Source organism: Chelmon rostratus, chromosome 6 (assembly GCF_017976325.1).
Source record: "Chelmon rostratus isolate fCheRos1 chromosome 6, fCheRos1.pri, whole genome shotgun sequence".
In the NCBI taxonomy this organism is placed as follows: domain Eukaryota; kingdom Metazoa; phylum Chordata; class Actinopteri; order Chaetodontiformes; family Chaetodontidae; genus Chelmon; species Chelmon rostratus.
In genome coordinates, this window is record NC_055663.1 from 552,282 (window position 1) to 1,070,000 (window position 517,719).

The 517,719-nt window shown below is 42.0% G+C and overlaps 3 protein-coding genes and 1 long non-coding RNA gene across 5 annotated transcripts; all 4 read right to left on the reverse strand.

Annotated features, from left to right (window-relative positions):
- Positions 1–32,132: 32,132 nt before the first annotated feature.
- LOC121607628 lies at positions 32,133–33,437 on the reverse strand. Its single transcript, XM_041938539.1, has 3 exons — positions 33,156–33,437; positions 32,419–33,035; positions 32,133–32,178 (listed from the first exon to the last, which is right to left on the reverse strand). Exons 1-3 carry the CDS (start codon positions 33,435–33,437, stop codon positions 32,133–32,135), a joined length of 945 nt encoding a protein of 314 aa, XP_041794473.1.
- A 32,749-nt stretch (positions 33,438–66,186) lies between these two features.
- On the reverse strand, positions 66,187–67,699 carry LOC121608446. The gene is made up of 2 exons (XM_041939728.1): positions 67,192–67,699; positions 66,187–66,409 (listed from the first exon to the last, which is right to left on the reverse strand). The coding sequence occupies exons 1-2, from the start codon at positions 67,650–67,652 to the stop codon at positions 66,226–66,228; spliced, it is 645 nt and encodes a 214-aa protein (XP_041795662.1). The 5' UTR covers positions 67,653–67,699; the 3' UTR covers positions 66,187–66,225.
- Positions 67,700–83,810: 16,111 nt separating this feature from the next.
- cdh13 (cadherin 13, H-cadherin (heart)) lies at positions 83,811–413,837 on the reverse strand. Its single transcript, XM_041939059.1, has 15 exons — positions 413,708–413,837; positions 335,154–335,274; positions 309,154–309,365; positions 296,861–296,974; positions 280,744–280,749; positions 280,018–280,170; positions 255,928–256,072; positions 213,846–214,024; positions 164,991–165,131; positions 145,850–146,032; positions 145,504–145,757; positions 118,817–118,959; positions 98,332–98,565; positions 96,193–96,411; positions 83,811–85,372 (listed from the first exon to the last, which is right to left on the reverse strand). Exons 1-15 carry the CDS (start codon positions 413,750–413,752, stop codon positions 85,365–85,367), a joined length of 2,157 nt encoding a protein of 718 aa, XP_041794993.1. The 5' UTR covers positions 413,753–413,837; the 3' UTR covers positions 83,811–85,364.
- A 7,713-nt stretch (positions 413,838–421,550) lies between these two features.
- LOC121608525 lies at positions 421,551–421,965 on the reverse strand. 2 transcript variants are annotated; one of them, XR_006006920.1, is made up of 4 exons: positions 421,935–421,965; positions 421,788–421,866; positions 421,650–421,707; positions 421,551–421,578 (listed from the first exon to the last, which is right to left on the reverse strand). It is a non-coding gene; the product is annotated as an uncharacterized LOC121608525 (long non-coding RNA). The 2 variants fall into 2 exon arrangements; XR_006006919.1 differs by lacking the exon at positions 421,551–421,578 and having other exon boundaries at positions 421,588–421,707.
- Positions 421,966–517,719: the final 95,754 nt, after the last annotated feature.

Below are 517,719 nucleotides of genomic sequence, written 5' to 3' on the forward strand. Positions count from 1 at the left end.
GATTTTTAACCATAAATCCTATTTATTCATTTTATGAAAGATTTTAACTTATCTGTCACTTGAAAGGAATATGAATTTATTAATTTATTATTCTAATTAATTAACTGGTGGACTGGACTGCTAGTAAGGCCTGGTAACCTGGGTTACAAAAGCCTCTTGGATGAGAGGTGAAACGTCTCCTAGAACCACAAGCAAGTCCAGCTGCCTCTGGAAGCTCTTGGAAATACCATGATCTGATCTACCATGATGTCTTGTCAGGCCAAGTCACAGTTTTCACGCTGTGTCAAAGGCAGCTGTTGAGCGAATGCTCACTTAAAGTATGTTTGGTCAGTCAGACTTGCTGGACATTTATGTGAGGGGAGCTCATGTGAGACGAAGTGCTCACAAGTTCATACACACAGAAGTGCATATAACTGCATATATACTGCAAAGCTGCCTACATGTCAATGTATGCATGAACATGTATGTAGAATAAATATTCAATTAATATTCAATAACCGTTTGTACCTGGATAACAGATTATAATAAAAATACTATTATAAAATATTATATAAAGTCTTTGTGTCATTCCTGTGATGTGTGACAGTCTTGTAAGCAAGTTCATCATCAGGTCAATGAAGAACATGCTTATAACACACAGGATTAACATGTTCAGTGAAGGCTGAAGTGCTATATGTGGTTTTTATAGTAGATATGCTGTAATGTAAATTAATCTTTCTCATCTTTTCTAAAAGTATTGTAGCATAATTTGTATTGTTTTGGGGTATGTGGCTGCAGAATCATGAATAATTTGACACTATCAGGCCACCTGAAGGCCCTGTCTGTTCAGGATAAGGTCAGAGAGAAATCCCCTGCAGGAATCCTGGAGGAGCTGGACTGCCGGAAGTCACAGCCGCTAACCACTGTGGTTAATCAAAAAAAACAAAACAAAACAAAACAGCAAGTCTCCACTGGATGGTCTGACACCCCCCACTGAAGCTACCACCACTACAACCCACACTGTGATTAACTGCTACTGCCACTGAGATGGGTTCATGCAGTTAGCTTATACTTTCCTCTGAGGTCAGAAAGGCCAGGGAGAAGATTCCGGTGCTTCTCTGTCAGCCAGTTTGTGCACTGGGATGCTGTTGTGTGGCTGAGGTGATGGATGGACTGAGGTCCGTTACGCCATTTATTTAGTAACTACACAAACATGCTGATGAGTAATGAGACACCCTTCAGGGAGCTTCTATTTAATTCAAATACTGTATATATTTTTTAGGTTTTGTCACCACCACAGAAACAGTGGTTAACTGCTTAAGTATGATGAAGATGTCTGACATTCACTGACTGCAGTCAGTTATTGGTTTGATTAATGGTTTACAGTCTAATAATGTCTGTTTGTATTGATTACTGATGGTGGCTGATCAGGCTAATTGCACTCAGTAACAGCATTTGGCAATAAATGGTTGACCTTTGCATGCGTGTTTTTAAATTATTTTGCTACACATGATGTGTTTAATGGTGTTAATGATTCCTGATAAAACTTGAAAGCTCAGCAGTCTTGTTGCTCTTTTTTTAAGCTTCCCTTTAACATTTATTCACCCAGAGAAAGTATTTGTCTGTATAATACAACCTTTTTCTGTCAGCTGCTGTGTCTGCACTGTGTTTACACACTTAGGATTTTAATTGTTTAATTTTTAGATACATTTTCTACATGAATACAACAACAGCAACAAAAAATTATTTAGGACCCACTCACCTGGCCATCTGTGGGTCCCGGGGAGTCTGTAAAAGATTAAAGACCATGCCCTACATTTTGGCCATGAAATCCACAGCTGCATAGAAACAGAGCAGCATTAGCATAAGACAGGAAACATGGTAAGTTTCAAATGGTATATATGAGATTTCGGCTATTTTTTCATTTTTTTGCACAGACCTATGAACTTGCAAATGATCTTATTGTGTTGAAATCTGGTCCACTAGGCCACATGGCCATCACCAAGGAGGAGGAACTAGGTACGTAAATATGTAGTACTGATTTATCAGTCTGCTGAGGATAAACTTTGGAAAGATTATTCTTGTAATTTTGATCAACAGAAAGACTATACCTGATATTTACAGTAATGTAGTGATTAAAACTATTCAGTAATTTATTCTCACTATACAGTTTTTGTTAAATGTTGAACAAGGCCTTTGCAGGGCCTGACCTCTGTGTGCTCTACGTTGAAGAGGCATACAAAATGTCTGACTGCTGTTTACAGGGAAACATGACGAGCTTCACACAAAATCTCTTCAGGTCAGAAAACTGAGGAGCAGTGTGGTATTTCTTCGCTTAGTATTTGAGTACGCCAAGATGAAGAGTGTAAACTCCTCATCCTGTGGCCATGTAATACACCCTGATGCCCCCTGGCTTGTGTCCTCCCTAAACAGCGAGGTGCCTGACCCTCTTGAGCACCCACCTTTTGGTTCTTTGATGAAAATGATGAAAATATAAAAAGTGGAATTATACTTGGTTACACTATTCATGTAATGTATTACAAAAGAAAAGAATTAGAAAAGCAGTGTGTGAGTCTGACCTGACTGCTGCAGATATCTCCAGCACAGAGATAACTACTGTCTATTGGGTACTGAACAAAGTAGTAAACCAACTTGACACAAATTATTTTGGTGGAGTTCTTTGGTGTGTAGCAAATTACAATTTTTTTTTTTTTTTTACAAATTTTACGGACTCTGGCTTATATGTTTGTTATGTAACAACTCACACTGTGGTGTATGTGGGTGTTTATAGTTCAGGGTTGTCCCAGACCAAAGCAATTTTCAGTAGATCGACCAGTGGATTTAATGTGGTCAGCCCTATCATGTTAACTGTGTGTCTATGTGTGGCAACACAGCCTGAGCTTCCTCTGGACACAGCCAGATTGTGAGTGAATCCTGAAGAAAGTAGAGGTGGTGAGTGCATGTTGTTATGAACTTGCTAACAGTCAAAAGTGAATGCCAAAATGCCCTGCAAGAGCAACTTTAGTAAATCCCAAGGCCAGGTACATGAGGCAGAAGAAGAGCATGCCTTTGAAGACAGATTATTACGACTAGCAGTTTTTTGACAGAATTTAGCAAAGCAGTCAACATCCTGAGTAAACTCACTGAGTGAGCACACGGAAGAGTTATTTCCTCATTTCTCAGCTGGGCTCTCCTTGCGCCAGTGACCCAGATCATGCTTACCTTCTACCCTCATCTACAATTTGATGCCAAAACCTTTAGATTCTGTTCAGCGTTAATGGAGCCTTGAGAAATGTGCAGGTTGCTCATGTGCCATGTGGACTAATGCGCCCCCACACCATCACGGACACTGGCTTCTGAACTGTGCACTGAAAACAGTCAGATGGTCCCTCTCCTCTTTAGGTCCATGATTTCCACAAAGAATTTCAGATTGTGACTCGTCAGACCACAGGACAGTTTTCCAGTTCACCTCAGTCTATCTTAAATCTATCAGTCTATCAGGCCACTAGCCTGATTCATTGTGAGATGTTAAACCAGCTGTTTTCTTTCAGCATTGACTTTTCCAGGTTTTTGTTGCCACGTTCCTAACTTATTGATTATTGATAATTGATATATGTCCTTGTACGCAGAGTGAAGGATATAATGGGATGTGGCAGCCGAGGATGGCAGTTAGTGACTCTGTGATTTCTTTCCAAAAGTGTTTAAAAGGTGTGCAGTGCCAGTTATCATGGATACAGCTTATACTAGCTATTTTGTGTGCCATTTGAACAGATTTCTGATGAAAATCCAATCTTAAATATTCTTCGCAGTGAATTGAATTCTTTGAGGTATCCTCTATTGTATGAAGCATAGGTTTTCTGCAAATCTGTTTGCAGAAGTCGGCATCAGGAGTCATGGATAGAGCACAGTAAAATGTAAGTATGTAAGTACAAATGGCATGTTTTTAAAACTAATGCTGACCCTTTTCCAATGCATATGGTTTACTTGTGTAAACATTATATCCTGGTTTCAGAAACCACGAAAACCTGAATACGCTAGCTGGGGTAATCCAGTCAAATCAGGATACAGCTTAGAGCTCCGGGCTGTATATGGTGCATGAGAGCATTTGATCCAGCCTGTAATTAATAAATACCAAAAAACAGCTCAGAAATACATTCATGTGTTTGCACTATAATATCCAAATGTTTTATTATGAATCATGACAAAGTTTCAGAGTGACAGAGACACAGAGTGTCCCTGTAACCAAAGTAACTTACCGTCACTCCTGCAGAGGAGAAACACTGTCACACTGCTGAGCAGCATGCACACAGTCTATCATATGACAATCTGACAGATTTGTGTGAATTTCTTGCTTTCTCTCTGATGGTCTGAATAACTTGCTGCTGCACAGTGCTGCACTGTCTTCTCTGTCTGTGTCCTCTTTGCATGTTGTGATGTTATTAGTTATGAATTTGATTTTTGAAAGCAAGCATGAAACAGAAAACAATAAAGTAGATTTATTAAGTTATCTCTATAGAGCTAACCTATGTACGGCAAACCCTAATCTCAAGGGTGAAGGTCGTGTGTTTGCTGCATTCATCCACCACTACTCTCCACCTTAAAACGGTGGCAAGTCAATGGCAACTACTAGGATTGACCTGCGTGAGGGCAGTTTCCATGGATGCGCATCAGTCGAGGCACCTGTCACTCAGAAGTGGGCGTGGTTTCATCTAAACTGGGCTGGGAAAATGATGGTCGCTGCTGAGAGTAACAGCCCAACAACCAGTACCTGGTTGGTGATTCATATTCAGACCATATTTAGAAACCACAATGGTTTTAGTGGGTTTCAACTAATTTCTTTGGAACTTTGCTTGTAATGTTTGTACCTGGGGTGGGTGATATGGCCAAAATCATGGTAAATGTAATTTTCTATCACTGTAATGGTACTTATCACGGTGGAATATTTGTTATGTAATTCAAAAAATTAAAGTAACCACACTTCATACTATACTTCATCACACTTGATTGTTTTCTTCCATTATTTGGATTTTCCAAACAAAGAAAAACAAGTGTCTCAGAACACTTTAGTTTTAAAACAAAAGACTCATAATACCAAAGCTAACTTTCTTTCAGAATGTAAGCTTTAAGGTTCCAAATGAAACAACTGTTCCTCTCACTTCATGGGAGAACGTGGTATACAGTCCTCCCGCCCAAATCACGATGAGTCAGCTGATTGACATTATGCTGTCGTTTCCTCACATGAACTCAAGACCATGTCCACAGAGTCAGGTCCAGACATTGTCCAGAGCTGCCCTTTCACACATGCAGAATATCTGTCCATATCAGACGCATTCTCACTGACTGGAAATACTCCGTTTGGTCTAGGCGAGGGGTGGCGTCTCGGTCCACGGTGAAAATGGTACTGCCAAATCTCCACCACCGGACACATTTCTACCATCATATCGCCCAGTCCTTTACTTACAAATTTACAATTTACAATAAATTTGACTTGGTCTTGCAATAAAAACGATTTAATTCCAGGCCTGTAATAGTGTTTCACTTCACTTTGAATTGGAAAAGGTGAAATTGTTATGTTGCCTGTGAAAGGAAGGAAAAAGAGTTAACTCAAGACATCAACCTAAACGAGCCATCCAACCTGGCTGGACTGATGAACTTAAACTATTTCTAACCTCGGTGAAAGAGGCTTAAAAATCTTTCTTAACTTTATCTTTAATTGAGGACCATTGGTTTGACAAGACTTATATTATATAAGTGCTGACTTTGTATTTGAAGTATCTGATCTTTGGTTTGACTGTATATTGTTACCCCAACTCCAGTCAAATCCAGAACTGGTCCAGTAGTGCTAAACAGTGTATTGGTGGATACAAGTGCTACACATGAGGTGTCACGGCGGCCGCCGTATTTTGGAGAAGTTACCCGGAAGCTGTTGTCGGCTCTGCTCGTGTGCCTCTTTTGTGATTGTCGAACTCTGTAAATCTACTGCGGCACTAGTTTTGCCACATGTTAGCTACTGCAAGTTGTTGAGTGCTGTTAGTGTGTTTCTGTAATTAGTTTGCATTAGTTCATTGTTTTATTGTCTTGATCATTTGTTGTTTGTTTACTTTTGTTAATAAATAACTTTAATTTACCCACATTACACCTGGGTTTATGTTACTTCCCTTCCCCCTGGCGAGCTGGTTGTAACATAAATGGGGGCTCGTCCGGGATCAAATCCGATAAAGGAGACCCGGAAGCTAAAAGTTATTGTTCATTAAAGGTAATGTAACCTGTTGAAAAAAAAAAGAGAAATGTTTTGTCAGAATGTAATGTTACAGTTAAATATTTTATTTTTATATTTTTCTTTCATTGGCAGTGATTTTCATTTCATTCTTAATTGCAGTCTTTATTTCAACCTGTATTTAATTTATTTGTGTATTTATTTTATCCCAGAAGTCCAAGTTCGCTTTAACAGTGGTTCTGTGAAGAGAAAAACAATGCCATTCGCTACACAGAGTGTAGCTGAATTGTTATTGGGAGAAATCGGCGCATGTCCCGCCCTCTTGGCGCAAGTTAGTGAGACGCGGACGACACTCACCCAGAGCATCGCGCAGCGGCAGGAAGAGCAGAGACGCAGAACTCGTAGTAGGAAAAGTTGAAAATTACTTACCGTAGATACCAAGAAAAATACTGTGGAGGAAGAGGAACTTCTGAAGTGATTTTGGAGTGTCTAGTGGGCAACGGAAACGACCCTGGGACTGTTGATTAAATTTCTTTTCCCGGTGAGTGCTGTGAGTGCGTGTTAGCTTCACGAGTTAGCAAGCCTCGTGGTGTGTTAGCCACCGAGTTTCAGCATTAGCTTACCGTGTGTGTTACCTTCATGTCTTCGTGGTGTATTAGCCACGGAGTTGAAGCATTAGCTCACCATGTTGTTTAATTCCTGGTGCTTAATAGGAAAACCCATGTGTGTGTATGTGTATAAATGGAAAAAGAGTACGTGTGGTTGTTACATGGTGTGCGTGAAAAGAGATCGTTTTCATGGGTTATGAGATTGCAAATTTTTTTCTGTGTAGTGCAGTGCTGTGCACACAGGTCTAGAATATTACATGTTGCATTGTTTTATTTACTTTCATCTAATGTGTGCATGAACTGAGTTATTTTAGGCTCATTCACATGTGGGTTTGATTGTTCATCAGTCATTTCATGATTTTGGTTTCATTATAAGTGAAAGGGTGAAGTTAATTTGTTTAATATGTTAAGTTACCTTGTCATAAGTTAACAGTCAAGTCATATTAATGGATATTGATTTATATTTAGAAATTATATACTGTACAGTTAATAGAAATGAATAGTTTGAATTAAACCCTGTTGTGCTATACAGGCTGGGTTTTTTGGACACTATGGATTCTGGATTCTCTCCCTGGATGGGAGATGGCGAGCCAACCATGTGATCAGCTTGAGCAGGAGTGACGAGGACCCTCTCTTCTTCACCTGTCGTTTTGCCGGTGTGGTAGGACTCAGGAAATAGAAACTCATTAAAGGAACGTATTTTCCCTTTTCTCGGAAGCAAGAGACATTTTATTTTATTTTATTTTAAAGGGTGCACCCAAGTTACAGAGACAATATAAAACAAAGCAAATTGAAAGGCCGGCCATATTTGTACAAATGTTAATTGTGTGTTGTGTTTATGTGTTAATACATTACTGTTGCTAAACTTTAATCTCTGTGTTGTTGTCTCTTACTCAACTGGTGTTCCATTTTATTCTCAACACTCCCTGTATCGAATCTAGAGTATCCTGGTCTGTTGTTACTTACCTTTCAGGTGGGTTACAGTAAGATTGGTTAGCGTGTGTGGTAAGTATTCCTACTGCTGTAAATCGTAAAATGGCATCGTTTGACCTAGATAGCTTCCTGGCAAACCCTTCGCTTGAACAAGTTAAGAGATGTAGGAAAGATGATTTGATGGCGATAGCTGTCTACTTCAATGTCTCTTTTCCAAGAACAATATTAAAGAAGGACCTGAAACCTTTAGTCATAAGTAAGTTGGTGGAATCAGGGTTGATTGGGTTGCCAGTGCTTCCTGAGTCACCTGCAGCTGAGAGGAAAGCTGCTGATGACGCTGCACAAAAGGAGACCAGTGAGGAGAGGGAGCAGACCAAAACTCCATTCACCTTGCCTCGCTATGATCCTCTCTCCCCAGTGAACACAGATTCTTTGGGTGAGGCCAGACTGAAAGTCAGGCTGGCACAACTCCAGATTGAGGCCCAAGAGAAAGCCGAGAACAGGCAAGACAAGCTAAAGCTGGAGATCAGGAAAAAGGAGATTGAGGCTGCCTACGTCAACTGGAGCTGGAAGCCCAGCAAAGAAAAGCTCCTGCACTGAGCGCATCTGCTGAAGCAGGTATGATCCCTCCTTCCACCAGCTCTACTCGTGACTCATTTGATATTGGCAAAAATATTTCTCTTGTTCCTCCATTTAGAGACACTGAAGTTATTTTGCTGCATTTGAGCGCATTGCTTCTGCACTTCAGTGGCCTTATGATGTGCGGCCACTTTTGCTACAGTGCAAAATTCATGGGAAAGCCCAAGAAGCTGTTGCTGCTCTTCCGCTAAAAGACAGCTTAAATTATGATTGTGTAAAAATGGCAATTTTACGTGCTTATGAATTGGTCCCTGAAGCTTACAGGCAAAAATTCTGGAACCATATAAAAGCCCCAGTTCAGACTTATGTTGAGTTCGCAAGGGAAAAGGGAACTCTTTTTGATAAATGGACTACTGCCTGCAAAGCAACTGATTTCAATACACTCCGTGAGCTTGTTCTTCTTGAAGAGTTCAAGAAATGCCTACCAGAGTGCATTGTGGTGTATTTAAATGAACAGAAAGTTTCATCTCTCTCTGCTGCCTCTGTACTGGCTGACGAGTATGTGCTTACGCATAAATCCCTGTTTCAGCCTATCTCTGAAAAGCCTCGTGCTCCGGCACCGCAAAATGTACCAACTAAGGTGGTTAACAAAAGTGATGAGAGAAATTGTTACTATTGTCATCGTCCTGGACACCTCATTGCAAACTGCCCCTCTCTAAAAAGAATAGTGCAGAATGGTAACAGGTCGCCTCCTAAAGGCATTGGGCTCATTAAATCTGAAATGTCTGTTAAATCTAACACTGCTTCTTCTGTTTGCCCAGATCCCTGTTTTGAGCCCTTCATTTTCGATGGGTATGTATCTCTGTCAGGTGAGTCTGCTGATCAGAGCCCAGTACGCATTTTGAGAGACACCGGTGGCTCTCAATCTGTCATTCTGGCTAGTGCATTGCCGTTTTCTGCCGAGTCCTCCTGTGGTTACAGTGTTGTCTTGAGAGGCATTGAAATGGACTACGTCCCACACCCTGTGCACAATGTCCACATTACGTCTAAATTAGTAAGCGGTGTTTTCCCTGTGGCTGTTTGCCCTGCTCTGCCCATAAAAGGTGTGGTTCTCCTAATGGGTAATGACATAGCTGGCAGTAAAGTAACCCCCCCGCTGGAAGTGTTGGAGTCTCCTCAGAGCGCTGAGATGGGTAAAGTAAATGAATCTATCTTGAAACTGTTCCCATCTTGTGTTATGACTCGTGCTCAAGCTCGTAAACGGGATGAATTTTCCTTGTCGGACACCCTGCTCATGTCTGCATTTTCAGATGAGAAAGGTATTGAACCTGTGATGGAAGAAGCTTCTGCAACTCCGTTTCCTAAAGACGCGCAGCCCGTGTATCCTGACAATCTGAGTCCTTCCCCATCGGATAGTCTGACGTTGCCGGTGAGCAGTGAATGCCTCACCATTGCGCAGAGGGCTGACCCAACTCTGAAGCGTTGCTTTGAAAGCGTGGTGAGTGCCAACAAAGCAAGTAGTGAAACCGTTGCCTATGTTATTAATAAAGATATCCTGATGCGCAAATGGTCTCCCACAGTGACTGATTCTGAGAATAGTGTTTTTCAGGTAGTTGTGCCTGCTGGGTATCGACAATATGTGCTATCAATTGCCCACGAGAGTAACTGGTCAGGTCATTTGGGAGTAAATAAAACTTATAAGCTCATTCTCAAATATTTCTTTTGGCCTGCGTTAAAAGCTGACGTGGCCAGATTTTGTCGCTGTTGTCATGTATGCCAACTAGCGGGTAAACCAAACCAAACAATCCCACCTGCTCCACTCCAACCTATCCCTGCCATAGGTGAGCCCTTTGAGCGCGTGATAATAGACTGTGTAGGTCCATTGCCCCGCTCTAGAATGGGAAATCAATATTTACTCACCATTATGTGTGTTGCCACCCGTTATCCTGAGGCCATTCCACTGCGTAAAGTTACGTCTAGCTCCGTAGTCAAAGCCCTGACAAAATTCTTTTCCACCTTTGGCCTCCCGCGTGTAATCCAAACTGACCAAGGCACCAACTTCCAGTCGCGACTTTTCAAACAAGTCCTTCAAATCCTGAACGTGAAACACTCTTTGTCCAGTCCTTATCATCCTGAATCCCAGGGAGTGTTAGAACGCTGGCATCAGACGTTAAAGTCTCCTTACTCCTTAGTACTCCTTAGAAAAAAAGTGACATAGCTGCGTTAATTGGTCGTTTTATGTGTCTCTTTAATGATGTTCCAACTCGCACTACTGTTTTGCAGCACGATATAGATGTCAAAGGAGCAAAGCACATCCGACAGCATCCATACCTAGTCAACCCAGTGAAGCGAGTACTGATGAAAAAAGAAAATGATTACCTGTTAGCACATCGATTAGCGGTACCAAGTTCCAGTGCTTGGAGTTCTCCATATCTAATAGAGGCCAAATCAGACGGTACTCCTCGCTTTATCACCGATCTCCGTAAAGTTAATTCAGTAACTGTCAAAGACTCATATCCTCTTCCTAGAATGGAAGATTGCGTTGACACTCTCGGCTCCGCAAAGTATGTCAGCAAATTAGATTTGCTCAAGGGGTACTGGCAAGTCCCATTAACCGAGCGTGCGTCCGAAATCTCCGCCTTTGTGACTCCTGACTGTTTTCTGCAATATACAGTTATGGCTTTTGGTATGTGTAACGCCCCTGCTACCTTTCAGCGGCTTGTTAACACCGTTCTGTCTGGGTTGCCTAACTGGATGATTTGATCGTGTACACCCCGACGTGGGAGGAGCATCTCCACATCCTCGGACAGGTGTTCACTCGCCTTGCGCGCTCCTCTTTGACACTAAACCGTGCCAAGTGCGACTTCGGCAAAGCCACTGTCACCTATCTGGGGCGACAGGTGGGCCAGGGCCAAGTCAGACCCCTTGCAGCTAAAGTATCTGCCATAGCTGATTTTCCAGTCCCGAGCTCGCGTAAAGCACTTCGCCGCTTCCTAGGTATGGCAGGATACTATCGGAGCTTTGGTCGTAATTTTTCTTCTGTTGTCCAGCCCTTGACTTCGTTAATGAGTCCCAAAGTTGACTTTGTATGGTCCCCTACTTGTCAGCATGCTTTTGATAGCGCTAAAACACTTCTCAGCCATGCCCCCGTCCTCGCAGCTCCCGACTTCTCACAACCATTTAAACTGGAGGTGGATGCCTCTGCCGTTGGAGCCGGAGCTGTCCTGTTGCAGGAAGATAGTGATGGAGTTGATCACCCCGTGTGCTATTTCTCTTGAAAGTTTAACAAACACCAACTAAATTGTTCAACCATAGAGAAAGAAACACTTGCTTTGTTATGGTCACTCCAGCATTTTGAAGTGTACGTCAGTTCTAGCCCTCTGCCGGTGGTGGTCTTCACTGATCACAACCCACTCTTATTTTCGAAGCGCATGTACAACCACAACCAGCGACTCATGCGGTGGGCACTGATCATGCAGGATTACCACCTAGTGATTCAGCATAAAAGGGGTTCTGATAACATCATTGCTGATGCGCTGTCCAGATCATAATGACGACTCTGTGATAACTTATGTTTTTGTACCAAACCTTTCTGTGTGGGTTTGTTTCTTAAGGGGAGGGGTGTAACGGCCGCTGCCGTATTTTGGAGAAGTTACCCTCTTTTGTGATTGTCGAACTCTGTAAATCTACTGCGGCACTAGTTTTGCCACCTGTTAGCTACTGCAAGTTGTTGAGTGCTGTTAGTGTGTTTCTGTAATTAGTTTGCATTAGTTCATTGTTTTATTGTCTTGATCTTTTGTTGTTTGTTTTGCCTATTTTATAACTATTTTAACTCTAGGTTAGAGTCTCTTTCGGTTTGCGTTTTACAGCACTCATCAGTCCTTAGTTGCCTGTCTGTAATCAAAAACTTACTTTTGTTAATAAATAACTTTAATTTACCCTCATTACACCTGGGTTTATGTTACTTCCCTTCCCCCTGGCGAGCTGGTTGTAACATGAGGTCTCGGAGTGTGACCCCTGAGTAACTGAATAAGGTGCAAGCTGTCACTATCTGAATGAAAGTTTCCATGTGGAAAGTCTGCACGCTGCCAAGATAGAAGCCTCTCCATGGGGAGGATTTCAGATGATGTGAAAACAGCAGAGGGTAAGCAGGCTGGCATCCATGGAAAATTTAGAAAATTGTCACCCCTGTCCTACCACCACTGCTGTCATTATCCGACCTTTTAAAGACGCAGCAAGGTCAATTAACCTCCCTCATTACCACTGCTGTAGGCCTCATGCTCCAAAGGATAGAACGAGATGGGAAACAGGATGGGGGAGTGGCTGAGAGACGGCAGTGTGGTAGGAATAAAGGAATAAATCAGCGAAATGAAAAATAAGAAAATTTGTCTCACCATTGTTGGCTTCCGCTCTCCCACCTCTCTTGCTGCACAAGGAGCATGGATTCACGAGCCAAGGCTCGCATGTCAGCCCAGCTGCTGCATCTATTTAAATGAGACTCAGCTTCATGAAGTGAGACCGCGTATCCTTTCAATATGCAGCTCTGCAACCGCTGTGCATGTCTAGATGAAGGGAGGTAGACACAGCGTCGAGGCAGAGAGGGTGCAGTGTGAGCTGATCTGAAGGAGAGGAAAAGAGTAAACCGATTTTTGAGGATAGCTCTGTGGATGCATGGGTGAGATTGAAAGTGTGGAGGAGGTTTACAGCATTAATGGGTTGCTGGGGTGCACGCAGTGACTGTAAAAGACAAACTGTTTTGACAGGAAAGTCACTGACTCATTACTTGGTGTGTCTGTGGAAGAGTGGAAAAGTAAGACAAAAACTCTCACTGCATGTGTTATATATTTTATCAGATAAAGGAGTCTGGAAGAGGCAAGCTGAAATTCATCATGCTCGTCTGTAGTATCAGGAGGTTCCAACTTTAGATGGAGTATGAATGATACACCTGTGAGCTGTTAATAACTTAACAGATTATTCTGAAATATTATATTACAAATATGAATAAGAAGCAAAGATTTTAATCTTTTTTTGATTTCAGGAGAGTTCTTTAAACAATTTGAAGGGGGGCCAATTTTTCATTTAAAGGTCTCGAGTGCTCATCATCTGAAATCAGCTGCTGCATAATGTGCTTTGTCAAGAAAAAGAAAGAAAGAAAATAGCCCTGGTGATGTCATCAAGGTTATCTGAGCACTGGCTTGATGACTACATATATTTACATATATATAACAGAAAACCTGTGTTACTGGGGCATGCAGTTCAAAAGCAGGCAGGGGAGGCCTGTTGGTTGCAACATGGGAAGGGTAGGATCCAGTGTTTTTCGAGCTTGATCCATACTCGGGAGTAAAAGTTAGTCCCTACTGTACTACTATACTAATATTCTCTAATACATCTCTGCCTCTGCTGCTTGGATGTTGACCTTTGTTTTTAGCCGTGCTAGCAGTGTCGCTGTAGGGATGACAGTGTCAGTCAGTCAGTCCACAGATTTGCTTCAGACTGAAATACAGTATCTCCAAAAAACATTGGATGGATTTCCATAAACTGTGTTACAGTGGTACAGTCATTCATGGTTCCAAAGGCTGAATCCTGATGACTTTGGTGACATCTCCTTTCATCTGGCACCATCTGCGAGTCAACATTTATGAATTTTCAGTGAAATTTCTATAACTATTGGATGGATTATCATGGAAATTGATGCAGACTTTCATTAATTAATTGTAATAACTTTGGTGGTCTCTGAACAATTAATCTAGCTCCATCATTTGGTCAAAGTTTTAGCTCATCTAGTACTCTATATACTCTATATAAATACCAGCAAAGCAAATGACTTTCCCATCAGCCTCAGCTGTACTTTGTGTTTAGTGCTTATTACCAAATGTTAGCGTGCTAACCACCAAAATAAGATGGTGAGTATACTGGATATTATACATCAGCTAACAATGGCATTATGAACATGTGAGCATGTTTTAGCTCAAAGCACAGCTGTGTTCAGTACAGCCTCACAGTCACTAACACGGCTGTAGGCTCTTTTGAGTCAGCTCTATTGCAGTGTAAAACAAAGTCTCTGAAATAAGCCTGTAATGTGGATAAGGTAGTTCTACATAACATTTCTGCAGTATAGTACGCAGCAACATGAAGTAGATTGTGTTTTGGTGACATTGTGGGCTATCATTAAACCATAGTGACAATTATAAACAACATTTTGTGCATAATTATAAATTGACCAGTGAATTACCAGCACCACTGCGTCGTAAGTTGTGAATATTATCTTCATCTTTGTCTGTTCAAGTTTCCACTCACAATAAGAAAGATTCCCCTTTGTTGCTATTTAAACTTTGCTGATGGATGAAATTCAGCACATGCAAACATGTGTCAGAACATCTGTTCCACTTAATTTGTCAGTATCTGGCCTCTCAGACTCCCTCTGAAACCCCTTTTAGGACCAATTTAACTGCCTGCCTGGAGGTGAGCTATGTCTCTGTTCAATGCGTCGCTACCAAGGTTTTCCACATAGCAGTTGTTTAGCTTGCTAACTAGCTGCTTGCCACCCAGAAGTCACGGCATGTCAGTCTGCTGGAGCTTTGTGGTGTGTTTCTGTCTGTACAGAATGCGCTTGCTGTCGGGACATCATGTTCTAGTACACAGCGACAATACGTGCATAATAACAAAATGCTTGTGCCCTCTTCCCCTCTCTCCGTCTCACAAGCTACCTGTTACATCATGGAGCAGCATCCACCTTCTATCTCTCAACACACATCCTGCTAATACCGATCTCCTCTCCAGAGGCTCTCCACTGGTGAGGGAGTGGAGACTGCATCCCGGTGAAGTGGAACAGATATGGAGTCGATTTGGCAGAGCCACCTTTGATCTGTTCACCTCTATGGAAAATGTCATATGTTCCTCTCTCTATGGGATGGGAGCGTGGTGTTTGGATTAGATGTGTTTCCTCCAGTGGCGCTGATCCACAACCACACTGTATCGTGCGCATATAGGTGGATTAGATATGATCCTGACCCCCACGTTGGCCCGAGAAAACATGGCGTGCAGGGATCATTTTTCTTCTGAACGGAAGACCTGTTATGACGGGATCACACTACACAATATTTTTTGACTTTGGTGATGGTCACTGTGTCAGATCTAATGATCACAGTGCCATAAACCCGTGCCATGTCTTTGGTCGGGTGACTGAATCACAGCGTGTCATATTTCACAATGATGCACGAGTTCACAAGTTTTTCCTCTCTTTCGTTGTCCCACCTGACAGCATCAACCTCAGCATCCCTCCTCCCCCTGTTTGTCCTGATGGCACTCTAGAGAGAGCACCTGATGTGGAACACATCGTGGGAGACACTTGGTGTCCTGGGGCATCTCAGACGCTGCAGGACAGGCCATTTAACATGCCACACTACATCGGTATAGATGTCTGATTGTCGTTTGATTGGCCACAATGCTGGTAATTGGTCAGCCATGACAAAATCGGCTCAAAATAAGGCTACATTAATGTAGTCTGATCCCAGCATGAGGATCTCCTCCTTTTTGCCCTATTGTGCCTTTGTGTTTCCCTTCCCCTCTGTCTCCTGTCTGTCCAATGTCTGTCGTGTGTGTGTGTGTTTATCTGGAGGCTGTGGCTGCAGGTCTGATAAGGCCTCCTCCTCTCCTGAGCACACCTGACACCCATCACTCAATCAACACTCATCTGCTGCCACAGTTTTCAGTATTCATTGAACCATGTGTTTATCCTTGAAGTCCTGAGTTTCTTCTGGTGCCTGTTTGATATTTTGTGCCTGTCTGCATTCCTGACTCCCGTTCTCTGTACTAGTTCCAGTAATCTTGAACTGGAATTCCTTCCTGCCTGTCCACTCCTATGAGGCAACTTACTGTCTACTGCTCAACAAAATGTGTTGGAGACATCTATTTGCTCTCAATCCACACTTCATGCTTACATCTCACACTAGCCAATTCTAAGGTGACACTGTGTCCTGACCCTGCTTATATCCTTAAAGTACCTGCCTTGTCATTAGGGGGAATCATCTTTTTTGAGCTGCCATCCTTTTCACTGCCCCCACACAGATGCCCAGGGACGTGCATGTGCTCGCCACCAGGGGTATGACAGGGGTGTATATTCATGACATTTTAATGACTGAATGTGACAGCCCAGGATGTCACCCAGTCTGTGCTCTTAGCAGGAAGGTGAATGAGTGGATTATGTCCTATGTATGCTGTTCCAGGGCAAGTTTTCTCTCCAAGGGTGTTTCTGGGCGTGTTGATATGTCCACGTACTTATGCGTTTTGCCAAGTGTACCGACTGAAAGGAAAATGAATGTTATGCATATAACAAATGTTCCCTGAGGGAGGAAAACGAGACACCACACATGTCAGCCCCTCACCGCCTATTTGGATTGGTGAAGTGCAGTTTAGATCGAGGGAAGCAGACTGCGCACAGCCTTTTGTAGTCCTGGGGAAAGTGGGACTTCCCCTACCAGCGACAGTCTCATTGGCCTCGACAAGCATTTTGATGCCCCATGCTGATGTGTTGTACCTCGTTTCCCTCCCTCAGGGAACGTTTGTTATATGCATAGCATTCAGTTTCCTAACTGTGAAAAGTTTGGGATGTTTGTGATGCCACTGCTACCTCTGCCTGGTTACATCTTTTTCATTTAATAACCCAATCTGATACAAGACGTCAGGTCAACTAATGCTGACTAATTGCAATGGATGAAGGATGTGGGAAATGCCATCAGCAAGCCAAATTAGTTTTAATTACAGCCTATAAGCAGCTATAGAAGATCTGTCAATCTCCAACTCACTCTGCAACTGGGACAGGGGGCGGGTGGGTTGAGTTGAAAGGAATAACAGCACGGACCCAAAGGGCAAGGGAGGAGGGAAAGGGAGATATGCAAGAGGAAGGTATGGACTTCTAAATGCTTTGGAAAGTGCTGTTAAGAACAGGCCAACCCCAGGCGTCACTGGACTAACACACAGAGTTTAGTGATGGGAAATAATACTAATCCACAGTCCAGAATGGAAGAGGGTATTGGAGCTTGTGCCACCATAAGACTCTAACGTGCATCCAGATCATGAAAGTACCATGATCTGGATGAATGAGAATCTTCACAGACAGAAGGTATGGAAGAAGAGAGAGAGGCCACAGTAAATGAGAAAAGGAAGGGAAAGAAGGTGTTTGGCCAGCTGATACATGAGAGAAGCGTTGTTCGAATTATATGCAGTCACAATTCAGTCTGAGTGAAACTCTGCTGCCCTCTAAAGGTTAAATCTCGCAAAATATGGGCAGATTTGAAAAGGCAGCGAGCATCCTTGTAATTTTGTGTGGCTATGCACATGTGGAACGTGCGTGTGTGTCCTGATTGCTCGTAAAACCGTGAAGCCCTTTGAAGGCAGACCAAGGGATTGGATAAGCTGTGGGTGCAGGGTCGGGTTACCAGAGGGTGGGGAAGGAGGAGAATGGTGGTGATATGAGGTGAGAAGCATGAAGGAGGGCCGGCGTCCGCAGGCAGGAAGAATGGATTAACACACTTGGATGAACCCTCCCCTCATACACACACACACACACAGAGGGCAGATATGCACTTTAGAGATGTGGGCCAACACAAAAAAGTCAGAGAGAGAAAAACGAGGAGATAACATCGAACAGGAGGTTGCAACTCCTCTTCCAAATGTATGGAGGCAAAGATGTGATCGTGCTGTCCAGAGCCCTGCTTCTGCTTTCCTCATTTAGAAAGCCAGGGCACTGGGTAATGATCTCAGTTGTGATCAGGAAAAGTGGGTCCTGTGGGAAATATTAAACCTATGTTAAATCTGTATCTATTCATTAATCAGTCATTAAGTATGAATTGGTAGTCATTCAATCATGTTGTAATATTTCTTTTTGTATTTGTACTTCTTTTGTTTAGTGCAACACATAATGCTGACAGCGAGACAGGTGTTTGATTCTGTGAATGTGCCTTCAAATACAACGGCACCTGTAACCCAGTGGTGCAGGAATGTGTTTGATGTCTACGCCCATGTCACTGAGAGAGACCATTAATTTTGAATTAAAGTGAAGCAATGGTGTGTTGTCAAGCTAAGCCAGGTCAAATGAATAGTGATGGTGGTGTGTTTAGATTAAAGCGCCACATTTGGAGGAGTTAGTCAGTATGAATGAGTGTGATTTTTGTTTTTGATTCAGTTGCTCTTAGGACCAACTTGGCTTATTGTCCATTGTTTTAATATGCACAATAAACCTACCACATCAGACTCAGTTGACTACTGGTAATTATGAATGTATTTTTGAGTTGTGTGAAAGAAGACCTGAACACATCTGGCCCAGGTTAGGGTCTCTTTTATCCCGCAGTGTGTACACGTTTTGAATATTAACTCATGTTCTGTGACTCTTGGCCTCGTCTTGCTTTCAATGCAGCCTCTTTTATTCCTCCGCCTCTCCATATTGCACCGACTCAGCCGACCCCTACGCCTCTATCTATCTCCTTGTGTCTTTATCTCCTCTCCTCATGCCCAGTGTGCCTCAATGGCTTTGCATCTGATTGAGATTCCAGTTCTATTAGATGTAGATTACACTGGCATTTGATAAATATTACCTACAAAACCTAGAGGGCACAGTCCGCTTTTAATACTGCAATACTATCTCTGTGTTTTCTCACTTTCACATGAAGCTTGCTCATGGTGTGCTGGTGACAGTACTGCAAACATCAGCTATATTACATGAAGGAATGATGTTCACGTGTTAATGGGAAAGGTACATACTATTTCAGGTTCTTAAAGTAATTCTATTCACTAAATATTATGACTTAGACTGCATTTGTAAAGCTAAATATTCCACCATCATGGTACTGTCATATGCAACTAGAAATGTACTAGCATTAAGTTAACAATGACAGTTATAACAGCAGAGACATTTCCTTAAGCACTGTGGTTTAAATGGCAAAGAGCACAGTCGCTGAAAGACAGGAATTGTAAGTGGGATGTTCATAAGTAAATTGCACAGTTACCCTTTGGCACTATGCAGGTCAATTCATAGCACAGTGAACTACAAGAAAAGTACATGGAAAGAGGGGGAAATAAAACTGAATGCCATCAGTGTACATAACCATGGATTTGTAGTGAGTTAATGTTAACATACTGTACTGTTGCAGCATGAGTGTAAAAACATTAATCATGCCATTTTCACCAGGCCCTAGTCCCTTTTTGTGCTTGTGCCGAGTTATCATCAAGCTATGGCCAGTTGCGGTGGATATTCATGATCCAGAGAAGACCTCCTGATCTCAAGTCCCACTACTTCCACCACTACAATTTCTTACTGCCGTAAATAGAAATACCAGTAACACCTTTCATTGGGCCTACAACGAAGCAGAGAGCAGCCAGACACGTTCAACTTCAACGCCCTATGACCTAATGATTTATGATGGTATGGCATAGCTTACATTACAGCATGATGCAAGTCGAGGACCACTGATTGATTATTCATTATGAAGACTGCTGTTGAGCTCATTTGGCTGATTAAGCCTTTTCTTTGAATAAAGGCACAGGTTTATAGCACCTGGGCATGAATAGCAGATTTTAAAATGACCAGAGGCAACAACATTCAGTAATGTAACACTGGCCTTATCCGTCCACATAAAATCAGTCTGAAATAAGACAAAAATGAATAATTTCTATGTTCAGGCTTTTGCAGGACGAGCTGTCAATTCAAAATAGTTATTCTATTTTATATCCTGTGGGTAAAGTCGTGCAGCATTACACACTCACACACACTGTACTGTGTATCACAATGTATTATCACTGCATTCAGTTTTATTTCTCTAAGTAAGAGTACAAGTGTAAGTGCTGCCATACAGGAATTTCCACTTTCCCTCTTAATTCATCACAATAGCCTATATTCATCAAAATATAACCAAATAAAATGTAACTCAAGTTTTTCCTTCTGTTTTTTACATCTTACATCTTCTCATTTTCTCTCTCTCTGTTTGTCAGATATTTCTCAAATGGGTCTTTCTATCTGCCTCTGCCATCTTTACAGTCCTTTCACTTCTGCATAGCATATTACAAAAACAATACCACATTTACTCAGGATAGTCCAAAAATCTTGCCAATGAAATGCTTCCATTGGCAACTATTTTCTATAAGAGGTAAAAAAATTGTCCACAGCAAGGTCTGTTTATATTGAATAATTAGGTTGTCGCTTCTGGAAAGAGACACTGTGAAAAAACTCTGAATGATCCTTCAGGTGCAGCTTTAGGGAAACATGATGAAAAGGAAATGGTGCATGCAATTCAGTTCAGTCAGATATATGAAAACTATCACATGGCAATCATGCTGTAGTCCATTTCCTTAAAGTATGAGACAGGTTCAGTTAGTCAGTGCTGAATCTATATATGACGAGTTAAGGGAGACAGAAAAAAAGTAGAGTCACTAGAAATTGGAGATGTTCGGCACTAAATGACTCATTATCATGTCAACGCATGACACCTGTCTGTAGCATATCAAATCATGCTAGTGCTGAGCTGCCCTTCAGTTGAAGGCAAGGGGAAGCATGTGTATATTTGCATGCCAGAACTGGAGGAAGAAGGTAGATGACATGAGTCAATCATCCTCTCTTCCCTTTTTAACACCAGTAAAGCCATTAAGAAACTGTTAAGAAAGAAAGAAGTTGTAACACTGATTGTGGAAGTTTTGAACATAATCTACTTAAAGAATGATTCACCTCTTATGTCATATTGACACAAAGTCAACTAACAAAGTAAACCAGATATAAGTGACAAGATTTTTTTTACTTACTTTAAAATACAAAAGAGGTGCCTTTTATGCAATTTGTTAACTGTTTACTTAAGCAGTTCTTAACAACAATAATTTTGAGCGAGGATGAACTTGAACCACACCTTTCTGCGGCTATGCTGAAAGTGTGGGTGTTTTGGTGTAATTATATTAGAGTTACCATCCAAAATGAAGCATCTGGATGAAGAGTTATTGCACTGGACTCTGGAAAGGGAGATAAAAGTTGTAGAGGAAGTTGTTCTATTCCTCTCCTAAAATCACGAATGACCCTCTTCCCTGCATCTTGCTGTAGTTTCCTCTCTGTCATCAGGATGCGCCTGTTGTGAGAGTCTCTCTTTTAATGTGACCCTGCTGAAGATGTTCTCCTCACCTCTCCCAGCTTGCTCACCCTCTTCTGCCATTTTTCCTCCACCTCTTTGAGCCTGGTGGTTGGCGTCCTCTCTCATAAACTCCACTTCTCCACTCTCTGATGACTGAGGCTGTTCTGATCTAGCTGTGCTCTTTCCAGGCAGCTGAGCCTCTCATTTATCTCCTACTGAGCGAGGAAGGAGATCTCCTTTTGTTCGTCTTCAGTCTCCTCTTCTTTCTACATGTGTCTGATGTCAAATTGGTCTTTTTTGCATTCTTTGTTCTCCATGTTTTTTGCATCTGCTTTAGGTGTAAACATCTGTCTCCCCAGTCTTCACTGCAGACTCTTATTTTCAGTCACCAGTTTTGTTCTTTTATTCTCACAGATGAGACACTTCATATTTAACTTACCACTCTTCTCCCCCAACGTTTTGTTTCCTGGAGGTTTTTACAGCTGAATAAAGGGTTTGCCTGAGTTTTGCTTGACCAAACTAGGAACCTGTAACTATTTATTTGTTCTTGATTATTTCAGTAAATATTTCTGAATATTTACGTGGTCATTGAAAGGGTGGCTAAAAAATACTGTCTGGGATGAAGTTGAAGCCTTTTGAATGGGTCTAGGGAGATTCATGCACATGAGTTGGGTAGAAAATAGAGCTTACGAGGGGAAAAGAAACAACTTTTGTGCTTTAAACTTCACAAATGATAATGGGGTGGAAAATGTTAATCAGTTCAAAATACAAAATTCGCTATTAACTCCAGCTATTTTCTTAGTGCCTTGACTTTTATATAGCACAAAGTAGTGGGAGGTGGTGGATGTTTTTCACTGGTGAGGATCTGCTTTAAGGTAAGACAGCTCACACTTCTACTGTGTGTTCATGGTTATTACTTAATTGTGCAAATGCTTATGAAGCTCAGTCATCAATGAGTTTGACATGAATTTGGAGTTGCAGTGTGGGAAAATGTGCAGAATCTTTTTTATGATCTAATCAGTAATACTTATGAAACCCTGTATTGACACAGGGTGTCATGAGAGAGGTTTGCTGCTTACACTCCATCTAATATGAGTTTTTGACAGGAATTCCATGTGTCATGTTAGTTATCCAGAGCTGACAGTCTAAGACAGGCCTGTGGTAAAAAGTTTTGTAAGTGCAAGATCAAGGGCTGCATACAAAATTACATTTAAAGACAAATTTTACTGGTTTCCAGCAAGCTTCTGAATTTCTAAATACTGAAAATGTGTGCAAAATTAAGGCATCATAACACTGCGGCAATGTGTTTTCTACTCCTGCTGCATGCTAATCGTGGTTTGTTTGTGAACAGGAAAACTGTCAATAAGTGCTAGAGACTTTTTGGAGCATGCATGTAGCAGCAATCAATGGTACTTCAGCCCATTCCATATGAGTTTCAACCTTGAGCCCTGGCTGTTATGGCTTAACAACAGCACTATCCTATTAACTGTCCATCTAAATCTCAATACCTCCATCCAGCCCAGCCCAGCCCAGCAATCTGATTTGTGATCCACATATTTGATTTGGAATAGGCTGAGGCTGATCAGAAGTTAGTCCCAGTTTAAGGATGAGTGTCCTGAGTCCTGACAGATATCTGTAAAACACGGTCACAGGGTTCAATGTTGACCACCAAATTGACCCTAATATTCACCAAAAATGAACTAATGATAAGAATGTCAGACTTGTTTCCAGCGCTTGTAGCATTTTCCTCTGTCATCATGCCTTTGTATTTCCGTCATTAGCTCACTTGCTCGCTAGCTTACTAAATTGCTGGCCCTGGTGGCTTCTAGATGCCGATATGTTACTGTTGTCTAACAGCAGTGTTCTCACGCCAAGCATGCTGTGCTTAGCACGCCTGTCATGTTCTGTCTCACTCACTGTTACCTAACCCAATATATAAAAACATCAACAATGTACCACTCGTCTGAATTCAACACTGATTGGATGGGTGTCAATCAATCACTCTATTGTTATCAGCACGCTGACGATTAGATATCAAGCCGAAGAGAAAGCGTGTCTTTTCTAAAGAGCGTAAGTAAGTAAGTTCACAAGCTGTGACGTGTTTCCTTATGTTTTCAGAAGTGGCGGCGGCCATGGAAGTTCATGTTGCAATGGATGGTAAATTAACACATTGTAATTTTAGATGAATAGAAACATTATTTTAAGAGTTGTCGAGCGCAAATGCCATATCCTAACCATTACACATTACAAGTTCTCTTCAACATTTTTTGCAAATATATAGTGTGTACATTTGACATACAATTAATTTGAGCTACAGAGGCATTTACAAATCCTTCCTTTCAGTTGCTGTTCACTGTGTGTGTGTGTGTGTGTGTGTGTGTGTGTGTGTGTGTGTGTGTGTGTGTCGAAGGACAGGAGTAATGCGATGGAAGACATAGAATTCCCAGTCCCAAGATTACACAGCCTTGTGGTGGGACCAGCTCTAGGGAGAGAAGAACTGTTACTGAACACAACCAAGGTACATGGACTTGTAATCGCTCTCCCTCGCACACAGAACAATCTCTTACATTGGCTGCTTGTACATAACCAAAAACTGAAGTTATATTTTTTACAGTTGTTAGACAGAATACAGTGCTGGACTGCACAACACAGATCCTCATGTTGATGGCTCCCTGTGACTAATAACAATGAAAATTCCCCTTTTATTTCCCAGATCACATGGCTGGAAGACTAGTGAAAATTTCACAGTAATGAGACAGTGAGCAAGAATCACAGACTGGTAACTCTAACTTTCTTAGGGGACACTTTGAACATTGAAAGTATGTCGGTGTATTTATGTGTCTGAAACTAGAATATCTCTCAGTAAATATTCTACCATGGACTCAGCCAACCCACAACCTGTGTGAGGTGAGATTGGGGCTACGAACATGTACAACGAATCATCCGTTGCCTTGTCTTTATGACCTACCGGGACCTGATTGTTCCTTGTGGACAAGAAAGACATCACCATTAAGAATAGGTACTTTGCCTCTTATATTTCAGGAGTTGTTGCAAGGAGCAAATACATACTATTTGGTGAGGGATAAGGGAGGGAGATGAGTAAAAGAGAGCTTTCAACACACCATATGGCCATTACAAATATCTGGTGATGCCCTCTGACTTAACCAATGCTCCAGCTGTCTTTCAGACTCTGGTGAATTATGTACTCCCGCATATGTTAGATCTGTTCTGTTCATTTTTGTTGACCTGGATGATATTCTGGCAAAAAAAGGTCAGTACAAACTGAGTGGCCCACCCCCACTAACAGGAAGGAGTTATGTTTCCTGAGTTTTACTAACTTTTAACTGTTATTTATTCTTATATTATCATATTGACCTGGTTCAAAGAAAACAGAGTGATTGTTTGATGTGGTGGGGAATGTCAGGAAAGTAGGACAGAGGAAAGGGTTAGACAGGCTAACACTAATGTATCTTTTGTCCAACATTGCTGGCACAGCCTGCCAGGTCCTTTACAGAACTTCTGCCTGCTGTCGTTGTGGCCCAGCTCCAGCCTACCAAGTCAGCCAAAGGGTGTGGCTATCCACCCGTGACCTTCCCCTGCAAGATGAATCTCACAAGCTTGCTCTGCATTTTGTGGCTCCATTCCTAATGTCCAGTTTGATCAGTCCAGTGGCTGAGAGGCTAAAGCTCCCTGGGTTCGGCTCAGGGGAACAAGGATTAAACCCAAATGCCGACACGAGGGGGCGCTGGTTTGAATTAACAAATTTATTTAACTAAAGGTTACCAAAATCCAAAACTCAGGAAACGTAGACACTGGGAAAAAACACTAAACACAGCATGGCTTATGGACAAAAACAATGAGATAAACACTTACTAGAAATGTGGCGTGACTAAAGACTAAGACGGATCACAAGAAACACATACATGGAGGATGGCATGGGAACATAGACTACACCAAAGGACGCATTACGACATTTACATGATTCGTGGCAAGACTAGACAAGACTAGGAAAACACACACCGGGAACATGGCTTGGCCAGAGACGTAAACAACACTAAAGAAACAATCTCATGAACTTGGCATGGCTTGGAAACAAGGACAATACTAAAACACTTTCTAGAGGCATGGCATGGCTACCATACACCGACAACACTAAAGACGCTGGACAAACATTTACAAGAAACGTGGCTTAGACAAGAACAAAGACAACACAAGAAAAAACACTCACTAGTGGCGTGGGGTAATGGCAAGGATTCTCAGACAACGACCTGGCAAAGACTGGGGGGAAGACACGGACTTCAATACACAAGGGAGGACAACTAATGACACACAGGTTATTCTTATTTGATATCAAAGAAGTTTTGTTTGATTTTATTGGCTCAAATTTGATTCCCTACATTTTTAGCCAGATGCTTTTTTTTAATTCAACATTGTTGAAACTTATGATTATATATCCAGATTTTCAGAAATTTAGTTAGATTATGTTGTAGAATTTTCATCATTGGTTATAGGCTCTCCAGTGTTGTATCTGTAGTATTTCCTTATTTTTCTCCTTATGTCTTTTCATATTTTTTCCCATGTCATATGTTCCCACTCCTTGCCTGCACCTTGTCGGGATGAGTGGGCTTTTAATCAAGACTGTTATGTCTCTAACCCACTTCCTGTATTATTGGGAATACTAATTCTCCTCTCGTTTCAGGCCCTTGACTTCCCTAGTAGTAATATCCCTAGTAGTAAAAGATGTTTTTTGATTTAGCATTTTGAGAATATCCTTAGCCTTTTTGTTGTACTACTTTGCATTTTTGACACCTTTTGTTCTAGTTTGTATTACCTCTTTGAGTTTTGTAATAAATCGGCTTGAAGCCTTTTGTTTTTGTAAGAAGTGTCTGAGTCGTGCAATTGAGTCCAGTACTTTGAGCCTTGCCAGCATCACAAAGACAGGCCATACTGAAACGTATGGTGTCATTTTTGTCTAATGTAGGTCACTTGAGGAAGGTCACAACGCATCAGCCAATGTTGATGTGTGCTCCACTGTAAAGCGGTTTGAAAGCATCATTTGTTTACAAGACAATAAGATTTTGCCAAATTGAACGCTAATGTCAATCTGGGCTCTGCTTTGGAGGCCTAGGCCACAATCCAGTGAAGTCCTGTTCCTATTGGTAGTAAAGTACTGCCAGAGGATGGTGTTACTATGGCCACTACTAAAGGTTTTATGCTATTGTAGTGATGCACAAGGGTAAGAGAGTATGAATGCTTGCCCAGTGTTACTAATCACAGGAACAAGTAGTAACAAGAACATGCTATCTTATTGTTAGAAAAGAAACCAGTGTTTTTAGTTTTTTGAGGTCTTGACTCCTCCTGGGACACTTGCTGGTACCTGACAGAGAACTAATACACTTAGCAAGCATGTCCCTCCCTCTAGAGAACAATGGTCACAGTGATTCCTGCCCTTGCCATTCTACCACTAGTCCCCCTTTTGGGGGACATTGATTAGCAAATCTGACAGTGAGAGCTTTTTAAAACACCTGGGGTCTTACCTCAAATTGGTGAGAAGAGCCTTTGGATAAATGACTGGACAGGACCCATAAAGAGAATAAAGACCTTCTGTCTTTCAAGAGATCAATCTATTTAGTTTTTCAGCACAGCAAACTAATACAAAGCCAAACTAGTACAGAATAGATGTTTAATTAATGAATCAGAAATTGCAATCATTTATACGTACTTCTAACTCCTCCTAATGTGGAGCTTTAATCACAGGCCCATCTGTATTCACTTTTGGCTGTCATAACAGTATTGTTTCACTGTCAGTACTTTCTTCTGAAATTTATTGGTGTCTCCCATTCCCAGTAAGCGATATTGTCACGCTACTGGACATCACACACACTCCTGTAGTACCAGACACTGTTGTATTAGCAGGCACCCTCATAGCATCACATATCTGTCAGTCTGTTAGCATTATATTCACCAGTTTTGGAAATGTCACAAAAAAAATAAACATAGTTACAAGAATATATAAACAATATTTAATTATGGTGACAGAAAATACATATATTTATCAATATTTATTGATTACCCATGAATAGATTCAGCTTGACAATAGGACAAATATTTCCCACATGAGCTACCTGCTCTCCTATCAGTGGTGTCAGTCAGTAACGGTGCAGGCTATCATGATGGGCCCTTGAGCTCCTCAGTTAAGAGGAACACACACATACATTTACAATTTTTTTTTCTTACTGCATTCACCAGACCCATCATGAGAACCAGCCCACCTGCCCGACCAACAAAAATACATGTTAATCAACACCTGCAGCCAATCCAACCTGCAAATCACCAACTTGATGCACAGTGTGTGTTTTGTGTGAGTGTGTTTTAGAGAGACAGACAAAAACAACGTGATCAAATACAGACTTAAGATTGGACAACAACATATTACCCAGCAATCATCAATGCACCTGTATGACATGAATAGAGAAAATAAGAAAATATTCATTCAATCGTTCTTTTTATAGTTTCTTCATAGTTTTTAAGGTATATGTAGAATATCTGGAATCACCTGAGCACAAACGCAGGAATAGATCAGGTAACTGAGCACAAACAGAGACGATGGAGACTTGTAGACTGAGAACATGAAGAGGTCTTTGTCGTTACCACACTGATAGGCAGACGATTTGACGAATACTGGTTAAATCTCCGGGGTTTCTAAACTGTGAAGTCAAGGAGTTAATTGTATGAATGAGCACACCTGTGCTCAATCAGGAAGGAGGCTGGTCCAACCTGTCGGCCACGCCCTGGAGACAGGGGAGGGACAGACAGAGAGGATGCTGCAGAGCTTCACACCATCTAACATGATGACTCATGACAAATTCTGGAAGTTGAAATTGTTTTCTTTTATTTCTCCACAAATCAAAGTGGTGACGATACTAAGAACAGGTTTCACAGCAGTAGCAGGCCATTGAACAATTATGTGCAAATTTATGCACAACTAAGCAGCTGGATCAATCAATAAATCCATTAAGGGGACTCTCATGTCATCTGTAACATGACCAACCGAATGACTGAAAAGCACAGGGCCGTTGATAACAAAGCTAAATGGTTCTTAGCTGACAAATGAATATACGGGTTGGAAATCAAGTGAACAGCTTCTTCACTGTCAAATTTCCCTTTCACATCTCCTCCTCCTCAAAGATTCAAGGCACGTGGCACATAACACATGTTGAGATGCTCCAGCTGAAAAGCTGATTGACATTCAGGTCTTCACAATGATGGACATAAACTGCATTCATAACAAAACTCTAACTGAACTATTAACTGCCCTCACCACGCTGGCATCGTCTCACAAATTGGTCAATTAACTTAATCAGACTGAAAATATTAATTGCTGGGCTCAGCAGCACAGACAGACTCAACAATTACGACATGTGGTGTCACAGTGCAGAGCACGATGTGTCATCATTCAGGAAAGAAACCTGTCTTTAAGAGCATTCAACCTCTTAAAACTGCTCTCTGCACCCCAGTTGTCTTTTGCAGCATCTTGCCTTTGTGTCTGTCAAGTTTAACTCCCCAACTGTTCATTTGGAACATACTCTGAACAAATTGAATAAAAGAAAATTTTTGCTTCAGCTCTTCATCTTAGAATGTCTTTCAAAATATTTCCATACAGTAAATGTGTGCCTAGGTTTCATGTGCTTATCTTGAATGGCTTTAGAGCCTCTTGAGTTTTCGAGTGAGATGAGTGGGAACCCACTGAACGTCCACAGCACTGATGGACCTGTGCATCAAATTAATATTCTTTTGTTTGCTCAACATGGAGCAAAATCTGTAAATTATGGCCCAAAATAAACAGTAAATAGTTAGTAAATTACTAACACCTTCAATGTTTTCAATTACTAAAATACTGAAGTATTCTGGTGACAAAATTAAAAAGTAAACAGTCGAAATTAAAGCAGCAGAGGCTGATATCTGCTGTAGTATGGGCCACGTTCCAAGAAGGCTGGATCCAGCATTTCCCATAATGCAACTCAATCTTAAATTAGACTCCCCCCCCCTTTCTGTTAAAAATGAGCAGCTTATGTAACTTTATACCCTGCATTCACAACCATTCACTCATGGTGGCTAGGCCACCTGCTCATTACGAGCACTAACACACAATTTGGGGTTCTGTATCTTGCCTAAGGATACTTTGACATGTTGCTGCCGAGGCTACCACCAACTTTCTAATGAGTGGAAGACCACTCTACCTCCTGAGCCACAGTCGCCCCAAATGATGTCGACACGATTTTTTTTTTATAATTAGTGGAGATATTATACAAATTTTTTTTGGGCTGAGTGTTGCACTTGCCTGATGATGAGTAAAATGAACCTGATGAGTAAAACTGGTGGAGTGCCTCTTTAATTGTTTAATTTAATACTTAGTTTTCTTAATTAATGTCAAAGCATTTTCCCAAAATCACATTAAGATGAGCTACCTTAAATTTTCCTTACAGTGTCCAACAAGTAACATAATTGTTCAGATTATTATAGTCACATGCGATAATCAGTAATATCTTCACAATTTTGCATTAAATGATGCCCCACCAAAAGAAGGTCCTCTGAGTAGCAAACATTTATCCTGATGATGGATTTTTACTAGTATCATCCTTCATGAAAAAAAGGCATCTGTCCCAGCTTCATGTCTGTTACAATGGCAAGATTTTACAACAAAAACTTCTTTCTCTAGATGTATAACTCACTTTTGCATCTGTCCATTCATAAGTTTATGTTTCACATAGTTCATGTATTTGCCACATATTGGAAAAATCATAACTCTACATTTGATATTTGCTCATTGTTGCTCATTGGTGCTCGGTGGTCCCTTCTTCCTGTGTACCCACACCTGTCTGGCAAAGCAATTTCACATAACCAGATGTAATTTTGGTTTGATTCAAACTATATATTGTAAACTTTAAGGTAGTAAATGTGCAGTTGTAAAAGTAAAAAAAAAAAAAAGTTAAATGATGCCAGTTCTGGCTACACTGTGTAATTACTCTGCAAAAACACCAGAGAAATTATCACTTTACAATCTAATATGAAACACACAGCAGACTTTTTAAATTAATTTGAATTTGAGGAGAAATGCTGGAGGATTTTTTCATGGCCACTTGAATGATTCATTGACATAGAGACTGAAATTTTTTTTGAAATTATCTTCTGACACATGATCCAATGGTAGTGGGATGTCACAGTTAATAATACAACAGACAATAGTAACAGAGCCACAGTATCCAACAATCCATTAATCCAAGAACCCAAGAAAAACATGACTGTTATAAACACTACCATTACAGGAAGGAAAGCAAAACACTCCAAAGGACTTCATAGCATATAATTACATTTTAATGTGACACTGCAACATCAGTATAGTTATTTCCTATATAGGCACTTGCATCCCCTGTATTGCACAAATGTCTATTGCTAGACATAAGCAATGTCTTTGGTTTATTGAGTTTTCCCTTTCTTCCCTCTCTATTTCTTTCCTCCAGGTCTTCTTTTGTTCTTCTTTTTCAACATTTCCTGTCTTCACCCATCTAAACTATCATATATGGCTGCATGACCATGGCTGACACACACAGTCACGTCCTCCACCTCTTCTGGGGGTAGCCCAAGGCGTTACCAGGCCAGGTGGGAAATATAATCCCTCCAGCATGTTTTGGCTGTGCCTTGGGGTCTCCTCTTAGGTGGACGTGTCCAGAATGCTGCCCCAGGGAGGAGACCAGCAGGCATCCTGATCAGATGAATGAACCAGCTCAGCTGAACTTCTATCTAGAGCTCTCTCTAGATATCAAAGCTCCTCAAACTGTGCCAGAGGATGAACTCAGACTGTGAATTTCACACTGTTGGTCACTTGCCAGACCTCATGACCATAGGTGAAGACTGAAGCACATGTAGAGTAAATTAGGTCATTGTTTTCAGGCCCAGCTGTATCTTTGCCAAGATGTCGCACAAATCCACCTCACTCCATTTTATTGTCACTTTGGAACAAGACCCAAAGCGCCAAACTCTTAAAACTCCATGCTCCCACCCACATAGGGTAGTCCTGGCTGTGGACGATTGTATGACCCAGTGTAACTATGATATACACTATGTTACAGTGCACATGTCATCATACCTTCTTTGGTTTTGTATGTAAAAAGTTAATGTTCAAAGTAACTAGCATCTATAGCTGTCAGAGAAGTGTGGAAAAGGTGCAGCATTTCCACATGAAATGTTGTGGAGCAGAGGTAAAGAAGCATACACTACTTAAAGTGCAGCTTTAAGTGCTGTGTGGATTTTAAGACAATAAAAGTGATAGTGATACTGTCACAATGGTGGCAGTATTGGATCCAAAACCAGAAAGTGGGGCATAGAGTAGCATACAACAGCTTACTGAACAAAACAAAAGATAATGTTGAGATCCAGGGGTGTTGTGAGGTGCAGGGAAAGGATCAAACAGTTCTTTCGTTTCAAAATTACTTAACTTTATTTACTATAAAGGATTAAGACTTTAGAGAAAGGGGAAGAGAAGAAAGATTCTCGTGGTTGCTGGAGCCCCTGGCCGCGTCCACAGCTGGGCTTTAACTACGGGGGTACCCCCCCTTCGGGGATCGACGTCACACATCCAGGTGAAGGTGATTCCCATGTCAAGCCGCTAACAAATGCAACACTCCGGCCCGATGAACTTCCATCCTCCAGTCAAGGTTCATCCACCTCCAACGGGTAGAGCAGTTGCACAGGTCTCCTGAGGGTAAGAAGAGAAGGCAGTCTGACAGCACATGATCTTATTTTCCCGTCTCTTCCAATAAAGGTTTCCTCAATCCGCCCCATTTTCCACATGTGTTTTGGTTGTTTATCTTCATGTAATAATACAACATCTCCCACTTTGAATGGTGCAGATTGGTTCATGTTACTCACGCAATGAGCAGAACGAAGTTCCATCAAATAATCCTTCCTCCAACGATTCCAGAAATGATTACTCCACCTCTGGCGATAATTCCATCTCCTGTTGAGCTGTGTGGCGTTGCTTTTATCCACCCTGACGTCGCGGGCTGGATAGGAAGGGAGGGTGGTAATCCTTCGTCCGGTCAGGAAATGAGCTGGAGTGAGAGGTGAGGGTTCACTACTTTCTGTGTGAAGAAAGGTTAAAGGACGAGAGTTTATTACAGCCTCAACCTCACAGATTAACGTCTGAAGCTCCTCATGGTCCAGGTAAGATCTCCCAAGCACCTTCCGGAGGCACGTCTTGACGGATCCCACCAAGCGCTCCCACATACTGCCCCACAAAGCGGCCCGCTCCACAATGTATCTCCAAGAAATCCTCTTCTCTGTGAACAGTTCCTGCATCTCTTTACCTTTCATCAGAGTCCACAAACACTTCAGATCTTGTTCAGCTCTCTTAAAAGTTTTAGCATTATCAGAATAGATTGCATTACAGATGCCACGTCTGGAAATGAATCTTCTGAAGGCAAGCAAGAAAGCACAAGCAGATAAATCTGTCACAATTTCCAAATGCACAGCTCGTGTCACAGCACACGTGAATAAAGCTATGTATACCTTCTTATTGTCTGGTTTCACATACAAAGGTCCAGCAAAGTCCACGCCAGTCGTTTCAAAGGCTTGCGCAGTGGTGTCAATGCATTCCTTTGGCAATGGTGCGCTGACCTGCTGTCCAGCTTTAACTCGAGCTCGTTTACAAATCAAACAACATTTTTGGCACCTTTTCGTCATCTGTCTTGCCCGAAGAATCCAATAGGTTTCTCTGAGCTGATTGAGAGTAGCTTGTAAGCCCGAATGCATCACTTCTCTATGGGCTCTTTTTATCAAAAGTTCAGAAAAAGTATCATTACCTGGCAGGATGCATGGGTGCTTCTGGGAGTAAGACCAGTTCGCCTCCTGTAATCTGCCTCCTACTCGCAGCAGTCCAATCTCATCCAAAAACGGCATCAGTGTAATGATCCTTGATTGTCTGTCCAAACTTATACCTTTTAACAGGTGATCCATCTCCTTTGGAAAACTGACATGTTGAGTCTGCTTGATCCAGTAATTCTCCGCTTGTTGTATCTCCTCCGTACACAGCTCTCCAGTGCGTCTCTCTCCGGCTCGTGCGTTATGCACAAATGCTGTATCCAAGCTGTTATTCTTAAAACTTAACTGAGTTCACTGTGCCTGCTCAAATCAAAGAGAGGTTGAATTGTACAGTCCAATTCAGTCACAGCATTCTGAACGAGATATTCATGAATTTCATCCTCTTCAATGATCATTTCAGTGGTGTTACTCACGTCTTGCAGCCACTCCAGCCCGTGCCACCACAGATCATCCTCCTTGAGATCCCGCACACTCGTTCCTCTTGTTCCACGGTCCGCTGGATTCTCCTTTCCAGCACAGTGATTCCAGTTCCCAGGTACAGTCAAACTCTGAATTTCACTGACTCTGTTTGCCACAAATTGTTTCCACTGTTTTGAGCTACTCCGAATCCAATGTAAAGTTATCATAGAATCAGTCCAAAAATGCACATCATTTTCTCCAACATTCAGGTTATTCCGAATGAATTTTCTGAGTCTGGCTCCAATTAATGCTCCCATAAATTCCAATCTGGGGAGCGTCATTTTTTTCAAGGGAGCAACCTTAGTTTTAGAGGCGACTAAAGTTGTTGCGCATCGCCTATCTGCTTTTACGCACCACAAATATGCGGCAGCGCAGTAAGCCTTTTCGCTGGCATCTGTAAACACATGGATTTCACGTACCTTTGCTGGCTGTTCATCCCACTCACTGTTCAGTTCAACATCATATTGTCGGTTAATGGCAATGTTGCTCAAATCTGGAATTTCTGAACACCATTTATGCCATTTCTCCGCCAGATCATCAGGAAGGTCTTGGTCCCATGCAATTCCTCTTTCCCACATTTCCTGGAAAAGACACTTAACACGAATAATGAATGGAGACAGTAACCCGAAGTACTGCTGCCTGAAGTACACCTCGCTTTGTGTCCTTTCTGTCCTGCAGATATTCAATTAATTCATTTGTTTCAAACACAAATTCATTGAGTGGGTTTTGACGCTTGATTTCCACTTGTTCCATTTCATTTTCCTGTTTCCACACAGTTTGCAACACAGGTGAGTTGGTGTTCCACTTGCACAAATTCATTTTTGCGCCGGACAATATTTCTTTGGCTCTCTGAGCTAATTTCAGGGCCTTGTCGTCACTCTCTGCTCCAGTAATAAAATCATCCACATATAAACACTCATCCAATGTCTTAACTTCGTCTGGATAGATGTACTCATAATTTTTGAGGTGATGTCTAATTGTTGCTGCCAACAAGAAGGGGCTGGCAGATGCGCCAAATGGCACACGCGTCATTCTCATGATTACCACCTTTAACTCCTCAAAGGGGCCTGGTCTCTCCTTCAGCCATAAAAAGTGCAGCACATCTCGGTCCTTCTAGTTTATGTTAATTTGCAAAAATGCTTTACTTATGTCTGCCATCATTGCAACTCTGTGCTGTCGGAATTTAATCAGAATGCTTAACAAATCAGGATTCAAATTTGGTCCAGTTAATAAACATTCGTTTAGCGAGGGACTTTCCTTTTCATGCGAAGAAGCATCAAACACTACTCGTAGCTTAGTAGTAGCTCTACTTTCTTTGATCACTGGATGATGCAGCAGATAATATACCAGATTTTCTGTGTCAACATTAATAACTTCTTCAACAATTCCCTCAGCCAAATACTCTTGGAAAACCTGATTATATTGATCATACAGTTGCGCATTATTCTGAAATCTTCTGGCAAGACTATTCAATCAATTCAGTGCAGTGCAGTAATTAGTAGCCAATTTCACATTATTTTCTTTCCAAGGCAAACAAACCTCATATCTACTGTAGTGTCAGATCTGAGGGTTACATGACAAGATTGTGCCACTCCACTCTGTCCACTCTGTGCTCACTCTGTGCTCACTCTGTGCTCAGGGGCATGAGGGAGACGGACACATGAAGAGGATTTCTGAACATGTTTCTTTACTCTTAACTCTGTATACTTAAGAAATCACATCTATGTTTATTTAGTGAAATCTCTGTTTACTTAGTGAGTCGTATGTCTGTTTAGTTAGTACTATCTCTGTTTTGCTTGGCCTATGTTCTGTTATATAAATCTTTTTAAAAAATGTCCTAAGAGTTGGCTAGACACCAATAAAAACACTAGAATAGAGATAACTTGCTAAACTTAGAACAAAGCAGTAATCTGGAAAGTTCCTAAGATCCCAATAGATACTGAGGCCAGAGGGATCTCAGTGGAAAATCCCTAAAGGCTACAGTGGAAAATTACCAGTAGAAATTAGGTAAGAGATTATTAATTATGCATTAAAGGGGAAGACCCCCCCTCTATGTAAACACCAATAAAATCAGTGTAAAGATGTAACTTGATAAAAAGGATGTGGCCAAACTGTGTGGCCAAGCCCTCTGACAAGTGTATAAAAGGTGATGCGCAGAACAGAATTTGGGCATTTTTGGCAGGACTTGCCTGGGCTTTTTTGATCTGTGAAGAGAATAAAGCTCCCTGGACTCAACTCTTCTGGACTCTGACTCTTTTTCCAGATTCTGTGCATTTTTTGAAGAAAAGCTGATCTCTCCTAAGACTTAGAATTTTTAAGATTATAAGTGATAATATTAAGAGTTAAGAATTAGGCAAAGAATTATAATTTGACCCTGATCCAGTCAGTATCTGGTCCTTGGCGAGGCAGTAGGAGATCCCCGTCACTACCTTATTGGCATTTCACCGACTCGTTGAATCTCCAAACTGCATCCGTCTCCATGCTCCGTTCAGATTCCATCTGAATCCCGAGCGACTCCGTCTCCCAGAAGCTGCGCAGCTGGTCATTCAGATTTTGTTCTTCTCCAACAATCAGATGTAAAACATCCACATCTACCGGTTCAGTGGTGACATTCATAACTGGGATGGAGACAACACCTTGAATCAACCATCCAAACTTACTTTCCACAGCCACGAGCCCGTTGTTAAGTCTCTCTGTGCGTCCTGACACCACATTCCAGTATTGATCTCATCCGATCAAGATTCCTAGACATTCCTTTTCTATGCCTCTTACCGGAATGTCAGCGACCTGCAGACCTTTGTCTTCCAGAGACCTTCTTAATGTTTCATCTGCCATTTGTATTTTTGAAGAGCACACGGTTGGTGTCTCCAATAACTCCACATCCACAGCTTCATTCGTTTTTAAATTTCTCAGAATTGCTGTAACCTTCCTTGCCATTACTCTTTTGTGAGTTACAGATCCAAATGTGTGTAATTTTATAACTTCTGTTCCCACAATAGGCAAATTCAGAGCCCTAGAGATGTCCTCCCGAATGAAACTACGCTGGCTCCCCCCATCTAATAAACATTTTGCTAATTGGCTTTGTTTAGGGGCATCAATCCACACTGTAGCAGTTTGTAACAATACAGTGTTGCCTTCAGAGCTACTCGGGGAAACTGATACTACGGTGTCTGCGGGTGTGAGTTCATCAACGTTATCATTCTGTGCACATTTTGATTGTTGCATGCAGACAGTTTTGGAATGTCTTTTCCCACATATGCCATATTTACGCGCAAGGTGTCTGGGCCCAAGACATACAAAACATCTGCCAAGTCGTCTAATTTACCTCTTCTTATGTCAACAGTAAACTCTGTGCACTCTGATGATTTATGTTTACCCCTCCCACAAAATAAACAGTTACCGTTGTCATTTTGGGTCCAGGTGTGGAAGGCTGCAGCTGAAGCCGTGGGACCCATGAGTGGTCTTTTCATCCTGCGCTCCTTCTGGAGACCAGCATTTCTCTCCTCAGGCTGGTGTCTTTCTCCTTTCTGTGTGAGGTTTGCCGTTCTTTCTCTGCTTTCCACATCAAGTTTCAGGAACTCCATCAGATCCTTTGCTTTCAATACGTTGTCTGCTTCCTGTCGAGTAAACTCGAGAGCAATTTCTTCGGGAATCATTTTTAATAATATGGGGCATAAAAGACTCCCATAGGTGTCGGACACGACACCCATGGCGTCTAGGCTTCGCACCTGTACCTCACAATCATCATACAGTTTGCATAAAGACGCGAAATCATTGGCTCTTTTTACTGGAATCATGTTTAGCAGCTTATTCATATGAGCGTTTATCACTAGATCTTTGCGGCCAAATCGTCTTTTCAGCATATCAATTGCACTGTCATAATTGTCATCAGACAAGGCAAGACCTGCCACTGCACTGGCGGCGGTGCCCGACAGGAATGATTTAAGATAACTGAATTTATCTGTCTTGCTCAAATAATCATTATCATGTATAGCTGTTTGGTATTGACCCCAAAACCCTTGCCACTCACTAATTTCCCCAGCAAATCTTGGAATGACTAATTTGGGGAGTTTAACCGCATTAATTCTTTGTCCATTGTTTCTTTGACTGTATGTGGTGCTTGCGTTATCTGACTCTCTATCCATGTGCAATGCGCGTCTGATTCGCGTCCGTGCGCTTATGCCATCCATATACTCAATTGCAGAGTTTATTTCTTCATCCAAATCATTTTCACTGGTTAGTGCTTCAATGTCTCTGTCATATTCAATCAAACTCTGTTCCTTACTGAGCAGCTGGTCCTTGAGTTCTTCCAGAGTATAAAGATCTGGTTCTTCCTTCCTTAGTTCCCCATCAATCTTATTCAGTAGCTGGGTTGTGGCAGATCTCACGGCTCCTCTTATCCTTTTCATCCGCGCACCGCTTTCAGCCATGTTTCTCCTTTCCTTTGTCCCCGCAACTTCAAGTCGAGTTCCTAATCCAACACAATCTTACTCATCTTCTGTTGGATTATATCCCGGGTTTCGGCACCAAATTGTGGTGAGGTGCAGGGAAAGGATCAAACGGTTCTTTCGTTTCAAAATTACTTAACTTTATTTACTATAAAGGATTAAGACTTTAGAGAAAGGGGAAGAGAAGAAAGATTCTCGTGGTTGCTGGAGCCCCTGGCCGCGTCCACAGCTGGGCTTTAACTACGGGGGTACCCCCCCTTCGGGGATCAACGTCACACATCCAGGTGAAGGTGATTCCCTCGTCAAGCCGCTAACAAACGCAACAAGGGGTGCTGAGCCGGGCAGGCGATGGTTAAGGACAAACAGGCGTGGCGAGGCGGAGAGGGGTGGCTGGCTTACGGCAGAAGATCCAGCTGGTGAATGGCTCAAGGTTGTCTGCGATGGAGAGAGACAGAGCACAGGAGTGAGCATCACACAGCAACGACAGAGGCTAAACCAAGGTAAGAGCCGAGACGATGTACCACAAGGGTCAGCAGACAATCTGGTAAACACCCCACCACTCCGCAATATGTCTAAGATGCTGTAAGCCAACTCATGGGGGGATTTTGGGTTCTTTTGGATCAAGGTAGCTACCACGAAGGGTCACCTGGATTTGAGTGAAATGATATTACTTGATTTATAACCAAAAAAGGGTCCAGCCCCACTATAGACCTGGTACATCTGTAATATTTTGATGAACCGGGTCAAGAAAAAAACAACAACAACAAAGAGATATTTACTTAAAGTTGTGCAACAATACAAATATTTAGCCTTTAAACTTTAAAGTAGTTCAACACAAAGAAATGCAGTCCCCAAAATAACAAAAAATTAGACCCCTTTAAAATAAATAAACAGCAGCCTAAATAATTATGATACATTACTTCCTAGATTAAACAAAAATTATATTTAGAATAAAAATTATACTTAACAAAATATACCCATTTAAATCACTCTTAAACCTTAATTGTCCTTAACAAACTTTGTATTACACTTAATACCCATTACCTACAACACTATAATTAACTCATGGGCCCACACACACACTCACTCACGCACACACACCAGATAAAGTAGCCTGCAGCCTCCCTCGATACAGCAGACACTCGGCCAGTACAACTCACAGTTCCACAGTTCTTCGCTGGACGTCCATGCACAGCAGCAGAGACGCTCTCCATCAGTAAGTGCACTCAGTCCTCCTCAGTCAGGTGCAAAGGTAAACAAAAAACATGCGCACATACAATTGCCCCAATAAGCTATAAGTTGAGGAGGAAAATGAAAACTGCTTAGCCATTTAGAGGCAATCATCTCCAATATTACTGACAGAGAACATGCTTTAATGATACAGTAATAGTGTTTACATTCTTACATTTACTTTGTAATAAGGATAACAATGGCAAGGGCTGCTTTCCCTCAGTACTGAATAGGAGACTGCTGCTGTTATATTCTTTGTGACTAGGGAAAGGTTTTGTGGAGATGGCCTTACTGTATGTGTTACTGAAAAAGAGCAGAAAACTGACACATCGGCAATAACATCGAAGGCTAAAAACACCAGCAGCCATAGGTGACTAATCACAGTTATTGCAAACTCCAGTTTGTATTTCCATAGCAACTGGATGCATACAGTTACAAGGAGATGCTCTACTAGTGAATAGCTTTGGCAACTACGTGGGTAGGTGCTGAAGCTGTGCTTTAGCCCCTTAACAAAACTGTAAATTTGTCTTTAAAGTGTAAATAATTTGGATTGGATTGTTTTTTTCAAATAGCAAACATTAGTTAACTACTCCAGATGACTGGTTTCAAATGGGACACAAAGCCCCCGGTCTTCTTGGTGAAAGTAGAGTGTTTTACCCATCTCCCTACACAGACTTTTTTTTTCTTTTATACTATGTCACCTTGCTCTGAGCATCTGGCATTGCCATGGATGGGTTTACACTGAAGTTAGCTGAAAGCCTGCTGAGTCACCTGTAGACAATAAGGTGTATGAGGTGCTGCGTGGTGTGACAAAACAGTGATATTTGATGACCTGGAAATGAGAACGTCTGTTTCCTCCGATTTTGCAGTTATTATTATTTCATTCAGCAAGGGGTCGTCTCCAGACAGACAACTGAGGTGATAACTGACTTGATAAAGACCATTTAGAACCAGTCCAGGACTGTACTGTCCTGCAGGAAGGGGGTGTTTGTCTTGATGGGAGTGATGAAGATCTTGTATAGTGACAGACGACAGTATCATCTTCTCATCTTCTCATGCAGTTATCAGCAACTTTCTCAGCTGAACATGGTCTAGTACCAGATAATAGTGAAAGATGATGGTTTACTTGATAAAACATCGTATTGCAAAGTTTCACTGCTTCAGGTAGCACAATTAATGCAAAACATATCAATGTTCCCAACTGGGGGGAGCACCTGCTAGTAAACAACATTCGTTTGCTTCCGGAGTCTACTGTAAACCTGGCTTAGCATTGCACTAATCATTCTTTTCTTACATTTGCAGTTTGTGAAGTATACAATGTACAGTAGTTATGGAATAGTCCTCACACTCATGCACTGAAGTATATAGAGTATATGTGTATGAGGTCTCCCTATGGTAGCATGATTCAGAATGTTTCTGCCAGAAGCTCTGTCATAAATTTACATTTTTTTCTGTTTCATTAACCACAATCTTATTCTGCATTTTAGGATTGTGGTTGTTTTACTTATATGTTTACAGAGACTAAAAGATTGTAATAATCAGACTAGTTGATTTTGAATTATAGGTAATCTTAAGGCTGTTGGCCGGATGCAGTCAGAGTTACGGGACTGCTGCTAGCTAGGCTATTCTACCTGGTCGCATTTATTGAGCATTTTCAGCTTTTAGCACTTTTATGGTCTCAGATTAGAAGGTAACTTATCTCGGAGGACTGGAGGAACTGGCTGTCGAGATCCTGCAAATTGCAAACTGAAGCCTGATCTCCACAGCTGGTTCACTTGTTGGACCTGTGTCGGTTAGTTTTACTACTCGATGTCCTGCCTGTGGATCCCTGATGACTCCTGCTTATGACTAAAGCCCTGGGCAGCCTCGCTGTCTCTGTCCACTCCATCGTCACAGGTGAAGTTTTCTTCAACGACTACTCCTGCTCCATCCACAGTCATTGCTGGAGATTCAATCGTGAGGTCTGTTGAAGAAAATTCTGTGCCGTCGTCTAGCTTTATGCAAACAGGTCTTTATCTGCGGTCCCCTTCCCCGACTCAACCGCAGATCGTCATCCCATGTCGCAACGTTGCATTTGTTAATAATTTTAATCTCTTGTGGACACGCTCAGCTTTCTTCAAATCCAACAGACACTTGCTATCACACCATGTCAGGTTTTCCTTCTTCTCCACTAATTCTTCAAGACGAGAATTAAAAATATACCAGAATGAAAATATACCAAGACAATAAAATATACTAAACAATAAACAATAAAATATGCCAGTGAAATGTGCCAACAGAATAAAGTATATGCAGTGAAATGTACCGACAGCAGCTGAAATATACTGAAATGTATATAAAACAGTAAACAATAAAATATACCAATGAACTGAGATACCAATGAAATGAAATGTGCCAATATACTAAAATGTATATAATTTAGTTAAGTATGTGTGTGTACTTAAAAGTTAAGTACACAGAAGGTGCAGGTGGCGGTGGACACTCGAGATTAACCTTTTTCATCACTGTGAACGCGTCCCCACAGACCATCTTTGGTTTGCCTTTTACTTCAACAAAAAAATAATTCCTTGTCTATTTCTCTTGGACACTCAGCATCTACTCAGATTTTGTTGAGAGGCACCATGATGCGCTGATTTGATATCAACTGAAAGTATGTTGCATTGAGGGGTCACTGCCCAGATTGTATCCACCTGTTCCTTGTTATCTCATCTATATATAGTCCGCGTCTCCCTTTGTCCTGTGCCAGATTGTCTTGTGAACTTTGTGATCCTCGTCAGTCCAGCCTTGAAACCCTGATTGCCTTGTTTGTCCTAGTAAGCCTTTTTGTTTGTGAGTTTTTTGAGAACCGAGAATTATCCTTAGCGTCTTTTGTTTGTACTTTTGATCATCCTAGCGCCTTTTGGTCATTCTTGTGTTTTTAGAGTCTTTTTGTTATTAAAACTGGCCTTGAGCCTTTTTTCCCTACCTTGTGATCAGAGTCGTGCATTTGAGTCCAGAACCTTGTGCCTGAGCGCTCCTGGTAGAAAGGAAAAAAACGAATAACAAAAATAAAAAGCATAACAAATGCAGGTGCTTCCATTTAGCATACAATGACTTATTGAATGGTTTTATGAAAGTTAATCAGGGGTGGTCCAAAGCCTTGTCATAATCCTATAAAAACTAAAGCTGAAACTAACAATGTTTTTCATTGCTGATTAATCTGTCAATTATTTTCTCAATGAATCAATTACTTGTTTCCCAAAACCCAATACGACATCCTCAAATGTCTTGTTTTGTCCACGGGCCAGAGATATTCAGCTACTGTCATAGAGGAGTAAAAAAAAAAAAAAAATTCACAAAATCTTTTTTTCTTAAAGTTACTCAGACTGATTATCAAAATGGTTGTCATTTACTGAAGTAGTTGACAATCTAATTGATTTATTCTTGCATCTCAGAAAAACTATTTCTGTAATCATGGCTCCCCTGAAATACGTTGTTGCAGAGGTGGCTCGGTCTCGTATTTTCAGCAGCACAGGTGCTATTGAATGATTGTAAGAATACTACAGGCCACAGTGAGTCTCTATGATCCTCTCCCTGTATATGTATGTATGTATATATAGAGAGAGTTGAATATTTCTAGTATATAGTTTAGAGAATATTATTGATACAAGATGAAACTTACAGAAGGATGGGAATGAGAGGAAAAGACTCAATCACAAATCTGTCTTCTACTTCAGCACGACCATCCACGCCCAGCACAGTGAGGATGCTGATATTTCAGAGCCGTCGTCGGGGCCAGACTCTAACTTGCACAAACCTCAGTCAGATAAAGGATCAATGAGTCAGGCAGACTAGACTAACATATTCAACTAAACAACCCCTCTGCCCCTGCACTCTCTCTGGGACACAGGACATGTGTCCCGTGTGTGTGTGTGTGTGAAGTAATGGGTCCAGCTGGTAGAACATAAGTCTGTTGTTGTGGTGGTGGTGAGAATCTCCAGTTTTACTGCTGTGTTAGACACACACACATACACACACACACACACTGATGGCGCCCCTCAGTCCAGCTATATAGCCATTCTGGTAAATTGCAGGGGGCAGAATAGGATGTTGATGATGTTTAATTCACTTGTTGAGGAGGCACTGGGGTGAACAACATTGCAGCCATATTACAAATACCAGAGGCGTTACACAGAACACTTCCTAATGTATGCTGCTTGGTAAATGTCTCATTTCAGCATGTCACTATCATCTGCGGACATTTCTGCCATCCCCTGTGGTGCTCATTTAGATGGCTTTCCCTGCCTTTGTTTTAGCCGGTCAACATTGTTAGCCTTGCCCCCTCATTCCTCTCTCTCTCTTTCTTTATCTCTGTCTCTCTCTATCCATCCTTCTGTCTCAGGCAAAGTACACCCGCAAAGTCAAGTTGTTGAGAGCAGCGGTGTCTCTTGATGAAAACCCAGGGGAAATGTTCTGGTAATTGCTTTCATTTTGTTAAAGATGGGGCCATTCTTTTCTTTTGTGTTCAGCACGGCCAGGCACAGCTGTTTGCACAATTCAATACCAACTGCCTTACAAATGGATTTTCCTCCTGTTTTTCTTCAACCTCTTCTTCCCTTACAAATTTGTGGGGACTATTTGCACAGTTGTAATTTGCTTGCTCTGGCTTATCAGAAGAAAAGGAATGGAAATGTTGAAACAGGTGGATGTTCAAACTATTAATGCTCTTTTATTGAACATAAATGTAGATCTGATCAGATCTGGTAACAGATCTGCTACCAACCTGAGCAACAGTTTATGAGAAAATACAAGGAACAAGTACCTTTGTCAGTAGCAAGCTGGTTGTTATCAACTGCACTCTCCATTCTGTGGATACCTGTAAAGCCTAAATGAAATATTCATCAAAGGCTGTCCCCTGGCCAAACATGGCAGAATGGAGACTGTGCTGTAATTGAGAGCACAGGGGATCCTGGTTAGTCCAACTGTACAGGAGAGAGGAGCTCATACTGGATGTTAGTGAGCTGTTTATGTGGTTAAAGGTTTCTGCCTACTTTGTTATGTTTACTGCGAACAAGGAGAGCCGGGACCCAGTTGCAGAGTCGTAAGAAAAATACGTTTATTAAAAAAAACATTGCCCTTTCAGGGAAAAAAGTCACTCTTAATAAAACCAAAACAAAAATCACCACAGAGGGGAAAGTAGCAAAATAAAGAGCAAACACAAAATCCATCAGGGAAAACTCACTAGAGGAATAACACAGGTAGCTAATGGAAACGTGGAGAGAGGCAGGCGATCTCTCAGGAGTGAGACTGGCGAGGGCAGGAGCTGGCACAGGAGTCAAATTGGTGATGGCTGAAGAAACTGGGCTGATAGGCAGATGAGGAGCAGGTGAGTCTAGTGACGCTCGCTCCTGAGGAGATCGGCCCCACCTCTCTCCCACGCTCTACCTGCTGACCGAGAGGGAGGAAAGAAAAAGAGACAAGAGACAAAAGCAGAATCATGACATACTTTAACAACAGCTGATCAAAATCACAACTTTTGTTTTGCTTTCTGATCCCTTTAACTGTTACACACTGTTTTTCACTTTTTACAATGGGGCAGGACTGGAACTTCTCTCAAGCTCTCTCATCATTCTTCACAGAACTACTTCTGTGTGTGCAAACTAGTGCAACAATGTGAGGATGCCTCAAAGAATTGCCATCGAGGCAAGACTGTCCAAAAGTGTGTGTTCTATATGATGGCAGTCTTTCCACCCAGCCTTTCAGTGTGGCTGTTCAGAACAGCTATAAATGTTAAGATTAAGTTGTTAATGCATGACACACAAAAAGACGGTATGCATCCTTTTTAAATATTTTTTAAATATATCTTTTTCTCTCTGTTCTCACAAGAAGGTCAGAGAGCACTCATCTGCAGTGCAGTGCCTGAGGGAATTTAGTGTTTGGATGAAGGGCACTTCTGCAGGATGATTTGTAAGTTACAGTTCATGGGGCTAAAAGACAGTAGACAGATAGATACTTTATTAATATTCAAAGAGAAATTTACAGTACAGTACAGTACAGACAGTGGCTGAAACATTTCAACATGGAGTCCCGAGGAAGCCTCCACAAATTGTGAGGGAATTCATATGTTTGTGGTGGGAGAACAGGAATGCTTTGTGAACATCAGAGCTATTTATTAGTCACAAAGGACAGCCCATCTCTCAGGACACTACTACAAAGCTGTCTTGGCTCTTTCTAAAGAGAAAACAGCTTCACCTGCACCTCTAAAGCTTACTAATAAATGCTTTGGGTCCCATTTGCTCCATACACAAACAGAAATGGAAAAAGGACAAGCTGTGGCTTTACAGGGAGTTATGTGGTGGAACTAGTTTGTCCTTAGTAGAGTGCAGATCTCCACCAGTTGTGTCTGGGAGCATGAAGCACCTGTTGATCACTTGTGGCCCCTTGTGGCCCCTGCTGGCTGGTTAGGAGGATTGATGAGCCAACAGTCAAAGGTAGTAGCAGTCAGTAAAATATATAAGAAAATAACCCATGAGAGGTCCTTGAGCTTACAGTCGTAAATGTGCATAAGAATGATTAGGCTGATGGGTCCAGTAGTATGCGAGATTAGCTGTGGACAGACACACACACACACACAAACATGACCAAACGCATGATCCCCTCCAGTCTTACACCTGGCAGAGAGAATTATTTGACAGGTGCAGTCACTTCCTGTTCCTGGCAATCTGACCAGCGCACCGTCTGTTCACAGAAATTGGCCGGGTGTGGAGGTCAGACAGTTTTTGTATGTGCGACCGACACCATGCAACACCATGGATGTCTTCAGGGAGATGCTGTCTGTTTTTCGCTCTCAATGCCCAGAATCACCAGGATTTCAAATTTAGACATTTTCTGACATAATCAATTAATTTCCATAGAATTGCCATGATCAGAGGATCTGCTTGAGGAGGCGAAATTAATTTACACAAATGTTCTACTTTGGTGAACTCTGACTTGCAAATTAGCAGTGTTGACCAATAGCAAGCCATAATCACATTTTACTGAACAAATGATGTGCAGTGGGGAAGAAAATTCGAGGAACCCCACCTATTATGTGTGGATGACTGATTGTCACTTTGTTTTATGAATGTTGTTTATTATGAAACATCACAGACACAGAAAACATACAGAGTTCATAGAGAGCGGTCAGGGAGGCAGTGTAATGTAACCAGCAGGCTCTTGAGTAGCCATTATGAACAACTGTAAACACTTTTGCATTAAGATGTAATTGGATATAGTATGTCTCACCATAGCTGATGTATGACAAAAAGTAATTAAATAAATGCAAGTGGTGTGCATTAGCTGCTCTGTGACTGCAGATTGACTTCCTCTATATTGCAAAGTGAATGAGATGATGCAAGCATGATTGCTTTGAAATATAATGCACGCACAACATTACTTGATAAACACAAGACACATACAGTAGTGTATGTAATAATGTAATAATTTATCCTCATGGCGTATGCATCCAAAGAGAAAACACTACAACACCCCCCAAAACAGGTCTGCCTTCATGCCTACAGCCTCAGCATAATTCTGTTTGTCAGATAATAGCTTATTTTTCGTACGATCAGTTAAACAACTGATTAAAATTCGCTGTGGTTACTGTCACTGAAGTCAGCTAGCAATTGTTAAAAAGCACAAAAATCCTGTTAATTATTCATAGAGGTGGTGAGCTGACACGTTCCCCTGGGCAACACATCAAACCCAAACAAAGACAGATGCCAATCACATCACTCCTTGTATTTGAGCATGGAAGAAAAAAAAAAAAATTCCCGTCATTTTCCAAAGAACCAGCAAGCGATTAAACACTTTCGTTATTGCGATGCGTTGCTGACAGCTGACAGCCATTGTAACTTCAGACTGACAAAGACATATGGCTTTACTGATTATAAATAAAGCCCTAGACAGTCTCATTCTGTTTCCTTAATGCTACAGTTTGTTCTGTAGCCACTGTAAACACTGTATGCTTAAATGATATATGTAAAATGCTGTATAATGCCTTTATAAACACTGTGACATTCAGTATCTTTAATTGGAGAATAACAAAAACAAACAAAACAAACAAAAAAGAAAAGAGAGAGAGAAACAGGCTGTCCTGTATACTTCTCTGGGAGTCAGATGTGTGAAGCTGTGATGTGTTTTAATGTGTACTGTACCCAGCAGCACTCTGTCTTCTGGATTGGTTTACTGCAGGAAACCAGCTCAGTAGTCTGACCAAGGACAACAAGAGGTTATTAAGTAAATCTACTCTCAGCAATTGTTGCCTTCCGCTTGGCCCCCCCTCAGTCTCTGCCAGGGGCCCCCTGTGTGATATGGATTGTTTTCAAGTAACAGGCGGTGAAAATGGCCATCTCATTATTTTTAATGGGTGTTTGAGATGGGCTCCATTGCAGCGGTGTGCTGTCATTTAGATGCCTGGGCAGAGAGCGGGATGAAAAGGAAAAAATGGATGAAGCGCACAGGGAGAGACCATTGTGCTAGAGGTGTGCTCTAACCATAGTTGCAGCCACGAGAAGGTCTTAATGTGTCTTTACTTTGATCAGAGTCATGCCAACAGAGAGGGAGGGGAGGGGCAAGGAACGAGCGAGAAGAGTGAGGAACAGAAAGAAACCTGTCCTTTGTTCACTGAAGCATAACTGTGTGTGTTATGCTGTAACCCAGACAGCCACAGCACATGCTAATTGTGATCATTTTCACAAACATGATCTACATTAGTCAGTCGGCTAGTGAGCTCATCTTTAGGCCCCCACCTCACACACATATTATATAACCCCGGAGCTGCCAGCAGCCCAACAGAAATGGCCTCTTTTCATCACGTTTTCCATCTAGATGAGTTTTAATTAAGTCTCCTCGCTGTGTTCCCCCATGGCTGCTCTAATCAGGCCACAGGAGCGTTGCCTCTTTCTCGCCTGTTTACTAAAGGATTCCACAGCGTTCGTGGGCCTCCCGTCTCACTGTAACACCCACTGTGTCAGTCTGCCTGCACGCCGGGAGGGACAGAAAAACACGGGCGATGGAGTGAACATTTCGATAGAGCAAAAGACAGTGAGTGGGTGGCTGTTGTGTCACTGATTAAGATTGGTGAGGTTATTACACTGCACGGATATGCACAGATGCACCCTGATGAAGGCCAGGCTGAAGCATGCTGGACCACTCATTTATAAAAGTGGACATTGGGGAAAAAAAACCTTTGAAAATAAAAAGCTTGCTTGAATGCCACTTTTGATTGAACTTTTTTGTTTGCCATTTTTTGCATCCGCTGACATATTTAGAAAAGTGTCTAGCAGACCTGTCAGGGTTTGGATTTTGGGTGAATTCTTTTTCATTTTAGCATTTCTGCAACCAAAAACACAAGCAAAAGTGTAATGAATGGATTCAACAGTGTGTTAATCTGCAATCATTAGCATACCTAGCAAACTAGCATTCCAGCTTACTACTCATCTTATTCAGAGCTGGTCCATTGAGGTAAATAGAAGGTGCAACTGGCACAACAAGATGATGTAATTGAATTAGCGCCGGTCAAGACCTTAAACAGTGAAAAGCATTGCAGAAAAGATGATCAAAATATGGCCTTTATGTTTGATTTGATTAATCACGTGTCAGTGTGTGGAATATTACAGCCTCCTCACAGCTCCACACAGATGAGAGGACATTTTTCATGTCCTCGGTACAGCAAAGGCATTTAGTGAATGTCCCTACAGTATACACTGATTCTGTTTGCATTGCACAAACATACCTAATTGTGCCAAATCTTAGTTAAATCCTAAGTTACTAAATTAGTGTTTGACCTCACGGTTATTGAAATAAGAGCATTGCGCTTTTATCAATTACCCCTCAACATGGAAACCATCTATGGCATGCATATATATTAATTCCCAGATGTATGTCTGGGACTTGACATATGTTTCTATTTATTTACTGTGTTTATTTTTGTATTTATGTGTATTTCTGTTTTTCCAAAGGCTTAGGAGCAGGGTAAAAATCATCCAGTGTGCATGACAAAATGATGACACGCTTCACTTCTCTAATTACATGGCTGTTTTGTTTGGAGTTTCCAACATGATAAAAGGAAAGTTGGAATTGAGAAGTATTCAGTTTCTAGAAGAAAGGGAATTGTCTTCTTATAATTGTGTTCTTTCTTCCTATTCAAAAGGATGAGACAAAAAATCCAATTGGAGATGGTTGGTAGGTTTGACGCTTTATCATTGTTAATTTATCCATGCATCAAATTTGCTTCTTGATATCCACATCGTTCTCCATTTATTGGTGGGTTGGATCTCAATGAATAAATCCTTGATTTTCTCACCACCCTTCTCTCTGTCTTTCTATGCAGAACAATGAACAGTGTTGCAAATTAAAATTTGATTAAAATATGTCATATTTAGGATCACTGTTCTTGCTAGTTAAGGTACAGTGAGGGTGAACACTTAAAGGAAACAGTTCAGGTTAAACTGAGATGCTTGTGTCTAAGGGTGTGTGCCTCTCTGTGCATGCTCCGTGCTAAGCAGGAATATAAAAGATTGCTCTTTTAAAAATGGAAGACTGCAGCATTCTTTCGTTCAGCAGTCTAAGCTGTGCTTCCCTCTCGTTGTTGTCAAGCAAGAAGCCTTTGTTGTTATGGTTGTCATGGTGCCATCATTAGCGGCAGAAGAAGAAGTGAAATGAGATGACAAGCCCTGACTTTAAATCACATCAATTTAAGGGAAATTCCACAGAGATCTCAGGAGTGTTTTAGATTTCACCTGCTCTTACTGAGCAAAATCAGCATAAACAGCCACCCACCCACACACACACACACACACACACACACACACACAAAGCTGTATGTATATTATGTGTGGTATATTAAGGCATGCCTTTGTTATGAGGTGACATTTCATAGCAATAATTGAATAGTCTGGATGTGCAGGTGGATCAGGGGCAAAAGAAAAATAACTCATCTACCACTGCAGAGATCAGGACCGGACCTTTTAAGGGCCATTTCAATTTTTAGAACATCCATTGAGGGTCTTTCTCAGTAGTGTCCCAGGATTTTTTTCACATGGGGGATGGGGGGCTCAGTGGTGATTGAGCAGCATCCGGTTAGCTTATTATGCATATGTGATTGAGGAGAGGAGGGGCATCACTTGTGGGGGTGTTGCAATTGGCCTTCTATGTCCTGAGCCCTCTAGCCAAACACCTGAAGGAGTTTTCACACTCAGCAGCGTATTCAGGTGTCATAGCAGCTTTTGTTCTTGCAGAGTAGGATCACAGTGTTTCCTCTTTCCAGTTGCACTTGTCACGGCTTTAATTTCACTTCAAATGATTTCGCATTTGAAAGCAGAGAGCTGAGAAGCTGCTGGAGCTGGAGGTTCAGCTCTGAGAGGTTCTTGGTTCATGTCCACGATGAAGGTCAGATCATTATTCCAGACAAACTTGTCATGTCTCGCAAGTCTGTTAATGTGTTTTGTTCACTAGCGTCATGTCTTGTCTTGCACTTCCTGTTTTATTGTGAAACCTAACTCTCCTCTCGTTTCAGGCCCTTGACTTGCCGGTGTGTTTCCCACCTGTCTGATTGTCTACCCCGCCCTAATTGTCTCCACCTGTTCATTGTTACCTCGTGTATATATAGTCCGCGTCTCCCTTTGTCCTGTGCCAGATTGTCTCGTGCCATGTCTTGTACTGCCTTGCTGTCTAGCTTTCATGATCCTTGTCTCCTGACTACCTTGTAAGTCTCGTTTGAAGTATAGAGTTATATCTTTTGTTTGTTACTTTCCCTTAGAGTTTAGCCTTGCCTTGTGCCTTTAGTTTGTTCTTTGTTTATCAGCCATAGTGCCTAGTTTTGCCTTGAGCCTTTTGTTTGTTACTTTTCTCATAGTCCTTTGTGCCAAGTTAGTTTGCTATTTTTCACCATTTTCATCCTTAGCGCTTTTTGTTGTACTTTGATTATCTTGCCTTATTTGTTGTATTACATCCTGAGCGATTTCTGTTAATAAATTATTCTTATTTTGAAATTCTCGCTGCTGTGTGGGTCTGCGTTCTTGAGTCCAGAAACCTCGTGCCTCCGGGCTTGTCAAAACTGATGCTTAGGAACAATTTTACTTTGTCCAGTGCTAGCATCTCAACAATAGCAACAAGGCTGTCCTTCACAAATTGTCCTCCTGAATGAGGTTTCAGCCTCGTAGCTATTAGCTGCAAAAAACTTATATAATGCATAGGCATGGAAGTGTCATGCTTTTCTTTCAAACTAAGAAACTGTGTAGGCTATATGGCATCAATAACAATGGCCACAAAATACATTAGAAACCATCCCTTTACAATTACAGAAACCACTAGACCTTCAAGAGACACCATAGCAAAGCAGTGCAGTGCATTTTGGGACATTTACCTTTGAAGACTGATGGAGAGAATGACTTAAAAAGTTAAATGATTTTACTCAATTTAGTTGAATTGTATTACTTAATTTAACAACTGTCATTTGACTGAACAATCAGCTGACCTCATAAGTTTCAGTGATAATTTGTGCTTCAGAATTCATCTCCATGACCACATCTTGCCTTCTTTAAATCCAATAAAAACTTGAAAGGTGCATGTTAAATACTGCACTTGTATTGTCAGTGAAAGCAATTTGTCTTTAGCTCTATTTCTATTTCTCTTTTCATTATTAACTAATAGCTGATAACATACATTTCTTAGTAGAGTGATGATTTATCCATCATCCCTTGATTAAGAATGGGACATAACAAGTACAAATGTCTTAAGCCGTTGTTATAAATGCTAATTGTAGGGTGATCCCCTGTTGAGATCATTTTGTCACTCAGCCGCAGTTTCTAATGTGTTACTTGTGAACTACGGTGTTGCATTTTGGAGTGAATAAATAACAGGATCTTGTTTTCCAACTAAGAATTGGTGTGGGTTACAGATGGCTTACTTAAGAATGTGGAGAAAGAGGAAAGCAGACATCAATGAGCTTCTCCAGTCCGATAGTGATGACAACCCTGTGATGACCAAAGACGACAGTGACCTGACTTTGCCAACCAGCAGTGATGGCGGTGGATGCAATGCTGATGACAACAATACTAGTGATGTTTTAGACTTTGACATGGACATTGAAATGTCCAAGTCAGATGTGGAACTTTTAAATCTTGAACCAGATCTTGAAGTTAAAAACCTGGGAGATGACTTGAGAGAGTGGAATACCACACATCACACCACTCACAGGTCCTTAAATGAGTTGTTTCGTATTCTTAGGGAACATGGACATGTACTCCCCAAGGATGCGCACATTACTAGCCACTCCACAAGCCATTGACAGTCAGTCCAAATGCTGCTTTCCAACAACAACATAACACTATTAGTCATTGATGGACTCCCCATCTTTAAAATTAGTAAGCTCCATGGCCAATATTTGTCAAATTCAGTGATTTCGATCCCTTCATTGTGGATTGTGAATATCTACACCTTTGTATGTGATGCACCTGCGAGAGCATATTTAAATGCATCAAAGGTCATATTGCATATGACAATTGTGAGAGGTGCCTAGTGAGAGGCCAGTATGTTAAAAGAAGAGTTGTGTTCAATCCACTGACATCCACTTTGTGCACAGATGATGCGTTAGTCATGTAGAGTACTCCTCCCATCAAATTGGGGTTAGCCCTTTAATAGCTGCTGGCCATCCCTGTGTGAGTGCCTTTGTTTTGGACTGTATGCAAGATTGTGAAGAGGATCCTTGTAAATACAGTCTACTAGAGTCTACTAACTCTTATTTCTGTTTACCAAATGAATCATATCAGTGTTTACTTAAGAAATCATATCTCTGTTTGTTTAAGAAATCATATCTCTGTTTGCTTAATGAGTCATTTTACTGTCTCTGTTTGTTTGGCCCCTGTTCTGTTCTATTTTAAAAAAAATGACCTGAGAGTTGGACGGACACCAAAAGACACCAGAAGCCAGATAACTCGCTAGTACCAGTACAAATCAGAAATGTGGAAGGTCGCTAAGATTCCAATAGATATTGGTGCCAGGGGAATCCCAGAGGAAAACCCCAGACGACGAAAAACCAATAGAATCAAGAGTAAAAAGGTAAACTGATAGTAGAGGGACGTGGCCAAACCATATGGCCATACCCGATAATAGTATAAAAGGTGATGCTCCTTGCAGATTTTTGGTATTGTCTGGCAGAGCTTACTCTGGCATTGTGATCTGTGAAGAGAATAACGCTCCCTGGACTCAACTCTTCTTGACTCTGATTCTTCTTCCAGACTCTGGGCACTTTCTGAAGAACAGCTGACTTCTCCTGAGACTTTGAATTTTTTAAGATTAAAGTGATACAGTTAAGACTTAAGAATTAGGCAGAGAATCATAACTTGAACCTAATCCAGTCAGAATCTGGTCCTTGACTAGGCAGCAGGAGATCCACGTCAGAAGGACTTCAGGAGTCTGCTGAGCTTCAAACAGATCGCTGTCTGAAGGGTTGAAAATGAGTCCATGGAGAGCTATTTGCTGTAATGCTTGTTTGTGTTGTGTGAAGGGGAAATGAATGAATCCTGTGAGCTTAAATACTTTGTGCAGATATGGGATGTGTTCGGGGCGTGGTCTTTGTTCCCAAACTTAGTTATAAGACTTCATGAATGGAACCAGAGTGCTCGCAAATGATGTTGGGGATTCCTAGCTGTCAAACATCTTAGAACCAAGGAAGCAGCACCGACAACAATGCAGTGGCAGTGCTTTTGCACGTCTGCAAATGTAAATGAAAATGCATACTGTTCACATTTTTTTTAACTTATACTAGAGAAAGAGGGGAAACTTGCATTTTGCAGTAAAAAAAAATAAAACGCACACACACCCAGAAGAAAAGTGCTTGTTTTTCCTGATCTGTATCAACAAGGTGATTCACAGCAACAGAAAATGCCTCTCAGGAATAAACTCATTTGGGAAGGAACTGGTGGTTACTTCAGCTGTGGGATAACGGCATATGGTATTTATCCTTTCAGCAGTTAATACCAGTAATTAATGAGGATTTATAAGGTTTGTTTTTGTGCCATTAATATTTGGCAATAAACTGGAAGAGGGAAGAGGAAGCTAAAACAGAACAGAAGGGAGGGAGGAAGGCAGAAGGCAACAAGGGATGAATAAGGATGATGAAGGACCAGGGCCTGGGCAAAGTTTATCCCCAGGGCTCGTACCGCGGCTCTGTTCTTCCAGTCTGAAGGCCCTTTTAGGAGGTTAGGGTCATGCAGCAGCCCAAATCAATGGGCTGAGAAGGGACTGAGAGGCTCCATGCTAATACCTGCTCCATGATAATAGCGCCTCCTGAACCCCTGCTGGGTAATGTCATCCATCACACTGCTGCTGCCACCAGCAGAGAGAGCGGAAGGAGGAGAGAGACACAGGTTTGAACATACAGATAGATGGCTGAGGATTGCTCTCGCGTCTTTGCTGTGTATCCCAGAGCTGATTTTAATAAACGTGGTAATAGGGAAGCAGGAAGTCCCTGCACAGTGTCTTTGGCCCTTCAGACAGAGAGATAAATGCCAGGTCTTGCAGGTCTAGTGGGACAGAAAGATGTTAATCCATATTACATATTACTTGCTGCAGCCTCAGCGTTACAACGCTAATACATCATAGTGGTTATTGATTGGCCCCTGTCCTGACAAGGCCTTCTAAATGAGATATTTCATCCACTGTATTTATTTCCCACCAGAAGTCCACTGCCTGGCCAGTGTTGTTTTGCCTCAAGCTTAATTTAGTTTCATGAAAGGTTCAGTTTTTCTGTTGTACAGTGTCTGAAATTATACTCCATCTCCAGAGGAGAACAAATTATTTGTTAGAGGCTGATGATGGAAATACTGCACTCTGTCCTCATACATATTAAAGGTATTAAGCCATTTCCAGCTCCGTCATAACCCTAACCCTAGCCTTCTGAGTGTTTCTAGAACAACAGATGCAGATGGACGTTTTGTATTTTTATCACTTTCTTGGTGTGACGTGGTCTTCATGTTGATTGTTTCTTGTTTTATTTGTGCTTATTCACAGGCTTGGCAGTGATTTATAATAATGAAAAAGACAGACATTAAAAAACACGACAATAGCACCAACATTTATGAAAGCAAGACTTTTGTCCAAAAGGCTAATTGAATGTGTGATTCTACAGTGTTGCATAGAGTTCAACTCTGGTGACCACTGAGACACAAATTTGCACCACTGACCAGGTGTAAAAAGTGCTGAGTGTTGGATTTTGAGGAAATGAAAATAATTTGAGAGTCCAGATTGAAAGAAGCTGCCTGCTGCCTCACAAGACTTGCAAGCAGTCAATACAACAACCTTTCAAACACCACTTATTTTTCGAGGACACACAAATCAACTGTGCAGGGACCCTTTCTGATGTGATCAGTCACTAATTATATCAACACCTACTCCGTCTCCAGCCAAAAGAACATTCATGCTGAACGGACTACACTCACACATCTTAGCAGGTGTTCAGATGGAAAACAGCGCTCTGTGGTCTGTGTTGGTGAATAAATGAATCTGAAGGCCTAACAGATGCCAAAACACTGTCACAGTAGGCGAAGCTCAGGAGTAAATAACAATAATGACAGCTGCAGTCCACATTGATGCTTTAGTTTCAGGGTGCTGTTATTGTGCATACTGACTCACTGTCACAATGTGATGACTTACTGGGAGGCTTGAATAGAACTGAGCCATTGTTAATGGTATTAGTAACACCTGTGTTTTTCCTATTATGATAAGTCAAAATGTCTGCTGTGAAAAAAGCCTATTTAGCCGACTCTAGCTCCGTTATGACCTTTTGAATATTTTCTCCTCTTCAGAACCAGAGAGGCATTTTTTTTGGCTTTTTTTAGAATTAGATTCTGTTTTGTACAGTATTTGCTTAAAAGGAGTACACTGTGACATTTTTCTAATGTTAATAATGAAGCAGTGGAAGGACTTGACAGGACTCTCACCCTGCTCTTCTGCTGGTCTCTCTCTCTTACTCCTCTCACTGTATTTGTGTGTACTCACCTGTTCTCAATTACCTGACAGTCACCTGCCGGCACAGCTGCTCTGCATTAACTTGTTAGACATGGTAGTTTGTATTACAATTCTATGCATTTAGCAAGGTGTTGCTCTCCAGGTTTAATAAACCAGTTTGATAAACCAGACTGCGCACACTGAAAGGTCTTTTCTCACAATTTGTTCTACGATCCAGACTTGACAGCACAAGCTTAGGTTTGGACCTGAGCTCCTGTAATGACTTTATTTAGATTGAACACGTTAGTTATTTCAAACATCTATTGTTAGATACTTAAATGAGTTCGACCACAGACTCTGGATCAGCCTCTTTGCTTCGTTCCACTTGAGATAAGAGCATGTCCTGGGTGTCAGAATATTTAGAGCACTATCTCACCGACAAGAAGTGCTTTCACTGTTGCCTCCCTTATCAGTAGAGTCCTTTTTGGGCAAATAAACAGAACATTTGAACCGACTGAATGCACCAATCTAATCGCTCTCTCCATCTTGCTCTTTCTCCTTTTCTCAGTCCTTCTTTCCTCTTTTCTCAGAAAAGGGCGCTAGAGGTGAGAACTGCTCTCCTCGGTGTCTGACACAGTGTGTGTCCCTTCTCCCTCCCCTTTTATTCTCCTCACTATGATCTGTAACATTGTGTTGAAAGGTGTCAGTGTGAAAAGATAAATGCTGTGTGGCCTATCTGTGGAGACCAGCAGGAAGAGTAAGAGAGAGAGGCAATAAAGGCGAACATTCATTCTCATTAGCTCTCGGCTGAATTACTAAGCCAGTTGACTTGTGTATCGCAACTGCACTGCTAATCACTGTGCTGCCCTTCAGCCAGCTTTAAGGCCACTGAAGACTTTCTGTCTTGCTTTACTCCTTCCCTGCTCTGACACACTTGTGAATGAGTGCTCATATATTCTTTTGTCTTTGAGCATTTGTTTCCCTTGACAATTGTAGCAATGCCACACCTTTATCCCTGATCGTTTATCATTCTTCCTCTAGTGACACATGACATTATGGAAATGCTGAGTGTGGGGAGAACTGAAAAGGTGCAGCTGCTGTAATCGATCAGGACTATGTTGCGGCATGCACTCTATAGACACTTTAGTTTCAGATAGGGCAAATCTTAGCTCATTACACACAGATGATGCTGACACATTGAACCAAAATGACTAAAGATGATGTCATAGAGACTGACAGGTAACTTGTTGATTGGACAGTTCTTATGATGTCATCCTGCACAAAAAAAATAGGCAAAATCACTGCTAATTCTCTGATTTGGCCCATACAAATGAACCACATGCTCACAAAGAGCTACCTTTTCAGGTGGTCTCAGCCCTTTTGTTTAGTAATTGTCAGAGTTTGATTGACAGCCTTCTATTACAAGTGCTCAGGCACAAGGTTCTGGACTCAAATGCACAACTCATACACAGGGGTCAAAACAAAAAGGCTCCAGGCCAGTTATGTAACAAAAAGATCTCTCAATACAAACGATAACTCACTAAGCACGACAATCTGGCACAGGACAGCGGAAACGCAGACAATATATACATGAGGTAACAAGGAACAGGAGGAGACAATCAGGGCGGGGTAGACAATCAGACAGGGGGAAAAACACCAGAAAGTCAAGGGCCTGAAACGAGAGAAGAATTAGATTTCACAATAAGACAGGAAGTGCATGACAAAGACCAGACGCCAGTGAACAACACCTCAACAGACCAGTCGAGACACAACACTTTCAGCTTTCTAGTTTCTACATGACAATGCCCTCATGCATCAAGGTCTTTTAGAAAGTTTGGTGTTTGTCTGCAATGAGGATGAAGCCCACCCCACATCGCTAACTGTTTCAAGCCTCAATGCCTGACATCACTGCAAGCCACTAATTGGCTGAATTGGAACAAATCACTGCAGCCAGATTTCAAAATCTTGCCTTGCCAAATGAGTGAAAACCCTTTGATGCTGACAGTTTTCGAATGGGAAGTTCAAGTTACAGAGAATCAGGTAGAATAATAATTTATTTCAAACTCATCCTACAGAGTAACCTGCTGGTTTCTGCACCACTTCTGCATATTCTTCACATATTCAACAAATGAGGGCCCAGATGCTGTAGATCATATGACATTTCTTCTTTTTCATGTCCTACTAAAGGAAGCCAAAAGCAAAGTGTGTGAGGTTCTCAGATGAGTTTGTAAGGTTGGTTATGGGCTGAAGGTGCCTGAGATAATTCAATGCTAATTAAATGCACCACTGCCAGGAAGAAAAAAACTGCCAGCCAGAGGGAAAGGAGAGAATAAGAGGGTAACAGTGATCCACTGTTGATTTTTCTGTCATTTTTTCTGTTAATCATAAGACACACAAACGTTTGTAAGTAAGGCACACACACTGACACACACACACACACACACACACTAAGAACAGGACAATTACACACACAATAAGGCAGACATTAAACATTGTTTGAGCTGACACCAGAACTTATCTGTGACTAAACTGGGCAGGAATGAATGAGAACATGTTTAATTCACTTGCAGCGTGTCTGCATTAACCTGCCAGACACGAATAAATGTTAAAACCTCTAATAGCTTTTAATATTCAAGAAAAAGTGCTGTAATTTCAAAATCTGTCCGTTACCACTAGACACATTTCAGCACCTGTGTGACAAAGGTATATGTTTGATCCCGAGTCACAGCCAGCGTGCCATGATTAGCTGTTTCTTTTAATGGCAGGGTTAAAAAATGTCTGTCCATCATATCACCTGTTAAACAATGTTAATGACTGTCTTTCTTTATGTTAATCATGTCAGTTTGACAACTAAAGAGCCCGCTGGTCTAGATTCATTTTTCATGACCATGTGACACTGTCTACAAAGTAAAATAAATTCTGTCTTTCACAAAGTTGGTTCAGTCTTTGATTTGCCCATCAAATCTGTGTCTGAGAGAACATTTTGTCTGTGTGTGTGTGTTTGTGTGTTTGTGTGTGTGTGTGAGTGTGAGAGAGAGAATTTTGCTTTGTGTTCACTGATACAGAGAATTTGAATAACTTACTTTGATAATTATCATTCAGTTTAAAGGTCCTATGGGTCACCTGTGTGACTCATGTCCAGACCTCCTCTGAGGACTGTGAGTGTGTACACAATGAGCTGAACATCTTTTCTGGCTGTTTGTTGCACCTGTTAGGATGGGATAATTCTTACTAGTTCACTCTGGTGACTTCACATAATCCCAGCGTAGTTCCACCAAACTCACCCTGAGGGGAGGCCTAATTATCTAGAATAACTAATCTAGAACTAATCTAGAAATACAAATACTGTGTGGGCTTGCAGGGTCTTTGATAATTAAAAGGCACCTTCAAACACACTGTCACTGACTTTTGACACATCATGGCCTTGTGAAACTGATGTGGCAAACGTGCTTGCAAGCTATTACCTGCTCATATATCAAGCAGACATAGACCAACATCAGCATTCATTTAGACTCTTACAAAATCCAATATTGGCTCACTCTATCTTTCATTAGGTCTCCACCAACTCCTGACAAATATATCTGGCTTTTTAGCTGCTAAAATGTTCCACTATGTTCTCACTAATGTTGTCTGTCTGCTGTTTATTGCTGGACACGTAACATAAAGTTTGTTTTTGCTGAACACAACAGCCTGCTACAGTCACAATGAGGTTGGTAAGAAGTGAGAATGAACCAAAATAGGAAATCTGTGGGCCATAACTCCAAACGATGAGGTGAAAGACCCTGAAATGCTTCACAGAGCTGAGGTTGGCTGCAGAGTTTCTGTTGGTTTGTCACTGTGAGTGATCCCTTTGACATTACACACACTGATCTATTGTTCATATTAAAAAAGAGCAGCTTTAATTTAAAACTACATACAAATTAGGTTGTTACGACCCCATATAGGGAAGTAGGAGTGCAACATAAAAGTTAAAAGGTTGTTCCCTTGCTGGTCCCCAAACCAAACTCTAAGCACTAATTTGCAAATTAGGTGAAATAATTTATTACTACTACAAAATGTGAAATTAGGACAATAAAATGGTGCAATATAATTCAGGGTGAACTAAGGCAAAAACAACAAACAAAATAATCTGTCTCCCCAAAAAGGTCCTGGCAAATCCCAGATGAAAAAAACCAAACATTTCCTAAACGTAACTCCCCAGGACAGGGACAACTTAACTTATTCCCTTGGAGGGCAGAAGCTAAAACTTAAAGCTCCATAGTAGGATTTAATGGCATCTAGGGGTGAGGTTGCTAACCAACTGAATACATCCCATGTTTCCTTAATTGACTGACTTCCTGTGAAAAGTGTCACTCTGCCTGCTGTGCTCAGATTATGAAAAATAATTAAATATTAGGATCCTTACATATTTAAGGAGCATATTTACCTCACAAAAATCAAACAGCACACACAGTCATTTGAATACTTGTCTTGATTCTTAATCTAACAAAATAACCAAATGAAGCTAATACTACAGAGAAAAAGTGTGGCTGGTGGCACAGCTTCATTGGATTTCATGTCATTTGGACCTGTTTTTTCCAAAACATCGGTTTCACATCTGTGCTAGAATTTAAGCATATTATTTGAATTTCATACCAACTTTCTGGAGGATGAAACTGAAAACACAGCCAGCGCTGAATTGCTATCTTTACAAACATGGAAACATTTCCAATCATAGTATTTGCACAGTGCTCATGACCTGTTTGAATCAAAAATCACATTAAAATGACATGTCAGGAAGCCATGCTGCATGTCGCCATGAAACAGGACCACTATGTGTGTGTTGCGTTCAGGACTATTCCCACAGAGGTGTTAGTCTACTTTTTGGTACTTTATGGTATTTTCTTTCATCACTGAAAACAGTAATTGACGCACATGAGAGTTAATGAGTTCAAACGTGGTCATTTTCTGACCTGAACTTCATCAGCCTCGCTGTGTCTTCTTTTCCTGTTCAATGAGACACATTTCAGAGCTGTCAGTGAAGAGAAACCTACAAGCCATGAAACACATTATTTCACTCAGATAACACACAGAACAAGTGATGAGAGGCCGATGTGTTTGGTTTATATATCAGAGACAATTCTGGAAACGTAACGGGGCCACATGAAGGCTTGTAATCACAACGTCAAAGTTTCCGACACATGAAGTTTGTTAAATAACAGAGTGCTGTTGTCTGTATGATCAAATATGTTCCACACATGCTCGGAGGCTGCTGTTAGTGAGATTCATAACATAACTAAACAGGTTGTAGATTAAATACATTTAACTAAACATGGCAGATCCTCATATTCTTGTATTGTAGCTCTTTGGAGAATGTAACGTTAAGTTAGACACGTCTTGATTACAGCCATTCGTTGCAGGAAACTTACACTTAAACAGTTTCTCCGCCACCTCCTTCAAACGTGCCAGCTGTGGGGGAGGAGTCTTCATACTGTTCAGTTGTACGACTTCCGGGAAGGATGCACTCATGTATCCTCGCTCGTGGCTCCTCCTCGATCCCTCCTCGCTCCTCTGAGCCAAAATAAGACCTTTGGGACAGCCAGCAAGATGGTGGACCAGAAGTACTTCCAGTTCAGGCGAGGAGCGAGGAACGAGGAGCGAGAAGCGAGAACACGACAATTAATAGAATTAAGATGCACCCAGAAATGCTCATCAGTCTTTGCTGAATGGTTGTCTCCACTAGCCTGGTAACATGTCTTTTCTACTTTGCTCACCCTAATGCTTTGCTTCGGTTTTGCCTTGTATGTTTTTCCAGTGACTAAATGTGTTTTCTGTTCTGCACTTGCAGGAACACAGCACACACTCTCAACAAATACAGCCAAAAACAGGAAAACTCAGCAAAACTAGACACAGGTCAGGAAATACAGTTTCTGCTGCTGTCTTCTGTGGTTACTTTCAGAGTGGACTGGGTCTAAAACTGGACTGGGTTGTTGTTTTTGTGTGGACCACTTTGTGGAGGCTGGAATGAATCTTGTGAGCAGATCTCCTTCTGTCTGCAGGTATTTTTTCAGTGGTGTCATGACCTTGGAAATCTGAAGGAAAAGCTGGGAAGCTAGTGCAGTCTCTTGTCTCTTTAGACCCTTTGAGAGTCCTGTAACTTTGGCATGCACTGCAGTTTTCAAGTTGCCTGGTCCTGACAAACTTTTTGTCTTAAGAACATCAATGCGCAAAGTCTGGTCCGGCTTTCTGAAGGACCTGGTGATCTTCTGCAAGGCTACATCTTGGGCCCAAAGCTCTGTCTGTTCATTAGTAGAAAAGCATCTTTGTTGAGGTTCTCAGCTTTCATACTCCTGCACATTCACCCTAAGAATCAGCCTTTGATAGGATGTCTGTAGGAATACAGAAATGTCATTAACAAGGCAGAAAAGGGACCCACTGGAAACAGCCTCTTGGTTCAGGTTTTGCACACGTACATAACACCAAACATGATGTTGGTTTGGGTCTTTGAGTGAAAGGAGTGTGAAGCAGCCTTTAAATCGCATGTTTAGTATATGAGCTGTCACATTGTTAATGCAGCAACTGATTTCCAAAAATTTGCATTATATCTGGCAAACATAGTCCAGTGGATGTTTCAGTCTTTATCAGAGCAGGAAGAGTTTCCTGAATCTTCTCGTTAACAACCTTTAAAGTGAAAGAGAATTTCCTTGGGGATGCAACATCCTGGGTTGTAGCAATTTGCACAGAAAACATCCAAGCCTAAGTGAGACTTGCCTCTGGCCCGTGAGGTGCATCTTTTTTACTGTTTATTCTTTTTGCACTCAGTGAGAAGTTCTTTCATGTGGAGTCCCTGTTACTTCAGAAGACAGAGAAACTCTGAAAAGTTTCCCTGATCTGTGCTGTATGCGCTGCCTCAGACTTCATCCCTCTGTTGGTATAATTCCTCTCTTGCCAGTGAATTTCACATTAACTACATGCTCCAACACCTGCTGTATCTTCTGTGCTAGATCTCAGAGGGCTGATATTGAGAGCCATGCAGCAGGTTGACAATCCCTGCTTTAGCGCTCTGATGCAAACTCCATGTGTCTATTGTGCATGCAAACAACATTTAAACTATTTAAGCAAGACAATGACTAAATGAATGAATGAAGCTGCTGTCTGCAGGAATCAAGTTGGCATATGTAAGATATAGTGTAGGATCAAAAGGCAGATCTGAGCTGCAGCTCAACAATTCATTACAAATACTGTGCATAAATAAAGTGATCACCCTTCTCAAAGCCAGTGATAAAAATATTAGAAATTAAGACAAGCACTAGAAAAATGAACCTTTGAGGAATCTAGACAAAGCAAATGTTTCCTGGATGACATATTACCCAGAATTTGGTTATATTGGCACCAACAATTTGATTTCCAGTTAATAAAAAACCTTCTCCACAGCTGAATCTATTCTACTGCATGGTCAGTGACTCGAGGAGGAGCAGGAATCAGACACTTGTCATCCTGACAGAAAACTAATAAACCAGAACACTCTGTGACAACAAAAGAACTGTGAGTGGTTACAAGAACTCGTATTTTATACCAGGCCAGCTCAACATGTTGATGCATACGTGGGCAGATTATGAGACAAGGAGGCCCTGGGCACAGACATCTAAATGGACCTCCACCTCCACCAACATAAGAACAAAACACCCGAATACATAGATACACATAGAACTACAAAACGATACAGCCCCATTGTTTGTAGTCATGTTGTCTCTTTGTAGTCATTGATTGACTTTTGATTAACATTTTGACGGTTATTTAAAACAGAGTCTCTTCAAATGGGGGCCTGGCCTGGTAGGGACGCTCAGTAATCCATCCATGTATATACTTTGTTTAAAGGGATAGTTCGGCATTTTACACATTAATCTGTATGGCATCAACATCTACAGTCTCGTGCTCTCACACTGACTTCGCCCCCAAAGTGTCCTCTGAGCCGAGATCTGGCCAGTTGTGGTCAGTGCGAAAGTAGTTCCGGTAGGTTTCCTAGGGCCAGATAAGGCACACGTTTTTCCTCTCAAAACAGCACTCATTCGAATCAGTGATTTATTTGCATAACAAAAGACGTCAACCACAAAACGTCACACCTCGTAATCGTTTGGGTCTAACTTTATCCCAATTGCGATCAATGCGCGCTGTCAGTGCTAACCGTTGTGTGCGAGCCAACTGATCTCTCGTCAGTGTTCGATGGTGTTTACAGAGTGCAGACGACGCAATGCAAACGAGCTAGTTTTAGAGCTAGGAGAAGGAGAGAGAGAAGAAGTCCACCGGCTATTCTTTATTTGGAAAAACGAGATAGAGACATGGTGCGCACTTGTGCCTATCCAGGCTGTACCAACAAAGATGAGAGTGGGTCTCCTCAAACATTCCACCGATTCCCTTAGACGAATGTAGCTTTGAGGAGACTTTGGCTACTTTCTCTGGGCTTGAACGTGGAGCTCACCCAACTACCGAAGATGAGAAAGCTTCGCGTGTGCAGTGACCACTTCAGCGAGGACGACTATCTTCCAGAAGGACAGACAAAGAGACGTATTTTGAAGAGCACTGCTGTACCTGCACCCCAGGTAAACAAAATTGTACCACATATTTTCTATAGCATCCGTGTATAGTCTTCTGGTGATGCACCGCGGGCTATGCGAGTGCAAGCACTGAGATATATTCTATCTCAGTGAGTGAAACATATTCATCTATCGGTGTCATGTCACCAATGATGTTTCACATACATAATATGTTGGCTACACTGTTATTACAATGGTCAGAAACTAATTACTACGTGGAATGTGCATGGTTTCTATGCGTGTACGAGAAGTCCATGACGGCGTTGGCTAGCATAATGAAGATAAAGCTACCCTTGTCAGATTCTAGACTGGAGAAATAACGGCAGCACCCAGCATATGTTTGAGCTAAAAATTCCACAGATTTTATTTTCAGATTGTCACATTTTAAAATTTGGTAGGCTACTAGAAGAATTTCTGACATTGGGACAAATGATGCACCCTGCCCGTGTAATTTGGAAATCCGTCCAAAAAAATGACATGAGAACTCGAAGCAGGCACTTTCTGAAATCAGACTGTAGTCTAGCTGCTAGACATTGCCTGCTAACAGATAATGTTTCTTGATTACTTATCTGAGTAAAAAGTAGACCAAGACCATTTTGAAAACTCTATATAACTGTTTTTTTTTTTCCCAGGAAATGTAAAAAATGTTATACAAATGAATTACATCTTAGTTTGCTTTTCTATTTTAGAGATACCTATTTGTAAGCTCATAAATAGCATTCGCACAGCATCACAGGACACACATTACCATATTGAGTTTCATATATAATGATCATACACCATCCTATCTTGTGTGTCCCCCCCCATTTCCTTTTTCCTAGGACAAGAGAGATATAATGTCTTCCATTCACGGCAGTCAAATCAGTGGGTTGCAAGAAGACTGTATGAGCCAACAACACAGGAGTTCCCGAAAGATTTGGTGGAGAAGGTCATCCAACGACGGCTTGACACCAATGTGAAGCTCGGAGACCCAGCTTTCCACATACATCCTCCAGTCATCATACCAGCCAACATTGCCCCAACACCAAAGCCAAACAAGGCTGAATTGGTTTCAGCACACAAATCACGCTTTCATGAGACACCTGCCACTGAGAAAGATGACTGAGACTGTATATACATATATTGTCATAGAAGTGTGTTTATTTACATTGTTTATTTACATTTGTGTCTTTACATTTGTTTTGTATTTTTAGAAAATTGCACGTCAAAAAGAAATTCACAGTAAAGCTTTTGATTTTTAAAATTCTAAAACAATTGCAGTGCATCATTTGACTCTTTGAAACCAGCATATTGTCCACTTGGTGATGGATATGTTCTTCTTATTAGCGCCACCACGCAGGAGGGAAGAACTCTTCTGTTGCCAGGACCAAGCGTCTGTCCTTTCAGAGCCCATTCCATTATGATGCGATAGGCGACCAGCCTGTACTGTCTGAAATGCAAACAGAAAATAAGTTTATGCACATTAGATATATGAAGTGTGTCAACATTGAGTAAACTGCATAGTTATTATGGTTGTATATAAACACATTTTGTTTAATTGACAACACAGCAGTTTGTCAGGAAGGTATCTTTATTTATGCACCAGCATTTCAGGCTACTGTGAAATAGGTATCCTTATGTGTTTTTATACATCTCAGAGAAAATGTCCTTTATGAGTACACTTTGGGCCACGGCGACATAACCCTTAGAGCTCTCTTGACATAATATGCATAAGGTAGGCCTTGCTTTATGATTGAAGGGCATTCATGAGTAGGCTGATATTGAGACACAGTGATGCTCAGAAGTAAATTTTGCTTCAAGTATGATGATGAAATGAACATAAATTACTTTAGGGATGCACTACATTATGTATTTATATTTATAAGTGCCACCCATGACATGGTATGTATAAAACTATAATTAGATTCATTCGATGTTGGATGTGATGACTGTAGGTCGCACTAGCCTACTGCATGGCTCAGACTAATACAATATAACGCCATAGAAGCAAGCAGCTTTGTAAAAAGTAGAAGTTTTCTTACTATTTTATTGACAACACCCATACTATCACGTTGTTACAACTACAATACCAAGCTGCTGGTGTTGTAATAACATTTGTAAGAGTACTTCTACTTTATACAACTCGGTGTAGGCTACAATTGAGCACTTGTAGGCCTACTGTAGGGTATAAGGCAATAGCATCAAAATAACAGCATGTAGACAAAAACTCACTCTGCAGACAACTGGCCATCGGGTCCAGCAGGTTTGGGGCGCTTTTTCCAGTTTATTTTCGGGATGTGGAAAAAAGTCTCGAGGACACCAGCATTCAGGATTGCAGGCAAGTCGTTGTTATTGGTGATGCAGACAGCTGCTGATGCGCCAGCCTCCTCGTCAATGGAAAGGTCCTGCATGCGAGGCATTACGAGGTCCCATTCATGGCAACAGTAGCACTCAACCTCGGTCTGCATAACTTCGCACTTGTTGCACGTACACCACCTTGTATCAGTCACTCGAGGTCTCGCAGCTGCGGCCCCGATTTCACGTTCCACATCTCTGCTCGCCATCTCTCTCTCTCTCTCTGCCCGTTCTACCTCCATCTGATAGAGTTCTGCATCCGTATATTCGGGTTCATACAGATATCCTTCTGGTTGTGTGCTGAAATCATATTCTTCGTCGCTGCTGTAGTCAGACATGGTGTAACTAGCTTTCCAAACGCTAAACTGTGAATGAAACACCTGGCTTAGCTACCTGTCACTTATAGTGGCTCCTGCGCGCATTGATCGCAATTGGGATAAAGTTAGACCCAAACGATTACGAGGTGTGACGTTTTGTGGTTGACGTCTTTTGTTATGCAAATAAATCACTGATTCGAATGAGTGCTGTTTTGAGAGGAAAAACGTGTGCCTTATCTGGCCCTAGGAAACCTACCGGAACTACTTTCGCACTGACCACAACTGGCCAGATCTCGGCTCAGAGGACACTTTGGGGGCGAAGTCAGTGTGAGAGCACGAGACTGTAGATGTTGATGCCATACAGATTAATGTGTAAAATGCCGAACTATCCCTTTAATAACAAGTCCAGTATACAGTATATTATTATTCTGTTATGTTGATCTATTTAATCATTGCTTATCAATTCTTACCAGATGGACATTGAGGACATGGATTATACTACGGTACTGGTTACAGAGGTTTCTGTCCATGCCTTGATGCTTTGTGTGGTGAAAACTCTCAGACTCTTTTTTGTGCTTGACACAGTCTAAGTAAAAGTGCAGTTTGGGTCAATAATGTAAACAAGGTGTGCAACTGAGAGTGGGAAGAATGTTTAATTACTTGTAGGCAGCAATTCTCAATGTGACCTTTATAAAGGCTGTGTTGGAGCTGACATGAGCTGCAGTTTTTTTTTTTTTTAACTTTTATTCACAGTCGAAAGAAAGTTAGAAGAAAAGCTTAATCTTTTCTCTGAGCTTTTTGCAATTTGCTTTCACCACACTGCCAAGGAATCAAGGAATTATCTCTTTTTGTTCTCTTATTTTTGTGTTGCTTTTCTTATTTATCTCTTCAGGGAAGACAGTAAAGTGCGTGCAATAATGGCTTCACGTACAGAACCAAGCAAAATATGACAATAACTCTGTATAATACGATAAGTAGCTTAGCTAACCACTTTGCTGACACACAACCTCTAAACTGGTCTCCCAAATCCTCAGCTTCAACTTCAGGGCTTCTTGTGTCAAATCAAATTCAGGCATTAACAGGCAGAGATTTGATATTAAAGCTCTGAGGTGATGCAAGATTGAGTTTGAAAAATTGTTGCAATTAGTGTCTGCAAAGTATATTTTCCAATTGGGGGCTTGTAATTCAGAACAGTGCCTAATTTAATACACTGAGGCTGCTTCAGTATTTGCCTAAATGATCTTTAACTTCACCCACACTTCACTGCATCAGACTGACAACAGCACCGGGTAAGCAACACAAGGGTTTGTGTTAATGTGGGCATGTTGAGGGTAAAATTAGAACATGAAATACGAAGTCTAGTTAGGTTTATTAAATACGACGATGCTACACAGTGGTTTCATTCACTATATGACACAATGCTACAAACTCCATGCTACAAGGCATTCTACGAGGAATGAGTGCTCACACACAGCCAACACAGTGTTGGCTGACAACTGCATGTGTGAGGTTGAGCCAAAGTCAAACAGAGAAGGAGTGACCCGACAAGAATTTGAAATGTGATCAATATGTGGACTCATTCAGAAAAGTCCTATTGTTACATCTGATTACAGAGAGGTTGACGAGTAATTGTATGGAGGGAGTTAAAGCTGAACCAATCAATATTTTTATATTGACTACGTGTAACAGGAAAGGGGTTAACTCTAGTAACAAACGCACAGTTCTCTTTATCTTTGCTGAGTAATTTAGCATCTTTGAGCTCATTGTTTTGTTTTTATGACCTTCAGCTTTATGCTTAGCTCAGTCTCACCTCTCTCATTAGCATTATTTCCTGTGCTACTGTCTGTTACCTGCCCAGTACCAATAGACAAATTCAGTGACTAGCTGTTGGACATAGTGGAGCAATTAGCAGATAAATGCACAAGCTAGTGCATTCCAAATGCTGCCAAACTAGCCATTTTTGGCTAGATTATGGATGGGTGGAGCCATGGATTAACTGTACTAGTCAAAAAAGAAATGACTTGTCTCAGTCTTGATCCAAGTGATTTAGTTGCATGCCACTGTATCATACCTAAAGAGTATCTGTGTTCATATTTCCTGAAGCTCAACAATGTAATAACAACTAATGTTTCTAAGATAAATTTCAAAAAGCAGGGTGCTAATCAGCCACCAATTCAAAGAGGCACTGCATGTACTTGAGTCAGAGTATGGAGATCTAGTTTGCCATTGTCAGTCATAGCAGTTGGCTGTGTGATTTGGCCTTCATGGTGGACATTAACAAGTTGCACTCAGAGCTGAACCTCAAGCTTCAAGCTCCAGCTTCTCAGCTCTTTTTCCACATGTGAAATCATTTCAAACTAATTAAAAGTTGCGGTAAGTGGAACTGCACAACGGTCACACTGTGCATTTTTGTTTTTGTGTTTTGTAATATGCTGCTGAGTGTGAAAACTGCTTCAGGTACTTGGTGAGAGGTTTCAGAATATAAAAGCAAACACAAGGAACTGAACATATTTGCTATGGCATTTAATGAACCAGTTGATGTACCTGAGAAGCTACAACATGAAATAATTAACATTTGCATATGCAATATGAGTGTAAAACAAATAAATGATAATATCCCTACAATATGCAATACATTTCAATAAAACAAATTAAAAAACACAAAGTGAACTGTGACCTCTAATAGAGAAGAAATTATTTATTTAATTTTAAAAATCACATAGCCTTAAGAAATATTACCCAGCAATCATAAACAATATAAACCTAATGGTAATGGTACACACAATGCTTTCAATCTCAACCCTGCTGTTTTTGAATTTGCTCGTTTGATTGAGGCTTGTTTCTAAATTACGGCTGCTGCTGAACGTTAGCATTAATTTTCTCCAAGGGAACCCAAAGTGTCCATGGAGTAATAAGAAATGATTAGACCTGGAGCAATGCACGAGGCAGAGGACAAAATGTTTGTGAGACACTGGCCCAGTCAACAAGGAGTTCAGCGGCTCCTGAAAAAAATAAATTACCTGAATCAGACCATGTCCACACAATGCGGATCATTCATTTAAGAAGTGTTGCAGTGTGAATGGGGAACATGGAGCGTTATGAAAATGCTGACATGTAATTGAAAACCTTCAGAGGTGTAAAGTGAGTAAGCCTTTACTCTGGTACATTTCAGAGAGGAATATTAAACTTTTTTGTTTATTACTAAGAACTGGTTGACGTGTGGAGACAACATGGCCTTTACACGGCGGTTTACTCCTATTTCAAACACAACCTTGATATTCAAATTCTCATTACTCACCTCTTAGCACTAGCATCACATTATTGGTGAGCCTAATTAATCTAACCTGTCTTAATTGCATTAAAATTTATGTATTCTTCATGAACATTTCAATTTGTCGTAGATGTGAAAGTGAGAGTAAAGTGAGGCAAAAGTCAAAGGATTTTTTAATGTTAGAGCAGCAAGTGTGTGCCTGTGTCAACTGAAGACACGCTGTGTGGAAAAAAGCCTAATGTTCATCTTTGCCCATATGCACAGAAAGCTTCAACATTTAAAATTATTGGCGTGATATAATATTTGGCGTGAGATTTAACCGGGTGAGACTATGTTGGCCTAAAATGTACAATTATTTTATATTACTAGATTTCATCATTGAGGTACATTTACATTCATGATTTTGCATTATACTGACCTAAAAACCTCTTGTTGGGACTCATGAGAAAGAAACCATAGTAACTCACTCCTGTCTGTGAGTGGAAAGGGGGAGATGCTGCTGCCAGAAGACCCACTGACCGAGAGAAAAATGACAATTTCATACAGTTGTGTGTATTTCTCAATAACATACCAGTGCAAGATACTGCTGTTGTGCTGTCTGTCTGTGTGCTCGGTGTCTAGAAATAAACTTTGGTACTGAAAAAGGAAATATGGTCACTGAAACACTTGCATTGGAAAAAGTATTGGCAGTGAAAAATTTCCCACTGAAACATGAAACACAAATATATATTTTTTTTCTTCGATGTTTTTTGATTTTGATGAGTTTTTCAATTCAATTTTTTTTCATTGCCACCATACCTGTCAACATTAGAATTTGAAAAAAAAATTCCATTGCCCCGTAAGCCTCCTCTAATTTGGTGAGATACTTGCACAAACTTTTAGCTTTTTTGGCAGGTACCCCATCCCTCTCTCGTTCATCCTTCTTCTTTTTCCTCTTAATTTATCGTAGGGTGCTGTTTGAGTGAATGACTTCTTGTCACAAGATGTTACAGCTCATGTTTTACAAACTGCCACCTGCTGTACTGAAGGGGAATGTAGCAAACACCATCAAATTGGTGGTCATGTCTCCGGTCAGTGTTGCAGCTAACCTTCCAGCAGACCAGGATAACGTCAGTTAACTTTAACCCGTCCTGGTTCTATGTGGAAAAGCAACGGCACAGTGAAAGAGACTTAACATACTCGTGGTTTGGGAGTTTGAGGTGGACTAATACATGGCAAAGCTGTGTGCTAGGTGTGTGGTCATGGCAGAGGCTTCAGAGCGGACCTCTGGTCCAGAAGACTTATGTTTCCTCATCAGTATGCAGGTAAAACCCCAAAACAAATGACAGCATAAAAAAGGAAAAAAAGACAGACATGAAGAAAGAAATCTGAAGATTATCAGTGAAAAACACATCAAAATAAAAAAACCCATCAAAATATAATACTTAAAAAAACAAAAAACAAATATTTGTGGTTTATTTTTCAGTGGAATTTATCTCAGTGCCAATAGCTGTTTCACTGTCAGCACAACATTTTCCAATACAGTGTTTTGTTGTTTAATTTTGTAAGGCCAAATTTTGTTTTCAATGCCAAATTTTACTGCTACTGTCCGAGCCCCATACATGAGAAGACAGACGCATGGCAGGAGGATGTATGAAGAGTGACACAGTCAGTGCATGAGAGTTGGCAGCCAAGTCTGAACCTTAATGCTGATGCTTGGATAAATGATGGCTTACAGTGTTTCATAAGAGAGTGCAGAAAGGTTGAGTATAGGTGAACAAGCACTAAATTGGAGGTACATGTTATTCCCATGAGGTTACTCCTCTTGACACTCTTCCACTCTCTGATGGTTTAAGTTCTCTCGGACCATATGTACTGTCTGTTGTGGAAAGCAATAAATCGTTGTGTCTCCTCATCTGCTTGGCAGACCTGTGATGTTCTGCAGGGTTCAATGCTTGGTCCTGTTCTTTTCTGCCTGTACGTGCATCAGTTTAAGGGTATTCATTGTCACTGTTTTGCCGCAAGACCCAGCTATACTTTTTTTTCAACTTGGATGTCTTCAAGACTACTTATCAGGGATCAGACATCAGAAAACTTCCTCCAACTTAACCCTGACAGAAGAGTCCTCATCATAGGTGTATTAGTCCATTATGGCTCATGGACAAACGGACTCAAAAAACCCAGGAGTTTTCTTTGACCAACATATGAACTCTGAGTGCCACATAAAGGTTTTTATATTGTTATTTCCTGTTTTAACTTTCTATTTTTTCTTCAATGTTTGCATGGTACAGTACATTGTACCTGGAGAATGTTATTTAACTGACTATCATTTCATGGTTGTATTATCAGGCAAGCCAACACCTTCCCTTCATTCTTCCACTGTCATTACTTATTTAGTGTGTCAGTATACAGTCACACAGGGCAGGTGTTGTCACTGACATATATTTTCTGCGTGTTCTGTGTTTCTGTTGTCAGACAACTGTGCCCATGTAAAATAGTGAATTCATTGAGCGTTGCAGTGAAAAAGCAGCAGCAGGAATTACAGCCTTGAGCAAATGTCACATCAGCAACAGGAAGAAACCCTGTGTCCTTGTCCATATGCACGACATAAGGGTTAAAAAGGGTTATTTTTTATGTGATTTATTAGAGAAGAATAACTGCTGTCTAACCTTCAGTGGCTTTAATTGTCTAACCTTAAACCTGCTTTAGGTGCCACAGAGCAGTGATTCATACAATATGAACCTGTAAGGTGGGCATCATTACGCTTTCTAAAAAATATATTTTGGCAACATAAAGTAGTTGCATGAATGCATAGTTGCACATGGTATGGATGTACCATTAGATATGTAAGCCTATGACAATAACTTTGTTTAGATTCGTGAAACACAAAGTAAGACACTATCCTACACTTTATGTCCAATGCCATCCATCAGTGCCACAAGAGGAAATTGTTTTTTTATTAAGTGTAAGCAACCAATTCCAAGAAACCAAAGTGATTAGAAACTGAAAAGGCCAGAGTCCTTTAATTGACTTTGCCTCCACAGTTAATAAGGTAAGAAAGTAAAGGATGGACAGCAATAGCTATTAGTGACACTGCTGGCCACAATTAGATTAACATACAGACTTCCTCTTGGCTCAATAGGTATCTGTGTACATATTAAGGTAAGAGCAGATGAACAGGCATCTGCAGAGAGAACACACAACAAACTTCCAAACAGTTATGGACGATGGTGGTGAAGTTTTTCTACTGAGGTGGCACAGAAACACAGTTTCCTTGTAGCCCCTGTACAATCATTCCTGTTACATCAGTCTTGATCAAAGTTGTCCATGAATCTGCACATAAATTTGACCTTAATGTGTTCCTGTGACCACCGGAACACCCACCACGTTTTATCACTGTAAATATATCCTGGGAGAGAGTGTGCTGAGTCTGATTGCTGCTCCTCATAGTTATCAGGTGGAAAATCACAGGCGTCCGACAGCAAAAACACACAATGAGCACAACAGTGGAAACAAATTGGTACTCAGGGGAGCTCTGATACCTCGTTTTTGCTACCTATTTTGGTTGGGACATTATAATATACTTCAGCTGCTGCGATGGAGATTAGTCCTGCAGAGGACTCTGTCTGTGTTGGAAGTGTGAACAATACAACAACCATCACTATGCATGTTGAGCAGCTCAGCAGGATGTCTCCACACATGCACATATGTCTGACATTGTGTGGTTAAAGACATTCAAAGGTTAGGCTGATAAGCATCATGCTAATATAAATCCTCATGCTGACACTGTCTACAAATGAGTAAAACGTCTTGTTTATTTTCCCTTTTGATTTCAAGGGTTGTTCTCTATTTGTATTCATGATCCCCCGGGGACAATGAATGGTATTATACACTGTATAGTGTGCCAATGCACATGTGCTGTGTTCATAAGACTCCCATTCCCAACAACCATCTATTTTTCTTTCTTTTGTTTGTAAAGTTAAGTAACCTGTGGAAGAGACATGTGACATGTCGGGGCTGTAATTAAATAGTAATATGACTTAAATTTTAATCAACATGCAATTTTAAAATACCACAGGGCCCTAAATGGGTCCCAGAGGAACTGGCATTAGAGCTGTTTGACATGTTGCTTCCTAAATCCCAAATATGTTAAGTAGATTAATGATAGATCCTCTGAGGCACCACACTGCGAGCCCAGAAGGCAAACTATATGAATGCCAAAAGCCACAGAAAACAAACAAAAGCAAAATGAACACGAGCTGATTTACATAAACATGGTAAACATTAAATCTGAACATCCATCCTCATTCTCTTTGACTTTATCGCACCTTGTACACACTGGAAATGCGTTGTACTGTATATCAGTTGTATAATCCCAACCTTCCTATAGTAAGTTTGCGAAAGGTGGGGTTTGTTGATGCAGTTTTTATCCAGAGGGATTGTGTTTGATTTAGGTAGTAATGAATGACGGGCTATAGCATGAAGGCGGATGCTGTGCTGCTGACATCCACATGCACAACCTCCTTCCACCTTTAATGGCTTCGTTTGCACATCAGTGCTTTTTGTTTAACACCTTTCTGTGTGTGAGACAACACAGAAAATTAGAGTGTGTTGTCGACCTTGAAATTTATCTATGACAAACTGAGAGGAGTAGGAAAATTGCTAAAAGAGACTTCATATGGTATTTTGTGTACATATCAATGACTTGGCAAAGTGCATATTTGACTTGGAGAGGCTATTAAGTGCAATGCTTACAGCACATTAGCTGTCCACCTTTGCATTTAATGAAGGAGTCTTTTTTTCTCACTGGTCCTTGTAGCTTCACTCACTGACTCTTTTAAAATGTCCTGCTAATAAGGATGGGAATGCTTATTAAGGTAAAAATCTACCTTCTCTATGTTCTGGTGTTTAGCACAAGCTAATATCATTACAAAAACTACACAAAGATTAAAAACCTCCAACAAATCAAAGATTGATTTAAGTGTACAAGTTGAAGGAAAAGTTCAACAAAATGCATCTATTCTCTATCTTGCCCAGAGTTAGATAAGAAGATAAATATTAAAATGAGTGTTTGTACACTAACTATGAAGCCAGGACCAGGAGACGGTTAGCTTAGTTTATTAAGAAGACTGGAAGCAGAGGGAAACAGTGAGCACAAGAATCAAGCACAGCACAGTACTGTTCTGTTGTATTCAGTTTACACAGTGAGATATAACATGTTAATCTTTTTAAACTTTGACAGAGCCTGGCAAGCTTTTGCTTCTGGTCTTCATACTAAGCTAAACTGGTTGTCTGTCTCTAGGTCTGTACTAACAGACATATACGAAGGTGGTGTAGATCTTTCATCTTACGAGAACATCAAGCGAGAACACACAGTAAGGCTTTTTTTTGGCTTTTTCAAGAGAAAACCTGAATAAAAACAGCTGAATAGCTCAGAGACTTCAGCAGATGCACTATGTATGCCCTCAAATTGTTCAAGCGTGAGGATTTAAAATTTTAAACATCTCCATCAGGGCTCTCGTATGAACCACTTATTCCCACAAAAAATACAAAAAAGTTCAAAACCATACCTGCACAAGGCTGTCCGGTGGTAATTTATTCTTGTCTGATATTTTAATCCTGGAATGTTCAGTTCATATCCACAATATTGCTAATCGTTTTTAAATATGTGGCATCATTTCATAAAAGAGGTGGTGGTTTGTTCCTTGCATCAGTTTCAGAATAGGAGACACTTTATCATTGAAGTCATAACCGTAGCTCAAGAGGCTCCATGGTCATTGATTGTTAACCGGTTGCCAGGAAAGTTCAGTTTCAGCTGCTAAATAACAATAGTGTCTGCTTGGGACATGATGAAATGAAATAGCAGCGAGGGACCATCTGTCTACATTATGCTCTGTGGAAGGAGAGACCTTGAGAACGGAAAAAATCTGCTTCTTATTGGAGACTGTTAATCAAAACAAACTATAGATACAAGCTGGAGGAAGGTCCCCTCATCTCAGTGCAGATCAAGGTCGATGCTGGCTCTTCCTCTCTTTCTGCCTCTTTATCTGGAGCATGTGCTTCATATGAATATCCATGCCCTTGAGAAGGGCATCCCTGTTGTGTCAAGGCTGACGATAGTTTGGATCACGTGTAAAAAACATATTTTGGTGCATGGGACTGAGTAGCATTAGAGAGGAGAGCAGAGAGTTGTTTCCATTTTAGTTTTATTCTACAGCAAAAAAAAGGGCAATCGTCAAAAGATACATAACCCTTAACAAAATAAACAAATAAATAAATAAATCAAGGTATTGGATAAATATAAAATTAGATCTGATGATGGTCCTTGATGAATGTCAGGGGATAACTAGAGATATTTCAGTTTAACCGTGAATGTCTGTACATAATTTTATGGCAATCCATCCAATAGTTGTTGAGATATTTCAGTCTGTACCAACTGACAGATATTACCATTCGAGCCACACTGCTAGTATGGCTAAAAAACACATATTCTATTATGAGAACAATGTTTTAGAACTAGTAGTTGCAGTCAGCACACACCAATAATCTACAAGGAAAATTAAACCACCTCTGTTTCATCTCTCTGTCAAATGGTTTCATTATTTTCATTTCGACTGCACCACTGTATTTGTGGTAGTGTTGGGGGGGGGTCACTGGTAGCTAATAAGGATCAGGATGACATGGCCATCCGATTCAGACATGCAGTGCTAAATTATCAGAGTGATGAGTGAGGTAAAATAACAGTTGACAGATGGAGAGAATAAAGAGACCCTTTAAGGCCTGGCTGAATATACTGCACCGGTAATCACCACCAATATCTGCCAATGGCCCATTCACTATTGTCACAGGTTCAGGGCATTACTTAACCTTGCTAAGCCTAAGTAGAATGACAGCAAAAATGATAATTGAGTGGTCATTACAGATGAGGATCTTGTGTTAATGGGTACTCAATGATCATCTAGGAGGGAATAAATGAGTCTGAATGGCTGAGTGGGAGATTGCGAATGGAGGATATTAGTATCATTATTATTGGATAGTGTGGTTGCTATTGCCATTTCCAGAATTAAAGTCTTAGGGAGCTGTGAGGAGGAAATCCTCCATGTTGGTAAAGCTATAAAGCAACCACTTCTCATTAGGAGGTGAAATTAAAATGGTGAACCAATGGATGGTTTTGTTTTGAAGCCACAGAGAGGTGGAGGAAAAGTCACCCTGCCATTCTTTCAGAACTAAGACAACTGATCCTTAGACAGACAACAGTTTAATTTACTTTAGCAGCACCAAACACCACGAATAATACCTCAATCAATACACATCCGCTGTCCACCAGCAGCTATAGGCATGAGAAACTACATTAACAAGCATAAAGACAGCAAGCAAGTTTTTTTAAAGTTTTATTTACTTTAATTACTCTCTGCATTTGACCCATCACTGTTTTACTGAAACACACACACATGCAACATGCGGTGAAACACACAGGAGCAGTGGGCTGCATTCAAGCGCCCAGGGAGCATACTGGGGGGTTAAGTGCCTTGCTCAAGGGCACATCAGCTGGATAATGGAGTAGGAGAGCATACTCCACCACATCCAAATTTTTTCTGAAATGTGTGAATGTGAATGTGTGTGAGAGAGAGGTGAGGAAAGAGAAAGAGAGAGAAGGCAAGATGGCAGTGGAACCGTGAGAGTTAAACAAAGAAATGGGAAGTGAGATGGGGGAAGGGCTTATGATTTACACGTCTCACGATGTCATGGAGCAGAGCTGAGTTATGCTACCATGCTATCTATGCATTTCAGATGTGTGTGTGTGTTAGCAAACCACTGCGAAAAGACAAAATAACTGACTCTTTATCACACAGAAGCTTGCTGGCTGTACATGAAACAAACAAAAGCAAACATTTTCACAACATTTCTTAACATAATGTACATATAACAAATTTTTTTTCCTTTTATCACTTCTTTCTTTTAACAACAGGTATTGAACTTCTTTTTCAGGGGAAATTACCCACTCGACCTGTGTGAGTGACAGTGGTTCCTTGTGTGTATGAATAGCTGCTCCAGCAAAGGTGTCTGTGTTTGTGTTCATCCCTTTTTTCATTCGCACTTCTCCACTAGCTCATATGCTTCTCCTCATGTATGCTTTCCTTTTCTCACCGGGTAGCTGCTTCTTCTGATAAAAGCACGCCCACAAACTCAAAGGAGATAAATATCTTTTCAGCTTTGCTGGCCATTGCATAGATCAGCAAGCAGACCTGGAATGCTGTTAGCGTTCCTGTTGTGTTCTTGTCTTTCCCTTCCCCTCTGTCTCCTGTCTGTTGTGTACCTGTGTTACTGCAGGGTATGGCTGGCAGGTCTGGTCCAGCCTCGTCCTCTCCTGAGCACACCTGCTCTCAATCATTGCTATTGCTATCAAGACTCACCTGCTGCCACAGTATGAAAGCACCGGCCTTCCTCTGAGCGTTTGTTGTATTGTCTGTTCATGTTTGTAGTAACAACTGACACTCCTGCATCTACTCTGATTATTTTTTCCTGTCTGCTTGCCTGCTTTCCTGACTACTGGTTTTGTGTTCAGGTGCCTTACCTCAGATTGCTCCAGTCCACGCCTTGTAAGTCTGTCCCTTGTGAGTACTCTGGTTTTGGATTTCTCTCCCGCATGTTCACTCTTGATTCACTACCCCTCTGAATGTGGATCTACAAGAGTCGTCTGTTGCACATCTTGGAAATTCATTAAGCTGATATTTGTCCTGTTCAACTCCTGTCTCTGTGCTTTGAGTTTCAGCGTTTTGGTCCAGTCAAAATGTAGCATCCTCTCTGTTCATTTTGATGGCTAACCTGAAGCATGAAAATCTTTGCTCGCACTCAGTCATTCTCCTGGACTGGCAAACATAAATTCCTCTGGAGGATTAAACTCCGACATGTCGATCTGGCCCAGTTCTCTGCGTGACTTCTGACACCATGTCTGCTTGAGCTCTAACGAACAAGAGAGTGTAAAACACTCAGCGGTGTTTCATGAACTTCCAACATGTCGTCAACACTCTACACAGCAATTCACATCCTATCTTTCTGTTTTCACACATGGCACACCTTTAAGTTTTGCGACATTTGTGGTGATGCTTTCAAGGTACCCTTATTGTCATAGGAAATTCCAAACATAACAAAGTTCATGTTTGTCACCCTGTCCTGCCTTATCATTGCTTATGTGCATATGGAACTGTGTGCCAGTGCACGGTTTTCTGCATGGGAGGTGGGTGGCTGTACATGATCTAGAAGCTGCTGCAATGTTGTGTATCATTATTTTAGTGCAAATAATAGGTTCTCTTCAGTAGAATAAGCACTGATCAGCCAAGACAGCAGAACTGGGAAGTGTTCATATCCATACATGTCAAAGTCAGAGATCACAGCTTTCAGAATAGAGAGCAAAAGCCGAATTCCAACAGATGTAAATGAATCTCAGTTGAGACGTGATGCACAAGTAACAAAGGAAGACCCACTGCTCATTAAAATAGCTTGGGAATGTTTTTGATGAAAGCTGATTGCATTCATTAAAGTTGACAGCTATGACTTCAAAACACACTCCTCACTTCAGATACGGTGTTAAAGCTCTGTGTTGCTGAGGAGTCTACTAAGAGTATTTAAAAAGACAAATACTTTTGATTTGAGGTATTTACATGCAAATGAAATTGGATCTTACTGTGGCACTTACGAGATGCTACATTAGGCAGAAATAAACAATTTTAACTGCTTTAAATGTTATTTATTACTGATTTTTATCCCAGTTGGTGTCCGCATACATCAGTGAATACACACTTTTAGCCTGTCTGGATGAAAATCAATTTGTCGTCCCTTTGGCCAGCACCTGTCAGCCTTGGTTATTCCCTTCACACAGTCTTTGAAAGACTTTCTGTACTATGTGCTCTAATTTATCATCCGGTGAGTCACACTCATTCACAGCCAACATGTTTTACACCAGCAACACACTTTGGCCCTACAGATCAGTCACTCTTCCCAGTGGAGCAGAGCACTGTTATCAACATATAGCTGCTGACTTTTTAAAGATGGGAAAATTACCTCTAACTCTTACCTCTTTTCTTTAATCCCTGAACGCACAACTTCCACTGATCTACTTGTCATCCAGTGGGAATATTTTCACACTGACCAAAGTGACAAGAAGAAAAAATGAAAAGGTCCTCAGCTTCCGTCTCCCTCCTGGACAAGCCCAATTTGGACAAAATGGACTGATGCACCTTCCACTGGAGACATACACTCAATGCAGCTGCTTGCTTGCCTGCCCTGGTCAGATGTCACTACTACTACTACTACTACTTTATATAACGTGGATAAAACATCCTTTCAAAGCCCATTTGGCATGTACGAGATATCAATCGTTTACATTACAAGTAACGCACATGAGTGAAGAAGTAGTTTTCTTTGAGGAACGAGCACTTTTCATGTTCCTTTTTTTAAACTGTTCTACTCTTCACTCTCATCTGCTTTTTACTATGCTACATTTCTCCATTCATACATTAGTTCCAACTAGCTTGCTCCAAATTTGGGACTCGAATGTAGGGGGGAGAGCGCGCGAGGAGCACCTCTGCTACAGATACCAAGTTGGCAGCTGCCTGGAAGGAAAAGAAGCACCACCTGTCTTTTGACCACGATGCACTGATGACGGAGCAAAACCCAGAACACGGGCAGCCTCCAGCAACAATCCTTGGTTTCATCTGGCCACACTTTAAGGCCAGAACCTAAGACAGACAACAGCTGCATGTTGAAGTGTTTGTGGTGCCTCCCAGGGAAGTAAGCTGAACGTACTGTAGGTGAGAATAGCTAGCTAATGTTAGCCATGTTCATTTTTCATGTGTAACATCAATGTTTGATGTTATCATAATGGCTGGTGGTGTGTTGGGCTTTTCCATCATGTGCTTTAGAAAGCAGCTACCCAAATCCTCAACATTAAAATTACTTTTACAAGTATTAGAAGTTTTATCCACAAGTGCTGTTTTTTTTCATTATTTTACACTGACACAGCGTAAACAATACTAAAAGTAACTTTTCAGTCTTACTTGAGTCGGTTTCTCAACTTTTTTTCCTCTTTTTTTCCTTTTCTTATGGGAGTAATTACTTAACTTGAGTATAGATGTTCAGTATCCTACCCTTTACTGTCAGTATATTATTACTACAGCACTGACAACCTAACAACAACCTCATGTTTGTTGTTACTTTGATTCCAATTAAGCATGAAATAATTTCTGTACTTTCTGTAGCTCAAGTATTTTGGAAATTCAAGCACTGAAGAGCCTTCAGCCCATCCATGCATTTGTTTCATATGAGTCATGAGTGAGTGAGTTATATAATAAGTCTCTTAACTCCTGTGTCACTCGAAATTCTTCTTCCCCAATACTGCTTATTCAGAGTGCTGCTGTCTTCATACTGTGTGTGCCCAATTTCAGGATCTGTGCACTGGTTTCCCACAGGCTAAGCACCTTTTAGAGTCAGTGCTGAGATCTTATTGATTACTTTAAAAACACACGTAGACACGGTTTATGTAACTGACCTTTCAGTTCCCTGGGCAATGACTGCACCTTGATGGTTTGGACAGAATGTTGCCTTTAGTCTAAGATCAAGACCAAAATGTTCACTGTTGAAATCTCTGTCATTCTAAACTATGTTCATGAATTGCTCTGTTTAGGAGCTGAGTGCTGCGCTATATGTTCACCAGCTAGTTGCAGACTTTGTCTGTCTGCTGTTTGGTGCCTGGCAGGGAGCCTAAAGTGTTTTATATATATACAAGAGCAGGGAGAGTGAAGCAAAGAGTAAAGTTATGGGCTGTAAAACTGGACTGATGGGTTAAATACTCCTAACAGCAAAAACACAGTCAGGTGATGACTCCCTGGGCTTGTGCACATTTCACATTGTGCATTCACCAATTTTCAGTGTAAAAATATTGATAAGAGCAGTTTTAAGAGAAGAAAATTATGTGTCACCGACTGAACATCCAAGGAAACTTACAGATGGCACCCAGGTGAAGAAACATTATACTTAAATCATACTCTTTGAAGAATGTACTAAACACACTTTGTACTATTTTTGTTACATTCAGGTAGTACTCAAGTAGTCTTGGCACAACTTTTTGCAAACTTTAAGTTTACTGAAGTACACTAGTGAAAATCAGGATTCATGAACATTCAAAACAGCAATGCACTTGCATTATATCATCAATTTGTTGTTAATATACTTAAAATGATGTGAACTTAAAGTGCATTTTAAGCATGCTAACAGTCTATTACCAAGGACTTGGAAATAAGTATACTTCTCATAAGTACACTTTATTACTAGTATTTGTAATTTAGTACAAATTTTAAAAGTACACTTAAGTACAATTTATAATACACTTACAATAAAGTACACTTTTTATAAGTATAAGTTTGAAATACCACTTAAAGAAATCCAGAATTAGTATTTTCATTTTTAATACATTTAAGTACACTTAATGACAACTATTTAGAAGTAAACTTTTTAACAGAACATGTCAAACATACTTAGTGATTTTTCTATTCTTAATGTTTCTGATATAGTTAAGTATTGTTGCTAAATGATACTAGTTAGCAAAACTTGCTATAGTAATATAAGAGTGGTATCTATCATCTCATCTAACTTGTGGAAAAAAAGTGAATAAACACATTTTCCAAAATGTCAAACGATTCCTTCAGTGTGATTGATGGAGGTGCAGGAATACAAAGATGTAAATGGGATGTGCACATGCTCACACTTGTGGTGCATGTGTGCACAGTTCCTTTCACAAAGGATCAAAAAGCATTTTAGGACACACATAATTTTGCAAAACAGTGGGAATTTTCAGTAACGGCTTTATTAAATTAGTGCAAAAGACAGACATAACTCATTCAAAATGTCATCTTTTTCCTTTAAGGTGGTCTTCCACACAAATCCACACACGCTACGTTCTTCTGATGAGCGCAAGAGAAAAAAGCTAAACTAGCCACCAAAACCACAGCCTTTGTTTTCTTCTTACACATCTTCTTGTGACTTGTAATTACAGATGGAGAGAGAACAGGAGAGGACAGAACCGACCGGAGACGAAATCCAACCTAAACACATGGCAGTCATCAAAGCAAGACTCCTGATTCTGCAATTAATCACAGATTTTTAAAACAATCATAAAAAACCAAACCAAAAAAAAAAAAAAAGATGTTACAATAAAATAGTCAACACATCAATACCATTAGAAATAGTTCCTAAAATTCACAGAAAAAAGATTTCCTCTTTTTATTTACTCACTGTGTGGGTGACCAAGGAACTTGCAATCAAAGTACATAAGTTAATCAATACTGTATATTTATACAATGGTAAAAAATAAAATATTTATATAATAGTACTTTTTTTTTAAAGGTTTACACCGTTACTATAAAGATATACTGCTTTCCACTCCATGACAACTAATGCAATGAAAACAGAAGTAAATCGAAGAAAGGACTCCAGAGAGCTTCTTACTTTGAAGGCTTCTGGCTACCACCTTGTCCTAAAAGACTACAACCATTGCAGACAAAGAAACAGGCTTTGTTCTCTCCACTTAAAGAGGGAAATGAGATCAAACACAGTCTGTGACGAGAACAGAAAGGAACACATCAAAAAGTCAATGCTCTTCCACGCCCGGGACGGCAGCTCAGCCTCGCAGTGTTCCCTGGCCCAACAAGAGACAGGAAGAGGTCGATGAGATGGAAGGGGACAGGGAGGGAGAGGCAGATAGATCAGATGATATCTATGCATGGGGGAGGGTGAAGGAAGGAAGGATGGGGAAGAGGGAAAAAGAAAACAGAGGTAGCTGAGAGGGAAAAGAGGGAAGGAGAAAGGAAAGAAAGCTGTGGAGGAAGTGTGAGGTTCCAAATGAACGGAGGGGAAAGACCAGGCGATTAAGGTGAGGGCCAATAGGTAACTGATTTATAGCTTTTGTTTTGTTACAATATCAATGTACATGTTGCTTCAAGTATCTCCTACGCATGTGGCATGTTGCCACGAATGCTGCTAACATCCAGTGTTTGTCTGCCAGTGTAATGGTGCGGTGCCAAAATGGAATACAATAAAAGCTGTGAAAAAGAAATGGAATAATCGATGGTGGAGGAGGTGCAGGGGGGAGATAGAGGAAAAGAAACGCAGGAGAAGACAGAGATAAGATGGGAGAAGACAGGCGTGGGGAAGGACAGATGCAATAACACAAGTAAAGGTGAAGAGAAGGAGACGAGTGACAGGAGACATAAGTGAGAAACTTTTAAAAAAGCGCTGAGGGGTGTTGTACAGCAGTTGTGCCGGTGGGGATTGTGTGTAATCTCTTGTTTGATTTGGTGCGGTGAGAAGACTCCTTCTTGCTTCATCATCATCATCTTCTTCTTCTCTCCTAAGCCTGGGTTGCGTGAGGGAGATAAGTCGTTGCTTTTCAGTGTTGCAAAAAGGGCTACGGGAGGTTTCAGCAGAATCTACAGGCCTGAGGAGGATGGGGAGGGAGCGTGTGGGGAGCAAAGGAGAAAAATCATCACATAACCAGATCAATTGCAGTCAATTAGAGCAGACAGGTGATTGAATCACATCATTAAATATTCAGTGAGGGCAGAACAGAGGAGTTATAATTGTTCACTCTTAGTCCTACGAGGCAGTATCAGCTAACAGACTGGCTTCAATGTGAAAGTCCACCCTGGAACTGTGTCAGCGTGTACCACACTCCTCACCCCGGACAGCTCGATCAATACGGCTCTCCAAACCCGAGGTGCACCAAGCTTATGATTTCTCATGCCATCAAGAGACACTTTCTGGAGTGGCAACACTGGAGATTAATTGGCCACTGACGTGTACTTCCAGAACACTTCAATTTTCACTCCAGAGTGAGTTCAGTTCATGGTACCAAGGACAGCTCTACAGCAGAAGGTATGGAGAGGAGAATGGTCATACCCTCAGCGCATCGTCTTTAAAAGAATCTCACGGAACATACGTGTGTTCATTCGGAGCGATGGCGGGTTCTCACCGGTGGTGCAGGTTGTTGAATGAGCACAGGCTGGTGTATGTTCTCTGGTAATGTGACAGTTTGTCATCAAGCTGATTTGAAAATTTGACTCAACAAACACGCACACACACACACACACACACACACACACACACACACACACACACACACACAAACACACACACACACAAACACACACACTGCAGTGTGAAATGTGAGGGTTTATTGATTGCCTCTCTGCCAGGCATCTCCTCCAAGTCTGCTCCCTGTTTCTGACGTTTGGAGCTGGCTGACCCTCCTCGCTCCTGCTCACCAGTTTGCTCACTCTCCCCTTCTCTTTTTTTTCTTTTATGACTGGATTGGATGGAGGGCACCGTGGGCTCCTACAATCTCCTTAAACTCTACTTTAGGACAAAGTAGGAGTCAAACGGTCAGACAAAATTGAAAAATATTGAAATGGCTACACAGGCAGATCCACTTACCAAACTGCTCACTGCACGTTCAGAAAAAGGTCACTTTGCTTTGGCCAAATTCTAATTGTGCTGTGGATTTATGAAAAGTTACAGTTACTGCATGCTGGAGACAATTGTCGGTCATTCATACTGTTGAGCCCTTTTGCTCCTCTGTCGAACACACTCCACAAATTGTCCACAATTTTATTTTTCTATTGAACGTTACATCAAGTGAAATTTACAATTACCTCAACAACCAAATTCTTTTTTTTTTATACTTTTTATATTAGCCCACCACTGGTGAATTACACAGACTGCTGTGATGCAGTGATAAAGTGTGTTGTTTGATAATAATTGATGTATTTTGAATGGTCACATACACTGCATTGCTAATGTTCCTCACATGCTCTGTGTTTCAGATTTAGTAACTGGTTAAACCAGCTCTTTGTAAATTCAGCCTCAATTAAAAAGACTTGCACCTTACATACTTCTTATACTGAGATTAGTTTTCCCAGATATTTCAACATGGTAAATACCAGGTGGAACTGCTATGTTTCCCAACTTTCTGAATAAACTGACAAAGCTCAAATTGTAATATTTTCTCTCCTCCCATCAAACTCTACCAGCTTGTTATGTCGCAGTGACCTCCTGTTTAGCTAATTAATTGCTTTTGATTTGACAGTGCTAATGGTATTTCCTGGCAACTGATGTACACATTACTAAGAATATAAAGGTGGAGACTGATTTACAGTTGTTGATTACTGAAAATAGCTGGCAGTTAAGAACGTAGACTTTCATTTATCAATCCAGGATTGAAAAATACAACATGAATCTGTTCAAATTTCCGGGTGCTGGACCAATATGAGACCAATAAAAATGTCCGAAGAACAGCATTATCTCTAAACATCACGAGTGGATGTGCCATTAAATTGCACTTCAGGGAGCTACAGCGTGTGGACCTTTTTTTTTTTTTTCATGTTTTCATCACAGATAAGGTGTACCATAAATATTCTGCCTTACTTAACAGGCTTACTTTTAAGCCTTGCCTTTTACTGCTAATATAGCAAAATGCATGCGAAACGTGGTGTAAAACAACCAATTTGGAGGTGGCAATTTGTTATAGCTAGTGATTGTTTCTAAAGGGTTTACTGTTGCTCTGTGCTTCCTGTGTTTTGTTGTTAGTGCGTGAGGGGGCTACGCTGCTGCTCTCAGTCAGTTTCAAACTCATCGTGCGCTTCGCCTGTTGACATTCAAACATGGCTTTCTGTCTTTATCCTCCACCCTCTCTGCCTCTGCACATCTCTCTTTCTCTCAATAAAATCAGGGAGCGGTCCTGATGAATGTGAACTGTAATTTTTCCAGACATTCTGAAATGAATTGGACAGTACACTTCAAAAAATGTTGAAGCGATCAAAATGTGCCTGAATGGGTGAATAACTAATAGGGTGGGGGTTATGGAACAGGTGGGGATGGGGCCGATTGATTTTTCCTTCTCTATTGTTCTTGTTCCAGCCCCCCTTCCACTTTACTCCCCCCCATCCCCCATATGAAATAAAAGTCAAGAAACACTTGAAGGCAATCGAGACTCCGATATTGGTTTTTGCAAATCTAATGAGACTGCAGCAGCCCTATTTCACCTCACATGAAAAACTGGATATAAAAGAGGCAATTCTCCCCCTCTGGCTAAAAAGTCAAGGCCCTGACATGAAAATACATTGCCGAATCGATTCACCTCAGCTCCTGCGCAGACACAGCCACTGAACTCATAGGTCAGGAACAGATGAAAGAGAGTATTAGGTAGGAAGAAGAGGAAGTGAGAAAGAGATGGATGAACGGAATATAATCACTATACCTGAGGTTGGTTGGGCTCTGAAAGAGTTGCTTTATGTTACAGCTGGTAGAATTAGTCACAATAACATGCTGTGCTCCTCCAGAGACTCACAGAGGGAAGTTTTTATAATGACTCCCACAACATTACATTTCTTCTGGGTGTGCATTTGTAGCTGTGGGTCTTGAAGTGGATAAAACTCTCGAACATGGACACACACACACATATGCATGTCTTGGAATATAAGGTATGAGTGTGACATTTATCACACCCACTACAATGTTTTCACATCTTTCTACTGCTTGGAAAATGTCCCTCATATACGGTGTAAACAACCTAAAGTTCCTGCGTGTACTGTATATAAACAGCCGCTCTGTCGCTCTCCTGTTCCAACACGAGATGAAACACAGCTGCCTGCACCACAAAATGAACCGATTTCCATTTCACAGCACCAGATGGAGAGAAATACATTTTGGCTCAAACCTTTTTTTCGCCATGTGTAAGAATGACCTAATAAGGTATCACAGCGCTTCACTGATGTTGACTTATCTGACTGTCTCCACTTATTGTAAGTCTCTCTGGGTAAAAGCGTCAGCTTAATGCGTAAAATGCAAATTTAACAAGCTGCGGGAGGCGAGGAAGAATCAAACGGGACACTGGAGGGAACAGTACCCGTTTTCAGCCTTTCTAATTGCTGGGAGGAGAGGAGTGTGACAGTTGATTAGCCCAGGTATGTCACGGCCGCGAGACAAAAACAGCAGCATTGCAGCATGAAGAAGAAATGTTATAGAGGAAGACAGAATCTGTCAGGGTAACCCTGACTGTAATGAAACTTAATAAGCCTTTACCAACCCAGAAAGTGATGATGAATGAGTTGGCTGTACAAGAAATAGCTTTAAAAATGAACTTGTAAGCGAATAGATAACGTAAAAACACATCATGACTGACATCATTAGATGAAGAATTTAATTGGTATTGGATCATAAAGCATATTGTTTTATGCTGTGGTTTGTTATTTGTGTTTTTTTTTTTCAAAAGATTTTGTTGATGAAGTCACAAATAAAGCTTAAAGCTTCCCAAATTACATGTCAGTGTTTGAGGCCTAATCAGTCATTTAAAATGTATAAATAACACATCACACAATGTATACATGAAAAATCAGATGAACATAGACTTTTTTTTTAAACTTTAGGGTTAACATACATTAATGAAGTAAACGAGACATTTTCAGCATCAGAAAACTTTCAATATTTTTTTTAAACTATGTTCTAATTCATTTTTTTTAATTTTCAGAAACTCAGCTCTGATACTGATCAGCACTTTTTTCAGCACTAAATGTGTCATCTATTTATATTCTGCAATTACCTCTTTATATGGTAGCTTTCATTGTTGTGACATTCCTGCTTGGGATTTGAATCGTGGTTAGAAAAGTGGGACTGATTGACTCATGTATTAAAACAAACTGAGTGTTTCTAGAAACAGCTGCACCAGCTGTTCTCCTGTTGTTGCTATTTCCACCAGTAACCATTGGATGAGACCAAAATCAACCAGGACTGAAGAATAACTTTAGTATTTATTGTCAAAGTGTCATTGAAATGAGCAGAACTGGAGGCCAAACAGTAACAGAGTTTAATTTAACTCATTTACAGCGGAAATTTAGACATATGATGGGCCAGCATTGATGAAGGCTCAATTATATGTTAGTGTCCTATTAAAACATGACAATGAGACACAATACCATTCCTGGAACTGGAACATTTAAATGTTACACTACCATTATGATGATAATGAACAAAGTCTAAATATCAGTTGTGGGAAGTCTGTATTCAAATGCTACAAGGGCTGGTATCTATTCACAGCATTGCCCGTCTGTAACTACTGAAACAGAAATGGGATACTGAATTAACATTCATGTCACCTCATCCTGTTGGCAACAAACAGCTTAAACATTTCCTAGACTTTCATTTTTGGCTACTTCAGATTTGGAGCTGAAAAGTCGCTGTATATCCCCGTGCAACTGTTTAACAGATGTACCAGCAAATGTAGCAACAAATCATTCATAATACATGAGCACAACACGAGTGCAGTCTGGTGCTACAACTTTATATTCATAAACAATTTATGATGCCTTTAAGCATCGCATGCTAATGATCCACAAATAATTCACGTATATTCCGAGAAAATATAACAACTTTTTGAGTATCTAAAATGGTAAACTGTGCAGTTCACATATTAACGGAGGTAATAATGTACTAAGAAATGGAATTCTGCATTCATGAATCAGATCAAAGCCATTACTCAGTGTGTTTACTTGTAGAATAAATAACCTGGTCATTGGCTTTTGTCTTAAGAAATGCTACATCCCTTTGAATACCCTTTATATTCAAAGCTCAGCTCAAAGATCAAAACCCTTCACAGCTTGATCCGAAGGCAGAAACAGCCCTTCCACCATACCCATCACTGGCACGAGGCTTCTTCAAAGGAAGCTGTGAAAAGCCATATTTTTACAAGAGTAAATAAGCCCCTAAAACATCCTGTCTCTATAGCTGGGAGGGGATTAGTGTAGAGCTATAGAAGAAAGAGGGAAAGTGGCTGTCAGAGCGAAGCGAGGGATCAGAGAGGAGGAATAGTGTGGACTAACACCCCGGGAGGATGGAGGTAAATTAGTGGCATCTGGGCTGGGAGTTGTTTGTTGTGTTTAATGGTAAATGCTTTGTTTTTACTCCGCCCTTTCTCTCTCCCTCTCTTTCTATTTCCCTCTCTCCCTCTCTCTCCTTTACACTTTGAATTACATCATTACTCTTGCTGGAATTACAGAGAGACACAGAGGGAAGCAGTTCTCTGTGGTGGATTACAACTGCAGACAAATCTGCGGCTGAAGCTTGTAATTCTGCATGGAAAAGATTCCAGCATGCAGTTTGAGCTTGTAGACTCTCCTAAATTGAGCACATGCAGGGTGAAGTGGTGCAGTGTAGGACGTAATGTGTATGTGTATGTGTGTGTGTGTGTGCGCGTGTGTGTGTGTGTGAGCATGTGTGCGTATCTGAGAGCAGAAGTAGGAAAAGGCGTCTCTGCTCCCCAGAGACTTTCACTTTATCACTTAATTTCACATCCCTCATAAGCCACATTCACACACATAGCAACAACATATTCATCTCCAAAGTGCAGCGATGTCCACACTACCTATATGTGGAAACATGTGACCCAACCTGACCAACTTACTGCCTGCAGCCACACATCATCCACTTTGAGAATGTCATTTTGAGCAACAGTGAGGCTGCTGCAGAGAGACGGTGCATGTACTGTGCACATGTGCACTGATAGGGGGCAGTGTGGTCATCTGTTTTGGTTCGCCACCTGCATTACCAGCTAAAGCGGAGTTTTCCTGCTTATAATTACTTCTAAAATTAGGAATCATCTTTATGAGTCGCCGTCCTTTTTTTGTGTGCATCCGCAGCCTATGCGTGCACGTATTGATTGCACATAGTTTGCCCAATTAGGAAGTCTTGTCTCAGGCGAACAATGGTTGCTTTCACATGGATATTTAACACCTCAGATCTGAGTGTGCATGCGGGCTGGTCTTTATATAACCGCAAGCACCTCCCTCCATAGGACGGCAGGATAATATTGTAACTGTTCCCTGCTTTGTGGTAATCTGTGTGTGTAAGGGTGAGTGAGAATCTATGGCACATTGATCACAAAGGAAAGGCTTACCAATGGAGGGGAGTAAAAGTAGGCCCCAGCAAAGCCCTGAGATTTAGCTGCCAATCCAGCAACAGCAACAAAGGCCTCGTAAGCATTAGAAGACACAGTATACAGTATGTTCTGCACACACAGGCACTTGCTTCCCCCTCCTCTCTGTCCTGCAGGTTTACATACATTATTCACGGCACTGAAAAGCAACCCCAGTGGGTGGTGTATGGCCGAGAGCCAGGACAGAATACCAGAGAGGACTTGACTCCATTTTTGCCAGCGTCGCTGGAGTCTGTGGAAAACAGCGCGGAGGTTTCAGGCGCAGGTGGAGAGGTGTGATCCGACTGACGCCGTCGTCGGCAGCAGCACAGTTCCTGAACATATTAACGAGCAGACTTCACAGCCCACACACCTTTCCAATTCTTTTTGCTTCCAGTGAATCCACTCAACAAGAGGGGGAAAACGATCATTGTCTCCAACAAAAATCAACTTGTTTCATCCGTTCTTGTGATTTAAATGCCGTTTTCTGTCTTTTTTGTCTTTGCAGAAAATATACAAGCTTAAAGGTACTAGCTGAGAGAGCATTGTCTGTTTCTATCTTTTCTCCTGAGCCTCACTCAGAAACACATCAGAAATACATCACCCACAGTCCAAACACACATGCACACACACGAAATGCAAACTGCTGAAATGATTGCAGAGATAACCTCTAAACAGAGAACAACTACATGGAGTTCATGTCTTGAGTTACATAACTAAATGCTTCAGACACAGAGAACAAACTGAAGTTGAATTACTGCTGGGCAGCTTTTTCTGTGGCATGCTTTCCTGCACAGAAATCCCGAACATGGACTTGAAGACAGGGCTTCACATCCTGCTTGTTGTTATGTTCAGGTCATGCTTTTTAAAAAGCATGGTGTCCCTCTATAATGATTGTCTTTTCCTGATTTAAGTTTACTTTGGGCCCGTTGCCACACGTGGCAGGTTTGCCCTGCAGATGATACGCTGCAGTGTGACACTAGCTGTATATGCTGCAGGCTTCACGTTGTAGTCTGATTTCAGTTTGCTTGGGGTTTGGTTTTAAGGTTTGGTCATCTCAGACTGAGCTTTAGATGTAGTGGGATTTGTTTGTTTCGTATTTAACGGGGGTGTTAATAGGTAATTTACATGTCTATTCCTTATTTCTTCCATTTCGATATGATTGAAAATGTAATATTGAGTAAAAATGTAATTAGTGTGAAGTCTCTTTATTTTATGTGGGGAAATGTCATCAACAAGGTATCACCTCCAGGCCTGATTTGAGATGCACTCTAGCCAGATGCTAAAAAGGTATGAATGATGTGTAAAGACGCACACAACATGTTTACCCTTCCTATAGTGTAACTATACTATACTCCTCAGCTAACTTCAAATTACTTCGAAATAATTCTTCTCAATAAAGCAGCGAGGAGAAACAGCTGCAGACACTGTCTCCACATACATTCAGCTGCTGACGCTTTTGTCTCACAGAATTCATTGAAGTCTTTGTTGGATAGCTGTAAGTAAACTGCTGAAGTTATACTATACTTCTGTTTTTTTGTCAGTGACGGCTTTGACAGCTTCATATGCATTACCACCTCGTCCTGTACCAGAGGGCCTCTGACCCTGACTTACACGTAGCTGAGAAAACCAAGATGGATCATTATCAGATGTGTGACCTGGCCAACAGTGATGCATATGTATTTTACTGAGTGTCTTAAATCTTATATGGATTTGATCCAGATATGAGACACTCAAAATAAAAGTGAAAATGGGACCTATAAGGCACCCCAGGGTGCTGCAGTACTCAGTGGGAACTGGTTTGCACTTCCAGAATGCCTGGTTAAGGTTAGGGAATCATCCAGGTTTGTTGTTTGTTATTGATTTGATTTGCTGTGTTTCATTCCTCATGCTGAAACTTTTTCCTTTTTCAGTATTTAACCAAGACCACAATCCTTCCCTTAACTACAGAAAGTGCTTTCATGGATACATTCAGTTTGTACAATTTCAGTTGGCAGTAGACAGTTTGCAGATATGTTAAATAGAACTCTTTCCTCATTGCGGTAATTCAAAAAAGAGTTGTTATATGCTTTACCTACAAAAATAATTGGGTGATGCTAATTATTTGGACATGAACTTAATTTTTGCCAGATAGAGCTACGAGAGCTAAGAGAGATACAGTTGCAAGGAACCAGAGAAATTAAGAAACCTGTACTGCAGCGTGGCCATCCGCCTGTAACCCGGTGGGCAAAAACAGAACACAACAGAAGAGCTTAATCTCCACACCTTTATTCTCATCTCCTTTCCCCGTTCTACCCCTCCAGCTCTTTCCATTTTTCTCCTCCTCATCTCTCTCCTGCGGGGTCAGAGTTCAGCGTGGAGATAAGGGAATTGAAACAGGATCCTCTTTGCCTCTCTGTCAGACTATCTGACTATACACTGCAGTGATCAGTCCCCTCTATCTGTCCCCCAGCACAGGTCTCTGTGATGAGCTCGAGCAGGAGTCATCTCTCTGGGCACCCGTGTGTGTGTGTGTGTGTGTGTGTGTGTAGAGATGTTCTGCATCGGGACCTGTGTTGCCCAGCTGTAATAATATCTGAGGCTCTCAACAGAGACACACACCTTGCTTCCTCCCGCTCCAGGGTGATGCTGCTCACTCTTACTTCTGTTCTAACAATGCAAACATGCTTCGGTCCAAATGAATGGACGTGTGCACGGGCTCAGGACCAGGCAGCCCAAGAATTCGTCATCTGGAGCAGCTATTTGGTTAATGAATGCCACCATCTGTCACTCCACAGTTTACAGTAGAGTAAAGAATGGTGCTGTCGTGAAGAGCAAAAGCAGCAAAGACTCTCCTAATGTCATCTTGGCATGTCAACCAATTATCATGCTTTCTAGATCAGACACTGCGGCTGCTACCACAGCGACCGCAGGTAGCAAAATATTTCTCAAAAGGAGAGTGTGAAAAGCCAACTGACTGTTCCAGCCGGGATACTCTCAGGATTGCTGCCATGAAACTTTCTGAGAGGTGGCTGCTTGCCCGTGAACGCTGACACAGCATCGGCTTATGCTCATGATTAGTGTGTTGCAGTGAAACCGCAACTAATGGCCTATCATCGCTGGAGTGCTTATGCTGTTGCTTTCTACGCGTTGTCAGTTTAATTTATACTTTATGTCCTGTGAATCACAAGTTTTTAACAGAAGTTGCAGGTAAGTAAGTGCTCTGACTGCGTCACAAGAGGACGAGATGATGAGTTCCTCAAGGCGCAGATTCAAACAAGGGCTTCCCATACACAGCATCGGCAGCTGCTTGGAGAAAAGACACGCAGCAATTGACAGATTGATGCATAGCCAGAGGGTGATCGATGGGTCATGCTAGATGCTGTGATTCACAGATACAGAGAGAAAATGAGATGATGAGACACAGAGATTCTGCCTGTAAGCAAAGGATTATGGGGAGAGTGCGGCTGATTGCTAGATAGAGAGGAAGCAGAGGAGCAGGAGAAGTGGTACAGGGGAGGAATGGCAGCAGCGGAGACGATAGGAGTGATCAACGGGACAGAAAAAAGATGTCAAGATCAATAGAATGAAAAGAAAAGAGAGGACAGAGAGCTGGAAAAAGGAAAGGAGACATTTTTCTGATAATCTCCAGCGAAACGTTTCACAGTCAAACATAAATCAGCAGAATAAATCAAGGTGATATAAGTACAGCTACACCATTGTTTCATCCCAAAAATGTATGTTTTTTTTATTTGTACGTGTTTTTCTGCTTTTTCCATCATTTCTTCTTTTCTTTCCCCCACTCATACACAGCCCTCTTCTTCTTCTACTCTCTCCCCACTCTCCGCTGTACCCCGCCTCTGGCATACATTGAGCCTGACTATAAACTATAGAGAATGAGCCCAGGTGGGAGAACGCGATCTGGGGGCCTTAAGTTGCTAGTGATTTTTCTTTTCACTGTAGTAGCCATTGGACGTCCTCCATGACGTTTGTGTTGTGAATGAAGGCAGGCTGGATTATTCATGCTGTCGCTGATGGTTTAAATGAGATATTCAGAGTAAATTCACGTTTGGCTTCCCGGGCTGTGCCCTAGGCATGGCAGCAAAAAATCCAGAAACGTGAAATGCACAAGGCATATTTTGTTAAATTAATGGAAACAACGCACGGTTGCCAAATGCATGAATGCACGGGATGCGTGTCACACACAACAAAAACACCAAATGACAAGTTGGAAGCAGCACATGGTATTACTTCATTAATCCAAGTTTAAACAAGGACACCTGCGAATAAGACATGAGGTTGTTCTTGGTACTTACAGAGTAGGGCGAGCAGGAGTGTTGCGAGCAGCACGAGAAGGCTGGCGCGGTGGGAGTGCGAAGAGCTGCAGTGCATCTTGTTCTTCTTACAAACGCACACCTGAACCTTGACCTCTGTGCTGTTGGACAAAGGGGGCACCCCTGAATCAGTGATGAGCAGCGGGAGCTGGTAGTTGGCTTTCTTCAGACTGTGCAAAAGCATGATTTGGGAGTGTGTGGCTGTGGGGGACACACAGAAGAAGGCGGAGGTTTAATAAAGTCTTTAATTCTGCATGCATGTACTGTCCATCCATTCTGTCCCATTCGACAAAGCGGAACTAAATGTGGGCATTATTCAGCAACACTTATATTCCTCAAGTAGCTGTTTGCCAGGCCATTCCTGACGACTGAAGCGTCAAAAAATTGGCACCACTTATAATGAGTATGTTTGTTACATTTTGTTGCATCACATTTTAAAATTCCTTAAGAGACACAAGAGCAAATACTGGAGCAAGTACACTTCATGCTGAAATGTGCCAAATATGCAAAGCTGCACATTTTACCTGTCTGCCATAGAGTTCAGGTAAGGTGACTTTTATGTCATTAGAAAATGTACAGCTTTTTTCAAATCCTCCCCATCAGTGTTGTTGGATTTGTGGGGGTGTAGAGTGAAATGCAGGATTTCCCAAAGTTTCTGCAAACCCTGATGTGACAAATTGGCAAACAGCTGACTGTCAGATCATCCCCGTGCAATCAGACAGAGTCTGAGTAGTGGGTAGTTTACTTTAAACAAAAATGTTGTAGTAGATCATGGAATTGTGTTGATCTGTTAAAGTGTGATCATGTGACAGCTCAGCCACATGCACTTTCAAATTCCAAGTGATAACACACTCAGATGAGTGAAAAGTTAGCGGAAAAACCAGTAGAAAGTGTGTCAGGCCTTGGCATGGATCTTTTTTTCTCATTGGTCCCATAGGTGTTCAACTGGGATGAGATCTGATGACTGTCAAAGCCATAGCACATGATTCACATCATGTTTCCTCACCCATTTATTCAGCTTTATCGTTTAAAGGAACAGTCTGGCATTTCTTGCCTGGAGTTCATGACACCACTCTCATATCTGACCAGTAAATAAAGGCTACAGCCAGCGGCCTGTTAGTGTAGCTTAACACAAAGCCTGGAAATGGGCAAAAAGTTCACCTGGCATTTGCCGTTTTTACACTTTTTGTACCTTTTGTCTTGTAAATTAAACAAACCACATACAATGTGTTAATTATTAAGCTTTAAATATTTTGTTACCTGAGCACAGAGCCAGGCTAGCTGCCCCCCCAATCTGATGCTAAAATATTAAAATATTAAACTTTTCAATTCAGTTGTTACTTTCATATTTATTCTTCAGACCTAGAGCAGCAAGCCATTGAACTTTTCTCTAATCATTCACCCATCTGTATGATAAAACTGACTAACTGGACTAAAACACACACACACACGCACGCACACACACACACACACACACAAACACACACAGTGGAGACAAGCACAGCGCCAGTCCATTTCACTGGTAACGGGCTCTTTCTCAGCTGGCCATATCTGTCTCTTCCAGGGGGGGTGATTGAGAAGTGTCTGTACCTCCCTCTCCCTCTGTCACTCACAGCTAATACCTCTGGGCAGCTTTTATCTCTGCTCTGTCGCTCAAACACACACAAGGCAGCGCAGTCAGTCATGATGCAACCCTGAATCAATGTCTCAGTTGTCTGTCTATCCTCCTCCCCCTTCCCTCCTTGCATCATTTTACTCTTCATCCTTATCTTGTCATGTGATTCGTACTAGCATCTGCAATTAAGATTTTTCTGCTCTGTATTCAGAACGGACTCCTTAACACTGTGTGACAGGATGTACCACTGCACACAGGTGAAGTGACCCTTCAATATTCTGTGCTGTTTCTGTTACCTCTCATACTTTCCCTTTGTTTATTTCTATTCCCACATTTCCCAGGGTGCCTTTTAGCAACCCTGGGAGAATGGGCTCAAAAGAAAAATAGTGTGGACGAAGTAACAGGAAAGAAAAAGAGACTCACATACACTGTGGTGCATTTCTGCCTGTTGTGTGAAAGATTTACTGTTTGATGGAACAAATCTCTTTTCAAAATAGAATACTCACAGTTGACCCTGGTAACTTTCCATGTTTTATCAAGGCCGGGCTGTTTGCCCAATTCTATCTTAAATGGTGCAGCGTTGGGTGTGAGGTCCTTGTCCCGCCCCCCAACTATGGCCACGTTCATATCATGGGCGTCTTCACACACCCGTGCAACCGATGGAACTACATAGGGGGCATTGTCATTGTAGTCCTCCAGGTGAATGACCAACGTCCCGGTGCCTGTGGCTGGGGGGCTGCCTGCAAACACACAAAACACACACACGTTAAGATAGAAAAAACAGTGTTCATTGATTCACTCTGCAAAATGTAGCGCTCTACTGTTAACCTGGATGAGCACCATTGTGTGAGAGGTGTGAACAGCAATGATCTGGACGTGGGAAAAGAGTAATAATGCAGTCAAACATGGTGTACTGCTTTGTACTCGTGATTATTCCAAAGTTAATTTTCCTTTTCATTCTGGAATGTCAAAATGCGTTCAGCTGAAATCCAACAGCAAAGAAAGACCTGCTGCTTCTTACAAGCCAAACTGCCGATAAACACGTCCAATCTGCTCTTTCCTCCTCAGCTGACCCGATTTAACCCAACCACAAAACAAAAACGTGTGTCACTCTAATGTCAGAGGACCATGAATCACAGAGGCTCATGTTTCAAAAAAGCGCTGTGACTCGGCACTCAGCCAGCTGCTGTGTTTATACGAGATAAGACCTTATTGAAGGGTGCTGCGTTAAAAAGCAGCTTCGCTCTTCTCTATTGCTGCTCTCTGTTTCACTGCGATTAGAGGTTATTAAAAAATACGAACAGCATCCACAACAGCTCTGGAGGTCAGTCAGCAATTAACACCTACAGACAAGATCTGTAATTGGAAAATAGGTCTCCTCCGCCTCTACCAGGTAAAAAAAAATACACATTTGCAGACAATTTATGGCAGAGAAGGAAGAAAAAACAGTCAAGATACCTGTGCAATAAATGTCAAGTGATACTCTGGGTTTTCACAGTGCCGACAGAGAAAGCTGTACACAAGAAATGTTTCTGCCATGAAATGCTGATTAGGTTAAAGATTTTCGGACAAACATTAAGAAAAACAACTAATGAGGCAAAATGACGGGAATGTTTGAAAGTTCAAACATAAGACATGACTCTTCATCTTGAAAACTGGTCTCAAATACACACTTCATTGCCACTTACATGGTGCTGTGCTAGAAAGGTTTAGGCCAAAGCTGCATAGCCTCTCAGGCAAAATGTCAGCATCGTCACCAACTCATGATCATATAGACGACATGGAAATAAATATGTGTTAAGCCCAGTGATGTGTTAAGTTAAGTGTTGTGCTTGTACTGCAGAGATAGTCCTGGTATTGTAGAGATCAGGAAAATGTAAGCTACATTGTGTAGCTGCTTGACTTACATGTTTGTGTTCTCAAACAGTAGCCTATGTTTACCGTTTTGACATTAGAGAAAAGGCTTTTTCTGGTGAGAACTGACCAGTAACACTATCTCAGGTAATGTTGGCCAGGGTTGCATGTAAACTTCTCCAAATCCGTTAAAGAGCAGGACAGAGCAGCTAACTGTCAAGGAAGTGGGGACTTAGGTGAACTATGAGGGATTGAACCCAGATGCAGACACACAAGTGGGCACTTGATTCAAATTAATAAATTTATTAAACACAAAAACCACAACTAAGGAAACTATGATAACACACACACTAGGGGCAAGGGCTATACATACAACGAAGGCAACACAGGGAAACAATGAATAAACACAGCAGGCAAACTTAACAGAGCTGTGGTCCGTTTCACAAAGCAGGTTCACTGAAAACTCTGAGTATGTTAAGCCTGAAATGAAGGAAACTCTGAGTTTTCCGTTTCACATAGGAAGGTAAGTCAAACCAGAGAAAGAGGGGTAACTCAAGCCTGTTTCACAGACAGAGGTAAGTTAAACTCTGAGTCAGTTACCGCAGTAACTGACTCTATGAACCTAACCTGGTCGGGACCAGGTTTTACTCAAGAAACCTCGAGTTTCTCTGTGTCTCCGCCCTCTTTCAACCACACACCGTATTTCACTTCCTCATTCATTCATTCAGTCGAGTTTTGGCATAGTTCTGCCGTCTGTTATTTAAAAAAATCATTAAAAATATCACTCAGTGGGAAGTCCATTAGGCACAGTAGGTGGTGACTTTTTTCGTTAACATGGCATGTTAACATCTTTTGATCATGATCCCGTGGATGAAGGTGCAGCGATACTGCGCAGAGAATTAAATATTCGTCGGGAGATAGTTATCAGACCACGATGTTCTTGCTTTTCCAGACAGTTATCGGTGTTAGGCCACCACCCGTTCTTCGTGCATCTGCCTTCTTTCTGTTAGCTGAGTAAAAGTCTGTGTTAGTTTAAATATAGGCTTAATTATTTAACATAACATGATATAGATGAGAACACTTTTTTTTCATATTTAAATTTTATTTCATTCTCTAACAAAAAACAAAACATTATATGAACACAATATAACCAATTTTACAATGAAAGGGAGCCACTTAATATTTACTTTACAATGTAAAACATGATCAAAATGAGGTAGCTACCTCCATGAGATCATGCAGAGGTCTTACCTGTTTGAATAATGTTTTTATATTTCATTTTAAGCTGCTGCCAAGTGCGCCTCTCCCCCGCGGGATTGCACCTAAATGAAATAAATTAATAGGCAACCATTCAAGCAGTTTAGCCCTGTAATATTATTGTGATTTCAAAGGACTACATTTATACTCACGCATTGACCCGAGCAGCAATGTTCTCCCACGCCGTCTCCCTCTCCTTCGCAGCTGCAGCGGTGTTGGACTTCCGTCTAAAAACGTGTTCATATTCGCTGTATGAGCGCATTAAAATGTCTGGCGTGAAGTAGGCAGCCTTCCGCTTCCCCGTTGCCATGGTGACTCCTCAAATCGGGGTTCCATTGATGCTGTCTTTTTAAAGTTGCGGTGCACGCGCTTAACTCGAGGTGAACCTACTCTGAGTTAATCAAACTAACTCAAATCTGCTGTTGTGGAATCGAAAACTCAGAGTTTCCTATCTCAGAGTAGATCAACTCAGAGTTCAGGCTTACACTCAGAGTTTGTTGAACCTGCTTTGTGAAACGCACCCCAGGACTGAGAGGCACTGAGCGAAGACCTTTGTCCTCACTTCATCTGGTTTTACACTGATCTGATCAATCTGTGCACTCTACTCTCTGGGCAGAATTTTGCACATTTTTGGGAAGAAATTAACATGGAGATTGAAACCTCCTTTAATTACACAGGAACTCTACAGCCAGAACAGTTTGACAGCTTGATGTGGTTATGAATATATTTTCGACACTGAACAACTCCAACAAGACGATGAGAGGACAATGAGAGGTTTCATCGCCCCCAAAATGATCATCTCCTTTTGGCATCACAGCAAATCCAACCATGTCCCTTCCTTCTTAAATACTGCATACTTTACCTTTTATGTTCTTTTTAGTGCCTAACATGCAGAGATGGGGAGACACGTTGTAGCTGCACAGATCCATAAATTGCCTGTCTCCTTTAGAAACTTACAGTGTGTTAAATCAGAACTTTTGTGACAAAGCGGTGTGAAGCAGAGGCCAGCAGACAAGCTCCATTGATGCCAAGGCAGGCTGATGATGACACAGACATGATGCAAGGGAGATGAGGAGGCACAGGAGAAGAGAGGAGCAGAGAAATCGAGTGATTAGGTGTGAGGAGTCTTCATTTAGTAAGAACAGCTTCATTTAAAGCCAGCCAAGCACAGAAATGGCCTCTCCCACTACAAATGGGTTGAAATTTAAATCTTTTTGCTGAGGGGGGGATCTGAGCCCCATCCTCACTCTCTTGGTCTCACCTCTCAAGTGATAATAGATTATCTAAGGTCTCGCCTGAAGAGCTACTGTTTTTTTTTTCTTCAACACACTGCTTTTGCTCAGGTAATTCCTCTCTGCTTGTGATCTGCTGCTGATATTGTCACTGCCATACTCATCTACAGTATATAAGGGCTGTTCACTGTGTTGCTTCATTCCTTGAAACAAAGAGTGCAGAGATTTCGGTAATTTGAAATTTGCGGTAATTTCAGGATTATGACACAGTAGACATGCCAAACTCGCATCCATTATATTTGATTTCTCCCTATCTCTCGTAATCACAATCTGTTGATGGCTTTTCAGCTGAGAATGAAACTAAAGTTTGGAGCTCAGCAAACAGATCATGATGATTATCTGATAAAGTCTCAGCAGACTGTCATAAAGCGGAAAATGTATTAGTTGCAGGTGAGTATAATCTGCTTCTGCCATCCATCATTCATTTCTCTTGTGTCGTCTGTGCTGAAAATCTTGTGTTGCTACACCCAAATGGTGTTTTTCAGGGAGTTAAAAAAAAACAAACAGATGAAAGTGTACTTACTTATCACTCCTGCTTTTTTGTTCTGGAAGAGTGAGAGTATTCCAGCTTTGTAATTGACCCAGTTTTGTGTGGGCTGGTGGGAATGCAGGGAGGAAGAGTAGCCACTTGTGTATGTGGGTAGGTGTCAGCATGAGTGTATATGAAGTTGGATTACTGCCATTATCACAGAGAATCAGCACCTACACATGCCTTCAAGGTTTGCACTAGACTTTACTCATAGTACATTCATGCATTTACGCAAATAGTAAATATTTAGCACTTGGATAGCCTCCATCGCCCTGCCAGAGGGATTTAGCAGCCTGGGAAACACCTTGTGTTGCTCCTGTTTAAGAGGTTGTGTGTGAATAAAAAGACTCAGCATGGAGGAATTACTTTCAGGTGTATTTGACATTTATGTTAAAGTTGGGTAAGCAGTTCCTTTGAAGTCTATTCCAGTGCATGTTTACACACATACTAGCTGTATTTGACATCAAAATGAAAGACATTATGATAGCCTTACAGCAGTGCTTTAGTCTTCATTTGAAGTCAGCGTAAAGCAAATTCTCAAAGGTTTTTTGGTTTGAAAGTACCAATTCTCTGAGATATTGTCAGTTTCTAAGTGTAATACAATACCATTCATTCTGGCATCCAGCTGACTGCTACTGTAAACCTCACACCCATACAGCAACTAGAAAAGGCAGGTCTGTCAAGCTCTGGATATCATGTTAAATTCTGTGTACTTTGCTGTAGTAGGAGTGATACTCCATGTATAAAGAGTTTGGAGGGTGGTATCAATTTTTCGCTTCTCCGAAAGCAAAAATACAACAGCAAAAGTGACAGTATGTTTATCTGGTCTAATATAGGTTGCAATCTTTAGCACGTCCAGCCAACTAGCTTATTACTGACCAAGGTAGCCATGTGTTAGTTATCATTCATCATATTTAACTAACTGATTACAGTTGTTTGGGGTTACAGGTTAAATTTTAAAAAGTCCCGTCCATGACTCATTCATTCACTCAGAAACCTGTCATGGAAGCGTCCGAGTTTAGGTAACGTTAGTGTCATGACCCCTGCCATGCACGCATGCAAGTTTCCCATTGTGTGTTGTCGTTGTCTGGGTTTTGTCACGTCCTGTTTTATTTTGAAGGTTCATGTTATGTGTCTTTGGTTACTTTACTTCCTGTGTTTTCCATCCTGTGATCCACCTGTGTGTCATTAGTGATCCCTCCTTTTGTATATAAGTCAGTGTCTTCCCCCCTGTCTTTGTTGGGTCGTTGTCTGCGTCACCTTTCCGTCTGCGTCACCTTTCCGTCTGCGGCACCTTGCCGTCTGCCATAGCCATAGCCACAGCCACAGCCCCATAGTAGTGAGTGTTATTTGTTGTGTGTGTTGTGTTTCAGGTAATTGTCTCCTTGGTTTGTCTTTGTCCTTTGTTTGCTTCAGTCCCTGTCAGTTTGTTTCTTTTCTTTGTTCTTGTCCATGCCTTGTTTCATGTTAGTGTTCTACCGTCTTTAGTGTTTGCCATAGTCCCTCAGTGAGTGTTATTTTGTTGCGTTTTCTTTGTTCATGTCCGTGTCTCAGTCCATGTCTGTGTTAACCCTCGGTTTGTCTGTGTTCATGTCGTGTTCTCTGTGAGTTTTCCTTTTATGGTAATTTCTATGGCCTAGTTTTGTTATTTTGGTTACCACTAGTTATAGCCAATTTTCAGTTCTTTGTTAGATTGTTCTTTGGTTTTGTTTTATTTCATAGTAGTGTTAATTTCCTCCGAGTTTTCAGGAGTGATTTTTGTTTCTGTTTTGTTAAGTTCAAGGTCTTTCATAGTCGTTTGTTTCTTCCTCCTGCTGGACCGTTTTCTGTTCTTTATTTTAGTCATTGATAATTTGTTCATGGTCTTGTCTTTGTCTATAGTCCTGTCACAGTTTAGGTAAGTGAGTTTCTAGTCTTGTCTTTGTCTATAGTCCTGCCATGTTTTGTGTTAGTGAGTTACTTGTGTTGTCTTAGTCTTTTCCCCTGGGGTCCGTTTCACAAAGCAGGTTCAACAAACTCTGAGTGTAACCCTGAACTCTGAGTTGATCTACTCTGAGATAGGAAACTCTGAGTTTTCGATTCCACAACAGCAGGTTTGAGTTAGTTTGATTAACTCAGAGTAGGTTCACCTCGAGTTAAGCGCGTGCACCGCAACTTTAAAAACACAGCATCAATGGAACCCCGATTTGAGGTGTTACCATGGCAACGGGGAAGCGGAAGGCTGCCTACTTCACGCCACTGGAAATTAGACATTTTAATGCGCTCATACTGCGAGTATGAACACGTTTTTAGACGGAAGTCCAACACCGCTGCAGCTGCGAAGGAGAGGGAGACGGCGTGGGAGAACATTGCTGCTCGGGTCAATGCGTGAGTATAAATGTAGTCCTTTGAAATCACAATAATATTACAGGGCTAAACTGCTTGAATGGTTGCCTATTAATTTATTTCATTTAGGTGCAATCCCGCAGGGGAGAAGCGCACTTGGCAGCAGCTTAAAATGAAATATAAAAACATTGTTCAAACAGGTAAGACCTCGGCATGATCTCATGGAGGTAGCTACCTCATTTTTATCATGTTTTACATTGTAAAGTAAATATTAAGTGGCTCCCTTTCATTGTAAAATTGGTTATATTGTGTTCATATAATGTTTCTTTTTTTGTTAACGAATGAAATAAAATTTAAAAATGAAAAAAAAAGTGTTCTCATCTATATCATGTTATTTTAAATAATTAAGCCATATTTAAACTAACACAGACTTTTACTCAGCTAACAGAAAGAAGGCAGATGCACGAAGAACGGGTGGTGGCCTAACACCGATAACTGTCTGGAAAAGCAAGAACATCGTGGTCTGATAACTATCTCCCGACGAATATTTAATTCTCTGCGCAGTCTCGCTGCACCTTCATCCACGGGATCATGATCAAAAGATGTTAACATGCCATGTTAACGAAAAAAGTCACCACCTACTGTGCCTAATGGACTTCCCACTGAGTGATATTTTTAATGATTTTTTCAAATAACAGACGGCAGAACTATGCCAAAACTCGTCTGCCGACTGAATGAATGAATGAGGAAATGAAATACGGTGTGTGGTTGAGAGAGGGCAGAGACACAGAGAAACTCGAGGCTCAGAGTTTAACTTACCTCTGTCTGTGAAACAGGCTTGAGTTACCCCTCTTTCTCTGGTTTGACTTACCTTCCTATGTGAAATGGAAAACTCAGAGTTTCCCTCATTTCAGGGTTAACATACTCAGAGTTTTCAGTAAACATGCTTTGTGAAATGGACCTCTGCAGTGTTTGTGCCTGATGAGAATTGTGACTTACTCAATTATTTTGTTCTACATTCCAAACACAAAATCTCAGTCTTAATGGGAATTTTGATGGGTGTTAAGTCATTAAACAGAAACCACAGCAAATTTCTTCTGCTCACTGCAGTTTAGTCTGACATTGTTCCAGGTGTGGGCCCATATTTCCCTTTACAATGCTGTCACATTAAAACTCTATGAACCTGTTATCATTAAGCTCTCTAATGGTTCTGTGGTATTCTATGATTTAAGTTTTGTTTGTTTACTTTGCCTCTTTTCAAGTATCAGAGAGAGGAAAATGATTCATCTGGCAGGCAGAAGATTTAATGGCACCAATTCCAGTAACAAGTCTACGCACACATTGTGACTCTGTGAGGCACAGTGGTGCTTTGAGCTAGATGCTAACACCAGCATTCAAACATGCTCACGATGACAATGTGAATGGATGTTCAGCAGGTTCAGTATTTACCACTATGAAACACCATTAGCTTTTCTGGTATTTGGTCATAAACCAGATGGAGGGTTGGGGGATCACAAAATAATCACAGGAATGTCTGAGACAAATTTCATGGCATCCATCCAAAAGTTGTGGAGGCATTTCACTAAAAAGCAGACATGGTGGAAAAGGTCATGGGATCACCAAAATCAGTAGGCTGGATCATCTGAGGACCATGAGTGTCTGTACAAAGTTTCATGGCAGTCCATCTAGACACAGCCATGCTGCTAGTATGTGCACACGTTTGTAGGACCATGCAAATTTATAGCACAGCTTTTTTTATAAGTTAGGAAACATCTTTTTCTTCACTGTCATTTCCTCCTTGTCGGGCAGTATTTGCCCTTAGGCATTGCAATGTATCATAGAACTCAGTCGCAGTGTGCCTGCAAGTGAATTAGGCTTTGTCAAATCTAAAGTAATCCAATCACCTTTGAGGCTCTGACATTTTGCATCTTGCTAACGAGTTAGAATAACATGAATGGAGATGGAAATCCCTGCACTGTTTTATTCTGCAGCCCTCCGTTTTTCCCAGCCTGCTCTCCTTTATTTAAGGTTTAATTAGGTTGCTGGGATGAAGTCAGAAAGTTTTAAAACTTGCATAAGCTAAGTAACTTCTTCAGTGTTTTTTGAACAAATGAGATAATGAATGATGTATCATTTTTACTGAAAAATGTAACAGTCCTAAGCTAAAATTAACTTTACACAAGTGGGGATTGATTCTAATAAATTGGTTTCAGAGCAGGAATTACACTAATTAACGACTGAGATTAGGTTTAATTGTCTCCATAAAAGTTCCTTGTCGATATTAAAAGGAGCAAAGCCCCCAAGCCAGTTTGGTCACGCAACTCCAGTGTGCTACACTCGCAAACTCAACAATGCATCATATATATCCAATAAACCCTTTGCAATATGGCAACCAATTTAAGATGACTGTTGTGCTGCTGCTACACAACTCATTTGCAAAAAAATAATGAAAAACAACATCTGTAAAACCCTCCTGGCAATGCTTTTGCTGCTCCTACAGTATTAAAAACCCTCACCGCTGCCCTTCAACCACCTGTGGGCTTCAGTGCTACGTCTCTCTGTTCTGAGGTTAGCTTGTACTGAAGGGCAGAGTTGAGGACAAGGCTGGACACCGAATACAAACTGTGCATACATTACAATGCTTAACCACTCACAGAGACTATACATTTAACACAACTGACTGAAGTATCGCTAAGTGGACATGCAAAATATAATTCCTTATTAACATATTAACATATTTTTTATCCATTTGGAGATTATTTTATATCCATCAGATATGGACCAACATTCAAATGGAGTCAACTTTCTGGCCACCTAATAAATATTTACTCTCTTTTAGCCCAGCAGGCAGGACATATCTGGCTCTTTAGCTGCTAAATGCTCCACTAGGTTCACCAGCTAGTTGCTAACTTTGTCTGTCTGCTGTTTGGAGCTGAGCATTAACATAGAGTCAGTTTATCAGAACCTTTTTGTTGAAAATAATGCTGATGAGAGCTGCTGGTGATGCCTCTCTGATGTATGTGTGAGCATAAGTAAGACTGACCCCTCTCATACGTACTGTACATTGTCATGTGAGCCATTTTTTAATGTTACAAATCTTGATAATAGCATCTTTATATTCCTATTGTACTGAAAACTCAAGGACATCTCACCCATAAATTGTTGTGCTTCCAGACTATTGAGAAATGCTGACCTCGTAAAACGGCAACCATCCATTTAATTTGATCCTATTGTGAAGTCAGTATTTTGTTGAACACAAAAAATGAGCTGGCCCTGCATCATGGGAAAAAAAAGCATCCAAGTCTTGCAGAACACAATGTTTGTGGGATGAATGCAACAAAGACTTAAGTCGAAAAGCGAGTCAAAAGCGACCTTCATCACAGCCAACCTCATCTTTTAGTCTTTGACCTCCTGCTCCATCTCCGTCGTCCAGCACTACTCACGACACCTCCACCTGCCCCTGGCTGGCAGTTATACAGTCCTGTTGTTCTCTCGTACGCTCAGAGATGAGAGGAGCAAGCAGACTGATTGACTCCTGGGGCCATCAGGTCTAATCCACAGCTACAGGCTACAAGCTTTCTCTTTTCTTCTTCCTGTTTTCTCTTTATATCTCTCCATCCACCCCCAGACACTCTTTCGCTCCCAACACCTTGGCTTTAGGCTAATGCTCTCTCTCGCTCTCACTGTCTCTTTCTGTTATCTCTTTATTTTTTCTTTCTGTTGTCTGGCTTTTTGTTCCTGCTGTTGTAAAAGAAGAAGGAAAGACAAGGTTGTGACCAGCAGTGGTTTGAAATGTACCAATTTCTGCATGGTGTGGTACGAATAAAATGATCTGTTAGGTCTTCCCTCTTTTGTTGTTGCAGTGAAGTTTTATGATATAAGGTGATGTTCCTTTCTCATTTCTGGCAAAGTCATACATTTGATCAGTTTTTCATACTGTGAAATAAGTCTGGCAAGTTCTCTGACCACCAGTGAATTCACAGGATTAAAAAGGTCCACTAGTAGAGTTTGCCACCAAGGACAACCTGAAACAAGACTGTTCTCATCTGGCTAAATTTCTTTTTCTCATTAGAATAACCATTAAATACCAGGACAGCTTACAAACAACCAGTGGATGATGCCCTTGGCTACAAATATTCAGCATTGTTATTGCTATGATTATTTTAGTCAGTCACATAAAAAGTAGATGATGAAGGAAATGAAATAACAACAAGCAGGGACGAGAGGAGGCCAGGAGCAAGGCTCGGGCATGAAGAATGGCTCATTGGAAAATGTCACAATGCATCACGCTACAGCTAAACAGTCAGGAAGACTAATTCAGAGGTGGACCACTGCAAGGTAATAGAGGAGAGCGAGAAAAGATAAATGAAGGGGAAAGCTAAAATGAGAAAGGGAGGAGATGAGAGCAGGACAGCAGGAGCTTTGAAGGGAAATGATTTTTGGAAATCTCTTCCCCTTCACTTTACAGTGTCTTCAGCTAAACACAAAAACCCATACTCTTTTACTGTCTGCACATACAGGAACAGCACAATGCTGAGCCATGATATGCAAGGTACTACATGCACTGCCGAATGTCCGAACCTCTCTTTGTCTGCAACAGATTCCTGAATCTGTTCTTGTTTAAACTGTTACGCGACTCGATTCAAGCACATTCAACCTCAATATGGGCCACAGTGAGAGCACATTATGTTGAGTTCTGTATATTATCACACTGGGGTACCCCTCTTTCCTGTGCTATGTGTTGAACAACATTGCATTGTATAGTCCTCAGTTGAGAATATGCTTCCACAGCCAGTGCAGACCAGCATTATACAGCTAAAGAGGAATCACAGCACAGGAAGTAAAACTGCACGCAGAAACACACCAAAGAGCACAAGACACAAATCAGAAACACAGCAAAACGCAGAGTGCCGTAAGTGGCAAGAAAGCATACTGTTTGTGCTGAACTAAAATAACGCTTTAAGTAATAATTCAAATCTTCCATGTTGCACATCATGTTTCTGCAGTAGCCCAGAATGGACAAACCAAATGCTGGCATCCAGAGAGCGCCTTCTGCAGAGGGTGAGGCGGCTGGTGGTCAGTTGGACCGCTGGATGTCACTAAATCACACTGGACCTCAATTCAGTAAAGTTTTTCAATGGAAGCAAAAAGAGGAAAGAAAAGCAACTAATTTGAAAAATATAGCATTTAAAGAATTTTAGCACACCTTTAACCTTAAAACAAAAGAAATAAAACTTCTCGTAAAAAAAAAAAGCCCTTGTGAAAGTTTCAGACATGACATATACTGGAGACATTGTTTAACTTTCACAATTAAAAAAAAACATTTTATCAGATTTGTTGATTTTTGATTCTTTCAGTAGGGAGGAAGTCAAGTTCTAATCATCTTATGGTCTAGACAAAAAATGAATATACTGACAGACAACAGACTCTAAAAACATGACATTACTGATATTTCCTGATACTTGATGGATTGAGAATGAATTTAAGAGGTGAAGCCAGTATTTCAAAAGGAAAAGGAGTCATATATGCCATTTCACATTCTCCTGGCCAGTGCATTTCACGGAAAGAGCAGCTACTTCTACTATTGTGTGCACTCGCTGTACCGCTGAAGGATACGGTATCCTGTCTGCTTTTTGTATTTTCCATCTCCTCTCTATCTGTCCAAGTCCCAGACCTTGTTAAAACTCCCTTCAGATAACCCACTTCATTCTGTCCCATCACTCATCAGTCTCCTCAGGGCTTCAGCAAACACTATCACATGACACCTTGCTAATCTGATTGGCTGATCAGAACTGTAAATGAAACCAGCCAGAGCCAATTACAATAGGCACAAGTCATTAAGAGAGATGACTTCGGGGAGTGAAGCGGTGCTGGGGACAGGTGCATCGCTGCTAGTCTGGCAAATTACTTCCAGAATAGAGTTTGGGTTATCAGTTGCTGGCTATTACACCAAGTGATGGGAGAGGGAGGGTACTGATACGGCTTAAAGTAGACTTACACTGCAAGCTATTTTTGCACTAATTAAACTAAAATTGCCTTCCTTGGAAGACTTCTTGTTTGGTCTGCTCTGAGAGCTTGGTACAGGATTTTTACTGTGATAAGTTGTCAGATGAAAATGAAAAATCCAAGTGAACTTTAATTAGTAAGTCTGTTGAGCTCACACTAGTCACATCACTTAAGCAGGATCAAATGGGCTACAAATATAAAAAGTTCCTTTTAATCAGTTTACTGGTTTTACTCAGATTTGATTCTAGTTTGCTTTCTGTTGTGCAAACAGCAGTGCACCAAAATTAATTACACGTTCAAAATGATGAAAGGCCCAATGCAGGCACCTGTTTTCCCCCTGCCTACACTACTGCTCCTGATTCCCAGATTGTCTTTAGGCCTCTTTCACAGAGCACATTTTAACATGTCACAGTAGAAGACGCACAGGTGTAAATGATAAAAAAAAAGGATGGCTGAATTCCATTCCATCTCTCTGTCACACTGTTATGGCTTGCTGAGACAACTGAACCAAACAGAGACATCATTGTTAGTAACATCTGCGTTGCTCCTACTATAATAACTAACACTGGGTTGATCCCATTTCCCTTAATTGCATCCATGTTTCCTTCACTTGTGTCTTTTCCATCGATTTCTGTCTTAGTACGTTATCTCAAGTGACGCCCATTGCAGAAAATCTTTGGTACTTTTGGTACAGAGTTTGTATTTGCACATGCTACACTGTCCACATAATCGCAACATTTGCATTACAGTGCATGCAGAATCGAGGTGGCCGACAAGCGTATTAACACCACGTCTAAATGCATCAGGCACGGGTGTCGCACTCGTGGGGGATGGGGGGGTTGCGACACCCCCACTTTTACAACCAGGTGATTTCATACCCCCCACTTTTTCCTGAGGTTATATTGTATATCTCTCTTGTTGTAGCGTTGTAGCGTCCCACTGGATCCAGGAAACGGACGGAGAGTTGGTCTCACCTACTTTTTATTGCAGGATAGGCATTCACTGACGGTAGGAAACTGGAACACTAAACAGCAATAACAATAATAAGTTTTTAGTTTGTGAAGCACTTTGTATTGCATTTTTTATTGTATTTAAGGTGCTGTATAAATAAAGATTGAGTTAGATGTTAGGGAGTTCTTTGACAGATAATTGAAAACTTAAATCCTGCTCCCAAACTACCATCACCTCATGGTATTGTTTCATATAATTGACATCTTTTGGAATTGTTTCTGAAAGAGGTTTTGTTGAATGTTGAATGTTGAATAACTGTTTAAAATGTTTAATTGAGGAAAAAACACATTTTTGTTATTATTTTCGGCCATATTACTTTTTTAATATAAAAATGTAAACATTAATGGATAATTGTTGGTTAATTTTCCCGATGATAGATTCAGAAAATTTTGCTCATGTGCCACAACCTAGAACACCCCCACATTGTAAATGGTTGTGACGCCCCTACACCAGGTGTAAACTTGGCCATTGGACCTGGTTACCTGGCTCCTGAAGTTATATGTCTGTGTGTTTATATGTACAATTCTGTGCCACTTCTAACATGAAAGGTATTTTCTGAGGCGTTTGCACTTACTGTGTGATAAAAACACCCTCCGAGTCCTGCACAAAACACTCCCACCACTGCCACCATACAGCCAGTTACATAAATACACACACTGACATGCACAGATGGTGCCTTCAGCTCTTCGTCAGGTACCAAGCCTCTGACAGATTTCCAGTTTTGGTCAAATCCATACTTTCCAGATAAACTGAAATAAAATCGTCCATCATCTTTGCCTGATTCCATCATTTGACTTCATTCATTTCATTTTCTATCACTCTCCATCTCCACTACCCACTCATCTCATTTCATTTGGATCACTGTCATTAAAACGACACCTAAAGCTGTTCATATCCACACAGAGGAAGCCCTTGTGGAAAATCCTGATAGAACTGCGCTGGGTGAGGACGTGGGGGGCTCTTTTTACATTTTAATCAATTGAATATACTCACTTTCCACAGTAGTTTTGCAAAATAAGTACTCTGGTATCACTGCACTCAGACAGAGGCTCTCTTGCTGAGTGGGTAGTGTTTATTTTAGTGTGCCAAGCGCAGCGATAACTTCTGATCTGTGGATGAATCAGTATTCCAAGGACACATGTGAGGCAGGGCCTGATAACAGTCAACAACAGAGAGAGACATTTCTTCCCTGGCAAAGCTGAACAAAGGTGTTCTTTAATCACAGATGTAACGCAAACCTGTTTACAAGGTGGCGACTTCCCCCAGAGGTTACCCTACAGGTTGAGAAATGAAAGACAAAGGCAGTCAGAGAGGGACAGGAAGAGAGAGACGGAGGTGGGAGGCGTGTAAAAGTGGGAAAGACACAGTGTGTATTTGGGGTTAATGAGGCAGTGCAGCAAGATGGGGGAGGAAACAGAAGGCAGGGCGGCGTTGAGCTGTGATCCCCTGCACTTTCCAGAGCACATCCCATTACATTGCCATTACCCTGGGTCAAGATGCCTTGATTTCCAACCCTGTAACCTTCCCCTAGCCTGGCGTCACCCCAGCCCACTGCTACACAGGGTCATAATTGATTGGTTGGGCAACAACACATTTCATCACAGTAGTTAACCTGCTTGCCTTGGTGGCTGTCTCTATGAAGGGATTGACAGGAGAGAGCGATAAACGGAATGAAAGACGAGAGCGGGGCGAGTAAACACTTTCAGCACTCACATGACGCTGCACTGGTCAAACGCTGTCTCACAAAGCACATTGACTTTATATTTCCCATCTATTACACACAGTCACCTCTTCAGCTCTTGCTCTCTTGGCTCTATTATAATTGATTCTTCAGAAAGTTATAGAGGACAGTCACAGCTGAGTTCTAGCATTGTCTGTGCCTCTGTCTGCTAACAGCTCTTTCCTTAAAAAGAGCTGTTAATCAAACATCAATTCATCAATAACAGTGACTGGTAAACACTGACATTCATCTGCAGATATAAAAGACTACTATTTTCGACTCTGTTCTGTTCTACTCTGTTCTTGGCTTGGGGATCTCAGGGAGTTGGACTGACACACTGGCTCATCATGCTTTATTATTTCACTGCTGTAGTTTGAGGCGGCCTGATCACAGCCTTCTAAAGACACAACATGAGCTTATCTCCCTGCATTTAGCCTGCCAGGCTGCCTTGCAGCGTGCTCGTGACATGACATACACTAGGCAGTAAAACCACTGTATCTGAGCGGGCCTGAAACGGGGAAATTACTCAGCCCATTACTGCGATGAGCTGCACACTGGTTCCCAGCACTTAGTATGGCAATGAGGCAGCACAGCGGCAGACATCACACACAAAGAAGGACACATGTAGAGACACACAAAGGTGCGCACACACACACACACACACACACACACACATACTCTCTGCTACTGACAGCTGGCTGAGCACTGTCAGTCTTTTTCCCTCTTTGGAGAGAAGAGATGATGAACCTATTATGCAGACCTATCACAGAGAGACGGACAGGTACACACATACTGCACACACACGCAAAAACACACACACACACAGTCCTACTTAATTTTACATCCATCTGAGCACCAAAGAGTTTTGTTCTGTGACACATTAGAATTCAGCATGCCCTCTCTCCTTTTGCCTCCTGCTTTTGATTTAAACCAGAGAGGATGTGATCTGACTGTGATGAATGCTGAGACTTATCACACTGCTCGGTCTGAGTCTATGTGTACGTAATACTTAATATTCCTGTAATTAACAAAGCTCTCTTTGTCTGTGTGAAGGCTGTCTCACTATGATACAGACAGATACACACACACACCATCAGCTCAGGTCTAAATGGAGGCCTCTCCTCCGTACGTCCATGTGTTCAAAGCAAACACTGCTCAGCTCTTTCGTGCATAACTTAGGAGTTTTTAATCGGCGGACTGGTGGCAGCAGACACTGGAGACTGCATATGTGTGTGTATGTGTCACCATATTTCAGACAACTGGGGCTTTCATAATGTATTCATGCCTCCCAATGACAAATGGCTCCCACCAGGAGGCGGTTTAACATTTAAATGAGGAGCAGGAGAAAACATTGAACCACAACACAATGTAGTGAGTGGATGCGCAGGGGCAGGCCAGGGAGGCGCTGCATGTACCAGGACAAAGACATTAAAACCAGGATGAACACACAACTTCAATCCTGCCACACACCAGCACACAGATCTGCCAGCACTGAATACAAAAACTAACGCGAAGGAAGGGGAGGGGGGTGAGATGCGGGAACAGCTGGTGTCCCGGTGGGGAATCAGAGAGCAGAAGAGAATTTGTTGGCGTGCAAAACCAGCAGTTACTGCTGAGAGTTTATATAAACAGCCCATCAAGCCCTCTGCTCGGGGTGGAGCCCAGAAATCTCCTCAAACAATATTGCGCCAACGACCTGCCAGGTGCAGCTGCCCAGGCAAACACTGGGCTGTGGCTTTTCAGACATGAACTCAGAAACACATGATGGGAGGAGGGAGACGATGTGGAGAAACAAACCCAACCCTGACATCAGCATTATCATTTCTTCACTACCTTGTTAAACCCCCAAATCCCATGCTCTTTTCTTTTCTTTTCCATTCCTTCTTTTCCTTTTCCTTTTTCTTCTTTCTTTTGTCCTCCTTTGTGCTGTTCATGTCAGCCATCTCAGCCTCTCCTCCTTGATCCCGACTTCCTTCCTTCCCTCCCTGTAGCATGTTCGCTCCATCGTTCGCCATCTGTTGCTGCCTGGAGGGCCGCTCCAGCTGACCTGCCCTCACCAAGAGCTACAGTCAATCTGTTGCTAACCATGCAAAACATTCACCAAGAGTATATTTCCCATTTCAAGCTAGCACACAAGGTCAAATTGGCTTAAACTGGCCATGGGACAGCCCATGACAAAGGGGAAAATCCTTATTTCAGAAACACTCTCAGGCCACCAGTTACACACAAGAGTTAAGACTGCTGGTAGCATATTTTCCTTTTGAGAAATATTCAGCAGGTAAAAATCTAATTTCATGGTTGATAGTCGATTTTAAGATCACGTGAATGTACCTAGAAAAACTGTAATGTAATCCTCTCTCCAATCTGTTTTACAGATCTGTTGTATATATGTGTCTCTCCTCTGACCTCCTCCCTTTCTGTTTGACAAAAGTCTATTCCCCCGACCCTTCCTCCTCTCCAGTGCCGCGCCATCTGATTCCTCCACATAAAGATGAAGAGCTAATTGTCAGCTGATATCCTGTTGGTAGTCCACATAGGTGGGCTGTCATACAGTCATTGCACAGATCGCTGTGGAGAAGGAGCAAGTTTGCCCTGCCAATGACAGAGTGTGCAGTGGAAGAGGCCAGGCAAGGGTCAAGCCGATATCGGTATTCTGCTCACATTTCAGCGGTGCACACACACCACATGCACAGACATCGATGCAAGTAGGTTGTTAAAGGTCTGGGTGCAGGAACTTTCATGGGTCTCCTTGCTTATATCTGTGAAGGTAGAATAATAGAGTCACCATGGACAGTCTCATCTATCTCACCTCTGACATCTTATATACAGTATGGACGGCACTGTTGGTGAGTTGGTCCAGCCCTTTTCCAGTTCTCAACAATTATTAGAAGGATTACCATAACATCTGTACATATATTCACTGCTGGCTTTGGTGAGCCTCCGACTTTTTTATTCTAGCATCATCAAAAAGTTGGCATTTCTGTATTTTGGAATAAAATGCCTTGAAAAGTGTTGGATGTATTGTCAAGACATTCATGGTTTCCAGACTTTTCATCTAGAGCCACTAGTTTTCACTTATCTAGTGAACATCTACTAGATGAGTTGGCACAGTTATTATGTATCCATCTATATTTGGTGATCCTTGATTTTTCCGCTAGCGCCACCATGATGTTGACATTCAGTTTTGGGTGAAATGTCTCAACTACTATTGAATGGACTGCCATAAAGTTAGGTAAAGACATTCATGTCCCCCCATCGGAGAGAAATGTGACTTTTCACCCAGCGCCACCATCAGGTCAGAATTTTAATTTGTCCAATAATTTGGCCAATGACCAAGTAGGCTACCTGCCAAACTAATGACATCACCATCAACTTCAGATGTACTTATACAACGTGTTTAGTATTAGCTAGCAAATGTTAGCTAAAACTAAAATGGTGAACTAGGTAAACATTAAACCTGCCTAACATAAGCATGTTAGCACTGTGATTGCAATGACTGCTAGCATACTTTAGCTCAAAGTATTGTTGTGTATTTTACATGCTGATTTTTGATGAACAAATGAGATCTAATGTATTAACAAGTGAGTTTAAGAGGTACTGAAAGGTTGGTCTCCTGATCTTCAGACAGAGTCACTCTTGCTGTTTCCTTCTGTCTTTGTGCTAAGCTAAGCTGCTGCTGCAGCTTCATATTTACCAAATATTTATCATTTAACTGTTAGTAAGTGCATGCAACAAAATGTTAAACTATTTATTTAAAGTGGCTACAGATGTGTTTCAATCAGTAGCTTGAAACCTGTACAAAAATATCAGACAGTACAGTATCTTCTTAGCCGGCCTCCTCTTCTGGCTCCAACACTAAACTTACACCCTGTCCTCTCCACTCATAATCTTCATTTCTCTTCTCCACCTGGTCCTTACCCACTTCCCCGGCTCTGTATCTTTTTCCTGTTATCTCCTCTTATGTCCTTTCCTTTCTCTTCCTCCCCTGACCCCTCCACTTCCTCCCCCTTCTCCCTCTCCCTCATCATTACTCCTCTTTCAACGCTCATCTTTCTAAGGCTGCCAAATTCTCCAGCACAACAGTGCTATTCTGCTGCCTCCTAATAGAATCTTTCAGTTCCTCTAATGGATCTGTCAGAATCTCCCTGAGCACAGGAGAGCAGATAGATTGATAGGGAGTGAGACAGAGAGACATATATATACATAGAGAGAGATGGGGGCAAAGGGACAAAGAGACAGAGAGACACAGGAAGAGAGAAGCAAAGAGAAAAAGGAGAGCTGCACCGGGTCTCTCGACACTTTCATCTGTGCCTCGGAAAGTCTCGGTGCAGCAGCTCCACTGACACTGCCAACCAGCCACCATATGGTCTGACAGAAACACTGCCACTTAAGGCCATCCCATTGTCACCACGGGATAATGGCAGTTTCTCTGTGGCTACAGACAGGGTCAGTCATTTCCAGGAAGGCAGGCAGGCTTTGTGTCTGCTTTTTTTCTGTTTGCTTCAGTGACTCTGCACCAGTTATACTGTGTATAATGCAAATGAGTGTAAATCACGGTGGGAAGCCTTGATGGCTCACTGTGGAATCTTTATCACAAATTTAACACCTTAAAACAGGCTGAAGTAGTTGACGTGTGCTTTGTGTATTTGTTGACACGTCTGGTGCTGTGATGATATGACACTTCTCATTTAGTACGAATGGGACTTTGATACTGTTTTTCTTCTTTTACTTCTTGTCACTTTATTTTCTGTCCAGACAAATAATGCAGCGCGCCATTTATTTGTGCCAAACAAACCTTTCACACGCTTTGCGCATCAAACGGTGGTTTTCTGGGAAATATCTACCTGGCATCGGTTTAGGTCATTTCACCCTTAGCAGTCGCAAAATTGACTTGTTTTTATCTAAAGGTTCCACAGATTATTCAAAACATGTCACATCTGTGTGTGTGTGTGCGTTATCTTTTATCATTTTCATACAGTGGGGGATCTGACACTAACCGTTATCTGTGGCGATGAAGACAGCTGTGTATTTGTTGTCGTGGACATATGGAGACTCACGGTCCAGCGAGGCCGAGGTGTTGACAGTTCCTCTGACTGGGTTCACACTCAGCCAGCCTGCTGGGTCTCGCAGAACAGCATACCTGAGAGAAAGTAGATCAAATAAGTAAGAAGTTGTAGCCGTATAGGCACCAGAACATCAACTATACTCCATATCTTGCAGAAAAGTTGTCTTTTATTTTGGTCCTACATTTTTAGGTCCCAGGCATCTCACTGTCAGACAGCCACAGAAACACACAACAGGCGAGACAGACAGTACTCTATATTTGTCCCATACAGTGTATAACTCCACTCAACTCCTGACACCTGCTAAAAAAACATTCCTGTTTTGAAAAAATAATACAGTATTTTACTTTTTTAGTACATTCGACATGAAATCTGGTTCCATAAGTGCATTGCTCATGAAAAACATAACGTCACTACAAATAACATGAAGAATTTGTACATAATAAATAATACTCACGTCAAGTTTCGTCCAAACGTGTTGTGCAACTGAGCAACAACACCAACTAACGATTACATGAAAAGAAGCCTGTGAATATTCTCATTTATCCAGGTCATAACATTATGGTCCTCTGTCTCATTGATAGCCATGCTGTCACCAGCAGCACCATGCTAAAGAGTTTGGGGTTTTTTTTTAAACTTATTTAGCCTCTAGGACAGTGAAAAACAGCTAATATTTTTATGGACAGCGGAACAAGTTGGGATGCTGTAAAACATAAATACAACTGAATTTGCTAATTTGCTGATCCGTTTTAAAATATACTCAACTGAAAACAATAGACAATATATCCCATAGCCTACCTCATCAGCTTAATTGACTTTGTCTGTTTTTATTCATATTTTACACAGTAACCCAGCTTTTTTAGAATCACAGTTGTACATATCTGCAGTAGCCTGCACAGTGTCTTTCCTCAGATTGTAAAACCTCATCCAGCTGTAGTTAAATGGCTGCTGTTGTTGATTTGATTCCAGCCTTTTTATGTAGCATTGTTGCATCTTCTATATCTCACAATGAAACACTGAAACTACTATAGACCTTTTTTTTACATGAAGAGCTCTCACCTATTCAGTGGTGTCCAAGGTAGTTGAAGAGCTGCTTGTCCTTGAAAGGAAAAAAAGGATAAATGTGCTATTTCAGTCATGTCCTCTAGATTAGTTAGTCCTGTTTTCCCATTTTTTTTTCTTTTCATGTAAGCTTTAGGCCATCAATCGTTCGCAACTGGACCTCGTCAGTTTGTCTTAGAAGACATTTCGCCTCTCATCCGAGCAGGCTTCATCAGTTCGTACGCAACCAGACTAGATAGGACAGCTCTAGTCCAATGCAATGATGTTAGGTTCAAGTATTTATCCCCTGAGTGAGGCCAACCCCCAAAACCAAGAATGGTATCACTCTATTGTGAGGCAAACGATCCCCCCATTAAGGCGGGGTGGGGTGCAACCCTTTGGTGTCAACGACAGTCGTTTGCCTCGTTAGTGTCCCATTGTTGTCATTGGGAGGCTCCTTGAGCCATGTGTGAATGGCTTTGTTGTTTGTCCTCAGAGGCTAAATCTTTGAATCTCTTAGGGAGAGATGAAAGGACAGCATTGTATGTGGGAGATAGGTGGTGTCTCAGACCTCCCCCTCTGTTCAGAGATGGTTTTTCAACCTTGACATAGATGGCTTCTCTTACCCCTCTTTCAAACCATCTGTCTTCTCTGTCCAGAATATGCACATTTTTCTCCTCAAAGGAGTGTGCTTTCTCCTTGAGATGCAGGTAAACAGCTGAGTCCAGCCCTGAAGAGTTTACCCTTCTGTGTTGTGCCATGTGTCTGCTCAGTGGCTGTTTGGTTTCCCCAATATACAAGTCTGTGCATTCCTCACTGCACTGGACTGCATACACCAGATTGTTCTTCTGAGTGTGAGGTGTCCGGTCTTTGGGGTGCACCAGCCTTTGTCTGAGAGTGTTCCCAGGTTTGAAATGTACCAGGGTGTTGTGTTTGTTGAAGATTCGCCTGAGCTTCTCTGATACACCAGACACATATGGAATGACGATGTTATGTCGTCTGTCCCTCTTTTCTTCCTCTGTCACCCTGTTGTTTCTGGAAGCAGCTGAACTTTTCACAAAAGACCAGCTGGGATAACCACAGGTTTTGAGGGTCCCCCTCAGGTGTTTGTGTTCTTTGTCCCTTGCCTGTTGGCTGGTTGGAACATTATCAGCTCTGTGTTGTAGAGTTCTGATAACACCTAGTTTGTGTTCCAGTGGGTGATGTGAGTCAAAAAGGAGGTACTGGTCTGTGTGAGTAGGTTTTCTGTAAACCCAAATATGGAGGCGCCTGTTCTCTCCAATGTGGACATCACAGTCCAAAAAAGGCAAACTCATGTCCTTGACATCCCCTCGAGTGAATTTGATGTTCTTGTCCACTGAGTTAATGTGCTCGGTGAAGGCTTGCACTTCTTGGCTTTGGATTTTTACCCAAGTGTCATCCACATATCTGTACCAATGACTTGGTGTTGTACCCTTGAAAGAGTTCAGAGCTGTTCTTTCCATGTTCTCCATGTAAAGATTAGCCACAGTGGGGGATACTGGTGAGCCCATCGCACATCCATGTTTTTGCCTGTAAAACCTTCCCCTAAATTGAAAATAGGTGTTTTTTAGGCAGAGTTCCAGTAACTGGCATATTTGCTCTGGGGTAAGGGTAGTTCTGTTCCGCAAAGTGTTGTCTTGTAACAACTGCTGTCTCACTGTTTCCACAGCATCTTGAGTCGGAAACACCCCCCTCACTGTCCCTATTTCACCCCCCAACTACTATTATTTCTCCTGATCCATATCCACTGACTAGACCTAGCAGCCTCATCTGACATCTCCCTCACTGTTTTTCTTAAATTTTGCCCATGCACTCCCAGCTCCCTCAACAGTGAAACAGCTGACCCTGCAACAAAACCTCTACACCCCACTTCAACCGGACAGACCCTGGTCTTCCATCCCCTCTGCTCAGATTCTGTCTTTAAATCTGCATACTTAGTCTTCTTCCTTTCATAAGCTGCCTCCACTGAATTTTCCCAAGGGACTGTTAACTCAATAAAATACACAGTCTTTTTACTCATGGACCATAAGACAATGTCTGGCCTCAGATTAGTATAAACTATTTCCTGGGGCACAACTAGCTTTCCTCCCAAGTCGACCTGCATTTGCCAATCATCAGCCCCTACCAGGCAGCCACCTACCCGCTTTCTCCCTGACTTAGCAGCTCTATTTTTCTCCCCCTCTCGAACAAACTGCACATCTAACCTCTCCTTTCTAGAACTTCCAGAATTCACCTGTTCCTTCTCTCTTCAATGCCTGCGGCTAAGCTTCTCAGCACCTGATTATGCCGCCATGTATACCGGCCTTGTGATAAGCTAATTCTACAACCTGACAAAATGTGCTTTAAACTTGCTGTACCTGAGCAGAGTGGGCACGATTGATCGCCCTGTACCCAGAAACTTAGGTTCTGCGGGGTTGGCAACACATCGTATGTCGCCCCTATCACAAATTTAATACGGCCTTCCTCCATATTCCACAGGTCCCTCCAACTAAGTTTCCTCTTCTCAACACCTTCCCAATTCAACCATTGTCCCTGTTTGGCTTGACCAACTGCTTTTGCCCCTCTTAACAACTCCTCCTGCCTACGCACCTGTTCCACTACAAGCTTTCTTTTATCCTTTAGACCTGCTTTATTCCACACTGGTTTGCCTGGGCCAAGCCCCAAGCCTCCCCGGCCAAATTGAACATTTCCTACTATTTCTGCATGCCTAAGAGCTGCCTCTGCCTCCTGCACTGCTGCCCTTGGGTTCCATTTCCTCCCCCCAGAAGGATTCGGAACCACATTGCTAACTAACAATAACTTGAACCTAACATCATTGCATTGGACTAGAGCTGTCCTGTCTAGTCTGGTTGCGTACGAACTGATGAAGCCTGCTCGGATGAGAGGCGAAATGTCTTCTAAGACAAACTGACGAGGTCCAGTTGCGAACGATTGATGGCCTAAAGCTTACATGAAAAGAAAAAAAAAAAGGGAAAACAGGACTAACTAATCTAGAGGACATGACTGAAATAGCACATTTATCCTTTTTTTTCCTTTCAAGGACAAGCAGCTCTTCAACTACCTTGGACACCACTGAATAGGTGAGAGCTCTTCATGTAAAAAAAGGTCTATAGTAGTTTCAGTGTTTCATTGTGAGATATAGAAGATGCAACAATGCTACATAAAAAGGCTGGAATCAAATCAACAACAGCAGCCATTTAACTACAGCTGGATGAGGTTTTACAATCTGAGGAAAGACACTGTGCAGGCTACTGCAGATATGTACAACTGTGATTCTAAAAAAGCTGGGTTACTGTGTAAAATATGAATAAAAACAGACAAAGTCAATTAAGCTGATGAGGTAGGCTATGGGATATATTGTCTATTGTTTTCAGTTGAGTATATTTTAAAACGGATCAGCAAATTAGCAAATTCAGTTGTATTTATGTTTTACAGCATCCCAACTTGTTCCGCTGTCCATAAAAATATTAGCTGTTTTTCACTGTCCTAGAGGCTAAATAAGTTAAAAAAAAAAACCCCAAACTCTTTAGCATGGTGCTGCTGGTGACAGCATGGCTATCAATGAGACAGAGGACCATAATGTTATGGTCAAAAGCACAAAATTTCATTAAAAGTTTGTGTTCAGCAGCAGCTCCTGTTGGCTTGAGTTTTAAAGATGATGGAGGACCTGTCCAAAAATCTTGTGGGCAAACAGCCAAGCCGGCATCGCCTTGAAAACGAGCCAAAGAGTGGATCACGACCCCGCTAATGTGGTCACTCAGCCGGCCACTGATGACTCGTGGATGGTGATTTGAAGGGACTTGCATCTGTGTTAATGTCATATGTGATTGATTTAGGAGCTCTGCTGCACTACTTTTCTACCTACACACACAAATGTCCACACACACACATATATACTGTAAACACATAGTTATAAGAAAGCTTATATTTCTAGGTTGTTCACACAGACGCACACAACGACAGACTTTCTTCACCACAAGGCTGCTCGCTGCCAAAGTGCTCAGCAGTCGACAAATTGTCTTTGAAATGGAACTCTTCAGCTAACAGAGCGCGACAAAGCCTTGGGAAATGGCTTTGCCATCAACCTCCGCTCACACCTTTCCCCTCACGCTCTCACTCACACACACTTTCCCTGCCTACAATTACTACTGTCAACCAACACATATGTTTTATTGTAACAAAAGATGCAAAGGGGAAAGCTGAAATGCACTATTATCGATGATACATGCATGTCACTGTACTGTACATGTTTTCTTTCTGCACGTCTCCTCTTCCTTACACACAGCGTCTCATCTCGTAAGTTTTTCACTCTAATATGTCCCGGTAAGGACACCTGAGATCTTTCTGTGTGGAGTTTGCATGTTCTCCTTGTGCAGCGTGGGTTTTCACCGGGTTCTCCGGCTTCCTCCCACAGTCCAAAAACATGCTGAGGTTAATTGATGACTCTAAATTGTCCGTAGGTGTGAATGAGAGGTGTACTTGGTTGTCCGTCTCTATGTGTAGCCCTGTGATAGGCTGACTACCTGCCCAGGGTGTCCCCTGCCAAGGGGAAAGGTTGGCCTTTAATGAGGGGTTGTATACTGAACTATTTCTTTCTGGATCTGCCTGCCGACGTCATGATGTTGCCTCCCAGTCTTTGTGCTACGCTAAGCTAACCAGCTACTGGCTGTAGCTTCACATTAAGCATACAACCATGAAAGTGGGATAAATCTTTGTTTAACTTTCCAAAATATCCAGTTATTCATTGTAATAACGAAATGTTTAGGCTACTTCTGTATTCAGTTAGTGCTGCTGAATCCAGACATCAACAGCAACTACAATCTCTACAATCGTTTTAATGTTTTATGCTCTGCTACATCTTTCAGAGTGATGCAAAAATCCCTCAGTGTTAACCAGGGATTGAAATTTGCCCAGCCTGCCTGTATTCACTGCTAAAATCTTCTCTTAAATGTTCATTTTCATCCCACATAAACTCTCAGACTCACTCTGAAGCTCAAACCCTGGGAACCTCTTTCAGACATGTCGGTTATTCCATAGCTGACAGCCAAGTACAATGGACGTACACAGACTGTTGAGTAAAATATCAGGGTATTATGTTTCTTCCAGCAGCAGAACTTCTGAAGAAGTGTAATGCTTCTGTTTGCTTTAGTGCAGGCTCAAAGGTAACCAGTAAATGAGACAGATCCACTGTTACTTCCCTCTGTGAAAACATGGGGACAGTCCATTAGAGCCCTTTCAAGGGCAAATTAGAAAGACATTAAAAAGCCATTAGGAATATCCATATCTGGCTATACATGGTTATCTCCAAAACCAGAGAACCCCCCCCCCCCCAAAAAAAAACAAAAAACAAGTCAACAAATGAGACACAAGCACAATGATCACACATGTCCTCATTTAGCTGCAAATACACACATCCACTTTAAACCTGCACACACAGAAGCAAGCAAAAAACAAAACACACAAGTTAAAGCAAAAGTGGGCCGTGTATTCTGCTTGCATTGTGCAATAATTCTCAAGACAGCGAGGTGTATGTCCACATTTCTGCTTGAGAGGCAGAAAGTGTCACATCGCGAGGCAAACACTGCGACCCCAGTGTTGAGAGCGCAGGCCGTTATAGTGCTCTGTCCAGTGCGCTGCAGAGCTACACCCTCAGGGGCTACTCTCTGTTGCTAGAGCTGAATTCACAGCCCGGTCAGGCTGTGTGTGCCTGTACGTGTGTGTATAAGAGTACATGTTTTGGTAAGGGAGGGAGGACACAGAGAAACCTGGCTGGCACTGGCAGGAGTCCAGTGCATCTGTCTGACTGTCAAGGTATCTCATTAAAGATGATTTTTTTTTTAAAAAGAAGAAGCCATCTTTTCGGTGTTCATTAAAAACAACAGGTTACTTTCAATTAACAGTCAAAATTGAAATTATTTGATTTAAGTTGAAAATACATAATTTAAGAAAATTGCAAGCATTTCCTAATTTTTGTTGTTGTAATTGAAAACATGTAATTCTGCAGACAGTGTGGTATTTTGGCAAAAATCAATAAGAAAGTGGCACAGAGAACCCAAAAAACAATTCAAAACACTGTTTGCAATCTATCAAAATGTTGCTTCAGAAAACTAAAAATGTCTCAACCAATACATTTTGAGGATGTAATGAATTTATTTTAACAGCTAATCCACAGTCACTCTGGTGGATGCACTGACACATGAGCTCTTTCTCGCTCTGATCTGAGTCTTGTTCCTCAGTTTTCTCAGATAACTCAAAGGGATCTGGGAGCAGCAGGGAGAATGAGGCTTGTTGCCTACTTATAATCCAGTTACATCAGGAGCGAAATGCTGCCATTTATCGCGTCTGTGTGTGTTTTTGTGTCAATAGCAGGTGTGGGTGGGGTATACATAATAAGAGAGAGAGACAATTTGTGGTAAGAGCTCATTTAGAGAGAAGATAAAAGCTGTAAAGGAGAGCTCTCTGCGTAAATGCTGATTATTGCTCTTGTTTGTTTAAGATATGCACCTCTTCCAATGAGCAGTGACATAGAGTGGTTGTTCATGCAGGTTCCTGTTCTAAATGCACGCAGGTATGCTCGATCAACATCGTGGACTAATACTAAAGGTGGATCTGTAATGAGGTTAGAGTTGGATGATTTATTTTCAGATGCAAAAGGTTCACCGTGAAAGTGCTTTTCAATTCGTTTCCTTTGATTCCTGTCGTACCCTTTGTGTTTGTTGTCCTGCCTTTTCTTTGTAAATCATGTCTGTGTTGGGCCACTCAATCAAATTATCTTAAATGGTTTGTCAAACTATCTTAACTGACTTAAACTTTTCTTGCATCATTTCATAATACTTTTATTTCCAACATGACATACAGGACATATTGAATGAAGCAGAGTCATTGTCAGGCATTAGACAACACTGAGACTGTCCTCACACTGGAAAATGACAGTATGACAGTATTGGGTATCTGCTAAAGTGTTCCAGATGACCTACATGTATGTTGATGTTGTCCTGGTGAGATCCTCTTGTGGTCATGTGAATAATGATTGTCCATTCTAAGTAGGAAATGCAGAAGTAGCGTGAGGAGGAAGCCAAGTGGATGATTGTATCTACAAAGAGTTTGATCTTGATACAAGAGGCTGCAGCTTGCATTGGTCCCTTCCCAACATTCATCACCATTGTTCCTTTCATCATGAAGCAAACCATTCCCTTGCTTATAGGTGAGCTTATAGTGATGTACTATTGCACTTTTAAAATGTTGGGGAGGTGTAACCAGACCTGATCCATAGAGGTGATATATCATAAAACATGTATATGAGTCCTTTGTGGAACAGTCATATAGGTCAATTTGGAAGACACTATAGCGAGCCCATCATGTCTGTGGTTTTGGTGATGCTGATGGCACCTATTGCATTACAAAGTGACACCATGCTTTCATGCATATTAGACACATCAGTGAGGCAACACAGAATATGATTGTGAGTTTTTAAAATAATTACAGATTAACCAAAACCTCTGACTTTCTGTTGTTCCTCTTTTTACTGCCTTTTTTCTATCCAAGGGAAACTGCACAGTGGGATTCAAACAAACACACATGCGCTCACAGTCATGCACCAACTGCTCACAGCTCAGTGAAACATCCAGATCAGGTTGGTCCTCATGAAACTCCCAAAGCATATGCTCAATTCATCCATCTCTCCCTTACAGCTGAGCTTGTTTTTCTGCTTAGCCTGTGTGGATTTCAAGGGAGGTGGTGGATATTCATGCCCTCACGTCCCTTGTCCCTTGATGTGCATCATCAAGTTTCACAATATATCCATAACGATCTAGGACGACTGGGCAGGTCATGCATATACTAACTGTAAGAGGTAAATTAGATTAGGTTAGTGGAGCATTGGTTCTCAACCGCAGGTTCTGGACCCCCACCAGGGATCTGTGAGATGACTTTGGGAGTCAAAGGGACGTAATGTGAAAAGAAATGCAAAGAAGATGCCAGTGCTTACACATTTATATTACTGTTTCACTTCTGATCCTTGTATAATCTCAGTTTAATTTTATCCTCCATTCTGTCTGACTTGATTAATCAGATGAAATAGGGAGAGAGACAGCCTTTCTTTTAGTGACAAAGTTCATAACCTGCATGTTTTTATCAGGAGGTTGCAGTCATCACTTTATTTTCAGGGAGTTGTGAAATATTCAAAGGTATATAATGAACACAGGTAGTGGTGGCGAAAAAGCCGGAAGCTAAACTCCTGTGTGGCTGATTAAAATGCCCGGCAGTGAGGTGGAGACTGTGATGCATAATGAGACAAAGATCAGTGTCAACAACGCAGGCTCAACATGTGATTCCCAGGTGGCTCTACGAGGCTTTAAAGCATAATGATTCAAACCGTCTGAGGGGGAAAGCACCCAATTTGAATATGTGAATGGCTATAAGTAGGTGTATGTAAAGAGAGGGGAAGGTCACAAACCTCTGCCCTGTTTGGTTTATTTAGAAACTGTGCTTCCTCTCACGTATAACCCCCCTCTACAGATACACACCAACAACACCTCACAACAGCTTAGTCCTGCTATTTTCAGCATCGGTTTTGCCCATTTTTAGTTTTCTGCAGTGCACTGCAACTTTGACAAGTGCACACTCTTACACTTGGATGGCAATGACAGCATATTACAGGAAAATGTATTATGCATTCCGCCCCCCACCCCCATCCCCCAATTTTTCTGACTTTCCCTCTTATTCTTCTGTCTGTCCTCACCCTCTGTTGGCTCTTACTTTATCTTGCTGTCTTTATCTGTCTCTCTATCACTGTCTTCTCTCTCTCTTGCCAGCAAGATCTTCCAGTGATTGGAGTCTAACTTACTGAGAGGAAGGAGACGGCACAGAGCCAGTGCTAACAGTGTGTTTCTATCTAAGAGCTGCCGAATGTGTGCGAGCAATAGATATGAGAACATCAATCAAGAGATGTGCAGTGAAAGCACAGGGGTTGTGCCGTCTTTCATTTGGCTGTAACAACCGTACACTTAATCCGAATCTGTGGCTAGCAATACGAGGAGAGAAGACAGAGGAAGGGGGCAGTAGAGGGAGAGGGATGGAGACTGAGGAGACAACGACGCCTGAGACTGGAACTGTGAATAAGTGTGTAATGAAAGGAATTCTGTCCCCACTCATCTCCTCTCAGCTTTACTTCATCTCGGGTGGTGTCATCTGAGGTACCAGAGTGCAGTTTTGCAAAACTGTACCCACTCCACGCCCACAAAGCTCAATGCCAGAACTGTCCCTTGCCCACAAACTCTAAATCAGTTTTGGACAGAATCTGACCCATTTATGACGTGTCCCCTATTTAAATGGGCTCAGTGGGAGTTATGGGTACTGCCATTAAAGCAGCTATGATAAATGTCTTTTCTGTAAATAATAGGTCACATAATGAGCTGTATTTGACAGGTGTCACTCTATAGAACGTTATAGCATCTTTCAGCTCATTGCTTTGGTTTCAGGACCACAACTTTACTGTTTTGGTTCACTCTCACCAAAAAAAGCTCTGAAACTCCTGTGTATGCTACCCGCTCAGCACCCAACAGCACACAGATAAAGCTATCAACAAGCTGGTGAACAGAGTGGAGAATCCAGAGATTTCCCTCATGAGTTGTTGGAGACCAAAAACAGAGCTAAAAGGAGAAAATAATGAACTGAAATTCATCAGGTGGCCAAAAACAGAATTCCAAATTAATGCAAATTTTGCTCCTTACCCTCATTTCCACCAGGCGCATGATGGATCTGATCACTGCTATTCTGGTCAATACGTGCAACTCCAGCAGGCGCATCGTATCTATTTTTGATGGACGACGTCTCAAACTGCACAGAGCAGATCAAGCAAGACTGGCACAGTTTATTGTTTCAAAAGGTTCTAAATTCACGCCATGAGGTAATTTGAAGTATGGCAGCAAATCTCCAAACCACATATGCAGATTTAAGTGGCCAGACAATTACTGTCTGCTAGAATTAAGACTGCACACTTACAATTAATGTTCTCTGAAAGGACTGTCAACCAGTTGTTTAATTCATTGCGGGACTCTGGTACCAGGTGTTTATTCAGCAAGTTAACAAGACCTCCCATCGAAATGGCAAAAAGGAATAGAAACAACCACTGCTTTTGACTTTAACATTGAGCTAAAGTGGGGAATTTACTAAGCAAGAAGGAAAAAATATTTGCACTGATGCACAGACACGTTGAAAGTTCTGTCTCTTTGATCCTTTTGTCTTCTTTTGCGAGAGACAGAGCAAGAGAATTCGGCTTTGAAGCAATTGTGTTTGAAAAATAAAGGACTCCTCTGGGGTCGCCTACAAAGACCTCAGTCAGCCACACTGGGCTGGATTTTAACTTTAAACTGAGCTGAGCTGCCCGGTTTCAGCAAACCGCTGCTCCAGGCCATGTGGACAAATCACCCACGTCACACCTGTTCATATTTCTGTTCTGTATCAGCACAGTGCAGCAGGTCTGTACAAGGAAAATAAATGTGACAGCACTGCGAGAGGGGGAAGCAAATGCCGGTTGGCATTATATGTGTGAATTGAAGGACAGAAGGTGAAAAGTTGAGAAAAGGGACACAGTGGAGAGTTAAAGACTTGTGGTAGCAGAGACATGATCCTGTCTGAATGTTCCAAGTGACAGAAGCCACATTTCTTTTCCTTTATTTCTGCTCTTTTCACTTCAGTGTCCTTTATACACAAACTTTGCATGGGTGGCAGCACCAGAGAGGACAGCCTCTTTGCTCTGCCTGTCTTCTCTTTACAGTTACTGATCCAGTGTCCCAGCCTTGAATAAGACCTGGCCAAGAGTGTGACTGAATATCAAACAGCCTTCGTTTGATTTACCTTTTGCACAAACTCAAAAAGCCTCAAAGGCTCTATCCGCTCTTTTCAGGCTCTTGACTATTGTTTGCAGTTTGCCAGGTAAAGTCTAGAGGAGGCTGTCTGCCAGCTCCACTCGACAACTGCAGAGGCTCCACTGAGTATCCTGAACAAAGACCCACTGTGTCGACTTAACAGCAACAGTGGAGAGAGCGCAGGGGGGCGGCGGGCTGGAAATCAAAGATGAAAATGAAAGGTTTGCATTGTCAGTATTTGGCAGGAACAGAAAGGAGTATGCAAGGACACTCCTTGGACACATGAATGCACAGAGATGGCACACAAGCCATGTACAGGAGTGTATGTGCACACACACACCGAGTGTCACCAGCATGTCGTCCTCATTGAGTCTAACATCATTTTCATAAATTAGCAAGGTTGAGTAACACAACACAGAACAAAAAAGTTATTATCATAATAAGGTGCAAAATAGCGCCTCTTTGCATCAGTTGAAAACCATAACCCTGTAATTAACAGGAAGAAAAGCAATTTACTCCTGCTCCACAGCACAGCATCCCTCTCTCCTGTTCCTCTTGGCATCTTTTAGGATTGTTTTAATTATTTCCTGGCACACCGACTGTATGACTAAAGCCTCCCCCTGCCCCCACTCTTCGTCTCTGTCTCAGACTCTCTCCCACACGCTCACTCACTCACTCTTCACTCCTGCACCATGCATTTGGCATGCCTTTACTCAGCTGCTAGAAATGAGACATAAATCTAAACATCTGATTAGGCTGTGATCAGCCCCTTCACATCCCAGAAGGACAGAGGAAAGAGAGGCAGGAAAATGGAGGAGACTGTATGACTCAGCCTGTTTCACTCTAGAATGATAAACCTGCAACTCATATCCTTGAAACTTTCTCAAAGACAGCCCATCTTGTGTATTTACATGATGCAATAAAACAGTAGCCCCACAGCCTTGTCCCATATTGTGTGGCAGTTTGGTAGGATCGAAGAAGTATGTAGAGCATCTGAGTCAAAGGGTAACTCTAGACTGTTCATCCTTAAGCAATACAACACTGCACATAAGGGACACAATGTAGCTTTGTTATACTGGCTGCATAGTCATTGAGTGGCTGCCACCACTGTTTTCTAAAGCAGCAATGAGGATGTCCCCATTCTGTACAATTAATGCACTGCTTAATGTGTTTTCTCATCAAATATTTTGCTAATATTTGTCAAACACTGAAGATGACTCTTAGCTCTCTACTCTGCAGGACACACACACACACACACACACACACACACACACACACACACACACACACACAGAATAAAGTCACCGGCTGGGCCTAAATGAGGAGTCGGAAGCTCAGCTGGTGCTTATGGAAAGCTCTGCTCTGTAGATTTATAACACCATCCACTGGTACTCACCTGAGAACCTGACCAGGAAAGTCCTGTACCCCCTGGCTATAACTATGGCTAAATTATGTACATATTTTGGTACACTGGTTTCTGATGACAAAGATTTTGGGAACTGTTTCAAACACTTTCACACTATTGATTTCTATGAAATATATCCCGAAAGTTCTTTTGCCCCCCTTGCCTCTGTCAAATAAGGAATTGGTTTAGTCCAGGGGTCGAATGACATGTCTGTTCACATAACTACTTTGTTTCAGACATGATCTCTATGTAGTTGTTCTCCCAGCCTGCAAATGTGATGAGATGACTGACTGGATACCTGAGGATTATCTTCTTTAGTTCTTAATCTGTATATTGTTGTTGTGGACTAACAGGGAGTGACGAGGATAAAAGCTTCACACACCAAGCTCATGATAATTACTGCCCTAAAAGCAAAATGCTGCACCTGAATCTGATGTTCAGACATCTGTTTTCCATATTTAAAATGATGATGCCATAGAAATGTATATTTCAAAGCAAGAAAGATTTCCTACTACTGAAAAACTAACTGAGCTACTAGCTATGCTCCAAACCAGTGGTCCCCAACACCCAGGCCGCGGACCAGTACCAGTCCTTTGATCAATTGATACCAGGCCGCACAAGAAATAATTAATTATTTCCGTTTTATTTATTGTCCGGGTCTGAAAGATCTTTTATTTTGAAAAATCTTTTGTCCGGATTCTCTCGGTTACATCTGGGTCACTTGACCGCTCAAATTTAACCCAAAGCTAGCAAAATGAGTAAAAAACAGACGTGTTTGGAAAGTTTCTTTGCAAAGGGGAAAAGGCCCGGTGAAGAGGCAGAAGAAGAGCGACAACTTCCAAGAAAAAGGAAGCTTTTAATAGACAACACCAGCAGTCCTACTTAAAATATGGATTTGTCAACAGGTGATTCCCACACACCGAGCCCGCTCTGCATCATTCAGGCAATGAAGCCTCAAAACTCCTTCACCACTTGGAGACCAAGCAGCCTGGATTAAAAGACAATGTTGTCGCTGTAATGTTACGAGGAAGCTGCTAATAAATTTGCATACGAGTACACATTTATGTTTATCATTATATTTACAATATAATCTAAGTACACCCCCCCCCTCCTGGGCCTTGGTGAAACTGTCAAACATTGACCGGTCCACGGTGATAAAAAGGTTGGGGACAACTCATCATCATCAAATATTGGTTGTGTGTAGCTTTTCGGAGAGTTGCACAGTTGTACTTCATGTCTGAGGAGCTGTTAAGATGTCCAGTATGGAATAGATAGAGCAGAAGTGCTGCATACTTATTTCTGTTGACCTTTAATACTTTTGCCTACACACAGGATTTGTTAAGTTGTATGAATGACCCAGCTTCTGGGTCAGCTGTTTTGGGCTCTTTTGCAGGGTTAATTTACTGAGAGAAAGAGAGAGAGGGAGGGAGACAGAGTAGTTGCAGGCAACATCTATTTAGTTGTACTTATGTCCCTTCTTTGTGGCAAACTTCAGGGCAAACAAATGTTGTTTGCTCTGCTGCTGTGTGTGTGCATGACCACTTTGAACTGTGGGTCAACTCGTGGAATCAGTCAGCGAAAGTTGAGAAACAGTTTTATTGCAACCCAAATATTTAACTGGACCAGCATATCTGGGCTGGACACATTTGCACTGCAGTCTCAGCCAATCAAATCCTAATTAATTGCGATCTACTTGTATTAACTTCTCGCTGGCTCCGTCCCTGTATTATGTCCTCCCCAGTGTGCCGTCCTGGCATGTCTTGCTGTGATCTCTCTCTCGTCTCTTGCATCCTCCCTATCCCTGTCTTTCTTCTTCTGGCTATCTTGAGCAGACAGGCACACTTCCAGGCAGATCTGAAGGCGATCACGCTGTCTGACCCCTCACAGGTCAGCCTTTGTAGCATTCAACACCCCTCTCCTTCACATGCACTCTGTCATCCCTCCAGTCTGTCCGTCTGTCCATGTGTCAGTCCGTCTCACTCTCTCTTTCCTCATCTTTTCCCTTACCTCTGCTCCTCAAAGCTATCCGCCAGTTTTCACGGCTGACATTCCAGCTCCCCATCCCTCTCCTTTTTAGTCCTGTCCCTTTTAACTTGAATATGACCAGAGTGAGAAGTGGAGGTAGACAGGTAGCTGCTGAATAATGGATGACCCAGCGGTTTGAGATTCGCTCTCTTTTCAAAAGCAAGGAGAAGAAAATAACTTAAATGTGTTTCGGAGGAGAAGTTGTAGTCGAGAAGTCTGAGGACCTTTGAGCGATGGCTAAAATGGGACATATTATACAATGTGAAATAATTTACTTTCAGAAACACATTGGAAATGTTTTCATTTTTATTGCGATTGACAGTTTTTTTTTCTGTCCAACTGTTGTTCAAAGCGTTCTGTTTTATCTGCAGCTTCCCCATGTGGTGGAGAATCTTTGCAAATGTCTGCTGTTGTGACTGTTGTCTGGTTTTACAGGAAACTGCTGCAAACATTTACTTGGATCACATGATAGAAAAAAATAAACTAAGCATGCACAACATTTACTTGTCTCTCCAATGTTAGCATCAACTTTGCACAGATGTTAGAGTCACCAGGCACACAAGTTCCTTCACTTTCTGTCAAAAAAACACTCTCCTTTCCCCATCAAGCATCAATTACTTCGGTGTAAATAATTATTGAACAACTGATGAGAGTCCTGTCACTGGAAATGAGACCTCATTAAAGTAGGCAAACTTTCTTAATGACACTTTAGATTATTTGCTCCCTCTTCACAGCCTACCAGATTGGCACCAGAGCAGCGTGAAGAGTCAAGTTCAAGATAGGATTTGAGAAAACGTCAGAGTAAACTTTCTGGGTAAACTTTATTCCAAATTTCAGGGTACAAATGTACCCTGAAGTGAAATATATTTGCTTAATGTCAATCGCCCACACATCAAGAAAAACACTTCTGAAGTCAGAGGTTTACAGAGATAAACTTTTGTTAAAAGTGAGTCCAACTCTCTCTGTTTCCCATCCACACTATCATTCTCTCTGTCTGATTCTTCTGCATGAGCCATGCTGCTCAGCTAAACCGGTCAAAAGTGCAGAAAAACTTCTTCAGCAGAAACCGAATAGAAACAAATCCTCCTGTTTGGCGGCAGAATGACAGTATGGACGATCTGGGTCACTTAGAGTGGAAGTGTTGCATATGGTTCTTGTTTTTAAATCATGCTTTCCAACCACCATTCAAAATAAGGTAAATTAATAAGAAGTAATTTTGCCCTGAGCACTGTTAAATATATTCAGAATTTAATTACAGAAAAAAATCTATTAATAGTTGCATCATGTGAATCATGTGAACAGTAGATGTTGTGTGAACCATTTCTTTTATCATTAGGATTTAATTCCATCTCCTCGAGGAAATCTTTTGCTTTACATTTTCAGCATTATGAAATGAGAGAAGACGGGCCACTTCAGAGTGTTTGCAGTCAAAGTGCAACAGATTTATTCATTTGCTGAAATGTTACACCCTCGCAGGCAAATAACCTGTTTCTCAACAGCATTAAAAAAAAAAAAAGTTACGGAAAGCTGTCTAATAACTTGGATAATGAGACAGCGCCGATTAACCCTGCTGGGTTCTGCCTGGCTCTGGGCTAGAAACCAGGCTAATGAGAAGCTTCACAGCAAAGCCTGTTCCTATACTCAGTAGCTTCTGTGGCATACTCCTGCAGTCTCCGACATCAAGTAGAATCAATAACTGTCCTAATTTGAGTGATTAGACCCCCAATTAACTTTTCTGTTCATGTTCACAGAGGTTGTAAATTGTAGTAAATTGAGACTTGATCTCATTGCAGTCGCCCTGTGCAAAACAGTGAAGCCACAGTGCACCTGCCTGCACATCTGTCTTGCATCAGCCAAATAATGTTTGAGTATTCACAAACTAAACTTCCTGTCACGTCGCCTGTCATTTCGATCTTAGCATTCTTCACATTTGCATTAACATCCGTGCTCTTTATTGCCTGTTACATGCCTGCTACCATAATGTTGACTGTTGACAACAGGCCTTTTTCATGACAGACAGTTTGACCTGTCACAGCTGGAAAGCACAGGTGTAGTTAATATTATTAATGGTGGCTGGGCTCCATTACGAGTGTTAAAATATTCATGATTTCAATCATTAATGCGACAACCTTAGCATACAAAAAAATGTTTTCTAGTTAACTCAGTTGTTTTACATACTAAATAAGGCGTTTGTGGTTTTGTTTGGGGTTTAAGGGGGTTGTTTTATATCAGAATATTTTGGATAACTCATCTTGAACTTGTGTGTACATAACTTTTTACAATAACATATGATTGGGGGCAACAAGCCTGAGGTCATCATATAAAACTGCACTTGACTTGGGCTGTAGCAGCTGCAGAGAAATCATAGGAGAAGATGCATGTTTGGATTTAAACCTTTATTCACATGTCAAAACAACTTTGTTTATTCAACTGGTTTATTAACTTACTTACCGCAGCCCGGGAGGGGAGGGGGTGTACGTAGATTGTTTATATTAATATAATAATAAATGTAAATACACTGTGCACTCGTATGCAACTTTATTAGCAGCTTCTTGATAACACTGTTGTCTGGTAAAAGCTTTCTTTTTCTTGGAAGTCGTCGACTCTTCTGTCTCTTCACTGGGCTTTTTTCACTTAGCAAAGAAACGTTCCAAAGACGTCTGTTTTTTACTCATTTTGCTAGCTTGTGGGTTAAATTTGAGCGCTCAAGTGACCGAGATGTAGCCGAGAGAATCCAGTCATTTTTCAAAATAAAAGATTTTCTTTTGTGGCCCGGTACCAATTGATCCACGCACCGGCACCAGTCTGCCACCCGGGGGTTGGGGACCATTGCTCTACAGCTCCATATCATGCTTGTGCTGCCATATTCTTCAAGCCATGCTCTTCAAACGATCCAGTCTCTCTTATAACTGTGCCCCTTCCATACATTGTGTTTCACTTGGAAACACATCACATTGCAGATAAAGACAAAGACGCTCTAACTTCTGTATCACTGTGATTTATCAACCATTCCTTAAACAGCCCATCTTAACAGACACCTTGTATTGTCGTGCACCTGTATGGGTATCTCAGTTTTTGTGCAGGAATACCCATGATTCCCTTTAGCAGATTGATCAGCTCAGCTGTTAACTTGTCTCACATGACTTTCTGTAGAATATGGGATGAATCACCTTTTGCACTGTGTCATTGGCTAAAATGCAGTAATAAATTTAGTTGAAGCAGCATAGAAAATCTTTTATTACTCATCTCCCACTGGAGGATCCCCTCAGAAATGTCACACACGGCAGATTAGCACAGGTTTAAGAACACGGATGACTGCTGCAATTATTGAAATCACTGAGGACCCCAAGTAACAATAGTCCTGTGCAAACAGGGCTTAGCTGCTCAATGTAATGCAAATTTCATAAATTGAGTTGCTTAAACAAATTTACCAGCTGGCTACTTTGTGTCCCCTTGTTTCTCCACATGCTGTTTCTTGTCAAAACGTGCACAGACCTGTTATGTAAAATTTAAAGTAAGTATGGGTAAGCCTGTTTATGTGCATTAGTCCTCAGTATGTCAACATACTGGTCCATAAGTTAATAGTCAATTAAAGTAGACCTCACAAATATACACATTCAGTCACATGTTTCGGCGTCTAACCAGTGACTCACAATAATTATGTTCCATATCAAGAGCATTTGACCTACGCATCCCAGGGGGAAGACACACTGACACACACACACCTGCAGAGTTGTGCAGAGAAAGAGCAAGAAGAAGAAGAAGGTAAACAGATCCTTTTTTGCTATTTCATTCTGTGCATGCTCACTCCTCATTTCCACCTCTCCAACTGTCTATCTTTCACAATGTCCCCAATCTGTCTCCAGGTCACAGTTATGACACTTCAAAGTCACTGTTACAGGCAAAATGTCAGAGGATGAAACGGGAACAAACACAGGCACCATGAGATGAATGCAGAAACATATGCTGAAGATGAGAGAAGCAGACCAGGAAGGAGGCTTCAAGGAGGATTGGAGTTAGAAGGATGCAGATATATGACCTGGTCAAAGAGGCAAAGAATATGTCAGACACAGCCCTCCATGGACATAGAGAGAAGACACATCACCAAAATCTTTGAAGCAGACCTTTATGTGATCAATATAGTTTAAAAATCCAAATATAAAAACTTGTATGTGTGTGTGTGTCTGAAAAACATGAACAGGAGACAAACTATTTAACCTCCTCTCATCCGAGTAAGTCGTGTAGAAATCCACTCTGTTATGCTGCCCTTCAGTGACAACATACCACTGAAACTTGAGTCTTGCATCAGTGGGAAGATTTTCTGTTGGAGTGCTACTCGGGAGCAGCAGTAAACGGGCTACCGAAGAACAAGCAGCTGAAGGACAAGCAGATAAGAGGCAGTACAGACTGAATGCTGAATGACGTAAAAGATTATACTGTAAAGCTGTTTTCTACTTCAAGCTTGGTTTGGCCCAAATAAAGAAAACCTATAACAACAAGAATGAACTGTGCTTGTTGCGTTCCAAAACCACTTCCAGGCTGCTCCTATTTGATTGACTTGACTTGAACTTTCAGACCAGACCAGACCATTATCATTACTTGCCCCGCCCCAGCCTGCACTGCAACCAGTCAACACTGCACTGATGCACAAATGCAATAGTCATACATAAATTTATAGTTATATATATATAAAGGAGAAATTCCCCACATTTTATGTGGATATCCAGTAGCAGAAGATGAGCTGTAAGAACGGTAACTAGAGCACGCCCCCTGGATACCCGCAGGCAGAGATTAGAAAACCAAGCTAAAATAGCTTGTAATTCTTTCAAGAACCAATGATGTCCTTGGTTTGTGGAAGAACAAGATATTTGGAAGCAGCACCCTAGAGACACAGAGAACATTAAAATGCCTGCTGTTATTTGTCATACTACATCCCTAATTCGCACATAATATAGATAAGGTTGAAAATCAGCAAAGCATCGCCTGAACTTTTTATGTAGCGCCCTCACAGGCCATCTGGACCCCTGCAAAACTAATGACATTCCCATTAGCTGTAGCTGTACTTTTCATCAGTACAAATTAGAAACATTTATATTAATTCTTGTTTCCAATTTGTATTTGTGAAATTTTATTTGTGATTCAATGACTCTGCTGACTATTTGTGAATTTTATCTCAATTAGTTATTTTTATTCATCCTCTTTGTTATTGCTTTATTGTTTTATTGCCACTTCTGTACCTCCTGGGTTTCCGGGGCTGCTGACCCTCACAGTGCTGTTTTGTGTGGCTGATGGTGGAAAAATGCTGCCCTGCTTTTTTATTGTTTTCTTTGGAAATTGTGCCATTCACGTTTTAATCTTTGGTGCATATTGTGTTGAAACTATTGCGTTACCCAATTGTTTTATGCTGCTTTAACGTTAATATAATCCTGTTGATGTTGATGTAGTTAAATTCACATTATTACACATGGTAAATATTGATATTGCACAAGTGAAGTGTCAGTTTGGGTGTGTGTGGTCTGCTGACAGCAGCAGGAAGGCAGGACCTGCAGTACTGAAGGAGCTGGCTAGTGACGGAGTGCCCTGCAGGAGGCAGGACATGTTCTTCATCAGGGAGGATAGCTTAGCCATCCGTCTCCTTTCTCCCACCACCTCCACTGAGCTGAAGGGGGATCCCAGGACAGGGCTGGCCTTCTTAATCAGTCTGTTTGGTCACTTCTTGTAAGATGCTTCTTGCTGCCCCAGCAGACCACTTCTTAGAAGATGGTTGGTGCCACCCAGAGTCCTCCGGAGAGCCCCCTGCATTCCAAAAGATCTCCTCAGCAGATACAGTCTGGTCTGGCCCTTTCTTATAAAGTGCATTTGTATTGTCAGTCCCGTTCAGTTTATTATTCCGGTGAACACCCAGGTACTTACTTAACCCAGGTAGCCTCACATTAGATTCCACCATCTCAGTGTCTGTTCCCTGGATGTTCACTGGTATAGGGGGAGAGTGTTTGCAACTGAAAAAGTTCTCCTCCAGCTCTACGGCTTTGCCTGGATTGATCTTGAGGTGGTTCTGCTAGCACCAGTCCATGACCCAAATCCCTGGGTCAGTTCTCTATACTCTCTGACATCCTGATCTGTGATGAGGCCGATGATTGCAGAGTTGTCAGTTAGCTGATTTCTGCCTGGGGTCTGCAGTGTAGACAATGAAAAGGAAGGGAGCCAGGATTGTTCCTTCCAGGGCCCCTGTGCTGTAGACAACCATGTAGGACTCTCAGTCCTGTGTCCTCACATACGTTATCACGATGAGGGACTCCCTCGGGAGGTAATACAGCAGAATGCTAGCAGCTAGCAGCTCAATGTCTCTCAAGCAGTACTGCTCCTTAACACTGATGCGTCCTGGCTTACACCATCTGTTGTTCACAAACATCGCTATGCCTCCACCCTTCCTCTTATCGCACTCTGTCGCTCGTCTGTCCGCTCTGAGCAGATGAAAATTGTCCAAAGCGACATTCGTGTCCGGCGTCTCCGTGAAGCACATGATGCTACACTCCCTGTACTCCTGCTGCTGTCTGCTCTTACGACTTATTGGGGAGAGATCTTACGTTCCCCATAATAAAAGATGGTATAGATGGTTTACACTGTCTTCACTTGTCCCGGCACTTTGCTCCATCTCTGCATCTACTTCTCTGTCTCCTGATCTCCAGTCTTCTGCTGGGTGTACGCTGGTGTTGCTCAGCACTAACAGCTGGTCCTGAGTGTAAATAATGGAGCTGTGGCCTGAATAGATCTCCCGATGTTGTTTTTAAAAGTCCACAAAAGAGTAAAAAGCAAAGCACTTGTCTCAACAGTTGTACATCTGTGGGAACTCACGATCGACCGAGACCAGTGACAAAAAAAAACATGTGATAAACACAATAAAACACTAAAACAAAGAAAAGCAGTCTAAGCTCCTGTAACAAGATGCTGCTTGTGCAGTGCCATCTCAAAAGCTTTTCCAGGTGAAATTAGCATCCAAGTCCCAGTATAACTTCTGTTATTTGGCATGTTTAGGAGCAGAGGTGAAGAATAATATACACTGCTCAAAAAAAAAAAAAAGGGAACACTAAAGTAACACATCCTAAATCTGAATGAATGAAATATTCTTATTAAATACTTTGTTCTTTACATAGTTGAATGTGCTGACAACAAAATCACACAAAAATTATCAATGGAAATCAAATTTATTAATCCATGGAGGTCTGGATTTAGAGTCACACTCAAAACTAAAGTGTAAAAACACTCTACAGGCTGATCCAACTTTGATGTAATGTCCTTAAAACAAGTCAAAATGAGGCTCAGTAGTGTGTGTGGCCTCCCTACAACACCGGGGCATGCTCCTGATGAGGTGGCGGATGGTCTCCTGAGGGATCTCCTCCCAGACCTTGACTAAAGCATCCACCAACTCCTGGACAGTATGTGGTGCAACGTGTGGTTGGCGGATGGAGCGAGACACGATGTGCCAGATGTGCTCAATTGGATTCAGGTCTGGGGAACGGGCGGGCCAGTCCATAGCATCAGTGCCTTCGTCTTGCAGGAACTGCTGACACACTCCAGCCACATGAGGTCTAGCATTGTCTTGCATTAGGAGGAACCCAGGGCCACCCGCACCAGTATATGGTCTCACAAGGGGTCTGAGGATCTCATCTCGGTACCTCATGGCAGTCAGGCTACCTCTAGTGAGCACATGGAGGGCTGTGTGGCCCCCCGGAGAAATGCCGCCCCACACCATTACTGGCCCACTGCCAAACCGGTCATGCTGGAGGATGTTGCAGGCAGCAGAACGTTCTCCACGGAGTCTCCAGACTCTGTCACGTCTGTCACATGTGCTCAGTGTGAACCTGCTTTCATGTGTGAAGAGCACAGGGCGCCAGTGGAGAATTTGCCAATCTTGGTGTTCTCTGGCAAATGCACGGTGTTGGGCCGTAAGCACAACCCCCACCTGTGTACATCGGGCCCTCAGACCACCCTCATGGAGTCTGTTTCTGACCGTTTGAGCAGACACATGCACACTTGTGGCCTGCTGGAGGTCATTTTGCAGGGCTCTGGCAGTGCTCCTCCTGTTCCTCCTTGCACAAAGGCGGAGGTAGTGCTGGGTTGTTGCCCTCCTACGGCCTCCTCCACATCTCCTGATGTACTGGCCTGTCTCCTGGTAGCGCCTCCATGCTCTGGAAACTACGCTGACAGACACAGCAAACCTTCTTGCCATAACTCGCATTGATGTGCCCACCTGGATGAGCTGCACTACCTGAGCCACTTGTGTGGGTTGTAGACTCCGTCTCATGCTACCACTAGAGTGAAAGCACCGCCAGAATTCAAAAGTGACCAAAACATCAGCCAGAAAGCATAGGAACTGAGAAGTGGTCTGTGGTCACCACCTGCAGAACCACTCCTTTATTGGGGGTGTCTTGCTAATTGGCTATAATTTCTACCTGTTGTCTATTCCATTTGCACAACAGCATGTGAAATGGATTATCAGTGTTGCTTCCTAAGTGGACAGTTTGATTTCACAGAAGTGTGATTGACTTGGAGTTACATTGTGTTGTTTAAGTGTTCCCATTTTTATGAGCAGTGAACCATAAGCCAAATATGGATTGTATTGTCTTCTGCAGGTATGTACTTGGCTTTGTTAAATGTTATAATTTTCATTGCTTCTGTTTAGCCACACAGCCTCACACACCCTTTAACTTTGCTGCTGTTTTTTTCTTTTGTTTACCGTTTCTCAATGTTTCGAGGAGATTTGTTGTTATAGTCTACTATAGGTTAAATGTTTTCTTGTCAGTTTTAATAGATCTTATGTCCAGTAATGTTAAAAGAATGTGTGTGTGTTAGGGTTGTATATCTCCACCACTGAGGCCGATTCGGTATGCACCTTGATGCGCTGACACCGATACAATACAGTTACGATACACTGAAGCTCCCATCGATACAATGCGATACGATTCACTCCTGCTCACGATACGATGCGATTCAAAAATGATTTGATAACGATATGACTTAACTATAAAAGGATGTTTCGATATGATGTGATCATTCAATAGTTAGTTGCAGTATGAGAGAGTAATAGTAACATCAGGTTTTTTACCTCAATAGCACAATTCTGCTTTACCCTCTGTATCGATTTGAGGGATGTATTTAATATTTGTTTTTTTATGGAGTAACCAATAAATCATATTTTAAAAAAGACATATTTCATTAGACAGAGCATTCAATTGTATTTATAAATGGCACTCCTAACTCCCAATTATGTTCTCTGTCTTTATAATTATACAAAATGTATAAAACTTCACAGTTAAACAGTTTCAGAAAGCACAGTATTAACAATGTGAATAGTGCAAATAACATGACCAGCAACACATACTACTGTCTGCCAGAATGATGTGCTTGCTTCAGTAAGTTGACTGATTTCTTATAAAGAATGAAAATCAAATAACAATGTTTTACAGAATCAAGTGTAAAAAAAATAAAACTATAACTGGCAGCCAGCAACAGCTGCTGTAAACAATACTCTCACCAAGGGGCTCAAATAGAGGTATTTCTTTCCAAAGTGCAATGTCCATAGTGCTCCTGTGTATTAGGAGGAAAACCTATTGACACAATTTCTATAAGAAATTGAACATGTAAATAAATAACATTTCCTAACAAGTCTTTCTTAACTGCTCACGATGTAAGCAAAAAACATCAACTACTGGCAATCAAACAATGCCATTTACTGCAAACACCTCACTGATTTACCTCATATGGCTTAGTTTCAGGTTTTTCTTAAGAAATATTAACTGGTCTACATGTTCTGGAAATAGCAAACTGCGCTGAGCAGTCACTATTTTTTTTTTTATTCTGCTTGTATTTATCTTGTGTTATTTGTGTTTTACCCGCTCTGTAAAGTGTCACTGAGTGTTCTGAAAGGCGCTTCCAAATAAAATGTATTATTATTATTATTATTGTTATTACTATGTCACCAGCGGAACTGAACACTCGTTCAGAGGGAACGCTTGTTGCGTCGTGCTGCCAACGTACTTGATAGCCGCATGGCATTGTTTGCAAATTGCGTGCGTCTTGTGTAGCTGACCCCCTCGCTTAAAAAAAAATATATATGTTTTGAGAAAAAGAGTGAACACTGGTCTGTGCTGTGTCTGAGTTTTGCTGAGAAAATAAATGAAGGAAAACCCTTTGAGTCTGCCTTAGCATTTAGATCAACCCCTGTACATGAGCTGCCAGCATGGCAGTAAACCCTACAAACCATTTTAGTACATTTTCTGACAAATGTGCTGTACATTTGTTCTGTGACCTTACCTCTGATCGCAGACCACTGATGAAAGCTTTATGAGCAAACGTCCTGACTCGTTCACAGGAGTGGAACTAAGAACTCATTCAGTGGAGCAACTCCACATTATGTAGCATTTGATACTGACACAGTGACTACGCTTCACAGCGCATAAAGCAGCATCAATAATTTTAAGCAGTTAAGTCATGATCTGGTGAGTTTTATTTCCCTGAGTCATTATTATCCCCATGTGTTTACTTAACAATGTTTTTACATGATATATAACTCAGAGGGAGCAGAAAAAGCGCAATCTAAATTGAGTATAAATTAGGCCTGAAAGCCAATAAATGCAATGATGAGTTTTCCATCTTATAAAAGGGAGTGCAGCATGCTGTGGGGCTTCCTCTGGCAGCAAGAGAAATAATTTTTATTGTAGTACATCCTGAAACTAATAGCCTCTCTGTTATGATGATGGTCATATTTTGAGGGAGGGCTTTTTCTGAAGCAGTTAAAATTAATGAGCTGCCCCATTCTGTGACTTTTCAGTTGACTGGGGTGAATGGCTTGACCTGTGCCAGTAAATTGTAGATGGTCCGGGCAATATCTTTCTTCTGTTTACACAACACACACCAGAAAAGCAGGCTAAGAGAACATTGAAGGCAGGGGATGGTGGAGAAGTGAATCAAATTAGAGGGATAACAAGATGGAGTGATGAAGATGCAGGAATATGAGAGAGGTGAGAAGGTGCCCTTATATATAAGAAAAATTTAAGTGCTGTTTCAAGAATCCCATTAGCAAACAATGCTTGATTATGTTACTCAACAGACTGAAGCTCAGAAAGATCATTACTGACAACACTGAGCCACGAGCTGCAACAGATGACCAACAAACGAGCTCTCTCATTCACAGTCCTGCAGCTCAACATCAATTATTCTCACTCATTCAATTTTCCAAGATGTTACCCAGAGCTCCTTACCTGACGCTCTGTGTCTGCAGAATATCTGGATCGGTAGCATTGAGTGAGGCCACGAAGCTGCCAACAGGTATGTTTTCCATCCTGTTGACCGTCAGGGGGTCAGGGAAGAAGACAGGGCCCTCGTTGATGTCCAGGACCGTGACATGAACAGTGGCCGTGGAGCTGGGGCCGTAGCCAACATCAGAAATCAGAGGATCCTCGTTCTCTACCTTGATGAGTAGTGTGTGGAACGCTGTGGCCTCGTAGTCCAGAGGCTGAATGGGAAAAATGATTGGCAGGGTAAGGGAAGGGTGATTATGTTACCTACTGCAGTGTATGAATGAAGGGGCCAGGGCATATGCGTTACCTTGACAACAGAGAGCATTCCCTCATTATTATCTGGGTTGGTTTGGATCTCAAAGCTTTGTGTGGGATCTCCGTTTATTATTGAGTAGGTAGCTCTCCCTGCTCCCGTGGCTGGGTCGTCTCTGTCGTCTACTGTCAGGTTGACCACCACACCCGTTGAGCCCTCATTCACATACGCCTCAAACTGAGGAGACAGACAGACAAATCACCATTAGTGAGCAAGAAAAACTGAGGATACCTGAATCTAGAGACTGTAACAAAATAAATTGGACTGGACTGAGACAGAGAGGCGACAGAGAGGATGGCATGGATAAGGACTTTGTATTAGGAGATGATTTAGGAAACTCAATCGGTGTGTTCAGAATGAACGTGAAGTGAATTTTAGGCAGTATGATTTCACACTAAGTCAATAGAAAGAGACAAGTGGATGAGACATTAGAATTAAGGCAAAGGTGCCTGCCTGAGATGATAATGTTTCAAACTTGAGTGAAAAACAACACAGACATACTTCACACACACACACACACACACACACACAGTAAAGCTTCATATTTTTGACAATGTTCTTGTCCTTATGTTTGTCCTGTCCTTGAGTTTCTGCTGACAGTCATAAAGTGATAAAGCGTTTCTGTATCCAGACGCTATAGCTGAAAAAAGGGGAAGAAATTACTGAAAAGAAATAAAGACAGAAAAAGGAAAGAAAGAAAGAAGAATGTTAAAAAATGTAATAGTTGATAGGCTGTCGAGGCAGTCAAATCCCCCCAAAAGCATTTGTCTAAACCTGAATTCACAGAAGGACAAACAGAACACACAGTGTTCCTCCATCGTTGATTCTACACAGTGCATCTCATTTATGTTTCCGTGTCAATGACTCCCCACCTCTCTGCCCACTGCTGGCAGCGGGGCTCAATCAGATTCCTATCGATGCATTCTGCCAGCGAGGCTCCCACCGAAGACCGTGAACAGGGGTACCCTTGCAGAAGCAATTCAGGTTGTGTGTGTGTGTGTGTCTGTGTGTGTGTGTGTCAGGACCATTATGGTGTCAGAGCTTATAGTGTAATCTTTCAGACACAGAACACTCTGTTTAAGGATAGTGCTGGTCCAGCCTAGATTACTGTGTCTCCTGTCAGCCCACGGTATTGTTGTTTCACAGATTACCCTCTTACCGCCTTACATTGCCCGGCTCCATGCATTTATCTGAAGAGAGACAAACATTGATTTCTTCTCTTTCCTTTCTTTCCTCCCTTTCTTATTCATCCAAAGCTTGTTTAAAAAAAAAAAAACACTCTGAACAGTTCACAGTCATTTAGGACACACACGACAGAAACACACATGCAGGTTAACCACATTGCATTGTCCTTTTGTCCCGCAGGCCTGCAGCAACCTGGCACACGAGCATCGTGTGAAAATGAGGATGCCTGCGCTCATTTTTAGAACAAGGAATGGAACTGAAATGCAAACAGCAATTGCCTCATTTCTACCTCTTAGAGGAACTCTGAAGGAGTGAAAGCAGTTTCATAAACACTACCGACATGCCTTCACTGCACATACGCACAGATACAAGCACTGTGATCAGAAACAAATGCACGTCACTGACATTCCTGTGCTCACCTCTCCTCCGAACTTCAAACTGTTGATAAGGCTTAACTGCAACGTTTCTAAGCCCTCTCGCTCTCTCCTCCCCTTACACACACACACACACACAGTCGTGTTTCCATATCTTCTGGGGACATTACATGGACTTACATTCATTTCCTGCATGCTTTAACTCTAACTATAACCTACTCTAACCTTAAACCAAGTCTTCACCCTAAAATGTAATGATTAACATTATGGGGACTTGTGTTTTGTCACGATATGGAAGAGGAGTCCCCATAATGTGACTGTGTGAACAGATTTATGTGCACACAATATGAGTAATACATGTCTACACAGACATATACACACACAAACACACACACACACACACACACACACACACACACACACACACAAGCACAGTGCAGACACACGGACAACAGCTGCTCAGATTGGGTTTAATCATGTGGGGCAGCCATGTGGTTGGAGAAAATGCTGTATTCTGTGTGATGTGGCCACTGGGCTCCTGCCCTTCTCCTGATAAGCCCCCAATTCCACCTGGAGCACAAAGCGACCAGTCACCTGAAAGACTAGAAGGAAATGACTAACTACGAGGCAGAGCTTCTGGCCTGAGATGACTTAAACACATTAAGAGAGAGAGTGGAGAGATGGCGAAAGACGAAAATAAAGGTCTGTCTTTAGGTTTGCTTTAATCTGTGTGTGTGTGTGTGTGTGTGTAAGTGTGTGTTGTGTGTGTGTGGCTGTTTTCTTTTCAAGCCTCAGACAGAGAGCCAATTACAGTAGTGGCTCCTACTCAACTCCCAGGAAAAGATGACCTCATGGCCAGGGCAGTGCAGTCACACACACACACACACACACACACACACACACACACACACACACACTCACTCACTCTGTTGACTAGAAGCTTACATAATGAAAATGCAACAACTCATATACAGATAGATAGATAGATAGATAGATAGATAGATAGATAGATAGATAGATAGATAGATAGATGGCAGTGGCCATAAATCACAGAGCCCTACTTTTCAGACATTTAAGATTCCAAGGAGTAAAGACCAGTGCATTGATTTTCTGTTTCCCATTTCTTTTTACACCAGACTTTTTCAATAATCTGTCCCATAAATCTTTAGGGTAATGTCTTGCTGCCAAAGGATAATTGGGTGATAGTCATTTGAGTCAAAACAATGCAAGAGGAAAAGGTAAATAAATGGATGATGTCAAGTTGACAGTTATATCATACAAAACGCTGTCATTTTTGAGCTTGTTATACCCACGATTGTGATGTTGGCTCTTGTCAGCTTGCTTGTTATTATAGCATGTGACATGTCATATGTGTGCTAGTATGACACAACCTGCTGTAAAAATATGTTACTCAAGACCGGTGTGCTGACCCTTAAATCGCTTGTTACGTTATTGTTTTTAACCTGATACAGTGCAAAATCTGCACTAAATCTAACTATTACACAACACTGATTTAACATAAATAGACAGCTGATGCAGATTTGACATTCACAGTAATGGATGACACAGCTGTAGCATGTGTCAAAAGGATTAGCTAATTTTCATACCATACTAAGCTGAATGGAAACCACAGTTTGTCTGGAACAGCAGGAAAAACACCAAAATCTTGCATGCAAAAACGAGTACAGTTTAACAGTATAATAACTGACAAATGGTAGGGAATTTGAGCTGTTGTACCAATTGACATATAGTAGTAGCATTGGATAACATAATATAAGCACAGTAATTATCTCTTATCTAAGTCATTTCCTGTCATTACAGAAAAAACCTGTAGTTGGTGTCAGTCAAGATACTCCAGTATGCCCTGTGCTGGAGCAAGTTCCACCTGCCAGCAAATGATACCCTGTGGCTATAAGTTCAGCATTTGCAAGGTCTGAGATGGCAATATATTTTTGGCCATGCTAATGAAATAGCTCAAGGGATGGCAATGTCAGGTTGTAGATCGGTCTGTCTGTCGGTCTATTGCTTTGGTCCAGACGGAAATAACTTGCCATCTTTTGGATTGATTACCATAAAATTTGATGCAGATATTGGAGGTGTCCAGAGGATGAATCCTAATGACTGACTTTTCCCGTAGTGCCCCCAGCTTACCTTGTGGTTTTCAGTAAAATGTTACAACTATGAAAATTGTGCACACCATGAAATTTGGTGTGCACATTTATGTTCCCTACAGGATGAAGGGCAACTAGATAAAAATTTAGTGTTTAGACAGAGCAAGAGTACAACGTGCCACCTTGGCCAGACATTTGTCAAAAGCTGTCACTCAGTCACTGACTCACTCACTCCGGGACCCTGAGTGGATGCTGTGTGACAATGCTCAACCTCAAAGAGGCTTTCTTTCAATTCCAGCTTTATTTAAAAGGACTCAAACCTATGGTACTAAACATCTTCAAATCTGAGCAAAACAGCTGGTTAATTTCTGAAAACACAACACAGCTCCACAAAACCCTAATCTCGACACTCTCAACATCATTCATTGTACCTCCTCTCCAACAGATGGAAGCCTAAAATTCTGGAAAAGGGTCCAAGACAGAGATGTGAAGGCTCAGAGGAGACACACATACACATCTGTCAGTTTTACAGTGCAACACTAAATGCTCTCTGCCTCATTAACACTACTATGGAAATTGCCTCCTATTTCTTATACAGGCTTTTAATTTGTCTTTCTTTGCCAGCTGGCATTGTTTGCTTGTTACAAACCAGTGACCGAGACCTTTTTCTTCGAGTCAGACTATTGTGTGCAGAGCTATGGCCTTAATATACAAGGATAAAGACTGAGTGAAAAGAGAGAGAGAGAATATATTAGAGAGACAGGAATAACATGTGTCAGGTTTCAGAGTAAGTAAAAAAGTGGTTGTTTTGAGTGTGATACTGGCTGCTGTACGCCATCAAATTTATCAATCTGACTTTTGCTTCCTTTCCTCCATCTCACAGATATAGACAAATAAACAGAGAAACGAAAACACATACAGTCGAGTAAACACAAGTACGCCCACCATATGCACATAGTACACAGCACCGTACACACACATACACACACAAACAGAGACGGATGGACAGAGTTCAAATCAACTTATTTTATTCCTGGATGTCTGTCAGAATGTGTTATGAATACAGATGGTAGTCGGGGCAGCTCTGACAGGCAGCCAGACGGACAGCTGAGCAGCTGTTCATTTGTCCTAATGGAAAGTACTTTGTGACACGTACCCGCTGCCCCAAAGATTTTCTCTGAAAGGGAACTCACATCACAGTGGCTCATCACATTAAACCTCAGGAGACAGGACTATTTTACCTCCGAGTAGCATTCGCTCCATTGCCACGTCACAGGAGGGAGGCGCCGCGACAGAGCCATTTGAAGTTTGTCTTCCTGGGCGTGTTGGTTACTTTTCCAACATTTTTTTTTCTAAGCATCTTTCTCACTTTTTCTAACTGTCTTTAAGTCCATCTTGTCTCGTTTTCTGATCCTCCTAAGACGGTTCATAGAAAACGGAGTGTGAGCTGTCTGCTATAACTGGGTAAGTCCTAGCAAACTTCTGAAAGGACATGAAATCCAGAAATCTCAAAACGATGTGACACCTTCAACATAACATCTCATAAAATGGTTAGAGGTCTCAAAACTTTGCACGATGGGGTCACTGAACACCAGTTTAGGAGTTCTTGGCCCCTTTGTAATAACGAAATACTGAGGTAGACTTCATGGAGGTAAAAGTCAAATTTAGAAAAGAAATCTGTGACTTAAACGGGGATCATGTACATTTTCAAGCAGCCACTTGTCTTTCCTTTATCAGCTCTCAAAAGCAGCTTAACTCTCGGCAGAACGAGGTGTAGACAGACCGCAAATCTGTAAAAAGACACCATCTTCATTGTACCAGCATGAAGCTGAAATGAAACCGAGTGCACATGATCACTCATCTTCCCACACAATCCCCTACACAGTGTCTGTGTAGAGGATTGGCAAGCTAGCTCTCTCTCCAGCCCCCCATTCACATTTTACCCTTCCCCCTAGCTTAAAGCCTGCATACAGTAAGTGTGCCTGGAGAGTTAATGAGCTTACCTGTCTTTTTATTAAATTTAAACAGCTTCTGCTCAGGCAGGTTCCAAAGATAGATTTTCGATGAATCTGACATTCAGTAAAGCAGCTTTTCTACCTTTGCGGAACATGACAGCCCTCACATTTGTCAATGCAGCTGAGTTCAGAAAAGAAAAGAAAAAAATCCTCAAGGAAAGAAAGCACACAGTGTAATTAATAACCATGCGCACCGGCAGCCATTCAAGTGTCATGGCTTATGCATGACACTGGATAGCGTTGGACAGTCCCTCTCCAATGGTTCCAACTTACCATAAACCAACAATCTGTCCTTCCTGCTGCATTTCACCCATGTGGTCCCCAGTGAAAGGAAGAGTTTCTATGGTTCAGTTCAGCACTGAACACGAACCACCGAGTCGAATGCTAAACAACTCACCATGCGGCTGTGAGGAGAAAGTCCTTGAATAAATCATATAGTTTGTAAACAACAAAATGGTACATTACCACAACTACCTGAGCTCACATACGTTTTACTACCAGACAGTAACACTTCCTCTAATTATGACCATAACCCCCCCCCCCCCCCCCTTTACAGTGGCTAGGAAAGTGTGTGTTTCTTTCTTTCCTTCCTTTCTCTTCAGTTTAAATGTTCTGTAGCTATACTGTTGACCAGGGGAGGACATGAGCAACACCTATGATGTATGTGTTCCACTACCACCCAGCAGGGGTCACTGCTGCAACGACAAGGACGCAATCCCCAGCTGGCTTCCCACCCGCAAAACGTAGCCAATTGTGTTTGTGACAACAGACAGGAGGTATACCACAGGAACCTGAACTCCTGGTCTGTGTCATGGTGTATCATCTGTGTTTTACATGGCTGGATGATGCATCACACAAGCTCATTAACTCGAGGCATGCACAATTGTTACAGTAAGTATCTATTAAGGTGTCCATTGAAGCGTTTCAATACAGTCTTGGTTTTTGGCGTATGAAATACAAATTAATCCCTTGTCTGAATGACGTAGAAATTCACTACTGCAGCAGTCAATGAATAAATGACAGATAAATATGAGATATGAGAAAAAAATATATTGTTTTTTGTTTTATATGTTGGAGCCAAATACTTGTTTAATAACTGCCTGAATATTTTTTGGTTTGTTAATATGAATTGTTGCCATGCTGTTGCAGTGAGACGGCAGTGCGTGTTGACACCCCTGCCACCTTGGTAGACAGGTGACTGTAGCACCAGCTTTATCAGGTGTGGCCACTGGGGCTAGGGGTTCTCAGGAATGCAGCCTTACAGTGTTAGACAGTTGCTAGGCACCAGATATGTTGTTTCATTTTTGATTGCAGGTGAAACACCTGCCTCTCCCTCTGCTCTGGTAATGTCATGCCCTCCACCTCTGGCACCATCTAGTGGCAGTACCTCTCCCTCCCTTCTTTCCCTGGCAGTGTGAGCATGACTGCCATGCTGGTGGAGGGCAGGTGCAGCTCATCCCAATCACCAGATTGTTTCCAGCTGTGGCGGGGAGTGGTCACCTCAATTGAAGCATTCTCCAGCCTGTATAAAAGATTCCAGCAGACCACTACTCGACGCCAGTCCGTAAACAACCTCCAGTCAGTGCACCCTGGCTCTGTTGGTAATTTTGACTCGCATTCCGAAAATACTGTTTGTTAACCCTGCTTTCTCTCTGCCTAGTTCCGACCCTCTCTGCCGCCTGAAGATCCCTCCTGCCACACTCATCTGCCTCTGGTTGACCTGCCTGGAAACTGCCCTCACCCACCTTCTATTACAAGTCAGCAACAGCCACACTGCCATGCCACCCAGCCCTGGGTGTACTCCCTCTCATTCCCCATTTCTGTCTGTCAGTAAGCTCTGATCTCTTGTTGATTGTTTCAGTTCAGCCTTTATAGGATCCTTAGTTTTTCGCCTAGTTGCTAGTGAGCACAGGTAGCTTTGTTTTGTAGTTTTGACCACCACTCCCTGTGTTAACATTTGTGATTGTAAATAAATATTTTCATTTGGACGCAACTGTCTGCTGTGTCTTTGTCCGCGTTTGGGCCTCTGAACCTGATCCGTGACAGTACGGACTGGCCATGATGAGCTCAGCCGACAATGGGACCAGCGCTGACGGCGTGTCCACTAATGAGATGGTTCAGAATATTATGGATAGTCATGGAGCCTTACTAGGTCAGCACGATGATTTGATTAAAAACCTCATCACGACTACTAACACACTGATAAATCAAGTCTCACAATTAACAGGTAATCTGTCCACCTTAATGCCCTCAGCTTCTCCTCCATTTAATCCCCCCGCTACCGCTAGTAGCCCTGGCGTACCAGCTGCCGGTGCCCCACAGGCCTCAGTTCAGCTACTCCGTGAACCCTTTGTTCCAGTCCCTGAACGTTACGCAGGAGATTTAGGCTCTTGCCAGGCCTTTTTAACACAGGTCTCTCTGGTTTTTGAGCTTCAGCCTTTATCATATGCCACCGAAAAAGCAAAAATAGCTTATTTAATTGGGCTACTGAAAGGATCTGCAAGAGATTGGGGCACTGCTGTGTGGGAAAAACAAGGTGACGTTTGTGCTTCCTATCCTCAGTTCATCTCTGAGATGAAGAAGGTTTTCGACCACCCAATTCGCGGACGTGAGCCAAACCTCCACAACCTCCCCTCAACGGCTGCAACTCACTGCTTCTCTGTTTTCAGGCCCACTCTGTTCCTGTATCTGTGTTGGTTGATTCTGGGGCTGAAGAGAACTTTTTAGACTGCAAGCTTGCCAGACAACTTCAGATACCTTCTGTTCCCCTGGAGACACCTCTGGAGGCTTGGTCTCTGAACGGTTTGTCCCTAGCCATGGCTCGGAGGAAGACGGTTCCAGTTAATCATGTAATGGCAGGTAATCACCAAGAGACACTTTCTTTTCATTTGCTTGAAAATACACATCCTCTAGTAGTTGTGGGTTATCCTTGGCTAGTTAAGCACAACCCCTCTATTGACTGGTGCAAAGCAGAGGTTAAATCCTGGAGTCCATTTTGTCATGCTAACTGCCTCCGTTCTGCACTAACTCCAGCCTCTGAAAACCCAAAACCTCCTCCCCAGCCTATTGACCTGACTAATGTTCCGAAGGTTTATCATGATCTTGCTGCTGTGTTCAGCAAAGAGGATGCCTTATCCTTGCCCCCCCATCGACCTTATGATTGTGCAATAGAATTATTACCAGGAGCTACTCTGCCAAGTAGTAGACTGTATAATCTGTCAAAACCTGAACAGGCCGCCATGGAAACCTACATTAAAGACTCTCTAGCAGCAGGAATTATCCGTCCATCCTCATCACCTGTTGGAGCCGGTTTCTTTTTTGTAGACAAGAAGGATAAGACTCTTCGGCCATGTATTGACTTCCGGGGACTGAACGACATAACGGTAAAGAACACTTATCCACTTCCTCTCATAAACTCTGCTTTCACATCTTTGCACAGTGCCACCATCTTTTTCAAATTGGACCTAAGAAATGCCTACAACCTCATTTGGATCAAAGAGGGAGATGAGTGGAAAACTGCTTTTAATACCCCACTTGGACATTTTGAATATCTGGTCATGCCGTTTGGACTCACGAATGCCCCTGCTGTTTTTCAGAGCCTAATCAACGATGTACTCCGAGACATGATAAACCGCTTCGTGTTTGTGTACTTGGATGATATCCTGATCTATTCCAGGAATCAAGAGGAGCATGTTCAACATGTCCATCTGGTTTTGGAACGCCTACTTAAGAACCGCCTTTTTGTGAAGGCTGAGAAATGTGAGTTTCATGCGTCCACTGTGTCTTTCCTAGGATTCATCATTTCTCAGGGGCAAATCAAGATGGATCCTGCTAAGCTGTCAGCCGACTCTGATTGGCCTCAACCCGAGACACGGAAACAGCTGCAACAGTTCTTGGGCTTCGCTAACTTTTATCGCCGGTTCATCAGAGACTACAGTAAGGTCGCAGCTCCCCTCACAGCCTTGACTTCCACATCCTGTCCCTTTCTGTGGACCCCTGAAGCTAACCAGGCCTTTCTCTCCCTTAAGGGGCGGTTCACCACGGCCCCCATCCTGATTCAGCCAGATCCCCATCTTCAGTTTGTGGTTGAGGTAGATGCTTCTGACACAGGAGTAGGAGCAGTACTCTCGCAGAAATCCCCCACAGACAATTAGCTTCATCCCTGTGCTTTCTTTTCCCGCCGCCTATCACCGGCTGAACGAAATTATGATGTGGGAAACCGAGAATTATGAGCTGTGAAACTAGCTTTAGAGGAATGGCGTCACTGGCTTGAGGGGGCAGAGCAACCATTCATTGTATGGACAGATCATAAAAATCTAGAATATGTTCGCTCTGCCAAGAGACTGAATTCTAGACAGGCCCGGTGGACTTTGTTCTTTAGAAGATTCAGATTCACACTAACATACCGCCCGGGCTCACGTAATATTAAACCTGATGCTCTTTCTCGCCAGTTCTCTAGTGACGAACTCTCCAGAGACCCAGAACCCATCCTGCCCCCAACCTGTCTGGGTGCCTCCCTAACATGGGAGATAGAGAACAAGGTTCGCCAAGCCCAAGACCAACACCCTGATCCTGGTAATGGTCCTAATAATGCTCTGTTTGTTCCAGATTCTGTCCGTTCCCAGGTCCTCCAATGGGCCCATGCCTCCCGTCTCACCTGCCATCCAGGTGCCTCCCGGACCCTGGATGTTCTGAAACAAAGATTCTGGTGGCCCACGTTGGAGCAAGACACTCGGGAGTTCGTAGCTGCATGCCCCACCTGTGCCCGGAACAAAACCTCTAACCAACCTAGTGCTGGTTCTTTGCAGCCCTTGCTAGTTCCCTCACGGCCCTGGTCCCACATCGCTGTGGATTTCATCACTGGACTCCCAGCCTCTAAAGGTAAAACCACTATCTTAACCATTGTGGATCGTTTTTCTAAGGCTGCCCACTTCGTTGCCCTGCCGAAGCTTCCATCAGCCAAAGACACTGCAGACCTGTTGATCCATCATGTGTTCAGGCTGCATGGAATTCCCTCAGATATTGTCTCTGACAGAGGACCTCAGTTCACCTCTCAGGTTTGGAAATCCTTCTGTTCAGCTATGGGAGCTACTGTGAGTCTAACATCTGGTTTTCATCCCCAGTCTAATGGTCAAACTGAGCGCACTAACCAGTCTCTTGAAACTTTCCTCAGGTGCCTAGTCTCTGAGAAACCCCTCAGTCTGGAGTGACCAATTATCCTGGGTGGAATATGCACATAACTCGTTGGTTAATTCTTCTTCTGGTCTATCCCCCTTCCAATGTTCCCTGGGTTATCAACCCCCACTGTTTCCCTCACAGGAGCAAGACATCTCTGTCCCCTCTGTGGAAGCCTTCATCAGGCAAAGCAAAAGAACCTGGGCAAAGGCTCGAGCAGCACTACTTCGCTCCAACCAGAGGATGGAGCACCAGGCCAACCGTCGCCGTGCCCCTGCTCCTGTACTCTGTGGGACAAGAGGTTTGGTTAAAGACTAAAGATCTTCCTCTTAAGGTTGAATCTAGGAAGCTGGCTCCTCGATTTGTGGGTCCTTTTTCTATAGAAAAGATTGTGAACCCTAGTGCGGTTCGGTTGAAACTCCCTTCCACCATGAAAATTCACCCGACCTTTCATGTCTCATAGGTCAAACCTGTTAAGAACTCTGCTCTTGCCCCCCTCCACCTCCCAGGATGGTGGACGATGCTCCAGCCTTTACAGTCCGTCGCCTATTAGATGTACGCCGCAGGGGTCGCGGCCTCCAGTTTCTAGTCGACTGGGAAGGATATGGACCTGAAGAAAGAAGGTGGATTCCCAGATGTCAGATTCTGGACCCTGGTCTCATACGGGACCTGCGGAGACGGCGGCCCGATCGATTCCAACGTGCGCCAGGAGGCGCACGTAGAGGGGGGGGGTACTGTCATGCCCTCCACCTCTGGCACCATCTAGTGGCAGTACCTCTCCCTCCCTTCTTTCCCTGGCAGTGTGAGCATGACTGCCATGCTGGTGGAGGGCAGGTGCAGCTCATCCCAATCACCAGATTGTTTCCAGCTGTGGCGGGGAGTGGTCACCTCAATTGAAGCATTCTCCAGCCTGTATAAAAGATTCCAGCAGACCACTACTCGACGCCAGTCCGTAAACAACCTCCAGTCAGTGCACCCTGGCTCTGTTGGTAATTTTGACTCGCATTCCGAAAATACTGTTTGTTAACCCTGCTTTCTCTCTGCCTAGTTCCGACCCTCTCTGCCGCCTGAAGATCCCTCCTGCCACACTCATCTGCCTCTGGTTGACCTGCCTGGAAACTGCCCTCACCCACCTTCTATTACAAGTCAGCAACAGCCACACTGCCACGCCACCCAGCCCTGGGTGTACTCCCTCTCATTCCCCATTTCTGTCTGTCAGTAAGCTCTGATCTCTTGTTGATTGTTTCAGTTCAGCCTTTATAGGATCCTTAGTTTATTAGCCTTGTTAACCTGTTCAGTTCTCCATTCTAGTTTTGTGTTCTGGTAGTTTTTCGCCTAGTTGCTAGTGAGCACAGGTAGCTTTGTTTTGTAGTTTTGACCACCACTCCCTGTGTTAACATTTGTGATTGTAAATAAATATTTTCATTTGGACGCAACTGTCTGCTGTGTCTTTGTCCACGTTTGGGCCTCTGAACCTGATCCGTGACAGGTAAGACTGATCTCTTTTTGTTTTGCATATGTGGAAAAGGATCAAAGGATCTCATTAGTTTCGTGAGCACGTCGAACAAGAATGCATAACGCGTACTTTGGAGCCACAAGGAGCAAAATACATTAAACAGGAAAGGATTGCTCCGACTACATACATTAATTATTCCTTTCTGACCATTGGCTACACTCCTTATCGGCAATGGGATGTAGAATGGTACTTTGCAATGAGCAATTAAACCTGTTTTATGTTTATGTCAATCAATCAGTGGCAGGCAGAAGGGTCCCACATGAGGTAGGGGATATAAAAGGGTTAATGATGATATCATAATGAGAAGAATATTAAATCTTATATAATCATATACAGCATGCTGCACCAAAAATCAGTGGCCAGCTCCTTTGAGAAAACAGAAAAATGTAAAAGGCATGGCATGTGAACAACCTTTTCAGATAAGCCCATTGTGAGCTTGTGTGGAGACAGGCAGGCTGGCTTTGTGATTTCTAAAACGTTAACATTCCTCTAAGCAAACTTCTCAGCTGAGGGACAATATGGCTGTTGCTATTTGAAGTGGTCTTTCACATTTCTTTCAAGTGCTTCTTCACGCTTCTGGAGAGACTGGGGGTGTCATCACACTATTCATCACATCTGAATAAATGTACCTTGTAATGCCCTTCATTGTACAGCATGCTCCCTTGACATGAAGAAATAAAAATGAAATATGTTCAAATATTATATAACATGTGGATCAGACATGCTTTAGCAAGATATCTTTTTTTAATTCTAAAAATGCGTTTATTTATCTGGAGGGAAACTGAAAAGCCGACCAACAGCATTCAATCTCAAACCGCAAAAGCTCCAAGGATGTTCTCTATCTCCCCACAACTTCCTCTAACCTGATTCACTCGTGTATTTATGTATCCGTCCACACATGCACACAAACACGTGTGCCTTCATCCTTCGTACGAGCCTCTGAGCAAACATACAGTGCACAAATCCTTTCCCCGTTCCCTCCTCTTTTGTGACAGAGATTTCTGGCTGACTACGCCACTGAATCACCCAGGGTAAGCGCTGTGTGTATCTCAGAGCTACTGAAGCAATCATGCAAAGCCCAGACTAATCCGTGACACCCGTTAGCCATCCCCCAAGACGGACCAGCACTGACAGGGCCCTGCTGCCCTGTGCCTGGTGCTACACCCATCACTACTGACGTCTTTATCAGCGGGACAGATGGATTGCAGGTAAGCATATTCTCCTGGCCATCATAGAAGAGAGAGAGGAGGAAAAAAAGGAGAGAGGGACACGGAGAGCACACAGAAATACAGACAAGCACCAAGAAAGAGTGCAAAATTAAGTGAGAAAAAAAAAGACAGACTGTCAGGGAGTTTGAGTGACAGGAAGTGATAAGGTCCATCATGGTCTTGTTATGAGGAGCAGGGGGAGACAGGCCCAGTCGGACATGGTGTGGAATTAGCAGAAGCAGGGAGAACAGCAGGCGAGATGAGGGGTGCAAGCGCAGAGGAAGAGAAGGAAGGCAGGATCAAGATATTGGTGGACAAAGAAGAATGAAATAACAGAGAAGGAAAGAGTTGTACAGGGCAAAAGGTGCTCAGCATGGAAGGAGACAAGGCGATGCCAGTGTCTGTGAGCATCAACTGCTACAAAAGTTCCAGAGTATTCACAAAAAGTTCCCTGGTACAGTGTGAGCAAGGCAGTGTGATATCAAATTCAACACAGCACGAAATCTCAGGCACAGTGTACCTAAGACTGAGAGCACACATGACGATAATGTAACCCCAGCTGCAATTGGCAGAAAAAATTCATGAGCAGAAATATTCCCTTTTGTTACAGGAGCCTGCATATCTGGCCTTTCAGACGACAGCACTACATAGGGATTCCATATCATTTTTTTCTTGTTTCTCCTCCTTACAGAAACAGGATTAGACCATCGCTATAAAATTAATCAGGTCAGAGCTCAATCCCCTACAGAAGCAAAATGTAATAAATTTCCTAGTACTGTAAGAAGGGGTATCTTGGCTTGTGATTTTAAAAATGGAAGATAGGTTACACTGAATCATAATTTTTATATATCTTATGGAAGGTTTGAAGCATTATTTATATGTTCATATTTCAGTATTGCATGAGCGATAATCAGTTGCAGCATCTAACAACAGCTAACTTGCCACTTAAAGCATCATTTCACTCCTGAAGTGCTGCTTTCACTTTATATTTTTCTTGAAATAAAAGAGTGAATTTGTTCCAGTGGATCCTTTCCATTTAGGTAAATCAGTCCCACTGTCTATACACCAGCCTACATGTTCAGTTACATTTAACTTGAGATGAGGTTTTATGTGTCAGACACTTCATTTCCTTCATTCTGGTTCCTTTTTATGTTGTGCTGTTTGTGCACTTTCAAGTCTTCTCTCAACATTAAGGTAAAGGAAATAAAGAGACTTTGCTGGAATTATTTAATAAATCTAATTTTAACCACAAGTCTAAAACATTTCATGGAGGTGTAGCCTTGCCTTTGGAAGATTTATTTCCACCAAGTGGGTTATAGGTTAAATTTCCCTCTAACACACACACAAATGCATATTCGCGCAAGTGAAGGGGGTGCGTCCTGCGCTTACATCCTCAGAGAGCCGTCAACTTGTGTATCTGGCAGAATGGCATGGCGTGGCTAAATATTACATGATGACTCTAAACATAGTACAATCTAATAACAGCTACAGCCCTCGAGGGAAGTCTGGGTTATCATAAAATGAGTGATCCCACTGTCTGTCCTCTGCTGTGCACTGCTCAGACGTGGGAGTCCCCTGCTGAATGTTGCATCAGGTCGGACGTGGGTGACAGAAAATACTCTTTGGCAGACTGTGCAGTTTGCCTTGGACTCGCTCCCCCTGACAGGACTGATCTACTCACGGGCCGTCCGCCATTCAGATCTGTTTGGACGGCCTCTTCCTTTTTGCGGGCAGACTTGAGCTGAGTCTCCTTAACCAAGGCAACAATGATGCTGAGTGACAGACAACCTGTCTGTCACTCTAGGTGTTTGAAATTATAGGACTACTTCTCTGTGATGTCTTGTGAAACTCTTTTGATTATCATTATCATTTCTCGTGTCATTTGTGAAAACGTATGTGGGGTGTGCATATAAAATACGGGACAAATCACTTCCTGTATCGGACGGGACGAGTGGCAACCTGTGGCTTGGATCCATCTGTGATTTGAACTTCTGATTTGTTCTGGACCCATAATGGAGAGACAGCTAACAATAGCTAGACCCCCATCCATGGGACAAACACAACAATGGGCTTGGCTGTGCATCCTCCTCCCCCTCCCTAATGTTTAAGGCTGTAAACTGACCAATGTCTTAAATTGCTATTAATACACAACCAAGGCTGTGTGCTTGTTAATAAGGGACTAAAACCTGGCGTGTATTAACATTGGTAGGAAGCTAACAGCACATCTGCTCTCTTAGCTTCTTTAAATGCCAGTCAGCTTCTGCCACTGAAAATTGCCACCCAGAGGCCTGAAGCTCAGACGCCATTTCTGCTAATATGTCAGAAAAGTGTTTTATCCTTCTTTGAAAAAATAGAAAGAATAATTCAGATTTCAGCTTGAATTTCGTTTCCTAAGTCGTTAATGAAGGCTACCTCAGAGCCGTTGTCCATGTCCTGCACAGATGTCAGCATGCTGTTATGGCTCTATGATAGAATAACCTCCAAATCCTTCATTCAATTCAAAATAACACAAGGAAAATGAGAAAGCAGTGCTACAGGATCATCAACCAATGACAGCGTGTTCACAGTAAAACATATTCAGGAGCTGATAATTATTCCTTTTCAAAGCACAAAACTAACGTTCACTTGTTTTGTAATTCTGACATGAAGTATAACGTCAGCAGCTTCAATGCAGAGAGATGAATTAAGACGGACAGGAGAGGAGATCCCCTGCTGTCTGATCTGAGGATCGACGCAGGAGTGGAGTGGTGGTCTGAGGCAAAGACTTCTTAAGCTCTGATTAGCTGCCTCTATGCACAGAGCTGTGGTAGGTAGGTCTGAGGAACAACAGAGGCACCCTACGTTGGGATTATGTTTGCTGAATTCAAACAAAATGTCAATTCGCAAACCCCAGCTACACTGGATTTAATGAATAATAACAGGAAGAAACACATCTGAACATTCATTTGCTTGCTCTTCTCATTTACTCTCACTCTATGTGGGACTTTTTCTACTCATCTTTTCATCCTTCTCTCTATCTTTCTCTGCTTGAGTTCTGCTCTCAACTTGGACGGCTTACATCTGGTCTGCAGGAGGTTGTGTCTTCAGAAAAAGACAACTGAACATTCTTTTGAAGGAAGGGATTTTTGTTCTGTGAAAAGACTGGAATTTTTTTTTTTTTTTAATTGAATAATTTATATGGTGAAGCTTGAGAGCTGCCACTGCCACAAACCCGTACTGCACGTACTATGCAAAAACGCTCCCAATATGATGGCGGTCATCTGAGAGGTCAGACATGATTCATGGGCAGGTTGGAGGCGGTCAGGGAGATTGGAGGGCAGAGGATTTATATGGGGAGCTCAGAGCCTTCAAACACTTGTTTTTTAAAAGCTCCATTTCTCCACGCCGTTAAACAGATCTCTTCCCAGTGAGAAATGAGAACATTAACTGGGACACGGACATGGTGCACTCTGCATGGCCCTGCCGAGCCCTCTGAGCTGTAACATTTCACATCTGAGCTGCGCTCCTTACAAGTTCCCCTGACACCCCAATGCATCATGCGAGGGCTGTAGGGGAGGTTTGGTTGGGGCAAAGCGCGATGCGTCTCAAAACCTGACAATAGCTGCAGGCGTTTCCAATAAGAACAACACAACTCAGTGTTACAACTGCACCTTAAGGTCGCAGGAGGGTCTTTTTCCACAGGACCTGATCCATTTTTTTCTGTTTTCTCACCTGCAGAGGTGAGACGTTGGGATAAAGAGAGAGGAAACAGCCATGGTAGCAGCCTCTGACAAATTAATCATCAGGTGGCACAAGGTGGGATTTACTGTGGGCTATTTCCTTATTTTTGTCCATGTAAATTCTATTTTATAGCATAACTGGCAGGCACCAGTTTAGCCTGTTAGCTTTTCACTGATGCCTTAAGGCATTGCTGACTAAACAAACCATCACTGAACCACAACACATCTACTCCCACTCTCGCTCACAGATTCTCTTATCTTGCCTGTGCACCCATAACACCCAGCTACACTGCCTTGTTTTACATGTCACATACATCCTTTGTACACACATGCACACCCTGTGATCTGTGTTGGTACATTTCAGAGCTTTACCTTTTGCACACAAAGACTGAAATATTCTATATATAAGAGAGGTAAAGGTCAGACTGAGTTGGATAAGTGGTGCAGGGGGTGCACATGAAATGCATGGGGCAGCTGGGCTTGGTGCAGGTGACTGCTTCCATAAAAGAATGGCTGTGTGACTGTGCAATGATGTTTGCTGAGGATTTGACTAGTAAGTCCATCTGTCAAGCAGCCCCTGCATAAGCCATTACTACAGTATAAAGACTAAAGTCTGAGTATAACATTAATAATATTTCTACTTGGTTGGTAGCGCAGAGAGGATAGGTTTAGTTCTAATCCTGCATGACTGTAAATTCTCTAATAACTCAGCTAAAAAGGCAACCAGACTTATTTCAAAAAGGTGCATTTTAGAGACAGGTTTTCTACCAAACTCCTTTTGTTTTGATGAGTATTTTTTATCATATTTTTTTTAGAAAGGTCTCCCTGTTTTCTGAGCCCCTCCTGTTTCAATTTGCTCTTTGTATTGTTTGCCTGAACTGCATGCTTAAAACTTCCTCCATGTTTGCCTAGTGTGTTGAAACATACAGCACATACTACAGATATTCTAATTCCAGTCACTGATTCATACATTTTGTGTCTGTTTTGCTGTTCTTTTGGCCAGTGTTTCACATTAAAAGTTTTCTGGCCATTCAAAGGACATAATCGCTTTCGTGACTGTTCGACAAGTGTTAAGCGCTGAGTGTCATTGACAGTGGTTTAATACTGATATTTCTGTTTCACAGTTGTTCAACAAGAGAAACTCAGAGGGGCTGATTAGTAGATCTGTCACGACTGTTGCTGTAGTGGAAGCACAAAATCAAAGCTTCCTCTTTGTTTTGTCTTGGTAAATTCAGACTGAAGTACATTTCCACAGCACTGATAACCTCTGTGAGACAATCTCATACCCACTGACGTTCTCTTTTTAATAGAAATACTGTCCTTACTCACCTTTTAACAACTCAATCTGCTTTGCCGTGCTTTAGAAGAGTGTTACGTTTTATCACTAACACTTTCTGGACTGGTGTTTCACATTAAGCATTAACATTAAGCAAGCAGAGAGCATTACTTATTTATTATTGTCAAACATCTTCAATGGAAGTGTTGAGTGTCACTGACTGAAAGAATGGAAAAGCCATTATTGTAAATTTAGCATGTTTAGCATTGACCTCTTGTCTGTTGGGGCGATGACTGTAATGTAAGTGTAACGACCTATCCAATGTGCTTGTCATCTGCACAGTAATAAAGTGTCACAATCTCTATCAATCTCTGCATCAATCTCAATATCTATCAAACATCTATCAGCTCTAACTGATCCTGACCTCTGACCTCCTTGGTGGGGAATACAAACACAGTTTACTCACATAATGGCTGCACATGCAAGTGACAAGGCGATTCAAAGGAAAATGCACCATTCAACAGAAGTAGAGGGAAACAAAATTGATGTTGCTCACCAGTGGATGTGTGAACTCAGGGGCATGGTCGTTCTTGTCTGTGATGGTAATGGTAGCCGTGGCTGTTCCTGTTAGGCCGACCTCACTTCCTGACATGTCCTTGGCCACAATCTCTAGCTCATATGTTGTGGTTGGCAGTGTCTGGAAAATAAATAAGCAGCAATGCAGAGTTAAAAAGATATAGAGATGTACATAGAAAATAAATATATATGGATGCACAAGATAATAGAAGAAGTAACTATAGTGTTGCAATGTCTGGAGAGAAAGAAACAACAAGAATAATGGAGGAAGAACTTTAGACAGAAGGCTACCAAGAAAACGTGTGGACAGCAAAAAAATAAAGTTAAAAGCACAAAGGCAGAGGAATTACAAACCCGTACAGTAGCTTCTCCATCAGGGAGGACTCACACATACACTCAAGTCACAGTGAAATGGCCTCAGTGATTAGCAGTGTGTTAATACTAGAAAATCTATTTGAGAGGTGAATCATGGAAAAATCATGATTAGATGACTGATTAGCCGTGTGAGCGATTAATCCACCTCAAGCAAAAAGCACTTACCACTATGTTTAACACTACTGTAAGACCCTTGAGCCTGAAAGCTCTTATAGCAGTCCACTAGAGGCTTGAATCTACCAACAAATTGGCTGGAGAACAGCTCGAAAAAAAAACATCATGGCATAAGTATGCACACTCACCCTCACATACCAATGTTAAAAGCTCCAGCAAACACTCACCACATCTCTAGAGAAAGGTTAAGAAGTCACATGTTGAAACCCATACATAAGAACAGATAGGGTGGTAAAAGAGAGAGAAAAGCTATATGCAGTATGGGATCACTGTACAAGCACGCTATGTAAATTTTTTGCTCATTCATTTTAAAAATCCCCACGTGCTCCAAGCTGGTTTTTACACACATCTTCCACAAGGCCTTGGGGCATCGCAGATCAAGGCTTCTAGGCCCAAGAAGACAAATTATTTTCCTTGACGTAATCTGTGAAATCAGAGTGATTGTTCTGGGGCTTTGAGATTTTGTGGCCTTGCCGCCCTTTTTTTGGCTCCTTACACCCGTTTTTGCTTATTTTTGCTGGTGATTTGATTGATGAAGATAAAAGAGTGCACTGAGGATTAATACAACCCACTGTGAACACAAGTCATTCATGTTTACAACACAAATGAGATCTTATAATTGTGCATTCCTACACAGGCCGGGGAGAGGGATCTGTCCTCGATTACAAAGTAGCTTTCCCAATGCGCAAATCTCCAGATTAGATATGTAATTCATTTACTGGCCTTCAAGTATCTGTAGACTATATGACACTTGGAGAAACACACAGTAGTTCTATACAGAGCAAGAGGACGGCTCCTATGATCATCATAGCAGCAATAATCATTTGTTGCCATAATTCATGTGCAATAGAAATGTTGACTCTGGCCTACATATAACAGGAGGTGGGGGCTGGTAAAGCCAACATTTATTTATCCTCTGCAGTGTTTCCTCCCTACTGGGGGCGTTAACTGTCACATGCTTAATAAACTCCATCCATCTGTCTCACTGAAAATGCTGCTGGGGCTCTCTCCTGCATTGTAGATGCACCTCTGAGTGCATGCATAACTCTCATCGACCCCTGGTACAAAACACAGAGGAGAAATGCGCATGAGACAGTGGAAGGCTCGCTCATACATGCTGCCAAAAAAGACCACACCATTCAAAAGTCTTATTTCATGCAACAGATGATCACAGGAGTTCCTTTCTTATTTCTTTTACCTTTAATGGATTATTAGACTGGCTTTTCATTTGGCCCTTGTTAAACACACTAACTACAATGCCTATAGGAGGGCATTTATGGGCCAGCTGATGGCCACCGAGGTACCGCTCCAGCTGAGGCTGTTTTACTGTGTAGTTACATTAGACAACTGTGCAAGCTCCTCGTAAAAGTGCTTTGTTAGCTAGTGAGAGACTTTATTTCCATTTGAGGTCAGTGTTACAGCATTGCACGGTTGGATTTAAGCAGTAACTCCACTAGTTTTTTGGAAGTTAATTTTAAATTTTTATGCTTTCATTCATGCCGGCTCATGGTTGGCCATGATAAATGCTAATTCATAATTGTTTAGAAAATCCATCTTCTTCGATCACATTTGTATACTAGACACGCTCTGACTGCCCTAAACCCACCAGTGTGTTTGCATCATTTTCTCTGCCTCATCATACCCTTCATCTTTATACATTTATTCATCGTGGACAGTGAGACAGATTATTGTTAATGATACTGTTTATTGCCAAAGAGCTGTGACCCAGTATCCCCTCACGCTGTGAACAAATCCTCTGCTCTGCTCGGTGTCAAACTGAGCAGCAGTGGCAGTTGTCAGCGTGTGTTCTGCTTTTACCTGTTTTCATCATAGATAGGGCTCTAATCAATCTAATCTGAGGCGGGCAGGGGGAGATCAAACGATCAATGGCTAGACACCTTAAGGCTTGTTTTAATTGTCACCTCAGCTAGAATTTATACACAGTGGAAGCTGATTCACTGAAATGGCATGTTGAGGTCAGGAACAACATACTGTATGGTCAAAATCTTGAGCGTACTGACCAAATGTTTATTCTAGCAACACGATGCTCAAGAGTGTTTTTTTGAATGTGAAATGGGCGAGGTCCTTCCACCATCTACACAGAACTCAGCAGGTCAAGCTGCATGTATTAAACCACAGGGGGTGTATTCACACGTCTCGTTTGCAGCAGTCGTTTCAAAACCGCGAGCGTCTCTCCCCAAAGATCGGTTCGTTTGGGTATATGTGAACACAGCAATCACACTTGGATGCTAGACAAAACAAGCGGGCCCAGATAGGGTGGTCTTGCAAACCCTGGTCTGTCTGAGGCGTGAAAGAAAATGGACCAACCACCTGAACTAAAACGTATCATTTTATCCTCTGAATCAGCAAAATGCAAAATGAGACACATGTGTGCACACAATACCAAACGAACTAAAAACTATTTCAGTGCTTCTGTTCTCATCGACCGAGGCCGGTGCCGCCTCCTCTCGCAAACTCCTTCCATCAAAGCAGCTGCTCCTCAGAAGATTGTGGAAAGAGCAAGATAATAAACAGGTGTTTCTACAGGTGTTTGTCTCACAGAGTGGCTGACTGGGGTGTCCCTCACAACCAACGCCTGCTCCATCAAACATCGTGCAGGCAGATGGTGCTCCGTGGACCTGTGAGTTTATTAAACCCATGCACACAGTCACACACGAATACACACACATGCTGACTCTAAAACACACACACACACACACACACACACCTGCACGCAGACACACACTTTGCCCTCCAGCTGGAGAAGAGAAGGGCCCTGGGATGCCTGCAGTCTCAGTGGTGTCTAAATACATTCAGTGTGGCCTCCTCTGGCGACTGACAACATCTTAATGAGTATTTCCCGAGTCTCAACTCAATTATAAACTCCCCGGCAGTACCTGGCCGAGGAAAGATGTTTAAATTCACTCTGGGCGAGAGTTACAGTAATCAGGAATTATTCCCTGCAGTTGTCTGAAAACTTCTACTAGCACAGTGTGAGTCAGTCAGCCCCTTCATTTTTCAGATCCTTGTTAATTTGTCTGGAAACACTTGATTAAACTTTTGTAAGCAGCAATATTGTTACAGTCAGTGGGAAAAGTAACTTTTGGGCCATTTCTCCTAGGGACTTAAGTAGACTAAATCAAATGAACGGTGCCATGTTTCTAAGTATTTAAAGCATCGGTTGTCCACCTATGGTAGCACTCTCTCTTTATGTATCTCTTCTATGCCTTTCCATACTGACTCCAGTAATTCCACTTAATACCAGAAGAGTAGTCCAGCAAGGATCAGCATTATCACTTCCTGATTATGATGTCTGTAAATGCATGGTTTAAAGAAAGTTGTAATCTCTTAAACAGAGCGAAATGCATTAAACATCAGTGTGGTCACTTTGTTTAGTTGTGTTGTTTGGCATGTTCGCACTGTGGTGGCCTGTGGCGTGAGGAGTGTTCTGCCTGAGTCTCACTGCAGGCCTCATTGAAGCTTAGTTGACTGGCTGCTCAGCACACCTGGCCAGTGTGCTGAGGTGACTTAAGGCCCCCTGCAGCAGGCCAGCTCTCTGTCTTCTCCTCGCTGCTAGCCTCCATGGGCAGGCCACTGTTTGGTTCCGATGGTAATGTTGTTTAAACAGTGCACAATGGTCTTGTCTCCCTTCTTGAGCCAGGTCATTACAGCACAATGATATGCTTCAAAATCAACGTGGAAACAAGGCACAGTAGTACTTTGAACTAAATGCTAATGTGAGCAAGCCAACGTGCTAACTATGCTAACATGTAAATGGTTTGCATTAATTAATGTTTATCAATAAACTGCTGCTGCTTTAGATGAACTTGAGATCTCACTGAAACATCAGTGATTTCCATACAGTACATACCTACCCTGCTACAGTTTCACACCTGCATTCCCACAATATAACCCAACGTCTGCGACTCCAACTGACACACGTGCGCACAAATACACACACTCACTCCAGCTTGTACCCAACTACCTACACACGCCCCCTGTGAGCTTTTCCAAAACCTAATCAAATAGTTTTGGTTCCTAAACTAGTTACGCTATAGAAAAACAAGATTAACCATTTGAAGCTGTGCCAGTGATATGAAATAGCATACACTTCCTGTCTCCACCATCCAATCCCATTTTAACACTACAGTAACACCTTACTGATGGACTGTTGTTTCTTTATATGAAACCAATACAACACCAGATACAATACAATTTTCATATTTGCACCTCATCTTGTGAATGGCTTTTATCTGTTAGCTTAATCTGCTCTCTCCAGATCTCTCAGTGAGAGAGAGTGTGTTGCTGAGTCAGAGGCAGGTCTTGAACAAAGGTAATTTTTCATCGTCAGAACGTTCAGAAGGTATGTAGCTTGTGAGTGTGGGCCCAATATTTACTTTGGTGACTACATGGCGAAAGAATCAGTCATAATCTGCGCTAAAGTTCACCCCTCTCCTTCCAGTCAGGAGACTCAGGACCTGACAGAAGTCTGAAGGGGAGAGTTACACTGATGTGACACAGGTACAGGACATGACTCTTCAGTGGGGTGTTTCGGTTCCTCAACTGTCTAAAGCTTATTGTTTCCTGGGTGTAACATGTAGCTACTGCGTGTTTGCAGATAAATCTACTTGCGCATCAAATGAAACGTAACCACAACATTTAAAATTTTACTCTAATTGCATGTTGATAGTGACTTCCGATCTGATGAAGACCCTGGAGAGGATTATATTCAACCACCTCCATCACCTGGTGAGCAGTGAGCTGGACCCCCTACAGTTCGCATACCGACCAGGCATTGGTGCGACACAGTTACCTACCTGCTGCACAGATCTCTGTCCCACCTGGTGAGCACTGGGAGCATAGTCAGAGTCATGTTTTTTGACTTCTCCAGTGCATTACTGAGGACTTTCTATGTCTCTGTGATTGCGTCTGCAGTCTTTTACACAGTGGTCTGCTCCCCTGAGAAGCTCTGAGAGGGACAGAAAGAGACTGAACAAACTGGTCAGAAGAGCTGGCTCTGTCCTGGACTGCCCTCTGGACACCACTGAGGATGTAGGTGAGAGGAGGATGTTAACCAAGCCGACATCGATCATGGACAACCCCTCCCACCCCCTGCATGACACAGTGGGGACCCTCAGCAGCTCCTTCAGCAACAGACTGCAGCATTGACTCTGCAAGAAGGAACGCTACTGCAGGTTCTTCATACCAACAGCCATCAGGTTATTCAACTCAGGCACTGTATAATGTTGCACTGTGTTCACTTACATACTGTTTTTGATACATCCTTCTACCTCAAACATTCTATAACCTATATTACATTCTTTTTAGCTTAATACTACTCTATGCATATATTTTTCTTATTTCCACTGTGACACATATGTATATATTTTTCTACTTTACAATAGAACAAATACTGTACTTAATTTATCCATAGCCATGTGCAATTTTTGTTTCAGTCCCTGGGAATTTTGTCAATATTCCTCAAGTACTTTCCATTGGCAATATATAGGCCCAAAACCTTCCTATTTACTCTTACTTATCTTCCATTCAATACGAGTTTGCTTCATTGGGGACTTGGAAATGTGACCTTGGCGAGCTCTTGGACAATCAATCAGATGAACTCAGATGAAAGAAATCACTGCATCCACTTGAAGAACAGCACTGCTTTCTTTCTAAAGTGCGGCATAATTTCTATGTAAAACATAAGCTGGAGAAAAACTAGGAAGCCACAAGCTGATGTGATACTGAACAAAGAGCTAATGAAGTTGAGTGTGCCTGATATGACAGGTCTTGTTTCAGACACATCTGATTGGAGAATGACATTTCAGACAGTCACATTCTGCCTTGAAAGGATTTCATCAAAGCCCCTTGAGTAAGGGCTGATCCCAGGCACAAAGCAAGGAGAAAGGAGAGGACAGGAGTGAGAGAGAGGAATGGAGAGGGATAAGTGAGAAAAGGAAGGGAACAGAATGTGAGAGAAAGAGAGCAGCCTGACATCTGAGACACCACATTAACTATCTGAATAGGTGTGATATTATAATCAAATTGGCAGTGGGTTCTTTGTTCTCCTCTGGCCCCTCACCAGTGCTCACTCTCACCACCAAACCACTGGCCATTCTTCGGGCTACTTTTCAAATGCTTAGAGAAATGATGAGAGACATAAAAAGGTTTAGCAGAAGAATTCAACTCATAGAAAACCCACCACTGACAGTATTTCTAAAACAGCAACATTGTTCCTCTCATCTCCATCCCTCTCTTCTTTTCTTTCTCCCAATGGAGAGCTTTTTGCTAGAAATTCACAAACTGGCTTCTGTCCTTGACATTGGAATGTGTCATTATATCACTACTAAATTATGTGTTTAGGCCTTCAAAATGTTCCTTCTTAATCACATTATATTTTCATTCTTAATAGACTTTAGCTTAAGGATAATATAACTCATACACATAAAAGTATGGTTTTCTGGATGCAAGGTTCGCGTTGCCTTTATGAGCCTCTTGGGATTGTTCCTTCTGGTGTTTCCATCCGTCATTGTCAAAGCTCATTCATAGTCATTCACTCTATATCCCTGTGAGGACTGGGAACTGCTAAACTAATATTTATGAAGCTGTGGCACTGAACACTTTAGGCCTGTTTTCTCACAGCATTACTTACAGGACAGGTTCACAGTTTGTCGAGCTCCACAGTCCATTCATAAATGTATATCTGAAGTCAGTGTAAGGCTTAAGCAGTCTGAGTTAATCAATTTGACATTCACACAGCATGCTAACATGCTCACAATGTTAATTTGTTGATGCTTAGCATGTAAAATGTTCAGCTGTTTCTTTGTCTTATTTCAGTGAGGGAGGATGCTTACTAATTAGCACTAAACAAAAAGTACAGCTGAGGCTCATGGGAATGTAATTAGTTTTGCAGGTATAGCACAAAGTACTGGACAAATACAAATTTTGACCTGATGATGCCAATCGATGAAAGGTCATGCTGATCAGCAAACTATCTTCAATGGGAGATGAGTTCCTGTGACAAATTTCAACCCATCCAATGCGTAACACTCAAAACCACAAATGTCAATCTCATGGTGGTCAGTAGGATACACATTATATTTGTACCTAATTTTGTGACAGCACAATACATGTTGAGATTCAAGGGGAAAGTGAAATCTTTGGCCTGCTGGTGGCACAATAGAAAGGCATCGTGAATGTCTGCACAAAATGTCCATGCATCCAATACTTGTTGAGTCATAGTGGTGGAGCGACCGATCAACAGGGTGTCCAACAAACAGACCATCCAAAGAGCCATTATTAGGGCCATGACCCACGTAATATTACATCAGACAGCAATACTCTACTACTTTAATGACACCCTCCTCTTTCCAAGTACTCAGAACTTTTCGTGGGGGCACTGCTGGACGGTAAAGCAGGCAGCTCATCAGGTAGGTCAGTGTATGCTGCCTGTAGCTGGCTACCTGCTCAGTGGGCTGCCGGCCAGACTGTAAGAGAAAGACAGCAAGATGCAGATCACACGTCATCTGGAGTAAAACCAGTCCACAGTCACAAACTTTACTTCAAGCCTTTACAGGGTTCAAGTCTGGTGCACAGCAGATGTGTGTGAATGTGTGTGCTGGTGGCTGATAGCTTTAGTAACTGGAGCCAAAGTGTGTATGTTTTACAGACACTTTTCAAATGCTGGTGATGCTGTCATGTCAGTGTAAAAATACATACAGATGTCTGTTTGTCTTCAGCATAGGTATTAATGGACTGATTTTTTAAAAATACTGTAATTAGATTCGAAACTCTCTCCCTCAAACATTTTAGCTGTACTTCACCTCACAGGTCACTGGCAGCCTCCTGCACTCCGCCTCTATAGACATATGATTCATCACTTTGACACAAGTTAATTACAGTAGGATGGCAGCCCCGTGAGGCCCTTATCTGGGCCACTGCAACCTACGCAAGTGATCTATTTCTTTCATCAGCTGCTTAAGCATGGTTAGCATTCACCCAGAGGAGAGCGTATGAGACATATGGGGGTGGTAGTGGGAGGGTGACACATTGATAACAGTGTTTAATTTTAAGTTGTTTTTTTTTTTTCTCCTGTACAATTCAAAACAGGGATATTGATAGCTCGATGGGCTGGTTCATCTAGAGGAGGACAAATAAACTTTGTAATGACTGTAATGAACTTTGACAGAATCCATATAGTTAGATGACATTAAAGAGGCCTAAACTTACTCTAACTGTCTACAAGTGCAAGTCTTCAAACTGAAGTCAAAGAAATAATACATGGAAAATGAATGACAGGACATGAACTATTCTTCAGCCTTATATAAACACATCAGGAGGAGTGTGATGTTAAAGGTCATCGACTGTGAAATGTCCAAAGTCTGTGGGTAATGACTAATATGGTTTTATACACATCTTTTTACAAATTTACATATATTTTCACTTTTAATAATATTTTTAATAATATCAATAAACTATCATGTTATATATGAAGATGTTTTGTAATTATACATTGGCGAGACTACAGCTGTGTATATCAGTTTAATAAAGACGTGGACTAACATGCTTAGCATACAGATTTTACCACTAGTCAAATTACTGCACAGGGTTTACTTGACATTCCATTGGTAGAATTCACAGGCCATTATCTTGACTTCAGCCTCCATCATTTACAACTAACCTCACAGAATACAAATGAGAGAACAGTTAATCGACCCTGAGAATGAGCGTGGCTGATCCAGCCTTGATGCTTAACACACTGATACTGCTTTGTATTGAAGGAGTGAATCCCTGCTGCTTGATTCTGTTTCCTTTGTTGGACAAAAAGCATTTTTCATACTTTATCTATCAGAACCAGGGATATTCCATCTTCCTCCTGGGGATCACTGTGCCACAAAACACTGATACTGTACAACACACACGGGAGGCATAGCAACAGAAGAACATTAGCAGAGCAGCAGTGGCTTCAGTCGTCCATCTGAGGATGCATTCATGCACAGCACTGACTGTCGGTCAGAGCCCAACACACAATCACTGAGGCTGGAACACCTCTGTTCTCAAGGCTCGTTTTGCCATCATTTAATATTTTTCTCATTTCTTTTATTTCTTTTAAATCACATTTCTTTTCCAGCAATAACGTAAAAAGTAAATCTTTGCATAAATGTGCAAACATAAAATCCATTTCAAAACGCATGCAGTGGCAATCAAATGAGGGCCAGTACCTCAGCTTGATTTCTATGGTTTTGCCTCTAACGCATGTACTGTAAAACAGTTAAAATGGCTCAACTTAGAAATGCTTGTCAGAGTTAGTACAAATACAACCTGTAAGGCTGCTCCCAGTGGCCTAGTTCAATCAGAAGTGTCCGGGGGTAGTCACAGAATTCATTACTGACCTTTGTCATGGTTAGCATATATGTTTTCTTTACGCTACATTGGTGTGTCTGGAGAGTTTTAACCCCCAAACAACACATGCTGGGAAGCCGGCCAATACACCAATTTTGTTTCTTGAGAAACTAATTCAGTAGCTCATAAATGCAGGTTAAGGTGGCTTCGGTGGACTTACAAGTTTTGAAGACTGATGGTCATGAAGAACAGTATGAGGATTACATTATACCTACATCTGTCCCTCTTTCACAACCAGCAACAAGCCGTTCAAATCAGTCATCAAAACCCTCTGCAAAAACGGGCAAGATGTGAGTGAGCACCACCCCCCATCGCAGCCTCAGATTCGCGGCTCATCAGGGCATCTGAAGTGCTGTCACTACACTCAACAAGCGGACTGGTGAAAAAGTCTGGTCTGTGGTTCAGCTGCATCTGGCCAGACGTGGCAGAGAGGGAAACCAGGAACTAGCAAGGAATGCCTTTGAATTGAAAAGGGATGAAAAAGAATCGAACATTTTACACTTTCCCACAACCCTGAGACAAAAAAACACAAAGGTTCCCGCAATCCCTGCAAACAAAATTACAGGGGATGCATATTCGCAAAGCCACAAAACCCCCCAAATTGTCCTGTGATATGCCTAAAAAATTATTTATCTCTTTGCGTGCCCAATGCGAAATCTTTCTACCTCTCTCTAAGCTGTCCTAAACAGACAGACTGTGTGGTATGGCAGGGACATCATGTCTGCCACTGAGGACTGCCTTCGCAGTCATTGGGCTCCCAGCATCTCAGACCAGGAGAAGCAGAGCCAGATACTCTCCTCAGCTGCAGAAAACAGCAGCAGTTCATCTGGTGAGCACCTCTCCTCCCACCACACTCCGCCAGCAATTAAATAGTAAAGTGACATTGTTGCCAGTCGCAGCATTTGTAGCAATTTTGTTTGCGGGTGCTGCAAAAGAGAGAAAAATGGCGCAGCCTGAAGCAGACACAGACAGCAGCATCGAGCTGCTTCTTAGAGCTTTTGTCACCACATAACGGTATAAGACTAGGCTAACGTAGCAATAATATTGTTGCTATTGTGTTTCCAGGTGGAGCTGAAGGCATGATGGAAGGAAAAGAAAACATCTAAAGACCTGTCATTTTCTCTGTCTCTTTTTTCTAATAATCAGAAATGTCCAAATCAAAATCAGTATCATTGGGGGGTGGGGAGGCTACTTCTGTCATGGATATGGACAATTTTTTGTACAGATTTTAAGCCAATTGGCTAAAGGCTTTTTTAGTACGTATAAATTTTAAATCAATAAAATAGGTTTTAATCATTATTTTGTGTCACATTATTGAATGCTTTTGTATTAAGCCGTGTTCTAAGCGGGATAATGTGTAGTGAGCAGGTTCCCATGGAGAAATAAACCCCGGCAGGATGACATAGAAGCCTGATGTGAAGTTTACTTGTAAAGGGCTCCATGGTCAGGTTAGCAATAATAATATGCAACATCCACTTAGTGATGTCTGGTTAGACTTTCAAAATAAAGCTTAATGAGGACAATAACAAACATGTGCTTGACATTGTGAGTTACAGTTTAGGCAACAGAACTACTTGGTTAAGTTTAGGAAAGGATCATGGTTTCCCTTAAAATAAGTATTAGCATACTTACAGATAAGTAAGAAAGTCCTGCGCTTGACCCAGCCAACCACCTCCACCCCCTCCACATGAACTTCTCTCACTTTATACTATGTCATTTGACGCGTTGGGAGTGAGAACGGGATACCTATAAAAGGCTATCCTACTACTCTACATGTTGAAAAATGATGATAAAGGTGTACTCAGTGCCTTAAGAAGTGACGCCAAGGTGTCCTGACCAAGTGTCCATATGTGATGAGCTGGGAGTGAAAACGGGTTGCCCAGTATCATCTCATTTGCCAAAAGTGACTAAAAAGTACTACCGTAATAGATTTTTGTGCATAAAAAGTTACTGCGTGGAAATATGTAAATGGGCCACGATCCAAAATGACTAAAACATATTTTAATGGTTTGACAGAAGTGCAATGTCTAATATTCATTCAGGAAGTGAGCCCAAGGCTTAAAAGACACAAGTTAATCATCTTAAATGCCTTTCAAATTTTGTTGAGCAGTGCTGTAAAGCTACCCAAAAGCTACAAATCCTCCTGCCGCTTATCTCCTGTAGCTCCTGATATTCAGTTAGATTTATCTGATCGAGCCACGTCCACAAATCAGTGCAGTGACACAAACGGGCAGGTTTGGAGACTGCTGCCAGTTACATCATGTTAATCACAAAGAAGACGACAGTATGGCTTTCAGGTGAGGCAGGAGAAGTCTTGCTAACGGCAGAGTAAATTACCATCGGGTTGTGATTTGAAAGCATATACCAGGCTGGCGTTTGTCCTCTTGCTCTAATAGAAAGACACTGTGATGCCGGGCTGACGTTATGCCTCCTGCAGTATGTATCCAGCACACCTGGACCTCAGAGGTTCTTTGCAACAAGCAGCCTTGCTCCTTCGGCCATCTCTTTTAATAAAAATCCAGCTCAGAAAAAATCATTGCAGCCAGGGGATTCTCTCCACAGACATACGAAACCTCCTGTATAGGGACCCTGACAGTCAGCTTCAGTCGTTAGTTCCCCCTCCTCCACAGACTGTACAGATGCCTGTCTCACTACTCTCTGGCTTGGCTCTTCAGCTACAGCTTGAAATTTAATATTAACTGTTGTCTGCTATATAATGTGGTTCTCAGTTTGTTCAATGGAGATGCCAGAGGAATAAAATAAAATCTTCCTCCACTTTTACTTTTCACTTGAAGCAGTGAAGCGCAATTTTCAAAATGACCTCCTTGAACACATGTGGGTGGGAGGCTTGAAAACACTAAAAAGTGCACCACTTTCTGCTTGCATGGTAGTTTGAAAATAACACCTTGGGTAATTTGGCTCAACAAATGGCTCAGACTCCTCACTCTGCAAACAGAAGATGTACTGCGATGGCATAAAAAATACAAATTGCCCTTTCAACTAGGGCCTTTGGTGTATAGGATGGTTTACATGTCTAATTATTCTTGATTGAATCCGTTTAGTTTGTTTAAATACAGATTAGTGCAGCTCTTGTAGACTTTGGAAGAATCACATTTTTCAGCAAATGTTTGCTAACAGGATTTAAATTAAATTGTATCAGTGTTTGATGAAATCAAAACCGAGTTCGCAGTATGTTCCTTAGAGTTATACTGGAGTTAATCTAGTTTGCATATGGCCACAACACACAGCATCACAAAACAATAAAAAAAGAAATTTAATGAGCTATTGTGACAGGATTACAGAGTGTATGCCTTACTTCCACAACAGATGATCTATGTGCACAGTAAATACTAGTTTTGAAGCACAGATTTGACAAGTACAAGTGTCAGGCTACCATGATTCCACCTCTTCTCTACAGAGAACAAAATGAATAGTTCAAATGATTCTGCTGGAGAGAAACCATACAAAACAGAGAGCAATTGAACATGCATTCAAGTGAAACAAGTCCCAATTTTCCCCCACGGCTGATGCTCAAAGGACTGTCAAGTGGGCTCTGTAGTTCTATATTTCTCTCTTTCTTTTCTCTTCCGACTATCCTCCGTATTGCACTCTTCTAACCTGAGCTTTTGTAACTACACCTGCAAGGATCAATTTTGTTTTATGAATTATTTTGTCCTTTTTTTTTCTTTCTTGTCCTTGTTTTTTTGTTGGTTTTTTTGTAGACATCTATGATTGAATTTCCTTTTGCCTTGAGGTCAGTATGAATTCTTAAGACTGCCAGAAATGCTTACAAGCCATGCTGATTCAGGTTTCCCATTAACACCAGTTTGTGTAGATTTTGTAGTGACATGTATGTGCATGTTGCAGACACCACAGGCCATCGTAAAGGCCTAGATGGCCTGTGTGCCTGCTGTGCTGATAGCACAGTCAAATGCCCATCTCCTCCCAACTGAATCCTCACAAATTGTCAACTCTGGAAATGCTGACATGTTAATCCCACATACAGGGCACATCTCTGGACAGGTTAAATTTGATCTCTTGATATCCTGCAACCAGTGCTGTTGAATAAGAGAGCTGCAGCACTCCCTTAGACTTCTGTTGGGATTGTGGAATGCGGAATCAACGAGTCTTGACTTACCTATCATGGATCTATTCAACGATGGTATTTTATGTAGCCATCTTCAGTTAATGCTTATTGTAAGATAATAACTAGCTACATTTAATTGCAATTAGCTAACATGAGCAACACTTTGTAGTTCGTCTTTGTACCTTCCAAAAAAAATCATTGACTTGAATCTATGCCTCTAAACAACAAAAACTGAACGCTGTAATCATCACAAAGGGAGTTTTTATGCATTTATTGCATTATTTTTAGCTCAGTTAAACTAATGAACTGTAGATATGTTTATGGGCACATTATTTTAGGAGTAGTGGAGTGCAAACACACCACCAACACAAACAATAACCCAACAAACTCTCTTCCACATTTTGGCTAATATGTTAATAGTGTGTACATTTGACATACAATTAATTTGAGTGTCAGGTGCATTTACATATCAGCTACTGATTGTCACTGTGTGTGTGTGTGTGTGTATGTGTGTGTGTCAAGGGATAGTCCTAGCTGCAGCTGAAGAGATAGAAAATGGCTCTCGAGAGTGCATGGCCTTGTGGTGGGACCAGCTCCAGGGTGAGAAGAACTGTTAAAATAAGGAAGGCACCAAGGCAGGTGGGATTGCATTCACTGTCCCACGCGTCTTAGACCAGCTGCTTGTGCATGACCACGAAACTGAAGTCATATTTTTAACAGCTGTTAGATAGAATACAATGGTGTATGTCTTCCTGTGACTGATAACAGTGAAACATTTCATTTTATTTTCCAGAAAAACATGGCGTAGAGACTCGTGAGAATGTCACAGAAATGAGATAAAGATCTCATACAGGCGATTCCAACTATCTCTGAAAAGAGCACAGACAGCACTTTGAACATTCAAAATGTCCCCGAAGCACCAGTGTACATGTGCTGCCTTCAGAGAAAGTTGGAATCACCAGTGTGAGATCTTCCTCTCATCCGTCAGTCCTTTGTGGGGACCAAAATGTATACACCTCAAACTAGAACATCTCTCAGTAACTGGGGCAGTTCTACTGTGGAGTTGGAATAGTGGCCCGGCCTTGATTAGACTGATGAAAACAATGATGAAGCAGTTATATGTGTACAGAGAGATTTTGTTGAGTGATTGTTGGACCAGCATCACTTAATTAATTTTGTATTTATTTTTTTTTTGACATTTAATTTGAACATTATGTTAAGGTACCACTTTTTTCTCTGTCTTTTTAAAGGTCATAGAAAAGTGTACAACAGCTCTGCCATGAATTCTGCTTCAATGAATTTCATCACGTTTGGTTTTTGTTGGCATTCAAATATATGTTTATTCCTGAGGTCATAGTTGAAGATGGTGTGACACTGAACTAGAGGCATTTTTTCATGAATTCTGTGGGTCACAGGATTCCTGTGGGATTGCCATTGGATAGAAGTCAGTTTCACTCTTCTGACTGTTCACATGACTGGGATGGGATGGGAAAAAAGTCAATGGGAGGCAGGAGATTCAATAACAATGACCTAGGTCAGGTTTTACATAAAGAATGCAGTTCTAAGATCAGTAAATGCTATTATTCAAAATGCTTCATTTTGAACATGATGCTAGTCATTCTGCCAATACCCTTTGTGCCTCAGCATAGTGAAACCTAAATGAATCATGCTAACTGACACAAATCAAACACACTCAGGATGTTGCATGACCAACAGGTGCATGCTGGGTTAGGCTAAATACTAAATGTTAAAATGCACAGAGTGGACTGCCGAGCAATGACTTCTACATTTGCTTCATTGGTGAGGAACTTCTTCCTCCAATGAGGTGTGTGAGGCCTTCCTGCTGTTTCTAACAATTTTTCTCACAATAATTGTGACTGGAGAGCTTCATTCAGCTCAAGATGACTGAAAACTCTGTGGAGTGCAGTGGGACAGACAGGCTGAGATGACTGGTTAGAGTGGGACAGAGAGGCTGAGAGGACTGGTTACAGTGGGACAGAGAGGCTGAGAGGACTGGTTACAGTGGGACAGAGAGGCTGAGAGGACTGGTTATATTATGCTGAGAATAGACAAGCAAAGAAGTTGAACCAAAAACAGATTATTAAGGACTTTGTGGTGCACAAAGCTCAGAGAATGACAATCAGACAGGTGAGTACAGCAACGACAGAGTCGCCAACACTGCGTTGCCTAGCAACATAACATTGTGTGAGTGCATGTTACGTGTGTGTGAAAACTATGCAGTTCACTTTGCTTGCTGTGTTTTTGTGGCTGCAGCTGCTGTGGAGTTTATATGGTTTATACATCTGTGTGTTGTCCACCTTAGTGATGTTTGCTGCTGTGGAAAAGTGGAAGTTATTTAATTTCTGTAGCCTAATACTGCTTTTTGCACCTGCTGCAGTGTCCACAGCTCTTTTTATTTACTGATCATTGTGCTCAATTATCTGAGTTTTGTCCTGTGTCCTTTCTGGTTAATTCTAGTGAGGCTATACAGAAGGTCATTGTACATTCATAATTGATAATCAGTGATATGTACTGGCTGCAAAATGTGTGTATACAAGTGGAATTTATTGTTTGTGGTGTGATGTGGTGTTGTTCCACTGGTGTTGGATTGACATTGAATCGTAGCTGAGGCAGCTTGTGAATTTCACCTTGGGGATCGCCGTACCTCATCCAAAATATTGTATTATAATTTATTTGTTGATTATATTTGGTATCATAAATCTGATCTGTCAAAAGTACAATATTTGCCTTTGAAATGTAGTGGAGCATAACTAGATAGCATAGCAGAAAGCAGAAATACGCAAGCAAAGTACAGGTTCCTCTACTTATACTTAAGTACAGCACTTGATTGGTCAATTTCCACCAGTGTTGTACATGTATTCTACGTTATGAGTGCAGTCCCACTTCACTCTAAAATTAAACACAGAAAAACTGACGAATGCTGGCTTTCTCCACTCCCCACAACAAATGCTCTATTGAATGTAGGTGTAGTCAAAGACACATAATGATTTGCAAATTACTCTTAATACTGAGCTATGATTGCAGCAACTATAGTTGCTGCTGCTGTCTGTCAAACTTGACCTCATTCAAATAGACAGTGTAGACAGTTGACAGTGTGCATTTGTTTGGAGCTATTGAGAGCTACATGAGCCATGTGACCATGTTGTCGGGACTGGCAGCATCCTCCTGCCTGTTTCCTTGGGTTTCTTGTGTGTTCTCTCTGTCCCTGTCAGTGTGTCTCTGTCTGTACCTGAGCTGAACTGGGCATGGTTCACCTGCTCCCCTCCTGCTGCTAGCCCACCTGCACACCTGAGGTTCATCGAGCAATCGATGCTCACAGAATAAAAACCCCCTTCCTCCTTCACTCCAGTCTTCACCAGATCGTCACTTATCCCATGTGATGCTTTGTCTCGGCTCTCGTTCTGCTCTTGTTAGTTTGCTCCATGCTCTGTGCTCCTGACCTCACATCTGTGTTTTGTCTCCTATCCCTAGAAACCTCAACGCCGTTCTACACCTGGATTCCCTGCCCTAAATCAGCCAAACGCTCCCTGCCTCGTCTCCCTGATTATCCTTCGCCTGCCATTCCTCGTCGCCTGCCTAGATCAAGCTCCAGCGAACTAAGCTTTCTGAAAATTGATATTGCACTAATAAACTGCTGCACTGATGTCCGTCTACCGTTCTGCTTTTGGCTCCTACAAGCTGAGATTAAGATAAAAGAGTGTTACAACTCTATTTTTCAGCTGTGCTGCCTGCAACATACAGTAAATGTCATGCAATAGATTGGCAACTTGTCTGAAGTATTTTCATGCCTGCAAAGTGCCAGGCTTCAATATGGATCATGAGGTAAAAAAAAATACACCTGTGCAACAACGGTCAAACTGCACTAATAAACTAAACTAAACACACAAACTTTCCAACACGTGGACACAACACACTGGACCAGGTTTACACCACCCAGAGAGGAGCTTACAAGGCCCTTCCCCTCCCACACCTCGGCGCCTCTGACCACATCACTGTTATGCTAATGCCAGCATACAGACCACTGGTTAAAGTCACCAAATCAGCTCTGAAAGAGGTGCGAGTGTGGCCTGAAGGGTCCTTGGAGGAACTTCAGGACTGTTTTTACACCACAAACTGAAACATGTTTAAACAGGGTGCCACCTACAACAACATCAACGACCTCCAGGAGTACACAGACGTCGTCACTGCTTACATCATGCATTACATGCATCGATGATGTAACAGGAACAAAGACCATTACTGTTCGGGCTAATCAAAAGCCATGGCTGACAGGTGAGGTCCACAGGCTGCTGAAGGCCCATAACACTGCTTTTAGAGAAGGAGACGAGGAGGGCCTGAGGACAGCCAGAGCCAACCTGTCACGCGGCATCAGAGAGGCCAAGAAGCTGTACTCCAGGAGGATAGCTCATCGCTTCAGTGACAGCAGGGATACGCAGAGCCTATGGCGAGGGATACAGACCATCACGGACTACAAACCCCCAACACAGACCTGTGACAGCTCCACCCCCCTGCTAAATGAGCTAAATGACTTCTTTGCTCGCTTTGAAGCACACAACAGCACACCTGCACAGAAATCCCCATCCCCTCCCGGTGAACAGATGCTGACGCTGTCCCCGGACAGTGTGAGGAGGACACTCAGCATGATCAACGCTAGCAAAGCTTCTGGTACTGACAACATTCCTGGTCGTGTGCTGAGGGACTGTGCCGGAGAGCTCACGGATGTATTCACAGACATCTTCAACATCTAGCTGAGCCAAGCTGTTGTCCCCACATGCTTCAAAACCACCACCATCATCCCTGTCCCGAAGAAGTCGTCGCCCTCCTGTTTCAACGACTAACGTCCGGTAGCACTCACTCCCATCCTCATGAAGTGCTTCGAATGGCTAGTGTTGAAACACATCAAGACTGTCCTCCCACCCTCCCTGGACCCCTTACGTCAGAATGCTGCTCATAGACTTTAGCTCAGCATTCAACACAATCATCCCACAACAGCTCATCACAAAACTGGACCACATTTACTGTTGACAACAGGGAAGATTTTTTTTTTTTACTTTTTCTTCATTAAATTTGGTAATACAATCACTTCTGTTTTATTATTTTGCTCTTCGTTGATGATTTGCAGAATGATGTCAAACAGGCTAAATCTGGTGCTACACGTTTAATAAAAAAATTGTTGCAAAATGCAAAAATGTCTGTTTAGGCTGACAATCGCTACACAGCCTTTGGCACGTGGTGTTCAGAAAACGTTCATTATTCTAGTAATTCACTATGTAATGTCCTAATAGTGTTCATTTGTAGAAGTGTACAGTAATTCCACTCCACAGTATCTACCATAGATTTTCAGTTACAGTAAACTCCTAATCTCACACAACACTCAAGTGTAACAGAACCAAATTTTTGCCTAAATTCTTTTAGTTTGGTACCAGTCCCTTTGGTGTACAGTACAAGTCCAATATGGTCTGACAGAATTGTCTCTCCCCTACATTTCATCCAATTCCAGCTAATTTGTCCATTTATTCATGTCTTTATGCAGTGACTCTAACTTGTTACCTCAATGTCTTGCGCTATCCAAGGTTACCAAGTCTTTTACAGAGTGGAGACCCTAACCCTAACCCGGGACTTTCTCTGTAATGAAAAAGAACTCATCCACCAGGTTCAAGGTCAGCACTGTGACCTCTTCATACCTTCTTTTCCAAGTCGCTTTGTGCAGTCCCTTTGTCTTCAGACAGTCGCACATAAAATGCTCAGTGTCTCTGTGCATAGAGGCCCAATAAAATCGGTCCTGAATCAAGTTTAGGGTCCTCTCAACCCCCAGATGTCCAGATTCTTTGCACAGCTTTTGAAACACCCTCTGCTTCTTTTTCTTTTTTTCTTCTTTTTGGTAAAACAAAACAACCAATGAATCTCGCATTCTCTAATCTGCTCTGGTGTTAATGGTTCAGATAAGGCAGGCGGGCCTGCATTGCTCACTAAGTCCAGTGTGTCAAAGTCTGACAGTGGAGCAACCCATTGGTGACCTATGGCAGTGTACTTAATCATCAAAAGGATGTAAGTTCAGGAAAATATTGTCTGTGTAGGTCATGAAGAATGGGGAAGGTAATCCCAAAAATACTCCCATATAGCCAATCTAACTTCCCTGAGTGCATGTGACAGTTTGGGAACCAAAATGTATATTTTCTTTACTCGGGTGGTGTCATACAGAGTGATCTGGAGCTTCAAGGAAGGAACTGAACCTATGTCATCGTCATTGTAGGCAAATGCATGACACCACTCTATCAGTAACTGTCTCACAATTTTGCTTTGGACATCTTGTAAGTGACTTAGGTCGACCTGGGGATCCAACTAATTCAGCTTCTCTATTTTTTACTTGACTTTCCACTTCACTTGGTACCATGTTACTTTGTTTACTGTTGAATGGCACTGAAAAGGCTTTACACACTTTTTGGATGGTCTCTGACTTCGAGTGCTCCAGCTCCACCCAACCTAGGAAAGGGATTTATGTGTGGTTTACAGTTAACAGTTCATCAAGAGGTCTCACTGTTTAATGTGGTAAATTCAACTTTCTCCATTCCTTATTTAATGAGACACACCTGTGCGACTATGTCCCATAATGCTCCTACTGGAACTACATCCACCTGACAATGGACAATGCATCACCAATAAGGCCTTGATTGTTTTTAGTACTATTCGTTTAGCCCTTCTATGAGTTGACTCGTGCCCGTCTCATGCTCTGTGTTTTGCCCCTGATTTTTCTTACCCCTTTTCTCTATCTCCCTTTTGCTTACAGTGTCAATTCTGTCATGTTCATCTCAATCTCTCCTCTGAGAGATGTGTCAAAGTCCCTCATTTACACGTTACTGAGTCTTGGAGACATACTCATGACTGCTTTTCTCAGTCTTTTCTGCTTCAGCAGCTTTGTGTAAGCAGCCTCACCTACTTATTAAATTAGCATCTCATCTGTTATAAGACCACTATGGTAACACTTAGGTTGGAACTACATCTACATCTAACTACATCACTCAACAATACCTTGTCTACACAGTGAAGGAACTTTCTCCAAATCAGCTCTGCACTAAACACCTTCATCCTCATTACTAGCTTTCCACAACATTTTTTCTTTCAGTTCGATTGCTCTAAACAGGAAATTCTGGGCAGGTTCTTTTGGGTCTTTTGAAATATCCATCCCCCAGTGCAGCAGATCTGAGGAAGATTCCACTTTAAAGTGATCTCTGAGGATGTTCTCAAGTGTAAGGAGCATCAGTCCTGTCTTTATTTCGAGCGTCTTCCTCAGAAAAAGGCCTGGATATACTCCACGGATGACTGCTTCAATAATTTCATGTTCTCGATGTCCTTTATGCTGCCCAGACTCCAACTGGTTATGAGGCTTGTGTGGGAAAGTTTCCTACAAAAGTATTTATCTGACCTGTCTTTCTAATCTGCCTCACAGACACTTCTGCCGTTGGGTTGGAGGTGTGGTGGCAGTCCCGTGTTTTTATCTGTAGTCTCTCTTCTAATGCCCCAGCTTCCTCCTCCAAGTGCTATTAGGCTTCATTCTGTTCCTGCTGCAATCTCTTCCACTTAGCTTTCAGGGTGTTGAACTCACTTGCCTCATTTTGCACAGCTTCTGATGCAGTTGGATTTGACTGTTTTATGGAACCCACAACGGACAGCAGTTGGTGTTGAGGTTTCAACTGCTGTAGGTCATCTCCTTCATCTTTGTGTTGTCTAAGACACAGTGGAGAATTACTGAGCTGTTGTTTGTTGTCCAGCTGTTTTGAGCGAGTCCTGTCTTTTTCCTTCTCCCATCAATTTCATTGTGGGGACTGGAGTGGACTAGATGTGCTTTTTTTCTTCCATAAAATTTGGTTAAGCAATAGAGGCTGTTGGTGAGATGCAGCACACACCTTTTGCTAACGATCAAGTAACTTCAACGGCACTTAAGTCACAAATTTTAAATTAAGTGACTAGTAACACATGAATCTGAGCTTCTGAAGCCAGTTTGAATGCTCTATATAAATCCTTTATTACGATCTCACTCACTGTGTCTGTTGCAGTCAATTGCATGTATAAATCGAGGTCTAGAGCCCCTGCTTCTTCTAACCTCTGCATATTTGCATAGTGGAGACACATTTACTCCGCACTGGACCCATATTAAACTGCTTCAAGTTAATCTCTGGTGATCCACCTACAAGCAGGTCTAGCTCACTAAATAACACTTTATGTCTGTTAAATCTATGCAACACTCTGTTTTTTATATGTGTAGAGGTGCTGGAGCTTTACTATCTTTGCTTGGATAAACTATTTTCAAAATGTTGAACTATTACATTAATATAACTGTTCCCTGGACAGGCTAGACATGAACCCATGTGGCTGAGAAGTCTTTGCTTGACCACCATCCCAAACTGTACCCACACCTCTGTGTCAGTCTGACAGGGGGGACTATTTAGTACACTTTTATCTACTAAAACAAACCATATAATGCTGATTAAACAGGACTGATTATTGTTTCCTGTGACTGAACAAAACAGTAAAAATACATTCCTGTTCTCTCTCTCTCTCCCTCTCTCTGCTCCTTTGCTTTTTTTCTTTAATTTTATGCCGTGCATATTGATTGGAGGGGCTTGCATTGCAATGTTGACCATATTTATCCCACCTCATCAGGCCAATTAGTAGCAGGATGATAAGCTGCTGCAGCCCCGGCGTCCCTAAGCTCTCTCTGATGAATGTGGGGCTAATTGGGGTCAAGGTTGGGTTTAAGGCTGCGGTGAGTTGGAGCAGAAAGCGCAAGCCGGGGCTAATCTAATCAGGTGTATCGTCAGGCCACAGTCTAATCATGTCATTTAGTGAGCAGTTAGATGTATATTGGAGACTGAAATAGTCCCCTATTACCACACACCCCCACACTAAAAGTGGAACATACATTTTGTGCATGTGTGTGCGCAGCGATGTATGAGTGTTGTTATGCGTGTCTGTGAGTGTGAGTTAAGTGCAATCATCATCCCATGCCTGCCACCATCAGAGCTATCAGCCATCAAAGGCCCATCTGGGAAGCATGCATGCATGTGTGTGCGTGTGCGTGCACATGACTGCAGCCACAGATCCTTCAGTGAAGAGCCCAGGTGTTCCTGTTTAAGCGTTAATTAGATTAGTGCAGATCAAACAGGGGTGGCATTCGCTGGGGAGTAGAGGTGGTTAGGCCATCCCGCTGGGGTGCCAGTTCCAAATACTGCTCCTAATCCACCAATTAGGATGAATTAATCATTCGCTGGACTCATTTGATTGGTTCTGAACTGCATGGCGACCCATTAAAGGAGTCCATGTAGATTTCTGTTAAGGAGTGAAGTGGGTGTGATCCAGTAAGAGGACAACAGTCTACAGACTTGTTGGAGGTTTGAACTTACAAAAATTGAGGAGGTTTCTATTGTTAGATTAATGCACATCCATCCAGTGTCCTGTGCTTCTCATTATATTATGTAGTGTCAGATCTGAGGGTTACATGACAAGATTGTGCCACTCCACTCTGTCCTCACTCTGTGCTCACTCTGTGCTCAGGGGCATGAGGGAGACAGACACATGAAGAGGATTTCTGAACATGTTTCTTTACTCTTAACTCTGTATACTTAAGAAATGACATCTATGTTTATTTAGTGAAATCTCTGTTTACTTAGTGAGTCGTATGTCTGTTTAGTTAGTACTATCTCTGTTTTGCTTGGCCTATGTTCTGTTATATAAATCTTTTTAAAAAATGTCCTAAGAGTTGGCTAGACACCAATAAAAACACTAGAATAGAGATAACTTGCTAAACTTAGAACAAAGCAGTAATCTGGAAAGTTCCTAAGATCCCAATAGATACTGAGGCCAGAGGGATCTCAGTGGAAAATCCCTAAAGGCTACAGTGGAAAATTACCAGTAGAAATTAGGTAAGAGATTATTAATTATGCATTAAAGGGGAAGACCCCCCTCTATGTAAACACCAATAAAATCAGTGTAAAGATGTAACTTGATAAAAAGGATGTGGCCAAACTGTGTGGCCAAGCCCTCTGACAAGTGTATAAAAGGTGATGTGCAGAACAGAATTTGCGCATTTTGGGCAGGACTTGCCTGGGCTTTTTGATCTGTGAAGAGAATAAAGCTCCCTGGACTCAACTCTTCTGGACTCTGACTCTTTTTCCAGATTCTGTGCATTTTTTGAAGAAAAGCTGATCTCTCCTAAGACTGAATTAGGCAAAGAATTATAATTTGACCCTGATCCAGTCAGTATCTGGTCCTTGGCGAGGCAGTAGGAGATCCCCGTCAATTACAGCGCTACATTATTACAGTAATTCTATTTCACACGATTTACTCTTTCTCTGGCAGTCAAACATTACCCCTTTTGAACATTTTAAAAATTAAAAGACAAAAGTGGGATTCAAAGATTGGACAATGAACTAAATTTGATTAAATCTGACAAAGCCTATGATAGGTAAGAGTTTAATGAGGAGGATATTAAATATATGCAACATGTATTTACAGCCTAACAAAGCTTTGTACCACAGAGACATTTAAAAGGTCCACAGTTTAACAATATTTTCTATGTGGAACTAAAAAGGAATGTATCTGAAATGTCATTTCTAATCATTATATTTTCTATTCTTTTATTGTGTACATTTATCTTTTATCTTTATCTGTGGAGCACATGAAATAAAATAAATTGACTTTGACATTGGAACTCAACCAGTGTGCACAGCTACCTTGTCAAGAGCAAATGGCTGTAAACAATTTTGCAAATAATCTTTTTAATGCCAAATATGTGGTTAAAGTGGATTTTTGTTTAAAACCCATCTACCCACTCATGCAGTTGCCCTGTGCACACTTTTGAACCGCACTCAGCAGAGACCCTACAACCTTATCAACGATGGAGCTGGTGAGTAAAAAGTTTATTCCAAATTTCAACAGTGATTAGCAAACTCTAAAAATATGGTCGTGGTATTGCCCCTGGCTCTGGTTGCAAACAAAAACTCACAAACCAAAAAATACAGACAACACGCAATTCAGTTTGCCTAGCAACCAAGAAATACTGATTAATGGAGCACACAGAAAGCCTAAGAGTTGAGAAGAAAACTAACAAAGTCATTAATCTCAGCTTCTCTTGTGCCTTAACGATAAAAAAAAAGTCATACCTTATTGCTCTCCTTGTCAACATCCACATTTTTATTTTGAAACATTACATTTCCGTCGGTCTAATATTCTAATAAGTCTAGCTGACTTCGTTATTATCTGCATGCAGAGAATGGCATGCAGAATACACATCATTTAACTGAGCCCATTTTAAGTGCTTTAGGCAAAGTCTGTCTCATCTAGACAAATACACACACAGAAAGAAACCCTCTCTCACACACACACACAGCCTAGCACCTTATCCTGACCTTAACCATCACAACTAAATGTTTTACCCCAACCCTTACCCCTAACCCTAACCTAAACCTAATTCTAACCTAACCCTTAAAACCAAGGCTTAACCCTAAAACTCAAATTGGGTCTCACAAAGATAGCTGCACTAGTACACACACACACACACACACACACACACAGCTAATCTCGGTGGGTTGCCTTTTCCTCTATCCAAGTCCAGAAACATTTCACAAACAAACCTATCTAAGTGTGGCTGTATTCCCACAGAGCCATAGGGACTGAGAACTAGGAACAGGAAGACACATCAGTGGTACCACACATCAATTCCACACCAAGTAGCAGCTACTGATGTGGGTTTGTCTGTAGTGCACAACAGGGAATGACAACAGATGTTTGCTCAGACTCTTGAAATGTTTGTATGTTCTTGCTTCTTCACCGAAAACTAACAAGGTGACATAACACTGTGTAGAGACACTCATTAGCAGTTGTGTGCAGGCTTTGCCGCTAGAACGCTGTGGGTATGTGACTACCAGTGAGGAACCTTTGCCCCAGCACAGCGATGAACATAGTCCTGAAAAAACAGAAATACCATATGGCTACTTTGGAAAATATTGACTCCAATTGGCAAAGGGACAACAATGTATTCACTACATATTTAATGATCAATTAAAGATCGTAGTTTCACTTTGAGCTTTCTGGTTTCACTAGGGTTATTTAGTGCTGTGTTGGAGGATGGATATAAAATATATGACTCAATAATAATGACTCAACCAGACAATTAGAATTAATTTCAAGGATTTAGACTATGTGTTTGTGCCATTCTGTTCTAAAAGAGTGCATGAATCTAAGTACAGTATATAGAAATAGCAGAGCTAGCTTCTCTCTCACGCCCTCAGCAGACCAGGTCTGGCTGTTTTGGAACATCATTGTCAACTCACTATGGCTTTTTGATGTTTGCCAGAGCTGTGAAATAGGCTTAAGCAAAGACTCCCCAAAACATACAGTATATCGGCTGAAATGTACACCCGATTCAACAATGATTATCAAAATGAACACCAAGACACACATTAAGATTCTAATTCAAACACTGTGAGTGGACCAAAGGATTTCAGTTAGAGTTGACTGATGAGACTGATGCTATGCTAACACTACAAGCTTACTGACAATTTGCACCAAAACAAAATATTCCTGTCACAATTGTCAGCACCTCACATTTTGATCGAGCCTCTGAGCTAATTCACTTCCACAGGCTCTGTTTGGGCTCTGTTTGATAGGTTCATATTGACAGACTGACACCCAATCAGAGAGATATTTATGTAACTGCACTTCAAGCTGCACTTGAATCACACACACTTGGCCAAAAGTGAATCGAGAATTGACTAAATCTCTTTCAGCTTCCACTGAAAAATGCAGCAAGTTTCAGTTAAAGTGAAAGTGGTAAAAGGAATTGAGGCGTCAGTCGAGGTTTAATCACTGTCAGTGTACGCACTGAAAGGATGTCGATGTGGAGGCAGCGCTGAACATTCTGATACACAATATTTTTGTGATGACTGAAAATGTATTTAAGATTAATCAAAGCTCCATGATGTGATCATTCTTCTTTCCATGGCACTTTAATTGTTTAGTAGCAGAAGTGTAAGGCCTCATTCACAGTTGTCATTTCAAGTGTCTCATATTCGGATAAAAACCAGACGAGATTTAAGACATTTTTATTCACGCTAAACCACATATGTGCATCTCTGTTGGCCAGATTGTGCATCTTGCAATCTGTCTTGGTTTTCCCAACTACATGTAAATCAGGGTCGAGCTGCTATTATCACAGACAGAGGAGACCATGGATGTGTTAAGAAAATCAGACAGTGAGTGGCTATTTCTGCAGGCTGTTTCTGACATAGCTGCTCTGTGGGAGTATAGGTGGAGTAAAGATCTTGTATCCATCTTGGAGATACAGATGTATTTACACCTCACAGCATCTGGCTGGGATGCATCTCAAACCACCTCTGGAAGCAATCTGAGCAATCGGATTTCAATCTGCCTTGAAAGCTTTTTCGGTGCATTTTGGAAGGGACAAAGAAGAATTGTGGCTAAGCTATCTTCCCTGATGGAGAACATGTCCCACTCCATGCAGGACACTGACAGCACCGTGCAGCTCCTTCAGTGACAGTGTGAAGGGGAGATACTGCAGGTCCTTCCTTCCTGTTGCTGTCAGGCTTTACAATCAACACTGCTGCCAGTAGACCACACACACACAGAAACTGACAAATTAACTTGTGCAATATCACTGTATTCTCAACTGTACAGTATCAATATTTCCTATATGCAGTTATGTTTAATTCAACCATTGTCTGTTTTACTTATTATACTGCTGATGTATTTGTCATATCTTGTTTTTTTCACCGATGCTTCTTACTATTACACTATCTCCTTTGCTGTTGTAACACTGCAAATCCCCCTGCTGTGAAATTAATAAAGGATTATCTTATCTTGCACTTACGTCTTTTGAAATCGGATGGCTGTCTGATCCACCCAAAGAGCGTAAGGTGACTAAGTGTAAGTGGGAGTCTAAAGATGTGATGAGACAGAAAGCAATGTGTCTTTGCATCAGGTTGCACCGCCCCGGGCATATCCATGTCTAATTGTGTCTTTCCATTTGCCTCATGAGCTGTGTGAACACACAGTAAGAAGACAGTGATGCCACCGCTGCATTTTGGGAAAGGAGGGGAAAACAAAAACTCAGGCTGGGAGAATAATGGAAATCACTGTTCATGCAATGCATCTATATTCCACTGGTGACATGGATCACTGATCACAGAGTATCTTACTGTTCAAGTTCACTATTCAAGCCTTAGGCCTCAAGTCAGGATGTAGAGAAACCTCAGTTTGAGGTGACCTGATCATCCAAACACACAGCCACAACTGCAGACTTTATGGGGCTTTCTCGGTTTTCATCAGTTTCATTGTCTCAGCGGTATGCAGAGCTGTTTGTTAAAAAAAAAAAAAAAAAAAAAAAAAAAAAAGTGTACTGGCATGGAGGTGAGTTCAAACTGCCAGAAGTCTCGGTACACAGACCAGCTGTAGTTATCACCAACAAACCTGAGCCTGTGCGTATAATATCATTCTGTACTCCAAGACAATATTATCCATATAACACTGTATCTGTATCATGTAGTCAGAGATATGTTTTCCTCTAAATGCCTCCAAAACCACCATGGAATAATGTATATAACATCGGAGCCATATATTGTAGCTGCATCACAAAAGAGAGAAGCTTTTAATGTGTAGCCCAGCATCTAGGGAACACACTATTTGTTTTTTTCTCTTCTCCTCACGACTGAAGAACTCTTTCATTAGACAAGAAAGAATACAGTGGCAGGACCACACACTGAGAGCTTATGTCTGCCTGTTGACTGAAGTCTGTTGCACCACATCTCTCCAAGGAGGTTGATTTCAATGGGAAAAAGACACAATAAAAGAGTGTATAAATACACACCAATACAGGCAATATGTATGCATACAGCATACAGAGCATACACAGATCAATGCAGTGCTGGAAATACTGAACACGCATATTGAACAAACTTGAGTGAGTGCAGACCAGTTTCTGAGAAACATTGGAGCTTTTCATCACTGACCCCAGGACTGGCTCCTTGACTTTTCTTTATATTCTCCTATTCTCTCTTTTCTTCATCTTTCCCCTCTCCTCCTCCTCTGTGCATTGAATCATCAGTCCCTAAGGAAACACTTCCTTTAAAGTGTAAAAATGTCCTGAGAGAATGTTGTAGAGACTATTCAATACATACGTTTCATCACATTGTGTACTAATTTATGGAAGGTTGACAGCTTTGATTGATAGTGACCACTAATACAGGCAAGTATTTTTTTAAGAATGTCTACTGAATTTAAAAAGTCATACAGTAAATAAATAATAATAAAAAAACTCTAAATACTAAAAATAACTTTACTTTCTTTACAAATGCATAATTACTTTAGTTACTTGATTGACCTGTGCTCATCCTTGTCAAAAAAATTGTTTTCTGCAATTCTTTCCCAGGAACCCATTGAAATTTTTAAATGAATTCCACCCACTGAACTCTTCATCTATTTTAGTAACAATAGCACAGTGTCATGGTTCTTTTGAGGAAATTTCATATGAAATTAGCAGTGACATTCCAACTCTGTTTGACAAATTCTGCGGAAAAAAAATGAACCATTCCACATCGTAAACATCATTTGTCCTGTCTTTTCTCATGAAATGTCCTTATCTCTCATGGGAGTGATATGTTGTCGCAGCGGCACTTGGGAGCAAATGGAGTGATCCGTCTCCAGCTCCTGCTGAAACGGAGACAGCTTGCTTATAATTGCTGGAAAATGTCACCACAGTTGATTACCAGTGATTTGTACTACTGCAAAGGGAATCCAAATAAAAGTAGAGTTGATGAGTGCATATTTAATAAGGCTCATGCATACTAATGCAGGCATCTCATTCCACTCTATTTCCTCAGACAAACACATGCAAATTCATGGTACAAGTCAGTGAAAACATAGGACGTTATCCCGCTCAATGAAATACAGCAATATAAGCTGTCATTATCTCAACTAAGTGGTCAATGTGGAATTATGTCAGTTTAATACTTCCTGCTGTCAGAAAATATCCACAGCAGATTGTGTATGCCTTAAAACTATATTCTTATCAAATTTATGCAGTCATTGGAGATAAAATTGTGTGGCATTTGCAGGTTTAATGTAAACACGACAGAAGATTGAAATGTAAATAGAAACAGGTCGTGAATCAAAGTTATGCTCTGCACTGCAAACTAGTAGAGGTCACTTACAATGAGTTTATGTTCATAGAACTGGGACATGAACATGGACAGCTGATGCATAAAGCAACAAAATGAGGTACCTTGTAATAATTCCTTACATGAAGATTTTTAATTCTGGGGAGAAATTGCCAAATAGAAGGCCACTCGACTCTTGGTGATCAGTCATCCGGCTTCCTGTAAATTCAGCAAGTAAACGATGAGTACATTAGTGGTTTCAAATCCTCGAAGTGAGCTCAATTTGTATGCTAGAGTTTGCAGTGAGTCTTTGCTGGCCCAGCTGTATGGCACCAGGACCCCTTCTGAGAGTCTAATGAAACAGCTACTTTCTTTGAGATGCACACAAACATGTCAAGTTAGGACAAATTCGGCTTGGCCAGCATAGTGAAGGACACAAACAACATCACCTGCCTGAGGCACCTGAAATGACTGTGCTTATACACCGTACAGTACTTGTGCAACACACATGCACACATGCACACACACACACACACACACACACACACACACACACACACACACACACTGACATCACTAGGCAGGACAGCAATAAATGGTGTCTACATTGGTTTCAGGCTTACTGTTGGACACACGTACTTGATGCTGTGATTAGACGTACAGTACAGAGCCCAAATTGGTAGCCCATTTCCTTGATAGTTGTCCCGCGAAGTACGGCGTTGCATACAACAAGTTGCTAATCTGCGACGCTTTATTTTGCATGCACCTGTTTGGATTCACCAATATGTAAATCTAACCAACTCTGAGGGTCCATCAGCATCTGTTGGGTGCCAGGCAGGGAATACAGATGCAGGCAGATCGGTATTTAGGAAGGCTTCTCACGTTCGCCGACTGAGAAGCAGCACAACAACTTGGCCACAGCCACAGCGGCTCCGACACTCCCATTCTTCAACTGGATTGATTCTCACCGACCACTGGCAATCTGACTCATCAATATTCAGAATCACAGTGCCCTAGAATAGCTTCAGCCTCCGGATTTTAACCCTTTAAGTGGAGCGCTGTGATTATGACCACAAACAAGAAAGAGGGAGTCAGGTCTATCGGCTGTACTGTGGGAAGGGGATGATCAGAGTCATTCAGCTTTCTGGGTTTTTGCTGTCATCTAGATCGTATTGTAATCATGCTAGAATCTGCATGTTTGTTAGATGAGGGACAGTGTTATAGAGTCTTTTGTAAACTTTGAACCCTGGATTGCTGATCAACTTGCAGCTATGGAATTCTACCACACCAAACAAAAAGTGAAGCCCAGATGGACGCACAGAAGTGTGGCTCGAGAAAACTAGACTTCATGTGAAGCCAAGATGGCAGCCAGTTATTTCAACTCCTTCTGACACATCAACTGTAAATGCCTTGACCTCTGTCTTTGCCATTCATTCTCTCCCTTTGGCACGCTGATCTGACACACTAACACACTGACACTCTGTTTTATTGTTTGCTGTGTGTAACAATTAAATTTCCCTGGTGTGGGATTAGTAAACTTTTATTTTGTTTTATCTTATCTCAAAGTGATTAAAATCATCTCTAGTGCATTGTTTATTACCTGCTTTTCACCTGTCTCATTTTAGGCTTGAAGAGCTGCAGACACAATGGCAAACCTAAACTCAACTTTGGTGAGGTCTACATCTAAATTATGAACAATAATTCGCCACTACACTGCAGCAGGAACTTTCTTATAGGTTCAGGTTGACTGCACTCAGTGAGGCTTGTCTGTTTCTTTATTAGTGGGACCACAGCCAACACCACATCCTGCTGCGGCTTTAATAGGACCACTAAGTGTCTAAGAAAGTAGCCAAATTGTTCGGCATAGTTGCACTTGTATAAGGATCAATGACAATCCTGTGTGCAATGACTCTGACTGATTGTTGTAATTAGTAACTTTATAATGAGCGTCCTGTGTGTCCAGATTTTACCAAGACAATAATTCCAAAGTCCTGCATTCTACTTCTAATTGTGCAGTCTATTAAACACCATGTTGCTGACAATGGATGTTTTCTTTGTAAAGATAATTTCCCAGGAAACTAGCCATCTTGTCTGCATTATTGCATTTACTTCATGACCTCGGTAGAAGTTCTGTTCCCTAATGTAAATGACGATTATTCAGGCTTTGGGAGTGAGGTCTTCCCCTACACTTCTCACAGCGTATCACAGAACATATTGTACTGGCATCCCAATATTCGTGAACAATTATTGACGCAGCAGCTACATGTGTATTAAATACTTCACACGAGAAATGTTGTAAGTTTCTTTTCTCTCTTTGAGGGATTTATATCAAAGTCAAATTGGGCAACGCATCATCCAAAAAGAAATGTAAGCTTTTGAATAGGATCTGTTCAAATCTCCATAATCCTTGACACCAAAATTAAACTGCACTGTTTGATCGCTGAAGACACACTCCCCTCGAGCCTCTCCTCCCACTTCAGTAAGCATGCAGGCATGCACAAGGCAAAAAAAGCCCTACCAGAGTAAAACCCTGCCAGCTTTATTGTCACAGACTGGATACCCTTAAGGGATTTACAATATTTCCAGCTAGATGTGTCTATATGTCCTTCTTTCATATGTATATCTTTACATCAGTGACTAAGAGCGATGTATTTTATTAGAAAAACCAATATAAGTCACAATACACTTGTTGGAAATCATTGCTAGAATGAGTCATTGAAGAGGAAGTGAGGACTTCCTCTTTTTGTACCAGTTTTCACACAGACAGTTGCACTCATTGCCTCATCCTTACGCTTTTCTGACCAGTTTTTTTTTGTTCTTTTTTAATAAATGGGACTCCTTCCATACTTTACAACACTCACTTGTGTGAATGTGAAGATAAGAAATTGTCACAGCAGCACTGTATGTATGTAATTTCCAATGCAGGTAGGAAAATAAATTCCTTTGTGGCAATAATGTGCCCACCTGCATGGGATATGACGTGAAGAAATGAGCCAAGTATATAAGATTCACAAATTGATTTTGCTGTGCCACTCTTTGATGTGACCAGGCCTTAACAGGAGCAGAGCCTTCAACCCTCCCATTTTTTCTGGGGATTCTCCTGTATTTTTAACCTTTCTAAAAAATGAAAGGTTGCAATGTTGATGGGAGCCTATTTGATGTGTTTGCTACATTCCCCTCCGGTACAGCAGGTGGCAGTATGTAGAACATCGGCCGTGGTCTTGTAATGATGACGAGGAGTCAGACACTCAAATGGCACCCACCAAATAAACAAGAAGAAGAACAAGAGGGATCTGGACAGTGGTGAGGGTGGTGGGACGGCCCAGGAAAGGGTGCTGGAAAATTTCCCTTATTTTTAAAATCCCAGTGTGTGTGTGTGTGTGTGTGTGTGTGTGTGCATCTTTAACAAACCCCTCAAATTGAAAATTGAAATTCATTGATTAGATTGTGTGATATTCTTTTGTTTTACCTTTTCACACACTCACTCATTTTTCTCTTGCAATGTCAGTGCCATGATCAGCGATGACAGGTGGCTACAGGCGTTCTTAGAGATGATTACATGATGTGACTGTGTGTGTGTGCACGTGCACACGTGATGGCAGACCATCAACTTGACCATGGTGAGCTTGTAAGTGACTTGCGTTCTGTTTTTCTCTGTCAGGGTGCTGCTCTTATCTTTGCGGCCCAGAGGCCAGAGGACTTATCAGGCACACTTTCATTCATGCAGGTCCTTGCCAGAACCCAGAGCTGCTCTCTGACAGGGCTATGGCTTCCATACAAACCTCCGTCCCCAGGTTTGTACTCGGAGAAAAAGTCAAATATTGACTCCATTCCACTGAGCAAACTTCACAGGAAGTTTCTGTGGTGACTGTCTCACAGGCAGCTGCTGTGCACCTCCACAAGCTTGCAGAGCCATGGGATACTGTATCTCCAGCTTTCAGAGAGACGAGGAAGTCTCTCTCGCTCTGTGCCACTGGCCTCACTTGCCCTTTGAACAGGTCCCATTCTATTCACAGCTCTGTCCAAAGGTTAATGAAATCTGCCTACCAACACCTCTAAAGCTCACTCATTAACACAATATATCTTGTATGCTTACACCGAGGAGAAAATAAAAAATGAAATAATAAAAGGTGTAAAAGTGTAAAAACAATAATTCAATGTTTTTTTTAAGTGCGAAACTATTTCTTGGAGCCTGATGCTAAGAAACCAACGGGGACTCCAGGAAGTTTCTGTTCCTGACTACGAAGTAGCTGTTGTTTTTATGCTCAGGCTTTTGTGTGAACTAAGTGAACGAGATACAGCATGTTCATTAGTGAGCTTTGGAGGTGCCAGTAGGAGTTTTTGTTACTTTGAGTCAGAGCTCAGCTGTCTCATAGTCATCTGTTTCCCCCCCTATTCTTAGTTGGGCTGACTGCTGGCTGTAGCTTATATACAGTATTTACTGGACAGACATGAGAGAGGTATTGATTTTATCATCTACCTCTCGGCAATGTATTAAGTGTATTTCCTAAATGTTGAACTTCTTTTAATTGCAATTCATTACTTAACAACATAGGAGGCAAAATACAGAGGAATCTATGAATGGTATCAGTACAGGCCTGAAGTGAATGCAAATGAAATTCAATTTTTTTTTCTTAAGTGTCTACATATATCCCAAACAACAGGTGTGAACATTTCCGTAGCTATATGTGAAACAAAGACTATGACAATGGCGTCAGTCCAGACGTCCCCTCGCAAAATGAAGAGATGCCCAAAATAAAAACTGCAGCACCATCGCTGACAGTCAGTATTGACTTTTCAATATACACATCTATTTATGTGGCGCTGGTGTTGTTGTGGTCTTATTCCCCAGTCAGCCGGAGCATCCTGTGGGATTCTGCTGAAAACATTGCAAACAGACATTTAAGATGGAAAAATAAACCAATTATTGCTTTGTGTTTGTGTCCGGGGAGAATAGTGCTTCTGAAACCACAGCGAGACACAGCGCACAGTGGGAAGATGACACTTGGTTGCATGCATTCAACTCTGATTCAGAGTGGCGACAAATAGATTAAACGGAAAGTGGCAAGACAGATCGTTTAACTTCCTATTTGAAAGTCAGTGAGCAGTGGGCTTAACAAAATAAAAGCCAATTTACAGAATCCCACTGCTGGGCTCCACAAGGGGAGCTACTGTATGACCTCTGCACATATGCCGCAATTTGTGTCAACACCAACCTTCTCCTCTCATTTCCTCTTTTAAAGCAGAATGAAATTATCAACACAAATCCTCGCTGCAGACGGCTGATCTGTGTCTCTGCTGCAGGGGGGGTGAAGATGACCATTTGGAGGATGTTAAAGATGGTCACCTGAAGAGAGATGGGCCTCAGCAGCCTTGTGACTGCTTTAGCCGAGGCAATGAACCAAGCTGAATTTCAGCAGCGACAGAGAAGGCGACACGGGAAAGTGAAAAATAAAAAAGTACTGAGCACACAACAACAAACTTTTCCAATCAACACACTTTCTCATGGAGACAGGGTGAAATTAATTCTCACCTGAAGGACTATTGTGGGGGGTATGAGGTGGGTAGGGGGTTCAGCGAAGACGAAGAGCTGTTGACAAGTACTTTTAATCCTCAGGTCAATGACGATTGGAAAACGTAGGGGATGGACACGAAGGATTGAGGGGAGACAACAGGAGGAAGAGCGAGAGAGTCAAAAGGGAGAGAAAGAGCCATGGAGAGGGAGCTGAGAGTATTGGAGCTGTCTCTAAGCCTAATGACGGTGTCGCGTCGCCAGCACCTCACTGACATTACTGAAGCCCTCACTTCCACTTAGCGCAGACGTTTCCCTCCTAGCAGCAAGCAGTTGTCTCACCCTAATTATTCCGCCCTCCACCTGCATGCCTCCCTCCGCTTGTCACTCTCCTTCATCTCTCTAGTCTCGCCTTCCCGTCCTCTCCTCCCTCCTTCTCTCTGCTGCCCTTTCAAAACCTCCTTAGGACACAGGAAAAGTCAGTACTCGCCACTCTCGTAGAATTTTAAAAAGGTCTTGTGTTTTTTTTTTCTTTGTGCATGGTAATTTTAATGAGCCGTGTTTGAGTTACACTAATATTTTGCATCTATTGCCACATTAGCTTTGTTTTAGGCCACTTAGAATCTTCAAAAATAGCAGGCATGAGGCTAACACCATCATTTTTGAATGATAACTAGGGAACAATACATATACAAGACTATGAAAAATTATATTAAGACTTGTTATCATGGGCTTTTCCTATCTATCTACATTTCTTTTTATGCTTAGCATAAATAACTCAAGTTTTTATTATCATTATTCATACCAGACTCTGAGTGCCCTGTGCAATGGCAGAAAGGGGTTGCAGAAGAAACACGAGGTCTTTACTTTAGTGACAAGCAGCCAGTCCCCAAGTGAAACCAAAGGGCCTCATGATGTTAGTCGCCCTTTTAGTTAGCAGAGTGAAAAGGTTGTGAACTCAAGCATGAAACTTGGAAAATAGCACAGGAAAATAAGGTAACTGAGTGGGGTGGGAGTTTAAAGGAGTTCTCTAGGCATTTACACTATAAAAAAAGACCCTAACTTTTAGTCCTTACTATGTGTCAGGCTCCCAAAATACTTCTTGTTCCATATGCAACCAGTCTTTTTTGTTGGATCCACCCCGTCTAGTAGAGCCTCGTACCTTTCTATCTCCACATCTCCAGTTTGTACTTTAGGCTTCCTATTGTAACTTTGTTGACTTAAAGCTGAACCAGAGAAATAACCCTCATGACATCATCCAGGTTATTTTTTCAGACTTTAGCAAGCTCACACCAGAGTCGCAGAAGACATTATACAACATTTTTCACAGACTTTGTATGGCCCCTCGCCATGAATAAATTGACATTGTGTGCACTTGAGTGCCCCAAGGAGATGGTGTTACTATCACTGTGCATTCTTCAGCACACAACCTTAAAATTGTGATTCATTGTTTCAGACCTCTTTCTTTAAAAACAGCTTGATGAGAGGCAGTTTTGTTGACAATCCAAACATTTCCATCATTCGTCAGCTTTGAGCTCTGTCTCCTAGAAATTACTAATTTGCTGACAGCAAATATGTTTGGAACGTTTGGAAGGAAACATAATGCTCATTGAATTATCTAGTTTATTCTAGTTTAGCACAATCTTTCCCTAACCTTAACCAAAGTGCTGTGCAAACCCAACCACAATCTGGACGGGAACTCAGCTATCCACCTCGACCACCTTCCTGCCACTCCAGAGCGGTGATCAAATGTATCCAGGAAGTCATTAAGTTTGTCAGAACAAAGTAATTATGAATGCAGCTTGGTTGTATATAAATGTAATTTCTAGGAGACATGGGTTGCAGCCTCTCAACTTTTAGATTTTGAACAGATTGTGCTGCTGCAGTGTCTCTACCCCCCTGCCACATGGACATAAATAATGGATGTTGGAGAAGTCATTACAGCACTCGGGGATGCCAAACAGGTTACTGAATGTACACAGCAGAAAGTCATTGCGCTCTTGCAAACCACAAGGGAGGAGATGACCTAGCTGTCATTTTATTTGCTTGTAAGAAAATAGACATTTTTTTTGCCTTTTTCTTTAACCACAAAAATGTTGAAAGAAAAAGAAGGAAGTCACATTCAGGTAAATACTGAATGTTTAGAGGAATTTGTTTTATATTAGCCTGTGTTATCGAGACTGGCTGGGAATGAAAAATGATCACTTTTGACCTAAAGCAGTCAACCAAACCCCTCAAGCATTTGACATAATTACTCTCTTACAGGCCCCAATTGGCAACAATTAAACTGTGTTCAAAGACTTTCATAAGTCAATCACTACATTTTCAAATAGTAATCACATTATTCTACAATGGAATAATTTGCCTCTGAGTGACTCCCACTTCTCTCTTTGCGTTTACCTCGATTCAATTTGTCTTGTTTTATCCCTTTCCCTTTGTTTCATTCTGTTAGTATCAGAACAATCACATTTTTTACCTTGATTCCTCTCATTTCCATTTTCCCTTGCTCGTCTCCTCCAACAGAGCATCTCTTCTGCTCTTCTGGAGAGTATAATTCTCTACCTTGTTGTTCTCTCTGGTCCCAGGCTTTTGTTGACTACTGTCGGTGAGACTCAATTAAAGCAATGTGGGGGGGGGGGGTAAGATTAACAACACACACTTTTACCCACAATGCCCAGGGGGCTCAATTTATCTTGAGGAATGCTCAGTCTAAAAAAAAAACTGTGATTGACACCTCTAACCTTCATTGGGATGTAATCTTCATCTTTAGCACTCAGAGATCTAATTAATTAGGGGGAATCTCATTTCCTCACTAATGCAACTGGACAGAGGCATGATAGAGGAGGGAGGAGGAGGATGCTGAGGGGAGGGAGGAATGAGATGGAGGGGGAAAGGAGGGTGCCGTATTTCATCAATGCCTGTGAACAGTCTCCACCTTGTTCATTTCGGGGGAGAACAAGAGAGTGTGAGGTGGTTGGGTTCACACCAACTACAGTGTATTGATTACAGCTGCCAGATCTCTGGCTCCTGGCCATCACATAAGGAGACGCTGCAGTAACAATCTTTATAGTGGGATCTCCTGGTAATGTACTCAAGAGTTTCACTTTCTTTTGGGGACTTCCTTTGGGTTAAAGTCATCGTACAGTATATGTGAAGCATGTGTTATCGGATTGGAGCTGGTGTTGTCTTCTTGCTGCAAAACTCTAACCTTGAGTGAATAGAATAGCCAGATGAGTCCAGCTGTGGGTGCAGCTCATGAAAACTCAACCTGAACTTGTTGCTTCACTGTAGCAAATGTCACCTCTACAGCAGCCTAAAGTGTCTTCACAGAAATAAAAATGTCAAAGACAGACTTACCTTAGCAGATATTGTATTAACTGGTATTGAAAATGATCTGGGGCATGGATATGCTGCAGTGCACTCAGTATTACTTTCATCATATGACTGAATGAATGTATGGATATTTTCATATATGTCTTGCTCAAAGGTGCTCAGGCCACATTCAACCCACTTCTTATATTACATACAGAAGGTAAGAGAAGGAAGCAACATTTCTCTGTGCTTATATCTTAATAATTGTCAGTTAAATGCTGTACATTCGAGCAAACCAGTGTGCATACACTGAAAATGGACTGTACAGTTAAGTAGGAGCCATACTGCGCCGAGCATTTAGACTTCTGAAATGACAAATATTTACCTATTGATAGGATCTGGATTTTTCTATGAGGGACAACGAGTAGATGTAATTTTAAACGTTTTCAGTGAGGAAATAACAAAACATATTGGAGTACCTTTACATGTCTTAAAACATGCCGTGATTTCACAGTACAGGTCACTTTTTCTTTGTATCATTTATTATTCTGAACTTTTCAGTCAGAGGATCTCCATAGTTAATGTAATCCCAATCTGAATTAATTTTACCCGCCAGTGAGAAATATTTTAGATAGTGAAGTCACTGGAGACCGACAACACGCATGCACACACACGCACACACACACACACACTGTGATACTGAATACACTAGCTAAATTAAAACAGAAACACAAATCAGTGTCAAACGATCATTGTGTTAATCATCAGCAAAACTATCCAGTCAGGGAGTGAAAGCCAGTTAACATCCTTCATTCTCTACATGCACATGAGGATCAAAGCATGAGAAATTTATAGGACCCAACAGGGTATAGAAAAAATATTCTGTATCGACCATTTTTGAAGGGTAAAAAGATCTATGAATATATTTCACAGTACTTGTAGTCTACACTGGCTCTAGTCGTTTTATATATAGGTTTTGATTCTCCCAGTTCTTGCAGATATACACTTCTGTATCTTTAAATTACTTCCACACAACTCCGAAGCTTGTGGCTGCAGATATGGTTGAAAAAACATCTCACTGGGCGGTGAATACAAAGTGCTTTGGCTTCTTTGTTGCTATGAATAAAATCACTATGCTGTTGCTAAAAATTGTTCTCCACCCTGCCACTGTGTCTGCACCCATGGACCTTTCCCACTCTCACTTCTCCATTAGGCTGCATCTCGTAGCAGATATCGAGCCGGCACTTCACTCGCTCCCTGATCGTTTGGTCTTCTCGTCAGCCACCTCACAGGCTGCACTGCACCTCTGCACACTGACTCGGGGCCTGGGCTTCCATGCCTCCTCTCCCCTTATCCACCCTGAGGGCCTTGTACCTCTGTCCATACTTGCCTACATCTCTCTCCACCCAGCTCATCTACTCGCACCATTCCAATCTCCAGATCATTATAGGGGAATGAAAGGGAGTTTATAAAGTGAAGTGCACATCAGATCTGCTGTAATGAAATGTTATCAATGTGTTCCCTGTGCTATATTATTTGCATATAAATGACATAATATAATAACTCTCTCCTGCCTCTACCTGAGAGGAGTAAATATTTCTCTGTCTGCTTTGTCTCGTTGCTGTGACACGAGGAAACAAGACGCTAATTGAAGAGAGGAAAGCATCTTTACGTGACGACTGACATTCAATTATGTTCTGGGGATCAGATTAGGTGGTGGCCCCAGAAATGTTTGAAAACAACATTTTGCAACTCTGAAGGCAGCCGAGGATGTAATTTGAATGGCTGTTTGAGGGCCCGCGCTGAATGGTGCTGCTCTGAATGGAATTACTATGCTATGACCTGCGAGTAATTGGATGTCCACAGTGAAGTGTTGACAGTGGAGGGGAAGCGAGGCAGATAGAAACAAAAACAAAAAAGAGGTAGACAGTGGGGCATGGAGACAAAAAGAGAAAATAACACCAAATGAAAATGAGCGGGTGTGGGGTGTGGGGGTCACAACCCAAAAGTGGAGAAAATGAATGCAGTTCTCCTGAAAGGTGGAACCTGTCAAAGCCTCAGTTGTCATTCATCAAAGTGCACAGGTATGTAGCCACCGAGCCAAATAAGCCATTAGGCAGCAAAAGCTTTTTTTTTTCAGCCAAACACTGTCAGGAAGCACCCTGCCAAGGTCACGGCAAGCAAACACTGGGCCACTTTACTTACATTACATACCATACTGCAGAGCTGGACAGATACGTATATGTATCCATCTACCAGCCACTCACAGCGGATCACGTAAACACAACGGCAGCGAGAGAGTAAGTGCTTCATATACACAGAGATCATTTGCTGAAAGATGAAGTATGTGCCTCGACATTATAACCCTTCCTGACAACACAGATTATTCGAATGCATACAGTATAACAGGCTGCACTATTCAACTGACTCAGAGTGAAGAAAGGTGCTTTTGTTGAACTGTCGTATTCAGGTGCAAATTTTTTTCCAATAGTGATCGTTAAGCACTGCTTTTCTATCTGAAAGTCACCTTCAGATAAGAAAAACAAAAACAAAAAAACAAAGCATGTAGTTGGACTGTATTGGCTGTGAAGAAGTGCTTTCTGGCTGGCAGAAAAAAATGGATTTAACAAGCATTTACGACACATCTCCAAAGATGGAGGGGGGGTTAAAAAAACAAACCTCAAAATAAAACTCACAATTCAACACACACACACGCACACACACACACACACACACACACACATCCATTTTATCTCCATGTAATTCACCTTTGTAGAACATAGAAGGGGATGGAGGGGTCGGCCGACTCCATCGATTGGCTATCCTTAGCAGTGACAGCTCCCAGATTGGCCAGAGAGCATTAGAAAGCCAGAAAGTCACACTGCCATTAGCAGTCTGTCCTCTCTGGTTACAGCCTGCCTGCACACGGAGACTGCACGGACTGAAATAGATCACAGTGATTGGTATGTGTTGGTGCGCGAGTGTGTGTGTGTGTGTGTGTGTGTATGTGTGTGTGGTATCAGCAGACATCTGTGTGCAAGTCTAGGAAAAGTGATCACTCTATCACTGTAGAGTAACTCATGTGGAATACATTCTGCATGAAGTTCAAACCAATAACCTCAGCGCTCCACCTTCATTTTTCTTATTTAGTATGCTATTAAGTCTCAGAACACGCCCCCTCCTTGTCTCTGCATTAAGGCACACTGTGCATGGGCTCTGTTGAACTGTCTCTTTGAACTCTCACAGGACAGCATGAATCAGAATATATGAATGAAGAGACCACAGATCATGTTCTGTATACATGTGTTCATTTGAAGATTCATGTTAATTACAAGCGCGGTCATTGAAGCATTGTGTTTTTGTAGATTAGAGTGAAATGTACTGTGCCCTCCCTGCCTGCCTCTCCACAGCTTTTCTGATTCACATCTCTGCTCCTCTCAGTCTACAAGCCTCTGAGAAGGATGTGCTGCAGTCAGGCCACGACAATGGGAGGTGGTGCATGAAAGCACACTTGACTGAGGAAACTAGGATTTGACTGATAAATCAGCCATCTGAGGTACTGGGATTAAGTTTTTTCTGTACTATGCAGGATCAGCAAGACGATGTCTTCAGCCTCCATGATGGAAGCCCCTCCCTGACTAACATCTGTGATGATTTCTTTTCTCTGAAAAGCTGATTTATGAATTTAAGATGACACGAGTTCACACACTGGAGAAAACATAATTCCTTTCCATCTTTCTGAAAGATAACATAACACCTCACATGCTGCCTCTGTCAAGCTGCCATACGCTTGCCTTCATATAGGCCGCAGACATGCTTATTTATACTGGTGAGAGATTTTAACCCTTTTCTTTCTCATTACTAGTCAAACTTGTCCTGTTAGACCTAATCAGATTTAAATTCCAGCGTGTGGAGTAGGAGTGAGAGCTGCAGAGCCATTCATCCATCCATCCATTGTCTTCCGCTGCAGAGCATGCATGGAAATGTCCCGATGTTTTAAAAAAAACAGGTTAAGATGAACATCGTTGTAAAGCAGATTGATTTCTTCTAACAGAGAGTATGATGAAGAGAGATTTCAGTGTGTATGCAGTGAAAGATATGAACACCCCTCCGTCTTTTCAGACTTATGAAAATGGCCTCATACCCCCAGCAATATAAGCTGTCAAAAATTACAGCCTGCCATTGATCCAGCAGCGTCGTGTGTCAGAATAATATAAGACAGTGACGGGGGATGTGTCGAAAGCAAAGTGAGGAGAAAAACACAGAGTGGTGGAATAAATGTGCATATCAAGACAGGATTTTACGCCTCAGAGAAAGCACTAGAGGGAAAATCAAACTGATTTCAATGTCACAAAATTGATTGTCCAATTTTCTCCGGATTACTTTCTGCTTCCCTTGGGTAGGTGAGGCGTCTATCCAAAAACACTTAGAGCGCCACCTGAATTATGTCTGTTGAATTTGGAGAATTGAGGGGCAAAGTTTGGCCATCTCCATTTTTCTTTCTTCTGCTGCGTAAACCTCTGTCTTTCTCGCTCTCTTACAAATATGGTGCACACATATGCCTGGCTTGCTGTCCTCAATAACTGAAGTCTGGATGGTGGATGGAAATGATGGGTGTCATGCCGGAGCGATATTTATGAGAATGTGCTGAAGTGGATGGGTTTAAATCTCTTCAGACCTTGAGGAGGGCAGTTTAAAACTTGTGCCTTCTGCACTTCCATCTGGCTCTGCAGACTGACTGTGCTTTTGAAGAAGTCTCACTTTCCTTTTGTTCTTTTTTTAAGAGATGCTGCACTGTGGCTGTAACCCCTGAGGATATTTTTGAAAAACCTTGCACACTAATAAATGATATCCAAGTGGGGATGACAGAGGACAGATACTCATAAATACAACTTAAAGACAATCATACATGCTGCTCCAGGTTTATACAGCTCTGCGAACGCATTAATACACAGAGGTAGCACCGTATTAGTCACAGCTGTTTGGTGGGACAAAAAGATCACCATGCTGGATGGCAGTTCCTTGGCTTTCACTGCGTCTCACTTCACTGCATATGATCTTTAACACAGGCGCATCACTGACCCCACAGCTCGGTAGAGTTTAACTTCAAGTACAGCCTGATCTACGCAGGTTTCAAAGAAAAGAAACAGGTTAAACAAATTAAAACAAACATCTTTCCATGTCTGCATCGAAACAGATGGAAACCTGACAGGACCAGGTGTGCAGCCCTGTCTGAACAGCTCCCAGTGAGAATGAGCTGAAAATAATCTATCAGCATAAAACCGTGTGCGGCTGCCACCTTAAAAGGGCTCATTAAATCAATAGTGTAAGTGAAATAATCAAACATGACTCCTGGCTACGACCATCCACCCAGAGTCGGTGACTGTGGCGCACAGTATAGATGACGAGCGTGCTCTGTTTTGCCACGACAGAGCACAGCCTACACCCCCTCTGCCACGTTCCTCCCCTCAACACTGACAGTCAGTGATTTCATAACCGGGGATGTGCTTTTCTTTAATGCAGTCTCACACTGTTTCCCTTTTGCTCCAGGTTTTAATCCTGTCCTCTCTCAGAGTAATAGTCCAGGTGGGACAAAATGACACAGCTTGTCAACAGTCAGAGTTGACCAATTCTAATTTTAACCAGTGTTTTATCTTGCTAAAGAGCTGTGGAAAATCTGCTTCTATGGGCTGTGGTGCTGGTCGTTTCAGCAGACTCCTCAGCCTTCAGTCCACTTGGAGGGCTCACCTTGTGGATTTTATTGACTAGTTCAATCTGTTTTGGGACTGGTTGTCTCTTTTTTAAGAGAGGTAGTTTTCACCTGAACAAACAGAGCTCACAAATGCTGGCTGATAATTACAGCATGTGGTGCAGTCTTCCCCCTGTGACTGACCGTTACACTCCACACACACACACACACACACACACACACACACAACCACACACACACACACACACACACACACACTGGAATCTCCCGGTCCTTCTCCAGTGTCATTTTCAGGCCACTTTTACCAGTGCTTTTGTCTCTATTTTACTCTTCACGTCAATGATGTTTCTTGCAGCTCTGCTCCTGATTTTCTTAACGTTGCTGAGTCTTTCAATGTTATTCGACATGTGTCCGGTCCCACACACATTAGGCATGCCTTGGACCTTGTTTTTACACTTGGTTTCAATATTGATTTAATTTGCTCTGAGGAGGTGCATGTTACTGACCATGAATGTGTTTTATTCAGCCTGCCTCTTAATTTAGATTCTCTGCCTAGTAAACATGTAAACTGCTCTCTCTCTTCTGAAACCACAAGCTGAGAAGTGCAGTGTTGTCTTCTTACGGTGAGAACAGTTAGTCTTGATCAATCTCTTCCAAAAAACTATAGGCCTAAATCAAAAACATTGGAGAAAGTTCACTGCTTTCTTGACTGCACACAACATTTTAGATAAATTCCAATCTGGTTTCCATCAGAAGCATTTCACTGAAACTGTTCATCTCGGAGTCTCTAATGACATGATGACGTCTTCTGATGTGCGTGGCGTGACTGCTCTGCTCTGCTGCTGCTTGATCTTAATATAGCTTTGATACTGTATAGATCACAGCATCCTGACTGAAAGGCTCAGGCTGTGGGTGGGTGTCTCTGGACGTGCCTTTGACTGGCTCTCCTCCTATCTCTGTTTTCAGTTAGTACATGTTAATGATGATTCCTCTGTGCACACTAAAGCTAGTCAAATAGTTCCACAAGGTTCTGTACTTGGGCCGATTCTATTCTCTTTATATATGCTCCCTTTAGGCAATATTATGAGGAAACACCATAAAGTTTCAAAGATATGCAGATGATACCCGGTTATCTAGTTATCAGTGAAGCAGATGAAACCAATCAGTTAACTTGATTTCAAGCATGTCTTCAAGACCTCAATGACCTGCAACTAACTGTCACTAAACTTGGACAAAACTGAAGTTATGGTACTCAACCCTCAACGCCTTAGAGACTCAGTACTCATGATATAGCTACTCTGGATGGCACTGCGCTGGCCTCCAGCACTGCTATAAGGAATCTGGGAGTCATCTCTGATCAGGATATGTCCTTTGACTCCCATGTAAAACACATTTCAAGGATTTTTTTCAATTCATTTTTTCTCCTAGATAACGTAAAAATCAGGCACAGTCTGTCTCAAACTGATGCAGAAAACCTAGTCCATGCTTAAGTTTCTTCCAGGCTGGATTATTACAATTCTGTGATATCAGGCTGCCCCAATAATCTGCTTACGACTCTCTATGTGCTCAGCATGTGTTTTGACAAAAAACAGGAAGAGAGATCATCTTTCTCTCATATTAGCCTCTCTGCACTGGCTCCCTGCAAAATCTTCAAATCCTTCTTCTTACCTACAAAGATGTAAGTGAGTCAGGCACCATCATATCATAAAGAGCACACAGTACCCTACCGAGAACCTTGCTAGAACACTGTGCTCCCAGAATGCAGAATTATTTATGGTTCCTAAAGTCTCCAAAATTAGAACTGGAGCAAGAGCCCTCTGTTTTCAGGCTCCTGTCCTGTGGCATTCTCTTCCAGTCTCAGTCCAGGGGCCAGGCACCGCCTCTACATTTAAGACTAGTCATAAAATTTTTTGATAAAGCTTACAAGTTATGACCAAGGCAAGTCTGGGTCAGCCCCTACTTATGCTGCTGTAGGCTTACACTGCTGGGAGATTTCCCATGATACACTGGGCTGCTCTCCCCACCTCTCCCTCTCCATCTGTATGCATTCATGTCATGGTTGTGCCAACTGCCATGGCCCTGCTTTATTGCTACTGTTATCTTATTAGTCATATTTCTATATTATCATAGCTGTTCATTATTATTGTCATTGCAGTGCATATCACCCTCTCTCTCTGTCTTTCTATCTCTCTAAACCTAATCAGCTGAGGCAGATGGCTGCCCACCCAGAGCCTGGGTTAAGTTTTTCCTTGCTTGGAATTGTTGGGTCTCTAGCAAGTTTTGTTGTGATCTGGCACTTTATCAATACATTGAATTTAATTGAATTGACTGTTGTCTATGTGCTTGGTCCCTACATATCTCTTTCCTGTAGTGTCCCTCAGGGTTCAGTCTTGACTTCTATATTATTTGCCTTGTATTTGCTTCCTCTAGGACACATTATTGGTAAATTCAAAGAGATCTCTTATGTTACACTGATGATATCCAACTGTATGTCTCTTAAGCCTAGTGAGACTGATTTGTATAACTGTCTGACTGCCATTCAGGGCCAGGACTGGATGGCTAATCACTTTTTACAGCTGAATGCAGATCAGACTGAAGTTCTTAACATTGGTTCAGATAGCTTCCAGTGCTGCTCAAAGTATTGGTCACTTTTTTCAGATGTACATTCAAATCTTGCAACTCTTGGTGTTATATTTGATCAAGCTTTGTATTTCGATCATAATATCAAATCACTGAAACATGTCAAACTCAGGTCTGTTGTATTACACCTCAGCTAGAGATGATCACTAATGCTTTTATATCATCTCAGCTCATCTCAGACTAGACTCGACTACGGTAGTTTCCTTTTCATCTTCCTCCACAAGTCGTCTCTGGATCGTCTACAGACAGCCCGGAATGCTGCTGCAAGGCTGTCGACTAGGTCCAGAAGGACAATTCACATCACACCCATCTGATCTTCCTCACACTGGCTTCCCATCAAGTTCAGGATTCATTTTAAGGTTCTTGTTCTCACATATAGAGCCCTGCATGGTCAGACACTTGTGTACTGTACTCTACAGAGAACGGTGTCTAACCTGCTCCACCCTTTTATCACCAGAAGGTCACTTTGGTCTTCTGACCAGCTTAGTGGTTGTCCCACATGCTTGACTGAAAACTAAGGTGATCGAGTCTTTAAAATTGTGCTTTTAAAAAGCAGGTAAAGACCCATTTATTCAATCTGGCCTTTCTCTCGCCTTATACTAAGTGTTTGTAAATGTGTTTTTTAAGGTCTGTTGCTGCTTATGCTTTATTGTTTGTTTCCTTTTGCTGTTAGTCCCTCTTTTTCGTGTGAAGCACGTTGTGACCTTGCTCTGTGAAAGGTGCTACACTGAATAAACTTTACAATTGGAACACCAGCCTTGTAGTGGTTGTAATAAATCTTGGCTGCAGGCAGGCGGAGGAATACTGCTGTAAGTTATCTTTTGAAATATCCTGGAAGGGAAATGCTTCCAAAGTCTGACTTTTGTACCACAGATGTGAAACCGCAGGCAAACACACATCAGTTCAATCATTCAAGCTCTAAATCGCCTCAGAAAAAAATCATCACCAACAGTGCTCACTGCATTGATTACATCTCATTCCACCGCACTTTTAATCAATTACGCCTCTATTAAACAGTTTACTGTAGCTCAGGGAGCGGCTCATCAGGGCAGTTAGCCGCCATGGTTCCAGCAGTTCCGGATGGGAGGTTTTCAGCTAGGCTTGTTGGACACCACCAGAGCTGGCGGATGAGTGTGTATCACCTCAATTAAACTATGCGCTAAGTGTCTGACAACAGCTAATATTCCTCTTCCACCAGCGAACCCAATCGATTTTCTGGCATTCGTCACCCTGCTGAAAAAGCAATCATCCTGTTGTCTCGCTCCGGTTAGATGGGGAAATGGAGAGGCACTCAGCTGGCTTCTGCGCCTGCTCATTGGAATGCACCAGTGCTCATTCTCACAAAGACACCCACAAACTCATGTTGGTGGCATATGGCACACACACACACACACACACACACACACACACACACACTTGCCAGGTCAACCTACCTCTCTGTCAAGTAGCACAGGTGAGATGGCGGTGACAATGTCACCTCTTTCTGCGTCGATGTAGAACATGTTCGAGGAAGGATTGTCTGGCGACTGCCTGACAATGTTGTAGCGCAGCGCGGCATTATCTGTGGCAGGGTCGTCTGCGTCGAACGCCATCATCGTCATCACCGTGGTTCCTGAGAAGACAGTGGAAAGAGAGGGTTGAGTTCCATCTCAAACTTAATTCTCATGTGCAATATGTGGGAGAGGGAGCCAAATTTTGCTGTCATAAATAAAACACTTCACAGGAATAAAATGTAATTTTAGACAAAACAGCAGGATTTGCTTTATTACTCTGGAGATCGATGAGTTAACAGCAAAACAGATGAGGTTCAATTCAGTGTCTTTATAGCTGCATTTTTCACTGTGTAAACAAAACATGAAGGAAAAAAGCTTCTGAAATAAATCTCAGAAATGGAATAATTGAAACATATGGAACAGGTAAACCTTCCGACTTCTGTAACTACTGTAACTAAAGCTTATAGATGAATGTTTTAACCTAGCAAAGAAAATACATGAATCACTGGAATACCAGCATATCAAAAAGAGACTAGTTTGTTGTCTACAAATGCATTATGTATTACAACATGTGTTTGGAGTTCTAAAAATGAGAGCAATCATGGCAGCAGGTGTATGAAAGGCGCAAGCAACTGCTGCCCAGACAGACACTCAAAAAGTTAGCCTTTCCTATTAATGTGTTTTTTCCCTCACGCCTGCTCTAACAGCATGGTGCATTTTATTCGGTAATGGGGACAAAAATGGAAATCCTGCCTGTTGCAGCTGTGCTGAAAGAGGAGGCAATCCTTGACACACCCTTAACCCTCAATCTCAGTCTCGTCAGCGATGAGATTCACTCACGCAGATTCAGCAGGGCACACATACACGTATGCACCTGAATACATGTCCATGTATGCGCACACACACACACACACACACACACACACACACACACACACACACACACACACAGACTATGTTAGGTTGTGGGTTGTCTGAGCACTCTTTCCTGTTTCTCCACTGCATGCAGGTTGGGAGTGGCAGTAGCTTAGTCCATAAGGAGAGTGTAATGTGTGTGTAATAAAGTACTCATCAGAGTGTAAAGACGAATTTCCCTCAAGGGGGATTAATAAAGGAATTCACATTTTTCTTCAGTAAACTGTATTCCCCATCCAGTGCTTCATGTTCTTGCTGACATCAGCCTGCACTCTGACTCTTCTGGCTATACAGATGTATATATACAGATGGCTACATCTCTTAAGTCTGACACCCTGTAAAATTTAAGATTGATGTGTTCGAGAGAAGTTTGAAGTGATTTACTTTGAATGAAAATCATCCTGACATGATTAAACCCACTGAAGTTTTCTGCGTTTTCTTGCAAAAGAGTTCTTACTTGACTCGCATGCTTAACGTTCTCCTGAGCATCAAACAGTAGTGATGCATAGCGTTTCTCATAAACACTGATCTGTTTTCATGCCTCTCCTTCATACCCGATGGCTTTAAATAAGACAAAAAAGTGCTACTGACAAATATGCAAAGCCTACATTAAATAATGGCGGCTTGGTAGCGAATGTCTTCAGTCCAGCTGGAGGTAATGAGGGGCAGAGAGGTGTGGGTTTTATCCCCTTGATATTTGTACTTCAAGGTGAACCATTAATAGTTAAGTAAACCAGTAATCCTTCCTGTGCAGAATAATTACACAGTCCCATCTCCTTCATTACCTATACCCTGTTCCACTTCACACCTTGAAAGCCATGCTGTTAGAGATGACTCAGTGAGCGTGCGCACAAACACACACAGTTCTGCACACAGACACACTAAATGGCAGCAAATTAGGGTGTTAAAAACGATGACTAAATTGGTTATCTTGAACAGATCTCAGTGAATTATGTTCTCATCCCACTGGCAAACCAAGGTCTCCAGAACTCAACACAATCATGTTACACATTTTATGTGCTATCAGAGTCAAGCTGACCCTCTCAATCTTCAGTGTCTTCATCAGATACCATAATTCCACTCGCAAATGAGTATCTTGTAACCAATACGCATTCGTAAGTCTGGAATACAACGCAGCATCAGCATCAATCAACTCAGATGATAAAGATCTAGCATTCTGTAATGGGACAGTGGGGCTGGGTATAAGTCTAACAACTGATGTCTGTTGTGTTTAATCCCAATGTGACATCATGCGGGTGGCCTTGCTGAAGTCTCATTGCCCTTTTTATCAGCTTCATCCTCTGCCAGGAGCCTTGATTGGATGATTGGATGGTTATATAGTGGAATGGATGTGACTGCGTGCTATTATCTCACTATCACTTGGACCCATCCGCTGTGCTGCAGGATCACACCAGCACGGGCTGCATGGAGAGGACAGTGATCCAATAAAGATGGAGACAGTAGAGAGGGTCTGTAAACACCGTGTGTAGCATGTCTATCAAGTTGCTGTATAATGAGTTGTAGAGCGGTTGTCCACTAATCAGAAGGTCAGTGGTTCAGTCTTGGATCCTGCAGTGACCATGGCAAGAGAGTGAACCCCAAACTGTCCCAATGCTGTGCCAGCACCGTGTGCATGAATGGTTATTGCTCCAGATGAACGGGTGGCACTTTACCATGGTATATGAATGTGTGTGTGTGAATAGGTGAATGCTGACTTGTGTTGTAAAGTGCTTTGAGTGGCCTGTGAGACGAGAAAAGTGACGCATAAATGCAGTTCATTTATTATTTACATATGTGTGCTTATTCCAAAAAAAAAAAAGAGACAGAAGAGAGATTGGGGCTATGAGGCAAAACATCACCAATTCACACGTGAAATGCGACAAAGATTGACACAGAAACAGAAAGCACACACAGATACACGTGTTGTGGACTGATTCAGTCAAACAGACTGGTGGGATACGATGCTGTTGCCTAAAGCTAATTCCCTATATCTTCTCAAACACCAAGGGAAATCAGTGGGGGCAGCAGATGTATGGGTGCCACCACGGAACCGAGACAGTGTGAAAAGCCACAGCACACATGGAAAAAAGGTAAATGTTATGCCAGTTTGTGTTTGAGTCTACTGTGTCATTGTATCCGCATCAGCGTGAGTGATCGTAATTTCTTTTTTAATTCTTCAACATGTACGATGGATATTCCAAAACCTGAAATGGGATTCATGTTAACCAGGCTCAGGTGACAGAAAAAGACTGAGAGCTGACCTATTCTACTGTCAGGAGTGAATGGGATCACAGCGAGTTGAACAATGACTCATCTTATGCAGCACAGACACAGTTGAGACACGTGACGATGAATTACAAGCACACATTCATACGAGGAAGACTGCAGAGAGGCGCAGACGTGAAAATGTTTGAGTGATGTCCAGAAGGCGAGAGAGTGAAAGGGAGGCAGGGAATCTGTCGACCGGCCTGTCCTCAGCGATAGTTTGACAATCACAGCAGTAATGACTATTGCAGCACATGACATGTCCTGCAAACCTATTTTGATCCCACCTATTAACGTTTCATTGCAAGTGAAAGGTTCCTACATGAACACTTTGTGCCAAAGTCTGAACAGTTTGGATGATTTTGGAGATTCCTGTCTTTGCTTTTCTCGCTGTTTTGAAGTGAAGGAAGCTCAGCTGACAAAGGAATTTCTGTGTGCATGTTAGAGTTTATCAACGTTTAAATAAAAAAAAGTGTGTGGAAGTTTACTTGTGTTTCCAGCGATGTAAAAACACTTTGATCATACTCACTTCACCGTCTTGATGAAACAAACAGAATTCATTCTGTTTTATGATCTTAAAGCAGTAGTTTTCATCTTGTGTTGATTTTGATGGTCCGTGTGGACAAAAGCAGCAGTGTTTCCCAAATGCGAGCATGATAGTAACACCATTAAAAATCTAATAGAGCCTGATGTTTTCCAGCATGGAGTTCATGACACTCAGGAAGGTCACATGATAAATCTAGGATAGGACATAAATAAAAGCATATTTGTGCTACAGGGATTGCATCTTTTTTTTCAACTTCGACGCAATCAGTCTTTTTCACAGCAGGCATTTCGATGCGTCACAGTCGTAAAAGCACAGGTGGAAATAATGAAATAAATGACCCTGTTTCAGGGCGCTGGCAGTGTGCATGTTTGTTCACTGTCACTGTCATGATTTACTGGGACACGTGAAGAACGTAGCCGTTTTTAATGTGAGGGAACATGAGTTTCATTAAAATGCTCAGAGCTAGTAGACATACGATGCTTTGAAGAGGCTTCAGTTTAAAGGATCACAGGCCAGAAAATCGGGTTGTAAATCAGGCTGAATATTTATTTAGATGACAAGCAGAAAAAAAAAACAAAGCAAAAAACAGATGGAGACTGACATTAAAATAAAAGACGACCGAATCATGTTTGTTTCAACAAGAGAAGACGTCTTAATGCACTTCCATCACAATCAAGAGGAGAGATACAGAAGTCGAGTGTGATTCTGTGCTTTTCATTCTCTGTACAGCCATTTATTCCCACTCAAGTCTGAAATCTGTCTCATGATTCTAAAGGTTCAATTTTCTTTGGATCAAATGACTTCATGCACACACATTTCAGACCTTTATTTTGCTGACCATATTGTAGCAGTGTTGCACCAAACTAGCGCTAAAGTCACAATGTGGGCATGCTCACTTTTTATATGATTTAAAGGTTTGATGCTGTGTGGAAAAGAAATGTTTTATGTGTGCCATGTCTTTGAATGCTTCTTCGAATGATCAAATGATAAGACCGAGGATGACAGCGGTGTTTAGCTGCTGCTGTGGATGTGTGTCAGTGTGTTATATTTGTATGAGCTGTGGGTCTGCTCCACACTTCGCTTGCAGCCTGTTCCTTACCTGTGTGAACACATATTTGTTACACTTCTCTAGCCTATGAAACTGATCTGTATAACTTCCTCTCTTCAGGCACTGTCAGCTTGTGGGTTTCTGTCTGCCATCTTATTCATTCCACCAGACTTCACCTGGTTTGCCTGCCCTCTGCACTATACTGCAGAACTGTGCCATGAATGTCTCCATAAGGTCTGCTGTTAAGGCAGCGCACTCGGTAAACACTGTGGCTCATTCTCAAGTGCCAAAGGGAAGATCGGACAATATGAGGTACAGAAAAAGAGAAGACGAATGAACACTTTGTTTAGTAGCCGTATAGACAAACATAAACCACCTGCCTGGCTGACTTTCCTCAGCTTTATGAAAAGGTGTAGTCATGAGGATGCTGCAGTTTTATTGATCAAGTGTGCTAACGGAACATACCAATGTTAGACATATTATCTCAAAGAAAAACCCAGTGTTACAGCAAGAAAATACAACACCACTGTCTAAAAGCACACTGTCGACACCCACACTACCCAAGACTGCTATATCTGGACATGAAATAAAGGTCAGTATTGAGTATTATAGTATCTTATGAGATTTTAGTGGTTGTTTTTGATTGCCCATCGCCAAAAGACATTTCAATGTCCAGAAGCACCTTATTATGTTTATAAAAACCTAGGCAGTATGGAATGAGTTTTTATGAGTATAACTAAAAAACTGCTTGTTCATCATTATGTTTTTAAAGAAAATGTATAAGTAAACACATTTGTTATCATTCATTTATCAGTATGACTTAATTCAAGTGAATGAATGAACATTCATTATTCCAGTGCAATGCGGTTCATTTTCAGCAAAGCGTCTACATCTTCTTACACTGACTGATCTGCACCTTGATTCTATTTTTGATGTTTTTCATTTCCAATGTAATTGATGATAAGAAACTCTATATGTACAGCTAGGAAGAGAAGCAAGTGTTTTGGAAGACCATTCAGTAGGTTGGGAAACTTTTCTCAATAAATTAATTTAGATGCAGTAACAGTGGCGGCTGAAGCCGGAGATGTGGAAAGCTGGTGTCGAGTTCTGCTAAGCTGAAAGTAAATATGATATAATGAGCTCCGAGCTGACAGTCAAATGAGTGGACAGTCCAGCTGCCCTTTCCTGCCTCCTTCACGATTCAGTTTCTTCACTCTATGTTCTCAGCCAGTGCCTGCTCAGGCTGCAACTGGACCACTGGCAAAAGCTAGATAATAAACTATTTATACTGGATATGACCCAGTGTAATCCACTAAGAAAGAATAACAAAATACAGACATTCAGCATCTCATGAGGAAAAAAAAGTCACTTTGAAGGGCAGGTTGAGGACATGGATTACAGGGCTACCTAAAATAGCCATGAAAATGATGTTGCTATATGATAAAAACATACATTTGTGGTCGAGGTTGTGCTTGTGCACCGTTTACAGACACTGACTGACAGAGAGGACGGGGGGACAGTTATTGCTTTCATCACAGCATACCAATGGCACATCGGTATGCTGTGATGAAAGCCACATTGTGAGAATATTATGAGCTAATGAGAATATAAATAACTGACTAATGAGAATATAAATAACACACAAGCTAATGAACGAAAGAACCTGGCAAACAACTCCAGTCTAAACAATGACAACCAAAGCTGGGTAATCAAATCACATCCTAACTTGATAATTGAAAAACTAAATGAATTGTATTAAGTCATTTGAATGGAAGCATACATAAGAGAGGAATCGGAATGGACACCTGTAACACCTGGTATTTAGATAGATACGCTAAAATGTCCATTAAGTTGGTTTAACTAATGATTACTGACACAAACGCTCCAGAAATTGGACAAAATATTGAATAATAAGTGCATATAATAGTGTTGATACCTGTTTTTGTGCTTATTGGTCTCCAGAAATGTTGAATGAACAGCCAAAGGCCATATAATTACCATTTGCATTTTCTGTTTAGCACTGAATTTTCATTTTGCCTCCAGTGATGCCTGTAGTAATTCTATTTCTACGATCACACCCCTTAAGCTAAATAATCACTCATTACTCTATTTATTCTTTGAGCCACCTTATTCCCATTCATAGTCACAGTGGACTAGAGGCAAGCATCATCTATACAGACGATGCTTTTGGGCAATTTAGTGTTAATCATTACACCTGAGCTGCGGGTCTTTGAACTTTGAGAGGAAAACCGTGCAGAGAAATACAGAAGAACATGCAAACCCAAAGAAATTGAGCCATCATGCTCTTTTAAATGAGAAAAAGCACAGAATTCAGAACTATTAGATTAGAGTAAAGCTGTCTGTGTTCCTGTATTACTATTATCTTTATTATGTTCTAGGTCTAGTCGATTTTCTGTCTGAGGCACCAATTACATATGAGTGCACATGCACATACTACACAACTATTTTAATTTGGGATTTTAGTCAGGGCTTTCCTCTTCGTAGCAAACTTCTCTCTTCTTCTCTCCTGTATTTGCACATCTCTCCGTGTCCCCTCCTGCTCCTGCTGGCATAATGAATGGTACAAGTCCCATTGTGGAGCCAAATGTCAGGCCCTGAGGCTGGCAGGCAGTCCACAAAGCATAATGACCAACTGAACCACCGCCTCTTGTGACCCCGAGGAGAGCAGAGAGGAAGTCAGGAAAGAGGGAGAAAAAGTGTGGAATGTAATCCCACCAGTTCCTCCAATTTGTGTATAAAACATGTTTCACACTGAATTGGAATTATAACAAATATATGTGTATGATGTGGTGCAATGTGATATTTTCTGAATGCATCAAAGCTGTTGACTCAGCTGTGCATGGTACACAGTTGTAACAGTAATCAGCGACCTCAATAACAACCTAGGATATATTGATTAAGGGAAAACTTCAGCAGCCACACCACATGATCCCATCATCATTACAGAAAATCCAATTACCACGTGGCTGTGATGCCACCAGACATGTCCAAGTGTTTCACGCTTTTAATGCTCTGCCAAAGCGATCACCCCCATCTCATTAATCTGAGGAGGCGTGGAAGCGACAGAATACTGCTCTCATTTTCTTAAGCTTAATTAATCATCTTGTTGTGTGCACAATTAGACAGCAGATCATATCTGATGCTGCTGCTGATGAAATATTAGATGGATCTACAAAGGCGATCTCCACAGGGACCGATGGAGACTCTGGAGGGGCAGGAGACATGTCCGCTGGGACAGGTGGGAAAAATGACAGATACCATTTGCAGAGGTGGGTGGAGAGAGCTGGAAATGGAGTGGGCAGTGGTATGAAAAAAAAAAAAAAAAAATTATTACAATTTGTTTGCTGTCATTCCCTACCCGTCTGTCCATTTTCTATACGTGTTTATCCAACATGCATCAGCCAAGAAACAGGGCACACACTCACATTAGCAATTTCATAGTACCTGACAAGAAAAAGTGCTGGGCGTGTTATATCTTTTCATTCCTCCACTGTCTCCCTCCCTGTTTTGTACTTGGCTTAAAGGATGAGTTTCTGAGCCAAGGTTGGATCATAAGGTGAGACTTCCATATTAAGTAGACTTTGGAATATGGACTGAAGGCTCAAGGCAACTCATTAAAATGCAAGACCCTGGGGAGTGATTTGAATGAAAGATCGCAACCTCTCACACAGGATTTTATGCATGAAGTATGCATGCTATTAAGAGACAGATTACACAAAAGAGCCAGGGAGTGAGGCATGATTTCATTGAGCTTAGCAAATTCAATAAGGGTGATTATTTCATACTTTCACTCCCTCTTAGCCACACCTCTTGGCTTTTGTCTATTATACTTTCACACTTCCTCCGGTCATTTATCAGCTTAAAATATAAATAGCCACTCAGTCCTGGTTCATACCACGGAATTAAGTGAACCAATCAGAAATCAGCTTCCTTTTCATTGAATCATGAACTTATAGACAAGTTCGAGTAAAATCCTGACTAAATGAATGAAGAAACACACAGAGCATGAGTGATCACTGAATGGTTGGATGAGTGTGAAAATTATGTTAATCATATGTGATGGCCTTCACAGTCACCAGATCTCAACCAAAGAATAAACATACAGGAGAATTTGTAGGGACATGTCAGACAGCGTTCTGCACCACCATCATAAACATGCTAAGCTACGCATTATAACAAATGCTGTTCATCTCTCCAGTAAAAGTTTCAGAGAGTTGGAGAAATTATGCCTAAGGCAATTTGTACCCCTTGTGCAATACTGCCAGCTCCTGACATTAGCGTTGTTAACAATAGGTCATGTGCATTTCTCAGTTACTTCACAAAAGTCAGTGTAGACTAAACTGTCTGTCTGCTGTCACACGAAATGCATTCAATGACCACAGCTTTCAAAATTCAGAAACTGACTTCTCAATCCACCACCAACTCTGTGCTGACTGTGTGTGTACAGTCAGTTTTGCACGGGTTTACATACTTTGTTAGAAACTATTGCATTTACGCAACACAAAATGACAGCAATTTGTTTTATTCAGCTACATCTAGATCTACAAATATATATAAATATATATAAGGATGCAAATGCACCTTGCTGATTGCTGATTGGGACATACTACAACACTGAACACCTATTTTCTTTAATCACTTCCATGAAAGACTCGTACCAGGTGATGAGAGGGGTCAGGTGAGGCAGAATCCAGAACAGTTTGTTACAGCAGTGGTTTACAGCCCATCCCCAGATGGTGTCAATTTCTTTCCACATTGAAGCCCACAGAGCATTTCTTTCCTTCACGGTAGTGGAAAGTTTATGACCACCAGCCATCATGATCAAAAGTACACAGTGGACACAGTGAATGCTGGATGTCTAGATGTATCTCCAGAATTGTTGTTGATTCTTTACCCCTTTTTAATTTTCAGGTATCCAAGAGTCTTTGCCCAGAAGCTAGCCCAAAGCTTCATAGCAGTCACCCTTCTGGAATCATTAGCCTTCTCTTAAATCATCTTTCCCTGCAGTCATATTAAGAATTTGCCAGGTTTTACAAGAGAAAGCTGCTTCTACCCTGAAATCATGTTATTTTGCTTGGAAAACCTTTGTCTTCTTCTGTGTTTGGTTAAATTTGCCACTAATACCTCTGAGAATCAGTGATGATCATGGATGTGCCTCACTTCAAGTCACAGTATATAAGAGATCTGGTATTCAGGAATTTGAAAAGTCCCCCTCCCCAACACTGATAAAAGACATCCTACTCTGACTTGTAAATAATGAGTTAGTCTTGAGACTTGCTTAGTTTTTCCCTTTGTTGACTCTCTTGGGTTGTTCTTTTCCATGAGTTTCCATTCCATTTCCATTTCCATTCAGCTTTTTATGAGTTTTGAAGGAGTGGTGAATTTAACACTTTTTCAAATGTATTTGATCCAAGACCCCATGAATAGTTTTGAAAAGTGACCTCAGTATAGAGAAATGTGCGTTTATTTCACTGGTCTTTTTAATAATTTACTAGAAAGGAATAATGCCAGGAAGTTTGCTAAAAAATGGTGTTAATGAAAAGGAAGATTAAATTGTACATTTTCTAATGAATTTGTAGCATGGCCTTGAGAATTGCTGTCAGCCAGTTAACAACACTGTCTTATTTAAAACTTAAATGAAAGACAGTTAAATTAAGTGAAATGATCAAAGCCTTTGACCTGCATGAAAACAACAGACTTAGACAAAAGAATTAGTTAATAAGAAGATGAGGTCTCACTTGAAAGATTTTTTTGATACCAATGCAACCTGAGGAGACACATGCAGTTTAAGTTTGCCTTTGAAGGTTTTAATTTGGAGGCTTGACTCGATAAGCTAACTGCATTCTGCATATTTCTTCGTATCTGAAACAAGCTTCTTTAAAGCAAAACATACATAAGAATGAGAAGAGAATGAAAACTTTTCAAACTATACATTACATAACTGTGGGCGTGTGTGTCTGTATGTCAATATCTGTGCACCTTCTCATATTTCAGTATCTAAAAGGGTCACTTTATAAATTATAAGACATAATGTATGACATTTGCCACATTTTGCTGATCCGAACTTGTTATTTATGGTTAGCCTTCAGTAAAATAAAACCCTCCTCCTCCTCTTTGGTCATTTTTGTGTTAGGGTTATACTTTAAGGATTTCAAATGAGGCTCAATGTTACAATGAAGTGTACGATTAAGTTGGGGGTATTTTATGAGTGTTAAGTTTCAGTGAGAGGTTTCTGCTCAGTTGTTCAACTTTCAAGACCTTTTCAAGCTACACTTGAAACATTTGTGGACAGATGTGTCACAATCCATTTAGCTCAGGGGTGGGGAACCTGCAGCCCGTAAGACTGTTTGATCCAGTCTGCAAGGCATTACAAAAAAAAGCATTTACTGTTTTCTCAGTGATAAAGAAAATAACATAAAATAGTAAACTTTTCTGAATGCAACACACACCGCACTTGATATCATGGTGCCTGTCTGCAAAACCCAAGTAGATGTGGCGTGTTGCACTTTCCAAGAGAAATGACCAAACAATCTTTTTTTGTTAAAAAGTGAGTAAAAGCATCATTACAGCTACAAACATGCTAAACTGGATGAGCTACACGGACAAATGCACTTGGACATAGTTAACAATTTTCTGAAGATTTTGTGTGCCCCACAAGCTTTAATAGGACCACATTCTGATAGAGACAGTGTTATTAAGGCAACTTTTGTGGTGAGCGAGCAAATAGTTAAGAAGCTGAAACCTCATTCAGAAGGAGAATGTGTGAAGGACAGCCTTGTTGCTGCTGTGGAGCTGCTAGCACCAGACAAAGTAAAATTGTTGCAAATTTTCAGTTTGTCTTGACGAATCGATGGAGACGAAGGAAAACCTGACATGGAAACTCAGCGACAGCAAGCGTCTGTGTGATTTGGCCTTCATATTACCAAGAACGTCTCAGAGCTGAACCTCCAGCTCCTGCAGCTTCTCAGCTCTCTGCTTTAAAATGTGAAATCATTTGAAGTGAAATTAAATCTGTGACAAGTGCAACTGGAAAAGAGGAAACTGTGATCCTACTCTGCAAAAACAAAAGCTGATATGACACCTGAATACACTGCTGAGCGTGAAAACTCCTTCAGGCATTTGGTGAGAGGTTTCAGGACATGAAAAGTCAACAAAAGGAACTGAACATATTTGCTGTTTAATGTGGAACCAGCTGATGTGCCCGATCACCAACAACATTAAATCATTGAGTTGCAAAGCAAAGACCTGTTACTGTGAGCAGCTCTTTTGAAAATGAAGAATGAAGAGTTTCTCAAGACTGACTGACTCAAATCTGGAAAAACCAGCTCAGTAGCATCATCTCTACCATCTGAAATCAGACACCTCGCCAAAGAGAAGCAGTTCCAGTCAGTGCAGAGGTTGCTGTAATATGTGTGTTAATAATTTAGCATGACCAAGGCCACCAAAGAGCATGAAAAAATACAGGTAGAATATAGTTGCACAGATCAATGTATATAGGTCACACAAAGTCACAGACTGCGACAGGTCTGCGCCACTGGAGCTGCTAATTTCCTCATTTCATTTGCTCCTTTGTGTACTGCTTGGCTTCCCTGAACATCGAGCAGACATAATGCAGTCGATTTATAATGCTAAATGGGAAGATATAGCGGTAGATAACTTATATAGTCATATTAGTGCACATTTCCTCTGGATGTGTGAGATTAACAATGATGTTCCCTGCAGTCAAACGACTGCTGATAACCTCCTGTATAATTCTCAAAATGGCCACAGTAACTCAGCTGGGAATGTGTGATTCACCAATCCATAATCTCTCTGCTCCTCCACCATTGACACTTTAGCTAATGACTCCACTCGCTAAATCAAGACAAAAGATACTTCCCCTTTAAAAGGACACTTCAATTAATTACCCCCGGAAAATCCCTCTAATTCTGTACCAGGGGCTCAGTGAATAAAACTGAAAACCTATTAGTGGGCATTCATCTGATCTCACCCAGGCAAAGGAGGCAATCAGCGCAGAGCAGCTAGCTACTGTAGACTGGAAGAGAGGATGCAGGCCATGGGATGAGTTATAGCACCAAAGCTGCAGTAAAGGCACAAGAGGCTTATTCTTCTTTGTTAAATTATGGATTGCACAATTCTGAAGATTTCTTAGTCATGATCTTTGAATGAGAGAACACGGAACAGAAATGCAGAGTCTGCACTACTACAGCAGAAGTTTCCTGTCTTAATTGTCTGAAGAGTTGCTATTATTACTGAGTTTAACTGGATTTGATGTATATTTAGTTTGAGCAAAATATCATGTCGTCATGCTAACATGATCACAGTGACAATACTAATGTAGTCCGGTGGTTGAGGGATCATTAGGAGAACAAAGACATCGAACAGGGATGACAGTTAACTGCTACTCTTTAAGTGATTAATGGCACACTGGAAGAGGAAGTGAGAACGCTCTGTGACGAGCTGTTTATTTTCCTAACAAGAGCGACAGACACGTCCACAATAGCAGTGCTAGCAGATAGCTCTTGTGCAGCCTGCTAGTTTAACCACAACTCAGCTTTGTGGTTGCTGCTAACTTTTAAGATGTTGCTAACTTATTGCAATAATGGCCAAAGGTGGAACCCACAACCCACCCTCAAGTTTGGGATGCAAGCGGGGACCTCGTGTTGGTTTACAACATTTTCCTACTAAGTAAACTCCTCTAAAATCGCTTTCTTGTTCAAATTTAGTAAAGTAGGAATTGTTGACCCAAGGTCATTCTACATCATCCAACACACATCTTCTGCATGGACAGCACCAAGGAGTGCTGGCTGTAGGAAAGCAAGGAAGTCATCAACCGTTTCAAGGATAGCGCCGGTCCTTTGTATCAACAGCTGTCAGAGTGTTCAACTCCAGCGTAGCTTAATGTAGCACTGGGTCCATATTCAGACTGTTTTTGCACTGATGTTTGACTTATCCCCCTCCTTGAACCGCCACCTTATTGTGGTGGAGGGGTTTGAGTACTCAGATGATCTAGGAGCTATGTTGTCTGGGGCTTATTGCCCCTGGTAGGGTCTCCCAAGGCAAACAGGTCCTAGGTGATGGGTCAGACGAAGAGCGGTTCCATAGCCCCTATGAAAACAAATAAAACAAGGACCATTACGTCGCCCGGATTGGCGTTACCGGGGCCCCACCCTGGAGCCAGGCCTGGGGTTGGGGCTCGCAGGCGAGCGCCTGGTGGCCGGGCCTTTGCTCACGGGGCCCGGCCGGGCAAAGCCTGAAGGAGCGACGTGGGCCCGCCCTCCAGTAGGCCCATCACCCGCAGGAGGGATCAGAAGGGGCCGATGCGGTGGGAATTGGGTAGCAGTCGTGGGCGGGGGCCCCGGCGGCCCAATCCCTGGACTCAGAATCTGGCAATGGGGACATGGAATGTCACCTCGCTGGGGGGGAAGGAGCCCGAGCTAGTGCGGGAGGTTGAGCGGTACCGGCTAGAGATAGTCGGGCTCACCTCCACGCACAGCCTGGGTTCTGGAACCCAACTCCTTGAGAGAGGCTGGACTCTCTTCTACTCTGGAGTTGCCCGCGGTGAGAGGCGGCGGGCCGGTGTGGGCTTGCTTATAGCTCCCCACCTTAGCCGCCATGTGTTGGAGTTTTCCCCGGTGAACGAGAGGGTTGCTGCCCTACGACTTTGGGTTGGGGACAGGTGCCTCACTGTTGTTTCGGCCTACGGGCCGAACAACAGTGTAGAGTACCCACCCTTCTTGGAGTCTGTGGGAGGGGTGCTGGAAAGTGCTCCGACTGGGGACTCTGTCGTTCTACTGGGGGACTTCAACGCTCACGTGGGCAGCGACAGTGTAACCTGGAGGGGAGTGATTGGGAGGAACGGCCTCCCCGATCTGAACCCGAGCGGTGTTCTGTTATTGGACTTCTGTGCTAGTCACAGTTTGTCCATAACGAACACCATGTTCAAGCATAAGAGTGTCCATCAGTGCACATGGCACCAGGACACTCTAGGCCGAAGGTCAATGATCGACTTTGTGGTCGTGTCATCTGACCTTCGGCCGTATGTCTTGGACACTCGGGTGAAGAGAGGGGCTGAGCTGTCAACTGATCACCACCTGGTGTTGAGCTGGATCCGCTGGCAGAGGAGAAAGCTGGACAGACTTGGCAGGCCCAAACGGGTAGTGAGGGTCTGTTGGGAACGTCTGGCGGAACCCTCTGTCAGAGGAGTTTTCAACTCGCACCTCCGGGAGAGCTTTGACCAAATCCCGAGGGAGGTTGGAGACATTGAGTCCGAATGGACCATGTTCTCCACCTCCATTGTTGACGCAGCTGTTCGGAGCTGTGGCCGTAAGGTCTCTGGTGCCTGCCGTGGCGGCAATCCCCGAACCCGGTGGTGGACACCAGAAGTAAGGGATGCCGTCAAGCTGAAGAAGGAGTCCTATCGAGCCTGGTTGGTTTGTGGGACTCCTGAGGCAGCTGACAGGTACCGGCAGGCCAAGCGTGCTGCGGCACGGGCAGTTGTTGAAGCAAAAACTCGGGTATGGGAAAAGTTCGGGGAGGCCATGGAGGAGGATTATCAGTCGGCCACAAAGATATTCTGGCAAACCGTCCGGCACCTCAGAAGGGGGAAGCAGTACCCTGCCAACACTGTTTACAGTGGAGGTGGGGAGCTGTTGACCTCGACTGGGGATATTGTCGGGCGGTGGAAAGAGTACTTTGAGGATCTCCTCAATCCCATTGCCACGCCTTCCGTAGAGGAAGCAGCGGCTGGGGACCCAGAGGCTGGCTCATCCATCACTCAGGCTGAGGTCACCGAGGTAGTTCGGAAGCTCCTCGGTGGCAAGGCCCCGGGGGTGGATGAGATCCGCCCTGAGTACCTCAAGTCTCTGTATGTTGTCGGGCTGTCTTGGTTGACACGCCTTTGCAACATCGCGTGGCAGTTGGGGACAGTGCCCCTGGACTGGCAGACCGGGGTGGTGGTCCCTCTATTCAAAAAGGGGGACCGGAGGGTGTGCTCCAACTACAGGGGGATCACACTCCTCAGCCTCCCTGGTAAAGTCTATTCCAGGGTACTGGAGAGGAGAATTCGGCCGATAGTCGAACCTCGGATTCAGGAGGAACAATGCGGTTTTCGTCCTGGCCGTGGAACACTGGACCAGCTCTACACCCTCCGCAGGGTGCTCGAGGGTTCATGGGAGTTTGCCCAACCAGTCCACATGTGTTTTGTGGACTTGGAGAAGGCATTCGACCGTGTCCCTCGTGGCATTATGTGGGAGGTGCTTCGGGAGTATGGAGTCCGGGGCCCTTTGCTACGGGCCGTCCGGTCTCTGTATGACCGGAGCAGGAGCTTGGTTCGCATTGCCGGCAGTAAGTCAGACTTGTTCCCAGTGCATGTTGGACTCCGGCAGGGCTGCCCTTTGTCACCGGTTCTGTTCATTATTTTTATGGACAGAATTTCTAGGCGCAGCCAAGGGCCGGGGGGAATCTGGTTTGGGGACCACAGGATCTCATCTCTGCTTTTTGCGGATGATGTTGTCCTGTTGGCTTCTTCGAACCAGGACCTCCAGCATGTGTTGGGGCAGTTTGCAGCCGAGTGTGAAGCGGCTGGGATGAGAATCAGCACCTCCAAGTCCGAGGCCATGGTTCTCGACCGGAAAAGGGTGGCTTGTCCCCTCTGGGTTGGAAGAGAGCTCCTGCCTCAAGTGGAGGAGTTCAAGTATCTTGGGGTCTTGTTCACGAGTGAGGGAAGGATGGAGCGTGAGATTGACAGGCGGATCGGTGCGGCGGCAGCAGTAATGCGGTCGTTGTACCGGTCCGTCGTGGTGAAGAAGGAGCTGAGCCGAAAGGCAAAGCTCTCGATTTACCGGTCAATCTACGTTCCTACCCTCACCTATGGTCATGAACTTTGGGTCATGACCGAAAGAACGAGATCTCGGATACAAGCGGCTGAAATGAGTTTCCTCCGCAGGGTGGCGGGGCGCTCCCTTAGAGATAGGGTGAGGAGCTCTGTCACTCGGGAGGAGCTCAGAGTAGAGCCGCTGCTCCTCCACGTCGAGAGGAGCCAGCTGAGGTGGCTCGGGCATCTTCAACGGATGCCTCCTGGACGCCTTCCTGGGAGGGTGTTCCGGGCATGCCCCACCGGGAAGAGGCCCCGGGGAAGACCCAGGACACGCTGGAGGGACTATGTCACTCGGCTGGCCTGGGAACGCCTCGGGGTCCCCCCGGAAGAGCTGGAGGAAGTGTCTGGGGAGAGGGAAGTCTGGGCCTCCCTGCTTAGACTGCTGCCCCCGCGACCCGGCCCCGGATAAGCGGAAGAGAATGGATGGATGGATGGATGGTTTGACTTATCATACACAAATTACCTTGTGCAATATTATTTTTTTCACTCTCATTGAGTACTCAACCTATCTCAACAATCTATACACACTGGTATTCTATGGTGACACATTTATATTTATTAATGTGCAAAAGTGTAAATGCTGTACTTACTTTATCTGTACCCACCATGTGCAATTTGTGTAAAAACTGTAGAATTCTATAGAATTTTTGACAGTATATTTTTATGGCAATATTTCTTAGAGTTCTTTATGGCAATATATGTATTTTTACATATATTTTATTTTATATAGTCTTTTGTATAAAATGTACATATACTGTATATAGTCAGCTGTCACACTGTGGTGAGGTTTGTCTCATCTTGGGTTTTCTGTCTTGTCATTTCCTGTTTTATTTTGTATGTCTAACTCTCCTCTTGTTTCAGAGCACTTGCCCTTCCTCATGTGTCACCTGTGTGTCCGTCCTGATCACCTATTGTCTCCACCTGTTCCTCATTACCCTCCACGTGTTAAATAGTCGGTGCCTCCTCCTTCTGAGCGTTTTTTTTTATATTGTTCTTTTTATTGCATTATATACATTGTAAAGTCTTCTCTTGTTTAGATCAATTAACCCTAGGTTAATTTCATAGCCTTTTTAAATTCACACTCAGCGAAGAGTTCTCTGGGTTGCGTGCAAATAAACCTGTGTTGTTTGAAATCTCTGCATCTGAGTCCTGATTTGAGTCCCAGCCTGACATCTGCTTTATTTTGTATTTCTCTTTTTCCAACTGCTATTACCTTCTGCCTGTAACACCCGAATGTCTCTGGCTGGGGATTAATAAAGTCTTATCTTATCTTCAAAGACAGGGATGTGGTGGTTATAGGTGAGACAGTATTTGTTGTTGTTGATGTTGTTTAGAAGGTCTCTTCGGCATATTGTCTTTACTATACATTGGCATGTCATTCATTAAAAACTGTTCAGACCTATATCTACAGCTCATAGGAGGATGAACAGTCCTGACCACTGTGGTCAATACCATGTATGTGCACATGGTAATGGAGAATGAGTCACACCATGTCATTGTCACTGTTGAGAAGCAACTCTGTCATCATGGAGAAGAAGGTTCCTCACAGAGCTGCTGGTCGAGGTGTGCAGCTTCGACATGTGATAGGGGTCTAAAGTCATACGTAAAGTTGTGTTGGCTAAATTGTGTGTATCTACTCTTAGGATAGTCTGTCTTGCTTGTTTGGCTCCAAGACGTCAATAATTTTAATTAATACTGTATTATGTTGCCACCCTGTGAGGAAGACAACCGACAGCAAATCGATGTAAGTTTGCCTACACTGTCAAGGTCAACAGAACATGTGACCATATTACCACTCTCCGGGCCCACAAGGCGCTGCAGATGCAGGGTTGGCTCACCAGAGGCTACTGTGACCAGATGACTGAGTGCTCCACTGCCATTTATTTGTTTATTTTCTTTTGACTTGGACAGTCATGATTATGACCATTCATAGTATTTCACTGAGCTTCTTACATACAGGATGTTGGAGGTCAGTGCTCTGACAGTGACTGGAAGAATATGTAGTAGGCTATTGGAAAGATAATGCTTTATACAGTCTTGTGTGGAAAAACAGTGTGCATGCTTTGTAAACAAAAGCTATCTTGCAATGAATTGGAAAAGAGAGACAAAAGATTTTTGGTACTACGTACAACAACCTTACTATACAGAAACAAACAAACAAAAGAAAAAAGAGTGAGTGACACTGCCACAACTGAGTGTATCTAATTAAATAAAGCAGAAATATGTAAGAAATATCCATCCTGAAGGCTATCGGCAGAATTCTGTTGATTATCTGTTGTTTTATGCCATTACAATGACAAAATTGCAGCCAAATGTTTAAATAAATGAACCTGCGTCAGAGACAACGCTAATGGCGCATGAGTGTGATCTCAGCACAAGGAAAACAACAGCATTGGTCCTCATTTGAGTCACAAAAGACCCTCATAATTGTAGAAATTATGATTCTTGTCCATCTGTGGCAAAGAAGGAAGGTGACATTATTCAAGAGCTTGTATAAGGTTTTCTATCAACTGTCAACGTTACTTTTAACAAAGACCAGGATCGTTTCTTAGCCTGAACAGAACGCCAAAGTGCATCTCCCTTGTTAACCTGCCACCCGCCCTCTCTATCCCCTAATAGAGAGAGTGCAGGTGTTGTTTAGTTGAATACAGTATGTCAGTCCAGGCTGCCTGACTTGTTGCTCTTTGTGCAAGTTAAAATCTATGGTCCCAACCATGGCTTGGAAATATCTTGAGCCTTACTGCTCTGTGTATTAAGAAATCAATGTGACTGTCCATCATGCTTGAAGGAGTAAATTGATATTTAATTGCCCTTGTCTTTCATAGAAATGCTTGGTTTGGGTGCCCAACAAGCAGCTTTCACAGGACCACATTCTGACAGAGACAGTGTGTTATTAAGAGAAGTTTTGTGGTGAGCAGGCTTATAATGACAAAGTTGAAACCTCATTCAGAAGGAGCCTTGTTGCCACTATGGTGCTGCCAGCTCAGAGATAAAATTGTTCCACAGTTCTTGGAGAATTAATGGAGATGAAGGGACAACTTCAGGGGAAACTCAGTGATAGCAAGTGTCTGTGTGATCTGGCCTTCATGGTGGATATTACCAAGTACCTCTCACAGCTGCACCTGTGCGTGCTGAGTGTGAGAAGTCTTTCAAGCATTTAGTGAGAGGTATCATGAAAAGTGAACAAAATAAATTGAACATATTCCTCCTGTTGTCTTCAGGTCAATTTTGACCCGTTTTCAAGTGTTTGAATATCACGACTATGGTTTTCTCTGATATGCTTGAAAATGACATGAATGGTTCCATACTATGCTCTTTGCAAGTAAAATTAATTATGACTATATTCTTTGAATTATGTGTGTTTTATTAAATTTTATAGCATCTGTGGTCTTCCCGGTCAAATTTGACCACTATACCACAATAAGTGGTATAATGGATCATACTATTGTGCTTTCCAGTACAATAAACACACACACACACACACACACACACACATACACATACACACACATTTATACTTCATGCTTTATAAACAGTCAAACCACACCGGGTCAATTTTGACCCGGGAGGACAACAGGTGTGACTATTTGCTGCCATTAAAAAATTTTACATCATTTCAGTTTGTTGCATTTGACATATGCCAGTCTGTGATAATACATCAATTTATGTGCCTCAGATCATAACCATAGTCAAAATAATCAGAATTTTTAAATTAAAAATGAAGTGCATTTTTTTTTATAAATTACATCTATTATATCATACATTACAAAAATAAGTGTAAAATATATGTTGATGTGTTGGAAACAAATTGACTAAAAAGGTTAAACACAGAATTTGATGATTATTTTATACTTCATGCTTTACAAGCAGTCAAACCAGATTTTTCAATTTTGACCCCGGAAAACAAAGGGTACACAGAGAGGTGTTTAATCCCAACTGGACCAGCTGGGATTAAACACCTCTCTGTGCAACTGGCTGCTGGACTTCCTGACTGGGAGACCTCAGGCAGTTCGGGTCGGCAGAAACACATCCAGCACCACCACACTGAACATGGGGGCCCCCCAAGGAAGTGTGCTGAGCCCCCTCCTCTTCACTCTGCTGACCCACGACCGCACACCGTCCCACAGCTCCAACCTCTTCGTCAAGTTCGCCGATGACACAACTGTGGTGGGTCTCATCAGCAACGACGACGAGGCGGACTACAGGAGCGAGGTGAGCCGCCTGGCCTCGTGGTGTGAACACAACAATCTCTCTCTGAATGTGGAGAAGACGAAGAAGATTGTTGTGGACTTCAGGATAAGACGCCCCCAGTATGCCCCCCTTACCATCAATGGTGCTACGGTGGAGAGGGTAAGCAGCACCAAATTCCTGGGTGTGCATGTCACTGAGGACTTCTCCTGGACCACCAACACCACATCGCTGGCCAAGAAAGCGAACCAGTGCCTCTACTTCCTCCGCAAACTGAGGAAAGCTAGAGCCCAGGCCCCCATCATGCACACCTTCTACAGAGGCACCATCGAGAGCATCCTGACCAGCAGCATCACCGTGTGGTATGGCACCTGCTCCACGTCCTGCAGGAAGAACCTCCAGCCCATCGTGAGAGCAGCCGAGAAAATCGTCAGTGCTTCTCTCCCCTCCCTCCACGACCTCTACACCTCCCGCCTCACTCGCAAGGCCCTCTGCATTGCGAGAGACCCCACCCACCCGTCACACAGCCTCTTCAGCCTGCTGCCATCAGGGAGGAGACTGCAGAGTCTGCGGGCCAAGACCAGCAGACTGCGGGACAGCTTCGTCCACCAGGCTGTCAGGATGCTGAACTCTCTCCCTGCCCTCCCCCTCCTCCACACAAACACTCAACCTGGACTATAACTCCCTGGCTGGACTCTGAAATGCACCCCCTCAAATCAAACCTTAACAATAGCCGTGCCAGATTATAAAACATTTATTTTTCAAATAGTGCCTTATAAGGGCACCTTGGAGGGCAGTGACAAATGATGTTGTCCTGCCGACAGGAGTGCTACTTTAGAGGACTTGTTGAACATTTACCTGAGTCTGACTTGGTGGCTGGCTATGTGGGAAGGCCATATTAACTATGTTTTTAACAGTTATGTCAGGTAGGTGATGATAACATCTCATGACAGAATACTAATTGCAAAAAGTTAATCAAGATCTGACAAAAGGTAGGAACATTTTCATGACTATTTCAGATTGGCCACTTGGAAACAGTACTGTTTGTAGCATTGGTCGTACTATGTTCTGGAGACAGCTGATTCATCAGCCTTTGGCCGCTAGCTATTAATGTCTCAGACAAATGTCTCTCTATTACACAAACAAGTAAACCTTCACTGAGATACAGTATGGAGGAACTTTTATAGAACTTGCCATTCCCATCATGTCCCATACTTACTCAATACTGCCCATACAATACATCAATTTAAACATGGCTGTTGAGAAAAAACTGTACACTGTTCCCTTTGGGATATTGTTGTGACAACAAAACAACTATGAAAGACTGACAGATGTTCAAAAAGATGGCTAGAGGGTTTGAGTCAGACCAGAAATCTTTCAGGCTGACCTTTAACTTGTCAAAGATGTACTATATTGCTCTGATGGATACTCTGATTTCTTCAAATCGAGGTATTGCTCATGGCTACAGAGTGGTGTATGATACACAATGCTTTATTTATCCCTGTGTGTCACAGAAGAACAATGCAATGGAAAAAGGGTCTTTGAAGTGTGTGGGACACAGCTGAATCAATTTCCATTTAAAACAATTTATTTAGCGCACAGCTCTCACACAACTTGGATTCCATCAACGATCAAAGAAGACAAATAGAGGTCTGGTATCATCAAAATACTGGCTAACAATACATTGTGTTCATGCAGAGTAGCATCGCACACACCTGTTTGAAAGTGGACCACATATGCTGTCAAATATGACTTTAAGGGGCTCTAAGAATGCAGCACGCCATGAGTCTGAAAGAAGAAAGACATATTTTTCATCTGAACAGTAAAACGAATCCCTCCCAGTGGTTTGCTTTGTTGTTTAAGCTGATTTTACACCACCCTTCTCAAAGGAAGTACGCTATCCGCCCAGTGCAAAACAAGAGAACTGAAGAACTGAAATAAACATGTGGATGGTGAAACTATTTAAAAATCTAACAAGGCAAAAAGACCCAGACACTTTTCTCAGCAGCTGGCAGATCAAACCAGGGCCTGGAGGCAAGTGAATATAAGATTTACAAGTCAACATATGATAAGGGACCCCACAGAGAGGCCTGTGCTGCTCTGTTTGTGCTGCACGTGTAGGCAGTTGTTTGCTAACACACTAGCCTTGACAACTTGACTTGGTGTAATACATTCAGCCCAATGTCCCTAGGAGAAACATTCACATCGCACATCCCAGTTTCCTTTCTATGCCAATGCCAATACAGTGTGACCTGTAGGTGAATCCAGGTTGTCTGGAAAGTAAACAAGCTGTCTTTACTGCGGTGACATCTCACTGCTAAACTCACACAACAAGACTGTCGTGTATAAAAAGGAACTAAAGGAACTGTAGAATTTCAAACATTTTAAAAATGTTGTCATCAAATGCCATTGAAAAGATTCTGCTACAAAAGAATTTAAAATGATCTCAAACTTTGTGCAGTTTTAATTGACAGCACACTGTTCTGTACTGTTATCAGCGACTGTTAGTAGCTCACAGAGCAAAAGCCACATGAAAACGCCTCACCTTTTCCATTTTTTTTCCAGCGGACCAAGCAGGAACCGCTACAGACGCTCTCTCTATATGTTTCTTGGCAGAAAACTCTGCTTTTACATTTTTACATGGTTCAGATTTTTTATAAGATGGACTGCAAGAAATCATGGATTCAAAGTTTGCTGAATTATGAAGTTGCACATCCATACTGCGGCGGCAATGTCATGCTAATGTTTAAAGAATGAATCACTTCCAAATGAGCACACACTACTTACTATTGTCATTGGTGTTTCCACCGTGATCTCTGCTTTCGTTGTCAGTGAATGATGCTGCTGCTTGAGCGCTCAACACACAAGAGAATGAATTTGGTGTCCTGTTTATTAAGCGACACAGAACATAGAGGTGTGGAGGCTGGGGTGGTGGATGGACACATAACAAGTTCAACTTCAATGCAGGAGACCAGAGTTCAGATCCTGTGACAGACCTGCAATAAATTCTCATGTTTCTGTTAACAATAATCTTGATCTTTCACTTAGTTTAACTAGCTTTTATGATGGCAATTACAATTTTTACAAAGTGAAGCACTGGAAAGAAAAGTTACATTTATCAGTCACCACTGATCAAGCAAAAAAACCAATCAAACATCAAAGACGTGTGTGCACACACAGACGCACAAACTAAAATAAGTATTCTAGCTAATGCTGCTTAAAAGAACTCATATGTAAAGAACTGTTCAAAAATGAAGTGGTAGTGTGGAACATCCTGTCTTACCATGTTTGGGGATTAATGAGGACTTAAATGAAAGTGAAACCACAGAACAACACAGACCCACTTTTGTAGGTAGGAGGTCGGTGCTGTGACATTGTGAAAAGAGATGTCGACGTCACTCACATCTATGCATTTATCTCTTTGTATTCCTAAATGTGAATGCCAGTGCTGGTAGAGTGACGTGGCAAACTCTAAAATAAACTCTAGCAATAGAGGAGGCACTGCTGAAGACATTGTTGGCAATGTAATGTACAGCATTGCATTTTCACAGTCCACACTTGGGCCACCTGAAGCGCAGCTCACCGCTGAGGAGATTTTGCAGTGGAGGCAAGAAGCAGCTGCTGCCTGGAGTTAAATAGCAGTGCTATGGGGAGTCACAGGGATGGACAGACGCACCGGAGAGACTCAGGCTGACAGAGATTGGGGGGTATTTGTTGCAACAAATGGGATTGTGCACATTTTCTACTGTAATCTATGACTGAAACAGGGGTCATTCTGCGTTACTGGACATCAGAGTTTTGATGTGCACATTGACAGTGAGGTCCTAGTCCTCCACACAACAAATGGATAAACTGGCAACAGACAATGGAGGGGTTGAATAGGGAGCAGAGTTGTCTTATAAGGTGTTTTTCTGTACACACCATGCATTCTGCAGTCTGCATAGACGATGGAATTCCTTGCATTTTGCTTTGCTTTATCTGAAATACATATAGCTTTTTCAAATCCCCTTTTCTATTTTTTACTTACTGTTTCTACATCACTTGAAATGTTGGTCTGCTTTGGCATGCCAGTTTTTTTAAATACCTGCAGTGATGTGATAGCATTTGTAGGTGGGAGTTTGGTGTGCAGAATAATGCAAAATATACTGAAAAACTACAATTTGGCTGCTTTCTGTCTCTCAGTTTCTTGCAACAAGAGCTAAGTGCATGCTTAATATAGTGGCCAGTACTATTTTATTTTATATATTTAGAAAAAGTATAATATACATTATATAAATCCATATAATTAGCTCACTATATATACATATATATGGATTTTATTATGTTTGTCAACTGAACTTGGTCTAGAAATCTACTAAAGTACAGTGGCTGTTAATAATCTTGATTCATCATCATACTGTTATTATGGTCTTATTAAAACTTGTTTATCACCTTCCTGACATGAGTAATCGACCTGAAGGAGGTATTAGTGAGACAATCTTGCAAGTGTCATAAGCCTCCTTAGTCCAGTCAGCAGTCCAAGGTCAGTAGAGGTACCGCCTCCTCTGGGCCGTAAGCCTTCGCTGTCAGAAACAAATTGTTTGATAGGGGCTCTTTTCCCACATAAGCGCAGCCACCATAGACACCCACATACACTGATGTGTGCACACACACCAGTGAAGGACAGAAATCTCATTAAGATCAACGAGATTGCCAAGATAAAATGTCACTCAAAAATAGATCAGCCATGGCGGACTGAATCTCCGAGTCCATCAAAATACAACACAACCTCCTCAACCTACGAGCCTTCAGACATTTTCGATTGTTTCACATCCATGTCAACAAAAAGAGAAAAATACATAAATATATTCTATCCACAGTGGATGGAAACATAACATATAATATCAAATATATATGATGGTGGTATGATATACATGAAGAATGCAAGACTACATGACAGAACAGGCTTAATCTGAAACGCCATCATTACTGTGATTTCTTTAAAGGTTTGAAGTCACTGTTCCTCTGAGACGAAAGTGAATGAGACAACTCTGTGGAATCGACATGTACATACTTCTCTGAGGAGGGCAGTCAACACCATGATTAATGGGTCAGGGATGCCAAACCAAGAGTGAGGCATCTTGGCATCACAAGACAGAAAGATGCATACAAATTAATTCATAATGCATAGAAATCAGCAATGTCCTTCATACAGTTTGTAAGATGTTGTCTACTGTTAGCAACAAACAGTAGACAGTATATTCAACAAAAATGGTGGGAATGTCTAAGTAACACTAAGCTCTTCTAAAGTTTTTTTTTTTTTTTGTCTCCAGTGATCTCTAAGGCACATGGACATATAAATGTGCAAAACAGAAAGAGACAATACAATTAAAGGGAGAGCTAGAGCTAAAACTCAATGTTAGTCAAGTTGGCACTTTAATAATGATAAAATAATAGAAATTTGTGTGTGTGTGTGTGTGTGTGTGTGTGTGCGTGTGTGTGTGTGTGTGAAAGACAGTGAAAGAGGCTATATTACCAAAGCTTAAAAAGTCACAATAAACAAACAGCTGTTTAACATCAAGGAGTAGTCTCAGAAATAATGAAAAACTTCCAAACCGCACTGCAGTTTCACAGTAGCTGACAAATGCTGCTAATTGGCATTCAACCTAATTTGAGCCTTGTTTGTGGCTGCATTTATAATGGTGATTTAGTACATTCACAGGCAGTAGTGTAGTTACTTTGTCTACCTCTTGTATGTGTATGTTTGTGTGTCTGCACTTTAGCTACCTGTGTATCTTCAACTTTCCTCTGGCAAATTTTGCTCGAGGTCTCCTGAAGTCATTTCTGTGTCAGCATTATAAATACTTTACTGACTTTTCTATTCAGTTTCTGTCACAAGGCCATGAGAAGAAGTACAGAGTTCAGCAGAAAGACACGTCCTTGAGGACACAATTATGGAATGCTTACAAGGAAAAAGGCAAACATGGTTGAGGGAGTTAGTGACATACACTGCTCCAATATCTTGGATTAATAACCATGAATTGTGGTTGTAATAATTTTTCAAGAATAATTCCCTATGTTATAATATGTAAAAATATGATGCATTGAAAGACAATGTGCCTGTTCATTGTGGTGAATACAAACATGAGTCAGACACGATAAACCTCTAGGCACAATTTATTTATCTCTCTGGAAGAATTTTTTTCACTCTGTTCTGTCTTGTTGTTTTACAAACAAAATAAATGCATGTGTAATAATGTATGGAGAGATGCCTGAGTGTGGGGTCTGCCACACTCAGGAGCCCCCACAGGGGTTTGGTGCCTTGCTCAAGTTTTAGCTAGCTACAAGTCCACACTCCATACTCACCAATCCATGCTGGAATAGAATCTGCTTTACAGTTCCCAAGCTAAATCCCTGTGGACTGAGCTACTGCCACCCCTTGTTAAGAGGCTAAGCTAGGGAACCCAGGTGCATACACAGACAAGGAGTCAGACAAGAGATTTAAGGTGATTTATTGCAGGGCAAAGGGAATGGAATGTGAGCCAAGGCCGAGCCAAGCGGAGAGACCAAGGAGTGGGTAGCAGAGCCGAGCAGGTCCGGAGCGGAATCCGGCAAGTTGGTGGGCCTCATGGGATCCGAGGCAGAGGAGCAGGGCAGATGGAATGAGCAGGAGCTATGATCTGATAGCATGGATGTGGCAGTGCTGAATCTTTGATTACAGGATGTGATGCAGCTGGAGAGGCTCTGCTGTGGCTCCGCACCTGTCGCCACTCAGGCATTCGAACAGCACACAGATGGACTGAGAGGGAGGGAGGAAGAGAGACGGAAGTTACTGCAGATCAGATGATGTTCTAGGGGCGGATGTAACAGTAGGGGTTGGCCAGGGATGAAAGCCAGGGCAAGGGCACAGCGACAGGGATCGGGTGCAAGCCCAAAGAAGGGCAGCTCAAGCCTTCTTCCAAGTCCACCAGCAGCTGTGCAGATAGTACTGGACAGGGGAGGTGCAACCTCAACCTCCTGAGGAGGGAACAAGGGGGTTTGATAACCAAGGACTAGCTCAAAAGGTGACATACCCAAAGAAGCGTTGACGATGAGTATATCCAATCAAGGAAAGCTGGGTGCTCATGAAGGATGGGCTGGCAGAGATCACACATTATAGGGAGGACTTCCATCTCCTGGTTGGCCTGCTCGTTACAGTCCAAAGCTGGACTGCGGTGATATCTGGAAGATTGCTGTTAATGTCAAGGGCTAAGCAAAGATATTTCCATGCCTGGGATGTGAACTGGGCTTCTCTGTCAGAGACAATATCAGCAGGTCCATGCAGGTGGAACACTTGGTGAACCAGCAGGAATAGAGTGAGCTGCCTTGAAAATTCTATCAGTGATGGTGAGGATGGCTAAGTACAGGAAGAGGGAAAAGCAGACTGGAAGTGGGTTTAGTAGAGGTTTTGTTTTGGGCACTGACAAAGCAGGCTGAGACAAACTCTGCCCCCTAGAGAACATCACAATACACATAGTCAGGTACAAACAATGTGTTAATCAGACCATTACCAGGGTTAGGTATAGTTTGCTGGGCTTGGCAGACACAGGACTAAATATCCCAGGAAATAATGCAATAATTCAAGTGGATGGCTCAATGAAATCTGGCTCAGAACTGGAGTAATGGGCAGTGAACTGGTGGAAAGGTCATCAGGCCTGATGTTCCCACAATCTGGACAGTAGGAGAGTATAAGTGGATAAGCACTCTGGATGTGGGAGAGGTCATTGTGACTGTACACACAATAAAGGAGAGTGCAGAAAGAAAGTGGCGCCATTATTTACAAGCTAACTTAAGAGTCAGGAGTTCATGGTTACCAGTGTCGAAATTTCTCTCTACAGATGACAGCTTAAAAAAAGGAATTCCAATGGATGGAGGAGGAATGGCACTAATGTGAAGTGCACTTGTGCTCCAGAGATCCTGACTCTGCCTCGGAGGTCTGGTAGAATGGGGACGAGGTGGAGGGAATAGCGGTGACAGGTGCTGCCAGACAGCTGTAGTTGGGAATGAAGTGCCTGTATAAATTAGCAAACTCAAAAAAGGTGGTACAGGCCACTCGATAACTGCTGAATCCTTGGGGTGGCAGCAACAGGGTGTGGTCTTTACTAAACACAGGTGCCAAGGCATGGTACAGGGGAGGAACTGTAGGGAGGCCTGGAGGTTGAGAGGTGGACTGAGGCTTGATCAAAACAGGAGCTAGTCAAAACGTAGGCAGTTAGCATGACAAAAGACACTTCAAGAAGCATGTTTTCAGTACACCAGTCAATTTGAGGGTTGTGCATCTTTAACCAGGGGTGACCAAGAACAAGCAAAAGTGTGAGGGCAATCAATCTTGATGATTACCTGAGTGATTCAGGGCAAGGAAAACAGTTTTTTTTTGCAAACCCAGGCACAATGCTGACAGCGGTACAGGCAACTCTTGATGTTGAGACTGTCTTTCTTCAGAGGAGAGACAGATCCGGCCAAGCTGCACTGGTCAGAAGCAGATTCTGGAACAAAGGCAAAATGGTCAGGGGGAGGAAGAAACGAGGTCCACGGCACACACTTACCTGTCCTCTGGCTCTGATGCTCACAGAGGCAGTTATCAACCCAAATAATCAGAGATTAGCTCGTCTAGGGTGCTTTCCATTATATCTGAAGCACCTACTTATTCCGACCACTCTCTGCTACATGAGTGGGAAGCTCAAACACCAATTCAGGGACACTCCAGGAACCTTGACGGTACGACAGAAGTCCTTGTCCGGTGAGGGTGTCCAAAGGCAGGGAAGAGTGCTGGGGCTGAGCCAGCAGAGAGACCAAGGATTGGGTAACAAAGCTGAGAAGATTGAAAACCAGGATGTTGTAGTTTTAGGACTCTGAGAAAGGGGAACCAGGTAGACAAGACTGTCTCCACTCACACAATCAAACACTACACAGACACATGGAGAGAGGAACTCCAAAGGACACAGGAGATTATTACTAATCAGATTATGTTCTAGGGGCAGACAGAACACCCCTAGGATCCCAACATCAGGGGTGGGAAACCTCTGGCCTCCAGGCGGAGACCATTTGGTCCAGCCCGCAACACAAATCATAAATGAAAAAAACAATTCTTTTTTTTACATCGATAAAGAAAATAGCATAAAATAGTAGATTAAAAGATTCTTCAGTGTGGTCCCTGAACACGGGGTGGGGGAGCAATCTTCTGTTTAAGCAAGCAACATGATTTCAACAATTATTTTCTGCGTCAAATGCAAGTATGCTATGAGACCTGAGATTAAAAAAGTTGGGAGATGCTGTGTAAAGTCATAAATAAATAAGAGAGAATGCAATCATCTGCAAACAAACTGTTTACTAGCAAAGGTTTTAAAAAGTGTTCCTGAGCCCATGTAGTAATATCCTTTATATAGTCATGCTTTACAAAGTGGTGAACCTTCCTTGTTTGTGAACGACAGAGCTTCTTGAGGATGCCCCTTTCATATCCAATCACGATACTATCACCTGTTTTTTTTTTTTTGCGTATGTGTGAAAATGTTATGTGCACACGGGTCTAATTTGCACACATACGAAAAGTTTTTGAAGCTGTAAAAATATTTTGTGGATATGGAGCTAAAATTTGTGCAGGAACATTTTGAACAGTGAGGTTTCACAAGGTCTGAGAGGCAGACACATACATTTCCTATCTGTGCATGTGACACTGAAGTATACAAGCTAAAGCCTGCGAGTTACAAGCATGAATTTTGACCCTTTTTATCTGAGCTGACTAACCAGTCAGCATTGTTCCACTGACCATCCAATCAGAGGAAGCCAAACTGTCCAATCAGCAGCAAAAGGTTCTAGCGGGTTCACTCTGGTTACGTTGTCTTTTGGAACATGGGAACCTAAGTTACACAAACATAAACAGATAGGAAATTTGTGTGTTTGCCTCTGTGTCTGACTTTGTGAAACCTTTCTGTTCAAAATGTTCATAATATTCATATTTCAATTCCACATCCACAAAATATTTCTACAGCTACAAAACCTTTTATACATGTGCAGATTTTATCTGTGTGCACAAAACCTTTTCACACACGCACAAAATATTTTGCAAAACTTAATTTCATATTCAAATGTTCAGATATGTGCATGCAGTGTTTTTACATGCACACAAACAACTTTTCCAGTCTTTTTTGCTCCTGTCCCAACTTGTTTGAAACATGTTGTTGCATCAAATTCAGAATAACAGGATATTTACAAAAATCAATGAAGTTTGTCTTTGCACTGTTTTCAGTTTGAATTATGTCTAAAATAATTCTTTTGTTTTGTTTATGTTTTACACAGCGTCCAAACTTTTTTTGGAATAAGAGTTGTATACAGTTGTTCCCAGCGCCATCAGTATACCATCTTTAGAGCACAGTGGGAGTACCACTTTTGAATTGAAATGTCTGAATCAGTTTCATAACATCGATTGTTAAATAAAAGATGCCACAAAAGCAAGGGAAAATCTATGATGATCTTTATCTGTCAATAATGATAAATAAAATATGGTGGGTTGACTGGAGTTGCTGTTTCAGCCAATTACTGCCTAACTCTTCCGGGAATCGATTCAGATACCGAAATTACCTCTAGTGCTCAAAACCGTAAAAGCATTCATGGAGGCAATTAGAATGTTCTCTGTTGTGTGTCTAGAACATAAATACTGCACAGTCTTCCCTCATGGGACTAAACAAACCAGTGCATTTCTTGATAAATGAATGCAGAAAAAGCAATTTTTATAAAGCTTCAGGGAAATATGACTCTGACAGCATTCTATTTCTATCAAATGCTATATGTTTTATTTTCATCACTAAACCATTTTTCAACCTGTCAGAGAGAGAATAAAAATAAATGAAGAGAAGAAAGGAAACACACCCAAATCCATCTCGCCACCACTTCACATGGCTACACCCATCTCGAACCTCTTATCAATCCAGCCATTCCTCTTTAACAGCTAGTTACTGCTCTGTGAGCTTCTCCCAAACACGTGTCTTTCACATTGTCCCATTCCTATTGATTTCTGTAGTTGTCATTAGTCAGTGGTAAAATGTCATATGAAACACAAATTCCATTGCTTAAAAGATGATGTACAGCATGTGATATGATATTGAGGCTTTGACAGTTCAATTACTGTTGCAACTGTACTGCATGTGTTTTGACAAGATTGGTGAACACCACATGATCCCAGCTCACCACAGGGATGACAAGGCCATGTAACTCCTGACTGATGGATACATCTCTTTGCCCTGCAGAGTTGATAACAGCAAAAAAAAAAAAAAATGCACAGCAGACCGCTGCCTTGTTCTCATGTGTGAACTTTGTCATCTCTGCTTGTGTGACAATCCCAGATCAATACTCAATCAAAGAGTTTTTCGCTTTCGGCTGATCGTTTGCTCCTTGGCGCGAAAGCCCAGAGACCGAGCAGTGGACTGCTTGCTAAAAGAATGCAGAACTGGAGCAGGAGATGAGAGAGGAAGGGAGTAGTCAGAGGAGATTTTCAGTGTACAGCTAACTTCACTCAAACTCGGCAGGATGCAGCATTAATTTGGGATAAGTAGGAGACTGGATGGAGGAAGCTGCCTCTTCCAATCACATTCTCATCAGTATGTGCTCAGATCACTGTCTTAATGAAAGAATTGATGTGCCATACTGCTTAAAAGAAAATAATGAAGCTCTTTATAAGAATGCCTGTGAGACAGTGTCTCCTTCGGTTAAAACACCACAGTATCATTGTTGGCTCATTTAGGTCAGTCAGGGTGATGAGTATACTGTATATAGGAATTATGAGCTCAACTGGAATCGTTTAGACATTTCTACGTTCGATGAAAAGACACAACCTTAACACCGCATCTACTTCTTCCTTAGAAATGTCCTCAGAGTAAACAAGTTATAAATAAACCCTTCTTTAATATTCCATTAGCTAAGGCTTCACCCTTGCAGTACTTATCAACAATATGGTGAAAGACGAGAGAGAAAAGAGGATGTCAAATGGCAATATGCAGTAATGATAGGGAGTGAGATTCCATTTATATGAGCCTGGCTATCTGGATATTCTGTATGACAGTTCATAAAAAAAGATCTGGACACGGTGATGCCAAATCTCTGGTCTACATGCAGTACGCACATGTTATTTATGTGAAACAACAAGACTCAGTCTCATGACAATGTCAGTGTTTGACAATGACAACGCTGACATGCTGATGTTTAGCAGGTATTATAACATATTCAGCAGCTATTATAACATATTGTAACATTTACTATTCAGCAATAAACATATATTACATCTGAGGCTGATGGAAATGCGACTAGTTTAGCAGATATTCAGTTATATGCCACCGCATTAGAGTAACTGAAACTTTGACCTGGGGATGGCGCTATATGAACGATGATGTGAATGCTGTACCAAATTTAATGCCAATTCAGCCAATAGTTTAGACATTTCAAACAAAACCATAAACCTGCTGGTGGCAGAGGAATGCCATTGGTCACCAAAATCATTAGGATTCATCATCTGGGAACCATGCATGGCTGTACAAAACTGTGTGGCAATCCATCGTAGGTGATGGGATAAGTGTAACGTTTGACCAACTGCTGGCACCATGAAATGATGCTACAGATGAAAAGTCAGGTCATCACAAAGTCAAAATCCATCCTCTGAGCACCAGTAGCAGTTTTCATGTCAGTTTCTCAGGCTGTTTCAAAGTGTTCGACCAACTGGAAAAAAAAGGGAGGGTATTTCGTCCTGAAAAAACTAACTTCAGTAAATACTCATTTGATTTGACTGCTGAAACCTCATATTGGCGTCAACTGACCTTTATAAAGCATTTTGACACAGACTGTGGATTTTGTCCCCCCCTATCTTAGATTGGAATCGCATCAACACAGGATCTCTTCAGGGTCCATATGGACAGGAGGAACAGTGACAGTGACCAAAATACTGTTACTGAGAAATATTTGAGGACTGTGACACAAAGTGGTGGTCTAAACTGCAAACCGTTCCAGGGAAATGTTTTAAAAAGCGGACTTTTGAGGAGATTGTTTCCGATAAAGAGGAGCTATGATGGCTCAGTCTCGTGAAACAAAGAGGGGAGATAATCTAAATTGGAGAACCTGGAGCGCAGTGGGGGTTTTGAAAGGGGTAATGGCTGTCTCTTCTTGTCAAGGAGGGGGAGAGGAAGTGGGAGGATGGGGAGAGATTGGTTTGTCTGGTTGGACTCTGAGGGTTTTGAGTTTGTGTGTATATGTGTGTGTGTGTGTGTGTGTGTGTGTGTGTGTGTGTGTGTGTGCCGAACCGGAGAGAGGGGCAGATAATCAAGCCCGAGTTGATGTGGGACTTTGTGTCGGGGCAAAGGAGAATAGAAACTCTTTAATAGATTAGCAGCACTCAAGTAGTGGAACGGCCACCAGGGAAGCCAAGAGTTGAGCCATTGTCACACCTTGAATTCCCAATCCTCTATACACCTTCATACAACTATACTTTTGGGGCTTCACATTCTGCTTTTGGGCAAGTCTGTCTCTCTGAAATTAGGAATGAATTCTCATCTACATGACACTCATGCGTGACAAGGAGAGGAGGGGTGGGGAGAAAAAGAGCGGCGGACGGCTGAGAGAGAGATGAATGCTGATGCTATTTAGTTTTGGAATGACGCAGGGAATCACATAATGCTTGCAAGGGAGCAAAATAATTTACTCCAAACCAGAGAAATGTATTCAAATAGAGTCATATTCACATGTATTCAGATGAAATCACTGCTGAAAATAAAGGCCATTTAGAATGCAATTTTTTCCTCTCAGTGGTGTAATGCATATCGGTCCCAATGGTAATTCAAAAGAAGATAGCTCTGTTAAGAGGGCTCAAGAAAATCAATGATGCCTTACTGGTGAAAAAAGAACAGATGCATATAAATAAGGGAGTTTCTCTGGATTGGAGCATACATTTCTATAAACTGGCCATAAGGACTTAGATCACATTGCATTGTTATGGTCACAGTTCCCAATTTTACACTTTCAATTACAGCATACATAAACATGTCACTGGCATATCATTTAATAGCTTTCAGTTTACACACTGAGACTAAATATAAGTCACCATATAATTAGAGGAAAATAAAGGTTGACCAGGTGGGATTGTTACTGCACTCAACCAAATGGCATTATGTACATACACATCCAAAAGTGCAGAAAAAAACAAAACTCATTTATCCTAACACAACAATGCCCCAGAGTTAATTGGACAGCAACCTCAGTAGATACAGCACCCTGGACATTAATTTGCCAGGCTTTCTCAGTCTGACAAGCTGATAATGAGGCATTGTGGGACAGCGGTTCACCTGGTGGGGTGCTGGACGGACTGTTCTCCAGCGAACAAAGAGAGAGAGGGAGAGAAAGGCGGAGACAGAGACCATAATGGGACAAATGGGCACCATCATGCTACAAATTACCTGCCAGTTTGGGTGTAATCTCTCTCTCTCTGAATCATTATCTCTCCTAAATCAATCTCTTACTTGCTTTCTCTGCACCCACTGACTACTGTTGGCACCCCACCAGCCCTCTGTCTCAACTTCTTCTACTAGCCTTCCCCAAAGTTACCAGTGGTATCTGAGCTCGCAATTAGCTATTGATGTAGTTCACCTTTTATTTTGCTGACGTTTTTCTCTGGCGTGCTGGCAGCGTGAGAGTCCTGCTCAGCATTGCACGTGGCAGCAGAGACGCTGCAGCAGAAGAGTAAGCATGTGCTTTGAGTGGGACTGTGGCAGGGGAGTAAGGACGGACTATGGGATAGGGACACAGGGCAGAGGACACGTGAATGACTGCAGTTCAGACAATGCTGCAACTGTAGGCAGTGACAAATGGTTCTACATAAGTGGTTGGCATAAAGCAGGTGTGCCAGCAATGTGCGCTTCTTATAAGCCCCATTTTTGTGATGGCATATGAGTTAGTGGTGATGGTTTTTGAGAGGATGTGAGTGTGCTAGTGTGGAAGGTGCACTCGAAGGCCTCCCGGACTGGAAGAACATTTACAATTTCATGATAGAAAAACATGCGTAGATGATATAAGCGTAAATCCATATTGCCCAGCCCTAAGCTGTATTTTTGTGTGTGTGTGTGTGTGTGTGTGTGTGTGTGTGTGTGTGTGTGTGTGTGTGTGTGTGGCGATGAATCACTCATGTTGTGAGGACTTAAATGTTCACACTCACATTGTGGGAACTTGCCTTCCTTATGGGATAAAATGAGTCCCCATAATGTAAACCATTGCATTTTAGGATGAAGACTTGGGTTTAGGTTCAGGTTAGGGTTAATGTTATCTTCAGGTTAGGGTTAGGGTTAGGCAAGTAGTGGTTATGGTTAGGGTTTGTGTCTAAGTCTCCAGGAGATGATTGTAAGTCTATGCAATGTCCCTAAAAATGATGGAAACACGACTTTGTGTGTGTGTGTGTGTGTGTGTGTGTCAGAGAGAGAGAGAGAGAGAGTAGAGATGGAGCAGCGAACCAGATCCATCCCTCTCTCCCTTCTCAGCAGGAACTCAGGCCTTAATTACCTCTGATATAAACACAAATTAGTCTGGAACACAAACAGAGACTCGGCTATGAGTAATATCTTCATTTATACCCCATCATGTCCAATTACACAAGATATATCACCTAGATGCTACGTTTAACTTGCCTGCATGGTGTTGGCAGAGGAGAGATAAACATAAATTGCCAAAAACATGATGGTCTTAACGCAGTCATTTTTCCAGCAGCACACCATTCCCTCCCTAAACCTGAGATCAAACAAATTTCTCTCTGCAAATTAATTGACAATATGCATGATTTTAGTGATCTCAGTATTTCGTTGATGTTGCAGCAATGAATCCCAAGTGACTTTCAAAACAAACGGAGGAGTAAGACGCACTGCAGAGGTGTATGACATGCTGGGAACTGTTTGTAAATGTTCTCTTGATTGAGTATAATTAGATAGCTGTTTGGTGAGTTTCACCTGCCCTGAAGTTAAATACTGAAATGTATCGTATATGACACTGCAGGTGATTTTGCATGTTTTAGCCCATTCACCACAAACTATATACACATCAATCCAGGCCACAAATCGTTCAGTGCATTCCTTCTTCTTTTCAGACTACCGTTTGTTTCCATCCATCAGATGGCATGAATATTAATTGATACTTACTGAAATGACCTAATTCATTACAGTGAACATCAACCCTGCTTTAATTATTGTCAGTATTACATCACTGATGTAAACTAAACTCAGTGTAGACTTTTCAAATCAATCTTCACTTCATCTATTTGCAAAAAAAGAACATTCAGGCAGAAATAAAAACCTTCTGCTTTGCAGCCTCTACGTTCTGCTACTCCAAATGGCTCAAGACCAGCTTTCAATTTACCGAGTAATTGATTTTGATGTGGAAAAATACAAATAAAAATGTGGGTATGAAAATCCAACCAATGCAGCTCACAGTTGTTGGCGATAAGAAACATATAGAATAACACCGGCTTCTCCTTCAATTAAAAATAAAGCTGTTGTCAGCTGAGATGTTAGCTTGTTCATGATAGCAGTCAGATGGAGTAAATAAAGCATTGTCAATGAAACTGAAATCACTGCAAGTTACTAACACTCTGGTCCAAACTTGGCTTGAAAAAGTTATGATGCAGTCAACCCCTGGTGAAATGGGGCAAGAGCGAGTCAATAACAGTTGTTGATGGACAGGGCAGAGATGGAGAGAATAGAAAAACAGTAATTTTTTGGGAAGTAGGGAGAAAAGGAGACTAGGTTAGTGTGTACACAAAGCCCAAGGCATGAAGGGAAAAGAGAATGAGAGAGATAAAGAGGGAAAAAGAAAAAAGAAAGAGTGGAGGAGTAAACAGACAGGAAGGAGAGGGCTTGCCAGGAGACTCAGGCTTTGGCTGCCTTTGTTATCAGTTTGCACAGAAATGTCAGTGCACTGTGACATTCTCCCCTACAGCTTCCCCCGCCGCCCAGCCACTGCTGTGTAACACACACACCACACGGCTACAGATCTCACACACACACACACACACACGCACACACACACACCCACAGACAGATACACATTCACTCAAAAATGAACGCACACAGCACACACTATATATGCACACACTAAATACGTATTCACATAACAAGGTTTAAATTTATCTGCCTGAGTCCAAGGAGTTAAAAGTGTGTGACACATTTTGTGGTTGCAAAAGAAAAGTCAAAAGTTGAACAATTAATTTTGCTGACCTCAGTTCAGTTGGGCCTCTTGACCTTTGAGATGAGGATGTCCAAAGACTCCTACAACTGCTTCAAGGAAATAATTTTTCCACAAAGGGGAATTTTAATAAATGTTTTTTCAGGAGCACTTGTTGCTCCTAGTGATGAACCCGCAGAGAATTATGGAATATGTGGAGTTTCATAGCAAGTTTCAGCGCATTGTTGGACAAGCAGAGAGCAGCTGGTGGACATAAAGGAGAATGTAGCCACTAAAGTGCCAGATCTTTCTCCCAGGAGCTGGTAGAATAAAGTGCATACTGAACTCAGATTCACCATGAACACTGTTGAGAACATCATGGATAGATGTCTATCTGAGGCATCTATCTAAAATCAACTACTGCTCACCATGAAACCTATGGGGAACTGAAAGGTTGTTAAACATAGTCTGAATGGCTGACTTATTACTAGACAGATCATTGAAGCTGAACTGACATGCTGGCTAAATAGACTATTTAGAACATGGATTTGCAGGCATATGCATGAAACAGTCTTCAGAGCTGCATCCTTCATCTTATCTCTGAGCTCAACTGGATCTGGCATCCATGGCAACCAAAGTACCAAGGAGCTGTCAGAATATACATACTGAAAATAAAATCATACTCCAGTTCATTTTGTTTTGCTCACTTTGGTTTATTCAACCAGGCTTTAATCCACTTAGGAAATAGCATCTTACAGGAAGCCTGGATTTCTAAAAGCATGTACTGAATGACTTTCATACATTAATTTTTCTTCTAAATCAGTATCAGTATCAAATAATTGCATATAAAACCAAATTCAATTCTATCATGTCAAGCAAGAAGGTGCTATCAGATGCTATCAGATCTAACCCAGTAATGTCAAATGACTTTTTAAAAATGTATTGGTGCTGAGCTTGCGGAAGCCGGTGTTAACTTGTCCACTGAAAAAGAGTCAGGGCTGAAAACCTCTATGATGATTCAGGTGTTTTGAGTGGTCTGGCCCTCACTGAGACTGAACCAAGAAGAGATTTTCCTGCAGGGGAATTTGTCATATTTCCAATTCGCTCCGAGTGGGCTCATCCTCTCACTGCTTAACACACAGGCAACTCTGTAAGCATGCCAGGCTGCAATTGTGAGTGTACAGATGAGCCAAAACTGTGGACAATTACACTAAAAACACTAACACCACATTCGGTCAGGGATCCACATTATCGGAATCAGAATCATGGAATGAACAGGCGATCAACACTTTTTTTTCCAGTGATTGAATTGGATTCCATAATTTCTGCTCTGTCACTGCAGGATCAAAACACCAAAATGCAGTTTGACTGCATTATTCTAACAAGATTTAACTGTGCTAGTTTATCAGCCCATTATCCTGTTCTGTATAGCCAGTAACGACATGCTGATGCTCACCTAATACATAACATAGCATAAGCAACGTCTGTATTAGCAATTCATAACACAAGTTCAGCAAGAAGTTGACAACCCCTCAAAATGTCTTTATGGGAAGCTGTCTGTGTGTGAGAGTGTGTGCATGTGTGTGTTTGTGTCTGCCTGCTTGTTGACTAATTCCTCTTATCTGTGAAGCTCAGTTGGCGATAAAGGTTTTTGTCTGTTGGCTTTTGTGCTAATGACGTGCGAGCAAACAGAGAGAGCCGTCACAGAATCTGCTTCAGTGTCTATGCTTTGCACCTCTAACCATCTGAGTGGGACCTACATTCTCCAAACAATCCATACGCTGTAACGTATTTGCCCTTAAGATACTTGACAGGCGGGCCTGAGGGTCTCTTTTCGCACTGAATCAGTGGAACACAGTTCAGGGTGAACAGCAGGAGCACACAGGGTGAAGCAACTGATTTTCACTAATTTCATCATCAGTGCCATGTGGTACAACTAAGACAGTTGGAACATTGTAGGACTAAGAATCCATTTCAGAAAGTGTGGGAGGAACTCTGTCCACAGTGTGTACAACACAAAGCCTCACTGTTAAAGAAACCAGTTTCCACAGGCTGTAGGTGCAGAAATATAAATCAACCAAAGCAACTCAACAGAACCTTGCAGTGATCAACACACAGTTTGTCCAGGGTGTGACCGCCTGCACAACTGTCGCCCAGGCATCATGCCATACCCACTCTTTGATGGACATTAACACCACAGCTGTATGCAGATATCATTAAAAAAAAAAAAAATGGAATATCAATTTTCACTGTTTTAAACACACACACACAATCAGTTGGTATAAGTGATGACCTGCTGCCACCCTTCCTGAAATAGAAGCACCGTACATTTAAGCATCATTTATTTATATTGCAGCCCTGTGAGGGCACGCCTGTCACCTTAAAATAAAAGCAACAGCAGTGACAACAGCTCAGAGAGCCAAGACAGAAGCTGCTGTGACAAAGTGACAAAAGCATCTCAGCGAACGTTAAGAGTTACTGTCGAAGCCAGAGGTGAGTCTTCTCAAAGACTCTGCCAGCTTTGCCTCAGAACTCATTGATTTTAAAACGCTTGACCATGAGATGTGATGGGAGGGGGATGGTGGTTCAGAGTCTTCTACTATGGTCCATAAAGTTAACAATCTGTGAGGAGGCTACATATCGATCATCAGAATCAGATAAACATAAACCAAAAACTCCTTACAGTCAACATTATAAATGCCATTCTGCTATCCAATTTCTTCAAATCTCACATAAAATCTCAATTGGATTTAAATTCAGCTTTTGCAGACACAAAGAGGAGGGGAATCTCAGAAAATAATGTAATGCTTAGTCATGCTTACTCCTTTTTCATGAATGCAGGAAAAACATTTGACCAAGCATGTACTCGCTGATCAATAAATGTAAAACAGTCTTTTAAAAGCAACATTAGTATGTTAGTACATCGGGTGAGGTGTGAAAAAGCACCATAAACATGTATGTCATGGCAAGTCAAAATCAAATGTTTAAGGTGGATTTCCTCAGTGAGTCCTGGCTGATCTTTCCACCGCTGATGAGACCAGCTGTTAGTGGTGCATCATTTCAGTTCAGGTGTCGGCACAGCAGAGAGGTGAAGCTTGTTATATGATGGTGTTTACTGCCACTGCGAGTATCGCATCTTTCAAGTTATCCTAATGTTATATGATTGTGAGGCATCTCAGTAAAAAAAATGTGTTGCTTTCAGCCCCGTCATAGCAGTGCTCTTATAAAGGATATACGGGAGAGTGGAGGGCAGGGAGCGGCGTAGTGCTGTCTGTCACACTGCCACTGGGTCTTTTCTCATACCACTGGGGAAATTCCAGAGTTGGTCATTTTCAATTTTCAGATTTCACAAAGCTGATTTGACTTCCACAGACTTAGCTTTACTAGAACTATAAAGATAGATGCAGAACTAATGTGTCCCATTTATTAAGACTTAATGTTGATCCACATATATTTACATTTAAATTAATACTAAATGTTTTCATTATGTTTGTATTAAAGGAATATGAATTCAATCTAATATTCATGACAGCCTTACAATAAAATGAGTCCTCGAGGAAGCCCTGCAGTTGCCATTAAAAATATGCACCAATGAGACTCATGTCTGAAATAATAATAATGTGGCCTCAAGAAATAGTGAAGGCCTGGTGCCTCTGCAAGTCAAAGTGCTGAGATGATAGTGTAAAACTGCACAGAGAAGTTCAGTGCTCTCCTGAAATACGTTTGTCTTCCAGTGATTTTATTTAAAGGCATGTGCAATGTGCTTTTCACTCCATCGCCACAACAACACATACAAACCGCCTGGCTCAGGCACAAATGTATCATCAACACAACCACTTCCAGGCCTAAGATCAGAGGACATCTCAAGTGGAGCAATCAGCAGTGTGTGTGATATTGCTGTCCAGCTAAATCCAATAACAGTCCAGCTCTCTCTGGGGTCCTTCAATATAACAGTGTCACCTACCTGTAGGGGATCCCTCGAGCACCTCTCCTGTGTAACGCGTCTCTCTGAAGATGGGCCGGTTGTCATTTTGGTCGATGACAGTGATCACTAGCATGGCTGGTCCCTCAACAAGGTTTCCAGCCAAGTCTGTGGTTGAAACTTCCAGCTGTGTAGATGGAAACATAGAGGAATTATTTTCACAACAAAGGTAGTGTTCTGGGGGCTTATTTACAGCAATCTTCCTAAAACTGGTTCAAACCAAGGTCCCACCAATGAAAAGGCATCCACAGCTAAAAATGGACTCCCTACAAACATCACTGCAATTTACAGCTTCTCCCACTACTACCACTTTGCTGCTAAAATGGAAGTTTCCAGGCCCCCCTTGCATTTTCAAGTGGTATCATTGCTGTTTCAAAGACAAGCAGTCCACTTTCAATTTTCCTCAGAGGCCAGCAACTACCAAAATCAGCCATCAGAGGATGGCGTACATTTGTTTCCATATTTTCATAAAAAATCAGCAACACCATTTTGGAAAGAAGACAGGAAACAGATGCATGCTCACTGAAGAGGTAAAGAGAAATTGTCATAATTTCATATGGAGTAATAACATAGTTTGAGTATTGCTTCACATAAACAAGTAGCTACAGCAGAGGTTGGGACCTGGGTGGAGGGCAGAGTGGAGGAACAACTTAATTGAGTATATGATAAAAAAAGGATTAGCTAATGATCAAATTCTTTTTTTTTTTTTTATGATTTTCAGAGCATCCTAACACTGCCAGCCTGACTGGATCAGCAGTCAGCCTTTATTTTCCTGGGGGATCGTACCTGGTGGCAGACAAAGTTGCACAGTGACTATGAGGCTAATAGGGAACCAATCTAAATCCCAATAGCGTCATTATTCTATAGCCATTATGTTGTGCCTTTAGCTTTTACTTCATAATGGTAGGGTAAGAAAAAAAAAGGCCAGTTTAAACACAATTTGGGTAGTTTTAACTGTGGCCATGCTATCACTCAACCTCAAACATCCATGCAGCAGACCCACATCATCACATATTTCTCAATGTAGCTTCTCTCTACTCTGCAGCATTGCTAGTTAACCTTGGGGGCCATACCAGTTTAACAGGGTACAGTTAAAATATGCACAACGTCAGTTCAGCAAACAAGCAGTTTTCAATCCAGAATGGGACAACCCTGTCCCGATTAGTCAGTCTCTGCTTTACTTTACTGTTTTCTACCTGCCAACAACCTCGAGTGGTAGTAGAGTTTTACCATGAATAGTGGAGGGTAAATATATATGCTACAAACTGTGCCAAGTAATTAAAACAGGTGAATCTTGAAGAGAAGCTCAAGAACTAAGAACTAAGTTAATTCATTCATTTTTTGTGCAGCCTGTCAGGTGGCAAATGTAGGTTCCAGGTGGAGACTGAACCCTCTCAGTCCTCGAGCACATTTTAAATGAACCCTGTCACGCTGACAATCCCAGAGACATCTGATTGCCTCGGGGCACTTGATGAATGCATTTATTTAATTTTAAAGGACATGACATTAGTGAGTGACGACATTTTGCAGGTCCAACTAACTGTTGTGCTATACTGTATGAACTCATGTGATACGATGATATGCATGCTCACAATGGCAATGCTAACATGCTGGTGTTTAGCAAGTACGTATAATATTTACCATGTTCCCCATCTTAGTTTAACATATTCATATTCTAGCTTTTATCAATTTACACTTGACACAAAATACAGCTGAGACTGATGGGGATGTCACTGGTTTTGGAGGTGGAGGAGAATTTACTCATAAAATAAAGAATTGAATCATCACAGTCACTACAATCCATCCTGAGAGGACAACGGATGTCTGAACCAAATGTCATGGTCATCTATTTAATAGTTGTTGAGACATTCACTGAAAGCCACAGATGTCTACTTCACGGTGGCGCTGGAGGAAAAGTCAGAGGATCATCATCAGGATTCATCCTCTGGGGACTATGAATGCCTGCACACAGTTCTATGGCAATCCATCTAACATTTCCATTTGGACCACAGTCATGGACTGACCAACAGACTGACATACTATCCCCTGGCTGAAAATGTGAAAAATTTTACTTTGTACAGAGAGGTAGCGCTTTCCTGTTACTGGAAGCATTCGCTACTTTTATTCATTAACACAAGTAGAATTACAATTAGCCGAACAAATAATTCAGCTAACAAGAAAACAGGAAAGCTTTTCCTTTACGGTGTCACTGTTGAATGAACTGGAATAGTGTGATTAGCATTGTCTGGCTGTCTTTAACTTGCTTGTCAGAGTAATTTTCTTTGCAATCATACACATTCATGTCTCAGAAAGAATGTGGTATTGATTGTGTGTCTAAATGTCGAGCACATTTGGCTACAGATGAAGATACAGTGAAGATGCCTACAATATGCATAAAGTGGACACATAATAGCCTGTGTGTTGCCAGCACTGACTCTCACAAGGCTGGGATTACCTTCCTTATAATCTAAATATATACACTGCCAGAAATCCTATTTGCAGATGAGGCTATGCACCATATCCACCCTGAAGTCAGCGATCTGTATCTTATAAGGATACCATATGTGATGGCATCTCCTCCATTTCAATCGTAATCTGTGGTTAAAGAGATCACCTCCATTCCTTTATTAGCACTGGAGCAGGCCTGGAGGAATTCATCAGAGAAAGAGAGAGTGAGGTTCCTCCTTTATCTGGAGCATCACATTAGCAGCCTTTCCTCTTCCTATCAGTAATGCATGACATCATGCAACCTCTCTATCACACGGGTCATCCCACTTCTCTCCCTCTATCTCACTCCTCTGCCTTCCACTTCCTTTGTCCTCCAATCTGTCCGTCACCATGGAGCCTGAAGCGTACAGTGTAATGGCAGTAATGGCACACATGCAGCTGAACAAAGTGTTTTAGGTGTTAGGAGGATAATGGTTTCATACATCATCTCCTCTCTCTTTCTCTCTGCCTTGAGAATATACCATGGGAGGCTTTTCATGAGAGGGACCATTTCCCCCTCCGTCTCCATCCTGCAGAACTGCTGACTCTCAACTAATGGTGTGCTCAACCCAACATGGACTGTATTGTCATCATCTCACACACACACACGCTAAAAGGCATCCTGTATGGCTGAAACAAGCGTGCAGGGATCTGCATGGCAAAAGGATTCCTGTCCTATGCCAGCGAGCATATGTACGCATGACTTACACCTACTTGCACAGACACACACATGCACACACACCAGTGCACGCACACAGCCGAACCTTTCTTCTCAGCATGTCTGAGCTGTAATGAGAGCATTATCTGTGAGGTGCCTAGCGTCAGATCGTTCGAACGTGGGATCGCACAGACGGCACAGCAATAACCTGTTTGGCAGACGGAGGGAATGCATAATCACGCACACATCATCTCATAGCAAAGAAAACAGTGTGATCCTTCAAACAAAGCCAGCCATGAACCGCTTTGATTTGCATGACTTTCTTTGAACAACATGGTACAACATGCAGATATTTTTGCCCCCATCCCACATTACATATATCACGCCGTAACCGGGCTTCGAGCGTGCACAATGAAAAGTGAAGTAATTTATTATGCTCAAAGATATTAGTATGCAGAAAAAACTGGCTTGAGGCTTGACTGTAGTGTTGATGGGAGTTATAATGCAATGCTCAAGGGAAAGGTAGAAGCAACTTGCAGCTAGAAAAACTGAATTGCACACGGCGGTGAGACAGCTTCAGGAAGTTCTCAGATACAACAACAACAATAAAAACATTTTTAGAGGGCCTCATCATTACAGCTGGCAACAATTCTCAGCACCATAGACTCCAAATGCATCCAGTCTGAAAGTAAACTGACTGAAGTTGTAGATTATGTTACTGCAACTAAACCAAAAGATTACAGCACCAAATCATATTTAATGAGGATAATTTATTCATTTTGTATTTCAATAATGGAACATGGAACAAAGAGGAGACAATAATGAGGTGACAAATTAATAATATACATCATAAAAACCACATCATTAACGAATTGCACAAAATGAATAAGCAATAAACAGATAAACAACACTAGATTTTGTCAAAGCTCTGCTGAAATTACTTAAAACCTTTTGAAAGCATTTATGAATTTAACCGGCACTTGTGTCACCACCAGATGAGTCATTTGAAAAATACATTTAGAAGGCTTTTACCCATCAACCTTATTAAAGTAGCTACTAGATGGCAATAATTTAGAGAAATCGTCCTTTGGTTTTCTCCAGATAATGAGATAGTTAACCTGTTATGGTGAGAAAACCAGCTTTGTTATCGACATAGCGAGATCTTTAACTGTTGATCTTAAGATCACGACACTGAAAAATAACCACAGCTGTTTGTGATTTCCACAATAGGCTGCTGAGAAAATCCACAAAGAAAAAATGTTGTCTGTCATAATCAGCTCCACCAAAACAAATAGATAGGCCAGTATTCAAATGGCTGGATTGTTGTCGAGCAACACAAACATATGTGAACTAGCTTTCTACGTTGTCTGGGTCACATTTTTTACTTGGGTTACGTGTTTGAGGTGCTCATTGTCAGCTTGTGATTGTCCAAGGTGTTGGATAAAAATAAAAATGATGAGGAAAGCCTAACACAGCTTGTTTTTCTGCTACACTGAGTGAGGGGCTTAACAACACAAGCCACTCACTCCATTTCTCATCTCATATTCTGTGTTTTACAACAGATCGGGTTTGCTTTTGGCCTCACTTAAAGTTCCCGTGTGTAAGACTCAGGTGATATATAAGGCAGAAATGGCAGAAACTGTTTGTATGTATGCATGTTTTCATTAGTGTGTAATCCCACGAAAAGAGGAATTGTTGTGTTTTCCTTAATATAGAGGGAGATCTCTTAATATTTACAGAGAGCACCAGAGTCTGGCATGTTTCTGCAATAGTCCAGAATCTTGCATTTTTTGCAGCCACCACAGGTCAGGGTTAGGCGAGGGGTATTCAGTATCAGAAGCCTCACCGCAGGATGCCGCTAAATCCTTCAAACTGGACCTTTCAGGGGGAAAATGGTTTATTAGTTTTATCCATAGTACAGCATCAAGTAACAAAGTATATGTGACCAAATCACTCGCTCATAAGGAAACACAAAGATCTACCAAGCAGGAAGTGGGTAGTGATAAGAACTTTCCTCCTCGGGACACGTTGCAGTATTCACTAGTCATATTAGCTCTGAGCAATGCAAGTGAATGTCATCCCTCACCTCTTATATTTAAATAATTTCAGGAAGGGACTTTTAAGTTAAGCAGCTAAACTATTATCCACAGACAGGTCTTGCATTCTGCTGTCAGTTTCGGTTCAGATCTCCATTTACTCACCAATCAAGAATAGCTTCTGGATCTTTTCTCTGTGTCTAGAAGAGGAAACAAGATGTCAGTATCATATCTAAGATGTACTAATTATCACTGTTTTTACCCATAAGTGTCAGAGAACGTTCATAAACTCTGCAAATATTTCATTTCTGCATAGTTGAATGCACACATCCACAGCTATCAACTTACAAATGTGTTACAAACATATTCAATTAATTAGCTTTATGCACATTTGTTAGAGGAGTTTATCACAGTTAGACACATAGAAAGATTATATTTACCTTTTCTGGCTTAATTTAAAAAAAATGCTGGTGGAAACTAAGCCAGACACAAGCATTGGAGCAATGGAGGGAGGATTAAGCCTGTAAAACATATCCTTACAATGATTCTTATTATGATTGCTAATGTTAACTAACACTATATGAACAGCACTGCTGCCTATAGGCAGCATTAGCTGTAATGTGCAAACTCCGTATCAGTTGCCGTGTGTGTGTGTGTGTTTTACTGTTAAACAGTTAGCAGTAGAGAGATGTCTACTCACCTCAAGAGACGAGCAGAACTGCCGTTGCTCCGATGTGCCACTTGAATTCTATTGAGGGTTCACTTGCAGAAATTCCAGTGTTAAATTCGGAGAACTTAAAAAAATGAGACTAAATGTTTTTTGTATATTGTGAAGTGTTTTTTGTTACAGTAATGTGTTACCCTTCCACGAAAACAAAGTGATATAACGGATTGCTAACAAGATAGCAATAACATTACAATTCATGTTCCACTGGCTATTAAACGTTCAGCAGCAAACAATGATGTCAACCCTTTGATAATATTCAACACTTACAATATCGTGTGTGTGTGTGTGTGTGTGTGAGCAGCACTCTCTGCTTTGCCTAGGCTGAAAAATGTTCATAAACATTTTTATTCAGCGCCTTTTTATTGGGCGCCAGACTCCAGTTTTATGTGCGTATTGTAGAAAAAAAATAGACTCGAAGGCGTGAGGCTGCACGGAGGCGCTGCAGACAGCTGCACAGATTACAATGAGAGTGAATCTGTTGTAGGAGACATCTGAGCAGGAAAAATAACTGGTAAAGCTTGTTGTCAAAATCCCTGTCCAAAGCAATCATGAGGTAAGCTAATGTTGCTATAGAGACCAGGTTATAGTGAGGCCATAGAAGAGAGCTACTTATTACAAACCATGTCAAACTAGTGCTAGTCAAACTTCTGTGTTATTCTGGTGAAATTAACACAAAAGTGGTGCAATCAGTAATGCATTACTCCTGAGTACATAATATTGTGAAACAATTTACTACTTTCAAATGACACTAACTGCTTATATGTAATATATTACATTTTGAAAGTACCGTTCTGAACACAGATTCTGTTATGCATATTATACATTCACATGATTAGCATCATTTCTGTAACCTCCTTTTTAGTTTATGGAAAACAGTTTGATGCCTGTGGTTGGAGCTAAGAATGTTGTATGTATGAATCTTATGTATTATACATACACCCGTAGTTTGTGTGTGTCTGTGTATGTGTGTGTGCCTGCTGCGACACACATGTATCCATCCAGTGCTTCATTAAAATATTCTCATGGTTTATTCCCTGGCTGCTGCAGTCTACATGCTGATGTATTCTTGGGCAAATACTGAACCCACATTGCTCCCGATAACTGTGCCATCAGTGTGTGACTGTGTGTGAAAGGTTATCGCTCCTGATGGGCAGGTGGCACCTTGCGTGCCAGTCGGTGCACCAACTGTATGAATGTGTGTATGAGTGAATGCTGACTTGTGTTGTAAAGAGCTTTGAGTTATTGTCAAGACTAGAGAAGTGTTCTATAAATGGAGTCCATTTACCAAAGGTCCATGATGATTTGAGAGGTGGGATTTCCTACTACAGGTGAATGCACCGTCACATCATTTCCACAAACTGCAGTTAGCTGCTGTGTCAGTCCTGGGTCACTTCATTTAATAGAGATTAAACTGAGAGGCACCACTCAAACTCCAGGTCATTACTCAAACCATGTTATTCATAACCCCCAATAAATAAGTATTTTCATTACAATAGTGAATGAAAGATGTGGAACATTTTAAAAAACGTTTAATCTTTAAATGGAATTTAACAGTTGTATAACATTCTAAATGCATGACAGATGCACAACAATTTAAGATTTGAATTTTGCTTCGCTCTTTTGACTTGCACTCCAAGGTGCAAGTCAAATTAACAAGCATCCCTCCAGAAGGTGTGAGCTGAAGAAAAGTGCCCGCTGGAACCCATTGTGGTGGTCAGGGGTTCCTGAAGGAACATATAGGTTTTCAAGGGTTCTTCCAGGAACCATATCCTATGGAAAGTTTTCAAGCACCTTCAGGTAAGAGAAGTTAAATTGACTGAAATTTGCCTTAAATGGCTATCATAAATAATTTATTATATTTATTATACCTTTGTCTCAAATCCGTAATCTCTTACATAGAACATGTTTCTTACGCTTTAGTCTTTGTGTGAAATAGTGAGTCTGATTAAACAGATGTCCTCACAGTAATGGGAATGTTTATCAAACACAATTTGGTAAAAAAGGTGTACCTTTACTCACTCTATACTTATCTTGGCACTGCTGCTTCTGCCGGGTGCTAGGTCTGCTCTGATAGCTCTGTTTGTACAAAGAATCCTCACTGGTCCTCTTTGGTTGGATGCTTGTGTTAATCCTTACCTATGCACCCTTCCTCTCCTCTTAGCGATCTTTGCATAATACACTGCAGAGAATACGTGCATGAGATTTTCTCTGTGCATGACAGACGGAAAGAGTAAAAGAGAATGCATGTTTTTCTGAATACATGTGGGCACTGACTATTAGCATGAGGGAATATGTGGAATAAGGTCTTCTGAGACCCACTCAGCCTCCAGCATATAGCATGTGCAAGTTATACTGCAGGTACTGTACACTCCACCATCATCCATCGCTTCTACCTGCCAGCTCCTGAGAATCGAACAGTCAAAGTTAACAAGGGAAGAGGTCCCAACTGAATATGAGAAAATATATATAATACATATTTCTAACTTGTTTGGATGTACACTATGTATTACATTGAATTAATTGAAATAAGTTATGGACTCTTTCTGCATCAATGTACAAAGGCAATGACCTGGTCATAATGACACGGTGTGTCTGTGTGTGTGTGTGTGTGTGTGTGTGTGTGTGTGTGTGTTTGTGTGTGTGTATGTGTGTGTGTGTGTTCGCGTGTGCTAGACAGTGGGAAAAGTTTAAATCAGACCAATGCATTGCATTCCTCACATGGCTCATCACTTGCCTGTTAGCAAAATTAGGAGGCTATTTTGTCTCTATCACGGATCATAGCGAAATATTTTCTCAAGTTGAAAATTAGCATCTATGTGGCAGTGATTTCATTTGGAGGGAAAATTGCTTATTAAAGGCAGGGAGAATTGGAGAAGATGGGCCCTGCTCGTGCCAGATCGGTGGCAGTCAGTCACAGGGGAGATGATAAACTCTGTGACCATTACCTCCGAGTTTATTGGCTGACCTGGCCCCATCCTCAGAGTGTAGGTCTGTGACTACAAGCCATCTTGTCTGTGAACATTACAAGTCTCAGTGAATGCATCTCTCTCCTGCAGAGAGTGTCAGAGAGGCTTGAGCAGGGCAATTTTCTCTCAGAGCTGAGATCATTATCACACTGAGACCTTGACACTTCTCCATGGTAAAGCAGTTGCACTTTGTTTTAAGGCCAACTTTCTTTTTAAATAAAGGCTGCACATATTCTTTTTTCAAGTATCTGTTCAACCGTGTAAGGCTTATATTTGACAAGCGCCATCACGTTACATGTGTGAGTGCCAGACCTCATACGTGTGATGTCTTTTTATAAATACTGACACACCCTTGTCACACCAGTACATTTAAACACTGTGGCTTGATCCTCTTCAGCATGGAAAGGATTCAGAGTGATCATTGGTCAACCAATTCTTCCAGAGATACTCATACTGTACACAATGACACACAAATATTGACAAGGATGTGCAACATAACTCAACTGTTCAAGAGTGAATAAGCGTAACAACATTGTATTCTGAAATGCTGTGGCTTGCTGCAATGCAATTTTATAGCAGAACCAAGCATTGTCTTCCTATCTCTCCTCTCCTATCCTTCTGTCTCCAAGGATACCTCCTAGTCTTGAAAGGCCTTTGTGCCCAGATGAGAAGCTAGGCTGATTACAGGGGAGGGCTATACTGTAGGCAGAGGTGTGAGCTGAAGACCTTGTCAATTGGGCGCTTGGCTTATTGTAGCAGAAGTAGAGGAAAAGGTAGCTGAGCTGGGGCGGCTTTATCGCAGCCTTAAACACAGACAACAATAAGAAGAGTGAAAAGGGAAGTGGAGAAAAGGGGCGAAGTCATCCATATGGAAGCGTCTTCGTTGCTTTCCACCGCCGTCAACTCATTTTACATTCACTCAGCATGCAACTCCTCCTGAGCCATTCAAGTAGTCCTTCCTTTGCCGGGGTGGTGAATTCAAAGGGGCTCTGCCTGCCTGCCGTTTTCTTAAGATCCCAGTGAAACTGCTCTGCGGTAGCTCCGAGGTGAATAGTACCCTGCACCTCTCAAACGCTCCTGTGGCTCAGCTTTTATCAGTAGGCTGCTCCCCACCCTGCAGAACCCCGGTCCTGCCCTAACACAGTACAGGCAGTCCCCAGGAAGGAGAGCTTTCCCTCCCTCAAATTCTCCTCGGTGCTCCCCTTGGACACAGCAAGGGAGGCATAATCTGATCACCATGAAACTGCCTGAAAACTGCTTTACTGTGCAGCTCCAGCAAAGCGACTTTGATTGGTCAGATCAGCATGGAGCCTGAGGGTGGGGCAGGTGAATCAAAGACTATTTTAGCAGTCTTGACAGCCTAATGATGATGGGGAAGTTGGCAGTGCCACTGACCATTAGAAGTCAAACATGGGATCATGAAATATAGTACATGCTAATGGAAATGGACATTCATGGTCCCCTGGGGATGAAGCTTACTGACTTAGATGATCGTCTGACTTACTTGTCAAGTGAAACATCTCAAGATCTCCTGTACCAGACAGAATGGAACTAAGGATTGAGCAGACATTCATTTTCCCAGATAGCGTAGCCTAATGACATTTCCTCCAGAGGAGCCATGTCCAAACTATAAAGAGCCTTGTGGCTGCAGGTTTTCATTCCAACCAAGGAGGAGCGCACCAGGCTGGACTCATTTCATCAGCCGATCTCAGTCTTCAGCTGAACCACACTGTAACTCCTAAAATGCTTTAATTTTCTTTTCTTTTTTTTTTTAAATAAAGCTAGGCAACAGAATAATCAATACAATCAATAAAATTAGACATGTTTTTATCCCAAATTGGTTGGTACCTGAAGTTGAAGTCAGTAAAAAAAAATGCTTTAATTTGGCACATGTCCCAAATGTTTTGTTTTTTTGTCTATTACTATCCAATATGACTGCAATAAAATCCCAAGCACTCTGGCTGGCTGCTAAGACATTAATAAGGCTCATCCTACGCTCAAAACTTTACATTAATGGAGATTTTTGTTGAAAATGAAATCTCAGCATAGCTCTTCATGTAATCCATGCCTGACCAACCAGCTCTAAATGGAAATGTGAATTCCTTATTGGTCCAATTTGGAGTAATTCATTTAATTTAGAATTAAAGCCTTCATTGCTTAATCAGCACAAATATGTCAGAAACTGTCAATTTTTTTTTTTTTTTGCAGCAAACAAAGCTGCTCTTGGAATATTGGATTGTGTTATGTGTGGATTTCTTTTTCTGTCTCTTATCCCAGAGTCACTCATCTGAAATGTTCCTCATTACAGCAAAAGAAAAGAAGCCATTGGAATGTCAAAGAAGATATAAATAGAAGGTCTTTGGAGGGAGACAGATTGAACAAAAGATGGAAGGTGGAAAAGAGTGGGGGAGTTAAAAGTATAGAGAAGATAGAAAATGATAGAAAAGATCTTTCATTCAGCTGGCCGTCTGGCAAGATAAAAAATAATCCTGCTTCTGAAAGGCGTTGAAAGAGTCACAAAGGCTCTCCCTGGTGTATCACAGTACAAAATAGCCCCCCTCCTCTTCTAAGGTATAATTCAATCTCCTTTTGTCTGGCACTGGAAGTACTGTTTGGATGGCAGGTGGAAAACTAGGCTTAGCTGTCTGCTGCTGTGTCCGTCACTTCTTTTGTAATGTCTCATATTTGTCGTTACAAGAAACCTAGATAGGTGCACTCAGGACTGTACTATTCCATCAACAGGCAATCACTGTACAGGTATTTCATTTCTCTCTTTGAATAAAAACACGGTTGTACCTGTTTGCAAAGACGTGTCGGAAAAGATGATGTGACCAGCATCTACCGGGCTTGTACAGGAGGGAGGATCTGCCACATCAAATGAAGGACAATATACACGACTTTACAGTGCGCAGTGTGGTCATTTCAAATAATTTACTAATTATAATACTACTCTGCTGTTGGTCACAGAGCACGTTACGTGATGTGACTCAACATGTGTTCAATGTTAAATGATATTAAAATCAAAGGACTAGTTTCACTCAATGTAGTAACAACTAAGTGTAAAATCAGTGTAGATTCAATATTGATATTTCTTCTAGAGGTCTCCTAAATCATGATACAGTCTAAAATAAAATGCTCATCCTTTTTCTTACTCTTCTCCTCTGTGTTTTGTCCATCTCAGCCTCCTGGTGCTGCAAAGCTGCTCTCAGCATTTTAATTGGAGTGTACAAATGTACAAAATGCTAAATACTACACAGATTCACTGAGGTCTGTTATTGAATCAAGCCTGTCATTAAATCTATATTTTAAGCTGCTGCTGAGCAGTGCTTTAGCTGTAGCCAATGTCAAACTCTGAGTAATTTGATAACATGGCATACCTTTTTTTGTTGGCAGGTTTGTGTGCGCTGTCTGTAGATAGATAGATAGATAGATAGATAGATAGATAGATACTTAGATACTTTATTTATCTCCAAGGAGAAATTTGCAAACTGTACTCAACCAAAGATCAGTTGTGAGGGAAGACACTCCACTCTGTTACACTACTGTCCAACTGTTTTTGTACTTCCAACAACTGTACAGAGGGGTGAGTCGTCTCTAGGAAAAATGCTCTAGCCTATCACGCCAATTCTCCCAATTAAACTTTCATTCATACATGAATAATTTAACCATATCAACTTTATAGTTTTGAATCAGGGCCTTCAGTATTTGGATCAAGTAGCTCATGAAAAATAAGGTGCACCAAATTCAGTAGTCTACAGCTGTTATTCCAATGAGCCAGATACATATTTAATCAGCTCTGCAAATCTGCTGCTGCTTTGCAATCATTTTCACAATGTATACCACACATCTTTGGAACAGCAAATTCTTTGGAGGAGAATTAAGAAACCTTACGTTCAAGGATTTGGATTGGTGCTGCCGTCGGCAGGACTATTAAAAGCTTGTTAATTTTGATGATTTCACGAAGGACTGGGATGAAACTTGGAACACAACCTCTGTGTGTGACGTGATCGTACAACTTTGAACAAATGACCTTCAGCCGACAGGAGCAGATAAATAATGAATGTGTTTTCATGTTTGGGAGGCCGATCATTCTCAGCGATGAATTTATCTCTTCTTACTGTTTTCACTTTTCAGCATCCCCTCAGGATAGCTTCCAGTAATCTGGTTACCCATTTCAGTGTGTTTCCCCTCTCTTGTGGTCAATGTCATCCGTTTTAGCAGATAATACTGAGAGTGTGTCTGTCTCCAGTCTCAACAGCTGAAAGTGGGGCTGCCTCAGTACTAAGGCAGAGTGCGTTAGGGGTTGTGCCATGTGCCTCAGCAGGTGGTGGACAGGCTGAATTAGCAGCGGTAATGCCTGAGGCTGAGCAACAGGGCACTTACCATTTAATCAGGTTATCTGGGAGTAAGGGCACGGTAGTGTGTCTGCAGGGGTTTAAGGGGGTTTCTGGAGGGGCAGCAGGATAGTGCCACAGCTCTCAGAGTTGAAAGATCCTGACCTGAAGGAAGGCTTAAAAACAGAGAAAAATGTGAAAAGTTTGTCTGAGCTGCACTGTAAAAACAGCTTCAAACATTTTTCAAACTTTCTTTCATTTATTTGTAACATTTGAAAATGTATTTCAATGTTTACTGTATCTGTGACATACGAAGAGAGATACCAAACATAGTCAACTAGACAATTATGCATGTGAAATAAGAAATTATAGAGCACAGGCATTATCAGCCGAGTGCAATGGTGTGTGACCCTGTGGCATGACGGTATTGTGGTCATATATCAGAAAGGCAGGAGCTATTATGGTGGCTAGAGGTTTGTTGGCTCAGGGAATAGGTGATGGTGGTGTTGGTGTTGATGGTGTCTGTGTGTGTGTGTGTGTGTCCTTTATCTCGTGGCCACATACAGGGACTAAGTGCACATCAGGGCTGTTTTCCTGTGTGCAGGGCAGCGTATCCTGCTCTCCAAAGCCCAGGAAATTACAGTCCAGCCAAGCAGAAAACAGAAGTGGGATTTGGACAACAGGCTTCACCTGTCTCAGGCCTCGGGCTCATAAAGTAACACCACCGCAAAGGAGGAAGGCGTTAAATTGCTATATGAAACAGTGCTATATGTCTGTAGAAGTGTGTAGGCGTGTGTGTGTGCACATTATGGTACAGAACATGCAATACATATATTGTATCGTTATTCATTCTTAATCTTGCATTCTTCTTATTGTTCTCTTGTCCCTTCCCCCACTTTTCACTTCAGGGACACTACACCCAAATTATTCACCATATTTGGCTGTTTTGTTTACTAAGTAGAAAAACTGTGTTAATGTAGTTAAACAGTATGGACCAGTGAGTGTTTCAGACACACAGCACAGTCAGTGGACGGCTCTCAGATATACCTTTCCTTTATCGTGGCTACAGACATTTGTTTCTGATTGGCTGCTAAGTTCAAGTTTCAATCGAAGCATACTTCCTCTCTGACTTGTTTTCTCCCCTTAAACTTTCATCTTCCTCCTTCTAATACAGACACATGTTCAAAGCCAAGCACTGTCTAACTAATGCATTCAACCCTGGCTGACACAGGTTTAACCCAGGTCACTTAGTCGGCCTGAAAGAGGAATCGGGTGATTTAGGTCAGTCCTTTTCCTTAAAACCAGCAACAGCAATTCTTGGAAATATATTTTGCAAATTGATAAAGCTATTAAAGTCTTTACTGTGTGGCAAGGAAGTGAGACTACAGAACAGGAGATGAGCCTGTGATTGTTCCATTAAATGTGTTTAAAAATGACTTCACGCAGGTTAAGGTCAGAACATTTCTCTTGCCTACATTGACAGCTCATTAAAGCTTTGTTTGGTTGTAAGGTTTGACCCTGTGGGATATATAATATGTACAAAAGCCTATGTAACCTGTGTATTTATATATATATATATGAGAATAATTCCACGGCTTTATTATGGACTTGGAGAGTTGGTTTTCTATTCACTACAATTATTATTTCATTATCATTTATAGCAGTTTAACTAATATTTTATTTATATATTATATGTGTAACAGTTGAGTAGTTGTTGCATGTCGCCTTTCCTAAGAGTTGGTATTAGTTCCTAATTGCCATTATTAAGGAGGGACAGTTGTCAGTGTAGTGGAAGTATGGTGTGAAATTGGATGTATACTGTTTTACCATGTTGGTATTTAGAGATTAAAGAAGAATATTCAAAGAGAAATTAGCCCACTGGTTACTCACAGACCAGAAGGCCTGGAGAACGCTACCAACCACGAAAAGACAGTTACAGATGTGAGTATTCATAAAAAGAGATGAACATAGCCAGACACACACAGTACTGTATGTAACCTCCAATAGGGTCAAATATTCACGTTCCCCCACCTCAGCAACATGACGGATTAATCAAAAATCCCCTCACTCCGACTCTTAAGCAGAAGGAAACAGCCACAGCAGAGCAGGTATAGGCCGAAAGGACAGATAGAAAGGGGAGCAGTGACTGTAAAATTTGATTAAACAACAAAATTGGGTAGGCATCCATGAGATCTGTGACTTCCGCTGCAAGGCATGAGGAGGAAATCCTGCAAAGTCACCAAATTAGCAAATTGTGGGAATTATGTGTTCAGTGCGTCTGCAAAAAAATGAAAGCCTGAAGCAATTTAATGCTTACACTGTTAGGAATGTTAAAAGATCTATGAGACGTTGCCTGAAATGCTTTAACTTGCATCTTTGTACGTGTATGTGCACTGCATGTAAACAGAGGATTACTATATATTATCTAGCTGTAAACAGATTCCTTATTCCCAGCCCATCCTCACCAGAAAATGGCTGTATAGGCCGTTAGTACAAGCAGGTTGCTGGGACCCATATTTACCTTCTTTGTTAGGCAGTAACCTCCAGTGTCGGGAATGAAGGAGGAAGTCGGGTGACGTAGTATGAAGAGCAAACACCTGACTCCACCAAACTTCCGGTTATTCTAAAAATGGGCTGAGAGATGGAGCTGAACTCTAGCTGTCATTCAAAGCAGCTATGGCCATATTGGGTATAATTTTAAGCCTTAATAAAATTTAAAGAACTGAGTTGTTTAAAAATTCACCCACGTACAGCTGTCATGAATGAGGGAAATAGCTCGAGAGAGCATAAGGATTTTTTGGTGGTGGGCTTTTTTTTTCTGCTGTGAAGTCGGGTGTTTTATTATTTAGGGCGATGTTGATTGACTTGCTTCTGGAGTCAGCCTCAAGTGGCCATTCAAGGAACTGCAATTTTTGGTACTTGCGCATTGGCTTCACATTTCAGCTACAGAGCTTGCAGCTTGTGTGAAACTAAAAATCTTTGTTGACCTATTTTGATTTAGTTTATTTAGTTGTTTAGGTATGAGGATGTGCTGCTTGTAACCTATTCACAAACTCTGTTCTTCAAACTGCTGTACAGCTATAAGTAGTGAAACAATCAGCTTTCCAATGCACATAAATTCTTGTTTTCTTGGCGTGGTCCATGGGTCATGTCAATTGCTCTGGTAAAATGTTGTGAATGCAAATATTATTCATGTATTTTTGAATATAATGTAGTACGTACAGTATGTGGAAAGATGTCCACATTGTAGTGAATGTGTTTGTGTCAAACCTTTTCACAGCTTGCAATTCTATTTAAAATAGGAAATTGGCCTCTAAATTGTATTAATTCTGTAAAAACATTGCTTCAGCTGTGACTGATATGCAAAAGACTGTACATTTAAGATCTTGAATCTGAGCAGAGGGGATGGAAGACCAGGGTTTGTCCGGTTGAAGTGGGGTGTAGAGGTTTTGTTGCAGGGTCAGCTGTTTCACTGCTGAGGGAGCTGGGACTGCAGGGGCAAAATTTAAGGAAGACAGTGAGGGAGATGTCAGATGAGGCTGCTAGGTCTAGTCAGTGGATATGGATTAGGAGAAATAATAGTAGTTGGGGGTGAGACACCTCTCCTCTGCTCTGCTTTCCCCGCCCCATCTTCTCGCTCTCCCAATAGGGAGAGATCCAGGAAGAGGAAGTGTAGATAAGGTGGGGGTGTGGCCAGCTAGAGTCTCTCTTTGGGACCATGCGGCCTGTTCAGGTGAGTTTGTGCTGTAAGACACAGAGTTGGCTTGTTTTTTGATCTTTTTGGTTGTTTTCCTGTTTTGTTTGCTTCTTGAAGGAAATGTTAGAAGAGGCTGTTAAATCTAGTCTGTGGCTTAGGCCTCCACCTTCAGCACCCTCTAAATTTTTCTACCCCCTACCCGAACAAGGGTCTGTATTCAATCCCTACTTTCATCTTTGAATCTACCTCTTTATTTTCTACCCCTACCCGAACCAGGGTTTGTATTCCCAGCCCGCTTTTATTGGTGCAGTTTGTGAGAGGCAGGGGTAGATGATGGTAGTGTGGCAATCGGCAGTTACATGTGGCATCTAGGCATGTGGTAGCATTGTAGCAGCTAACAATAGCTAAAGCTTAGCACTTAACATTAACTAAATGGTTGCATCGGAACTGTATTGTCTTCTTCTGTTCTTCTTAGCGGTTAGCATTAGCATTAGCATTAGCAAAATGGTAGCATCGATACTGGCCACTACCTGGAGCATCTCTGGGTCAGTTGAACGTGGCAGTGCTGTTTGGATTGTGTAGGAGCAGTGTGAACTGGCACTAGGGGGGGGTGACTCTGGGACGCCTCCTGGAGGTGTAGTGGGACTAAGTAGGCGAAACACTGTTGAAGGGAGGTTTCCACCTGATGATCCCCAGAGACGTGTAAGGAATCACTGCTCTTTGGCAGGTATAGAGGCAGAATAGGGCTCCAAGGTTCTTCACTGAGAATGAATCCTCTTTTTGAGCACAAGTATCTTGTGTTTAAATTATCTTGCATACATAATTCTAACAATCAGTATTGAAATATAATTAGCCTGAAGCTGCTTGCTACTAAACAAAAAGTAAAATAAAAAGCCTTAAAGCCAAAGTGGTGATAAAGCGAGTCACAGCCAGTCATTTCCAGCGGAGTGATCTGTCAAAGGATGGCACTGTTTGATGTCTGCTCTGTCAAAAATAGGTGAATATAGGTAAAAATGTTTGCCTTTATTTATACAGTTTGACAACCAAACAAAACTGCTTTGAGGGGAAAGATTTGCACAGTTTTTGAAAGCGGAGATATTTAAAAATCTAAAATTCAAAACAGCTGTCAATTCACAGCTTGGCCTTTGTAGAGTTAAGATAGGTCCATATGGTGTTTCAGCGAGCCCTCCCTTTGTCACTGCGGACTGTGGCTTGACAGACAGAATATAGGGAGCAGAATATGGTGCCTTTTAGATCTGCTGTCGAAGGACATCACAGGAGTGGAGCTGCAGGGCACACAGGCTGCAACACCTGGCTCAGAGGCACACGGCCGGAGAAAGCCAAAAAAAACCCCAGAAAACAGCAAACACTGGGGTTGGGCTGACTTTTAAAGACAATATTAAATCTGGTTTTAAAATCTGGTTGTAAAAAAATGTAAAATGATGCACACAACAATGCAGCTGCATTTTTTTTTTGTCAACCTAAAATTTCAGCATCTCCAAGGTAAGCACGTACAGCTCGCTTATTGTTGTGATGACCTGCATTACTCAGGGTCACCTCTCTACCTGTGTAAACAAGACTGTTATTTATCACTTCACGTTCTATCCCTCCTCTGTTATGAGCCAATTAGAGTTCTTCCCCGCCACTCTCGACCCGATCCAGGCTTGTCATAACTGCAGCGATAAGCCCCTGACTCCTCACAGCGCCCCTCTCCCTTCCTCTCCATTTTCCATCTCATTAACATTCATTTTCACCCTAATTGAGCTTAATAAGAAAATAATGTTTGACATTAAATCCTTGTGAACATGTAGCCCGGCTGATCGCTGTGTCTGTTTGGTCTTCCACAGCAAATGTTTACTTTGTCTGCCGTTTGTTTGCTCGCCGTGCTCGTGGTTCCTGTAATAGCCTGTTTAGAATTCCCAGTTCCCATCTGTCTCGAGCTGACCCCTTGCTGTTGTTGTGCTCAAGTTAGACTGTGCTTTTCTATAATGCGTTTCCAAAGTTTTGCTTCGCTTGTACTTTGACTGTCTGCATCCATGCATTTCGAGCTGAGCCTCCAAAACTCTGACCGCTGCACTCAGACACCAGGCCAATGAAATTCATTGATTTAATTTTTTTTTTTGAGCCAGTGGCAATTTTATTTTGATATACAGTGACCTTGTGGGGAGGGTGAAGCATTTCTTTTCCAATATCAATCAATCACCATCATACTGTAAAAAAGAGAAAGAAAGAAAGGCAGGGAGCGGAAGGAGGTGGGGGCCCGTCCAGTGCAGCCTTGCTACACTGATACATTGCTGGATATTGACAAAGACACTCAAGAGTCCACACCTTGAACATACAGGGAGGCAGAAAACTGCCAGAGGGTCTGTGATGAACAGGAGGGGGCTGCACAGGCCCTTTGAGGACAGAAAGATGTAATCTGTGGGCAAAACAACGTTCACTGTATATCATAAAGAAGTGCCGTAGAGGAAACATGATGGTGCTCCATCCTGTCTCCTGATGGATAATAGGTTTGACATTTACTGACATTTTCCTTCAAACACATCATGTACTGGAGATTTATATCATGACCATCTTACATGTTTGTACCTCAGTGTGACCAGTTACTGACGTTCTTCAATAACACGCCAGAAGTAACTGTGTCAGACTTTTAATCCACTTTTACCCATAATGCACTGTGACTGAACGAGCAGCTGAGAAAAGCCGTAACCACGGCACTGACATGCCACTGTGCCGCCTTACAGCGTTGTAATGGCTCACCAGCTAGCTGCTGACTTAGTCTGTCCACTGTTTGACGCTGTTCAGGCAGTTTTTTAGTGAAACTGAACCAAAACATTGAAGCTGCAGACCAACCAAACCAAACCAAACCAAACCAAACCAATTCGCTTGAAGACACTAAAACACTTTGTTGAAGTGAGAGGAGTCAGATGATGAATCTCACATGTAAGTACTCATGTGATCTGATGTTAATATACAAACACTGATGATAGCAGTTTTAACAGAGGCATCTAACCTGTTAAGAAGGCCTTGCCATCTAAAAATGAAAAACCCTGACTTCTCTGTCTCACTTTGCCTTTAAATCTCCTTCAGAGTAATGGTGATTTTAATCTTTCTCTGAATATTTCATGTTTCCTCCCCAAACAAGCCATTAGCTACAGTGGGAGAGGAGCCCCTTAATGAATGTGAGCGGAGCAGCGCACAAGAACCACTGGGCACTACAAAGTGATACAGTCTGCACTCTGCTCAGCTGCGTTTGATGGGAGACTCTTGTTCTGAGTTATGACTGGGATGCAGACTCACTGTCCCCTTATGATGAGAGGAAAGAGAGGAAGATATCAGGCAGGCCTGGCTGCAAAAGGAGAAGAAGCAGTGAGAAGCCTGTGTGTACAGAATGTGCCTTCTTGCTTTCAGGGATTCCACCTATCAGGTTGAAAAGATGATGATCATTACTGATGGCGTAATTGGTATAAGAGGCTAATTCACTGCAGGCCATTGAAACAACGGCATATTAGACTGGTCCTGTTTTTTCTCTGAGATGGAATTATTTAGCCATTTGACTAAAGCCTTCAATTAAATCTCTGAGTTTTAATGGTCAGACTATGAAGACAAATTTACTCAGAGGGGGGTTTTGGAACACAGACTAATTTCACTCTCTGGTCAGCTGACAGATGCAGAATTTGGTGTGGTTAAAGCTGATGTCCATAACTTCTTTAAGGTAAGTTTATCTGCATGGTAGACTGTTTAATGCTGAGACTGAGTTGAATATACATATACAGTTTATATAGATATAGATTATAGATTATGTTTGCCTGATCGGTGTATACATGTGTTGAATCTCTTTGCTCTTAGTGGTAGCTGGCTACCTGTCTGACTGACTGTTTCAATAAGGTCTGTTTCTGTTCAAACCAGAGCCGGCACATGAGGAGTGGCATGTTTCCCAACATTCTTGTGCTTTAGTGTTGCAGCCTGAAATGAACAGCACTGCGCTGGACAGCCATTTTTGAAAAAGCTGATTCCAATAAGTACCAGGACCCAACACCATCTTCCATGTTAAAAAAGAAGCAGCATTTGAGGCAGCGAAGGAGCCAAACAGATGGGTTAACAGTTAGCATTGGTTCAGGAGCCTTCACACTGGAAACAGAGAGTAAGAAGATAAGGAATTCAAAGTTCAATTAGCTACCTCTGGCAGTTAGTGCAATCTGCAGCTAGCTGTTCTAATAAATCATCCTTATCCTAATAAATAATTCTCTGATATTGTGTATATCTAAAAGTTTGTTCTCAGGTCTGTCTATGCGCAGGTTTTTATTTGAAGCTCTGCAGACACTCTCTGTACTTCTGCCATTGTCTTCCTTCTTCTTCCTCTTAATCTCTCTCCTCGCATCTGATTCTGCTCAGTCATTGTGTCATTAAATATCAATGTGCTGCGCTTAACTTTTCCATACTTAACACAGTAAAATCTTTATGGGGAAGGTCCCCAGACCCTCATTTTCTACTTTTCACTCTTCTTTGCTGTCCTCTTTTCCAATTCTGTCTTTGTCTTCGCCTCCAGAGTTTTAAACCAACTTTTACTGGAGCCAACAAGGACCCAAAAACTTAGTCTTGCTAGTTGTCGCAACACTTTGAGGATATTATAAAAACTATTGGACAAGCTTGGTTTCTTTGAAGGCGTTTGCTTCTGTAACTACTTCTGTATAATAGTTGTTTTGTGAATTATGGTAGCAACGCTACCAGAGTGAAAAAGTAGCTGCCTGAATTCTAAAATGATTATACTGCAAGCATTTGAAAGAGGCACGACATTTACAGCTGAGTTTAATTCTTAATGATCTCAATGTTGACCAAGAGGCTAATTTAACATCACTGCATGCCCCAGATTTCTTTTAAGCACCTACAGACTCATAGTCTGTACAGTCCATAGTAGTTTTCACTTACATATGCTGCTTGATTACAACTCTTGATCTCACCTTTGAGCTTTGTTTCACATGTTACAGTGGGACAGTTTATATCTTCTTCATTCTTATTAACATGATGCATCTGGGGTTTACATGCATACTCCTTGGTGGGGCTGCAGTGCATTTAATAGCACAACCTCTTTCACCTATTGACTGTTTGCTAAGTCCCCACCTCCTTAGTCACTGTTGTCTCACCTGTCAATCTTTCTGTTCTCACACTAAACAAAAGCAGTTTACTGTCCAATAACAGCGGCAAGTATGCAAGCTTAAATTCCTAATCATTTTTACAGTGGTAAATAAAGCAGGTTTTTCGTTTCTAGCCGGTGACCTCTGATTTTGCAGGATGACATCTCAAGTCAGAAGGCATCATTTTTAGCTAATTACCCTGACATTAGCTGAACTGTGCTCTACTGTGAGAGCATGCTGTCTTTCCTGACTTTTTAATATTTTCCAACTGCTCCAGCAGAACCTTGTGAAGGGGTCTTAATCATGCACTTGACGACTACATGCATGATACTGTGCTAAATGACTGAGACTAAAGCTGCATGTCCCCAGTCGTCAGTGTCCTCTGTAGGTGATGATCCATGTAGAAGACATGGAAGTAAAGACACAGAGGTCTTCTTGTATTGCAGAGTAAAGCTAAACAATCCCAGTATTAAAAGCATGACGAGGAAACTGGAACATCAGATTGTTCTGACTCATGCTTAACTCTGTTTTATTAACACAGCTCCATTACTTTGAATCTTTTTTAACAGCATCTTTTCACTTTTAGCTCAAGGACTTTGAGGACTAACCAACATGCTTAGTAAACGTAGTGCCAACTTCGATGATGCCTTCTGGGGTTGCTGCAGTGAAAACTTGCCCAAATCCAATAACAAGCCCGACAAACCCATTAATGTTAGCTTACCATCCAGGACCAGCAGTGTGTTAGCTGTGTTAGCCACACAAACCAATGTGTTCATCAATAATGTGCTCCTTAGCCTTGGAAACAATGCTTGCTTACTACTGGAGGTGGTAGGCTACTTCTCTGCCAGTGTTTTTGGTTTGGAGTGTAAAAAAAAAAAAAAAAAAAAAAGACCATCACCCTCCAAAAAAGCAAAGCTTGACATGCAGGTCAAAACTCAGATTTACCAGCTCACGCTCACGGCTCCCCCCGGCTCATTGCCATGCTGTAAGGGTTAATGTGGCATGTGAACATGTCACTCCTTTTTACATTTGCTTGTGGTAACCCTGATCCTCACAAGGTTATGGGAACACCATTTCTTTCCATATTCAGAGTAACATATTGTCCATTCATAAAGGGAGGTTTTATGTTGACCTAGCAGATCTGTTCAGCAGATTATTCATGGGATACAGGGATGTTCACTCTCTGGGTATCAAAGGTAACTTGAATCAGAATGTAGCCTCTGAAAGCCGATGTCCTGGTTACACCATGTCTGTCATAATGATAGCAGAGCGGGGAAAACCTGAGGAAATCTGCTGAATATGTGTTTGCTCCTTTCAGCCTTCCTCTCCTGCCTGCTCTCCTCTCACATCTGTTGCTGTTTACAGAGTGAATTATTTCTGAGTTTTTACAAAAGCCAATTATCTTATCAACAGCTTGCATCCAGCTGAACACCTGCACTCATGTCTGGTTTCAGAAAACAGGATAAGATCAATTGAGCTACTTATAAAGTAGAATTCCTCTTCCCCTCTCTCCCTTTCTGTTCTAGGGGAAATTGTTTCGTCAGGCAGAAAACCCAGAGGGCACCAAACCCAGCAAGCACCTCAAAAAGCCTCTAATGTTTTTTATCAGCGAGGAAGCCACCAACTTCTGCTGAAAGCATCAATTCAGCCTCCACAAATCATCCGTTCCCAAATCACACTGCCAGTATAGAACCGGTACATTGGATTATAAATCCACAATCATAAACCATCCATAGGCCCGTGTGCTGAACATATGCTACATTTGGAAGAGACTAATCCAAGTAAATTATGTTTGAATGACAGATTTTCATGCACAACTTGACTCGAGTTCAAGAGGAAATAATCAATGAGCAAAACAGGAACTGAAGTACGCAAGCACAGAAACTGACAAGGAAACAATGCGTGTGTCAAAGAATCAGAGGGAGAAAGAGAGTCTCTGTGGCCAGAAAGGAAAGAAAAGAACATACACAAACACAATAAGCATCAGAGCTAACAGAGGCGCACACACACACACACACACACACACACTGACCTGGTAGGAGTCAATGGCCTCCCGGTCCAGTGAGCGGCTGACTGACACGTCTCCTGTGTCTATGTCAATGGTGAAGAGGCCTTTGGGATCCTGGTCGGCACCGGGGCCTGTCAGTCGGAAGATATGGTTCCCTGACTTCTCTGTTGAAATCACCTGCACACACACACACACACACACACACACATACACACAACATCAACAACAATTGTAAGCTTTTCCCATTCAATTCTGACTCAGCCTATTTCCTGGAGCAAAGAATTACTTAAAGCTTCTTTTTTTTTCTTTTTTCAACGCGCAGCGTTCTGAAAAAAAACTTTTTGGTAGAATTTGTTGACTACATTTGAGCAAAAGGATTCTGACTGTGCCTTCAATGGTGATGCAAATCCCAGATAGCTAGAGATTAAAAATTTATGTCAGACAAGACTTTGATTTGATTTCATCAGTTGGCAAATTCAACTCTTGTAAAATAAGAGCGTTGGCATCATCTCCCTGAGCACTGGACTCATGCTGTGACCACTTGTTAATGCATGGTAGGATTTATTTTCGATGAGGAGAGTGTAGCAGTTGAATAAATATATATAAAAAAAACAGTTCCTTAAGAATGGTGACTGTTCTGTAAATTAGCATTTTCATTGTTACGAGTCTTTATGAGGAAGATTGAGAGACAAAACCTGTGAAATGGCCTCATGTGGGGATGTTTTTGAGGAGTGCTGTAGATGTACTCACATGAGACTGCCGTAGCCAGCAGCAACCACAGGTACCCCAGCAGCGGGAGCGGCCAGGTTAAAAAAAGAAACACACAGAAAACACAGCATGTTAGATTAACATAGCAAAACAAGAGCCGCAGACTTTGGTGAGCTTTGCAGAGCCTTTGAGTTCAGGGCGCATGCGACAGAGGGAAACATGAAAATCAATAACAAACCAAAATAAGCCAAAACCTGAAGTGTAGACAAACTTTGTCCTTTATAACACAATGCCTACATACAGAATATTCACAGCATACAGGCCTTTTTCATAGCAGATATTCAGACCTGTTATAGCAGAAAAAACACAGGTGGAGCTGATCTGTCCTAAAGTGTCCCAGTAAGATATTCCAGTGGCCAGACCCTCCAAAGGGATGTGCAGCCATCATTAACGTAATAATTACACCTGAGCTTTTAACTGAACCCCAAGCTGCTCCTGATGCTCTGTGTGTTAGTGCTTGTAATTAGCATGTGGTGACTGGTGCTATATAAATACAGTCCATTTACCATGTTTACTGTACGGTGTGTGCACACTGTGGTATCATTTTCCTCATCCAACTCTTGTCAGAAAGGAATATGAGTATTTCCAAAAATGTCACACAATATATTTAAAAGGGAAACATAATCACATATTTGTCACTTGGATTATAACCAACATAAAAGCCCTGTGAGAGCTTCAGTTTTAGGGTGTTCACACACACACACACACACACACACACACCCTGAAAATTAAAGCTGAGTGTTCCCACCTTAACTTCATCGTCATGTTTTCACATTTAATGTGCTGGAGAACAGAGCCAACACTGCAGCAATGTGTCACTGTCTAAATGCTTGTATACCATCTAAATTCCCTCAACTGCCAGTGTATGCTGAACCCACACAAACAGACGCCGGGCTGTCACCATTAGGACATCCTTCTGGGCCTCAGCACCGTCTTTGTGTGTCAAGGATCTAAACAGTTCCCCTGCACTGTGCCTCATGATCAGAGGGGTGCCATGAGGTCACCCTTTTAATGAGGGCACGCTTCCATGGGGCGGCCACTAAAACGAAGGCCTTTCTACTCCCCACTTGAAAGAGCATGGGAGATGAGACGGTAGTGTTGCAAGCCTGTGCCAGCCAAAAGCTCAAGCCCCTGTAGCCTCTCCAGAGATCTCTGCCATTTATCTCAATGCCCTGCTTCATGTCTTCCCTCTATTCCCTCTTGCTCTCTGATCCCATTTGGTACTTCGTCCATCCTTACTAAGCAAAGCAAAACTCGCGGCAGTTATTATCAGTGCACGATACACTTATATTAAAGAAATTTCCTCTCTCCTGTTCTCTCCTGCTCGTCTTACTTCTTCACTCATCTTAGCTTCTCTCCCTCCTCTCCACCTTTCTTAGCCTTGTTATTTGTAATCTGAAAGACTTTTGCTTCATCGGCATCCCATCACATCAAGGGAACCTCTTCTTCAAGTTGTGTTAGAAACCCATAATCATACAACACAGTCCACAAGTCCATTATTGTGGATTTTCCTGACACAAACTGACACAAACGCCCATGCACACACTCTCACTCACGCAGGTGCAATAGCTGTCACTCAGGACAGAGATATTTCATAGTCTTAATCACAGCAGCAACCAGCACCTGCTGAGAGTGACGAACCGGGTCAGATGAAGAAAATCAAAAAAAGACTGAGGTGCAACATTAGCCGGAGTCACAGATGGCCAGCGTCAAACTTGGATAGACACGGGGGGGGGGGGGGGGGGGGGGGGGGACAAGCACGGGCGTACAGGGAGGATCGGGGGGAGGATGCGCAGTGAAAGAGAAAGTGAGAGAGGAGGAAGCAGAGAGTGAGAGAGAGGGAGAGGTCGCTGATAAAGATACAGTAACTTCATCTGAAGAGTAACTGAAGTGTCAGGAGAAGTTTAGTGTGATTAGGAGATGTCACACACACACACACACACACACACACTGCAACTTCCACGCATGCTGGCATTGTAACATGCACCCAGTGGCTTTGCCTCCACTGAGTCTGTCTCCCTCCGTGTGTGTGGGAGGACTGATGAGAACCTCACCTCTTTCTATCAGTTCTTATTACCAGCCGAGCAGACATGAAAGACTGAGGGGCTCGTGATACTGTGGGAAGATGACAGGAGGTGTGGCGCAGCTCCACAACACCAAACACCTCCAAGCACACGGAGGAAATGAGCACCGATACAATGGATCGGCACCGGAGCGTGTGCGCTTGTGTGCGCCGACTTCTGTATATTTAAAACCTTCATAATACCTCCTGCTGTCTGTGTTCCGGTCAGATGGGAGGGGGGCAACAAACAAAAACCTGTGGGAAAGCAACACAAGTATGTACAAATACAGCATGTACACACACATCTTCCCAGAAAACACACACGCACTCCCAAAAATTTACTTCAGTGTGTGCGTGCATGTGTGTGTTTCTGTGTACGTGCTCGTGTGTCAAAAATGAAGAGAAAAATCTGCCGTGCGAAGCCGAGCGTGCCAAGGAAAGTACAAGTTCATCCAAAGAAAACATCATCACACGCAATCATCGCCATGCAAATTATGTATATACAAGCACAATCCAAGACCAACACACACACACACACACCATGTCCTTGTGTTTTTTGAGGGAGAATGAGGAAAGACTCCAGCGTGTGTGTGTGTGTGTGTGTGAGAGAGAGAGAGAGAGAGAGAGAGAGAGAGAGTAGCATCCCTCAGTGGTGCTTCTGTTATCCCTATCAAGGTCAAACAGCCAGCTGCAAATGACAATCACTGGCCATGAAAGGACTCCTGGGACTAGCCCAAGCCCTGTGTGTGTGTGTGTGTGTGTGTGTGAGAGAGAGAGAGAGAGAGAGAGAGAGACAGAGAGAGACAGAGATATAGAGAGAGACAGGGAGGAGGCACTGAAGTGATGGACTGATTGTGCCTGTGAATGTGAGTGCATTATGTGACACCCTGAGTGTACAAGAATGTGCGGTACAGTGCGTGTGCGTGTGTGTGTGTGTGTGTGTGTGTGTGTGTGTGTGCGCGCGCGTGCGTGTACAAGCATTCCAGGCTTGGACACAGCCTGATTGTACTGCCACTCCGGTCTGCTAATTACAAGGATGAGGAGAGGTGGAAAGGCCTGGTGAAGACATGGACGGGTAGGACAGACCAAATCCTCAACAAAGGCCGATGGGAAAGCATGGCGCTAATTAACTGGCTTTGATTGGCTGGCCAGGCTTCTGCTAATCATGACCCATCAGCCACTGCGTCCTGAGAGGAGAAGCAATCAGGACCTCTGTTGAAAATGGTGTTATTAAGTGTCAAGGTCAACAGGCACTGTTGCAGTGTGAAATAAGCTTCAGCTCACAGAATCCAGCTTGTCCTCATACATGTACACATCTGTCATGTTTTTAATTTTCTCTCAAGGTAACAACTGAATATTTTTTTTAACTCTCACAGCCGCAAATGATGCTAACTTTGAAAATGGTAGGACTTTAGGGAATATTAAAGCACATTTCACTTTAAGAGGCTAAAGGGCTGTGGGCTTCTGTTTTAGCTTGCTCAGACAGCAGGACGAGCAGTCGGTCAATCTGGTTCGAGGTCATGCAAAGACAGCCTGTCTCTTGGGCAGGTCACACCCAACAAATCTGTTTTTTATTGCTTCACTTTGTTTTGTTTTTGAGCTTCTCTCATCAAAATGGATTTCCCATCCGCTCCTTGCGTCTGCGGGTCCAGGCATGAATTGGAAGTTGCTTAACTCACCACGGGCAAACGTCCGCCACAACCGGGCATGATTAGCATGCTGAAAGACAGATGGGAAGAAAAAGGCAGGGACGATCTGGTCTTCCTAAGACAATCAGAGAATCAATTAGACTAAATGACGCGGCCCGCAGGCTGCCTGCTGTCTAATGTTGTAACGTCTCACGACCCAGCTCGTCCGCTTCCTGCTTGGAAGCTCAGAAGCCTGGCATTGAACGCCTGTTTTTGGTGAGAGGAGGAGCAACAAACAGAGCCAAAGATAGATAAAGTCCAAGGGGAGAAAATACAAAGAGGGACATGGAGAAATAAAGGAAGAAAAGAAACAAGTAACAGTGGACAGACACCAGGTAGAGTGCAGCAAGACAGAGGAAGGAGACAGACTGACAGGCCGAGCAAACCAGGATGCCAAAACAACAGCACAAAGGTGCCAGACGTGTCTATTCTCCTTTCTTTATTAGCTGAGGCTTCAGCCAAACCAGGCCCTCATTCCTCTCACCAGCAGCACTTTATTGGAGCTGTCATGTCATGTCAGACATGTTCAGTTGATTTGTGAGCTGGACATTGAGGTAAGGAAAGATAAACGCAGGTCGAATAACTGGCGGCTCCAGTGCAGCATTGGGAGTTAAGATCACTTTACAGATTGAAGTGTTGGAGATTTCATGCTGGTACACGGTTGAATTTTTGTTGCATGTGTGAATTGGTGAATCTTAGTTAGCCTCTTAGAACCTAGCATGCATCCAGTAAGGACATGAAGTCAGCTTTGTGTAAGCCCTATATGACTGTAGGGTGGAGATTAAGATCCTTTCCTTTTTTTGAACTAATGAACTTCTCCCCCCAGCCCGATCCTGTACAGGACTCCCCTCTCAGCAACAGGCCCAGCAAAGACGCCACAAGCGCATCACAGAAGAAGCAGTGACAAACTCCAAAAAGCTGCTAAACTGTAAAGACCCTCAGATGTCCAGACGTGGCCAGGGAGCTCACACCACAGCGGGAAAACAAAGAGCAAAGACATGGACTGACGTGTATGATAGAGAGAAACATAAAACTGTGACTGAACATGTTGGTTTCTGGTGCAGAAATGGTAAGAACAAAACTCACAAGAATGGGTTGTACATACCCCTGATCCAGAAAGAAAAGTTAAGCTGAAATGGCCGTGACCCTTGGGGTTCTGAAGGCAGGGGGATGGATCTATGTGTGTGTATGTTTAATCAGCATTCATCTACCTCAAAGGCAGACAGACAAAGGAATAGACTTTTTATTTAAGTGTAAGTATGATACAAGTACAATATCCTGTTAACTCATATAAGGTGTTTACTCAGCAGCAGAAAGTGACACCCTGGAAACATGGAAGCATTAGACAAACTATTTCAGACAGAAATTAGACTAAGTGAAAGTCTAGGATGGAGATGTGCCACAGGGGAGGAGTGAAGTGTGAAGCTGATTACATCACACCACCACCTTCTTTCTGTGGAAGTCTAGAAAAGAAGAAGAAACTCAAAGATTGGCAGCATCCAACCAGCTCTGAGAGCAAGAACTGTCTGAAAGACGCCAGCTCAAATTCTGTCGTCTAATACAGCAAAACTGAAGGCGAAGAAACTGTGAATCCAGCACACCCAGTCCCCCGTCTCCTGGATGAAAGTCGTGTGTTTGCTTGACCCATTCATCCACCCCAGCTTCCTCCATTTGCAGACTAACTAAAGTTAAAGTTTCTCTCCACCTGGTCTGCTGTGTTTTTCGACACATCTTACCATTTTTCATTGCTTTATTTGGAAAACACCAGTCCTCGCTCAGACATTCATTGTCATTGCTGTATTCATTGCATTTATTCATTCTTTGTTAGTAGTGTAGGAATAAATGTTGATCTATAAACTTCGTTGCCTTATCTTACATTCAGTCACATATTCCTTTTTACTTTGTGGTGCCTGAATTCAAGTTGATTTGTCCCCAAAGTTAATTTGTGCATTTGACACTCCTGTCAGATCACCAACAGAAAAGTATAATTAGGCTCACTATGAAATTATATCACTGCACGAATAATTGGCTCCTCCAACAGATTCTGTACATTTTCCTACATGACCCTGAATGCATCCATCCATCCATTTTTCTTATACAATACATGTACTAGGTGATTGGTGGGTCAGCAGTCTGTTGCAGGGATGGTGCACACATTGACAGACACATATTCATGCCTGTGGAAATTAAAAAATTCTCGATAATCTGCAGCTCTGTTACAGGAAGCAACTCACACAGACATGAGGAGGACATGCAAACCTCAGAAAGGATCCTGCATCAGTTCCTCACCAAGAGGACAAAACACTTCCTCTGAGCCACCACGTAAAGAAACAGCAAAAATCCACCTGACACCAGGTGTAGTGGGTTGCAGTTCAGGTTGGACTAAACCAGATGCTGTGAGTTAAACTTTCGGACTAAAAGCCTTAAGATGCACAGTAAAAATTTTTATATTTACATGAACTGCTCTTATGGATCATTACTTTTATTCAAAATCTATAGAAAATGTTGACATTCTGAGATCGTCATCATTTTCTTTCTGTTTAAGGAATGACAAAGTTTGTCTCAATCACTATGTTAGCTAAATTTGCCATTTATCAAAAAGCCTGCTAATACTTACTTTGCAGCACACTTTTTACATATAATGTAGTACAGTCGGAGTCTAGCTTGTGCTGTATATCTGCACCCAGTGCAAACAAAACATGTCAACTAACACCATCATATTCATCACCTAAAGAGGGGCTGACAGCTGTCTGTCAAACCACCAATCTTTGGTCATCACCTGTGATTGGCCTGCCACAAGATTTAATAGAATTCCTAGTTTTCTTGACATTAGGAGAATTGCAATTTGAAACCTCCATGAGATGAAGGGAAAATTGTTCAAAATTGGAGCCAGCTGATGGCTTGTCATTGGACAAACAGGTGCCAGAGAACACTGACACTATTATAAAACAAACAAACATTTCAAGTCCTGCATTTTCCACAAAGACAACTGATGTAGTCAGTTTGGAAATGTATTTTGAAAAAGATGCAACACTTCCATAGTTCAGGGAACATAATTAAACAGCTAACTCACTGCCATAATTAATGCCATTAAATGCTTATACAAGTTATGGTGGACAAGATGGGTATTTCATTTGGACATGAGTGTCATGGATACAAACTGAATAGTCTAAATGATTACGGATTTAATTATGGCCCTTTGTATTTTCAGAATTTTTCCCAGTATGTCCGTTGACAATTGAAAAGTCTCTTTGAGGCGTATCAATCAATTACTTCCATGCCATTTTGTGTAGGAGACCAACAGGAAGTCAACCAGCTATAAGGGAAATGTGCAATTATAATACATGCTTGGGCAGATTGATTATATACAACACTGAGCCTGAGTCACACTTAATCCCACACATGAGCAAAAAGATTTCAGGAACATTTCAACTACTTGAGCTGTAATTGAATCATATTCCCGAATACTCAAGCAGTATAAAAATGGTCCTACCAGCAGTGGCTGAGGCATCGTGTACTAAGAGAAACATTTAAGCATATCATCATTCATTGCATGCTCCAGCTGCTGTGTGATTGTTGTGAGCTGTTTATGGGCACCCAAGGGGGGGGGGGGGGGGGCCTCCGCCTCTTGCTACAGCTAGCAAGAGGTGTGACATAAACAACAAGGTTCTTACCCTCCCCTGTGAGTCCCGCTGACAGGCAACCCACCCTCACCCCTCCAACACACACACACACACACACACACACACACACGCACGCACGCACGCACGCACGCACACACCCCTCACGTGTGCATGTAGGCGCACAGTCATACATGTCAAATTGTAGCCCTTGGATTCTCACCTCTCCCCTGCTGCTCATCTCCCAGAGAGAAGGAAGGAGCATGAAAAATGAATGGCTGCCATATGGAAGTGGTAGGTTGCGTAAGAAGAGGAAAGCTATTGGTGTGGAAAATCAATTTCGCCACGTCGCCGACATATAGCTTCTCTTGGGTAAAATAGCCCACATTAGCCCGTCTTCTCATGCAAAGCTGACCGTGGAGGTAGGGAAGAAGGATGGCGGGATGCGGGGATGTGAGGAGGATAGATGGAATTTGCGGATGGAAAGTGGAGAGAGGAAGAATTGGTGTAAAAGAGGGGGACTGTTAAACGGCCGCAAAGGAGGGAGAGAAAGAAAATAACTCATTTCTTGCATGCTCCGCGCACCCAATTCCTCACTTGAATGTGTAAAAGTCCCACAATGGCTATACTGGTTAGCCATCAATCCACAGCAGCTCCGTAGCATACTGAGGAGATCATTTGTGTCCCCTATAGACCAAACTTATCTGCTGACTCTCGTCCCTCTCTGTTATCTCCCTGCAGCTCACCAGGGGAGGAATTTGCACAACTCCCTGAGGACTATGGCTGTCCCCCGAAAAATATCACCTAATGGTGTAACGCGTGCACACTCACGTCCATGGCTACCAACCCAGTGTCTCCAGGCCTTCAAGTTGCGTGACAGGGACCATATTGAATATACTGCTGGTATGAGCTGGAGGCCCAGGCTCTGCGCTTTGGTGGTGCTCTCTGCGGTACAATTATCTATTATGTGCAGGGCTCAGGATGGGATATCTTTTTACGTTAGTCTCTGCAGGCATTGAGAGATGCGGTTGATCTCTTGGTGCTGAGTCTTATCTAGAACAAAGCTGCTTGACACCTAGAGATACATCAAAGCTTCGGGGAGAGATAAATGTACAGCCTCGCACAGGGTCCAGATGTATGATTTTAGGCTGACCATTAGTTCTGTTGTAAGACGACTCAGGTGATATGTTTCACCTGCTGCACAGACTTCTCACCATAGACACCGCTGTGTTTGAGAGGGAAATAAACCGAAGAGCTATTGGAGGACTTCCATGCATTATGTAATGACACACAATTCATAATCTGTCATATAAATAAAAACACGCGTCACATCATGTTTGGCCTTCTCCACAGAGGCCGAGCTGGACAAATAAAATCCTTCATCAGTGACAAAACAATGAATAAATCCTTGAAATAGGACAGCATGCTTTGAAGAATGTGTGTAGAAAATAGCTCTGGTCTCAAACTCTGATAATCTGGTACAATGATATCTGAAATCATATGGGCCTGAGATTCACACCTTCTGCAGTAATGTGCTGTCAAAGCTTTCAGTGTCTACTGGGAGCCCTACAGCAGGACTGATAAAACCTCACAATAGGAAAGAATTAAATTGGGTGTTAAAGACTGATACTATAGATGATTACAATCAAATTTTCTGTCACCAGACAGTAATAAGGTAAACTGAGAGCAAGCGGTCTGTCTCTGTTGGGAACTTCTTATTTTCATCCATTGCCACATTTTTTTTTCTTCCTGTCAATTATGTACAATTATGTGTTCCCCACCAAACTGAAAGTGTGAGCATGAAAGCTTTCAATTCCCACTTTTTTAATTCTGCTTTTTATTGCATCAACAAACGAGATCTTAATTTTTGTACTGATCAGACTTTTAATTACAAAAAAGGGTCACATGAATAAATAAAGGGAGATTAAAAAAGATCACAAACGAATCAACAAAAAATGTAAAGACCGGATAAGAGGGTGCATTGGTAATGAGCGTCTGATATTTCACAACCTCTAATATTAATAAAACATTTTTGTGCATGTATGACATACATGTTTCATCATCTATCACCTCAAACCATACACTGAAACATGAATAATGTACTGCTTTATTAGCATACAATGCAACGTATTAAAACTTTTCAATTATTTTTAAATGTGCTTTGTTGTCGTCAGTAATAGTAGAATATTATTTAACTGAGAAGGTGACGAAGTAATTAAAGCATAAGAACCACATTAGGTGCAGAAACTCCCACACACGTACTTCATAAAGAGAAAAGACAACAGTTATTCCAACGCAGGGAAATAAATAAACTGTTGTTTCTATTTAATGGCTATTTAGCATTCAGCCTCATCTAAAATAACTACAGCAGACCATGAACATTTCTTAACCCAGAAAATATGCTTTACCTACTCTATGTTTTTGTGAGAAGTCAAGACGACCTGCCACGGGAAATATATGCTTCTGCTTTTAGTCAATGAGCCGCCTGAAGCTGATCTCGGATGTTTCAGCTGAGAATAAATATGGAAATCTATGCCAGTGTTCATCATCATATTCAGAGACCGAACTCATTTCTCAATAATGGTTGCTCTTCGATGTAAGAAGTGTTCCTCTGAAAGATCAGTGTGATCCCATGAGAGTTCCTTTATTATCTATTTGCATTTTTGAGATTTTTTGCTTTCTTCAACACATTCATTGCTCACTTTCAATGAAGTAGAAAAGCGGCTAAAAGACCTGGAAAAGCACAACATCAGTGGTCCAAATTGTTTATAACATCAAGCAATTAGATAGCATGAAGGAAACAGGCCTAACAATTTATGTTAGTATACATTTCACGTACAGTATATGAAAAGTCCTCACCAGAAGAGGTCCAAGAGCCATTATGAAGCTCAGCATGGTGGCTCCAATCGTCGACCACCATTTCCTGAACCTAACCAAGTACTTTTGGTGCCTAAAGACTGTGTTCTTTCAACACCTTCATCACCCCTGTTACCGGAGCGGGCAGACGTGCCGCTCCAACTGCAGGAAGTGGAGGGTTAGCTGGTTGGTTAGAAGGCAGAGCCATCATGTGCTCCATAAAGCTGCTGAACCAACACTGTCAACTGTACGGTGAATAAAGTCTGGCCAGTGGGCTTATATCACAGGATTTCGGGGAAACTGAACCAGATTTGAGATGGTGAACCACAGATGTACTGTAGGCTTACCATGGTGTTGCTAGCTAGCTAACAAATGAATCTTAGCTCTGTGCTGGTAAAAGATACCATGATATTATTGGTTGGAATTGGTCTTAGGCAAGTACATGTCTTTTTTTTCACAGGAAGAAAACATGAACTTTTTCATGAATGTTATATAGGTGCTCAATATTACCAGGGTGTAATCTAAAAGGCATTTTTCATTTAATTTCTAGTTTAAACAAATAATAAAAAATCGCCTCACATTTACAAATGTTGACTCTGAACATCAGAGTGGCCAACCTTTGTAAATCACTCATACATTTTAGGCCAAGTCATCTCGCCAATCGAAACCATCGCAGAACTGAAAATATCAATAATAATAATAATAATAAATAATAATAAATTGAAATTAAATTTCAAATGTATTTCAGTTTTTAAAACTATACCTGATGGCATCAGTTCAGCTTCTTCACAAAAACAACACATTACTCTATTTGTACACTGAAGCAAAGCTTTTGTTTTTGGATAATACTTGCTTCTTCACATATTTATTTAATTTGTCTCGATGACTCAGCTGCTACATGACAGTACAGTACACGATACTCACAGAATTACTATACTAATATTTACAGTATAGGCAGCGTATCATCATCTACACCTCAGTCTATAGATGTTTAATATCACAGATATTTACATTCATGGCAGGTGACAGTGTAGGAACTCATCACTGATTGAAACAGGAGACAACACACTGCTTCACTTGGTTTTAACACTGGCTTGTTTTGCAGATTCTTAGCTGAAAAACTGAGCTTTATATCATATAGATCAATGTTGTGCAGGTGACACTGATCATTGCTGCATCCTGCATACACAGAACGGGCATTAAAGAAGTTAAAAACAAATCAAGAGAAACAGATGCAGCAACGTCACATTTCTATTCTACGTGTCAATTTGTGACCAGCTCTTGTCCTTGTATTAAGTGGCTGATAATGGGAGCTTTCACTACGTTTAGCCATCGCAATGAATTTATGCTTAAATATCCAGGCAAAAATGCAAAATATGCATGATCTATAATCAAGTGACTTTTGAGGCATACGTTGACCACTGTCTTTTTTAAATTAAGAAATCATTAAAGCAAACATCTTTTCAGCAGGCAAAACCATTGGAGCACTGCTACCAATTATATCCACATTAAGAGGACTGTCTGCTTTGTTTTGGTGCTGGACAAATCTTGCAGAGAATTATCATCATCAGTCAGCAGCAGCAGCAGCAAGATATTGCTGTACTTCCATGAGCCTGGTCATGAGTCCTGTGAATGGCATGCACTCTGATCTGGAGCAGTGAGTCAGTCACCGTCAGACTGAGATAAAGCGAAGCATCTTCTGCATAGATTAGTCCTGTTGTGTATTAGCCCACAGCAGCACTCAGAAGAAACTGCATGCACTGAACTTTTTGTTCAAGCATGAACAAGACAGCAAGAGTTTGCTTCGGAGCTTTTGAAACTCAGTCCTTAATGGAAATGTCCCTGTTATTCCTGGAATAAATGGTAAATGGACTGTATTCATGTAGCGCTTTTCTGGTCTGACAATCACTCAATTGTCAAGACAAGTCTGCATTCAGCCTGTAGCAACCAAAAACGTAATAACGGCCAATAATGTAATAACTACCAATAACGTAATAATTTTGGCCATTTTGAATGTAATAAAACCAATAATGTAATAACTTGCCAATAATGTAATAAAACCTTTGAGCCAATAACATAATAACTTTTTGCCAATCATGTAATACGTTATTACATTATTGACTGGTTATTACGTTATTGGCCTAGTATTTAAAAACCCTTTGAAAATGTAATAACTGGTGCTGATAATGTAATAATATTATATATGACTGCAGTTCTTGGGAATAATACACTTTTTTGTGCAGTTCACTGAATTAAAATAAGTACAGTGGACAAATTTAAGATTTAGATTCTCTCTCTATCTCTTTCTCTCTTGCCTGATCTCTCTCATTATTAATATTGATCAGATAAAAATGATATTTGATCCTGTAAGATCCACAACTCTATGATATAACAGCCTATAGATCACATCTGGACTCGGTGAGGAACTGGAGCTGTTTTATAAAATATATGTTTATACTGTTGATATATATCTCATCAATTAATATCCATCTAATGTAAGCTGATGGAAGATTTTCACTTCCACTCCAAACCTCTTCATTAGTTCTCTCTCTCTCTCTCAATGTTGAGGTGTCAAATAAATTAACAATATTGGCTTCACAGTATGTACATTCCAAAAAGCTAAACTGTATACATACATATGTATGTATATATATGTATATATATACTGTATATATGTAGAAAAACATGAGCAATAAAAATGAAACTAGACAATTCCGGCGCCGCCGAAATTTTGACAGTGGCACGAGGGGGCTGCTGGTCTTATTAACTGAATCAATAAACATGAATGAATTTAATGGAAATGAACCATCTCTATTATCATCCAAAGTTTCCTTTTACTAACAGAGCTAACGGCGCTAATGCTAATGGCGCTAACAGAGCTAATGCTAACGGAGCTAACAGAGCTAACACTAATGGTGCTAATAGAGCTAACGGTGCTAACATTTCTAATAGGGCTAGCAGAGCTAATGGCGCTAATGCTAACGGCGCTAATAGAGCTAACGCCGTTGTGCCTGTCTCTGTATATGAGGCTGTCTGTGTGTATTTACCTGTATTTGTGTGTGACTGCATATGTGTGTGTCTTCGTCTGTTTGTGTGTGTGTGTCTGCTTGAACTACACATTTATCAAATTGTCCCAAGTATTTTGAACAAGCAGCCCAACCAGTTCCTACATGGAGATGTGTCTGGTATATGTGTGTCTGAATGTGTATGTGTGTGCGTGTGTAACTTCTGCCCCACCTGCTGATAATTACCTCTCTACCTCTCCCACTTTTTACCTGTTCCTGAACAGCTACTTTCTCGCTGTTGGTTTCTTCCGAACAACTTGTGATTGTGACAAAACCGTAGCTGCTATCAAAAAAACGATTACACTGTGAGATGCGGACAAGTCTGGGCCAGCTGTAATAGTGTTTTATGTCCAGATATTCTTTAGAAAAATGACTAAATGGTCGATTTAAAAAGAAACTGTCTGGCAGGCTGCGACTCAGGAAACAGGAGATTGTATGGGTTTAAATGGAGCAGCAGAGCAGGGCAGCTGGTGCAAGATCCGTCTTTATTTAAATGTGATGGGGGCTAACCCTTTAAAATTGAACTTTGACGAGAGAAGAAAGGTTTGTCTACAAAAAGATCCAAAAATTATGTGTCTCCTATTCAAAAAAAATTCAGGCGATTTGATGATGTCATCCACTCTCGGGGGAGAAATTCTGAGCATTTTTTTGAGAAACTTTATGGTCTTGAGATGGCCATAGCTCGAAAACCGTAAGAGATATAAAAAAATGTGCTGAGGTTCATTTCGACCCAACAAAATTACCTACGTTTTAAAGTTTAAAGAATGAAGTCTCTAGGAGAAAGTATGGCGAAGCAGCGGACAATTGAAAAAGGCTGAAATTTGAGGAAATTTCCCCATTCATTTCTTATGGGAAATTCTTCGCAGTTTTTTGTGTATAACTTTGCGAATTATTGACAAAAGAGCTATAAAAGTCGTAGCACACCATTCCCGATCGAGCTGCACGTTTTGATATATAGTTTGCAAGGGAAGAAAAAACGCGCGGGATAACAATCTTTGAGCTATAGAGGCGAGTGGCTCTTGCATTGCCTCGTGCCACTAATAAAACTGGCATTACTTTTTCCAGTAGATATCCATAACTTTGTACTGCCCAAAACTCAGATAACTTAGAATTAGCCAGGCTTTCATCCATTGGCTATGTTTGCCAAACAACTCCCTTATCCGTGCACTGAGACCACTGCTGCGTCCAGCAGCCTTGTATAGCTTCATAATACTGATGGTGAAGTCATTTTCTTTGTCCAGCTCTAGGCTCTCCTCAAGTGTTTCTCTTATATAGAGGTTGGGATAAAATGCTGCCGACAGTGCCTGGAATGAGCGCGACACTTGACTGAATGTCCCAAGCATGGACATATCTTGCATTAGAGCAAACTCAATAAATTTGGAATTTTGAATGGGTAAAATTGTGCTGCCACTTAATTAGCAACTTCAGTGACTATGAGTGTTCTGGAGATAACACTAAGCATCATCCATTTGCAAACACATAATTAGCATTGTAGAAGTTTGCATCTCAATGTAGATTAGAAACAGGCACACATTGCAGAACTTAATTTCACAATTGTGTTGAAGTCACTGTGTGGTCATTCAGTGGCATCAATCTGAGCATAAACTAGACATATTTGACAGTGAAAATAAAAAAATAACAGTCATATATAATTTTATTACATTATCAGCACCAGTTATTACATTTTCAAAGGGTTTTTAAATACTAGGCCAATAACGTAATAATCAGCCAATAAAGTAATAACTTATTACATTATTGGCAAAAAGTTATTACGTTATTGGCTCAAAGGTTTTATTACATTATTGGCAAGTTATTACATTATTGGTTTTATTACATTTAAAATGGCCAAAATTATTACATTATTGGTAGTTATTACATTATTGGCCGTTATTACGTTTTTGGTTGCTACACAGCCATTCACACACACCACCTGCTTGTTACAAGCATTAACCATTCACACACACCCACACACCAGTGACATTGGGAGCGATTTGGGGTTTAATATCTTGCCCAAGGATGCCTCAACATGTGCCTGCTGAGGCCAGGGATCGAATCACTGACCATCTGAGCCACAGCCACCGTAGATTAGTCTGCTATGATTTAAAAGGCAAATGTAGATTTAACTTAACATGTTTAGTCTTGGCCCTTAGTGAGTTTGTCTCTTATCACAATGACTGCATGGTGACTAAGAGATATAAACTCCACCGATCTCTCAGTCAGATGCATTTCGGTAAAAAGATCAGAAGCTTTGCAGAATACATATGATGGAAATAATAGGAAAGTAATGCTTCCTATATTAGAAATGTTTTTGAAACTGTAAAACAGTCAATGTAAATAGACTTTAGCACTAGATCAATGAAATGAAACTTACTGAGTGAAGGCAAAGAACTTTCTAAAGCATTTGGTTCCATAGCACTAGGTTTGGAAATAACTTCAGGGACCCATTTGATGCTTGTCTGTAATTTGAACCACCACCACTTCTCTTTTCATATATTCCTCTGTGGAGCCACAGTCATCATCTTCATATCTCTCATTAAATTATCTATGGAGATGTGTCGCCTTTTAGCGAGCACTCCATATTCCCCTCTGTTGGGCTTCATAAGACAATTGTGAAAATGGTGGAAAAAAAACAAAAATCACACACCATAAAATGAGTATTTTCAAAAGCATTAAATAAAGCACATGTTAAATTGTTGGTTCTGTAACTTAGGAAAGCTTTTCTCCACATTGATCATTTCAAATGCAAAACACCTCTTATTTTTTCTTGTCTTGTTATCAAGCTGACCTGAGTTAATGTGTGTTTCTTACCCTGCCAATGATCCTGGGGAAGGGAGCTCTCTGGTTCTCAGTTACAATCATAGGAGGGACCAGCAGGGACCTTTTAGATCGGTATGGCAGTGGCTGGCCAAGACTCAGGATCTCCTAAAACACAAAGAAGAGAAACCATATTATTATCCAGTGTAGCTATAGCCCCTATACTGTAATTCTTAAACCAACCCAAGATGCCCAAAATTACTTGTTAGCAATTAACCTGAACATCCCACTGATGACACATGGATACACATATGGCCAGCAGTCATCTATGCATTTTGAAATGTTGAAAAATGTTTAAACAAGCTTCTTTTGGGCTGATTCCCAATTTTGATAGCAGTGATATGTACAATAAACAGTGGCTGCAAAGAGACTGAGCCCCTGCATCTGGCAGGCAGCACCATATGCTTTCCACATTCAGAGAGAAGAAGACAGGACATATTCTCTGGACAAATACAAAATAACTGCTGCTTTCACTTCAATTCAATTTACGCTGTTTAATCTTTATTTAACTCAAATGTTCAATAAAGACAGGGCAGAGAAGCAGAAAAAAACAAAGCTTTTAAGCAAGAGCAACGGAGACGAAGAGGCATGTAAAAGCGTAGAAAGTGCAGAAATGAGAGACGATAAGGTTTTGGCGAAGCAATTGGATTGTTCATGGAGGGGGAGCCAATCTGAAATGTTATTTTTGCTCTTGAGAACACAAGAGCATAATCTTATTTCATCCTCCACCCTCCTGCCATTGTAAACAAGGATGTGGTTGTTACTGTATAATAATATAGTGAGATATTTTCCCTCTCTTCCTTGCTTTGAGATCACTGATATAGTTAGGACCCCCCTGCTAGGATGTTGATGAAAATAATGTCTGTCATTGACGCTCGGAACAGAAAGCTGGAATCCTGCTCCGCCATATCCATACAAATACTTCTGTGCTTCCTTAGACACGTGTATTATGATTATTAATAGAAATAAAATATATTTGACATATACTGTATACTAATCTGCGTGATATAGTGGTGAGCTCTTCGTACTGAAAGGTCCACAGTATTTGATATGACAATAAAAAGGATTCACATTTTGCCTTACACCCTGTACATTTAGTTTCTTTGCCATCAGATTGCCTGTTTATGTCTTTCAAGCTCTCCGAGGCGGAGATATAATTAAAGCTTCCCAAGCAGCGTAGCACTCTTCAGTGATGCATCTTTATCTCCCAAAATAATCAGAAGTTGGGTCAGAGGGAAAGCCATGAGCTGCATACAGAGCTAATCTGTCACCTGCAGATTACGCAACCTAAGGACAATACAGGCCTATGACATTTCCATACAAAAGCAGCAGACTTCCATCTGCTAGCTTCCACAGTTTAAGCATTTTCTCGGGTGAAGTCGTTCTTGCAAAGACGATCATACTGCAAGGATGAAGCATTAATACATACAGTAATACAGTAAAAAATATGTTCCCTGTTAACAGTTTCAAAAAAAGCTCAATGTAATTGAAAGAAAATGGGAGAAGCTAGGGTGTAAAATATGCATCATCAGTGACAACTGTTGATTTTCTTCTATTGCTTGTAGTCCAATTAAACACCAGTTAATAGTAAGAATACTGTTTCTCGGGTTTACAGTCTCAGCAGAAAAGTGGCTGGTAGCACAAAGCTTGCTTGTAGAGCTTCCATCCTTCACACACAACAAGAACACTATATGTGGTGTTTGGGCTGCCCCTGGTTCCTGAAGTGAAAGCCCCATTCATTTTTCCCATGGACAGTGTTAGTGACTCACAGTTAGAGCACTTCCACAGCTCGATCAGCATGAAACTCTCCTGATTTAATCATCAATGCGAAATATTAAGAGTTTTAGAAAATATCTGATTCTTTTAGGTAAAAAGTTGAAGGTATATAAGAACTTAGAGGGAGGAGAATTCATCTGCCAAGGTACATTTCATTAAGAAAAATCTAATCACTGAGCTGAAAATTCCATCACATGCACCACTAACGACAGGTGGAAGCCAAAAAAGAGTAAATAAAATGAATTATTTTTAAACTTTCTAAAAGAGGCTGTGACATTGATGGGAACTCGGACTGCCTGTCTGATTTGATGTGTTTGCTACATTTCCCTCTGGGAAAGCAGGTGGCAGTAGAACATTAGCTGTAACATCAAGTGACAAGAAGTCACTCACTCAAACGGCACCCATCCATAGAAGAAGAAGAAGAAGAAGGAGAAGAAGGAGAAGAAGAAGGAGGAGGAGGAGAAGGAAGATGAACTTGGAGTTTGTGCAAGTATCTCACTAAATGGGAGGAGGCTTACTCGTACTAAATTAGATTAGATTAGACTAGATCAGATCTAATCTAATTTAGTACAAGTAAGCCTCCTCCCATTTAAATGAAGAGCAGTGTCAGTCAAAGTCATGCTGTTTGTAAAATATGCACATCAATGATGATGTATCACATCGAGGAGAAGCAACAAAACAAAGAGCAACCAATGACTGCATTTAAACTATCTCTTCCATCCATTTTGATAATCTCACACTCCTACCAAATGCCTCTCTTGCCAGTAGCTTCCGGTGCTAAAGTTATTGCCCTTTTGTGTTTTCAATTAGGAATGTTCACAACATTTCACTTTCCACCAGGTATCTGACTCTGACCACCTGACTGCAGCCACTTAATGTAGGAACTACTAATCCAGTCCTTGTAGCTCTGATATTTCAAAGCAAGTGGTTGCCTTGTGGTGATTCCAGGACTCACCGTGTGTCTCCTTGTCTAAATGTAAGGGGGGTGTGGATAGTGGTGAGGGTGGTGGGACGGTCCAGGAGGAGGTGCCGGAAGATTTCCCAGACTTTCAAATCCCAGTGTCAACAAGAGTGACAGAGCAGCATCTACCACGTTCATACAGTTTTTGTACAGCCAGTCAAATCTTTTCATGAAACAGTAATGCTAGCACTTCAGCATTTCAGATGTTTTTACTGAAGAACTGTTTTTTTTCTGCCTTGACCATGGAAAAAAACTCTTTTCTGACAGCAAAAAAAAAAAAACAATAAGTAAATGTGATTGTGCACTAATCTGATCTGAACAATGACAGTGAACGACACAACACAGAAACAAGCACAGCCGTTGAGCCCTGGTTAAAATAACAATGCAGTTTCAATATGAAAGGGAAAATGCCAACCGGAGGTTTTTGTGTTGTCATTTGCAATGCAAATAGCCTCTTTTGTCCTTCATATAGCCGACTTTACAACACTTTATTGACAGTGTGCACTGTGGCTGTGTGTGTGTGTATATGGGGGGGCTGTTTGCGTGTTTACTGTTCTCGCTGCTGCTCTTGGCTGACAGGGACTCTGGCACCACTATCACCCCTGTCAGAATGACGGAGAGAGAACAGGTAAGAGGGGCAAAACTGAGCCATTTGTTTACAGCGCACAGCGCCGACACTCAGACGGAGAGGGCAACACCAAACAGTCACACCACTAACCGCTTTGTTCCTCCACCCCTCCGAACCACAAAGGTCAGAGAGAACACAGCAACAGTAATCATAAACACAACCCGACCAGAACAAACCGAAGACGCACGGAGCACTCTCTGAAAATGGCCACTCTTATCAAACCCGCTGGGGGATGACCTTCCAAATAATGTCAAACACAGAAATCTAAAACTGGACCTGAAGCAGTTAAACAGAACACTGCACAAAAAAACGCTGATTATGTGACCTATTTGGTGTCTAAAGAGCGCAGTCACTGGTGTGTGTACATGTATGTGACCGGTTCACAAGCGGGTTGATGGACTTTTAAGGGCTGCCTATAAAGATCCAGCCCAAGTCTGAAGCCCAGGGATGAGTGCGTCAATCCCATCATGCACAGGTCTCAGCTGTGTGATATTTGTAAAGGAGAGGACGAAGAGCTGGGAGGCAAACAGGCACCATGAGGTAATTTTAGTGTCTGGATGTGGAGACTGGTGACAGAGGTTAGAGCTAAGCTACACCATGCTGTCAAATCCACATCTTCACTGAGCTGAGATACAGTGGATATGGAAAGGGGGTGATGGCGCTTTCAAACCTATCAATGCTCTGCAGGCGGATCAGGGTGGCGTGACGCACTAACAAGCGTGTTTAGCTGGACACAGGTGTTTGTCCAGCTACTTGTGAATGGCTCGTCACAGGGTATTCTGGAAAAGATAACTCGCAGCCCTACTTTCTCCCCCCTGATCTTTTTACGTGCCACTTTGCACCTCACCCTCGTTCTTTCCTCTCGCTAAGCAACAGCTTTCCTTCACACGTTCTCTCTTTGCAGTCTGCATGTGTGATGAATAGTGTTCTTACAGCTCGGTGACACCGTCAGAGAAGGAAGCCATGAATCTTTAATGTGTCCTGTTCATAAATTACTGCAGCACCATCAACCCTATCCAGCCTTAATACATTTACTTCTCTCTTCCTCTGTCTCTGTTTCTCAAATGATCATTAGGGCATCAATGCACTGAGTTGAAAGTGTCATGACGTGAAAAAAAAAGTCCCTTAACCAAAATTGGACTATGCAGTCAGAAGTAACAAAGAGAATGTTTGTGGTGTTAACATGCATGAATGCTGCACTACAGTATGTGTGTGTGTGTGTGAGGGAGAGAAGGATGGAGTCTTTGTCATCTGTCATCTGAGTGCAGAGTTACTGTGGCAGTAAAGTCACGTCCTTGTCTATTCTGCCATTTTCACTCTCAATGCTATATTGAGACGTGTCATTACTCATTTGTGACAATGTGTTGGAGACCTGGTGAGAAATGGATAATATCAAGGCCAGCATCGGCCACCGCTGACAGGGATGTACAGCTTTTCTACATGGAATAACACTTGGACATGCAGCCAGGTCAGGCAATCAGTCAGTTCCCTTAATACACAGCTACGCTCACTTACTTTATGTTAGTGTCAGCAGTATGCATATGAATAAACATGTCCCTAATTGTGGGTGTTGACAGCACAATGTTTCATACTTCGTTCAAGCAAAATGTAGCAAAACACTGATGAGTAATTCTTATTTCAAATATTCAACTGGCAGAATGAATTAATACTGTGCCAAAGTGATTTCATGTGTGCGCACAACCTCACCTGCAGACTGGCGTGGAGTGTGAACTGAAACAATGCAGACATAACTGTTTCAAAACAAGCTCAGTGTGAAATGAAACCATTCAACACTGGACCAGTTAGACCTGAATGTGACCTCATTTCACAAACATTGTCCTAAGTAAATGTGTTTTCCTTTAAAATGCCTGCATATTCAGTAGTTCATGTATTAGAGGGCAATGTCATCATGTAAATTATATATTATGTTCAAATGCACTTCAGCAACTATTAAATTCAGTGTTCTTAAAGAATAAATGTACATGTCTAATATGTCAGTTTGTGTGAACTGGGCAAAAAAAGTCTCCATGCTTTCTTTACCAGCCCAGCTATTTAATCAGAAATGTAACTCAGTTCTAACCCCACAGGAATAATATACTCGGTGTACTCTCTACCGAGAAACATTCCCTGTTTCTTCTTCTTGAACCCACCTCTAAAGTAATGTCTTTGTTATTCCCTGCTGACCTGAAAAAGTCATCCATGTGATGATCCATGTTTTCCTTGACTTCTGTCACCATCAGAGTTTTCTCTCATCTGCAGAGGGTACAGCACCCAGAAGAGAGGCTTTTAACTAAATCTAAGAGACCTAAGCATCACTTTATCATCTATTTTTAGCTTCTCTACTTCAGTTGCCACCTAACTTTAGGATTTATTCCAAAAATGTAACAATTCTTCTTATATCCTTGACCCTTAAGAGTCCTGTGAGCCAAATGGGAACCTGAACACCCAAAGCAAGATGCTGTTCTAGATTGCAAATGAACACTGTTTGCATTGATCTTTATGGAGCTGGACTTCATCCCACGATAAGATGTGAATGGGGGGAACTTATCGATGGGCTTGAAAACACTATTGTGAAGGGGGCTTGTCAAAATGCAGTTCAGGTGCTCATACTGTTCATACCAATGTACTGAAAGTGTTTCGCATGTTTCCCTCACCTTGACTTACCTTTACCAAATACCTTTTGGTATACTTCATGTTGTATTCCCCCATTTCAGTATTTCACCTGATATGAGACACATTTTTACAATTACCATAGCTTTTTTTAAATTTTGAAGGTGACGATTGTTGTGCTGCTCGAAATTAACATGACATTAAGCCTGCTGGTTTTTACTCTGCAGCATTCACTCCCACTCATAAAAGCTAAAAGGAAAAAAAAAAGCAAGTTAGCAGATATATTAAACCATTTCAGCAAAAGATGGGGGGTTTGAAGCAGTGTCAAAAAAGACAATCGACAAAGGCAGTAAACAGAATTAACAAATGACAGCTAAGGAGATAGTGTGTGAGTGGGATGGAGACACAGAGGGGAAGATTATTTGTGTTGTGCTGTATAGTGTGAGATGCAGTGCTGTGGCTGCAACATGTCACATCCTAGCCTTCCCCAGGAAGCCTTGCTGAACACCGAGAGCTCGGTTAGAGAAAATCTATTTGCTGTTGCAGGATGAGGATTTTGCTCAGAATGCAATATTGCATTTCATTCAGTACGTGAAAATGGATGAAACATAACAAAAGCAAAATAAATAGGCTTTTGGACTCAGATTATTTTTTCATCTTATCAGCTGTTACATTTGAATGGTGCCTGTAAATGCCCCCTGAAGGTAAGCAAATGCTCTGCATAGCTGTTGTTCTGCATAACACAACCCAAACAACGCAGAATAATACACACAAAAAAGCTCATATCTCGGAGCGTGCATTTGTTAAATTGAAATGCATTCTTCCATTAATTCACATATTGATCGGCCGCAAATAGATTATTCTTTGAATTCAGAGTTTTGCTTATAATAGGAATCATTCATCAGCCTCCTCTCTCCCTCTGGGCTTCTGCTACAGCAAAGCTTGTGCTGAGGAATTAAAAACAGATTCTCTCCACCTTCGCTCACAGCACTTATCACCAGCCAATACTTTCTGCTACAATGCCATTAGTTATGCCAATAAATTCACCATGGAATGTTTCCTTTCTGTGTTAGAGAAAACAAAGGAAGGTTTGGGCAAGAACAAAATCTAACTTTGACAGGAGCATAACAAAGACATTTATTACGGAAACACAATTTCAAAAGAAACCCCATTCTCTGCTGGAATAATTGAAAAACAGGAGGCATCAAGGCAGCTGGACTATCATGAGGGCTATCTCAGACTGGAGGCTTAAAGCTCAGCGTCACAGTGCAGAGAGTGTTGTAAGCAGAGACATTCCACAGCTCAGACCCCTGGCTTATTAAAACAAGCTTTAAAAAACTGTACAAGTTTCTGATTCTTTAGAAGCTGCTGCCACACTGAACTTATCCTTGATGGGCCACTTGAGACAGTGCAGAGGCGCAGCGTGGGGGGACGACAGGATGTGGACAGAGAAAGGGACAATAGATTTCCTGATGATACGAGTCTCAGAGCTGGAGGAGCTTCGGCAGATTAATTGATAGTGAAATAACTCATTATTTCACCACCCTGCCTCACAAGAGGAGTCTTCCTCTCTCACGTGCTTCTGTTAGCTTTAAGATGTCTTCTTCTCTGCCCAACAATCTTTTCATCTTTGTTTCTTCCTCTACCCTTTGCCCAATTCATGCACCTGGGAGTGGAGTAGAGTGGAGTCAATCTACTTTAGGATCGACAGAGACATTAACATTTTTGTCCACAGGAATGACTGACCACTCAACTCTGAGAAATCAAGCTGCCCTCATTCAGCATGATGTCGTCCTACAGCAGGAATTAAAAGAACGACAAAAAGTAAAAGACAAAATGGTATGGTGAAAAATCCTGTAGATTTTTGTTGTCCCAGACTAACATGTTGTACCACCTCTCTAAGGACAATTCCAGTTCAATACAACCGGGTCAATCTTTCCTTGGCAATAACCAACAATCAACATGTTCCCAGATCTCAATAATCACTTCAGTCAATACAAAAGTAATAGTAATAAAAGTGACAAGACTGAAATAAGACCTTTGCACATTTGCTATTTAGGAATACACACAGAGCTATCATTAGCTAGCTATCATTCGTTTTTCAGGCATTCGGTCATTAACCAAAGCACTCGACAACTTAAAATGTTGACCTCATCTAACCACTAGATGAAAAGTCAGAGGATCACAGTTGCTGTGCTTCATCCTGAGGAGAACATGACAGTGTGTGCCAGATTTTATGGCAGTCCTTTAGATTGGTGTCTAGACATTTCACTTAAATCCACAAATGTTAACCTCACAGCAGCACTCTCAGAGGCGCCGCCCTGCTGGTTGCATCGTGGTTCTCCTGTCCCTGTCTTCCCATGTCAATTATTTATACTGTTTTTTGTGCCATTGTGTCCTCTGGGACGGTGTAACTGAACAGAATTTCGTTGCACTTGGAAACTTGTGTGATGACAATAAATGATTCCTGACATCACTAAAGATGCCCACACCACACACACACACACACACACACACACACACACACATTATCTGGGACACACATTTTGGGGACATTACATAGACTTACATTCAATTCCTGGAGACCATAACCACTGCTTGTCAAACCCTAACCCTAATGCCACGATCAGACTACACGATATTTTGGTCTTTGATGATGGTCACCTTATCAGGTCTAACGATCACTGTGCCATAAACACTTGCTGTGTTTATCACGTCTTATTTCACGATAACGCACAATGTCATTGGGGAGGCGGGTGAGGCAACTGTCAGTCAAACGGGCAGAAGTGTGATGCTGGGGGTCTTGTGTCCGGCAAAAAAAGAAAAGGAAGGAAAAACTGCTGCTCCCAACGTTTTCCTCTTTTGCTTTCGCACCTGAGAACAGCAACCTCAGCATCCCTCCTCCTCTTTGCCATGGTTACTTGACTGCGCTCTGGAGAGAGAACCTGATTGGTAGACGCTCAGGAACATGTAGTGGGAGATGTCACACAAGGTGTATCAAGACAAAAAAAATTAAAATCATTTAACACGTCAAACTACATGAGGAAAGACGGCCAGTTGTCGTTCAAGATCGTCCACGACGCTGTTAATTGGTCAGCCTCTCAAAATCAGGTTAGATTCATGTAGTCTAAAACTTTACCCAAGTCTTCACCCTAAAATGTAAATGTGAACTTGAATTTTGTTGCCTCAAGTCCCCATAATGTGACTGCATGAACTGATTTATGCCCCGACAACATGAGTAATACACCATTCCACATACACACATTCATTCTCACAGACAGACCATATGGTCACATTAGTCACAAAAACTTCACTTCCCACACATAACTTGCCAAAAGACTCATTCACTTATATCCTCAATGACTTGCCAAGGTAACACCCATGGACTAGCTAACCAAATAAATGATGCTGGGGCACAAACAAATGAGAGCCACATCACGCCGAAAGGGATGGAGACATTCAATAAGCTAAGGGCGGGAGGAGTGGTAGCAGCAGGACACTGAGCACTGCAGCAGGAAGACAGACGATCTCAGAGAGAATGAAGGGAACACCAACTGTACCTGCAGTCCCTGGAAACTTTCCCTAATCAACTTAGTGTATTTGGACGAAACAGAGAGGGAACTGAGGTGCAGTATATAGAGGATGTGAATTGGGGACAAAGGTGTTTATTCAGGTGGAGGGTTTTGAAAGGCAGTCAATTTGCTGGCTACAGAAGCAAATTTCTGTAGATTGCACAAACAAAAGGACACATTTTGCAGCAAAACAAAGCTCGGTTTTGGGGTGCAGGCTTACTGGCCACATACCCAGATGACTGGAACTGTCCAAGATAATTCTTCAAACACCAAATCCTGGTGCATAAACATAACAGCTGTTTATGTTTCCCTGTATGTTCCTCTTCCCCTCCATGTGACCTCATGCATGAATAATGATAAAAAACATGAGAAGAGGGAAATACATGCACATTTGGGTTCTCATAAAAGTTTGAGTGGGTCCAATTTATCCCTATATTCAAGAAATAGTGCACCAGACTGACTTAGAGCGTGTGTAAAGCATTCGTGAAACCCACAGCGGGCACCTTTACAAGTCTTCTGCATCAAGGAGTAAACATTCTTAAATGTCAGTAATCTGGATAAATAATCTCGACTGGCACATTTCTGGTGATGGAAACGATATGCTCATAGGTTCGACAGAGTACAGAAGCAGCCGGTCACGTGGCCTTCTCCAGCGGCTTTCACATGGTCCTCTTCAGCCAATCAAAACCCTTTCTTTTAACTTCTTCTATGGTCCTCTTGGTGAATATAACATCAATCACCTTGCCTGTGCTTCTCCTCCATGTCATCTTTTACTGAGGCTGTAATGCCCCTGCTTTTAAAAAAGAGAGGGATCTTTTCTTTAAATGACATAAGTACTACCTGAATATCTGCATTACTGAAATTAATTTTCACTTTCTGTAAAAGGTCCATGTGGTCTCAGCGATTATGGATGTGGGTGTTTCCCAACTGCCTAATAGAGCATCTCTGAGGTGGTGCAATTATGTTAATTGATGATAATTAAGGTTGCATGAGCATGCCTCATATTTAGTCACTGGAATACATCAGCATATGCATGAATATGACTGATGACAGATACCTCTTAACATATGATGAATTTGTTTTTAAATGTTTTTAATAAGAAATTACAATCACTATTGTATGAATGTTTTGTCATTGACACCCAGTGTCACTGTGTTTACATCTCCAAGCAAGTTTTCCGTGCTAAACTTTCCACCTTGTGTGCTCGTTTAAAGGAACAGTTTGACATTTTGGAAAACCAAATAATTTACCTTTTGCATGGTGCAGATACGGTTTACTGTCCTGTCTATCTGTCTGCAACGTACGTAGGGGTGTGAGGGAGGTAGTGAAAGTAATCCTGATCCTGATAATCCTTACTAATGTGATAAAGAAAAAAAATACACCCAAATACTAATTGAATTGGCACAACAGGTAAAGCAACTAGTCTCATTAATTACCAGTGGATCGTTTCACACAAGCTGATGAAGGCTCATCACACACACTGGGTGTGTAACGTGGAGTGGCAACTTCCACACAGCTTAATTATTAAAACTTAAGAAAACCTAAGATAATATTAGCATAATTGACCTCCAGATAACTGATAGGAACAGGCAAGTATGGCTAATTTAACACAAACTATTTCCTTAACACCAACATGAACACATAACAGTCTCTTTAACACTTAACTGAACATAACACTTGTCATCTATGCACCAAATAACATTATGTTTACTTCTTTTCACAGCAACCGACTATCTGCAGCACAGCTGATTTCTGCTGCTTGTCTGGGCTGCTGTTGCTATGCTGATAATAATTGGTTCCTTAACAAGTGAACTGCTGGAGTCACCAGTTAATGCCATCACCACACACACACACTTTTGAAGATCACCGGTTAACCATTTGTCTAATCTGTCCGGTAAAAGCTGTGTTATAATGATACATAGCTATGTTGTTATAAGGGATTAAGTGGATGTGCCAGACTATTTCTTGACTGGGGGCAGCAACTTCAGTCGGCTGTCGCCGTGAGTTTGCCAGGCAACCAGAAAAGACTCCAGACTGTCATGGCCGAGTCTAGCACGTAACCTCTTGCAACAGCGCACTGTATCGTTTTCACACTTTATTTATGTATGGATCAAACAAACAAGATATGAAGTGTAAATTCATGAGTTTTGGAAGTGCTGGTATGTACATTTTGTTAGCTTTGGATGGAGCCAGGTTGCTCAGCTAGCCTGCTCCTGGATGTAGCTTCATATTTGCAGTACAAACATGAGGATCGACTTTTTCATCTAAACCCTGGCAGTAAAGTAAATACACATATTCCCCAAACTATCAAACAAAGTAACAGCTCATAAATCCTCTTATTCACCCAGGGCCATTGTTATTTGATCACTGCTACATCATGTCCGGTTATTATGAAGCTTCAGTCAGGTAGATCATGTCCTTGTGCATATTGTCTAAGTCACCACTCCATGTGTTTAGGTTTCACAGAACTGCTTTCCATGGTGATCCACTTCCTGCTGAGGTCAATTCGTTATGTTCACAATAACTTTAATCTTACCTTAAATTTCTCACTCTTTTTTATTCTTCTCATGTCTCTCCTGATTGAACTACAGTACAGTAACCTTTTCAGTGTTCAATGAAGTGCAACCTTTTCAATTCTGGTGAAGTGTAAATGAAGAAACTGATTTATAAAAATACACACACACACACACACACACACACACACACACACACACACACACCAGCAGCAATTTCTACTAACCCTGAGAGTGTTCGGCGACTGAACCGGTAGTCCAGTTATTTCCACCTGTGCCATGTCGTCTGCATGTGCACTGAGCCCGTGGATGAACAGGACTGGACTGCTGTATGGGACATCTCGCCAAGGAACCAGATTCAGGTTTCCGTCCACGTGGAAGCTGGGGTCCGACACCTCAAACTTCACGTCCTCGTTGCCCACACAGTCATCAAACTCGACTGGAAGAAACACACAGAATGGGTAGATGTTTTGCCTTCACTCCGAACAAATTACAAACAACGGAAATGTCAAGAACAATCTGCCATATGAAACAGGTATACACTGCACTGCAAAGAAAAGAAGTGGAGAGGCTGCCAAAAGATGCACAAAAACAAGTCATTCTCAGATAGAAACACATGCCCTGAAGATAAACAGATATCCTGAAGAAAGAGGAGGGTGTTCTGAGAGGCTCTGTCAGCTAGGGTACAATAAAACTCAGTGATCTCATTCACACAAGTCTGCTGCAATATTTATGACCCATTTCACAACATGCTACGCATTGTGGACTTATTAATGTGTCTGAGTTGTTTGTGCAGGGCTGTTGCATTTACTACAGAGACTGCAGGGGCACCCAATTGCAGGACAGGATGAGGAGAAAGGATTTAAGGTACAGGAGAAGAAAAGTGTCACTTTAGAGTTACATGCACGTGACACGTGCACATGTAAGCTTGTCTCGTCTGACGGAAGGAGATACTGGCAAGGACTCTACCAGGCTTTATCCTCTTTCATCATGTTCATCCTCTCTTTAGCTCTCTCACACACTCCCTTCAGTGTCGCAGCACGATCCCCATGCCCCCCGCCCCCCCACCCCCCACCACCACCACCACCACCACCCCACCACCCTCTCACATCCTTCACCTCCTCTTTACCTTGGCCTACCATGATGCTTTCTTACTGTTGGAATGTGGAAGGAGGGGTCTCAGAGGAAGTCCGCATGCACGGATGTGAGCACATGTTGATTTATAAAGCAGGTGCAACTGGAATCACGTGGTGCTGTCCAGTTTTCAGTGTGGGTCTGAACGTTCTGGGAAATTTCAAGCCTCAGACAAGTATCTGCTGCAGACATGTGGAGGCTTATATAAGACTACAGCCAACATGTTTCTGGACTGACATGCTGTCTGTTCTAGTCTTCAAAAACTACTAGTTATTCATCATAAAAACAAGGAACATCTTAATGAAATTATATTCCTGCACCCCTCTGCGACAACGACAGGGCTGTCAAGACAATATCCTGCATGACTCATCAATTACGCATGCGATTCTTTCAACTTAACACGACACAGAAAACTCTGTGGTAGCTCATGAGCAGCCGAAGGAAATCGTTCATAAAGATCTAGAAGTCTCTCATCTCTGCATTCTGTTCACATTGGGGACAGGGAGGCCATCTTTCTGGGGAAGATTTGAGCTCACATTTATCAAATTTCTGAGAGTTCCTTTTGGATCAGTGGTGCCTCTCTGAAGATAAAGCAAAGCTCCTATCTCCAGTGCCAAGACTGTGCACTTTCTCTGCTGAACCAGCTGGTTAAAGGTTGAAACCAATATACTGTAATGTTGACGCTGAGTTGTTGAATCCTCAAGACCTTACAAATACAATATATTTTAATCATTGTCATCCAAATACATTTGCACAATTTGCATAATAAAAACCAGTTAGCATCTGATTCAGTCTGATGTACGGCTTCCCTTTAAAATGAATCATCAATCATCAAGTCATTTTCAGAATAAGGTTTTGGGGCACTACTAAGATCATTAAGTCAAACCCAGTGTTTGATAGTATTTATATTTGGCACTCAATGTACATTCTGTACTCAATATCTCGCAATACAGTTGCTTTTATTGTAAGTGGCAGTGTCCCCATTCCGACACAGGATTCAAACTACCTACATATTTACACACTAGTGGTTAAGAAAAAAGAGCCAAGCACGTAATCCAGCGTTAGTCTTTAATTTAATCTCACTGGTATTAGTCTCACTGTTGGGGTTTAGTTAAATTATATCAGAGCTGCATTAAGTCATCATTAAGGCAAACCTAACATGTATTGCAGATGCTTCACATTAAAAGCACTGAGCTGGTAAAGTATAACACACAGTGATTTTTATTGTGAAGAAGTCACAGGAAACACAATGTATTTTTCGATGAGATTAATGCTGGCAGCTCATCAAAAACGCATCAAGAAAACAAGACATGGGCATTTTTATCACTTTTTTGACAGGAGACCAGTGAGTAATGGGAAATCAAAGAGAAGCCACAGTCAGGTGCAGGTGACAGTCTACATCCTTCCAACTTCCCGGCAAGGTAGTCACTTTTAATGTGCTCTGCTGTTGTGTGGAAGACTTCTTGTGCCGTGTGCAGCATGAAATCTATCCTAGGTTGCTCATGGTATGATGGAAAACATCAATTATTAAAAGACTTTAATCATTATTATTCAAACAATGTGAGATTGTTTGGCGCACCCGTTGCCCTTTGGTTGTATTTCTTACAAAGTTGCTGCTCAAGTGCTATTTATTGTCCACAGAATTCTGGGAAATGCTGTATTCAACAGGCCTTGCTGTTACCACTGGTAACCACAGGTGTTGCTAAATCAACCAGGACTAAAATCTTGAATTGTTGAAGTAAAAGTAAAACTGCATTTAAAGGAACAGTGTGTATGATTTAGGGCTGGGATGGGGGGGGGGGGGGGCATAAGGCAATTAGCTTTTTTCAGCAATATAGAAAATGACCTAAAATTTTAGTAACATGGTCCCTGAACGTAACACACACAGACAAGTTGATATCTCATCGGTGTATGACGGCACCTGTCTACAAAAGTAGATGTAGAGTGTCACAAGTTTCAAGAGAAATGTACAAACCATTATTTTTTTAATTTTTTTATTGAGGTAAAAGACAAGCCAGTGGTGACAGACTATAGTGATGAAAAAGACTAATCTTGAGCATCATTACAGCAATAAACATGCTAAACCTGATGAGCTGTAAGGACAAATGCACTTGGATAAATTTAAAGCTCTTCAGCAGAGTTTGGGTGCCCAACAAATAGCTTTCACAAGACCACATTCTGACAGAGACAGTGTCATTCAGGCAGGTTTTGTGGTGAGTGAGCAAATAGCTAATAAGCTGAAACTTCAGAAGGAGAATTTGTGAAGGACAGCCTTGTTGCGGCTGCAGAGCTGCTAGCACATGATCAGTAAAATTGTTCCAAAGTGTCTGTTTGTCTTAAATAATTCATAGAGATGAAGGAAAACCTGACATGGAAACTCAGTGGTGAGATAGATAGCAAGTGTCTGTGTGATTTGGCCTTGGTGGACATTACCAAGAACCCCTCAGAGCTGAATCTTAAGATCCAGCAGCTTCTCAGTTCTTTGCTTTCAAATGTGAAATCATTTGAAGTGAAATTAGCTACAACTCTGCAACAACAAAAGCTGCTATGAGATCTGAAGATGCTGCTGAATTTAAAAACTCCTTCAGGCATTTGGTGAGAGGTCTCAGGACATGCAAAGTCGACAAAAGGAACTGAACATATTTGCTCATTAATGTGGAACTGGCTGACGTATCTGGCAACCTACAACCTGAAATCGTTGAGCTGTAAAGCAGCGACCTGCTAATCTGAACAGTTATTTTCAAAACTGACTCTAAGACCAGCTGTGAGTAGCATGGAGTCTGCCATGTTGCACCGCTATCTTTATACGTGGCCTAGAACATACCACCCAAACAGTGGCTGTAGTTTCCCCGACAAGCTTGGAAAGGGAGGACTGAGGTGAAGGGTATTCTAGTTGCAATCTGCAACCTCAACGCTGAATGCCAGTAACTCAGACACACTGGTCCTTTAAGCCTTAATAACTGATAGTCCTAATGCATTAGGATTACCACACAGTGAGGAAAAGGCTGTTCATTCAACTCAATTCACTATCACTATGGCTACCCACTGAAATAACTTACAACTGTTGTAACTGTCGTAACACATATTGTTCTGCTGTAATTGTTTTTGTTCATGCCTCTCATAAAATAAACAGGCAAATAAATAGGCAGATGGCCGCCCACACACAGTCTGCTTCTTGCTTTCATTCTCGTGTCTATCTACTCTTCTATCCTCCCCTTCGTTTTACCTTGTAGAAACAATGGATGCGCGTCTGACTCAAACTCATCAATTCACACACCTCTATCTTCCATCATGGCAGCACCAAGTGAAGTGGGAAAAGTCCATGGTTAGCACTGCCTGACTACAAAATCAATAGACTGAAGTCTATCAAAACACTCATTTAGTACGCTTAACCTTTGCGACTGTTTAGTCAGGCTTCTTTTATCTCTCTCGCTGCAGACACTTTAAAATCTTCCCTCTGGACAGAATCGTTTTCTGCCATCTGGATGAGGTGAAGAAGAGAATAACAGAGTGAAGAATAGAAGAGGGGTGAAAAGAAGGAGGGAAAAAAATTAAAAAAGAAAATGACAGTGAAAGAAGGCTTCAATGGACACTGAGGGAGAGCTACAAAGTCAACAACCTACTCTCCAGGGAAACAAGGCTCCATCTCAATATTCAACTCCCTCTTCTAAGCCAAAGCATGAAAGATGTGTTCATTTCCATTCCCATTACAAGCCTCAGATTTATTTCAATAACATGGACGCGCTCTTTAGAGCCTGCAAATTGCAGCACCAAACAGTGTCAGTGGCATTTCAAAGGCAGCCAGAGAGTGTTTGATGGTATTCTAATGTTGTCAGGTTTTGGGGGATTTCAGAGGAGAGCCTGGTGAGCTGGCAGCTTTGAAGTCAGGCAACAATGACAGAACGCAACTTAGCCCGCTCTCCACCAGCACCACCACGCAGCCCCTCTCTTTCTTCAGAGTGCTGGCTCAGGGTTGAAATAACTGTGCACAACATGGATTAGGGTCGGCAAAATCCCTCGCTGATGACTCAAGAGGAGATGGAGGGTGGGTGGGCGGCGGGGGGAGGGTTCAACTTTTTCGTCAAGTTTGACATTCAAGTTCCTTTCAGGCCAAAACCTCCCGTAGAGCCTGCGAGAGGCACATGTTCTAGGAACTCGGTCACCTCAGGCCATGCTTACTATTCCATCAGCATTCTTGGCACCAAAAACAGCACTTCAAAGTCCTCATTCAGGCTTTTAATGAGAAACGCCACATTCTCCAGGGGTTGTATAACTGTCAAACTGACTGAATCCAGTTCAGGCACCTAATTGAATAACTTAATTTCTAAAACAAAGAAACAATTGTCAACCTTCTTACCCATTTTGTGTTTTACAAATTACAGCTAACTATCCACCGGTGATGTCTTAGTCAGGAGTTTAACATGAAATCCCTCCATCAAGTTACAGTGTATAACTTTCTCTGTACATTCAAAAGAATAAATACACAATTTCTTCAATCGTCATGTCAGTTACCCTCGAAGAGATCAATCATGATAAAATGTTTTAATAAACACACACAACAACTACACACAAAACTGTCTTGATTTTCTGCCTCACAATGATGCAGAAACATATTTTGACATCCAACAGCATCCAAGCATATTTACATTGGCTCCACTCTCTTTGTCAGCCACATAAATTGGATTTTTTACTCCTCTGTCAGGTACTAAAGTTTTCCTTTGAGGTGTTTTCAAGACAATTTTCTGTCTCGTAACTAAATGTCAAGTCTCCACGCTGGGAGAGATGGGAATTAGAGGAGTAATCTCAAAGGTGGCAGCACGAGTGTGTTTGAGCTGATAGCTGCTCTGTCTAACCAGAACGAGTATGCTCAGCCTCATGAAAAAGGCTCAGGAGAACAAATTCTCAAATAATCACCAGGCAATAGAGAGGGAGCTGCTATTGAAAATGTATTTACACCCTGAATTGCATTTCACTTCAGAGTTTCCTATCACAGAGCATTGTGTTAGACCCATTATTGGGATTCAGTGGTAAAAAAGGTTTTTCAAAGATGACGGTTTGACAGATTTTGCCAACCAATGCGGTCCTGACGGCAGCATCTCGCATCTTGGGTTTGATTAAGATCACCAAGACCCCCCCACCTCAAACTCTGCTTGTTCCATTCTGACCCATCCGTCAGGAGCATGGGCATGCCATCTCCTTGGATAAATGTTTCTATCTTCGCAGCTCATCTCTAATAGTCATGTTGCCCCGGTGACTGGCTAAAATGCATGTTTTCAATTATGTGCAAATTTCACTTCTGTGTGGAATATGTGGGTGTTTCCACATGTTTTATCTGCGTTTGTCAGGCATCATCTGTGATCCAGCTGCAAACAAAGGCAAAACTGAAGCAACTATTCAAAACACATCACTGGAACGTGCAATCCCTCTTAAACTGACATTTTTCTGTTTTGTTTTTTTTTTTGGTTTATTCTGTCTATGCTATGATATATTCATTGCATCTGTCCATCTTTTTATAATACAAGGACGAACACTTTGATCGTTTACATCAGTACACACAGCCCAAGCCAATATTTTCAATGATGATGATTTGAGGATAAAAATCCCAAAATAGTTTAAGTGTTGGTGTCCCTAATGTTACTCTCAGGTAAATATGTGCATAACTGCTTTTTGCTTCACACTGCTCTGCTTAACACAACCAGGTTATGTTTACATACCAGTAAAGCTGGAATGATGCGTCACCAGGCTGAATGGAACATGTTCGTGTGTGTGTGACCGCCCAGTAGGATGCTCGGTCAACCAATCGGCTTGCTTGACACACAGGCCTGCTCTACGTGTTGTCGAGATGTGGTAGGTGTACACCTCAGCTCCTCTGCAAGTCACTACAGTTACCCATAATACCTTTGTGTAGATTCCTCAAAATATTTACATGCATCTCCTCAGAAACATAATTCAGGATGGCACCCTGCTTGGTAGCTCGCTGCCATCAGCATGTGAGTGCATGCAAGACTGGATGAATGAGAAGCAACAACCTGGCTTTATGAACGTAGCCGTTTCATTGATGTTTCCTGAATTATGTTTTCTATCGACCTAATGAGAAAATGTTGTTAATGAACTTTAACTTCAAAGTTTCAAAATGCTGACACTCAACTACATGTCGCTGAATGTTTTAAATATTCACAGACAACATATTTCACTGCTAATAGTGATTAAAGCGTGATAAAAACTTTTCTGCGTTTGGTTTATGATCTTGTTAAACACAGAAAACGTCAACAGTGATGTTGGCCAAGAGACACAAGAATATGAAACAGAAAGCACTGTCTTTCTCTCGCCTTAACCCGAAGTGCTTTGATCGCTGAAGAGTACATGTGGAACATACCACCTCCCTACAAACTGTATATATACTACTGTGTACTGTGTATGTGTATACTGCTACATCTCTTTCAGTTAAAAAAACATAAATATAAACAGAATTCAGATGGCAAGTACATGAGCCGACAAAACGGCACAACCAAAATAAATGAGTTTGTCATTGTAATCTCCAGGAGATGAGATCCCACACCTGCTGTGCACACATGAAGCACCACTCACACAAAGATTTGACAAAATAGTAAACATTTCCAGTCGAGCAAGTCGTCTCTCCATCAGAAACCAGATGGACACTCATGATAGTCTAACCCATAGAGCCGTCTGTGCATAACAGCTTTTTAAATGTGTCTTTGATGGGGTTCAAAAGGAGGTGTATGCATTTTAAATTCTTCAAAGAGAAGTATTTAAGTATTTTTCCACATTTAACTTTTGGTGAGAGCAGAAAAAGTTGTTGATCTACTTCCTGTTTGACATTTATTGTTTTTATCGTTGTTCTCTGTCATGGTGTACAATGCATTTCCACCAGCAGAAAACAAGTAGCTGATTATAACACACGATGTGCCCCCTGAGTGTTCTTACAAATTACAGGGTAATATAATGTCACTGTCAACATCTGCCCTCAGAAAAATATTTCTATTGTTAGTGGGTTTTTTATTATTATTTCAGTCTACAATAAAAACTGTCAAAACAGTGGAGAAGCTACACTGTGTGTCACTGACATTCTTGAAATTATTTACTTGAGGTTCAGAGATTGTGTTGAATCACCAGCTTAGAAATGTGCAAAAGCTGATTATGATAAGCTGGCACTTACAGAACAGATCAGTCACTATCAGCTTAGGAGCTGAGTTGAAGTCATTCTACAAACTGTGCACAGCTGAAGCTATCTGGTGCCGCTGCAGTCTCATCTGAATCAAAATCACCATCTTTCACTGTGGACATGAAAAGTGTTTGTTTGGCATTGTGCTAAGTGCTGTACAGCGGCTGGTTTGGTGGTGATCTGATGGTTCAGTTTGTTCCACTGATCTGTGAGACTCCTTGTTGTCATTGTCAAAAAACCAAAGGTGGTTCATTCTTTACTGTTTCAGTCTGTTTCTCTGTGGGTAAACACAGGTTCTTCTTTGTCTCTTTCTGCTCATGTAATTTAGTTAAAAAAAAGAAACAGAAGAGAAATGAGGGACTGAGCATGGGACAAAGACAGAAAGAAAGCACGTAATTATGTGAAATAACGAGAGCCAGCTCAGAGCTCTCTCATACGAGGCTCAGGATGATCCTCTTCCTGTTATCACCCTGAGTTACAGCACATCCACCTTACCAGGACAGGAATGCCAGGACACTGCCACCAAGCAACACACACACACACACACACTCAATTTACACAATATAATGAAGCTAATACTAGTCTCATGCGGTTTTATTGGAGTCCCATTTAAAGCCACCAGACATCTGAGGTCTTATTGGGCCGAACTGAGGCTCAGTCAGCATCACATGAACTGACATTCAGTCCAACGGTTAGTGTCACACTTGCTTGTCATCATCATTCTCTCATCATTGTTTAACATTTAAACGAGACTCCACAGCTGCACTAGCAGCTCTGGGAAACAGTACTTTGGCAGCTGCCCTTTGGGCTAATCTCTAACATCACAATGCTAACATGCTGATTTAGCAAGTATAATGCTTACTATTTTAGTGTGGTTGTATGCTAACATTTTCTAATTTGTATTAAAGTACATCTGAAGATTATTTGAATGTCATTAGTTTTGCATTAGTTTGGGACAACTAACTAGATTACAAGTCAGATGATCATCAAAACCACTACAAGTGAACCTGAGGGAAGTGGCTGATTGGACTGTATGTATCATGGGGGGGTGGGATTTATTCTGACAGACAATTTGTCCTGTTTTGTCTCATGTATAGTTTCGTTGGTATTGATCATCTTTATGTTACCCCCTTTGTTTGAGAAATGGTCTCATTTCATCTAAACCACATTGGTGGACTGACTGAACTTCATTGCCATCCCTGTTGGCTACTTTCGTTAAAAAAAAAAAAGTCTCCCTGCTTGCACACACGCACACACACACACACACACACACACACACGCACACACACACGCACACACACACACACACACACAAACACACATCCATAAGAAAACGTGATTTCAAACACGAGCAATGCAGCATCCAGACATCCAGCCATGCACCGGCACCCAGCAACACATTGGCCAGATGTTATGATGCATGTGAAGCACAGATGGATTTGAAGCTGGATCACAGTAGCAGGGCTGCAGAAATCAGCACTGCTCCAGATGCTGTGGATTTTCTGCCAGAGCAAAGTCATACTAAATTGCTGTGGGTCATTTCTATAGTATGCATTTGCGAAAACAACACTTTCTGCAGTGCAATTCACCCACCTGATAGACAGAGGATGGAAAATCTACTTAACTATATATCCATGCACAGTATCTCTCTGGTTTTGGGTTTTCTCCCAGTTTAATTTAATTTGTATAGTTGCGATCGTAATATTCAGCCTTGACAAAACAAGGCAAACAAGAAAGAACCTTGGGCTTATTAGATTTTAACAAGGTTTTCTGAGCATCTTTTCTCTGCCATAATTGCATTGTGTATTTCCCCTGACGCAATACGGCACTTTTGTTTATAATCACCCACGTTCATCAGAATGCAGCATACATAAGAGACAGCATCTTCTCCTCTATCACTTGCAGTCACAAACTCAAACAAGACAAGACAAAACCCACAAAATCAGAACCTCACAATTACCAGCAGCGCTTCATAAAGAGGTCTGAGGCAGACACTGACAGGAAACTTCTCTCATTTCTTACAACGTGTATCTTGCATATGCCTTGATTTAAGTGAGGCATCTTTCCTGGTGCATGGTTTAAGTCAGTGAGCCTGACAGCTTTTCGCAGTGACTGTTGTAAGCAGGGAATTAAACACAAACAATATTCACTTGAATGTAATTAATTCATTCTTGCATTCCATCGGCGAGCTAGTAAGCCCTGCAGCGAAAATATATACTGTTCAAGGTTTTTAAAAGTAAATAACATGCATACATAACACTGACAGCAACAGTAAACATCCTGCTGTCTCCACGCAAGCTGGAAATGTTTAGGCCTACAGGCTGGGTCTTTGAAGTTGCCTGTTTCAAGGTTACACCTGCTTAAATCTGAATTCATTTAAATTCCTATTTCAAAACCCATCATTGCACTCCTCACCCTGTTTTTATGTGAAAATATAAATGAAAATGTATCGGCGCATCTACGTGATTGAGATCCCCTGAAGCCTAGCTTGACAAGGTTAACCAGAGCGACAAATCTGAAGGGAGCGAGTGAGGTTTATTTCGAGCACCAGAACAAACTTCAATCGGTCTGTGTTTGTTTGTTCGTGGCAGGGCAAAGCTTTCATCAAAGAGGGCCGGGCCAGGGCTGGATGCCAGCAGATGATAGTACGATAGCCTGGCAGGAGGCAGACGTTGCTGTCATTGCTATTATCATATAAAGACACATCAGATGTTCGATCAGTTGCAGAGCTATGTAGTTGCTGTACATCCTGCATAAGAGCATCATCACTGAACCAGATATTCTTCCAGATAATATTCAGTGCACCTGGCACTCATTCATCTGCGCCACCAGGCAGCCAGCACAATGAATCAGACGACTTCTGCTAGACATTCAAGTCATTCATCAGTCATCTCAGCCAAAACTGACTACTATTCCACCAGTGTATCAGTATACCTGCCACACAACCAGACACTTAGGCACACAATACAGTGATGGACCAAGAAACCACAGTACGTAGTACCGCCATCAGTGGATCTGGCAATCAAGAGATGACAAATGGACCGTAGGATAACACAGAAAAGTGGTGCTGTTTGCCACACCGTTGGAAAATCAGCTCTTAAATAGCAATTTTAAACTCAGTGCCAAATTAAATTGTAGAGGTCAAAAGTCAATCCAGAGCCTTCCAAACATATGATTGCAATTGACTAACCATCTGGCACTACAAGAGCAACAGAGAAAGCTCTGAGTCACAGGAAGAGTGTCACTGACCGCTCAGCTGCTGACTTCTAACTGCACTCCAGCTATAAATGTTAGAGTTAGTTTCTGCAGCTTCAACACGCTGACCACTGAAAGCCCCCCTTCCCTGACTCTGTATTCAGACTGGTTGGGATCATTTACAGACTACGGACAGCATATCTGAAACTTCACAGTTTAAAGCTGATTTCCATGTTCATGAATGATGCATGTCAATGGCCCAGTCCTAATGCCCACACTTACAGACCTCGATGCACTCCCCAGAAAGTCCAGAAGGGCTCAGAACTGTCCTGCCGTGTGCTTGAGCGCTGTCTCTTGGACTTGAGCCTTTTGTAGACACTTTTCTCAAGTGTGCAGCGCCACAGGTTTTACTTGAGGGATTTACCTACATTCATACACATTGTATGTTGATGTTAAAGGTGGGGTGAGTCATTCTGGAGGCAGAGTGTTGATGCTCACTGAATTTGAAATTCAGTTCACGTTCAGCACGTGAGGGCTTGAGACATGAATTCCCAGTTGACTTGTTATTTAGACTGCATCTTTTTCTTTTTTTGTGGTATCATCATTTTGGGTCTCAACGTCAGGATTATTTTAGCCATCACAGACTCACTTTGGCATGAGAGGACAGATCCCGAGTCACAGTGAGAACACTGGCAACCGCCCCTCACTGTCGTCTACACAGCCTTTGAGAGCATGCCAACTGTGGTTTTAAAAGAAGTGTACTGCAGCGGTCAATGGGACCAGGAGACTGAGTCTGAGTCTTCAGTGTTTGGATGCAAACCTCAACAAAAGCTGTGATCTGTATGTTCTGTGAGTGCCTGTGCATCTGTAAGGATGAATGCTAAGATTAGATGAGATGCCAGATGGCACAGAGATTAAACATGTGATCATGTATATATTTGGTGTAACTTCACGCCTCTCCACGCAGCTGAAGGACCAGTGCACCTATAGCATACTGTTTGTGCACATAAGTTCAGGGCTGTCTTTAAAACTCCCTTCTGGCCAAAGCAGAGGAAGGGATATTTGCCAACCCATTTAACAGCCAAGCAGAAACTCCCTGCCAACTGCAGTAACACCCAGACCTGTCAATCAAACAACTCACAACGCACGCACCACGGACACACACACACACACGCACACACACACACACACACACACACACACACAAATCCATAAGCAAACGTGATTTCAAACACAAGCAGACATCCAGCAATGCACAGGCACCCAGCAACACATTGGCGCATTCAGGCAGATCGATATGCTTTCAGGAAGCCAGTAACACTCAGGTTGAGCCCCTGGGGCTCTGACCAAGTTATTCAGCACTTTCCCTGGCCACTCAAGAGGAGCCATGCTGGGCTCTGGGCCAAGAGCCAAAGACAGGAAAGCAGCATGCAAGTGAGAACACAACTTTTGACACAAAGTAATCCTGTCACTTATTCGACAGCAGCCATCATCATCTCCTTAGTGAGCGGGCTCACCGTTCACTTGAGATGTTTGGTTGAAGGTCTTGATGAGCTATTGCCTTTGTTGATGCAGTCAGAAGTGCACTCTTCAGGATTTGGGGATTTGAAAGACAGTTTTTTTTTTGTACCATTCATCTTGACTGTCTGCACCAAAGCAGAGTGAAGCTGGTTTCTACAATGCTACAATGTTAAATGTCATCCATCGTACCAGCACCTGCATTCACGCCTCTCATCGAACCAAAGAATATTTGAGACTCGATTCGATTTGCAAAACAGTGTCTCACAAATGAAAACAGGGACAACCCTGAAGCTGCATTCAAACATGTGCTTTATTTCATTAGATGTTGGCCATCATTTGGACATTTTCAAAGGTATGACCATAGCAGACAGCATGCTTCACTGGAAACAGATTCATTTATGATGGAGGAGGAGGGGAGGGAACAGAATATAAGGCATGAATATGTCTGAGGAAGAAATGGAAAATAAAATAGATTGAAATGTTAACAACACAAAAAGAAATGCTTCAGCATTTTCTTGTGTTATTGTGGCTTCTTGACATCTGCTTTAATTGAGCATCAAAGATATCAAATTTAACACTATATTTAATAAGTCACTGAAAATCCTTGTAATAAGGATTTTAAATTTCATAACATATGTTACCCCATACACTGCTTGTATGTAGACGCAAAGTAGAAAGAGGCATACAATGTAAAAAAGATGTACACTGTCTAAATTTTAGGTTGGGTTTGACATTTCCTTTTAATAACAGTAAGAGTAGTAGAGCAGTAGAGTAGTTTTGCCAGATCTCCTGGAACTAAATATGGAATGGAATGGTTTCCTTCAGGTGTGTGCACAATATAGAGTATACAATACCAAGTACGCTCTTTTGAACTCTTATTGTTGTTAAAAGAAAAAAAAAAAAACATTGCAGTCCAGCTCATGCTTTAATCAGCAGGTTTTCTCAAACAGTCACACCAGGAACGTTCTGTTGACGTAGTATCCAGCCGTTTGAAGCACTGCTATCAGAACTCAGTGAAGCTATCTGGCCAAAAACTATCCCAGCGCAAAACCAGAGCTAAACTTCCATGTTTCCAAGAGGGAAGTACAAAGGTTTTCCCCCTTCAAAGGCAGACTATGCAGTCCTAAAATGACCACATCCTCTTCAGACCAGACCAACAACCACCTTATGGTACAGAACAACATCCATGTCCAAGAGAATGCTGTATTGAAAACAATGTTTTTCTTTTTTTTATTCAGTGTATTCCAAACAAAATGAAACTTGACTTTGGCCTTGAAAGACTAGAAGAGAAAGTCTTGTTTACAGATTAATCAAAGTTTAAACACTAAAAATGGAGCTGTAGGGCTTGCATGAGGACACAGCTGGGGATACACAAATGCAACAGAGCATAAAACCTCCATTTAAACACTGCGCTGGGAAAATATTCCACTGTGGCCATGTTACCAATGACCGACAAGTACCACTTTATTCTGCAGCAGCATGCCATCCCTTCACTTAACTTCACAAAACATGCATTAAGGAATGCCTGGTGTGTTTGAGCTCTAATACTGCAAGCACACAACCAAAATCTGATGCCAGTCGGACTGCGGTAGTGCACAGCTGCATGGCAGAAGACAGAAAATGGAAGACAAAAACAAAATGAAAAATAAATTGAAAGAAAACACTATAAACAGCTGGAGACACTTAAAGTACATTAATGAAATGTCTATCTTATGCAAATGGTTATTCGGTTAAATTTGGCAGAAAAGGCTCTGCGCTTTAAGGGAACCCTCAGAGAACCTGAGCAGCAATGAAGCTTCTGTGGGGAGAATTAATTCTGCTTTTCGGAAATGCATGAACATTACTAGTTTATTCGGGACTATCAAAAACTTGAAGACATGAGGAGGAGGAGGTGGGGTTTATCAGCATATCAGCACAATAATTACAGTTAGGTTGTAAAAGCCACCGTGTGCACCTGTTTGAATATGACTGGATCCAATCTATTCCCAATTTGTTTATTAAGTGCTGAACACTCAAAATATTGCAAAAATAACCACCAAGGCCAACAGAAAAACCTTTGTCTAATATGTGAGCTCTAAACCATTACAGAGCAGTACCTCCAAGTTTTTGGAAAGAAATTGGAGAGGACCCAGGTGTCCAGGTTGGATTTTCGGTTGCACTATAGTCTCACAATTCTTTTTTTTTTAAAAAAAGGTCAGGGCTTACAACGCCTGCGGGACAAGCTGAAGGTTTCACATGACCAGTAATTTACTTAAGAAGGGAAAGTGATACCAGCTCAAACTGGTTAAAAACAGCAGAGCAGCGTACACTGATGGATTGGTCGTAAGAAGGGGGTGAGATGACTGCAATCTCGCCAACAAAAACGTTTCTGAAGAAACATCAGAACAAGCAGATTGGGGTTATTAAGAATGGCACTAATAACATTAAAAAGAACACGAACACACTGTACACTGCACTGTGATAACTATTAGCTGGGTCAGCGATATGGAACAGGCAGGTGAACAAGATCTGAAACGAAAAATCAGAAAAAAATGCATCACATACTTCAATGTTAGAAACAGGAAGATGACATGATAAAACAAGATATACTGTGTGCCCACGCTCCTGTGCAGGACCTGTCACACACTGTACCAGATCGAAAGAGTCAATAAGATTTAGAGAGTCTTTAGCCAACGGCTTAGTCTCCAATAATTATAAGCCTCTCGAGTTTTGGCATGATTCCAGACAAGAAATTAGAAAAGTCATTCCAGGGGTAAAACTTCTGAAACTCACCAACACTCAGCAACACTCACACACACAAGAAATCCAATCCACGGCACGTGAGGAAATCACAATGAATGTGTTTCTTGCCCTTGATCTAGCATTTACCAGGGTGATCTTCGTTTGGAGCTGAGCCAGTTGCCAATCCGGGGTCCTGCGGCCAAAAGCTTCAGGGGTTCACCCCACCACGGGGAGAGCCTGTTTCTCTGATAGCTTCAAATCCAGATGTCAGATGACTAGAATCCACTATCCAGTTAAAAGATACTGCTAAAAATGACCATCATCTAGAAAGCATATCTTGAAAAAGTAGTTTAACACCAGATAAAAATCAGTTTATGGGAGAGTGTCAACACAAACACATGCACAGTTGAACAGGATGTAGGTTGAACTGAACTGAACTAAAGCATGACTGGAGTCATTGATGCAAATCAGCTAATGTAAGTTTGCATGCCTTTGTTTTTACAGTATACTGTACATCCATAATCTACTCTTTCTATCCCTAAACTTTTTTTTCACACTTGCTCAGTTCACTCCTTCCCACCCTCCATACACCCACCAGGGGCCTGTTCCATAAAGTGCGCTACAAAAAGTGGAGATGAAAGTCGAACACCAGACGTGAACTGATGGAATGAACCAGTCAGCCATGGTCTAAATCAGTTCCACAAAGGTCAATTCAAGTCCACACAATCACACTAATTCAAAACAGATTCAAGCAGTCAAGATAACTGCATGTGCACACGATTCCTAAGCAGCAGAGAGGTCAAACCTGGATCAGAGTGATCCACCATGGCAAACAGCAGTGGCTTGAAGCTTTTGAATGTTCACGACCACTGAGCTGCACTTATCATTGGAAACATATGAAGACCTCAAACATTGAATACCAAAAAAGGGAAGACAGCTGTCACAAACAAAGCCAGGGAGACAGGCTGGCAAGAAAGTGCTGATTGATTGAATGAGCAAGTAACAACTGAGCTAAAATGTAATAAAATATTTTGATGCAACCTAATTAAACCTGGGCACAATACAGTCAAACAGTAAGAACAGAAAACCTGTAGGTTATTGAAATATCTATACAAGAATACATAGATATTAAATCTAAAACCTTTTTACTGAGGGAGCACTTCTAAAGAGCAACAACTTGAGTGGGAAGAAAAGAACATGGCAGCAGGTGAAAATGAAATATAAAAGTATTGTTCAGAATGGTAAAGCTACAAGCACTTAAGCATAAGCAGCTTGATGCTAGAACTGTCCAATATCATGATGTTTTAATTGCCAAAAAAAGAGTGATGTTGCTGCACCGAGGCAGCACCAACACATTTATCCTGCAGAGGAGCCGGCCTAGGAACTTAACGAGGAAAGGCCTGTCACTGGGGGGGGGGGGCATCATGCAGGGTCCTGTGAGTATAAAGCATTGGTTTACTGTCATCATTAAACAGAGTTTGATTAATGGTTTCAGGGTGAAGGCCCTTCTACAAGGGAGGAGGATGAAGATTGTTTGTATGTTCAGGTCCAAGGTAAGCATTGATTGCACATTGTACACTTTAAGTCCCACTTGTGTGGTCAGGTTCTTATAATGTGTTTTTCCAAAATTAGCTGTGGGATACTGAGACCCTCCTAGGACCCTCTCAGACTGGGACCACTGGAACTAACTAATCAATGCAACACAATGCCAAGAGCATTCCATAAAAGGTTTTAAAGTTTCTGTTCCTACAGAATGCAAAAGGTAAAGATGGTGTACACGGGTTACGTGGATGATGCACTGGATGGAAAGTTGGAAATGGCAATCCAACAACTGGAGAAAGAACTACCACAACCAAGTAACCAAGACAATGACACATGACTTTTTTTTTAATGAGACCATTTAATTGTATGCCTAATCCAACACTTGTTATGAACTGAGCCCGTCTATTTTGACTCCACATTAGTGATGATACATTCTGCATCACAGATCATCTGAAAGGATGGAAAATGTAGGTCACTAGACTGGAATAATGGATGGAAGGTAAAAGAAAACATGTTTAAAAAGCATAAGAGCTACAGCCCATTCGGCGAAAACAGATCATATAAATAAATGAATCAAGATATTTGGTCAGGTCTTATCAGGAGTTGTGGATATAACGAGCCTGGTTTCTGCTGTTTTTACCGTGTTTTTCATGCTGCTTTGCCATTTAGTTTTCCTCTGCTGAGAACTCTGGTGAGTTTCCTCAGTCTGAACTTGCCCATCTTGCATTTGGCTCATTTTGCATCATTTAATTTTTGCTAAACAGCACATTTAGCTGAGTTACTGTGTTCTGAATGTGTTTTATTTAAGTACTGATGGAAAAATAGTGCATTCTTTTCATGCTGTTGAAAAGGAACCATCATGTGTTTTAAGATAAAAAAAATCATTAACTGTTTTTAAAGGGAATAATTTATTTCTAGAAAAGAAGTGTGGAAGCGCAGTTGTTTAAGCTTTACCACCATTTAGCTCTGCCAATGTAAATTAATGTCAAACAGACTTGTATACTTGTATAGAGCACAGTTGTAGAGTGATTTTAACATTTCATAGCCAGTTCTTATAGCCATGTTTAATGGTTTAAAATGTGTAACTGTGGTTTATTGAGGAACAGGAAGAGTATAAAGTACCATATATGGAAAAGAAATAGAAACAACTCTATCTATACTTTATTTTGTCTATTCTGTACTGCTACATGCAGACTGGTTTTGATCCTGGATTTAGTTGGTTCCATACCACACCTGTCCCAATGAGTCACATTCCACAAGAGGAACATTTGGACGCTGTGTGACCAGGTGTTTCTATTCTGCCGAGTGACTGATTTGCTTTGCCTCAGGATTTTGCATACTGGATCCCAGAGAAGGAACACTTGGCAGTATTTTGTCTTACTACTTGGGGAGATTGACTCTTATAAAGAAAATCCAAAGACAATTATTTCATTTTAGACTTTTTTCCTAAACAAAAAAAAAACACATTCTTTCTGAGATTTTCTGGGATTTTTTGTGAAGGGTGTTGCAGAGATTCCAACCTGCCCCCAGACTGAGCTTGAACTATGCTGAATGTGCTTTATGAAACCAAATCAAGACTAAGTAGAAATAACCTGACTTATTTAGTGAACTCATTTTATGGAGCAGGTGCTTGGTCACCTCTTGACAGGTATAGACGGCCGATTGTCATTCATTATTGGCTATGATGCTGGTAATTCGTTAGCCACGGCAAAATCCTCTCAAATTCGGGCTACATTTGTGTAGTCTGATCCCCGCATAATGTCTGTCTCGAGATTTGAGACAGGCAAAACAACTACATGATGATTACAAATACAAGTAAACCAAAAGAAGCAAGTATTCTCATATCAGCAAATCTTGAAGAGGTTCCTGAGCAGGTTCCCAGATAATGCAAATAATTGCTCTGATTGACTTTGGTCTCTGAATGTTTCAGGCTATCACATTCTTGCAGAATCAAGATGTGTCAACGTCTGGTCAGAATTATGTAATATTAATCTTGACAGTTCATATCTGCTTGCCAAAACCTGTTCCCTGAAGTCCTTCAAAGCTGCAGTTGAAAACATCGTGTTACTAATTGATGAACAGCCTCTTAGTGAACAGTCTGCCTTGAATTAAACATGTGAGGTTTATTTTCATTCCAGGAGTGCTGTGAATGATGTCTGTTAGACCTACAAGCAGATGTACTGCAATTTGCATCTGAAATGTAAATTTCTTCCCTGTTAAGTAGGTTTGGCAGAGAAGACACAAGAGATTTTTCTCCTCTTGTGTTCATTTCCTTTGTTTTTTTATCCTCTCTGTGTGCGCTGTAAAGCACTTTGGATCTGCTGTGTTGTGCTATATAAACCAAGTTGAGTTGAGTTGAGTATAGGAAGGAAGCAAAAGTGATGTTCTTCAGGGGTGTGAGAAGGAAAGAGAAACTGGAAGAGACATACAACAGACACTGAAGAGATAAAGAGAGAGAGATAGTATTTCAAACAATTGCCAGTTGCACTGTGATTGCAGATGGGGTCTTGGCACTACTGTCCCTGTGCCCCTGATGGCCTGTGATTGCAGCCTCCACAGGCAGCCTCTCAGGGATGCTGATGCGAGTTTGTGTGCCAGAGGAGAAAGATGCTAGTTCACAGCCAGCGGCAGATGTTCTGATAGAAAGGTAAGATATCCATCTGAATGTCATATAAGAAGAAAATCTTTTTAGCATCAATAAAGTCACCTAATGTAGTTCACTGAAACTAGTTCACTGTTACTCCAATGTAAGGACATACAGATGAACCGATGTGTTACCTTGTTTCTGATTGCATCTTTTTTCTACTATCAATATTTCTATATTAACAATGAATTAAATGACTATGTGTATGTGAAAGCTGTCACTCATAGAGTTGAAGCCAAAGAGAATTAGCCACCCAACTCTACAGTTGCCCTCATCCGTAGATCAGGGGTGGGGAACCTTTTTCCTGTCGGCCAACTTAATTTTCATAACATCCTTCAGTGGCCATACTAGATTATTCAACATGTGATACATGTTGAATACATAACCTCTGTAATGGCTGGAACTGCTTATCTTTGGTGAGGCGCCTGATGTCAGATGGTAGGGATGATGATGATGATGCTTCTGGCAGTTGGTTTTCCAGGTTTGAGTCTAGTCTAGCAGCAGCCTCCAGTCACAAGCTGACCTATATAAGGTTGGTGCAAGTCCACCAGAGGCCAACATTGGATTCTTTCTTTATCTGGGTTTGCTCCTTAACCATATGATCAGCATTCTAAACAAATACCATATATACAGTATACAGATTGTACATACAATGCTCAGATTCACAAACATACCGCATTGTAGGAACACCTGCCCATGCACACACATACACACAGTCATGATTTCATTACATCAGTTAATTTCCTGGAGACTTGCCCTCTCCCTAACTATAACCACTACTTGCCTAACCCTAACACAGGTCTTCAGCCTGAAATGTAATGATTGTTGTAATGGGAACTTGTGTTTTGTTCCCATTAGGTAGGTAAATTCCGACAATGTGACTCTGTAAACAGATTTATGTCTCCACAACATGAGTAACAAATGTCCACACACACACACACACACACACACACACACACACACACACACACACACACACACACACACACACACACACACACACACATACATATACCCATACTAGTAATGGCCTTCCTGTAATTATACTCATTTGTCAAAAGCACACCTTGATTTATGGTCAAATTAAAAATACACCGGAAAAGAAGCTGCAGGTCCTGGTGACTCCAGCTACAGAAGGTGATTAATGCTGCGCCATTATAGATGTGAGAGTGGCATGGTCAGGATATGCACCCTGCTGTACAGACAGAAGCGAGGGAGAAAATCAATCCATGCATCCACATGGATGACAGAGCGTCTGTAGTAGGTGGGTTTTTGGGGTGGCATTGAGTGGGGTTTGTTGGGTTCAGGGTAGTGCAAGGCAGGTTATATCGACAACCTGGTAAAAGATAATGCCTGTGTGCTGCTTTATACTGACACCTGATTGGTGTGTGTCTGAAGTGACAGTGGTGAAATAATGAGGTATTCAGTGACAATGACAGACTGAAGGTATGAGCTGGTTGATCAACATTACACAGTGAGTAACACATTTAGTGGGCTGATTAGAGAAGAAAAAGCATTTGTCTGCAGCAAGCAACAGATCCATTTGAATGAAGTGTAGCAGAGGAAGCAAGCAGCCTTTAAAGCAGCAAATAAATCACAAAACTCATTGTTCATATGCTGTATAATGGAGTATTTGATGAAAGACACAGTAAATAAGTGAGTAGTATCTCTCTCTCTCTCTCTCTCTCTCTCTCTCTCTCTCTCTCTCTCTCTCTCTCTCTGTGTGTGTGTGTGTGTGTGTGTGTGTGTGTGTGCATATTTGTGGTGCAACAATTTCCCTGAACAACATTATTGTGTGCTCTTACCAGGAAGGACAAACTTTATCACCTAAACTTAGGAAGCAGAGCCGAGTAGAAGAGAAGCAAATATAAAACAGGTGAGAGAGCTGTTCCATTTGTTCAATTTGTCTAAAACTACTAGGCTATACCAAAATTCAAGTACTTTTAAATTGATAAAGTTGGAGGCAACACAAGTGAGAGACAAGAACTGCGCCAGCATGGAGGTCTTCAGAGCTCTTCACAGGTAATACGCCTTGTGCCAGCAAGGAGAGCTCCATCTCCACAGACTGCTGCCAAACATGAAGTGCAAATCTGCCACGCCCAGAGAGGATCTTCTCCTTCAGGTGCATTTTCTAAAAAACAAACCTTAAGGAATGCTCAATTAAGGGAAATGAGTGATGCTATGGAGAATGCCAAAGGCTACCATGTTTTAGGAGTAATCATGTTTGGTGGTGGGATTGTAGAAAAGCCTCACAGAGCCATGGTCTTGCTCTGCAGGATACAGATAAGGTGGCTCTCCTCACTTATTCTCCACATTTTATTGGCTGTCACTGTGGAATACCCCATAGCGTCCCAGTACACCATAAAATCAGAAACTGCATTTCCACCTAATGTTTGCATTAATTAACAGAACACAATGTCTTCTTATCATGGCTTCTTGCAAAAAAAGCATACAAGAAACAATGGTGCTTAACACCATCAGTAATGCTGAAACATAGCCACAGCTTTGCTGATATTATAAAGTACCAGATTTTCTGACAGCCTGCAAAGTTGGAAACAGAAAACCTGCCACCCCTGAGAAGGCAGCTGCAAGGCAAGAAACAAAGAGCTTGCAAAACTAAGGTAAGCTATAACACCATCCCAAAATCAATACAGCTCATTGTTGTATTTCTCTGAGTCGTGGCACAGAGAAAGAGCAAATAAAAGCAACTTTTCAGAACAGAGAACCTAATTTATCCTTCACTAAATGTCATTCACTGCCTACATCTTGACAGCATTTGAACACTGAAAAAAGGTGCCATTTATTTGTAAAAAGAATGAAGGTGAAGCCCACATTCCAATTCCCCCTTCAATCTTAAGGCATGGGTCTTTCAGAAAAATAGTTTATTTTCTGTGCATCTATAGAAGTGGATGGAAGTGGTAAAGGATCAATTCAGCTGTGCTGAAGTCAGATTTTAGTTTATTATTCAGCAGAAAATAACATTCCTCACCACTGGGTCAAACATCTCTTACACCTGAATAAACCCAACTCCTTGGTGAACAGCAATTTACAGGCTTTTTTTATTAAGCTTGTCATTTGCTGAAATTAAATTCTGCTTTGTTCAGGATGGGTTTCAAATTGAGCAGTAAGCTGCAGGCAATGCAAGGTTAACCGTGCAACATTTGAATCTAGCAGTGCAGATGTGCAGATTTTTGGTGCAAGTCCTTCAAATCATCAGTCGGTGCATCCAGATGTGTGGATGAAAGTGATTTTACATGACAAGTGTTGGCAGTTTCAGTCTGCACATAAGGTCTGTTTCACTGATTGAAAGATGACACCACTGACACGACTAAGTCAAATCACATGATCTAGCAGGGTCAGAGATGGAGCACATCATTTCCTATTAAGGCCATGTGTCTTACTCGCTGTGTATGGATGGAAACTGAAAACTGGTGAAGTGAATGGAGGATAAACGAACATAAAAACAAGTCGCAAAACCAAGAGAGAGGAAATTGTAGTATTTGTAGTGATGGTGTGAAAAGCATAATAGGGGTAGCATAAAGACATGGGAGAGACAGAGAAAGAGTGAATGTTTGCACGCTGCATGTGTAAGCATTTGTTTCTCGGATATGGCCATTAGCTGAGATGAATGTCCTTGAACCCAGGTCTGTGCCAACAGGTATCTCTTACTAGCAGACCGCCCCTCCACTGGTAATTACACAGAGAGGTCTACAGCAGGTGGCCCAGGACTGAGCAGAATTTACATAAATCTGCATGTGTCACTGAGCCTGGCCGTAGCCTCTGGCACTCTGTATGAATCATGTTCACACTCAACAGACAGTTTGTACAAATTCTGCAAAATGGATTGCGGGAAGATAAAAAAAAAAACTGTCCATACATGCTGGGGGATGCACTGAATAATTTGGACTAACAAATGGCTTTCCCTTTCACTTTTCTTTGACATCACACACACACACACACACACACACACACACACACACACGTTGCATGCTACGAGAACCAGACACACTGACATGTGCACATGCTGTTATATCACTTTGATCGCTGTTTTGAAGCGAACAAACTTGCATCTAATGGATCCATCCAAGTATCACAGAGCAGTCAGTGACATCACCATGGATATTAATCACACATCGTGCAGCCTGAATGCTGAAACACCGTGCCTTCTTTGCTTCTTTTGTAGTTTTCTTTGATATGTTCTTTTTTTATCATTGCCTTATTGCTTTTGAGCACGCTGCTCAGCTTCAGTACCTGCTGAGGCATTGTGTTTGTACAAGTGCTTTGAATCATTAGGAGACACCGAAAGTGATCAAAAAACATAAAGCATTCGTGTCGTGCAGTTATGTGCAGCTTTACATCACAGACACAGTACACAGCATGCACAGCCTACAGCCTATGTACATGTATGTGTCTCAGATTTTAAAACCCACTTTAAGCACACACATACATATTTATGTTTGTACTCTCTGTATGTGTGTGGGTGTGTGTGAGCACTCACATGTCTATGCTGTCCATAACTGTTGAGGGGGGTGCGCCCCCCCCCCCCCCCCACACACACACACACACACACACACACACACACACAGCAAGAGGTGTTTCTGCTGACAGGAGCATATTCAAGCTAATAGAACCACTCTGTCGTCCCAGATCGGAGCACTAAAGCAGAACTGACTTCTGTCTCCTGCTGCACGCGCCACTGAGCCCCCAGATGAAAAAATGCCTCACCGGCTGACCGAATCAAACACAATAAAGTCAAAAAAGAAGAAAAAGAAGACTGGAGAAGAAACTGCTCCGATTTGTCGTATTTTGTCGTCTGGGTAGGAGAGTATGTATTGTCAGTTGGGAAAGCTGTCTGTCAGTGGAGAGCCACTTACAGGAAGTTTGTGCTGTGTGAGAACACCTCTACAAGCACTGCATGACACCCCAACCATAAGAGAAGAAAATGTGTTACTCCTGTATAGATACACAATATGTGCTTGTCACTGAGGCAGGTAATGAAATTCTACCACTGCAGCCTTGGAATGTGGAAAGCAACACAGTGGGATGATGAAATAAAGGAGTGGCTGAATAATGAGAGGGGAATAAAAACAAGTTCCACAATAAATGACAGACTGCATTAACAGACTATAAATTATTCCCATTTTAATTTACATATTTCCACTGTATTTCATCATATTGTACAAATAAAACAACAAGTCAGTGCGAAGGCTAATGAATTATTAAGGACGTGAATTGGTGAGAACTTTCTCAGCTTTGAAGGAAAACAAGTGTTAGCTGACTGCACTTTGTCGATCTCTGTGGACACGTAACTGCCATAGCTCACAGCCCTGGAGAAGCAGAGTGCCAGCCAGCAGACATTACTGCTGATCTCTGTGGAGACGGAGTGGAACTGTGCAGGTAAGCACTGCTGGGGGGTCCCAGAGGAGCAGACTGGACCAATAAGTTGCAGCTGCAACATGGAGCTGAGAGTCTGTGGGGAATCTGACCAGCCACTGCAGTAACAACAGGGCGATGAGGCTGCTTTCTGACTGGCTCAGAGATGGAAGCGAGTCCCCATGAGAAAGACCACAGCGAACCCAGCGACCTTCCTCTCAAATCTGTAATGTTTTGATTAAGAAACCTGCTGAGATCACATTCCTGCATAACCAGGAAAATACAACTCAGAGGCTGACTGAGGTCTCTGGAAGGCTCAGTTGACTCCAGCACGGTAACTGGTGCATCGGGACTGAACTGCTCCAGCAAAATAGTCGCAACTTAGCATATGAACACACAGCACACACACAGTTAACTGAGCAGACCAAAGCTGTCTTCACGGGAGGAACAAAAGAAGAAGAAAAAACATTGTGTCAATATCAACCAATCAAGGGGAATAATTCATTTGCAGTAAAAAATGATGTTGTTGTTGTTCGATCTCCTGTTTGTAACAAGAATTCACATGAATTCTAAAGACTGTGAAGAACAAAACACCCCCCAACACACACGCACACACACACACACACACACACACACACTCACACACAAACACACACACACACACACACACACACACCCACTCTCCATAACCTTGTCCTGGGGGGAGCCTGGCTTTGCTCTGCTTGGCTCCCTGCATATACTGCTGTTCAAATTCTCAGCAGCCAGACAGTTCTGTATGTGAGTCTTCACTCCCACATGCAGACTTGTGTTGTTCAATTTAAGAGAGTGAGAGAGAACAACAAAGCAAAGTCCAAAGTAAAGCAGAAAAAGTTTGACTTTAAACAAATAAGTCTGTTCTGTCTACTTTTACTCACCTTGTATAAGCACCTGGCCTTTCTGGAAAGGTCCATTATACACCACCTGGTAGTGTTTGACCTGGAAGCCAGGTACACAGCCCCCATGGCCTCCATCCTCTTGGCCACCCACATAGGCAACCTGCAACACACAGAACAAAGAACAGGTCAAAATGATAAACATGAACACATGGTTTCTGTGGAGATTAACCTGACAGGTACAGCCAGGAGGACAGAATAACTAAAGAAATATGTTTTCCTTTTGAAGACCTAATCCTTGTTAATCCTAAATGAACAAACAGCATAAGGCTGGAGCAGATACATAAACATGCAGTGACAAAGAAAAAAAATCAACACTTTGACTTGCATGAAGTTTCTCAACTCCTGAACGAGAACTCCAGCGAATATAATAATTATAACACATGAACCACCGATATGCTTTCTGTGTTCGGCGCATTCTTCTTCCATGTCGTGGCTTCTACGCAGTGGACCAGAGGTCTGGTAAGATCACTGCATTTTAACTCCATACCCTCAGAACTGTTGTATTTTCAAACTTATATTCTACAGTATCAACTGAAGGTGACTTGAGTGATGTCACTTGAGGAAATTCATCTGATTTTGCATCGCCCCCTCTAGAGCCACAAAACTTCATTCAACTCTTTTTAAAGACATGCAGTATTACTGACCAAGACGCGGAAACAGAGTAATGTGAAAATTGGCAGCAATTCCCCCTCAAATCAAGTTACTGGTCTAATTTTAACTGCTTTTGAGTGTATTGTGGTGACAGTATGGGAAACAACTAACAACAAAGTTATACCATTAGCTTCAGAGCTGAGCAGCAAATGATGCTTTTACTGTGCTGCAATTTGGGACGTATCAGGCTTACGCTGACATTAATTAAACTCCATGACTTAATTTGAGGTTTGATTGAAAAAGAATGCGTTCATTACATGTCCGTTTACATGTACACTAATTTTCCACTATTAGATAGATAGATAGATACTTTATCCATCTCCGAGGAGAAATTTGCAGTTCCAGCAGCTCAAAAATTATTATTCCAAATATACCAATACCAATACCATTTTTGGATGTTCCACATTAGGCCTTATTCCCAATATAGCCTTTTTGATTAAGACATGTGGGATATGTCGCTATTATTCGGCCTTTAGAAGCATTTCCTGGACAAATTAATGGAATATGCGTCTCAGTTGGGGTATTCAGCGTGGTTTGTGACACACAGCCTCTTGCCTGTTCATGGTCAGCTGTGTGTGTAGTAAACTAACTATCTAGCCAACAGTTTTGCAAGGCTGGGACAGAGACACACACAGAAACAAGAAAAGCCAATTGTGCGGATCCCTTTGTGCCTCGTGCTTTCCCTCTCCCTCTGTCTCCTGTCTGTCAAGCATGGCCTCTCACTGCAGGGCCTGGCTGACAGGGTGGCCTCGGCCTCCTCCTCCCCTGAGCGCAGCTGCACTCTGTCATGCAATCAAGACTCACCCGCTGCCACAGGATATAAGCACCAGCTCTCTACCCAGTGTTCCTCGAAGCATCGTTCATCCACGTGGTAACGACTGAGGCTCCTGAAGAAGTATTGATTAGTCTTTTTTTTTCATGACCCACTTGCCTGACTCTTGTTTTTGTGTGCTCAGGTGCCTAACCCTCACCTGTCTCCATCCATGCCCTGTCTGCCTGCATCCTCAGAAAGGGATTAGATCCAACAGCCATCTCGAAGGTCTAGACTCTTTCAGATTCATCTGTTTGCATATCCTGCCAGTCTCCATTAAAACTTAACTCGTCTTGATCTCCTGTCATCTCTGTCTGAATGTGACATTTTGGGTCCTTTAAATGTGCAAACTTAACACCAACGCTTCCTACTTTTGAACATTATGAGAGACTTGGATATCAACAGGTTTTTGTACATGCTTAAATATAGCAACACCAACCTTTTCAAGAAGGCGGTTGAACTCATGGAAGAGGCCACTGTTAGAAAAGTTTGAAAAAAACCTTATTTTGATGCAAAGAACCAGCACAAAGACAACTGGCCGGATGTCATGACATTAATCAGAGCTTAGTAAGAATATTGACTTTTTTGGAATAAGGACAAAAAAACAGAATATTTTGTGTGTGTAAACATACACACATAGTCAGTGTGAAGGGAGGATCAAGATGTATTATGGTTGTTATTTAGAAATCAAATGAAAACAGACTAAAAACTGCAACATTGCAACCCATCTTCTCTGAAAATCACATTTATTCAATTTAGAAATTATGGAAGAAAAAAGCACTTTAACCCCTCTTTTGAGAAACAACCTTTTTTTAAGGGGCGGTTGTTCCCATGGAAACCGACTTTTAAGTGGCTTGTCTAAACTAATTCTCAGAGAGAGACCAAACATACTCTCACTAGCAGCAGATACAGAGCGGAGCAAAAATAACGATTCCTGCTGTATGTAGCTATGTGATGCATTCATTCAAAGATATGTGCCTCATGCTGTTTCACTCAGATCGTTGTTTTTATTTACCAGTTCACGTTGTATTACTTTCCACAGTGACCCATTTAGAGATGCTTTATGTTCTTCTTTTTTTACTTTTGTCTGTTATAAAGAATTAACTCATGTTATTTCTGTGCAAGCTCACTTACAGATCGGTAGGTCTTTTTCCCGCATCTAAAGTTAATTATTGAATGGGCAAAGATACTGAGCACAGCTGCATGCATTGCGGTAAATATTCAAGATATTTTATGCTACATTACATTTTCTTCAGATGTAAAACTTTCACAGTCTGTCAGGCTAAATTCGGGTTAAAAATATTCTTAAAGCTGAAATTGCAGGCTGGAGCTTTGGCCTGTTCAGAGAAAACTTAACACGATTGTACATATAGGCAGGGTGCACATAACTGCTACCCAGGTACACAGAAAACAGAAATGCAAAGGGTCTGGGTTAGAGAAGGGAAAATGGGATCACTCTGGGTGGACACTGTAGCTTACACAGTTACAATCCAGACAACATTTGGAGATGCCAACCACCATAAAACTCAACAGAAGAAGACAACAGCTGTAACTGGTCGCCAATACACGTGACATCTCATGTCTGCAAACTTTTCCTGTCCCCACAAGTGACCGAATGAAGTAACTTACTGCGAGAGATGTTCAAAAAACAACGGACATTAAGCAGCTAAGAGACTTTTCTGTGAAAAGTGGCTCTGAGTTGTGCCAAGGTGTGAAACTAATGATGTAAACTATGATGTTTGCATCCACATCTAACAGACAGAACAGGTGTGTTTTATGCAGGCTGAAAGAATTTTAATCCTTCATTGTCTGATAAACAAGAGAAGCGAAGCATTTCATCAGGCTAAACATGCATGTCCCATGTCTTCCTGTGCTGAGGATTTTGCCTTATTGAAGTGGCAAAGAGTCAGTGTCAGTGGTGCATATCATGCAGAGCATGTAGGGAGTTAAGAAAAAAGTTACAGTCCACTGCTGCTCTTTGACGGATTGGAGGACATCAGAAAAACAACCTTGTGACAAGACAGAGACGAAAGTAAGTAGATAAATGCATGGCAGCATCCTCTGTGTGTGATTTGCTTCAAATAGTAAATACAAGTAATACAGATTGTTATTCGAACATCAACAAGGAGGTTAAATTGTCTCTTGCGCTGCCTTTGAGCAGTGTAGCATGTTAGAGGGGGTTCTCACATCTCTACATAAAAAAAACAAGTACAGTAAAAGTCCAGATCTCGTCTGTCACATCCTAGTCTCTCAGCCCTGACACACATTCACCTGTCAAAGATGACCACAGAGGCATGGGACCCAAAGCCAGCTGTTGACCTATAGATGGACCTGCATCTTCATCTGCTTCCATGCAGGAAGCCGAAGTAGAGGACAGTGATTAAGACACCAAAGAGGACAGCAAGGAAGACTTAATTTATGAAGACCACACTTTGTATGGGGCGAGTACCAAACTCACCTGAGCACCTGACTAAAAAAGTTATGTGTACCCCTGTCTATAGATCAATTTAGAGCTCTTGAATGTAACTGTCTGTTCTGTCTCCTTTCTCATTAACAGTCTTTGTGTGTTTTTATTCTGTTCTAATTGTACTCTCAACATCACTGAAATTGAGGGCATGCATTTAAAGATTCCTCAAGATGGGTTAAATGATTAAAAAGATGCTGGTTTCCTATTACAGATTTGATTCACAGTACTCAGGCAGAACTAATGAAAAAACAAACAAATAAACCAACAAACATAATTATGTCACAATTACTTGAATGTTAACTTAAAACATGAGGCCATGAGAGGGCATGTTGGTGAAGGTGAGAGCATTACTGGTAACAGCTGCAAAGTCACAGACTCCTCACTCAGGCTGCATGCACAGGGAGGGTTTCACAATAAGAGTCATTTTGTCTTTCATGGTGGTGATCACCAGGTAAACAGTAAAACAGTCCATCAGGAATGTTCAACTGTATGCATTTGATAAGCCTACTTGCTGAATGACATCGCTTACAGCGATGTAATAGTTGTGAGTTGCTCCTCACCTTTGACCTATTTTAACTTCTATAGTGTGTATGTCACTGCTCTGTCCTTTCATGCTGTCTTGGGTTTGTCTTCTCATCAGAAAACTGGACCTCTTCAGTCGGCACAAATGTGAGGAGACGATCCTTCGTTCTGTATCCAATGAGCCTTGTATCTCATCAGAGCACCTTTTTTTCATAACGCAAAGAGGATGGGGCCTCTTCTTAAATGATGAGTGGTGCAACAGGGTTAGAAAAATAAGTACCCTCACTCCCTTTATGTATTGGCAATAGCTACTATTTGGCATCATGATGAAGAACCACTTTGGAAGCAGAATTGCATTGTGTTGCAAAAACTGACAGACATGCTGCAGACACTGTAGCTCCGAAAGAGAGAAGCTTGATGATTTTAGCACACCCAACAAACCCAAATGATTTTCTGAAAATATCTGTCCCTACAGTGTGTACGCCAGCTTAGCATTGTGTGCTGAGAAACCATGTAACACTGTAAGGAAGCAGAGTGAGGTGAAGGGACCCATTGATTTTTAACACGTTCACCAACATTGTGAAAACATTTCAATATTTAACTGAAATCACACTGGACAAGGCCACTGTGGGGTGGGGAAAGAGGGGGAGATGATAGATTGGGGGACTCTGACTCAGTAGGTAAAGTGTTCACAGTCCAATTTCCACCACCATATTGCCCTCTCTAGTAATTCTAGTGATTGAGTTAAATGTCAAAATGTTCTTCTGTAGTTGATCAGAGGAACAGAAAATTGAAGAAATCATTAAAATTCATTGCATTCTTGCAAATATGCATTCAAATATTCATCTGGGAAATCACTGGATTATTCCGACACAGTAGGTGCTGTAATTAGATACACCATACAGTAAGGCATGATATGCATCTGCCAAACCGAGCCATCTGTGAGCAGTGTCACCCACCTGCTCATCCCATAGCTCTTCACCCGCCTGTAGCCTAGAGATATCAGCAATGCTTTGACAAGGAAAATAATAATTGAATGCTGCCTGTCAAACAGTATTATATACAGTATATTTAGGAAATAAAGTTTTATGTTTAAAGCTTTTAAAGTGTTTTCATCTTGGATCACCCAAATATGTCAATGGGCTGTTTCAGTACAAAGAATACTACGCTGAAGGGAATCTTTGCTGAGTATAAAGTACAAGGGAAAGCATTACTATAATTCCACTAATTTTGACTAGAAATGTAAACTTTTTCAAATTAAATAGCACAAAAACAATTACTGACATTTAACTGGGTTTGTTACTGTGGTACTGTGGTTCTTGGAAGTGTTCTGGCGATGTTAAGGATAAGATGCCCTTGCAATAATTCACCGTGCATATTGCATAAACAAATTCTGCCACATTACTTGTTGCTTGTTGCCAACATGGTACATACAAGACAACCTACAGGTCATTGGGGTTGGAACAACAGTTATACAAGGCATCGTGCAAGTTACAAGACTTTGACACAGCAGTGTCTAGGCTGTCTATAGAGATCTGTCTGCATGATGAACAAGCTTTGGCAGACATTCCACCATAGAGGTCATTACATGTAATGTCCCTGCAAAGTAATCACTGCACCCAGGGGACTTAGTGCTTTTCTTGCAGGTGTCAAAATTGTAATTCCGATCTATCACAAACTATCCGGACATGCCGTGATGCAATGCTTGTTGGTCCATAAACTCAGTCAAGTTGACTTAAGGGCCAAAGGCTTGTCAGCGTAGTAAGGGTACATGGGATGTACATGTAAATGGAGAAGAAGACATTGCCATATGCGCACACACACAAGGTCAGTGGTATGTGCAGATAAGCAAGTGCATCCCCTATAAACACACCACACACTCCACACATTCCTCAGCAGGATTTAACAACATGAACACCTATTTTAATGGCCATTAAACGGGAAATATTACAATCTAGCCCCAGTGACTCACAGTAGGACAGCAAAAGCATTAAGGCAATGCAATGCTAATGACAATGTTGTTAGCAAAGGAGACTATAATTACGGGCTATATTCTCCATCAGGAAACCATTAAGTACGTACTAGGCATGTGAAGGTTATATCATTCAATGTCCATCTTTTACCACTCTGAAAAACTCTTTAACACAGGAAGAATTGATTGAAAATACATCCTCTAAGGATGGAGATTCTTTGTGTTAATTAACCAGCTCTCTCTGTTAACATCTCTCCCCCCTTCAGTGTCCCCACCTGCCTCAGCTGTTCAACCACCCCAGCCTGCAGGATCTGCATTACCACCTGCACCCACAACAGTAGGAGATTCATATTTCACAGATCCTGAGTCTTTCACTGGCGATTTGGAGAAAAGCCCTGGGTTCCTACTGCAGGGCTCAATAGATTTTCAATCAGTGGCCAGTAACCTTCGCATCTGACCAGTCCAAGGTACACTATATCATGAGGTTCTTAAGAGGAAGGGCCCTTGCATGGGCTGGGGAGGTGAATGCAAGCAATTCTGTGGGGACTCCTACCAATGGAGATTTTGTCACCAAGTTTAGAGCTGTGTTTGAACACACTGATTACCATGGAAATGCCTCCATTTGTCTTTCAAGCCCATGACTGGGATCAGGAAGTGTTGCAGACTACACTGTGGACTTTAGGGTGCTGGCAGTGGACTCCCAGCGGAATGACGAGGCACTGCGGGGAGTGACTGCTTCTGTCTGAATCTGTCCATATACTATTCTCCCCTCATCATGTTTGGTGGCAGCAGTGACTTGGGAGATGGAGTTGGTGGTGAGAAAGGCACAACAGTTTCAAGCCGACCCAGGTAATGGCCCCCTAACTGTCTCTTTGTGCCTGATTATGTTTGTTCACAGGTTCTGCAACACTTTGAAGGCCTACTATGGAGATTTGCACCTGTGACTGTCTCTGCTTGCTCCATCTGCACCCAAGGGAAGGCCTCACATCATCCTCCAGCTGGTCTGCTTCGTCACAGGCATACCACCTTCTCAAGGTGGCAGAGTTATCCTCACCATAGCGGCCCATTTCTCCAAGGCAGTTCACTTTGTAGCCCTTTCCAAGCTCCCCTCAGCCAGAGAGACTCCTGACCTCCAAGTAACACATGTATTCAGACTCCAGACTCCATGTAATTCCCTCAGATACAGTCTCAGACAGAGGTTCACAATTAATTTCCCTACCGTTGAGAGAGTTTTGTCAAGCTCTGTCATCTGATTTCCACTGCAGGCAGCTGTTTTTGACTAAAGACAGCTTTTCCTGTTTTTGACTAAAGACAGCTTCCTGCTGTGGCCAAAAACGATGCCATGAGAGCTGTGAGAGTGAACCGAAACATGGGGTGTCTGCCCAGACAACTTAACAATGACTGAAACTCACAAATAAATGCTTTGTAAAACTGAGGGGAGCCACAGAGTCAACCAACCAGACCAACTGGCAAAGCTAACATCAGCAATATATGAACTTTGTAGACTGTGAGTACAATGATCATGTGTCTGATCAAAACAGTTATTATCTGTTAATCTGGAACAGATAATAACTCAGTGTCAGTGTTTTCTAGCTATATATTCAAAAAAAATGTATCCATTACTTTTAGCTTATTATTTTAACCATTTATCCAGGACCTATAGCAACTGCCCCCACAAGGGCCCTTGGTTGTTAATGACTGACCTAGATCACAACTCCCTGCAACTAACCACAATATTTCTATTTAAATATTGTGGGGAAAGAAAGAGAAATGGAAGGAGCCCTGAAGGAGGGAGAAAAAGATGTGCGTTACGTAGCTTGATAGATGTAGATTGGTTTTATATAGATCAGTTTTCATGGGGCAGAAATAAATAAAATCTATTCAATAATCTATTGACAAACAGTTGGAGAGCAGGTCTTTGGGTTTATGTTAGTGCTCGAAGCGCAGCCAAGGAACGCTCAATCAGGAGAAAAGATCCATACACCACCTCAAGCATTTAGATCATGACATCTGGCTACGAGGTCTATTCCCAACAACAAAGTGAAAAGTTGGAGTGAAATAAAGAAACATACTAAGATATTAAAAGAGCTTTGTTTTACTCAATTATTTATGATAAACTGTACACTACCAACATCACAAGGTCAGTGCTTTGCGGCGTAGTAAAAGGTAAATGAAGTAACAGCTAACTGTACAGGAATGCGTAGGCAGTATATTGATTAACATGAGAGAGGCAGATGGCCAGAGGACATGTCTGAGTGGCTCCTGGTCACTGTGGTTGTAGCTTTGATGTTAGGCAACTCATGTTCACATGGGTGGACCAATGATGGGTCAACTCATGGCTTGAGAGTTTGACATACCATCGGTTCAAGTGTGAAGGACCAGTCAGGTGATTAAGGCAATGACTTGGCAGAGTGAACAGTAAATGTCACCTCTGGTGGAAATCAATACCGCCTCAAGAATCCACAACACATCTGACAGACATGGAGAGGGTCACTATGTCTGATATTTGCTGAAGAGGGTAAGGAGCAGAGAGGCTGAGAGAGAGGCTGCGATAGCTGTTGGAAGTGATGTATGAGTATATGTATGTGAGAGTAAACTCGATCAGACAGTGGAAGAAAGAAAAAAGGCAGAAGTAAAGAAGAGAGACAACATTTCTGTCCGAGTCTGTGATTTCATGTGAGTCATTCTAACGTCTTTATTATTTAGATTTACTTCAGTCATTCTTTTTCACTGACCTGTGCATGGAAACAGATAAAGAAAGACCCAAACATTGGACAGTCAAACTATTTGCCTTTATTTTTAAGTATAGACGGTCTGTGTCTTTAGCCTTCAACTGTCTCTCTTTTTCAATTACCAATAAAATGATATTTAAAAAAAGAAAAGTGCTATGTGTTTTACAGTTTAAGATATGTGCACAGCCCTGCAGTGCTGTTGCAGTATTTGTTGCATTCTGGTGTGTTCTTCTGGCCATGTTTCTCAATATTGTTTGTGCATGTGGGTTTCTTTGAGTGTGTACATACACAGTGTGTGTGTGTGTGTGTTTGTATGTCTGCCTATACGTCGGCACGTATAGATTTGATCCAGCAAGCCAGCCACTGTGTGTGAATTTCAGTTCTTTTCAGTGTGTGTGTGTGTGTGTGTGTTTGCATATGCATGTGTCTGTGTCTCTGCGTGCATGCTGGATGGTTTGCCAACAATCCAGCCAGTCTGACAGACAGCCTGCCAGCAGCTTGACATTTCATCCAGCCACTGTCTCTTCTTCCCCACTCTACATTTCCCTTTCCCCCACAATCTTTCATTGCCTCTGTCTCCATCAAGGTAAATGTCAGTGCACACACCTCAGTATAGGTCTGGCTGACCCATCCAGGCCTGGCTACATCCACAGCCCGAGATGGAGCCAGAAAGCCAGTAGAGAGGGAGAGAGAGACAGAAAGAATCAATCAGGCCGGGCCTCAGACACCTGCAGCTGGCAGGTTAGCCAGGCATGGAGCACCTGAGTCATGAAACCATCTGGTTCCCAGCCCAGGCTGCTGAACCCTGGCCACACCTGCTGGGCCTGTAAAATAACACTGGAGCAGTAAACACACGGCCACGCCATAGAGGAGGAGCAGCCGAGCGAGGACGGAGAGAAGAAAAGAAGCACCTCTGCTTCTGGTGGGTGGTTGTTGTCTCAGCGTGAATGCAACATTCAGAGAGGGTAATAAAGGAGAAAGCTAAGGAACAAAAGGGAAATCTGGAGGCAGAAAAACAGTGAGACAAACACATACAAGTAAAGGATACAGAGGTAGATATACAGAGAGGAGTGGGCTAAAGCCTTCAAAAACACTGTATGTATGAGGTCACGAGTGAGCTAACTTGCTGCTGTCGTGGAACAGGCAGTCAGCATAGGTACAATTCAGGTGGGCTCATGATCAATCTGGTCTTCTGTGGAGTAATGCAAAATGTAACTCGACTTATGGTATTGACACAATTTTGAGTTTACACTGAACTGGTACATGCTTCAGCAACAAAAAGCAGCCCAATGTACATCCTCATGAATAAAACACTGAAAATGTTGTTGTTTTTCAAGTTTTCAGTTCTGAGAAATAAACAAATTGTAGATTTATCAACTGAAAAAAAAGAAAAAAAAAACACTGCGCGAACCTGTGAATTTCAATCGGCAGATCCTGGTGTTCAACTAAACTACACAGAAAACTGAGCTGGTGTGGAATGAAAATGTTTCACAATGAGTGCGAGAACAGTGGGACTGCAGAAAAATGCATGAGCATGAAATCAAGCGTGTGTTTACCGAACTATTTCTATTCATAGATCCCTGACTTGAGGTGAGATAAGCCAACACGGGACAACAGCCTGGCTGCCACATAATCAGAACTTCTCTTGCAACACAACAAAACTGATAAAGAATATAAACACTTTTGGTGTTTATTCAAGCAGACAGGTCCCACTGCGATGCAAATCCACCATCTCTGGTGGGGCGTAGAGCTGCGTGGTAAGCGAGCTGGCGTAACCCTGGCGGTATCATGTCCTCACCGTCAGTCTGCTCAAATCCCTTTTCTAGTTGGCAAGCTTGTCGATACTTCCGCCTCACACACCTCTCACTTCAGCGCGCAGGAACGGGAGAGAGGTGTGAAGCGAGGGACTGAAAAACAACGAGCGCGTCAGCTGCAGGCGCCAGCTGCTATCTAGCAGAATTCATTTGAATGCACTTCATTTCTTCCCTGTTGGGATTTGGTATGTCAATCTGAGCACGTTCAGGTTTATCTAGATGGCATGTTCATTCACCTTGAAAAGGATGTTTTGTCTAATAGCTTCAGTAAGTAAACTTGAAAAGGAGTGCTTTCATAAGTATTGTAGTGACTTTCTCCTGTCTTTGTTTGAGTTTGGTGTGTCTAAATACAGCAAAGTTTTCCCAATGAAGCTCCTGCTCGTGGCAGTGACAGATAGAAACCCAATGCAACGCACACGCTGCTGAAGCTAAAGTGGCGCCACATTGACAGGGAGGTTACACCTTTTCAGGTGCACCTACTTAAGAATGTTGATGCAATCACACTTTGCCCTCAAAGGCTGCAAATTGCAATACAAGACAAGTTTGAATGGCTCTAATCAGGAGTTCTCTCCAAAACACAAGACTATCAAAGGCTGGCATCAGTCTGTGATGCGCTGGGGCGAACAAGAAGAGATAAAGAATGGGAAAAGTGCTCGGACGTAGATTCATGAAGCCTGTGTGTTATCTCCCGGCCGGTGTGTAAAGCTATTGTTGGGGGGCTGGTGGGCTGGTCGAGGCGGTCGTTAGAAGTAAAGTATTGAGGTCTGTGTTTGTGTCCCCTCCCAGTTTATCTGTTGTTATCAGTTTACCTTTCTCCTCCCTAGCTGACCTCCATTTATCAAAAGTAGCGAGCTGTTGCTGATACTCTCTGTTCAAGCACTCTTCCCTCCACCTTATATTGACCTACACCAAAACCCCCCGCTCCTCAGATTTTTCCTTATTTCTGACCCAAAGCAGGATTTCACCCCTTATCCCTTTCCTCATCTTGTTTCTTACACTTCCTGCTGAATGATCCTATGACCCCTGTTTACCTGCTTGTTCTTCTGATATTCTTCATCGTCCTTCCATCTCTAAACTCATACAGAATTCACTTATAATGATTCAGTCAGGCAGCTCACTAATCATGCCTATTGTCAACAGCCCAGCGAGGTTAATCAACACCTCAATTATAACTTGTTTTGATTAAAATCCACTGGAAGAGGCTGAGACAATCAGTGCACCATCCACCTGTGAACTATGTTTGAAAGACAATCGGCCTCAGGCAAGAACATCTTTGTATTCTCATCCTAAGCTTCTCTCACTTCTCTCTGTGAGGCTCATGTCGATGTTCCAAGTCACATTCACCAGTAACGCTTTACTTTAGCGGAGCAGACTATCTGTACATGACTCATGCACCAGGTCTGGACAACTCGTGAACTTTGACCACATCTACGGTGCATCATGGGGGCATTCATAGTGAATTATAATGTTTTGTAACTGCAATCACAACATAATGCTTTCTGATGCACTATATCAACAGCCATGAAACATCATTGATCTGTCTTGAAATGCTATTTTAGTACAGACAAAAGTCTTTTTTTTTTTGTCTGCACACGAGGGATTTCATCTCATCTACATTTTCCTGGAAATCTTAATAAGCATTCAACATTTAGACACTATGAAGGCCTGTATCAGTGAGAATTTTTCGTTTTATCACTTGTCTTGAGAAAAAAAAAACAAAGGAGTAATCTAGCATAATTATCAGCAACAAACAAGAAAACACTCAAGAAACAGAAGAGCAAGACACAGCACCAACACAAGCTCTATCTATAAAACTGACAAACTAGTTCCTATTTAAAAAAAAACAAGACTTCAGGCCTCATGAGTAAACAAGAATGGACAAAGTAGTTTCAAAATCATTTCCCAGACTCAGTGGTGAAATTTGATTCTTCTGATGGAACGTCAGAGGGGAGCTCCTAACCTGATTTAAGGAGGTATAGAAAAGTACATTTTCAAATTCAGCCGTACATCCAATCCCATTTGATCCTGACAAAAGTACACTATAAATTGGGAATCATATTCCAGGCCACCTCCCAGCTGTGTGCTCACACTCGGCTCCAGTGCAGAAGTAGATAGATTATTCTCAAGCAGACAACGCTGTCTGGCCCCATTGCCCTTGGAAGACATAAAGTATTATGGATAAATATGCTATGCAGGGTCTCATGCTGCTCTGTTTGCTACTGCTGCTGAGTTACTCTAGTTTCACTCAATTGAGGAGACAGAGATATTTGACTTGGGAGACACAGCGGCAAGGCATTGCTTGTCACAGTCGCCCATGCTGAGTTTTCCTTTGTATCATCTGCAGGTGTAAAAGCTAACATTTCTGCTTTTAATTTGAGCATGTAAAAGGAGACTTCACATTTGAATGAATGTAAAAGTTGATTGCAACCTTAAAAAAGAGAAATGTTTGTTTAAGGACTGACTGAACTGCTCGTGAATGGGCAAGGGAGTTTTGAAGCGGTTTCCTTTTTGCAACATGTCGGTGTGTCACTAGCTGTGGTGTGTAAACGCTCGTGCAGCACGAGCTTTGATGAAGCGACTCGAGGCCGAGGGTCATATATATCTGCCTTAGATAGGAGAGCTGCATCATTACAGACCCACAGCACAGTTTTCCATCACAATCCTGTCCCTTAGTCCTACTCCCTCTCTCCCTCTATCTGGCCTCTCTCTCCTCTTCTAGGAGACAAGCGGAAAGGAGACAAGGCACCATCAGTCCTCTCCAGCCGCTGCTCTTGATCACACAGAGCTGGCAGGTATTGTCATGGCCCTGCAGTCATTGATCCCACCTTTAGTGACAACCAGCGGCGTCTTTTGGTCCCTTTGACTGCATTACTCAAAGAACACAACTGATTTGGTTTTCACTGGGCAATTGAATGAAGCTTTAAAAGACCTAAGCAACAGCAGCCTCAATAAACCACAAGGAAATGCAGCCACACCTGCTGTTTTTGTTGTTGTCCACCAGCCCTGTTGTTAACTGTAGCCAACGAGAGTGGGCAGATTTTTGTCTACATGCACAGAAACGTTAACAGCCAACTTGGAAGATGTCATATGTCATTTCTTCTGGAAGGCGCATATAACAACTTCTTCCTCTTTTGCGTTGTGACTGTCTTTAATCAGACAGCGTAATGAATAAAATATCCTGGCCACACAGCAAGACCATAATATCTTTTAATGTTATGTTACCTTTTGATTTCAGAAGCACTCAAGACCAATTAGATACAGCACCAAGCATGGCTATATAGATGATTAGATTCTGCAATTAGCCCTGAGGCCAAATGATGGAAATGATTTCATATAAAATGAAAAGAGGCAGCAGTTTGCGTCTGTGTATGTGAACATGAGAATATGGGTGAAAAGACATTGTGCTTGTTGAAGTGCACTTATGCAATTATAATAATAATAATAATAATAATAATAATAATATTGCATTGTGATTCTAATAAAAAGTAATAAGTACTTTTGAATCATGTCACAGGAGTCAAGGCAACTTTATTGTATTTAAGAAAAATCTTGAAACAAATTACTTTTAGATGATTGTAACACACAAGGTGATTATGTCACTGCAGTGCTGAAAAATCTCTACATTTACTATCATTGTTCTGCATGCAAGAAAACCCCAGTACAACACATTGTTTTGCAGAATTAATGTGTCCTCAATCCTCTTCCCTGAGGTGAGACCTGCAGGCTCTGGTGAGTGTTTACAAAGTAGTCCCGTGATTCACTGCCGAAAGGTTCAGAGGTGACACTTTCTAAACGTCCTCCATTTGCTACTTTTTAATGAATAATCCATAAGTGTTTGATTTAATGATAACTCATGAGCTTTTTAGAATCCATCCTTTGCTGATGACAGGGCTATGCCAATAAATATGACTGAGCAGTAATGAATGCTGTAGTTTTCCCAATCGAGCACCAACAAGAGAGGAGGATTGCCCACTCATCTTCCAATTTTCCACTGAATAAGTTGTTGTATGAATAAAGTATGATGAATGCACAACTGTTTAAACATTCATGTCCAACAAAATATGCTCTGTTACTCCATCCCTGTGTGCTGGGACACACACGGGTCTACTGTAGCGAGCTGGGACCGAGACAGCTCACAGAACATTTCTCTATCCAACAGTGATGGTAATAATCTTATATTATGTGTCTTCTCTTATGTGTACTTTGAAGTTCAATGCAGAAATAATTTAGCTTGAATAGGAAAGAGATCTGACTGTTTTTCATTTTTAATCGCTGATAATAAAATTCCACAGAAGTCTAATGATACCTGCTTTTTAAGGTGATTTTCTGCCTCCGTGTAATGTACTGGATAACCATTACAACCCCACTCATCACTCCAGTGGTAAATGTTATTTCTATCCCACTGTACCTGTATTAACACAGCACACTATAATGTCACACATAAATAACAGTCTTTGCATCCCTTTTCTGTAGGATCAAAGCAATAAATGTTACTGCAGTCCGCTCCCCTGTTACACAGTAGTAAATATTGAATATGCTGGATATACTGCAGAGTTGTTGTATGGAAATGATTGTAACAGAGTAGTAAATGTTTCCTTGGCCCCCTCCCGCCCCGCTGACCTTCCCAGTGTCTCTGGCCCTGAGATGGGATGTTAATGCCTGTGTCTGGACAGCTGCCATGCTGCAGCCTGTGCTCTAATGGATTGATAAAAAAGCCCTGAGCACAGAATCAATCATGATATAAACCTGAGTGAAGCTTGTTAAACTCTAAGGAAAGTTCCTTTACCCTAATGCCCCTAATCTTCAGCCATTTGCTGTCAGACAGAAAGATTGCGGTTGTTACCCTCCTCCTGCCGTGCATTAGGAGGCCAGAAGCATTTCAGGAGATGGACCAAAGGTGGAACTGAGGGAAGAAGGTAGTTTGTTTGACCAGTTCTCTGAGTCTGGGGTAAACAAAAATGCATTTTTTTAAGTTTACAGGAATATACAGCATGTATGTCTTGAAATATAGCATTTGGCACTGTGTGTGTAATGTATGGATTGATTACAACTTGTAAGTAACTTGCTCAACACCATCTAAATCTTAAGCATAATAACTTTGTATCTACATATCAGCCTTCCTCTCTGCCATCTGTCTGTGCTCCCATTTGTCTGCCATCACACCTACATGTGCAGGCTTTGGCAATGATAAGAATATCATCCAGAAAAGCGAAGGAACAGTGTGGATCTCATGCAGTTTGAAAATGTTCAGCAAATGGATGGGAACTCTCTGTGGAGCCTCTTCTCATGAGCCAACAGCATAACAAGGAGGCAGCAGAGTGACCCTCCTGACACACGTGTAAATAATGAACATTTTACATTCCATGACATCACAATGTGCAGAACGTACGTATGTAGGGGCACGCAACCTGGAAGGTCGAGTCCTCATCCTCTGCATGCACTTAAAGGCTTACATAATTTTCATTATGCCTGTCTGTCAACCAGGTTTAGTCAAGGCTGAGGTCGCTGCATAGGAATTTATCGTGATTATGTTCTACTTTGAAATGATTTCAAGAATGACAGTTATTACCATGCTTTCTTCACCACTTCAGTCTCATCACAAGGTTGTCTTCTTTACAGCTCCAACCTCAGTAACCTCAACAACTATGACATCCTAACTAAGACAGTCCTTATCAAGCTAAAACTGGTGAGACTCATTTTATCCAGTCGTTTATTCATTAAAATCTAAACATGCATTTCTCTACCCTATTAGGTTATATCAGTTCTTCTCAGTATCAGCCCTGACTGAGCTCTGCGCTGCTCATTTCAGTCAAGCAATTACAGAATTCCTTAGACATCTTTTCAAAGTTCACATCCCAGCGAGCAGGTGAAGAGCAGAGAGTGGTCAAATCGTCTGCTCCTATAGGCCTTCAGCCCTTCCTGTAGTTATTCCAGAAATAGCACACTCACTGACCACGATTCCACACCACTCTGGTGTTATCCTAACAACTGAATGTGACTCAATTCCAGACAGCAAATTGAGGGGCTATCAATTGTTGTGGAGGGGTGGTTTGTCACAGGCATGTCAGAGCGGAGGTGGAATGAGGGCAAGCGTAGGAGACGAGGGGGTTATGGCTCAAAGGGGTTAGTTTGGCAACATTTCCGGGGTTGAGACACTATTCTATTGCTTGACCATAAATCTGATTTACTATCGTGCTGCAGGTCCTTCTCAGGTGCGAGCTGTATTCGAGAGAAAAAAAGAGGAAGGGAGGCAGGCGGAGGCAGGGTGGTGTAAATAAAAAGTGAAAGGAGAGGAAACACAATGGGATATTGGGGGCATTGTTGTATTAAATCAGAATAATAAAGCTGTGCATGCACAAACAGTATCTAATAGAGACGTCTGCGAGCCAGAGAGCCACAGTTCCCCGCCAAACGGTATCGGCAGTCCACAGTGCTGCCGACACAAGGACACAGCTGTAACAGCCAGTTTTAATCAACACATAGCAGCACAGCTCCCACTCAGAGAGTTATGTGGCTTATACCGTAAAAAGTCGCTCTGCTTCTGTGGGTGCAGAGGCTTAAAATGATGCTGTGAAATAACAAGCTCCACCACTGGTTTAAAGTATGTTGTAACCTGTTGTAATGGTGTCAAACTCCCTGCAGCACACTTGTCAGGGTGCAGCACACAGCTTGGCCGCTGCCTATGCTAATCGCCGCCATCGCCAATGCCAACGCTGTGAGTTTTACATTACGGCTTCGAGCTACGTATTCTGAGCTCCGTGACAAAATGTGTGCTTAGGTGATTTAACGGTACAGTAGGTGATTCAGTGTAATAGCCTCACTGCATTTTGGAGAGAAGAGGAGAGACACATAAACAACTGCTATTAGCTCCCATTACTTACCACACATACACCTAAACAGCCTGCGACCAAAGCAGCGGTGTACTCTTCTGACTGTCCTCAGTATGTGTACACAGTCATCCTGTATCACATTGCGAAAGAGACACCGCAACAGGACTTCTGCATGCATTACATCGACATTTTGCCAAAAATATTAGGAACGATGGCATGCATGAAGATTTGTGTCAAAACAATTGGCCGCGGAAACGCAAATGATGACATGTACAGTACATCCTCTACATAAATTAGATTATTGTCAGTTCCTAATGGTACAAGTTGGGCACCTCTGCTCGGTCTCCAGATCAGCCAAGAATACAGATATCTTTGTTTGGCTTTCAGAGCAGCAGAATACAAATCTTATTTAGAGCTCAGGCTGTAAAGGTTTAAGTGCTGTTGGGCGAGGGAATTGTGTAAGACAGCTCTGAAACAATTGCTGGAGTAAGCTTTCCTCTCAAAAGAAAAACAGCTCTGGAAACGACAGCTGAAGACCTTGTGAAGGGCAAACAACAGCCTAACATAGATCATTAGAGTCTGTGTAGTAGACCATCAAGAAGTCATCCTTTTTAAATCCAACCAAAGATGTCAAAATATGATTACGGTAGAAAACAATAATACGACCTTTGTCTGTCATTAGACTGTTAGAGAGTTACAGTTAGCGTTACATATCCAGCGTGTTGCTGACAACACTATGTTTGGGAAGTTTAACAGTCTACCTACAGTTTGTCTGATTAAACCTGTGCGCTCTGAATTACAAGTACTGTGAAATTCTCTTAAAAATCCTCCATTTGTAACAAAGAATAGCCAAGCACGAGCTCACAATATCGACTGATGTTGATGCAGTTCTTTTACAAACCATAGTCCCAATGCAGTATTAATGCTTGACCGTGCACATCATAGCCAGTCAGACAGTTGCTGTACATTAAAGAGCCATGATCAATAGTTGAGGAAGGCAGCCTTTGCCAGAAGTGGCTGATTACTTGTCTTGGCCACTCTGATGGCTACAGTGCATCTGCCAACCTTTGTCATTATAGATAAAAATGTTGCTTGGTCAGAGACCTCTCCCCCTCTGCCATGACAGCAGAGTATCAGGGCTTGACCGCATATCGCTTCGTCATTATGGCCACTCAGACAGAGTTACCTCAGCTGGCCAGTATCCAGCTCACCAGCTCCATTTCTGTTGCCTGGCGCCACACTGGAGATGTGAGGTATGGATGTACCCACAGGTCACTGGTATATTTTTGGGCGTGGCTCACTTGATGTTTATGCTTCATTTCCAATGAATGTGGACTAAAATATGGCATCCAAACCTTTAGATGATGGTAAACCCATTCAGAGGAAATTCTTAATAGACTCAAACATGCTAAAACAAAAGCCCCTTGAATGTATAACTGCAGTTTGAGGTAATACTGAACAAAGACAGACGGTCAGTTTTCAAAAGGGATTGATTCAGTCTTTATGTGACTATCTCAGCTCAACAATCAACTTCACTGAAACACAATATTTGCTGCATGTCACACACATCCTGCAGGAAGTCTTCCACAAATGCCCTTGTTTTGAGAAACACAACAAAGAAGCATATGTTTGTAAAAAAATAAATAAATGGAAGTTTTTTTTCTTTGTTTTAGAGGAAGTCATTACATATTAATGAAGAAAAATCCCCTCCCCGGCTATCTTCTAATCTGAAAGCGTCGAGTTGTGTTATTTAGTAACTGGAGTGTCTCATTATTTCCATGCATGCATGGAGAGAATAATCACACAGCCAGTTTTACATTCGGTAAGACTTCGCCTGTACATTCACATTATCTTTGCAGCCCATACATACATTCCAATCTGCACCTTCAAAGCATCCAAAAATAGCCTTCACTGTTTATTCTTGTGCTAGCTAATGGGTGATGTGTGCTGCCTCTGTGCAGCTGAGATCACGACACATGGAGCTGAATCACAGACTTCATTCACTGCAGTAATCAAAGTCAATATGTCAAATGGATTCGGGCCGGTCATGTAGCTCGCTTTACAACACTTTTCCGTGGAACAGATTAGCAGTGTTAGTGCTGGAGTGAGGGACTGAATAAGCAATGCAGAGCCATTCCTTTCCATGTGTGCAGGTGTGCGAGAGCTAGAGCACCGATTCTGTGCTTGCCGTTGCCCGCTAAGGTGCCATGATGTTGTTTGATTTCAAAATCAGCGCTGCCTAATCGAACAAGAAATGGCTTCGCGCTGCCCGGCTGGAGATAAATGAAAGCATGCAGGACGGCAGCAGAGGTTGAACTGGGGTCAAGCACCGTTCTGCCAGACAGCCCAGGAGACTGCACCACCTATCACAACACAGACGCCGCTAGAGAAGGATGGAAAGAGACACAACGCAAGCGAGTGGGGGAGAGACACTTCTCTACACTACTTGCTTTGCAGACAACTGTGTTATTGAAGGTTAGGGACATAATTAGAGGGTGCGCCAGTGAGTACAGAATGTGTAACATCATTAACAAGCTCACATTGTTGGAGTGGGGAGTGTAATTAAAGGGTTCCCACAGCAGTGGGTGAGGGCTTTGATTGGAGGAGTAGAGGGACAGAGTGATTTCACTCATCTACCACTCGTGGCTGTTGTGACCTTCACACCAATTGGTGGTAGAAGGCACATGTAGACGGTGTGCACCCGTTTCTAACTATGTGTGTGACGACTGCATGTGCATGCATGTGTATGTATTTTCACTTGATGAGAAAGATCAATGGGACGCTGGCGTCCAGTGTCTGACACTGTTCATCTGTACAGACAGCGAGGATCAGTGATGAACAACCAAGTCACTGTTCTCCAGACAAGAAAAAGTCCAATAAAAGGGAAGGGAGGAAAGCTATGTTCAAGCCCCTGAGGGCCAGGAACAGAGCTCAAGGCTGAATTGTGAATCCTTTGCCTGTTCCCTGTGGAGGCTTTTTGTCACTATCGAATGCATACAAAGTGATTTACCATACTTCCTGTCCTCCTGCCTTGTAGCTATTTCAATTTGTAGCATCTGTAGATTTCTTTCCGTAGCCAATCACCCAGCTCTCCAGGCATGCTCGGATCTTTTGGAGGTTAAGAGTCATTCTCAAGTTCGTACATAGCTTTCTCTGCCTGTGAAACAAGGATCTCTGTCTGTGTCAGAAGCTTGACCCAATTCTCCAAAGACCAAGAACAACATGATGCGTCAACCAACAGACATCCAGGGTCAGAGCTACGACTCTGGATGTTTTCCTCACAGGAGCTGTGGAAATCAGAGCCATGTTACTGCTTGTTGAAATACATCACTGAGAGAGAGAGGCATCAAAACAAACATCATGATATTGTAAAGTACTCTCATGCAATATTTCTAAAATCAGTACTGAGGATTTGTTGCAGAGAATAACAACAACAGTGACTGCAAACTTCACCAGTCAGCGTGCTTCTCTTCAATAAATGATTCCATGGATAAAAATCATACCTCGACCTTAACAAACCAACTTCCTTAATGTATAGATGTTGTTAGGCGCAATAGACATGGACTATGAATAAAGACTACCTGACAGACTTAACATGGAGCAAAATATACACCAAAAACTCACTGGCTAATTCTGTGCACAAACAACCACCTGCTGACTCGTACAGAGCGGCTCACCAACTGCTAACATTAAAAAAAAAAAAGGAAACTGTCAGCCCAAAACCTTTGGCAAAGTTTTAATCACTGAAAAGTAAAAGCACGCCAACCATGTTTTCATTTATTGTTGAAATGCGGAAAAAGAAGACAAAGAATTTCCCCTTTCAGATTTCAGTGCAAGCTTCAGGGAGATGAAATCCACTGTACTTACTGATCTGCTGCTCTGTGTAATGGCGGCCTGACAGGAAAGAGTGTGGAGTGTCTGGTGAGAGCCCAAAGTTTTGCCTGTTTCTATTTTCTGTCATCTGACTAATAAATGAGAGACTGATGCTCTTTATGCTGTCTCCCACTTTTGTTGTGTTGTTGTTGTTTTCATCCCGCACCTCTGACCTCTGATGCACAAACAGACAACAGAAAGATTTATTAGCTGCATAATGGCCATTCACAGTGACAGATAATACCGTGACACAGACATCAAAGCCCTTCAGCCAACAACTGGCTCCATTAACACCGCCATTAGAGAGGGATGATTGATTTATCTACCTGCGAAGCCTGACACAACATATCAGCCACAACAACCCTGGCAACCTGTAAACATGCTGCAATCAGGCACCAAAGAGCCATTTGACAGGTATTGATGGTGGAGGCTACTCTGCAGACAATAATCTTTCACATATAATACACATATATCTCAGAAACTGACAGGAATGTTCATAAAAATTGCAAAACTGATGCATTTCATTGGTCTGTTCCTGTGTTCCAGCTTGATTGTCCTGGTACACCAAGCAGACAGACATTAAGCAAACAGCAAACATATTAAAATAAACTGAGGCAACAATAATTACTAGCAATAATTACAAATCGTGTTGCCCGTCACTGAAAGTGCCTTGTTTCATCCAAACAGGGAATCTGTAGAGCAGACTGAGGGAGGCAGCAGGGATACTAAAAAACAATCTGTGACGGTGAAAAAATACAAATATAAAATTGCCAGTAGCTGCGTTCCTAAAAAACACAAATAATAGAGGATATTACTCACTTTGAAAGCATCCACTTTGGAGTTACAGTTGAATGTCATCCTAGGCATGAGGATGTGTAACTGAAAAGGTCATTCTCAACGTAAAAAGCATGCATTCATCAGCAAGCCTAAAGGTTGCAGCATCCTCCCATACATTTAACAGAAATTCATCTGCCGTGAAGTTTGAAGTGTAAGTCGTGGAGCAGAGAGGAGGGGAAGCAGAAAAATGAAGATACCATGGTAGGAATGGAGGGAACTGCCTGTCTCTGTACTTTAAAACAAAACAGCTTCAATACCAGACGCATTTCTTTGACAGCAGGTGTATGAAAGCTGACTAAATGTAATCAGATAGTGTCAGAGGCTGACACAACGCGTGAAGCTTTGTGCTGCTCTGTCTGCTGAGGTGTATGAGCAACCTGCATTTGGGATGAGTTTAGAAATCATATCTGGACAGCTGCATCTCTGCAGTTGATAAAGAAAAGAGACAGAGAACCCAGTTTATTTTCTGTCTTTATATCTCCTTTTAGTTCCCTGAAGCATGTTCTAAGGTCAAACGAGTTGATCTGTTCTGCAGTGAAAGCTAAGTAAGTGCACACTACTGCGCTTGGTTATTCATGCCTCAGTGCGTCCTCTCCACTTCCTGTATTTTCAGCATTTCTCAATCATTTTCCTCACTGCTGCGTTCTCTTACATCAATCTATTAACTGCCACAGCCAGTCAAACCTTTTTTCAGACATGACAATGCACGCTTGCATAAGCACCACCTTATGTCCCGCATGTAACAGCAGAAAGTTTCAGTGTGTGGTGCTGCAACTCCATGACCTCAGTGGCCCCAGTGTGACTCAGTAAATGCCATGCACTACCTACCATACCATGTGCAGACAAACAGAACTTTTACATGCACACAAAAACATATGACTTTACACAGAGTTTTGTAGGCCTGGCTCTTCGGGAACATCGACGTAAAGATGGCGGTAGGTGTGCCAGAAGGAGAGCTGCTGTGCCCTGCCTGTCTTGGCCAGGTCTTTGTTTTCCATTAGTCAGAGTTATAGCCCCTGAGGCACTCTGTGAGAGCACTTAAGGGTGGTGATAAATACACACAGCCACTAAAACAAAGCTGACTGACAATTCAGGGACAACACACACCTACATCCTCCTTGAATCATCAGTCCTGGGTTCCACTGCAGCATCCTGGTCTCAGAAGCTCTCACTGACTTCATAGAAACGGTCTGTATATCACCTTCTATTTTTTTGGTGGCAAATCAAGGGAAAGATTTCCCAGCGTGAAGGTCCCTGCATTAAAACTTGAGCTATCATGATAAAAAAAGATGACTGACAGTTTTACTGTGACAAATCAACCACCTGGGGACCTATGATGTCATCTGAAAAGCCTCCCTTGGATGATTTAGCCTCTATAAAAGAGGATCACATCAGTGGCACCAAATGGACATGAATATATACTCAAATAATCAGATGAGACCTGGGTGAAACTACTATTTGAAAAGTCTTGAATAATTTTTCTGTGAGTCATTGATCTTGCCTGGCACGTATGTGTAGACCTCATTAATCTGGTCCTGCAGGCAGGCTCAGTCAAAGACTCAGCTGGGCAGCATATTGGAGAGTCTGAGGCCATGCCAACGGTCACGCTGGACTCTTTTCAGTGATACTGTAAGAAGATTGGTTAATTAACGAGTATTTTCAAGGCGGTAATGCTGAGAAGTTATGAGCCCTCTTCTCTTATGTGTGTAAATATGTTTACATAGAAATGTATGTGTGTGTGTGTGAGTGTGTTCGTAAACTCCATTCATCTGTATTTCACATACATCAGAGCAACTACGTGTCACTTCAGTAGGCTGCTCTCTTCTTCTGTGTCTACTGACTTCAGATGCATCACCTAAAATGGAAAAGGTGTCGCGTCGCTTTCAGGTTAGGAACATGGGGATGTTAATATATAAATATATGCAGTATAGATATCTAGCTATATTCTAATCACATTTGATAAAATGAAAAGCACTTGCACTTTGTTTGACTCTAGATAAATGCAGCGTAAAGTTTGTAATCCCATCCATGATCAAAAAAATCAATTAATATTTAATTCAGTGTTGACATATGTAATTTTACATGTCATCACTGTTTTTTTACTCATACATGAAGAACCAACCTTTCACGGAGTCACAGAAAAGAAAAAAACAGATCCAGGAGAGAGCGGAAATGCCTTTGACGATGTAGTAAATCACTTCCAAAGAAATCTTTCACTGCTCAATGGGAAAAATTGGATGAGAGAGATGAGAGCTGTGATATGTGTTTAGCATTCACCAGGTGACGCCTGCCGCTGCTGTAAAAGAGAGGCTGAGGTAGCGATGGAAAATAACAAACGAAGCAGAGGGAGAGAATTCTGATATTTATCTATTCTGAATCTGGCTGGGGAGCATTTAGATATGAGCACTTCAGTGAACAAGCAATCAAAAACACAGCCTCATTGTTGACATAAATCATAATTATACCACAGCCTTACGCTGCAATTCCCGATATAAGAGCAATTGCAATGGGGAAGATTAAACAAGCACTGCTGTGATAGAGTACCGTGTAATCATAGGTTATAACTGATGTTGAACTGAGTGGCTCATTTTAAGTATATGTCAGGCTTTTGGTGAGTGTTTGTGCATGTGTGTGCCTCTGTGCGCAGTGCAATGCAACAAATGGACTTTTGACTTTATTATTAATTTATCTGTTAACAAAAAGGTAAGGGGAAAATCCTCTCATTCACAGTTATAATCAGTATATTTGTTCATTGAATTTCTTGTGAATCCCTTTTTCCTCATGTAAATAGAAAGCACCAGTAGACACCAGACACCACTAAAACTGACTAGTTCTTATTATGTATTGTGTGGAGGAATGATGTGTGTCTGCGTCTCTTTCTCTGCTGCCATTTATTGTCTGAACATGGAAATTAGCTTGTTTTCTGAATGCACTGCTTCATATATGACCAATTTAGCAATGTAACATGTGCTTCAGTCAGGAGAGACAGTTGAACCAAGTGAGGATAATTCTTGATTATGACAGATGATGTGTGATAATTAAGTCTTATCAGAAAGGTGCTCTGACTCCATTAAGAGATTTCATAATTGAGGGCCATCGCCCTGAGCAGCAGCAAGATGAGTGTGGTGGCTGATGACTCTGCAAAGACATAACAGAGGGTAATCAATGGGCATCACCCGGAGCAGCAGCAAGATAAACCCCCACAAAAGAAAACAGCCTAATATGCAAAACAGTAATGAAACAGGTGGTATAATCTGAGATGTGTGAAAATCATCAGCGTACCATGAATGAATGGACAGAAACAAAATGTGCTTTTTTTGCTTAGCCAGCAATGGCAATAGGACAGCAATGCCCTACTTGCACTAAATGAAAAGGCTTTAGCCAGCAATGGCTAATGGTCAGCAGCAGGGCTGAACAGTTAATCCCATTATTATACAAATCACTCTCTCCTACAAATCAGATTCTTCAGATCTTCAGATGTGAGGAAATAAATAAATAAATAGTGAAAATGACATGAAAAAATATCATTCCCACTGCAATTGTGACTCATATTGCAATTGCAATATCTGTCAAAATAATCTCAAACTGACACTGGAAATTTTGTGTCAGGAAAGGCATCGTCTAAACATTAAAAGCTGCTCACTCTTTCAACTGCGGTTTGTGGTTTGCATTGTTTAGTGATGGGGTTAGTAATGCTGAGTGAGGTCGTGTGACCATGACTAGCTGGACAAGGTCAGCAATGACGTTGACTGGCTGATGACCTTTCAAATCTTACCCTGAAAGATTATTTAACATGACGAGTGGATAGAGCTGTTTCCCACCTGAGAGGCTGAGGTGTGGAGGCCAGAGAGCGATGTAAAACACTGCTGAACAAGAAGGCCGGCTACGCACCAGGCACGGCAGCGGTGAGGAACGCTGATGACAGGAGATGAAACATTTTCTGGGGGACTGAAGGCGTACGTGGATGGCTTTAATAGAACTAGCCAGAGACTGAATGGTGGCGATCATGTGTCGAGGAATGGCGGATGAGCTTTGTGTGAGCAGGAGAGTTGGACAACAGCTTGCTGCTGAGCGAGAACTGAAGAAAAGGGAAACATGAACGCTTGACATTCGTGTCAATTCACACTGAAATGACAGCTTGTTATGACCCTGTGTTCATTTTTTTGTTTTTTCTGTTTGTTGCAGTTTCCTCTCTGTCCTAGGTGTGTGTGTGTGTGTGTGTGTGTGTGTGTGTGTGTGTTTCCTAATGAATGAGTAAACAAGGAGCAGGTGGTGTCCCTTGAATGGCTTGATTGCCTCGCCTGGTTGCTGCCACATGATTGGTCAAGGGGCAGATCCCTGACCTATTTGAACAATCCGCGGGCTGCACTCTTCCTCCTCTCCGGCCTTTCCACCACCAGGAAACGCCAGCCCATCATAGTAGTGATTAGTAGCATCATAAAATCCTGTGGTAATGTGCTCAGTGGAAATCATGTGGAATGTTAAATCCTGTGAGTAGCAAAGGTGAGCAGTTGAAGGAGGGAGAAGCCTTTTGATTTACCTCATTTATATGAGGTAGGTTTACCTGTTCTCATTTATTTACCTTTTCTTTTGGTTAGGTTAGAGTGTTTTTGTTTGCTATTTCTCCCTCTGAAGCAAATAAAACTTCCTGTTCCTGAACTTGGCTTGGTGTTGCTGGCTCTCCTGCAGTGGGGATCTTTATAAATAACACATTGATTATCAAATTCTGAATAATTGACTCATCGTCATTCATCATCAACAATGCAAAATGACGTGGAAATGGATCACAGTTTAAAATATCAGGCTGGCTGGTGGCAAACAGGTTGTAAACCTTAACTGAGCGTTCACATGAGTGATCACAAATCATTTCAAACACCGCTCGCAACCCCGCTGCCTCACAGGACAGTGATTGAAATTTAAGACAGTGGTGTTTCATAATGGGGTAAAATGGTCACCATCCACGACCTGAAGAGATCTCCTCTGGAGGGCTGCATCTGTGGCAAAATAAAGCACCTCTTGAATTCCTTGAGAGAGGTGCTACTACTGGCACCTTATTGCCTGGGGACCCTTCATCAGCCGGCAGTGAGAGGCCGAACGAGAGAGAGGAAGACATTGAGAGAGAGGAGGAGGACAGGTCGGCGCGGTGGCGGGGGAGTAACAGGCCCACAGGGTCTAAAAAGTAGGAAGCATCACTGAGCTGGGTGCACACACAAATGGGCTGCACCCAGAACACACACCACACGTGCAACAGTGCTGTCAAGCTGCACCCACAATGCATTCAAGTGTGTGTGCGCACACACACTGAAGAACACGCTTTTCCTTCATGTGTGAGTCTTCGGTTCTTGCAGACCCCGGCTGAGGCCTTTTCCAATGGAGGCTGCACTACATTTTCTTTTCTTATCTTTTTTTTAATAAGAGGCGTGGCAGATGGATCTCGTCACGTATGTGACTGTGTGTTTGTGCATTCATTCACCACACTCAGCAGCACAAACACTACTGATGGGAGGCTGCGTAGGACGTCATTTGGATTTCAATGTGAAAGAAAAAGAGAGATGAAGAAAGGCAGTAATTGTGGGAGCGGGGTCATGCTTCCTGGTTTTTATTCTAGTTTAATGCATCATATTCATGCATCAGCAGCGATGGGAACATTTCTCTGACTCTTTCTTGTACTTCAAGCACTGCTCATTTTGATCTATTTTACCCTTTGGACTAACTTCCAAATTCCACATATTTTTTTTTCCTAATGACTGACGATGAACAACTTGCTATAATTATATTTATATATATATATATAGCTATAATTCTTTGTCGAAGCTGAAAGAGCAAAATTGTTGCAATGGTGAGTTTCATTTGCAAAAAAAAAAAATAATAATAATTTGTGGCACCATTTAGTAAAAAAAAAAAAAAAATGTCAAGATGATGATGAACTAGTGCACTTGGTGGAGAATTTCCCTGGAAAGCAGGGCATAAAGCATGATGCTGTGCCTGCTACTGTACTGACAAAACGTTTCATAGAAGACATTCCCATAAACACACACTGTCCTCTGTGGCACTGAATTGGATCTGACATCCTCTCAATGGAGTAGGATGGGAAATATAATACAGAATCAATCAAAATCCTTGTAATTACACACATGGGCATTTAAGCATGCATAGAGACAGGCATACGCAAACGCACATGCAAACACACACACACACACACACACCACACAGAGAGTGTGAGTGTACAGAGAGTCTGTACAGAGTTTGCTGCTCTAGAATGCCAGAACATAAAGCAAAATTAATGCAGAGGAACAGGATTCAGGTAAATTCTGATGTTAGAGGTCAAATATTCATTCTGTCCTCTAGAAAAAAAAAGTAATAATATGCTGTGCATGTCAAGGCAAGCTGAGAGAAATTAGATTCAGTTTAAATGTTTCATGCTAATGTGAGAGCACATCTTCATTTACATAGAAAAATTGGCTTTCTGCATATGGAGTCATATACAGCACTTGATAATGCTGTGTTATTACTATATTATATACAGCACTGTCTGTTACACGGAGCTTGACATGCAGAAGCACATACACACACATGCACACACACACACACAAACTCTCTCTCATACACAGAGCTACTATTCATCTCCATGTCGACTGTAATTGGGTTTTTAATTGGATACTTTGAATGTCAATTCAAATAAACTGTAGCTTTCTCTGACTTTTTACTGTTGAGTGTAAAAATGTAGAGTAAACCTGTCTTCTTCCTGTCAGTCTCCTCAGTGACAGTTCAGGCTTTACACACATGTGTTTTCTGTTGTGTTTGACGATTTTGCTAATGCTCTGAAAATACTTCTGGATGTCAAAGTCCCTGTTGAACCTCCTTTGCCATCTTTCCTCCTCATATACGATTATGTTCTCTTCTGAGTTGATTCCACCTGCTGCGAGTGTGTGTGTGTGTGTGTGTGTGTGTGCATTCACGCCCATGCTTGTATGTCATATCATACTAAACATGTCCATGTATGGTCACATGGTTTGTTTTTGACATCTGTTAACAGGGTGCTGTGTTTCAATACCACACATGTGAATATTTTCTGCTTCTGGTAATTTTGTGTTGCTGCATGAGTGCATTCACATTCAAGTGTGTGTGTGTGTGTGTGTGTGTGTGTGTGAGTGTGTGTCTGGGTGTGTGTTTCATGTAAAGATTCACAGACGATGAAAGCATCCTCCTGCTCCAGGAGGTACCTCATTGCCAGTGTGTGTGTTTCTGTATGTTAATCCAAAGTTGGCATGTGTTATGCTTCCACAGTGCTTATGTTTAATGTGGGAAAATGCATGGGATCATTTTAAAGCCTTCCTTCACCTCAAGGTAGAGTTTTAGTATTTCTCCTCTTGTCTTTTCTGGCTTCCTGCCTTTTCCTATTGTTCCAAACGGATTTCTAGAACAACAAGAGATGTGTGAAATCTTCAGTTTTAAATGTGTCTACTGGTATGCCTGGTTGCACTGCCTGATCCCATGATTTTTCAAAGGATCTTGTGCTACAGCAATGAGTAATATGTTTATTGTGCTGTGTGAAAATAGTGGAATATAAAAATGTCTCACACGATTGCCAGGTGAGTTTTCATTTCCCTGACTTTTAACCAGACTTGAATAATGGTTCCGTCACGGCATAAATATTGTTTTGTTTGTTCAATGGTTTTGTTTTTACCTCACTGTGAAGGTGCGATGTGACAAATCAGGCTGGAGATAAACCATGTAAATGGAGAGAATAAGAAATACGCAACAGATAGCATGCTTCACCACATCTACGCCAGGAATGATGATACTCGCTCTTTGGTGTACACAACAGCCGATTAAGCAAATCCATATCCAACGCAATTTTGGTGACGAAAGCCGTCTCCTCGATGGAAATCATAATCACCAACAGCTCACCTCAATTTCAGGAAAAGGGGCATGTTTGTGAATTACAAAGAACAGCTCTCGTAAATATACGTGCGCAAATAAGTGTGGTACAGAGCAGCCCGCTCGTGGCCAGGCTCGAGCAGCAGAGTGTTTGTTGTCGGTGTGTGGAGCATGTAGAGTCAGATACAGGCTGATATTACAGATATTGGCACAGTAGAGATCCGCTCCCTGTATCTTGGTCCAGAGCAGATGGCCACAGATCCATTCAGCCAAGGCCTTAATAGAGTCACAGCTGCTGGCAGACAAAGTGAATCTCCCTCCATATGCACTTCCTTGGAAAACACAGCGCTATTCTGTTTGCTCTGCTGTGTGATGACACAGTCCACAAGCCATGACTCACACCACTGATACTTCTCCACTGGTGCCAGTCCAGACAGGGCAATTTGTTCAAATTTAGCAAAGGCTGACAGTGGACAGGTACACCCTTGTCTCCTGCTCACATTTGGCCAGAGAGCTGGAATTAACCAGGTGGCAGCGAGTTCAATATTCTCACCTAACAAGAGTCGATCCATCTACTACAATTTCCACCTGTGAGAAATACAGCTGCGACTGTGGAGTTCCAGATGCCCTTATTGAACTCATTAATACAGAAGTCAATGCAATTCTCCTTAATGAAAGCGCAAGTACTGTGTGACTTTATCATGCTGCAGGTGTTTTATGTCATCAGTATGACAGTGTATCAGTGTATGTTGCTATTCTGGTGCACAAATTCTACCTTTTTTATTTATAAAAGCGCTTAATGATTGATTAAATTTTACATGATCATCATAGATACAGTAGCAAACCGGAGGGCAGACAAAACATCTGCGCAGTTTCTATTTCTCTGTGTCGAGTGCTCTGGACAGAAACCTAACCTCCGGTCTCTACTGTGTGGGTTTACCATGTTCTCTCTGTGTTTCTAGACATATTTATAATAAAGTGACAAGGAGAGCAATGTCCTGGACATTTCTAAGTAAAGTTAATTGAATCACTTCAGTACCTTGTTTACTGAGTAGGAGAAACAATGGATGAACAATCCTACGTGATGCCACAATCCCACAAACACTGCGAGCAGGAGACAACTAATTTAAGTTGCTATCTCGTGTTTGTGCAAAACAAAGCGTGAAACTTATCACTAAACTTCAGTGTCTACATCAAACAATCACACACACACACACACACTTCAGAGCGCGGTGCTTCAAGTTGTTGTAGCTTTCTGCAGTGTCGCATGATGGGTGAGCGTGGCTCCACTCCACCTCACTCAAAGCTGCTCCTGCGAGTCTCTGGGAGCTTTTTATTCAGAAACGTGTGTGTGTGTAATCTACGGACTTACTGTTAGAAGAACACATGGAAGAAGTAAAGGAGGAGTTGTGAGAAGAATGAGAAGAACAAATGACTAATACAACAGCTAAAAAAATGGATTTGGGTGGTTTATACATGCACAGTACCAAAGGATGATGAGGCGTGTACAACTTTGTCATGTGTGACCTTTTGATTCCTCTTTTCTGTTCTTTTGCATCGATACCCTGTGTTATAAAAGAAAGATTCGTGGGAAGAATCTTTAAAACTGCATAAAGTGGGAAAGTGGGGTGAAAAGAGGCAAAGAAAAGGAAAGATTAGGTGTAGTGAAGCAGCGGGGCAGAGATGAGACGGGGCGGGTGTGCAGTCATGATGACTGACAAGCAATCATGTGGATGGTTTGACATTTCCTGAGGGTCATAGAAAGCAGTTTGAAGCAGCGGTCAGGTGAGGAGGATATCAACTAGACTGGATAGTTTGTCGAAAAAGATGAGCCAGAGGAAGAGGTGTGAGGAAAACCAGAGTGTGCTTGAAATCAATAAAGTGGATTTGTGGAGAGGGGACATGGCAGTCAGGACAGATGGTGTTTAAACACCCTCAATGCTGAGAGAGCCGGGGAGTGTGTCAAAAAAATCAACAGAGGGAGTATTGGTGTCCAACTTCTGCCATGGTACATACCCATGCCAACTGGAGTATGGCAGCAGCACCCTGTGGCCCAGTCTGGACAGGCTACACCATCTGAACAGCATGAGCAGTCTAACTATTCATCTAAACATGCTAGGGCACACACACACACACACACACACACACACACACACACACACATTTATTAGTAGTAGAGCCGCCAATGGGAAAGAACACAGTTGTGTTGCTCCGCTTTAAACCACCAAACACAGCCCAGAAAGTCAATATTCCCTCAAAGAAAAAGAGCAATCATGAAACGGAAAAATCATAACCTGTTGTTCTGAATACTCAAAGACAACAAACAGAAACCAGAGAGGAGGCAAAAGCAAAAACTGGGACAGACACTGTCAATCTCTCATTCAGTCACACCTTCAAATCATTCCCACAACACCAGGCACCCAGCAGGACTCTGTGCAGCTCACCGCTGCCATGACAGTGATGATTACCAACCTCTTTAACAGACAGACATGCATCAACAGTGTGCCAGTTTGTAAAGCGCACTGGAACAGAACTGTCCTCCACACAAAACGACTGAATCACAACAGCAGTCAGAGTCTGTGGTCTGCACACTGAGCAGCTGTCTGTCAGAAAGTCCACTTTCACACAACCTGACCTTAATCCCCATCGCACTCGCCAAGTCTGGAGGTCAAGACAAATGAGTGGTCAGGTGATCATACGAGTTAGAAGTAAACCTCCACATTATCCAAACCTATGGATGAAGAAACCAGGGCCATGAAGGGAAAATGATTACCCAATCTCTGTATAGAGCCTCCAGTATACAGACTGAATTTCTTGTTCGGCTTTGCCGTACTTGCTGTCATTGTGGACTCACAGTTTCCCCGTGCAATGAGGTATTTAAGTCTTTATAGTTATAAGAGTGCTTACTTTATACAATACTTCATGGATAGTTAAGTTAGATGGCGGCTGGCGGTATAACTTCATATTCAGCGTACTGACTCCAGAAGGGGAATCAATGTTCTTATCTAGCTATCAGCAAGAAAGCAAATAAGCCTGAAACTGTTCAATTGGACAATAAACACATGGATGAACAGAGCACATTGAGTACAAGTCAGTCAAAATGAAGTGAAAAAACCCAGATCATCGATAAACTAAAGGTGAGTACTCTCATGTCGAAAAATACTTTCTAAGAGTGGCTTTAGGTCGAGTTTTGCAGTTTCCATCAGCCACGCACATCCACAAAATGCATATGAGCTGTTCATGCAAACTGTTTGGTATAAACCCAATATCAAGATGGTAGATGAGAGGCATTTCGTCAAATTATATCCGACTGCAGGCAACCATGCACGGCCCATTCCTCTAAACAACCCGCTGGGAGGCTTTACCCTCTGATCAAGGTCTCTCACCTGGGAAGCCTCAGAGCACATCAGGCTGACTGAATTTAATATAGATATGGGTAAATGAATTATGAATTATGAATGGGCATCAATCCAAAATATGAAAATGCAATAGCTTTTCATATTAAAATGGATTTTGTAGCCATCAGAGAGGGCGATAACCCTCGGAAACTTACACAGACTGTGAAGTTCTACGGATGGGCAGACATGCAGCACAGAGAGACTGATGGGAAAGCGGAAATACTCTGTATCTTTGCAGGTCACCATAGCAGCACACACTTTAGTGCTGCATTTTCTGCCTTTACAATCTTAAATATATTTCAGGAGACCCTTAATGCTTTAAAAAACGCTTTAAAATGACACTGTTTTCAAGCAAAATGGTCGTATCTGCATCACAAACGAACAAGCAGACAGTGACTGAAGAGAAGATTAGAAGCGTGATTTGAAAGATGGAAATTACTCACCAGGTGTGTGTGTGATGGGTGAAGGGGGCCGTCAGTGCTTCACATGCAGAGAAAGCATGTGTGCATGGGCAGTCGGGGAGCAATACGGCATGCACGCACAAAGACACACACAAACACATACACATACATACACACACATACACACACACACACATCCCAGCAATTCTGCCATGTGTCAAGAGCTATTCCCATGTAGGGACAGCTGAAGTTGATCTCATTAACTTGCCCTTCATTCAAACAGCTAATTACACATAGACACGCAGCAGCATTCACAGCACAATCACGTCCTGACAGAGAGTGGGAACGAGTCTGCAACAAACACAGAGAAGACAGAGAGGGGGGACATAGCGAGAGGAAAGCGGGGCACAGAAAACAAAGTGAAAGAGGAAGGGGAAAGAGAGTGGAGGCTTTATTACTTCTGAGCCCTCAACAAGTATTTTACTTGAGTGTAAGCTGATTTTCACTCTCACGTACAGCAGTGGATTGGCTCCGAGTCAGAATCTTTACAAAAAGCTATTTGTTTCCAGTATCCCTAATAAAGGAATTAATGTTATGTTAATGACTTTTCAGCCTATTACTGCACTGTTGATGGATCCATCTGTACTTGAAAATGTCTTTCCTTCAGAATCCTGCCGCATGGTTATTTGTGTCACAGTCTTTGTCAGGTAATTTATGGGAGGACATTAAGCCGTTAATACATTGTCTTACAAAAAAGAAGACAGTTTAATGGCACTGCGTAGATGAGCAAACTAGCTATCAATAATGTCCTATAATGAAGCCTGTTGAAGGCCAGTTAGAAATGGGAAACAGAGGCTGCATAGACTTAAAAGAGAATACTGAGAGCCTGTGCATGATTGTGTGGAAGTGTGCAGATGCTACTTTGTGTGTGATTGAAAGAAGTTGGCACAGGAAGCAACTGGTGGAATAGACAGGTGTATAACAGCAGAGACAGTGTCTAGGTGGCATGCTTGCTTACCAGTGCAGAGATCTGGGTTCAGTTAGCGCAGACCAGTCAACCCTGTGTATTTGACCCTTCTCTCCCTGTCCTCCCATTTAAAAGTTTACCAGAAAACCTGTACTTTTAGCCAGTACAGCAGGTGGCAGTATGTAGAACATTAGCTATAATATCTATTGATGAGGAGCCGTTCCCTCAAACAGCAGCCACTGATAAAACAAGAAGAGAGATGGAGATGGAGTACCTGCCAAAAAGGCTAAAAGTTTGTGCAAGTACCTCACCAGATGGGAAACATCAGTCAGTCATGTTTTTTTGGAAAATATGCCAGTGTGTCGCACTGAGGGAAAAGCAACATTAGCCAACCTGACAAATCTGCCAGGCATAAGCTCACCCAAGACGCAGAAACATGCTCCACCAATGACAGCATTTCTGCCATCTCTGCCATCCACTTCCATCACCTCCCGCTCCCCCATCAACTGTCTCACCTGCCAGTAGCCTGTCAGAAAATCACAGCTACATATTAAAGTAAGTGCTGAATTCACACGATGCAGTGATGCTCACAGCGTCTGACATTAAACCAGGGGTCTGATCTGACTCTGACCACCTGACTGTAGTCGCTTACTTAATGTGGGAACTAGTTAACTCAATCCTTGTTGCTCTGATATTGTAAAGCAAATGTTTGCTGGTGATTTTAGAGTTCACTGTGTGTCTCCTTGTCTAAATGTAAGGGGGATGTGGACAGTGGTGAGGGTGGTGGGACGGTCCAGGGCCTGTACATATCCCGTATTTTTAAATCCCAATGTTGATATGGTGTTTCCCTTTGGATGCTCTTCCAGGGTGATAGAATATATGTGCTGTTGTGTCAGCTGTTCATTAATCAATCAAATCTTTTGTCTTTTATTATCAAGAACCAGTGTGAAAAGGATTCAGGTAGCAGCTGTTCACTAACATTCCCTTTCACTGTATGAAATCACAAATGTCTCGTTAATACACTCTCTTCCAACAAAAGGTCATTACAAATCTCAACGAAATCTTCTCCTGTAGTTGCTTTTCAATGTAAAAATGTCAACCTAAATGGAACAGATGTGGGATTTGAAAGGTTTCTGATTGAAAAGTGTTTCTTACTCAAGTCATATTGAATAAAATCAAACCCCAACATAACCGGCAGTGGTGCCTCTGGCGTCTGCCCACCGCTCAGCTTCTAGCTTTGGTCTGTCTGCGTCTGTCCCGACTCTCACTCTGAGTCTGAGGAGTGCTGCTGTTACGAAACATTCCTCTTAGCTGGAGACTTTAGGTCTGAGAATCTCGACTCAATTCTGTGCTTCTTTGTCTCTGACTGCTTCTGTCTTCCTCTCTCTCTGTCTGTATTGTTGCCTGTCTATTTCAGTCAGACAGCAGAGCCGGTATGACTCTTGGCTTTGACTCTTGAAGTGAAGTCAGCGCCGGCAGTGTCGTGACGGCAGCACAGCAGCAGCACAGCAGCCACTTCACTCCCATCAGACACCACATTTCAGTCACCATTACACTTGCCTGTCCTGGACATGTGCAACAAGTCTTTGATAGAATGTCAATTTTTAGTCTTGCAGGAAACATGTCACAATTTTTTTGTTGTTGTTGTTGTTGTTTTGCTCTGTTTCAAAAAACAACTTAAAAATATGAATATGATTAAGTTTGAGTATTTTTGGAAAATGGAAAATTAAAATGGTTAAATAGCCTGTCGGGAGGGTTTAAACTGTAGCTAAATACAGAGCTGAAGCATGAAGAGACACCTCAGGTCACAGTGGCAGGTTTGACGGAGCAGGAGTGGGAACCCGGGCAGAGCGTGAACGGCAGCTAAGCATTGTCGCTGGCTTGTGTTTGGTATAGACGAGGGATAACCTTCTCTGCAGCTGCCATCCTCACTGTGGTGTCTGCTGCACAGTGACAATACATGCACTATCAAGTCCAAACACACACACAGTTGATCGAGATTTGTCCATTCATATCCACGCATCCAACTGCAGAAAGCAAAAGCTCAGTTGTATGGCTCGAGCAAGACGGAGCTTATCAAAAGCTGATTTTTTATTGAAATCACTGATCGTGTTATTTGACATTTCAATGGGCCTGGGGGGAGTTAATCCCTGTACAGGGGTGTCATACTATGGAGCAGAGCGGCACTGCTCCTCGACAGCAGCCTCAGCGCTGCCTGCACCAACGCTGCCCTGCAGTCATTCAGACAGCTGGGAATTCAATGAACTAAGTAGCAGAAGATTAAGACGGATTATAGCTGGCATAGTAAACCATCTGAATGCTGTCACATCATGGAGATGAAGGCTTGTGATGGTATGTACACTGTGCTGAGTTTGTATGGACAGTTAGCTGCAAATATCATGAGGGAGTGGCTCATACATGAACTATTGTATATGACATGTAAGCAATGCACAGCACATGCTCATAGTCGTAAGAGTCGCTGCAATGGTCACACTCACACTGTATATCTATAGCTACTGATTCTCTGCAAATATCAACAAGGAAAATCAGAAAGTCAGTGTAGGATGTTTGGACCCAGTGTGGAGCTTACAAACAAAATACCGTATAACATGGGCGCGTCAGCACCTGAACAGCTGCTACTGGTGTTTAGCAGCTGGGACCTCCACTTGGAAAAGCATGGAGGTGTATAGATGCATATGTCATATCCATTGTTTAAAAGTGATTTCAGCAATTCATTACTGAATCAAGAGTATTTGGATGAAAGCCTTTTTTCGTGATATACGCCAGCCTTCACCGTGTTTGTCTTGCCGACAGCTTGTTCAAAAGTAACTTGAAATCTCTTTTTCTTCCTTGTGAAAGTTCTCCCCCTCCTGTATTTCTTGTTTTCTCATGTCCTCTCCGTCTTCATCTCTCAGCTTCTCATTCATCATGTTTTGTGGGTGACGAGGATCCTGCATGAAGGTACTGGAATAAATGGCCCCCTGCCCCGCTATCGACAGCCTCTACTCAATTGAATTAAATGCTTGGCTGCCCTTCTGTTCTCTTTCTTGCAAACAAACTCGTTTGTTCTAATTTGTTGATGTCTCCATTTGCATCTGTGAGCTCTACCGTCAGCTCCATCCTCTTGTGGGGCTGTGCTTGACTTGGGTGGTGTTCATTAATTAAACAGTTAATCACAACCAATTAATGTAATAATGCATGGCTTAATTAACAAAATTGCTATAGGCATTTCAAAACAAGGTATCCGATATCTAACACAAATAGGTTGGGAAATGGCAGGTAATTATTCGCTGCCTGGTGAATATCAATGGATAACAATGTGGCTTGAGTAGAAGTGAGAAAATGATTTTGTGAATACAAAGGCAACAGAGTACTGTCTGTATTGCGTTAACAGAAACTGAGACAAATCTAAGACCTGTCTGACCATCTGAGCAGACTGTGACTCACATTAAGACCTATAAGGATGGAGGAGGCTAAAAGACTTTAAAGCTGATGATAGAGTTAGAGCAGATATCAGAAGCTCTGAGTGTACATACAGTACAGATACAGCTCTCTCATATATGCAGGAGACTCGTCTCTCAATCTAGGCCACCACTTTGTCTCTATTTTCTCCATGTGTCCTCTATACGTGGTTCAGAGTTAAAAGGTGCCTTTTTTCAGACAAAATACACACGGGGAAGAAAGCTAACCCTCGGCTAACCCTCTCATCCCAGCCCTTTCAGTCTGAGTGCACCCATGGGTGAGCACTCCCTCTGTCTTCATCGCCTTCCCTTCCAGCAGTCTGCCTCAGAGGAGGAGGGCAGAAGATCCGCCGAAGATCGATTGGTGTCGTCGCCTCGGTCTGGGACACCGGCTCGCCGGCTCAAACACACACACGTGCACGCGCTTGCAGGCCCTCTACGGTGGAACTCGACACTTTCCATCCCGACCTCGTCCAGAACATTGCACTCAATAACTGCGAAACCAGAGCTGCAGAACAGAGTACAAATGAGCAAGAGAAAATCCCAGAATCTGAGAGCTCAGTGTGCTGTTGCGAATTTTCTGCTTTCCTGGATTATCGTGTCTGAGCGTTCAGCCGGGCTGCTTCGAAACATACGCCATCGCGCACACACAGACATGGACACACACAGAGCGCACACACACAAATCAATCACTCAGCTTGCACAGATACTCAGAACAAACAGTCCAACTCAGTCCAACTTAGAAACCTTACTTTGCCGAACATTAACTGATACACAGGCAGCACATTATTACACATTATTCTCCAATGACAAGTCCCAATCTTTAAAAATCGATGAAAGCATCATCTGTTTATTTGACCTCTGCTTATCTTGTCGTTTTATTTCATTAATTCCAAACCATTCTACTGTGTAATTGTGTAGTCTAAGAGACTTGCTAATGTAATCATAAAAAAGTGCTTTTTGTGGAAAATACTGCAGTCACAAGCCATCGTAATTTAAAGCTCAACACCAAAAAAACATGATGCCACTCCAGTGTGGCTCAGATGAGAAGTAGATCATTAGCTGTAAAATCCTCCTCAAGCAGATCAACCAGAAAATTAATGATGGTTACATTACAACATGAATAATGGGCGTTTTTGAGACGCAGCACCCCTTGACTGTTTTCTTTATTTTGAGGTCACAAACACGCGCTTGTGATGTTTGTGTAAAATTGAATCTCTGCTGGAACAGCAGAGGCAGGAGGACTCTTCTCTCTCCAGTGTCACTGAACACCAGCTGTAAGCCGAAGCATGACACACACCATTATTTCATCTGACCGTGACGTTTGACGGTGCTGCTCCTGCCATTGTTTTAGCTGCACGTGCAGTGGATGGCTGGCTCCTCAGCCTGAGTTATGTTGATCTACAAAATGGGAGCTTCATGCAAAGTCTGCCTCATCAATAAGTTATAGAGCCGCAGCTCATTTCACCTTCCTAGTGAGCAACCTCCACACCCTGCAGGCGCTTCCTGCAAAGCGCGAAACAATGGAGGGAGGACTTGTTAAAAAAATATAATCTCAAGAGATGCGGCGCTGACTCAAGAATACATAAGAAGGTGCGTTTGACATTGGCGCCTGCATTCATGAATGCATGTATGGATGTTCATGAATGTGTATGTGCATTTATAAATGTGAGTATGCGGAAATTCTGTCTGTGTTTTGGAGGCAGTGCTGCTCTGACTTCACTCCCCTGCAGGTTCTAGCCACAAAAATAGTCCACGCCACATACAGAACATCATACCAGTGAAGGGACCGGATAATGATGCACATCCTGTCATCTTTCATGCTTTGTTATTAGGCAGCTGACGGGGGGGGCACAGGTGTAACCCATTCACTGTACCATAGTGCAACTCACAGCTCATAATGTGGCTTCACAGATAAGACAGGTGAACATTCAGTGTGGATGACACATTATGTTCCTGCTGCCGTATCTTGAAGCAGGGACTTTTGGAAGTGTCTTGTCTGTTTGGGAACTCCTCCGAGAAAATACCACAAATAACTATTTTCTGTGATGGGACTTCTCGAGGGTGCAGCCGCACACATCATTGCGCGATGAAATGCACCGATAATTCCCCTTGATTAACTTTAATTTTAGGGATAAATATAGGTTTGGATAGAAGTCACTACAAAAATACAGTGGATATTAGGGGGTGTAAATTATGGGAGAGCATCTCTGCTCTGACAGATAGCATTACTCAGTGATGCAGACCACTGAAGCATCAATTTGTCCATCTGTTTCTTGCTCAGTAGTATCTCATTCACACAGCCTCCACTCTTTCTTTCGGCTAATCGCCCCCTTCTGCTGCGTTTCTCACTTCTCTTTTGATTTGGCTCTCATCTCTTTCAATCACCTTGTCTCTCAGGTTCCTGTACCCCATTTCTGTAAGTAATATCACACTGCAGTGCATTTCACTAGTGAAAAGGGGGGCATGTGTAGCAACAATGTGAGTCTTCTTCCCTCCTTCCTTCACGTTTTTTCCTCTCTGTGCCTCTGTTTGTCATTGTACTGCGTTGTTATTCACTAAGCACAGTGCAGCAGCGTGTCAGTGTATCACTGACTGGTCACATCCCTGAGACCCTGCGTGTCTTGCCTGCTCGCTGGTTAAGTGGTCGCCTCTTTGTGCGCCGCCAGCTGAGCGTGAGCTTTCAAGTATGCAGCGCACTCTCTGGAGTTCACTGAAGTTGTTGTGCACCCGTCCTGCCCTGTCCAACCCCATTGTGCTGACTGAGATGGCTCAGACTGAGTTGCCTTCAATAATTCATTCTGAATCAAAGCCAGACAAAATGGATTGCAGCAAAAGACATTACTTTGTACTCGGAGGAAAACAAAGTTGAAATTCAAAGCTGCAAGTCTTTTGCATGAGGTGAGAGTTCAGCAAGCAATTAACAGGGTAGACTGCTGTGACTACAGGCTGATATCTGAGCATGTTACGTGGTCATGTCTAGTACATTGTGAAAAAATGCAATGGCCTGCTATCAAACAGAAATGATGTTATTCAAAGTTAAATTAAGCAGCTGCTATATTTTAATACATTTTTTATAGGACTATATTGTTTGTGTATGTGCATTAATTTGAAATCTGAAACTGTGTGTGCATACATGGTTGTGTGGATGTGAATACCTGTGAAATTACTCCTGCGGGTTTCCTGTACAGCACTGTGCTCCCCCTTCCCCTCCTTACCCCTACCTCTAAGCCCCGCAGCGGCCAAGCTTGGTGGAGCCAGCGCTGTCGTTAATCACACAGTGTCAGGCCTTTAATAAGTCCTTGACGGGGGTTTCGCAGTGAACGACACTCTTTATCAAAGGTTTACACTGTCAGTGTGTCCTGGAGAATGATTGATCCCACCACACTCAGGTCTGCCCTTCATGCTGACTGACGGAGCGGCACCCACACAGCCAGCGGTAGACAGCAATGGAAGGGGCGCGCAGACATGCGTGGCTCGAAACCTGCGAGGGCAGGAGTGTGTTCGGGTGGCGGTGGCACTGTGCTGGCACCAGGCAGCTACGCCTGAGTGATGGATACCTCTGCTTGTTCTATTTCTCTCACTACCAACCAACCCTACATGATCCTGCATTTCCAAATGCAAAACACTCCCATTACAGATGCTGTGATAAAGTGATGTCTTAACCTTGCCTGCCTCTGGCTGGAAAGGAAGCAGCCAATCCACTTAACAAATGAAGTAATATCAGCAATCGGTCAGCCTTGTCGCTTTACTGTACTCATGGACATTACGCTGTATGTGAAGCATTATCAGAGCTCTGCTGGCCTTGTCAAGAGAGAGACAGGAAATCGGAATGAATTGGATGAATATCAAATCAATCAAACCCAAACTTAGCCTGACCCGTCTTTAAATCTGTCAAAACAACACCAACAATACATACAACAGCAGACACAGTGGATACTGAAACAACAACTTAGTGCCAAATTATTCTGAAACAGAAAGAACGATTTGCACAATCATACATTTAAATGACATTTCCAAATTTAAAACTCTAACTACAACACTTCGTTTGGATAATCAGTATTTCTGCAACAGAAAACATTTTAACACCTTGTCCAATTTGATTAATTTTCTACACAATAAGCTGAAAAGGCATCAATAGGACTGCATACTGTCAACACCAACCCCATTATCTAACACACTTGAACTAGATCCATTATTAGTTTAATGAAAAATTGCCTCATATTACATGCAATTAAAGGCAGACTATTAAAAACGAATCAAGGATCCTGTTGAGAACCTGTCAAATGAGCTTCGAGAAGGCCGTAACTAATCATGGAGATGGTGACATGCAGCTACCAAGACCTGAAAACGTTTAATGACACAGGAGTGTGCTTACACACAGAGAGTGTTTGAACCTGATCTCTTTCAGTAAAACAAATCAGTGAGTCTAATGGTTTCATACACAAACATTTCAGGATTTAATTTGACTGATGAGAGACAGTTTTTAAAATGGGAATAAAACAGATGGTTGAGAGGCAACAAGGAAGGGAATTTAAAAGGAAAATGTATGGACTGACTATTTAGGGGGAGGGGGAAGGAGAGGGTAGGATAGATAAGGAAGGACAGGCAAAGAAGAGCAACTGTACACTCCCTGATTATCCATTTCTGAATAGAGAAGACTGAGCGGAGACAGAGATGAAAAATCTGAGCTCTTAGTAGAAGTCACATCCAGCTTGCCTTTCACTGCGTATAGATTAGAAACAGTGCATCCACTTGTATTCTCAAGGTGCGCATCAATAATCGTAGATTGCACAAACAGACCTGTTTGTAAATTGCAGTGTGGGAACATTAATGGTAATTCTCTGAATGCAGTTTGGTTTTCCCCGGGAAGACACTGCAGGCGACGCAGCCGTTAGGACACTGAGTGCGAGGGCCAGCAGTCTGACTCCGACTCTGGCTCTGACCTCCTCCCCCCTCTCTCTCTACCTCTCCCTGTCACACATATACTCACACACTAAAAAGAAGCTCTGAGGCGGTAGACGCACCATCTGCTGGACTGGGCAGGGAGTCCCTCAAAGAGAATGAGAAAGAGGGACATTAAACAAGTGTGTAATGGCTCAGTATCTGCCTGCTCTGTCCGTGTGTTGCTGCATTTTGTCCAGAGACTCTCTCTTGGCCGTGAAGTCCGTCCAAGCTCCCAGCAGTGTCCCCTCCCTCAGCACTGACAGGTCCCTGCCACTCAGTCTCTGCAGACACTCTGCCCACATAGCCATGCTTTTTGTTCCCGGGAACAAAAAGCAGCACCTGTTCACAGAGGCCTCTCACATTGTTCTTCCAGACCTTTTAGCCAAGACGTGCCACTGTAATCATCTTTGTAACAATAGAGAGCCGGAGTACTTTTTCCTTTTTGTTCTCCTGCCAGTGCTGCAGCTATTGGTTCAGGGACAGATATGGTTGCAGAGAAACAACAAACATACAAAATCTAACATGACTGGTGCTTAACATTGACATTTGACAATGTCAGAAACGGATGAAAAGCGGAGGCAGCGTAAGAAAATGTATGTAACCCAATCTAGCCTTCTCATAGTAACAGTGCCTGATCAAACAATTGCTATTACGCCATTTCAGCTGCACTGCCGTATAAAGTGAGCTCCGTCTGCTGTGTGCAGGAGGTAATTGAGACAGTGATACTGTCCAGTCAACTCGTCTTGCATTTAAGACTTATCATGCTGGAACAGAAAAAGCTAAAAAAGGAACACATTTATGGATTCAGTTTGACTACATAAACAAACAACAGCTCTGCTTTTCTACAATCCCCAGTTTAAACCACAGGCAACACTGAGAAACATCCTCTGACAGTCTCTAAGAATGCCTTAAATTCTGCCTGAGGAATCCAGGCTACACAATGACAAACATTCATGCGTGAGTTCATCCATAACCAGCCATTCAAAGTGCTCCATAACACCCTTCACTTCGTGCATTCAGCAACAGTTGGTGAAAATGGATCTGCCAAAGATTTCTGCCAGACAATGGCTCTGTTTTCTGGTGTTACTGTACTTGTGATGAACAGCCCTGCATTTGCGCCTAAAGGCAAATTCCAGTCAGACTTCCAATTTCTCTCTCTCTCTCTCTCTCTCTCTGTCTTCTTTCCATGCTGTTTGTTCTTCAACACGTTTTCGTGTTCTCTCTCTTGCATTCTCACATTCAGTAAGACGCCTTACTTCCACTGGATCAGCTCTGCCGTTATTGTCATCTCTTGTTCTTCCTCTGAATGTCATCTGCTTTTCACATGCATATCAATTAGTAGAGCACGTGTGCAAGTACTTGAACTGGCTCTTGTAAACTAGCATCAATGCTGAGGTTTACTGATATATCGAGGTATTTATTCTTTTCAATGTATTTTTTTTCAGGATACAGTACATGCTCCAATAAAATGGGTTATGTCAAGTTCAGGGCTCAATTTTGGATGCTAGGCAATGCTAAGTTGCTGAACATATTCCACTTGAAGCTATAAAAAAGTGGTGTTTATGTGGAGTCACAAATTATTGTTAGACAAACATTAAGGACAACCACCCAATCCCAATGAGATCTAATTTACTTAATATCAGCAATTTCAGCCTCTGCATTGGGAGCATTCTAACTTTAGTCCAAATCTCTTCTGCACAATAATGATCAGTGGCATTCCTGACTCAGTTTCACAGCCAGATACCACCCACTGACCGCATCTCCCTCCTCTGCTGAACAAACATCTTCCACATACTATATTAATGGCCAATATGCAGCTAGAACCTGCTCTGACGGATGTCTTTTACCACCATTAACACAAAGACTTGTCAACCCATCATCCCAACTACCCGTCACCCATATCAAATTAAGGCCCTTTTTTTGACGGCACCCATGAGAGTTAATAGCTAATTCAAGGCTTTGGGCACTTGTCAAGGCATAAAGATTGATAGTCAGCTGTCACACAGTTTCAGTGAAATAATAGATGAAAATGACAGTCGCTCGTTAACGATCAAACAAGCTGTTAGCCGCAGCGCCGTTCCCTTTCACACGGTTAATCTCAGGCTTGACCTAGTCATCAGTTAGCCCATGTATGTAGCAGCTGTTAATGGATGTTCCTGAGATCCTAGCATGTCAAGCGCCAATCGTCCCCGGAGCCGTGGGCTGTCACACTGCCACATGTCAAAACCCTTGATGTACGAGTCACATTCTCTCTGCTTTAATGCATTTAAATGGAGCTGTGAGTCTGGCGGGACCGGCCCAATTTCAGAACCAGCGGTAAAGGCTCAATCTCATCTACTGCCCTGGTGGACGGAGAGTGTACATAGGAAATGAAATTGAAAATCCATCAGGCGCACCCACATGTACACACACACACGCACACACACACACATACACACACACACACACACACTTTTTCTTTCACAAAATGTCTCTGTCTCACACACACACACACACAGTCACACACTCACAGAGGGTCATATCTCACATTTCAAAGCGTTATAATAATAACGGATGTGTGATGAGCTGCTGCCTGATGTAGAAAGCTAATCCAAGCAAAAAATAGATTTACTAGAGTAATTGAACTACAGTCAAAGAATTATGAGAGTGAAAGAGCTCCATACTGCACTCAGTGTAAAGGTATTCTAACCTTGAATTTAATTAAAATTATTTTTTTTCCCGTGGACTCATCATAGCATGTGTGCTTTAAATCAGAAAGACAGCCTCACTGACTCAACTTGCAAAGCATTCATAAGCTTTTTTAATAAACGTGCTGTTGATATGGGCACCTCATATGAAAATCACCACTGAGCACACGGATATGTATTAAAATGCAAATTGGATAAGGCATTCAGTCATAATCATATATCCAAGTAAAGGCATTGCAGAAATATGCACAGATCATGTTTCTGAAACATTTAAAATATAAGGTAGGGTTTGTGTTATATGTTGAGCTATGAAGTGGTTTAAAGACGTCTAAAAAATGTACTTTTTTATGGGTAGTTTTGTTAAAACCGAAAGACATACATATGATTTCCAATACACAGAATCCTTGTACATCCACACATATGCCAGGCACCATTCTTTATTATGCAGCCTGGCTTTAAGACCCACAGTGCATCCACCAACAACCATCAGCTTCACTCATAAAGGCGAATGCAAGACCCAGGAACAAAACCTGGGACTTCCAAATGTTTGAAGACGCTCCAAACTAAATATTTCACGGCCCCTGTTTTCAGATGATAACAAATGACAGACGACAGAGCAGGCCGTGAACTCCCCTGGCACTGGATTGCCATAACGCACTTCTGCCTGCTAGTGTGTGTGCGTGCGCGCGCATGTGTGCATGTGAATGCATAGTGAGAACATCTGCTTTCATTGAACGAGCAGAAACATTTGAGAACCTGTCCCCATCCTGCCAACACCTGCCTTCCTGAGTGAAGCAGCAGACACGTCCACAATGGACGTGAAGGAGGAGAGGAAGACATCAAGAGCCAATGACATGTCGGCTTGGCTCGCTGTCACTGAGGAAATGTCAACAGAGCGCACCCATGGTTCCCAGCTGACATAGTCAAATGTCTCCCTCTCAGGAAGACATTTGACTGTCTTACTGGGAGGGAGATTCTGTGAATGCTTGGTTAACCCTGCATCTGTAAGCCGTGCCCAGGAATGTAATGTTTTGTTGTCGCGCGCTGCTGCAAGGCCAAGGCTAGGGCTGATTCAACCGAGTCAACCTTCAAATTAAAACGTCTATTTCATCCCAGTCGACATGTTTGTGCTACACAAAGGAGCATTTGCTTTAATTCTCGGGTATGCCTGGAGCATTGCTCCGAAGCACGCCACAGGAAGTCATGTTCAAAGTCATCTGTCTGTGAGAGAACACCCGCACCTCACACGGGCCAACATAAAGTTCCCATGAAGGCAAATGGATGTTTAAGAGTTTTTATTACATACTGTACGTCTTGTGCCATATGTCACCTGTACACCAGCATCTAGCCCACCAATGGCAAAAAAAAAGTCATTTTAGAGTTTGTCATTTCCTGGAATATCATTTAAAAAGTTGACTCATCCTGCACTACAGTTTGCAGCCAATGAAAAGGAACAACAAGCAACTGGCAGAGACAGAGAGTACGATACAATTAACCAAGACACGGACTGTAAAAACATTTATTACTACAGCCACTAACAAGGGCTGACTCAACAATGACACCATAAACACTAACTGAAAATACAATGACAAGACATTGAGGAAATAAATCAAGGTGAAACCAGAGTTGGCAGGAACAGTGAGCAGCATGTGAATGAGTCGAGTAAAATTAGTGGTGGCCGTCACTAGAAGACAGCTGGCAAAAGCAGTGATAGCAAATAATGATCATAATTTCACCAAGTTAGCAGACAGAAAGGTACAACTTACATGACCCTGAGCTGGTGTCAGAGAATGGGAGACAGACAGAGCTGCTGCCACGGGACTGTGAGGTAAAGAATCCATTCAGCCTGTTCTGTGAGGGGCTTTTACACAGGAAGTTCACCGGGGAGATTCAAAAAGTCCCTGTCCAATCCCAGGGCAGTCCATGTCAATGACAGCCACTTTCCTTTCAACCATCTTTTTTGATTTTGCTTATAATTAATTTCTTTAAATAACTGTCCATCATTACCAAACAAGCACAATGAATACAGATCTGGGGTTTTACAATGACACCTAACATGCCAAATCTATCTGTAACGGTTATCCATACATGATTTACCAGAAATCTTAACTTGCAGCATTTGGTTATAAATGAAATCAAATACAACAGAATACAAACGCACATGTTCAAACTCAGAGTAGTAAAAGTAATGAAGTAACAGCTTTATAGCACTTCACAAGCATCCATGCCTTTATGTAGAGTTTGTTTGATTAGATGAGAGGAGAAAATTCATCAAGAGGCTTTGGGTGTCTCAGAGTGGCAGTGAGGTTGTGTTTCAGACACACATTCACTGTTTCAGTTCCATTGTGGCTCTGTTCCAGCACTAATGTAGGATTATCTTTTTTTTATTTTGCTTTTAATTCCATTTTTATAAATCCCCCATTGTTGTGTATAAGAAATTCCATTTGGTGTGAAATAAAGTATTGGTGGTTGGGCGCTGGGCACAGCAGGGGTCCAATTGCCCAGCTGCCGGAGGGTCATGTTCAAACAGGGCCACGAACAGTCTGAGGCTAATAAATCTTGTCTTCTGTCTCAGCTTTGGTCTTCCTCAATATAAATGCCTCGGCTTTTGTTTTAGTATCTACTCAAAGCAGGCCTAATGGTCTTGTACAGTTGTAAGACAGGAACTAGCGTCCTTGGTGTATGGAGGGGGTTTCAAGCTTTTAGGCATGGCACTTGAACAGTGTGTGGGCTCTGCTTGCATATATCCTACGCTTGTTGCTGCAGTAACTGTTAAGTGCAGCTGCCGTTAGTTAGTTAGCTTGGTTTAGTTTGTCATACAGCTAGTGGTTCTATTAGCTGACTCAGCCCTGAGGTGCCAGGAGCCCAACCCCAAAAGAAAACCACCTGCTGCTGCATTCCCAGTCATTGGACTGGCCTCTGTTGATCTCGTGTTCGGTCCCAGTCCAGTCGTGTTCATTGGGTGCTCCCAGTCCAAGCAGAGTCAGCTAGTAGTACTGCTAACATTAGCTGCATGGTGGGGGGAGTAACGCACAATCAACGCTACTGACTGCTTTAAATGGCAATCAATGTCCTCGACAAGTGCATCCCTATCTGCCCAGTTTCACAGGAACGCACCCCGCTAACCATTTCATAGAAACTTCAACAGAATTAACTAAACTACACGATGCTGCTTCAAACAGTCTGTGTGATTCTGCTTCATGTTAGACTACGATCCTGCTCTGCTCGATCACTTTTTTCATTCAACGAGTCGATAAACTACAAAGAGACGAACACATTCAAATACAGATTATTGCTAGCTAGGTCTGATCCGACGAATCTACCACGTTTTACGCTGCACATCAATTTATGGTAACATCCTGACTTTCAGAACAAACTGTGGACACTGCCCTTAATTTCAATTCCACATGAAAATCCACATACCAGGCAAGATTATCGAGAACTGTGTCACAGCAGAAGCAACTTGCTCTTTGGGTCAAGACCAAAAGCACAACTAACTGCTAGTGATGACACTGTTTGTTTGCTTTAGAAATTTGGAGACATGTCTTCTGAATCTAGATGTGCATCAAGAATCTGAACTGCAGTGCAGGACAACAGTTTTGACAAAGGCAGGTATAAATTCACTATCTGTCTACAAAGACTGTTAATGAGTCTACTCACATGAAAGAGGCCAGGTTCACTTAAGACTATAGGCTTTTTCACAGCAGACATTTTGATTTGTTGTTGTTGCTAAGTCCCACTTCAGCTTTCAAGCTTATGGTTCTGCTATTGTGAGTGCTGGTATGGCTTGCTGCACACAAGGAGCCATTGTTAATGTTGTTGGTTACGCCTGTGTTTTTTCAATGCGAAGTCAGAGCATCAGATTCACCAAATTCTAACCCTGACAAAGCATTAGTTTAAGGTTGATCATGTTTGTTACATCCTGTACCAAGTACTCAGGTTCAGCACACTCAGAGTCGAACAAATATATTATCCGTTTTCTCCTTTCATGTTTTTTATTACCAAAGAGCAACACACAGCACATTCAAGTAGCAGGATTCTCATTTTTAGCTGCAAACGGGTCTCTCAGGTCACGTAAACATTTCGGCGTGTCATAGTAGAAAAGGCAGAGGTGTAAAAGATGAACTCGGACACACAACAGAGCCATCATTGCTGCTATTAGCAACACCTGTGCTTCTCCTACAGTGCATGACAGGGCAGTGAAAAAGGCCCACGCAGGCCCTGTTTACACCTGGCATTAACATGCGTCTTGGGTGAGCCAATCACAAGCCGGCAGCCGAGACACATAGCCGTTCCCATCTGTTTCTGTTCTGCATCTCAAAGGTGTGCAGCTGACCGCCAGTGTTCAGACCACGTTACTGCCTCTGTCACTTCCGCTACACACTCAAAGGGCCACGTGCACAGTTACTACGTGCTGCCATGTTTGTTTCAAAAGCTTCAGAAAACAAAACTGTTTCCGGAACTAAAATACATGCAAGGGCTATTCCAGCGGTCGAGAGTGACAAAGTCATGTGTGACATGCAGATAAAGGAATTTGTACTCCACGTACATCAGTGCTTCTCTCCATTTTTTTCGAGCATTGGCGCCAAAATACCAAAATATAGGGTCACAGTTTATATATGTATATTTCTTTTCAGCTTATCATCATTATATTCCATGATACTCTGTTAGCTGCTTGGCAGACGACTCCGTCCATTCCATTTCAACAATAGAGGCAACTCTTTCCACAGAATTAGGTTCTTCAGTGGCAGCAAAACACATAACATGGGAAAGAAGAAAACTCCTGTGCCTTAAACTGCACTTACCAACACATTTGGGATTGCACACACACACACACACACACACACACACACACACACACACACACTAAAATTTGCTAGTTTAACAACGTTAAAGCTACAGACAACCCATAATACTATATTCTGTGAAAGTAACAGGCTCTTTACATATTAGCTCCAGTATTATCAACATGTGGAACATGACTGTGACAAAGTCATATGAATAGATTTCTTATTGAATAAATAAATTGAACTTTCAAATCAATTATCAAATGAAATAAATCAAATGCTTCAGTAATCTACATTAATAGCACCACAGAGAAAAATAATGAATCATTATCGTTAATAGGTAATAAAAATGTGTTTGTTTGCTTACCTTTCTATCATTATTCCTGGTTAGTCATTTGGTATTTGGCTTTTTTTTTTGTTTGTTTTCTCCACTGCTTTCTTATTTGCAATTATTCTTTCCTAGCACTAGCCCTCCTGCTGAGCAATGGGATCTTAGTGCCCTCAGTTGCCCCCAGGCAGCGCTTGCCCCCAGGAGCTGCATCACTTCAAACAAGCTTTACCAATCAAATTCACATGGCTAGGTTTAAGTTATATTCAACTTTGGCATCGAGGAAAATGTACTGAAGTTGTCAGTGTTTACTGAGTTTCTGTATCTCTCTCGGTCCAATATGGTAATGTGAGAGCATCCCAAGGATAGCACACTCGAGGTAAACAGTGGGCACACAGGCCATTGATAAAACAGTGTGCCATTGTACTGAATCTATCACCTCCTATCCAGAATGTTACTTCAAATTCCTCAGGGTTGCATTGAGGGAATATTAATGACATAGAGTGCAGTGAACCTTCAAGTAAACACTCAACAGAATGCAGATGTCCACCAAGGCCTAACAATCTCCCCAAGTAGCCATCGCTTTCACATGTCACAATGTGCTGGATAAATGACAGAAAGGTTAAATGAGGCTAGCCAAGAGACATTATCTTCACAGTCAGCAGTGTTCCGGTTAGTTGACAGAATAGGTTCACATGACGGGCTGATGTCTGGTCTAATGGTGGCCCGAGGGGAGATGTGCTGAATGTTAATATTTAAGTTTTAGTTCTTGAGTTTAAGGTTGTGTGAAAAACGTGTAAGAATCACATATAAATGTAGACTTTTCAGGCAGAACAGTGATTAAAGTGGAAAAATATGGAAGGGAAAAACTGAATTAATGTAACTGAAACAAAAAAGGTCATTCTCTCTGTCTGTCTGTCTGTATGACTGTATGTCCTTTGATTTCCTCAACAACCATTCATTCAATCAACTTCACACTTGGTGGGTGTATTGCTGAGGTGAGCGCTTCAGATCTAGAGGACATATTTATTAGTCCTGTATTGAGAGGGGACCAATATTAACTGTTACACACTGAACGGCATGCTGGGTATAGCTCACTCTCCGTCGCTCACTGCAGTATGTTCAGCATGATGAAAAAAAAAGAGACAAAGAGACTTGTACAAAGTCTTGTACGTTTGTTTTGCTAAACCGGAAATAGGCAGGTCTCAAATAGCTGTCAGCAAACAGATGATTATCTCAGGCTAGCTATTAAGTTGGACAATATTTTTGCATGGAATAGCCTTCCCTTATTGTGTTCTGAGCACCACTATTCAACAGCCTCGCTCTGCTGAACCTGGAAATGTAAGAGAAAAACAGGCAAAAAAGGCTCTACTTTCAGAATGAACACCAGAAATAGCCTGGTCCCAAATAGCTAAAGATTTTAGTAAAGACTAGTATGAAAAAGAAAACAAAAGAAATAAAGGGACAAGAAAAAAAAAGTTTAGATTCTAATGAGGATTATTTTTTTCGGCTGAATCATTTCAGTTAAAAGCTATGTTTATCTTGGCCCGTTCCAACAGGCACACTGAGAACAGATACTGCACAACTTTTTCTTCCATTCACACCATCTAAAACCAGACTTCACCATCCAACTGAAAAATGGTGGTTGAACCATGTTGTAAAAACAACTGGTATTACTAACCATGGTGTATCCAGTCATGCAGATACTTTTATCTATTAAATAATAGCAACTTGTCTTTCCAATGTCCCAGTTTGTCTGAGTTATTCACAGACCAGAAACTACTTGATAATGAAGAAACAGCCTCGATTAAATCTGCTGTTCAGTTCTTTAAATGTTGTTTTTCAATGCTGTTTACACAGCTAAGTGCTTCTCTGGAAATAAATAAGTGCTTACTCGTTAATTGCATCTCACTATATATCACTACAGTATGGTGCTTTAAAAAGGGATCAGCTGCAGTGTTTGATTTGTTCTGATTCGGGCATAATCCCACGTATCGATCATAGTGTGACTGCTGCGAAGGCAGTCATGGAGTCACATTGGCCATTCATGTGCACTACCTTAAGCCTGTGAGGGGAGAGGCTATCTGTTCGGCAAGCTATGCAGCTGTGGGCCACTGACCAAAGCTGACGAGACCATTCCTTCTTGTGCGATTTAAACTTTCCCCAGAGAGCAAGCCTCTGCTTCCTTAAACAGGGTAAATTGAATTAGGACATTCTAGTAGCTGGCAAGTGTGAAATTGAGTTGAAGTGTATCCCGAGGTTAGGCGTGTGAGACGCAGGATTTAAACACCCCAACAGAACAGAGCGGGATCAGGCTTTGTCTGCGAGCTGAATTCTAAACAAGCAATAAGAGGAGCGATAAGGAACAGCTGGATTTCACTCAGGGCAGTAAGGAGGTTCATGTTTCTGTGTGGGTGGGTGCGCATGCATGTGTGCAAGAATGCATTCAAGTGTGCACATGTTTGTCGATATGCGCTGGGATTATATCACCACAGGGACAATAAAGTCAGCCGAGTGATATGCAAGCTATCTGGAGAGCATTTCCCAGCAGAAGCCTTAATCTTATTCCTGTTGCAGCTTACGGTGCCTAAAAACACACAACCGGAGCCTCGGCTGTCGAGAAAAACACAAACATGTAGAGAAATGATAACATACTCTGTTGGCCTACGACAAACAGGATGGGTATTCATCTGTCAGTCAGAGCTAATGCACCCTGTTTGTTCAATTCAGCCTGTCTGTTTCACTCAAAGCAAACTAGATGCATGCACAAATCTAGGACCCTTTTAGGTATAAAGATGAAAAACCTCAATAAAGCTGCAGCAAATCTATAAGAATACTACTGACAATACCAGACTGAATGAATTAATGGGGGATTGTCTCACTCTGTCTGATCAGGGTCTGCCTGCTGGTTGGTGTTTGGCTGGAGAGGACCGTAACATTTTTTTTTTCATACTGCAGAATGTTTTCAGTGTTCCTCCTTAGTGTGCATCCTACTGCATATTTCTTTCTGTTGTCACTCATGGGTATGAAGCATGGATTTCCGTCCATTTAAATGAACAGAAGACTCTTTGCATCCATCCATCCATCCAGTGTGTGGTCTAAATCGTCTGCGTGAATGTGCCCTGGCCTCACACTGTGCTGCGATCCATCACAGCACTGCTGTGGCCTTCCTCTTCAAATCATAACTCCGCATACAAACGTCCTCGAACACCTGCAGCAACCGCCATGTCCTTTTCCCGTTAACTACAACTGGCATTTCCTTGCCTGTCACTCACTCTTTCTTTTCCTTCCTGTTTCCCCTTTTCCAGTTTTTGCAACATCAAACCACCTTGTTTCATTCTTTCCCTTTGACCCCTGAAGCCAGCGCTCGCTCCCTCTCTCACTTCGCAGTTAATTCTAGCCTTGATGCCAAGTGTTTGCTTTATCAATCACATTTCCTCATCCATCCTTCCCCTCCAGCAACATACTGCTCTATCATTCAGTGCTCAACACCCCCATTCATCCCTTCTCACCCCACCGTTGCGATGGTTAATTCCATCAGTCACATGCCTCTCACACACCCTCACCAAGCCCAGCCACTTCCATCACAGCGTTAATCCATTTAAGAGAGAGTGCAACTTCCTGTTCTGCCGGTGTGGCTGTAAGGTGAGGCCGCAGCGTGAGGGGGGGAGAGAAAAGGGGTAATCAAAGTGGATTTTGGGATCATCTGTTTGGTTTTCTTGTGTAAAATGTAACTGCTAAATAACATGTAATTTATTTATAATGGAATTTAACACCCATGCCAATAAAAAAAGGGAAGCTTTGGCTCAGATATGAATGCCATGCCACAAAGTAAACAAAGTAATCAGTGTTTTATTGTCATGCTGAGAGGAGCATCAGTTGGAACTGAACCTGGAAGTGGATCTTGAACTGGGGTCGAGGGACCAGCAGCAGGGAGGGTGGGGATATAGGGTAGCTGGAGGCACAGCGTTTATGAACAGATGAAGGCCTTGGGCAATGTTAGGAGGGTTTGGGCCAAGATCCTGATTAAAGCTAGAACTGTGCTGCTTGAGTAAAGCAGCAACAGTAAGGCCATGTTGGTGTCATACAACCGCACTGCTTCAGTTTATACAGTCTGTTAACCCCCTTAGAATAATTGACGGTATGTATGGAGCCAGCATTTCACACATTAAAGACCCCAAAGACACATGAGCTCTGCCAAGTATAAGGCATATGAATGTATGATGGCCATCTTTTGAATCTGCGCCCTTCTTTCATGCCAGTCTCACATTCAGGTAAAATATCTACAAATAAAGCTCACAGTCAAATACCAAGCACTCTATTAAGTATCATTAAATATATATGGCTTCTCGATGTGCACAAATACTGATATTAACAGAGCGTAAAATAACCTGAAGAGAGAGCCCTGCTGAGCCAGTGGGGAACTTTCATACTGGCCATATATACTTGAGCTTTACTTGAGCTGAGGTGAGACGACGAGGGGGGCTGAAATTATCCTGAGCAGAGGGGTCCATTTCAACTCTGCTGCTTCTCGGCTCTCCTGTGTGCTCTGGAAAACTTCAGCAGCCTCGTGTTTGCTCATAGTCTCTGCAGGCCCCTGTGGGGGAAGGAAATGCTCTGTGGCCGGGGATCCACAGGGGGAAATAATAATTATAGTGGAGGGGTGGTGATGAATTGGGTAAGAGAGAACTGAAACGGAAGACCAGAGATAATGAACAGGGGGCGGGATTGAGAGCCCTTTTTTATTCATTAGCTCAAACATAAGTACGAGTTATGTGTCATCATTTCATTCTCAGCTGTCATCATCTCTGATGCTGTGTAGTCATTTTGTTTTAATTCTGCTTTAATCTGATCAGCAGCTGCTCTGCTGTTGTTCTCTCTTTACTTCATTATCGGCTTTTCCATCATTGCAGCGTTCTCATTATCTTCCCTGTGTGAGTGTTGACTCTTTCATTGTTGTTATGACTTTCCGAATATTACTGGAAGGTGCCTGATCTAATGAGTTGTGTACTTTAAATCAATCTAAAATATTCTCCTTAATATGTTTACTGTTCGCCCCCCCTACCTCTGCATTTCATCCCTCTGTTCCTCTCTTGTGATTTTCTGACAGCATCCATCTCATTTTATTTTCTTTCCGTCTCGTTCACAGTCACACTCCACCTCTGCGGTGGCCTTAAGCGTCATGCATTCTTTGTCGTCCTACAGCTTGTCTCTTTCTTTTCATGCTAACCCATTTTATGAGGTTTTTAATCATCTCATCTTCGCTCGTTCCCATCACTCCCTACACCTCCTCTCTCGCCTCCTCCTCAGCTGTATTTCTGTCACCCGCACTCGGCTGCTTCCCTCACCTCAGTTGACCTTTTCAGAGAAAGAGACAAAGATGGAATAAACTCAACAGATGCAGAAAAACCCTGCACACAGCCACTGGAAGGTCCTCTCTGCCACCTGTTATTCCTCAACATTTTGCTCATGTGCCTAAAATCGCATTACGCTCTGAGTGTGTGTGTTTGTGTAATTTCCATAAGTTGAGAGTCGGTCTCAAGTGACTGGCCTGGGGGCTGATGATCAGTACCACTTCCATCTTCCCTCTGTTGCCAGCCTCGAGGCGACAACACAAACATACATGCATATAGAGACACAATCTGGCACACACACGCGCACGCTCGCTCAGCTGCACTCAAACACTGGTGGATGCGTGCACACCACCGCTCCTGGGACCGCCACCGCCTCAGGCTCGCCTCCGTCTCTCTTCCTGTTAGTCGGTCTGAGTCCTCATAAGCTAGATTTCTCTGTCGGGCAGCTTGTGCTTCACTCTGACAGCGTGCAGTCTGAGAAAAGACGTGAGACAGTGTCTGGCCGCTCGATGAAAACAAATATACGGCAGCACAGCACAAATCAAAATGTGGTTTTCTTACAAAAGGCTGACAAGTGTGGATACGGAGACAAAACACTGATTCCTCAGTCATAGACAGACATTCAAACAAGAGAATGAAGACACATGCGCACCATAGCAAAGCCTTGATCTGTCGTTTTGTCTCATTCCCAGCTATGACCATTATTTCCTACCCTCTGATTCCTCCATCAACACCCCCTCTGCTGTCTTCCTCTGTCTGCCTTGGTCTTGTGGATGCTGCTGTAAAGCAAGTGTGAGTTGTTATTCCCGGTAGCATGACCTGCTATCAGGCGGCTCCTGTTGTTGTGATAAAACTCAGAAGAGAGAGGACACTATCAAGAGATTGGTTGGGAGGGGGTTTCAGTAGAGGCCCCCTCAACTTTAAGCTCTCACTTCCAAAAATACCAGTAACAAATAAAAGGCCTTCTCCTTCTCTACATTTCTCTTTCTCCATCACGCAGTAATCCTATAATAATCCTATATTTCATTGGATTTGCCAGGTTATATGTCGGACAGTTGTATCATTTAATGGATATCATGGCGTGGAGAGGTCGGGGTGGGGGCTGAAATCCCTCTGAGAAGAAAAGACAAAAGAAGCAGCTCCAGTCAATGATAGTACAGCTGTGCTGCTTGTGACACTTCTGACATAGCGAACACAACTCTCATGACTGAACAGCTGTTTCTACCACAAAACCACTTCTTTTTAGTTTTTAACTTTCAAATTTTTGTCGTTTCTAATAGTTTCAATCGTTGTGTTATTTATTGGTTATGATTGTGCACTATGTTGAGTCCATAGTTATCAGTTTCATCAGAAACCTCACTGATTTCATGGAGACTTGCTGTCTAGAATGACACTTCCATAATTCTAAAAAAATGTATTATGTAATTCCAACACAAGCCTAACTTCTAATCTTCTAAGCAAATTTTGATATCAGGAATGCACAATCCATCCATATTTGAGGCTAATGAGAGACTCTGAGAGGCAGATGATAGAAAGCACAGAGAGGTCTGACTAATCAAGCAGCTCAGTGTTATATCACTACCCGAAAAACTGTAGTCAGTGAAGAACTGTAAGGTCACATTACCTTGAAAGGGACATGCTATAAGAACAGCCACGTCATGCCATCCAAAGAGACTACAATGAATTATTCTATAGCACGCATACAGGATAGTGACGATATAAAATATTCCTCATGTAACTGAGTGAGTTAGTGAGCTGCAGGAGTCCTTTTAGTGCAGTTATTAAACAGGGCCAAGGTGAGAGGAAAAGGGCAGCCTGGAGAAGCTGCTGAATGATGTGCAATGGTGTGAGTTAATCTCTCTTTCTTTGTCCTACTGCACACACACGCACGCACGCACACACACACACACACACACACACACACACACACACACAGTCATATTTCCATCACTTTTGGGGACATTATTTAGACTTGCATTAATTTCCTTGAGACGCACCCTAACCATAATCAGAGTCCCCACAATGTGAATGGAAACAGATTTATGTTCCCAGAACATGGGAAATACACATTCACACACACACTCAAACACCATTCACAGGCTCAACCTGTTTCCCAGTTGTCTGCTATTGCCAGCTACCAAAGGCAGACCTTAATTCCTTCCAATCATAAGTACAAAGCCCAATCTCTCGACACAGAGAGAGATCCAGCGGGATAAAAAAAGATTGCCTCAACCCATTCTCTGTCTACGTTCACCACTCACGATAATAACACACCCGTGGCCACGTGGAAAGCCTCTGCTCACTGGCCAACCGAAAAACGAGAAATAGGAACCCACCCACACTTGCAAACACACCCGCCAGTATATTGTTTGTCAGTTTTCATATCCGTCCTTATTTACTCTCCCTGTAATACAACAAAGTGAAAATTAAATCATGGAAAATGTATTTGTTATTAAGTTATTGAAAACTTGTGCTTGTCAACATTGTTTACAAGTCCAGGGAATATTGCATCCATGCTTTTCTCTTCCAAATCCTCTTTCCATCTGCGTTTTCTCTGGGAGTAACAGCGGAACAGGTAAGAAGGTAAGGTAAGTAAGAGGTCCTGTAGCTCCTGTGCAACCAAAGCCAGAAAGCTGCATGAACAATGTGCATGACCTTTTCTTTATGTGTACTGATGACAGTGTTCTGGCAGCAACTCTTCAAATGTCTTGAGTGAAACTGGGGATGATGGTATTAGATTTGACAGACGTATCATCCTTCAAGTGTTTCCTTGGCTTAAAAAAGAGAAATGGAGCCATGGTCTCCACACATAACTGCAAAGGAACAGTGCTATAAAAAGTCATCAATATAATGCTGGATGGAGTTTTTGTTCTTGCTGGAATCTCGGCCTTCAACACTTCAGCTCCAGTACAGTGTTCAGCCAGCCTGCTGCATCATCTGCTAATGCTTGCATACATGCAGATGATCCAACCTGAATCCAAATCTCTGCAGCCATGGCTGGGAATGTGAGAATAAAAGGCATGTTTAGAGAGCACACTGACTGCTACTAGAGCACACCTGAGACTGGGATGAAGATGAAGATGAAGGAAAATGTTTGTGCTCCAGGAACAGAGCCATATTTGTACATGAAATTAATGTACAAGAGATTGTGACTGCAGTGTTTAGAGGTTTCTGTTTGGCTATATGGGGACATGGAGGATAAAACAGATTTGGTAAGCAAGGCCATTTCATTTTGTGATATGGCATTCCTTCCATATTGGCTAATGGAGGGTTGTCATACGGGCAATCACATACTATCACACAGCTGGTTGACAATCTAATTATGTGAAATCACAAATCTGCCAGTACAGACTGGGACCAGCTTAAATCACAGAGACCACTTTACATTCCATGTGACCTGCATATACACTGTATTCTGATCTGGTTTGAAGCTGTACTAATCTTTTTAATGTGACAGTGGGTCAAATGACCAAAACAGAGATAAAAGGAGACTAAATATTGGACTTATACTTAAATAGCTCCTAATGAGTGTTCCTCTGTTTGCTGAGTGTTTAAAAAGGCAGCTAAAAAGTGCATGGCAATAATTTTATGAGAAGATATCATGTCATATATTTCTGTGTTGGCCTCTACAGCAGTGAGGGGCAAATTAAATACAAACTACATTAAAAATGGTGGAACACTCAGACTTGACTAATGATGTCTCTCCAGTGCTGCAGGTATTATCAATGATTACCTGGATGAATGAAAATGTCCTCCACCAAAGGTAAATGTCTTGGATTATTTGTTTGCTACAGTGGCAACATTACAATGACGTAAAATTGGATGGCATAGATTCTGCCATCCAAAGGTGTACAGTTTACATTGATAACATCCACTGGAAGACTGCTCTGCCTTTGAACAGACTTTAGAGACCCGCTGAATCCAACACAACACAAAGTCCTGTTCATTTTCAATGGGGCACAGTGAATCACATCCCAAAGCATTGTGGGATAAGAGGCGTCACTGGACTGGCCAGTGACATGAAAAGAGGTGGAGGACAAAGGCTTTCTAAAATATCTTAACTTTACGCTAGTGGGGACACAATGTGGAGAGTAGTGATTTGCAGAAAGTCTGGCAAAGAAAAAGTGATGAGTGCTGAGCAAGAGAGTTTATTTAGTAGGTGGCAGCTAAATGTATATTAGCCGATATATAAATGTAAGATATAGTGTTACACAGGATTATCTTATTGTTATTGTAGTTTTTACACTGCTGTCCCCCTGTTTCATTCTTTTTCCTGTAAATCTTGTGTATTAACTAATTAACTAAAAAAAAGGCTACATTCTGCTCCAGCACAGCATGTTAAACATTAGCTGTAACACATAGTGATAAGGAGTCAAACAGCACCCACCAATAAAACAAGGAAAAGAAGATGGATAAACGTGAGAGGGATGCTGTCATGCTGTTTGTGAAATATGCCACTCAATGTAGCAAACAACAGTCAAACATAAGCACGCTAAAAGGAGCAGAACACACTCCACCATTGGGGGATAGATAGATAAATCCTCACAGTATGAGAAACCATCAGACAAGGAAATTATTGGTGACAATGTGCTTCTGAATATAAAACAGTGGCCAGCAGCATCAGGAAGTCTTGGTATCCACAGGATGACACGTCTGAACCGGATGACCACTGTGACCTGAGAGCTCCAGTACCAGCTGACACTTCAGTATACAAGAAACCCTCCATCCTGATAGAGGACATGGTCAGGATTGTGGCTTTGCTGCTTTGTGCATCTTATTTCCAATTCATTGGCAATGAAAAATGTGCTTTATTTTTAAGGAACGTTATGGTCATTTAAGTGTCCTGTGGTATTGGGGAAATATATCATTGTCTTTCTCAATGGTTTTATAAAAAACTTCCTGGATTCATGCATGTAGAAGGCTTGAGAAACCTGCTCCATTTATCATCCTGGCCTTCAAACTGTGAAAGACTTTTGTTGTCACTGTTTAGCACCTTACAGGTGGTAAACGGTGACCTTAAGCGACACAAGACATTTCTCTGGGTCAAATTTTATCATGGTGTTGGCAGGTCATAATAGAAATTAATGCAATATTCTCTACATTCTTTTCAAAGGGTATCACACAGATAATCTGCAGCTCTGACAAACATTTTGAGGCATACACATGGTAATAATTGTCTGACAAGTAAAAACCAGTGAACTAGTGAACTGGTCCAAGTTACTCTGTGAAACATGGACACAGCACAGTCCTCAGAGTAGCTGCTCATAATTACTCATCAAAGATAATTACTGCTGTGATGTCACTGAGCACTTTTTCAACTATATAGCAAGTTACTTAAGATCAGTAATTCCATCTTCAGTCATGTGGACACGGTACACAAAAAAGTCTTTCCCATGCTAATTTATTCCCTAATTATGGTGTCACTGGTCTGAGTTAATTAATGTGTGCATAGATGGTAACACACAAAGTGTCTCTAATAATCACTACACTATTACTTTTCTAACTTTTACATGTTTATTTGATGTCTTTTTACCAGAAATAATGGCTTGACTAATGTGTCACATCTTTTATTTGTTTCATATTGTGTTTTCCACCCCCCACACCATGACAACTACTGGAAGTGTTTACAAGACTTTCTACTTCACGTGGCTCTGCACATGCACCTGTAAAGACAAACTTAAAACAGAGAGCATCTTCACGGTGTAGAGAGTTTATCATGGGACAAATAAATAGCTGTGTTTACCTGAGGAAAACATCCGATCTTGATTACAGATGTTGTTCATTTGTCCATGATTTCAGGTCAGATTGTGTGCTTTTGGTCTAGAAGCAGTTCGATGTGAATTCGATGTGATATCCTTCGTAGAAGTGCAGCTAAACTCATGCTACAGGGATTTCCTGGATGTGGAAATTGGTGGGCTGTGCCTGCTCAGGCCAGTGGGAGCTGACCAATCACAGCAGACTGGGCTTTTTGGGAGGGGCCCTTAAAGAGACAGTCACTGAAACAGAGCATTTCAGACCAAGGGAAATAGAAGTACTTCAGCAAAGCACAGTATGACTAAAATTATGTGTTTTTTAAAAACATTATAGCATGCAAACATCTTATAGCAGACACATAAAGTAAATGTATGACCCTGAATTATTATTATTACCCTGAGCCTAATAATGGACCCTTAAATTACTCTAGAATCTCTATATTTAAACACATTACAATTATCATTTTAATTTGCTATTCCACATACACACACAGCACATCCATCACCTGAACATCAACATTCTGTATTTTTAGTCCTCATAAAAAACAGCAAACCCCTTTAAATGTGTAGCTACATAGCGTATATAGCAATTCACATGCAGCAAAAGGTGTCTGGTTTGGGGTTGATTCTGGATTCTCATGACATGATGTTATGCGTCAAAAAGAGTTTTGGTTCTCATCTATGTAGGTCAAATCTGAGTGTCCCACATGCTTCCAACGCATTTAACAACCAGGTGAAAACAGAGCCAAAGATTAGATGAGAGGCAGTTGGGTGAAGAAATGGATGGGAACAGACTGTAGGTAGCTGACGAGGATTTGTCATTCTACGCAGCAGCCTGTGAATGCTCTCGCCAAATAAATATTCATGACAAGTGGAAAGGGTCGTCCGCTCTCGTCCTCCCACTGTTGGAAAGAGCCTGGGTAAATCTCCACGTGAGAAATGACTCTGTCAGGAGCCATTTCAGAGCCACAACTCAGTGACCCTGTCCACCCACAGTCCACACATCGGTGCTGCCACAGAGCCTCCATCTTGTGTAATTCCTCTATCTCTTTCCTTTCTTCCAACCTACTTTCACTTTACCACAGCTCTCCACCTGCCACACCTTTTCTACCACTCGACCATCATTACCTCCACTCTCCAGGCCTCTCTTAGTCTCTTTCTCTTTTCTTCACTCTTCATCCGTCTCTTCCACTCTGCATCTTTAAACACATTGAGCCTGAAGCTGGACAGGTGCAGTGGTGAATACAGAGCAGCTCCATGGTATGCAAAACCCCTCCCTTACTAGAGAATCGTTGGAAATGTGGCAGACAAAGATAATGTCAGCAATATCTTCAATGGGATAGAATGAAAGACGCAGAATGAGATGCCTGCAGAACATTTGACCTTTCCAAGGCAGAGTTTGGATATCAGGGAGTCCAACCTGACAACTGTTGTTGGATGAGGAGAGAGTTTGACATCAGGCTGAAAAAATCTATTTATGTAGTGGTTAATAAGGGACCCCCCGGGAACATGAACCAGTCAAAATAAGTTTAATAGCTTCATAAAATGGAGTTCTGAGCCATATTAGGAGACTACCAAACCTTGATGGCACCTATAAACATTTAAATATCTAATGAATACAGTAAATGATATGTGAACTAAGCATGCAGACCAAGAGTGTTTTTGTCTCAGTAAAAATGTGTTTATCTACAGTATGTCCTGAACCTGTGCGGCTCAAACAGGGTTGGCTCCAACTGTCGGTTCTTTGAGTGAATCTGGAGAACAGTGGAGACATCCAGCGTCCGCAGACGCTCATTAGCACTTCCTACAGATCCTTGCATGTGTGAAAAGTGTGTAGGCCTATGTGTCTCAGAGTGGGCAGTGTGAGACGAGAACAAATGAGGTGAATGTCTGTTGCCTCTTCTGATGGGCAAGTGATGAAAAAATGTATGTCATGTTTAACCCAGATGTATATGATATAAAATCCTGTGGATGCTACGAGGGCTCTGTGGGGGCAATTAAAATGGTTTTGGATTCAGCTGAACACACTCAAACACACACAATGGCACATAAAGCCCAGATGCAGTACTTCAGTGTGTTCAGCTAGAGATTGTCATGAGCCACAAAACGCAAGTCTCAAATCTTAATTTAAAGTCAACGTATCACTGCCAAGCCTGAACACTCTGGGGTCTAAGTCACAGCCAAGTCTAACATCCCAGACCAACAACACGGGCATTTCCAGAGAATTCACTGGGAAAAAAGCTTAGCTTAGCTTAGCAAAAAACTTAGCAATAACACATAGAAACCATATGAAGATGACAGTCTAAAATATTGACCTTGTTTGTATGATAATGAATGGCATCAGCTGGAGAATTGAGCAATATGTGTATGTGTGTGTATGTTCTTTTTTGCTTAGCCTCTTAAATGCATGTCTATCGATCCAAGATGAAACTGACAAAAGGATGGGACTGAGAGGAAAAGACTCAATCACAAATCTGTCTTCTACTTCAGCACGACCGTCCATGCCCAGCACAGTGAGGCTGCTGATATTTCAGAGCCGTCGTCGGGGCCAGACTCTAACTTGCACAAACCTCAGTCAGATAAAGGATCAATGAGTCAGGCAGACTCGACTAACATATTCAACAACCTCCCTAATTACTCATCAAAGTCTGTTTACAGATTTTGAAGCGTACGACTACATAGCATATGAAAAAAGCTGTGTTTGGCCTTTTTTGGCTCCAGAAGGAGCTGAGCAAAAATCTGCCACTAACATAACATACACAAATCTCTGGATGAACTGCTGGCAGTTCAGTTGCATTGTGGCTAATTAGAACGGAATAAAAAGAACAATATCTCTGAATCTGCTACCTTGATTTTGATTCTCTTTTAAAACTGTACATCATGAGTCAGACGAGATTATAGGTACTAAATCAGTCTACTCTTTTAAGCTGCCATCCATGTCTAAAGTTAATTTTTTTTGCACCGAAGAGTTGGCAGCTGAAGTGCCCACCTCTGAGTTTAAAAGAGCCGGAAGTATTGAACTGAAATCCACAGTGTGATTTGCACTACATCCAGCAACATGTATTTTATATACAAATATCAAAAATCAAACCATATTTCTGTGATTTTGATTGAACAATATCATTTGGGTGATGGTATAAATTCAACATTCTTATTGCATAACATTAAAAAAACTGGTTAAAAACTCATAACCTACATTTTATTTGTCCTCATCTTGGTTAGGATTCCTGGTTCTCACCCAGGTGGCCAGGTTCGACTCCTGGTGTGGGAGCGAGCATTTCCCTCATTTCCCCAGCAGGGAATCAAGAAAGTTTTATCTTATCTAACATCATTTTAATGTATGCTCTCCCACACAGCCATTATCACTTCTTGGTTCAATCAAGTTACTTTCCAACTTGAGCACAGAATGGCAGAAGCAGCTTCCACCCACCCACTGCAAAAACAAAGGTATGTGCTGGTGCCTCTTCACATACAGAACCGGAGAGAGAATAAATTGTCTGTGCTTTTGATGTTGAGAGTTATCAAGAAGCAACGCTGGTGGAGTCAAATACTTGACATGTGCATTACCTTTTTAAAGTGTTTTGGTTTGTGAATGTTTAGAATAAAAGTCAGTATTGGTGGTTGCGCTGTAGTCTTGTAATTAACAATAAATTATTTGAGCATTGGTTGACTCCTCTGCCACAAGGAGCTACAGCATTAAAGCTGAAGTGCAATGTTTTGTTTGTACTTTGCCATGATAACAAAAATGTTCAGCTGAGAAAGAAAATGAAAAAAGCCTCAGAGGTGCTTGAGTAAAACAATCAGAAGTACACACACATACACACCCCAAATATTACCATTCTCACCTCCCATTCCTCTTAAATGACTTTGTGCTCTTACAACTGCAAGATCTTATTGCCAGCTAATCACTGTGGCTGACTTGCAAGCTGAAAACATCCCATTTTATCTGATTGAAGCTGCACTGCTGTCACTGCAGCTAACCGCTCTGAATGACCACTGCTGCATGGCAAGCGCTGAAACTACTGCCTTATTGTGCTCCATTAAAGGCTGAGTTCACTGTATGCTGGTTTGAGCTGAATAAACTGGTTCCCTCATCATTCTGTTCCCTTTCCCTCCTGCTTTGAGAACGGTCCTGTCTTTGTCCTGACTTTAGGTCCCCTCTTGCTTTGTCCATAGGCAACAGAATCCATCTACTAGCATCCCCAAAGCTCACTTATTAACACATTATATCTGGTTTGTTCAATCCATAGAAAACCAAACCAAACCTTCACAAGGTTCTGCACCGGAATTCTTCTTGGCCAGTGATTTGTACTTGTGTTCCTTATTGAGCATTAGAGGTGGTGCTTTGGAAAACCCCAGGCTCGCATTTTTTTTCCCTGTTTCCAGTCTTCATACTAATGTTGGGACGTCAGGATGAACAAAGAAAGGCCTACATGTAAAACTAAAAACCTTAATAAAGCATTAGCACAAAGAAAGAGCACCAAAATCCCTTCAGGCCTTGGAAATTAGACCTGAGTGCAAGATTGAATCCAAATCCTAGTTTCCATGTGGATGAGACACACCTGCACTCTGGAATTAACCATGAGGTTATCAATAGCATAAGAATCACCATGATCCACCTCACCTTTCCACTGCGACATCAGTGTGTATCATTCCTAATCAAACGTAGGTACTGAAGCATGTTAATCGCTCCAGAAGTGATCTGAAGTGAGAGACTTTTGTCTGGGAAGAGACAGGTTCATGATAGTGGGACTGTAAGCTTCATTGTTGCATACGCTTTACTGCATTGCTGTAAAATTCAGGGACCACTGAGTCCTGTTGCTGCTGTTTGAAATAACTGAATCACTGTACTTGCTGCTTGTTTCTGTGCACTTATCGCGCTACATTGCCGGCGAGCTGTGCTTTGTTTTGTGTTGTGCCACTGCAGTAAAGCCAGTAAGCTGCATATTATCGGTTAGAACAGCGCCACGGCTGACGAGCTCTGAGCTGCGTTTGCACGCCGGGTTTCGGTGTGTGTGTTATTGTGTCTTTCCACTGCAATTAGGATCTCCTCTGCTTTGAGTGCCTTTCCCGCTCTCTCTTTTACTAACCCACATGCATTAAAGGCATTAGCACACGTCTCAAAGGCAGATATGGCGTGGCAATATAACTCAGCTTTGGTCGCCGCCATCTTGTGAGCAGAGACAACACATCCTCCATCGTGCTTCTCATATCTCTTTGTCAAGCTTGTACTTCACCTGACGTAGCCACTGACGCGGTCACACCCACTATCTCGCCCTCTCTCTCTCTCTCTCTCTCTGTCTGTTGGACAAAAGATGTTTATTGATTGACAGATGATTGATTAATGATTGGTATCGCCAAAGTTAAACAAATGCTGTTGTACATTTAAAGTCTGTCTGTGATTATTTGTGGCAACAGCTGGTTGTGAGGATCAGTGCTCGAATTTAACCCTTCACTGCTGACCTGATCAGTGTAAAATTATACTGACATTTTAAGTGAACAGCCCTTTCACGAGACAGCATCCATGGTTTGGTTATTGGTCCCTGATCTCAGAATGGTGTCCTGTTTTTATTAATATTTCACAAAACATCAAATTAGGATGCTTGAACTGAATTTCTTGAACTGGTTGTACCATCCCTATTACGTGGGTATTTCTGGTTGAACAGGAAATTCTGTAACTGGAGCCAACACAACACATTCTGCACAAATTTGCGCGACTCAGTATAATAATACTAATAGGTAGGCTATGCGAGCGTGGTGACACACTATAAGTGTCTGCACCAGACAGCGAGAGGCTGCCTGAGCCATATTGGGCCAAGGCAGAATATCATAAATCACAAGTAGAGCCATGTTAATTTAAGTCCATGTCCTCTGTTGGTAGGAACACACTGCAGCTGGAATGAATGTGCATGTTCTTGTCCTGAATATCCAGACATAAGGTACTGTGACACTCTGGAGATAAAGACACTCGCATAGAAGGCAAAGCACAACTTTACCTGAAGTGTTAGTAAATATTAAATATCTACATAACTCATGCTGATTTTCATTTTAAAAATCAAATCCAGGCATATATTGGCATGTGTTCTCTTACAAAGCAGGTTAAATGGGATGAATGATCTAATTAGTGATAAAACATGTAAAAAAAAACAGTTAAAAATCATAAAACACAATTTGCAGCCACCATCTACCGGGAGTGAAAACTATATCTATGGGGAATCCCAAACTAAGATAAAATCTGGGTTTCATAATTTCTCATGATTCAGAGTTTCAGCATCTTGACTTTTCAACCTTAAGGTTGCCATTTATTGAATATCGAAAATTAAATAATAGAAGTGGACAGTCCTCTCATGTGTGGTTAATCAAATCCCAAAGAAAAAATAATCTACAATACTCCCGGTGCCATGTGTACATCACACACTCTAGTTATGGCTGAAAAGGACACTCCTTTCTCCTCGGCTCCATTAGAAATAATTACCTCCCATTGATTTTTCAAACCCTCTGTGGAGCAGTAACATCAGCTCGTACTGTCTCAGCCATCATCTGTCTATCAACAGTGTGTGTGTGCGCGCAGGGATGTGTGTGACCTGCACATCCCAGGTCTGTGCAGTCCACTGCTTGACTTGTGACAGCCTGCTAGAGTTCCTGTAATTCTGTAGGTGGCTTGTCCCAGCACAGCAGCAGAGCGTGTCTCCTAGTGGGACTCTAGGAAAGGCAGAAAAGCCCTCTTTGAGCAGGTCAACCACACCGAGTCCTGTGATGGTGAATGCACTGATAATCGGCCACCCGGCATGACTCTACTGCGCCGTGAAAAACCAAGCCGTCAGTAAGGGGGCCACCACAGCGGAAAATTGTGTCCAGTAAAGCATGCAAGGTGGGGAGAGGATGTGACAGTGAAGACATGCAATCCTAATGAAAATCAAATCCAGTCAGCTCCCTCCGCAGAGAATCTCTGCAGCAGAAAGCTTATAGCACAGCTGCAGCTCCCCTATAGCTGATAAGATAGTTGCAGTTCAGATAATGAGAGGGGTGGAGGTCAACACTATAATATGGGTGCCTATCACTCTCGTCATGTGAAACTATGTAATCCTTTCGTGAGTTTAACAACAGCCTTGCATGTATTGACCAAACCATGTTTTTTCAGTTGTTTGATTCAGTCACAGCATGTGTGTAAGGGGGTGGATGCGGCATCTCTATGAATATCACTGCACTCACCTTGCTAGACTTCAGCCAAAGCCACAGTCCCATCTTTACCTTCATTACTGCTGCCTCAGCCTTCCCAAGAGCTTCACAGCACAACCAACTTCACCAAAAGCCCTTAAGTGTACTCGCAAATGGCTATCCAAGCACTTATCCAAATGGACTGAGAGCTCTGTGCCCTAAACTATGTTTTAATTACTTTAGGTCTGCAGGACAAAGATCCCCCAATGCAGGAACTCGTTGAGGCGTCTCAGTCCTTTCGGAAGAGTCTATTTAAATCAAAGCGTATGCAAGAGAAGGCAGAGATGAGCATGGATACACATGAACAATATATACAATTGGAAGCTAATGGGCAGCTACATACCAAGTGGGAGATACAGTGGAAGGCTGGACACACAGAAGCACAGCGCAGTCAGTGAGAATTGGATTATTAAAAGAAAGCAGGAGACAGGGTGATCAAAGAGATTTCTGTCTCATCAAATCTGTCTCTAAAATCCCTACAATGTTTCATTTCCCCCCAAAATAACCGATGGCCTCCTAATGACTAACACTGCACTCACTACCATGGATATGTCTATGGCTTCAGAGCAATGGGAGGAAGGAACTTTGTAGTTGGGAATCCTTTCATTTCAAATGAAGAAAGTTCCTCACTGTGTGTACATATGAAAACTGGAATGTATTGAGAGTGTCAAACATAGCAGCTCTACAACATTCCCAGGCCTAAATATTGCATAAAAGTAACATCAAAGTGAGGATCATCAGAACATCACTCTCAGAGAGTTTCAAAAAGCTTCAAAATAAAGTAAAACCAGGACATGAAACTGTCATTGACAAGGGCATGACCAATCCAGTGGCATACTTCTTGGCTTGGGTTTTTCCCCCCACTTAATTCTTTTTGCCCCATCATTTAATTCATTTGTAAGCTCAAAGCCTTGGACTTGCCTACATTAATATGAGATAAACCTCTGAATGGAGGATGACATTAATTGTGTCTAAAGGAATTCAACTGAAGTGGCAGCCCTCTCTGTCAGTGGCAGGCAAAAGTTGGCTCTCTCATTCCCCCACACTCTTACATCAAAAGTAATAAGTGAGGAGAGCTCTTCTAATTGCCTTGAAGCGACCTGCCTGCGTAGGCATCAACACGGTGCTTTATGTGTTTGCTTCAAATGAGTCCTCCAATTCCTGTCTGTGTCTTGACAGTCAGGTTCAGGGGTTTAAATGGCCACTCTACATCTACAAAGCACCTTTACAAAACACTCTTACCAGAGATCACGATGGCATAAACGCACAGGCAAACACTCATACAGAGCTACACATGCACGCACAGACACACTTTAAACACCAAGTTACTGAGTGGCAATTATCCTTGAAAACCCTTATAAGAATAGCTGGCATTTTGTCGCCATCTAGGCAGCGGGGGTGGTACTGCGTGCATCAGTGCAGACAAAAACAAAGACTGAAAACACTGCTGGGTCAAGTATTTCCCCACATAAAGTATCCTGCAACAATGAAGAAGTGATAATGTAAGATAGGAGCTAAAAGACAGGGAAAGAAAGAAAAAACTCAGATGTAGTTGCTACCCTGTCTTCTCTGGATGTACCAACCAAAAAGAGAAGAAAAAGACGACAAACACATTTGGGAGTGGAAATAAAGGAGAGAAGCTGATAAAAGGAAAAATGGGTAAAGACACGCTGTGGAGCACCAAAGAGAAAAAAGGATAAATGAGTAAGCTCGAGCGATTTCTTGTAAAAGTCAAGAAGACCTTCCCAGTTATCAGTTCCGTTCAGCAGCAGCAAGGGATTTGATTCCTTCAAAGACACCGCTGAACACGGAGCGAAGTGAAAAACCCCTGAGTCGTGTTGGGAAAGAATGAAAATGTAGGGCCAATGCCTTCAAACAATCACATCACATGCTCCGAGAGCAAAGTGGCACATCAGAGGATCGGTTTCCACCAGAGCTTCAAAAACAATGTTAAAGTCAAGGTGATGATACACCTTGTATGATTATCCAGGTTTTGAGCCATATGTAGCATTCTCAGCTACCTTGATATTTGCAAAAATATATATTTGATGTGTTTTTTAACATAACCTTGAGATCAGTTCTGAATCAAGTGTCAGGATGGAATTATTATGTGGAAGACTTTAACAACAATAGTGGATTACTAGGTGAGAAGGGGACTGGTCAACAGAGATGTGTGTGTTTGTTTGTGTTTGCTTGTGTGGTGCATGTGTGTGTGGGTGTGTTTGTGTGAGTAGGTGGGGCCATGTATTACTCACATTATGGGGACTTGACTTCCTTGTGGGGACAAAGCACAAGTCCCCATAACGTAAATAATTAAATTTTAGGGTCAAGGCTTTAGTGGTTAGGGTTAGGCAAGTAGTGGTTATGGTAATGGTTAAAGTAAGTCTATGTAATGTCCCTAAAAGTAGTGGAAACCTACCTCTGTGTGTGTGTGTATGTGGGTAGATGGTTGGGTGGGTGCGTGTGCATACAGAATGCAGCCCAAACAGCATCCATGATTAATCAGCATGATGCAAGTCTTTGCCACAAGCTAATCTTCTATTCTGTCAGACCTTTAGTAATTAAATGTTTTTTATGATACATACATACATGTACATACACTGACAGACACTCTGCATTTAAATACATTTTTCTATTTCCACCTTTTATATACATATAAAATATACCTTTCTATCACAGTCTCATCAGACACTGAATATGATGAGCCTCGTGAAGTTTATATGTTCTAAGGCTTATATGCTAGATTGCATTGGACTGTACACCCATACATGTTTTTTCAGTGTTTCAGTCTGCATTTATGGTTTGACTGCCTAAGCAGATGGCGTGCAGTGCTGTAAAATGATTTTCCTGTTAAATAAATATGAATGGTTTAGTAAGTTGAGTTACCACTCTTCGCCTCATTTTAAGCAGGAACAACTCCATGCCTGAAGTAGGTTAATCCAAAGGGGATAGTGCAAGGCAAGCATACTGTCGGCCATGCTTCACATACTCCCAGAGTGTTCAGATATAGGCTCAGAAATTTCAAGCCCTCATTAAACCCTGCAGTTGCCATCCTGAAAAAAAAAAACTATGTTGAGGACCTCAGGGGAAGTAAAACACACATGTTCTTTTAGGTGTTCATCAGGTTTGTGTGCAAAGCCTAATTGGGGCTGGGTCAGGTTGAAACGGCGAGTGGTGTGTTTCCACCCTGAGGTACTTATTGCAGCACAGTGGATAACTATTACCATTTTGAATGTTCCTCCCTAATGCTCCATTTAGTTTGATAAGTGGGAGTAAATATAAGGAAAAAAGAAAAGAGGTGCCCATTTCTTTTTCATCTTCCTCCTCCATAAGAATATGCAGACAAGAACACTAAGTCTTTGATTTATATCCATTTCAGTAAACTTGTCACCTACCAATTTAGCTACCTTGTGGCCAGGGATGCACTACTATAGCAGGACCAATCTATCTGTAGAAACACAGACTGGAAGCAACTCACCTACTAATACACAAAAAATAGATCAAGTGGAGCTGGCAGAAAATCTCCGTCACCCATCGACCCTGTTACTACAATTATCAATGCAGTCAGTGATGAAAAGCTAGCTCTTCAGCGATCTATGCCAAGTGACTCTTATTCATGACTCAAGAATGTCCTGCACTGCTACAATCTATTACCTTAACTAGATAAAAGTGCATAACGCCAGAAATGGCCAACAGCTCTATCCGTTGAAAGGCTAATCCAACTTACAATATCATCGCGCGCTACTATTATCAGCAAAACTACTCTTGTGGAAGAAATAGGACCTTTTACATGAATACTCCCACTGTGCTGCGGCGGCTACGCACACTTCGCGGCAACAGAGAAGAAGCATCACAATCACACTGGAAAAAGAAACTAGGGCCTCCTGCCAAACATAGGCTGGAGCTTGTGTGCATGTGTGTGTGTGCGTGACAGAAAAAGAGAGGGGAGGACATATCTGGATGTTTGTGAGTTGACAAAGAGACAGAGAAACAGAGTGGGTGAATAACTCCTGAATATCTGTAATGTGTTACAGAGAGTGTTTGTCAGAGCGGATGTTGGAGGAGGAGGAGGAGGAGGCAGGGAGACGGAGAAAGTGAGAGACAAGGGGTGTGAACCATGTCTCTCACACACACACTTCAGCACTTCAGATTTTGTGTGTAGTCGTCAGAGGATTGCGTATTTGGGGGGGGGGGTACACGGCTGCTTTTCTTTCAGCCGTTATCTCCATCTGGATATTGAGTTGGCTCTTTGTCTGACACCCATTTTATCTGTGTACTTGGTCGTCTGCTGGTCTGACCACAAAACTTATGAGAGGAGAACAAACTGAGATGAAACGGTGATCATCTGGAGGGACATCATCACATCGTACTGCTGTGTCCTTCACACATGGTTACTGAGGCCATTTGTGTGTGTGTGTGTGTGTGTGTGTGTGTGTGTGTGTGTGTGTGTGTGTTTGTCGTCTCTTACTTTGCTTTTTCTACCCACTAAAACTCATCAGTACTCACAAATAAGCCATTAATCCAGTCTCCTTGGATGCAGGGTTTTCTCTTTTTCTCTTTTCCACTTGGCACACTTTACGATTATGCCACGCTGTGTCCATTGGCTTTTTGCATAATTAGGCCACTTATATCAAATACAGGCAGATTCTAATGGAGCACTGAGGGTACATATTTACTCCAACTGCTGCTCTCACTATCTCTATCCCTCATCCTCCCTCGCCTTATCCACTTGCTTCCTCAGGAGAACATGGTGGCGACGTCAAGGGAAAGAAGATTGAAGAAGACTGTGTTTCCCTCAAAGGTCACACCCTCTCACAGTGGAGTAAAGATAGCGTTTGACCTTATAGCCCATTACAGCGCAGCGCTGCTCAACCACAGTCACAGGGGAACACAGATAAATGAAAAAAAAACTCCCTGCAAGTCTCTGTGTGAAAGAAAAAAAAACAAGGTGTCCACATGTTTCAGGGTGTTTGTACAAATCCCTCTGTGCCCATTTGTGTTCATACTTGTATATTGGTCAGATGTGCTTGCATGTGTGTGCGTGTGTGGGTGGGGTGTGGTGGTTGGAGGTGTGCTTTCACACAGGAAACAGCACAGGTAAGTAGAATGGGAAGGACGCTGGAACCTCAAAGCCCCTCACGAGAAAGCCGAGGTTGCATTTAGACAGCGAGGGCCAGATTGGCATTGGGCTGCTTTCACTTCGGCCATTTCATGCTCTTGTTATTCCGAGTGTTGTGTGTCTCTGTAGGCTGTTAAATTGCAAACTTCTCTGCAATTTTTCTCGAAACTCTAACCCTTTATTCCAGCAGCTCGACCACGGGAGCTGAGAAGCCAGGCAGCAGCATGAGTGGGGGGATAAACGGGGAGAGAGCAGGAACGTGTGACGAAGGGTGAGGAAGACAGACAGACAGAAATCACTCTGCCTTAATGGCTGGCATTCCTCATTAGTGTCACCATTAAGCTTTGTAGCATGCCGCACTGTTCCTCTTTAACCAGACCACATTATAAAAAAGCCCATTACTGAAACAGCACGCGGTAACGGGGGGGGTGACAGGTCTGAAAGAAGGCTTCACACACACAAACCTTCTTGGGAGAAACAAGGGGTCAGCTGGGGGTCTGCTGCGAAAGGATGATTCATTGCAACCAGTGATGGACATGACACGGCTCCATCTGTACACTTCATAAAGAGGAAACCAGAGGAAAGTACACCCAGCATCTGTCATCATCCTCTGCAGAGGTTGATATGACTAAACAATAAAAATGGTAAATACAAATGAAAAAAGGACAGAGATTAAAAGTGTGGGGTGCTGAACACCTCTACTGAATACGTGTGCATGCGTTCATATCGCACACCTGTTGCTGCACTCCTGAATAATAAATTGACTGACATACCAGGAATGGCCGTGTCCTCTCTCTTTTTGATAATGCTCGATCAATGAGCTGCCTCTAGTACCAAGTGAGGGTGAGACTGAATGGAGGGGGGAGACAGAGGGAAGGATAAAAGTGTGAGTGTGTGTGTCAGGCGTCTGTGGCGGCGTATCTGTGTTTGTGTATGTATGTGGCAACATGAAGGTCGGCCCTGTCTATGAGTAACAGGACACCATGGCAACTGTCTGTCTTCAGCAGCACACTTTAAACGTTTCTCCTGCAGAACATGACCTCCCTCCTCTCTCTATCTGTCTCTCTGCCTGCAGCAGCTTAAACAGGAACTTTAACAGTCCGTTGGCTACTGTGTCTATAAATGTCCATGATAGCAGATCTTCCTGCAGACACGCCCAGGTGCCAACACAAAATTGAAACTGTGAGTAACTGTCATCCACCGTCTACTGGTGAGAGAGAGAGAGGGGGGGGGGGATAAAGAAAAGGAAACAGAGAGAGTGAAGTGAGAAAATAGCACTGAGCATTTTGAGGGAATAAAAGAGGGATTAAAATTGGTAAATCACGTTAATTAAAGTAAAAGACTAGTTTTGCAGGGTGGCAGAACATGAAAGCTGGGGGGAGGGGTCAAATATACCAGACAGACAAAGGGGAGGGAAGACAGGGAGAAGGAATCAAAGCAGAAATAGGAAGAGGATAAAAATCCTTGCACCTGCAGCTCCCAGCTGGGCTGTGCTTATTCTGAATCATCGCTCCACCCGGAGAGACTGCTTCGCGTTTCATTTGGAAAACGGGGATTTATTGCCAAGGAGGGGGCTGCTGCTGGTGTGTGTGCCCACATGTGGGTGTGGGAGGAGGGTAGGTGTGTATGGCAGCTTCTTTTGGAAAGCGACTTGGCTCCCTACCTGAGCATCTATGAATACGAGCGCCTCGTTCCTGTGATTCTGAGAGGGGAGTAAAGCTCTTTCAACGGTTTTCACATGCATGATGAGCCAGGCGGAATAAGTGTTGTGTTCACAATAATGAATACAATTGTGTGTGTGTGTGTTTTGTGTGTGAACAAGCTGGAAAGCTGACATCGGATCACTGGAGTGGAAAACGCTGACATATGGTACATGGTATAAGTTTTCAGTGGTTTGCAGGAATATGTGCTTTACTCACTTTGTCAATTCATTTACATTTCAAAATATTTACAGCGACTGCTCCTGGCAGGGACAACCAGAGACACCCCACTGCCAGCCTGTAAATCAGCCCCATACGTTCTAACCTGCTGGAGATTTGACACTTTGAGTGAGTGAGTGTCTTGGAATGAACTTCCACAGCAGCAAGTGTGTGTATGGAAATGCAGATTCTGGAAGAAACCTCTGAGTTCAAAGGCATTTACCAGTCACTTTCTAGGGTTAGTGAATGGATCCAGTCTGTGAAATGCCTTCTCAGAAGTGTACAGGCCTAATACATCTGTGTGTGTAGGGGTGGGCGGATTTGCGCAAGGGGGGCAGGAGCTAATCAATAATCCAGAAAGTTAAATAATTTCTTTGTAGGCACTGTTAGCCTGAATCATGATCGGCTCACATCAGAAGATCAAGCTACATTGTGGAAATGAACCGATGGCTTATCCAATTAAAAATGAATAAAACAGAGCAGAAAATGTGCACTGAGCCTCCACAGGTCAGACCAGAAATACCAAATGAGCTGTGTTGTCTGCTGCCTTTCAATCCATCCAGAGGAGAGCGAGAGAGAGAAGCAGCACAACAACACAGAGTTTCCCAAATGAGCTGTTTGCCTGCCATGCTTCGGGGCTCTCCATTGTTGCTGTGTTTGGAAATAGTCTCAGCTTGGCTATTTTAAAATTAGCTGCCGCTTAAACCTAAAGAAGTGCCGCTGTCATTGGAGCAAGTACACAGTGGTGGCTTTAATGCTGATTGGTATTAGTCTGCATGCAAGGGGATATGTGCTGCTACTGTTCAAGAGCAGGTCAGAGGTCAAGGCAGCTGGAGGAAGAAGAGCACCCCTGCAGCTGGATTGATCCTTGCTCAGGGGCACTTATGCAGGGCAGGTACTGATGTACCAAGAGTGATCAAACCCAGCAGCCTCCATGCTGCTCCACTGAACTGGAGTGAAGTGGCACAAACAGCTGTTCCGAGTTACCTCTCTCTCTCTGGACATATTAAAGTCAGATCAAACGGACGAGTCACTCTATCACAGGGGGGGGGAATTAAGGCTTTATGAAATATCCCCAGAGAATTCACGTTCAAATCCAAATCCTCTGAGAGCAATATACTGGGTAAAACACCCAGCGAGACGCCACAAATAACACAGCAGAGCGGCCAAGTCAGCTCTTTCCCCCCTCAGTCTGTCTCTCACACACCCCCACCGCCTCTCTTTCTCTCCCACTCCTCTCCTCCATTCGCCTGTGTGCTTCTCACACACACACACACACACACACTGGGAGAGAGAAACACACACACAAGCCCAAAGAAACGCTCAAGTTGGTGGCTGAGCGGAATATAGATGCGACTGGAGACAAGAGCCGCGATTTCACACTGACACAAGATACACCCTGCGCTCTCCTTCCACTCTCCTCCAGCCTCTCCTCCCCCCCTTTCGCTCTATCTTCTCGACAAAATGTGAAAGGCATTCCTAAAGTGAGCGACCGCTGCGGACCGCCAGACCCGACACCTGCCCCCAAAACTCGGCGCCACTGGTGCCAGCCATGCGCACAGAGGCAGAAACTTGCCCTGGCTCGGCGCGGACGGATCTGGCGGTGCAGGTGACTACGGCGTGTGCAGACTCGGGACAAACTTAACAAACCAGCTGTTTGGGCCACGAACACGAGCCCGAGCGAGAGCTGATGGATGCTGAAAGAGAGAGGAGAGAGGGAGCCGGATCGCTCTGCGTCTCAGTCAGATTGTCCCCAAATCCACCGCACTTTCTCACACACACACTCATTTATCTCCTGCCTTACCTGAGGGACGAGGAAAGCCAAGAGGATGCGGATTCCAACCTCCATGGTCGCTTCAATTTCTCTCGGTGTGAAACAGAAACAGATTCAAGACAGGGTGATGTAGGCTGGGTCAGCTCTGCTCATAATTCCGCTGTCCAAGCGCCGGGGAGACAGGAAAGCGCGTCGACGTGAGCCGCCAGCTGCCAACTTCCCCCAAATACAACTGCAGCCCGATCAGCAAAGCGGCGGATAGTGAAGCCCAGACCACAACCAATAGATTTATGAGGAGGATAGGCGGGGAGGGGGGGAGACGGAGGGAGCCTTGATGTGGTGGTAGCGGGGTTGAGGAGGGGGGCTCGTCTCGATCTAAGTGGAGGGTCAGTATCGACATCCAGTTATTTCTGAGGAGTTTGGAATGATGGGCAGGTGCAGCAGCTTTTGAGGATCCATCAACATCACATTTATGATTTTTGTTTTTCCCACATCTGACAGGTTCACAGCCCCTCTTCCAGCATCCACAGTCCGTCCCTCGCCTCTTCCAGCTCATTTGCGGTTTCTATCATCTCATATTCAGCTGAGAGTGAGAGCGCCCGGGAAGCCTCCATCAAATGCGCCCTGTGTGTGAGGCACTAAACAGCGGCGGAGCCTGCGGGGCAGCCGGAGAGAAGGAAACTTCAGTCATGATTCATTTCAGGAATGTGTAATATCACAATGCAACTGCTGTATGAGCCCACATAATGCATCCACAAGAGGACTGCTGTTGACGAGGCTGGAGGTTAGGATCTGCTAAGTGATCCCGACTTTATTCTGAAACATTTACAGACACTTTTCATTCATCAGCCTGAGCGCTGCTTTTCCTTCCTGCAGCTCTATAATGAATTCTTAATTTGTGTAGGGAATTTTGTTTGTTTTTTTTTGTCAGAGGGAGGTTTTCTTTTCAGTCGGCAACTCTCTCTCTCTCTGTGTGTGTGTGTGTGTGTGTGTGTGTGTGTGTTTCTTGTGAAATTCTTTCAATTGCTGCACAATAAGAATAATAAAATAAGATCAACTGAAATGAAAATGCAACTAATTATTATTTCCCGTATCAATTAGTCTCCTGGTGATGTTCTCGACTAACTGTTTGCTCTATAAAATGTCTCATATTTTAGAAAAGTCTATAAAATGCTGGGTTATAAATTTGTGCAAAATGCCCATTACAATTGATCAAATTGAACAGTCCAAACCCAAAAAGAGCAAAAACTACTATCATAAGAGACTAAGAAATCAGTGAATATTCACATAGAAGATGAGTTTTAGACATTTTTTGCTTAAAAAGTTGTTAAAACGCTGATGCAATTATCAGAATAGCTGCAAAGTAATTTTCTCTTCATCAGCTTTTTTGATTAGTTGATGAATCATTTCAGTCCTGCTAACGTACATCCCAGTCGTACATTTGATCTTGATTCACAAGCTGTTCCAGGAGCAGCTGTTCAGTGAGTGGTTTTCATACAAAAAAAAAACATTTATTCTGATTCAATCCGACATCCACCGTGCTGCTGCTCTAAATACTCACCAACACCAACTCTGTGGCTGAAAATACTCCCCAACAAATGAGCTGTTTACCCTCTTTATCTAGTGCTTACTAAAGTCTGAACGGCCCAACTGTTTTAGGAGGTTATTAAAAAAGTTGTTTGCTTTTCTTAAAATCAATATATAATCATGGGCTGACAGCTTCAGGACGAACAAATAAGCTTGCAGCTCTCTTGCAAGCTCCTTGCTCAGGCGTCCTTCAGCCAAACGCTAAGCTACAGCCATGCTGTTGTGTAATTCACTCTGAGTTTCCTGTAGGAAATCATCAATTAGCCACCACATAATTATTAAAGTGGAGGATGGCTCATTTGAATTCAACACTGTGGCTGATTAAAGCCCCGATGCCGCACGTATACAATAGATTGTTTTTAGTTAGTCTTTTTTTGCTTTCATCAACTCACACTGGGTCACTTTGAGTGTTTGGACTGATTAATTGCTACATCATTAATTAAAAGGTTGATGCGAAGGAAGGGCCTTTGCTGAAAAAGTTGTCACAATTTGTCTCATTTTTAAACTTAAGAAAATGCAACAGCGACTCAGTGACAGTGACACTGACTTCCAGAATTTACTTTTGCCCCTTGAGTTTCAGTACAGTTAAAAAGAGATCTGTGGTGAATGATGGTCAAGGTATACACACCACCGAGTGTTATTCAATGAGCATACAAACTTTCTCTCATTCCAGGCCCAAAGGTCAGTTGTCTATTAAAGGAGCACATCGGTCTCTCTTAGCGGGCAGAGCTGTCAAAGAGCACTCTTAATCTTCATGCAAAGTACCCTTAACCTCCAACACAGAGACAAATCATTGAGAATGGAACAGATGAATGAGTGTGCTGTGTAGAGGAAGAGCAAAGGAAATCTGCGATAACAGAAACAGTCTTCCTCCGTCCCTTCCAGCCTTCTGTCTGCTTCTCACGCATACAAAGGCCTTCATACGGATGTAAATAATGCGGTGACAGATTTCTGCATATATCCATCATGAGTAGGGGACAGGAAAAAAGTTAGTTTCAAACAAAAGTCAGGTGGGGGTCTCAGTATATCTCCCACTGCAAGAAAAGCAGTCAACTCTCCCCTTTCCCTTCTCAATGGATGTGAAAAATGAGCGCAGGAATTGTTGTGACGCCTGAGGAATTGCTTTTCCTAGACAATTTTTCTGCCATATTCATTTATCAGCAAAGTAAAGGCATTGAGAGCACATCACCAGTGACTGCCTGGTTCAAAGCACACAAGTTCAGCTGTGAAGGAACCAGTGCACTCGGCCTAGAAAGGAAGATGACTGAAATAATCAATTAAAATGACATAGGTGGGTGAAGAATAAAATGTCAAACATTTCCTGTCAGATATTTCTGACTCATCCCTGGATATATTAGAGTCTAGAAAAATTCGTAGGGAAAAAAAAAGGAAGTCGTGTTCAGTTTATAAGACATGGCGGAGTGGAATCAGCAAATCATGACAGAGATGTCTGTTCAGTGGCACAATAAGAGAAGGGCTGGCTTGACAGCTTTTAAGATAAACTCAATTATTCCAAAAAGCTTGTGACTCAGCTCTGTTAACACAAATAACAGACAGAATCTTAATTGCAATGTTTTAGATTTTATTTCTGGAAATTGGTTGGTTGTAACGCTCTTCTGTTGACTGAACAGAGTTTTTGAATTTTTTCACATATCAGTTTGATACCTGACATTGTGGTTTGATCTGTTTCTCTTCTATAGTTTCATCATCTCCATCAGTTCCAGGAAACGGGCTGACTACTACTGACCACTGCCAAGTCATTAAAAGAAAATATCAGCTGTATTTTATGACACTGGTAACCATCAGAATCACCTTGAGTGCTTGTGAGGGAGCCCACATGAGACACAGATGCATCAGTAAGTGTTTTATATACCATAAGTTTCACATGTTCAAGGGCAGCAAAAAGCCTTTATCTTTACCACCAAGCCAAAATTTAAAGTTTGTCTGTCAGCAGACACCTACTTTCTGTTTTGCAAGGGTATGGTCACAAATCATTTTAGTGAGTCATTGAAAACAGGAGTGTAATATGGAGGAAGTGAAACAAGATTTTACTGTTCATTTCCTTCCTTCCCTGCTGTAGAAAACAGAAAACAGTCTACACTATATCAAACTCATCGAAACTAACCAGGACTCTCACCAGGATAAGTTCCTTTTTTTTTTTTACTTACATGTAAGTCTACTACATCTACATCCAAGATGATTGTTCTTTGGCCATGCAAGAGGAATGCAGAACAGCCTGAAGAAAAACAGCCTAAAGGCTTATAAAGTTTTAAAATAACAGCCATTTGTATATGTATACAGCACACTGTACTTTCCTACGACAGCCTTGACACAATACAAATTCTCTATGGTCCTGAAATCTTGAACTGTACCACATTATAACCATATACATACATGTTTCCAATTATTCAGATTCATTAGAGTAATCACCAGGAACAACATCATGAACACACAGGGGACATGGGGAAGCAATTAGCTCCATTTATCTGATTTAAGGCACAGAACCTGCTCTCTCTCTCCCTCTCTCTCTCTTTCTCTCTCTCTCTCTGAACCACATATAGGTAAACAAAATGGTTTTCTGAACCTTTTAGTCTACTGAGTGTATGTTAGTATTTCTAATAAAGCTGCCTTTAAGGGAAGAACAGGCATCTCATCTGTGTGTCAGTGAAAGCCACTCGTTACTTGTTCACTTTGAAAACAAGAAATATTGCCACTAGATGGGGTAAAAGTAAAAGTGTGCATGTGAGAGTGACTAATCTTTCATCTTACATCTGCACGGCTCCTTCCTGTTCTTTTTGCAGTGTGGGAGAGCGTCCCTCTTCTTTCCCAAACAACCTCTACAAGCGGAAGACACAGTAAAAAGCCCCAGGCCTGAGCTCTGTTTTGTCTCTGGAGGCCTACACTGGGACCCGCTGTCATCAGCGTAGATCAAACTGCAGATGTGAAGACGTTTCTCCACACAACTCCGCGAATAAATGTTTAGCAATTTTTCTCCCACTCTGTCTTCTTTCACACACAGCAGACATGACCAACACTGGGAGCCAAGGCAGATTCCATGTTTCCCTGAGAGAAAACCAGCTGGATCATCGAACCTGACATCTGGATGCCACACAACAATTCTTTTTGCCTGGGAAACAAGGGTTGAAACTATAAATTTTGAGCCCCAGGCAATGCAAGATGTGGGAATATAAAAAGAACAAATGAAAATAATTCATGTTTAATGAAGTGAATGGAACAAATTCACTGATGTGAACTTGGTGTTGCAACATATGGTTGGGAACTCGCCAGACTACACAACAGTGTCTGTCATTAGATCAAGTAAATGAACAAAAGTTTTTATGTATATTTTATCTTCACTGAGATGATTTGGTTTCGTTTCATCTTTAGCGTAGCCGAGAGCAAAGGACAGAATCACAATTGGACTATACTGCAGCAAAACTGACCACTCCAGTTAACATACTTTTGTGCACTCGTGGTCTGGACCTGAGGTCACCAAAGTCATTGTCATCATCTGGGGATCCTGAATGTCTGTCCAAAGTTTGTGCCATCTAATAGCTGTTAGATATGTATGGATATAGATATGTCAGTATGGACCACAGTGGTGGACAGACCAACATTAATTGAAGAGATGACTATACACACACACACAGAGAGAGAGAGAGAGAGAGAGAGAGAGAGAGAGAGAGAGAAACATCACATGAGACAATGTAATCCACAGTGACATCATCAACAAGTTCTTGAGTGAGTGAATAAGATACGCACGAGTATATGAGTGTACAGTTCAGGTGTCAGTATACATCTTTCCATATCTGGATAATCCAGCTGCCTTGGATGGTGACAACAACAGTTGGTGATGATGATGCATCTGTGCATCTCTGTTATTCTCATTCAGAGCATTAAAGTTGACTTTTTGAGCGACTTAGTTTTACTGTTTTAAGTGTTTTGATTTAAACTGTGTTATTTCATGTGAGGCAGTTGTATTTTGTTTGTATGGAAGATCCAAATAAAAGAAGAAAATAATCAAATGTGATGAAGTATCGCATGGTATGGTTATTTTAAACCATTTCTGAATTGAAATGAGAGAACAATCACTGTATTGAGATACATACCATTACCATGATATAAAAATTGCATACACTGTGATAGAATATTTTGGCCATGTTGTCCACCAGGACACAATTGTGGGACCTGTCCACTTGTCCATGGCTTTCCTCCTGCGTGACACACAACCATCAGGCATCTTGGCCCGAAGTAGTGATCAGTGGTAACGAGAGACACTGGGACACAGCTGCTGCTCTCCCTCACCGCAGCCTGAGTCAGTGGTGCAACCCTGTCCAATGACACGCCGGTCCGCCCTGCAGATGCTACTGCAGGTCTGACTTATCCCGATCTGGATCCTGCTTCTCTGGGACCATGGTCCCTGACATCCTGGATAAGCCCTCGGCCTTCAACCAAAAGACTTATAGTTCATGTGAGGTCAAATGATAGAGCTTGTTGACAGTCTGAGCTGATCAAAATATTAATAAGCTTTTGAAGTAGTGATGGAAAGTCTGTTTTTATTTCTGTTCCTCTTCCCACACTGGTCTGAGGAGCAGAGCGTTTTCAGCAGAATCCTCAGCCTCCACACCTGGCTCCAATCCGCCTGTTGAGCTCACAACATAGGTTTTACTGACAATTTGTTTCTCCCTCTTCAGTGCAGATGGAGTCCACCCCAACAGGCTGTAGCCGAATGCTAGCAGCTAACCTCTAGCACGCTGTGTGGTCCTCTCTGTGTGACCGACTGTCTGCAGTCCACACTCTGCTCCAGTCTCATGTCAGGCTGCTGCTTTCAGTGCTAGCCTGACTTTAACACCTTGGCTTTAACCGTGGCTTTAACACCTTTACTGATTCATCGCCCTATTGAGACTATTGTTGCAGATACAGCTTCCTGTCCACGCTGCATTCTGAAAAGGGTTCATCTTTAAATAAAATGCACTGCTGTCCCATTACCAGCTCTATAGCTGTATACTTCTAAATGTGAGGTCTCAAATAAACCTTTTTTCTATTTGAGTATCTCCTAAATCCTCCTAGATTTTCGGGTTCCTGCCTGAAACTCGGTTGGCGTCTGGTGAGTATAGCCAGCTGTTAAAAGTATGCACCCCTCCGCCGCGATTATGATATATTATTTATGTTGAAAACAGGTGGTACAAATCCAAATTTGCCTGCTCTGCCATCCTTACTGACTTCCAGTCTGTAAATGACCTAAATGGTGACATTTGTTCAGTTTATTGTTTTCTTGTGATCTTTGTTGATTTGTCTTATTTGGTTAAGTTCTAAAATTGGTGCTTTTATTTTGAAGGCGGAATGCGGTAGGAAGTACAAAAGACGTATATGACGGTAAACGTACAAGTGCTTCTTCCAAATGAGGGAAAACGTAACGCTTATGTTTACTTAGCACCTGGTTGAAAAGGGCACAAGGTTTGTCTGTGTTTGTGTCATATGTGTGCAGCTTTGAGTCACATTATAATGCCTAGTCTGAGAAGTTGTTCACAGTTTATATTGAGTAGGCTCGTATGTGTAGGCTAGCTAAATTGCTATATTAGCCATGTTACATTGAGATCTGTTGTCATTGCTATATGCGTGCTTATGTGGCATGAAGGAGGGGACAGCAGGAGAATTTGTATTACTGTTGTCGACAACGCCACCTAGGGTAGGCCTAGGACACTGCACAAGGCAGACACAGGTTCGTTTTACCACCTTCAAGTACGGGGCAGAGACAGTACTTTTAAACATTAAAGTACAGATTTTATTTAATACAATTCTTTTAAAATTAAGCTTCAATAAATGACCAATATAACATGAATATGATAAATGATGCAAACAACAACAACAACAAAAAGAAATCTCAAACCAAAAATACACACAACATGCAAAGAATATAAACACAAAATTCACATTAACAAACCAGTTATTTACAGTTAAAATTTACAATATGTACATAAACCCTGTCCACTTCTAACACAAAAGGACCAAAAGTTCTTTTTGTGCAGTACCAGTCAAATAAAGAAACAGTTTTACCAGAAATCCAGAACCCACGACTGAACTGGGAGGAGGGACATCCAGAATGGACCAACCCAACACTTGCCAGTGCAATCCAGAACACCGCAATCCAGAACAGCGGCGGTGGGAGGAGTTGTGCCAGCCGTAGCCGGCGCTTTCAGGAGATGCAGCTTAACCCTGCAAGCAGAAGAAGCACCGGTCTCCAGACCCCCACGGAGGCGTACTCTCAGCCTCCGAATAAACGTGCGTGTTACCACGCACAAGAAACCACCACACTACACAAAGAGAGAGCATTAGACTGGCTGGGTACAGCCCAATGGGTCAAAGAGAGAGACATGCCACTTACCCGAACATCAAATGCCACAAGACCACGCAAACGGCGGCCTTTACGCACAGCGGAGACACTGTAAGAAGGGAGCGCATACATAAGTGCCAAATACGCGCCGCACAAAACCATGAAAGGAGGCAACGCGTACACACTCACCCACAGAGCAGCGCGAGGTTCCCAACCGCAGCTGTAATTTGCTACAGCTGACCAGGTGTCCACACACGCCACCAGTGCACTAAAACAAAGTGGCGTTAAGTGCCAAGTAATCGCAAGGATGGTGCGTAAAAGCAAAACAAAACTCACCCACGGAGAGCGGAGTGCTATTTACGCGGAGTAAATCCAGCGCAGCTGGACACACCAAACGCCGCCACAGGCACAACTCGCACGAAAAAGCAGCAAGGATCCACGCACAGGAGAGGCAAAAGAGGATCTGAGCCACTTCAGACCTGGGTTTAAATCCCCTCGGTCCTGCCCCGCAATCAGCGCGAGAGCCAGGTGCGCACACAGGTGCACTCCAAGAAACAGGTGGGGGAGGGCGCACGCTCTCCACACTGCCACACTTACATCATAGTACTCTATTGGAGATTGTCAGTAATTGTGAAGAACGGGTAAAAAGGGGTCATTTCATGATTTTACTGAAATAGCACGGTTAATTCATTTTTCAGATTTCAGCTTTAAAGTAAAATGCATTTGAATTGTGGTTAAATATTATTAGAAGATTGTAAGGCTCAAAGGGACAGAAGTAAGACATTTATATTTTATTATTATTTTAAAATCAGAATGGTAAAGTATTTTTCTGTTGTGTTTATTTACTTCCTAGCTCTTACGGTGTGTTCAGAACAAGTTTGGAGCAACAGTTATAAATAAAGTTGTTGTAAACCATCAGTTGGAGAGTAAGACCATCATTCAACCGGGGATGCTACACAGTCTGTGTCTCCATTTCTGACAGCCCACCACCTGCCCCCTGAATATTGTTCCGACATACTTTTTAAAGGAAGTGTTGGACACGGTAGGTCCCACAAGTTCCCTTATTATAAATAACAGTCTTGCAAATGGAATAGCTTCAGGCCTCACCACAGCACAGATTCTGCCCGTCTCAAAGTCTCAAACAACCTACTGTGTTTTTTATACTGTGGTAAATGTGCAATTTTAATTGCAGCTGAGTGCAACTTTTGAAATAGTTGATTGTATTTTATTAATCCTTCTAACTTTTTGTCTGTTAAGATTGTCAGTTTTCTCCTCCTCTATTGCCCATATCACTTGTGGAATACCTCAGGGTTCCACTTTATGGCCCCTTTATTTGCTCTGTGTATTGTGCCTTTTGGCTTTGTCTTCTGCAAGCTAGTTAAGTTAAGCTGTTACACTAAATTGAATCCATTCCATCCGATGGATTCCACCTCCATCTCATACATAACCCATACATAACTGCCTCCAGGATGTGAAATGCTTGATTACAAAAAAATGTCTCCGGTTGAACTATTCCAAGACAGAAGCGATTGTTTTTGGCCTCCCAAATTCAACAGGGAGTAAAGTGAGCCACTTGGGGCCATTGACCCAAATCTTCATGCCCATGCCAGGAATCTTGGTGTCATTTTGACTCGGCACTGAAATTTGATTAACAGATCAACTCTGTTGTGAAAGGTGGCCATTTCCAACTAAGGAAAATTGCTAAATGTAAATCCCTCCTGTCTCAATGATATGAAGACAAAGCTTTTGAATAGCCTTGAATAGTTCCTCCTCCACTGACACTTTTAAGACAAAACCGAAATTTATGGTGAAAATTAAGATTAGTCTAAATGACTGACTTCACATAGAAAGCCAAGGTTCTCCTAGATCCATTGCATAGCTTTTTTATAATCGTTCAAAGCAGTGTGAATCAAGACATGTGAATTTAAAAACAAGGTTAGAACTAGACATAAACGGGTATATATGAAATGACCCAAATCCTCAACCACACCTTTTGACAATGCCCCTAATCTGGTTAAAAAACTGGTGGTAACTAGATGCCATACAAGGTTTACTGAGGAATTTAAGGGGCAAACTATATGCTATACTATTAATGTGCATTGTTCTGGAATTTGATTGGATCAAGTATATGATCTGACGTTTGTTCATGTAAATGACACATTTAAATGTGTTGGTACCCAGATGCCACACAGCAAATGAGCAGACTATTGTTATTCAAAATCATGATGTGTTTTATCACTTTTATGCAGATGACACACAGTTATACATGCTGTTAAATCCACAGATCCTAGCAATTTAGCTAATCCCACAACCTGTCACTGATATCAAATCCTGGATGTGACACACTTTTCTTAAATTTAATGATGATAAGTCTGAAGTCATTCTGTTTGGTGCACCAAAATTCCATCAGCTTTTTGGGTGTTAATCTCGGTGATCTCTCAAGCACAATTGTGCAGGTCTAATGGTAATATTTGGTGCTAAGATCCATTTTGATGATCAAGTTAAAAGTGTTCTACAGTCATGTTTCTTCCAGCTCAAGTTAATCTCTAAAATTTGGTCATTTTTATCAAATGCTTATCTCTATCCCCTGATGTCTTGACAATGCCCAGCCAGAACTCTGACCAAGTTCTGGCCAGGTTGTGAGCAAACCAGAAAGCCAACAGGTCACAAACCATCCATCCATTCTCTTCCGCTTATCCGGGGCCGGGTCGCGGGGGCAGCAGTCTAAGCAGGGAAGCCCAGACTTCCCTCTCCCCAGACACTTGATCCAGCTCTTCTGGGGGGACCCCAAGGCATTCCCAGGCCAGCCGAGTGACATAGTCCCTCCAGCGTGTCCTGGGTCTTCCCCGGGGCCTCTTCCCGGTGGGGCATGCCCGAGCCACCTCAGCTGGCTCCTCTCGACGTGGAGGAGCAGCGGCTCTACTCTGAGCTCCTCCCGAGTGACAGAGCTCCTCACCCTATCTCTAAGGGAGCGCCCCGCCACCCTGCGGAGGAAACTCATTTCAACCGCTTGTATCCGAGATCTTGTTCTTTTGGTCATGACCCAAAGTTCATGACCATAGGTGAGAGTAGGAACGTAGATTGACCGGTAAATCGAGAGTTTTGCCTTTCGGCTCAGCTCCTTCTTCACCACGACGGCATTACTGCTGCCGCCGCACCGATCCGCCTGTCAATCTCACGCTCCAACCTTCCCTCACTCGTAAACAAGACCCAAAGATACTTGAACTCCTCCACTTGAGGCAGGAGCTCTCTTCCAACCCAGAGGGGACAAGGCACCCTTTTCCGGTCGAGAACCATGGCCTCGGACTTGGAGGTGCTGATTCTCATCCCAGCCGCTTCACACTCGACTGCAAACCGCCCCAACACATGCTGGAGGTCCTGGTTCGCAGAAGCCAACAGGACAACATCATCCGCAAAAAGCAGTGATGAGATCCAGTGGCCCCCAAACCAGACTCCCTCCGGCCCTTGGCTGCGCCTAGAAATTCTGTCCATAAAAATAATGAACAGAACCGGTGACAAAGGGCAGCCCTGCCGGAGTCCAACATGCACTGGGAACAAGTCTGACTTACTGCTGGCAATGCGAACCAAGCTCCTGCTCCGGTCATATAGAGACCGGACGGCCCGTAGCAAAGGGCCCCGGACTCCATACTCCCGAAGCACCTCCCACAGAATGCCACGAGGGACACGGTCGAATGCCTTCTCCAAGTCCACAAAACACATGTGGACTGGTTGGGCAAACTCCCATGAACCCTCGAGCACCCTGTGGAGGGTGTAGAGCTGGTCCAGTGTTCCACGGCCAGGATGAAAACCGCATTGTTCCTCCTGAATCCGAGGTTCAACTATCGGCCGAATTCTCCTCTCCAGTACCCTGGAATAGACTTTACCAGGGAGGCTGAGAAGTGTGATCCCCCTGTAGTTGGAGCACACCCTCCGGTCCCCCTTTTTGAATAGAGGAACCACCACCCCGGTCTGCCAGTCCAGGGGCACTGTCCCCAATTGCCACGCAATGTTGCAAAGGCGTGTCAACCAAGACAGCCCGACAACATCCAGAGACTTGAGGTACTCAGGGCAGATCTCATTCATTGCCACCGAGGAGCTTCCAAACTACCTTGGTGACCTCAGCCTGAGTGATGGATGAGCCAACCTCTGGGTCCCCAGCCCCTGCTTCCTCTTTGAGGAGATCCTCAAAGTACTCTTTCCACCGCCCGACAATATCCCCAGTCAAGGTCAACAGCTCCCCACTTCCACTGTAAACAGTGTTGGCAGGGTACTGCTTCCCCCTTCTGAGGTGCCGGACAGTTTGCCAGAATATCTTTGTGGCCTCCATGGCCTGCCCGAACTTTTCCCATACCTGAGTTTTTGCTTCAACAACTGCCCGTGCAGCAGCACGCTTGGCCTGCCGGTACCCGTCAGCTGCCTCAGGAGTCCCACGAACCAACCACGCTCGATAGGTCTCCTTCTTCAGCTTGACGGCATCCCTTACTTCCGGTGTCCACCACTGGGTTCGGGGATTGCCGCCACGACAGGCACCAGAGACCTTACGGCCACAGCTCCAAACAGCTGCGTCAGCAATGGAGGTGGAGAACATGGTCCGTTCGGACTCAATGTCTCCAACCTCCCACTGGATTTGGTCAAAGCTCTCCCAGAGGTGCAAGTTGAAAACCCCTCTGACAGAGGGTTCCGCCAGACGTTCCCAACAGACCCTCACTACCCGTTTGGGCCTGCCAAGTCTGTCCAGCTTTCTCCTTTGCCAGCGGATCCAACTCAACACCAGGTGGTGATCAGTTGGCAGCTCAGCCCCTCTCTTCACCTGACTGTCCAAGACATACAGCAGAAGGTCAGATGACACGACCACAAAGTCGATCATTGACCTTCGGCCTAGAGTGTCCTGGTGCACTGATGGACACTCTTATGCTTGAACATCGTGTTTGTTATGGACAAACTGTGACTAGCACAGAAGTCCAATAACAGAACACCACTCGGGTTCAGATCGGGGAGGCCGTTCCTCCCAATCACTCCCCTCCAGGTTACACTGTCGCTGCCCACGTGAGCATTGAAGTCCCCCAGTAGAACGACAGAGTCCCCAGTCGGAGCACTTTCCAGCACCCCTCCCACAGACTCCAAGAAGGGTGGGTACTCTACACTGTTGTTTGGCCCATAGGCCGAAACAACGGTGAGGCACCTGTCCCCAACCCGAAGTCGTAGGGCAGCAACCCTCTCGTTCACCGGGGAAAACTCCAACACATGGCGGCTAAGGTGGGGAGCTATAAGCAAGTCCACACCAGCCCGCCGCCTCTCACCATGGGCAACTCCAGAGTAGAAGAGAGTCCAGCCTCTCTCAAGGAGTTGGGTTCCAGAACCCAGACTGTGCGTGGAGGTGAGCCCGACTATCTCTAGCTGGTACCGCTCATTCCATGTCCCCATTGCCAGATTCTGAGTCCAGGGATTGGGCCGTCGGGGCCCCCGCCCACGACTGCTACCCAAATCCCACCGCATCGGCCCCTTCTGATCCCTCCTGCGGTTGATGACGTCGCTACTTCGGGCCTGGCCCCAGAGTGGGGCCCCGGTAGCGCCGATCCGGGCGACGTAATGGTCCTTATTTTATTTATTTTCATAGGGGCTGTGGAACCGCTCTTCGTCTGACCCATCACCTAGGACCTGTTTGCCTTGGGAGACCCTACCAGGGGCAATAAGCCCCAGACAACATAGCTCCTAGGATCATCTGAGTACTCAAACCCCTCCACCACAATAAGGTGGCGGTTCAAGGAGGGGAGGTCACAAACCAAAAAAATTTAACCCCCACCACAACATGCAGGCAAAAGGGTTACCCATTTCCAAACCAATATCACTTTTCCTGCCAGTCTGCAGGATGAGACTGTGATGTATGGGATGTGATGCATTTACACATGCCAACCCACAGGTTGGCGCTGTGCCCTTTGGCAGTTCCAAGCACATAAACTTGTACACAGTGAATGAGAGAATCAGTAAACAAATGACTTGCACTGGCATTAGTTGTTTGTGTGTTTGTTCTTCGCGTGGCTATCTAGAGTCGAAACCCACTGACATAATATTGGCGACGAGGATAACTTTAGATTGCCAAAGTTTCGCCGCGGTATTGACTGCGAGTGGAGGAGGAAGAGGAACGTTTGTTTGGTCAAGTTCAGCTCGCCAAGCAAAAGGAGTGCTAACGCTGGCTAACCACACGCCATGGCTGGATTTATTGGACACATTAACCCGTTCGACGAGTCGTTGGAGCAGTAAACAACCTACATTGAAAGGTTTGAACATTTTGTTACGGCAAATGGAATTGCTGACGAAAAGAAGCTTGCCGTTTTCTTGAGCGTAATTGGTGCGTCAACATATGGACTTTTACGTAGCCTTGTGGCTCCAGATAAACCAGGGGCTAAGACATATGCCCAGCTTACTGAAGTTTTGAAAAAACACTTTTCTCCGAAACCAATTGTGATTGCGGAACGATTTCGCTTTCATAAACGAAACCAACAAGAGGGAGAATCTGTGACGCAATACATAGCAGTGATTAAAAAGCTTTCCGAACACTGCGAGTTTGGCACCCACTTGCAGGACGCATTGAGGGACAGGCTCGTTTGTGGACTGAACATAGAAGCCATCCAGAAAAGATTGCTGACGGAGGACAAGCTGACTTTCGCCAAAGCAGTGGAACTTGCTGTGTCAATGGAGACAGTCGCCCGCGAGACACATCAGCTGAGTCATGCGCTAAAAGTGAATGCCCTCTCACTGAACGAGAAGCAGCGCGTGAAATGTTCGCGTTGTGGGAGGACAAACCACCACGAAAGTGATTGTTTTTACAAGGAGCAAAAATGCACAGATGTGGGAAGAGAGGACACATCTCGAAAATGTGCAGGAACAAAGAGACTGTAAGTAATGACAAACCAGTGAAATACAAGTTTAAAAAGAAAAACAGTGCACCAATTGGATGTAAAAGACACTAGTAGTGATGGTAGCACCACAGACACTGAGTTAAGCCTGCATATGGTGTCTCAGCAAGGCAATTTGTCACACATATGTGTAAACCCGAAAATTGAAGGCAAAATGGAATGGAATGGAATTAGGCTGCTGTGTCCCTTATCTCAAAAGAAATGTATGAGGCCCACTTTAGTGAGTTACCCTTGCGCCCAACCCAGATAATGCTGAAAACATACACTGGCGAAGTGATTCCAGCAGAGGGAGTTATCACTGTCATCGTGAAGATGAACAAGCAGAGGGCCAAGTTACCACTGTATGTCGTGCAGGGAAGTTCACCCCCACTCTTTGGTCGTGAGTGGCTATGAAAAATTCGAATTGACTGGCGAGAGATAAAGACAGTCCATGAAGAGACGCTAGAGGGCGTGCTACAAAGACATGCAGAGGTCTTTAAGAAGGAGTTAGGCACCCTGAAAGACGTGGAAGTAGCCATAGCACTGAAGTCGGATCATGTCCCACGTTTCTGCCACGCGAGAATTGTTCCCTATGCGCTCAGACCAAAAGTGGAGGCTGAAATTGAACGACTGTGTGAGCAGGGAATCATATCCCCTGTCAAATTCAGTGAATGGGCAACACCCATTGTGCCTGTTGTGAAAAAGAATGGAGATGTAAGGATATGTGGGGATTTTAAAGTCACAATTAATCCTGCCCTGTGCGTGGAGAAATACCCCATTCCACGCATTAAAGATTTATTCGCTTCACTTTCAGGAGGGCAGCAGTTCAGTAAACTGGACTTGTCTCACGCCTACTTGCAGATGGTGATCGAGGAAAATTCCAGGAAATGCCTCACAATAACCACATCCAAGGGTCTGTTCATCTACAACAGGTTGCCATTTGGAGTTACCTCAGCACCAGCCATATTCCAACGTGCCATGGACCAAGTCCTCCAGGGTCTGCCGAACGTCCACTGCTATCTGGACGACATATTGGTCAGTGGACAGGATTGTGCGCAGCATCTGAAGAACCTGGATGCTGTCCTTGGACGCTTGGAAGAATTCAGCTTACGAGTGCAGAAGGAAAAATGCAAATTTTTCAAGGATTCACTGGAATCTGGGTCACATCATGGATGCCCAGGGTCTACACAAGGCACCTGAGAAGGTCAGAGCAATCGTGGAGGCTCCGGCACCAACAGACGTGAGTCAGTTACGTTCTTTCTTGGGGCTAATCAATTATTACAGCAGATTTATTCCCAACCTGTCATCTATCCTCAGCCCATTGAATGCTCTGCCGTGCAAGGGAAAGCAATGGCAATGGACATCTGAATGTGCAGCATCTTTTAAAGAGGCAAAAGAGCAGCTACTCTCTCAAAGTGTGTTAACCCATTATGACCCACAACTTCCCATTCGGCTGGCGTGTGACGCATCACCTTACGGCGTTGGTAGCGTCATCTCACACATCCTCCCGAATGGACAGGAGAGGCCTATAGCTTTTGCATCTAGGACTCTGAATAAGGCCGAAAGAAACTATGCCCAAATTAAGCATGAGGCTCTTGGCATCATATTTGGAGTTCGTAAATTCCACCACTATCTGTATGGCAGACAGTTTACACTCCTTAAAGACCATCGCCCATTGACCACAATTCTGAGCCCGTGCAAAGCAACACCTTCCATGGCTGCTGCTAGAATGCAGCGGTGGGCTCTCTTATATCAGCCCATAACTACACCATACAGTACAGAGAGGCAGCTCGTCATGGCAATGCTGATGGGCTTTCACGTCTTCCTTCACCCAAAGAGAGAAAAGAGTGCTGTGGACAGTTTTCACATTAAACACCTGGAAGCCTTACCTGTGAACATGTGTGCAGATGTGATGTATGGGATGTGATGCATTTACACATGCCAACCCACAGGTGGGCGCTTTGCCCTTTGGCAGTGCCAAGCACATAAACTTGTACACGGTGAATGAGAGAATCAGTAAACAAATGACTTGCACTGGCAATAGTTGTTTGTGTGTTTGTTCCTTGCGTGGCTATCTAGAGTCGAAACCCACTGACATAATAGAGACAATGACAAGACAGCAATGACAGCAACTGTGACTATATCAACAAGTAATATTGTTGAAGAATAAAGACAAGACTACAATGTAGGTTCAATATTAAACAAATCTCTATTTTTGTTGATAAAAAAGTGGAGACCAAATATAGGTTTTTACCTTTTTAAATTACAATCAATTTACATATTCAGAGAGAGAGAGACAGGCAGTAAACACGACTTGTTTTCATGGACTGAGATTTTTTAGTCAACTAAAACCTGACCTAAAAGAAGTATGATAAAAACAGAGAGACATTTGACTCACTTACACAGGTATTTTTTAAAACTTTGTTCTCAAATAAAATATGTTGTCCACAGAAACGTCCTCATCCATATGAAAACACAAAAACATGACTTTTGTCAAACCAACAAGCAGCAATGTAACTCTTGTTGGCTTCAGAAGCCTGAAAAAAGGTATAACGGGTCGACTGCCTGCAACTTGAGGTCTGACCTCTAATTTCAAATCCCACTACAGCAAAGGAATGACCCGCCCTACTCTGCCTCTGATTGGCTGGTACATATGGCCTTTGCAGCCAATTAGTGGCAGAGCAGGGTAATGCCTTCATTGTAGGATTTATAAATGCGATGCTTAGTCAGTGTTATGGGAGTGTTGGATTACGTAGCAGTCACCTCCATAGTGCATTCTGACTCGTCTGTTGCTAAATAAAAGTGGACGAGTGACTGTTCATTTATGTAGAAACATGCAAAACATCCTGTTAGCAAGGTTAGCACCAGACCTATTCTGGCCACAGCCGCCATTGCACAAAATTGCCTCCAAGTATGTAGTGTAAACAAAGGAGACAACGCGACACACAGTCTGGCTGACAAGTCTGCCTCAAACTGAGTTTCTGAATATCTTCACCCAGGAACAAGCGAAGCCCTGCTTGCATCCCTTGTATTAGGTGAAAAGGGACAGTATTTACCTTTCCTGTTTTGCCAGTAATTTAGATTACATTTGGTGTTCAAAGGTAAAGTGTTGTGTAACTGGAGGATAATATGTTTTGTAACTCGCCTAATTTTAAGAAGCAACATTGTTAGATTGATAGGATGTTGAACTGCCATTGCACTCCCACAACAAGTATGGAGTGCCTCGAGGCTCCATTCTTGGTCCAATTCTGTTTTCACTGTACATGCTGCCACTTGGTCAACTCACCTCCAGTCACAACATCCAATATCATTTCTACGCTGATGATCTCCAAATCTATCCTACAGTCATCCTCAATGATCACTCTGCGCTAGACCCTCTCAAGAACTGTCTCCACTCTGTCAAAAAGTGGCTGTCCCAGAACTTCCTCCATTTGAATGAGGGGAAGACTGAGTACATTCTGTTCAGCCCCGACCCAGCCCGCAGTTCTCCTGATTTTGGTTTGTCTACACCTCAATTTGCTCCTGCTGTGAGGAATGTAGGTGTCATTTTTGACGAGGGACTTAACTTTGAGAAGCAGATCAGCTCAGTTGTGAGGGTGAGCTTCTTCCAACAAGGCTCCTGAGTAGGGTGAAACCATTCCTGTCCCGGGCAGATTTGGAAAAGGCGGTCCCAGCTTTCATCAGCTCAAGGATTGATTACTGTAATGCCCTTTACGCTGGACGAAATCACTCACTCCTCCATAAATTCAAAAGGTTCAAAACGCAGCAGCACGTCTCATCTCCAACTCCTCAAAGCATGCACACATCACCCCAGTCCTCCAAGTGCTCCACTGGCTCCCGGTGCGTTTCAGAGTCCAGTACAAGGTCCTGCTGTTAGTGTTCATGGCCATAAATGGACAGGCCCCTGCCTACATTAAAAAGCTGTTGGCAATTTATCAACCTGCCAGGACTCTCCGCTCATCTAACCACATCTCCTTGGTTGTCCCCACAGCGAGATATAAAAAGTATGGACACCGCTCTTTTGCCGTTTTTGTGTCTTAAAACGCACTTGTACAGCTTGGCGTTTAATGCTTAGCCTCCTTTTGACTGTGTTTTTTATTATTCTTTTTATTCTTTTATTTATTAATTTGCTGATTTTATTCTTGTCTGTTATGCGCCTTGTGCTCCTTTTTGGATGTTGGAAGGCGCTATCGAAATAAAGTTTGATTGATTGATTGATTGACAAGAATGCACTGAAGGTAGTGGACCCGTGCTGCAATGTTATTCTGCCTCGCGCTTTTTCCTCCTTGCTAACTACTGGAACAGAGTGATGAGTGGCTGCTACTCCACTGACATAAACTAAAGCCAAGGCTTCACTCACATCATTTAGACATTACTGGAGACTGTGGTAGTCTATGTTTCATTCTATGTTATGTTTAGATCTGGTGCAGTTTTTTTTAGCACTCTAGCCATCTGAGATTTGAATAAGCCAATCTGTTCAGACATAAAGTTGGCCATAGAACATCAGAGGTGCAGTCTAGGATTAGTTAACTGTAAGTGCTACTGCTGCCCTTTAACAGCTTATTTACTTGTTTACATCGTTGTGTGTTTTGCATGACACTACACTACTGCACAACACACTAGTGTGAGTGGTCATGCATGTAAGTGTGCACGAAATACACATGGCATCTAGTGACCTGGTTTGGGTTTCCAATATCAGGTCACAAACAGAGTAATTGGCAACTCAAAATTGTCTTCACCCTGTTCAACGCCTCATGACGTCAACAAGCAGTTGCATAATCCTACAGAGACACAAAGTTTGGCTAAAAGCTAACGTTGCTGCTTCCCCGCTAGCCTCAAATGGAAATTTGGGTTCTGGAATGAAAAGCACAATAAATACAACAGCTGTGAAACATCCAGTGCAAAACACAATATAGCACTGAATCTAGCCTTAAATCTAGATAGATTGGATTGGTAAACCGGAGTACAGATTCACATGGCTCCATACACTCTAGACCAGGCATGTCCAAACTATTACTACATAAAGAGCCGTGTGGCTGCAGGTTTTACTTCCAACCAAGGAGGAGCACACCAGGCTGGAATCAATTAATCAGCTGCCTGCTGTAGGCAGTGAAGGCGATTGTTAATTGCTGTCTCCAGAGCGCTACAGCTGAACCAGTATTGTGTACAAGAAACCACAGGACCTGTATGACTTGTACACTCTTATTTAAGAATGCAGTATTCATTTAAGAAAATGTATCTTTTATATCTCTCACACCACATTCCAAAATAAAACTAACTCAGAGTACTGGAGATATTTACAGCTATCGATCCTGAGCTGGCCTGGAGAACTGGAGCAGATGGCAAGTAGCCAACGTATCACTGAGCATGGCCTCATTGCGATAAACGATTGTCATAATCCATAACAAACTATGTTTATAACCATAGAGCATTTGGAAAGGGGGAGATAAATCAAGTTTCTTTGGATTCGACATCTATTCATAAAGTCTGACTCTTGTGCAGCTTTGCATGCGTGGCCACAACTCTTGGTTTACTCTCATGTTTTTCATTACCACACAGCTCACGGTCACAAACATCACAGCCTCCACAATCAAAACACTCCAATCATATGATTTTTTTTATTCATTTTCAAGCTTCGAAATAAACATTGTGCTGCAGTCAGAGTGAGAAAAGCTGGAGAAATGAGAAGAGTCAAGGCATCTTTTCCATACTTGTTTGTGCATGCTGATGCTTGAATGTTTTCAAAGTGATATTTAGTTTTATTTTCGTTGTAACCCTCTGAACCCCAAGCAATTTCTAGGCGTTTTCGGCTGCTGTCACATTTATACTCACTGTGGGCTCATTTTTCACTGCGAGATCTAACTCCCGCACCTCTGTGGAAACAGCTAAGCTATGGCTGGAAGTATGGAGAACTCAAAAATATCTTTTGTGCAGAATAACACAGTTATAATGCCGTAAACCATTAAAAAAGGCAAGTTGTATTACTTACTTTTTTGAAAATCTATTTAATTTTAATCTGGAATCTATATATTCAACATTTTTTCCCAAGTGCCCATAAGTGTTTGAAAGTACAACAGGGGCCTCACATGCTACACAGTCTGAAATATTTGCATACAGACCTGTGCTAATGATCTCTGGTCCTCTCCTCCTGGCTGTTGGCTCCTCCTCCTGCCATTCAGTCATCTTTCACTGAATCGTTGTCATTTGGCTGGAGGTTTCAGTGCCGTCATTCAAGGCAGAGTTTTTTGTTCTTTACAGGTTCTGACAATAGTGGGTACAGTACTGAAAAGCTATATACTAAAGTACAATTACTAACATAAAAAAATGATGGAGTAAAAGTGAAAATCATGATTGAGAAACCTACTCAAATTAAGTCGAAAAAAAAACCTGGGTAATTACTCAAAGTACAAGTTGCTTTCCATTGTAATATTTGTTTATGAAGTGTGGGTCAGTGTAAAATAAAGCAGCACCTGTGCATAAAACTTATGATGGAAGAAACTTTAATGTTGAACATTATGTTAGGGTAGCTGCTTTCTAAAGCATGCAGTTTTAAGGTGAATTAATGCCATTATCACAACATCAAACGTTCATGTTATGTATGAAAAAAGAATGTAGCTAACATTAGTTAGCAATTCTCGTACGTTCAACTGACTTCAACGTGCTTGTGGAGGTTGAAAGAGAGGTTTTTTAAGAATGGAGATTTTTCAGGAGGCACAGCAAGCACTTCAACATGCAGCTGTTGTCTTTTTTACATTTTGGTAGAAAAGTGTGGCCACAGATTGTATTTCTCTTCTGAGCAGCTGGAAACATCTGCTGTAGAGGTGCTGCTCGCAAGTTCTCCCTCCTACACTCAATCTCACATTTGATGAAGAGCTGTTGTAACAAAGGTATAAATGTCAAATACAGTGAAGTAGAAAGTAGATGTACAAGAAGTACAGTCTATTAAACTTTTTTACCCACATACCATACATTACTTGTAATGTGTCCCCAGGACCTGTTGAGTGCAAACGTTTTACATGAGACATCAAGTAGAATAAAGTGATCTTGATGAAATGACTCTATGTTCAGGTTCGACTTAGTTATGTTTCCTGATGGAAGCATATGTAGCACATTATTCATTCAAGGACTGCCGGAAATCTTTTTCGTTTTCACAGTTTCTAGCTGTGAATTTTTTTTTTTTTTTTAAGAAAAGAGAAAGAAAGAAAGAAAATATACCTTTCAGACAGTGGGTTGTTGGTTTCAGAGGTTTGAACTTTAGTTATCAAGTCACAGTCACATACACACACAAAAAGACCAGGGAGCTGCAAAATACATCCACAGTCTTACACAGCTCGTCCCAGAACAGCTCCACCGGTGCAGTTGGGTGTTGCTTCAGGGCACTTCAGTGGTGGTATCAAGGGCAGAGCAACCATTAGTCAGTCGCTCCACTTTTCATATTATTCCTGTGTCTTTAGATCACACCTCCCCTGATAAACAGTACTGGATACTCTCATATAATTATCTGACTCAAATGGATGTAGACATGTGGTTCTAATGAATCATGAATCATATGAAACATAATATTTTTGTGAAGCTGTCATTCAGGTAGAGCAAGTGCCAGGACTGGCAGCATCCTCCTGCCTGTTTCCTTGGGTTTCTTGTGTGTTCTCTCTGTCCCTGTCAGTGTGTCTCTGTCTGTACCTGAGCTGAACTGGGCATGGTTCACCTGCTCCCCTCCTGCTGCTAGCCCACCTGCACACCTGAGGTTCATCGAGCAATCAGCCCTCACACTATACAAACCCCGGTCCTTCACTCCAGTCTTCACCAGATCGTCACTTATCCCATGTGATGCTTTGTCTCGGCTCTCGTTCTGCTCTTGTTAGTCTGCTCCATGCTCTGTGCTCCTGACCTCACATCTGTGTTTTGTCTTCTATCCCTAGAAACCTCAGAGCCGTCCACCTGCATCTCCTGTCGTAAGTCAGCCAACTATCCCTGCCTTCAGCCTCTATCTGCCACAATCTCCCTGCCTCATCTCCCTGATCTTCTTTCATTTGCCATTCCTCATTGCACACCAGGATCAAACACACAATCTGAACCATGATATTGTACTAGTAAACTGCTTGCACTGATTTCTGTCTACCGTTCTGCTGTTGGGTCCTACAAGCTCACCCATTACGACAACAGACTGGAAAACAACAACTGTGATCTGCTGATATAAGAAGCAGAGCTGGACTGAGCACATCATCGGCACAGTGTGTGAGTCCTTTATGAGTGTTGCCAATGACAACACCACTTCTTTTTAATGCTCCTTGGAATTGCTCCTTGTTCCTATCATTATATACATCACTGATCAGCGATAGCTGCATATGTAAATCTGATTCACTGTCAGTTCAACAAAATGCAGTTTGGAGGGAAGTCTGAGGTTGTAGCTGCATGCACATTATTTTCTTTTTATTATTATTACAACATCTTCCTGTGACAGTTCAATTTCATTTTCAAGCTCATGATGCAGTTCCTGCAGTAACTGAAAGGACCAGCACCCCTTGCCACTGTGGCCACGAAACCCATCTCTAGAGCCAGTGTTTGGTTTGTCTGTTCTGGGCCACTGTAGAAGAATGGGGGTGCAACATCGTGGAAGAGAACCTGCTTCCTTTGACATATGAAGAGCTCATTCTAAGGTAACCAAAACATAGTAAACGTACCACATACTATGACATTTTTTTGTTTTTCTACTCATAGGTCCCCATAAATCTTACACACTGGTGCTTTAGGTACATGCGAGGGAATGAAAATAGTCACTGTCTGAGATAGCTATTTAGAGCAAAATCCTAGTACTGCTGATACAGATATCTCTGTCTCACTGGACAATGGTTGACTTACACCACAAACCAATTCTTAACTTTTGCATATTTTTTTTCCGACCTATTTGTCTGCCAGGTCAGTAGCACACCTATCATTATCCATCTGCCCAGCAGTAGCAATCAATGTAATCCCACCAGTTCAACCACCCGATTTCCACACCCACCTACCCACCTTCCCATTCCAAACTAGCCCAGTCGACACCAGCCCATTTCCACCTTTGACAGATTCTCTATAGAGGCTTCTGCACAGTCAAGCCTTTTTCTCTGTTTCCTACCTGCCCTGTTACATTTTTTAACACTGCCTGCCTTTTTGGGCTTTTGCCAGTTACATTATGAACCTGTGGACTCTTTTGCCTGTTGTGGGTGCCAAACTAATGCTGACCTCTCCCTGCCTTTTTGACAGAGTGAAGCCATACTTACTGATCATCTGTAAGACAGAGTAACTATGACATACTGCAACCCTAAATCAGCGCTGCTGTATCCATTGTCTGTAGGTAGCATATTCTTTTCTTTTCCCCTTTTGACCTGCCTCCCAACAGGAAGTTGGGTCAGTCAATCAACTTCTTCGACGCAAATTGCAGACTAAAAGGCGCCAGTGTGCTTCAGCCAAAGTGCTGAACTCTTCACTGCCCAGACATTTCTGACATCTGAATCAGTGTCTGCCTCCATCAGTTTTGTGTGGTCAGGTGTTCTGAGGTGAAAAAGCACAGTAGGCAGGATTTACACTTCTCTCTGAAGCTTTCAACATCTTTTCTGTGCACAAGTGAGTGCAAGAAAAGATTATTTAAGTGTGCACCCTTATCCCCATATGTGTATGACCATCACCTCTATCTAGCTCAATGACAACAGGCTTTTCACCCTGCATTTAAGGCTGGCTGTTTGGAACCGCTATAGACACTTAAAACATGGTCAGAAGACATGGCATGTCATAGAAAATAGTTAGTGCATAATCCAAAGGTATACAGTACTTTCAGTAATAATTCAACAATCCTTGTACTGTTATTAAAATAATAGAAAAGTATACCCTTGCTACAACATGGATACCATATGTTATCAGTTCATAAATAAAAATAAATAAAAAAAAATCCCTCCTATTCACTACAGGTTGTAAAACATAAACTGCCTGTATCAGGTAATGTGGCACACTGTGGGATGTTTTTTTATGTTAGCACTGGCCAGGCCAGATCTTTCCACATGTAAAGGTTTCACCCAGCTACATTTATAATAAGATTACATGTAATAGCCAGCCCTACATTTGGTCCAGAGCAAGATATTTTGCCAGCACAATTTCCATGTATGTGTATGGATATTCGTGATGGCCAGATCATGGTTATCATAATAAATTCCAATGCTTTTGGATTTGATTTTGATCACAGTTGTACAAATTTAAGAATAGCCAGTCAGTTGTTTTGTCCAATATTTTTGTATTGTGTGATTAACATCGCAGCCTATGACAGATGCCCCTAGGGCTTTACACTTTAGTTGTGTTCTTACCAATCAAGCGGTGGCCACCACCAATTTAGGGCATGTACAGGTACTGAATGTGCTGGAGAAAGACACAAGTGGAGAGGCTATTGATCTTTCTCTAGCCTACTCATTAAGAAGCCTCTCCTGGAGTAATTTCTACTTTTCAACCTTTGCTGCTCTGGTCTTTTCATTCAGAATGTAGAGTGTTTGATTGTGGGGTGCTGTGTACCAAGATGGACTCTCAAATGAGTTTTAAATGTTCAAACCCTTTCAGAGAGAGGGTGGAACGAATAGAATACAATTCAGACCCCTGCATGTGCACAAAATGCCCAAATCCTCTTACAGTATATTTAAAAGTGAGGCAAATCATGTTCCTCAGTTTGCTTGTGCATTATTTATGTACAGTTGTTTTGGGAAGTATGTGCTGGCAAAGGGGGAAGAAGATATTTTCCTCATTTGCTTGTGTTTGTCCCTTTACATTTGCATTTAGCTCTCTCTCGGCCACTCTAAGTATGTATTGAATAAACTGGAATTTGTGCACTTACATATCAAAATGTAATTGCAGCAATGCATAATGCTGACCCTAAAGTGGAACACTTACAGTGACTGTCTAATGTAGACGAGAACTTATGCACCTTAAACACATTAACACACATAAAGGCCTACACTGTGCTGGCTTTAATTTTTATTGGATAATATTTAATCTTACCTTAATGAAATGACTATATTTTCCAATCGAGTTAAAGCCTCTTAGGATGCTCAGTTAACGGTGCTAACCTGGTAAAGTGTTTATATAATTGGTCAAGGCAGTGTCAGCAGCTCAGTCATCTGGCACTTAGGACAATATGTTGTTGACAATCCTTTGTTTTGCTTGCTTGTTCGTTTGTTTTGCATTTATGCTTACACAGTTACATTCAGACATACTATTAGCATGTTTTGTGTCGTGTGTTAAGGTTTTTTTTTGGCATTCTACCTTGAACCTAGCTGTTTATGAACACAACAATGTCAAACATCTAAAAACAATGAATAAAAAACATTGAAATTTCATTTGCTGGCAGTGGTCAAAAGGAGGGGCAGCACCTGAGACCATATGGCAATGGGATCACACAACATGTTGACAGCGTTACAACATTACTACATGAATTCTCAGTACTCGTGGGTCAGACTACACCCATCTCCACACGTGCCCTTAATTTTCATATCAATAAATCACTTGGGAGGTTTCATGACTGCATCTTGCACAGTTGTGACACCATTGTGTTAACAATATCTGTCCACTTTGCCATGATGACAAACACACACAGACAAACTCACAACGTGAAAACAGTATCAGCCTTGTGTCGTGGCTGTTAAGAAATATAAGTCATAATGAAACATGTCTTAGTTCTGTGAAATCATTTAATTGGCTTAAAGTCTTGTCTGGATGTAAATTCCTCTCCTGGGATTGATTCAATCCCTAAAGACTCATCTCTGTTCATCAAAATGACATATTCAGAGGTTATTTCCATGAAAACAAGCCTTTTTGTCTTCATTTAGTATGTGCAAGTCAAGGACTATGCAAATTGTCCATGGCTCTATCTTCACTCACCCCGCCACCATTTGCCTGAAGTTCAAGTATACCGAGGGGGGTATACAACGAACCAAGTTCCACATAGCCAGGCTTTCATCACGTGAGCCTGCTTGACAAGACCTAAAGCCCCATTCAGAGATAATGTGTTCAGTGTGTCACTTGGCTCTTTTTGTGCATAAAAGGGGCCGATCATTTGCCGCCAACCTTCATCAAGAGGAACAGGTTGTTATAATGGAGAGCTATGAAGAACATGAAAAGAATATACAGCTAAAAGCAACACAAAGAGGAATGCTGGCATAAAACTGCAACTGTGAATTTGTAAGTTATTTATTTTACCACTCAGTGCATCTCAGTCCTGTTTATTTACAGTGCGATCACTGCATATTATCAAGCTCTTAAACTTGAACTTGCTACAGCATATCTAAACATTATACTCTGATGAAAGATAAATGAAAATGATTTGTGCTAAAAAAAAAATAGACTAAACAGTTTTCTAATTAGTGTTGTATTATCTAAGCAAATAAGCATAAGTGGTCTGTAGTTTATGTTCCTTCATCATACTTTTAATGTATGGATGATATGCTGTAAAATTTAAATATTAATATTATAATATTAGCAGAAGGAACCAGGAAGCATTACTTTCTGCATCACAGGGTGAAAGCACGTCGGCTCCGAAGGCAAAACCTCCCCGGCGTGATGCACACGGTTAGCACTGCTGTAATTACACAGCTTTGTTCAGTGACTTACAGCACACAAAGTTTGCATTTCTAATGTATTCCCCCAGAGAATCTACATCCCTCAAGTAGAATATGACCAGGAAAAGGTGCCCCCTTCTATTGGCAGTTACTATCTGATACTCTGAACATCACCTCTTCCAGCAGGTAAGGTGTGCAACATAAGCAACCATGATTTTTTTGTTTGTTTGTTTGTTTGTTTGTTTGTTAGGACAAACAGTCAAAAACTGACAAAACAAGGGAAGACAGCAAGAACGATAAACACTGCACATACAGGCCAGTTAACTGAATTTCACAGGGAATAACAGAACTGGGTTATCTTCACTGCTGTGTGTTGTGTTGGTTTGATGTTAGTGTATACGTGTGTGTGTGAGAGAGAGACAGAGAAAGTGTGTGTGATCGGTGCACCATCAGGGTACTCCAGATTGGGTCGGCAGGGTCAGACTGGTAGGATCCACATAGCTTTTTGTTTCATTTTGTTCTTATTAATTGTTTATTGTTTGTATATACAATTCCGAACGATTAGTCCAGCTTTGGGTTGTCCCCAGGCCCCTATAGGAGGGGGCTGGCCCACGGTGGTCTTGATCTCTTTTAAAACTGCTCCGAGACCCTAACGAGGGCCATTTTGTTAAGGATTGACAGTCAGTTCCTTCATGTGCAGAATAGTGAGGACAATATTAACCAAGCCTTCCTTTTCCATGCTGCCCATTCCAGAGAGAACCGTCTGAGTGCCCCGCATGGAGCTCCAGCTGCCAGGGACAGGGGGGAGAACGGTCCCGGTGGTTTCTCTACCTAATAATAATAATCACCACCATTATGATTATTAACATTATTATTACTATCATCAACATGATTAATGATACTGTAGGTGTTGTCAGTAACAATAAAGAGGAGAAGAACAAATAAATAAATGACAATAGATATGTTATAATCAGTAATGTTATTATCAGTATTATGGGTATCTGTTATTATAGTACTCCAGGTAAATGCAACTGAATAATTTCTGTTGACATTATTGATTTTCACCCACTTTCTCATTTTTTCCCCATTTTTTCCTTTTCCCCTGTTGTATGCAAGTATGTATGTATGTGTGCATGCATGCATGTTTGCAAGCAACGCATTCTTGTGTGTATGTATGTAAGAGTTTTTCCATGAAGGAGCAGATACTACTATCAATGAGGGTGTGCTCGAATTATGATTGGTGGACAGGAAACAAAGAAACTCTGCAGTTTAGTGTCCTTATATGTGATTGACAGTCACAGACAAGCACAATGGTATCCCCATGTACAATGTACATACACTCACCTCCAGTAGTCTGTAGGGAGACGGCTGATCATTTATTTACTGGATTGCCATTCAGAGCGGTGGTGTAGATGGATCAGTTGTCCTAATTAGTGAATTAATAAGGCCCTCACAGTCCTGTTAACAGGCAGCAGAATGGTCAGAACAGACAACATCAGTGTGATGCTTCGGTGCCACGGGTTCTTTAACCCTTTACATCAGACACCACACGAAATCTTTAAGTAGCTCAGGCTCTCTATTAATGAGCCAGAGCTACAATCACAAGAATTGATTATGTTTATTCATATTCAACTGAAAATTACACATTACAGCTGGCCACGTAAACATCATTTATCTCTGTGAATTAAACCAAACATAAGTTTAATTAAAATGAATGAGTTCTGTCTCAGCAGCATTGTGCTCATGATAATATGTGTTGTTGTATGCACTTCAGAAGTTAATTCTTCTTTTAAGGATTACCTCATCAGCTTCTCCAGTTCAGCTTGGGACTTATCCAGTATTGTAGATGAGGTAAAAAGGAACAGAAACTCAGCTTGCAAGGCAAGCAAGCCTTGCCCTTGTAGCCGCATTGTAGTTTATGAAGCGAGTTAGAAACCAGTTGATTTATAAAGCTCCTGCTGCTTATCATTAATGTTTTATAGAACTGTATTTTTCACTCAATGTGTGTGTGGAAAACAAAAATACAAAGTGAAAGACAGAAAGTGAAGGCTGGCTGGCAGTGGGTTGTTTTGGGACTTGCTGGAGTCGGCAACAGCAGCTAAGCGAACACAGAGTGGCATTTGTTGTTCTTGTGCAAGATATGTTGTTTGTGGTTGTTCCGAAAAAGGAGACAAATCTGGAGGTAGTTATCCTAACAGTTCTCAGAAAAATACTGTTGTAGGCAGCAAAAAGGTGGAGGTTCTATCTCAAAGTCAGCACTCAAACAGCTACACATGAGCACATAGCTGGGCCTCAGCTATGCCCCGTCAACTGCCAGCCTCTCAAGAAACAAACAACAACAAAATAATAATAATAATAATAATGATAATGGACTAGTATGAGCCTGTTATCCAGCCTAACACATCACAGTTGATAGATCTTCAAGCCAGTTTAAAGAAATGTGAAGCTTGCTGCTAATCAATCACAGGGGACATGTCAACTTTTGTTAGCATTGATCAGAACTTTGACAAAATGCTGCCTGTTATGGATTTACCTTTAGGATGTAGCATAAATTAGATTTGAACACAATACGGGGATGAAACCAGTGACTCCTTGAACAACGCAGCGTCACTGAGTGATATGTGCGGATGGGCTACACAAAAACAGGCCTGAAGTCTGAGGAAACTCAGACTCAAACTCAGTCCAATAGTAAAAGCTGGACAGTCTTACATGGATGCCAACAAGCAGTCTGGATATGAGTGAGTGTGTGAGAGCATCTTAAATACTGGGCTGACTGGGAATGTGGGTCAGGTGAGTGGACAGGTGGGCATGACTGGCAAGGAGCATGTGAGTGGCTGGGCAGATGAGCAGATGAATGGAATGGCTCCAGTAAGAGGCTGAAAGCACTGCGACAGCCCTCCGCTAAGCCTTGGCTCCTCATTAGTTACTGTTGCTACACTTGTCAAGCGTTCCATTCTCACTGCACATATGTGATTTTAAAGTGATAACAATTGCAGATTTGGACAATTTACCAAATATTTGCCGTGATTTTTGAAATACTATGTCTTTGATTCAACACAGAGGTTAACAAAAGCAGCCTTCTCATTTCGAGCTGATGACCATGGATTTTGTGGGCAAAAATGATGACGCGTGCTTGCAGATTTTAAACATGTAGCTAGCTAATGTAAGATAAAGCTACCACAAGAGCATCCACTATAATCGGAAGTGATGCAAACCCAGCAGGACTTAACCCAGTCCTGCTCCAGCAACAACCAGATGGAGAATAAACCTATTGCTTATGCAAGTCGCTCACGGACTTCCACCAAAAGACTATTCACAGAGAGAGCGATATGTTTTAGGGTGTGGGCAGTCAAACACATCAGAACCTACTTATGGAGAGACAAGTTTACACTTCTAAAGGATCACAAACCTCTCATATACATGTTCAACCCAAAGACGGCAACACTCATCACCCTGACTTCAAAAACTAGGATTAAGGCTACCACCATATGACTACACAAGAGAACACGTTGGGGGGAACGTCCGATGTACCAGACTCAGTGTCACAACTTCTCTTACCAAAAATTGAAGAAAATTAGCATGTCGAACCATATGTGGACCAAGGACTTGAAGCAACTCTGCATGATTTACAAGCTAAGACACTGGATGACATTAAAAGCTCAATAAAAGAAGATCAGTCACTGAGACAGCTGGGGACAATAGTGGAAACAGGACAAAAGGCCAAACCCGATTCCAGAAGAACTGCGGCCATGCAACAGATGCTTGCCTCGGTTTGGATATTATGTGGAGGTTTTCACAGAGAATGGCAAGCAGTTTGTGGTGCAGCTATTTGGAACTTTCTCAACACGTGGAATCAGATGCACATACGTTCATCATCGTACAATCCAAGATCAAATGCAAAAGTAGAATGGTTTCACAGATGCCTGAAGCAAGCCTTCAGAGCAGCACAAAGTGAAGGAGAGAGGAACTCCCAAAGATTCTCCTAGCACATGACTCAACACCCCACAGAGCATCAGGGGAAACACCAGCCAAGCTCCTGTTTGGAACAGACATCCGTACCACGTTACCAAACCTGGAAGAGGGAACAGACAAGACAACATTCAAAAATATCACCGACAATTGGCTTCATTATTGGACCACACTACAACTTGAGGTATTGAAAGCAGTGTCCTAGATCAGATGATGGTGTTCTTTTGAAAGTTTTTGTACAAACAAATATTACCACATAATTTCTCAAACGTACAAAACATGCTGTTTAATCATCAGCATTTCTGCGTTCACAGTCTAATGGTAGGAAAATCTCGGTTCTCAACTTGGGTCCGTCAGTGTCACCTATAAAGATGTGAGTCACACTTGGTTTATGAGTTTAAGTGATAGACCGGCTGATATGAAAGGTAATTTAAAAATAATCAAATGGCAAGAAACAGTGGTGTGAGAGAAGTAAAGGAGAAGAACAGTGTGAGAATAGTTGCATCATAAGAGCTGCCACGCCATGCTTTCAGAACAGCTGTTTGTGCACGATTTAAAGCACTGTTGGTCCAAGAAGACGTTTAGAGATAAATATGAGTTTTCTGATATAGGTGGGCTGTACTGTAAAGATTGTGGCAATCTATTTGTGTCAAATTGTCTAATTGAACAAAATGGTTTCTTTTTAAGCAACTAAAAAGCGTTTTGGCCGTTTAATTGTGTGACTGCACTTGCAGCTGGGCATTTGTGTGGATTTACAACTGGCCTTCCAGTTTTGATGCAGGACGTACCTGAACGTGTGTGTGCGTGTGTGTGTGTGTGTGTGTGTGTGTAAGTGAACATTCACATTCCTCTTCTCTGTCGGCACGTTTAATGTTGCATGTGTGTGTATGTCTGCTAGTCTGCCTGCAAAATATGCCATCATCCCTGTTGTCCAAACGGTACACTGTGTTCTCTGACATTTTTGATCACACTGCATAAAGGCGACCTGATGAATACACACAGAGTCAGAGGAGGAGAGCACAGGTGGGGAACTGCTGCACCTGGCTGTCAGTCTGCTTCAACCTTTGTGTCTACACAAATAGATTGGAAACAGAACAGAGAGTACCAAAAGATCACATAACTGTCTGACAAGAAGTATTTCAGTTTTCTCTCCCCTACTATACTTCCCTTTCTTCATCTTTTCTGTCTGTGAATAGTTTTGCTCTTTTGTCCATTTCTGCAACACACTGTTCTGACAGTGTTTATAGATGGCCATAATATAGCAAAGAGGGAACACAGAGAACCATCGGTAAGACAGGAAGGACACAGAAATCCTTGTAAAGTATCATAGTCTCTGCTGCACCAGTTACATACAACCATGAAATAATGGCTTCGAAAACCGACATTACTCTTTTTTTCTTCCATTTCATCTTTGTGGTTTGTGTGTCTTTCAGCTCTATGTATGAGAAGTGAAGCTCTTAGTGGATGCCAGCCTCTCTCCCACATTCTTTTCTCATTCTGGAAGAAAAATAGTAGAGAAAAACTCAACAAAAACAAAAAATATTCACAGTGTAACATAATGGTCCATTAAGGTCTCCCAGAGCAAATTCAGTAGGCTGAAATGGCATTGCTAGGTATTAACATCGACATAATGATGTAATTAATAAAACAATGATGTTTTATCACCATTGCAGATTTAAAAAAGGGAGTCGTTAGCTCATTGGCACTGAGGAGATTTAAACTTTAGTGTGTACACTGATGTGACAAGGCTGACAATACAGGATTACAGAACTAATATGCCATCCATGTAAACAGAGGCCAGTGAGAAGGAAATTATATCCCTGTGAGTGTAAACCAGTCGTCATAGCAGCATATGATGCCACTGATTCATTCTTTCAATCAGTCAACACACGTGATTAGTTCTCCCCGAGCTAATTGCTGTCTATTTTTAGTGTTATTCAAACTGCGTTTGTGTCTGCACAACAGAGGATGGTTAACCAGGCAAGCCTTGAAGTGGGCCAGTCGCTCTGCTCTTGTTTGCAACCCTGGAAATAATGTAGCACCAATACTCCAAGTCCTTGAGATAATTGCGATGCAATGAAGTTATACATAAGATGACAGAAATGATGATGAATGGGTGACTGCGCTAATAGAAAAGACTTCTCTGAAGAAGAAGAAATGATTGACAGTGAGAAATAAAAGCTGGGACAATCAATGGCTATTGATTGATTTCACAGAGGCAGAGTTCAGAGAGAGGCAGTCAGCACACTGAGGAAAAAGGGAAAAATGTGCAGCAATGCTGTGCTTAGAAGTTATAAATGGGGTTATGAATCATACCTTGTAATTCATTATTATTCTAGTACATAACAATGGATAAGGGGGAAATTTGAAGGAAAATGTAGTACCTTGGTTGGAAACTTGATAAGGCACTGGCTGTGAGTGCAGGCTGTATTGCACCACTGCCATGCACAAAGATAATCAGGGATGGATGGATGGATAGATGGTAATCTGTATAAACAAAATTATCAGCTTGTTTACACACAGTTCTGTTGATATAAGGAGATGTTTCCAGTCCTTTCCATTGAAATTATTTTTCATTTATTTACTCTTTTCTTTCTCATTCTTTTGTATTCAGGATATTAGTCAGATGAGCAGTATAGCACACTGCCTGCTGAGTTTCTGCTCCTCACTGCGTTCATCAGATCCCTTACAGCATGGTCTGGATGAAAACGCTGTATAGCAGGGACAAGATTATGATGGCATATGCTGCATTACACACAATCCAGTTGGAGTCATATTGGCCAATCAAAGAGATAAATCACCAAGCAGTCTGGCATTTGTAGTATCCATGTAACAGCATGAATACAGCGTGTTGTTTAATTAGACACAGGATTCTGGCTGGAGCAAAAAATCCAGTCCACTAGGAGTCAGTGTCCAGTGTAACCTGCTCGCTCTTTCTTTCACACTTCCCACACATTCACACACCAGGATCTCCAGTCAATACCTCTTGATTTAAATTGCAATTATGGTATTTCGTGTGCAAAGTGTGGCTGCTGGAACGTCGCAATTAACTTACTTTAAACTAGCAATACAGTATGTTCACCACTGCAGCCTCCTCTAAATTGCACAATTAACTTGATAATGGCATGCTGCAACTGAATAGTTCAGGGCCAAACAGCCTGAGCAAAAGGAATGATAAGAAGCATATCCTTATCTTAAAGACTTCGCCTGACTGGATAAACACAAAGCACCCACAAGCAGAGTTCAATAATTAGATCAATTAAGCCAGCGGGTAATCAGATGCAGAAAGAGCCAACTCACAAAAGCTTCCTTTCAGGATGTGAAATGATGGGGCCAAGTGAACCTGCAGCTCACATTCTGCTGATTGAAGGGCAGCTTAATATGGACTCATTTCTGGCTAACACACACACACACACACACACACTGTGTCTGAAGCTAAAAAAGCTAGAGGGTGTTTTGTAGGAGACAAGTACAATCTTATTTGTCTGGTGTTAAAAATCACAAATAAAAAACCTTAAAACAAAAAACAAAACATTAGACCACTCTGCACTGATGATCAGAGTCTGAGAAAGCCAATCAGCACTTTCATTTGTACCCATTTCTTGTTGTTGTTAAGCAGCAAAGCCAGCTATAATAACACAGCCCTCGCTCTCCTCCCTTGTCTCGATTTGTGTCCACATTGGCCTCTATGTCAATATCTCTCCCTCTCTTTCTGGCCACATTCTATGGACATGTGGTCTTCATTTTAGGGGAAGACATAGACAGAAGTGCACACAGGCCTCACATGCCTTACATTTAAGTAAAAAACTGTCTTTAACACCTTGAGTCTGACATCAGTCTTTCTCTTAAGAAGTGGGCTAACCAAAAGACCATTTCTGCTCAAGATGCTGACCTTACCAAGCATATTTTTCATCTCCCTTTTCTCCTCACACTAAAACACTTCTCTTTTGGAGACAAGGAGACACTCAATACCACAAAGTGTAACTTATATAATATGCTCTATTTGCTACAGCTGGATGTTATTCCTTGGCATCTTCCACTTTCCGGCATTCTGTTCCCTTTTGATCCCTCTCAAGATGGAAAGAATAAGCTGAGCAGGATCTCTCCATGGTGCTGAACTATTTCCATCTGAACAGCTGCCCTCAGGCCACAGCAACCAGAAATATGCTCCGACAGTATGAGACACTGCGAACCACGCTGCAACAACATCGCATAGACACCAAGAGCTGGCACAGGCTAAAATCCCTTTAGAGTACCACTGGAGATGTTAGTTAAATGGCTCCGTTTAGTCATTTTTTTCATCTGTGATGACTATTGCAGCTGATTTTTTCAGGATAATCTGAAATCTAGATGTGTTGATTTTTCACGTAAGGCTAATAATATGTGTTTCAAACTGCAGTCTGTGAAACTAAAAACTGAGCTCATGTAGAGCTGCAGATCACTCGATCAGACACAAGCTCATCTACCGGAAAAACAAAATCAAATAAAAGACATGTGTCTGTGCATGTTCCAGCTGTGGCATCAGCCAAGGCTCTCCTGTCCTCACAGTGCTGGTCAGAGCCAGGTGTGTGACAACTAGAGAGGCTAGAAGGCCGCGTCCCATTCCTCCCCTCCAAATCCAAACCTCTTATTCAAACAAGCGTGACACACTGAGAGAACGCTGCATGTGAACTTTATTTTGCATTTATTATCTTTTGTGCTCATGTTTTGTAATGCAGAAGTATAACTAACTCAATGTCAGTTTACAGTTTACATGCAAAGTCACATCACCATTTTTTCCCGTTGTGTCAGCTACAAACAGTGTTTGTCTTTAAAGTGAAGATGAGAGTCCAAGCCAGTGCCCATTTTTGTTTTCTTGCTTGTAACTGTGTGTGCGTGCAGACATCAAAGATAGAAAGGGAGAGTATACAGATTGCCTCATTGGTTACAGCATGAGCTTAATGAGGGTTTAGAGGAAAATTTATCAGCTAGTATAGAGTATATTCAGAGGTCAGGGAGTGTCAAGAAATAGAGATACAAACATGAACGTTCCCACTGACAGCATTAAACACACAAAATAAACTCATTGCACATGTACATATAGTGCATGCAAAAAGGCTGTGCTTAGAGGGAGATGCCCACAGAAACACTTGTTATGGAGCCAAACTGATCTACATTCACAGCAGGAGGCAAGTTACATTTCACACCCAAGAGCAGTTGAGCAAAGTAATCTCAAACAGTGTCTGTCCATTCGTGTGTGTGTGTGTGTGTGTGTGTGTATTTGCTTGTGTCACTCATGTTGTGGGGACACGCCTTCTTATGGTGACAAAAGCTCAAGTCCCCATAACGGGAATGATTAAATTTTAGGATGAAGTCTTGGGTTAAGGTTCGGGTGAGGTTAGGTTTGGGTTTTGGTCAAGGCAAGTCTCCAGGAAATGACTGTATGTCTATGTAATGTCCCCCAAAGTGATAGACACACGATTGCATGGGTGTGTGTGTGTAGGTGTGTGTGCGCACATGTCCGTACATGTTTATGTGTTTCTGTGAATGTGCAGCGACACGTTTGTGAAAGGAAAGACAACTCCACAGTGGACTGCTCCCAGGAATTCTAAAGCACAGTGTTTAATTACAAAAGCATGAGGAAGTCTGCATGCATCATTCATCTTCTCAGCCATCCTTGCAACCTTGAAGACATATTGCAATATATGCCTTGTTTCATAATTAGACCATTCAAATAAAAACTAATCTCTATCTTTTTATATGAAATGTCCTCAAAACGTTGGAATCTGGAGTTACATCATCTAACTAAAGTTCTCCACACAGATCTGCCACTGCGTAAGGGTGGGATATTGATTATGTACCTTTAGTCCTCATGCACACGCTAATCTGATTTGGCATTTACGTAATGTAAACGTGACAATGCATCATCTGCTGTCTAGCACATTTAAAATGTGAATGTGTCAGAAAGGACGCCCACACATCACACAGATACAAAGGGATGAAAGGGCACAGAGACGGCCAAGATGCCGCTGCACAGCAGCAACACTACTGTGATGCATCTGATGGTACAGACACACAGAATCCGTGGAGGACGCATTTGAATGCACTGGACCGCTGAAAGCTCTGGCTGGAGGGTAACAGTGAGTGCCTGGTTTTGCCGAGTTTGACAGTTTGAAGGGCTGGTGTGTTGAGGATTAGTGTTAAGGAAAGACTTGCATAATTCCATTTAGCAGTAATGCTAGGAAGCATTCACTCCCTGTTGGTTAAGTAATCACATACAATATGCTGAATATTTTGAATGATTTACTGTCAGTAAATTGATGTTTGTATTGGTACTTTATTATTTTTTGTTTGTTTGTTTTTAGCAGTGGTCTTTTAGTGGGTCATGGTGAAGGACAGATGTGTGACTTTTGTCCATAAACCACATTAAAATAAGGGAGATATTTTTTTTCTCCCTGACTGGCGCAAACAGCCTACCACACTCAGGACACATCCTCATTCCCTGAGGATAAAAACAGCTGATACCTTTCTTTTATTTTGTTGTGATCTTTTTGTTCCTTTTCTGCTCTTTTTTTGGTTTCTTTCTTCTCCTCTGCCACATCGAGAGCCAGCTGTGCCTTTGTCCGTTGTTTGCCAAGTGCTCCAGAGTTTTATTTATTTTAGAGAGTTAATGTGATTTACATTAGATATTTTATATCTTCCCTTCATCCTAAATATGTGGGTCATTGCCGGGATGGAAAAAGATGTTTAGCTTGTATTCAGTTGATATTCATGGACTTCAGATCATTTTCAGTAAATATATATACTTTCTGAAGATGTTTCTTGTGAAAGACTTGTACCTGGAAACAGCTATTTCAGCTTTCTGGGCTCAGAAACACTACCACCCTGAAGAGCTGGAGACCCATGAAGCAAGGCAACGGGGCCAGCCAGCGGCTCCTGGTCATAAATCTCCCAACAACGATCAAGTACAGGATGCTCAACTGACGTTGCACTGCCCCTCAGATGCAAGCCTTACTGCAGGGGTGGAGGTCTGCTGGCAGGATGTAGCAGGTTTGGCAGGCTGCTTCAAAGCAGCTGAACTTCATCTTTACTTCTGGTCTTCACTTGTTGACTGCTTGACGGAGAAGAAAATTTGAGAGCAGAGCTTAGTTCCTGACGGTGTTATATACTTACTATATTTGAGGACTTCAGAAAGGCAACTGTAAAGTGTACAGTGAAAGACGATCAGCATACAACTGCATATGCATGGGTATAAATCCAATAGTGACAGCTCTTAGAGGGCAGTAGTCAGTTTGTCTTGGTTTCATCCCAACGCACACAACAACACAACAATTACACCACTCACATTACGAACTAAAATTAGCAGTGAGTAAGTCCATCTTGAAAGCATGCTAGATGAACTAGCTAGAATTCAAGCGTCTACCCAACCTAAGAGAACCGAACCAGACATATCAAAAAGTCTGGTGTCTCAGCATGTCAGTTCCCCACACGCAGCTGATCCAGCAGTTAATGCAAGTCCCCTGAGAATAGCTACCGACTCAACCCATTCCCATGAACATGGCTCACTTCTACTCGATGCAGATGCAGAGGCATCATCTTTGCAAAAGAAACAAACTCTGTACTTATCCACTGAACATCTCACCACTCCAGAAGTGCAGAAAGTTGTGGTTGAGCATGTAATTAAGAACAATGACCTACCTTCTCACTATCATGGACATACCAGACTCAGACCTTTCTCAGGGAAAATCCCATGTCCATCTTCTGAGTCTGATTATGACACATGGCGCAGCAACGTTGAGTTCTACCTTGCAGATCCTGCCATGTCTGACAAACATACAACCAGGAAAATGGTCGAGGGTCTTCTTCCGCCTGCTGCCACCATGGTCAAGCATCTTGGGCCCAACTCTTTACCCCATGAATATCTTGTTCTTCTTGACTCCGCGTATGGTACCATTGAAGATGGGGACGAGCTTTTTGCAAAATTCCTAAACATGAACCAAGACTCTGGCGAAAAGCCTTCCGGCTACTTGCAACGCCTGCAGACAACCCTGAGTAAAGTTGTCAAACGAGGCGGCCTGGTTGCTCATGATTCGGATCGCCAGCTGCTTAAGCAATTCTGCAGAGGCTGCTGGAACAATGGTTTAATTAACAGTCTTCATCTTGAGCAGAAGAAAATTGATCCACCCCCCTTTTCTGAACTACTCCTCTTGGTACGTTCTGAGGAGGACAGGCAAGCTGCTAAGTCCAGCCGAATGAAACGACACTTTGAGATTACCAAAACCAAAGCCCAATCAAATTCACTCTCAGTGGAAGAATATGCCCCCAATATCGACGCAGCAACACCTGCCTCCTTTGACACACAAAAACTAGAAAAGCAAATGGCACAGCTACAAGCCCAAATAGCTTCCCTTAAGGCCTCCTTAAGTTCAAACCAGGTGTCTGCTAAACCAAGCAAGAAAACAAACGCTAAATCTAAAACCCCCTTTGTTGAGGAAACCCCGTTTCCCACAGAGCCGAAACTCACAAAGAAACCCCGCCCATGGTGCTGTTTCAAGTGTGGGGAGGATGGTCACATTGTGCCTTCCTGCATCAATGAGGCAAACCCTGAGCTAGCTGAAAGGAAGCGCAAAGAGTTGAATCAAAAACAAGCAGCTTGGGAGGAAAGTTTAAACTGAAAGCAGTTCCTGTTGAGGGACTACCAGGAACTGAAATTGACAAAGAGCGTCCCAAAGCAAAAGCTAAGACAAAAGCATCAATTCAAAACCACAATGCAGAACACCAAATTGGGTTACCTAAAAAGCTTGTAGGGCAGAAATGTACAGCTAATGTTGGTGTGTCAGGAGTCAACACTACATGTCTCCTTGACTCTGGGTCCCAAGTGACCACAGTAACTCACTCTTTCTACAAAAGCCATCTCTCAGAGCACCCCATACAACCACTTGATACCCTAGAGGTTGAAGGTGCCAATGGCCAGAATGTTCCATACTTAGGCTATGTCCCCATCAATCTCAAGTTTCCAAAAGTATTTGTCGAAGCTGAGCCTGAAGTTTCCACCTTAGCCTTAGTAGTTCCAGACCGGCGCAGTAATTGTAACTTACCTGTGCTAATTGGGACCAATGCACTCGATCCCTTGTATGAGGAGTATTGTACTGACAAAAACCCAGATGAGCTGTCCTCTATTTACGGCTACAGGCAGATCATCCGTGTACTCAAGCTCAGGAACACAATGAATTCTACAGGAAAAGTAGGGTTAGCGACTCTCAAAGGCAAAGTGCAGCAAACAATACCTGCCCTAGAGAGAGTCTGCCTTGAAAGTTATGTCAGAGCTGACACCAACAGCGAATGTGCAATCGTTGAACAGCCTGAATCCTCTGCCTTACCTGGTGGGGTGTTTGTAGAGTGCTGCCTCACACTTCCCTCCAATTGTGTCATTGCTGAGCTCCATACTCCTAATGAGATCTATGACCACTCACTAGATCTAAACAAAAACACTGACACAGTGAAATGTTGTTCTGCCACCCCTCAACCCATCAATGAACCTGCCATGTCTCATCTTAAATTTGACTTTGGCAATTCCCCCCTCCCAAACGAGTGGAAGGACAGAATAACACAAAGTCTAAATGAGTATGGTGACGTATTCGCCCAAATTGACCTAGATTTTGGGCATGCAACTAGAGTAAAGCACCACATCAATCTAAAAGACGAAACACCATTCAAACAAAGGTCCCGACCAATCCACCCAAATGACTACGAGGCTGTGAGAAAACATCTACAAACGCTCCTTGATTCTGTAGTGATTCAGGAATCAGAATCTCCTTATGCTTCACCAATTGTGGTGGTTCGTAAAAAGAATGGGGAGGTCCGTCTTTGTATAGACTACCGCAAATTAATTGCACTGACGATTCGAGATGCTTATGCACTCCCCAATCTTGAAGAAGCTTTCTCAGCTCTTGCTGGATCCAGATGGTTCTCTGTCATGGATCTAAAATCTGGGTATTACCAGATAGAGATGGAGGAGTGTGACAAGTCTAAAACCGCCTTTGTATGCCCCTTAGGGTTTTACGAGTTCAACCGAATGCCCCAGGGTATTACAAATGCCCCCAGTACTTTCCAGCGATTGATGGAGAGAGTGATGGGCAGCATCAATCTAAAGGACGTACTGGTGTTCTTAGATGACATCATCGTGTTCTCACACTCACTTGAAGAACACGAAACCAGGCTTAAGCATGTCCTCCAGCAACTGAGAGAACATGGCCTGAAACTTTCCCCAAAAAAATGCCACTTCTTCCAAAGCTCAGTGCGGTATTTGGGCCACATTGTCTCGAGCAATGGGGTAGAGACCGATCCTGACAAGGTCAGTGCTCTCCGCACTTGGCCCAGACCCCAAACCCTTAGCGAGCTCAAGTCTTTCCTAGGCTTTGCAGGGTATTACCGCCGCTTTGTCAGGGACTATTCAAAAATAGTCAGACCCCTGAATGATCTCACCAGCGGCTACCATCTAGGCTCAGAGGGTACTTCAACCCCAAAGAACCATTTAATGTATGGTGGACAGGTGAATGTCAAAAAGCCTTTGACACAATCATAGAAAACCTTACCTCTGCGCCTGTCCTCGGTTTTGCTGACCCAAAATTACCGTACGTCCTCCACACCGATGCAAGCACCTCAGGTCTAGGGGCTGCCTTGTACCAGGAACAGGACGGTGAAATGCGTGTCATTGCCTATGCTAGCAGAGGGCTTTCGCCCAGTGAAAAGCGATATCCAGCCCACAAGCTAGAGTTTCTAGCCTTGAAGTGGTCCATTGTAGATAAGTTTCAAGACTATCTGTATGGGAACACATTCACTGTCATAATTGATCAAAATCCACTGACATATGTTCTGAAGTCAGCTAAACTTGATGCTGCCAGTTATCGGTGGCTGGCTGCTCTCTCCACCTTCGACTTTAACATCAAGTACCGTGCTGGTAAAAGCAACCAAGATGCAGATGGTCTGTCCCGACGGCCTCATGACACTCTGGCGACAACCAAGCTTCTCTTGAGGAGAGAGAGCGAATTAAACATTTCACCTCGCATCATCTCTCTTCATTCCCTAACCAACATGACTTACCAGCCGACACAATTGCTGCCTTGTGTCAACGCCATCTGTTAGATGACAATCACCTACCTTCCATCATCATAGTGGAATCCCTTGCTATTCATCCTGAGGCAGTACCAGACACCTATGGAGATGAAGGAGTCTTAGGTTTTTTCCACCATACCAACCTGCCCACCATAACTCCAACAACACCAGAGGTCTGACCCCATCATTGGACAGGTTGTCAAGGTTTTGGAGGCTGGAGGTGAAGTCAAACCCAACCTTTCTTCTGACTCTGATGAGCTCAGGTTGATGTTCAAAGAGTGGAAAAGGTTAGAGATAAGGGATGGCATCCTCTACAGAACTCGTTGGTCAGGAGAAGATGTAACTTACCAGTTCGTTGCCCCCGAGTCTCTTAGACCCACCATTCTCACATGCCTCCATGAAGATATGGGGCATATGGGTGTGGAAAGAACACTGGACTTGGTCAGAGCAAGGTTTTATTGGCCAAAAATGGCTAGGGATGTGGAGAAAAAGGTCAAGTCATGCGGACGTTGTGTCAGAGGGAAAATACAGCCAGAAAAATCAGCACCCCTTGTGAATGTCCAAACGACTCGTCCCATGGAACTGGTGTGTGTGGATTTTTTATCCCTTGAGCCAGATAGTCACAATACCAAAGACATCTTGGTGATAACTGATCATTTTACCAAGTATGCTGTTGCCATACCAACAAAAGATCAGAAGGCTACTACAGTTGCAAAGACCCTTTGGGAACATTTCTTGGGTTCGGGTTTCCAGAACGGTTGCTAAGTGATCAGGGCAGAGATTTTGAGTCTCAACTCATCAAAGAACTCTGCGCCCTAGCAGGTATCACTAAGGTGCGCACAAGCCCCTATCACCCAAGAGGAAACCCTGTAGAGCGGTTTAACCGGACACTTTTAGGCATGTTGGGAACCTTAAAAGACAAAGTAAAAGGTCACTGGCGAGACTATGTAAAACCACTAACCCAGGCATCTCAAACTGGTTCCATAAAGGGCAGCGTGGCTGCAGGTTTTCATTCCAACCCAGGAGGAGCACATCAGGCCAACCAATCAACATCAAGGGATCACTTAGTTAACAGCTGAAGACTGAGATCAGCTGATTAATTGATTCCAGCCAGGTGTGTTCCTCCTTGGTTGGAATGAAAACTTGCAGCCACGCGGCCCTTTATGGAACCGGTTTGAGATGCCTGCACTAACCCATGCCTATAATTGCACTAAGAACGATGTCACTGGGTTCAGCCCATATGAACTGATGTTTGGGCGCCAGCCTCGGTTGCCAGTGGACATTGTGTTCTGCTTACCTGTAAAAGATGGCTCTCCCAAATCTCACAGTCAGTATGTAAAGAATCTGAAAGCACGCCTAGAAGAGAGTTATCAGATCGCCACCAGAAATTCACAAAAGGTTGCTGATCGGAACAAACGCCGTTTTGACAAAACAGTGAGTCACTAGAACAAGGTGACCAAGTTTTAGTGAGAAACTTGCGGCTGCGGATAAGTGGGAGTCAACTGTGTACAAGGTTCTGGCAAGGATGGCAGACCTACCTGTGTATAAAGTACAGCCTACTGGTGAAGACGGACCCACCCGAACCCTACATAGAGATCTCCTACTCCCTTGTGGTGACATGTCTGAGGCAGAGGAAACTGAACCTGCCAGAACCAAGGTCCGCAGGCCACGAACCAGACATAGTCACCCTCAACTCTCTGAGGAACATTCAGAGTCTGAGGATGATTCAGCTATCTATCCTATCCAGTCATCTGTCATTCCTGAGGAAAGATTTGTCCGAGTGTGTGAAATTCCAAGGAGACACCAAATGACTGTAAATCGAGCAGCAGCAGAGAATAGATACTTACCATCCATGCCAGCCAATCCTTCAGTCTCCTATCCTCAGGATGAGCCTAGTGTCGGCAGCCCTCCTGCTGAACCTGTAGGAACACTTCCTGAGATGGTTGAAACCGAGGGGCAGGAAGTCATGGGTGAGCAGCCCCCTACTGGCAAAGACATCACTCAAAAGGAAATGACAAATGAGAATGAAATGGATAAGTCAAATGAAAATCAACCGGACATGACAAATGAAACTCCAGCTCTTGCTGATGAAGGAAGCGATGAATCTCCTGGTGATATAGAGAACCCTGTAGATAGAGGAAAAAGTGACTTCACACGGAGGTCAGAAAGGTCACGACAACCTCCTGACCGCTTTCATTACATTCAATTGGGGAAACCCTTAATGTCCTTTGCTCAGAGTCTCCTACAAAGCTTTAACCAAGCTCTTGACCCGATTAGTAACTATGATAATTCCCCTATGAACTACATAACAGCATGAAGGGACTCATGCAGAGTCAAGAGGGTGTAACCCCCATGAATTCAGGGTTACTAAACCTGTATCTAGTTGGAGGTGCAATCTCACACCAGAACAGAAGATGGCGCAGCTGTCTGGTGTCTCTGTGTCAGAGCACGTTTTCAGTGTCTCGTTTCTTCCGGTGCCGACGTCGTCCTGAAAGGCTGCTCCTAACGAGCTTACTCATTTGTGTGTGTGAACGTGAACGTGAGAGGCCGCATCTGTCTCATTGGTCCTCTCGTTGTGAGCTCCGGTAAGCACTGCGTAGCATGTTGAAATAGGCTAAACCTCCATGTTAGCTTGTTGAAACTAGATTAGTTCTTGTTCAGAAACGTTTCCTAAAAAACCAATCGGAGTTACGGTATTGATGCCCAATGTTTTACACTACCGTGGTGCAGACTGCATCACTGTAATCTGTTTAATATATCTTGAAAAAGATCTTGAGTCGCGCTAGCCGCGATGCTAACGGCTAACGTCGTCAGTAGCTGTTTAACGCAAATGCTCGTACTGTGGCTGTCTCAGCTCAGTTAAATTAGCAGCACAGTAATGATAGCATAATGCAGCAATAAAAGTGCATCACACCCATTTCGTTTGTATTTAAATTATTTTTGTTAAAGGAGTATTCACTCACTGTGTTGTTTGACACAGATGCAGCTATGTTTATTTCACTGGTTATTAAAATGCATAGTAGATGGTAATATAGTTCATGTGATGTTCTAAAAAAATACATAGATTAAAAAGATTCATATTTAAAGGGCAATAAGTTTCATGTAAAGCTGTTTAAAAGATAAATAGTGTTGAAAAGAGGTTATTTCATGGTTAATTTAAAATGTATTTGGTGATATGAGAATCCATGATTATTCCCTGTAGCACTAAAAGACTTTTGTTGTGATGCATATCAATTCATTTCACAAGGATTGGAATACTTTAAAACCTGAGTAATGAGGTCTAGTGATTTACAGAAAGATAAGATAGTAATTTATACTTTCTGCACTATGTGTGTAGATTGGTTTTATTTTGGGACTAGGATTGGATCATTCAGAATCTGAATCCTGTTGGGTTCAGTGGCGAGCCAACCCAAGAGACCATAGACTGTGGACGGGCCGGAAACCACGGTGTGGCCAGCTGTGGGTCCGCCCTCAGAGGACATCAGGACCATCGACTCATTTCACTTCAGATAAGAACTAACACATTAAAACTACCCGGGTAGCGTTAGAACAGTGTGCACACAACAACAAGTGGAGGGAAATTTCCTCTCCTTCCCTTAAAGGAGAACAAAGGGAAACAAACTTGGACCTTTCATTTACTGAAGGATAAATTCACAATTGAAGGACACTTTTATTTGAACTTTATTTATTTTGGGTTTTGTTTTTTTTGGCAGTTGAGAGAGTTCTATTTTGTATGCTTTTATACTTTATTATTTTCCTATTTACTTATAGTTTTACATGATGTTGCTGAGGCAATAAAGGTTGTCACTGTTAAACTTCATGTCTACTCCCCTAGTGATTTAATAAAGTAATTCCAGGTATCCATTCCCGAACCTAGGTGAATGTTAGTGCTCTTGATTATAATCCTCACCAGTTTGGTTGGCAAGGGGCGCTACACATGCTAAATGAATGCAGACATAATTACGCTCATGAAAAACATTGGAGTGGCTTTAAAAATGCTTATTTACATATTAGCATCACATATTACATATGACAGCCGTCATGACTGAAGAACAATGAACCTCATCTTTCTCAAATAAAAGTCATCAAATCTGTTTTGGTTCATTATCACTGCTCTCACAGAGCATTTTTGGCTACATATGCAGTTGTTTTCAACTGCTTGCCAGCAGCAAAGAGCTCCCAGGTACATTCAGAGACTAGCATGTGAACATAGTGGGCCAGACATTTCCCTTGTTGGTGGACACCAGAGGAGAACTAATGGGAGAGTGAGTAAAATTAAAGTCAAATGTCCTTCATAGGCTGAAATTTTGTACCAAATCCTTGGCCCTTGCAGAGCATACCATCTATACATGACCTGCCAAGGACTGTAGGTTAAAGGGCCACCAATTTCAAAAGTCTTTTAGGACATCTCAGTTACAGAATGTGAAATGTTGAAAAAGATGCTAGGAATAGATCAGATTGGTGCGATTTCCACAAATGACAGTGCAAAAGATCTCAGAACGAAGGAGGAGAGTGGACAGTCAGGAGATTGTCAAGAAGGAGAAAACAGAGGTTAAAGATTGTCATCATAACAAAAAGATTCCTCTGCAGGAATGAAATACTTCCATAATTTGTGCCATTTAAAGTAGCCTACTTTCAGCTAAATTATTCCTGCATGTGCTGCTAACCTATACTGTTTAGTGCATCACAGGGGTAATACTTAGGGGTATAACTACATTTTCTTCAGTTTGCCTCATCTATCTCGACATCAGCTGATGATTTCCTGTTTCCCAGACAATGAACAACCCCCAGACAACAGACCTAACTTTCTCCTTATTGCTGCTGCAAGAGAATTTCTCCAGTCACACTAACGCACACGTTGTGGCATCATTGCATTGTGATCTAGTCATACTATTGTCCCATATGTTATGCGTCTGTATCTGTATTTTATTTCTCCCTGTATGACCGCTGATACAAATACTAGACAAAAGGAGCTGCTCTTTGATTGCACAGAGATCAACATTAACATTAAGCATTAATCTTGCTAACAACATTCTCTGTAATTGTTGATAGGATTGGGCTATCAAGCCCCATTGTAGCTGGTTTCAAAACATCTTGCCATCATACCAAAGTTATTTTAAAGAATAACTCAATACCAGGCATAAAGGAGTGTTTTACAGCTCTCTTTTGTTCAAAGTTTCAATTCTATACCTCTGACCACACCCAGCAGTGATGTTACAGTCTCCTGACCACACCCTGGAGTACACTTCTACATCACTGGAGCAAGACGAGACTTTAAACCACTTGAGGTCAGCAAACACAAGACTTTCAGCTAGTTTGTCTTTGTCATGGCGATACAAAACATATTTAGAAAGTTGGACTTGTTGTGAGGCCGTGACTTAAACACAGCTGTTTGTCTTTTTAAGCATGACAGAACCGCTGGATTTTAGTCGTTAACTTGTTTTCATCCTGGGCATAAAGCTGAAACACAGCAGAACAATTGCTGCCCCAAGGCCAAGATGCCATGACTGTCGCACTGAATCACACTCACCCCTCTGCCTATCACACCCTCCTTCGGGGCATGTGTTGTCAGGGCAGATTTTCATAGCATTTATTTCACTTGTCTTTTCCAGTTTTTCACAATGCTGAAAAACATAGTGTACTTCATAGACACTGCATATGAGCATGTGGATTCAGTGATAAACAATCACAAGCAAAGATACACACACCCAAATACAACTGTAAGTATGTACATACTGTGTACTCATGGTAGCAATAGCAATAATTAATATCCGTACATGATAAGACTCAGCTGATTGGGTTGATGCATGCTGCTCACCCTGGATCCATCAAAATATTGATTAATCCTTCAGCTCGCTTTGCTACTCTGTGGCTATGTTTGTTTTCATCTCTATCAGGGCCTTTTAAGAAAAAAGCTGCATCTTCTCTGTGGTTTCTTCCTTTTAGCAGGCAGGGGAATATTGAAAAAAGCTCAGTACTCTTCCTGCTTTGAAATCCAGGAGGCAGGATGATTGGATAAGTATTCACTGCACATTGCCGTCCCTGAATGGCTTCGTCTACCTTCACTCTCATCACTCTGCACTCACTCACTGTTATCCATGCACATTGACCGCATCTCTAATGGATGCAGTGGAGCCGGTGAAGAGAGAGAGGAAGACAGAGAGGGTGGCAGCTCGTGAGGCTGAGGGAACATGTGTTGAACTCACCCCAAACAAAATGTTAAATCCTGCTATATTTTGCATCCCGCTGTCACACAGTGACATGATGGCACCGGAATCCCTGGGACAAATTCCAGCCTCCATTTTCCTCCATCGCCTCTGTTCTCCCGGTTTCTCTGTTACTCATTGCACCACCTTTCACATTGTCCAAATGGGCACCAATGTAATCGCTGCACAATGCACCAGGGAATCAAATTCTGGAATACAATGTGTTTAGTAATCACCGTAATAAATTCTCAGAATCCAATTAAATCTACAGTATGCCCCCCATAAGTGTGTGAGGTTATGGAGGAATAAATGGGCTTTAGATTCAGGTACACAGGATTGGTGGAAGGCTTTTCACAGCTGACAAACAAAAATGCAGTAGAATTATGGGAGGCAAAGAAGGAGAAAAGCAGGATAAGCGAGTGTATGTATATGTTTGTGGGGGCGTGTGAGAGGGAGAAGATGAAGGGGGCCATATGGACTGTGACTTCCGTGCAGCCCAGCAGGAGGTGTCCATGGTGCTGTCTAGCAGTGCGTTAATCTGGCATGTTTTAATGGCAAAGGCAGGCAACAGCCAACAGCCCTGTACTCCCACAGCAAATCCACAAGTGCAGGCCTCTCCGGCAGCCAAATGGACCGTGGCTATAAGCTAGAGAATGATCCGCAGTGAAGTCATTTTGCAAATCCCTGAAAAAGCCTCTCTTTTTCATGGGCCTACTTTTCAAGACAGGATTCTGTTGCTATTCCCATGGTTAGAAATTATGGCCATAGTTAGAATAATCATTAGGTCAGCTGTGGCTGATCCAGAGAGCGCAGTGTGATCGGTGCTCTTGCATCTTTACTGAGTAGCTACAAGATTAAAGGACAGGATAAATGTAATAAAGCCTGCAACAAGCCATTTGATGCCTCTGATTAAAATAACACACTCTGAATAAGGTTCATAATAACTACTCTGAAAGAAGTTTTATCTGCACACTGTGGTTCTTGTGAGAATATCTTAATATATTTTTTCAAAACAGCTGTCACTGAGTCAACCTAGGCAATCCAAATGCTTTATGCAAGGTAATTCATTATGCTATAATAGAGACCAGGCCTAGTGCCAGTGAAGCTCCTTCTCCTCTTGTTTGTTTTCATTTCCATAACAATTTTGGAGTCATCTTTTCGTGTTAAACCATGAATTTTCTGGACCCTATTAATTTGTGTCCCTCTGCTATAGTTTAGGATTAGGATTTATGGGCGAATATAAAATGAGGGATAAGGGTAGGACTGGGGTTTATGGGATGAATGCAGCTCCTAATGTACAGCAGTACAAGATGAATCTGTGAGCACTCTACTTTCATCCCGGTCTACATTGCCAGTCGTGTGTTTGTAAGGGAGAGAAAATGAGAAAAGCCACTTAAACAAGCAAGGCAACACACAGGGGTGCTTACATTATTAACACGGTGACATTTGCACATACACGCAATAACCAGAACAAACAGCTACAAAGAGACAAACACACACAAACACACCCCGGTCTATTTCTGGACAGTTCGCTTTCAAGATAACCTGCTGAAGTAACTATACAATAAATACCATTAGGAACGCACAAAGCAAAAGCATTTTTCAATTAGCAGTCTTATCAGCCCTCTGGGGTGTGGGGCCATTACAGAGCAGAGACAATGGACAAACAATGCATTTCCATTCACAGCAATCTGCTTCCACAGAGCATACCTTCTCTAAACAACAGGCTGGCTCTGTGGATGTAAAACACTCTCCAATTAGTGTTTTCTCTTATTTCCCTGTGTTCACTGATTGGCCATTGTACTAAACACAATGGTGGAAATTATACATTTCGTGTCCGTAGTCGATGTCAAATTGCTTTCGTTAATTTGTGTGTAAATCCAAACTTAATTAAGATTACACTGAATGAGGCTTGCATTTCCTAAAATGGTTTGAAGTGACTACAGTTTACATATGCATGTCAATTATAATTTTTTTAGTCAAATTTCCATATTCTTCCAATTTTCCTCACCTAAATTTTCACAATTTTAATCGTTTCATACTGTATATGGTATATTTAACACTTCATTGCATGACTGACAACATTACTGTTATTACTGCCTTCTCGTTGGGGTTCTTTTAGCCATGCTTGCAGCATGGTTCTATGGATGTTGATGTTGATCTGTCAGTCAGTGTCATTTATCATTGGCGACATCTGCAAGTATGTGGATGGTGACGGGAACACTGGCTGGATGCCTTAAAAAATCTGTTGACAAAGCAGCATTGGGACAACCTTTCCAGCCACATCAAGACAGCTAAATGCCTCCTGTGGAATAAATAGCGGACCTCTCTACCACTGGAGGAACAAGTTACAGCGATTTCAAAGCCTAAACAATTGAGCTGAATCATCTGACAACATGCAAACTGTGACATCCTCACCTCCAGATGAGAAGGAGCTGTGTATACCTAGAAACAAGGTGATAGTCAACTATTGTAAGGCGACCAGTTCAGGCAGCACTGTAGAAAATGACCTTTTTAAGGATGTGTATGCGAAATAATGAATATCTACACTGGCTGAGGCTGATGTCCCTGCATGATCCTAAACCGTCGCTTTCATGTACACTGAAGCGATACGAGTCGTTCTGAATATGTGCTTAAAAAAAGAGATTAATATTATTGTCAGGAGTAATTAGAATCAGAAGCAGTATGTAGTAAGTGTGCACATACACGGAATTTGACTTCAGTTGAAACACTGCACTCAATGTACTTGCATAAGAAAAAAGGGCATAAAGCTCAACAAGGACAATGAACAATATATACAAATAATGACATGGCAAGCAACCTAAATTACTAAGTATGCCGACGACCTTCAGAACATCTACCAATAGTGACAAAGGATCATTGCATGTCCCTTTAGGATACTAAAGAAAGTTGCTTTGTACTTAGTGATCATGACCAGGTTTCATAGTCTGGTTTGGAAACTGAACTGCTTCAAACACAAAGCTCCTAGAGTGGAAAGTCAATCCTGCTCATGTCAAATGTCGATCAATGATATCTCTACAGAGCAGTGTATAAGAACGTGTCCTACTCAGTCCTCTCATGTCTCTTTCCACTTCTCTTAGAGAGAAGATGATGCATCATACCAGGATTTTCATGATTTAAGAATAGTTACTTATCACAAGATGTCAGACCAATCAAAAATACGTTATGTGTGTGGGTCCGCCTAATTTGTCTCTGTCTACTGCAAAAGCTGCATCTTTGGCACTATGGTAGTCACAAGATTACACACAATCTGATATATTATATTAAGACACTCAGAGAAAGATGACGTAGTATGAAGAGCAAGAAAGTCCCTAAATGGAGGAAGGTGCAGTGGATTGGATGGATGAAACAAACACACGGCATTCACCCAGGAGACTGGGTTCATGTCCCGTAAGAGAGCAAAAGTGAACCATTGCCAGGGTATCTCATGCATGGTTGAGAGCTGATCACTAAAATAATTGGAGATGCGAGTGGTACTTCAGAGGTCTGGAACCATGCAGGCAAAATCAAGCTTGGATAGATTTCCAACTTCACATTGTTTAGAAAATGTGTTTTGGTGACAAGATATATCCAGAAACAGTCACTGCCAGTTTGTCAAAATCCTTTCCACCGGCTTGGAAGGGTCCTTACCTCCATTATTAAATATGGCCTAGACAGCACTTTCATGGACATAATATACAACGGACAAAATTGTAGATTTAATAACAAATGGATTAAAATGTCTGCACGGCATTAGCAAACAGCAATCACAAAAAATAGGAAGATGCTGACTGAAATGGATGATCTGTCACAAGTGAGTCGGCAAGTTGATTTTCAGCCTGCATGGAACAGAATGGAAACCAGCGGCAGCCTGAGAGGAAAAGCTCAGTCAACAATATAAAGCAGTTCCTTTTGCTTCGAGAAGTGCTTGGTAGTAATGCAAGATATACAGTATTTTTACTCCTAGATTTTGTCATCATATTGTCTGAAAACATTTTATTTTACTGACAGTCTACATTAAAAATCTATGTTGAACCTCCTAGTAGAATAGATGCATTACTGATAAAGTTTCCTTCATGGGGTACGGGGTGATTTTGTCGTGTCCTTTCTGAACTGAACAAGGTTTTTGCTTTTAATATGCAAAATATCAAAAGCAGCCAGAAGGGAAATTTGAAAAATTATCGACAGCTCTACTTATCTGTGTGATCAGTAATAATTCAGGGACTGACAGAGTTGAGAGTAGAGCAAGCACTTGAATACATTTATGACTTCCTGCCAGAATTACATGTCACCACAAATGACAGTATTTAATATTTAATGTAATGACATAACCATTAGAGAAATGCTGTACCTCCCTTACCATTTCATCTGCTCAAATATTTTGCTGGAATATCTAAATTAGATGAATGAATGAAATGGACTTTGTTCTTTATGGATGATCACATGGTTTAAATGGCAGTGCATTAATGAACTGGAGATGTTGTTGTCAGGTAATGTGAGTGTTTTGTTCCTGGTTTTTATTTGAAGTGAACCTTAAAGGATAAATTTACTTACAGAGCTCTTTGTTTTGCGGCTGTGAGCTCTCCGTGTTGAACACAACCTTGTGCCTGCATTTGGATTTGAGACTGAAGGACTTCTGACAGCGCAGAAAAATGGTATGAAATTTCTCTCCTCCTGCTCAGCTGGGTAATGGGTTTAATGGTAATGGGCTCAGTGATTCAAGGGAGGAGAAGAAGAAAAACGCAGGAAGGCAAAATGAGTGAAAGAACAAAGGACAGATGAGATTGAGACGTGCAGAAAAAATATGTGGAGAGCAAATTGAGCACACTGGAGATGTGATAGCGTTGCTAGAAAAAATAGAAGAAACCCTGTGAAGAATGCATCACTTAATGTTTGCACAGCTTCATTTTATATTCTTCTGCTAGAAAACCTACAGCATATTAAAATCATATTTATTACAGAAAACCTTCAGTGTGGCTCGACTGTAGATTGTACAAGCCTCTAGAATTCCTCTGCTAGTATGAACACTGTGCTTCCAAATTTGTTATTTTATTTGGTGTTTTGAAGATGGTGTTGGGATGTGTCCGAAATCTCCAAAATGTAAATGTGTTCAGTTGGTGACTCACTTTAAGCTGTATATAAATTAACAATGTCTGTGTATTTTTAAAATAACAAAAAGCACTTTCATACATGCATACATCCAATTCAGTATGAATGTAAGTATAGTATAAGCATGTGCTATCAGGCTAGCATTATAAAATACAGCCCTGAAATTACAGTGCCATTGTTTAGTACATGTCCTGTCATACTGTCAGATGGACACTTTCACACAGAAAACAGTTTTATTGAGGTTTACTGGACAAAATATACATAGTATGTAAAATACAGTGGCAAGCTAGTCATCACAAACAAAAGACATTGCTGTTTTATATTTATGTTTCTAGCAACTTTTTTTAGAACTACTGTCAGGACAAAGTGTTCAAAATGTGGGGAAAAGCTCCCTTAATATAGTGTAGGTCTACATATACTCATCACATGTAAAGAGGCCTAAAGTGCTGCATATACTAAAGAATAAATTGTCGATTCCAAGAGTTGAGGACCAACCACGAATCAGCCATCAATTATTTTCATTTTCGTCTTTCATTCTTGAACAAAATGTCCTGGGTTATAGGAGAACACTAGTTAGTATAGTATAGTATAGTAATAGTTCAAAAATCAAACCTGTATCTTTCACTTTACAGAATATTATAGGATCAAGTCAAATTACATCAATGAGTATTTTAAATAAAATCACTTTGGAACCACTTGAAAACCTCAAACTCTACATGAAGGAAATGAACAGCTGTAGTTCTTCATGTCTTGCCCTATTGTCTGAATTAAGAACGAGTTTTTAACATCATGCATATGTTGATCATATAATCAAGACTCTAAGATGCTACTTTGTCAAAGCTGCTTGCTTTGTTCAATTTGAATTATTTCATTAAATAAGACTTTTATTCGACTCAGTAAATGAATGTTTATCTGTGTGGGTGGTGTTTGCTCTAGTAATTTGACAAAGGCACAATTATCATCCGTCATTTGGTGTGTGTAGCCTACGCTTTGTAGGCAATGGGTTCATCAGCCTGTAGACACAGATTCATACAGCCGCTAAGTCTTCTTAATAAAAGTCTTCATCCACACACAGTACAGTGGGTGAAACAGCACATGATGTGACTCTGTATTTGCAGGCAGCACTCTCCTCTGTTGAGAGTTAAAACCCACTGAAGCCATCATTTTGTGTCTGACAGTGGTGCATTTGCTGTGGTTTTACTGACTTTACTGTGGAGATTTGTCCAGCTTCTCGTTGCATTCACCGTCCAGCCAGAAGGTTTATGTTATATCAGCAACACCCTCCACATCTGACGGTGATTAGATATTCATGTTCCTCCATTAGAGTGAGACACAAAGTGACAAGAACCACAATGTCTCATACCACATGTAGACATTTAAATTTCACAGACAATACTTTGGTTAAATATCTCCCAAAATGTGAAGAAATAAATGAATTTAAACTTGATATCTAATAGATGTACAGAAAAGGTTAAACAGCACCTCTAAATGAACACTATCAACAACTCTATTGAAATAGTAAATAGAGGCATTAACAGAGAGACAGAGAGCAGAGACATTACAGAAAGCACTCCAAGTCATAATCTATATTCAGTCCATGAGATGATGGGCTGTCAGACGGTGAATCTAACAGTGCTTCTTCCTGGAAAGTAAAACATCCAAATTACCTTCTCTTGGGGGGAGTGATGGCTTCTCTATTTCAATACATCATAGAGAGGAAATAGGATGATTAGATTTAAAAAACGTGCTGCTGCTGGATAATTCCTGTTTTTGCATCTGATAGCACTTCTTGTCATGACCCGTGCCAGGCACGCCGGTCTGTTTAGTTTTCCTTTTGTTTGATCCTCGTCATTGCCTCATTTAGTTAGTGTTGTCTCAGTCATGCCATGTTTTATGTAAGAGTTTTTGTATTGTATTAGTCTCTATCCTTGCCCTGTCTTGTTTGTATTTTTGTTAAGTTTCCCATTGTGTCTTGTCTTTGCCTGGTTTTGGTTACTTCCTGTATTACTTTGAAGGTTCATGTCATGTGTCTTTGTGTTGCTTTCCTTCCTGTGTTTTCCCTCCCGTGTGATTGTCTGATTGTTTCCACCTGTGTGTCATTAGTGTTCCTCCCTTGTGTATTTAAGTCTTCCCCCCAGTCGTTGTCTGTGTCACCTAGATGTTCTGCGCTACCTTGTCCATGTCACCTTGCCATAGTTATAGTCCTAGCCTTAGCCATGTCAGTGAGTGTTCTTTGTTGTGTTTCTTTGTTCATGTCCATGCCATGATTTGTGTGATTGTCTCCTTGGTTTGTCTTTGTCCTTTGTTTGCCACAGTCCCCGCAAGTTTGGTTCTTGTCTTGTTCTTGTCTATGTTCCTGCTCATGCCTTGTTTTATGTTAGTGCTCCCCCATCCTTAGTGTTGTCTGCGTTTCTCTTGATTAGTTGAGTTTCCAGCCCATAGTCCGTTTAGATAGATAGATAGATATACTTTATTTATCCCAAGCTGGGAAATTGCAGTGCAGCAGCAGCATTACACACAGTGAAATAAGTGAAAATAAGACTATAAAGAACAAACTATACATAATAAAAATATAAAAATAGCGAGCAGTAAAAAGATTATGTACATAACAAAATAATAAAATAGCCAAATAGTAAACAGTAGTAAAAAGTATTGCACAAAAGGAATATCAAATGCAAATGGCAGTGAAAATTAAGTGTACCGTGACTGTAAGAACAAACTATATATAATAAAATATTGAAATAGCAAGCAGTAAAAAATTATATACATAATAATAAAATATCGAAAGCAAACAGTAGTGGTAAGAAGTATTGTATTATTATTATTATTTTAAGCTGTTATTGTACAGTGTAATGGCATGTGGCAGGAAAGATTTCCTGTATCTGTCCCTTCGACAGCGGAGCTGTAGCAGCCTGTGGGAGAAGGTGCTCCGCTGTCTGTCCACTGTGTGATGGACAGACAGATGATATTTGTTTATAACCTTAATCTAAATTCGGTTCTCCTTTCAAGTTATAGCATTGCTGACTTGTTCTCCTCGATAAAGAGTGATTTTCTGTTTGATTACTTTTATTTAGATTCTTGTTTTTCCATTTTCTATGAATGTATTGTGAAGTGTGAGTTTTTCTTATCTAGTTCTTTCAGTAGTTCCGTTTTCCATAGCCCTTTGTGTTTTCCTCCTTCGGGAGCGTTTTCTGTTATCTTATTCTTTGATAGTTATCCATAGTCTTGTCCCTAGCTCTAATGTGTCTTGTGTTAATGTGTTGTCTTTCCCTGTGCTGCGTCGTTGTGTGAATTCTGTTACCCTTGTGTGTTGTTAGTCATTAGTCCCGTGAGTTTTGGTTGTCTTGAGTTTAATTAATTTATTAACTGAACCTAGCGCCCCCTTGTGTGTCTGCATTTGGGTTCAGTTCCCCTTTAGTCCCCGCTTTCCTGACACTTCTGTGTTCAACACTGAGTTTTCAGTGCTCTACTCATCTCCCCAACAACTGGCAGATTTCTTGTATCCCCTTTGTTGAACATTGTTTTTCTTTTCACTCATGTCCTGACAAAATCATCAGTTTTCTGCAAAACTGGCTGAAAGGAAACCTGTTTAGTGGTAAGGGATGATCAGAGCCTGCTTGAGGATTTCTAGCAGTCGATTTTCTGAACAGATCAGCGTACAAGTTGTTATTCATTCTAACGAGCCATAAATCCAGAAAACTGATGTGTGAAGACAACAAGTCTTAATCCACAGTAAATGAACTAGAACAGGAGTTGAGGTATGTAAAGAATGTCTGGGTCTCTCATCCTCCGGATCCAAGTCCCTCCTCCACTACAATATATTCTCCCTGAAGCCATGATTAGACTGACCTGTCTTCAGATAAGCTCACATACATGTTGGAGAACATGGGTGAGTGGGTGAAAAGGAGCAACCCATCTACCCTTCATGTTTCTGAATATAAAGAGTTCTTGAAATACACCCAAGTGACACGCACAAGTTTAAAGGCTATTAATGGTAAGTTTCCACACCTCTGACTTGATTGTAATTAGTGGCTGTGTGTTTTTTTTTTTTTTCCTTTGGGAAACTCCTCCACATTCCATGCAGGGCAGCACTGACTTTACTGGATACTGGATCATAAATCAGGAAAAGGATACAAAAAAAAAGATTTGAAAGTGCAATCAGTGGTGTCCAAACTCTGATAAAGAAGTGGAAAATTGGGGTTCTGTTGATGCCGAGACACAGTCAAGTAGACCAACAAAGGTTTCAGCCACAGCTGCCAGGAGGTCGGGATGCAAAGAAAAACCCACAAGCTTCATCAGCTGAATTTCAGGCTACTCTGGTGCGGCTGTTTCAAGATGCACAATATGGAGGTGCTTGAATCAAGATGGGCCGCATGAGTTCTTGTCAAGTCGCCAGGAAAAGGTTGTTCCTGTTATGTCTCATCGTGTCTGTTAAGTAGTTTGTTTCACTGGCGTCAAGTTTTGTCTCGCACTTCCTGTCTTTTTGTGAAACCCTAACTCTCCTTTCGTTTCCAAACCCTGACTTCCTGGTGTGTTTCCCGTCTGTCTGATTGTCAGCCCTGCCCTGATTGTCTCCACCTGTTCCTTGTTACCTCATGTATATAGAGTCCACGTCTTCCCTTGTCCTGTGCCAGATTGTCTTGTGACCTTTGTGATCTATGTCAGTTCTGCATTGTAACTAGTAACTTAAAAGTTATTGAATACATGTAGTGCAATAAAAAGTACCCTCAGAACATCTAGTGGAGTAGAAGTGTATATTTATGAAACAGTGCAGATGGAATTCCACTGTGAGTTTGAGAATTGCTCGTGAACATGAAATAGATCTGATGTCTGACTCACACTCTCACCTCACGTCCATCACTCCTCCAGCCTCTCTTTTACCATTCTGGCCCCGGCACTCACAGCATTATCCAGTCTGCTCTCCTCCTTTTCCTCTCAACCTCCCTCTCCCTGTCCTCCATTTCCTCCTCCCTCACCACTGCGCTTCCTCCTCCTGTCCTTCCTGCTGTACACCTTGCTGAAGCATGAGTTCACAGATGATGAGTTGTGGCACCTTGGTGCAGAGACGAGGCTAATGAGAGGAAATTACTAAGAAGTAGAACTCACTAATGGACTTTTACCATCATTTGTCTCCAGCTGATGTTGCTGCACTCCTGCTCTTGGATGGGTGGATAGAGGTGGGGCACAGTGAGGGTGAGCCTCAGGTGAGAATATGGAGTGTTTCCTCCAGAAGTCAAGCATTTTAGCACAGGAAAAGCAATGTGTCCATGTGAGTACAATTGAACACACTGCACCAATGATATTCACTGCTCACTCAGACAGACGGGCAAATACAAAACTGACTAATGGAGCCAAGGCATTATACCATTATTAGCAATAGCTGTTAGCAGCAGCAGCTTAAAATGTATGGCTCCACACCAGGGTGTATTCAACCTTGCAATGGCCAGTGAACAGCTGTTAGCAACGGCAATAACAGTTTGAGTAACCTTTGAAATTACAGGCTTATAATTACACAGCATGACTGCAAATACCTTCCTGCAATAGATTTAGTTCGATGTTAGAGCAGAGGAAAGAGGAAAGGCAATTTCCAATTAATCAGCTCAAGTATATTTGCACAGCCAAACATCACATACAAAGTCCATTAGGCTTTCTAGACATATACCAGTAATGGTTTCAGTCTCCAAGTCAAAAAACACAATCAAAACCAAGCGGCAACCTCTGGGGCTGCAAAATGAAGTGAAAACAACAGCACCAAAAACTGCAGTTCCTCAAATGGCCACTTGAGTCAGTCCCCATAGACCCCATAATATAGCTTGCTGTGGATTTAGTAAAACTAAAAGACCATCCACAAAGTCTGTGCGCCAGTTTATTCAGCGAGGGAAAATCTAGTCTTATCTAGTTTATATGTTAGCTATTAGCTGTTAGCAGATATCTGCAGATATCATGAGACCAGGTGCCTGGTCATCGTTCACACTACTAATATTGTTTATTAAAAATTTGGTGGATTATTTTCTGAGAACTGCAACAACACTCATCCCCTTACAGTAAGATTCTGTGATATTGCATTTTGTCCCTATTGCCCACCTTCAGTTTTCGTGTCCTATGTTCCCACTCCTTGCCTGCTCCTTGTCGGGGTGATTGGGCTTTTAATGAAGACAGGCCATACTGAATGCTTTCTACCAGTGTCATTTTTCTTTAATGTAGGACACTCAAGGAAAGTCACAACGCCTCGGCCAATGTGACGTGTGCTTCACTGTAAAGAGGTTAAAGGCACCACTTGTTTCACCAGATAAAGCCAAATTATGACTCTGGGTTTTTATTATCATGGGTTCTATCATTATAATTAATGTTACCACTGCATATTTTTATTTATTTTATTTGTATTTAAGAAAAGACAAAACAACTTGTAAATGCGTAACTTTTAATTCTGATGTTTTCATGAATGCAAGATTTGACTTGTTAAACTGTTTGTGCCTTGGCTCTAAAGTATGTTTAGTCTGATCCATTATATAAAGCAGAAATGATGGCCTCTACACATTTTTACAGGCTGTGGTAAATTGTATGGATTTTTTACAAGTGGCTTTTTCTTTCTTTCCCAGATAGCCATTTGTATTCTCTCTGTATGGCAGTTCTACCCAGTCATAGTCATAGCAGCTGTCGTATGTGCTTTGCTATACAGTACAGTGCGTTATCAAATTATATCACTGCACTCCCTCCACTCATATGTTTCGATTATACAGAGCCTCCTGAGTCCATCACTGAGAGGACAGGACATGCTTATTTCCACTCACTTTCACACACACACACAAAGCACAGGCCGGCCTTGACAGAGCCACAGTGACCACCATCACTCTCTGTCCAGTATATTGACTGGCAAACCTCTTGAAGGGATCTATGTGAAAAATGGATGGCGGTGTTGTTCCACTCATCCTGTCCTGGGTTTGTTATACTAGGTGCATTAAGTGAGTCAACAGGCAGTGGAAAATCCCTCATGCACAAACTGTTTCTAACTGCAACCTTGCTCCTCAGAGGGAAATTTATCAGGAGAAGAATGATGATGAACATTGATCTTGCGTTATGCCTCCAGTCTGGCCTTTCTTTGTGACACAACAACATAATGTAGGACCACAGCCCACGACAGAGCGGGGAGCTCATATCATAAATCAAATTCAAATAGAGGTTGAGGGGTTTGGTAAAAGCCTCAGGATTAGAGGGAACAGGATAGACATCGACTACTAGGATAACACCAGTGTTGAACATCTTTTTTTAAATGATAAAAACATTGGACGTAGCGTGTTATGAGACAGATATGTTATAGGATAAATAGGCCATGTATTGAGGCGAAAAGAAAATGATAGAATAAATGATAAAAAACAGACTACATCTGTGGTAGAGCTATAGTACTCAAATGCAGTCAGAGTACAGATCCGGTCTTACGATGTTTTAGTTTATCAACTGTGACTCGTCCCAGTCTTCAAGGATTTGTGACTCACTTCACAGCAATAAACGGGCAGAAGCAGCAGATGTTTGGGGCTACCATACCCAGCCTGTTTACTCTGGCTGGGTGGCAGTCCTGATGTGGTTCTATTAGGAACATTCCAGCACCTCTGCTCAGCTTTGGCTTATGCTTTACCACCTGTCACAGACAACTGGGAGACAGATCCCCCTAATGTGGAGAGCCTCTGGATAGGACACACAGATGCACAGTCTATGTTTTGTGTTGGTACCCCATGAGCAAAATGTCAGAAACTCACTGTTGAATAGCTACTGCAGAATGAATGTTACTGTACTCTGTACGATATGATAAGTTTCACCAAGTTCCCAAGGCATAAATATAGTACCAATGAAAATAAACATCATGAGTTACAGTACTGTCAGAATCATTTGAAATACTACATCCATGTTAGAATTTACAGAAAGGATCGTTGAGCATGCTACGATCAATGTTGAGTCACTAAACCCTACCAGACCCTAATGCTTCATATTACTTTGTAATGACTGAGTACTTGTTAATACTGTTTCCCATTAGTATACAGCTCACATTTTTCATGCAGTCCTGCTCAACAAAAAGTTACATCTCCTGCAGCTCTTATGACACCAAGATGTAATACGCATAATAAATAACAAATATCTGGTTATGTAAGCCACTTAAAGCTGCACTGATCTTTTTTATTATTATTATTTGATTAACGGTGGATTAAATAAACTCTTTAACAGAAATGGTCCACCACCACCCACAGTTATTTTTGTTATTGTGATGACATTTCTTCAAATTCTCCTCTGTACAACCGAAGCTTAAAGGTTATAAGTCAATAAACCTGATGACTGATAAAAAATTGTTGAAATTGTCATAAAAATAAAAAAATGGACATGCTTTTTGATCTAATTTTTCTACGCACACAAATATATACCGATCGAAAGTGTTAGGAGCTTAAGTGTCAGGTATTTCCCTGGTGGAGACCAAACCAGAGCTAAAAGGAGAGTGGATATCAAACTAACATTCAGTACATGGCCAGAAACACAACTCAAAATGAGCGTTCATGTTGTTGCGTGTTTGCTGGATGTATAGGCAAGCGCTAACACGTTGGCCGACTTTATAATGTTGTGTTTACAGATTATCCCTCTGCCCCCAAGCTGCCAAAAAGTATTGCACTGCTTTAAGAAACACATTTTGACTGTGTGGGAGACATAAACAAAACAGTGAGGATGCCAAGATAAAGACAGCTCCCCGGAGGGGCAAAGCTCTTTATTCCTTCTGAATAGATGTGAGAATCTGAGAGGTAATATTGTCACTTCAGTTTCATGGACTTAAGAAACAAAGGAGAGAGGCAAATGCATCTAGAAGTACTAAGGCTGTTGTGCCTTCCAAGATAAATCAGAACTGTGCAGACAGAAATAAAGAGCTGAGGAGTACATCTGTGCATGGATACATACACATGTGTGTATGTGTGTGTGAAAGAGAAAGCAAGCTAGTTCTGTAGTTGGCTCTGTCAACATATTCCTAAAATTGTGAGGAGGACTTAATGTTTGGCAGCATTTACCCCTCTCTCAAGCCCAGTTGGACTTGGCCTTGACTCGCTGTCTTGGACTTAACTACAGCCCTGTTAGCTGCATATCAAGTTGATCCTTCCTCTCAGAATGAAGCTGATCAGACAGAGAGCATGTTGTTAAAAAAAAAGACATTCAAAGTCTCTTGTCCTTGCCCATTTCTTCTGAAGACCATCAAAGAACCACTTATGACCAGCAGAGCTTGGCTGCAGGGCGCATCCACTGATTAATAAGCTTCAAACACTCATCAATTATTCAATGGCAGGAGAACACAGTTGTGGACATCATTATTGTACATCATAGTTATGATTATCTAAGATCATATGAAAGGGAATATGTGGTGAGGCGGTTGTATAAGTGATGCATGCAGATGGTAGCTGAAAAGAAGAGTCACTCCCTCCTACCCCTGTCAAGCATATACGCAATGTTAGGTTGGGAAGTCGCCGAAAACAAATGTGTATTATCTGCATCATCATATTTATAGTAAGTGGCTTCTATTGTGGTGGCTCACAGGAGGTGTAGAGGTGAAAATGGAACAGCACTGCTTCTACATCAAACACTGATAGACATATTATTATTCACGCCTCCCACCATGTTTACTAGATCACTGCCTCCTTTGCTGATACAGTGAGAAACAATCCATTATATCATCATGGTGTTTCTTTGCTGGCCTCTTGCAGTTTCTCTCATGACATCCACGTTCAGCCAGCAGAGTTTACGAAGAAGGAGATGCTAGTATCTGAGAGCTGACCTTTACTGCATAGCACCTAAGCACCTCCAAGCTTCTTTTTGGGAAATATGTGTGTGTGTGTGTGTGTGTGTGTGTTTGTGTGTGTGTGCTCAACAATGCCATTATAAAGGAAGAGAAAGCACATCATGCAGGATACATGTCTGATATTAAAGTGAGTCTTCTGAGGTGCAGACAACTCCTGACTGTCAGTATTAGGGGAATGGGAGTTGACTGATGGGGTGGAGGCTGGCAGGGGGGGTAGAAGGCACTGCAGGCCATGCATTAGGGTTAAGCTTTAATCTCAATATGGAGCAACAAACTGATCCAGAGGCTTTACAACAGACATTTCTCTCTGTCTCTGTCTGCGTCTCTTTCTGTCATTCATACTGTATCCCATAACGCCGCTGATGTTCATTCGTGTCACTCAATGCTTAACCATTTTCATAATTACAGGCTCTCCCAATGTGTGGCTGGCATCTGATGGGGAGATGAATTAATGTGCATGACGCTAAGTGATTTTCTTTTTCTGCAGCGTACAAATTCTGGTGAGTTCTGCCACCCACCAGAGTGCGCAGTCAAGAGCGAGAGCGTGCACACACACTACATCATTAGAGCTCAGATTTAAAATATCTCGGTTTATCCTTCTCACCATCCACAATGAGTCGAAATGTTGTTCAGTTATGATTTTTGCTAATGTATCCTTCAACTGAAAATATCAATTTGATCAGCCTAAAAATGAGTACAATAACTCTGAATATAGGACATGAGTCCTGTTCTGCTGATCCTTGCAGTGGGTTTTTGTCAGTCAGGCAGTGCCTCGTGTCAGAACCACGCACAGTGAGGCTGCTTTGATCCACACACCACCAACTTCCTCACTATTTGCAAATGGTACCCAACTTTGGCCACTTTCAAAATCTGTGCTGTTCTCCTTTGCCTTTGATTGCTTTCTCTATTGCACCTTTATTTTCTTTACTGAATTTGGGGCATCTTAACTGTAACTTAGCTATACACTGTATCACTGAATGTATGTCCTTTTATTTTAGCTATTTTCATCACACTTCACTGTGTTTTAGATGTTGTTCTAAAGCTTTTTTTTGCCCTATAAAACACCTGGGATTGTGTTTGTGCAGAATCTCTAGTCTCAGCTGAAAGCTTGGTGTCCCTGATAAACCACAGTCCATCCTTTCCTGATCCATTCGCTTGCTGCCAGTTTTACAGTCGACAGATACTTCCAGCAGCCATATGGCATCTAAAAATATCATCTTCTCACAACCTTGACTGCATGGAAAATACCCACAACACATAACCAACTGTCAGACTTTGTATAACGACAGTATGTAAGATGCACAATTATCCAACTGAATTACGAACTGTTAATAAGCAACACATTCGTCATGTGTGGTATACGCACTTACACTCACGCTGACAATCTGTATGCCAAAGCTATTCATCAGTGAGACACACGAGCACACTATGCGCATGGTTTCTGAATTTAACACCCCAGACACCATTGAGATCTGCTGGCCTAACAGACCGAATGATGCCACTTGAACATGTCAGAACCTGCAGCCACAATCTACATATGAGATCTGAACAGCAGGGTGTGAAAACTGTATCAAATCATTCTCTCTCACAGTCTTACAGATGGTGCATGTTCATACTGGTGCACGCCCTCTTTTCCCTTGCAAAATTTAATTTACATTACTGTAGTGAAAAAGAAAACCTTCTGTTGACCTCAGGTAAATATTTTGTGTTAATGATTTAGTAATAAAGTAATCATATAAAATAATAATATGACTTCTTTTTTGGTCATGTTTAGAACGTTTTCCATAGCACACCATGATTTTACAAGCTGTCAACTGGTCCAATTCTGGATTAAGTCAGAGCAATCACGACCATGACCATCTCACACAGTGATTCATCTTAGATTAATATGCTCCAGATTTGTGCAGAAGAAAATGGTAACTGTTTCATTTAATGAATAACCCCCACAGCTCTTTATTCAAAGTGAACAAATCATCTAGTTTTGTTATGTAGGTGAGCAAAGTGCTCTTACCCAACATGCTGGAATGACTCAACATTTTGGCATTAATCATATTGCTTCTTTTTGTTCAGAGGCCCAACAAATATTACAGGTGAAATGACACCTGCTGGTAAATTAATAATGGCTTGATTAACATTTTGTTGGATTTTTTTTTTACTCTGAAAGCTACTTTGTGACCTTCTGGCACATAATTACAAAAGTTAACAAATTAAGTTGTATATTAAATTTGTACTGGTAGAGGGAGGGAAGAAGAAAGAGAGGACAGAAAGAGGAGGAATTGAAAGAAAGAACAGAGTGATCAGTGATCAAACCTGCATAATTTAGTGCATAAAACTAGAAGTCAGCACTGCTCATAAATATAACAACACAACAACAACCACAGCTTGGCAATGAGTAGGGAAATGAAACCAGTCAGTGTTTTATCGTGTCAGTGGCTGCAGGTTTTGCCCTTGCTGATGCTAAACAGAGTCCTGCCGAACCTCCACATTAGGATTCTTTAAGCCACTGTTGCAGTTCAGGGTACTGTCACACTTTTGGCAATTCGATGCAACATGTTCTTCTGCTCTGTTCCTTTACATCTTCCGATCCACCACATCACCCCACTCTGCCCTGTCGTAGTGGAAGAGTGTCAGGGGTGTGGCTCTTGGCTATCTTAGGAGCACAGTTGTTAAAAAGATGGAGAGTGATGAAGAGACTTAACTGCATTGTCCACCAGTTTGGGTTAAATTACTAGGCTCGCTCTTTCACATCATTTCCACGCTTTGTGCTGAGCTAAATTAACTGGCTGCTCACAGCAGTTCCATATTTTCTGTACAGACATGAGAGCGATAATAATCATTTAACTCGTGGCAGGAAAGCAATGCATTTCCAAACATGTTGATGTATCCCTATAAGACATCAATAGACTGATTGTTACTTGATGACACATGGTTCTGATCCAACTTTGGCTCAGTGATGTTGGAAACTTGGGTCAGAATAATCTTAGATACCCTCTTCAGTTATTCCAAACTCAAACAACAAATCAGAGACCAGCTTCCTGTCATCCAGCTGAAAAAAGAAAGTAATTCATACAATCTTTAAAATAGCACAGAGCCAAAAAGAAAAGAAGATATAAAATAAAAAAGCTGCATCTGCTCTTAGTGGACTTAGATAGTTGCAGCTCTATTCATGTGAAAAAATCAGATGGAGCAAGAAAAAGAGAGAATTTGTAAGGCTCATTTGTCGTCTTTCTCGGGACGACTGATGAATCCAGCCATGATTTATCACTCTTGCAGAGGCAGACTTAAATTGAACTTATGGTAGCAATGCTTAAACTGTAATGATGTCAAACTCTTGATCTCTCCCTTTGTGAATAAAGTTTCCATCATGTTCAACCAGGCAGTCAGTCAGGGATGAAGAGACCAAAGAAGAACAGAGGAGGAAAGGGGAAGGTGATTAAACGGCTGCACTTTCAAAGAGCCTGCTGGGTCTTTTTTTTTTTTCTTTTAATGCAGAGATGCCATTCTGGTTATCTGGCAAAGCAGATAGTGTACAACAGGATTATGGCCAATAGCTAATGAGCTATTTAATGTTGGCAACACTGCCAGAGGAAATGGTGCTGCTGGTCGTTCAGTCTGTACGCTCATATAATATAAACACATAAGTATATGCATATAACAGCAAATACACTCACTGCAATTAGAAAAAAAAGTTAATTAAATAAAATGACTTAATTAAAATTAGCTATTCTCAAATGTGAAACAGCTGTGAGGACTTCAGTTGTAATGTGTGTGTGTTCTCAGTATTTGTCTTCTTTGTAACTGGTTCACTGCAGATGGTAAGAATGGCACTATTCCGACGGCATTTTGCTCTTTTTTTCTTCATCGCTGCATTTGTGACACATGAAATCAAGAGCTAAAATAGACAAAGCAGACTGATGTCAGATGGCAGTGATGATGAGGATGATGCTACTCGGTTTTCCAGGTCAGTCAGTCTAGAGTTGACTCTTGATTCTTTGCAAGAGTCAGTTGTGAAAAGGGCTGCTCGCAGCAGCAGGTTGTTGCTTTGAAGCTTGGTTGTCAGATACATCAGCTGGTTTCACATTAAACAGCAGAGCAAATATGTTCAGTTATTTTTGTAAGTTTCACTTCAGGTAAGCTTGCCACTGTATTACAATACATGTATGATTATATTTGATGGTAATTATAGAGCAGCGATGCAATTGTCAGTATTTTGTGGACAAATTTAGACACTTTTATATGCATATCCATAGTAGCATGTAGTAATTTGTTGTTTCACAGTACAGGAGTTTAGAGTGGAGTACAGTGCAGAGACAGCTGTGTACCCTGACATTTATCCATCCATTTGTACTGATTTGTATAAAATTTGATATTTCAGTCTTTACCGACACTGTCATTAACACTCCCTTTTTTCAGGGCTTTTTATAGTACGTGTGCGTCACACATGTCCACTTCGTCAAAGTGTGGTTGTTGCAGTTGCAGAACAATTCACTAATTTATTTTCACCCAAATGGAGCTCATGCAGCTTTAAAAGTATGTCCAACACTAATGCTCACTCAGCAAAGCTACAGCATCCCTTCAGCCTTTGCCCTTAAGCAACTTCTTTATTCCTTCTCCGAGAGTTATTATCCTAACCACCCTTTCCGGAGCCAGGCCAGGCAAGCCGGCCCAGCGAGCCGACCTGGCTGGGGCCGACCCTTGACGACATTGGTTGCTTGAGTAAGTGAGACATCTGTGCGGTCACTGTGTGGCCTTGCTGACCAAGGATCATAGTCATCTCTCTGCCAGACCATCCAACTTCATTACCCTGCAGCACTGGAGACACACACAAGCCCTAACTGGATCTCTGGAGACACACCAGCCAGCCACTCAGCTCCATCTCAGGGTTTTATAATCTTTACCCTCTGCTTTCTTTCTGTTCCTACCTGCTCCTGGCTTGGTGCTCTCTGATATCCTCACTGAGCAGTGCTGCCCTTCTCTTGCAGACCCCCAGTTGAAAAAGGTACATTTTGCACTCTTTCTGTGTTTCTCACTTGCCTCCCTCTCTAGCATTTTCTCCACCTCACACTCATCACCGCATTGCCTTTTATCAACTCTGTATATGGATTTAGCTCCATGTCTCTGTCTCCCTTCCAATTCTGTCTTATTCATAACCCCTTTCTTGCTCCTCTGTGGGTGAGGATGACAGAAGAAGATCATCGTAGATGCCCAACAGCCTTCTGCAGGCTACTGATTCATCCCTGCTGCTTTCTGATCACAAGAGATGAACAGCAGTCTCCAGAAAGAGACACAGCTTAAAGGGCCAGTGGGTAAGATTTAATGGCATTTAGCTGTGAGGTTGCATATTACAACCAACTGAATACCCCTCACCTAACCCACCCATTACAGGCTTGTAATGGTTTAGTAAAAACCTGAAGAACACAAAAGGCCTTCTATAAAACCAGTGTGTTTGCAGAAGTATAGCAGTGCAACATGGCGACAATGTGGAAGACGACATATCCCTCTGCAGATATAAAGGGGTCTTTTTAAGGCAGCAAAGACATTATTCTTGTATTCAGGTGATTATACACTAATGAAAACATAATTCTAAATATTATAATCAATTTCTGCCAATAGGTACCTCTAAATCCTGCACACTGGACCTTAAAATGTTGACGTGTTGACTGTAAATCTATGACAGATTTCAGAGGAATCTGGCAGTAATCAAATCTATTTTTTCACAGTATTCTATTTTGTTCGGACGATTAGATTAAATTACACCTTGTTTGTTCCTTGCAATGCAAAACATTTTCCCAAAGAGCTTGTCTCTTCTGTTCTGTAAAGATGTGAATATAACAAATAAGAGAGGCAGTGTTAAATACAGTGTATTTAAGCACGTCTAAGAGCCTGAAGTCTTCTGCAGTGGTGCTTTGAGCTAACATGCTAACATGCTCACAATGCCAATGTTGTCATGCAAACTTTAAGAAGGTTTAATGTGTATGATGTTCACTATTTTAATTTAGTATGCTATCATGCTAACATTCGATCATCACGACTCAATACAAAGCATAATTGAGGCTGATGAGGACGGCAGTTAGTTTGGCAAGTTGCTGGTCATAGGTGAGCTCAAAGGAATTAAACTTTTGATGATGGCACTAGATGGGAAGTTAAAGGATCACTACAGTTCATTCTACAATATCAATATCCATCCATTGCATTTCACTGTGAGGCACAACTGTGGACCTCATGGTGGCACAAGAGGAAAATTTAGAGATATTTCAGTCTGGACCAATGACATGGATTATAGACCACATGGCTAAAAAATGCTTCAAATGTTCATTATTTTTATTCCCAGAGGTGGAAATAATTGTTATGTACAATTTAAAAGATGTCTACATTATATTGTGGAAAATTCTCGTGAAATTTGCAGACTAATTAATGTATTATTAAGTATTAAGCAATTCTTTATTTAGCGCTGATGTGAACAGTGGCACAGAAATGACAAATGAAACACAAGGCCACACAGTGTTGTAACTGCAACAGGGGAAGTGCTGTATTACTCCTATTACTGTGCTATTAAATTAAAAGTCTGTCTTGCTTCTGCTTCCAAGAGAAGCTGTTAAATCATAGAGTATAGCAGAAACAGTGAGCCTGGAGCTGTTTTGGAAAATTGTACTGTGGTAGAACAGCATTAACTGGTGAATTGTCAATTTTCACCACCACTAGGAAAAAGAAAGAGCTCTAAAATAGATTTCTGGCTGGCTGATACTCAACGCATCATGCTGTAGCTCAGTGATGTTGTTCAGACATGCAGTCACAGAGTGATAGATCAAGTAAATCATTTCCATATGCACTAATAACTGCATCATGAAGTTACCTCTGCAGCCCCCATAGTCACACCCATACATACACTTTCAGCAGAGAACACACTACACACGTTTTATAAGCTGATGCCACAACACTGGGCCTGCGCTTCTCTGATTTTTGGAGTCTTCCTACCCCCGAGTGGTCAAAAATCATTGCATGCAGCTTTAAGACTGCTTTATGTGTCAAAAATGTATGACACATGTATGTACACACACACAAACACCCCAACACACATCTCAAAGTATGGCTTGACTACAATAAAACATCAAAGGTCCTCACACAGTTTAGCCCTCACATCTCTGTCTCCATATGCAATGCATGCACTTTAGTCCAGCTGGCAGTGAATTGCATGCTGGGATGCATCCTGGCCCATCTTGAAATGCAGGAAAACCCCAACTATGATGTGATTGGCAGAGTGTGATAACCCGACTACTTCCAGCATGCGATAACACCGCCACTCCAGTCTGACAGGACAATGCCAGCCATGAAGAGCGTTCTGGCTCATATCTCACTTGCATTGTTAGGTTCAGGTGTGTGTCGCGTGCCAGGAAGCGGGACGTTACTGCACCTATTCACTTGAATCAGAGCCTGGTGATAGCTTTGCTGTAGCCAGGCAGCTGTGATAGCAGGAGAGGAGCGGGGAAGCGGCACTGCCCACGCGATCGTGCACACATTTTCACATTTTTTGATACAGGCATTTGACCAGTTTGATTCTGGTTAGACTTTAGGACACTACATACACTATCCCTAACCCCTCCCAATAGGATTCAGTGAACCTCCTTACCGGCCCTTCCTCTGTTTGGTTATTTCTTTGTTTTCTACAATTTTTCACTTCATTTATATTGTCTAGTTTGATGCCTCCACCACACATGTATACGGACGGACTCACACACGCACGCTCTTCAATCTCCAAGACATATCGCTGAAATGCTACCGTATGATTGATCTGCACACCAGCTATAATCTTCTCTCCTCTCCTTCACAACTGAAGGATCTCTCACTCCCTCCATTTTCAAGTTGTTTTTCTTCCTCCAGATGGAAAATCACTGGTTTTTCTAGAAAAAAAAAAATAAGATAGCCGCTGGCAGCAGTGCGTCTTTGATTGGCAAAAAATACCAAATAACACAACATTGGGTTAAGCTATAATGTGTTTAACTAGGCTTGAAATGGACACCATTATAGTGTGAGATATGTCTTACACCAGTGGGTCCAGATTTCAGGTGTACAAGTTATTGCTCTGCCTGCCAACATCGCTCATCCCATTGAAAACAAGGATGCGTTTAAGATGGAAAGTTTTTAGATGCAGCTGAAAAAAATGAGACTGTCCTCTTTAGAAAGAGTTCACATGCCTAAAACAGCATCTCTTACATGCACAACTGCCTGACAAGGAGCTCCTGTAAAGGAGTGAATCATGACTCCTCTTGCGGAAGTAGCATGACAATGTGATAATACCACATAACCTCTTACAGACGAGGCCAGGGTCAATGTATGTGCCAATAAACCATGTGACTTTGACATTGCTGTGAAGACAGCTAGTTTCCACCCATGGCCATGTTTTTGTGCCTAAAAGTAACTAAAACTTTGACCACCATAGCAGTGGAAACCAGTCATGTGAATTATTTTCAGAAGTCAGTCGTTTGTGACAGTTTTGGAAGTAATTTGGAACTAATTACGTTGTCATCCTGATGGCAGCAGATCAGCAAACGGGTGGCAAACAGTCGGTGGGTTGAGGCACATGCTATGCCCACAATGACGATACCAACACACTGATGCTTAGCACATAAAATGCTTACCATGTTTACAATCTCAGTTTAGTGTGTTGGCATGCTACCATTTACTTATTAGCACTGAACACAGAATTTAGCTGAGGCTGATGGAAATGTCATTAATTTGTAGGCATTTGATCCTGAAACAAAGTATTGGACACACTGAAATTCGCAACAGCTATGGGATTTATCCTGAGGGTAATGTGGATGTCTGATCCACTCTAACGGATGGATCATTAGGATTCATCCTCTGGGCATCATGGGCCAAATTTCATGACAGTTCAGTTAATAATTGTCAAGACATTTCACTAACAACCAAAAATGTCAAACTCATGGTGGAAAAACAAGGGGAACCCGAGAGTTGTTGGGCTAAATGTGCAAACATTTAAAATACTTCAATACCTCAACAGAATTTGCTTGGTGTAGGGCACTGGATCCGCATAGCAACTTTCAAACTTAGCATTTCAATACCCTCACGCACATTTAATCCATTTCCAGAAGGAGGGAGAAGTCCTGCCTCCCCAGTGACTAAACAGGATAAAAGTATTCCAAAATAGTGCTCCTGATAACTGAAAGTGCTTTAAAGCACAAGCACAAGCATTCACCCATTCATTGGTGACTGAGACAACCATGCAAGGTGCCACCTGGCGGCACAGCATCAGGAGCAATTTGGGGTTCAGTGTTTTAACCCAAGCATACTTCAACAGACTGTCGCGGTCAGGAATAAAAAAAATTGAAAATGTTTTCTGATCTGCCATCCTTCTGTTAGGTTGTTAGGTGAGGACAGTCTAAACATTTAAGACTCATTAATGGATTAAAAAAAAATTCGTAATAACATGATTCTAGAATTGTATCGCCCTGCACCTGTAATTGGCAATGTAAAGGTATACAATATAGAAATAATAATATAACAAAAATTTCTAGAGAAAACAAGCAAGACCACATAACACATCAACAAGCATTTTGCAGCACACTTGTGTGTTTCAACCTTTAAGCCAAAAAACCAAACACATAGTGGTGATTGAGATATCGCCAGTTCTATGTAATTGCTAATTTGTCCTCATTATTTTGTAATTGATCTAACATTAAATGATCAGCTTTGGCATTTTCACTGCCAGCTTCATTAGTTTGTCTGTTTGAAAATAAGTCAGTCAATGCGGTATGTGCACTGGCAGACTTCAGACCTTTTCCAAATAGGACTGTGAAGACAGGTTGCTATGTGCATCCCACTCAAACACTGGACCTGAACACTTTACAGTTAGGTACACAAAAGTAGTGGTGAGGAACGAGTGATTAAAAATTCAAGGAAAATTCATCAATAGGACATACACATGCCCGAAATTTGATGGATATTAGATCAACTGGGTAAGAAGAGAAAACAGCTTTGCATGATGAAAAATGGCAGAAAAGAATGGAGGACACAGTGCCAATCAGTCTGTGCACATACTGATTTAAGTAAAGGTATCAGGGGAACCTAACAACTCTTGCTGTGCTGTTCAGAAGTTACATTCAACATGCGACACTGCTCGTTACCATTCTTCTGATAAGTCCAGCCCTAGAATGATCTCTGTATCTTTACTTTTCAAACACACACACACACACACACACACACTGAGGGTATTTTACTTGGAGGGCAGCGGGAGAAGTGACTGGCAAACAAACCCTGACTCGGCGGTCTATTATTTTTACAGCTCTCATAACCTTTCCTCCACGTAGCCATCACTCCAGGTTAGACCCCCCATTAACACCTGTGACTTCACATCAAATATGTCATCTCCTGTGATATCATAACCCCTCCTCCATAAAGGTTTACAATCCACTGAATTCGGGCCATATTTAAAGATAGCATTGTAAAGAAAAGGGGGGAACATAGTGTTAAATAAAGCGATGTCTTGGAGCAGGACTGTATTTTGTGAGCAATCTGTTGGAACCAGTGCCACAGTTTGACAGCAGCGGGTGGAAGCTGCGGTTTTTGATCTCCACAATGAGAGTGATACGAAGGCATTGCCAAATTGGTTCCCTCGCACTGTTGCATCTTGCCAACTGCAGTCAATGGCTGACAACAGTCCTCTAAAGAACCGTTTGGAGACCATTTCCCCGTCATGTAGTGGATCCTGTTGTTCCAATATGGATTTCGCTCATCTCTCTGCATAAACATGAACACTGGGAGGCCGTTCACAGGGCGTGACTGGCTGGCTGAGTTGGTACAGCTGCTTGATGGATGTATCCCAGCCAAAAACAAAAAATAAAAGTATATGTTTTCAACAAGGATTATCTGTATTTCCCTCAACCAAAACATGTTATTTGCAAAAAAAAAAAAAAAAAAAGAATATTATAAACAAGGAACAAAGAACAGATGGTGGGGCGAATGTGCAGCACACTTCAACAAATGAGGGAAGAGAATTTTTGTGTGGATATACAGTATGTGTCGTGCTATTGAAATGGATAATAGCAAGGTTTGGGGGAGCATGTAATGCGTGTGTGTGTGTGTGTGTGTGTGTTTGATTGATTCATTTGTTGTGTGATATTATGAAGTCCTCTGTAAATTTAGGAGGTTTAGTATTTGTTGAACTGAATTTTTAACCGGGGGGGGGGGGGGCTAATTGGTGGTCAGGTATGAATTAACCCTCTCCCAAACACTCTCACACACAGACACATTCATGCACCCACACACACACACACACCCATTAATCTGAAAGCAGACAACCATTCAGGCCTGACCTCCAGCGGCCAGCCCTCTAACCCACAGGCTAATTATAAAGCTCATTATGTTCTCTCAGTCTTGTTTTTTCATCACATTAATTCTTCTGTGTGGTCGGACAGAGCGAGGACTGATGTTGAGCCCTGTCCACGGACACGACTTACGCCCTATCAGACCTCCAGCTCTTCTCTTCCAGTCGGTTTTTGTGCTGTTTGATCTGTGAGTTGCAGGAGTTACACAGAACAGTTTGTTGTTTTCCATTCATACATAAAAACATTAACAATCAAAAAGCACCCATCGGAAGAGCAGGTTTGGCATTTGTTTAGCATCTGTTATGAAAGCAGAAAGAAAATGTTTGATTGTGGGATGCAGTTAAGGTCACGAGGCAGGCTCTGAAGTGACTGATTAGGAAGTGAGACTGACAAAGAGGAGACTGAGCGTACAGTAAGACGCTCCAACACACTGAACGATATATGTTTTAGGCTGTAGATCAACCATCTTGGGGTTGCCTAGATAATCTGCTGTAGTTTTAATAATCTTCTCACAATCTACAGGTGTACAATGCAGCCATTTAATCTATTAAAAGTAAACGATCACATATTTGCAAAACTCACCAGCAGCATGTCCCTGTTACTCTGGATGTTCCTCTGGATGCAGGACTGACCAACTTAAATCCTAATTGATAAATCATCGAGAATGTGAACTAATGATGGGTCCCTCAAATACGTATATTAACTCTTTAGAGACACCATATTACTGATGGTGGCAGCAGGGTGGATCTGTGGTAAGGAAGCTCCACTCCCATCAAGAGGGACCTGAGTTTGCATCTGTCATTTCATTTCAGTCTGTGCTGTGTGGGATCTCTCTCTGTGGGTTTCATCCCACACTCCAGAGATATGAGGGTCAGGTTTGTTGGAAACTATAAATTATCTGTAGGTTTATCTGCATATGCGTGATAGACAGGCGACCTGCCGAGGTTATATCTCGTCTCTCCCCCTGTGAATGCAGGGAAACACAGCGCCCCTCCTCAGCCCTTCACAGCATACATGGACAGATGGATGTTAATGATCATGATGTTGATTGGAATGATAATAATACATCACATTTCTTGACATGTACAGGTCAATGGAAGCAAACCATCTAAAATGGAAATAGGAGCGCATTAATCCTTCAAGGTATATAACCATACATTTTTTTGATACATAAAGTTATACTTGATTTGAAATGCTTTAAGCAGTCTGAACCTACAGTGTGATGAAGGTTAAGCCAAAACATATCTGTTAGGAACCGAACTGAGAGCTGGACCCCAGAGGTAGAACACAGATTCAGATGGATGTGATTAAAGAAGGATTCACTGGTAAAATTTGGCTGTACTGTCAGATGTTTTCAGAGAGAAGTGCTATTTCCTTCTGATTACAAAATCAGTTGCATGAGGTATGTTCAACATCTCTGTTGAATAAATTTTAAGCCAGACTTTAAAAGCGGACTACAAAATGTTTGAACAGTAACCTGTTCACATGCTAACAGTTGTACTTGTTTGCTTATATTTGTTGTGAAATGTTTGGTTAAAAACATATAAATAATTGATTTTATGTTGAATTAATGTTTACTTTAAAATCAGCTAAAAGAGAGATAAATATATATACTTTAAGTTAAAAACCTGCTATTTATCATTTGCAGTGACAGTAAGAATTACGCAGTTATTTACAAGTATTCTTAACACTATTTCCTGGTAGCAGTTCATTATTTGCTGGAATTGATTTGACAGGAAATGCTTTTATTTTGAAGTGAAACAGGGTAAGCTGTGTGTTTTCTTCCTGCTAGTTTTTGGATAGTTTTTGAAGACAAGTTTGATGAGATGCAACATGGCCGCCATGTCTTTTGTTTATTGTTGTACTGCAACATTTTAATCAGTAAATGTTCATACTGAAGAGAAAGTGTCCTGGTTGTCAATACGAACTCTCACTACCCTACATATTAGTTATCATGCAGATAATTTTAGCACATGATTGGGCTACAAAGGAACACACCATTTGTCTCAGACTGGTCTGCAGGGTGACACTTGCCTACTGAAAACAAATCTCAATCTAGCTTTTTCCTGGCCCATCAAACACTACAACAAAAGCAGACAATCACAGTCTTGGAGTACTGGGTCCATTTGGAAAGAGGATCACTTGTAGCAACTTAAAAAGGAAAGATTAATGACTGCTGAAATGTGAGCGTTGTGTCTACATTTACGTCCTTCAGCCAACAGACTTTTTTTGACCTGCTTCGCGACTGACCTGCTTAGAGCAACAGTGCACTCGCTGGTGTTAAATCTTTCCTAACTGAGGCTCACCTTACTGTACTGTAAAGGTTCATTTGTTTAACAAACAGGCCGTCCGATAATTTGTGATTATTTTTATCCACATGCACCAGGAGTACTGTACACACACTTTTATCTGGAGCACATTAAAGAACAGGCCACGGCTACAATTAAACAGATTTCTGCTGTTTTTGCATATTTGAGCATATTTATTCAGAGGGAAAATGTGTTTTGCTGCTCACAAAGGCAATCATGTGAAAATAAAGCCATTAAATTCTTTAACCTTCCACAGTATGATGAACCTAATGAAGGATTTCTGATTATTTCTAATTACGGCTGCTAATATCTGATATAAAACTATTTATGCAGCATAATTAGTCATTTGTACCTATAATTACTGCCGCTTACAGTCACCGGTAAATTATATTGCAATTTAACATAATAAGACTGTAAATCCATCTCAGCTTGTCAGTGTCAATGTCAAAACAAAACCAAGACTGTCCTCTGGACTGTTGTCACGAGGTCACAGTTTTTTCACCATTTATTTCTCGTCTCTTCTTCGCTTCTTTATTTCTGTCTGAGGGCACTTTTGTTTTCATGTCATCTGAGTGTCACTTCACATCTCCTTGGTGATGCTGCTTCTTTGCACTTGGCCTCAGTCTGGATGTGTGTAATAAATACAGAGGTAGCATATCGTGAAGTGGTCAAGTGCTGTCACAGCCCCTCTCAGTTGTGTCATGGGATGCTCTACAACAAATGTTTAGTATACAGCCACTTGACTGTCCCAAACCCTCCACTTCCTGTGTAAACTCCAACCCAGAAAACTGTTGTCCTGTGATCTAAATAGCTGTAAATCACTGAGTTCTGGTCTGAGGGATCGTTTAGTCTCACACATGCACAACTCTGCACAGACTTTGCTGGATAGATAGTGCTGTCTCTTATACTTTGTAGGTATGTGATCCTTTGGGTTAACCAGGCATTAACACATATTCCCAGATTTTAAAACTGCATGGTGGTCTGCACAAATCCTTTGGTATTTTTCGGAAACTCTGGCCACATATGGGCTGACAGTGGGGTTCTGTTTTGTGTTAAAGATTTTTTCTTTTTTCGTTGTTTTTTTTATGGTTTGGTTTTTTGTCTGCCTTTGTTCATATTCTAAGTGAGATCTAATCAGGTTAACCACAGGCTTTTGAAAGCTTGTTTGCTGTGCTTCTGTTCCTTGACTTTGGCCTTTGTGTTTCACAATGTTTGGCTGGCAGTGTATTCAAAGCATGGTGTGAAGCAAATTGCAAGGTTAAGTCCCTGCATGACAGGACGACTAAAAACAGCATTTGAATGAATGAGGAGACATGCAGTTCATTGTTTTTACTATGTGTCCTTTTCATAAAGGATTAGTTTAGCATTTAGGGAAATACATCTATTTGCTTTTGTTGCAAAGTGTTACATGATAAGACCACTGTAATGTCTGCTTGACATCTTAGAAGAAGGAGGACACTAACAACAGTTGGACTTATCAACAAAAGAATGTTCTAACTCCCTGTGCTTTGAAGTCTTGCAACATAATGATGCCGTAAAAGTACCATTACTGTCCTGGAAATACCACACATTCCATCTCACCCTCAAAGATATAGAACACACTTCAACAGTTTTTTGTCTGGCCAGTTTGAGTCTAGGTTCTTAGACAGGGTGGGCAAAGAATTTTTTGACCCATCAGCAGGACTGATTCTGGTAGAGGAAGAAGAGTGGTCCTGTATATCATCAGAGTCACGAGGGGATCTTCTTGCCTAAGAATCCCTTTTGCTACTTGTACAGTCCTCTCAGCCTGTCCACTACTACTCTGGGCATTCTGCTGTCCAGATTTCTATGATCTCGCTTCTGGTTGGCACTGGTAGGTGTAGGATCTCTAAGTATCTGGAACAGACACTACAGATAGGACTGCCTCTTGTACTCACACAGATATACGCTTATTTTTTTTATTTTTTATTTTTTTTGCTATGGTCTGGAAAGTAATACTGTATGCATTTGCGTCTCTTTCCTCTGTGTGCTTCTGTTCTCTTACTTTTGTATGTCCTGTGACTGGTTGGCTCTCTCTCTCTGTATTCCACTAATCCCTGGTGAATCCTTTCTATGATCTCTGCTCTCATAGTGATGGGAATCACAATGTAGTTACCACTGGTCACGAAATCATCTACCCCTGACAACTGTGAGCTCACTTTGAAGAAGTCCCTGACTGTCTCAGGTATTGGCCAGCCTGACTGGATGAACCACCTCACTAACTGGAGCTGGGGGTCTGTGGCTGGGTGGTTTCTAATCACTTGCGTCCCCTGTGGCGTAGCTGGGATGTGGCTCAGAACTAAGTCTATGTGTGCAACCACGTTATCGATAGACATGCACCCTCAAAACTTTGCACTGGCCCCCTGGAGAGAGCATCGACAACTGCCAATGTCTTTCCTGGTGTGTACACAGCCTTGAAGCGCATGAGTCTCATCAGCAGCCTCTGAGGTCCTTACTGTTCCTTAAGGGAATAAGGGGCTTGTTGCCAGTGATAAATGTAATGGCATACCTGGTCTCTGGGTTCCTGAGTTGCCTGGAGCAGTAAGGCACAGAATTCCAGTCTTCACCATGCTGCTGTAACAGGACTCCTCTGAGTCCATAACCGGTAGCGTCAGCTTACACCACGGTGGACCTGGTAGCATTGATGATGGAGAGTACAGGTGTAGATGCTAAGGCAGACTTCACCTCTGGAAGGAGGTCTGCTAGGCAGGTCCCTACAGTCATTCCATCTTCACCTTCAGCAGTTCGTAAAGTGATCGGCCTGGTCTAGAGAGCTCTGGGATGAATTTGGCCATTTAGTTGGCCATTCCAAGAAACCACTTGGAACAGCACATTTGAGTTTGTGAGAAATTTCCTATCTCAGCCACTTTCTCTGTGTCAGGTCTCAGCAGTGGCAAGCAAATCTGCCACTGCTCAACTTAGATTTGGTTCTGTTCAGTTTTAGGCCAGCGGCCTCAATCACCCTCAGTACCTGCTCCAGATATCTATCATGGATTTCCTCAGTTTCCCCGTGATGCCATCTGCCATTTTCCGTTTCCGATTTCTGGTGCACTTGTCATCCCAAATGGAATGAGTGGCATACCTCCCAAAATCCACTGGTGGCATCTAATGATACGAACACTTTAGACCCTGAGAGCCGTGGCATGATTTCCTCTATTGTGGGTAACACATACTTTTCCCATTTAACTGCACAGTTTCTTTTCCTTAGGTCTGCACAACACCAGACATCTTCTCTGTCGGGCTTTAGGCTGGGGCCATAGAGGCGCACCACTCTGTGGGTTGTCTCACCTTCTCCATACTTGCCCTCCTTTTCCAACCAGTGCAGCTCCCTCTTTACTATAGGCATAGGTGGCAGTGGTACACATTTAGCAGTGTGCACTGCATATGGCTGAGTATCTTCCTAGAGAATTATTGTAACCGGTTCAGTCTTCAACAGGCCGCTGCTTCTGAACACAGTGTTGACATGCTGTGTTGACATGCTCCGTTCTCTTCACTCGGCCCATTTTTCCTCCTGGACGACTGGGCAAACTGCTGTTGTTTTCCTTAATCACATACACAGGGATTATGTGTGTTTGTTGCCTCTGTAGAAAGTGTTAGCTCTGAACCAGTTTTTACCTCTGAGCTTGCCCCCTGGGCAAACCAAATAAGTGTTTGGAGTCTATAGCAGGCGAGGGGAATCTTTTTGTGTCAAGGGCCATTTCAATTTTTATCACATTCTTCAAGGGCCATGCTCAGCTACTGAACACATATATCACACTTACACTGGAACTGTTTCTCTTTGGAGAGACATCTGATGTCAGATGGTAGTGATGATGATGATGCTACTTGCAGCTGGTTTTCCAGGTTTGGTTCAGTTGAGCAGAGCTGAGTCTTTGTGAGAGTCAGTTTTAAAAATAGCTGCTCTCATTAGCAGGTTGTTGCTTTGCAGCTCATTTATTTCATGTTGTAAGTTGCCAGGAACATCAGCTGGTGCCACATTAAACAGCAGAGAAAATTTGTTCATTTCAATTCTTTACTTCTCATGTCCTGAAACTTCTTGTCAGATTCCTGAAGGAGGGTATCAGCATCACTCAGATATCGTGGCATGTTTTTGCTCTTGCAGAGAAGTAGGACCCATTGCCATTTGCACTTGTCACAGCTTTAATTTTGCTTTAAATGGTTTTGCATTTGAAAACAGAGAGCTGAGAAGCTGCTGGAGCTTAAGATTCAGCTCTGAGAGGTCCTCAATAATGGTAAATGCTATCACTGAGGTCCACGACCGGAAATTAATTCTTCAAGACAAACTGAAACTTTGGAACAATTTTACTTTGTGCAGTACTAACAGCTCCAGAGTAGCACCAAGGCTCTCCTTCACAAATTCTCATTTTGTATGAGGTTTCAGCTTCTCAGATATTATTAACTTTATCCAAGCAAGTTTATCATGTAAGTTCATCCAGTTTAGCATGATTTTCAATCTGTAATAACTCAAGATTAGCCTTTCATCACTGCCAGCACATCCCCACAAATAAACTGGCTTCCCTTATGCGTCAACAAAAAAAATGACTGTTTGTCCATTTCTCTTGGAAAGGACTACACTCTGCATCTACTTTTGCTTTCTTGACAGTCGCCACGAAGCACTGACAGGATTTCAATCGCTGCATGCATATTAGTCTAATATTTCTCATTATACGGCCTGGAGGCAGAGGATCCCCACACCCGTCTCTAGGCTTGCTCCAGCATCAAGAGGTACAATGCATTTATCTGGACCCCAAAACCTAAAACTGTCCTGTACTCTCTGTGATTTTCATCCAGAGATGAACACTACACCCGTGCTCAGGGTCATCGCTTGCTGCACTTTATAAAAATAAATTTAAAAAAGCAAGGTATTTCTTTTTATCATAGGTACAGGCATACAACGTCTTTTGGGAGGCTTGTTGCTTCTCCTGCCATGTTTCCTTTCCTGCACTGCTCCCTTTGCTGCCTCCCAACATTAATGTTGGCCACCTGCCAACACAGGTGGGCTGGGAGATAGCATGTTCAGCACACTTCCTGGATAACTTGTGCTGGAGTCAAGTCTACTTCTGAGACAACTCCTTATCTCTGATGCCCACGACCAGTCACGGACGTGCTCATCCCTTTTTTCATCAAACTCACCTTTCTCGGCTAGCTCGTACAAACATGTACATTACTGTAAGGACTGTAAATGTAACCTACAGGCGTGAAGCAAAGTATGTGTTAGTGTACAATTTTACGCTATTTCCTTTTCAAGAATTTTTCTATATTTTTCTGTATTTCAGATGCATTTTTCTTTTTACAAATTGCCTTGTGGGCTAGATCAAACAGTCCTGTGTGCTGCACATGGCCCAGAGACCTTAATTAAAATAATTAAGAACACTGGAGTTTGGAGTGCAGTTTGCACATGAATTTGTGAGCTTTCCAATTAGCTATTCAAACTTTTTCACTTTTTCTTTTACACAAATCATGACCCTGTCAGTAGGATAGGCTTTTGAATGCCAGCCACCTTTATTTGTGAGTCATCTGAATATAGTTATGTTTGAAGATTTTCTTTCTCATTTAAGTGTGACATTGTGCAAAGCTAAATTTTCATGAGGTCGAAGGATCTTTTCAAGCCATGACTCAAAAATGAATGTAGTAATACATAAAAAGCTCAGCAGTTAAAAACAACAACAACAGAGAAGAAGAAAACAACAAAATGATACAGATTTTTCCTCGCCAAAGGGCCGATTAATTTGCATAAGTGGGCATGCCCTTGACTAACATCCATCAGATCTTTCTTTCCTATAAATCACTCTCTTGTGCTGGCTGCGAGTCAGATTGGAACAAAGTTTGTTATTAATAGGAAAAATGCATGAAAGAGAAAGTCTCTGTGTTAGTTTAACATTGTGAAGGACTACAGAGAGCAGATGATCCACCTGTGCAGTTATCAGTGTTTAATTCATGTTCCCATTCCAACACAAGAACATTTCACTTTTTATCTTTTCCTCGTAGCCCTTTGAGATTCTCTTTTAATGAAAACTGTTTGAAATGAAATTTGAAATCCTTTATCTGTCTTTCCATCTGTACTCCAGCCTTTCATAGAAGTTGGAGGTTTTTAAGCTTCAGAAACGTTAACAGACTGTTTATCAACTCCCCAAAAGCAGTTAATTTCAGAGAACAGACATACCATATAGTGGGTGTGAGATGATCTATTCACTCTTTTGCTTAAAAACATGTTGGTCTGAGATTCCTGATTACCTCTATCTTCTCCAAAACACTAAAAAAAAAAAACAAATACCTTGGCTTTACACGTACCTTATTTGTTAGCATTTCTTTTCTCACTGCAAGGGACAAAAAAATCAAAACAAGCTCTAAAGACCAAAGATTATCCAGCTAATTACATATCATCTGAGACAACAGACTGCCATGTGAGGACCAAAAAAGGCACACACTCAACCACTAAGCAGGCAATTACAATTACTATCAGTTCCACAGTTTCACTGATGAGGAAGGTGATAGTGGTGACAATCACGATGACTAACAAAGCATGGAGTAATCGACGATTGGACCCTGCAGCCACAGGAACAGTGCTAACAAGGTGCCATGCTAAAAGACAGACACAATCCAGGTAAACAGGACGGTCACATAATGCCTCATGTGTGACGTTGTGATGGTTGCAGAAAGAGTCAAATTTGGCCAGTTTTGAGTATCACACACTGAAGTAAGCAGGTTTTGCTTTACAGAACAAGAGCGATGGGACCTCACCTCTATCAAGCTAAATTAATCATCCATTTACATATTACTCACTACTACTGGACTAGTAGTAAAATAGAATTAACATTAGTATCCAAAAACTAGTGGAAAAAAGTGCTCTAGCTTACAGCCCCGAAATATCTTTCATATATAGCACGACAGGCGTAAAGCATAGCGGATCACGCCTTTTTAGTAAATGTGACTCTTTGTGTGAGAAACAGTCATACAATCCAAGCAAAATCAGACTAATTCAGCAGTTATTTTTCTTATGGGTGTTCACATATTCTCCTCACATTTTCAGCCACTTCCTTGAAGGCTCACTAAAAGCCCAACTGGCCAACTTGCATCACAACATGAGGTCACTCTCCTGAGGTTTTCAGTCGGTTTGCTCTCGTAAAACAAAATGAAAATATAAAGCACGAAATAAATGAAAAGTAAGCAGGTAAAAAATGAAAGTGCTCAGCATTGCAGAGGAAGCAAACATTTTACAGATCAACTACCAGAACACACATTTAAAAACATAATCAGCTAATAAAAAGACATTTACAGCCATAAAAGCTTCCTCAGAAACAGCGTGAGACACCATGTTAAGCATGCACATCATAGATGTTTTTAAATGTCGTGTCAAACGGAGCCTGCCTCTCTAATATCTTTGGGTGGCCTGGTCCAGAGTTTGGGAGCATGTCTGAAAAAAGCTGCATCTCCAGTTCTCTTTTTGGTGGGGTTTTGGATAACTAGAAAATCAGCAGTGAGAATCTAAGGGCTCGTGTAGGAACATAAGACACGAGTGAATCTGTGATGTAGGCCTGTCCTAAGCCATTGAGAGCTTTCTATACAAATACAAGTCCTTTTTTTTTTCAATTCTAGAAGATACAAGGAGCCAGTGCATTGTAGCTAAGGGGACTCTTCTGTAAGCGGTCTAGCAGCAGAATTGTGGATAAGTTGCAGTTTTTCAACGGACTTTTCAGGAAAGCCAAGACATAAAACTTAAGCTGGAGTCTAAAATAACACCCAGACTTGTTACTTCTGGTTTGATCCAGGGAGTCAGATTGCCAAGTGATTCAATCAGCTCATCCATTTAGGTCAATAAGTATCTTTGTGAGAGCAGAGCTGTGTTGTGATTAGCTCTGAAACCCAATATATATATATATATATATATAATATTATTATTATTATTACTATTATTACTATTATTGTATTAAAAAGTTGAAAGTTGTTTATCCAGTGGAAAACAACTGTTTCAAGACATTGAATAGAAGGTTTGATATTAGCCTATAATTGTTTAGAATTTCACAGTCAACATGAGGCTTCTTCAGCAGAGGTTTAACAACAGCAGTTTCGAAAGCTTAAAGGAAAACTCCACTTTCATGAGATGTGTTAATAATTTAGTCTTCAGTTAATAATTTAATTGACTGTAAATAATTCATAAATCACTTTATTTTATTTTACCCAAAAAATATAGTTGCTGTGAAACAAAATGGTTTAGAGTTAAGCAAATCGTTTTTGGGATATTTATGGTGCATTTATGCAGCATCCAAAAGCGTGAATGCAGTATACCCACTGATGGAGAATGTGGTTTCCTGATTCCAGATTCCACCTTCAGGGATTCGCTGTGTGCCTGATCCTGGCAGCATTTCAGGAGCAGAGCTCTGTCTGACTGATTTAAGTGACTCACTTCACTCTGATCATATCATCTTGCTTCACGAACCTTTAACTTCACGTCCACTCCAGCGATGCAGCGGTAAATCTAACAGGTGAACAACCGCCGCTATAAACAGGAAATCAGTCACATTATCATTATTTTCTGAGTTTCCTTCAAGGCACAGAAACAGAGCACATAATCATACCATCATGTGTATTATAGCTCATAAGATTACATGCAAGATGCATTAGCTTTCATAAAGTGAAAATAACCTTTTAGAGGTCCATGTTCTAGACACAATCCTCCTATGTGAGGGGCTGTCAATCACGTCTTGCTCCATACACAAACAACCACCACTCCTCCTACTACATCTAAATGGCATCAGTAAACCTCCATTAGCTATTTACAATCATGCAAGGTGATGTCATATATCCATTTGTAACCAGGGGCTGGGCTGGGTTCTCTGCTTTGCTGAGACCCACTGCATTGCACAAAGTTACATGTGCTATCAGTTTTTAGTTCAGCTTATCTCCCTGATAGTGCTTCTCCTGCTCCCTCCTCCATTTGTGCAGAGTCAAGGATGTAACACATGAAACCTTGCAGCCCAGAAGCATGAGTGGGTGGTCTGAATACACCTGAGCTTTGCTGTCGCACTGGAACCCCTGGCGAGATGAAGGACTCTGTTTACAGAAGAAAAGGACCTTTGAAAGGTGGCTGACATCATGTCTGCCTGCTGTTAAGACAGACTTACATCAGGGCGACTTCTCAACATCTCTTTTGTTCGGAGCCTGTGACAGGAACAGGCTTGTGTTTGTGGCAACATGTCCAAGGCCTTTCCCAGTACAACCGATGTGCACATTAACAAATACAGTGTTTATTTATTTCTCTGGTAAATATCCATACATGCCTGCAGCCTGCCTGACACTGCATGATGAGCTGGGCCAGCAACAATTTCCATTTACTCCTGTATGTATCTTGTAAACAGATGACTTCATCTGCCCTGCTTTCTGTGTCTGAAGCATTGTGCCACAGGGAGCTGTTTGGGCCTGTCACTTTGTGTGCTCTTTCTCCCTCTACTGGCAGCAACACACACCTGCAAGCCTCCGATCACAGATCCTCACAGATCATAGATTTATCCATTAGTTACTGAAACACAACTCTGGAAAGGGCATGGCTTAAAAAACATTGCACTGCGATATACGGCCAATCTTGTGAATTCTAATATATGTGTGAGTTAAGAAATACACAGTCACACATGTGAGATGTATAAAGCATGAATATTTCTGTGAGGAGCTGTGTCTGTGGGGGGATGATGGAACCTACACTCTTTAAAGGAGCAGTGTGTAGGATTCAGTGGCATCTAGTGGTGTGGTTGCAGATTGCAACCAACTGAATACCCGTTGCCTCACCCTCCTCTACAGGGGCTGCTAAAAACACGAAAGGCTCTCTCTAGAGCCAGTGTTTGGTTTGTCCGTTCAGGGCTACTGTAGAAACATGGCGGTGCAGCATGGCGGACTCTGTGGAGGAGGACCTGTCCCTCTGTAGATGTAAAGAGCTCATTCTAGCAAAAACAAATGATTCTTATTTTCTGATTACAGACTATTAAAAAAAACATAATTCTGAATATCATATTTAATTTCTGCCAATAGATGCCCTAACTCCTACACACTGGGCCTTTAAAGAAACGTTTTACGTGTCCAACCAATAATACATTTTTATATATTAAACAACAATTGTCAGGACCCTGAGTCCTGATGAAAAGGCTTCTACTCTGGTTTAACTCTCACTAACATATACTTGTGCACAGATATGGATACAAACACACAGACTTATCTTCATTAAAGGTCATTGTAACAGACCTACTCATATGTTGTGTTGACAACTTATTCTCCTTTAGGATCATAAGCAGCAGCGACTTCCCAGAGTGCCTGATGCAGAAGTCAGGAAACACCTCACACCTACTGTCCTGTCTCTGACATACCCAGCCTGCTTGATCAAAGCCAGCTATCAAACCCAAACATTTTCTCCTTTAAGGCAACAATGTTGAAAATATGAACTAAAAATACAAGCTAAATTCCAATCCTTGTGTGAGTGTATATATTTAAAACAGGGTGTGTTAACGACATGTGAATGACTATCAGGCAACTGCTGATTTCATCCTCATTAAGGAACTGTTTTACCTTTAAATATGCCTATTCGCTTTCTTTCTGCGAGGGCTAAGCTAATTATCTCCTGAATATAGCTTCATGGTCACCATACAGGCATGAGAGTGGTTTCAATCTTCTCATCTAACTCTGAGCACCAAAGCCTTTACCGTCTTCTGTTGGCAGTCCTTACAAATGCCAACATTGTAACCGCTCAGATCTTAAATTTCAAGGGTAGTAGATCTGTGTCATTGAGCAAAAACTGGCTGCAGTGTGGTACTTTACTAGAGCTGGCAATCAAACCCGTTTTCACAGTGGACTGAGGATTCATTTGGGACATGATATGACGAACCAGTCGATCACCCACAAACATCATGCTCTGGACATTTAACAAAGAATCATTGGTGCGAGTCCCACTGCAAGTTACTGTGCTACAGGTGAGCCGACTTATCAATGTGCTCTCAACGTGCAAATGAATGTGATGTGTGATGTTACAGAGAGGCAGTGACTGCAGTTGTTAGACTTTTTGTCAGAGCCATAGAGATTAGAAGTGATGGATTTTCTGTTCTCCCTCATTTAGCATGCTTGTGTCCTTGGTGGGTATATCATTAACAGTTGACTTAGATGAATACATTCCTGCACATGGGAGAAATGAAATACTCTGCTCCGTGAAAACCACAAATATCTGCTGTGACTGGGCCGGTGAGAACATTCAATTCAGTCACACATAGATGTTTCAGAGTATGCTCTCCTTCAGCCGCCACAGTGACAATGCATCAGTGTTTGTATGTATCAGCTTTTACATAATGTCCTCGTTAGTCCTTTTCCAAAGAGGCGATTATCATCATACCAAAGTCTGTCCACCAGGCAGAGCCGATGTTTCAGACACTGCAATCAAGGTGCTGAAGTGAGACTGATAGAAATCACTCAGGAATGACAGCAAAAATGAAATAAGGTGAGTCCACCAGAGCTTCCTCTGCTCTGTATCACTGGCTTTAATTGTGAATGCACTTGAATGCATTATGATTGCAGACGAGTGAAGAAAAAAAAATAATCACTTAACTACATATATACAATTCTGCTGAGGACCTGTAGCACTCAGTCTGTGCTGCCCGCTACAGTATAGGAGTGTCAGTCTAGGCGTTTACTGTATGAACGCACTTAATATGTGGGTATGTATATATTCACATTTGGGCATACTGCTGAGCTGAGGAATTCAAGCCAAAGAGTTGTTTTGATAGTGCAGCTGAGCTTAGAGGAATAGCACTCAGCCTGTGTGTCAGGGATCGCTCTTAATTACCCTCAATCTGAACACCACTGTTTGTTTCACAGACTAATGACTTAGATGGGGATTAAGCATTTGGCACGGCGCTAATTAGCCCGCTAGCACTCCCTGGGCACCCCAGCGTGAGCCTCCAACAAAAAACCTGTAACCGTGGGAAGGCTACTGTTAGCTTTTCCTTGGCACCATGTGGCCTCTGACCCCCCTGCTTACCCACCCACCACACCCTCTCCCATCACTCAGATCCGTTGAGACGGATGGTGGGTTAACATTTCATGGACGAGGAACAGCATGTATAGATCTATTCAGTGGAATTAATCAAATCTTTTACTCAAGTAAAACTAAAAAATGCACAAAATTCTTTCTTAATTCCTTCATTTGGTGCATCTTGAGTTGCATTTCTCGTATGACAGGTGCTTTATAAACAAAGTCTACCGCTTTTATTCTTGTAGCTGTTGGTTTACACCCTTCCAGTGAGTCAAGGTGCGAGAGAACTTCAAACTGGCATGCATTAACTGAATCCAGGAGGGATTTAATGTAGTTTCAGTTTGTTCAACAATGATACAATGCATCAAAAATCTGACACTGTGATTTTATTTGTTCGTAGTTCTTCTGAGTGAAAACAACGACATCAGCTCACTCAAATGATACACTTACGTCCTTTTTGTCAATTAGCACGATTGACTTGGTGCAGCAGGAAGGCTTGTATATGTGCGTTTGTCTGATGTGCGTCTGTGTTCTTGTGTGTTCACTCTGTCTGCTCAAAGTCAAAGCCAATTCATCAGATGTATGGAGCATGCATTAGGAGAGCTCTATAATGAAGTATTGATGAGAATTTTGTCAGAATCAATCAGTTTGATGAAAAATAATTGGAAAATGGCTCGGGCTAAAAATGACTGCTTACAGTGGCTTCTGTCCTTTGCAGGGCTCAAATTAACAAGGATTCATTGTATTAAAATGTTTCTCACATATAAGTAACTCAATCTGCAAATCTGCAAATAATTAACATTCCCTGAATCATATCTTCTAAACATAATAACATATACCGAGAGTTCCCTTCATTGTTCAGCTTCAGAAAGAAAGATTAAGAATGAAAGGAAAACATTTCCTCATTTCCATTCGGTTCTTTGATTTAATTACTGCTGTGCTGTAGTCCAACCCTCAGGAGAGCCTATGGATTAAGCATCATAATTAAGCAAACCCACAAAAAAAACTGCTGCATCCACTTAGAATAGTTAGAGGCAAAGATCAAAACTGTGGGGCTTAATTAAGCAATCACAATTTGTATGTCTTCTTTTCCGTATTGATTTGCATGCTGCTTTAGTGTCTAAAAACAACAACCCATTTTTATTCTCTCATCTTCCAATTAAATTTGAATAGTTACCTGTATGCACATTCTCAGAATTGGGTAGTTGGCTCTTGTTGTGAGCTATTAGTGTTTCTTGCAGGGAGAAACTGGGAAATAGATGAACATGCATAATTCTATTACTCACACTGCCAGTATTTAGCACTTTGGGGCCAGTGCAGTTGTTGTTTAATTGTGCAGATATTTTAAAGCACACCGAAAACACATGAATGTATTTAAAAAGTTAACGTGACACATTCATTCACAATGCAAATGAATGACAAATGGGCAAAATGAATAAATCTACTGAACAGGTGATCAGCTAGGACTGAATAAGTGATGCTCACCTTGGGGTGTCGCTCAGATTCCATTAACTCTTTACTGACTTGTAATTCTCCAGCACAGTAGAGCAACCATTAAGGCTTACAGATGATGGATGTGTGGTCTATAGCAAGAACAAAAAACATGGCAGCCAAACATACGAGTGTACTCAACTTAGCTCAGCTTCTGTTTCACTGTGGTTTCAATCACAGTTTGTCTGAGACACACACAGATCACAACACTTGGTTCTGCGTGCGTTCAATAGCGCGGCTACACACGTCTGCCACAAGAGGGCACCTGTGCGACTATCAACCACCAAACAACCAAAACACCCAGACGACCAGGTGAATGAGTCGTGTGCTTCATGGCAAGAAAAACTTCTCCTTCCTTACTTTTGCATTAGACAAAGAAATGGTTAATTTATTACTGCATCCCTGCAGCTGAATTAGTATAATACTAATGCAAAGATCTCTGCTGGCAGGTTAAACAAGTGCAAATCGCTTAACAGCCCAGTGCATATATCTAAACCACCAATTCAAGAGCTTTTTAACCTATGCCAAAGCTGACATCTTTAAACATAATATGCAATACTTGGAACATTTCCATTGCTTGATTTGATTTAGTGTTTAGTGGCAAAAACAGGTTTTGACTAGAACTCCTTTGACTCAAAAGAAAAAAGCATCTTCAACCTATGTTTTCCATATAATCCAATTTATGATTTATGATAGGACCTGGAGCTCTGGTTTGGTGAATCTCTCTTGCCTCGTGTGATTATTGAAGTCCACTACTAGTTCTATCTGTCAGGTGCAGATTGGCTCCGAAGCCGGCTATGCAGAGAGTGAATATAAAAAGTGACAATGTGGTTCCCAGCGAGTGTCCTTTCTGTTCTGCAGCATTTCCACCGCAACGCTCTGCAGGAGGCCAAACTGCGTTACATCTGTCAATTAAATAGCCTGTAATCCAGGACATCATGTGGCTGTTCACCTGCTTCACTTTGAGCTTCACCCTGAGGGGCCTGGCAGCCATGAAAGTGGTGCAATCAAAGAACATGATTGCCATCATGCAACGCCCTCTCTGGGTGGGAATAAACCCTGTGGACCTGCATGATGAAATTGTCCACAACCATTATGGTACACTGACTGAAAAGAATTGACTACATCTGACTACAACAATGCCTTCATTGTTTTATTATGATAGTCTGTCCAGAAGTGGCAGTCATTATTCTTCTCCCTAGTCGACTCACAAATCGTCCAATCAGACTGCTGAAGATTGACTGAAAAGCACAAAAAAAAACCCCATATTGTTGTCATCCACAGTCTTTGATATACCTACATTTGTGAGGTCATAAATTGATTCTTATCCTGTTTTTTTTGTTGTTGTTGTTCCTCGTTGCTTCATTCCCACAGAACCTGCACTCTCTGATCAGGAAATAATGGACTAACTTCCCTTTCTCAGCAGACAGCACAGCAGGGTAAAAGGAATCAAACACATCATTTCAGTGGTGTTTCCTCAGAACAACTGTTTGCACACTGAAGCTCGACTTCTCTTACGTACCAATGGCAGAATTGACTCTCTTCTCCACCTAGATAAATATTGTGATTATTTTGATGAGACAATCACTGTAATAAGCCGCCCTTCTAGCATATGATACTAAAAAGTTTGCTTCGTTCAATCCACGATATTGAGTGGTAACAGTTACCAACCCGGGGCTAGACAAAACAAACTTTGTGATCGGGCTTCTAAAGGCGCAATAAAAGGAACTCTGGGTTTTGTCAGTTTTATCCTTTGCTACACTGTCCTGTATGTGTCTTATACATTATTATTTCAGATATCATGTTAACATATAATACATCAAATATTTAGAATTATTGCAACAGCTGGTGTTTGTAGTCCCTGAGTCCTGGGTGTTCTCTCTCTCCTGGCTCTTCTGTGGTTGTGTGGCCCTCCTCTTTCCGGGTCTCCATGAGAGCAGGACCTGAGCTGCAGGTCCTGAGGTTTCTTCCATTTTTTGCCCATCAAAGTGTTTTTGGGGAAGCTTTTCCTGATCTGAATAGAGGATCTAAGGTCAGAGAGTGTCGTGTGCTGCACAGACTGTAATGCCACCTGAGGCTAATTGTGAATTGTGATAGATATTGAGCTGTACAAATAAAATTCAGCTGACTTGCGTAGTTGCTTTGCTTTTTATATTTTGCCTCTACTGCAGATGAAATTGGTTCTACCTTGATGCAGAATCTCCACAGAATATTAATTCCTGCTACAAACACACAGTGGGCCACATGTAAACACACTGAAACTGTAAATCATAACAGCGTGCTGAAATTGCTTTGCTAAAACATCCCACTAGAGTGCCTGAATTTGTTTAGAGATTTGCTGTTTGTGCGTGTGCAATTGCACGTATGTGAGCAGGTGTGTATGAGTAATATTAAGCAGGAAGAGGAGGAAGAAGGAAGGAAGAGAGGTCTGGCACCTGTGAACACATTTGTTTTATTTCCTCTTTGATGTCCTCTGTCCCTGCTCCCATTCACGTGAACACCATGACACCTGTGAAAAAATACACTTTGTCTTTTCTTCGTCTCATCTTCAAGATTTTTTTATTTTGTCTCATCAAAGCCAGCCCTTCAGTTAAATTCACTGCTGTAGTAGACTTATGATGTGAGCCCACCATGGTGGTGAATTCTATTTCTGGCTTTTCCTGTGAAATTCATATTCATTTGTCAGAACCTCCTGTGAGGCTTTAGAAATACAGGTGACTTTCAGTGAAGCAGCAGGCATGCAGGACACCTGTGGCACCTCAGCTTGGATAAGCCAGTGCCTTCATGTGTTCACTATACTCACACAAATTCTCATTGTATACCTAATACACAGGAAATACCCCATACGGATGAGCATCGCTAATGGAATTATATGCTATTTTCTGAATGTATCCTCTCAAAAACAGGGAAAGAAACTTCTGCAGTAAGCAGAAACACTGTTATTCTGCACACTGCACACTGTATTAGCAGATAAGGTCATTTAACTGCTTTAAAAAGGGCTTAAGTTCCATGTTAACTAATGGGATTTTACAGGCTGATGTATGTATTTGCGGGAGGGTTAAGGCTTACTGATTGTTATGGAATTTCCATGCATGAAATATAGATGTGCAGTACATGTGAATTAAGAACATAGTAGTAGCATGAGTAGTTGTCTAGAAACTATTGCATGAAACCTATTACAAATTGGAACAGTTTCATATATTAATATAGATTTCTAGCACATACAAATATGTTTATATACGTGTAATACATGTTTGACATATATGTCATATCTATAATCATGTCTATATTTAACACATACATGTGCAATATACAGATTACACATACAAGCCAAGCATATTCTGTACATATGTGTCACTAATAGAGTCCAACCAATACACACACACATACACACATTTTTTTTGCAATAATTCCTCAAATGTGATTATCAAGCACCTGACAAAGAAGTGTAATAGAGGCAGGATGTTTTACACTTTAACGACTTTAACACTGATATCAATATATCTGTGGTAATATCAGCAGATAAAAGCGCTAACCTTAACTAATGTCAGCTTTCAGAGCTAAGTCAAGGAAGCGTTGTCTGAATTTTGATGCATGTTCATCCATGCAGATACAATACAGGAGCTTGTAAAAATTATTCCCCACATTTTAATACCAATAAAAGTGATGCTGCACACTTAGTGTTGTTGCAGCGTAACATCAAAACAGCTCACTTAAAAGTCAACTGCAACCCAGCTCGGTTTTATGTGGAAAAACAACAGCACAGCGAGACGAACTTCACAAACTGTCACTGAAAAGGGCCGACGTGGAGAAAAATCAGCTGATTGTCTTTGAAAAACACACAAAACCACAAATGAAATACAAAAATAAAACAGAATTATTTTCAATGTCTGTGTTTTACTTTTCAGTGAAACATTTTCCAGTCTTTTTCAGTGCCAAATTTTATTTTTGATGACACAATGTAAAGTCACTGTTATTACCCCATATACAACCAGCGATGATGATGTAAAGGGTCAGATCATCAAATTAGCAGAGCACATTTAAAGCAACACATCTTGACCAAAGAGTAAAGGGAATTAAAATAAGTTAAAAAAGCAAATAAATGTAAACTTCCTCAGAGTACATGACAGGCTGAATACAAGACTCATGCTCATTTAAACACTTGATAAACCTGTGAGCTCAAAGGGGTTTGAGTGAAAGGTTAAAGTAAAAAGATGAGTCTTAAAAAAAATATCAGCTGAAGGGGAAGCTCTCATCATGACAGGCAGGTTTTTGCACAGTCTAGGACGAACAGTGGAAAACAATCATTCACCTTTATATTTACAGTGATTTCTCTGAGGATTTAAGGATGTGATGCCATGATGCTTATTTCACTGCCTCTATAGGGAGATGTATTTAAATGTTTTTATACAACCTTAGACAACAGTAGTTGCTAACTCTACAGCTTTCATACAGTATAAGGTATTGAGTTTATACAACTGCAGCATAATGTGTTACGATTCAGTAACTGAATAAAATTAGGAATTAATAATAATGAAACAGATTTCCTTGCATTTGCTATTTGGGAAATAAATCTGATTCTGATTAATATTTAACTCTTAAAGCACATTTTTTGTCTTTGGAAAGTGAGGTAAGGCAAAGTGTACATCATTTTGATAATTAGTTTCCCCACGACGACGGGCTTCCATCTGCAGCCCTCTGGCTAACAGGAAGACATGGAGTCTAGTCCTTTGTGTCTATGTTGGTGCCAGCATCAATACTGCATCAAATCAGTACTATGCTTGAATAATCTATCAAACACACACTGGTTACAAGGACTTCATTCCAGCTTGTCATATGTGTATGCATTGCAAATGCAATATGTCAGTGTAGCAGCAATAGGCCTTTAAAGAGTAACTGCACACCACTTCATAATATGATCTCATATGATATTTTCCAGCAATAAACGTGTTAAAACTGCAAATAGCTCCAAAAAATTACAAATATCAATATCATAACACTGCTCACTGTAGCTGCTGGTAGTACTGGTAGAGGCTGCATCATACGACTCAGTTATTATCCCTTTTCAGTGGAATGAAACACATGGTGCCCACCAATGACTTACTGTGCTATATTCAGAGCTTTCAAAGATACTCAGGACTAACAGTTGTAACATTAACATGTTATCATAACTTAATGTGGCGGTGTTAATGAATCGCTGTGAACTGACTTCAGACCTGATTGTTAACGTGAACCAGGTTTCACAGCGACTTTCTTGAAGCGAGCGACTGCTTTGCTACACTGTCCCAAACAGAAGTTTGTGTAGTGTCAGTAAGCACGGCAGAAATCTGCTCCAAAATCACACTGGAAGTTTCGTGTAGCGTTACAAAACATCACTGTTATCATGGATTTTCTAAGAAATACGATCAATACAAATACAATACAAATCTCACCTGAGAGTGGAACCATCAATGGAATGCATTCTATTTTTATGCATTCATTTTCAGTTTATGGTAATATATGGTAATATAATACTTTCCCCCGGCAATTAAGTAATAAAAAGCAGTACAAACATGTTTTAAGTAGTTTTATTTATGATTTAACATATCATTTATTGCACTACTGCCAACTAATAATAGGTTCATAGCATAGAGCCATAGCATTTAACACAGCATATCCAACTGTAAAACACAGCAATGGTCAAAAAACTTGCCAGCCACGTCACTAATGGTTAAAACTATGAACCAGCACAAAAAAGACAATTACCAACATAAACCACCATATTCTGAACACACACATTACAAACACCACTGTGCAAACACAAACAGCACAAACATGGGAAATGTGGACCTGTCACTACTCCAGAGTGGTGTGTGTGTGTGTGTGTGTGTGTGTGTGAATGTGTGGGTGTGATTAGCTCTGTCCAAAGAGCAGCACACTGCTCTGCCTTGGTTGCAAAATGTAGATAAATATAGTTATTCTGGGCTTGAAGTTAAAAGAAACAGTGAGAGACAGAGCTGCATGGATTAGAATGATGTGTATCTGCTACGTGAGACCTCAAGTCTAATAAAGCTTATCAGCAAAATCCCTGTCAAAAGCAGCCATAAGGTACGCTAACATCGCCATGGAGACCAGGTTGTGCTGAGGCTACAGTAGCAATACCATTACTATTATGAACTATTATTAACTATAACCATATAATATTGTAAAGTTCCTTATTACATTACAGTGACTATTAATATGTAATAAACTACCTTTGGAAATAACTTGCTCAATATTTGCTTATTTTGTTGACATATTTTATGCACATATCTAAGCATACTGAATTGAATGTTAATGTTAATAAACTTGTATATTATTATACATATATTGTTACTATATATAGTAGGAAAATTTAACACCATATAAAAATTCAATATGGCAGTCAAACATTTTGAATGTACATATACAAATTTATCTATTAAGCACCATATTATTCAAAAAATAAATGATTATTGATAATTGACATAAATGAGTAATGTGTAATCATTTATGCCGCTTGCTATTCTTGCATTGCAGTCTTGTTTTGGTATATTTAGTGAAACCATCAGCAACAAGTGTATTATTGTTTTGACACTTGCAGTTTCTGTACTGAAGTGTTGTTTGTTGTGCTTTGAAACCATTTACGATAAACTCACTATTGTTTTACAAAGGTTTGGTGTTAAAATAGTAGTGCTGATCTCATTCTGTTTGTAATTATACCTCACATCAGTACATGTTGTTTGATTGTAAAGGAGAGATGACACATTTGGTCAAGACTTATAGAACCACCACCAAAGACATATGGCAGACTCAGGTGAAACCACACAGACAAACAGAATACTATTTAGAGCAGGCATCTCTAACCGGTTCCATAAAGGGCCGCGTGGCTGCAAGTTTTCATTCCAACCAAGGAGGAGCACACCTGGCTGGAATCAATTAATCAGCTGATCTCAGTCTTCAGCTGATAACTAAGTGATCCCTTGATGTTGATTGGTCGGCCTGATGTGCTCCTCCTGGGTTGTAATGAAAACCTGCAGCCACGCGGCCCTTTATGGAACTGGTTTGAGATGCCTGATTTAGAGAATAAGAGAATCTGGCTCTTGTGTCACATACACTTCCTGTGAATCTGTGTTTCTCTTTCCCCTCCTGCCAACACACTCAGCCATACATAATCTAACTGGATGACGCTAAACTGAACAGAGGGTGAAATGAGTAGAAGGTACAATGAAAAAGTTGGAAAAAAAGAAAACAACAAATTAAAGTACAGATAATGTGATGGTTACTGTTTAGTAAAAGAAATTACAACTGAAAATGCTGCCTCTCATTGCTGTGTTCATCTCTCTGATATGGGATGCATGGGGTCTGATCAAAGGGGTCTGTAGGTTGGGCCTGGGTAGTTGGTAGGTGTAGAGACCACTGTGCAGCACAGTCATCGGGAGCCGGAGGAGCTGGGGGATATCCGGGATGCACGGGACCCCACGATGCTGCACAGTCTGGAGCCTGGCTTTGGTGAGGCAGGCCTTATATGAATGTCAGTACAAAGTTCATAAACATGGCTGCTGATGCTGCAGTATCCTAATGTGTCCCTACTCAGTCTCCTGCTACATTTTCATCCACCTTGCCACTGTGGCACCCCCCTCTCCTGCCTACTGTCTTCTGTAAACTCTTGCACAATTCTTCCAGCATCCTTGGCCCTCTGCTTTCTGCTACAGCAAGGAGTTGCCCTGCCTGGCCCCTTTCAGTCTTTGTTGCTGGTAGTTTTTTTCCTCCTGTAAAATGAAACAGATTTGTATGTTGAAGTAAAAATATGTGCAAAAGTGTGATAGCCAATAACCTTCCATTCCCACTCATCTACAGAAATCAAACCATCATGATGAATAGTTCATGCAAGGGGCGATGTCAAGAGTATGCCAAAGCAAGTTCATTTGTGCATTAGGTTAAATACCAGTACAGAGTAGTTTATTATACTGACTATGTTGGAGTAGTGTTATATTTCTTATTTAATGCCATTTTCCCCAAACAGAGTTAAATTGTCCCTACAGATCTGTAGGCCAGTTTACTTGATAACTGTGCTACACTACATAGACTGATATCAGTATCTTTTCTCTCACAGAATATGCTTTTTCCTAACTCTTTCAGCAAGTCATGTTACTAGATGCTGCTGCAGACAGTATATGTTGATTAGATTGGCTTCAGTTTAGTCTAAAACAGACGGAGGAGGAGGAACATCAGGCAGCATGCCATTGTCCATGTTCCTGGGCAGTACACCACAAAGACACATGAAAAAACAGTCACGGTCATGTACATTAGCATCTTGTAGGTGACAATCATTGTAGTAAAAGAACAGCATTTGGGAGGAGGATGGATTTGTGTGTATGCATGCGTGCACATGCCCAAAAATCAAAGTGGCAAACAGCAGCAGCCTGCAGAGCACTGCTGCCTCTTCAGGTAAGGGGGGAAGTGAACCACTCTCACAAACTGTAGCAGACAAAATGGACGCAGAACTGACAACCTGTCATTGGCTTTAGCAGTTACCTCCCACAGACTGAAAGCCACAACCACATTTAACAGCACTCTTGCTAAAGTCTCACTTTGGTGAGTCAGTGTCATCCACCCCCAACTTGACAGAAACAATTTCACTTGACTCCTGAACAGGTTGTGTGAACCGGAATATAATGTGAGTTTCAGTGGTGGTACACGTCACTGGAAAAAGCAGTAAGGGATCATATTACTTGATGATAATGTTGTTTTGGTCCCAATAATATGTCAACGTGCTTTAAGGCCATCTGCATAACAAATATAATGTGAGGGATCATGTTACCAATCTGTGACACACATGTCAGTTCCTCAGGCTGTGGGAAGAAAAGATGGAGACATAAGAGAGCTAGAAAGGTCAGAGTTGAAGAGAGATATAGATGAAGAGTTGGAGCATTAAAAAAACAAGAGAAAGTGAAAATGCAAAGAGCACCAGGAAGAGTGATAAATCAATATAAAATGTGAGTCATCAAACCGCTGTCTTTGTAACTGTCAGCAGGGCCATTTGAACCTTTCTGCTGCTCAGGTCTATCATTCACCTTACACACCTGAAATGCTGTGTGTAGAAGACTGGAAAAGACAAGCAGCAAGCAGACTGAAACACTGTGTTCCTCACCTGTTCTTGGTGCTGTGTGACTATGATGGGAATACTATGGAAAACAGTAAAAATGATCACTCGATCGAAGACTTTACTTTCTATTTCTTTGCTTTTCTCTTGAAAGAGATCCAGGCCTGAAGCAGATAGGGGAGTCTATTAAGTTACCCCTCCTACGTGAGGCTGAACTGAGAGCAGGAGAGTGGGATACTTTCAGATTGAATTAAGAATCTTTTTTTTCTGATAGCGTGCATGTTTTTGTTTTTGCATGCATTTCTTAGGGGATTCCATTCTGACAGACACAAATGAACTAATGCGGTCTCAATTATTCCATGTTCAGAACATGACACATTTAATGATGCCAAAATGCTCTATGAAATACTGCAAACTGTCACACCGCGGTGAGGTTTGTCTTGTCATGGGGTTTTTTGTCTTGGCATTTCCTGTTTTATTTTGAAGGTCTAACTCTCCTCTCGTTTCAGAGCACTTGCCCTTCCTCATGTGTCCCGTGTGTCTGCCCTGATTACCTATTGTCTCCACCTGTTCCTGATTACCCTCCACGTGTTAAATAGTCTGCGTCTCCCTTGTCTTGTGCCAGTGTGTTTTTGTCTGTCGGCGATTCACCCGAGCCTGTTTCCTCCCTTGTCCTTGCCACAGCCACAGTTTTGTCTGAAAGCCCTTGTTTCCTCTTCGTGGGTGTTTTGATTTGTAATTTTGATAATTTAGTTTTCTGATTTGTTTTCCTAGAATATTTCCTAGCCGATTTGTTTTCCTCAGTATAGAGAGTATTTCTGTTGGATTTATTTTGTTTCCTTGAGTCTAGTTCCTCCATTTAGTTAGGAGTGCATTTTGAGTTTGTAGTATTTTTTCTGAGTCCCGGCCTGACACAAACACATAGATGCAGCAAGACCAGCAAGCACTTTGAACCAGAGGCATGTCCAAGATTAGTGTGAACTTCAACCATTACAAATATTTGGGGAAATTTAGGAATGATATCTGATATAATTGTTCAAGGTTATGCAAACAGATATCACTGCAAACTACAAATCTGACCACAAACAAAAGGTGTTTTAAGTGCAGTGGTCAAGCTTGTAGGACCCAAAAGCAGATTGGTAGACAGAAATCAGTGCAAGCAGTTCATTTGTGTAAGTATAAATGTTGTAGTGGAGTGGAGCTTGACCTGGGCGGGCGACGAGGAATGGCAGACAAAGGCAGATCAGGGAGACGAGGCAGGGAGCGTTTGGCTGATTTAGGGCAGGGAATCCAGGTGGAGAACGGCGTTGAGGTTTCTAGGGATAGGAGACAAAACACAGATGTGAGGTCAGGAGCACAGAGCATGGAGCAGACTAACAAGAGCAGAACGAGAGCCGAGACAAAGCTTCACATGGGATAAGTGACGATCTGGTGAAGACTGGAGTGAAGGACCGGGGTTTGTAGCAGCAGGAGGGGGAGCAGGTGAACCATGCCCAGTTCAGCTCAGGTACAGACAGAGACACACTGACAGGGACAGAGAGAACACACAAGAAACCCAAGGAAACAGGCAGGAGGATGCTGCCAGTCCCGACAGTGCTACTTTAAAAAAACGGACACGTACAGTAACTATAACCAACCTCTTATATAAACAGGAGATCCCTCGTAGCCAGCACAGAAACATGCAACAGATGCGCCAGAGACAGCACCAGCATGCTGCTCTCCTGCATCCCTTATGTTCTCTGAGAACTGGGTGACGATGACGAGTGCACACACCATCATCATAAAGGAGCCCATCTGGTTCGGGAAGTGAAAGGTTTTTCTTGCAATGCTGCTTCAGGGATATTGCACCAGCAGCAGCTTTTGAATGTAAATATTACTGCTGTTACTGCTGGTTGGAGTGAACACAAACTGTCCTTTAACTCAGCAGATGAGCAACAGACTGTGGGAACAGACAGTGTTCAATGTTTACCGAACACTGATCCTTAAAAAGAGGTAAACAGTGATCTCACTTTGCCTGCAGAAGGAAGATCCTTCAAGAAAGATAAGGCAACCTTCATCACTCCACTCTCTTGCAATTACGTCGACCAGCCTAACGTTAAACCACTGGTGAAGCAACAGAATGAACGTCCCCTTTATGAGGCTGTATCCACTGTTTGGTCATTGGTCCCTGGTCTTATTAGACAACCAGTTTCAAGTGCTGCAAATCCAAGAGACAGGAACCCCACGTTTACTGGAGTGTTGATCTGAATCCCACATAGAAATAGACATGTGAAGGTGTGGTAGGGAGATAAAAGACAAAAAGCAAAACTTGGCAATCCATACCTATAAGAAAGTGAGTGAGAAGGGGAAAAGAGTCTGAAAGTCGAAAGTAGAAGTAAAACTAGAAAAAAATGCAGCTGCACAGAAAGAACATCAGGCAGCAAACAAGGTAGTTAAAGGATAACTTTCGTTTTTTACAAACTGGACTTTATTTGTAGCATTAAATCCGACCATTTAGACACCCAGACAACTTTGGTGGCATTTGGAGTCGTTTTGAAGAAATTAGCCCCAGAGGAGCGGCGCGTATATCCGTATAATGCAAGTAATCGGGGCGCCGCGAGCAACCAGCCTTGTCTGCTTCCTGCCTTCCTGACTTCCTGCCTTCCTGACTCCTGTCTTCTTGTGCCCAGGTGCTCACCCTCCTGCCTCTGCCCTGTCAGTCTGTTGTCATGAGTAATTTGGAGCTGGACTCTCTCCTGCCTGTTCACTCTCAGAAGACTCTCCAGCCTCTTTGTGTGGATCTTCTAGATCTGTCCATTGCAAATTTTTGAACTACCCATTAAACTGTTGTATTTTTACATATCCCTGTCTCTGAGTCAAACCAGTCAGAGCTGAAGGAACCTTTTGGATGAGAGGCGCAACGTCTTCTACAACTTCAAACAAGTCCAGTTGCCCTTTGGAAAACCTTAGGAACAGAGCTACATAGTGTGTTTGGCCAGCCAGACCACGGCAGGAATGTTTCTTGGAGATGACTTCATTTAAAACAGGAAACCCGGAGCGTGCACATCTTGAACTATATAATTAAACTGTTGCCTTTTCACAAATCCCTGTCTCCATGTCTAAGTTTCAGCATTTGGGTCCATTTACCTTTGTACAGAGCTGCTAACAGGATCTTACCAGTCCCCAACCCCGGATGTAACATATTCATTCTTGCTAACTTCAATCTAGAGCCCTGCACATTGAAAATGTCCCTAAAGGAGTGCCCAGTACCCAGAAGGTACCTACATCGTGGCTAACTGACATCGGGGCTAACTTAATATTATTAAGATAACGTTAGCCGACTACCTTCAATTAATAATGTCAGCCTGTCCTTTGTAACGCCCAACCAGCTGTAACTTGGCTAGCTGGCTCATGAATCATGTTTTTGTTAGTGATTTAATTCATTCCCAGTTACAGCTGGATGAAAAGTTATGTTTAGATTTAAATGGCAGACCTTTTCTTTCAGCACCCCCCACAAACGCTGATAATGTATAATCACATTTTTAAATGGCTTATTTGGATATTTTTAATACATTCACATGGAAATAACTGTGTGTGTGTGTGTGTGTGTGTGCGTGTGCGTGTGCGTGTGTGTGTGTGTGTGCGTGTGCGTGTGTGTGTGTAGTAGTCGGGGGGTCCAAAACTGAACTAGAACCGTGGTGATTTAACAACTCTTGAATACATTTGTGCCACTGCAGGGGAAGATATCTGTGCAGGGAATGTGCATGATTTTAACTCATGAAGTTAACAGTAAGGTGTTAATGGATGTATTCCTAAAGCTCCCCATGCATGCAGCATATAACACTTCTTTGTTTTTGAGCAGTCGGAAGACTGTGTTGATGTTGTTTGCCAAAAAATCTGTTGTTTTTTTCTCATCATTTACACATTTTGTGCAATATTACATATTTCCTTTACTTTTTGTGCAATATTACATATTTTTTAATGTTTTATATATTTTATTCTTCTGTGCAATAGTAGTAACACTACTTATTATTATTATTAATCTGAAGGCAGCTTACATTGTTTTTTTTCACAGTTATTGGGGCAAGACATATTTTTATGTACTTTTCCTATTGATTTCTTTCTTTTATGTAGTCAAACATTTCATTTTGCTTGTATAATATGTGCATATACATAGTTTTTATTTTGTATTTTGTTTTTTTGAAT

What these genes read in the sequence shown, in the direction of transcription:
- LOC121607628 (XM_041938539.1), bottom strand. Translation starts at nt 33,437, where the DNA reads ATGGATCACCTGTTAAAAGGTATAAGTTTGGACAGACAATCAAGGATC. An exon ending in GGGCAAGACAGATGACGAAA is followed by an intron (nt 33,036 to 33,155) that starts AGGTGCCAAAAA and finishes GAAACGACTGGC; the next exon opens with GTGGACTTTGCTGGACCTTT. An exon ending in AGATGGAATTATCGCCAGAG is followed by an intron (nt 32,179 to 32,418) that starts GTGGAGTAATCA and finishes TCTTACCCTCAG; the next exon opens with GAGACCTGTGCAACTGCTCT.
- cdh13 (XM_041939059.1), bottom strand. Translation starts at nt 413,752, where the DNA reads ATGGAGGTTGGAATCCGCATCCTCTTGGCTTTCCTCGTCCCTCAG. An exon ending in AGTCGCCGAACACTCTCAGG is followed by an intron (nt 296,975 to 309,153) that starts GTTAGTAGAAAT and finishes TTTGTGTTTTAG; the next exon opens with GAGATCCTGAGTCTTGGCCA. An exon ending in CTGTGCTACTTGACAGAGAG is followed by an intron (nt 165,132 to 213,845) that starts GTAGGTTGACCT and finishes TTTATTTTCCAG; the next exon opens with ACACTGCCAACCACAACATA.
- LOC121608446 (XM_041939728.1), bottom strand. Translation starts at nt 67,652, where the DNA reads ATGTCTGACTACAGCAGCGACGAAGAATATGATTTCAGCACACAACCA. An exon ending in GATGGCCAGTTGTCTGCAGA is followed by an intron (nt 66,410 to 67,191) that starts GTGAGTTTTTGT and finishes TTTGCATTTCAG; the next exon opens with ACAGTACAGGCTGGTCGCCT.